We start from the raw sequence: 475,112 nt of genomic DNA, 5'->3' as shown, positions 1-475,112 counted from the left end.
GGCCAGGACATGAAAGCAACTGAAGTGTCCTATGATAGATGATTGGCTAAAGAAGCTGTGGTACATATATACAATGGAATGTTAGTCAGCCATAAGAAGAGATGAAATACTGCCATTTGTGACAACATAATGAACCTCGAGATAATCATGCTAAGCGAAATAAGCCAGACAGAAAACGTTGAAAATCACATGATATCACTTATATGTGGGATGTAAACCTAAAAGCAACAAATGAACAAGACAAACGTAGACTCTGGGACATGGACAATGGACTAGTGGTCACCAGAGGGTAGGGAGTCGGGGGAGGGGGAGGTAGAAGGGGTAAAGGAGCTCAAATATGTGGTGACAGAAAGAAATCTAACTATGAGAGGTGAACACACAATGTAAATATATATAATATGCCTTGCTGTTAAAGTGTACAGCTGAAATTTATTGGGTTTTGTTAACTAATGTCACCATGAAAAAAAAATTAATTAAAAAACGTTTTCATTCATGAAATTTCGAGGGAGACATTGGTCTCCAGTTAATGACCACATGTTTATCAACCTCTCTTAGGAAATGCTGTGTGGGAATTCATTTTCCCCCAGTATGAACCCGGATGCAAGTAAAGTGTTGATTTTTCCAGTCGCCGTGGCCCGTCACTTGTCCACACCTTGCCGGCGTGGCCTGGACGTGGCGTGGCTGGCAGCTGGCTCAGCCGACACGTGGCCACCAGCCACCCCTGCTCCCTCTTTCTCCTCTGCGCCTGCAGACATTCTGGTCCGCTTCTCCCGAGGTCCCTGGATATGATGGGGAGAGGCCGAGAATGGCTGACAGAAATATGACCAAGGAGCACGGAGGCCTGCAGAACACCTGCAACCCGCTCTGCGGCCCGGCAACCCTCTCGTGATGGTGAGCGCGGTGAGAGGAGCTGCCTCGCTCTGCTGAGCCGGCACCCCGAGCGGCCACAGTCCGGTGGCAGCGGCGGGTTGTGGGGGGCGAGGGGTGCTCCCAGCAGTGGTCAGAACATAGCAAACTGCCATTCAGGATGTGTTTTTCTTTCATTTATTTTATTAATTACTAATAATATTATTATTATTATTTTAACACCTACAGCACCTAGGTGGTCTCCTATCTAAGTACTAACCAGGCCTGACCCTGCTTAGCTTCCGAGATCAGATGAAATCGGGCACGTTCAGGGTGGCGTGGCCATAGACTAGGATTTTTTTTCTTTTAAATAGAATCAAAAACATACATTTTGATACCTTTTCTTGGTTTGGGCACTTTCAGGACAATTCCAGTTCGAGGCGGAGTAACTAACTGAGGCTCCGACACACCAGGGGACCCACAGCCACCGGCTGGCCTCCCTTGCCCTTATAATGATGGCGTTGGATGAGTGGCTCTCTGAGGTCCTCTCCCCATCTAAATGTCTGGAACTTTCGATTTATTAAATAATCTAAAGAGCTAAAGTAATATATTGGACCCCCCCCCCCCAAAAAAAAGCTGAACTCTCCAAGAAAAAAGAAGTACAAACTAAATGTGGTAAAGACATCTCTTTTAAAAATTGTACAAAATCTTAATTTACAGATACGTGCCAATGTTAGGGAACTCAAATTAAAAAGATATTTTTGTTTAAAGTGAGAGAAGGTAGAGGAGGCAGGAGGAGAGGAGGAGAGGCAGAAGAAAAGGAGTCCCTACAGGATCACTTTAAGTCATTTATAGCGCCAAATGTTTACTGCAAAGTGAGGTTTATCTTAATGAACAGAATTACAGGCTGTGCCATCCCAAGTTGAAAAACAAAGAAAAATGCTTCCCAGAAAAGTCAGAAGCACAGTAGGAAACCAGGAGTCCAGAGACCTGGATTTGAATTCCAGCTTCTACACTCGTTAGCTATACGCCATGGGCAAGTTGATTAACTCTTTTGAGTCTTAGTTTCCTCTTCTGAAAAATAGGAATAATAATACCTCGTTCACAGGTTTGCTAGAGGAGCATGAGGTGATGTATGTAAAGTTCTTGGCATGATGCTTGGCGCAGTGAGCATTTAATCAGTGGTAGCTTAAAAAGGAAAAACAAAACCAGTCTCAGTGTTGCAATACTGGAGAGTGCCCAGGTGCAGAAGGCTAGGTAGGCTCTTTTACCTGTGAGGATATTTAAAGGGCAAAGAAATGGCATACATGAGACATGAGCTATATAGGAGCTTTGAAACTATTTTTAAAATGTATCTATAAATGAATATATTGTTTGATGGTGAAAACTGTCACTAAATGATTTTAAGAAAAACATTGTCTAAGACATCCAAATGGCCAACAGGCACATAAAAAGATGCCCAACATCACCAATCAAGGAAATGCAAACCAAAACCACAATAAAATATCACCTCAAACCTGTTAGAATGGCTGTCATCAAAAAGACAAAAGATAATAAGTGTTGGTGAAGATGTGGAGAAGAGATAATACTCGTGCACTGCTGGCGGGAATGTAAAGCCGTTCAGCCACTGTGGAAAACAATGTGGAGTTTCCTCATAACATTAGGAATGGGGCTACCATCTGATCCAGCAATTCCACTTCTGGGTATATATCCAAAGAAAATGAAAACAAGATATCAAAGAGATACCTGCATTCTCGTGTTTATTCACATGATTCACAATAGCCAAGCTACGGAAAGAACCTAAGGGTCTGTCAGTGAATGAATGGATAAAGAAGGTATGCACACACTGAGAGAAGGAAAGACATCCTTCCATTTGCAATAACCTGGAGCAAAGCCTGGAGCATATTATGCTGAGTGAGATAAGTCAGAGAGAGACAGTCCTGGATACTGTCACAGAGAGGTGGAATCTAAAAAAGTAAAACTTGGAAAAATAGAGTAGAAGGGCGGGTACCAGGGGCTGGGGGTGGGGGGACAGGACAGATGTTATCTAAGGATACAAACTTGCAATGAGTAGTAAATAAGCCCTAGAGATCGAATGTACAGTATAGTAAATATAGAGAACAAAACGTATTGTAATATTCAAACTTGCTAAGAGACTAGATCTTAATTATTCTAACCACTAAAAAGAAGTAATTATGTAACATGATAGAGCTGCTAATTATTGCTACAATCATATTACAATATATAAATGTATCAGATTGACATTCTGCAGCTTAAAATTACACAATGTTATATGTCAAATATATTTCAGTTTTTAAAAATAAGTTGACTAAGTTCTGAGGGGAAAAAAAGAATGTCTTTAAATGCCTATAGAAAAGAGGAAAGATGAATTCTAGTTTTGCAAGACTTTTAATGACTCAAGCTACAACCCCAACTCACCCTTGTGCCTTTGTATCTTGAGATACTCCTTTCAGAGCTCCAAGCCCTTCTTACCAAGAGAAAAAAGACCCTTTCCTAGCCAGATCCTAGTTTCTAAAATATCATTCAATTTAAACTAATAAAATTTAATTTTTGCTATGACTCTTAAGAAAAAGAGAGAGACCACCAGGATAATCTGGAAGTGTGAAGAGCTCATTACATATAGGAAAACGGGTTCTATTATTATTTGTGTACAAAATATCAAAAGGTTTTTTTTCCTGTTAAAGGGCAGTCTACACCTTTAGCATTGTGATGGGCGCCTTACAGGTAGCTGGAAGGAACTGGAACATCTTCCCACGTCAATACCCAGCTCAATCTTGAAATCCAAAGGTTCATTCAAAGCGATTCTGGTCAGAACCCAACAGAGCCTTTCTGTAGAACCCAAGTTGATTTACTGAGTTCAGGTGAACACATATGGGGCTGTGATGCTTATGTAGCTCTACGACCATTATGTGCTCAGCAATAGCTCACAAATCACCCGAGTGTGAACACTGAGCAGATGAGGCCACCACATCCCAGTGACTCAGTCCTGGAAAACACTGCAGTCTGGACACCGAGAAGGGATGAACAACATGGTGTTTACCATGCTGACATCTTTCCCCTGTGTGGTTTACTTTATCATGAAGTCCGAGTTTGGTGCCCAACTTTGAGAAGAGAAGCATGGCGGGGATGACTGGGAATCTGGTGGAATCAGTTAAGAACATCCACAGATGGGAAAACCCAAATGCCTTAGTGCTTAGAGGCCAAAGATGGTCAGCGAAGCACTGCCTCTGGCTGGTAGGTGGTGTTTGTTCTATTCATTAAGCCCATTAAGTGGTAATAGAAATGTTATATATCAGAGCACTGTTTCCATCTCCAAAGGAAAACTGGGGCCATGTGCCTGTGGCAATCTCTTAACCTCATCCCCAGCACCCTCTGTTCCTTGTTTAGACCTCTGCTAGCCTCCAGCGTGCATACAAAAGTGAGTGTTGTTTCCACTCGCTCTTCCTGGCCTCCCTCCGCTAAAGTACCAGCCACTTTCCACTCCCAGGCCTAAACCCACTCTTATAAGATGGACCCTACTGAGACTGTAATGAAAATAGGAGTTGGCTTTTGGAGGCACTGATTCAACAATCCAAATTCTTCTTACTCCTTTGTACATGTGTCATTAAGAATGTGAGTTGGCTACAGTTAGGAGCTTTAAATACACAACGCAACAATAATTTGTGCTGCATGAAGCCATGTGCTACTCTGAGGCTTCAGCAGGCACATGCCGCAGTCAACACGAATGGGTGAAACCGTAGCCATAGCAACAGAAACTCACCTCTGTCTCGGGGTCTCTGGACATCATGGTGTGAACCGGTCGAAGGGCCTTGCGATATGAATGAGCAATCCTTTAAATTATCTTTCTTTTTTATCCAACATCATGGAGTGAACCGGTCGAAGGGCCTGGCGATATGAGTGAGCAATTCTTTAAATCATCTTTCTTATCCAATAGTCGGAAGGTGGCTGCAATTGAACAATAGAACAAAAGCTAAGCTTCGAAATCGTGATGTGCCTGCTGCTTCTGGGTTCCTTCAACTGAAAGAAATTGACTTTGAAGATTGCATAGGGAACTTCTGACGTCAAAGCATCTTTTTTGGGGGCGGGAGGGGGGAAGGTGTCTTTTAAGAGCATTCAAAAATATTTAGTTCAACTCCATTTTAATTTTCAAGTTCCCTTTTTTTCTTTCTAGATCAAGATTTCCATTTACCCAGGAAAGCAAATAGGAGGCGGCTCAGAATAGTGTGCGCTAGGCCACACCCAGAGGTCAGGTGTCCGTGGATTTCGTATTCAGTGTATGTTCTTTCTAGATTAAAATATTTTCAACGGTAACGTGATACAGGCTCCCTCTGCCATGACTGCCTTTGAGGATGCTCTGGTGATCCTATCATCATCTAACTTTATCTCAGAAATATGGGGTACCCACGGATGCAGGGTCCATCACTGTAACCAGATACCATTCAGTGTGGCTTCGGCCTGTTATTGTTGAGTGGCAGAAGGGAGACATTGCGATGGCACCACAAATAGATCCAGGCCTCCCTGGGGAGCCAGACGGATTTATTATTTATAGTCAGTCTTAGAGAGGTAGGCCTTCTGTGAGCATGCATGAGTTTGATGACCAGCTGTTACAAATTATTTATCCTGAAACTATTTTAAAAGAAGGAAAAAAATCTTTCGAAACTGTGAGCAAAGCCATATTTGGAGAAGCTTCTTCTTGGTGTTTTACCAACAGTCTTCGCTTATTTTTCTTGCTCTTTGAGGGTCAGCGCTGTCTTTTTATCCAATTTTTCCACTGACATAACGATGTAATCATCATAGATTGTCTAACTTGTAATGTAAACCATGGAATTTTGCCGTGCTTTGGAAACATTCAGAAAACCCTTGCCAATCGATTTCCTAGTAATAATTCTAATGACAAACTTTAAAACACACTGATATAAAGATGAATAGTTTGTTTTTTTAAATACTGTTATTCTCTGATCTTTCTAGTTTAAGTTTGGCAGCCTCTGTCTAGAGATAAGGGGCAAGAATATTTTAGGAAAATTCTTTCTCTTTAAAGACTTATCTTTCTCTCCCCCACTTTTCACCCCCTGCCCAAAGGAAGAACACTGACTTAAAATTATAAATTTTGAAAAATGAGTACAATGTCAAACATCACACATTGATGCCTGATCTATGCTCCTCAGATGATTTTGATAAAAAGTTCATCCTTGCAATAGGAAAAAATTCTAGAGAACATATTCCCAAAATCTCTATGTGGTAGGATTACAGGTAAATTTTAATTTCACATTAGAGCTGTTCATTTATTTAAAGAATATTTATTGAAAATACCTATTAGTTGCAAGTCGCTGTGCTAGGTCCTGGAATGAAAAGGAAATACAGAAAATGGTTAGGAGTGTGAATTTTGGTGCCAGACTGAGTTTGTAGTTAGACTGCCCTACCCATGAACTGTGCAGCCTTGGCTTAGCGTCTCTGTTCCTCAGTCTGCCAATCTGTAAAATGGGGATATTAATAGCACTGCCGTATGGGCTTGTGAGGATTATGGGGACTGATTTTTTCTTTTTTCTTATTTTGGGGATAGCTAATTTAAAAAAAAATCTCATTTACTATGTGCCTTACACTGTTCTAAGCACTTTAAAATATTAATTGCATGCAAGGGATTTTAGAATATTATATGTTATCAATGGTGATAAGTGCTATGAAGGATAGGAAGAGAACCTAAGAAAGGAAGAGAAAACTTCCCTGAGATGGGGTAGGCGAGGAAGGGCCCTCCAAGGATGTGCTCTTCAAGCTGGAGCCTGAAGGATGCAAAGCCAGCCATGCAGTCAGGGCAGAGAGTCCTAGGTCGAGGGGACACATGTACAAAGAGCTGAGGAGGAAAAGAGTTGTGTATTCAGGAAGCCGAAAGGAGCTAGTGTGGGAGGTGACAGTGCAGATTTAAAAAATGGATGTCTTCACAAAAAAAAAAAAAAAAAAAAAAAAAAAATCCAGCCAAAAAGTGGGCAGAGGACCTGAACAGACACTTCTCCCACGAGGACGTACAAATGGCCAACAAACACATGAAAAGATGCTCATCATTGCCAGCTACTAGGGAAATGCAAATCAAAACCACAATGAGATCTCACACCTGTTAGAACAGCTATAATCAACAGGACAAGTAATAACAAGTGCTGGAGAGGATGCAGAGGAAGGAGCCCTCACACACTGCTGGGGGGACTGAAAATTGGTACAGCCACTGTGGAAAACAGTATGGAGGTTCCTCAAACAACTAAGAATTGATCTACCATATGATCCAGCAATCTCTCTACTGCGTATTTGCCCTAAAGACTTGAAAATCCACATCCGAAAAGATACCTGCACACCGATGTTCATAGCAGCATTATTCACAGTGGCCAGGACATGGAAGCAACTGAAGTGTCCTACGATAGATGACTGGCTAAAGAAGCTGTGGTTCGTATATACAATGCAGTATTACTCAGCCATAAGAAGAGATGAAATACTGCCATTTGCGACAACATGGATGGACCTTGAGAGAATCATGCTAAGTGAAATAAGCCAGACAGAAAACGTTGAAAGCCACGTGATATCAATATATGTGGGATATAAACCTAAAAGCAACAGACGAACATGACAAACAGAGACTCATGGACATGGACAGTAGACTGAATGGTTACCAGAGTGGGGGGGAAATGGGAGGGAGGTGGGGTGAAAGGGGTCAAATATGCGGTGACAGAAATATAACTATAGCTATAACTATATATATATATGCCTGACTGTTAAATTGTACAGTTGAAGCTTACAATTACATTAACCAATTTCACATAAAAATTAATTTAAATAAATAAACAAAGTAATGTCTTTGATATGTGAGACATACTTTGGAGAGAAAATCAATGGAACCTGGCAGCGTGAGTGTGAAGGCAGGTGAGGGCTAGGGAGGAGCTAATCACGACTTCGTCATCATGACTTCTTGTAATTCCCAAGAATTTTATAATAAAGATCATTTAGAGTAATAAGAAAATGACCCAGAGAGCAAAGGAAATGAACTAACCAGAAATATATATATATATATATAATTTTAAAAAAATGGAAAGATGATTATCTAAATACATGAAAAGCTGGTTACCTTCCTTAGAGCATTTCATTCTATGGTTTAGACATATCTGTAGTCAACTAACAGAAATACTTATGAGCCACTTACCCAGCTGTCCATACCACCTAGAGGCTCTCAGAGACAGCAGGGCACGAGTCTGAATCCTGTTTCTGCCCCTTTCTGGGTTCACAATTCGGGGCAATTTACCTAACTTCTCTGAGTCTTACTTTCCTATTTTGCAAAATGATGATGACCACCCTACCTCGAAGGGTTAACGTATGAATAAAATGAGATAATGCCTTGACTTCTCCCAGTGTCTGTCACACAGTAAGTCCAACTTGGTAGCCACTTACTCTGGAACCCAAGTCCGTATGCCATCTGGATCCCCCGTCTTTAAACTCGCCCTGATGAACCAGTTATATACTTGGAAATTTATGCAGATAGTGATACTCTCTAAGTAAATGTGAAGTGTTGGAGTTGGGTCACACCTCTTTTAACTTCAATGTGAGCACAGCATTTAGAACATTAATGTCTGATAAGCATTGACTTTAAAAATTTAACTATTGTCTACAGCCATGCCACCCTGAACAAGCCCGATCTCGTATGATCTTGGAGGCTAAGCAGGGTCAGGCCTGGTTAGTACCTGGATGGGAGACCAGGTGCTGTAGGTATGAAAAAAAATAGAACATTTTAAAGATAAGGGATTGTAAACGGGCAAGGTCCTTGCAATCTGTGATGTCAACCAAGAGTTGCCGTGCCTAAAAAAAAAAATTACATAAAATATCTCAGCACTTCAAAATTTTAGCTTTTTTAGTCAATCTGTATAACCATACAGATATATGCGATAAGGATTTGAAATGTAAATCTGTTACAAATTATGTTCTTGTAGAAAAATAATAGCTCGATTTTCCTAGATCCTTTCTTGTGAAAAGCAGAAAGCTCTATAAATAGTAATCAATTAGACCCCCCCATGTGACTACAAAGTAAATATTACCTAATCCAATGCTGAAATGCCAACTTTTATCTGACAGTATTAGTTGCTATATTAAAATACCGGAAGTGACAACCATAGGAAAGGTAAATAATACTCAACATTTAGCCTTTTATAATGAGCTTGTGTAGGCTTAATAAACATTAATTAATTAAGACTCATAACATCCAGGTGAGGTATTTTGTCATCCTGTCAAGCAATATCATCTCAGAGATGGCACCTCAGTACTGTGCTAAGCAATTTAGGACAGGAAGTAATTACCTGCTGAAAAGATAATAGCACCTTTTTAACCACGAGGATCCAGCCACATTACAAGCTCTAAACACTCTCAGGGGCTTAAGGAGCATCTCCCTTTGAACTCGTGGAGCAGATTAATAGGAAGGAAGTAGCTACACCAAAATTGCACAGCAGGTCACTCACTGTCAGTGATGATTTAGTCTCTTGGATTCAAGTATTAGATGGGAAGTGAAGAGTGAATATTTATGGAGGGCCTACTATGTGCTAGGCCCTTTGTGTGTATCATCTCATCTATCCTCTTCACGGCACCTCAAGATAAATACCATATCACCCCACCATCTAGATGAGAAAACGAGCTCAGGGTAGCAGCTGCGGGTAGGTCGGTCTGATTCAAAGCCAAATAGCTTCTGCTCCTATTAGACCACTTGTCACAGAGTGGAAGGAAAAATAGAAGTGGTCAGACTCACCAGAGTTTTTCTTTCTCTCCCTCCTTCTCTCCCTCCCTTCCTCTCTCTTTTTCTTTCCTTCCAGGATTGGTAATTGTACTACTTTCCTATTGCTGCTATAACTATCACAAACTTAGTGGCTTAAAACTACACAAATTTATTATCTTTTTGTTCTGGACATCAGAGGTCTAAAAATGGATCTTACAGGCTTAAAAATCAAGGTGTAGGCAGAGCCGCATTCCTTCTGGAGACTCCAGGGGAGAATTTCCCTGCCTTTTCCCGCTTCCGAAGACCGTCCCTTGGCCTGTGGCCCCTTCCTCCATCTTCAGAGCCAACACCGCAGCATCTTCACGTCTCTCTGACTCTGACCCTCCTGCGGCCCTGTTTTCTTATAAGAATTACTGTGATTACAAAATTGGGGATACCTAGATAATCCAGGACGGTGTCCTCATCTAAAGATCCTTGATCACACCTGCAAAGTCCCTTTTAGCATGTAGGGTAACATCCCGTTTCCAGGACCTGTGATGTGGACATCTTTGGAGGCCATTATTTCGCTTACCACAGTACTCTTTTTATATTTTAGAGAATTCTTAGAAAACTGGGATCTGGGCCTCGTCCCCAGGTAGCATCTCGTACCCCCAGGAGGTCACTTACCCCCAAGGCCCCTCCTAAAGTGGAGTTTTGTCATCCCATGGAGCAAAGCTATTGAGATACAGTAAATACTGTAGGAGGGCACGCCTCAAAAGAGGAAAGTTTTTAAAAAGTGAGAAATGAAAACTATTGATATGTACAACTACGTGGATGAATCTCAAAATAATTATGCTATTTGAAAGAAGCCAGACCTCCCAAAAAAATACATATTGTATGATTCCATTTAATTAAAATTCTACAAAATTCAAACTAGCATGTAGTGACAGAAAGCAGATCAGCAATTGCCTGGAGTTGGAGTAGAGGTTGAGGGAGGAGGTTACCAAGGGGTGTGAGGAAATTTTTAGGGGCGATATGTTGTTTGTAGTCATGGTTTTCACAGGTGTATGCATATGTTATACAAATGTCAGGACTTAAATTGCGTACTTTAAATATGTGCTGTTTATTATATGTCAGTTATAGCTCAGTAAAGCTGTTAAAAAATAACACTACATGAAAATAAACTTTAAAATCCTCCCAGGCACACAGGCACTTCACAAATGAGGTTATAGAGACGGAGAGACACTGCATCACTCTGCAGCACCCTTATCGATATAGCTCTTCAGAAAATTCTTAAACACCTCCTTCAGATGTTATCACTTCAGGATGATTAAAGATTTGCAAGTATAACGCATTCAGGAGTTTATTTTGCATACTACCTACGCTTCTTAGCGAGCAGTCGAGGCTTCCGCCTCTCCAGCCTTCTCGCTACACCATGATTTGAAATTCATGCTTCAGCGATGCCTGGATATTTACAGCTGCCAAGCTCACCCGGAGTTTTATGTGTCCATGTCTTTGGATGTGCTGCTGTCCTCTCTGCCCGGAATGCCCTTCCTCCTGGCCTCCCTGGCCAGGAGAGGTCATTACTTCCTCCTCTGCCACCTCTGCCACCCGCACAAGCTTCCTCAGTTGCACTTACCCCACCGTATTGTAATTCCTTGTTTCACGGCTGTCTCTGTCACTAGCCTACCTACAATCCCGACCTTGGCATGTAGCAGAGACTCAACAGCCATTGCGTGGAATTAGAAATACTCCCGGGATGTCATAGAGACAAACATCAGAGCCGTTAGGGTCTCTATAGGGAAGGACATCCAACAAAAGTGGGGTTCCGATGTTGATAGGTGAGCGGACAAAGCGTGGCCAGGAAGTTGGTGGCAGTGACACTCCTGCAGCCCAAACTAGAGCAGTGGTTCTCAACAGGAGGCATTTAGCTCCTGGAGACCAGGGTGGCAGCTAGGTGCAGAGCGTCCTGTGCCTGGAAGAATTTTCACACCCGAAGTGCCAATGGGGCCTTCATCAAGAAATACTGCCCTAAAGATAAGAAATGCTTTCTCTGAAAAGACCAGACGTGTTCCTCTTCCTTCGTGCTTCAGCTGAGGGCGAAGAACATTCAGCAAAGGACCAGAGTCGTCTCTGCCAGCTGCAAGCGCTCGCTCCCCTGGCCCCTGCCTGCCTCGCCAGCCAAGTTCCCCTCTGCCTTCTTACTCCCCGACTTCGTTTCTTTTGTTCAAGAACCCTGCCTCCTGACCACCTTGGGGCCCTCCCTTCACGCCGTGCACTCTGCTTAAAGTATCTGCCTTACCTTTCTCCCTTCTACTTGATTATTTCTTACTCACCCCTTAGCACATTGCTTCTTCCAGAACCTTCCCTCATCGCCTATACTAGCTCCAGTTCCTCTGATGCAAGCCTTCAGAGCACTCTGTGATGCATTTATCATTATTATAAACTGTTGGTGGAAGGGTCAGGAAAGGAGGGATGGGGAGGGAAGAAGACAGGGAGGAAGACTCGTCTGGCCGCATGAAGAGAATAGAAACCGAATACGTTTTTAAAAACCAGACTCATCTTCGTTCCGCTCCTTATTAATTGAGGACCTTGAATAAGTTATCAACTGATTTGAACTTCAGTTTCCTCCGTCACAAAAAGGGCGTTTGTGGGGATTAAATGAGATAAGTATACAGAGTGCCTTGCTCAGTGTCTGACGTATGGTGAGTGCTCGATACGTGTCAGACCTTTATCTGTGTCTCCCTCCTTTCCTAATGGATGGGCGTGCAAATGTAGACACTTAATTGAGAAAGCTGGACTGAAAAGGTCTTTGTACCTAGCTTGACGGAGAGGAGAACAGCTCTAAGCCTTTTAAGTGGGTTTAAGGGATTCTGAGAACTCACAGGTGTTTTAAAGGAAGCCTTGGTCAGTGGGTGAGCAGTTGTAACGTGTGAGCAGAAGCGATGAAGCAAATTCATAGACACTGACGTGGTAGCGTTGCTCAATATTCTTAAGAGATCTGTTTCTGCGCAGTTCCTCCAGCAGGCTAACAAGTATCTGTAGGATGACTACGCCTGGTTTCTTAAAGAAATGTGAGCTAACTGGGAAGTGAGGCGTCTCTAACGCACTTATTCCTTTACGTCTCTGAGATTGGGTCCTACTGAGATGCTACCGATGCAAAAAAATAAGTAGCTTGGGAAGGGTTGGTGACACCTCTCTGAGGTAGAGCGTAGCCACTAAGGTAGGAAGAGTCCCAAATGACTACGGTGTGATTCGTGTGATTTGCCCGTCAAAGGAAACCTCTGGGCACATTTGCAATCCCATAATTAAGACCAATAATGATGCCGTAAAACAGTGGGTATTTATTATCTTCAGAGAACATCTGAGCACACACACTAACCTAAAGGCAGACAGACTCTTAGAAGTTAGGCCCATACATTGCTACGGTGGCCACCAGAGAGTCTTGCTTCCCTCCTAAGCAGACCACCACCCTGCTAAGAGATCTTTGAAGTTACAGCGTAGCAAGTTTCATTGTGCAACTTCTTTCGCAAGTGACACCGTGTGAGTTAAGAGCCTTTGACCGCTGCTAACAGGCCTCCTCCAGAGCTGCTGTTAAGCAGTGATAGTGATCACCTCGACTCTAGGGAGCCCCAAAAGTTAAACCTGTCAAAGAACACCCGGCTATTTCCTGGTGAAAGGCCTGAACTACTTAAGTGCTTCTTTTTCTCAGGCCCCTTAAACCTTCCTTCTTTGTTCCACGAGCCCAAAAGAGTTCCACCTGACTTCACCAACGCCCGCTCTGGATTTAAAATAGAAAAGTTCTGCGTCCTGGGACCCCCTCAGTCTGGGAGTAGTTAGGCACCCTAGTGTAGGATAGATTCCCTCGAGCCATCAAACTCCTAACCTCTGTTACTCCCTCTCTCCTAAGCACTTAATCATACCTAAGTTTTTTTGTTTGTTTGTTTGTTTTAATAGAAAGCCTAGAAGAATGACAGAGGCACACTTATGGGGAATATATAAATCCAGAGTAATTTTTTCTTAATTTTGAAACTTGTATATTAATTTATGTTTTCCTGCTTATTGTAGAAAATGTAAAAAGTAGAGAAAAGTGTAAAAAGTCAGAATGCTTCCGTATAATTCCTTCTAGTGTTTATTTAAAATGTTTTACATAGCTGGGGTCATAATGTAGAAACAATTTTGTAACATGATTTTTTTTCCATTTAACATCAAGAACTTTCCCCATGTTATTAAAAACTTTGAATTCAATACCTGTTTTTAATACTTATATTCACTACATGACTATACTGTAATTAATCATTTCCCTAATGATAGACATTTAAGTTATATCCAGTTTTTCAATATTTTAAAATAACGTAATGGTAACCATCTTTGCCTATATTTTAAATTATTTCCTTGGGATAGATTTTTAGGTGGGAAAGTATTAGGACAGAGTATAAATATTTCAATATTCTTAAAATATATGCCAAATGGATTTCAAAAAGTCTGTACAAGCAGATATTCTCACCAGCAACATGGGAGTGACATATCAATATACTCTTCAACACTAAACAGTAACCTTTAAACAATCTTTGTTATAAAAAAAGAAAAAGGTATTCTAGTGTTGTTTTAATATGGAATACTTTGATAACTGGTAAGGTTGGACATTTTTCACTTGCTTATTAGCCATTTTTATGCTTCTTTTGCAAATTATCTCTGCCCTTTGCTCATTTATTATACAATTATGACTAGTTTTTGTCATTGCAAAAAGTAATACATGCTCATTGTAAAATGTGTTAGAAAATGTTAATATTTATAGTGTTTTATAACCTTATCCTTAAAGAATTCAATCCAATACATTGCCTCTTCTTAGTCAACCAGTATACATCTAAGCCTTCGTTTCTAAGGGCTGCATCATATTCCACTGAATGGATGGACAGGACCTGTTTTCCCCAATCCTCTGGGTATCTAAGTTGTGTTAATATTTCCATATTAAACATGATTTTGTGATAAAGGTGAGGAACATCTGGAACATTCATTTTGCACACTTATCTGATCATTTATGTAGGTAAAGTCCCAAACAGTGGAATTATTTGGTGAACAGGTACTGAAGCTTTTGATATATACTGAAAAATATCCCTTCAAAATGCTTATACCAATTTCTAGGCCCAACAGCAGCTTGTGAGAGGACAGATTTCATCATATCCTCACCAACAAAGAGTATTACTATTCTTTTTTTGATCTGCTAGCTGATAGGCAAAAAAAGGTGTCCCATTGTTTTAATTTGCATTTATTTAAACACTAGTAAAGCTGAAGTTCGTTTGTGGGCTCATCGTGATTCCTTGAACTTCCACTGGAAAGTGGTGGTCTTTGGCTTTTGTCTCTCTGTTGGATTGCTGCCTTTTTTTCTTTTGGGTTGTTGCATTGCAAGAGCTCTTTAACTACTAAGTGTTTAGTAGTAACCCTTTGTCGGCCACATATGTCTCTATTTTTCATTTTCCTTTTGACTTTATAAGAGGCGGTGCAAGGAGAGGTTGGAAGCACTGCCCCTGAGTCAGACTGGCTCCGCCGCCGTTTACCAGGTGTGGCGGATGCTGCCCAGGTGCCCTGTTTCCCCGCCCTTCTGACCAGTACACCCATTCCCCAGCTGTTGTGAGGCTGGCTACTAAAGATTTCAGCTGCCTGCCTTCCTGAACAGTTTGTGCGAGAGGGACCTGCCACACCTGGGGACATTATCCCCCACTCTATCACGATACAGGGGTTTACAAAACCAGTTCCCTTCTGTAAAGTGAGGGCTAATTCTATGGAGAGGTTTATGCTCTGGGCTCTAGAGCCCTCCCCCTATGAATCAGAACCAGGCCAAGATTTCCTGGGATCCATTCTTGCTTGGCGCTTGTTGGTTCCTGATCCTGTTTCACTCCCTTCCTTACAGGCTCCTCCTGAAGAGCCCCCACCCCCACCCCCACCCCAAACACCACCACCAATAAATCGTATGGATCTAAATCTCTGTCTTAGGATCTGCATCTAGGGAAACCAACCTAAGGTTCTGTAAAATGAGGATGATATTAGTACCTACTTCATAGGGATGTTGTGAAGATGAATTATTAAAATAATAGTAATAGCAAAAATTATCCAGCACTTATTATGTACCAGGCGTTGTCCCAAGCACTTTACATGCTAATATTAATTCATTTAGTCCGTATAGCAGTCAGGGTCCAGGTATAAACCTCAAACATGTAAAGTGCCAAGAACAGCGCCTGGTGCATATTTAGCATCAATATAGCTTAGCTATCATTATTACTGATTCACTTATATTTCAACTGAAAGATTAAGCCTGTTGGTAGGCTATTTCCCCTGCATTTTGAGGTCTTCTTCTTATGCCCCTTTTCTTAGGTATTCCTTTGGAAAGCTTCTTTCTCCTTATTCCACCCTCCCCCCCTCCTTTTTCCAAAAAGTGGAGCTACCAAGTCCACATTCTTGCCAAGGAACCTCCACACCTGATATTCTGACTTTCAGCCGAGTGAGCATTGTCACGCTCCGATAGACTTTGTTGGAAAAGGAAGCAGCAGGTGTTATCTACCTGGTTCTTCAAATTTGCCTTGACTCAATGGGGTCATTTATAACTTGGAAAAAAGTCCAGCCACCCTAGCTTTATCTTAAGGAAAAAAAAAAAAAAAAGCCAAGCCTGTCCTACAACCCCGCAGGTCATAAGGCCATGCACAATCTCAATGTTCTCTCCCTTCTCCTAGGCAGTGGGACATGGTCAAGGCTTGTTGGCATCGTCAGGGGGGCTCATCTAGCAATGTGGAAATGATACAGTAAAGCCCCCACTGCCGTGTCCCTAGCACCCAGCATAGCGTTTGGCACATAGTAGGCATTTAAACGTACATGCTATTGAACGGATGAATGAGCGAATTCGCAAGGCCAGAAAGAGCAATGACATCAGTCAATAGTTGTTTGTATTTATCCGTGTTTACCACTTAATGTGGTCATCATTCTTTTGTTGCATCAATCATCTGAGATCATTTTTTATTTCTTCTTGAAAAAGAACCTTTGTAACTTTGATGAGTGAAGGTCTGTGATGGCAAAATCAGTTTTCGTTTACCCGAAAATGCCTTTATTTCACTGTCATTTTTGAAAGATATTTCCACTGGTTAAATAATTCTAGGTTGACAGTTCCCGCCCCCCCCCCCCAACCTGGGCATATCAAAGATATTCTTCTGCCTTACATTTTTGTATTTGCTAAGTTACCTGTCAGCCTAATTGTTGTTCTATTGGAGGCAGTCGGCTCTCACTGGTTTTAAGGTTACTTCTCTTTTTCCAGCACTCTACATTTTCATTATCTTATGTTTAGCTGTAAATTTCTTTTTTTCTTCTTTCTAAAGTTCCTACTTAAAGTATTGTCCATTTTTTTTTCTCACTTTAGGATTTTGATTGGACACATGTTAAATCTGTCTTCTATGTTTCTCTTTAATATGGAAAAAAACAGTTCATGTCTATCATTTAGTTTGGAAATTCTCTCTGCAGCATGTCTAATCTACTGTTAAACCTGTCCATTGAATTTTAAATTCTAATTATGTTTTTAAGTCTAGAAGTTTCGTTGGATTCTTTTTCAAAATGCCTTTCCATTTTCCCTAGAATTTTGTTCTTTATTTCTACTTTCAACCTTTGATTTTATTTCTTTAAATATTTTAAATATTACCTACATATTACCATAATTCCAGTTTCTAAGTCTTTGAGTTCGATTCTGTTATCTATTTTTTTCCCTGTTCATTCTTATACGAGATACTTTGCTTCTTTGTATGATTTCTGATTTGATTGAGAGTTTATATTTATTGTAACTTTTTCTGTGGGAAATTTTTGAAGTCCAGGTTAAGTTGGTGTCTTAACTTGGCCTGAAAAAAATACCATAAATTGAATGGCTGAAACAAAACATTTATTTTCCACAATTCTGGAGGCTGAAAAGTCCAAGATCAAGTTGCCAGCAGATTCAGTGTCTGGTGAGGACCTGCTTTCCTGTTTATAGAGGACTGTCATCTTGCTGTGTCCTCACATGACAGAAGGTGTGAGAGCGCTCTCTGGGTTCTCTTTAAAAGGGCACTAATGTTACTCCTGAGGGCACCACCCTAATGATCGAATCACCTCCCAAAGGCCCTACCTCCAACTACCATCACATTGGGGGTTAGGTTTAAACATGTGCATTTGGAGTGGGGGAGCGACACACATACTTCACAGCAGGTGGGTTTCCTTAGAGGTGATTCGGTTCACCTTTGCCAGCTGCCTGGGAGCACCACTCACCTGAAACCACTTTAAATTACGTGCTTAGGTTTTTCAGACAACCGGGGTAAAACAGATTGTTTAAAAAAAATCTCAGAGATGATATTTCATCTTCCGTTCTTTGCGAAGCCAGATCACAGGTGGTTTTCTCTTGTCGTCTCCAGAGAAAAGGTGAGAGAAACCCTTGGGGAGCCTGGCATTCTGTGTGGAGTCTCTTACGAGATCGCTTATATTGGAATGACCTGGCCTTTGTCTCTTCTTTCCATGCCTCATGAGATGATAACAACGAAACCTCAAGTTCATCTGGTTTAGTCAAGACAAAACTTGGCTTCAATCCTCTGCTTATCTCTTTTCTAGTTCTTAGCTTCTGAGTAATCCTTACTTCATACCAGCTCATTGGCTTGTTTCTTTTTCATACAATGATGTTTATGAAGAATCTGGGCCAGTTGTCTTGCAGAAAGTTTCAAATTCTGTATTTGTTTCAGAGGGCTCTTTTAAAAATATATACAAATAAAGTTGTTCCCAAGCTTACAATCTTCCATGGGCTACTGTAATATTTAGAAAATGAAGCCCGAACCCATTACCCTGGCTTACAAAGGCCTGCATGATCTGGTGAGAGTTCATCCTGTGTGTTCTCCGCCTCCTCACTTCACTAAGCCACAGTGCCCTTCTTCCAGTTTCTCAACTCCACAAAGCTTGTCCTCACAGGACTTTGCAATAGCTGTTCCCTTTGCCTAATGTGCGCTTCCCTGAACTTGGCTTGAAAGTTGGTGCATCCTTGTGATTCAAACCTCAGTTTGAATACCATCTTCTCAGCATGACCTTTCTTACCTTGACCCTTAGTGTCGAGTAGTCATTCAGTCACTCACTCGGGGGGGAAAAAATCTGGGCAGAGGGAACTGTCAGGGATAAGGCCTGAGAGGATTCCAAGGAACGCCCTGTGTACTTGGCAGGTAGTACACCAGGAGGAGAGGGACATGCAGAAGGATAGAAACAGAAGTAGGACAAGATGGCTTGGGGCTTTGTGGGCCATGGTAGGGAATTTAGTTTTAAATCAAGTGTGAAGTCACTGAAGGTTTTCAAGTTGAAGAGTGACATAATCTGATTTATGCTTTTTAACAGCTAATTCAGATGATAATTCAACCTGAGTAAGCTAGAGATCATTTATATGAGTGATGGAAGGTCACGTGTGTAAAAGAAGATTTGGGAGGAGGAAATAATGATTCATTTGGACATGTTGAATTTGATATATTGGACTTCCTTTGTGGGTTTCGTTTCAACACTCCAAAGGAGAGTTTATGAGTAAGAAAGGATTATAATACCTACCTCTGAGATAGTACAGCCAGCTAATTCGGTTGTTTATAAGCACCTGATATAAAGCTAGTTGTTGATAATAATAATAGGTAGCATTTATTGAGCACTCAGGCACTATGTTAACCACTTAACAAAACTTACCTCACTGAAGCTTCACAACCACCTTTATGAAAAGAGTATTATATGTGTTTTACAGTTGAGGAAAACTAAGGCTAAAGGGGATCATTAACTCGTTCAAGGTCGTTTAGCCAGCAAATGGCAGAAGTGGAACTCAAATGTAAGTCTAGTACGATGCCAAAGCTGCCATTTTCACCATTTGCCATAACATGTTCCAGATAAGAGAAATGGTATTTGGTCACTGTTGATCTCATTCAGAGAGATACTATAACTGGGATTTTCTTCAACATATCCTCGAGCCTGTAGAAACATTTAAATTTCATTTCAGTGGAGAAACATCTGAGAAATAATCTAAGTCCATCAGATTCTTTCGCCCAGAGAGACTATATATAGTCTTGGTGTTTTTGTTGAGAACAAACCGAGACCTATGTTTCAGTTACCTTGATACGGAGAGGCAGGGAATGAAAATAAAAGTAACATCTACTTTTCTCAGTGCATGTGGAAGGTAGCAGCCTGAAACTGAGTAAAACCGCTGCTCGATTTTCCTGGGAACGAGCGATTCTGCAGTCAACAGAGGTCTCCCTTTCGACCAGCTGGAAACCCCGGGACTGTGACCCAGCCACCAGCACTGAGGCCGCCTTGTTCACACGTCCACACGGCCCCTCTGTTCCCGTCACAGAGCCCTCTTTTTCTTAAGCAACACACAGACGCCGCTCGGGACACTCCTCCAGGCCCGCGCGAGCCCTCGGCGCAGGAGGCTCCCGTTTGGGGCTCCCCTCTCTGCACAGCGTTCAGGACGATGGTCACCGCTCAGCCCTTTAGTGTCTGGAGAAGAAATAAGAGCACAGGACAGCAGCTCGGCTCGGGGGCCGGGGGCCGGGGGCCGGGGACCCCGCGCCCCGCTGCGTCCCGCTCGGCCCCCCACGCGGCGCCCCGCCCCCCGCGCCCCGCGCCGGCCATTGGCGGGTCCGAAAGACGCGGGGCGTTGTCGGTTTGAATGCGAGCGACGGGCGCTGCGGCGCAGGCGCAGAGGAGGGCGCAGGAGCGGGCGGCGCTGGACCCCGAGGTGGCGGCGGGACCCCGCGCAGCCGAGGCGAGGGCGCGGGGCGCTGGCTCACGTGGTGCGGCGCGGCCGGGGGCGGGCGCGAGGGGCGCGCCTCGGCCTCCTGCGGTGTCCCTGCCTGGCCCGGCGCCCGCCGGGGGACGGGGACGCGGCCACCCGCCCGGCGCCCGGGGCGCGCGCTGCTGCGGCCCCGCGGCCCCCGCGCTCTGCGCGCTCGCCGGCCCGCGCCAGGTGAGTTCTGCGGTGCGTCGGAGGGCGCCCCGCGGACGGGGGCGACCGCCGTCCGGAGGAGGCCGGGGGGTCGGCGGGGACCCGCGCGGGGGGCGCTGGGGGGCCGCGGCGTCGAGAAACCCCAAACTCGGGGTGCGGGGCAGCTCGCCCGGGACGAGGCGCAGTAGCGTTCTCGTTGGGGACCCCCAGGGCGAGTAGAGCGGCCGAGCTGCGTTCGCTGACACTTTAAAATAAAAAGCGCAGCGGGCCACAGGGGCTTTTCGTGTATTCTCTGTGCGAGAAACGAGCCGCGCAGACACCCGAAGCCCCCGGAGTCCAATCCGAGGCGGATCGCAGTCACCGGACCGGCGCGCGGGCCGCCTCCACCTGGCGGCTCCTAGTTTTGTCACACCTGCGCTCACCGCCTTTCGCTTCAGGGACCCAGAAGGCACCAGCCTGTCGATTTACCGTAGAAACTGGTAGTAGCTGCAAAAAGTTTCAGTAAGCACAGAATGTGAAGAAAGCTCTTTCCTGAATATCTGTAGAGTTATCTTCGAATCGTAAGAAGTGGAGGAGAATCTGTAGTTTCTTGTTTTAATGGTAACCAGTTAGATCTTTCTAATGAACTAGTATCATTTGAACTCAAAACGAGTAAGGCTGGAAATTTTATTTGCCTTAATGCGTAATTTAACCCCAGCGCAGACGAAGGTTCTTGGCTTTCCTTTCCGTGGGCTCGCGGAGGAGTCGAGTGGCGTGTGCGGGAAGTTAACGCCAACCGAGCTGCGCTTTCAGGCTGCCACTTGAGAGGGGTCGATTTCCGGCCTGATAACCACCGGTGTGCTCGCCTCTGATTAGTGCCGCTCTCCATTGGGTTGTCACTGCTCGAGAATCAGCGTTGGTTGATAGTCCAGAAGTGAGCAAGCACAGTCTCCTTTTCTCTATACCTTACCGTGCAGTCGTTCTAGCAAGCTCTTCTCTGGCTCTTATTTGTAATCTAAGGAGTGGAACGGATACAAAGTAAAAACTTGGGTGATATAGAGAGGCATTTCCCGAAATCCTCTTTGGCTAGATAAGCAGTTGTATTTTCTTCAGTTATTATATCACTCACCGTTAGAACTGTTATATTTTTTAATACAAAACTCAGATTTGGTACTAGGCTAACTACAACAAAGAAAGGATATAGTAGTTTTTTAAAGGGCCTTGTTCTTAAGCATAAAGTATTTCATAAGATTTACCGAAAAGATAAAATTTTGTAATTCTCTGGAATTTTAAAATTGAAAACCTGATATGGACTTAGACTATTTCTAAATCTATTCTAATTGAGATGTCCTTTTTATATGATGATAACAATAGCTATTATCATTATTACTACTGTAATTTATGGAGTACCAGAGCCAGGCACTGGGTTAAGTTCTCTATAAATCATATCTTTGATCATCACAATGTATCTTGGCTAAGTATCATGGTGCCCAAACCAACGCTGAGAGTTTAACTGGTTTAGGATCATGTGACCAGTGAATTACTGCTGGTGTTCAAACCAGGGCCTGACCCCAGAGCACGCCTCGTGCCGCTTCTGTGTGCCAGCCTCTCCCTCCAGGTCCCTGGATTCTATTTGGAGGGACGTAATCCTACTTTTAAGATGCCTGGAAGAGCTTTAGAGTTCCGGTCAAGATGGTGGGGGCACATAGCTTAAAAAAAAAAAAAATCATTTTTATCCATCTTAGGGAGAGTCATCAGACAAATAACAACAAGAAAAATACCTGTAGGTGCCATGTTTTGTGTGAAACACGCAGGAATGTCAGTCTTTTAGGACTGCCGTCTTCCTTTCAATACCTTATAAATCACATAATGTTTCCAGTATCCTTTTTATTCATCTTTATAAAAACAGTAAAAAATTAAAGAGTTTCCTGAGTTGTTTACATGAATACGAATGTACTCCTCACCGTGAAGCAGAAACGTGTTAAAGTACGGTTTTCAATATTATAGGATTCGTTGCTGCTTCATAGTTCTGTTCTTCTTCCCAGGCAAGACATCCACAAAGTTTGTTGGACATCAGTTATGTGCAAAGCAATTTGCTTGGTGTTTCGAGATGAAGAGAAGGCTTCTTGTCATCTGTGGTTGCTTTTGGAGGCTTTGCAGTTTCTCTCTCACTGCCCTGCCCTGCATGTTGCTGCCAGTTTATCTCCCTGACACAACTTTGCTGTTCCTTTGTTGAAAAAAATTACAGGGTTCCACATCATGTAAATACAAGGCCCAATATGTGCCTCGGTCACACACGCATTGATGGTCCCCATGATTCCCTTTCCCTCCGCCCCGCCTGCTGGCCCTGGCACACATTCTGTGCGTTCCCAGCTCCTGGCTTTCGCTTGAGCTGTTTCCTCCATTTGCCTGATGAGGTCTGCCTGCCCCTCAAGGTGCGCTACAGATTTTCCTACTTCCAGAAAACTTTCCTTACTCCTTTTTACTTGGAATTATTCTTCTCGTATCATCTTACAGCATTCCTGAATTGACTGGAATCATTTTTCCACCGAATGGTGATAACTTTTGGAAGAAGACATTTATATTTTCTCATGAAGAATTTTAAATTCAAACTCCCTGGGGATCTCTTTTAGGCTTTTATAATCCTTTTACCTTTGGAATTTATTTCTGTTTAAAAATGTATTTGTACCCAGTTTTGCCTTTTTAAAGTCCTGTTAGTTACCTCTGTTTTCTAAACTTGGTTTAACGTCACACAGACTAACATTGGTTGTTGCAATCTTAAAGATTAGAAAAAAATTAAGACTTTAATTGGAGTACATGCTTTAGGATTATATATTTAGTTAAGAAAAACTTTACTGATACAGTTTTACAGCATAACCTATAGTAAATTCTAATATCTGTAAAAAGATAGAGAATATAATGATCTGCTTAACTAAGTACTATGATTGTTTATTAGGATTGTGCAATTTACATTTGGTATATCAGACAATTATCCATTAACACTAAAACCATGTTCGACACTATAGATAGGTAGATAGACATACAATAATCTTGAGTTATCTTTAGTTCACAGTATTATGCAACTGCTTGATTGTATTATTGGTTTATGGATTATGTTGAATAAAGAACCAGAAGGGTTATGCATTGCCTTAATTTGTTTTTCCTATTGCAATTCCTCTTTAATTTTGCCACTGATTTATTTCAGTGTCGTTTGGATCTCATTGGTACTTTAAAAAAATTTTAGTTTATAAGATGTGTGAATATTCAGAAATATTCAGTCCTACTTCCCCCTCCGCACATATTTCACCACATATCAAATTTTATCTGATTTCAAATCATCTCGAGCTCGATTATTTTTCAGCTATTATTTAATATAGCACTTTACCAACTGCAAGTATTCCATTTTTTCCTCTCCAAAATATCACTCTTGCAATCTAATTTGTCAATCACTGTGCACACTGATACTGTTCTGCCTATCCTCAAAATTAGGAATTGTTTTTTGTAATATTTAAAATTTTTTCAATTCCAATCAACATTCAATATTATATTAGTTTCAGGTGTAAATCCTATGAAGTGATCACTCTGATGTCTAGTACTCATTTGAAACTATACATAGTTATGTTATTGACTGTATTTCCAATTCTGTACTTCACATCTCCATGACTAATAATTTGTACTTTTTAATCCTTTCACTTTTTTCACCCAACCCTCAACCCGTCTCCTATCTAGCAACCATCAGTTTGTTCTCTGTATGAGTTTGTTTCTGTTTACTTGTTCTTTAGGTCCACATATAAGAAATCATGTGGTATTTGTCTTTCTCTGATTTATTTCACTTAATATAATACCCTTTAGGTTCACCCATGTTGTCACAAATGGCAAGATTTACTTCTTTTTTATGGCTGCGTAACAGTCCATTGTATATATGTACCAAATGTCGTTTATCCATTTGTCTATCACTGGGTTGCTTCCATATTTTGGCTGTAAATAATGCTGCAATGCACATATAGGTGCATATTTCTTTTCAAATTAGTGTTTTGGATTTCTTTGGATAAATACCCAGAAGAGGAGTTCTATTTTTAATGTTCGAGAAACCTCTATACTGTTTTCCGTAGTGGCTGCACCAATTTACAGTCCCACCAGCAGTGCACAAGGGTTCGTTTTTCTCCACATCCTCGCCGGCGCTTTTTGTTTGTTGACTTGTTTATGATAGCCATTCTGGCAGGTGTGAGATGATAGCTCGTTGTTTTAATTTGCGTTTTCTGATGTTTAGTAATGTTGAGCATCTTTTCATATGTCTATGGGTCATCTGTATGTTCTTTTTGGAGAATTGCCTGTTTGAGTCCTCTGACCAGTTTAAATCAGGTTGTTTGTTTTGTTGTTGTTGTTGTTGTTAAGTTGTATGAGTGTATGGAAACTTTTTTTGTGGCCTAACATGTGGTCTATCTGCAAAACATTCCATGTGCTCTTGAAAAGAATGTATATTCTGCTGGTTTTGGTTGAAATGTTCTGAGAATATCAATTAAGTCCATCTGGTCTAATGTGTCATTTAAGGCCACTGTTTCCTTTTGGAATTTCCGACTGGACGATCTGTCCGTAGATGTCATGGGGCATTACTGGATTACTGTTGCTGTCTCCCTTTATGTTCACTGGTATTTGCTTTGTTGAGGTGTTCCCACGTTAGGTACATGGATGTTTACGAGAGTTAAATCCTCTTATTGGATTGAGCCCCTTATTATGAAATTCCCTTCTTTGTCTCCTGTTATAGCCCTTATTTTAAAGTCTGTTTAGTCTGGTGTAAGTATTACTACCCCAGCTTATTTTTTTGTTTCTATTTGCATGACATGTCTTTCTCATCCTTTCATTTTTAGTCTGTGTGTCTTTCACTCTGACGGTGACATTTACGGATCTTCTTTTTTTTTTTTTTTTTAATCCATTCAGCCACCTTGTGTCTTTCGATTGGAGCAATTAGTACATTTATATTTAAAGTCATGATTGATAAGTATGTAGTTATTGCCATTTTGTTGTTTTCTGATTATTTTTGTAGTTCTCTGTTGGTTTCCTATTCTCTTGCTTTCTTCTCTTGTATATTGACTTTGTGTAGTTGTGTTTGGATTCTTTACTATTTCTTGTGTAACTTTTGTAGATTTTTTATTTTTGATTACCATGTATTTCATATATGCCAAACTGTGTTTGTAGCAATCTGTTTTAAATTGGTGGTTGCTTAAGTTTGAATGCATTCTAAAATCACTACAATTTTTACCCTTCCATGTTTATATTTTGTCATTATTTTCTTACTTTGTGTGTGTTTATCCCTTATTTTTGTAATTGCACCTAATTTTTCTGATTTTGCCTTTTAACCTTTGTACTACCATTATACTTGGTTAATCCACTGCTTTTACTGTTTGCCTTTGTCAGTGATAATTTTCTTATGTTTTCTTAGTCACAGTTTGATTTTTTCCTTCTTAAAGTAGTACCTTTAATGTTTCTCATAATAGTGGTTTAGTAGTGATGAACTCCTTTAGCTTTTTCTAGACTGTGATCAAAATTGAAAATCTTGTATATTCTGTTACTGCTTGACCTTTGCCTCATATCTAGTCATTGGGCATTGTTTTCATTTTTTTCTAGGGACTCTTATTAGCCAGATTACTGAATCAAATACCCAGACATTCTTGGGCCTGATGTCCTTTCCTTCAGGCACTAATTTCTCCCATCAGTCATATATTCTGATGTCAAAATAATTTTTCTTGCTTTTAATTAGCTCCTCATCCTCTGCCACACTAAAATCAAGCTTTGAACTTTCTGTTGGATTCTATTTACTACTACACCCTTTGCCTTTTCTTATACTCTCATATTTTTCTGAATAAACTTTTTGATTTTACCTTGCCACTCTTAATTTGTATTGTTCCTTATACTTGTCATGTTGTTTCCTCTATATCTTTTTTGTTTTTTCTTTTTTTCTATTTTCTATCTTTTTTGCTTTTCCCACTATATCTTTCAGATAATATGTAATTAGAAATACAAGTGAATTAGACAACAAGCCACATTTAGTCCATCTAAAGTAAATTAGTGTCTACTTAACCAGATATGTAATTTGACAGAAAATTACCAGTTTACCTAGGATATTTACTTGAGTTTATTTGGGAGGTGGTGGTTTTGGTCTCCTATTTTATTACCCCTGTTGTTGGTATGATGTATATTTATTACTGTAACCTCTACCCTGCATTCTTTCTCATTAATACATTCTCGATTCTTCCTCAGTATTTATCCCCACTTACATTGATAAAGGGCTGCTGTATCTAACTTGAAACATCACAGCTGAAAAGGATTTGGAGAATTTTGAGTATTGTACCTTAGAAGGAATTATTAGGATGAGAAGTTTAAAGAAATTAGAGGATCTAACCTAGAAACAAGAAAAGTAAGTTATATTTGTTGTCTGATGGGTGTTATCAGTTTATAGAAATGCTTAAATGAAAAAACAAAACCAAAAGTTATTGACATTTGAGTAGCAGTCGTGGGTAGGCTAGATAAATTACAAGAAGGACAAAAGATAAAGAGGTAACTGTCCATTCCCTAATTTTCCCTGTCGCCTGGTTTGCAAATCCTTTACTGCCAGTGGAGCAGAGGAGCGCTGGGATTTGGTTCACTGATTACATACCTCGAGCAGTGCCTAGAAGTCCACTTATGACAGGAGTCTACCTTTTTGACTTGCTAATCAAGTAATTAAACATGAGGCAATCAGAGTTATGCGCTAGCTGACCTTTCTATATGCTTCTGTCAGTTTCTAGGGTGTGGAAAAAACTTATTGCTTTCTCTTTGTTTCTCTATGGTCAGACCAAGAGATGCTGTGAACTAACAGTTTTGTTAGCAGTGAGTTTTTGGAGTATTGTTTTTTAAAACCTGGGAAATGCTCTTAAAGACAGATGTGTTCCTTGCAAATTACTAGTTATAAACCTTAATGGAGGTTGAGGTTAAACTTTGTGACTTCTTAATATTCTTTCAACCTATAATTTCCATTTCATTTCCTGGTCTTGTCATTAAATTTTTTTATCCTATTGAACAATTCATAATTGAATATGTGATGGAAATTGTGTTAGTGTTACACTAGTAAGATAGAAACTATGTGTTAAATGTGAAGTGGAACATGGATGAACACATTGTTACTAAATTTGTAGAGTTCTGTAACATGAATCATTGCATCAAAAATAGCTTGTTCAGTAAATAATTATAAGAACTGCTACTTATGTTACAGAGATCGTAAGAGTGACTTGAGGTTACTCTTTTGAGGATAGTAAAGCCATATTATAATTATCCTTAGTAGAACGGTGAATGACATTCTATCTTCTTGCTCGATTTAATTATTTTAAAACTGGTTCTCTGTGCAGTCTTTTAAAAAATTATCTTTATTTTTATATTCACACCCCCCCCCCACACACACACACACTTGCTCCTCTTTGGCAACCGTCTGTTTATGTTTTGTTATTATTTTTTTAGATTCCACATCTAAGTGAGATCATACGTATCTATCTTTCTCTGTATGACTTATTTCACTTAACATAATACCCTCTTAGTTCACAAATGGCAAATTTCATTCTTTATTGTTGAATAATAATTCACTGTGTGCGTGTATATATACGTACACACTATGTTTTCTTTATGCATTCATCTATTCCTGGACATCCAGGTTGCTTCCATATTTTGGCTATTACTAGTAATGCTGCAGTGAACATAGGGATGCATGTATTTTTTTGGAATTAGTTTTTATTTTCTTTAGATAAATAACCAGAAGTGGAATTGTTGGGTCGTATGGCAGCTCTATTTTTAATTTTTTGAGGAATCTCCATACTGTTTTCCATAGTGGCTGCGCCAATTTACAATCCCACCAACAGTCTTTGAGGATTCCCTTTTTTGCCCATCCTCACCAGCACTTATTTGTTGGTTTATTGATGATAGCCATTCTGAGAGGTATGAGGTGATATGTTTTTGTGGTTTTTAATTTCCCTGAGGATTAATGATGTGGACCATCTTTTCATATGTCTATTAGCCATCTGTCCTCTTTGGAGCAAGGTCTATTCAGGTCCTCCACCCATTTTTTAATATAATGAATTTATTTATTTATTTACACCTACAGCGCCTGGTCTTCCTAGGTGATCTCCCATCCAAGTACCAACCAGTCCAGACCCTGCTTAGGTTCCAAGATCAGACAGATTTGGGCATGTTCAGGGTGGCATGGTCATAGACCTTCTGCCTATTTTTAAATTGGATTTTTTCGGGGGGGGGGGTTAAATTATATGAGTTCTTTATACATATTGGATATTTCATATGTATATATAATTTGCAAATATTTTCTCCCATTCAGGATATTGTTTTATTTTTTAATGGTCTCTTTTGCTGTGTAAACTTTTTTTTAGTTTGATGCAGTCCTGTTTATTTTTCTTTTGTTTCCCTTGATTAAGGAGATATATCAAAAAAGATACTGCTAAGAGCAAAGTCAAAGAGTTCACTGCCTATGTTTTCTTCTAGGAGTTTTATGGTTTCAGGTATAACATTTAAGTCTTTGATCCATTTTGAGTTTTGTTGTTTTTTTTTTTTTTTTTTTGCATATGGTGTAGAAAGTGGTTCAGTTTCTTTTTTTGGCCTGTATCTGTCCAGTTTCGCCAACACCACTTATTGAAGAGATGTCTTTACCCCTTCGTATATCCTTGCCTCCTTTGTGATACATAAATTAATTGATCGTATAAGTGAGGATTTATTTCTATTCTCTAAATTCTAGTCCATTGACTTATGTAGCTGTTTTTCTTCAAGCACCATATTGTTTTGATTATTGTAGCTTTGTAGTGTATTTCGATATCAGGGAGTTTGATACCTCCCACTTTGTTCTTAATATTCCTTTGGCTATTTGGGGTCTTCTGCGATTGCATATGAATTGTAGGATTAATTCTAATTCTGAGAAGAATGCTGTGGGCATTTTAATAGGGATTGCATTGAATCTGTATATTTAGGCAGTAATCCTTCTAATTTATAAGCAAGGCATGTGTATCTTGTTCAGTTTATTTGTGTCTTGTTCAGTTTCTTCAGTGTCTTTTATTTTTCATAGAACAGGTCTTTTATCTTTTTGGTTTACACACATCTTAATATTACACTGTCTCTCTCAACTGTTACCTTAAAGGTTATAGTTTATGTCTGATGGTCTGTAGTTTTTTTGTGATATACCTGAGTATGGATTCGTTTTTATTAATCCTGTTTAGGACTTGGCGTGCTTCTTCAGTCTGATAATTCATGTCCCTCTCCAATGCCGAAAACTTGTCAGTCTTTATCACTGAAGATTTTGCATTTACTCCTCTGTTTTTCCTTCTGGTACCCCAGTGGGAGCTTCTCACTTTGTGTTCTTTTGCTCTGAAATGCTCTTTAGTATTCTTCATCTCTTTATGTGTGTATATCTGGACAGTTTCTTCGGATATTCTCCTAGTTCACTCACTCTCTCTTTAGCCTATCTTCTGTGCTGTTTAACCAAGTACATTGAGTCATTAATTTGTGTTCAGAGCGATATTTTTAATACTAGCCAAAAAAACTTCCAAAACACTGCAACCCAAATGCCCATCTACAACAGAATGAGAACTACATTTGACATACAATGGTACATGACACAGCAATAAATATATGCATATTACAGCTAGGCGCGACAGGAAGTGAGAGGAATCCCAGAAACGTAATGTGGAGTAAAACCCTATAAGACTAAATGGTACGCTGTTTAGGCCTATTCAGGTATTTAGAGGGGTAAGGAAGGTGATGAGTTAGGTTGAGGTACCCAGGAGACTTCAAAGGCAGTGATAATGTTCTTTATCTTAAACCTGGGTGGTACTATATAAATGTTTGTTTTGTCATTCTACCATATACATGTTTCCTAAATTTCTTTTGTATCCACTTACTATTAATAAAGACATTTTAAAGACCTGAAAGAGTTTAGAGTATACTTTGAGAGCAAATGAATACAAATATAACCCAATTATCAGCAAAAAATCTTCTTTGCATATATAAATTTATACTTTAAAATCGACTTGTTCAATTGATTATTGAATTTTCATTTTTAGTTAATAGTTTTTAAAAGCTTGGCATGTCATAATTTTGTTTTTAGATGTTAATATACACAGTTTATGTTTATAATAGAAAATATGATATAAAATTCTATTTCAAACCATTACAAAAATTAAACTTAAGTACAGTTCTCAAATTTCATATAGTCACATCCTTATTTAGAACTTCATGGCGACAGCTAAGCCCTTTGTATTTCTCCCGTGACTGACGTGACAGCGGTCTGTGGCGTTAGCCGTGTGATTATGGGATTACTTTAGGTTATTCTTTGAAAAGAGGACTTCAAGCAAAGCATCTTGTATTCCTTTTGCAGAAATGTTGCTGAAGTGCTGCCGAAAGGGCCAGAGATGCAAGGATTTGGGATACATTTTGAACCTTTAAGCTGTCTGACATTGACCTCCTTTCATTATTAATAAAGAAGAAGCAGGAGCTTAGAATGTATTAACACCATCTCATTAATATACTAACCGGACAATGTTCTGCAGCAATTCTACATTGTAAAGAACTGGATTGGCACAAAATAAAATAATTTCATATCACACTCAGCTTATAATATGACCTGATGGAGGAAAATTTGATAAGCATGAGGGAAGACCATTCTTTTCACGTTCGTTACAGGTAAGACTACTGCTTTCTTAGTGGGCGATTTTTAATCCTTACTCAAACCTGTACTTAACTGTGATCATTTGAAATTTAAATTTGAAAATATTCAAAATATGCCAGCCATAGTCTCTCCTATAAACAAAGTTATCTTTTTGTTACAAGTTTTTTTATCCTTTCTGTAGGAAAATGATAGCAGAGACCAATTATATACTATACTTTGTTTATTATTCTGTGGAAGAGCTTTTATTTTATATTTTGTAACTGTGTAATGCAAATATACAGTTAAAATACATTTCTAAATCTTTGGGGGTAAAGGGTGGATTTTTGTAATGTCAACTGAATGACCTAATTTTTTTTTACAATTTGTAAATGGTAATCTTTCTAAATGAACTTTTTAAAAAAATGAACATGATGAACTAATAGCCAGATTAATACTTACTGGTGAAATATTAATGACATTTCTGATACATTTAGGAACACAGGAAGGATATGTGCTTCATTATTATCTAACGTTTATTCTGGAAGTTCTGATCAGTGCACTAAATTGTAAAAAAAACACAAACAAATATTAGAATGGAAGACATTTTAATAAGGAGATTAGATACTAATACATTCTTTTATCAAAACTGTTACAAGTTAATATCAGAACTTACAGCAATGAATACTCGAAATCGCTAATGAGTTAAGGTGTTTGTCACCAAACCTTAGATGTCTTAACACGTGTACAGGAAGTAGTGGGATTTATTGTCCTCTGGAGAAGATAGTTCATGTTAGGGCATGGTGCCAGGGAAATTTATATAGGTAGGGTGAGGGCATTTTTATTAAAAATAAAGTTTCAAATGAAAAAAATGGAAGACAGGTCACATGATTAAAATGAGCTTTTAATATATGAAATGCCCTCATGCTACCTGTTCGGGCATAGTTCCAGAAACCTGGGAGTCATCCTACCCACCTTCCTCCCTTCTCACTCTGTATCCAGCAGGAAGCCTTGCCAGGTTACCTCCTACATAAATGTTGCTCCGACTCATCTACCCATCTGGATCCCCCCCACCACTGCTGTAGTTCAGGCCCCCATTGTCTTCCCTCTAGACCCCCTCCGTTCTCCATTCTTATCCTCTTGGAATCCATCTTTTTAATTTGACACCAGAGGCTCAGTCTAAATACATAGAGCTAAGCATGCAGCAACCTCGGCTTAAACCCTGTGGTGGCTCCTAGTCACCTGTAGGGCAGAGCCAAGCTTAACATAGTAACAAGATCTTCCACTTTCTGGCCTCTACCTATTCCTTTCCCCTCCAGTCTTCACCTTTCACTTCAAGCTGTTCCGTGTCACGGTGCCTTTGTTCATGCTGCATACACCCTGTGTCCTGAATGCCCTTCGCACTTACTTTGTGTAGCTAATTCTACTCAGTTTTTAAGATTCAGCCCAGGGATTATCTCCTAGAAATGCTATAGTTAGGCTTTGTGCCCTCTTGGTGCTCATAAAACATCCCTTACGTGTCTCTTTCTTAGCACCCACCATATTGAAATTTGGGGTATCTGTTACATGTTTGTTCGCTCCTGCCTGCCACTCCCTTCTTAGACCATTAGCTCCCTTAGAGTAGCCATGATGCCTGGCTCGCTCTCTGGCTCACAGTCCACATTTAATGGAGGATCCATTGAACTTCATTGGCTACAACCATCAGATGAACCTAGAAAGGTATTTATCTGTCTTGCTACATGTTTTCAAGAGCGGTGGACTTCTAAATACCGTCAGAGCAGTAGATAAATAGAAGTGGATTGTACCTCTGCCTCTAGGAAGGTCTTAGATCTGTTTTTTCCATGATCTAGTATAGGTCAGACGTGGTTATACATTGGTGCAGGACTTCACTAAAAGAAACTTAAAACTCTGTAATTACTTTTAGTAAGAGTACCAAGCAAATCTCTGGCTTCCTCAGTGCTCTAAGATCAGCATTCTGTGCATTGGTCGGATTGTCGTGTAATTGCAGATAACAGTTTGTGTCCTTTATGATAGGAACCATGGTCTGGTGTCACTTCTTATTCTCCGGTAAACACTGGTGTGTACTCCTCTATCCTTCTGGCTCTTGCATTGTGGGGATTCTCATCTACCCCTGGAGGAGCTTCCGAAGCACAACGAATTTGTAATTTTGAAATGCAGTAATTATTTGGACACTAAGGAACCTCCTGAGAGACATCAGACACATTTGGCACATAATTGTGAAGGTAGAAATGGAGATTGATAGTAAAGTGGAATTAGTTTCTGAACTTTAAAAAACTATATGATCGATTTAAAGTAATTATCATTCATCTTTTTAGGTATGATAATAGTATTGTGATTATGTTTTTTTGAAAATGACTTCTTTTAGAGATACATACAAAAATATTGAGAAATGAAATTGAATGCTTTCTAGAATGCATTTCAGAAGACTCTGGGGTCGGAGAGTGAGGATGGAAGTAGAGTTGAAACGTGTTGATAATATATCATATATTGGTAATCGATGTTGAAAGGTGCATATATCAGGTTCATCATACTGGTTTCTCCGGTTTTGTCCTTTGAGAAATTTTCTTGTTCATACTTGTCACTATGAATAGTAAACATTTTAACGCTTTTTAATATTGTAAAAATTAGACTATTGCACATAAGTTGTAAAAGAACACAATTTTTGTGTTGAATTTTCCAGGGAAGGTTATTTTGAGAGTGAAATTTCATGTATCCGCCGCACTCCCCAACCTTTTTGGCACCAGGGGCCGGCGCTCCTGGGAGAATCTAACGCCTGCTGATCTGAGTTGGAGCTGAGGCACTCACTCATGCTGGCGCTGGGGAGCTGCTGCAGACACAGACGAGGCATCATCACTCGCTTGCCTGCCGCCTGTCATGAGGCCTGATTTCTGACAGGCCACTGACTCTTACCAGTCTGCTGCCCGGGGGTTGGGGACCCCTGTGATATATAATAAAATCACTTTTAAAACTAAATTATCAATCAGAATTTAAATTTAAATCATGATAATTTTGTTCTGCTTTCCCTTTTACAAAGTAAACTAGAGTAACTAGATACGTTATATTGTGTAAATGGAATGGATGAAAATTGTTTGTGGGGCCAGGACTGGCAGTGGGGAAGCCCAGGGCCCGGTTAGAGCGTAGAAGGCGGAGCTAATGTCTGTAGAGAGAGATTTGACAGCTGCAGAAGACGGCGCAGTGGAGAAGGTGCAGAGTAGTCCTGTTTGAATCTTACGTCCTGAGTCCCATCATTTATTCTTAAATACACAGTGTAAGCCGTTGAGGGGAGAGGCAGATTTGTACGTGATCAGTATTAATCTTATAAAATGATGTAGCATCAAGGGTCTTTTGCTTTCACTGATGTACTGTGAACCCAAGAAAACAAAATAAGGAAGTAAAAAAATCTAATGTGGAAGAAAAGCTAAAATTAATAATAAAATATAAAAATTAATAGAAATGACATGAGTTTGGGTAGAATATAGCTATGTTTTTAAAACAGCAAAAATGAAAACATTTTATTTCAAGATAATAGTACCATGATTTTTATAGTTATTAGGAATGTACTTTCTTTGTACAACTAGATAGGCCAGTAGGACGAATAAAAGAAACTTTGTGGGATGTATTTTAATGGAGATGAATTTTCCTGGTTTATCTTCTACTCTGGGTATGTTCTTTGTTTTCAACCCAACTGGTAAACAAATGAAGTAATTCTATTCTCATAGAAACAGGATATGAAATTACTTTCTCTGTTACTATTTAATGATCTTCTAAAAAATTTATAAACCAACCTGCCTTTTACTATTTTGCAATGAGATATATTTGAGGTGTTAGAGATTTTGCCAGAATACTGACTTCTTTTTAATAAAATATATCAGAGCCATAATATACCTCAGAATTAATCATAAACCAGAAAAGCTTGGGACTTTTTCAGGCATTAATTACTGAAATAACTTCTCCATGGTGGTTTTTTCCTACAGGCCAGTCTTACTTCGTGGACTTCAGACAGCCGTGTAGCCAGTTTGCTGTCACTTTCTAATGAGAATTGTGTAAAATACCTTTTAAAAATTTGTAGCTTACATGACACCAGTCAGCCTATAGCAAATTTCGTTAGATAAAACATCATTTGGATTGCTAGTTCCAGTATAATGTTGTGGAAGTTTAAAGCTAGAAATTCAGATCTTTGTGGTGGAGATATTTATTTGAAGAAGACGCTTCTCTCTTTTGTATGGATATAGGTAAACACTGTTGTAAACTTTCATTTTCCCATGTCTTACATATGAATAGCTGGTTCTACTTTATCCCAAATTTCCTGGCCAGCACCCTAATGACCCTCAACTGACCTTGCTTCTGTGTGTGGCTGTTTCTCTCCATATCCCTCAGGGAAGTCATGTGACATCGCTAGTATTCCATCGTGCGGTAGCAGGTAATTTAACGAGTAATCTGTTGATGGACATTTAAGTTGTTTGTAGTCTTTTGCTGCCGCTGACATCCTTTTACGTGTATCTTTAATTTGTATACGCACCGCTATTAAGTATATATTTCCAAGCGGCAAAATCGCTCCTTATATAATTTTTTACATGATTGGAATCATGCTTAAATTTAAAAATTCTAACAGGAAAAGTAATGTATTTTATATGTAAAAGTATCTTTTCCTTTTTTTTCTCCAGTGATAATTCTTAGAACTTCATTGGTTTCAGTATTTAGACAAAGACAGCTAACTAGTTAAGGTACCTCATCTAGCAAAACAACCCTTTAGTAAAATCATATCGTTACAGGACTCATTTCTCGTCACACACAGAATACTATACCAATGACCTCATAAAACCTTAAACAAAAATAATCTTTTACTTTTAGGAAATCTTTCATTTTCAAAAATATAGTTCTAAAAGACAGTTTTCACTTGTGAAATAAAAAAATAGACCTTATTAATTTGAAATGGCAAATACAGCAATTCGAAGTTCCCAATTTGACTGAGTTTTCCACGTGCTTTAGATCTTCCCTCCTGTATCTAATTGACTCGTCCAACGTTACAGCAAAATGTTGGTGGTTCGCCTGCGTTATTTTGCCTACGTCTGTAAAGTGTGGGTGAAATCACTAGTCTAACTATGAAGAAACAGTACTCTGGCTAAATCACTTGAATTATAAAAAAAGATACCTCGATATAAAACTCGAAAATTAGCTGTCAGAGATGACCGTGAACCTGCTGTTCTGACCAGAAGTCGGCTTTGACCCTGTGTAATTGGCTCTGTTAGTCTTATTCTAGACTTTTAGCTTCATCAGATTTATTTTTCACTTTTATAATTCCATTTTAACGTATGGCTCTAAGAAACTTTGACGTGTTATAGCCTTAAAGCACCTGAAGAAACATGTAAATTGGCCCGCAACTAGGAAGACAAAAGTACAATCATATTTGACTGAATTTAGGGTGAGTGGTTGTTTAATTCACATTTCCTGTTAAAGCAGTGATGCTCAACCCTGGCTTGTACATTGGAATTACCTGTGGGCTTTAAAAAAATACTGACAGCCAGAACTCACACCCAGACAGTGGGACCCGGCACTGAGAGTTTTAAAGAGCACCCCAAGTGAGCACCGCGGTCATCCTGCCGCGATTACGAAGCACGGCCCTGTTAGTGGCTAATTCTAGTCAGCAGTAATGTCGTGCTGCTCTAAGAATGAAAATGTTTGATAAGCGAAACCAGAGTTTTCCAGAGGGTGATATACATACTATTGGTGGTACCTGAGGGAATTTTATTGGCTTTTTATTTTAATAGTTACATATTTGTTTTAATGTGCATTAGACAATATAAGTATCAGTCACATCAAATTCAGTTTCACAGATACAGCTTTGGATGAACCTAGATTTTTTAAATGACGTATGCCGATTTAATTTGCCAAACTATAGAAACACTGAATGATTAGTACATAGACAAGGTGGAAGTCACAAAAATGTCGAAGAAACACAATGGCAGCTTTGGCGAAGAGCGCCTACAAAAGTTTAAGTTTAGAACGCAAAGTATCAGTGCTTTTTCTCCCGAGATGTATTTCCAGTAACTTATTTCTTCCGGCTTATAACTTCAGTGACAGCTTTGAGAATGAGAATTTCTGCAGATCTTTAAATCGTTGCTTTCTAATGTAAAGTTTCTTGACACTTTCTTAGGGAAGCGTGCCTTGTAGATCAAGATATTTTGTTCCTCTATTTTTATAAGATGCAGGTAATCGTGTGATAAGAAAAGGAAGGCGTGTACGTTGCACACGCGCGTGTGTGTGCGTACACGAGTGTGAGAGAGACAGAGGGTGGGGAGGAGCTGACAGACAAGTGAGTAGAATACCCGGGTATCTAGATGAAGAAGAGTATTAATTATAGGACTTCACCTTTCTTAAGATCCTCTCTTCTCCCCAACCTCTCAGGAAATCTGTGTCCACCACAGCTCAGAACAGTTGAGGAATCTGTTCAGTCCTGTCATTGGTAGAGTGGGTTGCTGTGGGTGGGCCAGTCAAAACGGGCCCATATGGAGATGTTCGGCTGTTCTATGTAGAACGCCTCTGCGACTCACACATCTGAATAGGCAGATTAACTGTTTCTATAAATAATGGCTTTCTGTTTTATCAATAACGTGTGTGTATATATGTATATTTCAATTACAGAGGCAGCTGTGCTGAGGAAGGGCAGCCACAGCCCACATTTAAATTATATCACTGGGAGCTAAAAGCGCGTGGTGCAGTTGTAACGTAATGTGGTGAATGTCTGTCCTCTGTAATTTTGTAGAATGGAAGCTTCTTGCCTAGAGCTGGCCTTGGAAGGGGAACGTCTGTGTAAATCAGGAGACTGCCGTGCTGGGGTGTCCTTTTTTGAAGCTGCAGTTCAAGTCGGAACTGAAGACCTAAAAACTCTCAGTGCTATCTACAGCCAGCTGGGCAACGCTTATTTCTATCTGCATGATTATGCCAAAGCGTTAGAATACCATCATCATGATTTAACTCTTGCAAGGTAATTAAGATTATTTTAATGTTTTCTCTGTAAATTAACTGTCAATTTAAAATTATTTGTATTCAGTTAAAAAACTAAATACATTTAGTGTTCTAATTAAAAAGCATTACATTGAAAAAAACTTATGCCGAACACAGTTTAGTTAAATGAATGAATAGTAGTGAAATGACCCTAGAGTTTAATTAAATGAAAATTAATTAAATTTAAATACAGAAATATAACTTCAAAATTTTTATTTAAGGTAGGTCTCAAGGCTAATGGGTCTTTTTATTTTATTTTTTTATTTTTTACACCTTACATCAGTTGTCCTCTAGGGGAAACTACTCTGGCGGCTTCGAGTTTTCACACCATTTGCTTTTTTTTATTCCCCCCCAGGACCATTGGAGACCAGCTGGGGGAAGCCAAAGCTAGTGGTAATCTGGGCAACACCTTGAAGGTTCTTGGAAACTTTGACGAAGCTGTAGTTTGCTGTCAGCGACACCTCGGTATTTCTAGAGAGCTTAACGACAAGGTGAGGAAGCATTAGCTGGTCTGTCAGATGTTTACATTGCTCTGGTTTTTAGTTCTATTTAATTATTCTGCATAGTTTATCTAAAATTCACTACCAAAAAAGAAAATACTTATAGAAAGGTAGAAGGGAAAGAGAAACATACAAATTTTTAAATAGAGGAAAAAAGTAAACGAGAGGTCTTTCTGTCATAAGCAGTCATTCGTTTGGTTCTGTCTGGGTGGCCAGTGTAAGCTTTACAAATGAATAACCATGCTAGGTATTACAGTACCTGACCTTTGAATTCAAAAATGTAAACTCTGCTGATGTCTTCATCCAGGTGGGAGAAGCAAGAGCACTTTACAATCTTGGAAATGTGTATCATGCCAAAGGGAAAAGTTTTGGGTGCCCTGGTCCTCAGGACACAGGAGAATTTCCAGAAGAAGTGAGAAGCGCTCTGCAGGCAGCCGTGGATTACTACGAGTGAGTAGTCACGTGGTCCACCTAAGCCATGGATCTGCTGTACGTTCTTTATCCAGTAGTTAAGTTTTTAAGTTCGGCAAGGGTTTTTAGATGATGGACTAGCAAGTAAAAATAAACCATCAAATTGTTGGGAAAATGTTACAGTATTGTACTGTTACTACAGTATAGTACTGGTAGTAAGTAATCCCCTCCCCTGGAAAGCTTCCATTTAACCTGCACACCAGTGCCACTTAGTGGCAAAAATGAGAAGTGTTAGTGGCTAGTCTTAGCTGTAGAGAGAGGTTCCAGGGTTAACTCCGTCCTTGATGCTGGGCAGAAACCCCCCTGAATGGTTCAGTGAAGTGTTCCTTACATTCTTAAAATGTGGCACATTATGGTTGTGAGCTTATTTAAAAATTTCTTTCTGATAAAAGTAATTACTTTGTAAGGTAAATGAATAAATTTTCTTCTCAAACTTTTTTTTTCACAATGTTTATTATCGCCTAGGGAAAACCTATCACTAGTGACTGCTTTGGGCGACCGAGCGGCCCAAGGACGTGCCTTCGGAAATCTTGGAAACACACATTACCTCCTTGGCAACTTCAGGGATGCAGTTATAGCTCACGAGCAGGTACCTTGCAAGGCCCTGGGCATTTTCTCCGTCAGTGTTTTGAACGATGATGAGATTATTCTTTACTTTTCCCTATAGCTGTATCTAATGAAAATTTTCTGTTTCAGCGTCTCCTTATAGCAAAAGAATTTGGAGATAAAGCAGCCGAAAGAAGAGCGTACAGCAACCTTGGAAATGCATACATATTTCTTGGTGAATTTGAAACTGCCTCCGAATACTACAAGTTAGTCTGATATTTCTGTAGATAAATGTAAAATGAGTCGTAATGCAGCCCTATGAAATCAGGCTTTGGGTTTAAAGCCTGCCTTGTGCTGCACACTAGCAGCAGGACATTGGACTTGTAAGCCTCAGTTTCCTCATCTGTAATGGAAATTATCAGTACCGTGTTTCGGGATTATTGTGAGGATCGAATGAAATAATATATTGAGCACTTACTTAGCATAATACTAGTAAACAGTGCTCAACAAATATTATGGTACCTAAGATTTAATAGCAGCAGTAGAAATCCCTGTATATTTTTATTAGTTTTTATCTTTCAAACTGTTTTTAAATGAAATTCTTAACTTTTAAAGTTTTTATAAAACTTTAGCATGTGTTAGGTGTATATTTATATACTTTTTTTCACCCAATATGGGTTTGCCAAGAGGCCACAAGAAAGCCTGGTAACAAACACAGGCCCTCGCTTCCACCCGTGATCACTGATTTTTTTCCCTACCATCGCAGCCCTCACTGAGCCTGCCTCCCACCTTCTCTGTCCATCTTTGATCCTCAGGGTAAGTGGCGGTCCCAGTCACTTTACCTGAGCAGTTGGCAAACCCAGCTTCCTCTGTGGCAGGTGTTTCTCATCTGTCAGTAAACTTGAAACATAGATGGTAGCAGAGTTTAGACTGCCTGAGGTTGCCTGGTCTGTGCTTTCTGGATTTTTTTTTTTTGGAGTTGTCCCTAATTAGTGGGGATTCAAAGGTCCATACAGACTTTGGCAGACACTAGTTTGAACCAAGGACACAGTGATTGATTTGGATTTGTTGTTCTAGAACCCAGCGTGTGAGAGAGCTGCATATTCTGTCATCTAAAAAAGGGTAAAATCGCTTTAGGTCCATCTGAAAAACTAGAATGTCACCCCACCCTACTTTAAACATCAGTTAAGGGTTAATATTTGTTGGTTGATTAGTTAGATATGAAGTATCTATAAAGTGCTGTTCTTAGCACTTTATAGACACGAATTCATTTAATCTTCACAAAACCCTAAGAGGCATTTTCCCCATTTTACATACGAGGAAACTGGTGCGTAGAGAGGTGGGGTGACTGTTTAAGTGTAGTATTTAATATTTTTCACGGATCGGTGACTAATGGCCTACACATAAGAATTTTAACTGAGTGTTTTAAATTCTGACAAAATGTAAAGGCAACAGTATGATGGAGAAGAGGTTATGTGGACAAAAGTCTAGGCTATTGCCACTCAACGGGGAAAGTTTTTTAAATGCAAAAAGAGTCTTAATGTTTAGAAGCGCTTATTCTCCCATGTCACCACTCCTTTGCTCTGGAAAATTAATAGGACTCTCAAATTTGTCATACAAGTCTGGAGTTGTTTTTTGTTTTTCAAAGACATCTTTCTGTTTTGTCTAAAAGTAGTGGAGGTAATATGGGATTTAGCTTACACAGGCTCTAAAACAGATTAAAGGCAGGCGGGAAAGGGAGTTTTATTTTATGATTATAGCAAAAATAAAAATGATAATTATGTGAGAATTTCTTCTTGCAGGAAGACGCTGCTGTTGGCGCGACAGCTTAAAGACAGAGCCGTAGAAGCACAGTCTTGCTACAGTCTTGGAAACACATACACTTTGCTTCAGGACTATGAAAAGGCCATCGACTATCATCTGAAGCACTTAGCAATTGCTCAGGAGCTGAAGGATAGGTACGTCACATACCTCGTTACTGTAGTTATGGTTAAGTATAGGTGCGTTGTTCAAACCCCGGAACTTTCCCTTTGTTTTTAAGTCTGTTCCCTTTGTTTTCTTTTTAATTCCTTTTTAAGGAATTCCCTCTATTTCGATAACATTGTGTGATATTACCGTTTGAAGGGCTAGCATGTGTTAGAGGATTAGATGTTTCCATGTAGCCTTGAACCGGGATCAGTAAATGGGTCACAAGCTCCACTGCCGACAAAGGTCGTCCTGACTAGCTCAGCGGCGGGCTTCGAGGTGAGGCCCGATTTGAGGGGACCGAGGGGACCGAGAGGACATGAGCTGCTGCTCAGCTCCAGCTCTTGCTGCCAGGAAGGAGCGAGGGCCCAGTACGTCCAGATCCTTTTTTATCTTTTATTTTTTTTTAAGAAAAGGTAGATTTTCTGAGTTTTATATGAAATCTTCTGATTTTTAATGTTAATGGATAATTTTTTTTTTAAATTGAAAAACAGCCTATCTACACAGGCCTTTTAGTCTGTGATGTTTACTTTAGGAAGATAGAGTTTTACCTCCGTATGAGGAAGAACTTCTCTGTACGGTTATTCAAAACGAAGTGTTCTGCCTCAATTCTCTGCCCCTGACGGCGTTCAGACACACGCTGAATGACTGATTACCTGGTAGGGGTGTCATCAAAAAAAAAAATGGGGCAGTTGAACTAGAAGACTTATCTCTGAGATTTTATTATACACTACGTGTTAAAAAAGATGGTTTAATACTCGACTCTGAGTTCAGTATTGTCTGGGTAATCTCGTATGTCTCTAGTATTATGAAAGCCCAAATAAACACAAAGCATTGTTTATACCTTTAATTACTGGTAGATAACTTTTATTCCACACACAGACCTTTCAGAAACTGTAAGTTAGCTTTGAATTATTTTGTAGAATTGGCGAAGGAAGAGCATGTTGGAGCTTAGGAAATGCATATACAGCTCTAGGAAATCACGATCAAGCAATGCATTTTGCTGAAAAGCACTTGGAAATTTCAAGAGAGGTATGAAACTAAAAAATTGCTATCTGTGCTATAAAGATTGCAAGAGGGAAGTCTTCTCACTTCTCTAGATTGCTTCTATAATGACCGAGTAATAAATTTAGTTACGTATTAGGCGTTAGAACTGCAGAAAGCATTTGGAGATACAGATCAGAGGTATGTTTGCACTGGCCTTGATGTAGGAAGAGAGGAAGGTAAGGCTGGACATGGGAATGGAAAGATCACTGAAATATGCCTCCACCACACCTCCATTTCTATATGGAAAAGTAGCATGGGATAGAGGGAAAAACATCGAAGGCCGGTTCCCGTTACAGTTCTGCCCCTCGCTGGCAGTTTGAGCTTGGAAACCTTTTCTGAGCCTCATTTCTCTCATCTGTAAGGTGGAATAATGTCTACCTTGCAGATCATTAAAAGGATTAGAAATAATGTATGTAGAGAAGTGCCTACTATATTGTCCAGTGACAGCTTGATAAATAAATGCTATTACGCTGTAGTATGTAATATTATAGTACAGAAGTAAAATATTCTAAGGCTATTTTATTCATGCGATGCCAAGTTAATGTGTCAGAGAATAACCACATTATTATTTAATATGATCATAGAGATTAAGAACAATCTAATATTTTGAGAACTAATTAGCCGTCCTAGTGTCATATTTTAGAAACTTCTCTTTTTCTTTTCTTTTCTTTTCTTTTCTTTCTTTCTAAACACTATTAATGAAAAACTCATTTCATTCATATTTCTAATACAACTTTTAGGGCTCATAGCTCTAACATTACTATTTTTATTTCTCTATTTTCTTCTAGTTTTAGATTCATAGCATTTTCAACTAATTTCCCCCATTCTTTAAGTTCTGCTCTAAAATACGAATGATCGTGACTGTAGGTCGGGGACAGAAGTGGCGAACTGACAGCACGACTGAATCTCTCGGATCTTCAGATGGTCCTCGGCCTGAGCTACAGCACGAATAATTCAGTGACGTCCGAAAATACCGAAGCCGATGACAGTTTGCACGGTGAGAAGTAGCCCTTCAAAACCCAGCTTCTTTACCCTTACGCTTTGTACTGTCACATCTTCGCAGTACCCAGAGAGAACATATGACGTGAGAGGTTCAACTCCTTTATTAACATAAGTTAAAAACTCCCACATTTGGTTCTTTAAAAAGACTAATAAATCTACAGCAAGATCATTCAAGAAAAAAACGGGACATAATATAGATGCAGCAGAGATTTAAAAAATAAGAGATTATCAAAAAGATAATTACGAAAAGATAGTCGAAAACTTAGGAGAAATGGACAGTTTCTTGAAAACAACTTACCAAAACAATCAAAAAAAAAAAATCTAATGGTAGATTTTGTTAACCAATGTCACCATTAAAAAAAAAAAAAATCTAACGGTAGAATGTAATTTGAATGGCATCTCTAATGCTTAAAACCATAAAGATGTGATCATTAATTTTAAAACTTTCCACTAAGAAAATATGTGGCCAAGAGTTTTACAAGTGAGATCTACCAAACATTCAAGAAAATTGATTTCGACTTCCCACAAAATTTTATAGGTAACCGGAAAAGTCTTTCAGAAAACAGTATAAATTGATACCCAAACTAGATATAAGAAAGGTAAATTATAAGCCAGTCTTTACTCATGAGCATAGATGCAAAAATTCTAAACAAAATATTAGCAAACCAAATCCAGCAATGTATTGAAAATAAATAGGAATGTAAGTGGATTGAACATTCAATTTATGTAATTCACCAATAAGCATAGTAAAAAAGAAAATAGTCCAAATATATCATTAACTCTATTAAATGTAAATGTCCCAGGGGTATCAGATTAGAAAAAGAGTAAAGTCCAGCTAAATGCAAGAGGAATATCTACCATGTAATGGTATTGTAAACCTGAAGATAAATGGATAGAAAAAGATATACTATGGGAAAAACAAAAGAAAGCTTGTATAGCTGTATTAATTAATGTTAGATAAAATGTACTTTAGGGCAAAAAGATCTTGTTAGAAATGAAAGTCACTTCACAAAGATGTTTCATAATGGTTAACAATTCCCCAGGAATATCAAAGCCTTAAATTTGTATGGTCCTGGTAATAAGCCTAATAGCAAAGCTTTTGTGTACATAGAGCAAAACTGACCAAATTAAAAGAAATGGGAAAATCTAGAATCATAATGGGAAAGTGTAACACATTTCACTCTATAATTGCTCAGATTAAAAAACTAAGTATAAAGGATGTCAATTCTCCTCAAATTGATATAAATCAGTGCACTGCCAAGCAATTTACTGCAGTTCTTTTGTGGAACTTGAGGTCATTTAATTCAGAGAGAGACAGACAGAGAGAGAGAGAGAGAGAGAGAGAGCAAAAAAAGGTCTGAGAACCTGAAGCCAAAACATTTCTGATGAAAAACAGGAAAAAAGAAGTGCTTTATCTACAGATATAAAGATTATAAAGCTACAGTAATTAAGTGTTGGCATAGAGACAGACAGACCAGTGGAATATAATGTAGAGCTTATGTTTATATTCCTAATATCTCACAAAAATCTTGCTGGATTAAATTTAAATATGGAAGACAGATTTAAAGCAATAACAGTGAAGCTGGCAAACACTTCCTGAATGCTTACTACTATTTACCAGGCACTGTACTGACCCCTTTACAGATGATGAATTTATCATCGCACAGTGTTAAGAGGTAGGTGTAGTTGTTCTTGACACGTGAGAAAACCGAATCACAGAGAGGTAATTGCCCAAGGTCATATCACAAGAGCGAGTGGTCTTTCTGTAGAATCTGTGTTCAGTCAGTATGCTGCATGACCTCTGCAAATAAAGGAGGGTATCTCTGTGGTCTCAGTGAGGGGAAGGGTTTCTCAGGACATGAAAACAAAACCATTAAGGAAAAGATTGACACTGAAATTAAGGCTTTCATTTCATTGAAAGAAACCATAAAGAGATAAAGGAGACTGAGATGGCGTTTGCCACACATATGATTAAAAAAGGATTTGTAACCTAAATGTATAAGAATGCCTGTGAGTTAAAAACCAGACAAATAACCTAACTAAAAAATGGGTAAAAGCAGTGAACAGAAGAAACACAAATAGCCCATAAGTATATAAAGAGGTGTTTAATTTCATTCAATCAGGGAAAACCACAGTGAGGTAATATTGAAACCCTATGAGGTGGGCAGAAATTAAAAGATATTGAAACAATTTGGGTAATGAGAGCCCTTGTGCATTATTGATAGGAATAGAAATTGGTATATTCTAAAGAACCACCTGGCAACGTTCTGGTGATGTTGCCGATGTACCAGCCTTACGATCAGGTGGTTCCATTTCCCGCTCCTGTACACTGAGAGATTTCTGAGCATTTCTGGAGTGGTATTGCCTACAACAAAAAATTGGAAGCAGCCTACATACCTGTCAACAGTAGAACGGATAAATAATTTCCTAATCCTAAAATGGCAATTAAAATTAAACTGCACGTATCAACTTTGGGTGAATCACAAACATAAGGTTGCTCAAAGGAAGCGAGGTAGAGGATATATTTATACAGGATGAGACTATTTACATAATGTTATGTAATAAGTTTTATTGCTTAGAGATATATACACGTATAATGAAAAATTACAGGAAAAGGGAAGTTACAGGGGGAATTACACAAGTAGGAGTTAATGTGTTGGTAATGGTTTATTTTTTAAGTTGGGTATTAGATATCATGTATTATGCCTTTAAAAATAGTGCTTGATCTTGAAAGTTCTTTAATGATAATTTTATTGAAAAAAAATTTGAGGATCTTTCCAGACTGGCAGTAAATCTGTCATCTCATGAAATCTTAAAATGGACATGGGTGACTGAAAAGAGTAACAAAATAATGGAGATGTTATTTTGATTCTTATCTCAAAATTGAAGGCTTAAAGTCTTTTCCTTATGTTTTTACTTAAACCACTCTACAATGTGTTTTTACGAAGTTGGATAGTATAAAACTAATTATTATAAAGTGCCTTTTCTACATGAAGGGATGTTAGTAACTAAAGTTAGTTTCCAATCAAAATTTAACTTCCTTACATAAGCATTTTAGAGGGAGTATATATTCTGTTTTTATGTAATTGGTATGGAAAATTATTCTTAAAAGAATGTGTTTGTACATGTTTCCTTCTTCCCTATGAATTCAGGTAACAAACTTTAAAATTGAATAACAGATAATGTAGTGATGCTGAATTTGTGATTTTAAGAACTCCCTGGTTTATTTACATTAATTTTTTTTACAAAGGTGCACGCCCCAAGTTTGCACGCCGACACAGTATGGAAAACATGGAACTCATGAAGTTAACACCAGAAAAGGTTGGCAGTTTCTAAGTTTTAAATTTCTTGAACTGTTATAATATTTTAGTAACTTAGTTTAAATGAAAGTTTATTTTTTAATGAAATTACAAAATATTTTTATTGTACAGTTTATTTTAATTATTTATGGATTCCATATTTACAAGTTTGGCTATTTGCTAAAATTTATTTTTAACTTCCAAATATTGTGTTTCTCCCCCCCCCCCCCCCGTGTAAGGTCTCCTGTTTTTGTTTTTTTTTTTTAAATTGAAGTATAATCTACATACATCAGTTTCAGGTGTACAACATGATGATCTGGTCATTTGTATACATTGTGAAACAGTCACCACAGTAGTCCAGCTAACATCCGTCACCACAGTTTCAGGATTTTTTTATGGTGAGAACTGATTTCCACTCTTAGCAACTTTTAAGCATGCAGTGTTATCACTAGTCGCCATGCTGTACATGACATCTTCATAACTTGTCTTATAACCGGAAGTTTGTACCTTTTGACTCTTCACCCACTTCCTCCCTCGCCCCCCGCCTTTGGCAACTACCAGTCTGTTCTCTGCATCATCGAGCTTAGTTTATTTTTGCTTTTCTGTTTTATTTTTATTTTTTTGAATTCTACACGTAAGTGAGATCATACGGTATTTGTCTTTCTCTGAATTATTTCACTTAGCTGGTTTCACTGACGGTCTATTCATGTTATCAAAAGGCAAGATTTCATTTTTATGGCTGAATAATATTTCTTTATGTGTGCATGTGACACACGGATGTGTTCTAAGAAATGTTAGGCAGTTTTGTCACTGTGAACATCCTCGAGTGCACTAACACAGACCTGTTGGTACGACCTACTACGCGCCCAGCTGTACAGTGTAGCCTGTTGCCCCGAGGCTGCGAGCCTGGATAGCATGTTACTGCACAAAACAACACGAGATTCAGTCCCGCGCAGGAGAAAATGACATGCTCAAGGGATGTGGTACACGCGAGATGTATGAGGCCGCCGTCGGTGTACCATTCCATGTTTTTCAGCAGACTTTTTATTAAGTAGCAAGAGTCCTCTCTAATGGTAAAAAGCATAGTGTACCCAATCCGTAAACCAGCAACACAGTCACACGTTCCCGTTGTCAGTGTGCTGTACGCGGTGGCGCTGCACTTTTAACGACTAGCCGCGCAGAATGTTTGCACCAGCATCGCCACAGGCATGCGAGTCGTGCACTGTGCCGTGTCACGAGGCTACAGGAATGTTTAAACTGCATTATAATCTCGTGGCGCCACCATCGCATGACACGGTCTGTCGGTGACCAAATGTCATTCGGTGCCTGACTGTTTCCCACAATTCCTTTAGCCATTCAGCCGTCAAGGGACACTTAGGTTATTGTAAATGAGGCTGCATTGAGCCTAGGGGTGCATATATCTTTGTGAGTTAGTGTTTTTCGTTTTCTTCAGATAAATACCCAGAAGTGAAAGTGCTAGGTTGCATGCAGCTCTGTTTTTAATTTTTTGAGGAATTTCTATACTGCTCCGTACTGGCAGCACCAATTTACAGTCCCACCAGAGGTGTACGAGGATTTCCTTTTCTCCACATCCTCGCTATCACTTGTTGGATTTTTCTGATAGCCATTCTGACAGGTGTGAATTGGTATCTCATTTTGGTTTTTATTTCGTGTTAAGCTGTGTGAGTTCCTCATAAATTTTAGATATTAACCTATCGATGTATCATTCGTGAATGTCTTATTTAGTTTTTATTGTGTTGATGGTCTCCTTTGCTGTGTAGACACTTTTAAGTTTGATGTAGTTCTTTTTATTTTTGCTTTTATTGCCCTTGCCCGAGGAGACATCCAAAAAGATAATGCCAAGACTGATGTCACAGAGTTCACTGGCTATGTTTTCTCTTAGAAGTTTGGGGTTTCAGGTCTTAAATTTAAGTCTTTAGTCCACTTTGTTTATTTTTGTATATGATGTTAGAAAAGTCCATTTTTTTTATATATATATATTTATCTGTCCAGTTTTTCCAGCACCACTTATTGAAGAGACTGTCGTTACCCCATTGTGTCTGCTTACCACCTCTGCTATAGGTTAATTGACCATGAAAGTAAGGATTTATTTTGGGGCGCTCTGTTCCATTGATATATAAAATGTTTTGATTCCAGTACCATACTGTTTTGATTATTGTAGCTTCGTGGTATAATTTGAAATCAGGGCGTGTAGTACCTCCTACTTTGTTCTTTCTCAAGGTTTGAAAATGGCTTTTTTCCTACTTTCACATTTGACTGGTAATTTTTGCTATGGAATTATTGGTTAGAAATAATTTCCTTCATAACTTGGAGGACATTGTTCACTGTGTATTCTTCAGTGTTTTTGTTGAGATGTCCAAATAACTATATAGAGACATTAAAATTTCCACTCAGAATTCAGGAGTGGTTTTATGTTCTAACAGCAAGGGCCATTTACTTTTGCTTGAATCAATAGATCCTGAAATTCACTCTATCAGGTAATTCACCCTTTATAACCAGTGTGAGAAAAAGAATTGAGAAATAAAAAATTATTCTCCATTGTGTTTGCAGATAGCTGGTTTTGTTCACTTACTAGCTACTTGTCTCATTCAGGTAATTAGCCTCAGAGCACGAGTTATTCTAATTTGTGCCCCTTGGGAGAATATTATGGGTTGATGGTAGAGGTTCTATAATTTCCACCTCCACTCTTAAAATCTGTGCATTTGACTATATGCGGACCTATGAAAAAATGTACCTCATATTACTACATAACATGGACGTTTATTAGTTATTTGCAGACACTTAAGACTGAATGTTAAAGCTGCAAATGTCACATAGTTACCATATGCACTCTACATTTATCCTTTGCACTCAATAAATATTATTTTGAGTCAATCATTTAAAGGTTGTTAAACAAAACAGAAATTCACAGAACAAATTAATGGTTGCCAGATGGGAGTGGAGTTGGGGGCGCTGAGAAACGTGAAGGAATTAAGAGTTATTGGCAGTTACAAAAGAGTCACAGGGATGCGAAGCACAGCACAGACACTGCAGTCAGTAATGTGATAACCGTGGAGGGTGCCAGGCGGGTACTGGACTTACCGAGGGATCACTTCGTACGTTATCGACTGTCTCCTCACTGTGCTGTGCACTCGAAACTAATATAATGTTGTACATCAACTCTAAAGATTTTTAAAAATTAAAAGTGAATCTATTTTACCATTTTAAAAAGTTATGTATTTGGAACCAGGTCTAGACCTAGAAAAATTGCTGATTACGTTTTGCCTATTGAGAATTTATTGCTAATAACAACAGTACAGTTCTGTTTTAGATGTTAAATTTTACAGTTAAAATTCTACACACATCCAAAATTCTCAGTTGTAACAGATTTTTAAGCAACTCACATCCAGAATAAGTTTGGTTCCTTCTCTGATCAAATTTTATTTTTATGAAGTCTTGGCAAACTTTGTTTCTTATTCTTAGGTTCTTAAAAGCCACTCTTAATATTTTGGTTATGAGAAATCCACAGTATATATTTGGTACAAGCTGGTGAAAACAGCGAAATGTGCTGGCAAAAAGGAATTCATTAAAAGATCTAAACCCCCCTTCCCCAGTACTAACTGAGCGAAGATGGTAGGTTTAATACAGGAAACCAGAGATAGTCTTGGTGTTTTTTATCCATGCCCTACTTTACATTTCTTTATAATTTTGCAGGTACAGAACTGGAACAGTGAAATTCTTGCTAAACAAAAGCCTCTTATTGCCAAACCTTCTGCAAAGCTACTCTTTGTCAACAGACTGAAGGGGAAGAAATACAAAACGAGTTCCTCCACTAAAGTTCTCCAAGATGCCAGTAATTCCATTGATCACCGGATTCCGAGTTCTCAGAGGGTAGGTTTAAAATGAGTTTTTGAGTAGTGTGTGTGAGTACAGTAGTCCCCCTCCATCCACAGTTTTGCTTACCAGTGTTCCAGTTACCTGTGGTCAACTGCAGTCCAAAAATATTAAATGGGAGATTTCAGGATAAACAGTGCATAAGTTTTAAGTTGTGCACTGCTCTGAGTAGATAAAATCTTACACGGTCGCGCCCTGGACCTGGACCAGCTCTTCGTCCAGCACATCCGCGCTGTGTACGTGACCCAGCTGTCAACATGTGACAGTGGCTGTGTTCAGATAACCCTTATTTTACTTAAAAATGGCCCCAAAGAGCAGTGATGCTGGCCACGCGGACCTGCCCGGGCTGTGTGACTCTGTCACTATTATTTGCATAATTCAGTATCGGAAGCAGTTCCCCGAGTCTGAGGTATGTTTCTTTAGCCTTAGAAATACAAGTATGAAAAACTAAACTAACTAGAAATGCTTTTTGTTGGATTGAAATAACCTTTTATTAACCATGTTGCTATCTTGTATTTTTACAAAGAAAATGTCAATTTTTAATTATCATCTTTACTAACTTTTGCTTTACGTGTATCAAGATATTGTTCCACTGATGGTATGTGGATAAAGCTGGAATAAATTTTTCTCTCAATATTTCAGAAAATCAGTGCAGATACTATTGGAGATGAAGGGTTTTTTGACCTCCTAAGCCGATTTCAGAGCAGTCGGATGGATGATCAGAGGTGCTGCTTGCAAGAACAGAACTGTGGGACAGCTTCAGCCGCGGCTTCTGCCACTCCCCCTAGAACGATGCTAAAGAGTGAGTTATGCTTCTCCCCCACTTCTAATAGTTCTCTGATCGTTGTGATTTTTTCTGAGATCATAGGAGGTACAGTAACTGAGCCCGAATCTAGGTATCTCAAATGCTGTCATCTGTACAGTTCAAAATAAGGTTTTGTTTCAGTTTCCCCAGGTTTATCTAATTCTAGTCCAGTGTACTTTCTCCTAACTCTGTCATCCCTCCTAGTTTCTTTGGGGTTGGGGGGAAAAAATCTAACTTTAGCAAATAAATGTTATATGTCTTATCAGAATTAAAAGCCAAGACAGACTAAAGAAGAACTTCCCTCTGGTGAAGGCTAAAGCTCAGGCCTCCTTGAGCCTTAGAAAAGTGTCAAATAGGTGACAAACTTTTCTGTTTCAGGTACCAAAAGGCATCCTCTGACTTAGAGCAGGACTTGCCAGCAGAACTTAACTCTGTTCAGTGAGCTAAATGGTTCCTTTCCAGGGTATGGAATAAAAACACTGTCCCATCCATCCTGGTTTGAGACGAGAAAAACTACCTTCCAAATCTAGCCCCGTATGTTGTAAAAGTACATTTTGGGTGGGCGTTAGATCAAGGGAAGTGTAGTCAAGCCTGAACAGCCACCACGTGCGTCATCTGGAGCCCTGCGGGATGCCCTCTTCCCAGCGGTGGCTTCAGGGCCAGCTGAAGCAGGGGGACAGGACTGAGCAAAGCAGAAAGGATCTGTCACGCAGGTAACAAACAAGCTCGAATATTTTTATAATGTGTGGATTTTTCCCTGTTCACAGCGCCAGCTGTTGCCGTGGTGTCGCCCAACACAGACGAGTTTTTAGATCTGCTCGCCAGCTCGCAGAGCCGCCGCTTAGATGACCAGAGGGCCAGCTTCAGCAATCTGCCAGGGCTTCGCCTGACGCACAACCACCACCAGCCAGTGCTCGGCCACCTGATGACTGATGACAGCAGAGAGCCTGACGAAGACTTCTTTGACATCCTTGTGAAATGTCAAGTACGTCCACATGTTTTTTTTTTTTTATCATTTTATATATAGCTCGGATGCAGTTGAGAGCTTTGGTGGAATTATAATTCTGATTTGGGAGGCAATCTGTTTTTCCAGGGCCCATCAGATGCCACAGATACTTGTAGTCGCTTGTTTTGTATTCCTTTTGGCTGATGAAGTGAGATGTTGCTGATTGAGAGAAGCCTAGAAAGGAGTGGTGCTTTCTGAAATTTTAGGAGACAGTATCAGGAGAAACCAGTGATTGCAGCCTGCCATTTGGGAGAAATGTACATGTTGAGATAGTTTTCATATTTTAATTGTTAACTGAAGTGGTTAAGGAATATTTCAAATTTCTTGGACAGGAACATGAGGAAACTAAACAGCCATTTCCTCTACCTGCACCTAGTTCTGTTTTCTCATTCATTCAACAATGACTGAACACCTATTATATTCTGTACACTTGCTTTTTAAATTAGAATCCTACTTTTTAGTGGGAGACAATAAGTGTGTGTACATATTACATGGTGGTTGGAAAAGCGTCTGTTTTAGTCACAGTGCCTAGGGAAGACATTTCTGGATTGACATTTGAACAGAGACCTGAATGAGATGAAGCAGTCAGCCATGTCCCTATAAAGACAGCAAGTCCCCAACGCTTAACAGGTTCAAGGAATGGCGAGGCGGCCAGCATGGAGTGATGAGGATGCAGTAATCAGGGGTTAGATCGTTGAGGCCAGGAGGGGGTCTCATGTTCCACATGAGAGGAAGACGGGGGGAGGGCCCTGCAACATCATCCTGGCTGTTTTTGAAAGAATACAATGGATGAGGTACTCATAGGAAAGTAACAATTCAGGCAAAAGATGCTGGTGACTTTGACTAGAGCAGTGGTAGCAGTGCACTTTGAAGTTATGAGCAATGGGCAAGACCTGTTAATAAAGTAGATGGTGGGTATGAGGGAGAATCAAAGATGACATTTTTGGCATGAAAAAATGGTACGATTCAATGAAGTGAAGACTAGTGGAGCAAAAGAGTCCTGTTGGAGACGTGTGGATTTGGGACACCTAATTAGACATGCAGCGGAGATGCAGAGAAGTAACTGGGGTCATCAGCACAGAGCTGGTACTAAAGCCCTTGGAAATCTACCGCGACTGAAGGGTAAGTGTTTTAAGGTGTGTTCAACTGTGTCAGACGCTGCTAAGAAGCCTAGTAAGATAATGGCTGAGCTACTAGTTTTGAAAGATGCTGATTTAGTCATATGATAGGAACACAGGATTGAATAGGTTGAGGAAAATGGGAGTATGGAAGTGGGAATAGTAAAATTTTCAAGGGGTTTTGCTCATAAAGGAATCAGCTGAAGGGAGATAATATAGCATATCTGCTGATGGAAATGATCAAGTAGAGAGGAGAACCTGTGATGTAGAAGAACAACGGGCCCTGTAGATAGAAGGAAAGCAGAGTGATGGGTGCAGAGCGAGCAGAAATTGTTTATTTTTTCAGCAAACTAAGAAGTAGAGCCACAAACTGAGATTAGAGCATTGTAATTTTGAAAAGTAAGTGTAACATAGTTGATTTTGCAAAACTGGAAGACAGGATTGCTGACCTGTGCTGAAGACTCACTTGAAGTTCATAGTCACTGAAGACCAGTCATAACCAGGTGCTTGAGCTAATCAAGGTTGGTACTTTGCCTGGAGAAATGGATGGAAGGGGAGAGACGCACATGCCAGGGAATGATCTTAGTAGAGGACTTTGGAATCTGGGCTGCATCTAAGAAAGGTGTGAAAAGTGGCCATGAGCCCAATGAATTCAAGAAATACTGAAGACATACCTAATGACAGATTAACATAAAACCAAAAATTGGACAAAATGGGCATTTCTACAATAATGGAAACTTCAACATCTCCCCAACTAATGGGTAGGACAACCAGGAAGAAGAAATTAGGGGCCTTGAATAACAACATAAAACAACATATCTAATAAACATATTAGAACTCAACAATACACATTTTTCTCAAGTGCACATGGGACATTCTCCAGGATGACGACATGTTAGGCCACAAATTAAGTCTTAACAGGTTTTAGATACCATATAAACTATCTTCTCCAACCACAATGGAATGAAGTTAGAAGCTGAAAACTGGAAAATTCACGGAAATGAACCAGTGAGTCAAATAAGAAATCACAAGGGAAATTAGAAAATACCTAGAGGGTAATGAAAACACGACATTCTAAAACTCGTGGGAGACAGTGCTTGGGGAAATATTTACAGTAACAATTAGACAAAAGCTAAATAGAGGAGAAAATAAACACAACCAAAAGGTGGTTCTTCAAAAAGAGCAACAAACCTTTAGACTAAGAAAAATACAAGGCTTAAATTACTAAAATTAGAAAGTAGGGACGGACAGTACGCCTGAGTCTATAGAAATAAAGAATAGTATGATCATATGCCAAGTTGGATAACTTAGATGAAATAACCAGAAACACAAAACCAAGACAGACCCATAATTTGTAAGCAGATTTTATCTGTAATCAGAAACCTCCCGACAAAAAAAAAACAAAAAAACCCTAGACCTGATGGCTTTACTGGTGAATCCTGCAAAACATTTTAAGAACACCAGTCCTTCTCAAATTCTTCCAAAAAACTGAAGGGGACACTTCCTATGACTCATGAGGCCAATGTACTGCCCTGATGACAGTATCAGAAAACTACAGGCCAATATCCTTTGTGAATATAGATACAGAAATCATCAAATGCTAGCAAACAGAATCCAGCAGCACATTATATACCATGACCAGGTGGGATTTATTCTTGGAATGCAATGATGATTCAACATATGGAAATCAATGTAATACATTAACAGAATGAAAGAAAAAAAGTCATCTCAAGTGATGCATAAGAAGCATTTGACAAAATTCAAAACATATAAGATTTATGAAATACCTGCAGTAATCATATTTGATGGTAAAAAGGATGTCTACTTTTGCCACTTCTATTCAACATAGTACTAGAAGTTCCACCCAGAGCAATTAAGGGGAAAAAAAAGGCATCCAAATTGGAAAGGAAGAAGTAAAATTATCTTTGTTTAAAGATAGAATCTTACGTATAGAAAAAACTAGATTTCACGTGCACAAACTGTTAGAACTAAAACTCAGGAAAGTAACAGGATATAAAAATAAATATTCAAAAATCAGTTGTTTCTATACATTAACAATGAACAGCTTGAAAAGGAAACTAACAATTCCACTTGCAATAGTATAAAAAACAATAAAATACCTAGGAATTAACCGAGGAGGTGAAGACTTACACAATGTAAACTACAAAATATTTCTGAAAGAAATTAAATGGAAACATGTTCACAGATTGATAGACTTAACATTATTAAAAATGGTAATGCGCAGAGTGTAATCTACAGATTCAAAGCAATCCCTCTCAAACCTGCAGTGACTTTTTTTTTTTACAGGAAGAAAAACATATCCTAAAATTCATGTGGAATCTCAAGGGAACCCGAACAGGTGAAACAATCTTAAACAAAGTTAGAAGACTCACACTTCCTGATTTCAAAATGCACTGTATAGCTACAATAATCAAAACAGTGCAGTGCTGGCATAATGACAGACATCTAGACCAATGGACTAGAATAGAGAGCCCAGAAATAAGCCCTCACACATGTAGTTTCTACACGGGTGCCAAGACCATTCAATGGGGAAAGGAGTCTTATCAAGAAATGATGAAAAACTGGATATCTACATGCAAAGGCTGGACTCCAACACCATGTATATAAAAGTTAACGCAAAATGGATCAAAGACCAAAACATAAGAGTTAAAGCTATGAAACTTTTACAAGAAAATGAATGGGGACAGCTTCATGGCTTTGTATAATGGCAGTGATTTCTTGGTTATGACATTAAAGGCACAGGCAATGAAAAACTGGACTTAGGAAAATTTAAAACTTCTGTACATCAAAGGACACTATCAATGAAAAGGCAACCCACAGAAAATATTTGCAAATAATGTAACTGATAAAGGACTACCCCAGAATGAAGAGAACTCCAAAAACTCAACAAAAAATCTGACTCACAAATAAGCAAAGAAACCAAATAGACATTTCTCCAAAAATTTACAAATGGCCAATAGACACAAGAAAAGATGCTTAACATCACCAATTAGAGAAATGCAAATCAAAACCATGATGAGATACCGCCTGACGCCCAGTAGGACGGCTGTTACCAGCAACGATCGCGTGTTGGCAGGGGTGTGGAGAAACGGGCTGTACAGTGGTGCAGCCGCGGTGACAGCAACCCAGACAGATGCCTGGATAAACAATGTGGTGTCCGCATACAATGGACTATTTTTTTTAGCCTTAAAAACGAAGGAAATTCTGACACTTGCTACAAGATGGATGAACCCTGAAGACATGCTGAGAAATAAGCAGTCACACGAGGAAAAATACTGCATGATTCACAGAAGGTAGAGTGGAGGTTGCAGGTGCTGGAGGGAAGGGAGGATGCGAGCTGCTGTTTAATAGGTTTAGAGTTTCAGTTTCGCAAGATGAAAAGTGTTCTGGATGTGAACTCGGGCGGGGGGGGGGAGATGGCACATGAATGTACTTAATGCCACTAAACTGTGTGCTTAAAAGTAGCTAGACTAGTCAATTTTATTTTTCCACAATTGAAGATTTATGGAAGCGTACTAGAGAGCATGATCTAGAAAAAGAGGGAGGCAGTGGGCCTCAGTGGATGTTTGTTTTGGAATTGAGATGAGAATGACAGAGTCTGGCTGACGGATAAGGCAAAAGTAAAGAATGAAGACCCCACGGCAAAGGTCTAGGGACCGAAGTGCCCGAGCGCTGGGTGAACTGGAGGACAGTGACATTACCCAGAATTATGACGGGAATGAAGACTGAGCCAGGTGTGGGTGGAAGACGGGGTCGGCGCTGACCGGGGCTAAACGTGAAGGCACGTCTCAGGGTTCGGCAAGTGGTATTTGTTGGTGCCAAATACGACAAGATTATCGCCTTTCGCTGTCATGCCTGGACACAGCTGACTTGTGTCATAACATCTGACGAAAGGCATGAAGCTGTGGCTGTACTGCCCTATAAGTCATCTTAAAGAAAACATTTTACTAGCTTTCAGGTCTAAAGCTTAAATTTCTGAGAAGAAGCAAAAAAGAAATGTTCAAAGCTGCATTTCCTTGTTGTGAATGACAGAGATAGCATAGCTTGGCGCTCTCCCTCCCTGCGGTATTTGTTTCAGTCTCTTTCTCTTAAATTTTTAGGGCTCCAGACTAGATGATCAAAGGTGTGCTCCACCACCTGCTGCCACAAGGGGACCGACGGTGCCAGATGAGGACTTCTTCAGCCTTATTTTACGGTCTCAGGCAAAAAGAATGGATGAACAGAGAGTTCTTTTACAGAGAGATCAAAACAGAGACACTGAATTTGGGCTACAAGACTGTTTGCAAAGTGCTGCTTTGTTGGAATTTAAAAATTCAGGAAAAAAATAAGCAAACCACTAGTAGCTACTATGGATGTATATATATTTTTTTTTTAAGTGACCCTATTTCCTTTCAGAACTGCAAGGAAATTCATTCTATTTCTTTTTTTTTCCTTAAAAGGAGAAATTATAGCACTATAATACAGCTTAAGATGTTTTTAGAATGATGTAAATATATACCCTTTAGTAACAGTGTAGTTTCAACATCCCTTGGGACACTCACTCGTTTAGGGTGGAGATGTCTTAGAAGGTGCTGCCTCGACTTCTGTGATTTCTGCTTGGGACTGTGTTCTTTGGCAACGTGTTCGATTCCTTTACCTATGTTTGTGAAGTAGAAAGTTAAATGAATCCCAGTTTACAATTTAATCCTCCTGATAATTTTTTTAAAAATCTTGACAATGGCTCTTTTTATACTTAACCACTGAGGTAGTGAGGAACTCTGCTGTCTAGTAAAAATAATGTACTTGACCAACATGTAAAAAAGGTTAGTCTTTATTAAAAAAAAAATCTTTTTCCCCTCTAAAGAAAGTCTATTTTCAATATATTTTTAGGCCAAAGCCATTATAAAAAAAAACTCGAGAAATAAACTTTTAGCATGTTTCAGACTTTTTTTGTTTAATTAAAAAGAAAACACAGTTCTGCGCCACTTAACGACGGGGACAGGTTCTGAGAAACGCCATGGAGTACTGAGACCCGGGGGCACAGCAGTCTGTCCCCACCAGCACCGCCACGAGCACGGAAGCAGCTGTGCTGTGACGGCTGAGGCGGCACCCGGCGTTTTTCAGCTCCACTGTCCGTCAGCTGACTGGAACATCGCTGTGGCACATGACCACAGATATATATATGTCCACATATACATGGTTGAAAATTGTATCCTTTGTTGCAAAGTACTGCCATAAACCTTTTTAGTACCCGATGTTAAAAAAAAAAAAAATGTTATGTCAAGAACCTAGGCCAGGAAAATCACAAGATGAACTCCTAAAACTCAAGTATGAAAGATACAGGTTAGGGTCTCAGTTGTCATTAAGCCTCGCCCTCCTCTTCCCAGAAACTGAAGGTGGTTTACAAGGACACGTAATAGAACATAACATACCGTTTGGCAAAAGACAACAAGGACGGACCAGAGCAGGGCCCGGACTCGGGCTGCACTGCGTGCTGTGAACGCCCTCACCAGCAGCCAGTCGGAACCCGCTGACCTCTGGCTGCTCCTGCCCGCACAGCTGGGACGGGCTCTGGGAAGCTTGTTCTAAAAATTCTTCAGGTGACTTTGATCGGCAGTGAGAATCACTTCTCCAGGAGGCGGGTGTTTAAAAAAATGAAGAAAGTTACGTAATCTGGGATTACCTTAAGGACTCAGGAAAAAATCATACTTAGTTCTAATAAGATCATACAGAAATCCTGTCAAAAAATACTTAACACCTGGCTTATGTTTTATATATTACAGTTGGGATATAATGTCCTGGAGATAGCATCCTTCTAAAAGCTACTCATAAGTTTTGCTTTTTCTTATAAAAATAAAGATAGCATATCAAGTACAATAATGTAAAAATAAGGGTTTATTTTGTAATACATGGTAGTTCTTAGGCCCTGAATATTATAAGACTATTTCTAACTGGTATCATTCTTAGTAAGCAACTGAACATAACTTTTAGTTTGAAGGTTAAAACAAAGGACACCTAAATGTATGTGAAATTTGCTTTTTAGGTAGGTACCAGCAAAATTTATGCTTTTTAAAAAAAAGTTTAAAGACTAGTTTTAAAAATCAGAATTAAAAATGTTGATTGTATCACCCGTCTATAGTTAAGAAAAATACTCTGTTTTCCTTATGGCATTCCTCTCTATGTACAGATCCCTAAAACTTAGAACTTCCTGTGGCCCAAACAATATGGTTTGCTATAATACAAATAAGATACCGTAATATCTAACAGTTGCAACTGCTGGGATTGAGTGGCCAGGAAAATAGGTCTTAAAAAGCCAGTGTATTTTGTCTGGTGGGGAAAGAACAAAGCCATTCTCAAAGTCTACTCACTTTATAAAATTGACTTTAAAAGCTGTTACCTAAATTCCCCTGGTGATCATCAGTTTCGTCTTAGCTAATAAAAGGTGGGTAAGGAAGCAGGCCCAGTAACAGCCTCAGGAGCTGTGAGACGAGGCAGGTGGTGCTGCCTCCCGCTGTGCTGAGACGCGCTGAAATAAATACATAAACAAACTTGACCGCAGCGGGCTTCAGCACCTACCACTTTTGAACGACCAATTATTCTATTAATTAAAGCGGGCATCAGAAGACTTCCGCCAGGCAACACACACTTCGGTTAGTTGGTTCCTATAAATGCCTATAAATAAAACTTCTTTTTCAATGTCCCCCATTCGAACTGGCCTCCTTAATTATTCACAATTAGTGATGCCTGCCACACGTTCCACAGATCCTGTTCCGAAATTAATGCTTCACAACTTAATGGGATGTGTCTTAACATCAGAGAGAAGTTCAGCAGATGAAAGAAGAAGTTAAATGCACATGTGAATTCTGATCAGTAAAAATACTAATGTTTAAGTTGGCACCTGTGGAGTACATCTCAGAATATTTGTCGTAAACAGTTGTGAAGACACTACTTTACAAAATCTGCAGGCGGCCTCGGAGCTGTGGTCTGAGCCTCGTCCCCCTAGCCACGTGGGCCGCCGTCCGGATCCCCTCCGCCTGCTCCTGCCGCGGTGCCCGCGGGGCTGGCCGCGCCGCTGTCCTCTGGGCTGCCTTGGGCATCAGTCCTGGGCTGGGCCTTTGCCGCTGCAGGTGATCCTTCCACACCCCCTGACAGCCCCTGGCCAGGGACAGGCGCAGGAGGCCGGCCGCTTTTAGGATCCATTTCGGCTGGTGTACTTTCTCCTGGGATTCCACCAGTCTCTCTGGGCTTTGTATCCAAAACAGGTGACTTAGCCTATAAAGCAGAGTTACATTTTGTTTGAACTGTTTTAAGTAATGTAATGTGATGGTTTAGTAATCAAGCATGTTGAACAAGTTTCTATGCAAATTTGTCATAAACTCTGAATTCTTTCAAATCCTGGTTCCAGTGCTAGACTGTAATTATGTAAACGTTATTAAGCCCCAAAGAACTATACATGGAGTGGGACACTTGGGACATGCTAGGTGGTCAAGTGACCAAGCTCAGGAAGGGTCAAGAGGATTGGTGGCCAGGACTGCTAACTCCTTGCCTGCTGAGAACAATTCATTCGACAAACATTTATTGAGCATATGTTAAGTTCTAGATGCTGGCTGGGGACATAGGAACAAAACCCTGCCCTCACTGGAACTTTAGGCTGGGGAGAGATGCAGGGAACAAATTAACACAGTATCGTGCTGGAAGTGGGGGGCCGTGGAGGGGTCGGACTGCCGTTTGAGTCAGGGTGGTCGGAACGCTGGTCTGTGAGTAAAAGCTTGAAGAAATGAGGTGAAGAAATGAACCAGTGAACACGTGAGGGAACGGAATTCCAGACGGCAAATGGCAAGCGCAAAAGCTCCCGGTTCCAGGAAGCGTCAGGAGGCCCCTGTGGCTGAAGTGGGGTGAGGGAGGCCGGGGGCGTGGGCAGATGGAAGGAGCCCCAGGCCACCACAGCAACCCACGGGGGATGGGAAGTCCCTGGAGGATTCCTGACATGAGTGGCAGATAAACATTAACTACTAAAGCTGAAAGGAACATCTAAGTTTTAGACACGTGCAGAGATGCCTCTCCTTATGAGGAACTCCATGGAAAGGGATTCCATAATGGCCTCGGTTCCACTGTGTTCACAGCTATTTGCAGTTGCAAATTAAACTGCAAATGACAATACAAATTCTTCTTTCAAACAGAAATGGAAATGGAAATGTCCCTTTAAATGGTCAATAGTGGTGGGGAAAAAAGACCTCGCCATTCCCCAGGTCAAAAACATGGTGTCAACCATGCCAAGTGAAATAAGCCAGACAGAAAACGTTGAAAATCACATGATATCACTTATATGTGGGATAGAAACCTAAAAGCAACAAATGAACAGGACAGAGACTAATGGTCATGGCCAATAGACTAGTGGTTACCAGAGGGTGTGGGGGGGCGGGGGTGGAGACAGATGAAGAACAAAGGGTCAACAATGTGGGGACAGGAAGAAATCTAACTATGGGAGGTGAACACACAGTGTAAACATGTATGTGCCTTCCTGTTAAAGTGGGCAGCTGAAACCTGCTGGATTTCGTTAACCAATGCCACCATAAAAAATAAATTAAAAAAATAAAAAATAAATTCCTGTGTTAAAAAGAGTATAGTGTCGCCAAATAACATAAAGGACTTGGGAAGGCGAGGTTCCCGACCCCTCCCCGGGCCGCTGTTCCAGCTCGATTTCAGGGCTCCGGCCTGCAGCGAGGCCTCCTTTCCATCTCTTCAAGGGCAGAAATTTCAGTCATGCTCACTTGTTGGCTTCCTATGAATTTCATACGAGTATTTATGCTAAATACTCCTTTAACTACTCCTCATTTCTTCTGAGGAGGGCTGGACTCACTTTTCCCCAGAAAGGGGAAGAGAGAATGTGAATAACTATGTCATTAGCGTAAAAACACTGAGCCCCAAGCCCCACAGGAAGCACTGCGGCCTGGCGGGAGGACCAGGGGAGGAACAGGTGCCGACTTACGTGGGGCGCCACCGCGGGGTGCTCTCGCGCCTCTGTGTCTGGTAAGTCGAACGGCCGGAGCACTTCTGGGCTCTTGGTGACAGTCTGAAATCTCAAGTCAACATTTCTCTTTCTCAAAACATCTCTTCTACCCTCATACGTTTTGTCATAAGGGTCTTGCTCAGTGGGGCCAATTCGCCCCCTATAATAAAACTCGGCATCACCTGCTCCACCATGGGGTCTATAATCGATTTCCTGTTGCCGACGTTCACCTGCTCCACCATGGGGTCTATAATCGATTTCTTGTTGCCGATGTCTGTCACCTGGCTGAAGGGCCGGGGGCTGTTCTCTTTTAGGGCCACCTAAAGGCCTCAGCATATGAACTGATTTTCCAGCTCCATAGCAGAAACTCTAGAAGGAAAAGAAATACATTTTCCTGAGTACTTAATGTCTGACTTACAATGAAATTATGAGGGGCTTTTTATTCAGGGCGCTAACAAAATTATGTAATTTAACTTGCGGCATTTAGAGACAAACATGACTGCACTGTTTTTTCGTCAGAGACCTCTTCTTAATACAGGGCCAGTGTAGCCAGTAAAACCTGAGAAATCACTCAGCTGGACACATGTTGATCAATGGCAGTTAGGCTGAAGCCTACACGTTTACACTGGAAGGTCCTAACTGTCTGATAATTGCTCATATGTTGTCTACACTTATACCCATCATGTAAAGTAAATGCTGAAAACTGTTCTAAGCTGTAATCACCATGTAAACATTCCCCCGTATTTATTTATTTATTTTTTTTTACCAATACAAAACCAGGCTTTCGCTACAACTAAGATTCGACAGGCTTTGATTCTGTCTGTGGAGGACTTCTCAAAGTGTGCCCCACAGACGCCTGGAGAGACCCCCGAGACTCTTGCGAGGGCATCGATGCATGAGGTCGAAACCTTCTGTGATAAGCTGACGTCAGTCTTTTTCACTCCCTCGTGAGTGCGTGGTAGTGTTTTCTGGGCCTAGAGTGACTTCCTCGTTCAGATGGCACATGGGCGGTGTGCTTGTGTACACTGGCGTTTCTTAATTTTCTCGGTTTAATTCCTAACGTGGTAAATATCAGCAAATAAAACCCCCATAAACGAGAGCTCTTCGTGGTCTTCAATTCTTAGGAATGCAAAAGGGTCCTGATGACAAAACTTTTGAAAATCACTGTACTAGAGTTACTACTATTTGAAGGCAGAAGCGGCAAAAGGCCTTTTCTTAGGCAGTAGATGAAGCAACAAGACGGGTTTTTGCTTACAATTTCAGTTTCAGAGACTAAACTACTACTACACAACTAAAGTCACCTAACAAAACATACCCCCCTAAACCACTGAATCCTGTAATCACAAGGCAGAAAAAGGAGAACAAAACAGGAACGATTTCAAAATAAATACAGCAGAGCGAATTTGGTGTCCTTGGGGAGGAGGACAATCCTTTAATAATTTCCGTGGCACCTCCGAGTTCTTTATGGCTTATATGGGTAAGGGGTGAAACCACCAACAAAAATAGCTAAAGAGGTCATACGTGGATGATAAGTAACACTCTTTCTTAATGTCTGTCTGTCCTGGAGCTGCAGATTGTCTGTCAGTACACTCGCCCCTTCCACACCCCTGACTCTTCCCTTCTCAGTGCTGCAAACACTCAGACTGTTTCTCCACGAGGACAAACAACTGATTTCATGTGTGTTAATTCACCAAGCTTAAGGAACAAATTTAAAAAGGAATTATTTTAAATCACTGCCATGACGTCTATAATCAAAGCCGAGCACCACATACGTGCAAGCACAGATGAAGCCGTTATCACTTAAAATTCCCCCTTTCCTACCATCGAAGCCTAACGACTTCAGCATCCCTTTTTTCTGTGAATGCTGTTAACTGTCAACAACGCTCCATACTAACCAGGATGGCCAGCGCCATAACTATCAGCACCGGGATGTGAAGTAAAACTGGAATCTCCTTCATGAGCGCGTTAATAAATTCGCCAGTCCCTTTACCAATGTGCTTCAATGGCTCGGAGACAAAGTTGGTGAATGTAACCGCCAGTGCCTGAGACAAAAGGTAAAAGCAACTTAACATTTTTCCTCAAAGGATTCTGAGGCACACAGAACGAGCCAAAATTCACATTGAAGCTGAAGTTATGTTATACATATCAAAATGCTGTCATATGCTTTTAAAAATGTAAAGATCTCTGTGCAACAGTATTTTTTCTAGAATATTATTAGCAAAACAACTAAAAAACACTACCAATTTTTAATAAATACAAGGGATTTTTGACTTATTTTGTATAAGTAAGTTTTATAAAATAATCCATACCTTTGTTGGTGGGACCAACCAGATAGGGTTGACTAATAAGAGCTCATAGTATTTTTGGCATGGGTCATCCTTATAGGTAAATGAACTTCTAAGCCATTCTATTTAGAGACAGAACATTGAGTCATTAAAAAAAAGTAGTATTTCATTCCCAAATAAGGCAGTATTTTGGTTTTACTCCCGACACTATCACCCATGTAAAAATTTTTTTGAAACAGACTACCTGTAATGCCAATTTAACAATCTTTTATATGTCCAAAATGTTTATATTAAAACCCCAAATTGTATAAATCTGATGTAGATAAAATATTATATTTTACAAAGATTCCTAAAAGGTAACTATTTAAAAGCTGTTCTTTACGCATGTCAATGAATCCAAGTGAAACTGGGGAACTCTGAATGAGATTAGTGAAAATTATACGGAAGTCGCTCTCTGGGCTGTGATATTAGTTATGGTGCATTAGCGTGGCTATGCAGGATGGTGGCTCTGGGGGAACAGGGGTGAAGGGTGCACGGGATCTGCATTATTTCTTAACTTGTGAATCTACCATAATCTCGATAAAGTTTCAATTTAAAAAGTCGGTTCTTATTTTATAAAATATATTAGAACCTCACTTAGTTCTCCCAATTTTTCTAAGTCAGGCTTACATTAGGCACTAGCCTGAGCTAAAGGAGGCATTTAGTTGTCCCCTGAAGCCGGGACATGGTTTAGATCCCATAACTTCTTAAGAAACATTAATTTTGGACACCTGGATTTGTAGAACCTGCTGAGATTCTATCCTGGATCAGTCATCATGGACTTGATTTATAATCTGCTTTGAACATTAAACCATTCCCATTACTAGATATATATAACTACAGGCAGTCAACGTTAATGAGAATGTTTATAAAATCGGTAAGGAAAAAAGGTAAAATAATTTTCCCCTTAGCAAAAAACAAGAGTACAGTAAAACTACAACAATAAGACTGTGTTAAATCAATACAAGGAGATTAAGTCTAAGATGGATATTAATTGATGTATACGTTGATTCACTTCTTTAATAAACGACCACTGAGGACCTAGAATGTGCGAAACACTGAGGTAGGAAGTAGATGAGCAAAGTGAGCACAAGACCCTTCGCAGGCGGATGGAGGCAGACAGACATCGAGGCGGCACACACAGCCCGTTCCTTCCCCGGGACGTGACGTGACCAAAGTCACTGGTCTGAAACCTAAGACTCCTGCATGTTCTTCTGATAGGAAAGATTTCCGTCAAAGAAAGCCTCCCTCTGGCGCTTTGTCATTTCTTTTGCATTGCTTTCTCACTCACAGCCATTCCATTCGAAAGAAGGTGAAGGGAAACACCACCTTACCCCAGAGACTCCCGGCCCAGTCCACCTTCTCAGCACACGCGTTGTTTAACGGCTCCATCTTGGCGACCTCGGCCTGGTGCTTTGCGAACGCGAGCTGAACGACACCAAAGAGAAACCGTGAACCGCGGACGAGGAGGGGCACACCCCCCCCCCCCAAAATGCCTCAGTGCGACACCTCAGTGCGACGTGCGTCCTCACCAGACCATGTAACACTGTTTAACAGGAAAAGCAGCTCTTCTCAGCTCATGGCAAAGAAAGTCTTAATGCAACGAATAAGGACAAAGAACTAAAACTGCCTTCTTTGTAAGTAATTATGAGGAGGAAGGAAAACCTTTTCACTAAAAAGGTATTTCTTTAAAAAAAAATTAGTTCAAATATAGTTCACACCAAGCCCCAAAATACAGCGATATATATCCGTTAAATGACTACTTCTCATTTCATGATAAAATGGTGTTTTGCTTTGGATGGTTTTCAGCACGATGGCCTATATAAAGGTAATATATCTTGTGTAAATCAACAGGGAAATAACTGAGATTACAGTATTCAACCAAATAACGTTCCTTCCTTTAATCTGCAAATAATTATTAGTTCTAAAAGCTATGAAACTTAGAGCAAAGGATTTGATCATGAATTCAGTGAAAATATCTGGCCGCCTGACTCACCCTGCTCAAAAAATCCAGAATTTTTCTTTGATGATATTGCTATTTTGACAGGAACAGTAGTGCTTCTTTTAAATTTCTACATACAGCGTGATCCCAATTTTGAAAGAATTAAAATTTAGAAAAAAAAATTGGAAAGAAATACCTCAAAATACTGACAGAGAATATTGCTAAAATATCTCTAGGTGACAAAACTATAAGTGATTTTTAAAATTAAATTTCTCTGTATCTAACTTTTCTACATTCTCTACCATGAACATACCACTTTTACATTCAGAAAATAACCTTAACTTTTGAAAGCTAATATTTTGATACCATTTCTAGCAAAGAATAAAAGGACATATCTCAAATCAAATAATAATTTTTAAAAGTGTCTACCTAGCTCTATTCTGATTTAGCTGTCCAGATGCCACCTACCAGGAATTGAGTTGTGAAAATTAAAACTGAACTGTCTTCAAACTAGTCAAGGACCCAAGAAAGCCCGGTACAGCTCGAAAGTTGTCAATTACCCCCTCCCCCATCTCTAATCACGGCCACTGACCTTTATCTGAGGCAAGGTTATATACTAGCACTAAATGGGTTATATTCTTCTTTTATTATTAAATAACATTTAAAAATTTTAAAACCTCTCACTGACTTGATACCTTGTATAAGTAGATCCAATTCCATCCAAAACTGAAGATAAAGCTGATGAATAAAACACGTTTCAACTGGGTGTACCAACGAACATACGTCCACAGCTCGGTAGCTACTAAGGCCACAATGCAGAGCAGACACAGAAGCACCTCCAAAACAGGAAGAAGCAGAAAGCAGGGTCACTGCCAAGGCGTCGTACCCACCCAGAATGATAATGGGCAACAAAAACTAAAGAACCGGACTCGAATACACAAAATTACTTGTACCATTTTGCTGCAAGTCCATCACAGTATGAGTGACTTAGTACAGGTTCTTGATTATGGTGGAGCGTTAAAAGTATTTTAAAAAGAAACTGTTAACCATGTCTGCCTTATCCCAGCTTACCATGAACACATTGTAGGGGTCCACGCCAAAGTAATCTTCAAATTGCCACTTCCACACTTCGAAATCATGAAATTTAAAATTAATTAAAATATCACTCAGTGCATCATCCAAGGCTCCTGGCTTCCAGTCTTCTCCGCTGAGAAACTTCTGTATTTCTAACAAGGTTTGTCTTTTAAGGATAATCTCAGCATCGTAATGCATATCACCACTGTTTTCATCAGGCTGAATTAGATTTGCCAAAAAACAAACAATAGATGAGAGAATTTTATCATTACATTACTCGGTGAAACATTTAAAGACAAAAGCCAATTTGGAACTAAATATATAGTTTAGTTCACAATATTTCACACATACGAAATAACGATACCCGCCTATGCGTCACAGGCCAACATGAAAAGCAAAGATAATACACACATGTAAAAAACATTTCAAAAATGCTAACACTCTTGGCAAGTAGGTGATGGATATTTTACTAAAATACAGTCGATTCTTGCTGTTTGCAGTAGTTATGTTCTATAAAGTCACCTCAAACACTAATCAGCAAACCCTGAACCATGGCTCCACAAGAAATACGAGGGCAGGCTCCTGCGAGCACATTCTAATCAGCCAGCCGCTACGTAACCTTTTTTGTGTGTCTCTGTTTAAAGACACCTCATTAACACTGAACTCACAGCCAGCAGCATAATAACTGAGGCCTTAAGTAAGCTTATCGAACAAGTATTTTCTCTAAGGCACATCACAGCCTTCCCCCTCTAAGCACCACCAGGCAGCCTGACACCTGGTATGTGCAGTGAAACTACCAGACACACTGAAAATGGCAGCCTTATGTAGACCATGAAAAAGTGCACGTTCGTTCATAGTGTGAGAGCTGACAGCGGAAGGCAGGATGCAGCCTCGCTGGAGCGCAGCTGGGAACGGGCGCGGCAGGCGCCTCGAATGCCCTGCCGCCCTGCACGCGTCTGAGTGCCCACGGCAGGACTGTGACGCTGATTTGGGGTTACAATTAAGGTTCGGTGAGCAGGCGAATCTGCAAACGCGGCATCCGTGATTGTGAGGGTCAACTCTGTATCTTTCCCTTATGATTAAGTTTATGGCTTTCTATTCGCTGACAGTTTTCAGAGAGCTTAAAATTTGCAGTGATGCAAGAAAAATAAAAGGGACCTCAAAAAGCAGTTAAAAATCTGAGTTTCACGATCATACATGGTATTTATAACCATCTTTAGTAGTGCGAGTTCAGGTTAGCAAAATCACTGTAAACATTTTACATTCGTTAATCAGTTAACATAAATAAGAGAGAACTGTTTCTTTCATAAGAGCAAAATGCAGATATTTATCTAAAAAATGTAAAAGAAGAAAAACCAAAGTGTCATGTAAAATCATAAATCATCGGTAAACAAAGCAGTCATTGATTAGTATTTTTTTTAAATCCAGGAGCCATGTAAATATTTCCCATCTCCACTTTAAGTATTTTCTGGTTGCATGTTTCCTTATCTATAAACACATACTTGTTCCACCTCACAGTTATAAGACTCGAACTAAAGGTGCACAGATGAGAACATCTGCTTTTTCACTTTCAAAGTAAGGTGGGATTATTAAATTATTCATCTAACACTCCTTTCTCTTGATGTTCGGACTGTCCAAAGTGACAATAATGACTATAAAAAATGGAATCTTAACATTCATGATGAATAATATGCACTTGATATGCAAGTCCATAAAGCAGCACTTGCCACAGTAAACGGCTAAGAGAAAAAACTGCTTTAAACACATTTCTCTTTTCCTCAACATACAATGATCTTACGTCGCCTGAGGAAGAAAGTGTGGAAGTGGCGGGAAACAAGGGCCAGGACGGAATTTCCTCACCAAGTCGGGAGTTTACTACGGTTCCGCCTCTTTAGTAAAGTCCAAGTAGCAAATTTAAACCCCCGCAACTCACTTAAGCGGTGCGGCAGTGCGTGGAGCTGAGTGAGTAAATCCCCATGACCTGGAAGAGGCGTGGTCTGCACCGCTGGCCTGCCTCCCCCCAAACCAGGGGAGAGCAGGTGGCTGACTTTAATCCGGCAAGAATAGCTTTGGTAAAAGGGCGAATCAGGTATTCTCTGCTAAAGCATGATGCTTTATCGCTGCTTTACATACTTTGAAATTAATAGTGAAAATATCCCCTACACTGTTTACTATCACACCACCAATACTCACAAGTCCAAGCTTTTTGGTTTCAATTAAAATCTTATTTAAGTATCTCCTAAAAACAGGATTGCTTTGACTTTCATAGTCTTCCATCTTTTTCTTTTCGCACTCGTCAATCTGTAATCGCAAAAATAAAAACAACAGTTAGCATTAAGTTTAATGTAAGGGTCAAGTTTCTAACCTATGGCCTCATCAAAATCAAGGTAAAGAGCTGGTTATTTTTACCGAGTCTGCATTTTCATTAAGCTTGCATTTTTATCAAGTTTGCATTAAAACGTGGAGCTTGCCTGTCTGTGGGTTCTCCTTGCCAAGGGCAAGTAGGCAACAAATGAGTAACACACGCCCAGCACTTCGTCCTGACTGGCATTTTTTCTACTGACTTTCAGCAATTTGAAAGCTGAAGATCATGAAGCAAAGAGGCAGAGATGTGGATAAGCTGAACGTCTGGACCAATCTGTCTCTTCCTCATTCCAAAGTAACGACAGAAAGGAAGGAGAAAAGAAAGGGAGAAAAGAAGGAAGGAGCTATAAAGAGAGAGAGAGAGGGAGAGACAGAATGAAGCCAGAAATGAAGGATACGGCAAAGCATTTCTTGCATGAGCATCTTACTTATGGCCTTTTATGAACTTCTGTCAATAACTGTTCGTCCTCTCCTGTAAGGGTCACTTCCAGAAGCCAAGAACTGTGGCTTCTCCAGAGTGTCCTCCAAATGGCAGCTCCTCAGCACACAATTCCTTAGCACAGGCTTCCTGTGAACGTGGCTGTATGGCCACAGTGGTCAAGTCGCGAGGTGAGGGTAATGCGTATCTTACAGACATTAGAATTGGTGACAAGAAACTTTTTTTTTTAATTGAATGTGGACCACGAGTTGAGTTGCGCTTCAAAATGGGCGTCAGATGATAAACAAGATAATTAGCATTGAACACAAACTTAGGACACTTGAGAGAAAAGTCGCATGGCAGCTTCTTTGCTTTCAGGCAAGGTTCACTAACCTTTAAAATTTACATTTCTCTTTACGAGAAATAACGTTTTTTTTTTATTAAAAAACAAGGACTCGAGACTCCATTTTACTAATCATGTTTTTACACTGTTTGAACCAAAGTCCCAAACAATGGAATGAAAAATTTCTGTAAAAGGGCATTCCTGCATTGTTTACTGTGCAGCCAAACAAGCTCACTACACCACAAAACCCAGTCAGATGGAAGCGAATTTCACCCATTTCTTTGCCAGCACTCAGGTGAGGCAACATTCACGTTTGGTAAGAACCACAAGCAGGCGCTGGCAGATCGCCAAGGGAGACAGACTGGGGTCTCGGCGACAAGCGAGCCCCGAAGCCGGAGACCTCCCTCCTTCGCCCGCGCTCTTCCCTGCACTCATGTCTCCTCCCTCAGCTCCGCGACTGGCCTTTCCTACCTTGGGAAAGCCTAATACTTTCCTCTTCTCCAACCCTTGTCACAGCCTCAGTCTGAACTCTCCGCATTGCTGGACCTGTGCCACCCCCACCTCCAACGCAGGCCCCCTCCAAACTGCCACCAGCTCAGCCGGCCTGCACGACCCACAGAGGTTGCTCCTCACAGCGTAAGTTGAAACCCCTGAACGATCTCGACTTTTTTGTCTCATAAACTACTTTAGCCACATAAATAAAAGGACTGGATAAATGAAGTAATAGCTACTACAAACGACTTTATGATAACCCTTTCTATCTGCAAGAGTAAGTCTTCCGCTTATAAATTGGTAACAGGCACATTTCTTCACTTGCTACATTTGTCATGAGTCTCCTATGTCCCAACAGGTCATGGAAAATCAAGGAATCCTATCAATTGTCCCAAGAAATTTTCAGTGTGGTAAAGAAATAATTACAACATAGTGAGATAAACGTTATTACAGGAAAATAAAAGTACTATTTAAAAGAAAAACAAGACCAGAGTAACTAAGGAGAAACCAAGACTGGAGTAACTAGAGTTACTCCTGAGTAACATGGGTTTGACCTGTGCGAGTCCACTTATACACAGTATTTTTATACAGTATCATAAACGTATTTTCTCTTATGATTTTCTTAACAGTTTTTCTTTTCTCTAGCTTACTTTATTCTAAGAATATAGTATATGATACTATAACATACAAAGTACATGTTCATCAACTGCTTATGTTATCAGCTAGGCTTTCAGTCAACAGTAGGCTGTTGGTTTGGGGGGAGTCAAAAGTTATACGTGAATTCTCAACCGCGAAGGAGGATGGAACCTTTAACTCTCCCAATGTTCAAGGGTCAACTGTATATATAAATTGTACAGTATACAGAAATACAAATAATGCTAGCACAAACACAGGAAAACAGACAGCAATTTAATGTACTATAAATGTAAAATTCATAAATGAAAGAAATCTAACCTTATGAGTTAAAGAATCAAGTCTGCTGTAACACTCTGACAATTCGTCAGCCATTGGCAAGTCAGGACTGATCTCTTTTTTCTCAGATATGCCGTGTTTCTCCTAAAGTAGAGAAAGGGTTTATTTATCAGTTGTAAAAATAATCTGTGGTTAAGGAAGACTAAAATTTTGACTTCATTTTCTGACTTTGCTTGTTATATTCTTCAACTGTATTGAACCACCATAAAATAAAAAATCTCAAATTTATATACTAGTTAAGAACTAAAATCAAATTAGTTTGCTGCTTGATGGGCTTTACATTCAAATTCATAACAGAAATAACCAATTAAGTTTAAAGTAATCTTAGACTTAGAGAGTCAGGAAAGATATTCTGCATGATTGTTAATCACAGATACATGACTCTCATAGCTCTGTGTAAACATTAACAAAAGTAGACTATTTCCATCATAGAACTGATAAGGTCTTACACACAAACATGTATTTTTCTAATACCTGAGATTTTCTCATTGTCCCTGAAGCAGCATCATAGTTCAGCATGTCTGTGGGGTCGATCCAGTCATCATCATAAGCATAACTGGTTATCAGCCACAGACATTCACAAAGGAGCAGAGAACACAGCATCCTGCATAAAGACTAAAAACAATTTTTAATAGATATAATGAAATATAATTATTTTTAGAAAAAAACTGATTTGTAATAAAAACCATCTACTTTCTTCTAGAGCTAAGATAATGCTTTCTTTTTGAATAACCAAAATGAAACTCAGTAAAAAGGTATTCACATATAAATATACACACACACATATTCTCATAGAGACAACACTGAGGATTTTCCATATGATTCAGCAATTCCATTCCTAGGTATGTACCTAGGAGAAATGAATATATATGTCCACACAAGAACTTGTACACAAATGTTTATAGCTGCATGATTCAAAATATCCACAAAGTAGAAACAACTCAAATGTAAATGGATAAATAAAACGTGGCATATCCATATAATGGAATATTATTAGGCAATCAAAACAAATGAAGTACTGATACATGCTACAATATGGATGAAGCTGGAAAACATTACGCTGTGTGAAAGAAGTCAGTCTCCATAAACTGTGTATTATGATTCCATTTATATGGCCAGAATAGGCGAATCTATAGAGACAGAAAGCAGATTAGGAGGTGCTTAGGGCTGAAGATACATTAAGGGACAGAAAGGTAGTAGTTAAATGGTATAGGGTTTCCTTTTGAGGTCATGAAAAATGATCTAAAATTGTTTGTGGTAATGATCCTATATATCTGTGAATATACTAAAAACCAATCAATTTAAATGAGTGAACTGTATAAAATGTAAATTATTTCTCAGCAACACTTAAAAAAATCCACAGGTATTTTAACCAAATTGTCCCCTACCCCTGATCTAACAAATGGGAAAAATAAAGGTGCAAAATTAAGATTCAGACTTCCCATCAAAATGGTGGAGTAGGTGAACACTGTGCTTGCCTCCTCCCATGACCATATCAAATCACAACTGAACTTTAGAATCATCATTGAAAACCACCTGAAGTCTAGCTGAACAGAAGTCCAACAACCAAGGACATAGAGAAGAAGCCACATCGAGACTGGTAGGAGGGGTGAAGACATGGAATGGGCTGGTTCTACACCAACAGCATGGTGATCACTAACTGGGAGCGATAGCTCAGCTGTGGAGGTCCCCACTCCACCCCGAAGAGGAAGGAGTCCCATATCAGGCACCCCAGTCCAAAGTACCAGTGCCAGAAAAAGGAGTCCTTATAACATCTGGCTGTGAAAATCAGTGGGGATTATGTCCGAGACAGAGCACTGTTGGTCTCGGGCACCCTCATGAGGGGTCCGCACATGGACTTACTCACACCTCACCCTGCAGGGATTTACGGGAGAAACTGAATTGACTGGCTTCAGGGTAGGGGCTGAAGGGGCAGAGGTCAAGGCAGCTCTCTCCAGGTACTGAAGCACTAACGGACACCACTGCTCCTTTGTGGAGTCCTCCCTTTCCCCAACCAGCAAACACAAGAGGGTGCCAAATATGAACTCTCCATTAACCTAATTTCCTGAGATCCCGCCTAACTCATGCGCCCACCCGCACCCCTTCCAGCAGCTTTTCCACACAAGCTAGCTGCCTATGTCAGTTTGTGCTGTGGACTTTCCCAAAATTTTCCCAAAATTTCGCAAAGGTCCGCAAACCCCAAACAAGCAGCAGCTGGCCTCAAAGTGCCCTGTACCTCTTGCTGAGCGGCCCCAAAGCCAGCACAAGTGGTGGAAGGCCTCAGCTCACATTGTGGTGCCCATCAAAGGCTACCAAACCGAGCACTAGCAGCGAGAAGCCACAGTTCACAGCATAGCCTCTCCCAAGCGCCTCTGAGCCCAGTACAAGCAGCAACCAACCGCAGATCGCTTTGTAGCTCCTTCTAGGTGGTCTTTAGGCAGGCACAAATGGTGGCTGACCTTGGCTTCCACCAGAGTCTCTCCCAAGAGCCTCCAGAACCAAAACACCAGTGGCCAGCTTCAGATCACACCCAAACACCACCCGACAAGCTCTACGAATGACAAATCCAAAGGGCACACTTGGCTGGCACCAGAGCCCCACTAAAGCAACTCCCACTCCATGGGGTCAGCCTCCACACAACAGCTTGTCCACTGTAGTCACAGCCAGTCGACTTGAGGATCAGTCCCACCCACTGACATGGCGAGAGCAATCAAGGCTTAACTACGACAGGGGGATATACACAACCCACGAGGGATGATCTATCCAATACACAGGAACGAACACAGGGAGTTGGCCAAAATGAGGAGACGAAGAAACATGTCCCAAGTGAAAAACAGGTCAAAACTCCAGAAAAAGGACTAAACGAAACGGAAACAGGCAATCTCAGATACAAAGTTCAAAACACTGGTTATAAGGATGCTCAATAAATTTAGGAAAAGAGTAGATGAATTCAGTGAGAATAAAGGGTTAGAAAACAGAAAAGAACCAGTCAGAAATGAGAATACAGTAACTGAAATGAAGACTATATTAGAAAGAATCAACTGCAGAGTAGATGAAGCAGAGGATCAAATCAGCAACTTGGGAGACAAGGTAGTGGAAAACACCCACTCAGAACAGCCAAAAGAAAAAAGAATTTAAAAAATGAGCATGGTTTAGGGGACCTGTGTTCATCACCACTAAACCGGTGTTATAAGAAATGCTAAAGGGACTTCTTTAAGTAGAAAAGAAAAAATCAAAAATATGGGTAACAAAATATAGGAAAGGAAAAATTCTCACTGACAAACACTTTGTAAAAGCAGTGGATCGACCAACTACAAAGCTAGTACAAAGGGTAAAAGGCAAAAGTAGGAAGACCATGTGTAATTACAGTAACTTAAGGGATGCACACAAAAGAAGTAAAAAACCATGAAAAACAGAGGGAGTGAATAAAAATTGTAGTGATTTTAGAATGTGTTCAAACTTAAGCTCCAATCAAAAGTCAGGATGGCTGAATGGATTTTAAAAACAAGACCTGTAAATGTTACCTTCAGAGTGAAAGACATACTCAGACTAGAGGTAAAGGGATGGAAAAAGATATTTCATGCAAAACAAAAACACAAAGCTTGGGCAGTAATACGTATATCGGACTAAACAGACTTTGAAATAAGAGACAAAAAAAGGGCATTTCATAATAAGGGACTCAATCCAACAAGAGGATTTAACTCTTATAAACATCCATGTTCCTAACATAGGAACACCTCAACAAAGCAAGTATCAGTGAACATAGAGAAATCAAAAGAGACAAATGAATTGAAAACACAACCACCCAAATCTATAGGACACGACCAAATCAGTTCTAAAAGGGAAATTTACAGCAATACAGGCTTACCTAAAGAAACAAAAAACTCATGAAGGGGGTGGTGGGTTCACGGTGCAGTGGTTGGCATGTCTGCTTTAAACACAGAAGGTCCTGGGTTTGCCTCCCAGGTGGAGGGAGTCATGGACCATACCCCAGGTGCACCTGGGTGCACCGGCCTGGCCCGGCCCTGGGGCATGTCGCCAGCGTCTGGGAGGAGACCTCTGGCCTTCAGAGATCCAGTTCTTAAAGGGAAATAGCAACATCTATAGGTCAGGGGTGGAAGTATTGGGGTGGGGAGGATTAAAGAGTGGGGAAGGAAAAAAAAAAAAAAAAAACCTCATTAACCTTGTACGTAAAGGAACTAGAAAAGGAAGAACAAAGTCCAAAGTAGAAGAAAGGAATAAAGAGCAGAAATAAATGCAATGGAGTCTGAGCAAACAATAGAAAAGAGGAATGAAACCAAGAGCTAGTCCTTTGAAAACAATGAAGCTGACAGATCTTTAGCAGACTCATCAAGAGAGAGAGAGAGAAGGCCCAAATAATGAAATCGGAAATGAAAGAGAAGTGACAACTGACACCACAGAAATACTAAGGATTATTAGAAAACACTATGAACACTTATATGTCAACAAACTGGACGCTTGGAAGAAATGGATAAATTCCTAGAAACATACAAGACTGAATCAGCAAGAATCAGAAAATCAGAACGGACCAATAACTACTACAGAGAAAGAATCAGTAATCAAAAAACTCCCAGTGCGCAAAAGTCCTGGACCAGATGGCTTCACAGGTGAATTTTACCAAACACTCAAAGAAGCATTAATATCTACACTTCTCAAACTATTCCAAAAAACTGAAGACTCCCAAACTCATTTGACGAGGCCAGTAGCAGCACCCTGATACCAGAATCACATAAAGACACAAGAAATTTATAGGCCAATATCCGTGAGGAACCCAGACAAAAATTCTCACCTAAATATTAGCAAAAAGAATTGAGCAATACATTAAAAGGACTATACGACACAGTCAAGTGGGATTTATTCTTGGGATACAAGGTTAATTTAACATCTGCAAATTGATATGATACACTACATAAAAATATTATCCTATTACTAGATGCAGAAAGAACATTTGACAAAATCCAGCATCTATTTATGATAAAAACACTCAGCAAAGTGGAAATAGAAGGATAATATCTCAGGATACTAAAGGCCACGTACGACACTCACAGCTAACATCATATTCAATGATGAAAAGCTGAAATCTTTTTAAGATAAGGGGCAAGACAAGGGTGTCCACTTTCACCATTTTCATTCAACATAGTACTGGATGTCCTACCCACAGCAATCTTGAAATAAAAGGCATCCGAACTGGAAAGGAAGAAGTAAAACTGTCATCATTTGCAGATGACATACTATTATAGAGAGCCCTAAAGAGTTCACCAGAAAACTATCAGAGTTGATGAATTCAGGAATAGCAGTGAAGAACCAAAGTAACTCCATTTTGTGACGGGCCTCCATTTCAGCCAATTCCTGGAAATTACTGTGTGAATGCATGTGTGACCATCACTATGCGGACGCTATGGAAACGGTAGCCACCCCCCCCCCCCAGTCAACCTGTAAGAATGGCCCTGGAATTCCCCTTCTATTGTTTGCTAGTTAGACCTCCCCCTGCGGCTACCTGCCCCACCAATGTTTGTAAAGGTCAAATTTGACTTAACCAATCCTGCAACGCCAAGACCTGTCACCTCGGCTTGTAGTTTTTCCCTTTAGATATGTCTGTAAGACTAAGGCAGGGGCCCTTCTCCTGCACACTGCTTTGGCTGTGTGTGGAGTTGGGACCGAGCTAGCTCGCTAAGAAACTCCCTTGTGTGATGGCATCGCCCGTTGTTTCCTTGGCGGCTCGTGGGGCTCCGAATCGGGGCACAACAGCAGGATACAAAATTAATATTCAGAAACTGGTTGCATTTGTATCAATAACGAAATCTTATTGGTTATGACATAGAAATGAAGAGAGATTAAGAAAACAATCCCATTTACAACTGCATCAAAAATAATTAAATGCCTAGGAATAAATTTAACCAAGGAGGTAAATGACCTATACTCAGAAAACTATAAGACACTGAAGAAGGAAACTGAAAGAGATACAAATAAATGAGAGGCTATACCATGCTCATAGACAGGAAGAATTAACATTGTTAAAATGTCCACACTACCCAAAGCAATCTACAGATTCAAGGTAATCCCTATCGAAATACTAATGGCATTTTTCACAGAACTAGAACGAATAATCCTGAAATTCATATACGACCACATATAGACATATGAAAAGATGCTCCACATCACTAATCATCAGGGAAATCCATATCATAATGAGACATCACTGCACACCTGTCAGAACAGCTACCGTCAATAAGTCCACAAACAAGTGCTGGTGAGGAGGTGAAGTAAAGGGAACCCTCATGCACTGTTGGTGGGACTGTAAACTGGTGAAGACACTGTGGAAAACAGTATGGGAATTCCTCAAAAAATTAAAAACAGAACTACCTTAGGACTCACTAATTCCACTTCTGGGTATTTAACTGAAGAAATCCAAAACACCGATTAGAAAAAACATATGTACCTGTATGTGCATTGAAGCATTATTTACCATAGTCATGATATGGAAGCAACCTAAGTGCCCACAATAAACGAGTGGATAAAGAAGATGTGGTACATATAAGGGACTGTTATTCAGCCATAAAAAAAGGAAATCGTGCCATTTGTGAAAACATGGATGGACCTAGAGAGTATTATGCTAAGTGACAAAAGTCAGACAGAAAAAGACAAATATCATGATTTCACTTACATATTGAATCTAAAAAAGAAAATAAAACAGAAACAAACTCACAGACACAGAGAACAAATTGCTGGTTGCTCAATGGGAGTGGGGTTGCGGGAAATGAGTGAAAAAGGGAAGGGATTAAGAAGCACAAATTTCCAGTTATAAAAACAGTCACGGGGATGTTAAGTACAGCATAAGGAATATAGTCAATAATACTGTAATGACAATGTACGGTGTCAGATGGCTACTCGATTTATCAAGGTGATCACTTCAGAAGTTATAGAAATGTCTAATCACTATGTTGTACAACTGAAACTAATAATATCGTATGCCAATTGAAATTTTTTTTTAATTTTTTTTAAATTAAGATTCAAATGAGGTGATTAAACTCTCAAACCAGAGAAAATAACCTGCTTCATCTAAGCCTCCGCATAACACTGTCAAATTGTTTCCATACTTAATACCTCCTCTATTCAACACTGATACAGTAGCCAGCAGCCCCAGGTGGCTATTTAAATTAAGTGAAATAAAACAAACTATTCCTCATTTACACTAGCAGCTTTTCAACTGTGAGTGGCTAAAGTATAAGACTGTGCAGATATTGAAGACTTCCATCGCCACAGCAAGTTCTGTTGGATAGGCTGTCTCATACCTACCACAGATAAGGGAATTCAAAGACGAGAAAGTCCTGGTCCCTGCCCATAAATGGTTTACAGTCTAGTTGTAAGGATAAAATTAATACCTGGCTACACTGAACACCACTCCTCAGCACATAGCAGTGAAAATAGCCACTTACTGGTCTCTTTTATTAGCACAGAGGCTCTTAAGCCTGACTGTGCATTAGAATCACCTGGGGGCTTCTAAAACTCCCAACCTAGTGGTCACATCCCAGACCCAATACGTCAGAATCTTTATGGGTGGGACCCAGGCACTGGGATTTTTAAAGCTCCCCAGGTGGTTCCAACATGCAGCTAAAGTAGCAAATTGTTGCCCTGGAACATGAACTTTTCCAGGAAAAGTGACATCTTATTCAATCTGAATTCACTCTCCCTCTTGCCCCTGCATGTCTCCAAGCCCAACACCTACCCAGAAAGACATTCAGTAAGTGCCGGTTAAACAAATGATCAACGCCATAGCAGGGATTCAGAGGGCTGGAGAGTGTCTAAGGACCAAGGCACAGCTCACTGAGAGAAACTGGAAAGGTTTCATGGAGGAAGGGGCATGGGAAATGGATCCTGAAGCCACAATTCTAAGAATGTGAGATAAGGGAGGCAGAGCCCTGCGTGTGCTTCAGACACTAACGAGGCGGTGGGCTCGGCGACGGAGAGGTCGGCTGGGATGACACCGCCAACGTGAAAAGCTCGTGACGAGCTTCACCTGCTTTCACGTACGATGGCACCTAGATTTTGGGAAGAGGAAACTAGCATTGTGTACAGAATGCAGGGAAAAAAAACTTAAGTTTAGAGAGTCCAACGAGAGGCTGGAGCAGAAAAAGGATGCTGGCCTGAAAGAGTGGGGGCAATGAAAACAGAAGCACAGGTGACGTGTTTTGAAGGTTAATTCTATAGACCTCGGCAACTGAGGGCACAGAGGACACTGGCGAACAGGACTCCAAGATTTCAAGGCCGACCAACAACAAAAATGGTGATATCATTAACTTCAAAAGAAATGCAGAATGAGAACATAGGTTTGGGGGGGGGGAGGACGGAGTTCAGCAGTCATTTATTCAACATTTATGAAATACCTACTGGACTAGGCACTGGGGCTTAAGTGCCAGGGATACCAGGAAACCAGACCAACCAGATCTTCTAAGAACTAAGAAGGTAATAAAGGGAGTGTCTGAATTGAGCAGAGGTTCTGAGAAGATGACAGAATATGCAATCGAGGCTGCAGGAAAGGCTTTTCTAGGCAAAAAGGTTTTACACTACTGAGGAGGGGTGAAAAAATCACCGTTCTAAAGCACAAACAAGAACAGCTGACAAAATTCATGTTATTATGTGACTAGAGGATGGAGAAATAGTCCACTAGAAAGCCTGGAGCGTCACTGTGTGGGGAGGCTGGAGATTTGGGCGAAAAAACAGCACTTGTGGGCATTGTATTAAGGGAGATGACTCAAAAGCCTGTGAAGTAGCTGAGTTTTGACTATGACACTCCCCCCTCCGCAACCCCAAAGTCATGCTATTGGCAACCACGTTACTTTCTCCAATAATGATCAACAGGTGAAGAGCTTTATCACGGCTGGGGATCAGCAACGTGAAAATGATGGAAGAACAGGTGAGGCAGATTAGTGGAATCAGCTGCAAATTCAGGCCCTCCTGCCAAATCCCCATGGCCACTGATTTAAGGCTGGAACGCCTTACGAAATCTTACAATTGATTTCACATTTCTTCCAAACCTGCTGGGGACTTTGTTAAAAAAAAATAGGTTCTGATTAAGTCTTTAGTGGGTCTGAGAATCTAGTTTTCTAACAAGCTCCTAGTGATGGCTGAGATGTCGGCCCACAGCACACTGAGCAGCAAAGTGTTAAGAAAAGCAACCGTCCTGTGTTGGTTTAGTTTAGTGGTGACACTCGTGATTCTACTTGTTAGTAATAGACTCTCTCCCCATTATCATCTTTTTAAAATCTGCATCAAGCTTTAACACTAATATCAATACTAGAATATATAATAGCTAGTATTTTATTAGTCTGTGCCAAACACTGCCAGCTACTGAGTGGAAATCAGCACAAAAGGAAAGTATCTGATTTCAATGAATTTACACGTTTAATGAGAAAGACAAAGCTAACTTGAGACAAATTTTGTATTAACCTAGAAGTAGCATGGCATAAAAGTCAGGGGGCTGCAGTTTAGTTCCCGCGGGTATGCTTAGTTTCACAGAGATGTGTCTCTCCAACTTACATTGCATTTCTAACAAGCTCCCAGGTGCTGATGAGGATGAAACGACTCGGGGGACCACACTTTCATCACCACTGCCACAGAGAAAACCTGAACTGCTTTTCACCACCCAAGTATGCATCTCTCATTTTTTACATTCAAATTAGATTTTTTGAGTTTTAAAAAATTAACTACACCAAATCCGAGCTCTTCTGCTAATTAATGGTATTTGTTCAAATGATGTTTAAAGTTTTCAGAGTTAACTGAAACCAACAAAATCCAACGTTTGTTCGGGTCCGCTTGCACTTGCTTTGCTGCTCTTCCCTAGGCCGCTCTTTGAACCGTGTAAACGCAACAGCAACCTCCCAGCCATCAGAGATAAGGCGGCCCGCCGGCCGGACAGATAAGTGGGCAGGTCGCTCGCCCATCCGGATAAACGCAGCGCTCCGCAGCCCCCGCAGGCCCAGGATAGCGCGGCCCCGGGGAACACCCGCGGCCTCCCCGCAGCCCGCTGGACCCACACGGGCCCGACCCGCACCCCCGCACAAGCACACCGCACTCACGTCCACAGTCGCCCGCCGGCTTCTCCAGGACAGCAACACCTGCTCCGGGCCACCGGAGAAGGTGCCGAGCTCGGCTGCAGCCGCCCACCGCTCCAGCGGACTGCTGGCGCCTGGCGCGTCTGCATCGACGTGCCCGGGCCGCAGCTGTGCGTCGCTCCAGGGCGCGCAGCTGATTGGCCCGCCGAGGGGGCGGGGCCAGCCTCCACTGGCTTGTTTTAGGGCGTGGTTTTTCTTTTTTTATTTTCATCAGCAGAACTCTGCAAATGAAAACTTAAACGGAAGCCAAATGTATAAAACATATACGACGCATATTTTTTAGTCTTGATCTATTTTATAAGGTCGAATGTGTAACAGTTACAGCAAAACTCGGAAACCTATTTTGAGCATATTCTTCAAGGAGTATACTGAATGAAAATGATAGTGGAGGGGGCGGGGGAGATTGTTTTTTGTCTTAAACTGTTGGTCTTGCAATCTCAGGGAACTCCAAAGAGAAAATAGTGAGTTTTACACACTAGAAGGCAATGAGAGATGTACACGGGTTATTGGCAACAAATTTTAAAGTCACTTAAAATTTGGTAATATAAATTGTGTGTGCACGTTGCTTATTAGTTTTTAAAAATTAAAATACGCCTGACATAACATTTACCATCTTAATCATTTTTAAGTGTACGAGGTGTCATTAAGTACATTCACATTGTGCAACCATCACCACCATCCATCTTCATAATTCTCCCCCCCCCCCCCCCCCCCCCCCCGTAAAACTGAAACTGTATCCATTAAACTACTCATTTCCTCCCTCCCCCCCCTTGGCAAGCTCCATGCCACTTTGTATCTCTATGAATTTGAAAACTCTAGGACCTTCATATAGGTGGAATCATAAGAGTATTTGTCTTTTTGCGGCTGGCTTATTTTACTTAGCATACCCTCAAGGATCCTCTGAGTTATAATGTGTCAAAATTTTCTTCCTTTTTAAAGGCTGGATAATATTCCATTGTATTGTATACCAAAGTTTATTCATTTATCCATTGATGGACACCTGGGTTGACTGCACCTTTTAGCTATTTTAATGTTGCTACGAACACGAGTTTACCAACATCTTGAGACTCTGCTTCCAATTCTTTTTGGTATATACCAGAAATGGGTTTTCTGGATCATATGGTAGTTTTATTTTTTGCGTAACCACCATACCGTTTTCCACAGTGGCTGCACCATTTTACTTTCCCACTAATAGTGCACGAGTTCCAATTTCTTCACATCCTTGCCAACACTTATTTTTGATAGTGGCCATCCTAATGGGTGTGAAATGGTATCTCAGTGTAGTTTTCATTTGCATTTCCCCAATGATCAGTGATGTTGAGCATCTTTTCATGTGCTTATTGGTCATTCATCTATCTTCTTTAGAGAAATGTCTATTCAAGTCCTCTGCCCATTTTTTAATCAGGTTTTTTTGGAGGGTGTTATTGAATTGTAGTTTTTTATATGAGTATTAATCCTTTATCAGATACATGATTTGCAAATGTTTAATACTATTTCATGGGTTGCCTTTTCAGTGTGAAATTAAGCATGAAAGTAAACTGAGGAGGAGACTGCAGCCTATTTTTAGCAGAGCCCTCTGCATGCCTGAGGTGGGAAAACTGTGTACCTACCGAATATCCACAACCTAATTAGATTTCCTTTCTTGCTAAAGCACTCAATTTAATATATTTATAGTCTGTTAGAATTTAAATATTTTACCAGACTTTTATTAATCAAATTTCACAATATATTTAGATATCGAATAAAAGAGATAAGAGGCACACAGAGTTGGGCAGTTGCCAAGGGTTAAAAAGTAGAAGAACTTTAGAAAGAAACTTAAGAATTGATTGTGGGGTTCATTCATGGGATCACACTATTTCCAAGTAAACCAGAAAGAAAATAACACTCACAACTGAAAGCCACAGATAAGGAACAGAAATAGTTTGTGTCAAGAGGTCTTTATTGAAATAATAGCACAGTTACACTTCTAATACCCTTTCCACTTGTATACAACAGTTTAAAATTGCTTGTAACATACAGTGCACAGACAGTTCAATAATTAGAACCAACTCAACTGCAATTTGAAATAAATAAAATAGCCTATTTAATAATTTAAAGTAAAATTACTATACAATATGAAAATAAAGATACATAAATGTTAGTATCTACAATGCCGTAGAAATAAAATCATTATTTTGCATTACACAAAACAGTGCAAGAAAAAAATCCAAATAAGCTTTTGGAGTGCAAAGTTTAAATTTTCCATTTTTAAATTATCATGCAGACATAGCATTTCAAGCCATGCTACAGTCTATGGCAAAGTTTTCATTTTTTAGAGGAAAAATGCTAGCCAGTAAATTTACTGTCATCAAGTGCTGTATCACACAATGCTGCTGCTCTGCTTCTACAGTTCAGTTTAGAAGGGAGGTGTCTTGTTGCATTCAAAAAACTGAAATTAACAAGTTTCTGAAGCAAAACACATTTACCTTTTAAGTCTGAAACAAAATAATGTGACAAAATAGTAATTATATCCCTGGGTTTAAGAAAAAAAGGAAAGGTCTATACCACATAATGAACTAAGAAGCAGTTTCCCATCCATCTTTAAATATCGTAATGATCCTTAGTGAAAATAACCATATAACTTTTGAAACATAAAATTCTGACCTCTAGCTGACAACTGATACAATATCATGGGATTGTGAGAAAAGCAAAAGTAATTTCTGAACACCTATGTTTAATCTGTGTAGAACTTGGTTGCCTTACATGTTAATAATATGCTTAAAGTATAGTTAAATTTCAATGTGTATATAAAACTGTTATTTAGGCAAAGACCAAGGAATGCATTTAATACTAAACCGTAAACACATCATCCACCGTGACTTGGAGTGCACAACGACAACGTAAGAGCTCTTCTGCAGACTTTGGCAACAAGACTACACACAGCAGGTCACAGCAGCATGAGCTCACGTGGAAGACTGAAAGCACTGCAGAGCAACACCACCCAACAGCCCCGACCAATGGGGGACACGGTAACAAGGGCCTCCTCGTGCTAAGCCACCTTCCTGGTCAGTCTGTGTTCTTCAAATTGGAAATTTTCATAACTCAGTAGTCGTAAGCCTCCGTGCCTTCACTGCATAGATCGACACTGGGTGTACTCTATCCACTGTAAGTCCAGAGGGTCACAGTTCTGTCTGCAGAGGACGACAGGAAGGAGAGATCCTGGGTGTGCCACCTGCACTGAATCACTTTATCCTTGTGCTCTCCCACCTCCATGATAGGAAGCTGTTTAGTGAGGTCTCCTAAATTAACAAAGAAGAGAGAGATTGATTTATAATACAAAATGAGTACAGGTATAGATTCCTACTACTTTAACACATTACAGTATAAAAAAGCCTAAACTATATTAATACATTAACAAATTTAAACAGGGATAAATGACTGAATGGCTAATTACCTTAGCAGTTTTTGGTAATATACACAAAGTAACATTTGACACAGTAACATTTGAAATTCACTAAACTTGATTTCTCCTTGACTTTAGTGCCACTACATATTGGTCTCCGTTGGTTTCCCTTCTCTTCCTGACTTAAAGTTTGGTGAATCCCAGAGTCAGCCTTGGGATTTCTTGTTCCCTTTTTCCCTCACTTCCTAGGAAATTTCATCTAGTATTATGGTACCATGACTACTTAGATATTAGGATTCGCACACATTTCATCTCCAACCTCGACTTCTCACCTGAGCTCTAGACTAGTACCCAAATAGCTACTCTACTCCTCACTTGATTGCCTGTCAGTCATCTTAAATGTAACTTGGTTACAACAAAGTCTTGATTTCTTGCCTACACCTGTTCCTCCCCAACCTGTCTTCCTCAATTCAATTAATGGCACCATCCAGCTGCTCCTGCCAAAAACCTAGAAATCAGCATTGATTCCTTTCTTCCTTCACTCCCCAAATTTAATACAAACAAATTAAAATAAGTCCCAAATTCAGTCGCTTCTTACCACCTTCACATCTACCACTAGTCCAAGCCACCATCATCTCTCACCTGACTTTTGCAATAACCTCCTCATTGATATTGATATTTATAATCCACTCTCCCTACAAAACTCAAAGTTATCTTTTAAAAATGTAATTCAGATCATATCACATCCTGTTTTAAATCTTCCAGGGGACTCCCATTATGTTTTTTTTTTAATGCCTATAAACCCCTGCCTCTGATTTATTCTCTTCTCTTCTCTCTCCCTTGGTTCCCTTGCCACACTGGCTTCTTGCAGAGCCATGAAAACATCAAATTCATTCCTGCCTCAGGACTCTTCTCCTAGGATCCTAGCTTGGCTCCTTCCTTCTCATCACTCAGGTCTCTGTGCAAATGGCACTTCCCTGGAGAGACCTACTCTGTCCTCTCCAATCCACCTGTGTCTCTCTCCTACTTTGCCAGTTTTTTAGTAGCACCTAAAATTACATTGTTTTATTGATTTTTTTAATTGACCTCTAAAATAGGAGCTCTATCAAAGAGGAAGTTGCCTGTCTATTCATCTATCTGTACACAATAGCTATTTGCTTAATGAATGCTTAAAAATAAAGCTAGATACTGAAGACAAAATTACACAGATTACACACCAAGTTTTTTAAAGTAGAACCATGTGGGGGTACATAAAAGTATATTTTAACATCTATCATCGTTGAACTCAAAATGATTCAGTGTCATAAGTGTTGCTTCTTTTAAATACTTTAAAAACTATTGAACAATAAAAATAAGACTACTCTATTTACTTATTTGCTATAATTCATCTCAGTATGGTACTAAAAATTTGATCAGTAAATACTATAAAACTAAAATTTGAAAATGTCAATCTCGCTAGATTAACAAAAAAGAAAGATGCCAAATAGAAAAGGAGAGACTAAAAAAAAAAAGGAAAGAAGTCAATCTTCATCACCTTGTAGGTCTGTCACCTTTATTTTCATGTCGTAGGATCCTGTTAACAAGTAGTGAGCTCCAGGAGAGAATCTAACAGAGCGAACATCACTGGAATGAGGGTGGTAACTTTGTACCATTCTTCCTCCTCTTATGTCATACAACATGCAGCTAGAATCTTCTTGTCCTGTGGCTAAGAGACGACCACTGGGATCTACAGCTACAGATGCCACTGCACTGCCTGTAAAGCAGAAGGAATGGAAGTTTCAACGTGAAAAAAATCAATCTAGCTAAACTGCAACAGCTAATTATGTCCACTGAACCATACACTAAAATTTGACGTAGCTTACCAATACTGCTCTGTTATGGAAAAATCCAAAATAACCAATAAACATTCGTGTCTTTTTTAGGAGCAAAGTATGTAGCAAGATTCTGTGAGAAATGAGAAAGTCCCTTTGTTCTGTCAGTTGGGAGAACCCCCAGGGAAAACGTTACTTATAGGCCAACAGGTGGACCACTTTTCCCATTGCAGTGTTTTCACTGCTGAGTATTGGCCAGAAATAGTCCCAAGCCCAGCTTAGTATAGTTGGGAGAACAAAAAATTCAATAACAAAATATGTTTTAGGACACTCTAAGCAGCACAATAACTGCCAACAGAAAATAGGCTCTGAGTCCACAAGCAGGAGCCCTAACTCTAGATCATGCATCCGTCTTCAGTAGGGGGAGCAATGCCCCCAAGGGGGTGCAAAATGGTCCTCAAAGGATGAAAAAATCTCAGCCATTAACAATAGTTTGTAGCTCAACCACACCCAACAAAATCATACTGCTTAGTATTTAAATTCTCTTTTTAGGAAAAAATTTAATTTCATTTTTCCCCTTAGCAGAGGCAATATGAAAATAAGGTTAAAAAACACTGCTCTAGACCAAAGTGGCCTGGGAAGACTTCACAGAAAAAAAGGACACAAGTTAGATCCTGAAGAATAGTAAACAGAAAGAAAAGAGTATGTGTGGGTGTTTATATGAATTACACACATGTAATTTAAAAAATCTTCGCTTGAAATTTTGATAGAGAAAAGAGGGGCTATATGATTAGGAAGAATTACATGAGAAAACATTTACAGGGAAAGTACAAAACTATTTAAGGACAAGCAGCTTAGTTTGCCTGAAGTTACTTGGTTTAACAAGTTAACATAAAAGGTAGCTTGTAGCTGAGACATAAAAGGCACATTAGGACCAGACTATATCAGGCATACTGAACCCCAAACTGCAGTGTTTGAACTTGTTCCTGAGCACAGTGAAACATAACCGCAGGTTTCTAAGGAAGAGAATTACACAATACAGGCAGTACTTTGGGAAGAGTAACCTATGTGAAAATGTGTATCAAAGTAAAATGGATGATAGAAGACGGGGGCCACTGGAAGATAAGACAATAATAGAGTAACAAGAGAAGAAGGGCCAGAATGAGGACAGACAGACAGATTTCAGAAAAAAAATATAAATAATCAAGTCTTGTCAACTAACAGCCTGGATGGGGCCAAAAAAAGGAGTGAAAAATGGGTCCCGGATTTCAAATATAGTTGCATGAGGAAATAGGAGAACCATTATCAAAAACAGGGAAAATAAGGAATAAGAGCTGATTTGCAGAATATGATGAGTTTAGTTTTACACATGCTAAGTTTATGCTGCAAACAGAAAACCAGGTTCAATTATTCAAGTTATTAGATCACCACTCCCTTTGGCCAGGGTCTATAAAGATGAGAAGGACCTAACCATGAGAAGACAAGCAGAAGAACATTTCAGGCCAAGGAAATGGCATGTGGATTCACTGCAGGTAGGAGGAGTTTGGCACATTCCAGGACTTAAAGAAGCAAGTGATATGAGTCGAGACTAGAAGGGTACACAATACCAGATTAGGCAGAGTCTCATAGGCCATGGTGAAGAGTCTGCACCTTAACCTAAGAGCAACGTGAAGTCACTGAAGTGTTGTAAGCGAGGTGTAAGGTGCTCTGGCTGCTGTGTGGACCACAGATTGCAGGTAGCAAAAAGTGGAAGTGAAGAGTAAAGAAGCTCTTGTGGTTGAGAGATGGTGGTTTACCTGACGGTGGTGGCAGTAAAGATGAGAAGTAGTAGGTGGGTTTAGGATAAATTTTGGCAGCTAAAACAACAGGATTTGCTTTTGGATTGAATTCTGGAGGAAAGGAGACATGGGGGCAAGGGAGTGGGGGTCCAGGGAGACTCCGGAGTTTTTGGCATGAACAATGGGTGAGTGGGACCCCTTAGGTGAGGAGGTCTGGGGCAGTTATGTTTGAGGGAAGAGGTCATGATTCAGTACTTTCATTTAGGACATGTAAAGTTTGAGATATCCTGTGAAATAGCCAAAAGAATATAGTAAGTGGGTTAAAAATATGAGCCTGGCACGCAGAAGATGTTTGGGCTAGAGATGAAAATTTAAGGCCTGTCAGCATATGAGTTATACTTAAAGCTAGGGGAATAGATGTACTCATCTAGAGAAAGAAAGGAGACAAAAGTCCTGAGCCCTAAGGAATGCCAACATTTAGAGGCTGAACAGAGGAGGAAAAGCCAGCAAAGCAGTAGTTATCCAGGACAGAATGCCCAAAAGAAAAGAGGAAGAGGTCAACTGTGGCACACCACTGAGAGCTGAATCAAATGAGGATTTTAAAATGACATGAAGATTATTGGTGATTTTGAAAACGCAGCTCTTATTAGAGTGCTTGTGGCAGGAGAGGCTGGAATAGGCTGAAGACTGAGGGTGAGGAAATGGGAAATAGCGTACGTAGACAAGACTTTTGAGACATCTGAGTAAGAAAGGGAGCAAAAAATTAGGGTCAGAGCTGGGATGGGGATAAGGAGGTCAACAGAGGAACTTTGGGGGCATTGACAATTCTATAAAATTTTTATATCTATATAGTAGAAAAGTACAGAAGGAGACATTAGTGTTGCAAAAGAGAGAAGATGACCAAAAAATTGAATTATCTGAAAGGAGAGAAAAGGAGATGAAAATAATTTAAACAATTAGAGGACAGTTTAAACATAAATGAAAGATAAATATATGGAAATGACACAAACAAAGCAACAACAAAAAAATACAATTAACACCAAGGTCTGAATTCTAAAACGGCCTTGCTAACAGAATAATCAGGGCATGATATCAACTTCCCTGGGCCTCAGTTTCATAAACTGAACATTATCTTTATAAACAAAATGCTTTATCTATTATTTTATTTATAAAGATAATGTTCAGTTTATGAAACTGAACATTATCTTTATAAATAAAATAATAGATAAAGCATTTTGGAAGAGCTTAAAGTACCTCATAAAATACCAAGTATTTATTTTACTATTGTCTCTGTTATTGTTTAACATATATATTTCAGGAGAGAGAAAGTAGGTGAGTGCAATTTATAAAGCTCCTTTCTCATAAAAATTCATTTAAATTCCAGGAAAACCTACCAGTTCCATGGAATGTTGTGCCAACAACACGAACACAGCTGGGTACTCGAAGATCCCAGAATCTGACAGTCTTATCTTGGGAACCGGATGCAATCATCCAGCCACTCCAGGTATAAAGTGCTAAAATATGTCCTATTAAAGACCAGATACTCAGTTATTGCTGTGAAACAGTACTTTTCTAAAACATATTCAAGGCTAAATACCCCTTATTATTGGGCATGTGATATTCTGGTTAATCAAATATGTGGTAAAGATTTTTCACATGCATACATAGCTGATTTAATACTTATTAGTACTTAAAAGGAATTTTCATTTCAAATTATGGCAAATTTTCCACAGAGAAGCACAGGACTGTGGGGTTAGATCACCACCTTTGGAAGAAACAGGCCAGGGGTCATATCTCAGTTTTGCCACATTTACCCAGGTATTAGGTATTAGGCAAATCTTTTTGCCTTTTCCAGTTTCACTTTTTTCAAGTATAAGACGGAGAGAAAAAATTTTCTGCCTCATAAGGTTGTTGTGAGGATTGAATTAAGGAATTATGTGAATAAGTAAAGGATTTAACACACAAGGAAATGTTAGCTATCATTACTGTATTGTCATCTAAAGATTACAATTTAAATTTCTGGAAGTAAAATGTCCTGTCTGGAAGAAATCTGTTTTGATGAAATATACCCCATTAATGAATGCAGAGGTGGGGGGGCGGGCGGGCGGAGTGCAGGTTGAACCAAAAACAAGTATCATCTGAGACTGATACCACGTACCGGTATGCCCACTCAGAGCATGCAGGCCCTGTCCCCTCTGACAATCAGTTGTGTAAATGTTACAATCCCCTGCTCCAGCACTTATCAAAATAGCTCCACCACTTTCCGGGCCTTCCATAAATGCCAAGTCTCTAATTGTCCCATCATGCATACTAAATTCCAGATCCGGTCCTGAAACAGCAATAAGAATTAAAACAAAAAGATGCTGCTCAAACTACTATGATAATTTGAGATTGCTAAGCTGCCTCAAAACTGACCAAGAATAATGGTAGAATGGTATGGTTTATATTGATGATATTATAATCAATTCACTTTACTGAGCAAAGAACGTCAAGAACTCAAAACACTGATTCAGTTATCATCATCTGTAAAATAGAGCTAAATGTAGAGCTTACCTACTTGTCTTTTATCCCAAAGAATATGAAAAATTCAGACAGACACTCTAGAAAATATACATTAATAAAATTCTGGTAGTTATTTAAAAGTTATTTTTCTGATAACAATAAGTTTCCAAGGTTTAGACACAACCTGGCCATCTATAAGAACTTACTAAAAAAGAGTAATGCCTCATGAATGCAACTAACAATTAGAATGTAAAAAAAAAAAAAAATTCTTAAGGTTCTATTCTTAGATTTTACTAAAAACAGTATAGACATATATCAGAAATACGACATGGGGAAAGATAAAAATACATTGGAGAGCTACTGCTTACGTCTTGGGCCCTACCTGTTGCATTACAAGTCTCTGCATTAAAGGGCAGCACTTTGACATATTTGTCATTTGATCCTGTTGCTAGTAACTGTCCACAAGGACTCCAGGCCACACAGTAAATGGATCCTTTATGATGTTTATTCCTTTTGAAACGTACCACTGGCTGCTTAGGGATGTCCTGTGCACTAAAAAGAAAAATTACAGAAAGATATTTCAGTTTTTTGTTTGCTAGAAGTTATGAAGTTCTCCATTATGGTTGTTCTTGAGGGAGGGAGCAAGAGGAGCAGACAACATGTTAATAACAATTTTCAACATCTTAGAAGAAATAAATTTAAAGTATATTTAAAATCCAAAAGTAAAATCATAAACCATTATTATACTAGTTATAGTCTCTTTTTCAGACCACACGGGAAACGAGATTTTTAAAAAATTCTCCATTTCACATATTTTTCATGGATTTTAACTTAAGAAATGCAAATGAATTTTAAAAAGAGTTAAGAATTCTTCCAAACTCAAAAAGTTCGATAAACATTTGTTAAACATATAATATGAGCAATTGCCCAGGGTTAAGGGAAGGCAAGGGAAGGATGAAAAAACAAAGGAGGCAAGAGCTCTGTCTAGAGTTTAAAATCTGGCAGGGGTAGTTGTTGTCATGACAACCCACTTGCAGTAAGTTATGATAACGTCACACCTATGTAAAAAAATGTACGTTTTTGGAGATTCACCATAACAGGTAAAATGACATATCTAGGGTTTACCTTAAAATACTTTAGCAAACAAACCATAGTTTGAAGCAAATATGACAAATTGACAACTATTTCATTTCAGTGTACTAGTCTCTACTATTGTGTATGCATCAAAATGTTCATAATTAAGAAAGAAGATTAGGAAACCTCCAATGCCTAGAAGGTGCTTAATATTGATAAAGAAACCAGATCAGATCAAAAGATCCTCTTTTCAACTATATATCCAATTCACTGCCAAGGCCTACTAATTCTTTCTTAAAATGGATTTCCCTCCATCCATTTTGCTCCATCTCCACTGCCATTACACTAGCCATCAACAACAATGCCTCCTTTCTCCTAGCATCCATTCTTATTTCCATCTGACCCACAGCCAGAGTGATCATTACAAAATGTAGATCACAACAACACTGCTCTGCTCAAAACTTTCAGCGGTTTCTCACTACACCCAGGATAAAACTCCATTGGTTACAAAACTCTGCATAATTTAGTTCATGTCTATCTCTGCACCCTCATCACACTCTATTTCATAATACTCCCGCCAATTTGAATTTATTTTGGTTCCTCAAAAAGCTCAACTCCTTCTTACTTCATGTTTCCTCTACTACCTTCTCCTTTCTCTTCGCCTGTCTAGATTCTACTCATCCTCAGATCGCAACTATAATACCTCATCCTCAGAGGCCCTTCTCTAACTCTCCAATCCTCTCAACTCCCCGTTTTACTCTTACAGCACCTTCTACTTTTCCTTCATAACATCTGACATAATGTATAAATTATATTTGTGTGTTTATCTGCATAATATTCATCTTCCCAACTAAATCAGAAGTCCCATAAAGTCAATGAACATGTTCATTTAATCACAACTGTGCCCGGACCCTGGAATAATACCTAGTACATAGGAGCTCAAAATTTGTTAAATAAATTTATTTTCATAAAAATCCCTTTCTTTGCGAAGAGTCTATGAAACATCTGTGCCAGCATGAGAAATACAAAGAGGAGAAACAGTTAACTTAAGGTCAGGGGAACCTTGACTATTGCCATTTTCCACTCCCTGATTTGGAATTCTGCCGATTCTCTCACATATTCCTACTTAACACAATGAGCATCAATAAATTATATCACTTTCATCTAACATGAGCCCTATTCCCTTTTCAACATTTAAACATTACTTCAGTCCAAAAGTCTAAATTTCTGCTTTCAGATACAGAGATATGCAAAAAAATGCAAATAAGTAAATAATCTCACCCCTCCATTCTTCAAACTAGGGTTATAATAAAAACGACTAAAAAAAAGACTTAAGAGTTGTAAAAAATTTCCAAAACATATGTAACATACATTGCTTTTTATAGTTGATTTTTAAAGGCTTATAGCTTGTTTTTTATTTAGGTGCTTTTGTCTACTGATATGAAAACTATTCCATTTGTGGACTTCATTTCTCTAATAACAAAATCTATCAAATTTGCTCATGACCTTTATTATACTCATTTATTTTGATAGTAAAGCCTTAAATAAATTGACAAAAAGAGTACCATTCAAAGAACAGAGTTCAGATTCAGTTTTCTGTGAGGTTACATAACTATTTACTTTCTTAGAAACTTTAAAGATCGTATGCCTATTTTTAGTGACATATACTTTTAAAGACATATGCCATATTTTCAAAACCAATAATCTGTTAAAACAAGAAAGTAAAATCATAGTTAAGTGGACCAAATGAAAATAGAATGTTTATAGGTCAAAATAATCAAATATTAGTAATTCCATGTAGTTCAACCTAATAGTTCTTTGAAGCTATTATTATTATGAGAAATATTTTATTTTCTCTAAGTTTATAACTAGCATTACTTTATCTTATGTAATTTAATTGGAACATAAGAATCTTTAAGATAAAAAAAATACAAAAACCATAGAAATAAGGAAAACTAGAGTTAAGTGAACAATGGCCTAATCATTATCCGATTCTTATATATAGTCCCTAAGCATGAAAATAAAAATTAAAAAGCTTAATAAAAGGAAAGGAAATAAAAATTAAATGCTACTGAATGGCAATTCTGAAAAAGGAACCAATATAGCTAAATTAAAAACTAAAGCAAGAATGACAGTACAAACCATCTATCCTCACCTTGGATCGATCACTTCTGGATAGGCACATACTCTCAGTGTTTTTGAATTTGAACCAACAGCATATAAACCACCACCTGGATGAAAAGCCACTGCTCTAACAGCCTGTGTGTCTTCAAGGGTATTAATACAAACAAACTGCTTTTTTGATTTGTCATCCTATGGAAAGAATGAACATGAAAGTCATCCTATGAAAAAATGATTTAAGAATTCATCTTTATCCCACTTTAAATTCACATGAACTGTATTATTCACTTTATCACTTTATGTTCATTACCTACAATCATACATTATTTTAAATAGAAAACCCAAATTTTTCCTTTTTTTTGCTTCTCATTGCTAAACTAAGTTCTGATAGGTTATAGAAATTCAAGTTTTTCTTCGCTTACTATAACAAAATATAAAAATATGCATTCCTATATTAAATTCTCTTTAACTGTCAAGGGAAAAAAAGCCCATATACATAATTCTTACAAAAACAGCGTAACACCATTTGTGTTTCTACAAGTAGAAAGTATAAATGTCTATTCTCTAATACACTTAGGGTAGAAAAAAAAGTTTGGCATTATCTCCAGCAATTAATATTTCGAACTGAAATTGTAAAATACTCTTTTAAAACTGTAAAAATGATTTAATCAGAACATTTAATTTGAACTTCATTTTTATTTTAAAATGTCAACCTGTTTGCCTACAGTCCTCTTCTGAAGAAAGTAAGTAGTTCTGTATAAAAGCTTTGATGACTCCTGCTATTGTCATTTGAAGCCCCACTGCTACCCTGACCAGGAATGACTGGCCCTGGAAGCAGGACGTCCAGACTGGGTGTGGTCAACAGACCCAACCAAATCAAGTCCCTGAGAAGTATGAATGCCAAGTACATAACAAAGGTAAACCACTTCAGCTCTGGTTGTATCCTGAGAGCTCATGGTGACTCTATCAATTAAGAGATTATGCCTCTTTCTACCTCAAACTTTTATGTATTCGTGCAATACATCCTTATGGGGGAGTAGGGGAATCAACCTGATATGTCACATTATGTGTGTCATAAATTTTTATAGTATTCATATGAATTTATTTGACCAGAAATGCTACATTTTTTAATAATTCACATACAAGAAATATGACCATTTTCCAAGTGAATAGCATGAGTAGATAAGAGAAAATAGGAGGGTAAAGATTACTTGATCAAATGGCCTGTAGCACATTAATAATAATTATTAAGGGTTGTTTTATAGCAAAAGTGGCAGAACCACAAACTATTGCTCCTCTCCAATGAGTTTAAATTTTTTTTTTAACTTGTCATTTTAAAAATAAAGTTCACATAAAAGTCTATAGCTCTATCTTCTCTTGGAAATCAAAAGAACTGTAAAAACGAGGTGAGCATATTTGTGCAAGAGGCAAATATTCCTTTGTGCTCATCACAAAAATCAGCAACTTTATTCATTTATGTTAGCTGGTTGACCCCATAGGCATCTGAAATAATGACTTTGTATATGGGGTTAAAATTTGACTAGAGAAAATAAGAGTAAAGCTGTATACTAGTTAGGGAAGGTGTCTGGCTCTAAAGCACAAAAAGGGTGCACTGATGAGAAGCCCAAAGGAGATATCGATAATGACTGCGAGTAAATCACACGGTTCAGAGAGTAGTGCACAACCCCGATTTGTGGACCAAGATCACTACTGGGCCATTAATATAAATACTCTTTGATGTGTTTTCTGAGGCACCCTCCTCACTTAGCCCAGTGAAAGCTCAACTACCTTGAGATAAATACCAGCATTAACAATAATGACCATTTCCAAAAATGGTCCTTTCTTTGAATAGACTTCCTTAGCAAACTTTCCAAGTATATATAAAAACACTGAAATTTCCTTCCCCCAAAGTATTACCTCTTCCCCTCTTGATCTTGACAGATTCCCTGCAGAATCTCCGAAAGGTGGCTTAATGACCAAATGTTCTGATGAGCTGTATGAGTAGAAATTGAAATATGTTTATTCTGAATATCGAAACAAAAATTAATTTACCCTTTCAATCTCTCTTTATTTATTTTTTATTTTTTGCAAATAACCCTCATTATTTCCAGTCAAAGTTACTCTCTAGAGCCATTAATTAAGAGGCTCTAGATTCAGTAACACCAAGCAAGTCCTGGGACTCTCTAGGCCAGAATAAAATGGCCTAGAAGCAATAAATACAAAGCGAGGCAAGAGTGATACTGGAGGGATGTCTCCAGAAGGGAAAAAAGTAGAAAAGAGAAAGTACTTGATATTTTTTTACTGTAATAAGAATTTTATAATTTTACAGTTCTGTCAAAGCATCTGCATATAGTTTGGTGATAGGTACTAAGAAAACTAAGCATGCATACATCACATGCACACCAGAAGTGAGGCAATTACTATCCCCATGACAAACAGAAAATTGCATGAAAAGGACATGTAATCAGTTGTAAATAACATTACATGGCCACAGAAATGTTAACACTGAATACTGATTTAAACAAAAATTGATATATATTAGGAAGAAGGAGTAGACAAAATGAGTGCATTGTGGGTGAGGAATATGGTAGCTAAATGTAATTGGCAGGGAGTCGATGAACAAAAATAGTAATAGAAACATGTTATTCAGAAATGTGGGGCTATACAGCAAAAGAAACAGCTAACTGGGTTCAAAATGACAGCCTACAGGAAGTAGAAATCATGAAAAAGATGGGATTCTGTTTTATATTAAGCCTTGAAATGCTATTTGTGTTTTTAGTCCATGTGTGTATATTACTTTGATAATAATAAAAATTAAAGTTTGAGTTCTACTTTTGGAAATACACAAAACAAGTGTTAAAGGTACTATAATAAAGAAGCAAATATTAGATAAACTTGTGCTCTCAAGAATAAAACCAGAGATTCTGATACTAAATTTACAAGGCCGATTCCTATAAGCATTCAAATGCCAACGGCAAGTTAAGCATTTTCAAATGAACCTCTTTCAAAGGTGTTTAATATAAAGAGAAGATGAAAAAAATGCTTGACTATTGCCACTGCATGAATTAACACTTGTTTACTAATGATAGCAAGTTAAAAAAATTTTCCCTGACTAATAAATATGCAAGAAGAGTTCAACTGCTCTAACTGCCAGCACTGCCAAGACGGCCTTGTGCAATCATTTTACCACGTTCAAATGTCTTGTGCCCTGGAAGTCTGTGAATTAAAAGATTACTTGTTGAAAGGTACTAATGGCAAGAAAAAAGAAAATCAGGGAGAAGATAAAGCCTAAAACGATATGACCTCTGAGTAAGATGGCTCATAAAAAAACAAAATTGTCTTGATGGTGGTAAGAAAGTGAAAAGAGAGATAGAGGAATAAAGACTATTAGGAGACTTAAAAGTCAGTAGAAGAGAATATAGATAAATGAAGGCATATTAGAAAAAAACTTGGTAGGTACTGAGCTCCAAAAACTATTTGTAAGTCTCCAAAGAGAAGTCTGAATTTCTATATTTCTATTCATTAGTAAGAAGTTAAAATTTCCAGGTTTTACAAAGTAAAGCACTTACATTTGGTTTCCACAAGAAGGTGATTCCTCAAGAAAAGGTATGTGATTTGTTGATCCAGGATTACGAGGCGTGCTTGTGTGAATATTTGAAGCATCATGTGTCAATCTCTGACTAGAGTCTTGGGGTGGTGTAGTAAAGCTAATTACAGAAGAATTATTAGATCCATTGCCTTTGCTCCCATTACACTGCTGGTTGAGCACTGATACATCATTACCAAGGCTATCCATTCCAATATTTAATTCACCAAGCTTTTGAATGGACCTATAAAACAACGTAATCATATTAAAATGAAAAGTAATCACATTCCTAACATATAAAGTTTGGGAAGGTATATAAATACATGCACATGTAATATATAATTGCTGGCCAATTTAGTACTAAAAAATTATCATCTTCAGCTTAAAGCATAACCAAGATACTGAAAAAAGATCCACATTTTTTTATATCATACCACCGTAAAGGAAATAGACATAATGGGTATCATTACTATTAAATACCTTTTACCATAAAAACATTTTTAAAATCTGTTTCTTCTCTGGTATAACTTTGGTTTAATTTTCAATTTAAACTTAATTTTTAAAAAAGGCAAACAAAACTTAATTTCCCCAAAATCAATAAAAATATCACCACTAACAAAATTTCTCACCAACACAACAAAACAAATCACTGTTATTTCATCTGTTTAGTAATATCATGTCAACCAGAAAATAAATGACTAGAGCAAACCCTGGGCATCCCTATTATTAATATATTCATTCATTTGCTCATTTGTCAGACTCTGATCCAGGCACTAGGGAGATAAAATATGAGCAAAACAAGTTAGCCTCAGGGCCTTTCCCTCACCACAAGTTTCTATGTTAGGGCAGCCGGACTACTTATACTGTATTCATAGCTCCAAAAAGAAGCTGTCAGGCTTTCTTAAGATTTAGACCCAGAACTGACCCAACATCACTCTCTCTAGCCTAGATTCAAAATGAGATAAACTACACAAGGGGTATGATTACGAAGAGGTATAGTAGCTCATTGTGTTTGCTAACATTATTTTGAGTGGGTATGTGTTTAAGGCTTTAAGATTTTAAAAGAGCAGCTGATAGTATTAAAGGAATTGGCAACCATTACTAAATATTTCTAGGTTAAACATTTTAAATAGACAGTACTTCCAAAATGTTCTATAAAACACTAATCCTGCGAAATGCTCCCCATAAAAAAAAAGTCTGAGGTTAAATAAATTTGGTAAATGCTAAGCATAAGGAGTCGAAAATGCTAACATATCATTTTGACTCTCTACAGTGGGAAGGGTGGTAGAAGGTAGGTAAGCCTATAATAAGTGCCAAATCAGTGGTGCCAATTATTAGTATTAGAAAAAAAATAGAAACAAAATATTAAGAGGTATAAAGTGATGATACAGTACTGTTAATAAAAATCCTATCATGTTTTAGTTGTTTTTTTCCAATAAGATCTATTATATAACAACTCTTATTTCTCTTCCTCTTTCTATGCCTCCTGGAACGAAGAAGCAAAAATTAAATCTGGAAGCTAAGCTCTGCTACTAGAATGATTTAGAAGAATAAAACACTAAGGGGAAAAAGCACCTTTTAATTTATAGATTCTATCTCTATTCAATTTGTCCTTGGTATTAGTCAGGTACTCTAAAGTCCCTGCACAGGTTCAGATATATAAAACTAAGGGCCTAGAAAAAAAATTAATAAAAGTATTACATTAAAGGTTAAAAAATAAAATAGATTAGAAAAAATTAAGAGAACAACAGAGAATTTATGTGAAACTATTTACAAAAGCTTAGGATAGACATTCGATTAATACTTACAATAGGCCTGGTTATCCTATGGATTTTTATAACATAAATGTCATCTTAAATTCTAATCTCTAAAGAAGTTGAGAATAGTTGTTAACAACAAATATGCTCTAAACTAAATCTTAATTACAGTAAATAATTTTAATTCTATTAATAATGTCTTTAAAGGAAGGATAAACTGTCTGGAATAGTTTAACTTTTTTTCTGAGGAGTCCATGCCTACCACTTCTGAGATCACAGAACTTTGTCACTCCATCTTCTGACTTAATGCTAGATATCTGCTTTCATTGAAAAATAAAATGCTCAAGAAGTCAAACTGTAACCATGACTTTTATGGATATGAAGAAGGCATCCAAGAACCAGAAGTGACAATTCATCAAATTAGGATAATTCTGATAAGCCACTGACTTAATCAGAGGTGATAAAAAAACCATCTTCGAATTGAATGTTTAGAGGCCTACTTAGACTCTTTAGATTACCATTATAAATATTCCTTGTGTGAAGGTTTGTAGACAGGATAAATCTCAGGATCACTGACCTGCACAAGCCTCGGAGCGACAAGCAGATTACTTCCAGTATTATTGAACCAAGTAAACTTTATGACAGTCACCATTGCATTGCCTAATCAAAATTATGATGCTAGCCAACAATTACGGCATAATTCCTATATGCCAGGACTTATTCTAAGTAATTTTATATGTATTAACTTATTTAATTTCCATCTTCCCTTGCTCATTTAAATACAGATATTTTTATTTACTAATTTAAAAAACATGTATATGTATGTAGGTGTGTGTTTATATATGTAAATATATACTTTCTACAATTAAAAACAATATAAATTCATGCTTTCTTGGCAGAGATTATGCAATAATCATTTTAATACACTGAATTCAAAAGAATCTGAAAGTATACGCACTCAAAATAACAATAAAAATAACAAGCAACACTTCATATAGTGCCAGGTACTGTTCTAAGCACTTTACTCATTTAATATTCGCGGCAACCCTGTGAAGATGAGAAAACAAGCAAAAAGAAGCTACGTAACTTCCCATAGGTCCTCTGCTGCCCTGGGACAGAGCTGGACCCTGGCAGCCTGCTTCCAGCCTGCACACTGAACCACCATTCTGCTCCTGTTGCTTAGGTGTGAAAGGACGTGAAAGGGAAGGACAAAACTAGATGAGCCCTCTGAATACTGTGACTGCAAGATATTATGTAACTCGATGTTACTTGAAACACTTGAAAAGCCTAAAAATTTCAAACTATACATGGAAAGTAGCAGTTATTACATGCTTCTGATAGCTTTTGAATCATTCCTTACATTTAAAAAAGTGACTAAAAGACCAACCTATTAAGGAATTGTTCAGTGAGATTCTGCTGCTGTTCGGGACCATCCTCCTGATTCACGCCTCCTTCAAGCAGCATCTGCTGGTATATCTGTCGCTGTTGCTCCTTCTGTTCTAAATGCTGTTGATAACGTAATCTTTGCCGATAATATTCCTGAAATTGTTCTGTTGAATCTCGAAGCTTAAAAAGATTTTAAAAAATGCATTTGAGCAGACTGTGAGTGAATTATGTCCCAACTCAACATTACTTCTATAAACACTGAATATATAAATAGCTATATTTAACAATTAGAAAATACTTAATATACTATTACTCTTTGAAAAACAGCATAGTATCCATGAGTCTTAAATAGTCAAGCAGATCAGTTAATTGGTTTTAATTGGCAGGAAGAGACTGACCAAATGAATGGTCATCCTAGATCCTTGACTAACCCAAAATAAAAATACAGATTATAGTGGTCACAAGGGAAACATGGTTAAAGAACGTGAATGAGGATAAAAATGAATACAAATCTATATTACTTGAAAAAATACTTACTGAGGGACTGTATTAATAAACACAATATTACCTTATCTAACATACTTAATAGGTTTCTCTAGAGAGAAACTTATAAAAATTTTCCTCAAAAACAATAATTCAGAACTCAAAAGGCCTTTTACCATAAAGTAGAAGCAGCAATATCAACCATCCTACTTTATCCTTCCAAAACAACTGTATAGCACTCAAATTTATAGTATCTAAATATTTAGTGAATTCCAATATTGGCAAAGAAACAATCCTCTGGCAAGCTGGAGTCTGGTCACATTACATGGATCACATGAACTGGGGTTACTCTAAAATAAAATAATCATCTCTAAATTTGGCCAACACTGACAATAGCTTAACCATGAGCCTAGTCACAGCTAACTAAAGATAAAACAGTCTCCCTTTTCTAGGAAATAGTAACAGTTCTCTATTTCATAACTAAAAATAATAACTCTGAGACAAAATTATGTCCTTTTTAAAAATAATTTTGTCATAAAGTAAATATAAAATTTGTCATTTTAACCATTTTTAAGTATAAAATTCGGTGGTATTAATTATATTCACAATGTTGTACAACCATCATCACTATCTATTTACAAAAATTTTCATCACTCCAAACAGAAATTCTGTAACCATTAAGTAATAACTCCCGATTTCCCCCTCCCCCAAGCCCCTGGTAATCTCCATTCTACTTTCTGTCTCTATGAATTTGCCTATCCTAGATAATTCACATAAGTGGAATCATACAATACTTGTCTTTGTGTGTCTGGCTTATTTCATTTAGCATGATATTTTCAAGGTTCATCATGTTGTAGCATATGTCAGAACTTTACTCTTTTTTATGGTTGAATAATATTCTATTGAAATGGATGGATATACCTCTTTTGTTTATCCATTAATCTATGGATGGACACAGGTTATTTCTACCTTTTGGCTGCTATAAATAATGCTGCTATGAACACAAATATACAGATATCCCTTGAGTCCATGTTTTCAATGCTTTTGGGTATACATATACCTAGAGGTGGAATTACTGAGTTATATGGTAATTCTTTGTTTAGCGTTTTGAGGTACCACCAAATCACAGTGCCTGTACCATTTAACATTCTAATGTTTGAAGGTTCAAATTTCTCCATTTTCTCACCAACACTTGTTATTTTCCACTGCTTTGCTTTTAGCCATCCTAGTAGTTAGGAACTTATATTTCACTGTGGTTGTGATTTGCATTTCCCTAATGACTACTGATGTTGTGTATCTGTTCATGTTATTACTGGTCATTCAGAAATGTCTATTCAAGTCCTTTTTTTAAAAATTGGATTGCTTGTATTTTTGTTGCTGGGTTGTAGTACAGGCATACCTTGGAGATATCATAGGTTTGGTTCCAGACCATTGTTATAAAGCAATTATTTCAATAAAGTAAGTTAATATGAAATTTTGTTTTCCTAGTGCATGTTTACACTATAATGTAATCTATTGAATGTGCAATAGCATTGTCTAAAAAAATGTACATACCTTAATAAAAAAAATACTTTATTGCTAAAAAATGCTAACCATCATTTGAGCATTCAGCAAATTGTAATCTCTTTGGCGCCAGTGCAGACTTGCTTGATGCAGAGTTGCCACAAACCTTCAATTTATAAAATCACAGTATCTGTCAAGCGCAATGAAGTGAAGTGCAGTAAAACCAGGCATGCCTCTAGTTCTTTATACAGTCTAGAGATAATAAACTCTTATCCGATATATATGATTTGTAAATATTTTTCCCATTCCATAGGGCTGTCTTTTCATTTTTTAGATAATGCCTTTTGGTGCACAGATATTTTAAATTTTGGTGAAATCCAAGTTACCATTTTTTATGTTTGTTGCTCATGCTTTTGGTATCATTTCTAAGAATGCATTACAAAATCCAAGGTTATAAAGATTTATGCCTATATTTTCTTCTAAGTGTTTTTATACTTTTGGAAAATTCTGAGAAAGATTAGTGGTAACCCTTTCTTAAATGTTTGGTAGAATTCACCAGCCAAGCCATCTCATCCTGGGTTTGCTTTTTGATTACTGATTCAACCTCTACTTGTTATAGGTACATTGAGATTTTCTACTTCTTCTTGACTCAGTTTAGGTAATTTGTGTGTTTCTAGAAATTTGTCCAATTCATCTAGGTTATCTAATCTTTTGGCTTACAAACTAACTGGTCACAATATTCTCTTATAAATGCTTTTTAATATTAAATGTTGATAGTAATGGCCCGGTTTCATTTCTGATTTTACTTATTTGTGTATTTTTTCTTTTTTTGTTAATCTTTTTAAAGAACCAACTCTTGTTTTATTGATTCTCTCTATTGTTTTCCTATTCTGTACTTTGTCTCCTTTCTAATATTTATTACTTTCTTCTTTCCTTCTGCTAGATTTGGCTTTAGTTTGTTCTTCTTTTATAGTTCCTAAAGGCATAAGGTTAGGTTACTGATTTGAAATCTTCCCTTTTACTATAGGAATTTACAGCTGTAAATGTCCCCCTGAGCACTGCTTTTGCTGCACCCTGTAAGTTTGGAATGTTGTACATTTTGATATGTTCTTTTCATTTCCATTAGCCTCTAAGGATTTTCTAATTTCCCTTGTGATTTCTTCTTTGGCCTATTGGTTGTTTGAGACTATGTTATCTAATTTCCATAAATTTGTGAATTTTCCATTTTCCATCTGTTATTAATTTCTAGCTTCATTCCACTGTGGTCAGAGAAGATACTTTACATGATTTCAATCTTTTAAAATTTATTAAGATTTGTTTTGTGTCCTGATATATGTTCTATCCTGAAGAATGTTGCATGTGCACTTGAGAATATGTATTTTGTTATTATTGGAATATTTTATAGATGCCTGTTAGGTCTAGTTGTTTTACAGTGTTGTTTAAATCCCCTACATCCTTATTGATCCTTTGTTCAGATGTTCTATATGTAAGTGGAATACTAAAAATACCATATATTCTTAAGGAAGAGAGGAGAAAATGGGGTGATTAATAAGAAGTTCTGTCTAACTACAGCCATGCCACCCCGAACGTCCCCGATCTTCTCTGATCTCGGAAGCTAAACAGGGCCGGTCCTGATTAGTACTTGGATGGGAGACCACCTAGGAATACCAGGTGCTGTAGGTGTTTTAAAAAATTAAAATAAAATAAAATTCTATCTAAGCAAATACCATTACTTCTCACAAAGAGTATAACTCTAAAGACACTGTGTGTAGTAAACATTACCTCATTTTTTTCTTGCTTAGCTGGTCCTGGATTCTGTGCTCCATTTGCAGGTTCTTTTTCTGAAACTGAACTCTGGCCCAGGATTTCACTGTTAATAGGCCGCTGTCCCTCAACAGGTGTATCGCTTCTTCCAGAAAAGTGCAAAAAAACAAAAAGAAAGAGGTAGGGGGTGGATGGTAAAGGAAAATATAGTGTAGAGAAGTTTTAATTTTAAACAATTACCATTTAGCCTACATGTTTATCAAATGCACAAAAATAGATTTTTTATTTTCCTTTCCTTTTTGAAGTATACTACACATAAGGGATTCTTTTAAAAAAGAATGTGCTTATAATGGATGAGCACTGGGTTATTAAGCAAGGAGGGTAGGGGCTCCCATCAAAAATGAGATGTGTAGCCTTAGGGAAATCACTTACATTATCTGTGGCTCAACTTCATCTATAAATTAATAAAAGGCTGAATGACCTACTGTCTAAATTCGCTTTATAAACTCTTAATATGTGATACTTTATCCAAACATTATTTTTTTTCCTCTAATGTGTTTCAACAAAATTTTAAGACTTGTCGATATTTTATTAAAAGGGTTTCTTTGGTTTATTTGCATTTAACATAAAAGTTAAGCATACATTTTTTCCAATATTTTTAACGTATGCTAATTAGTAAGATTGACACCTCAGGTTGTTTCTAACATTTTTCTAAAACATTATCTACCTTTCATAGTTATACTCTGTTCAAAATTTTTAATTACATCATTCAAAGATGATGAATACCACAGACACTCAGATTACCTATTGGTACAAGGCATCATAGGAACAAATACAAAAGTAAAATGATATTTGCCTTCAAGGAATTTGATTATGAGTTGACCTCATAATGGCCTCTGGGCAGAAGTGTGTAAGACATATCAAAACATAGCTTTAAGGTCCAGGGAAACAGAGCTAGCTAGTCATCTTCACAAAGGCACCATTAGTTAGGAGCCTAGTACTCATAAATACCTAAACACACACACACACACACACACACACACACCCACCCACCCACCCAGAGGAGGAAGGAGAAAGACCTTGCGAAGAGTTTTCAGCTCCCAGGCTATGCTGTAAACTGCTAATGACCATAAGAAGCCTCCTTTAATATCCATAAAGTAGAATTTGTAAGAGTTATGAACTGTATAGAGATAGAATAAAACAACCTTTATAAAGTAACATTTGATTTAATTTTCAACTTTATACAGCACTTCCACACGCACTGTCATTTGACCTGTGGAATAGATTATAACTCTCATTTCACAGGTGAGGAAACAGATTCAAAAGACAAGTGATTTTCCTAAAATTGCACAGCTAGTAAATAAAACTAGGACTTGAATCCGGGTCTTTAGACTCCAAATCCAATGCCAGCCTATGCCTGAGAATACTTTGTTATTTTGGGGCCCATTAATTTTGAGATCACTACACTGAATAGACAAAGCTTACATATTTCAACTGATTTTTGTGACTTTTTGTTCTGAGTTTTTTCTGCTTGAATGAAAAGATATCCTTTAAAATGCCACACTCTCTCTTATAAATCTTTCTTTCATGTTCTATCTTCTTGTTCACCACAGTAACTCCATCACTGTATCCTGGGGATGCAGCATGAAGCTGGCACATGTGAGACAGACACTCAAATATTTAAAAAATATCAACTTCAAACATGTATGACCACAAGTAAGAGTTTCTTCATGTGGCATCTTTAACATAACTTATGTAACAGAGGCTCTCAATAGTTTTAAAATTATACTTAAAATATATTTTAAAACAAGGCAAATTTTTTCCAAAGTAAAATTTTCTACTTTATCTATAGTACAGTGCCTCTACCATAGCATGTAATAAGCAGCCCTTTTGACATATTGTCCTTACCAAGTATATGAACTCTGAGGGGAGAAATTGATATTTATTAAGTACTAATCACATACTAGGAGCTTTATCTCACTTTTTAAGTCAATGCTCTATTTCATGGAGGAGGTTGCTGAGGCTCAGAGAGATTACGTAACTGTCCCAAGGTTACACAGCTAGTGAATGACAAAACTATTGTTCAAACTCACGTCTGATTCCGAAGACCATGCTCTAGTCATTACTCCACAGCGCTTCACCTCATAAGTCTTCCAATTTTCGAGGTATAATAAATGTTTTCTGGGTTATTGCCACTGCTCAGCTGGTAACACATGTATTACTTTATGACATGTCACATTTTACCTCTTTCTATAATTATCTAATAACTTATACTCCTCCACTACTTTCCATCTTTATCCAGTCTTTCCTGAATTTCTACTACTTTTTTTTTTGACAAAAGTAATAGCACATATAGAATCAAGTTTGGCTAGATTTTGTCTGTCTTTTTTTCTTTACAAAGACAATGCCACTGGTGCACAAGTCCAAACATGTTGTCCATTAGACTGACCAAGAAGCTCCTGTCATCTTATGTACTCAGAAGAATATCAGTAGTTTCCCCATAATTGAAGCCCAGCATCACACAATGAAAATTTTTTCCAAAGAAATTGTAAAGTCCAAGAAAAGTTTAAGATAGTCTCCACCAATGCTGAAGACTATTTCTTTGAGATTTAGATAATAAGTTGTCCCTATATTACATTCATCCATTTTCATCATTAGATATCATCTTTATCTTTCAAATATGAAATACAGGACAGTAAGATGCCTTAATATGCTGTCCAAGGCTTATGCAGATAAAAATTATAAACCCCAGGTAAAATACAAAAAAAAACTATTTGAAAGCACTGAAGAACAACAAATAACTGGCACAACTAGAGGGAAGTCAATCTTTAGAAAAAGGGAACTTTAGGGGGTGATGTTCAAGGGTATAAGGCCTTCCAGCTGAGGGCACTACCCAGTCCACATCGTGTGAGCTACTCCAGTAGAAAGCTGCAGTTTTAACAGCTTGAGAAGTCAGCAAAAACTTGGTACTGCCAGAGCATCTGCATAGCAGGGGTGAGGGTAGGGAATCTGAAAAGGAGGAAGCCTTAATGAGGAATACGGCAAAATCGACTGTATCATCTCTGCCCAAATCCTTGACTATCCCTGTAACTGCTAAAACTAATGATTAAAAAAAAATCTTGTGATTGCCAAAAGCGAGGGTTGAGTGGGGGGAAGCGGGGGGAAGGGTGGGTGAAATTAGTGAAAGGGGTTCAAACTTTCAGTTATAAAATAAATAAGTCACTTAGCTTATCCTAGAAGCCTCCCCTCTCTTTAAGAAACTTTAAGGACAGTATCACGACCCCAACTCCTCTACAGTCTCACAGCAACTGAAAGGCAATGCTTCTGTATAGATTTTCCTGTATTTTTTGTGCCTGAACTAAAGCTTTCCTCTTGTTTTAATTAGAAACCGAAATTGTGAGTCCAGTGCTCCTTCCTCAATAAAAAATGCCTCCAACTATCCTATGCGAATAGGAAAAGGTTTAGTTTTGTGTTCTTTCAATAAATTTATTGCAGTCAACATTAATACTTCTAAGTATCAACTCTGAGTTTATCAAAACAGCAGTATATTGCAGGAGTTTCCTGCAAAAGCAAGGCAGGAAGTGTCCTAACTCCTGAAATACATAACTGCTAATCAGGAAATTTATTTTATACCAGGTTCAAAATAAAAACTAAATGGTGGCTTTAACACTTATTTCCTTCATGTATATAAGGAATTACTAAAATATATAAATAGAAATAATCAGAGATTTTTATGAACACAAATTTTTATGTTCAATAGTATTATTTACAGGAGAAAAAAGTATAAACTATCTGCTGTTCTACAATAAAGAATTAAATAAAAATAGTGTAGCTATATAATAAAATATACATACATCGTTAATCACTGATCTCAAAAAATGTTTAAGAATATGGAAAGATATTCATAATCTATCAAGTGAAAAAAGCAAATTATATGAAAATATATATGGTTCATTCTCAATTTTAAAAATTCTATTCTTAGAAAAAATACCAGTCACTTATGTAAGAAATTTTGTGGGATTTTAATTCTCATATTTAAACTCGTCTGTATTTCCCAAAATTTCTTCACTGCACACGTATTGCCTTTAAACTAGCAAAAGAATACAGGATATAATAGTAAAGATTTCCCTCATAATTTTAATTATCAAACTTTAAAGAACCCTTTGTAAAGTTTTAAGGCATAGCTTTCAATTAAAAGGACTTGAATATTAAGAAAACACACACACACACACAGACACACACACACAAAATTAGATTATCTCACACTTGTGGAGAGTTTCTCATTTTTTTTTTTTTTTTTTTATGAGCAAATACCTACCGTTCAGGAGATTCTTCATAAATACTGTGACATTCTGTATTTTCAAGCATGAGACTTCTACTGAGGTTTTGTACCCCTGGATAATGAAAGTTAGCAAAGGAGTGTGACATTGGAGAAGTTTTGTTCCCAAGGTCTGAGATTCTCTTATCATGACTGGTTAGTCCACAAGTGAGGCCATCTAAAGCAGGATTCAGAGAGCGGGTCATATAGGCATCAGCTGATTGAGGCCTCCTCATTGGAGATGATGGATAGGGAGAAAGTTTGCTGATAAGGGGAGTCAAAAGATCAGCGTATGCAGCTTTGGTGGGTTTCAGAAGTTTGTCAACATGAATATTAAGCATTTTCTGTTCAAAAGCACAAGAGAAGACAGAAGATGGGAGATTCTGAAGCCATGACAATAAACTCAGATCCAAATCATCACAACCATTACCACATAAGAGGTCGATGCCAAGAAGTACTTCACTCTCTGTAATTTCTTCTCCAGTTGCTTTACTTTGACAAAATTCTACACAGCATTCATAAAGTAGACCCTTCATTACAAGCTGAAATAAACGATTGTTACTTGCTTTAAACCCAGCTTCACTTAGCTTCCTATCAGCAGGGATGAATTCTGCAACCATGACACAAGCCTCTTCAAAACAGTGTACTCGTGCAGTGCTGGGATTCCAGTCCTTAAATTCAGCATGATTGGTCAGACGAGGCAAAGTCAAAAGCAAACAGAGCTTGCTATAATCATCTTTAGAAGGACAGTACTCTTCTAGGGCATGTAAACATTGCACAGCTTCTTGCATGGTAAATTCCAGCTGTAAGAAAAATAGAAGTGATCACCATAGAGATACTATGAGGTATGAAAACAATGGTTCATTCAAATACAAAGATACTTGACAAACTTCCATAAAGTATTCAATTGCAAAAGGATAAACTCTATAGCGTCATAGGCTCCCCATATAATTTGTAGGATATTTAACAACCTTCAAGTCAGAAACCAAAATGTTTTTCACTACTAAAATAAAAAAGATTAGATAATTTCTTTAATTAGCACATTAAACTTTACTTATAAAAACAGTGCTCTAATTCAGGCTTAAGACTATCATTTTCAAATGTATAATATTTTAAGGGTAAGAATAATTGAGTTTTCTAGAAAAGAAAACTGAAGCATACCAATATTCAATTATTTATATAGTTTGTCATCACTCCAGCTTACCCAAAAAGCAAAAGTCATTCACAAATCTGCAATAGGAAAATTGTGTGGGGAAAGAAAGCAAATCAAGGAACATCTCGTGTTGGCTTCAACAGCACATATACTACAGAAAAGGAACATCTAGTTTGTTTACTACAAACACGATCTAGCGATAGAACAAAAGGAAGCTTAGCTGAGAGAAAAATTATAATAATTTGTATAGTGAATATTATCTTACAATCATAAGCTTTTAATGATGTAAGGAACCTTAAAACTTACACAGTCCAGTTTCTATATCTTGCAAATGGGAAAAGTAAGCATACAGATTTAACTAAAGTGTTTAGTTTGTTAGTGACAAAGACAGAATTAGGTCTTTTGAGTCAACATTCTAGTGTTCTTTCCACTTTTAAGCATCATTATCTGGCAAACATTTCTCTATTATGTATGAAAGTATTTTGGTTTACTTGAATGAACACTTATTGGCACTTACTTTGCTTTTAGATATAACAATAACAATACTAAAACTTTAAAAGTTAACTCTCAAATAAAAAAGAATTTAATATCATCAAGTTTAAATTGTCATAAAGATAAATATCAAAAAACCACCTCTGGATCAAAGGAAATACTGAAAAGACTGAAAAGACGAAGGAGGTAAACATAATCTCCTTTTGGGATAAGAAAAGAAGCAATGATGTAAAGTCAAGTCAAACATCTATTGCCATCTAAATCACCTTAAACACAAGGGGAGCACAAACTCCCCAACCAGCCAGTCATTCATTTATCATCATTGTCTAGATAATGGAACAAATTTAGACTCAGTACAGACTGAAAGCACTACTTCTGCAAAAGAGCAAATCTTGCCCTATCCCGGCTCATAAAAGCTTCAAAAACTCATGACACCAATCTGTTTTACTGAATAAAATACTTAGGACTGAAACAAGACTATGGCGCAAACCTTCAGGAATAAAAACCTTACATGCTGGGGCTCATCTTCTGCTGACATTGCATTGTTAACGCATAAAGCTTCTAAAAACTTCTGCTTCAGGATAATATAGCGAAACCTATGAAAAAGAAAATATGAAATATTGAAATGATTAAAAAGCTGAATTATAGCGATGTCAAAAACTGGAAATGAAACTTAAGTTCTTGAAGCAAAACAGGCCAAGTGTGTCTTAAAGAACTAATTATTTCTTTTAAAAAGTAATTTTCCAATGTCTCATAATCATATGTACTTATTAGTTTACTCTAAGTACTCATGCTTTCATAAAATTCTTAAAATATTTTATGAAGCTTATCACATTTAAACCATAATTAAAATAATTTCAGTGGCAAGTAATCTCAATTTAATACTCAAAGGAAGGATTTCTATTTCCAATATTAATTCTAAACAAAAATCAAGATTTTATGGAAGATGCCAAATGTCACCTAATAAGAAATCAAAATCCTTTATATTCAAAATGTCGTTTTCACAAAATATGACTTTTTTCTTTCAAACATAAGAAAGATCTAGTAAAAATAGGGCTGAAAAGAGAAGGAGAAATGAACAACATTTCTAAAAAGTCATAAAATAACTACAGCCCAATAAACTTAATAAAAAATAAAAATAAAAATAAAAAATTATGAAACAACAACAAAAATTTTAACAGGGATTTGTCCGAGAGGAAAAGGGAGAGCAAAGAGTCTACTTGACTTGTCTAAGAATCAAAAAATGCTGGATACCTTCAGCACTTGAAGTATTTCTAATAACTGAAGGAAAAGAATAATGAACCTTAACTCATTCTTTCAACTATTGTTGTAGTAGCAAATATGTGTCCAATAAAACAAAACCCTGCCTTCAAAAAGAGGGTTAACTAATAAATTGTATGAAACATGTAAAGAGCTCAGCAAGGTCTCAAAGTTGTGTAAAACCAATACTACCAGAAGGAGTGGGAAGTAAAAGGAAAGTCTTATAAGAACTGACTCTTAGAAGATGATCAGAAATGTAGGAATGGTAAAAGAAACAGTATTCTTTTTAATAAAGAATGTACAAAAACAAACAGGTATTAAAAGCATGGTATGAAGTGAGAATCAAAAACAATATGAGGTTCCAGTTCTGTTAATGGAGTCACCTGTATCAAGCTAACCTTCTGCAGATAAAAATTATAAACCCCAGATAAAATACAAAAAATAACTATTTGAAAACACTGAAGAACAACAAATAGCTGGCACAACTAGAGGGAAGTCAATCCTTGGAAAAAGGGAACTTTAGGGGGTGATGTTCAAGGGTATAAGACCTTCCAGTTGAGAGCACTCCCCAGTCCACATATTGTGAGCTACTCCAGTAGAAAGCTGCAGTTTTAACAGCTTGAGAAGTCAGCAAAAACTTGGTACTGCCAAGTTTTTGCATAGCAGGGGTGAGGGTAGGGAATCTGAAAAGGAGGAAGCCTTAATGAGGAATACAGCAAAATCGACTGTATAATCTCTGCCTAAATCCTTGGCTATCTCTGAAACTGCTAAAAATGATAAAGAAAAAACCTTGTGATTGCCAAAGGCGACAGTTGGGTGAAATTAGTGAAAAGGATTCAAACTTTCAGTATAAAATAAATAAGTCATGGGAATGTAATATATAACATGGTGACTATAATTAATACTGTACTGCATATTTGAAAATTGCTAAAACAGCAGATCTTTTAAGTCCTCATCACAAGAAAAAAAATATTTGAAATATTTATGTAGATGGATGCTAACTAGACTTATTATGGTGATCATTTTGCAATAAATACAAATACCAAATTAATATGTGGTACATTTGACACTAATACAATGTTATATGTCAACTATACCTCAATTAAAAAAAAAAATCCTGAAGGCAGCAAGACAAAAAAGAAACATTGCAGATAAGAGAATAAGGATACAAATGCAGCTGTTTGTCATAAAGAATGGAGGTTAGGGGGCAATGGAATGACATCTTTAAAATCTCCAGACTATTGTGAAGAAACAACTGTTTAAGATACGGCCCTTGTGACTTTTTGTATATAGACATTGTTGACTAAATAGGTTAGTATATCAGATTTTCAACTAACTGAAGTAAATGCAACTTGTCCTCTGGAAGGATTGAGTGTACTATTTACTGCCAAACTAATGGTCTTGTTCTTAAATTTTTGTCTATTGTTTTATTTTGCTAAGCTTTCACCAATGATAAGACACTAAAAACTTTGATGAAAACCTACCTTTTTTTGTCAAATTTTTCCATACATTCTAGAGGCTGAATGAACTGAAGAACTTCATCCCATTGACCATCAAGAATTAGCTGCCTATATAAAGAAAAACCCATGTATGTTATCAAATTTGGGAAGAGATGACAACATAGCATTAAAGCTTCAGTCCGAAGTCAGTAATGAGATTAACATTTACTTGGTTCCTCAACCACTATAATAAAATAATTTTCACAACTCATTTGTAACAGCATATGCTAGATGAGAAGAATTCGTGAATCTACAACCACTCCTCATTCTAATATTTATGTGTTTTTTTCACTTATGTAAAAAACAACGGACTAAGTCTAAAAATTCCTTTATTTCTCTATTCATCTTACAGTGTTAAAGTTATTCTGTGTTATTAAGGGGCTACTGTGTGGAGTATGTTCCAGTCGCACTAAATCAGTGGTTCTCGACTGGGGGCAGTTTGGCAATGTCTGGAAACATTGGCTGTCCCTAGCTGTCCCAACTAGGGAGTTACTGGCATCTACTAGGTAGAGGTCAAGGATGCTGCTAAACATTCCACAATGCACAAGACAGCCCCCTAACCCAGCACACTCACAACAATGAATTATCTGGCTGTGGTAGAGAAATCCTTCTTTAAATGGTATATTCTACATCTTTGAGGCACTTAATACTAAAATTTACACTGAGATTGAAAACAGGAAGGAACAAAATCAGGTTTCATCCTACTTTAGTGGTCTATGGGAACTTCTAAAAGTTACAAGGCATTCTTATTGCTGCCTTTCTTTTACAACAGCAATTTCTCTACTTTGGGATTTTTAGAACAATAAAATTTAAAAAGAGAGGGATGGACAGGAGGATCAACTTTTGATTCTATAAAGAAGGACTATGAATAAAAAGCAATCACAACATATATCATAATCATTTTATAAAAGGGACATTTTAATACTTAAAAAGGTAGGAAGGACGATTTCAAAGGCCAGGGCTTTAAGACAAATACATTTAGTTGAATGAAAAACTTACTACTTTATAATTCCTTGCATTTTACCTCAGACCAGCAAAACTTCATCACAAACCAATGGGTTCCTGGAGGGGGATATTTAATAGCTGCTGCTATGCTCCAGGCAAGCGATGTTTGAAAGACAGAGCCAAAAGAATGCTGCCTCAGTGCTGGTTCCTAACTTAGCCAACCGGGGGTCCATGACATTCCTAACACCAAATACAGGGAAGTGCAACGAGTTTAAATAAACTCCCCTACTACAATAAAGTTTGTTTGTTTGTTTGTTTGTTTGGGGGGGAGTTCCTTTTTCATAAGTTAGGAACACTTCATTTCTTAGGCTTTTCCAAATCACAAAATGCCACATGTGCAAGAATCTGTACTCCTTGTCATGGATATTTGGTATCACATGAGTATAAAATATATTTCTGTCTAAAAAGTTGGGTTTTCTTTTTTACGTCCAATTCAGTTAGCTTTCCATTTTGGTAAACATGCTAATTCCCTTTTGCTCTGCAACTCTACCTCTAAGAATCTCATTCTAAAGAAATAATCCAAGATACAGAAAAAGTCATATGTACAGAAGATACTCAGTAGAGCATTCATTCAAGAAAAACTGAAAACAATTTAATTGTCTTAAAATAGGGGAACATTTAGGAAATTAAGAAAATTGGACATTTTTAAAGTATAAATTTGTAATCACGCAGAGAATTCTTATGATGTTAATGGACTTCTGATGTTAATGGATAAAGCAGGATACTAAATTATAAATGTAAAAGAATTCCTTTTTAAATATGCACAGAAAATTATCAGTAGTGTTCTGGGTGGTGGGGTGATTTTTCTTCTTTTTCTATAATTAATGTTTATATAATTAATATGTTTATTTCTATGGCCCCCAAAAATGGTATTTCAGAATATTCTATCTCTCTGGAGCCTCTTTTTTTAATCAAATATTTTTTATAATGATGCTACAACTATAATGTAGTTGTAATTCTTTTTTTAATGAACCACTAAATCTTACTACTAAGAACATTCTACAGAAAACACTATTTTGTAAGTGTTCCATTATAGAGACAAACATTTTTAAAAGTTATATAGCCTTTTCACAAGTATAAAGATCTACCTGTACTGTACATTAACTTATTAATACTTAATGCTACTTTAAAAGAGCTACAAACCTCACAGTACTAATGAAATCATACCTCAGGAAAAGCATATCATCTGAAAATAGGCCATTTATGACTCCACTTTCCTTCTCAAGGGCCAACATACTAATGTGAAGCTTCTTTGAATTCAAGAAGTCTAAAATTAGTTTAATGATTTCGACTTCTTTTACATTCACTGTTTCTTCAGCCGTCATGTTGATAGCCTAAATATTAGAAATAATAAAACAAAAATTAGTCCCATTGTTTTACTTCTGAGTATTATTAACTGCATGGAATCTACACATAACAGGTTTCTTGGTACAGGTATTTCAAAATGTAATGAATTGAATACTTATCAAAACCAAGTCAAAAAAAAAATAAGTCATTTGTTAAGGTGTGATAAAGGTGTAGCTAAGATTTTTTTTAAGTCCTTATCTTTGAGAGATACACATTGGAATAATTACAGATTAAATAATATATAATCTGTGATTTAATCCTAAATAATACAAGAAGAAGAGAAGTGGGAAGAGATAAAGATGAAATGATAATCATGACTATTGAAGCAGCGTAATGGTAAATGGTGGTTCATTTTATCTGCTATGCTCTGAATGTCTGGGTCCTCTCAAAATTCATATATTGAAATCCTAAACCCCAAAATGGTGGTTCTAGGAATTGGGGTCTATGGGAGGTGATTAGGTCATGAGGGCAGGGCTCTCATGATTGAGATTAGTGCCCTTATAAAAGAGATCCCAGAAAGCTAGATTGTCTTGTGAGGATACAATGAGAAGTCAGCTGTCAGCAACAGGAAGAGGGCCCTCACCACAAGCTGACCATGCTAACACCATGATCTTAGACTTCCAGCCTCCAAAACTGTAAGCAATAAATTCTGGTATTTATAAGGCACTAGTCTACAGTATTCAGTCCAAAATGGACTAAGACAATATTATTCTGTCTGTTCTAACATGTCTAAAATTTTCCATAATAAAAATGCTTTAGAAAGTCGCAAACCATGTTTAGCCATGTCATAAATACCTTGCCTTAGGTGTGTCCTAATATGTTCATTCCATAAGCATTTACTGCCTTTTCTCTGTAGTAGGTAGGCATTGTCCTACACTCAGGAGACACTGGCCCTGTCCATAAAAAACCAATAGTCTAGCTGCAACATGGAAAATGTTATACACTGTACTTTGGAACTGAACAAAACAAGTCTGGTTAAAATGTGCAACTTTAAGTCACATTGGTAGTATGAAAGTAAACATCAAAGATATTTCAGCTCTCTAAAATCCCTTCTAATTCTTAACTGTAAGTCTGCAGTTATACAACTGAGCACATTGCTTATGAATTCATAAAGATTTAGAACTAGGAGGAATTCATTAGGTCAACATTCTCATTTTACAGATGAGGCCAAACAAGTTAACTGGCCTAAGTTGTTTTCAAATGTTAAGGCTCACAGCAATATGAAAGACTATCATGCTAAGGGAACTAGCTACAAAGAAACCTCTGATGAAACAGACTGCAAGCGTGTCTTTCTCACAGGCACAACTTTAACCAAGCTCACAGAAACAAACACATATGAGTGTGCACACCAGTTAATTTTTTCAATTTGTTCACTATTTTGTCCATTTAGTTCTTCGTAATGAGAAATGCAAATATCTAGCAGACTAGAATGCTCACATCAGATGAGTGTATTTTCTCTCTTAGGTAGAAAAGGTGTAAGGGTTAACAAGGGATAGTGCATAGGAAGGGAATTATATGACCCAAATATTTAATGATATCAGACTAAGCTAATTAGACTAAGCTAATCTTACACATCCATCTCCACAATAAAGACATGCCTGCCTCAGAAAACAGACAAATTGAAAATCCCAACAGGCCAGCTGCCCAATTCCTCATGCTTTGGGTTTCCCTGCACTATCCCCTGATCTTACCTCCCTCCTGTTCAGAGACTTTGTCCAAAAGAAGATACAGTAAAATTAATGATATTTCCACTCATTAAATTCTAATCACATTTCAGAACTGTCTCCCTGAGATTACTCCTAGAGTATAATGTTTAGTGATTTTAGCATTCCCCAAATATTCAGATAATTCTTACTAGTAAAAGAATAGCTTTCACTAATTAAATTCTCAGAAAAATATTGTATTCCCCACTTAATCTCTAAGTTCTTAGAGGACACTGCATTTATATCACTATGTATCAACCATACAACTTGCAGAATTGAGACAATTTTCTGACATTGTTAAATATACCCAATGATTATAACATTTTATAGGCTTCATATATTTAACATTCGGTCTACATATAAAGTAACTCTGGAGTTACTATGAATCTATAGCAATAGTCCCATTTTAAACCATAACTACAAGTTTAATGCTGTCATCATTTCTGGTCAATGAAGCCTAAAAGAAGAAGACATTCTTTTGACTACATATTTTAAATTGATTTTACATTTAAATTTTAAATAGATACAGAAAATGTATCCTAGTTAACCTACAATTGGTCAGGGTTTTGTTAAAATTAATTTTAAAAAGATAAGTTTTAATTCTATACTATGAAATTCCCAGTAGAAATATACAGTATTTTAATCATCCAACCCAGAATTTTAATTCTTATAAGCTTCACTATTGCTATATAGGATATAAAACTTACACATATGCTTATGAGGCTGTATCTCAGAATTATTCTCTTCCAACCACCCTGTGAAACATTTTTAGAGGCTCCAAAATTCTAGCTATATAATTTAGAAATTAGATACACTATATATAGCAGTAGTCCCATTACTCATGGGGTATATGTTCCAAGACCCCTAGGAGATGCCTGAAATCTTGGATAGCTCTATATTCTATTTATACTAGGTTTCTTCCTAAACGTACATATCTTTTCACCTAAAGGAAGCACTTAATGGCTTTTCTTCAGCACATCCGAATTGCCGGCATCACCACTCTTGCGCTCATTATGAAGTAAAATAGGGGCTACCTGAACACAAGCACTGCCATAACAGGACAGTTGATTTGATAACTGAGACAGCTACTAAGTGACTAACAGCCGGGTTGCACATACAGTGTGGATACGATGGAAAAGGATGATTCATGTCCAGGCGGGATGCAGAGGGACTGTGTGAGATTTTATCATGTTACTCAGAATAGCGCACAATGTAACACGACCTGTTTCTAGAATTTCTACTTAATATTTTCAGACTGTGGTTGACTGTGGGTAACTGAAACCACAGAAAGAAAAACCACAGATAAGAGGACTACTGTACATATTTTTAAAAATAACATTAATTCATAAACATTATTTAATCTCCTTAAACTATTATTCGCTGCAAAGCTAGAAATTCAGAGAAGGAGATGTCAATAATAAATGCTTCTTTAGGGAGGCTATAAATCAGTAAGAGTTAACTATCTTAGGAACAACTAAAATTATCTTTTAAAATGAGATGTATAGTACAAAATGTCCCTTAGCTGAACTAACTTAACATGTAAAAATCAATGAATGTGTAAAAAAGTACAGAGTAGATAATTTTTTTCCAACTGTTCTAAAAGCCAATCAAAAGAAGAGCGCACTGGCCCTTCAAACTGACTAGTATTTAGCCAAAATCAGCTCTGACAGCATCTTAGGTGAACCTGCCAGCCCACGGTACATATGAAAAAACGATTACCACACCAAATTTATGTAGGGATGGAAAAAAGAGTGTATTCCACTGAAAATAGAAAAAGAAATGGAAAATATCAGAATGTTTCAGTATTTCCGTAGTACGTGATAGATATGTCTGTAAAAAATATCACAAAAACATCTTTATAAATTTTCCTTTAATAAATTTTTACTTATATCCAATATCTGGACTAGGTAAGATATGGAAACATGAGTTTTCTTTAATAACATGTACGTTTGAAAACCAACTGGAATGTGGTTAGTATTTTAGTACTTAGACAACAATTAATATCCACAGAAATAAATTTCAGGTGGAATCTCTACATGGACTTGTATTGATACCTATCTTAGAGGATCAAGATTAGAAGAATGTATTAAGGGGCATGAAATAAAATTTTTATAAACCTAAGATTAAAGGTAAAATGTTAACGATAAGAAAAAAGAAATAATGGCAATAGAAATATATTGACTTCTATGTACATTTCCATACATAGATATGGAAAAAGTTTCGTGAAAAAAAATAATCAGTGCTTCTAACCAAATATAAATAGCTATGATTGAAATGTTCCTTTGCAATGAGGTTACTTATTTATAACAGATAAGGAAGGAAGAAAAATGCATAAGGCTAAGAATGATTCAAAGTATAAGGTTAAGGGAATTGGGGTATAGTCATTATAAATTTTATAGCCAAGAAAAAAGTGCTTAAGAAAGGCTCCATTAATCCCCAACTTCAACCCACACAATAAAAACCATGCTTTTTAATCTTCCAAGATTATAGAGTGCTTAATGCTGAACTACAGTGCTTTACAATTCTAGTTTACAGGAAAAAAACGCAGATAGGGAAATGAAATATTGTGAAGCCAATGAAGAAACTATCAAACAACACAGGACTACTGCACCTTTTCCTTTAAAAAAAAAAAAGGAGGGGGGAAGATGGGGGAAGAAAAAAATTTTTTAGAAATAAGAAGAAGAAAAAAAAGAAAAAGAAATTTGCTAGCTATTCTTGATAAAATAGCATTCTGAAAACTTATGTTGTTCCTAGGTCATTTAATTGTAAATGTCTGGTCCTTCAGGATTATAAATATGATGTTGCAAGTCATTTAATTTGTATGGGCCTCAATTTTTTTTGCACATAAAATAAGAGGGTAAGTTTTGGGTAATTTCTATGATTTCCCTTCAAATTTTATAATTTCGTTTTAACACATTTCAGTAACATATTCTGGGGGCTGGGGAATATCAAGTCTGGGGTAATCAGAATTCTCTTATCTATGAGGTCAGTTTAATGAGAGGAAGGAAAATAGATTTATTTTAGATCATTAAAGGAAGCAAAAGAAAAGCCCTTCTAATTGCGAAGCTCTGCCATGTCTGCTCATCAGCTAACATTTAAAAGATGGATGCAGCACCCGTGTGTCCCTTCTCACTGTTGACAGCTGTTCACTATTCATCGATTATTTTAATTTACGTTCTGGAGCTGTGCATGATCTGCGGCCTAAAGAACAAATTACTTTTTTAAAGCAGGTGCAGCTTTATACAGCTATAAAAAGAAATCAATTAATATAAACTATATGTTGTGTATATGCATGAAATATCACTAAAAAAAACACAAGAAATTGATAAAAATGTTTCTCTCCAAGAAGGAAAAGTAGGTAATTAAAGAATAGGAATGGGAAGAAGACTTTTCACCATATACCCGTTGTACTTTACCATGTAAAAATATTACCTATTCAAAATTTTTTAAAATATAAAACCTAAGTAATAAATTTCCAATTGCAAGTAACTTAAAGGAATTAGTAATATAATGAATATAATGTACTTATTATATATAACAAAGCAATAATATTTCAGAGTATATTTTCATAACCCAAGAACTCTTCCTTAGATCCGATTCAAATATTATGTCAATCTTTATGAGATTCAAATATTATGTCAATACTTTATGAGATAAAGTATTTGTGTTCTTTCCATATTCAAACACATGAATATTTTTAAACATATTTAAGTATTTAAATACTAAAAATTGATAAAGCAAGCAAAAACTACACACCCTAATAATGGAAAGGCACATCACAGAACAATATAGTTATCAATAAATATTTGCTGAATAGATAAAAATACATAGGCCCATTTATTTTTTTAAAAAAGGGAGGGCATAATACCTCTATGCCTAAATAACAAAGGTCTGGAGCGATACCTAACAAACTGTTCTGTTGAGAGTGGATACCCTTAACCTCTAAAAGTATAAGATTGGTTAGAAGGCAGGAAACTAGGAAGGGAAAGGGGCTGAAAGGAGACTTTTCTACTCTTTCCCATTTGTATTATCTGAATGGTTCACAACCAATATGTATTTATGCATTACTTGTATGCTTATACATACATTTCTTATATGAATACAATTTTTAACTGTAAAGGGAAAAATACTATGAAAATGAAAAAAATTATAGGATTAGATCACAAAGGTTTTCTTCTATATCAAGATACCAACCAGAGTAGTCTCCCAAAGACAGGATTAACTGCTGTGTTTACAATGCAAAAGCTATTGGGCACTACTCTAGGATCTTTACTTAAATTGTTTAATTGATCCTTGTAACAATCCTATGAGATAGGCAATTTCATCCAATTTTACATATGAAGACACTCAGCTTTGTAAGGTTAAGAAATTAGCCCAGCATTTATATCAAGGCTAAACATATCTCATTAGAAACTGAATATTTCTTTCAGAAGTGTGTCAGGACATCATAAACCCTGGTATCATCATCTATGTCATCACCAACCATGATATCTTTAAAAAGTACTATAGGGAACCTATTTAACAGGGTAGCAAAACAAAGAGCAAAGAGGCAAATATATATACATTTCTTTAGAGTAAATTTTAGATCAATTCTTCACTAGTTCCTGAAACATCTGCCTTATCTTGGTAGCCAGACAAGAAACTGTCTCCTCCTCCCCAATTCATATCTTAAGCTTTGCAACAATGAATATTAGAATTTCTGATTGTGAAAGAGACATAGAAATACAGAGACAAAGAGGACAGGCAAAGAGAGAGACAGAGAGAGAGAGAGCCAGAGAGGGAGAGAGAAGAGAGAAGAGAGAAGAGAGAAGAGAGAAGAGAGAAGAGAGAGAGAGAGAGAGAGAGAGAGAAAGGAGGAATGGAGAATGGAGGGAGGGAAGAAAGGAAGGAAATACAGGAGCTCAAGATTACAACATAGGACAAAAATGAAACCATAAGTCTGCCAGATTCTAAAGCTTTCTACTACACCACATTGATTCCAAGAAAGGAAAGGGCAAAGATACCTTACAAAAACAAGAAAAAACTTAAAATGGTTAATGAGACACCTATTATGCCAAAATGAAAAGTCTTCATAGTACTGAAGTTATTTTAAATAATTCCAGCAGAGGTCCCTAGTTTCATGATTTTTTATATTATTTTTCTATTAAACGACGTTAATGGGGTAGGTGAATAATCTAGAAATCTGAACTACTAACAATCTAACCAGACTTTTAAACATATACTTTTAGCTAGAGAAACAAAAAGTATTGCTCAACTGCATAAGAAACTAAAAGAGAATTCAAGATTACTTTTTATTTTAAAATATCTCTCCAGATCTCATAAAATATATTTCCTAATCCTTACTTAATAAACCCTACCTTATTTTTAAATTGTTATCTAAATGAATATCATCATCAAAAAATAAGCAGTGTTGAAACTGGTGGGAGGGAAGGGAACCCCCCCAAAAAAGAAAAATTTAGATCTAAGAATTCTAGAGTTAACTTTCAAGTTTAAAATGAACTTCAGTTTTTAAAGTATCTGTGAAAAACCACACCAAATATGGGAGAATCTAGACAAATCTAGATAAATTTTAACATTGTTCGCTACTACTAAATGCTTTACTACTAAACATAATTTAGTTTTTAGAGCTCAACTAAAAGCAAAATCAGGGTGTTAAGACATGAGAATTTTAGCCTTAAAAACAAAATGTGTACAAAGTTTTATTTTATTCTTAAATAATACTTTTTGTTCATTTGCTTCAAGCATGTTTAAGACCTATCAGACCTCTGTCATGTTTCAGACTTCAGAATGAATGCGCTTATGAGTCAGAAAGGTCACAAATTGTGTCACTAATCTTAAGAGAAACCTGATGGGCAAGTATGAACAGATCAAAATAAGTCCGTTCTTTAAAACAATTCAAAATGTGAATCCCACTTACCAGCGAGTAACGACGCCACCACTTAATTATACAATTATTATCAGCTATTAGGTGTAGCTAAGAACTCAAGGTTTCCTGACTCTGAGCCAGAAAGCTTTCAGTATTAATCATGCAAAGAATTAAAGAAGTTTTAAACATTTTATCCCTTAAATCGTCAAATCGTCACAGCGGCTTATGAAAATTCAAACGTTTAAGCAGAATTTCAACCTATACACACATAAATAAGATGTATAGAAAGTTCTGAATCTTAATATTTGTAATAAAAATTAAATTTAAATTCTAATCACTAATTAATGCTATATCAACTAATTAATGTTACATCAACTAAGATCAAAGTAAAATATATAAATTCATATATTATTCCTTTTTTATGTGTTTGTTTTTTACCTTATTTGCGGGGAAAAAGATGCTTTATCCAAGAACACAGTTTCACCTTTTGTTATATGATGAGACCACAGCTATAGTTTTCTGTCACACCTAAAGCCAAGATTCCAAAAGCATTTTTTGTAAAACAGAGTAAAATTGTCCTTCATGTTCTTTTTTCATTCATGCTTTTTTGTTTTCAAAGAGAAAAGCAGAATTTAAGGTATTTGTGTATACTTCAAAAACTGAACTACTTAAAAAATGGATTTTTCGTCAGTAAATCAACATTCTAAACATATTAGGAACTGAACCAAGTCACAAAAATTTAAAAATGTACTGAAAAAGCCAAAATTATACAAGAATTAACTACTGAAAGAAGTACCATAGAGTGTATACTATATAATTACCTATTAAAGTTTTCCATTCTTAACTTTTTGACTTTCTTAGAATTTATATATTTATCACAGAACTGAGCTGAAAGATTCCTTAAATCCACTCCTATTTAATACAGAATATCCAAATACTTATCTCTGACAGATGGTCTGCCAACCTCTACATAAAAGCTTGCAATGATGATACCCCCAAACATATCTGTGAAAGGCAGTCTTTTAAGATGGTCATCCATAAGCTTACTAGTGTTTACATCCTTTTGCAGTTCCCGGCCTTTGAGTGTGAGCTGGATTTAGCGACTCACTTCTAACTAAGTACAGCAGAAATGCTGCGATGTCACTTGCAAGATTAAGAGAGACTGAAGTATCCATCTCGAGTGCAGGAATGTGCCCTCTCAGACTGCTCACTCTCGAGGAAGTCCACTGCCGTGTCAAGAAAAAACCTTGTGGAAAGATCCAAGTGACAAAACTAAGGGATGCCTCCAGGTAACAGCCAATGAAGAATGGAAGCCCTCAGTCCAACAGCCTACAAGGAACAGAGGCCCACATCACTGAGACTGGAAGGAGATCATCCCCCGAGTCAAGTCTCCAGGTGAGACCACAACCCCTGTGGCAGTGTGACTGCAACCGTGAGTGACCTTAAATCAGGGACATCTAGCTGGGGTGTGCCTAGATTAGAAACAGTGAGATTTGTTGTTTTTAGCCACTAATTTTGGGGTTAACTTCTTACATAGCAATAGATAACACAAAATATCAATTTTCTCACAAGTATAAAAAGGTTTTTTCCTAATATTAAATTGAAATCTACTTTCTTGGGACTTTCATCTAGTTATGTCTTCAGAGTCAGCATAATAGTCTATCCTGTTAAAAACTTTCACACATTTGAATCTGACAATAATCATGTCTATTCATCACAGAGATTTCAGATTTCCTACCATTCTAGTCATTCTCCTCTTAACATTTGTTAATCTGCCTCTTAAACATCCAAAATTGAACTTAAAACACCATATGTAGTCTGGTCAGCAACTGTATAACACTTCCAATGCTGGGGACACTTTAAATGAACACATCTAAAATATGAAGAGTACTGTAAAAGAACTACAAACAGAATGCATGGAAGTTCAGAGGAGTAATGCGGTTTCCTGCTAAGAATGGGTTTGAAGGGCTGTTAATATCCTAATACACAGAGGTGGGAAGGGAAAAGGCACTAACATTTATTGTGCATTTATTATGTCAGGCCCTGTGCTAAACCCTCCATACCTTACCTGTGTAATTCTTACAACTGTATAATTTCATTTTACAGATGATTACACTAATGCTCAGAGATGCAGGTACTTGTCTAAGCACACACAGCAAAAAAATCTGCAGCAGCAAGAATGAGACGACAGGGTCTATCTGACTAAAATTCTGTAACCTTGCCACTATAACATTCTTACATTTGGTATAAAAACAAGAGAGGATAATTAGGATTCAAGTAATCCTGAGACTAATGCAAAGTTGGAATTCAACTTATTTCTTGTGTTATGTAGTGATTTATCATTCACTGACTAAGTCTAAGGCAATGCTTCTTAAACTTTTCTCCAAAAGGGTAGAAGAAACTGAACGTATCCCCCAGAGAGCCCTTAAGCATTAAATATCTCTGAAATCTTTGAATTTTACCTTAGAAATCAGTGTGAATATTATGTTGTCCATGCTATTTTTGTTTCAGTCTAAAAACAGTATTTTTTAATGTAAGTATTCAAGTGAAATTGATAGCATCTCCATAAGTGTGTGCCATGTTATGTGACCACGGATTTATCCCTTGGCACATAGCAACTTACTCTAATAGTCCAAATACTCCTATTTGAAAAGCATAGGTCAAAGAGGACAAAGTAAGCTATTTCTTTATAATTCAAGAACCAATGATCAACGTTTGATATTCGTTTAATACCAAACGAAACTCAAGTAAGAGTTATTGGCTATAGCCTTGTTTTTTAAATATGAAAACATCCTACTGAAAGCAAGATAGCAGCCTTGACCCACATATAGTGAGGAAACACCCTTTTCTCCATGTCACCACAGTAATAAAGAACGTCCGCCAAGGAGTAGAGATGTACCTTAATAGTTCCCATGAGCCTTTAAGGCCATTGTAAAAAATAAGGTCCTGGACCTAAAAATGCTAAATAAGTAGTTCATGCAGAAAATGTTAATTATCCTTTCCAATGCTCTATTAAAACCTCCACTCTATTAAAAGGTAATCAATAGATGATTTAAATTTTCCTTCCAGAGTGATTTCAAATACATCATTTTGTTCAACTTTAGAGCCTATTCCCAGACTAAAACAATAGCAGGTATTATTCCCGTTCTACAGATCTAAAAATCAGAGTCAATAGTGGGGTAAGTAGCTCTTCCAAGATTATAATCAGTAGCAAAGGGAAACTTAAATCCAGGCAATGACTTCCAGCTTACTCATCTACTAAGGAAAACTGCATCTTTTCACACTTATATTTTGAACTGTTTCTCAAACTGCAGCATATAGCAAACATATCACATGCTGTCCATGCAGTAACTGATAAACTGGATTTCTCAAATAGAGGAAGATGTTGAATACAATTATGTAACTAGAAACACAAGATAGTACCCCTGTTCTCTTATGATATATTCCTATTACTGGCTTTTAAAGATGGGAGCAGGAGGGAAAAGAATTAAGAAGTCAGAGGGCTGGAGATAAAGAGGCTAAAATCTCTTCACACACAAAAATATCACATATCTAGTGCACCTGAAATTAATATAATACTGTAACTGAAAAAAATGTTAAATACATATTTATAACGGCATCTAAATTCTTTTTTTTAAACCTAACAATATACTGTTATTGGCTTAATTGCTTATGTGTTCTTTCGCTGTATAATAATTTTTCTTCCCTGTGTGGAAGCAATCTACCCCCAAAACCTAAGGTAAAATTGTTCATTACACCTTCCTCCTAAATGAGACTTTGAGAATGTCACATAAAAGAAAATGGGCTCTTAGGCGTTTCTCCTTTCCTGTAAGATATCAATGCAACACATGCCAACACTGGAGACAAAAAATTTCGACTTGGATTTACTGTGAAAAACGATTTCTAGCATACCAAAAACCTCCGTGTTAATTTCTGTGCCATTAACTTCTGGAAGTATTCTACGAAGTCTACAACAAAGGATGGGAAATAAGAGGATCACAACCTATGAATCTGGGTGGAACAAAGACTTCTCCTTTCATTATGCAGAAAAAACCAAGTTGCCAAAAACGCGCCGCTCACATACCATGCGTGGTTACTGACTGCAAGTCTGGGTATAGAAAAGAAAAAATCAGATGCTGATCAAATGCCGCCGCTGCCTACCCCTGCCCTGCCCATTTTGCCCAAGGCCTGGCCCCAGAGCTACAGCCCCAATCTCTTTCACCCCAATATAAGGAACTGGCTTAAACCTAGGAGCTCTATAACCTCCCGCGTCTCCTGTGCGGACGCCCCCCTTCAACACGCAATCCCCGTTCTCAATTCAGTCGCTGCCCTTCCTCCGGACCCCAACCCAGACCCCCAAAAGGCTGCTCCCAATGACCACGGACCTAAGAATGGGCCAAACCCGGCCCCGCGGTGCTGCCCCTCGCCGCCGCTAGCTCCCGGCCTCGCAGCTCCCTCCCCTCCTCCCGATCAAGGCGTGCCCACTCCTCGCACAGGCTCCGCGGAGCAGCGAGAAAGAATCAGCGTCGTCTGACCCCCTCCGCCTCTCGGCAGCACCGAGATGGCACAACCCCTGCGGCCGCTTACTGCCCAGGGGCGAGCAGGGCCAGGGCGCGCGGCGTCGCTCGGTCCCTAGAGCCGGACGGGCAGTGAGGGGAAGGTGTGGTCCAGGGGCGGCGGCCTCGCAAAGGGCCGGGCCGTGGGGGCCTCACTCCTGACCCCGGTCCCACACAAGCCTACCCAAGACCGTCCTCGCGGACCGCGAGCGCCGCCCTCGGGGTCGCCTGGGTCGGAGCCGCATCTGGTAGTGACAGGTGGCGACGGGTGACCATGGCAACGCGAGGTGTGCGGCGCGGCCCGACTCCGCCTCCGCCTCCCGGAGCCACTCACCTGAGGGCAAGCCCAGAGAAGCGGCGGCGGAGAAAGCGGCAGGGAGGCCGGCGGCCGGGGCTCCGAAGCGGCCGGCTCCGGGCGGGGTGGGGCGGGAGCGCGAGGGCGGTGGTCTGGGCTTGGCGTCGGTTCCCCCGCGCGTCAGTCCATCAGCCCGTCAGCCAGTCCTTCCTCCCGCCTGCCCCTCCCAGGTCGGCGGCCGCTCAGCCTAGCCTCTTGCAGACTGCGGTTGTCAAGCGGTGCCCGAGCGAGCTCCAGCCCCGAGCCCAGCCAATCGCCGCGCTTCTCCGAGGCGCCTCAGGACCCCGCCGAGCGGGGCGGCCACGCAGGTGCCTGCGCGGAAAGGAAAGTCGGCTGGGCGGGCCCAAGACCGGCAAGGTGAGAACCCGCCTGAACAGCCCGGCTCCCGGTCCGAGCTCCAAGGACTAGCTGGACCGGGAGAAAGAGCCGGCGCAGCGATTGCGTGAGACCTGCAGCCGAATGCAGACCCTTTGCCCGCTGTGACCGTGCTTCCCGAAATAGCGCGAAGGGGGATTGTCGCCTCGCAATCTAGAGTCCTCTGCGCATTAGAATAGACTCTTAATACGCCTCCCCTATAATTTATTAATAAAAGCTAACAAAATAAATCTTGCCTCCGCCTCTTTTCGCCGCTTTTCCAAGCAAGCCCCATTTCCTTCCTCAAGCTCCAGCTGCTTATTTGTTCCCTTGATTTCTCATTTTGTGATGCTGATCTAGCTGAAGCATTTGTCAGTTACTTAACATTTAACGTGTTCACAGTTTACTATCCCTTTTGTATGTAAGCTCCTAGGCAGCGAAACTTCACTATTTCCCACTTCTTCGGTGTACTTTGAGGACATCCATTAACCAGACCACACATCCCTGGAAGATAATCACCAAACCAGAAGCTAAGAATGCAGGAGTGAATGAACTTTTTACTATAAGAACTCAGGGTTTTTTTCTTCTTCAGAACACTCTGGGTATTGCCTAGTTGTGTTTCTGTTTGCAAACACTAAGACCCCTGAATAAGTATTTATCATTTATTTCTAGCCAAAGCCTCCTGATTTCATTTACCCTTGGTGTATAAGCAGTCTTTCAAAAATACATATGATGCCCATCTGGGCTGAATTAAGCATTCAAGGAGTAACCATGTAGAAATAAGGAAGAATATAGTTTACCTCATCCTCACAAAGGCTAAAAGCCAACATTGAACTGGGCCTTTCAAGTTAGGGAAACGTAAAAAGAGACTGATGAGAATAAACATCAAAAACGTTTCTAGAACAGAAGAATTTGATATAATATTGATATGATAGAATTTGATATAAGTTAATATAAAAGAAAAGATAGCTTGAGGAAAAGGTTTTAAGAAAAATATTGACAAATTCAAGGAAAAGAATTTGAACAGAGAAGCTGAATTGCAAAACTTCAATTGCCTAGTCCTGGAAGAAAGTCTTCATTAAGAACGCTCTCATTGATAACTGACAGATGAACAAATATAAACACACTATTACCCCAAGTCTTGATGTTAAAAAAATAATAATTTTGAAAAAAAAAAATTAAAGAGTGGGAAGATACGATCTAACCTAGAAATAGTTTTCAATTACTTGACCAGTATACATCACCTGAAAATCTGCTTCTCAATCATGGGTCTCAAACAACAGCAGTTCCAAGAACCAGAACCATTAACATATTTAAAATATATAACTGGATCTAGAAAGAGTTACTACTTAAGGATAATTTGACAAACATCTGACCATTAGGGGCAAAGTGTTATAAAAAATAAAGAACCTCACTTCTGGTACTACACATTTGTTTTGGCATTCATTAATAACAAAATGAAGGGTTTGCCTATGTTCTCAAAGCCTCACAATCTCCCTTAAGATGCCAGCTAATTATTCCTATTTAGAGATTATGGGAAATAACCCGCCCAAAGTCAAACAACTGATACGTAGCAGAGCCGAAATTCTAACCATTCTGACTCTTAAAACCTCTTCCCACTCCACTGTATAAACAACTGGAAATTTTAGCTTGAAGAAAATGGTAGAGAGAATGAAAGGTCTTCTTCATGTTTATATCCCCTATATTCTATGGCAGTGTCATTGACATCTCAATTTTCAATAGTCATCAGAATGTTAGAAGCAAATACGTAACTATTAAATTTATATTATATTTCCAGAAAAGGACGCAAGTAGGAAAAGAACCAGGCACCGAAATACAAAACATCTGGTACATCTTATCACTTGTACACTGACAAATGCATTGATTGTGTATTTGCTTCCTAATGTAACATCAAGTTTTACACTACAACCTTAATAGCTGTTAGCCTGAGGTATTACCTTTCCTTCTGTACTCAGTCACACTGGTTAAGATTAGATCTTCTTGTCTTTCACTCTAGTTGCTGTAAAGCAGTGAATTGTTCCAAAAGGACAAGGCTTTCTTAGATGAATGACTGTCCTTAGATCCAGAGGTACTGCCTCAATCATTCACCAAATATTTATTGAGTGTCTACTCTGGATCTGGAACTAGGTTAAACACCATTTGAAAATGCAGGTTCTAACTTGACAGAATGACTCACAGTGCCTTTTGACATAAATGCCTACAGGCTAAGGTGGACCCCTTTTAACATGATTCTCAAATCTCACTTCTAAAAGAGGAAATAGAAGATTTTGGTTTTCCCCAAAGAGTAGAAAGGAATCTTTGAGTACAAACCTAAATTAGGAAATCTTGCCTCAAGCTGTTCAGGGGAAGTTCACTGGGGATAAGTAAACTTGTTTTAAAAGCTCCACTCTCATTACATTAGAACATACACTCACAAGTACACACGCAGAAGAGCTGTATGTCTGAGCCAGCAGTGCTCTGGCTCTGAGAGAACAAAGTACCTCCACTGCTTCTCCTTCAAACGGATTCAAGGGTTATGTAGGTAGAATACCAGTTCTACCAGCTCTCCTGTCTAGACCCTAAAAAAATCTTAAATTATATGTGGACAAGTAAACCTAGTAAAGAAAAACACCTTTTTGTTTCAGTATGAAAGAGTTGTGCTTTTATTTATATTAAGTAAATATCTGGATGTTATATTAAAAACAAAAATAAACTTTAAAATATTTTGTTTTGGAAAAATATATTTATTCCATTTTAATTTAGTCATTGAAATATTTCGAAACTTACCCCCAAAGAGAAAACTTATGTTAGGAAATGTTAATAATACATAAAGCACATTAATCATCATCATTTTGGATGGGTGTTTTAGGATAAGGTTAGTAAGTTTCTAGTAATAAGCTTGAGATCATTTAGTAGAACTTGCTATGAAGATGGAAGAAAACCATAGACATTCACCAGAACGAGTTTAGGTAGGTGTCTTATTGTAAGTTCATATGCCGCAAAAAAACTTATATAAAAATCTTATTTCAGAAAAATTAAACATAGTATTAGTATTTCTTTTAGAGTTAGGTAACTAAGTAGGCTCTTTCCTAATAAATTTTCAGGAAATTGGCCATGCAAAAGCAAATGACAAGATTATTTACGTTTTAGTAACTGCTCTTCCTAACTTAAAAGTATACACCCAAGGATTTCAAGGCAATTTACGAGGCTTTCAGTGTCAGTATAATAAAGTGAGCACGTACATAGGTCTCAGTATGACATATATGAATTAGGATTTTATACAAAAGTTCAAATTGAAACGCCTATCAATCTATCAGTAATATATAAAAAATCTGCTCCTACAACTTTAGAATTTCATTTATCCAGACACTATATAGCAAAATGGTACCTCTGCCATGCCTCAAATACAATAGGTGCTTAATAAATACTTATCTGATATATTAAAATGTTTTCCTTACAATGGAATATTACTTAGCCATAAGAAGAGATGAAATACTGCCATTTGCAACAACATGAATGGACCTCGAGATAATCATGCTAAGTGAAATGACCTAGCCAGAAAAAGTTGAAAATCACATATCACTTAAACGTGGGATATAAACCTAAAAGCAATAAAGGAACAGGACAAATAAAGACTCACAGACATGGACTATAGACTAGTGTGGGGAGGGTGGTGGTAGATGGGATAAAGGGGGTCAAATATGTGGTGACAGAAATTTAACCAGGGGAGGTAAACACACAGTGTAAATATATATATGCCTTATTGTTAAAGTGTACAGATAAAACGTATTGGATTTCGTTAACCATCATAAAAAATAAATTAAAAAAAAATGTTTTCCTTGATTCCACTCCACAACAGTCTGACTAGCTCATGTAGTCACTTACCAGTACCCAGAAAAGCAGCAGCCTTCAATTATGCACTTAAAGCCTTGCTCACAGGTCGTTCATCCTTCAGTCTCTATTTGTGGTAGGAAAGAAAGCACAAGGACCCTAAGAAAATTGGGCCTGGAGAATTGGGAATGTTCTGCGATGCAGGAGTTCTTACAATGTTCTTGATAATCAGGCACAATGCTCAGTGTTGTCAGCTCTTTAGGAGCAGCTATGAAGCTTTCTTGAAGAACTTGGAAGTAAAATTGTCTTCTTTGAATTATCTCTGATATCAACTTTTAAATAATTAGAGTAGAAATATGCAAAGTCACCTTTAAAGCCCACAAACGGATTATGATGGAGTACTTATTATCAGTAGAAGTAAAAACTCATGTCGTTTCCAGTCTCAGCAACAAGGCAATCTTGAAGGTAGTTCTCCAGGCAACGCACCCCCTCTGCAACGCTTCCAGCCCTGGGAGCCATTTTTCCTGTTTCTGTATTAACTTTATCCTCGTCTTACCCAATGCTGTAAGGCAATGAATTCATCTAACTCCCCTCATTCTGATTCACCCTCATAATTATATTTCAATTTCCCACATGTGTCTGCCTAAAGAAGGGAAGAATTTGCCAATTACACAGATGCAAGTTTTACATTGGTAAACTGGCATCCATTCTCAAACACTGGTTTTATGAGCTTGGTTTCTGTGATCCACCCCAGAGATGAATGTGCCATCCATTTGCTGATGAAATCAGTTTCTGAGCCTGCAATACTGTGAACCAAACTCTGGATTATAGTACATTCTTCCAAGTAACACAACCTCTCGAGGTGTCTTGGGAAGTGGCCAAACAACTCTCCAGACAACACCTCTCTCCACTGATGAGAGGCCAACTGAACTATTTTCTCCATTTTAAAATTTCAGTATTTAGAATTAATATTACAGGTTTACTTAAGAGAACCAGTTTAAATACAGTAAGACTAGTAATTAAGTGAATCATAGATATACTGGATACTCTGCTTAAGCATGTAACAAATATGCTAGCTAAAAAAGTAAAAGGTATGATTTATTTTAGAGAGCTCCACTTAAAACAAAGTAGGGGAAGGAAGCCATTGAAGACTTTTTAAAATTTAGACGTGCCAACCAAATGTGACGGGTGCTACCTTGCTCAGATCCTCCTGCAAATGAACTGTGCTAGGCAGAATAACAGTCCCCCTGAAAAATGTCCATATCCTAATCCCCAGAACCTGTGAATATATTACCTTACATGGTAAAGGAGCCTTTGCTAGTATGATTAAGGGCCTTGAAATGGAGAGATTAGCCTGGGTACCCAGGTGGGTCCATTATAATCACACAGGTCCTTAAAAGCAGAGAACCTTTCCCAGCTGAGGTCAGAGATGCAACATGGCTAGCTCTGAAGATGGAAGGGGACAGCCTACAGAAGCTTGAAAAGGCAAGTAAACAGATTTCCTCCTAGAATATCCAGAAAGAAACAGTAGCCCTGTTGATAACGTTGATTTTTAGCTCAGTAAGGGCCATTTCAAATTTCTGACCTAGAGAACCAGTAAGACAATGATTTTATGTTGTTTTAAGTCACTAAATTAGCAGTGACCTGTTACAACAGCAATAGAAAACTAATACACCAACTCAAAAAGATACTTTGAGACAAATCAGATTTAAACAGGGATTGGCTATAAAATGGAATATTGAGAAATTAGTGTTAATTTTTAAGCTATAGTATTATTAGGGCTACCTTTTTAAACTTTACCTGTCAGATACATACTGAAATATTTATAGGTTAAATAATATATCTGAGATTTCCTTTAAAATAATACTGCTCCTCTCTGCTAAAAGAGGTAGAATAGGTAAGACATTAAATCAGCAAAATGTTGGTTAATTGTTGAAGCTGGGGGCTCAGAATACTAGTCTATTATTGTGTATACTTGGGATTTTCCATAGTAAGTTTAAAAAAAAAGCCTACCACAATGCTACTCTGAATAAGCCTGATCCCATCTGATCTCGGAAGTTAAGCAGGGTCGGGCCTGGTTAGTAATTGGATGGGAGACCACCTAGGAAGACCAGCTGCAGTAAGCATAAAAAATTAAAAAAATAAGAGATCGTAAGCTGACAAGGTCCTTGCAATCTGTGAGGTCTGAGGTCAACCAAGGGTTGCCTCACCTAAAAAAAAAAGCACTGTCCAGAAGAATTTTGTGATAGCAGCTCTCATTACTGGAAGAGAGACATACTGCCTTAGAACTGTTTTTAAGTAAGCTCATGACTCAAGTCAATGCACATCTGTTATTTTTGTCTGCCCAGCCTCGTTCCCTTTCCTAATAGTGGTACTAGCTCCCACCTTCACTCCAAGCCCTTCTTCATCACAAAGGTAGGGCTTGAGATTCAGGCTATAGTACAAATTCTTCCTGGCCACAGTGATTGGTTCGTGAATGACCAGAGACAGCACAGTCATAATCCTTGCTTGGAATTCTCTGTATCAGGAAGTGAAGTAGCTCCCTTGATTAGGAGTTATATGGTTGGAACCCTAGAACTACTGGCCATCATGTCGCCATGACATACTGAGCTTCCTGAGAGAGTAAAACTAAAATTACGATAAAGATGGGCAGTCTTGATTCTCCTCAAGTTCTTAGACCCCATCAACCCTGGGGTCAACTCCAGTCCTTCTTTCCCTTGTTTGAGTTAGATAAGCCAATAAATTCCTCTTTTTTGTTTATGCTATTTTTAAGTTCTATCACTTGCAACCTAAAAGTCTAATGTGAAGTCCCACAAAAAAATCTCCTTACATGGCCAGGGTCATTACCAAAATAGTAAGACTAATAGCACTGCAACAGACTAAATCTTGTTCCCCTAAAATTCATATTTTGAGGTCCTAAACCCTCATCTGACTATACTGAAGAGAGAGCCTGTAAAGAGGTGATTTAGGTTAAATGAGATCATAAGGATGGACCCTCATGCAACAGAAATGCTTCCCTTTTAAGAAGAGAAAGAGACAACAAAGCTCTCTCAGCCATGTGAGGACACGGAGAGAAGGCAGTTGTCTGCAATCCAGGAAGAGTCCTCAACAGAACCTGGCCATGCTGGCACCATGATCTTGGACTTCCAGCCTCCAGAACTATGAGAAAATAAATATGTTGTTCAAGCCATCCAGCCTACAATATTTTGTTATGGCAGCCCAAACAGACTAATACGGGCACTCAGTATAACTTTCCTAGTACCAGTTACTACCAGTTTCTTCTTCAGAAGTAAACCCTGATTAGCAAAAATAGTGATATATTAATCTTTTATTATTCCACTCCTATGCTTGATTTCAGTTTAGATTGGTATTACTTTTCAGGTGGTTTTTACTTTTTTAAAAATAACAAAAGAATTAGCCCAGCTATCTTAAATTTCACTATCAATTCAAGGCCATTATAATATATTAAAAGTTCTTAGATTAAGCAGCTTGAATTATATTACCAATAATGGAGAAAAAAAAGATGATAAATCAAAGTGGAAAAAAAAAGAAAAATCGCATAGTCAAATTCAAGTATAAATCTTTAATTTTTCATACTCTATTCCTTATATCAATAGGTTAAGAAAGTAAAATCTTCTTAAGTACTGATTTATAGTTAATGTTTGAAGGTGGCACACAAGACATTCCGCTTCACAAAGAGTAATATTCAGTGATCCCTTTAAATTGTTTTAATCCTTATTTTAAACTAAGTGCAATAATTTAATACCATAAGCTAAATACACACAAAACCTGTATATCCTGAACTACAAAACTGGTTTCCACAGTCACATACGGTTTTAGGCAAGCACACATTTCCATAAAGAACAAGTACTAACAAATACGTCAATAAAACAGTGCCCTAAATGCTTATCTTGCCATCAGCTTTTTAAGTAATGCCATTCCTGCTACTATAAGTATTTATTTTTAGAAGCTGTAATCTGACCTGGGGAAATGAGTTCTCTTAAAACTTGACAAACAGTATACTTTAAACCCAAAGGGTTTTAAATTAAAGCCTTCCTTCCCACACACGAGTGTTCACATGAAATTTTTAGTTTCTCCCCTGCCAAAATGACTATCTAAAGAAAAGAATATTAAAACAAATTACCTTAAGACAGATAAACACTCCTACAAGACTGTATTTTCTTAAATCTTCTCCTTAAAAGAAACACAAACCAGTTTACTATCTTTATAACCTCTCAGACTACTGTAGTCTAAAAACTTCAGAGTAAATGAAACATGTGTCTTAGCTACCATAAAGTCAAAGATGCCATTTAAATTTCACATATTAAACAGCTATAGTATAGCCTACAATGGCACAAACACACCTGATACACAAATACTACTTCATTATTTAGACAGTCACAAGTCAGAAGGTAGTACATAGTTTGCAAGGTCCTTCAACTTACATGTGCTCATTAAAACCCAGTAAGTAATTCAGGTATGGTGATATAATAGCAGGCAATTAAAGGCTCAAATAGCATTCTAAAATCGAAGATATGAAGATAAAGGTGGGAAACTTGGTATTTCTCCATCTTTCACTTACATGGCTAGGTAGCAGGACCTTATTATAGAAAATATACATAGAGCATATGGTTTCCCCAGAAGATAATGAAGCTTCAGAAAGTACAAAAGGTGTCAAGAGCCATAGTTTGCTTCATCAAATGCTTTTCTAGCTCGTTTCAATTCTTCATTCATAGTAAGCAAGTCTTTAACCCTAGCAAATTTCCTTGGGTCCTTTCGAATCAAGAAAACAATATCTTCAACTTGCACTCGCCCTTGTCTTCCAATTGACATTGCTTTGTGAGTCTATTATAAAGAAACATATTAAAGTCAATTAACTTTTTAAAAAATATAACATGTTACTTTTTTAATCTGCACTTACTTAATGCTAGTGAGTCTGAAGCTTTTCTCTTTTAGTATAGCTATGCATTTGTGAGTTTTCTTTCTATTTATGTCTTCTGTCCACTTTCTGTGTTATTAGCAATGTTTCTCTTAATGTTTTGTAGACATTTTTTAATATTAAAGATATGAAAAACATCAAATTTCTTTTGTTTTTGGTATATGTAGTTTTTGCCTTCATTTGCATAAAATAATTTTGTAATTTCTTTGTAACCACCAATTTCATTTAAGGTTTGTATCTACCTTAATAGCCAATAAATATTTGTCGGTTTTCTTAAAATCAAATCTCATCCCCTATCACTATATATTTATCCTATGCCAAATAAAAAAAGGTTCATCATAGGTTATTTCTAATGACTGAAAAAAGGGAAACTAAATATTAAGGCATTAAGTAAACAAATTTGAGCATATCCATTCAATTACTATTATGAAATCATAATAGTAATAGAGTATTACATAATGACATGGGGAAAATGTTCTAGACTTACATAAACGGAAAAGTAAATTTTAAGACTATATATATGATTTCAACTTTATAGTTTAAAAATATATGAAAAGACAAAATATTCACCAAAATCTTAGCATTAGTTGTCTGTTGTATGTATACACATATATGTATATGTATACATATATATCTGTGCGTATATATATATATATAAAATCTTCCTTTTTAATGATAAATAGTAACCAGTAACTTCCATAAAACAGTCACTCAAATGGATAGCTTATTTCAAAAGGATGCCATAGTCCTAGTCTTATCTAAAAGTTAGAATTTCAAATTTATTCCTCAATTAACTATGACCAATTATAAAAAAAAAAAAATCTTACCATTTCAGTGATGAACTCTATGACAAGGTCTTCAAGAATATCCACTGACTCAGTATAAGGATTCTGGTCATCCCCAAACCCATACATCATACATCGTACTGAAAAAGGAACATTTTGTCTACTTGAATAAATTTAACATTTGATTAAAGACTTTTTTCAAATTAGAATTAAACCAGGTTGTAGAAGATATTGGTATAAAAATAAATTTATATTGTATTTGTTTCCAAGTATGATTTTGGTGTAAAAGGTTTAACCACAATCTCATAACCAACGTTACTGATAGGTAAAAACTCCCCTTCCCTCCCAGCTACTGAACCCTGACACCTACATTCTTTCCCTAACCTCTATCATCCACTCACCAACAACCCCAGAATACCTTTAAATAGGCAGGGACAGGATGAATGGCAATGGCTTAGCCTTTACTGGGAGTGTGTGTCAGCATTGGGAAACAGAAGGCAAAATTCTTTCTCACGTTACCAATGGGAAAAGGACATGAGAGAAAGTGATCTAATTCCCTTCTACTAGGAAGACCAGAATAATCAAAAGGAGACAGCAAAGGGCTCATTATACAAAATCTTGACATTTCATTCTCTAGATCAATGCAAGTGCCAGCACAGCCCTTTCAGGCTTCATCTTAAGGAACCATAAAAAATACAAAAGCAAAGACAAGTCTAATACAGAATGATATAAATAACTGCTAAAAGCTAAACCTTACATAACCCCAGGTACTGCTTTAAGCCCTTCACATATATAACTCATTTACTCCTAACAATCCTTTGAACTTGATATTATTATTAACCCCACTATATGTAGATGAAAAAATTGAGGCACCAAGATAAGTGACTTACCCAAAGTCACACAGATAGTAAGAGATTGAACCTGAATCTGAACTCGGCTGATCCGGCTCCAGTCTATACTCCTACCCACAATGGTAGTAGTACACGTCTTAGAAGTTTAAGACATAAGATCCACATAGATTCTTGTCCTATAGCCTATAAATTCCCAGTTACTTCAAGGACAAGTCCTTGAACCCTCCTGAAATTATATGCAAAATTTTTATACATTTGTGTGTGTCCATTTTTCTGGGATGAAGAATCAACTCTTATCAGATTCTCAAAGGGATATATAAATGTTAAGAAACTCTGTCATACATTGGAAATGTTCTGTATCTTCATCTGAGTGGTGGTTACAAGTATATGTATATATGTACAACACACCAAGCTGTTCACTTAAGACTAATACAATATACTGTAAGTTTTACATTTTAAAAAAATGGAAGGAACTCTTTGAATACTTCTAAAGGCAAGAATGAGTACATTAAGAATTCCTATTTAGGAGAAGCAAAAGCTGGTAGAACTGAAAAGAGAAGAAAGTAGTTCAGGCCTAGGGAAAAAAAAAGGGGTGACTTGGAAGTTAGCCTGGGATAGGTTTATACTGGCAAAAGCCTTGAGGTCCAGATACAGGAAAAAACAAATACAAGAGCCAATATTCTCTCTCTCTTTCTTTTGGATTCTGAAAAATGTTTGCTTTTTCTCTTTGAGATAATTTCAGACGTACAAAGGATTTGCAAAAATAATGCAGAATTCCCAAATACCCTATGTCCAGCTTCCCCTTATGTTAACATTTTACATAACCATGCACATTTATTAAAACTAAGAAATGAACACTGGTACAAGTACAGAACTTATTCAGATTTTAAGTTTTCCCACTAATGTCCTTTTTCCGTTTCAGGATCCCACACTATTTAACTGTCATATCTCCTTAGTTTCTTCTGATTAGTGACAGTTCATCAGACATTCCTCATCTTTGATGACCTTGACACTTCTGAATACTAGTCAGTTATCTTGTAGAATGTCCCTCAATTTGGATTTATCTAATGTTTTCTCATGATTAAGATCATGGTTATGTATTACCAGAAAAGGTACCACAGAAGTGATGTGCCCTCATAATGCATCATATTGGGGTATATGATGTCAATATATGTCGCTAGTGATAACTTTGATGACTAAAGTAATGTCTGCCAGGATCCTCCACTGTAGGCTTATTATTTTTCCTTCAATATTTTGAGGAAGAGACAATGTCATTAACATTTTGATGGGTAGAATTCACCAGTAAGGAAAAACATTTCACTGGAAAAGAAAAACATATTAAATAGGAAGTATGTAAACTGTATTTGATTAAAGAGTCTGTGAAGACATAAGCAAATACCAATGAATTCTTTCAAACTTACTGTGTTAGCAAAAAAGTGTTTTTTAAGTTTTAGAACAGGTCTTGGTCAGCAACATATATCAAGATTCAAGTAACAAATAAACAGACTCATGGACATGGACAATAAACTAGTAGTTACCAGAGGGTGGGGTGGAGGGGGAAGGGGGTAAATAGAAGGGGTAAAAGGGGTCAAATATATGGTGACAGAAAGAAATGTAACTATGAGCGGTGAACATACAATGCGATGCAACATATATATGCCTTACTGTTGACTTGTATACCTGAAACTTACTGGATTTCGTTAACCAATGTCACCATAATAAAAATTTATATATATTATATACATACATACATACATATATATATATATATATATATTCAAGGAAGACAAGGAGAAGGCTGTGATGATTCTAAATTTTTGTCAGCACAAAAATAAAGCAATCCAAGTAGAACAAAAGTTTCTGCTAAGAACCAACAATGCAAGCATCACTCCGGGATGCTCTGGTGTAGAAACCCTCTTTGTATGCTGACATAAGATGTAAAACCACGTACAAACGGAGTAAATGGCATCAGAGATGGAATAAGGAGCAGTCAGCTTTAGGTGAGGAACTGACACATGAAGGAGAATCTGAGAGGTTAAAAAAAGAAAAAAACATCAACTGGTTTCAAGAGCCTCTAGGAATCGCTTATATCGAACTCAACATCAATAAACCAGGTATCCAAGTGTTGCCCTATCTGTCATACTCAACCATAACTATATGTAATGGCCCAGGACTGGGAGATGGGGAGCACATTCTCATGGTGCCTTTCAGGGGTTGGGCTACACCGTCAGTAGTAGCAGCAGCATTCCCTCCTGCTGCTGACAAAAAGGGTCGAACAGGTCTACTGAGGGAGCAGAATAGAGGATGGATACATTATAATCTCTGTGCCGCTATAACACACTTTTACCACTTTCTTGTCTTGTCCTTTGCCTTTGTCCAAAGCTCCAACTTAATTCCTACCCTTGGCACCTGTTCTAGGATCCATCCTAACTTCTGACTTACAGTCAAAGGAAATCCCTGCTCCTCTGGCAATGTGAAGGAAGTATGTTTTTAGGCTCTAAATGGAAACACTGATCACATTTCTTCATTTAATAAAAATGTGCGTATGTGTGTATATATATGCATATTTTATTTTTTTATATTTATACACACACATATATTTATAAATATAAAAATTGGGGTTAGGATCATTACTAGCTATGACTTGCAAGTTAAACAAAATATTATAGGCAAGTCTGAGAATACTGTCTCTACAGGGAAATACATTCAGAATAAATTTACTTTGAATGCACATGTCCAAAACTTTTTATCTATAATAAAATCATTGTACATATTACTTACACTCTTTAGAAAAAAGTCTCTTTCTTTTACCCTGTCCACCTTCTGCACCTCCTCCAATTTCTTCATTTTCTTCCTCAAACTAGAAGTGAAAATGTATACATAGAAATGTCAAGTAATGGCACTGTTTTAATTTTTTAATAATTAATTCCCCCCCCCCCCCGCCCATTTTCAACAATGATATGCCGGAAAGCCTAAAGCAGCATTTTAGGGCCTTGAAGCCTATTAGTCCAACCTCCGATTCACGTAGGAATGGCTTCTACACTGTCCCCAACAAATAATTCTACTGCCTGTCCTGGAAGAATTCCAATGACCATATATATTTTTTTAACCAACTAAGTTGGCCTGCCAGTTTTACTATTAGTAGAGTTGGTATTGAATCAAAGCGAGCTAAACTATATAGCTAGGAACTTTCCTTAAGTAAGCCTTAACCCCTTTTTGTGACAAGAAAACCGAACCTCGATTAAATAACAGGCTCACGGAAAATACAGATTTTGAAATGCAGGCTCCCGACTTTCGGTCCATACTTTACAGTAAGCATATAGTTCTGTTAGCAGTTAAACTGTTGGTTGATAATGAGCGCTAATAATTATTTAGCTTTGACCTCCGGTGATTCTCTAGGCGTTACAAAGGGTGTGTGGCCGATATGGTCCAAGAGCAAAGGAGAAGGCGCCACCTTCCTATTCTTCCTTCACGTCCTGCCCTAAGTACTAAAAAGATGAATCGAAGCGAAAGGCTAGCACCGCGGGTAGTTCCCGACTCTCTCGGCTGAACTCACTAAGGAAAACAGACCCGATTCCGAACTCGGTCTCCGCTACTGTACCCGAGGGACTGAAGAAAAGAGCGGGTTGGAACAGAGATGCTCACTCACAGTAGGGTCCTCTTCCTCGTCCGCCATCCCACCAGGCAGCCCACAGAACCCGGCCCGCGTAGCTTCGAGCGAGTTTTACTACTTCCGCCGCCTCACTTCCGGTGACGCGAGGGCCGGGGCGGGGCCTCGCGGGCCGGGGCGGGGCTTCGCTGGCCTGGCCTGCGAAACTGGAGCTTGCGCGCGGCGCCTAGGAGCGCAACCTGGGCGCTGCTTGGGGCGAGCCCGGTGAACTCTTGGCTCTGTAATCCCTAAAACGGAATTAAACGTTAGCAAAGAAAAGGAAGTCATGGATTTGAGGAAATTGTTCTTCACGAGGGGGCGGTTCCACCCCTTAGACTAAGGGTTTAAATTTTTATGCGGAGTTTTTGGTCAAAACGGTGATTGGGAGAACTACGGGCAACCATACGAATATCCCTAGGCTAAAGCTAGGGATATAAGATGTTACGCGATGCAAGAGATGATGCCACACAAGGAAAAAATTGTCCCACCATACACTATTTTTGAATGTCCTGCCAAACATTCGTGTGAGTGAAAAATCTTTATAATTATCTGAGCCTGGAACCTAACTTGTTTATACACACGCATACATAGCCCTGCCCCTGACTCCTGGCACAGAGCTCCTAATACCCTTGTAAATTCCTAAGTGGTAAGCGCACAAGGAGCATCTTTTGTTCTAATGAGGAGACTAGAGCTCTGGGATGACTCCTGGATGGGGGCTGGTCACCAGAAAGAGAAAGCCATGATTAGATGCTTGGACTTTTCAGCCCCATTCTCCAGAGAGGTGAGAGAATTAGAAATGTAGTTAAGCGATCGTACCTATAAGAGGCATAAAAGTCCCAATATTAGGAAGCTCAGGGAGTCTCCAGGTGGAGGAAAACATCTCCGTTGGGGGACGGTCTTGTACCCTAACTCCATGGAGATAGAAGCTCTGCAATCAGGACCCTCCCAGGCCTCGCCTTATGTATCTCCTCATCTGGCTGTTCTTCTGCATCATTTATCATATCCTTTAATAAACTGGAAAACACAAGTGTTTTCCTGAGTTCTGTGAGCTGTTATAGAACTAATTGAAAATAAGGGGCAGGAGGTCATGGGAACCTTCAATTTGTAGCCAAGTTAGACAGAAGTTGTGGGTATCCTGGGGACTTACTACTGTCACGACCATTTAAGTGGTGAGGAGGTGGTCTTTTGAGACTGAGACCTTAACCTGTGGGATCTGACACTATCTAACTTGCACCACGGAGACAGTGCAAGAATTGAGTTAAATTGTAGGACACCTACAATCTGGCATTGCAGAATCACTTGGTATGAGAAAACAAAAACAAAAACAAAAACAAAAAACCCACACATTCATGACCAGAGTGTCAGAAGTGAAGTGTACTATATGAAAGTAAAAAACTGAGAATTTTTTCCAAAACACCAACTACTCTGAAATTGGACAGATGTTATACATTGTTTTGTTTGGAACTTATCCAGAGCTGCGAACAATTTCAGGAAATAATGTCACCAAGGGCCACATCACTTATAATAATTTGAATACCCAATACTCACTGGAATCAGTTCATTGTAGCTCCAGCATTCATGATACTTCTATATATAGGTGAAAGCATCTAAAATCACTATACCCTCTAGTATAGTCATGCCTGAGCATTTACATATTGAAACACATAATTTACTGTCTTTATTTTACCTTTACAGTTAGGGTATTATATATCATTTTAAAATTATATGGGTAGTTAAGTATATTAGTTATTTATTGTGGTGTAACAAATTATCCCAAAACTTAGTGGCAAAAACAATAAACATTTATTGCAGTGTCCATGGGTCAGGATTCTAAGTGCAGTTTAGCGGGGTGCCTCTAGCTCAAGGTCCCTTCTGTTGCAGTCAAGGTGTTGGCTGCAATCTCGCCTGAAGTATTGATGGGGGAGGATCCACCTCCAAAATTATTCATGTGGCTGTCAACAGGATTCAGTTCCTTCAGGTCGTTAGACTAAGGGCCTCAGTTCTTCACTGGCTGTTGCGAGAGGCCTCTTTCAGTTACTTGCCACATGTTCCTCTCCATAGGGTAGCTCACCACATGGCAGCTGGCTTCTCTCAGAGATGAGAGAGAGAACCAGGAAGAACACCCAAGACAAAAGCCACGGTTTGTTTTGTTTCTGTTTTGGAACCTAACTTCGGAAGTGACATCCTATCACTTCTATTCACTAAAAATTAATAAGTGCAGCCCACATTCAAGGAGAGAGGGTTATACAAGGATGAGAATACCAGAAAGCAAACATCATTGAGGGTTATCCAAGAGGCTGCCTACAGCAGTAGCTGATATCATCTGTAAATTTCATTTCAGAATAATAAAGGAGACATTATATATATTTGTTATTTAAGGTAGATTGTTGAGTCCAATAGGGTTGAGAACTGCTGTGTTAGGTAGTGATGAATGCTGGCCTTTGTCCAGGGGATCTGGTGTAGAATATTCAGTGTCCATTATCAGGGGAGTGGATAGGTGAAATGTGCTGAACGCACACCAAGGAGTACTATGCAGCAATGGGAAGCAATCGACTAGTGACACGGACAGAGCTTAGAAACGTAGTGCTAAATTTAAAAAGTAGAAAACACAATGAGATCTATAACACAACACCATTTATGTAAGTTAAACATGCATACATATTTTACAGGAACATATAAAAATGCATGGACATTAAATACATTAGGAAGGTAGCAGCATCAGAGATATGGGAATAGAGATGAAAGGAATGCATAGGTAAACAAGTGAAAGATTTTGGAAGGGCCAGTTATGACAGTATGTCGTGAACTATGGAGTAGGGGAAAAAAATTGCAGTGTTGTGAGCAGAGCAGAAATGAAGCACAGAAAGTGAAAAGTCATGGTGTGCTTCTACAAGGTGTTTTGGGTGAATTGCCGTAGCCCAGATTGTTGGGTGGTGTGCAGGAAATGAGGCTGGAAGGAAGCTGGAGTTATACTGTAAAAGGCCTTGCATGTTCTCTTTGGGACTGAACAAACTGTCAGAGTTCCTAGACAATATTTACGCCCCTATCTTTTTTTAAAAAAAAAAAAAATCACTTTAGCAGGGAGACTACCTAGGATGATAATGATTGGAACCTGGATTAAGAAGAAGAAAGAACTTTAAGAGAAGACTTTACAGAACATTATGTCTGAATTAATCTGAGCACTGTGGATACAGACAGTCACATCCAGATTAATAGAATGCTATTAATATAAATTGGAAAGTAAAAAAAGAAAGTAATTAGGGAAAGAATAAAATGTGTCCAGTCTGAGTGTGAGAGTCTAGAGATGTCCCTTCTAGAGATGGGACTGCAGGCCTGGAAAGCCACAGAGAAATTGGGACTGGAGAAAATGGTATGAAAGACATAAACAAAAATGTGATCGTTTAAAGACTGCACAGGAGCAAAGGCAACAGAGAAAGGAGGCAAAGGGCATATCCTTAGAAAAGGTATCCAGAGAAAGAAAAGATGGCTTGAGAGGTAGCAAAAGATAAAAGGCAAAAGACAAAAAAAAAGGAGAGAGGAGGAGGAGAAGGAGGAGGAAAATATATTTTGGAAGCCAAAACAGAAAAAAATTCAAAAAGAAGCAAGAGGTTAGGTGTGTTCGGTGCCACAGAGATAAAGAGATTTAAGAAAAGGCCTTGGGTTTGACAATTAGGAGGTGGTACAATAATCTTAACAAATAGTTTGAGGGCAAGATGGAATCCAGATTTTAAGAGGTTAAGGAATGAATGTATCGTTGGATGGCGAAAGGTGGAAAAGCAAAGAAAGGAAAGTAGCCTTAGAGGATAGTAGGATCAAGGAGAGTGAATTTTGAATAATTGTTGAATGAATAAGGCTGTGAATTTGTGTCATTTAGCTAATTGTTAGGAAAAGCCAGGTTTTCATTATAGCAAAAAGTGTTCCGAGCTTTTAAAGAAATGGACAGAAGAGATTTGTTCACAGAAGAATGGAGTCAGCAGAGAGGCAGACAGGAGTAGTGGATAAAAGGGAGAGGTAGGGCTGATGTGTGTGAGAATAATTTGCAAGGGATACGGGGGGTTGGACTCAGAAAAGAGGAAAGCAGGAGGCTGGGTGGTGGGCTTGAGGCATGATGGAAGTGTACCAACTAGATCCAAATTCTAGGCCGAAACTGTGCAGACCTGTAACCCCACACAAACTTCATTTCTTTAATATAGTTTTTCTTCTCTGATTCAGGCTGGTTTTGCCCAGATAATGGCATTGTAACTCACTGGTTTTTTTTTTTTTTTTTTTTCACCCTTATCCTTCTACCTTTGGATGCCTGCACCGTTAATCAACTAAGCCTCAGGTCTATAATCATGCAGAAAACTGGTTTTGGGTGGACTTAGGATGATAACATCTTGGCTTTAGATGTGTTACAGCCCCAGGCCCACTGAAGCAGAACTACCCTACCAGCCACAGGACCAGACCATGGGCCCAGAACATGGGACCAGATGGCTGATTCCTGACACGATAATCAACTACCCCATCCCCATCCAAACATCAGTGTCCACAACCCCAACTCCTTTAGTTTCCATGACTACTGATGTTTCCTTATATGATCTGTACTCCCAAGACACCTGGGGAGCTGGGTTGTTGAGAGCAACAGTTTGCCTGTGTCTCTGGGACTTGCAACTCTCTAAAGAAATCTTACTTTCTTTGCTGCAAAACCTGCACATATCTCTTCTTTGCCTTAGACAAGCACAGCCAAACAGACCCCTTTTTGTCCCAACAGTCCTTACCCTCACCCTGTTTCCCCTTTACCCCTACTCCCTCCCCTCTATCCCAGGGTATAGACTTCTGCGATGCTATTCCCTGTTTGGGGCTTAGTGAGATAGTGTCATTTTTTAAATGGCTTGCAGAGTTTCCACAATAATCTTATGTAGTCTTAATCATCTGCTTGTTTACCAAATAATGTCCAAACCCTGGTTAAACATACAGGCTCTGAGGTCAAATGAGTTGGGTTTGAAATCCTAAGTGTACTACCTATCATCTATGTTACTTTGAGAAAAATTATTTGACCTCTCATTATATCCATTTCCTCATCAATGAGATGAGAATAAGCTACTAACTTTATAAGATTATTATGAGGCTTAGACGTGTTAATACCCATAGGGTGCTCTGGGTAATACCTGGCATATGGTAAACATTCCGTACGTGTCAGCTATTTTTATTCAAGAAATTACCTTTCAGTGCGATGGTCTGCTGTTCATGAACTCTACATTACAGTTCCACAAGGCCACGTTCAGTTGTTCATGCAACACATATTCATCAAGCACCTGTAAAATGTTCAACACTTGCTATGGGACTGTAGATAAATGATAGACAATGCGAATACAAGCCCTGGGCTTATGAACCTTACAGTGCAGCAGGGGGACATGAATTAAATAGATACTGTGTTGCTCCAGAAGTTTATGATTGAGGGTAGGGGGCCCAAGGTCAGAGAAGACTCTCTTGAGCAAGGGAGGTTTGAGCTGAGACCTTAGTGATGAATGGAGTTACGTCAGTGAAGGAGGAAGGGAAGAGGGTGCTGTGCCCCAAATTTATTTTGGACTTTCCCATTTCCATGCCTTTGATTGCTCTTTCCCACTAGAACAACCTTCCGTTCTGTTGAAATGCTACATGCCTTTCAGGCCCAGCTCCTTCATAAAGCCGTCCCTGAGCTCTCAGCCAAAAGCACTTTCTCCTTTATGCTCTGAAAGCATTTATTTTTCATTTTCTTTTGACATTTCTCACTTTATACTGTATTTTCTGGTTATTTATACACACAGTTTATCTTGTCTACTAAATCTTAAACTTATTAAGAACAGACTCTGTTTCTGTTTCATCTTTGAGCTCCCAAAGGCTGGCACATTCCTTACACTTAAAGAGTCCTGGAACAAATATTTGCAGCATAAATTAATGCCTGTTTGACATCCCTTTTCAAATATGTTGTAATTCAAATAAAGCTATTGTTGCAAGCTACTGAGCTTACTCTTTGGTTAAACCAGAATGCCATCGTCAGGGTCCCCATGACTGATCAGTGTTTGCCACAGTAACTGCAACAACCCTAACAAATGTGCCACTGTTCTTGACTGACAGGCATTTGGCAACAACTGCTTGTCTTCCCACGGAGGCTGAAATGAACTGAGGAAGGACTGTCTGAATTGAGTCCCCAGCCAGTAGAGCTCTATTTATTCCTTGCAGTTGGGCTGCAAGGCCGGTGACCCAGGCTTTGGACTGATGTGAGGCTACAGAGCTTTCTAGGGCGACAGAAACACGAACGCTTGAAACAAAATCATCAAAGATCAGTTTCAGTGGACAGCATTCTAATTTGAGGCAGTGACATAACAAGGGGAAGGGAGGGAGCTTTGAAGTCAGATAGACCTGGTTTTGGATCCTAACTAGTTATGTGATCTCAACCACATGCCTTGCCTTTGAGCTTCAGATTTCTCCTTGAAAAAATATTCTGCAGTACAGTTGTGAAGATCAAAGATAATGTCTTTACATACGTAATGCCTCTGCTCTACTAAAATATTTTTATTTATCTATCTTCCCCAATATAGTTTGTTCCCTGAGGGTAGGGACTAATTTTTGCCTCTATGCCTACAAATCTATAAAAGTTCTCAGCACTTAGTAGACACTGTAAATATTTTTTAAACAAATGAACAACAACAATGATTGTACTAGCTAACATTATAGAGCACTTACTTCATGCCAGGTATTATTGTAAATAATAATTCGTTAATCCTTCAACGACCTTAGAAAGGAGCAACCATTATAGCTCAATTTTACAGAGAGAAACAGAATATAATTTTTTTAATATAAAATTCTTGGTATAACTAATTTTGAAATAAAAATTGAGTGAGATCCACTTCATATTAAAAAGGTAACATACTTTAGTAATACTAGAAAAGAAAATGTGGTGAAAGGAGAAATAAGAAAATAAACATGAATGAATAGGGAAAAAGAGTAGGAAGGAGAATAGATATAGACACATGAAAAAAGGAGACACAGAAAAAGGTAAATTCTGAGAAGAGTGAAAAATAACCACTTAAGCGCAGTAATATCAAACACTGTTTTCTGAAATAGTAATTAGTCAATTAATCACTCTTCTCAGCTCCTCAATTGTAATTTCCTTGTCCTTAAATTTTCTTCTTAAACTCTGTGAGTGACAAGTAAGCAAAGACTTATCGTTAAGAGTATTATAAAAACTGAAGAGGTTTCCATCTGGTAAAAAATGATAAGATCAAGTTATTTCCAAAAGAATAAAAATCATGAGCAAAATGTAAAAGCAAAGAGCACATTTGAAGAACATAGAATTGTCTTTTCACAGCTGAAGCTTAAAGTTCTCACAGAGGAAAGTGGAAAATACTTCTAGAAGGCATTAAATAGCAGAGTAAAGGATCAGACATATATTAAACAGGCAGTGGTTACTGTTAAAGAAACAACAGTTATAGTTTGGAGTAAAAGTTTCTAGTCCTGAGTGTAGAAGACCAGAAATATTGCTTGTGTGTGATACTGGGCAGTTCTTACCCTAAATCTGTTTATCTCCAAAATGGGGGTAATAAGGCAGTTGTGAGGATTGAATAAGATTTAAAACAAGGTGTGTTTGCTTTGAAAATATAAAAACACTAAACAAATGTAACTTTTCATTGTTGCGAGACAATAATTAATGCTTAAAGAAGAATGAAGTGGTAAAATTACTAACATGTCTGTAAATTGAAAAGGGGGCAATTTGAATGCCTTTTTGTTGGGGGGGAAAGACTTCACTGATTCAAAGATTATTCACAAATCTTTAATTTAGTGATTTGGGAAAAAATAATTTAATCATAGAAACAGGAAAATTAGAGGGGAATTAGTTTGGTTTTAAAAACTTCAAATGTCAGAAGAACATCTGTTAGAAATGTAGGACTGGAGCTTGGGTAGGACATCAACTTAAGAACTGCATAGAGATGGTAAAGCCATGAAACAGAACAGGTTACTAAGTAAGAATCAATAAGAAAAAGGGTGTGGGTATCTTAGAAGCATCTATATTTAGTTGGAAGAAGAACCTGGGTAAAGAGAGCAATTAGGTACAATTCAAGGAGGATAGAGAGTTTCATGATATCCAGAAAAAGAGAATTTTTTTAGATGTAGATGAACTACATGATTCAGTCTAATTTAGTGAAAATGAATTTGTTTAGAACCTAGTTAAAAGGATTTAGAGCCTTTATCCAGCCATGGAGCAGAAAATTAACAGTCAGTTGCTAATGATGATGCTAGTGCTGATGCGCAGTCTTAGATTACAATTGGTGAAAGGTTCAAAGACCAAGACAGGATTTTTTGTTTTGTTTTTGAGTGGTCCTGAGCAGTTCTTTTGGTCAGAGGGATTTGTCTGTGAATGGGCATATATTTGGCCTTCTAGGTTTTGTCCCATAATATTCCATTTTTTAAGATTCTACATTTATGTATATTATCACAAGGAGTTTGTCCTGCATCAATCACACTTTTCTGTTTTGCCTCTTGATACTCTCTAGCTCCTAGAAGGCGGCTTTGGTAGATTTTCCTGCGTAAGCAAGCTGGCCGCAGCCAGCAGATGGCACTGTAGCAAGAGGGGCACAGAGTCCTTATAGGACCTTGTCAACCACTGAGGACGGGTAACCTTATAATTTCAGCCTCAGAGGACTCAGAGTCGCTCTCTCGCCTAGACTCTAATAAAGCAGGATGAGTTGTGTACAATCAAGAATTTCAATTTATAAAATGGAATCTGTGGCTTTGTCTCTTCCATCCCATTCCCACCACTAAAACCTGACGATACCTCTCGTCAGCTTGTGAATGTGAGCAGCGCTGTCCAGATATCGCGGATTCCTGGTCAAAGTGGCGGAGGTGACCGAAGCATTAACGAAATACAGGAGATAATCGAGACTCTCGTGAAAGTTTAAAGAAAAATCCACGCAGACAGACAATTATCTGAATGTTTCTTGACAACGTGGAGCTTTAGGATCTGAAATATGTAACTTGTGTTTGTATAATGTTCCTTATTTCATTTCAAAAGTTCAGACGCAGCCTGACTATCCAGATTCCATGGGGAGTAAGAAAGGTCAGCACAGCAAGGGCAGTCCTGGAGGCCGCAGGAGCCGCCTCTTGGAGTCCAGTACCGAAATCTCTTGGTTGCAGGTGGGCTGCCACACACACACACACACACACGCGCGCGCGCGCGCACACACACGCACACACACACACACACACACACACCTGCCACAACACAAAGTGCAAAGCAAAAGGGTCCGGTTACGCAGGACCCGCGGAGGAGACTTGGTTACCATGGCCACGTAGGAACCCTCCCCGACGGCGCGCTTCTTACCCATAAGTCAGCACGCCAGTTCCACCCGACAAGGTCTCCCTACTTCGGCAATCTGCTAGCCACCCCTGATTGCGTTCGACGCTCGCCTCTCTGCCCTTGCGCCTGCGTACTACGGCTCCTACCCGTCGCTGCGGCCGAGATCGGGAAGTGTCAAGCGGGTGCTGGTTCCCCCTCCTTCGCCACAATCACCGCTGATCCCGGACCCCCTAGCCAGGCGCGGGCCCAGCCGCGATGACAAACGGTGAATGCCAATGCTCAGAGAGAGGATGGGAGGGAAAGATGAGAAGAAACGTGGCGGGTGGGGCTGGGGCTGACGTGGTCGTTCTCTCCGCCCCTCCCCTCGCAGCCCCTCTTGGCCTCTGAGTGCCTCAGACTCCTGTCCCCTGTACCCCTCCACGGTTCCCCGTTCCTATGGTTCATGTAGAACCGTAGCGCCTCTCGTGCCCAAACCTCAAGTCCTTGGTCCCTAGTCTGTGCCTTCTCTTCCCTTCCTAGAAGTTCGTTCTGGCCCTTACAAGCCTTTTGGAGAGGCCGGTCCCTTTTGAACTATTTGCTTTAGCACCAGTGAGGAAAGAAGATCATCCTACTAGTCCCCTACGTTCTCATACTTTCGGACAGTAGGCTTGCTGGGAGGACCAAGAAATCACAGAGGTACTCAAGCCCCACACTTCTGAGAGGGGGTAATGTAGACCCTGGAAAAAAAGTCCTTGTTTTGAAAAAATGATGGAAAGCTTTCTTTTGTTTGATTCTAAAGTTCTGTCTCGGCAATCCCATCTGGAGACCCTGACTAGTGTTGTAAGGGTTGGATTTAGACACTGCCTCGTCTAACTGGCAGTTACCACCCTGTTTGTTTGTCCTAATTTTCTAGGCTTCTTTGCTTTATAGACATGGTTTCCGAATTCCAGGGAAGATCAGGAAGCAGGGATTTTACGGTCTTCAGATTCAGCCCTACAGGAAAGAGGGGAAAGCCACTTAGGTAGTATGATTTGAGGGGCACAGGACAGCGTTTCTCCATAGTACCTTCTCCATAAGCCTGGCACTGAAGACTCAGATTTCACTCACCTCCTTGTGAATGTTGGCATTGTCTGCAAAAACTTAGGGAGGAAAAGACTAGCACAAAAAGATTCATACTAAAAACTTAGTGTATGTATTAATTTACAGACCCTTTTGTGACACCCAGCTGTAAGATAGTTTTACCAGAGAGAGAGGAAGATAAAAGTGGTCTAGAATTGGCTGGTGCTGGTTTTGTAAATGGTCCTTTTTGAGCTTCCTGGGCAGTCAGAGGTCTGCGGTTACTAGCCACAGTAGGAGAAGGGACATCACCCAGAGCAAGAAATTATCAAAACCAGGAAACAAGAGAGCAGTCTGATACTGAATGAATTTTAGCCACCCTTCCTCCTTTTGTGGTTTGATATCTTTTCTTTGCAGTTAGGTGATTTATTGTGCTTCTATATATAAGAAATAGCTCAGTTTACATATGTAAGAAATAGAATTGTTCACAGCTTTTTTTCCCCTGCAGTTGTCTCACTACGTTTAAGCCCCAGATTTTTTTTTTTTTTTTTTTAACAAGAATCTGTTGCTGTTCTGGCAGAAATTTGGTTTGTAAGTGGATGGAGTATCATGCATGAAATGTAAGATAAGCTTAGGAAAGTTGTAGTCATATGGATTCTAATGCTTGCCATTTCCCTTAAGCTTTAACATTTTTTGCCTTAACATTTTCTTCATCAACAGATGCAGATCTGAGAGACTTGGCCACATTTCTAGCTCTCCTCTATCACACGAGTAATTTATAATTAGAATGTCTTTAATTCTCTCAACTAAGGCTCGAAGGATTCTTATGCCTCTTTCAACCTATTGCCAACACTGACCATTCCTGAGAGTCTGATTCCACATCAACTGATGCATGCTTCTCAGGACTTGTAGTTAGTTAAAGGGGAGGCGTGCATAAGGTGCAGTGAAGTTGTTTTAAGGGATGCCTAAAAGCAGTTTTAGGGAATAAGGTGACCTTCTTAGTCCCAGGACCTTGGCTTCCTCTTGTCAAGGGTTGGCACTGCAGTAGCAGTTATCGTCTTGATAGTATATCACACTCCGTGATTCTTGGAGTTCTCCAGTGGGATCACCTGCCCCAAACTGGATAAGCACCAAAGATTTTCTTTTCTTTCTGTAACAGTGTACTCTTTGGATGGGATTCTGGTGTTTGGTTTGCTCTTTGTTTGCACCTGTGCCTACTTCAAGAAAGTTCCTCGTCTCAAAACCTGGCTGCTATCAGAGAAGAAGGGAGTTTGGGGTGTGTTTTACAAAGGTAAGATCATATCTGCACAGGAAGAGGAGGAGATTGCCATCTCTAGACGGTGAGGTGCTACAAAGAGGAGGGCGTGAGATAGACTAGGATTATATTTGGCTCCATTTTTACATAATTGTTTATTTTAGCATCAAGGTAATTTTAATATTCTCCATGGAGTAAAAGAATATAAATTAAACATTTTAGACTTGACTAGAATTGTTGGAAGGATTATTTTCCCAATGAGAAGTTTTTATGAACTTCTGGAAAGAATATAATGGAGTTTTTTTATTTAATTTTTTAGTTTTGTAAGTTTTGATTTAATTAACTCAGATGCCTTTTTATTTCTCACTTTGGGCACCTTTATCTGGAATCCTACCTACCTCGATCTGTTTTCAAAATTGGGCAAAATATAAATAAACAGTATATTCACCTAGAACCTAAAGCCACAAGAGTAGTATTTATTTACATTCCCAGTGGGTTCTTGAGACCCTTAATAGGTATGTTCATTTATGATTAGAGATTTCAAAGTATCACCTTGAAAGTCAGGATTTATATGAAGGGCAAGATGTGATTTCTTTTCTCTTTTTACTTTTTGCCTGCTAGCTGCTGTGATTGGAACCAGGTTGCACGCTGCTGTGGCAATTGCCTGTGTCGTCATGGCCTTTTACGTCCTGTTTATAAAATGAATTCCCAAGCATCCATCTCATCAACGGCCAACCAAGGGGATGAAGGTGAAGAACCTGTCATGGGCCTGGGCCCAGCATAGGAGAGTTCAGCTAAAATCATCAAAGTCCTCAGGATGACACCATAGCATCTACCCCTACCATATGTGGGGAAAAGTCCTTATGGTTACAAACATATTTATGCTTCAGGGGATCCCAGAAAGCCAACTTCCTTTATGTGTAAATCAGTTGTCAGCAAAAAGCATATAATGTTCAGATAAATTACACCCCTCGGTGATAACGTTATACACCTCCTGCTTAAAAACCTGTCACCTGTTTTGTTCCTCAGCCCTCATCAGGATCTTTTCAGACAGACTCATTAGAGAAAGCCATAAGCTGTGTTCAAATCTCTTGGAAGGAGATAATTTTCAGGACTGGACTTTTTTTTTTCACTAATCTGAATTTGGTAAATTGGCAGGGGGCTTGCCAAGTTGTACAATGCCAGGAAATTTTTTGGCTTTGGAAATTTACCTTTCACATACCCATCTGGGAACATAAGAGAAAGACATGGTCCTCACTGCAAAAAGAGAACAGATGAAAAAGGTGCTGTGTGCTGGAAGCTGGAGAGTTTTGCCAAGAGAATCTGAGCCTACATAAGATTTTGGAGTTATCTGTCTGTGATGAGACCAGAAAGCAATAACTCAGACAAGAAAAAATGTTCTGTCCACCAGGATCCCCAAAAGGAGAGTCTACTTCATCAAATGGTATATTGAAAATGAATCTTGTTGCTATTTTCCTAAAGCCTTTTTATATTTTCAAAATTACTGAGAGCTAAATACTATTTCTCAGTTCTAAATGCCACCACTAGGGGAAAGAGAGATGACTGAACAAATAGTTGCTTAATATATTTGTAGTTAGGGTAGAAGAAATAAGTCTAGTATATCAATTCATATACTAGTGAAGTCATGTAGTTTAAAATTGTGATGTTAGATGGGAGTTTTGTCATGCTATCTAAGATAGAAACGTTCTTTGTTTAAATCTGGGTCAAGGCAAGTTTTAGTTGATTACTTGTTTTTCCTGGCCAACTCTTAATTTTCTTCGTATTGTAGTACTCTTTCACTGTCTCTTGGAAATTCTATATCACATGAACATGAAGAAATTTGAGTAAGAGAAGTTACTGATATTCATAAGCATGTTTGGACAGTTCAGAGACTCCATGAATAAAATGAGGGCAGTCTTTAATGTAAAAGAAAACAAAGGTTTGCAACTGAGATTGATGGCTTTTCCGTGCAGTATGGTACCTCCTGAGTAAATCATTTTAGATGACTCAACATTTCAAGGAAAGACTTCTCCATTCCCTCCTGCTAATCTGCAAAAGAATCAACTGTTGCATTTATGAAGCCTAGAACTTCTTTTAAAAAAAGTTGGTCTAAAATTAAATTATCGTAAAAAGCAAGCATGGACATAAGTTTGCCAGTTGAAATGACCATTAAAGTGAAACTTGACTGTGGGCAAGTTAGCTGTTGTTGACCCCTGTGTCAGTTAAGTGACATTTGTCTTACCCCAAGAGAACAAAAGCTGCTAGGAAGTTCAGGTTCTCAAATAGGCAGTTTAGTGCTTTGAGGGATTCTGGAAATATAGTAAGTCATCAAGTAAACACTACATGTTTAATCATCTCAAAGTTGTGGCTGTTATCTCTTCAGGAATTGGTCCACAGGATAAATTTCAATGATTCATATGTTTTCCAAGTTCATTTCTGAGGACCTTTAATATGAGAGAAAGGAAATCTGTTGGCACATGAAGGAAGAGGTATACCTTGTGAGTGTGATTTTGGGACCTGTTGGCCAATGGGAATGTCACTCTGGAAATACATAATGTTTGCACTTGTTACTTTGTAGCTTTAAGAGCTTTTTTTCCTCTAATAGGGCTAACGTCTGTCAGCTTGGTGCTTAGAGCTGCTTCCTATTTTACACTAGTTCCATTTCAGAGTTCTAGTTATTCAGACCAACTTTTATAGCCTCCTGGGTGGGTCATCTTGACCTAAACTCTTGAATTGTTATATTTTGAGATGTTTTCATACCAGAATGTACTAAAAAGTACACAAGGTAATTTACAGCAAGAAACAAATACACAGCTTATTTCATTTGACTTTATGTAAGCAGATAAGCCAAAACCTGTTTAACTCATTATTTTGCTTGATATGTCATATATTTTTTATTGAAAATTGTAGAAGTTGTTCCTCTTATGAGAGTCTTATGGGAATAGCAGTATCGCCTCAGATTCAAACTGGCATCACCAGGGTGGAATTGAAGTCAGCTTTTTATAGTTGAAATACAATTTTTTATTCACCATTGTCTGCACAAACCTTGAAATTAAAATTTTCTTTCCCTACCATTTTTGTTCATTTTGTTTGTCACATTCTGAGTTTACTGAACTTTGTTCAATACTCCCTTGGGTTCTGCCCATGGTTTTTTAGTTAACATTAGTGAATGCTATCATTCCTTTTAACCCCTTTTGATGAACACTGAATGTATGATGTAGTTCAGGAGAATGTAGCTTTCTCTTTTGTGGGAGCTGATGTATAATACTGTATATATCAGCATATATATTTTATATATATGAATAAATTTTGAGGTATATTAAGATAGATGATGCTTCCAAATATATTTTACCTACTATTGCTATTTGCCAATACCAGCCATAAACTTCATTCAAATGACATTATCAGGTTAGCCATCCACGCACATAGAAATTCTTTGACCTAATGGGATCCTGACACATACATTGGATACTGTCCCCTTATCCATTTATTCCAAGTACATGGTGGCACTCGTACAAGTACAAATTATAACTTCACAGATCATTTTCTAGTAATTCCAAAATCCTGATTTTTATTTCTCCTCCATACATGCGCCTATTTCATTGAAAAAGGAGAAAGAAGGAACTGAGATTAAAATTGTGCTCTCTAAAAGGAGCTGATTCTATTTATATAATCACTACTGATTTTCACTACTCATTCTGGAGTTTGAAAGTGAGATATTTTAATGGATGTGAAGGTAAATGAAGTTTTAGCAATATGGCTGCTAAAGCATCAAGTTCTGTGGAGCAAGAGGGCTCTGTACATGAGGACAGGGATATGCCTCCTAACTACTCATTTCACAGATATCCTGACTACCTAGTCTTTGATTTAAATAGTTTATTCTCACCCTTCTGTTTGGTAAAATGAAGTTTGTTGTCTTTTTTGTGTGAAGGAGCTCCTGGAAATGCTGGTGTTAGTAATGACCAGGATTTGCCTTCTCCATGGGAAAGAGTCATTCACCTATAAATCCCCTGAGAGTGAGTCATCGTATATCCAGAACTTGGATCAAAGCCTTGGATCAAAAGTCAAAGAAAAACTATAGATAGGTTTATAAATATAGACCTGCACAAAGATCCAAAGACAACCACAACTCATAATTGTGGGATTTTTGTCCCCTTTCCCTGGGGCCGGAGTTCCCCTCCGATCCACGCGAGGGCAGCAAAGCGCCCACTCGATGAGGGCGCTGTGGTTCTCCCAGAACTCGGTGGTTCCTCCCAGAATCCTCCGAGGCGGCGGAGAAGTTTAAAGGAGGGTGCGGACTTCCGCTCCTTAACGGGAGGCAGAGCGCCCTGGGGGTGATGGTTGTGTGTGCTAAGTCGTGGTGTCGCGTGGAAGGCGTGTGTGGGCCGAGTGTGTGAGTGGACGCGTATGTGAGAGCGCGTGGGGCGTGCAAGGTGAGTGTGTGCACCCCTCCCCCCTTGGCCTCTACTCCCGCCTACACATTGATCTTATTTGATCGGGTTATGACCCCAGCCCCGCCGGGCGGACCCGAAATGAAAAGCTCCCCTCCTGCGAAGCCCCCTCCTCGGGGCGCTGTGCAGCGAGGCCCTTTGGGCGGCGGTAACGCCGCGGTCCCGGAGGTCCCGGAACCGGTCCTACGGGGCCCGGCGCTCAGAAGTGATGAATTGATCAGATAGACGAGGCCAGGCTTGTCCCGGGCCGCTGATTATCGAGGCGATTCTGATCTGAGCCCGGCCCCAAGACACGGCCGCCCGGGGCATGGGGCTAACGCGTTAGCAGTCGGCGGAGGGCGAGGATGGAGGGTGAATGAACTGTCATCTCGCCCGCGGAAGCGGGCGCTGAAAGGAGACGGAGGCCTTGTTCTTCCTTAGCCTCCCTTTTTTTCCTTTAGGCCCGCCTTGTCATGTTGACTGTATGGTACCCACACTGGTAGCCCCTGGCTTAAAGGCACTATACAGCGTCTGCCGCTAAGGGATATAGGTATATATGCATGTCTCTGTGCATATGTATCTGTCTCCGGAAAATTTGGAGAGCGTTTAAGAATTCAGATTCCAGGGACCTGCCCCACGTTTACTGAATCAGAATTATCAGGGAGGTCTAGGAATCTATTTTTAAAAGCCTCAATGCATGAATCACGGTAATAACATTTTTCGATGTTCAGTATCGACCTTAATGAGGACTATGCAGAGTCACCCTCTGTCATTTTCATCCATTCTAAATACTGAGAACTGAAACTTTATATTGCCACTAGGTAGCAGATACTATCTGAAGAGACTGGAGTATCTCTGTGAAAGAGGGACTATGATAGTTAATTTCAGGACCCTGCACTTGAGTACCAGGAAGAAACCTTTTCCTATCTAAATTATTCAACTATGCATTTGCTGTTCAAACTTAGAAATGGGAATTTAACCACACGGTGTTCTAGAAAGTCTGCCATTTCTTGTCCAATATATCAGCAAGTTCCTATCAGTGACTTGTGATTTCAGAAACCACATTAATGCATCATTAATGCATCAAACCCAAGCACCAGATTGTTGACCCAGGTTTTTAAAAATCAGCACAAACTAACACACAAAAAAGGATTTGACCTCTGGCAAGGAGACAGTAGCAGAGTTAGAGAACAAACAATGGCAAAAAGCCAGGACCGGGAAGATGAAGCCCTCGTGGAAAAGTAAGCCCAGCAGATGACTATATCCAGGAGATGGGAAATCCATTAAGTGTAACAGCATAAATATTAATGCTATGTAGAGCTGCTAAAATTACAATGACTGCAAGCTCACGAAGACAACGGGCCATGTCCTTTCCTGTTTCCCCAATGCTTAGCTCAGTGCCTGACAGAAATGTTTGCAAGAAATGTTGAATGGATATATCCGTATGGTTGGAATGACTTGTTTACAAAATATGAATACCTGCCTCCTGCCCAAAACTGCGAGTCTGTCCTAAATCCTTATCTTTTCAGCAAGATGCCTTTCCAAGTTGCAAATATGCCCTACAGGACTAGTTTCAGGACGTTCAGAAACAGCCCCCTCCACCCTCCCATCCCCCCACCCATATTTTAAGAGTAGTGGAGTGGCAACTCAGTCCACGGATAACAGACACTTCAGGCTTCATCTTGCACAAATCTGTTTAATGGAGATGGGTGGCAGGATGTTGCACTATGATTAATCAGTCCAGGAGCCTGTCAACACTAGGTGGAAAAGAAGCCACCATCATTCTTTCTGGAGTAGCCTCCATTGGTGGCTGCAGTGTGAGGGGACACTGTGGGGAAAGGAGTGGGCTGTGAATTTCGGATCCTTTGCCTTTTCTGGGAGCCTGTAACCATCATATATGCAATTCACCTATGGAGAAGGTTCTTATGACAGCTGGGAGGTAGCTAAGGTAGCTATGGGTCTTCCTGAAAAATTGAATTCATTCCGTAGTCGTCATGTCCCCTGATATCCTTAATTCATGGGCCCATTTAGAAAATCTAACACCACCCATCTGCCCTTCTAACTCTTACCTATGGATCCCTGGATGCTGTGGATGGAGTCCTTCTTAGGGTTGATCCAGTGTCTGATGTTAGCTCGGGAAGTGATGGGGGATGTTGAGGAAGGTGAAGGTTCTCCAGGTGATTGGCTCTTCATGATTCTAGAAGATGATAGGGGAAGAACAGGAGAGTGAAACCAGTCAAAAGGAGACAGGTGAGGAGGGAAAGATAGTTGCATGCAACCTTAGAAGTGAAGTAACCAAAGGCCTTTTTACCCTCTGGAATAAATGGAAATTTTCATTTGGTAATACAGATGAGCACAATCTTGGAGGATCTCTGTTCATTTTAGATAACAAAAAAAAAAACATCATTTACAGGTACAGATGTAAAAAATACAGAAATCTATACAAACAAGTATATTTCCCAGGTGACACTTTGCTGGCTGTGATTTGATGGCATTATCCTTAGGGTGGGGAGGCTGTGCCTCCACCACTTACGCATAGGTATCCTGGATGGTCTCCTGGTGTATCAGGATCTCACTTTTGTTCTTGAATGCCCCTATGTGGTGGTCGTACAAGGCTGCTAAACGGAAATCCAGGTCATCCTTCGGTATCTACAAAGAAGTCAGCTCCAGGGTTAACACACCACCTCTGCCCCCTCCTCCACCCACTCTAATCAGACTCTCTTGGGTTCTATTCTTGCCCAAAAGCAGAGTGAACCCCGTTCGGGCCTTAGATCCACCAACTCCTTACATACCAAACTGTACACGGTAACTCTTGTCAATATGGAGTTCTCTCATGGTGAGGTCTAAGGAGTAGTGAAGTCTCCCTGTCCACGTGGAATCACTATACTGTCCCTGACTTGGGCTTAACGGGCCTTCCCTCATTCATGGTTATATTCAGACTTTGTTTCAATAAGAAGAGAGAAGTTTGGTGAGAAAATGATTTGCTCCAGATAATAAACTGGTGCAAAATTCAAGCCTTCTGACTTCCCGGGGGCCAGATAAGTTGGTATTTGGTTTTAGATTTTGTAGCATCTTGGATCTTGAATTGGGGACCGAAGGAAAGACACTAAAGCCGTCAGGGACAGACTACCTTTCAAAGAGGATATTAATGAGTCCCAAGTAAAGGTAAAGAGAAATAGCATTTCAATGTTAGGTACCTCAGGGTCAAAAAAATAAGCATCCCGCCTCATGGAGGTGACAGTAGGAGTTGAGCTGAGCCGATTCCAGGGTTCCTGTTGCTGAGCAAGGTGAGTTGGGTTCTTATATGGCAATTTCTGCAAAAGAGGAACCACACCCAGGACCTCGTTACCTGGTTACAGGTCCTTGCTGCTGTGGTGGCATCGGTGACATCCATCCCCTTAGTCAATCCTACTTTTTGTTTATTGTTTCAAATTATTTTTATTTAAGTATAGTTGGAATCCAATATTATATTAGTTATATTAGTTTCAGGTGTGCAATATAGCGCTTCCACATTTTTATACCTTACAATGTAATCATCTGTCACCATGCAAACTTACCATAATATTGACTGCATTCCCTCTTGACATTTTCACCCATCCTCCCATTCCCCTCCCCTCTGGCAACCATCCTTTTGGTTTCTGTTTCTATGAGTATATTTTTTTTCTTTTTTTTTTTTAGATTTGACATATAAGTGAAACCATATGGTATTTGTCTTTCTCTGACTTATTTCACTTAGCATAATACCCTCTAGGTCTATCCATGTTGTCAAAAATGTTAAGATTGTATTCTTTTTATGGCTCAGTAATATTCCATTGTACATATGTACCACCTCTTCTTTATCCGATTATTTATCAATGGATACTTATGTTGCTTCCATACCTTGGCTATTATAAATAATGTTGCAATGAACACAGGAGTGCATATATCTTTTCAAATTAATGTTTTTGTTTTCTTCAGATAAATACTCAGAAGTAGAATTCCTGGGTTGTGTGGTAGATTTATTTTTAATTTTTTTGACGAGCATCCTATTTTAATTGAATCTCAGAGGAACATCTTCAAAGAGCAGAACTATGGGAGGCAAGACTCTGCAGGCTTTTGATCCTTCCAAGTCTTCAATCTTAGAACTGACAGATATGGGCCAGGAATATAGGCAAAGGGGTGTAGTGGGATGGGGAGGGAGAAGCAGATAGAGAAGATGATGAACTCAGGTTTAGATGTCCTGAGTTTGAGGAAAAAGTAAGACATCCTAATATGATCAAAACGTAGGAAATCGGAAGTATGCAACCTATTGGAGGAGAGCTCGGGCCGAATAATAGAGATGGGGGGAGGGGTGTCCACATGAAACAGTGGCTGAAACCTGCAAAAAGGAGTGTGGCTAAAAGGGAAGAAGTGGCTCATAACTGCACAATACTATAACTGGGGGAAGAGAAGGGAAAGGGAAAGGACACTAAGAGGTAATCAGAGACAGGAGAAAAGGAAGTGCGGTGTCTAAGCAGGTGAGAAAAAGATTTCAGTAAGCAGGAAGGGGTCATTGTGACTGCAAGAACATCAACTAAAAAGGTCCGTTGAACATTCAATCCTCTAAATAGAACCTCATAATCATGGATGTGAAAAGCATGAAACTGATTTTTTCATTATGTGTAAAATATTGCCACTGTGTCCCTAGTACCTAGCAAAGCGACCTAACATGTGGTGTTCAAAAATGAAGTATTGATCAAATCAATTACTGAATTCCAGTGAGTACAACTACAACCTAGTAGAAATCTCATTCATCCTATCTGATGTTGGAACCATCTCCCTGCCCCCACCCCCATATATGTCAAAGCGCTGTGTGATTCAGCTCAGTTAGACATTCATTGAACAGTATGTATGAGGCATTGTGCTATCAACCAGAAAGATGCAAAATGAAACAAGAAAACTGCAAATATACATGATATAAGCATAAGCGACTCTCCCATTCCCCGAAGGCTACATAAGCCTCATCATCTCTATCAGAAGGATGAGATTGTCTTTCATCAAGAAAGTCTAGCAGGAAAGCCATCTTCCCACCCACTTTCTTTCCATCTCAGAGAAAGGGAAGGCCCTTTTACTCAAGAACAAGCCTTCTTCCCTGAACCCAGCCCTTCCCTGTGCCTCAGAGATCTGTACATCCTGGCACTCCCTGTACCCAGCTTCTCATTAACTTTATCACTCTAGCTACCACTCCATCACCTTTCCTACAGAGCCAGACTCTTCTTCAAGAGTCGGCATTTACTATTTCTACTTCCTCTCGCTTTGCATCCTCTCTTCAATCTGGCCTCTGCCCCAAGCACCCACTGAAACTGCTCTTGCTGGTGACCAACGATCTCTGTGGCTGGGTCAAGTGGATCCTTTCCAGACATGATCTTATTTGATCTCTGCAGTTTCTGGCACCACGATTCTGATTCTCTCAAATGTTCTCTCCACCCTCTATGGATCCAGCTCCTCCTGGCTTTTCTCCTGCTTGTAGCTGTTTCTTCTCAGTTCCCTTCTCAGCTCTTTCCCTCTCTTTTCCTTAGACAGTGGCATTCCCCAGGGGGTTGGTTTCTTCTTTTCTTATGCTCACATTTGCCGGATGAGCTCATTTCCTCCTATGGCTTCAACCACCATATGGATACTGTGGATACCAGATAAATATCTTCAACCCAGAACTCTCAACCATACTGCCTGCTATTCATCTCCACTTAAATGTCCCACAGGCATCGCACGAGCAACATCTACCTAATTGATTTGAGTATCTTTCTCCCCAAACCTGCTTCCCCTGGATGCCTCATTCAGTAAATGGTATCAATTAAGCCCTCAGAAACCTAGGAGTTACCCTACACTCATCTGCTCTCTTGGGCTCATATCCAGTCAGCCACAAAGTCCCATCAGTTCTGCCCTTTGCACCTCTCTCACATCTGTACCTTATTGCTATCCCCTGCATCACGGCTTTAGATCCATTATTCTTCCTCCTGGAGACTGCTGCCTCCTGGGGCTCCTGCCTCTTGGCTGATCCTGCTACTTGTGCTTTCTAAAACACCCATCTATTGCGTCACTCTAGTGCTTAAAATCTCGATGTGCTTCCCCAGCACCTCTGAGAAGAAATCCTAGCTCACCTGCCTGGTATACACAGCACACCAGCCCAACAAGGCCACTTCTCCAGCTCCTGCATTCTTCACTCCTCATCACATGGACACTCCAGCCATTCTGGACTCTTTGGCCCCCAAACAAGTCACCCTCTCTCCTTTCCAGGTGTATGGATACCTGCTGCTTCCTTTGCCTTCAATGTCTGGTTCCTGTTTCTTGCTTCCTAACTCACATTCCACCTCCTCCTCCCTCACCTGCTAACTCATATTTCAACGTCAAAACTCACCTGCTCTGGGAAGCTTTCCTTTAAGCACCCAGTTCTCCTGACACACTACGTATAACTGTTACAGCATGTGCTATCGTGTGAGCATTTTTGCTGTAGCAGTTGTCAGTCTGGCCTTCCTACTAGAGCTTCTTTACAGCAGGAGCTACACCTAATTTATCTATATATCCTCAGTGTTTAGCAGAGTACTTGGCATATAGTAAATAATGCTTAATAAAAGGAAGCTCTTTGGCTTTGTTATTAAGCCACAATTACTGTCTAATTCACCCTGTTTTGCGCTGCTTCAAACTTCCCAAACACTTCTACCTAAAAAAGATTTCCTAAATTCCCAGATCACTGACACACATGCACAAACACATTCTGGGATTAACCAGAAGATGGAGATGGTGTGAAGACAGATGTATAAAGCATGCGCTGGCGGCTTTCAGAGATATTTCACATCTCTTCAGAAGACAGTCTTCCAAAAAGGGCAAAGTGTAGCTTTGGGCGGGGATCTGGGCCTGTTAAAGTCCCATTATACCAAACATTGCTTTGGGCGGGGAGAGCCCCTTGTTCCTCTGGACTACAGTTCGACTTCCCCCTGCTTAAAAGTACTTTGAAACATTAGCAGACCTGGATGTGGGGACATGGAGGCAGGCAGAAAACAGACTTCTCTGGTACCTGACTCAGTGTCTTCACCACAGTTCTTTAAGTTACCAACTCTGCCCCTCAAGGTGACCAAAAAAAGAGTGTCGTCGACCCTGCTGGGACTCTACGCAAGAAACCACAGTACCTGGGAAGCCTGAAGTTTTCCTAAGTAGGAATCATCGTTATCTGATTTTAGGCGCGGGAAAGGGTCTCGGGTGGGAGGCATGGTAAAAACCCAGAGAGGCGCTCTTGGGAAGGATGGGAGGCCCGCGCAGCCGCACACAACCTTGCACGGGAGGATCCCAGGTCCCAATTGTTTGGAACGCCCACTTTCGGTTGCCATGCAACTGCACCCCCTATCTATGACTGAGGTGAATTCTCTTCGAGAAGAGCCCCACCTGGTGGTTCATCACGGGAAGCGCCTCGAGAGGATGCTACTGAGGACACCGAGGGAAAAAGCGCCTGTGAGCGTACCCAGGAGCTCTGGATTTGCACTCGTGAGCCCTAGGAGAAAAACGCCGGTCTTCTGGCGTGCAGAACTTCTGCAAGAGACTTCAGCTGACGAAAGAAGTGCTAAAAGATGACCCACAAATTTCCTTCTGCCTCGCATCTAACAAAAGTTTTTTTCTTTTTTTCCCCAAGCAGTAATAGAATGGGGGTGTTGAGAGACGTAAGAGCCCACGTGTCGTGTTTAGAAATTGCCAGCTAAGCAAACTCTCTTAGCTTAAACCCGGTTTAATTATACGAGTCTCAAGGCGTCTCACTGAGTCGGTTGTCAAGGCACGGATGGATCTGGTGGGATGGAAATAAGATCTCCAGAAGCAGCCGCCTTTGCAGTAGGTGACACCTACTGGGGCCACTCTTCTATGCTGTAACTTCTAGAAGAGAGACCACGACGTCTCTTCTCTCTTGCTTCACACAGAGCAGGTGCGCCACATCTGCAAAATTGGAGATGCTCATAAATAGTCCATGGCCCGAAAGCGCAGTGGACAACGTGAATTTGGTGGCGATGGCTTGGAGGATGCTTCCACCGCGTTCTTTACACGAGCCCTACGCCCGCCTGTTGGGCCGGTTGCAGATCCCAAGCGCGCGCACTCCCACGCGGCGCGCGCCAGCGGCGGCGGCTACCATGACGACCCGCAGGTGAGCCGCAGAGCATCGCGTGGTCCCTGCCCCACCCGCGCGGAGGGAAAGAGGAGGCGGTTGCCAAGGCGACGTGGGTAGGAGAAGGAAGGAGGGAGGAGGAAGGATGGGCGGCCTTGGCGTAGCCGCAGGGAGGTGACTGAAGCGAGCCCAGCCCCTTGCATCCTCCCCCTGTGAACCTCCCTCTCATTTTTTTTCCGCCTTCTGCCAGCGGTAGCGGCAGCCGCAGCACCTGAGCCGCTGCTGCCGCTCGCTCTGGACAACGCTATGGCTGAGCCTGGGCGCAGCCTCCATCCCTCTCCCCGAGGCAGGGGAAGAACTGAGCGGCGCACACTCCGGCTTCTGCGGCTGCTGCTCTGCGTTGGGACCGCCTTCCAGGTGACCCAGGGAGCGGGACCGGAGCTTCACGCCTGTAAAGAGGTACTGTTTTCTCCGCCCCAACCCCACGTTAGTCAGAAAAATATTGAATTTCGGTGAAGACCTTGGGGACCTAGGCACAGGCAGTTTAGTTTCAGAGGCCACGGAGTTTAGGTTTCTCCGGGGATGGGGGGTGGGGAGGGGCAAACCGGCGTCGTGGAGAGGCCAGGACTCACAAAATAGCTCATCCTCACAGTTTGGGCTGCTGGGCTCAGGGAGAAAAATCCCAGCGTCGAAGAACCCAGGAAGGAGTTGGGTCCCTGGTCTCGGGAATAAGGGAAGAAGAAAACCTGGGTTGTTTTCTAACTGTGATGAAATTACCTTAAAAGTGGCTGAAAACAAAAGATTATGTACAGATGGCAAACTAGAAAGTGGGGTAAGAAAGGAGCTAGGAGGGCCAGGGGAAAGCAGCGGAGTGCTTTTATCATGGCTTCAAAGCAGGAGTGTCCAGGTAGATGTGCCAGAGGTACAGAAAGATCCCATCACCTCTCTCTCTCCCCTCCGTGTTAAACATCCAGTTACCTTGCCAGCTGCTAAGAGTGGATCCTCTTTATGGCTCTGCCTCCTCCATATGCTTTGCTTAAGTGTACCTGACCGCACATGACCCACCTATGATCGGACTTTGAGTTCTGTAATATCTCACTTTCTGCCGATCTCTACTTTCCTCCTCTGGACCCCTGTTAACATATGTCTTAAGTCTTTTTCAAGGTGTTTCTAAAATGTTAACAATAATTCAGACAATAGGTAGTGAATGTCTTCCAGCCAAAAAAAAAAAAAAAAATGCCTTTTCAATGTTCTTTTTGGAGGGCCACAGAAAGGTATCAAGGAGTAACAAAACTCAGTAGTCTCTATAGTAGTGAAATAATATTTGATTTTCCTCGTTTTTTTTAACCATATGGCAGAAGTAACAACAAATATTTACAAGAATTGCCTTAGGGAAGGCACAATAAAAGTCATTTTGCTATCTCTATGAAATATGAAAGACTTGAGAATCGAGTCTAGTCCTGTAAAAGTAATCCCAAATGTCATACTCGAATAAGGTTTTGAGAAGTTGAAATATTTTTTATAAATTGTCAGTGTTAACTGGTTAGCAATAATTACCCCATCCCATATGGAAATATATTATTATGAAGGTGTTCTAACAACCATTAGACTGTCTAAAACATAACAGATTGTGAAGAAAAGAGAAGGGGGAGAGGAAAGAATTTTTGTATGAATAAAGATGTTTGACTTGATTCATGAACATGACATAGTAAGTGACCCCAGTTAGTGAGACTTTTGGTAACTTGTATCGGTCCCAATGACTATCTGCCCTGGGCCACCAACATTTCCACCTGGCCCACCCAGCGACTGTATGATCTGTTTAAAGATGGCTTGGGAACAGGATGATTTTGTCAAGAGACTGTGGCTTATTGGTATTGGTCGCTTGTGGTCTCTAATCGACCAAGATAACCAGTTCAAACAAGCCTGCTCACTGAAGACTCCACCATGGAGTCTCCCAAGTGGAAAATAAGAATCTTACCGTTCAACTACTACTTCTTGCAGAGACTTTTGTCAACAATGGAAAATGGGAGACATTTAAGAAATTTAACACTTCGTATCATTCTTGGTTGGGGGGTAGATAATATTGATATTTGAGAACTCTAACTTGTATATAAATTTTGCCTTTAGTGCTTTTTAAATGATTAACATTTGCCTATGCAAAAGGTCTTGCCACAGAACATGAGCTAAGGGCTATGGAAAGCTGTGGAACTCAACATACCAGGCAGGGTTCCAGACTCTGCCTATTACTTACCACCCAGTTTTTGGATCTATAGAATAGGCATTTCAAGAACACCTACCTCAAAAAAGAATTACTTGGAGGACTGAAAGAGAAAATACAAATAAAACACAGAGTTACCTAACCCCCTTTCCCATTAAGCTTCCTTAGTAATGGATCCATACCCCATGTCTGAGTGAAAGTGTCTTAGGGCTCTTGCTCATTGGCCACAGGCGTCAGCAAGTCCTGTTTACACTCTCCTTGAGCAAACATTGGCTGCTGAACACCCTCGACTCCAAAACAATAAGGAAGAGAATAAACCCATTATTATAATATTCTTCATTTGGCAATATGAACTGACCCAACAAGTTTTGGGGCTTCCAACCCTAAATGGTGAAAAACCAATTCAGGGTAAACTAGCCCTTCTCTGTTTTTAATCTTCATATGAATTTCTTGTGAGTCTGTTGTGTTAAACATAGGGATCCTTATCAGACCAAGGCCGACCTTAATGACAACAATGCTGTTCCAGCCTTGTTTCTGAAATTTGAGGCATCCTTCAGGATCTAATCAGGGAACAGAGAGGTGCAGCCTAAACCGGTGGCAGAGAACAGGGAGTCCCAGATTGCTAAACATGAGCTGGGCTTGGCATTCCTTTCACAGTTTTCCAATCATCAGGGTCAGCAGTGGAACTAAACAACCTGTATGGTGTTTGACTTCGTGAATCATTTCTTTAGCCCTGTGTTAGCCTAGGCAAAGTGTTCACTGAGAGCCAAAGAGCATTTCCTACAGCACAATAAATCTAAATCTAATGAGAGAGGGGCAGAAAACATCTGCCTTTTCCTGAGACTCCAATGCTAATTGTCCCGAAGGGACTTCAAATCTATATTGAAAAGCCTGTAGGGCTGAGGAATATGGCAGATATAGACTAGAATAAAACTTGTTGAATGTGTGATGACTCTGCTACTTAGTAAGGATGCTACGTCGAGCAAGTTAATTAATTTCTGACAGCCTCCTGGATCAGATTCCTGATCTGTAAAATGAGGATGGTAATGCTTACCTCTTAAGGCTGTTATGAGAATTAAATTAAATTAGAGAACATATTTGCCTAGTTCATACCCTTGACATGCCATTGGTGCCTAAGAAATATTGTTAGGCAGAAAAGTTAAGTACAAAAATAATGACATATAAATGATGATGAAAGGTTAACAAGTGTTAAACAATGTAGAGTGGCAATATAAAAGTGGATAGGAAAGGAAGAAAACGTATTTAAACAGTTGGCACTTGACCTGCTTCTAGAACAATCAGTAGAATTTCAATGGACAGAGATGGAGGATGGGTGCTTTTTTGAAAGAGACAGGAGCCTATGGAAAGGTCCACAGGTAGAAAATGTAAAAGATTGTGGGAATTACAAATAGATCAGGTGGCCGAAATGCAGAGTAGGTGTGCGTTATACTAGAAATGAAGGTTGGAAGGTCAGACACTAAGTGGGGAATCCTTGAAGGATTCCTGGCACAGAGGGTGGCCTGCTCAGGGTAGATTAGCATGAGTATGAAGTAAACATGGTTGAGGTAGGCTGGAAGCTGAGAGCAGAGAGATGGGGGCGAGGAGGCCAGTTCAGAAAATTTTACTGAGGTCAAGGAGAAGGCTAACCAAGGGAATGCACTGGGATGGAGACATTGGGGTAAGTGGAAAGGCATAGATATGAAAAATATGCCTACGGTAGCGGTTAGAAGATTTGGCAACTGACTGAAAGTGTAGGGTGATGGAGAGTGACAAGCTGAAGATTTTCGTCAGGATTTTAGAATGGGGGAAGGGTAGGAGCTACTAGCCAGGATGCAGAAAGACCATCTTTGGAAAAAGAGTGATTGCCTTTCAGAGTTCTTACTTCTCTGGGATCAGCCCTTGTACTAGGTGGGAAAAAATCCTGAGACTTTGGCACTCTACCTCCCGGTGTGATTATAGCTTCCAGACTGTACAGTTCTTTCTATATTTGTTGTAACACATTATCCAAGGTTTGGATTCCACGGGGAAATGATCCAGAAAACAGTCAGGACCCTTGAGCTTTCAGGAAATATCTTAGCAAAAACATAAGATTTAAATGACTCCTTTACTTGGGAACCATCAAAGTTAAATGTTGAAAACACCCTGCCATATCTGGCAAAAAGAGAAAATTAAAATTCTCCATTTATCATGAAGTACTTATAGGGTAGCAAGATGGACTGTTTTCATTTACTATCAGAGGAGGTAAAGAATAATAGATTATTATTTAATCTCCTTGCGCCTCGATTTCTTCATCGTCAAGATGAGAATATTAATAGAGCTCATGTTAATTCTTGGTGCATGGTAAGTACTCAACAAATGTTAGCTGCTATAATTAGATTTTTTGTAAGTATAATTAACATGGTCTTATATCAGTAAAAAATTAAGAATTTAATGGTAGTTAAAGTCGGTTGAATTGAAAAGGAAGAAAGAGTAGCCGTGAAAGTTATTCTGAGGAAAAAGTTGATAGAACTTGGCAAAGAGAAGCAGGAGAGCTTGGTAGTTAAGTCTGGAGTTGTGCTATCTGGGCACGGTTGCCACCAGCCACATGTGGGTTTTGAGCACTTGAGATGTGGCTAGTGCAACTGAGGAAATGAAATTTTGATTTTAATTTTAATTAATTTACAGTCTAAGTAGATATTCAATTTAATTATTGAAAAACTACTATGCCGTACATCTGAAATTCATATAATACTAAACCTCGCCTGTAATTTAGAAAATAAAAAATTTAAGAAAAAATGAAAAACTATTAACCCTGGAAAACCTTGAGTATGTGAACGTTACTTTCTTGACTGTAAGTTTTATGAGTTCTAAGTAGAGATCAGGTATTTCCAATGAAGATTTAGCATCTGAATTGAGATGTGCCATAAAGCGTAAAATATAGGCCAGATGTGGAAGGCTCAGTACACTAAGTCCTCACTCAACATCGTTGATAGGTTCTTGGAAACTGTGACTTTAAGCAAATGCTGTATTACAAAGCCAGTTTTACCACAGGCTAATTGATATAAACAAGAGTTAAATTCCTATGGCATATTTCTGGTCACAAAGACATCACCGAATTTCTAAATAAAGACCCAAAACACTTTTAATATTAAACATCGAAATAAATGTGAGCTATGCATACATTTCAGAAAGACTAATAAAAACCACTCAGATAATGATTTTCCAACCCACTATTCTAGATCAGGCTTGCAGGTGGCTAGAACCTATCCCAGCAGCCCAGGGTACAGGTGGGCACCCGCCCTGCAGAGGATGCCCCTTCTGTCTTAGGGCCACTCACTCCTACTGGGACAGTGTAGACAGGCCAGCTCAGCTCACATGCACAGCTTTGGGATGTGAGCGGAAACGTGAGAACCCGGAGAAAACCCACGTAGACATGGCGAGAACGTGCCATCTCCACACAGACAGTGGTCATCAATGGTATAAACAAAACAATAATCAATGAAACGACATTATTTGAGGACCTGCTATACAGAACAAAGACTGTAAAATATCTCAATATTTTACACTGATACATGTTGAAATGATGTTTTAGATATTATCTAAATAAAATGTATTATTAAAAGTAATTTAACCTGTGGGTTTTTTTTTTTTTTTTTACTTTTTTTAATGTGCCTACTAGACATTTTTAAATCTAGTATGTGACACCATTATGTTTCTGTGGGACACTGTTGGCCTTGAAGTAATGGCCGAGCAAGTCTGGTACAATTGAGTACTAGTACAACTGAGTACTAGTTCCTTCCAGCTACATTATCTGGGGCAAGATATTCACCACTCTTCACCTCCGTTTTTCATCTGGAAAACAGGGATAATTTGGTTCTTGCCTTTTATGGTCAGTGGGAGGATTAAGCAAGACAATGCTTAAATAGTGCTTGCAAAATGTATAGCGTTTAAGCATTGAATTAAGCATAGTGCTTAATAAATGTTATGCTTGTGACTGTTTTATGATGTTTTTTAAAAACTTAACCGGATATCATTCTAAGTTATTAAACGGTCTTGTATGACATCATGTTAATGGGAAAGTGGACGAACCACCCTGGCTAATCCCTAATGCCAACCCTTTCGCTTTGACCACCTGCTTTAGGTACATCCCTTCTCACCTTGATGTAGTAGATTCAGCAGGTATTCCCCCTCTAAGTCATCACTTTTTCTCCTTTACTGAATCATTCCTATCAATTTTCACACATGCTATTGTTTCTCCTACCTTAAAAAAAAAATAGGGGGAAAAAAAAAAACCAAGAAATGGTTCCCAACCAAAGGAGTCTTAAGCAAAACTTCCCTCTCCCCTTTATAGCAAAAACCCTTAAAAATCTTGTCTATAATCAGTCTCTAAATTCACCCTTTCCCTTCTCTGTTGAATGCACTCCAAGCTGACTTTCAGCCCCACAACTCTACCAAAACTGCTCTTGCTCAATCCAGTAGTAATTTCTCTGTCCAAATCAAACTTCATCTACCAACATTTGGTAGACCTATGACCACTCTCCCCTCCTAGGAACATTTCTTCTCTTGGCTTCCAGGACACCAACTCTCCTGGGTACTTTTTTTCCCTTTCCCTTTGGTGGCTCTTTCTCTGTCCCCTTGATTGTTTTTTCTCCTCGTGCCCTTGAGCTCTAAAGCTAGCGGTTCCCCAAAACTCAGTCATTGAATCTCTTTCTTTCTTTCTTTCTTTCTCTTTTCTCTCCATCCTTTTCTGTTGTCATTCCCTTCATGATCTCATCCAGTATCATGTCTATAAGCACTATCTGTACGTCAGTGACTTCCAAATTCGTCCAGTCCAGATCTCATCCTTGAATTTCAGACTAATGTATCCAGATGCATACATGACCTCTCTATGTACATATTTAGTTGGCGGCTCGGGTTTACCAGGTCCAAAACACCTGATTTCCCCAGCACCACCCAACACGTGCCTCCCAGAATCTCCCTCATCTCAGCGAATGGTAACCCCATCCCTCCGGTTGTTCAGGCCTAAAATCGCGACTCCTTTCTCTCCCACTCCTTATACCCAATTTGTAAGAAAATCTTTTAGCTTTATCTTCAAAATATACCCAGAATTGATCGCCTGTTACACCTCCACTGCCACCCAGCTTTTTCTACAGCACCATCACCTCTCACCTGAAAGATTGCAAAAGCCTCCAAACTGGTTTCTTTGCTTCCACCTGCCCATTCACTGTCTAGTGCTCAGCCTGGGTAAACCTATAGAAAATAAAGCAGATTTTGTCTTTTTTCTGCTCAAAATTTTCTAAAGCTCCCATCTCAGAGTAGAATCCCACTCCTTATAATGGCCTACAAGGCCCTATATACAATGTACTTCTCGTCTCCAGCCTACCGGCCTCCTTGCCATTTCTCAGACCTGCAGGCAACCTGCTGCCTCAGGGTTTGGCAAGTGCTGTTTTCTTCTGCTTGGAAGGCTCTTCCCCAGGATGTCTGGCTTATTTTCTAGTCCCCAAAATAGTACTTGGCACATTGTGGGCTCTCGATAAATGAATGTAACAGATGAATGATTATATGAATTCCACTGATGGAATTTATTTAACCAATCCCCTATCATTGAACACATAGGTTGTTTCTAACTTGTGGCTATTATAAACATTGTTAAGATGAGCCTCTTTTTACATATACCTTTCAGCACATCTGTCATTACTTCCTTAAAATAAATTCCTAGAAAGAGAGTTGCTGGATGAGAGATCATTTTTAGGCTTCTCATATGTATTTCTAAATTGCTTTCTAAAAATTTTTTAAATCCATTTATTCTCTTATCAGTAGTGTATGAGAGTTTTCCCCCTACCATCATCACAAGTTTTTTCTTCTTTACCAACTTTATAGCATTAAGAACTCAATTATTTTAATATTCATTTCTTTTATTTCATTACTTTTGAGCATATTCATTTTCTCTACTTATTCCCATTCACTGTTAAAATTTAATTATGCAATATTTAATATATACTAAATATACATACATATTTGTAAGCTATTAGCCCACCACTTAGTTAGGGAACTAGACCATAATTCATGCTCACGAAGTTTCCTAAGGCTTATCCCCAGCTTCAGCTCCAACTCCAGAAGTAACTACTGTCCTGAATTTTGGTTTTATGTTCCCTCATCCATTTTATTTCCCCCACATCTATATATCTCCTTTAATAAACTTCTTTAGTTTTATTTTTGACCTTTATAAAAATATATCATACTATATGTAGTCTTGTAAGATTTGCTTTTTAAAGTCAATATTATGCTTCTGAACTCACTCATATCGTTGTATGTTACTGTATTTCATTCATTTTCACCATTGTAAAATACTCCTTTGTGTGCATATTTTGCAATTTAAAAATTCATTCTCCTGTTGATAGACATTTGGGTTTCCAGTGGTTTCAAACAATATGGTTAAGGACACTGTTAAGCCTGGTGTGCAGGTACAAATTCCTTAAAGGTATAAGCCCAGAAGTGTGGTGCTAGGTTGTGGGGTGTGCACACATTCGCCTTTACAAAAGAACGCCAGATTGTTTTCCCCAGTGAGAGAACTTAAACATAACTTAGTTGTCAGTGACTCCAGAGACTGAGATTCCATTAAAGACCTTAGTCACATTAGCCCCAGGCGAACTAAGTTAGAGTTTGACTGTGGGGTCATTCTTCTTTCATAAGTGATGTCATTTCTTCAGAGTTCTAGGGGTGGAGGGTCATATTTTCCTAGAATTTTACAGCTTTTTTCAGTTTTCAGTGATTTCTAATCTGATGCATCCCAGATCAGATGGGTTGTCTTCTATTCTGGAAGCTAGACAGACATATTCATATTCAGATCACTTACTAAATGGGGTCTTGGTGAAAGCTACTTCCAGGGGTGGGCTTCTGGAAATTGGTAGCATCTTAAGGTCTGAAGGGATCATCTTAGGGTAAAACAGAGTGTCAATACATAGGAGAAGGCCACGACTCTCCACTCTACCTGAGAGGAGACTGAGTTATAGTAATGGCTCTCAGGGAAAGCCCTCTGAGCACATCTAACCCTATATGCAGATTTGGTGGGTTCATTTAACCTTTAGAGTTTCTCCATACATTCAAGATGAATCCTAAAATAAGGGGCTTAATGCTGCTTAGTCACTGGAGGGACTAACTTCTGATTAAAGGACATTGCCAGGAACTGTCTAGCCTTCTGGAAGTTAGATATTTTCTGCAAATGTAGATCTTGTTCATACTCTGATCGTCCAATAGTGGAGGTCTTCTTTGCCCGTGTACTCCTTATTTTAAAGATTGTTAGCTAGAAAACTAACTAAGCAAAAAAACTAATTATAATTAAGAATGTAAGGTTCTTATGGTCTTAATTTAGATAAAAAAACCACCCCAAGATTTAATGGCTCAAAACAATAACCACTTTTAGCCCACAATTCTGTAGGTTGACTGGGTGGTTCCTCTGGTCTGGGGCAGCTTGGCTGATCTTTGCTGAGCTGCTTTATGCGACTATGGTCAATGGTGTGCTGACTGCAAGTTAGATGATCTAGGATGGCCTCACTCAGATGTCTGACAGTTGACAGGTTATTGATTGGGGTCCCCAGGTGGCCTCTCATTCTCCAGCAGGCTAGTTTAGACTCATTTATGTGACAGTCTCAGAGTTCAAGTGCAGTAAGAGAGTAAGACCCAATGTGCAAGCTCTTTTCAAGACTCTGCATGTGTCATGTTTGTTGACGTCCTATTGGCCAAAGTAAGTCACATGGTCATGCCATGAAATACACTTCATCTCTTGATGGGAGGCCTTGAAAAGTCACATTCAAAGGGGTGAACATATAGGCATGGAAAAATTTGTTGCTGTTTTTACAGCATACCACTGCGAAAAGCAGAACTGATACTCATAAATAACTACTTCAATTGACTTAGAGTTATAAATTTGGTTAAGAGCTGTGACAGAGAAGTGGAAGACATGATGAGAGATTATTAGAAGGACAACTAATTTATACTGCATCGCAGGATCTTTTATATACTTTCAGCATCTTGCTGGAAAGATGACAGTGGAGAATTTTCAATCACTGTATCTAGTGGTATAGATCAATGCTTCAGGAGTACAGCGAGAAAAGTACAGCACAGTAGAGAAATATCATACCCAGGGCGAAGCATACAAACATTGATTTTGGAAAAGACTGAACTCCAGAGTGCCTTGTTCCCTCTTGACCTATTAAATACTATTTTAGATAGTTTTATTTTTTTGCAACAATGTACATTCTTATTCTAAAAAATTCAAGAAATATAGAATGCAAAAAAGGACACAAAACAGCAAAATTTCATAGCTGGTTAAAATCACTGTTAATATTTTGTTATATCTTTCCAGACTTCTTTCTATACTTGTGAATTTTCTATAATTATATGCTGATATGTATAGATATGGTTATATAATTCTCCACAAATGGGATCATTTTATACATGTGTTTCATCACCTTTTTTTAATGCAATAATATGCAGGGGGCATCTCTACCTGTTAATAAATATAAGTCAATTTCATCATTTTCAAGGCTGCATAGAGTTCAATAGCACATATAAAAAGTAATTTATTTAACCAACCAGATAGCTTCTAATTTCTATTAGTATAAACAATACTAAAATAAATGCTTTTGTATATATGTATGTAACCACTTGCTCAGTTGTCATGCGTTAACTCCTTAAGTTATGTTCCTAGAAATGAGGATTCCTTGATCAAACATAAAATATATTATCCATATTATATAATTTCTCTTTCAGAGAAATTGCACCAATTTTACTTCCCATTAGCTATGCATGCCCTTACTTTTTTCTCACATCCTTGCAATGCTATCAGTCCTTTCAAACCTTAACAGATCAGTATGCAACACACACACACACACACACACACACACACACACACACACACACACACTTTCATTCTTGCTTGGTCCATAGCTGAAGAATCTCACCTGTTTCAAAAGAACCTCGCCTAGAGCTTCCAAGTGACCTCAGAGAGTTTCTGGAGGTCATTCATACAACTTAAAGATAAAATGCTTGCTCATTCTCAGCAAACAATATAAAAAATCCCTATACATCATTCTTGCTCTAAATCCCTTCTCAGCTGCTTCCCCTTCCAGGTGGCAGCAGTGAAAACTCTCCACTCTTCGCTCATGCTATGCCCAGCCTCCTCTCCTGTCCTTCACATTTCCCCACCTAGGTGGTCCTCAGGGAGGAGTTTGGCTCGAAAAGCAGAGTTAATACTCACATATAGCCACTCCAATTGACTTACAAATTTGGTTAAGTGCTATGAAAGAAAAGGGAAAGATATACTGAGAGATTATGACAAGGAGACCAAATTTAGATCAGGAAGGTTACAGCTGGCATGACGTTAAGTGGTGAGCCGAGGATTGGAGGAGTTTGGCAGGTGAAGATGTGGGGACGGGCCTGCAAGCAGGAGACATTCGGGTGCTTCAGCAATGGAGAAAAGGTCAGTGTAGCTGGACAACATAATGTTACACTTGTAAAATAAAAGAAGTATATCCCCATTTTTAAGCTTTGAAAACTATTTAAGATTTCAAAGGATGCTGGTGGCATGTGTTTGTTTAAAAGCTGTTATTTACTTTTACATTTTAAAGTAATATATGCTCATAATAATCGTAACAATTCACATTTATTGAGTGTTCTAAGTGTCCTACATGTGTTGACACATTTAGTTCCTACAATAACTGTGAGTTATTATAGGTACTCATAAGAGTTATTGTAAGGACTAAATGAGTCCTTACAATATGCCACCCCATACCATTCCCTCTCCTCTTTCGTGCTTTATTTTTCTCCATAGCATTCTTGACTATCTGACATATAGTTTACATACTATACACATGTGTGCACATATAATTTTAAAAAATTATCCACCTTTTCTGACTAGAATGTAAACCTTTTGAGGACTGGTATTCTTTATGTTTTATTCATTTCTAAATTTCCAGTGCCTGCCACATAGTAGATATTCAAAAAGTTTCCTGAATGAATTTCCTTTCTGTAGATGATCAAACTAAGGCAGAGAACGCAGCCTGAGGTTACTTGGCTGCTGTAAGAGCAGGATCTCAGGCAGCTGGGCTATTTTCTGCCTGTCCAAGCTAATAGTCCAAATCGTGCAAAGGGTAAAAGCTGAAAAGTAAAAGTTCCCCTCCCGCTACATCCCCAGAAGCTAACCTGTCAACACTTGCTGAAATATATTCTTGAAATGTTTTATGTCTATACAAGCACATCCGTCTAATATTTTTACTTTCTGTACAAATCAGAGGAGAATATTTGTCCTAGGCTGTAGTTTACTGTTTTTGTTACTATGGCTCTACATTTTTATTTTCGACAACTAAATTGTGATTCATCATACATACGTGCCATCGTTTATTGAAGCAGAAACTTGACAAAGGTTGATTCCAGTCATTTATATGGTAGCAGTGCTGCACTGCAGTCCCCATCCTCCTACACGGATCGAGGCATGCTTGCTCGAGTCTATCTGCAGGATAAACTCTTAACGGTAGAAATTGTGGGTCAAAGAATCTAAGTTTAGCATTTTGATAGACATGTGTCAAGTCGGCACATGGAACTGTAAAGACAGCAGTAGTCTTCTCCATCTGCAGTCAGGAGGAGGAGGGAGGCTTTGGCGGTGAGGGCCGCCGCCCGCGTTCATTCTCATTCGGGAATCTCTGAGACGCGGCAGGGAGGGCCGGGCTGGAGAGCCTGTCTGCTTCACCAAGCTGCCAGCTGGTCACACTCAGGGCAGAAGGACCTGACTGCTCATTCTGCCAAATTTTCTGAGAATTACTTGGTCAAACTCATAGCTTTTCCCCCAATCTGTATTATCTCTCTGGTAAGTGATAAAAATTGTGCCATTTGTTAACACTGCTTCTTAACAACTTCTTAAGCCTCCATGTCATACCGGATAGAGCACAGAACAGATTATTACAGTTAGTGCTTGACAGCTGCTGAAAGGAAATAGAGTTTTCATATTTCTTAGGCTCTCCGCTTTTCAAATTTATGCTGGAGAGGCCTGATATGAGGTTATCACCTATTTTTCGTCTTTATTTTGTCATGTATTACTAAAGGCATTTTTAGAAAACCCACAGAACAATGCAATGTGAAAAACTGAGTTTCATAGGCATGGAATGTGATTTTTAAAAAAAAAATCTGAAACTTACTGATGATACAAAATAAAAGGCAAAATAATAATATTAGTACTTTAATGTAATAAGCCTCTATGCTAACTACATTAGCCCTCTCTTTACCCCATGCGAAACAAGAAAGGAAAGCCATTTCTGAGTTAGAAAGGAAATGTCCTGCTTGAAATTGATTACTTCACACTCTAACCCCAATCACATAAAAAATAAAAGAGTGGCTAGTAAGCCACCAAGAGAAAAGATAAAGAGAGCATCAATTATTTCTGTTCATCTGGCTCTGTTCAAACGCTCCTAAGGATGGTTCTGGCTCAGGATAGCAGTTGGGGCAAATCAGGCATGTCAAATTTATGCTCCATAAATTTTGAATTAATGAGTCAACTTATTTTCCTTGTGAAAATTTTTCAAAGATTAGTGCTAGAGCCTCCACTTATAAATATTATTTGGCTGCGTAAATCATATGTAAAAGAAAAGAAGTAAGGGGCTGTGCCTAACTACCAAGTAACAGGTTAGCCAGAAGTCAGAAGATTCAAAGAACTATGGGGGGGGGGGTGGAGGCAGATTTTTAGAAGAACATACAGTGTTTTTAATCCTGGATCATCTAAAAGACTACTCCTGAGTCTTATAGTCATTGGCTAGTTTTCCCATGTAGAGAGGGATTCGTATAAGATTTCCGAGGAATGTGTGACTGCAGTCAATGCCCTTGATTGTCTTTAATGCAGGCAACTGCTTATACATACTCATTTTAGTCAGATGACGAGTACCTGAAGGGACCGGACATGAATGAATATGAGTAGTTAAAAATGATACCACTGGAAGTATGCAAATAGATCTCGGGAGCTTCTCTGTAAGAGAAGACACCCTTTTAATTTTTAGATAACCTAAAAATCTAAGGTTTTTAAAGAAAAGTCATTGCTATCATCCCATCTCTGTTAAAAAACTTACTTTTATATTCGTAGAAACTGAGGACCAAGGAGCTCAAAAGGTTAGTTCGCTCCGAAGAGTGTTATTTTAGATATAAAATTGTGACCTCATAAAACACCGGTGGGTCTCAGTGGTCATCCAGACCAAAGGCACCCTCACCAGCTTCCTAAAAATAGCTTGAGTGGGTGCTTACCCTCAGGTGGGCTATGTTGCTTAGCATAAATGTTTTTAAAAGAGTACTTTTTACTGCAATGGTAATGAGAAGTAATGAGCTTCTCATTATTTGGGGTAAAAAGTACTCTTTTTTAAACATTATAATTGTTAACTAACATAATTGGTCACCTGACGGCCCCATTTTTTCTGACATTCATTTCCTCCACCTTATACCCTTTCTGTTTTTTATCCTTCCAAGGACTATTGATAGATACTGTCCATATTGGTACTTGGTCCCAGAAAGCAAGTATTACCAGAGTACTAACCCTCTGAAAACATCGATGACAGATTTCCCATAAAGATCATGGGCCATTGTCATACTTTCTTCACTAAATACTTAATTTTTCTCTTAGAGTTTTAATTTTTAATCCTATCAAATTTAAAATAATTCATTCACCAAGCACTTATTGAACATGATGAATTGAAAGAGAATTATTTAGAAGAATTATTATACGACATGAAACCAACCGGCCTTTACAAGAACAAGTGGTTACAAATAGAGACCAAGTGTGTAAAAGGATGAGGCCAGAGAGGAAGGGTCCGCGGGCAGAGCCCTTCTGGAGACTGGGTTCATATCCCAGGTAGAGCTTCACTGGCTGTGAGACTCATTTATCAAAGGAGCCAATCGCGTTCGATTTGAAGGATTGTTGTGAAAATTATAAATGAGAAGTAATAAGATACACACATCGACTAATTGTATTAGTTTGCTGGGGCTGCAGTAATAAAGTACCACAAGTTGGGTATATTAAAACAACAGAAATTTATTCTCTCACAGTTAGGCAGGCTAGAAGTTCAAAAAATCAAAATGTACGCAGTGCCACGCTCTCTCTGACGGCTCCAAGGGAAAAAAAAATCTTTCTTTGCCTTTCCAGCTTTTCTGGAGGTCGCCAGCTATCCTTGGCACTCCTTGACTTTGCAGCTGCCTCACTCCGATCTCCACCTCCTGTCTCCACTTCCATGGTCACGTGGCTTTCCCCCTCTGTGTCTTTACATGGCCAGAGTAATTTCCTTTGGTCTCAAATCGAAATAGCAAGGGATACAATGTTTAATTACAATCTATTAACCATTACGGAAGCTGGCACTGCTCAGAGGAGGAAAAGCGAGATGGCTTGTTTATCAGTAGACATAAAAATAGAGGTGGAAGATGTGCTGTCTCCTCCTGTGACTGCTAAAAAGCAGGCGAGTCATCTGAGGCCTTCCTGAAAATTAGGGAGAATGGTATCCTGTCTTTATTTCTTCCACCAAATTTCACTCTTGGACTCAGGCCATTTCTGCTTTGGCAAAGTGAGAGGTGCTGCTGTGGACTCAGTTCCCTGTAATGATGCTCCAGGCTGGTCCAGGGGAACCTTTTGAAATCTCTGTGTGTAGTGGTTGCCTCCAACACTGTCAGGTACCCGGCCGTGGGTGGGGGGCTGTGGGAGGGAGCAGAGGAATGCTGATACCAATTTTAGTACTGTATAAAGGAGCATTTCATTTTCCACCTTGTAGCAGAAGCCATGTGGGAAAGTGAACCTGGGCAAATGGCTTGAAGTTGAGCATTCTGCTTTAGATCCTGTTCTTCCTTCTAGCCCCTCTTCCCCTAAACCCAGCGACCCCTTCCACAATGGGAAATAGTACAGTTTCCCAAAGGAAAACAGTGCCATGGAGTCAGTGACACTATTCTCCTCCTCTGGCTTTAGCTTCGGGTGCTTTCAGATTTCAGATTTCACAGCCTCACCGCCTTCTCCAGGCAGAGCTCGGCAGTGGAACCCAGCTTCGGGCCTTGCACGGGCCTCTACCTCACAGGGCTCTGGGCCTCTCCCCTGTGGCTGGCCTCTGGCTGCCACCCTCTTCTGCTACCAAGACCTTCTGGAAGAAAAATGGCTCCCTTTAAGAACCAAGTCATTCTTGCAAAGGATTCCTGAGTCCTGGCCGCCTGTCCAGTGAACAGCTGGCTTTCGTGACTGTCACCTGTCAGTTTACTAATAAGAAACGGATGTGTGTTCAGGCGGCTGCTGCACCTGTGCTTCTGGTCTTTTCTTTCTGTGCAGATGAAATTCTGCGGAGCCGAGTCAGTTCCACCTTCATCGTTACTCCATACAACTTTGAAGTCTTTTTGGCAGCTTTCAAAGCATCTTGACATTCTTATCCCAGAGAGAACTGTCAGTTCTCTTTTCTAGGTAGAAAAGCTGAAGCTGAACTTGGGAGTTCTCAGTGGTGTTTTCATCAGAGTTCCAGGAGGTCTCATTTCCATCAGAGGAAAGAAAACTTGAAAAAGAGTTCATATTTAAACAATTACCTGTGAGCACTCTTCTCTTTCTCCTTCCCCTTTTAAAAAAATGGTGGGTAATGTAATTTTTCAGCACAAAAAAATAGTAACAACAGTTGGAGTAGAAGGGGAGGTTTCTGGAAATCCTGCAGTTGTACAGACGACTCAGGAAAAAAATGACCAAGCCCATCTCCAACTCCACACCCACTCTTCACTCATCCCAGCCAGCTTCCCATTTAGAGCAGGGGCTCCCACACTGCAGTGGGTATGACGTCGCCCGGAGGGCCTGCTAAAACCCAGACTGCTGGCACCTCTCACCCGAGAGCTGCTGCTTCAGGGGGCCAGTGAAAGGGCTGCCAGTGCTGAGACTACACTGTGAGAACCCCTGGCTTCAGTTTAATGGAAAGGACAAAAGCTTAGAAGACAGTCAGGTTTGGACTTGGGTCCCAATCCTGCAGCTAAGTTATCAGCTGTGTGACTTTGGGGCACGTGCCTGAGCATCTCTGAACTGGTTTCTTCGTCCTTAAAATGGAGAAGGTAATATCTATTCCACAGAGTTTGCTGATTCAACAAATATGTGTTGTATGACTTGCAGTATCAAGTTGTACACTAGGCAGTAGGGACATGACAGTGGATAAGACAGACTTTGATGTCAGGGAATTTTTGTTGGTCGTAAAGACTAAAGAGATAAAATTGGCAAAGTTCAAGTACCATGAGAGATACCTAATAAATATTAATTTCATTTCCCTTTCAGTTGGTAACATGGTTCTGCTTTTATTTATTTAATTAATTTTTTGGTCCAAAAGGCCATTCTCAAATCTTATGGCATGGAACCAAGAGCTATGATTTTCTGTTTGTCTAGACGGAAATTTGAGGTATGGGCAATATTATGAGTTGAATTCTGTCCTCCAAAAATTCATTTGTATCTTAGAGTGCCCCCTATGTGCCCTAGAACCTCAGAACATGATCATATTTAGAAACAGGGTCTTTGCAGATGTAGTCAAATTAAGATGGGGTCATTTGGGTGGGTCCTAATCCACTATGACTAGCATCCTTATAAAAGGGAGGAATTTGGTCACAGACACAGACACACACACATGCATACACAGAAAATGCCTTGTGAATACCGGAGTTATGCTGCCACAAACCAAGGTACCCCAAGGACTGCTAGCTGTCACCGGAATCTAGGAGAGAGACGGAGAACAGAGCCCCCTCACAGCTTCAGAAGGAATCGGCCCTGTCAACACCTTGATTTCAGACTTCCAGCCTCCAAAACTATGGGACAATAAATTTCTGTTGGTTAAGCCACTTAGCTCGTGGTGCCCTGTTACGGCCCTAGCAGACTGCCACTGTGAAGTACTGTGAAGTATGAGGTCACATCATTCACAGGCTGCACTGATTAACAGTGAAGGAGAACTGCTCTTTTTAGCCCATACATCCCTTTACTATTTGAATTCTTCTACAAAAATGCCTGTAATCTAAAAATTTTAAGTACAGGTAATTATTATTAAATGCTCTGAAAAGAGTAACTCCTCTGCCTCTAGATCTCTTTACTCTCAGCTAAGCGACAGCTGTAACCACCTGTCAGGCCCATCAGGATATCTGTACCAGGTCAGAGTGTGGATTAGGAGACCTCCATCCAATTCTGAAACAACATGAAATTCTCCGAAATAACGGGAATGTCTGTTGCCGACAAAGCACAGTCAGACATTTAAGGGCTGTCGCACTGACGTATCTGTCAGCGACTTTCCCATCTAACCGGGCCCAGGACTCAGAGGTAACAACAGAGCGTGGCAGTTTGTGATCATCACCCCATGAGCGGTATGGAGGGCAGAGCCCTCACCTTCTAGAAGGAGCAGGGACCGATTCTGGAAGGACAGGGAAAGAGTGTATCAGCTGGGACTGGTGGGCCACGAGGGGTGGAGAGCACTGGGCAGGCACTCTGCAGGCAGGGAGGAGCGGCTGCAGTGTTCTCCGCTGACCCTTTTACCTAGAGGATCAGGTGTAAACCGTGCCACCCTGGGAGGGGATGAGCGAACAGGTAATACAGCCACGTGGTAAGCAATTCAAAAAGTATAAATGGCATCCAGGAAAGATCTGCATTCTTTCCTCCCTCACAAGTGTATAGACTTCTTTGATTTCTTAGCTATTTCTACAACAAAGGTCAAATTAACTGAGACCCAGAGTGATGAGATTCCAGCTTTCTGGGACAGTGACTGGACTTATTCTGGTGCAGGAACTTGGTCAACTGAAGGGAATCTTTTCTAAAACCACCTGCCAGGCACGCTCCACACACCCTGCCCCAGGTCTTGGTCGCAGGCTGCAGCTCAGCCTGTTTAAGCAAGAGCCGGGCTTCTGACGGCCTTAGGATCAGGCTGACCAGAGGGGCCTGGTCTCCTAGAGTTGGTCCTCCACTCACCCTTCTCTAGTTTCCCAGTGATGGCAGAAGGCTGGGCCAGAATTTCAGTTGGTGACCCCTGGCAATGGCCTAGGGTGAGACTGTCCCAGAGAATAGCCTGGGGTTTTTATTCAGAACTTTTACAAACAACACAGACATCCCCAGCTATACCAGTCACCAGGACAACTGTCATTTTACAGGGCGAGAGGTACCCATCCAGGTGTGTCTGCAGCCTCTCCCATAGCACTCACACACCACACTTATCAGTGCCCACGGCTGATCAGATCCTTCTGTGAAGCACAGATAAAACTTCAAACACAGTAAGAGAAACTGCTTCTGACCCCCTCCCTCCACCAGCCGGCCAGACTTCCTGATTTCCTAATTTTTCCCCTAGGTCAGAGTCATCTGAGAAATGCAATGGCAGCGTCAGCTCCTGCCCAGGATGGCAACGTGCTGCTGCAGGCTTCTCCTGCCGGGCGCTGCCCACAGCCCCGGCTCCAAGAATCCTGCTTTTAAAAGCTTCTCTCCAAGGGAGGCGTTAACTTTAAAAAATATACCTCATTAAATAAATTGTTTGACAAGTAATTCATCTCCATGATAATCAATTCAAAAAGCATAAGGGGGTACAGGAGAAAAAGTGTTCCTCCCGCTTCTGTCCTCTGCCATCTGCCACGTAGTTCTCCCGCTAGGAAGCGGCCCTGCTGCCTTCGGACTTACCACTGAAGTCAGTTTGCACCCCTGGGGCACCCTGTATTTACTGGGGGTGCAGAGAAAGTATGACAGCAACGCTGACCATAGGCTTCGCTCTCTGGGAGAACAAAACCAGAGGCAGGAGGATGCTGAGGGAACGATGGGCTGGTCACAAAATCAAAATGTAACACACAAGTCATGAGGGGTCCCTTTAAATTAATTTTAATTATTCAGATCGGGATTGGAGGAGTTGAATTTTAAGCCAGACGTCATAAACCAGGAGATTATAGATATGGACTGGAGCTTAAAAAACAAAACAAAACAAAATAAAACAAAACATAAAAACTAGGAGGCATTAAATAAACCACTCTTTTCAAAAATTCTTAAAGCACGTGATTTCTCACCTGTCACTTTCTACCTGACATTGTTCAGGTATATATTTCCAGCATTCGTATTCGATGGTATGTACCTTGCAGGGCAGTACCTCGCATATTCTTTTATGTGACTAGCACACCGGGATCATGCAGGACACAACGTCTGCAGCTGTCCACACCAGGACTCCCTCGATCAAATCTGTAACCCTGCACCTTACACTTAGTGACCATTTTTAGCTGGATTACTTTGAGGTAAATGGGCAACATCTCAAAGTGTTATGTGGGGACAGGGTTGGAAGAGAGAGAGAGAGCCGGAGGACGGAGCAGGCGCTGGGGAGCGAAGGCCCTAGTAAACCTCGCGGGGAGTGTGGTGCTCACCCTGAGGGCAACGGTGGGCAGCCACACACTGTTCTGCAGCTCACATGGGTCGCTCTGCCTGTAGCCTGCGGAGGGGTTTGGAGGGAGCAAAGCCTGGGAGTCCATCCTCCAAATTCAAGTTCTCCATTACAGACAGCTAATGTATCCAAACACTGAGCTATCCTTGGAGAGTTTTGCATAGACCTGGACCTAGTTAGCCTGTTTCTTTCATGTATGATTAAAAGCTCAGGTGAAAAAATTTAATGGAACATTTCGATCTCATTGAAACCCTGAGAAAAGCATGTCTTTGAAATATAATCTCATAAGCCCTGCCTTATAGACAGATGTATGTACCAAACTCTCACCTATCAGAAAGAGATTGAAATTTGTGAAGGGACATTTCGTTTCCTGGTGACAAAACCATTTCAATCCTAGGGATATTTACAAGCAATACCGAAAAGCCCTCTGTCCCTGACAGAGTGGCCACAGTTACCAAGTGTCATAAATGCCTGCGACCAGCCTTTCTCTTGGAGAGATTAGCTTTGGGGTTTTTGCTAGGGGAGAAAAAGCGGAAAAAGACAGATGTTGTTTCATATGTATGAGACGGCGCATCAGAGGAGAGAGTGCGTGGGGGCGCGCAGTTAACGGCGGGGGAAACTGGGAAGGTCTCACTGCTGCTGTCATCATTGCTGTTAGGCCAAAAATGTCACCGGCTCCTTTCTCCCGGCCCTACTGCCAGAAAGAGGAGAAGAGGGCCTGGGCGCCCCCTCAGTGAGCCCTCTCCAGGCAGAGGCGTAGCAGTAGCTGGCTGCTTTTTTTTAAAAAAAAAACCATTTTACAAAGAGCTTTCCTGAGCATAATCTCCTAATTGTCCTGAGAAGCTAATGTTACTCTGTTGTTGGTTGTTTTTTTGTGGGTTCTTTTTTTTGGGGGGGGGGAGAAGGGGGATGCATCTATTTAATCATCTTAGCTTCGTATGATCATCCCCATTTCATGGGCAAGGGAACCCAGGCATGGGGATATTTAATAACGGGTCACGATCGTGCGGTTCGGGGGTGGCAGGAGGAGATGAGAGTCCAGGGCTTTGAGCCTAAGGCAGAGCACTCCGCACAGCCGCAGAGCTGCTCAGAGTCACGCCCTTGTCCCACCACCCGGTCGGTCAACAAATATTGACCGACAGCTGCTACATGTCAGGTGATGTTCTGGGCACTAGGACTATACCCCTGAGTGAAAACAAAGATCCCCGTTCTTACAGATCTTATGCCTGATCTGGGGTGGACAGAAACAGGCAATACACATAATGAGTAACTAAGTTATAAAATATGCTTGAAGGTGGGAAGCGCCATGGAGAAGAAATCGTTCAGGATTTCAGGTTCGGTGAGACGGAGGGGAGAGGGTTACGACTGTAAATAGTGAGGTTATGGCAGTGGGGACAATATCGGGGGCGTTCGTGGGGGCTAAAGGGGAAGATGCCTGTGAAGTGCTCAGCTCAGAGCCCAGTACATTGGTGCTGACATGTGGTCACTAATAGTGGCTGTCATCACCCCGGCCCCAGCTCCCTCATTAGCCTGTCGGTGTCTCCCGTCTCCCGGCAGCCTCCGGGCCAGGGCTGTGCCTCAAATGCACAGGCAGCTCAAGTTACAGACAGGCTGGGCATTTGGGGCAGGGTCCTGCTTGGCACAGAGCATAGTGACCCAAACTGCCCCGGCTGGGTTGTGGAGACCCAGTATCTGCTTTGTGAGATGTGTCCACAGCCAAATAACCAGGGCAGGCCCTGCTGGGGTAACCAAGTATTGTTCTTGCTGTTTTTTTTTTTTTTTTAATCAAAATGGAAGTTGAAAACCCCATACTCCTTCAGACTGGGAGCGCCAGGGATCCCAGCACCGTGTTGCTAGGCAACAGCCCACAGATCGAGGACAGCCAGCAGGAGCCAGCCTGCTTCGGGTCTGTTTGCTTTGGCTGCTGCTGGGTCTGGTGCCTGCTATGGGAAAAGGGGGCATCGCTTATAGGTAAGAGGAACCGACTAAGTGGAGTGAAGGCCAAAAGGCGTCTTTGACCCCGAGGGCCTCAGTGCCTGCAATTCCACCTTCAGCAATTTGGTCTTAAGACTGTGGTGTTCAACTTTTTGTGTGTGAAACTTTTGGTTCCAACAAAAGCTTCGCCGAGAAGAATAAACATGTATAAGAGAGCGAAAAAACAACATTGCTCCATTAAAGAAGGGGAATTCTGAATTCCCACTCCCCTTCAAAGGGACTGGTTTTTAAACCCCTGGACTCTGAAGCATAATTTGAAAATTTCTGGTTTATAGTATTTCAGCCCCCTGTTAAAAGTAAACAGCTTTTGTCTGGTACAATATTAAGCTATTTTAAATTTACTAATACATTAGGACAGAGTTTAATGTTTTTCTGTGCATAGGAATATGAAGGATCTACTGAAAACTGTGGACCTTCTGCCTGGCTGTGTGGTGCAAGAAGTCCAAGGACAGTAGATTAAAAACCCCTGTCTTGTGGGAGATTGGTTTATCTGATTTGCTTCAAAATGGGATAAATACTTAAGGCTTGAGGCATACAAGAGTGAGGTTTCCGAGAAGGAGGAAGGAGGAAAAGATCTAGAGGAGAAATGGAATCTTGGGAGTCAGAGCCCAGGACTCTATTTTGAACTTGATCTCCAGGCAGTAGTGACATCAGACAGATGTAAGTTTAGGCACTAGAGCTCTAGAGCTGGGATGGCTAGGCGCTGGGGCCCAAGAGGCACTCCTACTGAGTTGGCAGTCCTAAGAGGGTGGGACGGAGGGAGAGAGGGAGGGAAAAGCCCTGCTGCCCTCCCCAGTCTGATAGGCTAGAGAACAATAGGGCAGATCCTGTGCCTTCCATCCCACCCTTCACGATGGGACAAAGCCAGGTCCCTAAGCCATAAGCCTCAGCCAGATCATCCATCCAAAACCTGACCAAGGGTACTCCAAAGTAAAAAAACAAAAACAACAAAGAATGGGAGTCCAGGAAGCCATCTAGCTAAGGCTGGGCCTAAAAGAAAGTCTCATTTGGGGCCCTGATGTTCAAGTTCTGACATTTCTCCGTGGTTTTCCATGTCCCGGAATGACTAGCCCATTCCTCCCTCCCAGCAGAGGCTTGGTCTCTCCTCACAGTCCGAACTGTTGAACTGTATCTGTTCCTATCATAGGTACTTTCCAAGCAAAGAGGTGTTTACAACTGAGTCAACAAACACCGACCCACCCTACTTTACCAAGCTCAGGGGTAACTCTGGCCTACCCTGGCCTACCCTCCCCTCACCTTGACATTCTCCCCAAAGGATCTGCTTTTGGGGGATGGTTAGAGAAGGGGATGAGCCTGAAGTTGGGGGACGAGCAGGTGAAAGCCTCCTCAAGACCCCAAGCCCTCTAGTCAAAATCCAGGTTTGATCCCAAGGCCTCTAGTCAAAATCCAGGTTTGATCCCAAGGCCTTTAGTCAAAATCCGGGTTTACTTAAGAACCTGTTTCTTGACACAGGCCCCGTCCCAGCCAAAACAAACCCAAGTTGTGTTGATACCCTGCTTCCTTGGGTGGCTGTGACTTGACACAGCAATGGTTCTGTGATTCTAAGACTCAGGACATGAGACACCTGCTTGGCTCTGTCTATTCTGTCTGTGGGCTGAAGATGGTAGGGGAGTTTCTCCTTCTTCCCAACAGTCTCTGGGCAAGGAGAAGAGTACATGGAGGTAAATGAGCAGGAATGGCTTGGTGATGGCTACATGGCGGGGCTCATTATATTCTGTTTTTTTTTTTTTTTTTTAATATGCATTTGAAATTTCCCATAATAAAAAGTGAAAAATAAGACTTAGAAATGTTTATTCTCTCTTCAAAATCTCTCTTCTTGATCAAAAATCTTAAGAAACTCATATCCTTTACCCTAGTAATTTCACTTTTGGGAATCTATCCAAAATAAATAACCAGTGAGACAAAGAATATTTCATTGTAGTGCCATTTAAAATAAGGAAACACTGGGCAAAAGCCAAATGTCCAACAACAGGAGAAGAGTTACAGGAATATGGCACAACCATTAAAGACATGGGAAAGCGCTCGTGGCCTAAGATGTAAAAAAGGGGAAAAAAGGTCAGGTCACAAAACTACATGCATAGGATGGTCCTCATTTCATTTTTAAAAACATATATGCACGTATAGTTAAGATAGGGCGACTACACATATATCAATTCCAAGTCTGAAAATGATATTCTCCAAAGAGCTTTGCTGCAAGAACAAGGGGTAAAAATCCACATTATGTAAATTACATAGAGAATCGAGTGAACCACACAGAGGATCAATGTTCTGCCTACGGACACAATTATGCCGGTCGTTTGCATAGTGCTTCCACGGTTCCCATTTGCTGTCTCACATGACGAGCGAATGAGGAGATGTTCCCTTCACTGTATGGATAAGGAAACACTCTCGATGGGGTGAAATGTCTCGTCCAAGGTCACACAGATGGCAAGTCACTGAGCGAGAACCCAAGCCTTCTCACCAGGAATCCTCCACCCTCGTACATCCAATAAAACACAAACTCATCCTGCACCATATTTAACAGCCAAATCTAAAAATTAAATAAGACGGTGTTGGTTGTCTGCCATTATCCAGGCTCACTTCCGAGGTCTGAGAATTGGTGTTAAACTATCTGCTAGAGCTGATAATTTCAGTTTACTCTGACTCCATTTGGCCTTTTGGAGACACATGGGCCAAGTCTATTTCTTTTCATGGTCTTTCATTTGGAGTGCCCTGGGACCCACTCAGGTGGAAGGTTTGCTGAGAAAATGGTGGTTCCGGGCTTTAGAACATTTCCCTTTCAACGCGTGCTAATTTACTTCATGTCACTTGGGGATATTTATACCGTCCAAGATGGCTGGCTCTGCTGCAGCTGTTTCAAGCTACTTTGAGATCTCACAATTCAAGACATAAGCTTCAACAGTTAAATCAGATACATAACCGGCAGCAGTCCTCAATTATAATCTGTGAACCAACCAATTCTTTGACAGCACCTTGGTTTACCCAGTGATCTGGCTTTGAAAGTGCATACATAGTCTGTGCAATATACGGATTCAGAAAGAAGACACATAAGTACACTCAGCACAGAATTCCTCCCCCATGCACAATGATATGACACACATCCAAGTCGCAATCTTAAACACGGGCAAACTAGGCCCTTCTTGACAGTGAGGGTGCCTTAAGGTATCAGATCTTTCCCCCAGTTAGTTCCCATTTCCAATCCTTTTGGATGCAAACTGGGTATCTGAATTTGCTTATATATTTTTTTTTAAATTTCAGAGTTCTCTGAGATAGGGAAAAGACTGGAATTATGAGGAAAAACAGATCTAGAAAGATATTAGCTCAAGGGCACAATGAATTCCCATCCTGATGTTCTTTCTTTCCTAAATGACACTGACATCTAAATGCAAAGCCAAAGAGTCTCATCAAGAGTTAGGCTCACAGCTCCCCAAACTGTCCCCTTCTCCTCTGTACCTTCTCCTTCTGGATGAAATGCTGGGTTTATGTGTTGCTGTCTTGAACTACACTCAACACAACATTTAGTACCTCTAAGTGCTGGGCATACAATATATATTTGGTAAATATTTATAATAAAGGAAAATAAAAATGGAGCTGTAAATTTGTTCTTATCAGCCTAAGTGTCTGAAACTACAGCTCGAGAAACAACATGTTTATCTCATTTCCACAAATCTGAGATGCCATGGCTTCTAAGACACACCATTTTTTTTGTGTGCCACAAAGAAAAGACTCTATCAGTTACAATATGACACAATGCTTCCTCATTGTGTCAACTGTAAGCCAAACATCTTTATTTCATAGATATTAAAATGTGAAAGAAATAGGCATCTCACAGTAGATGAAACGCAGTATGTTTACCTCTCCTAAAAGGTGACACTTTTTCCTTTTGGTTATGATGCTCTCTCAAATTAACTGTCTCATTTTCAGTCTGTCTTGCATTTATACATGTTATGCAGTCATGCTTTCATACGGGTTGAAAAAGGGACATGAAATCTATTTTTCTTATGGACACAATAATATAAAGTAGTTCTGTACTTATAGTTTTAGTGCAAACTGTAAAATACTTGTCAGAGCCAAAATCGCATTAATTCTGTGGTCTATTGTTTATTACAAGATTTAAAAGAGTAAGAAATGTTTAGGGGTATTTGGCATGTCTACTGTGTTTCCTTTCTCCCAAGTAGTGCTTTCTATTGTCTTTGTTGTCATTCTATTTAATGCTTGATTCGGCTGTTTTGTTATTGTTATTCTTAGTTCAGGTAAAGCAACTGAACTGTGAGTTTCCCACTGCACAGAGAAATTAGGCATGAATAGATTCACATGATGAGAGCACATCACTTACGTGAGCTAAATATGATGTTTTTATACAATGCAAGGTGAAAATTCATAGTCTTTCTGGGCAGAAGGGAGCAAGAAAAACACTGGGAAAAAGAAATATAGCTTCTGTGACAATCCTTTCTAAATTTTTCATGGATCAGTCCTTGCTCATAAATGCTACAGTTTGGGATAAGGAAAACTCTGATGCTAGCCTTTTTTTTAGTTACCTTCACATATTTCTCTGGCCCAGTGGGCATTATTTATATACAACAGCAAAGAGATTCATGCAAAATAAATAAATACATTAATTAATTAATTAATTAATTAAAAAAGGTTTTCTAAGGGCTAGACCATGGCTGGGTGGAGAATGGTCTAAATAACTGTAGGTCCTGGGATGCCTTGCTCCCCACTGAGGTACCAGGGCCCACTACTATGCTGATGAGTATTGGTAGCCATTGTACTGGGCACCAAGTGGGGCGGATGGGAAGCTGTTACTGTTCCATCACCACTAATAAACCTTTCGCCCATTGTTCTCTCCCCTGCAGTCTGAGTACCACTATGAATACACCGCGTGCGACAGCACGGGCTCCAGGTGGAGGGTCGCCGTGCCGCACAGCCCAGGCCTGTGCACCAGCCTCCCCGACCCTGTCAAGGGCACCGAGTGCTGTAAGCAGCCATCCTGCTCCCGGGCTCCCTGCCGCTCAGCTTTGGTTTCTGCCCCAAGCCTCCTGCCATCCAAGCTAGGCCCTTCCTGACAGTGCGGGCGCCTTAAGGAACCAGATCTTTCCTCAGTCCCCATCCCCGACCCTTTAGAAATGTTATTTTATGGATGCAAACTGGGTATCTGAATTTGCTTTATTTTTTTAAAAAAATTTAAATCCCATCAGGATGTAAAGTATAAGTAATTCCAGCTGTGTGCCACTCAGATATTTCTTTTCAGTTTGCATACATTTTTTTTTCTTTGCCTGTGCATTTCTCTGCAGTCTTCACTCCCCAGCCACAATCAGTCATTAGGAAAGACTGCGATTTGCTTCTTTCTTGAAAAGGAAGCCAGAGAAGATGAATTTCTGCAGAGGCAGACCTTTCAAATGCACTGGGCATCACTTCAGGGAAGAGAATCTTCCCCAGATGTGCAGCTGACTGTGCAATCAGCAAGGCAATGACTTGCCTGCAGCTTCTGTCCCCACTTCTGTGACTCAGTGGTCAGAACTTTTCTACAACTGGCAGCTCATTCCCCTGCACTGTTCTTTTTAGAAATACAAAGGAGATAACAACAAAAATCCGGGACTAGAATCAAGAAATACTTAAAAGATTTGGAAAGGAGATTGAGGGCATTTAAATTCTAAAATAAGCTTAGCACAGTACCTTGTCCATTAGGTGGGTAAATACTTGTTAAATTAATGAATGGATATTGCTAAGATCTGAGCAGAACTGAAGGGTGACTAATGGAAACAGATGAGCCATCTTCAGTTAACTTGGCCAGCTTTACTGAGCTCCTCCCATGTGCCCGTGCTGTGTGAGTCAGAGATAAGTAAGGCACAGTCTCTGCCTTCAGAAGCTCACAGTCTGGTGGAAGGAGCAGACAGTCACTCATCCATTCGTTTTTTGAGTAAAACCTTTACAGAGCTCCTGCTATGTCTGTCAGTCACTGAGCCACCGTCCCTGGAGGAGCCCAGTGCCTAGTGGGAGGCACACATCAATATGCTGTGTTACTGTGAAGCGAAAAACAATGGGGGTTATGGACGCTTAGGGATCAGGAGCAGGAGGAACCATGAGCAAAAGTTTAGAGGTGAAAGAACACCAGACACATTCAGGGAAGAAGGCGTGGTCTGGGAAGGAGGCGGCACAGGGAGGGCGATGGGTGCAGCTGGGGTGGAGAAAGGTCTGCAGGGGGAGATCAGGCTGGAAAGCTAGGTTGGGAGGAGATTTTGGAAGACTGACTGCCGGGCTGAGAGCTTAATTCTATAATCAAAGGGGATTGTGAGATTATTTTTTAAATCATAGAAATAACAGTACACATCAGGGTTTTAGAATGATACTTCTGATGCAGAATGAGAAAAAAACAAGAGATGGGGAACTAGTTAGGAGGACACTGCAGAGGCTGAGCTAAAAAGTCATGAGCGTCCCAACCAGCATGGCGGCAATGGAACCAGGAAGGAGGGGACAGGCCAGAGACTCAAGGGGGAAATGCAGGGCTGAAGGGCCAGGCACTATTCAGAGGGGTCGGCATGAGAGGCCATGGTATTCTTTTCCCTGGCGAGCTCAGGAAATGAGATGGACAGGGACAAGCCTAAGCCACTCAGCAAGGCAGAGCTGCCAGGGCCCTACATCTTTTTTGTTGTTGTTGTTAACAACAGCTTGAATGAGATATTTACATTTGAGAAATTTACATTTCACAAAATTCACCCTTTTAAAGTGTAAAATTCATTGGTTCTTAGAAGATTCACAGAGTTGCATAACTAGTCACCACTAACTTCAGAACATTTCATCAGCCCCAAAAGGAACAACAAATCCCTTTGGAATCTCTCCCCAAGACCCCACCCCCGAGTCGAGTCGCTGGCACCACAAATCTACTGTCTGCCTCTGTGAATCTGCCTATCTGGACAGTCCGTCCCTGTAAATAGAATGGAACAAGATGAGCTATGGCTCTAAATCGTAGTGAGCTAAATGCCTAGACCTCAATCCTCTGCTCCTCCCTTTAGGATGCCCACAATCCACCCACTTCTCCTGGGGCGGCACTGGCCTCACCACCCCACCCTTGTCCCTGCTCTGTGTTCCAGCCTTTTCTTGCAAAGCCGGGGAGTTTCTGGACATGAAGGACCAGTCGTGTAAGCCGTGCGCCGAGGGCCGCTACTCGCTTGGCACGGGTATTCGGTTCGACGAGTGGGATGAGCTGCCTCATGGCTTTGCCAGCCTCTCAACCAACATGGAGATCGATGAAAGCACCGCTGAGTCCACCGAGAACTGCACTTTGTGAGTCCCCACCCTCTCCAACCCCCTAAGCTCCCTCCTCTCCATACTGGGGAAGGAGCCGCAGGGAGCACTCGAGCCTCTTCTCCTGCTCCTCCAGCTGGGCAGGGAGGATGGAGCAGGTCCCCAAAGGACTGTTGAATGTGACATCCTCCTCGGCCCATTCACTGACCTAAGCTTACTAAATGATGGACAGGCATTTGTGATAGGTGAAAAACATGGGCAAACAGAGAGGTAAAGAAGATGGACAAGGGTTTAATGGCCCAGTCCACTTAAAATCCAGTTGGACTGCCACCACAGAATTCTGGATCGGCCAATAAACATCCTCAACTCGTTTGCAACACAATGTGCAAAGCACAGGCTGTCTCCCCGGCTTTGGTGCTGACTTCTAAAACTTGTCTGCCAAACCTGAGTTCATAGGTTTGTGGGAGACAGAGGAAGGACGGAACTTTGGTCAGTGGTGGCTGATTTCTTTCAAACCCTTTGAGAACCCAGTGACCAGATAACTTTCCAACTCAGAAGATCTTTTCAGTACCTGAAAGCTCAGCCCAGGGTGCTTGGAGAACTGGTAAGCTCTCCATGTCAAATCTTTGGACACATAATGCCAGGGACGGGAATTAGATAATGTGCCTTCTATAGTTCCCACTATTCTGCATGCTTTACCTATATTATTTTCTATAATCCTCACAAGAACACCGCGCAATAAGTGTAACTGTTCCTATTACACAGATGAAGAACTGGAGGCTCAGCGAGGTTAAATAAATTGTCTTTCGTTGCCCAGATTACAACTGCCGAGAATGGAATTCCTACCCAGTCCTAAGCTTTGCACTGCCCCAAGTGGCCGCCTTCAAATAATTTAGTGTGTGCAAGGCAATGTTGGGTCCTAGGGAGGAAAAGTGGGGGGACGCTTAGATGTAAAAGACAATCGTCTGCTGCTCTTCACTAAATATTGACAGAGAATGTGGGAGAAAAGTACATACATGAAAGTTCCCTTGGCACTTAAATAACCAAAAGGATAAAAAGGACATAGTAGTTGTATTACACTTGGATTTCTGAAACTGATAGTTATTTCTTATATTTAAATATTCTAGAAGTACCATTGTTAGAGCCAGGCAGCAGGCATTGAATAGTCCAATTATAATGTTATTTTAGAGTTCAAGATTATGCGTCAGAATCATCAGCACGATAACGTTGGCATCAGAGATAAAGCTAGAGAGGATTAAAGCTGGAAAGGGGGCGGGGCGGGATGTGTAGGTTAAGACAACCAGCCCCCATTTGTGTCCTAATGGAGAATGTGACTATCCTGGTCACGGTGCAGGCCCGACTCACTCAATCAATTCCTATCCAAGAGAAGAAAGGGTTTCTCCCTCTCAGGGGACTGCACTGAAGGTCCGGAAATCATTACCTCTCAGCAAGGCAGGATGTGGCCGGTTAATAACAACTTGTACTTCCACAGCACAGATCCTGAAGGGCCTGGATCTCAAGCATCCATGACACCCCTGGGCGGTGAAGGGGGTGGGGGGGGAGAATGTTTCTCCTCTGTAGAAATGGAGAGGAGATGGCCATATAGAGAGGTTTTGTGATTTTCCCACTTCCCTCGGGAAGGGGATAACTGAGCTGGTACCAAGATACCAAGTGTCTGGAATCTCCCTGAATCCGTGCCCACTGCCTCTAACCGAACCCGAGCCAGCCAGCGTCGCCTCCTGCCCGTTCTTCCTCTAGCGCCTCCCAGTTAGTCTGTGCTTCCACTCCGGCCTGCTCCAGGCCACAGTCCACTCAGTAGCCAGACTGAACTTCTTAAAATACAAACCCAACCACAGTACTTTCCTGCTCAAAATCCTGGATTCTATGGATTCCTATTGCTCTCAGAATAAAATCCGGTACCTGGCCATGGCCTGAAGGGCCCGGTCCCTACTGGCCTCTGCCCACTGCCCATTTCTCCAGCTTCTCTCAAGTACCTCCCCTCATGCTTACCGTACTCCGGACACATTGGCTGCCATGCGCCTTCTGTCCTGGGGCCTCTGAACACACCCTTCTCCAACTCTTTTCCTAGCTGGCTCTTTTACTCTCAGGTCTTTGCTTCAATGTCACTTCCTCAAAGAAACCATCCCTGACCCCAGAGAGTCCGGTTACTCTGTATCGTCTTGTTTTTATTCTTATGGCACTTATCACAGTTATCGCTACATGATTGTGTGATTAGTTAAGTTTGTGTCTCCTCAACTAGAAATAGAATTCAAGCTCCAAGAGGAGGGGGATCAAGTCTTGTTCTTTTGCTGCGTCTTCAGCATCTAACATCTGGTAAAAAGTCCACATGAAATAAATAATTGGGAACAAAACGGGCCAACCCAAGAGAGTTTCCATGGCAAGATCCCGACCCTCCACAGCGTCAGCCATCTTCAGTTCCTGGATAAATGTCCCAGGACTTAAGATGCCGAAAAGAGCCTTCAGATCCAAAACTGGGATAATCAAGAGAGAAGAGGAGTAAAGAGGGAGTAATATAAAAAGGACGTTGTGTGTTAGTGGAGAGTAAAGAACAGAAGCCCAATTACTGCGAAGGTAAAACAGTAGTGAGACATAGATATACACATTAAAAAGGGTTTCAAACATTGGAAGCTTCTAAGTTTTCCTATACAGTTTCTTCTTTCTAGCCTGAACTTATGAAACAGTGCCCCACACAGCATGAGCCAGGTGGGGTATCTGGGTGGCCGCCATGTGAGAATTCCTCTTAGAAAGCTTGCCTTTCTTTCCCTAGGGCCACAGTAAAACAAAGCAGGTATAAGTCGATCACAGTTAAATGACCGTGGGAAAGTTTCCTAATCACTTTCATGCCTCAGTTTCCTCATCATAAAAAAAAAGAGCATCCTTTCTATAGGTTGCCGTAGGGAGATGATACATGTAAAGAATCTGGAGCGATGTCTGGCACTAGAAATCAATCAAGACATGTTGTTATTGAATGTGAAATGATCTTCACCAGAAACAACTCTGACAAACAGAATTGTACTGCATTTTGCAAATGTAACCTACTTACGGCATCCTTTTAATTATTCATCCAGCTGCAGGAGTTATTTATAGCTGATGCCAGGGAGCACATCAGCAATACGTACTGTCTCTTTCAACAGGAGACATCAATAGCGTTAGGTAGCTGGGGTGTCTTGGATGAGCTCAGTTTAGATATTTTGGTTTTGCTTCCATTAAAGAATAACACTAACTATGGAAGAGTTATAAGTACTATATTATTCTGATAAACACTGGGGGAAACCAGTGAACTAATATGAGGTCCCCTTAATTGATCATTATTAATAATTAGAGATCTGGGCTGGTTTCCAGCAAAACAGTGAAATAGTAGAATTGTCTTTGATCACCCATTTCCCACCTTTATCTGTTTAATCCTCCGAGTCCCTCCAATGGACCAACCAGGTCTAGGGCTTGGTGCTGGCAATACAACAGTAAGCAAGAAAAGTCTGGTCTCTGCCCTCACAGCATCTACGAAACGGCCAGGAGGACAGACAATTAAAGAATTATTAATGTTTGCTCAGAAGAGGGAACCAAATTGCAAACAAACTAAGAAAAGATGCACAACTTCATTAATAATCAAGGAGAGAAGATTTTCAGCCCAATGAGACACTCTCTCCTTTCACATCGTGTTGGCGACAATTTTAAAGTCTGACCATTCCAAGTTGTGGGAGGAGGCGGAGCAACAGGAACCCTCTTACACAGTTTATGGGTATAAACTGAAGCAGCCACTTTAGAAAACAATGTGGCAGTAGCTGGTAAAGTTGGAGGTTTACACAGCCTCCAACAGGGCAGTTCTACTCCTAGGCATTGCATTCAGACATGTGCATCAGGGGACAGGAGGAGAATGTTCCGAATAGAGTGTGTTCAACAGCAAAAAATTGGAAACAACTGGAATGTCCACCAACAAGTAATGCATAATAAATATGGTAGAGCCATACAAAGCAATATTATATAGTAGTAAAAATGAATAGAAGAGCTACATGTGTGAATTATGGGTGAATCCCACAATCGTTATTTTGAGCAAAAAAGAAAAAAAAGCAATTTCAGAACACATAATTATGATACCATTTACCTAAAATTTAAAAACATGCAAAGCACTATGTGTTGTTTAGTGAGACATACATAATTAGTAAGGGACAGAGAAGTACATGAGGATATTACGCACCGAATTCAGGAAAGCGGCTACCTGGAGGTGGGGACAGGACTGTGTAATAGGTAATAGGAAGGAGGTTGGAGACGGGAAACAGTGAGGGTTAAGAGCACGCACGGCAGAGTCAAGGACTTCTCAGATCAGATGGCATTTATTCTAAGACACAAGTAAGGATTAAACAAAGGGAGGAAGAGGAAGTTTATCCCAGGAAGACGGAATATCATGTGGCAAGACCCAGGGGTGAGAGAACAGAGAAATTAAAAGAAATTCTCTAAGGCTGCAGCATAGAGAGTGGGTGAGGAATCTGTACTTATTCCAAGGGCAACAGGCAGTCGCAGGGGCTTTAAGCAGGGAAGTGGCATGGTCGGCTATTTGTCTGGATGGTCTCTCCAGCCATAGTGTGAAGGGTTTGGAGGAGGCAGGACTAGATGCGGGAAGGGGAGTTAGGAGGCCGAGTTCAGAGCTGAGGGTAGTGGTGGGGAGGAGGAGGGAGAGCCAGCCCTTGGCCAGGGGGGCCTCAGTTGAGAGATATTTAGAAAATAAAATCAACATGCCTTCCCCATCCCATAAAACCTAGTTACCTGTAGCATCTAAAAGTGGACATTTCCAGAAAAACAGGTGAAGCAGACTGATGGACTTATATGAGTAGCAGCTGTATCTACTGACTTTTTGTGACAGCTTTGGAGTTAGGCTGACCTGGGTTTGAATCCTTGCCACTTGCTGGCTGCATTATTGGGTAAGATACTCACCAAGCCTCAGTTTCATCATCCATTAAATACTTCTTATTGATGAAAAAAAAATCATAAAGCAGTTGAGTACCTGGGAGATAGTAAATGTTATCCGCACCCCCCGACTTCACCTGCCATCTATCTTCTGGGTGATTCTGTATAATGTGGGGGCACACCTCTTGTTGGCTGTACCTCCAGGCTCCTTAAACTGGAGGTCATTCTCCACTGAGTATTTTCAGGTCTAAGCTTCTGCTCGTGAAGCACAAATCTGGAATTCCCCTAGAGACCTAGCAGGACATGAGCCCTGCGCATCACACGAAGCCTGATGGGCCATGGCCCTGATACTGAACTTGGCTCACATTCCAACTCACAGGTCCAAGTGGGTTCCCCTGGGCGACTACATCTCCTCCAACACAGATGAGTGCACGGCCACGCTGATGTACGCCGTCAACCTGAAGCAGTCAGGCACTGTCAACTTCGAATACTACTACCCAGACTCCAGCATCATCTTTGAGTTTTTTGTAAGCCGTTGGCCAAGGGGGAGGGCTGGGAGGTAAAGATGCCCAGATTCATTTGCATGAATGACAAGCATAGTCCCGCTTGGGAGATTTCCATAGTGGTTTTCCTTCTGGAGAGAACTGTGGGCAAAATGAGCTGAAGCTTCCAGAGGCGAGGGACTCCGAGGGGGAAGAGTAGATCTGGGAAATCCTAGGGGTTTTACCCCACTCAGACATGAAAGCAGCATGTAACCCTTTCTGAGTTACAAGTTACTTCTTCGGTGTCAATACCCTGACATTCTGTGTGTGTGGCTAGCTCCCGCCCTGCTTCAAGGCTCATGTGTTCTGAGCTCCACTCCTAAGGGAAATTGGCAACTCTTCTTTCTTGAGAAGGGGTCCCTGAAAGGCTGCTGCAGTGTAGGGTAAGGAACCCACTCCCTCAAAAGGCTGAGACTGTGCTCCCAACTCCTCCTGCCTCAGGTTCAGAATGACCAGTGCCAGCCCAATGCAGATGACTCCAGGTGGATGAAGACCACAGAGAAAGGATGGGAATTCCACAGTGTGAGTATCATACCAGCCTTCCTAGAGCCTTTCCCGGAGATACCAGCCTTTCCTAGAAATCCCAAGACAGGGATCAAAGGCCTTTCCTCTAAAGAGTACTTCCCCCAAGCTCGGGCTTCCACCCTCTCTCCCTAGAGAGCAGGGGTCTGACATGATGAGGATGCTGTAATTTCTCTCCTCTTTAGTTCACAGAATATGGGTGTGCGCTGACTTGTTCCTATGACTTGACGCCAAGGACAAGCAGCTTTCCAGGTTTAAATGCCAGGTCTTCCGAGGATGGGGCACGGATAAATAGAACCAGAGAAAAATGAGAGAATAAATAGAAACAGTCCCCCTTCTGTCAGCACCTTCATCAGTCTCAGCATAGAGAGGCTCGTGGTATATGCGATTGAAGGAGAAGCAGGAGAGGGCAGGGGAGGGTGCAGAGGAGGCTTAGGAGAGGGGAGGAAGGGCAAAGCTGAGGAGGGCGAGGGGGAGGATCAGAAGAGGCACTGCCCAACAGACTGTGTGTGAGAGGAGGTCCCAGCAAGAGGCGAATCCAGTGGACTAGGGTTATCTGTTTTCTGAGACTGAACTAACTCTTCCTGTTGGTGGTTTTTAGGTTGAGCTAAATCGAGGCAATAATGTCCTCTATTGGAGAACCACGGCCTTCTCAGTGTGGTCCAAAGTCTCCAAGCCTGTGCTGGTGAGAAACATTGCCATAACAGGTACGAAGAGCAGGGCTGGCGCTGGAGTCTGCTGCTGGATTTCTGGCCTTGTAACTCTGTGGGGAGGGAGGGGGTCAGTTCCCAGGGGGTTCAGTCCTCAGGATCAATTTTTGCTTTTCTTTGCTGTTCTTCTTCCCTAGGGGTGGCCTACACGTCAGAATGTTTCCCCTGCAAACCCGGCACGTACGCAGACAAGCAGGGCTCCTCTTTTTGCAAACTTTGTCCAGCCAACTCTTATTCAAATAAGGGAGAAACTTCTTGCCATCAGTGTGACCCTGACAAGTACTCAGGTGATGTTTCTGAGGGTGCTAAGAGTTTGGTGGGGGCTACCAACAGACACAGGGAGAAACGGGAAGTAGAGCCATCCATCTGGTCAAGCCCAAGACCGATAATTCTTAAACCCTTGCCTTCTGGACCCTGCCAATCCACACTCCACCAACCACTCTGGAAATAGAACTGAAATCATTCAATTTATTGAGCTCTACTATCTGCCAGGCCCTATTCTAGGTACTTGGAATACAGCAGTGAACAAAATAGACAAAGCTCCGTGTCTTCATGGAATTTACATTCGGGAGGGGAGAAGACAGACATAAACAACAATGATAAATAACACACGTGTAAACATTTATATAGTATGTTAGACAGTAAAACGTGCATGATGCCATGGCAAGAAGAAAAAGCAATCACAGTTAGAGGCTTAGGAGAGCTAGGGAAAGGGGTTGCGATCTTTTTTTTTTTTAAGCAGTTAAAATTTTTTAAATGAACCTTATTAAGTATAAGATTGTAATTATAAATAATAGATACAGTAGATTGGAGGTTTATATTTATATATTTTCATTTAAAACAATTATTATCAAAGTTAATTTAGAAAAGTCATAAGGCTCTATTTATGAGCAAAACATTTTAATAGCAAGAGCTAAAGATGGAACTTATATTTTTTTATCAGCCTGAGCAGCCACTGAATTCAAAGCAGGCCTTTTCAGGAAATCTAGGGTTCCTTGGAACACAGTTTAAAAACCACTGTTTTAAGAGAAAATAAGAGGACAGTCGAAGCAGCCTATTTCTGCAGTCTCTGGATAGCTTCCCCAAATATCCCAACTTAAGAAACAGGGCCTGGTCACTGAGGGGGCTTCAGGGGCAGCAGGGCTCTGGTATAAGATGGGCACTGCTCCCAGAGGGCCCTCTGCTCAGGTAGTCCAGTGGTTGGCCAAGGGGGCCGGTCTCTAAGACAGGTTCTGAACGAACTAGTAGAGAAAGAGAGAGTCTCTTCTTTTCCCCTGCAAACACTCACAACTATTCCATTTTCCTTTCTCACACAGACCCATATACAAGCCCTCTCTCGGCTCTCTCTCAAGCAGAACCCCGAATCCCTACAGAGCATACCCACCTGTCACACAGGTGCTACAGTATGTTCGCTCAGCCAAGACTAGCCATCGACCTTGTGAACTGCTTATTTTTACGCTATTCCTAAGACAAAAATCCTATTTATCTATACAGATCTTGCCAAATGAGTGCAGTTTTCAGCAAAAACAGGAACGTTTAGATCTTGAGGGAAGTTCTTCTCTATAAGTCTAAATTCCTGTTTTTCCACTTGAATTTCTTATTCCTCTTCCCTGCTTCATCAATGGCAGCCTTTGTTAGTCTAAGTCTCTAGCTCCCTTTCCAAGGGTTTGAATGGCAAGGTGGTTCTAAAAAAAAAAAAAAAAACTGCCTAGAGTATTCTGATCGGCTCATGTAAACTGATTTTTATCCAGAAAGCTGTTAGGAAAGTGTTAGGTTGGGAGTCTGAATTCTTAGAGTCTGCTCTGCTTCTGCCATTGATTTCTCAGTCCACCCCTTTGACTGGGGAGTGAATGTTTGTTACAGCGAGCACAGTCAGTTTGCTGACCACCTCACCAGCGAGGGGTACAAAAAGGGTCACAATTTCTTTTTGACTCGACTCTTCCAGAATGCAGGGTCAGTGGCAGGCTGGGGAAATGCCGTCCGATGAGTGCCTGTGATAGAATGTGCATGGAGGGAGTGACAGGAGACCCTGTGACCATTCAACCATCCACTTACACATAAGTTCCCAGTGCCTGCTAGGAGCCAGGGCTTGAGCTTGGTGCTAGGGTTAGAGCTGGCGCCTGCCTTCCAGTTTATGTTGAAAAGTGGAAGTCTGGTTATAGAAATACCTAAGGGTGGTAACTTCACGGTGCAGGAGGTTCTGGGACAGGAGCGCTGAGCATGGCATGCAGTGGAGGCAAAGAAGGGAACCAGTCAGTTCAGTCTTCTCTGAGGAGAGAGGAAAGGCTTCCCTAGCTGTGGTCTTGAGGGACAGGCTGAGTCTTGAAAGATGAGTTGGTAATTTGATGGGGGCAGAATATCCTAGAAGAAGCGTGAGCCAAGGCCACTCAGGGAACTCTGAGCAGCTAGCATGGCTGGAGCTTACTCAGGAAGAAGTCACGCCCAAAGATGAGATGGCAGGGAACAGATTCTGGATCAGTCCTTCTGTGCCACTGCTCGAAAACTGAAATTTCACCCTTTCAGCAGCGGAGGCCATTAAAGAATTTTAAGGTGGACTTGATCTGGCTTGAGCTTTTGAAAGACCACTCTGGTTCCCATTTGAAAAATGGACAAGGAAAGGAACAGCTGGCTGGAGGCAGAGGCCCCAGGTGGGACGCTCCGCAACAGCTACCCATGAACCTAGACTGAGGCGGAGCCATTAGGAGTGGAGATGTTAAGGACAAAGGCGTGAATGAAAGCATCTTTCTCACTGACACCTAAAATTTGATTATTAGGATTAATTCTGTTGTGTTACACGTAATATTAGGGGTTCATTCCCTAATATTAACAGCTCCACCACTTATCAGCTGTGCCACCTTGGGCAAGTTCCTTGTCTGTGCCTCAGTTTCCTGATCCATAAGATGGGAAGGACAACAATCATATCTACCTCATAGTGTTACTGCTTGGATTAAATAATACAGGTAAAGGATTCAGAACAGTGCCTGGCACATAGCAATTATATTAATTCATCTACATTAAGGCCTGTCCCAGCAGTCCTCTTCTAATATGAAAATACTCTTGGCATAGATGACAATAATAATATGTCACTGGTATAGTACTTTACGACTTACAAAATATTATCTCATTTATTACTCAGAGTGCAGTACAGGAGTGACTGCTCCATTTACAAATGAATAAAGAACAGCTCAGAGAGGTTAAGGGATTTGCTCGGAGTCTGAGGTGGTATCTGAGCAGAGTGGGGCAGGGCAGGGCATGCGTTCATTGGGTACCCCACTCTTTAGAGGAAATGTTTTCCTTTGATAAAATGGATCAGAATGAGAACATTGAACTCCCAGAGGTAGGGGGGACACTAAAAGGAGGGGGAAGGTGCGGGAAGAGGAGGGGGAGCCCCCAACATTAACTTTACATGCTTAAAGCTTTGACCAAGGCCAATCCTGCAGGAATCATTCTTCACTTTCTCACCAAACATCTTGGCGGATCTCTCAAACTTGACTAATACCCAACTTGAATACAGCCATGAAACTTGAACTAGAACAGCGAAGTCTGTTTTAGCATTTGGGTTAATCATTTACTAAAACTACCTTAGCAGTTGTCAGTGTGTAAACAGCTGGACCATTTGTGATAGAACCTGGAGCTAGGGTGTCAGGTTGAGCAAATATTTGACAGGCAGAGAAAGGTCCTTGTGTGGAACGCACTTTCTAACAGGTAACTTGCAATTTGCTAGATCTGATCTGCAAGCTCCTGGAAATTGGCATGTTTTCAACATCTCCTCCCCCAATTTCTCCTGGCCACCCTGGTCAAAAGCAGAACACACAATGCAATATGCACATGACATATTATTGAAATGCACACTTGATACCTACATAATTTTATTAACCAATGTCACCCCAATAAATAAATTTTAAAAAAGCAGAAGTCCCCAGATTCTTCTGTGCCGAATTAGGCCGTCTGCTTATTAGCCAAGTAAATGAGCTGAGAAGACCCCAGCCGTCTCTCAGCCAGCAGTTCCCTCTTGCCTGAGCTAATGAGACAGGGACAGAAGAGGTGTGGAACTCCCCAGCACAAGCCAACACGGCAGTAATTAGGAGATTTTATTATCTAGGAATTCATTTGGTGCTTTGGGAAGAAGAAGGGATCAGTTGAGAAATAAGCCCTTAACTGGAAAGGAAAGAGACTTTTCCTCCTTATTTAAAATACTGTGACAGTTATTAAATAAAAATAATTCTTACAAATCCAGGAAATAATAGTTACCAGCATTTAGTGAACCCCTGCTTACGACACACCAGGTATGTGCTGGCTCCAGCAAGGTAGATATCACTATTCCTGCTCTGCAGCTGAGAGCACTCAGGCTCCAAGAGGCTAAGAAACTTGCCTAAAGTGGCACAGCTACTAAATGGTTAAGTGGGATCCAGACCCAGATCTGCCCAACTTAAAATCTCATTCCACTCTACCCTACTGTGCCTGTCGGGTAACAGAGAGAGAGGGGCAGTCTCACCATCAGCCAGTGCTCACCTGCAGGTGGCACGGTAGTCATCTTAGAAACAGTGGGGACAGTAGCGTTAGTAGCAGCACTAGTAATACTAGTAGTAGTGTTGTGCTGGCGCTCTATAAAACAGTGGTTTTTATTCTGGGGTAAGTAAAGTTCTTGGAAATTTTACAAATTTATTTGCATGAATTATATTTATCTTTCTGAATAAAGGAAACGCTTTTTTTTTTTTTTAATTCTCAAAAGGGTTTATAATCCAAAAAAGGTGAAATCCGTTGCTGAAAAAGGGATTCATTGAAATAGTTCTTGCTCTCCACCAGGGGTTCAAAGGGTTAAAGCAGGACCAGTGCGGACATGAGAACTTACAGAGAGCAAAATAAAGAAAATGACAGTTAATAACATTTGTCACTGGGCGCAGGTCAAGGGTTCAAGAGAGTGCTGAGGTGCCTGGGGGGTGGAGCAAGTGGAAAGAAAATATTAAGAGGAAATTCAGAGAAAGAACTGGAATAAGATTATGAAGGCGTGGTCCTCAGCGTTCCTGTTTCGCTTGGACCCTTGAGGAGTAGAAACTGCACAAAGTCAGAATTCCGAGGCTCCTGGAAGATGGCAGGCGTCAGGGAGCTTGGGTTGGTGGTGGTTAACCTGCAAGAGGCTCTTTCTAGCTACCTGCCCTTGTTGCTGGTCCAGTCCACTTGTCTGCACCCTGCCCAGAGTGCGGGCCAGGTGGTTTCTCGTCAGCACCAGGGAGAGGTACAAAGGGCTATCCCAGCAGGGCTTCAGGGACTGGAAATGCTGCCACTGAGGCAAAGGGAAGGGCGGGTAAGCAGGAGTTTCTGCTTCCGTGTCGTGCTGTACCCCAGGGTCTTGGGGGCCATAAGGTCATGAGCTAGTAGTCAAGAGCTCTGCTTTCTTACATGACTTCATGTATTTGTCCTTGCTTTTGCAATTTAGAAAAAGGATCCTCTTCCTGCAAAGTGCGCCCAGCCTGCACAGACAAAGACTACTTCTACACACACACAGCCTGCGATGCCAACGGAGAGGTGGGTAGCATGATCTTGGGGTCCCTTTGCCCATTTCCTGGGCTCTACACATTTGGAGTTCCAGCAGTCACTGATGCGGGCACCAGAAAAAAAAACTCACAGATTTCTGCAGTGACCCTGCTGCCAGTGGGAAGCAAAATGAGATGACCTCATTCGTTTCCAGGTCAGAAACTGTTTTTGCTGCATTTGTTCAATCGCTTATTCATAGAGGCTGTGTTTCGAAAGGCCATTTCATTTTCTTTTGATTCCTTCCATTTGCTTCGCACCTCTGGGCAATGACTGCCTGCCCACGACACTTATTTCCTCATGGAACTGATCAGATTTGCACCTCTTCTTTGCTTACTAGAGAATGAACTGATTTGAAAGGTCTGCTGCTTCCCTCTTGTCCCTGGCCTTCTGCCTCAGAAAGACTTTCCTTTGTAGTCCTCATCGTCACTGAGTCAGCAGTAATTTTTTTTTTTGAGTATTAACTACCGTGCCAGGCATTGTGCTCCAGCTGGAGAATCAGATTCTAAGACAGGCCCCTGCCCTCAGGGAACATGGTCCTGTGGGGGAGCATGCAGACGGGAGAGAGGTGGGCCTGACCAAGGCGGCAAGATATGCAGGGCACTGGGGGACCCTGGAAGAGGAGCGACCAGGACTGGGGGCCAGGGAAGGCCTCTCAGAGGAGGTCGTTTGTTCATTTCAACCGTCGGTCACTGTGCTAGGCACTAGGGACACAGTAATGAACAAAATCGAGGGAGCGTCCACTCTCAGGGAGCTTAGCTCTTGTTGGGGAGCAAGTGGAGAGAACAACAAATAAACAACAAAAAGGGTATGTAATATAGGGATGGAAATAAGTGGTATGGAGTAAAAATAAAACAGAATTAGAAGACAGAGAATGACGGAGGGTGGAGAAGCTATTTTAGAGAGGGTAAAGATGACCTCTCTGAGGAAGTGACATTTGAGCAGGGACCTGAATGAAATGAGGCAGGAGTCACTGCGCTTTCCAGACAGAGGGCCCAGCAAGGGTAGAGGAGGCAGCCATGTTCCTGGTAAGTTGGAGAAACAGCAGGCAGTGAGCAGGAATGGCTCAAGGGCACCAGCGGGGGGATCTCTTAGACACTCTGGATGAACCGTCTGTATCTCTAACTCAAGAAGATAGAATTAGGAGTAGGGAAATCTGCATTCAGCACTAAGCACACGCTTGGCTATTAGGATGCATAACTATTTGCTGGCTGGACAGCTGCCTGAATCCTCCTTTTGCTAATCAAGCATGGGAGAAAGTCTGGTCCTTAACAGTGACTGTTTATCATAGTCGTCTCATCCTCCCACTCCCCTCCCGGCCCTCATGTTTGGAGCATCATCTCCTTCCCCAGGAGCTAAGTGAGAATGGCTATTTATCTTATCAGCTATACCTCAGACTCAGTTCTATAGTGTCTGATGTTCTATATGACCCTGTAAAAATTGTCATTTTCTTATCCTCAGTTGACTCACTAATTAAATGAGGACAGTCCTGCTCCTCTTCTCTATCGTACGGCCGAACATGGCCATCTTTGCTTCCTTCTGCCCCACTCCCCACCTGGCTTAGGCCAAAGTCTTCTAGATCTGCAGTGTGCTCTGCTGCGTGTGAGCCTGGGTGTCTGCCCTCACCTGACCTCTGCGGAGTTCAGATGCTGGGTTGGGCCAGAGCCAGCACCCCCACCATTCACCCCCGCAGCCAAAGCTCAGGGAAGAAGCCCTGAAGAATGAATGAATGGCTGTGGGGTGTATGTGAATATGCAGTCCCCAGGAACACCTTACAGAAGTCTCGTGCCTCATGCCCATTCTGGTTTTGTTCAGTTTCATGATTTCAGTTTGTCTGTCTTCTAAGCTGTATTTTAAAATCAAGGACCATGCCTTGCGCCGACCCCCGTGATTGCCCTTGCAGCCTTTGCCTGTGCCTCAGTGGTTTTTCAGGGACATTAATGGCCAGTCCACTGAGGCTGCTAACGTACTGCTCCAAGAGATGGCCCACAGCAGTTTTCCTGCTCCCCAGACAGTTCTTTCCATGACACGCAAGGAGACAGGCTGGGGCTCTGGCCATTGGCTGCTCTTCACTGGGAGGAAGGCTGAGCTGGGCGAGAGAAGAGAAGCCCCAGGGCTCACCTTCAGTGAAGGCAGCACAGGCTCCTTCTAAGACCTTGTCATTTCGTATCCTGAATAAAATGGACAGATGCCTAATTCATTCACCCTTTCATATGTACGGTATGCTGCGTGGATCATTTTCATCATCACCTCAACGCAATCACAAGAGCGCCTTTTGTCTCTGCCTTGACCCAAGGGCCACACAGGAAGCTTGGAGCTGCCTAGCCTTGCCCAACTCACCAGGGGCCTCCTCCTGATCATCTCTTCTGTATCCAATGCCTCCATCAAAAGACCAGGGATGGCCCTAGTAAATGACAGACACAATGTTTCTCTTGTCCGCTGACTTGATGGCTGACCGTTCCACCATGCCTCCCTGTCCCCAGCTTTATTGAGCTATAATTAATTGACTGTGTGACTCTAAGGTATACAGCATTGATTTGATACATTTATAGATTACAAAATAATGACCACTACAGTTAGCTAACATCTCCATCATGTCACATAATTGCCATTTCTTTTTCGTTGTGAGAACATTTGAGATTTACTCTCTTAGCAACTCTCAAGTACATACTACAGTCTTATTAACTGTAACCACCATGCTGTACATTACATCCCCAGAACTTATTGATCTTATAACTGGAACTTTGATCAGCATCATCCTCCTTGCCTCGATGTCCCAGAACACAGTGCCTACATGCCCATGTGGATTGTTATTGTGTGATTCTTACCCTTGCTAGATGATGAGCTCCTGGAGGGCAAGAGCCATGCCTCATTCATCTCTGAGTCACCAGGCCTGGTATATAGATAGGCTTTCTATAAATGCTGACTGAATAAATGAAAAAGCAAAGGAAGACAAATTGGGACATCTCAGTCACTCCCCCTTTTCCCCAGGGGTTATGTAAGCCACCTCCACTCTATGCCTTTCTCTGTTCTGAAATTTTCACCAGCTGCTTTTCCCGTGACCCTGTAATAATAGGATTCTACATTAGAATCAGAGCTTTCTCTGGAGACAACTGGCCACCCCATTCCCTGTCACACAAGTCCTCATTAGCTATATCCCTCTTCAACTAGTCAACACTCAGCAGATATAGAGCACAACCATGTGACAGGTGCCGGGCTCAGTGCTTGGGATACATCAGTGACCAAAACAAAGTTCCTCACCCCAGTGGAGCTTTCAGAATCCCCCCAGCCTCAAGGTCAATATTCCTAAAGACGTGCTAAATCCCACACAGGCTGAGCCGTTCTTAATTCATGTCTGCAGACGCAGCTCATGTACAAATGGGCACAGCCGAAAATCTGCGGTGAGGATCTCGAGGGGGCGGTGAAGCTGCCAGCCTCTGGCGTGAAGACCCGCTGCCCACCCTGCAACCCAGGCTTCTTCAAAACTAGCAACAGCACATGCGAGCCCTGCCCTTACGGCTCGTACTCCAACGGTTCTGGTAGGTAACTGTTTGCCACCTAGTCCCTACGTCATTGCCATTCCCACATCACCCACAGGTGCTGCTCAGGATGGTCGGCTGAACAAGCACTCTCCTTCTGAGGGAGGCAGCAAGGGCCAGGCCACATCCGAGGGCTAAGTTCAGGGGAAGAGAGGTCGGGGTGGGCTCTGAGTGTAGGTCACAGTCACACTCCTCCTCATTCCAACTGCCAATGTGATCCAGACCCGAGGGTACCCCATCTTCACCACAGAGGCTTCCGGCATGTGGATGCTGACCAGGTTTGGGGAGCTGGGATGGCCAGCTTGACACAATCTGAACCTGCAAGCCATGCTGTGAAAGGGAGTTGTGGGATCCTGTACCTATTTATGTGAATGCATTTATCGATCGAAATGTGACAAATAGTATGACCTACATGGATCAGACCAGAAGATACACTTAAGTTTAAAAATAAAAATTTGGCGGAGGAGGGCGGAGCAAGTAGGATAACTGCAATATTGGAATGAAGAGCCAGTGTTTACATTTGCATTTGTTAAATACATTGTCAGACTGTTTTCGAGTCAACTCGGCTAGAACTGCAGCGTGCTCACCACCACCCTTGCTTGGCTGCCCACGACCGCTGCCACTTGTCAGGGTAGCTACAGCCTTCTTGCTGAATGCTGGATCTTTGTGGTTCCCCCAGATTGTAGCCACTGCCCGGCTGGAACCGAACCCGTTGTGGGATTTGAATACAAATGGTGGAACACGCTGCCTACGAACATGGAAACGACCGTTCTCAGTGGGATCAACTTTGAGTACAAGGGCATGACAGGTGAGGGCCTCTCCCCTTCCCACAGGAGCTCTTTCAGCTTCGCATTTCTTTATCATAGTGATGTCTGGAGAAAAATGAGCTCTTCAGGCCATGCGTTCCTTTGAAAGTTCCTCATTTCCTCATGGGCAGTTATCCTGCCAAATCTCAGCTTGAGGCAGAAGCAGGACTAGAAAGAGCATGCACAAAGCCCAGACGTCTTGCTCTGAGAGCTTCAGAGTCTCTGACTAAAGCAGTGAGATAAGTAACACGGTTTGTGTTCGGCGGTGGTTCTGGACACCTGGAAGGATGGTGTCATCCCTCTCTTCCAGAGTGTTATCTGAGTACACATTTGCCCTGCGCCTGAGACCACTGGGGTGTTAACTCTCCGCTCTCCTTTTCCAGGCTGGGAGGTGGCTGGTGATCACATTTACACAGCAGTCGGAGCCTCAGACAACGACTTCATGATTCTCACTCTGGTTGTGCCAGGATTTAGGTGAGGCATCCCAAACTAAAGGGAATCCCAGGCCACCCTGGCCGCATCCAAGCCCCACAAACCTTGGCACTTGTAGAGGAGGGGGCTCCAGCATACTGAAGTATCAGTTCAGACGGAGGGAACAAGGTAATGGCCTGACACAGTGAACCTGAATGCTGATACAAGTTCTTAGTTGCTGCTCATGCTAATTTACCTTCTGCTCTCCCATCCTATCTAGCTTCTCCCATCAATTGCCCACATGCTACTTGAATTCTTCCTCCTCACAGCATCATTTAAGATTTTTTTTTTTTTAAATAGGGCCAGAAGTGCCCATACGCAGTTCATCTTTATTTGGAGCAAGAAGATTGGGAGGGTTTGTTCTTATCATCATATTTATCCCCATATCCAAAAAAGACCTAGGACACTAGCAATTTGTTTGTCATTAAAAAAAAAAAAAATACTACAGACAGTGTGGTATGGTGGAAAGAGCACTGGACTGGAAAACAGGGCACTTGAACTTTGCCACCTACTGGCTTTGTGAACTTGGGAAAGTTGCCTTGCCCTTACAGGCTTCAGGCTATTGGTATGTAAAACAAGGGGGACCAACAGTCTGTGATTTTGTACTAACTCAGGTTGAGATAATTCTTCCAGCCCATTGGTTGGCACAACTGTGTAGACGGGAGATGGGGCCTGCAGGTTCTCAAAATACGAGCAAATGGCCAAAGCCAAAATAAAAGCCATAAATGGATTTCCAAAGCCAAAGTGAACTCTTCTGCCCATACATGCTTTAAAGATACACGGGAACCTCTGAATGGGCTTCCCAATGGCCAGTTTGGCTTCTCCGTTTCCTCCTTCAAGCTCCCTCCCTTTATCCCTGGCACAGTGCTCAGCCCACAGTGATTCCTCAGAAGGTATTAGTTCCCCTTCCCTTAATTTGCATTACTCAGAGATGAGTAGATATATCCCATGTTTGCAAGATGAGCAAACTTTTTAGACTTTTGCGGGGGTGGGGGGGGGGTGGTAACAATCCCAAAGGTACTTTTCAATTTGCAAAGTATTGGGGTTTTGAAGTATTGAAGTATTCTGATTGCCACAGTAGAGGTTTCCACACCTCACCCACCCACTCCCCCACTGCCACCCTCCCCTGCCTCTGTGGGCATGGCTCTTTCTTCCCCAAAAGGACCAGCCTGAGAACTTGGCTGAAGAGATTACAAGTTGAAATATCTGCTCATCCAACTCAGGCAAACCTCCTACTATCCCAGAGATTGAGCTGTTAAGTGAATGTAGACAATTTACATCTTCTGACAGTGGTACTTCTCACACTTTAATGTACATGATCTGGGGATCATGTTAACATGCAGATTCTGATTCAGGGGGTCTGGAGAGGGGCCTAAGGTTCTGCACGTCTAATAAGCTCTGAGTCTGGGAACCACACTCTGCTCATGAGGCTACACAGTATTTTACACAGCACTTCTACATCTGGTTTCCCTTTGAATCTCGCCACAATGATGGGAGGTATATAGAAAGATATTATTAACTCCATTTTACAGATGAAAACTACAGTTTGGCTACATTGAGGTCACACAGCCAGGGTGGCAGAACTGGACTTAGTCCATGCTCTTTCCAACATACTCAGAACTTAATCCTGTCCCCCAGTAGACCCTCTAATGCTGTCTGGGACCTTTAATAAGCACTGGTTGGTCTCTGGGACTTTTAATTTCTATGCCCACAGACCTTCACAGGCAGTGATGGCGGACACGGAGAATAAAGAGGTGGCCAGGATCACATTTGTCTTCGAGACCATCTGTTCTGTGAATTGTGAACTCTACTTCATGGTGGTACGTTTTCCTTTCTTTGCCCACTGTGGGGCTTCTAGGACTATTGGGAGGGCTGGCTCCTTCATCCCCACTGGTGCACTATCATAACTGACACCCTGATTTTAGTGATTTCACAGAGGAAGGGCCCAGACTGCCCATCAGGGATATCACAGTTTAACCTGGGTCTGGCCAACTGTGAATGGCCCCTGTGATGGCAGCAGTATGGGCACCCTCTTCCTCACCAGCCACCCAGACATCATGCCTTTTTTCACTTGTCTTTCTTGGGTTCAGGGAGTGAATTCTAGGACCAACACTCCAGTGGAGACGTGGAAAGGTTCCAAAGGCAAGCAGTCCTATACCTACATCATTGAAGAGAACGCTACCATGAGCTTCACCTGGGCCTTCCAGAGGACCACTTTTCATGAGATAGTAAGGTTCTCCCCTTCCTCAGACCCTGGATGCCAGAAGAGACCTCTGAACCCAGGATTCCTAGGATTGGCTTAAGTAGGAGTGTGAAGTTCAGAATTCAGGGGTTGGAAGGATCTTAAGGAGTCAACCAGAGACCTGCCTATTCCAGCCCTCGGTTGTATATTTTATTGATCACAGCCACATGAACATATATATCTGTTAAGGCATTAATTTATACAGTCTACAAACATTACTCAGCTTAGCTGGGTAGTAGAGAAGCATCTAGCCTTGCCCAAATGACTTCCAGGTAAGCCCTTTAAATACCTGTCTCCTCAGCAGCCCCCACCTTGAGGACCAGTGTGGTGCCTGACCTGGTATACCCTGTTCATCTCAGTTGTTGTTTTTAACAATAATAACTCTGGTTCTTAGTTTCTTAACTTGAAATAATGCAAGTTCACTGTGAAACACTTAGAAGATAGAAAGAAACAAAAAGAAGAAATAAAATCACCCATAGTCCTACTACCCAGAGCTACTGTTAAATGACTAAAAATGCTACTAAGATTTTCTCAAGTATTATAGGATAAAAAAGACTAAGTAGTAATTTCTATTTCCAGAGAACTCAGTTACTGCTGGTTTCTCAGGCCTCTGCCCTTTCTCCTCTCATTTCCTTGTTCCCAGGGCAGAAAGTATACCAGTGACGTCGCGAAGATCTACTCCATCAATATCACCAACGTCATGGATGGGGTGGCCTCCTACTGCCGTCCCTGTGCCCTGGAAGCCTCTGACATGGGCTCCTCCTGCACCTCTTGTCCTGCTGGCTACTACATTGATCGGGATTCAGGAACCTGCCACTCCTGCCCCCCTGACACAATCCTGAAAGCCCACCAGCCGTATGGAGTCCAGGCCTGCAAGCCCTGCGGTCCAGGGACCAAGAGCAACAAGGTGCCAGCAGTGTGTCGTGCATCCTAACCGTGGTCCTCTGGACGGACCACCTCAGAGGGTACCAGGTCCTAGACGGGGTTCTTAAGGTGCTGATCCCCAAGCACTCCCTGCAGCTCGCGCCCAGGCTAGATGGAGTCCTGGAGGACACTCATCCAGGCTGTGACTGTGGATGGCAAATTCCTACCTGTGGTAGTCGGTTTTCAAGGTCTAGGCCTCGGTCACGGTCAAGCCTATCTTCAGGAGACCGGAAAGGGAGATCTGTGACCATCTGGTCTAAAGGGTTATTTGGCATCTATGCAGAGACCTGAAGGAAAGAAATAGTGGGACCTGTGGCTCAAATTCAGCCTACTTCAATCCAGCCTATTCTCATGAGAATTTGCCCCCTCTTCTTTGAGAAAGTAACCCACCTTTCCCAGACATATAGTTAATTGGCATGGCTATCTTCTATCCCAGTAGTTTCTTCTAAAGTAGAAAAACAGTGCTGTTGGTCCCATGTACTGTCTGAATCTAAGAAAGTATTGTGACTAAAAGCTCTTAAGTATTCACTAATGATTTCAGATGAACTGCATTTTACTGATCACAACCACATGGATATACATCTATAAGGCTTTATTTATATAGCCTGCTAACAGTGCTCAGTTTAGCTGTGCAGTAAGTGCAACAATTTTACAGACCCCTGACAACCTCTTTTGGGCACCCTGGACTTATGCCACACAAACTTCTCCGCTGGGGCTCCCTCTGCTGCTATGTGAGGGAATGACAGCTGTGTCAGCCAGGTGCTGAGTGGGGACCCTAAAACAGAGCAAGGAGAATAAAGCCCCTTTTGAAGTTCAGTTTCCTACAGAGAACCTGAGAAAGGGGAAGCGAGGTTCAGTGGGTTTGATATGGAGGGAGGAGACAATGCTTTTAGTTTTCTCTCCTGCCATCCTGGACGCCCTTCTTCCAGTTAGCACCCCGTTGTCTTCTGCTTGACAGTAAGAAGGGCTACCTTGTGTCTCGAGAGAGTGCTATAATCTAAGCAGAGGTAGGGGCAAGACTATAGGATCTGACCCAACTACTTACTGAAAAATAATGGGTTTGGGTTTGTACATCATATATGTGCTAATAATTGAATGGTGAGATGTCCATAAACCCCACTAGCCCATTTTACTTCTTTTAGTGCACCCCCCAACCCCACAATTCTTAATTCCTCTTCCTTCACCCCACTTGGGTTGGACGAGTCTGGGTCTCCACTGTAGTCCCCTCAAAGGCCCTGCTCGAGCAGCCAGCCTGATGGCCCCCTTTCCCCTCAGATCCACTCTCTGTGCTACAACGACTGCACCTTCTCAATCAGCACTCCGAGCAGGACTTTCAACTACAACTTCTTGGCTCTGCCAAACACCATCTCTCTGGCCGGAGGGCCGAGCTTCACTTCCAAAGGGCTGAAATACTTCCATCACTTTACCCTCAGTCTCTGTGGAAACGAGGTAAGGTGCACAAGTGCTAACAGTGTGAGAATTGAAAGGGGAAGCAAGTGGATTAGAGAACAAACATGGGCATAGGAAGAAAGCTAGAAAACGACCCTCAGGCGGCAGGGGATTGACAAAATGAAAGGTTTTTATATGATCATTAATCTCCCTGAGGACTCTCTCCTCTAAAATGAAATCATTTGGGTAATTAAAATTTAGGAAAATGAAAGTGTTTAAAATAAGGTGTCCACTTACTACTCTTCCCTGACCTTTATTCCCTCAAACGAGTATATAAAAACTATATGGGGAGAAGATTTTTTTCCCCTTAAAAAAGCAGTTTTCAGTAATCATGGCACTTGTCATTTGTTTTCCAGAGGCTGGATAAAGTAAATTATTCTTAGATCAGTTACATGTATCTTTGCTGACAGGACAAAAGAAAGTAACATGAAAGGCTTTATAAGATAAGGAAAGTATGTTACAATCGGCCACTTTATGCTGCTGTAAATATTGTGGATCCAATATTCAATATAAAGGGTAATCACACCAGTAGTGCACTTGACTAAATTACAGACAAGCACGGATTAGCACTTTTGGGAAAGTTAGTTTCAAATGTTACAAAATAAAGAATATACTCAGCATTCAGTTTGTGACTCTATGTTGAGGTGAGGTCTTGACATCGCATAGCTTCTACTCATCTGCAGTATACAAAAAAATGTTTGTATTTACATAGAGAACATGTCAAAAAATAAACTAATCTATGAAAGATTAGAGATAGATGTCTCTATCTTGTTTTTAAAAGTCTTTGAAGAAGTTAAAAACCTCAGAAGTGACAGCTAGTGATAACTCAGGTATTGAGACTAATTAATGTCCCATGAAGCAAAAGTTTCATTAAAATGAAACATAGGAATTTGGAGAGTTTAGGGGGAGGGGAAATTGTTTGTCTGTTTTTGCTTTTCTCCTTTATTCTTTTCAGAAATGCTTACTGTGTATTGTCATACTTTAAACCCTCAGTTCAAAAACAAAATAACTTTTATCATAATGTGAAGGTTTCTTTCTCATGTTGTCTATTGCTTACAATCCAGAAAATAAACTAAGATCTCAGATTTAGCAATTCAGCTTGATTTGTAATGTATAATTTTGAAAATCTTACATTCTAAATACTTAGGCAGCTTACATTAGCAAACAAGTTCTATACTGATATTCCATAAATTTAATATTTTCAAAGGATCAATACCTCAATATTTCTATTACAAAATCTCAATTCCTACTGTCTTCCAGATTTCCTATACAATGAAGGTTGCTAAAAACTAGAGGAGAAGCAAACTATCTTCTCTCGAAAATTTTTTAATGACAAAAGTTCCAGTTGGTACTAAGATGTCCTATCTCAAGATGGGGAAGGGACTAGTTAGTTATGGGTCTGTTTTAACCCCTGGGAGTCTCTGTCTGGAAAGTGCTTCTGAGACAAGAATGGTGGAATCACAGTACCAAGGGAGACACAGAAAAGGAATGTGAACCAGGCCAGATGTCAAACAATTTCATTGGATCAATTACAGACGTCAGTATCTGTTTAGAAAACTGACTAGGATAAGAAAGGCCCTTAACTGGTGGCTGGTAGACTAGATCTCCAAATCAGCTGCCACCATTACAACCCTGCTCATATAGGGTTTCCACCTGATTCCAAAGAAACAAAACGACTGGGGGACCCCTGGGCCAGAGTTCCAGAAACTAGGACACCTAGGCCTTATTTTTAGCTTTTCTTTTCTTCTTCTTCTTCTTCTTCTTCTTTTTTTTTTTTTTTTTTTTTTATCTGTTTTGTAATTAGATCTGGGATGAATCATTCCACTGCAACATACCATTAGAAGGCTAAAATTTTAGACATGAGAAAACTCTTTCTTGTTCCCTTTCGGGAGTCTTGTAACCATTGCTCCTTCCTACTTCTTCCTCCCCAAATCCCCTCCCCACCACCAGGGTAAGAAAATGTCCGTTTGCACTGACAATGTCACTGACCTTCGGATTCCTGAGGGTGAATCAGGTTTCTCCAAATCCATCACAGCCTATGTCTGCCAGGCGGTCATCATCCCCCCAGAGGTGACAGGCTATAAGGCTGGAGTGTCCTCACAGCCTGTCAGCCTTGCTGATCGACTTATCGGTGAGTAACCTAGCTGCTCCAGCTTGTCTGACTCTATGTGCGTGAAAGAGAAAGTTGGGCTACCGGGCTCTGAGGTAAAAAGGCCCCAGATGAGGCGCCCAATCTCCTGACCTGTTTTCTATTCCATCCTGGGGTGCCAAGTTTCCCTGGGACTTCTGACAAACCTTTGGATCACCCTTTCGTGAGCCACTCAGGGATGTGATGAGATGAAAGAAGGTTGGACATTGACCGATATTGAAAGAACTGAAGTGGTTGCCAGCTAATGCTACTATTGAGAAGTAACCAGGAGCTCTGCCTTGGCAGGGGTGACAACGGATATGACTCTGGATGGAATCACCTCCCGAGCTGAACTTTTCCACCCGGAGTCCTTGGGAATACCAGACGTAATCTTCTTCTACAGGTGATGTGAGGCTAGGCTAATGCAAGTAAAACCTTGGGCTCCTCCAGAATTTCTGTTGCGCCCCTCTCTCACTAGCCACCTATTACTTATCAAGCTAGAACATGTCCAAGGTCTACCAGATCTACCCAGCAATGATAGCTGAAGGCTGGGAGTTCCCTGATGCCAGCTTCTTGGGTATGACTGGGGCAAGTCTGCCTTGGAGGCAGGGACGAATATTGAATAATCTGTAGCAGACTTCCCTCCCCACCTGAGGACGCTCCAGTGTCATGCACATGCTAACCTTTCCTAAACCAGTGCATTTCCCCTTGCCGAGATCTCCCTAATCCCTACTCTCTCCTTATATGTACTCCCTGTATGTTAGGCTAGAGCTCAAACCCAGACTTCCCCAGCAAGGGACCTGTGCCATGCTGACTTCACTTAGTGACTCTCCAGTGGCACAGATATGTGACTCATCCCCTCATGGGAACTGGCTTTCACTGCAGATCCAATGATGTGACTCAGTCCTGCACTTCTGGGAGATCAACCACCATCCGCGTCAGGTGTAGTCCCCTGAAACCTGCCCCTGGAAGTCTGTCACTGCCAAGGTAAAGGGATACAACGTCTCCCTTTCTTGGGCTCATTCCATCCCAAGAGCCAAAGATTACCAAAAAAAAAGAGCAACGAGAAAACAGTGTGAGATCCATTGTGGGCTCTTGAAGACATAGTCATGCTCTAAACTCTCAATCTTCAGATATCAAGGACGGGGGCCGAAGGGAGAAGCAAAGCTACCTTCACATTTCCCAACCCTTACGGGGGCAGATGCATAGCAAACTGGCTAACTACTGGGGCTGAGAGCCAGATTTGATTCATCTCCTCTACTCACTAGCTGTTATCATGGATACATTTCTCGTCTTCTCTAGACCTCTTTTTCAAAATCTGTAAGATGGAGATATTATAATAATAAGTTCCATCAGGGGCTTGTCGTGAAGATTAAATCAGACAATGAGAGGTGAAGACTTCTCATGGTGCCTGGCTGTAGGCCTGCTATGACTAAGGTTAATAAAAGTTTAGAAGTCTCACCACAACTAAAAGATCCAATTCTGAGTTTAATAGCTGAGTGCACTAAATCCAGAATTCCCAAACTAATCTGATTACAGTACCTCTCAACCTCACTTTTTTTTTTTTTTTTTCATATAACACCAACATCTTGAGTGGCATTAGCGTCTTGAGAAAGATGCTTTGGGAAATGCTTCTCCAAAACAACTGATCACGGAGATGGGGAACAAAGCAGCATAGTCTGACCCAGCAGTGGCGTCAAATGTAAGATCACTGTTGTTGTCAAAATCACAGGAAAGTACATAACATATATCCATGACCTGAAGTCCATTCCTGAACTCCGCCTCCAGGAAGCTGCATTGCAGTGACTTCTGGAAAATGTTACATGTCCATGGGGAGAACAGGAGCCTCTGAGGGCTTGGCTGTGGCAGCCATGCTAGAGCTCAAGACACCTTACATTAGCCCTGATCTGATGTCAGCGGAAACAAAACATAGGGTAGGGAGGCCAATGATGGCTAGGGAGGCTTCTTATCATCAGGGAAATCAGAGAGCAAAACCTAGGTTACAAATTAGTTTGAAGGATACAGGTGGGGCTAACAGTTTGGCAAGAAGAGGATGGATCAGGCAAGCTATGAGATGAGAGCACTCCATCCAGATCTTCCCCACCGGTCCAGCGAGCGAGCGCCCAAGTCTCCTTTTTGCATCCTAGCACATGCTCCGATGGGACCTGTGATGGCTGTAACTTCCACTTCCTGTGGGAGAGCGTGGCTGCTTGCCCACTCTGCTCCACCGCTGACTACCATGCTATCATCAGCAGCTGTGTGGCTGGGATCCAGGTAGGTTTCTCTGCTTGGGAACTTCCCCAGATAAAAGGGAATGTGATATCTGAGTTCCCTGTTTTTCTCCCCAACAGAAGACTACTTATGTGTGGCGAGAACCAAAGCTATGCGTGAGTGGCATCTCCCTGCCTGAGCAGAGAGTCACCATCTGCAAAACGATAGATTTCTGGCTGAAAGTGGGCATCTCTGCAGGCACCTGTACTGCCATACTGCTCACCGTCTTGACCTGTTACTTTTGGAAAAAGAATCAAAAGTACATATGATGGGGTACTGGAGTTGGGGATAGACAGGGTTAGACCACTGAGCTGGGAGGAGAACACGTGAAAGGATAAATTCCTGGGGCTTTTTTTTCTGGAGGTGGCCACACACCCTATGGCTCTGGCCAGAGATCTGTTGAGCCACTTATCTATCCAGTGTACGCCTTGGTTATCCTGACTCCTGAACAGGGACGGTACCACATGACAGCCTATAAATGGCTGTTAGATTCTCAAAAGCAAAGCAAAGAGTATCCTTACTTGGTTGTTATTAATAATAATCACTTTATGATTCCACTATTTCTATTAAGTTTTGAGATCAAAGAAACAGCCTGTCTTAAGGAAAGAAAGATCACTGACCTGGGGGTCGAGACTGCTTAGCGATCCGCCCAGCCTAACACCACCTTGCTGTGCGCTTCGGTTGCCTTACCCCTGGTATGGGAACATCTGTTCGCAGCCCGACCTCTCTCCTTCTTTCCCCCTTATTCCATGCTTTGGTGTCTTGTCTTTCCCTTGTCTCTTTTTCACAGACTAGAGTACAAGTACTCCAAGCTGGTGATGAATGCTACCCTTAAGGACTGTGACCTGCCAGCAGCTGATAGCTGTGCCATCATGGAAGGCGAGGACGTGGAGGATGACCTCATCTTTACCAGCAAGAAGTCACTCTTTGGGAAGATCAAATCATTTACCTCAAAGGTAGGGAGACTGGCTAGTGCACTGAGGTCAGTCTGGAGGACAACGAATGGGCCCACATTGTTTAGGAACCACTACTCTGCTCCCTACTCTTCATACGATTCTGTCACCCGACCCTGGAAATCCTGATTTCTGCTTTCTGTATTTTCACACTAATACTCTTGTCCCTGGGGCCCAAGGCTACTCTTAACCAGGCTCCTTCTGATCCAACATGCACTCAGTTTGGGACTTTTAACTTCCAAGAGTATTGAACCATCCATGTTGTAAGAATCATTCCCACCCACCTCCTAGCCCCTTTTCTCTTTTGGAGGGAGGGGAACAGGTGATCTCTAGGCTCAACTTCTGATAGAAGAGAGGCTCTCCTTTGGGCAGTGGAGGGTGCTGTCCTCCAGATGTTTGAGCTGATCCTCTGTGGCAGAGTCATAGCTAAGTTTAAGCTGTTTGGCACTGAGCAACTCTGAGCTGGGAGCCATTGGCTTTGCGTGGGTGGGTGAGTGAGTCTGAAGCTCATAAATGCAAGACAGACAACACTGTCGCTGGGCGTGGGGCCAGCAGACAGCATCCAAGCAACTCCCCCAGAGCCACAGTCCTCTGCAGCCCCACTCTGCCAGCACCTAAACCTCACTACTACCCTGAATCAGTTCATCCAACCAGGTGTGGACAGAGTGGGTGGCGAAACAGGAAGAGAGGACGGGGAGGGTAGGAAAGGAGGGTAGGCGTTCAGGTTGCTGAATCTCATTCCCTCTGTGCTGATCTACCAGGGTGATTCCCTTGGCCTCCTTAGACCTTGATTTTTTTTTTTTTTTTACCAGCGGGAGAACAATTCACTCTGGGACCCTTGAGTCTTTCTGAAACTTCTAGACTTCAACAAAGATGCAAAGCAGAGGGTTTTAAAGGTTTTTCTTATCCTCTAACTGACTGAAGGAAGCAAGAAGAATAGAGGGTACCTTATGTATGTTTCCACAAAGACACTGAAAGCAGAAATTCCATGAGGGTTCCTTCTGTCACCTCTTTTCCATTTCTCTCCTTTGCCCAAACTTGCCCCTGTGCAGCAGCCAGCTCCTGTCACCATCTCTCTTTCAGAGGACTCCTGATGGATTTGACTCGGTGCCACTGAAGACATCCTCAGGAGGCCCAGACATGGACCTGTGAGAGGCACTGACCTGCCTCCTCTGCCTCCTCACCTTGGCACAACACCTGGCAAGCCTGTGGCGATTTGGGTGCAGCTTCCTGCAATACCCACTGCTGAAAATCTCTTCATTGTGGCCTTATCAGAAGAAGTTTGAATTTCAGATCTTTGTTTTTTTATATATATATATAAAGTACCTGAACTCCCCTTTCTGCTTGCCTCGAACCTGCCAAATATACCCATACTTTTGTTTGTATAATACTCCCTTGCTTGCATCTTGTTTCCCAAATCGGTCAAGTCGCCGGAGCCACAGCTTCATCTGCTCATAATTCTTATAGCTCTGAAATGAAAAGATTTCTCTCTTCTTAAGTACAGAAATGACTTCCTCTGACAGCTTATTTAAGGGTGGAAGCAGCTAGGAGTTTCCCTGATCATATGCCCTTGGCTCGCGATCTCTTTAGGAGGGAGGCTGGGTACGGAGGGTATTGGGCTGCCCTGATGGACCATCTTCATGGTGGCCTGGATTCATCTCTCCTGGATAACCAGCTCAAACTGAATATAATGGATGGGCTGAGGGCCAGATGAGTAAGGCCTGGGCAAGAAAAGGCTTCACAGGCACAGAGACAGACAAGAAGGAAGGTTTTGTTTTAGTCTTTAAACTAGGTACCTCAATTCCCTTTTCTTAAATAAGTGACAAATATTCTCATTGGAGCCAGAGGAAAAAGTTCATTGAGAAAATGCCTAAAGGCCAGGTGTATCTATTTGCCCTATTCTTTTTTAAATCTCTCGCTATCTCCCTATAACACTAAAGAACCACGGAAGGCCCAAACCCAGGTGGTCTAGATTTATTATCTGTCTTTACCCACAGAGATGACAAACCCTGCTGTTGAGGAAAATTCCCCATACTTGAGTGTCCCGTCGTAAGAGGCTTGGGCTGTATCATGAAACAGGGGTACCATGTTTTGCAAGAATACAAGGAGACCAAGGTTTTAATGGGGCCCTACTGGGGGATCCAGCCCACAATGGGATGGACCTGAGGTAGACATGTCTGCTTCTGCTCAGCCACAAAATAAACAACTTCTAGGCTGGCCGAGAAAGGAAGTGACTCCCAGGCCCACACCCTAGCAGCAGAACCAGATCAGTCTTCAAGGAAGACCAGAGGAGTTAAACAAGGTGTTCGCCGAATCGGGATACTTCGTACTTTCAAACCCCTGTCTTTCCCTTTTCCCTTTTCCCTTTTCTTTGTACGCTAAAAAAAAAAAAAAAAAAAGACTTTTGGCCCAAACTTCTGGCAGCATTCCTTTGAACAGTGAGTAAGGGCAGTGTCCTCTGTGTCCCCTTTTCTTCATTCTTACACCAAGTTTAAATGATGAACTTTAACTAGAATGGTAAAAACCAGGGCAAGAGTTTAAGTCTGCTTTTTCTATTACTGGCAGTTCTTCCCGTCACCATCACTATCAGGCTAGAATAGCCACCCCTTGGTCAAGGGCCCAGGAGCCCATGGTTTGTGCCTGTCTCCTTTCTCGAGTGGCCATTTGGTGACTAGGCAGTATATATGGAACAGAGAGAGCACTTCTAAGCAGTTTGACTGTCATGAAATGGCTTGCTGGTCCTATTAGCAATTGCTGCCCTGTCTTATAAAAGGGTCAGTGAGAACTGTAGCCCTGCCATGGCTTCTGGCCAAGAAAAGCATCACTAAAGGCAGGCAGTCTCTTTGATTCAAATAATCTAGAAGCTTTTCTTTGGGTATCTAAATTCTCCCTCCTCTTGTGGAAGTCAGGCTCACAGAAGCTGTGGCCATACTGGAATTTCTCCAAATGAATGCAGGTAGCTAGCTCCTGAGCTCCAGCCTAAGGTTTTCTGCAGCCTTGGCAATACCCTGGGCATCTGCCTGCCCACTGAATAACTTGCTTTTGTGACAAAGCCCACAGAAAATCCTTAGGCTATTCTAGAAGCAGTAGGGCACAGAACATCCCCAGTCGACATCTTTATTCTGACATCTTGAAACAGAATGCTCCCAAGGCAACCTCAAACTCCACTGATTAGTCATAATGCTTTAAGGATCTCCTTTTACTATTCCTTACTGGACAACTTCTGAGGATCTTCCCTGTGTCCTTCCAGTAACTCAGTTATGCTATCAGGGTCACCTATTGCTCCCTTAGCAACTTAAACACATGTTAAATAGTTTTTAATAGCTCTTTTGAGATGTAATTCAAATACTATACAACTCACTCATTTAAAATGTACAATTCAATGGATTTTAGTACACTCAGAATTGTGCATCCATCACTACAATCGATTTTAGAACAGACACGATAGATGGTATATGGGAAAAGCCTTTAGCCCTTAAACTAAGGCTACTGTAGTTTGCATAAGCTATTGGGGGAGGCAGTGTGGGCTCAGGTTAAACTCCAGTTGGTTACCTAGAGTCCTACAATACACAAGGAGCTCTCCTCTTGTAGGTATCACCTACATTTGGCTGGGCATACAAATGAAGATTGTGGTGTATTCTAGGACCAGGGGATTTCTTATCCCAACACAACTTTTTTTTTTTTTTTTTTAATCTGACTTGACATTAAAGATGACTGACTATATTTATATAACAGAATTTGTAACAGATTTTTCAGCTTTGTGAAACCAAATTTCTGTCTCATCCAGACTGGTTGGATTTCCTTTTTAATCTGTATTCTGAGAGTTTGTGGTTTATTTGGGGATGGGTATCGCATGTCACTTTTTTTGTGTGTGAAATAAAAACATACCTTTCAAGTTGTTTTTCTTAAACATGGGTTGGATGGCTAGATAGGTGAGTGAGAAATGGTAAATGTCCTTGAAGCGAAAACTGAAAAGGATTTTAGACCCCCAAAAGTTACAGATAAAAGAAGCAAACCGTGGAGCAATACAGACCTAGGCTAGAAGCCAACAACCAAAGCCTCAGTTTTCACAATAATAAAATGCATCTAATGATACCTCACCTCCCAAGATTGGGTGAGAGTCAAAAGAGAGAACATAAAAGAGAGAACACTTGGCATGCTAGTTCCTTTCCATTCCAGTTCAGTTTTCTTGATGGTGGCACCAAGGTCAGCCACAGAACAATGTGTCCACAGATATAAGTAAAATTAGTTTGTTTGGGTCTGAGGTGAACTGTTACAGACCAGTGTGGATAAAGTCCTAGAGGACATCAAGGACCTACCGTTTCCCAGGGGATTGGGGTTTTCCTGCCTCAGTGCTTCCCTTCATTCTAGTTGAGGGTACTTAACCCCCTAGAAAGAATTCCCTCAGCTGGTTGGTTCTGACCCGCATCTGTTCTGACTAGGTGGTACCTGGGTTGTACTGATGGTTAAATATTTTAAATATCGACCCTGCTTATAGGATAAAGTCTGTAAGTAGGCGTGACATTTACCTTCCTCTTAAGAAGGAAAGTAGGAAACAGGCATTCGTGTGGCCGTCTCCATGTGTTAAGCCTGGACTAAGTGCTTTCATAGCATTGCCTACTAGGTTCTTAGAACAGCCCTACGGGTAGGTACCATCCTCATCACAATAGATGAAGAAAGTGTACCTCCAACAGATTTAGTCATGATCCTCATCACAACAGATGAAGAAAGTGTACCTCCAACAGATTTAGTCATGTGAAGTGTAAGGTCCCTGATAGCCCACCCTATACTCTAACCTCCCTGCTTTGGCATATTCCTCTGCCTATGCCCCTCCTCTTACTTTTCACCTGACAGATGCCCACTCGTCTTCAAAGTCACCCCACTGTGAAACCTTTTCTGGCTTACCCACTGGGGATACAACAGGGAAGAAACAATTAATTCACATGAATTCAACCATTTACTGTGTAGTATCCCAATGTATCAAACAAGCTGCAGACATAACCAAGCTTGAAACTAAGGGAAGAGAGGGTGGAATGTGTGAATAATTTTAAGGGCTTCTCAATCACACTGTCAGGTGACCAGACAAGAAGATATTAATGACCTGGACTAAATCTCAAAGACATTTAATTGATTGAGAACCACAGAACAACAATGGCAATTGCAGATAGAGAAACCGATGTAGGGTTGCATATACAAAACTTTATGAGTAACTGAAGACTTATTCAAGGAGAGTATGGAATATAAATAATTCCATCTTAGTCCTGAAGTTAACAATCTCACATAAAATGCAATTCCCTGAACCACAGTGTGGTAGAATTGATGCCTCATTCCAGTTCTAGCAGAGAGAAAGGCAAGATCAAAGTCGCCCAAGTCCTGGCCGCTTTCTCTGACTCATACTATTTTAAAAAGGGACTTCCTTTGTTACCGTGTCTCTCTGATAGAAGGGAGTGGGCAGCTGAGAACCGGAGTTTGGGTTGTCAGCTCCTCCTGAAATAGTATGATAAATGCTACTGTACTGTGAGAACCTAGAAAGATGCCAAACCAATCGAGGGGATGGAGCAAAGAGGGTTTCTGAGAAGTCTTCCTGGAGGAAGAAATTAGCCAGTTTGGAGGAAAAGGGCAGGGAAAGGAAGTTTCAGGTAGGAGGAGCTTGTACAAAGGCTCAGAGGCAAGGAAAGGGAACCACAAGTAGCTTGGTAGGGGGAGTATGGGGAGGGGGTAATGCCAAGAGATAACTAACTCACTCTGTGTTGGAGACGCAGATCATGATGGGCCTTGCAATCTATGTTTGGATATTGTCCTGAGAGCAACAGGTAGTCACTGTAGGCTTCTGGCAGAGGAGTGAGGAGAGGATAAGGCATGCTTGTAAAACACTGAGAAATCCCACTCCAAATCCAAAACAAACAAACAAAAAGAAACAAAGAGCTAAGAAGTGCTAAATGAGACCCAAAAGAGCCCTCTTACATTAGCTCTGAACTGGGAACACTGAGGATGGCATCTACGGCTGAGCGCCCCAATCTCTTTTCTTGCTTCCTTCCTGCGGGTACTCATTCTCCCTGGGCTGCCCACTGGCTGCCCAGAACCACCAAGGCAGTATCTCACCTAGGATCCTGCTCCCTAAACCTGCAATGATCTTCTACCCCTCAGCCTACTCCCTGCAACTCACTCGCCCAATGGAGATATAATAAGCACCTAGCATGCGTAAGGCACTGTGTTAGGTCCTGAAGCGATAAAGATGCAAATATCCAATGGTCTATGACCTCTAAGAAAAAGTCCCATATTCTAGACAGCTCCTCAAGGCCCTGTTTTCAGCTAAGGAATGCTGACAAAGGGACAAGCCCAAACATTAGACTATCTTAGGCATTTACCAGTATTTAGGTTTTGGCTCCATCACTTAAATTCCCTGGGCCTCAATTTCATTATAGAGAGGATAAAGGAGTTAACCTGTTTTCCAGTTGACAGTCTTTGAACCCCTGAGTCCTCTGATGCAGCACCCAAAAACTCTTCTCAGTATCAAAGGCCAAAAGAAACCACATCCAAAAGTGGTACGGCTTCACACCATCCCTCTATAACTAAAGTAATGTGTTGATTTGTTTTTGTGTTAGCTTCTGGTAGGAATTTTACTCAGTGTAGTAACACTGGTTACTTCCTGCCAATCAGAAATTCTAGTTGGCAGCGTATATGTTTGATTAATGAAGGAAAAAGAATTACTGTTCTTTAAATCATATTTGTTAAGACAAAATAGTTCAAAACATGAGGGACAGGTGATGAAGAGATTGGGAATTATTAAACTAGCAGATAGCTAAAAGATTTCTCTCCTGCTTAAAAAAAATCCTATGAGTCTAAGCTGATAAATGAGGTATGCTATTATGTGAACTTCTTATATTTATCAAGTAACGTGAGAATCTAATAATAAGAGTAATTGTAAAATGAAATCTGGAGAGGCTAGAATTTTAAGGTCATCCTTCCAATTATACTAATACCTCCTCAGAGGATTGGTGCAGCGGTCCTTCCCCCCTAGGCCTGAGCCTCAGTGCAGCCTCAAAAACACCCAGACAATACATTTTGGCAGTGCCTTCACCGACATAAAAACACTCAGCCCCCATCACAGACCTTGCCGTTAGAAGATTTCAGAGAATCCAATGCTTTGAAGACAGTCTTCTTACATGTTTTCTTCAGAGACTGCAGCTCCCTACGCTTCCTTTCCACTGGTTTTAAATCCAACATCCTGGGCAAGCTAAACCTAGTGGGGCAAATCCAGACGACCTCCATACCCGAGCTTCCCTCTAGATCTCTACTTGTCAGCTCCGCCACTGCCATTAGCCCATCCTACATCTCAGAGTGGGCTTGGCAGAGGGCTGTTGGGCAGTAGGGATAGCTATGCCACATCCTCATCACAGGAACCCACGCAAGCGGCATAAGACCAAGAAGATTCCAGAACAGCTGACTGTGTGGTATTGGTAGTAAGGCTCTAAAGTCTCCATAAGGTAAAAAGATGGGGAGAACAGAACGCCTATTCCCAAATCCTCCAAATAAAAAAAAAGTCTCCTGTCTCTCTTTAAAAGATTTCAACTGCATTTTCCTAAGCCTATGATTTTAAGGGTTGGTAAATGGATAACCTGGTTTACCCAAAAATCAGATTAAGAAATGTAACCTAGCTCTGAGGCAGAAGAGCAGGAATCTTGAGTTGAGTGACTCCGGAACTAAAAAATGTAGCCATACTCTTGTCTCAAGGCAGAGAAGAGAGCAGAGGTTCAGGGAGAGGATCCAGTCTTAGGACCCAAGTTTGCAAACGGGAACCGGCATCTTTTGGAGGCGCCACTTTCCAAGAAGCTATCGTGTTTGCAGGCCTCTACCTATTCTGAGGTGTGTCCTTTAACACGAGGAGGAGACTGAGGCACTCACCTTTAAGAGGTTTGCAAATGAGAGGCCCTACAGAGGCGGGCAGAGCTGAGGAGAAAGCGCAGCACTGCGACAAAGCCACTGGCCAGGCCAATCCCACACTCGGCTCTCGAAGCCCACCCCGCGAACCCCGCCTTCCTCTGCGCGGCCCCGCCCCCGACACAGTCGCTTCCGGCGGAGAGGGGGCGCCGCGCGGGAAAGAGAAGGGTCAGCGCGCCCGCGCAGTGCGTCAGTCACAGGCTGGCTGCCTGGGTGCGGTCCTCGCCTGCCTTAGTTGTTGACCCGGGAAGAGGGAAGGAAGATGGTGCTGGATCTGGACTTGTTTCGGGTGGATAAAGGAGGGGACCCAGCCCTTATCCGAGAGACGCAGGAGAAGCGCTTCAAGGACCCCAGACTAGTGGATCAGCTGGTGAAGGCAGACGGCGAGTGGCGACGATGTAAGTACCGGTACGCGCGGGGTGTCTGCCGATCCTAATCCCAGTTTCTGCTCTCGGATCTCGTTTACCGCTCCTGAGGCCACAGCTTCCACCTTTCGTCAGACCCCCTCCCACGTTGCGGTGGCCCCGAGGCTCTCCCTATCGGCCAGAACGCACCCGAGGAGCCGGGACCGTCCCCCTCTCCCTCTGCCGGCTTGGTGTAAACTCCCTTCCACGCGTGCTCATTGCGGATCGTTGGTCTCAGCCTGGGAAAAAGCATGACGCCTGCGCACTAAAAGCTGTCAAGCCTTCCTGCTGCAAGGGTATCCGAAAGAGAGCCAGGGTGGAGGTTTTGGGGTTTTCGCTTTCCTAACACTTATGTTAGGTCGCCTCTGGTCTTTTTCTCATGTGCAACTAGGCCAGAGTGGTCTTCTAGTTAGATAGATCAAAGGCTCCAGCCTGAGACTGAGTCACACCTACAGCGTAATAGGTGAACCTATTTGGGGTCTTTGGAGGCCTCTCCTTTCTAAAAGCTATGATCCTGGAACTTTGGGGAAAGCTATGCCCCAGATTTGTGGTCATAGCTTTAAGAACAGAGAAGTCTTTTCCATGGTAGGTCAGACGTAGAGAGAGGGGTGCGGCGAGACAAGAAAAAGCTTGTAATTACTGAGGCTTTTTTTTTTTTTTCTTATTTGTCGAAGTTTTCCGGAAAAGACATTTGCAGAGTTGGGTTAGAACCTGGAACTGATCCAGCCATCTTTCATGAAGCTAAAGAAAACCTTAGAACCCTCTGCCTAGATTAACCTTAGTAGTCACTGATTGGCCGGATGCTGTCAAGCACATGTGATTAATTTCGTCTGATGCAATAAGTCAGCAACCAGCTGAGAGCCAAGTTTATAACAGCATACTGCAAAGGCAGTCGCTATCCAAGAATGGCGTGGATTTCTATTAGGAAAATTGATTTTCCTAAATTTATAAAGGTACTGGGTACCAAGAGAATATTTAACTCGGGTTGTCTGCTGAGTCTTTATGTCTCGAGTTGCTCTAATGTGGTAGTTGTGACTGTGAGATCTCACCACCAGAATTTGAAATGCAATGAATTTTGAATTGCTGTGAATTAAGTTAAATGGAAGGAAAAACTAGACTGGACATTGTTTTACTGAATCAGAAGTATCAGATTTTTGTATCAGATTTTAGGCTAGCCGTTGTCCAGCACTAAATGTCTTTGAATGTATTGGATAATCTCTTATGTATAATGCACACATCTATGGTAAATTTTATCCAATTCCTGATGAATGGATATATGGTGAGGGAATGAGTTCTTCAGGGACGTGGCTGTGTTTTATTCATCTATATGTCTCAGTACTTAGGGTGTACGTATACATACAGGATATACATATATACATGTATACATACATGTATACATATAATCCCAGTGCCTAGGACTGCATCTCCTCCTTGGTAAGGGCTTGACAAACCTTTGTGAATCCATGAATGTCTTCTGAGTTCAGAGCACTTTGCCCTTCTAAATGAAAAGCAGTTTATGTAGTTTATTTTCAACACACTCTTTCTTTTCTGATATCCCTTACCAATATTCTCTTTGCTGCCAAAGGGAGTTAATGATTTTTCCCAAGTCACTGGCTGCTGGAGTAGGACATTGACAGATCTTGTCTCAAGGTTCTTTTATATCCGAACCTCACATCAGAGGTGAGGGTTCTTTAGTCATTGGCTGCAACAAGGACTTGTACCCAGAACCACATTAAGAACTCAGATCGTGTTCCCTGAGTATGGACATAGCAAACGTCACAAGGCCCTCCGTTACAACGGTACCTATCGGTCTGCCTGTAGACCTCTAAGGTGCCACTAGGACTCTCAAAGGAATCTGACAAAACTTGGAGTCACAGTACCACAGAATTTACCACAGCTCTTCTAACTCCAAGGATTCAAACTGTAATTTCTTCCTTTGAATTCAGAGTAGTACAAGGAGGACACATTTGATGACACGATAAACATTTGTGTCAACTGTCAAAGCCACTAGATTTCCACCTATCTTGAAATTTGCTGCAGACTACAGGAATTCTGTCCTTCCCCAAAAGTTCTTTTCTGAATGAGATTTCTTTTTACTATTAATTGAATTTATTAAATTTAACCCTTCCTGTAGATACCTTCATCCAGGCTCTTATCATTGGAATAACTTTGTAACTGCTTTCAATTTCACTTCAGTCTCACCCCAGCGACATGTCATCCTGGCCACACCCAGGACGTATGATCTTTTTGGAATGCAAGTGTAATCATTTTACTTCCAGGCTTAAGTCTTGCAATGACATTCATACCTTAAAACAGTACATTATGATAGAAATATAATATAATGTGGGCTACAGGTATAATTGTAAGTTTTCTTGTAGCCACTTAAAAAATATAAACAAATGAAATTAATTTTAGTCATATTTCATATAACCCACTAAATCTGAAAATTATATTTGTAACGTAATCAATATTAAAAACCACTGAGATAGTTTACATTCAATCTAGTGTATATTTTACACTTAACAGTACGTCTCAATTCAAGCTAGTCATTTTTCAAATGCTCAATAGCCATATGTAGCTAGTTGCTACCCTATTGAACAGTGTAGCTTTAAAGCATAAAAATCTAAATTTCTTAAGACAGTTTACAAAATCTCACCGTCCTTCCTAGCCTCATCTCCTGCTACTCTCCCGCGTCTGCCCCCCCCCCTTTTTTCTAGCCTTGTTATGCCACTCATATTTCCTTTTACATGTCCATCACTGTTGCCTTTTCTTGGGAGATGCCCCCACTCCCACCAGCCCTCTTTGCCACCCAACTCTGCTCCCATAGTACTACTTCATCTGTTGCGTGCTCTCGATATATTCTCTCTCTTATGTCATTTATACTGATTTTATATACAAACTTTTAAAACTTATTTTTTATTGAGATGCAATCTATTTAGTGAAATGCACAAATTTTAATGTGCAGTTGGATGAATTTAACAAACCTGTTAAGTCAAATCTGTTTAACAAATCAAGATCTAAGATACTTGCAGCACCCCAGCAGGCTCCCTCGTGCCCCCTCACAGTCACTTCTCACCTCCAAAAATAACGGTATTCTGCTATCTACTGTCAGGGACCCCAAAATAAGGTCCTTTTGCTTATATTGCCACTTACAGCAATATAACAGACTGAATTCTGTAAAAGAAAGCAGAAACTTGATTCTTTGATCAAAGAGTGGATAAGGAGATTACGCTGTAAAGATACCTTCCCGATTTGAGGAAATTAGGAGAGTCTTAAAAGATTGATGAGAGGCAGGTGGGTTCGGGGGGGGGGGGGGGATCTCCCAGAAAAGAGTGGGAAGTTCTCCGTGGTGTGGGGGAGCATGCGGTAGTTTCTAAACACGCTTGGAACATGCATAGCCATACATCGCATGTCTCATTTAATGTTAAGGCTCCACCCATGGGCATGATTTCTAGCATGCCACCAAAAGAAAGTTCGTCAAAAGATCACCCGGCAACAGATTTCGGTGCCATCTTGGATCCTTCCGGTGCAAACCGGTTTCTTAGCCATGTCCTTGGGTCTCTTTTGTGGTTCTTGTGAGCTAGCTTTTAGCTATCTCTGGAATTTCTGCCCTTTCCTGACCAGTTCAGCCTGTTTCATCACGGGACACGTTGGAGAAGGAAAGAAGACAAGAAATAGAAGTTTAAGGATTACCTGATAATGTGTGGCACAATCTGGTGACACTGCCACCATAAATTACTTTTGTCTGATTTTGAACTTTGTATAAATGGGCTTGTATGATATATACTTATTATACGGCTTCTTTCTCTCAAAATGATGTCTGTAAGATGATTGTATGTTCTTATGGTTGGTTCTTTTTCATTGCTGTACAATACTCCCATTTTGTAAATATACCAGCCAATTCTATTGATGGACATGAATTGTTAACAGTTTGAGGGTATTATGAGTAAGGTGCTGTGAACATCGTTATGTGTCTTTTGATAGATATAAGTGAGCACACATGCCTGTTGGGTAAGTACCCAGGAGTGGAATTGCTGGTCATGGGGTAGGCACATGCTTAGATTTAGTGATATTATCAAATATTTTTACAAAGTGGTTGTAGCAATTGGTATTCCAACCAGTAATACAAGAGTTCCAGTTGCTCTATATCCTTGCCCTTGATAGTCAGTCCTTTCAATTTTAGGCATTTTGATGGACAGATAGTGGTATATCAGTGTGGTTTTCATTTTATTTTATTTTTTTGACTAAAGATATTGAACACTTTTGCATATACTTGTGAGCGTTTGGACAGAGTGTTTTTGGGACAATATCTGCTCAATCCTGTTGACCAATTTTTATTTGTGTCTTATTGATTTGTAGGAATTTTGATCTATTCTTGGGTACAAGACCTTCTCAGAAAATATATATATTGCAGATTTTTTTCCCCAGTCTGACTTGCCTTTTCACTCTTTCATTCTTTTACTAACTAGAGTTCTTAATTTTAATGAGATCTAATTTATTTATATTTTGTAATTTGTGCTCCTTGTGTGGTTTAGGAAATCTCCATATCCCAAGGTCCTGGAGAGAGTCTCCAATTTTTTCTAGAAGTTTTATTACTTTACTTTTCATATTTAGATAGATGATTGATCTCACATAGATCTTGGTGTATGATGTGAGATAGGAGTCCAAGTTTTTTTTTTATGTAGAAATCCAGCTGCTTATGATAAAATGCAGCAAACTAAGAGTAGAGGGGAACTTCTTTAATCTGATTATTGGTATTTGTCAAAAACGCATTGCTAACATTATTCTTAATGATGAAATATTGAATACTTTCCTCCTGAGGTTGGGAACAAGACAAGGATGTCTACTGTCACCACTAATACACATCATGCTGGAGGTTCTAGGCAGTATGATATAAGGCGAGAAGAAGAAATAAGAGATGGGAACAGAAGTAAAACTGCCACTGTTTGCAGATGACTCGATTGTACAGAATCTCAAATATTAAAATTAAATAAATTAAAGAATATCAATATATAGAATATATAGAATCAATGATATTTCTATATACAAGTAACAATTAAAAAGCATCTGATACCTAGAAATATATTTAATAAATGACATTCAAGAGCCCTGAAGTGAAAACTACAAAACATTGCTGAGAGAAATTAAAGATAATGAAGGAATATACGATATTTATTTATTTTTTAAGTTTATTGGGGTAATATTGGTTAATATTGGTAAGGTAAACACGTGACATGCCGACCGGGAGGCCTTGAGGGGCCAGAGAAGTCATGCCTTGGGACGAGAGGGTATAGTTTTTATAGGGTTATGTGGGGGTAGGGTATAGAATGGGGAATGTCAGTTAAGCATCCGGATTAGGGTGGTGGTTGATTAGTGGCGCCAGGGCTTTAGGGTGGGCCCTCGATTCCGGATTCCAGTGTTTTGATGTCAAGCTGGGAAGCCTCCATGCAGACCCTCACTGACCTAACAAATACAATTATATAATTTTGGGGTGTACATTATAATCTGACATCTATATATTCTATTGTGTGATTACCGCCCAGAGTCTAGTTTCCATATTTTTGACCCTCTTTACCCTGTCTACCTCTTCCCTCCTCCCCTACCGCCTACCGTAACTGCTCGACCATTGTCCATGTCCCTGAGTCTCTGTCCTGTTCATTTGTTATACTGTATTTATCGATTGAAAAATTCAGCATTGTTATAATTTTTTTTAATTGTTTTATTGTCTTTTATTTCCCAGCACCAAGCAAGGTGTTTTCTTTTATATTTTCAACCCTTAACACAGGACCTTGTAAATAGGAGGGACTAAGTAAAGTTTTTTTAAAACTTTTAATTTCAAGATAATTACAAATATATAGGAAAATACAAATATAGTACAAAGAGGGCCCGTGTACCTTTCATCCAATTTCCCCCAATGATAACATCTGACATAACTTGGACAATATAAAATTCAAGAAATTGACATTCCTGCAATTCACAGACTTTATTCAGATTTCATTAGTTTTACATGCACTGATGTGTATGTGTGTCTGTGTATAATTTCATGCTATTTTATCACATGCATAGATTTGTGTAACTACCGCTACACTTGAGATAAAGGACCACTCCACCACTATAGGGATCCCCCTTCTGTCCTTTCTAGTTCATTCCCTTTCCTCTCCCCCATCTAAACCCTGGCAACCACTAATCTGTTCTCCAGCTCTGTAATCAATGTGAATAAATGCATGAGAAGGTAGTTAGTTATATCATTATGGGTTAAAATTTAGTGTAAATTTAGTTTAGTTACAGTTCGACAAAGCTTTACAGAGTAGCTATGTCTCGGTGCTATCTCGTTTCTAGTCATCATTTCAAGTTGATGGGAATAGAAACATGACTGCCCTCGTTCTAGATTCCCCTTCACAACACATGGTTTCTTTAAATAAATTTTAAGATAATCGAACAAGCTATAGTTACTTGAGTATTTTCCAAATTTCTCAGATGTATTAGTCTACAGTGATACCATCCAAGTTATACTTTTTAATTTCAGTCTCAGAATGGCCTTTTCCTTGTCACCAAATGCTGGAGAACCCTACTGCAGTCACCAACACATGCCAGCTAACTTTGGGATGCGAAAGCTGCAAGATTTCACAACTTCATGAGGCAGATCTGTTAGCTCTGCCTGCATTCTGGCCTTGGGCTGAGAGTAGCCCTAGGAGCCATGATTAGAAGAAGGAGGAATTTTAATTATATGCATGTCTTTGATATGCTCTTGGGTTCTTTATTCTTCAGGCAGATTCCGGGCAGACAACTTGAACAAGCTGAAGAACCTATGCAGCAAGACAATTGGAGAGAAAATGAAGGTAAGAGAACCGAGTAAAGGCCTTGAGAGCTTGAGCAGAGGTATTTAATCTTATTCTTAGCTAATACTCACATAATTTCTAATTTAGTGTCTAATTCTATGGGATACCAAGTTTCTTACCAAAGTGAGGAAATTATTTTAAAGGGAAAGGAAGGAAAGTGGGGAGGGAATGAAGAGGCACTTTATAGCGTCAGTGAATCTGTCTTCTGTCTTCAGATATATTTTAGTTTGTTTGGCTGCTATATCGGAATACCACAGACTGAATGGCTTATAAACAACAGAAATATTTCTCACACACAGTTCTGGAAGCTGCAAAGTCCAAGATCAAAACATGGGCAGATTTAGTGTGTGGTGAGGGCCCACTCCCGGGTTCACAGAGAGTCTCCTTGGTGTCCTCACATGGCAGAAGGAGGAGGGGAGCCCTCATGACCTAATCACCTCTAAAAGACCCTTTGTCCAAACACAATCACATTGGAGATGAGGTTTCAACATATAATTTGAAGGAACACAAACATTCAGTCTATAGCAAGATATGATTCTTGCCACACTAGTCACTCATTCATTATCTGTTCTGTTCCTATAATAAGAACATAAATTCTACCAGTAATCCTTTCCAGTTATTTCTTGGGTACAAACTACAGTGCCAGAAGGAATTTATGATGGCAGACTTCAAGTTCTTTGTCCCAGGTGTAGGGACTACAAATCCTGGACTATTAGCTATGCAACTGGAGGCAAGTTAACTTTTGAGCCTTAGTTTTCTTATCTGTAAAATGACAATACTAACATTCGCTGATAGAACAGAATTGTGAGAACTAAATTTTTTAAATGTAGAGAACCTGGCACAAGGCCTAGAACATGTTATTTATTTTGCAATTGAGAATAACAATGGCTGGCAAGTAGATATTGGCCTTCATTCAGGAAGCCCTTCCTGCAATTGGGAGTAACAGTGGCTGGCAAGTAGTTTACTGGCCTTCATTTAGGAAGCCCTACCATGCTTGCAGAATGTTAAGTTTCAGCTCGGCCTTTTTTTGGTATCTGGAATAGTGTATGTTTTCAGTCTTTCTTCAAAAATACCCTTTTTTTGTAAGGTGAACGCATGACACCCCAAGAGAAGTTTTCAAAGCAAGCCTTTATTGGGAAAGCGCTCCTGGGTGAGGTTCTCTGGTCCAGAGAGGAGAGGGGCCAGAGAAGACGTGCCCTGGGACAGGAAGGAGGGTGTAGTTTTGATAGGGTTATGTTGAGGTAGGGTATACAATGGGAAATATCAATTGAGCATCCGGATTAGGGTGGTGGTGGATTAGGGCGGTGGCGCCAGGGCTTTAGGGTGGGCCCTTGTCCACATTCTGGATCTGATGTTCCGATTCCGATGATTCCATGTTCCGGATTCCAGTGTTCTGATGTCAAGCTGGGAACCCTCCAGGCAGGGCCCCCCTACACACACCTAACACTTTTAACCCTTTAATTATATTTTTAAAGACATTCATTGCAACTTACAGTCTTTCTCATTTTTAAGTTGTACGACTCTAAACAAAAAAATTAAAAATTTGAGACCTGAACTAGTAAAACGCACAGCAAAAAGATTCCCTTGGGATGCTAGTACCTTACGTTTCCTGATAGTCCGAATCCTTCTCTTTAACTGTATTTTATTACACTTTCAGCTTGTGACTGGCTGTAGGAATTGATAATCATTCCATTTTCTTCCTATGGGACTCATGGTGCTTAATCATTTGCATGCCGAAAGCCCCATAATTATGTTAATTGCCATGTATACTCCTGCCTGTGTGTTCTGTGAAGCACGTATACAGATAGCACCAGCCAAGTGTTTTTCACAGCAGGAAGATGGGAGTGTTTGCATTTACAATAGCAATGAGGCGTGTTCTCCTTTGCTGTCCATTGGAATGGTACTAGCAACGCTTTAATTTGTATAGATAGCACTTAAAGTATTTAAAACCCTTTTATGTACATCTCATTTTGGTTTTGATCTTTGCTGCAAATGGGGAGTTTAGATAGTACAATTATCAGCCTTATTTGAAGGCTAAGGATATGAGTTTAGGAAATTAGGGCTTGCCTAAAATTATGCCTTAAGTTAGCTGCAGAGCTAGAATTTGAACTCAAAACTTGAATTTACTGCCTTAAGGGATTAGCAGATAGAAGGGACCCTCAGCTATCTTGTTACCATTGAAAAATATTGAGATTTAGGCTGGTTTTTTTTTTCCTACCTCAGTCATCCGTGCTTGTTCTTGTCAAGACTCATGCTCATACTTTTAGACTTTTCCAACTTTTTAAGATAATTTGCTCGAATCACTGAAGTGTACAAGTTGAGTTATGGTTAGAATTCCTACTTCTCACTTTGGTGTATAAGAATGTGTAATGAGCCTAAAGGATTTCTAATCATTTACCCTTAGAAGATTTAGTGTTTCTCAGATTCAATTTTGTACAGTGGGTAATGAGGTTGTATAAATTGTCTTGTTGTAGCCGCCAGTGCCCGAAAGACACACGGACCACCAGAACTCAGTGAGTTATAGGAAACACTCTTTATTTAGCCAGCTGGGTCTGCCAAGAGTACACAAACCCCAAATTAAGCAGCCCTAAAATGTAGAGGCACAGGGTTTTTAAGCCCAAAATCCCATTTTTTATTCTGTCTAAACAAAAAGGTCTATTTTTTTTTATTATTATTTACTACCTGTCAACTCACAGGTCAGCTGTATAAGCAGGGCTACAGAAGCAGAAAGCTTATTGTTAGAATGTTATGTTTTTATGGGTGACAGCCTATGTTCTCATGGGCATAGTCATGTTTCCATGGGCATAGCCAAGCAGTAATTTTCCTGCAACTAATAAATTTATAGCAGTCATTTTTTAGCCATTATTTTCCCCACTGGCCTTAGCAGACAATCTTTGATTTTTTATGTGGAATTTGTTTATAGCTTCTATTTTGTAATATTAAAAGTCTAATAGAATTAATTTTATTTTTTATATATGTAAACAAGAAATGAAGGAAACATGGGCCAAAAGTTAACAAGAGGAGGAGGATGATTAAAGGTCTAACTACAGCAGATAAAAGGGCTGTTAGCCATGGTGACCTGTTGAACATCTTATGAAACCAGTTATTTGATTTTAGCCTCTTTCTTTTCTTGGCATCTAAATTTTTTTGTATTAGTAGTAAGCTTTTTAAAATTACTCTAGAGTTATTGGCATAGAAGCAACAGGTTTTACCTAGAGCCATACATAATCTGTCTTGTTTCAAGAATAATAAATCTACTTTTTCTTTAATTTGGATGACTACTTTTGCTAGTGAATTGACTTGAAGTTTTAGCCTGCTGAGCTCAGTTAAATTTAGGGGAGTTTTTATACTGACATAGTAAAGGGGTTTTGGGTTTAGGCCTAACCAGCAATCTTGTCTTATGTCTGGGATGGTCTTATTTAAGACTTGTGTATTGTCGTTAGCAAAGTTATTAATGTTCTTTCTGGTTCTGGTTGTGGCTGGTCGAATGCTTGGGCTAAAGAGGAAAAAAGGAAGAAACAGAGGGTTATACTTATGTATGCTTGAGTCTTAGTCTGAAGGGCTCGTTTTTTCGAGCTGTCCACTCGCGTGTTTCCTTTACGTGGGAGTGATGAATCTACGATAGGATGCCGTCTATTTTAACTGCAGTGGGCGTCGTCAGGTAGACAGTCAAGGGTCTTTTTTATTTGGGTTTTAGTCTCTTGGAAGTGAACTTTTGGATCTACACAGAGTCCCCAGGCTGAAACTAATGGGGAAGTCTGTCTCCCAGGGCTGAGTAGACAGTGCAAACCTGGGACCAAATCTCTTTTTGTACACTTTGAAGGGCTGTAAAGACTTAAGTAAGACAAAGTTACACAGTTTTGCCTTTTTTTTATCTTTTCTTTTAGGTATTAAAGGTGGGAGTTTTTTAAAGAAAATTTTAAATGGGGTGAATCTATTAATACAGAGAGTATACTTGGCTCAGAGAAGAGCAAAGGGGAGAAGTTTTACCCAGGTCCCACCAGTTTTTAATCTTAACTTGACTAATTTCTCTTTTAGGGTCTGATTTATTTGCTCTATTTGGCCCGAACTTTGGGGCTGGTAGGCACAGTGGAGTTTTTATCGCAAATTTAGGTAGCTAGCCAATTGCTGTGATACCTTTGCTACAAAGTGCATAGGCTGGCCCGTCATCTGACCCTAAAGTTTTGGGAAGACCAAATCGAGGGAGGAGTTTTTGTAGTAGTTTCTTAGTAAACTACTAAGGCAGTCTCTTTTCTGGTAGGGAAGGCCTCTACCTATCCTGAAAAGGTGTCTATAAAAACAAGTAAATATTTGTAGCCCCCCAACAGTCAGGGTTACCTCAGCAAAATCGACTTTTTAGTGGTCTTTTGGATAAGTTTTTCTTTTTCTATGTCTAGGTTTTTTTATCTTTTTATTTTCTGTGTGTGTGTGTGTGTGTGTGTGTGTGTGTGTGTGTGTATTGACTTGGGCACAAGCAGGGCATCATGAGGCAATTTTTTTTTTTTTTGCAGGTTTCTAAAGCTTGGAGTATCTTAGTTTGCCCTAGGTGTGTGGTCCAGTGTAGCTGGTGGAGGAGAGTCTTTGTAAGGGCCCGTGAGAGCCCGATTTTGCTATTTGGGCTTGTCCACTATTATCGTTGGTTTCTAGCGGCTCTCTCATCTTGAGACGGAGGCAGTTTTGGGTATGGGACAACAGTCAGTGATGTGGTGGGGCCCCCACTGGCCTCGTGGCCACTGTTTTTGTCTCTGCATTGGCTCTTTGTTTTTTTTTTAGTCTCAGGACTTTTTTTTTTTTTTTTTTTTTTTTTTTTGGTGTCTTTTATAATGAACAATAGCCAGAGCCTTAGGCATCTGTATGGCTTTAGGTAAGGCTATGATCTCTTTTTTGTGTTTGATGTCTTTTTTAGCTGAAGTCAGAAGCCCTCTTTCCTTGTAGATGGCTCTGTGTACCTGTGCAGTGGCAAAGGCATATTGGCTGTCAATGTATATTGTGACCGTTTTATCTTTTTCCCATCTTAGTGTCACAGTGAAGGCGATGAGTTCTGCCTTTTGAGCAGAAGTCTTATGGGGAAGAGTTTGTGACCAGATAGTGCCAGTTAGTCATGACCCCTACCCCAACATATCTCTTTTTTTTCTGCATGAAGTTGCTCCCGTCCATGAACAGAACTTTATCGTTCTCAGGCAGAAGGGAGTCTTTGAGGTCTGGCCACGAGGAACACACAGCGTCAGTGAAATCTGTGCAGTCGTGAATGGGGGTCTTGGGGGTCTGGGTCTGGCATCAGATTGGCTGGGTTGATGACAGTAGCTTTGGATTTTAGCCATACGTTTGTGGTTATCTGGTGTCTCCCTGTTGTTGAATACCTTTTGGGCTATTTCAACAAGTTGGGACAGGTTTAGCTCTGTAAAACCTTTTAATTTTTGTAGTTTACACTGGATATCAGGGGCCGCCTGAGTAGCAAAGGCTATATTGTCTGCTGGTTCTCAGGGGCCTCAGGTTCAGTGGAGGTGTATACCCGGTATGCCTATGCCTTGTTCAAGAAACGCTCCGGGGGATTTCTGAGGTCTCTCTCTGTATAACTTCAGTTACCTTAGAAAGGTTAGTTGGCTGGCGAGCTGCCGTCTTAATTCCCCCAATTAGAATCTGGTGGTACCGATCTAATGCTGTTCTCTCTGCCTGAGAATTGTGTCTCCAGTCTGGGCAGGTGGAGGGAAATTTTTTTCAGTCTGTTTCCCTGCTTCCTTAACTCTCCTCCCTCCCACAGCTATCTTTTGTGTTTTAGTCTGAATGCATCTATGTTTTTCTGAGGGGTCAAGGGGGTAATTAAAAGCTGTTGGCAATTGTCCCAGGTGGGGCAGTGAGTCTGAAAGACACTTTCTACGAGTCTCATTAATGCCTGGGGTTTTTCAGAGAAGGTGTATTTTGTGTCTTCTGGTTGTACAGGGCACTAGTCGAGAAAGGCACGTAAACCATAAAGGGCCTGTCTGTGTGATGCCCTGAGGTGGTGCTTTTCGCAAGGGAAAGATGGCCGGGGTGGTGGTATCAGCTGCTGTCCCGCCCGGAGCGGGAGCAGGAGGCTCATAGGGGTTACCTGCCTGTGTCTGAGGAGGTGAGGCAGTGCTATTTGGCCTCTATTGTCTTAGATTATAGGGCGGGAGAAGGTCACTCTGGTGGAGATTGGAGGACTGAGGGACTGGGCTGTCTTGGAGATTTAGTTGCTGCATGTTTTGGGGTGCCCACAACTAAAACCCGCACTCTCAGAGAAAGGGAACACTGGCGGAGCCAAGGAGGGGGCTTTCTGAACAAGGTTTAATCATTGATCGATGTAGGGAAACTGATCAGGATGTCTCGGGTCTCCCATGACAACCTTCTAAACATTCTTCACTAAACCCTTGTCAAAAGAGCCCTCTGGGGGCCAGTTTATGTCAAAAGACAGCCAGTCAACTTTACACAATGTTTTTAGTCTGCCTGGAGAAAACTTTATGCCATAGTCAGCTCCCTCTATAAACCCTTTTTTGAAATGTCGCAAGAGACACCCCAAAGGTGTCTTCTGTAAACTTGGGCTTCCCTCCATCAATTGTGCAGAAAACACAAAACACACACTCAGACGAGAACAATTACTGAGGTGCAGGTGGACTCAGAGAAGTCCGCCACCTACAACCTAGACAGGACCAGAGACAATAAACAGAACCCGACCACAGGGCACAGGAGGTGGCGTCCCGCAGCCTGGCCACGGTCGGGGAGATATGACTGCGTCCAGTCTCTCCACGGACCCCCAGTGACCGGTCAACAGAACCAGGAAGGTATCTTTTATCCAGATGCCGAAGCCTCGGAGATTCCAGATTCCTATCGGGACCAGGAATGAGGGACCAGGAATAAAGAGCGTTTCCTGAAAGTTGCGTCCTTGACGATTGCATTAACCCCGTCACGGCATATAAGGGCCCTGGAACGTGTCAGTTTGGCAACCCCTTTGAATCTGTAACAGAGACAGCAACCGCTCCAGAGGCCGGTCTGGTCTTAGATCTCAGGGCCACTCCCTGAGATCTCGCTGGGGCCTCCAAATGTTGTAGCCGCCAGCCCCCGAAAGACACACGGACCACCAGAACTCAGTGAGTTATAGGAAACATTCTTTTATTTAGCCACCTGGGTCTGCCAGGGGTACGCAGACCCCACATTAAGCAGCCCCAAAATGTAGAGAGAGGTACAGGGTTTTTAAGCCCAAAATCCCATTTTTTATTCTGTCTGAACACAAAGGTCTTTTTTTTATTTACTACCTGTCAACTCACAGGTCAGATGTATAACCAGGGGTACAAAAGCAGAAAGCTTATTGTTAGAATGTTATGTTTTTATGGGTGACAGCCTATGTTCTCATGGACATAGCCATGTTTCCATGGGCGTAGCCAAGCAGTAATTTTCCTGCAACTAATAAATTTTTAGCAGTCATTTTTTGGCCATTATAGCCTGTTGTTATATGTATAGAATTTTTAAAAATTTTAGGACATTTGACCATGATTTCTACACATCATTTTATTTATACTCGCAAAGCAGACATTGAATCTTCTCAACTTGTTTTTGTAAGAGTTTTGCTGAGGTCTTATTTATCTTGTTATAATGGCCTTTGATAATTTTCCTTAATTTTAGAGGAATTTGACTCAAAATTACCTTTCCCGTGGATGCGGGCAAGAATTAAAAATTACAATTTGGCAAAATATAAAGAAAGGTGAAGCGAGGAACCTGAGGGGAAAAAATCTAGCCCTGGGTATACCTCTGCTGTTTTGCCAACTCGAATTGCCTCAACTTAGTTCCAGATTTTGTGGCTTTTTTCCTCAAAAATTTTGTTTTCCTCGCCTCCCTAATATTTCATCAGATGATATATTTTTTCCCCTCGCCTTCAGCACTGGCACTGTTCTTAGCAGGTAGACAAGGATGCACGCCAGGGCTTGGCCCCGCCCCAGTGCTGGTTCCTGAGCTCCCAGCACATGGGCATTCACGCATTCGTGGCGCCCATAACTGTCAGCACAGGGCAGACAGTCTTCCTGTGTTCCTGATGATGTCAGCTCTCTGACCCTGGTGAGTTAATTGCTCTGTCCAGGATCAAAAGGCTAGAAAGTGGCAGAACAGGGACTTGAAACTTCTCACTTCCAATTGAGTAATTTTTCTCCCACATGTTGCATCTTTTAGAGACAGTTATATAGAAAGTTCTGTGATTAGTTTATATGATGTTAATTAATTAGGTGTGCACTTATAAAACAGTGTCACACATGTTCTTATATTTAATAGTGTTGTTTGTTTATTTGTTTGTAATTTTCTTTCTGCAGAAAAAAGAGCCAGTGGGAGATGATGAGTCCATTCCAGATAATGTATTAAGTCTCGACGACCTCACCGCAGAAACTTTAGCTGTAAGTTATTGTCCCTTTCTAGGTTAGGATTCTGTTCTTTTATCTTAACATTCCTGAACGAGCAAATGCTGACGCTGCGCTCCACACAGCATTGTGGCATCCTTGAATTTCTGCAAGTGGGACATGTCCCCATTCATTCTTGTTATGTACTCTGCACTTAGGTGTTTATTAAATAGCAGAGATGGAGATCTGGAGTGGAAGAGTCAAGGGTAAGAAGAGAAAACAGGAACTTAGCCATGTTTGGTTTATATTACTGTGTTTTCACAACGTCAAGGAGCTTTTCAATAAACTGTAATTTAGTCAGTATTCACTACAGTGGACCCAGCGCAGTAATTGTCAAGGTTTTAGTCACTGAACCTTGTCTTAAAATCCATAGCAAAAAGCACAGCAAGAGCATAAACATAAAAAAAAAAAAACAAAGTTGCTTGAAGGGCTGGATTGGGGGTGCTGTTCCTGCCCAGCCCTACCTGGTAAGGGCTCTCCCCAAGAAGTCAGAGTGCTGTTTGAGACATCTGTAGTAAGGAATACAAAATTAGCTTATAACAAAGTCTCTTGCTTCTAATAAATTTATAGTCTTCCTGGAGAATGGTTAAATGTAGCACTCGATAGAGTGCTAAATTGGTTTAATCAAGAATATCAGAAAGTGCAAGTTAAGGGAAAGAGCTCTTTAAAGAGCTACATATTAAAATTCCTGAGATGTAGGAGCAAGAATAGTATTCACAATCAATCCATCTCTGCCTTAAGCACCCCAAAAGCAAATGCCAATGGATTTGTAGGGCAAGACCGTATGTCTCCCAGTGTGGAATAAATCTCAAGTTTTTTTGAACATCTTCATTGTTGGTTTTTAAACCGCGCGGACAAGGATTGTCATTAGAGCACAGCAGGGTTAGGGCAACAGAATTTTATTGTTACTCTTACTCTGTCTCTGACTCTGTGGCCTGGGCGCGGCCTGGCCTGTTCATCTACAGAACCTGAAAGTGTCACAGATCAAAAAACTCAGACTCCTCATCGATGACGCCATTCTGAAGTGTGACACGGACCTCCTAAAGCTGGAGACAGAGCGGTTCGAGAACCTCCGAGAGATCGGGAACCTTCTGCATCCCTCTGTGCCCATCAGTAATGATGAGGTAGGCGTCGGCGCCACAGCAGGCGGCTGCCTCACGTCACTCCTCCCTGTTGGGAAGGGGGCGCGGCGGGAGGAGGGCAGTGAAACCCTGGGCACTCTGCATGAAAGGCCTTGTGTCAGAAGCAAGTTCTTTGTATACTTGCTCTGCCCACCAATTGAGAATCGAAAGAGTCAGATCTTTGCCTGATTGGGAAGTAGCAGAGACAGCAGGTAGGAGACTCCTGGCACAGAAATCTCTTCTAAATCGGGCTGCTGTCCTCCACTGTTGCCCATGGTAGCAGTGAGTCTCGTGGGAGGGATCTGCTAAATCATCCTCACCCCTCACCCACACCCTGCTGAGAAGCTGCAGGTTGAAGGGAAATCTGCATGATAAAAGTTTCCTGCTGAGTGGGAGCTTCCCCAGCACAAAGCTGCTCTGAGCCCAGGCTTTGTTCTCTGACACCCCAGCCTTAGCAGGGCCCATCTGTGCCTCTTTCATTCATTCCCTGGTGAACAGAACATTAAACTCCTTGCAGGCTGGGGTGGCAGACTGGAGAGGTCAGGGCCCTGAGCCCTCCCTCTTGTGGCGCTGGGACCAATGAGAGCCTGGAAAAAAAAAATCTACATTCTCCTCTGTACCCCAGGCAATGCTGATTGTCCAGGAAAGGGGTGTCCTTGTGCAGTATTTTCAAGGAGTCATTTAAACGGGTAAAAATAACAGAACGCAACAGATCTTTTGGAAAATCGTGATTTCAGTTTCATGCTAGAATCACTTCTAGGAATTTATAAATGATTATTTCCCTATTGAGCATAAATTCTCTAGCAAATTCCCTTCTCTAGTCTCTCTATACAGTGACCAAAACCTCATGTTTGAGCTAAGCTGTGGCTTTACAAAGCTTCGGGTTGTTCTTAGAACAAGATTTGTTAAGATGGAGGTCATAGAATTCATAGGTCATGTATCTTTCTCTCCTGGTCTTGTTTCTTTAGGATGCAGACAACAAAGTAGAAAGAATCTGGGGTGATTGTACAGTCAGGAAAAAGTACTCTCACGTGGACCTGGTGGTGATGGTCGACGGCTATGAAGGCGAAAAAGGGGCCGTGGTGGCTGGGAGTCGAGGGTACTTCCTGAAGGTAAGAATCAGAATTCAGCAGGATGGGATTATAAAGAAGGAACGTAATGTGCAGAAAACAGCCCGCTTAAAGAGGCCCACCAATCCACCACTTGTACTTGCTTTTCTACTGCAAACTTACTGGCAATTAGATGCAATTTTCTTTCTAAGGCAGGAGAGTGCCGATGAGGATTCCCCAGAACAAAAGCCACTACGGGATCCTCTGTAATGAATATGATTTGCTGACTAAACCAGAACAGCCTCCGCCTTTGAGGAGCTCAGTGTAATTGGACAGTCAGACGAGGAACAAAGAGTCAAAACCCACTGTGATACATGCTGTGGTGTGAGCAGGCCCAGGGTCCTATGAGAGCGGCAGGCAGAGGCAAACCCACGTTAGCTGGGACAGAGAGCAGATGAGTTGAGGGAAGGCTTCCAGAAGGACATGGTAAAATAATTTTGGAATTACGGTTGACCCTTGAACAACATGGCTTGAACTGCGCAGGTGAACTTGTGGATTTTTCTCAGTAAATACCGTAAATGTATTTTCTTTTCCTTATGATTTTCATAATAACATTTTCTTTACTTACTTTAAAAATATGGTATATAATACATACAACATACAAAATATGTGTTAATAGTATTTATGGTATTGGTAAGGCTTCCAATCAACAACAGGCTGTTAGTAGTTAAGTTTCAGGGGAGCCCAAAGTTATATGTGGTTTTTTTACTGGGGGGAGTCGACACCCCTAACCTCCATGTTGTTCAAGGGCCAGTTGTACTGTCCGTGTGTACACATACATAGGTGTGCTCTCCTTTATCTAAGCATGTCCAGCATTGTAAGAATTAGCACAAGAAAACTCGTGCACCTGGGAACCAGTATTTTTTTTCTCTTGCTTTGGTATCGGAAAAGATTCTCTACAACACACCTGGATGATATGCTGGGATGTTAAGAAAGACTCTCAATTCAGTGCTGGGGTTCACGGTCTTCGCTGGCCTCCTATGTACTCCTGGGTGATCGGCCGGAGGAGACGAGAATGAGGGTGGGATTGAGCCAAAGCAAAGTATGAAACAGGCTTTATTGGGGTCTGCGGGCGAGGTTCACTGTTCCTGAGGGAAGGGGCCAGAGAAGTCGCGCATGCCTGGGGTATAGGCGCGGTTTTTAAAGGTTTTGGCCCAGGATGTCGGTGGGGTTACAGGGCGGGGACTTCTCTGTTTGGCTGATCTCTCCGCCCGGGAAGCCTCCGCTGTAACTTTGGTGGTGAGCCGTCGGCCGTCTTAGGTACTGAGCCACCTTCCCGCTGGTGTAATGGCGCCCATGAGCAACTGAACACTGGGTAGTCATATTCTCTAGCCCCAGTTGCCTGTGAATGGGAATTCTAGCAGATAAACATGCTGGCGACAGAAGCCAATCACACAGTGCTGTGTTTCTGCTCTTTTAGGGGGTCCTGGTATTCCTGGAACAGGCGCTCATTCAGTATGCCCTGCGTACCTTGGGAAGCCGGGGCTACACTCCCATTTATACCCCCTTCTTTATGAGGAAGGAGGTCATGCAGGAGGTGGCACAGCTCAGTCAGTTTGACGAAGAACTGTATAAGGTGAGGAGCGGGGACAATGGGGCCGAATGACTTCTTAAGTTACGAAGTTTAACTTCGAAGATACGGAATAGCGCTCTCCAGCATAACTTACTGCGCGATGGAAATGTTTTGTATCTGTGGCCGTTGAGCACTTAAAATGTGGCTAATGCAACTCAGAAAGTAAAATTTTAATTTTTATTAATTTTAATTCTAATAGCCACACATGGATAGCGGCTACCATATTGAACAGAGCAGACATTTGATGTTTCCCCCCAAATAATCTGTATGATGCATCTAGATGAGTATACTTTAACATTATGAGCTTAGAAAAGAAGCCCATTTGTTGTGTGGCGGGACAAAAGGAAATTGTAGAAGTGGCTGGTCTTCCATGTCTTTCCATTTTGTGGCTCCTCAACTAGAGACCATCTCAGGAAGAGCCAGACAGTTCAAGTTAAGGTTCAGAAGGTGATTCTAATCAACTGAACACCAAAGTGATTCTTCGAGGATTATGATCGGTAGACCATAAGCACTGAGAAAGAAGAGACCATGTCTCTTGGCCCAACATTGGCAAAAAGGACTCAACACTTAGTAAATGCTTTACAAACATTTGTCGAACGGATTAATTTATATAGCTACCAGCTCAAGTTTTATCGTATGCCTGCCATCATGGGCCCTTTTACATCATTTATAAATGTTTCCTATATTAGGTAAAAAATATTATCAGAATATCGTATCTCCTTTTAATCTGCTCTTCTTCGATCTGGGAGAGACCCCATTATGGGCTTGACCATTCCATCCCTTGCCTTTAGCGTCTCCTGTCCTCTCCCAAGAAGGGATTAAAGAAAATTCTCCCTGTTCCATCATTCGTTTCTTGCCCTCGCTGAGGCCCGCTTCCCTCGCTCTCTAACTAGTGAAGGTCCCTCCTCCTCCAGGTGATTGGCAAAGGCAGTGAAAAGTCTGATGACAGCTCCTATGATGAGAAGTACCTGATCGCCACCTCAGAGCAGCCCATTGCCGCTCTCCACCGGGACGAGTGGCTGCGGCCCGAGGATTTGCCCATCAAGTATGCTGGCCTGTCCACCTGTTTTCGCCAGGAGGTAGGCTCCCATGGCCGTGACACCCGTGGCATCTTTCGAGTCCATCAGTTTGAAAAGGTGAGTAGACAAGTCAGGGTGAAGAGTTACGGCCTTTCTGTCTGTCTGCCCAGGGTGGTTAGAGGAGAGGCAGGACCTGTGTTGCTCAGGCCTACCCTGGCTCCCATCTTACCTCCTAATGCATATGCCTGAGTTTCTGGGGAGGAGCCTGAGAACGTGGTATAATGGCCATGAGCACAGACTCTGGAACCAGGCTGCCTGAGTCCAAATGCCAGCTCCACCAGTTACCAGCTGTGGAACCTTGAAGAGTTTCTTAAAAGGAGGATAAAAATAGTATCTACTTCATTAGGCCTGTCATGAGGATTAAACTAGTTAATATATGTAAACCACTTAGGACAGTACCGGGCACATGTATGGTCAGGTCTCTGTAGAAGCACACGGTCTCGTTGTGCCCCGAGTCCCGTGCAGCGCCGATCTCTCGTGCTGGGAGCCACGCCTGACTCCCAGTGGTGTAGGAACAGGTCTCGATTGCAAGAATCTCTCTCATTTCAGTCCTTTAGTTCATTCACCCTGACCCATTGTCACTGTCTCCTTGGGTCTCTCTTTGCAGATTGAACAGTTTATCTACTCGTCACCACATGACAACAAGTCATGGGAGATGTTTGAAGAGATGATTACTACTGCAGAAGAATTCTACCAGTCTTTGGGGATCCCTTACCACATTGTGAATATTGTCTCAGGTATCAGCCTCCCTTTCCTGCGTCCCATGCACATCACCCTCGTCGCACAAAGAAATAGCTCACAATCCAGTTAATTGCCTTCGTTAATTAAAATATGACACTCTTCTCACTTGGGAGTATTTGGTGATAAGAATATCTGGATGTTATTTCACTTCTGGGATAGGATATAAATTAAAGATTTGCTAAAAGTCAGCCTTCCGAAATACTATTCCTCCATCATGAATTCCAGGGGTTTGTCCTTACAGGTTCTTTAAATCATGCTGCCAGTAAGAAGCTTGACCTGGAGGCCTGGTTTCCAGGCTCAGGAGCCTTCCGTGAGTTAGTTTCCTGTTCTAACTGCACGGACTATCAGGCTCGTCGGCTCCGAATCCGATATGGGCAAACCAAGAAGATGATGGACAAGGTGGGTGGCCCCTGGAGAGGCGCACAGCAGGACCTTTAGTGCAGGGTAGATCCATCTTATTTTTCAGCCCTTGGAATACATTATTTCCTAGCATCATGGGAAAGTCTTAAGTTTTTCATCTAGAACGAAAAAAGGAATCTGAAAATGACTTCTACTGAATCAGTACTGAGTCCTTTTAGATAGAAACCTAAATTTAGCTCCATTCTACAAGGTAATTTTAGCTTTTCTCGTTTGGCTTTGTTTTTCATAACTCCAAATAAAGAAGAATCCCCATTTGTCAACACAGTTGGAGACAATGTCTTTCTTCCCTCTTCTCACCCAAGGAGGTCTAGGTTATAAGCTTATCTCTCCAAACTCAATTTTTTGGCCCCACTTTTCCAAGTCAGGGACTTGAAAGGGGTTAAAAGGAGAAGCCACTGTGGCCCACCTCTCCTCAAAATACTGGAACCTACCACTTGTCACTCATGAGACATGAAGACTCTTCCTGGAGTCATGTGATAGGCAGTAAACACACGTTTAGAAAAAGCTCGATGATGGATCAAAGCCATGACTTTGATTTGGCAGGTTGCAGTAGGGGAGCCTGGCTGGGTGATGATGCTTAGTCATCGGTTAGACCAGCTCAGGGCTGCGTTGACTGCTCCCTCTGGGCTCCTGTCTTCGCAGGTGGAGTTTGTCCACATGCTCAATGCTACGATGTGCGCCACCACTCGCACCATCTGCGCCCTCCTGGAGAACTACCAGACAGAGGAGGGTATTGTCGTGCCCGAGAAGTTGAGGGAGTTCATGCCCCCAGGTAAGACCCCAGCCCAGACCATCCTCCTCCCCTCCTCTTGTCTTCATACTCCTCTAGATAGCAGGCCCCTTTCAGGACGGGCCCATTTTTCTTATTGTGACGTAGTTCCCAAAACTGCCTGTCATCTGGTACTGGGCATTGCAGGGCCAAAGCTGAGAAAGTAGCCATACAGGTATGATAGTCTATTGAAATGCAGCTAAAATTCAGATTGAGGAAGAAAAGCATAAATGAAACCGGTGCCTATTGTGGGTGCCCTTCACTCCAGAGGTCTTTGGGCTTTGACTCCTGAGAAACGATAGGTTACTTGGTTGGCTCTTCCCTTCCAGGTCTCCAAGAACTGATTCCTTTTGTGAAGCCAGCACCCATCGACCAGGAGCCATCAAAGAAGCAGAAGAAGCAGCTCGAGGGCAGCAAAAAGAAAGGGGCAGTGAGAGATGGCACTCTGGAAAGCCAGCTGCAGAACATGGAGGTCACCGATACCTAAACACCCGTTCCTCCCAGTTCCGCTGGCTGGGACCTCAGAGCCTGCCCATGGGCAGGGAAGCCAAGCACCTCCTCGTCACCCCCAGCTGACAAGGGGAACCATCTGCCCTGTACAACACAATGTTCCTGTCTCTTCACATGGGCCTAGGAGCCAATCATTGATAACCGATGAAACCATGTAATAAAGCATCTCTGGGGAAGGCTAGGATTCTTCCTCAGTCTTCTGCCTGGGACTTGAACCCTTTCTCTGACAGTTCTCCTTGGAACCAGACTTACTTTTTCTTCACCTTCTAAATAAGGCTGTTGCATTTACCAAGTCAGCCTTTGAGAAGGTAGGTGAAGGCAGGGGTAGATTTAGTAAAGGCTCGAGGGCAAAGTGAAAAAATTGAGTCTTAGACACACGAGCCCGAAGGACAACGGCCAGGATCCTCTTTTATAAATCTGCTCCTCTTTAAGAGCAGTTAGGTAAGGCAAGCTTAGAGACCAGAGTTGTTATAAAAAGCCCTATAACACTTCTGTTCCCTAGGAAGGGCTCCTTGGAATGGGAGGGAAGCTGTGAGGCCTCAGGGGAGACAAGACTATGTTTAATCCAAAACTGCCCCTAGATTCAAGAGCGTGAGGTAGGGCCTTATTAACAGCTGCTTCTCCCTTTCCACGCATTCCAAAACGAGAGACCAACGGTATAGCAGCTTGTTGCTGCAACTCCAGAGGATGGAGAGAACCAGCAGGATAGAGGAGAGGGAGGAAGAGTGCTTTAATCCCCTCTCTGGGGCCCACACTGTTGCCCAACAGCCAGTTCGCCCTTTCTCTGGGGAGGGTGATGTTTAGGCTCTTTATTTACCTGCCGCCTTTCATCTCCAATCTACAAACACTTTATTTTAATAATACCTCTTGTTTGTTTAGTGCTTCTCTCCTAGGAGCCTAAAATACTTCCAATAGGTGATCCCTTTTATCTTCGTGACAGTCTCGGGAGGAAGGGTGGGGACATGATTATACCTCTTCCATCATTTAGGAGACAGAGTACAAGGTGGGTAAGGGAGATGAGCCAACCTGGCCAGGTGGAAGCGAGGAGTCCTGACCCCTCAGCAGTGCTCGATACTTGCATTTCTTTGGGAAGATGAGAGCAGGACTCTGAACTCCCCTGTCACTTAGGAGCCTTTATGTCATCTCAGCTTCCTTAGTCCCTAAGCAGTAACTTCCCTGGGCCTCCTAGAGCTTGGCACCCAGGAAAGAGGCCATATGCTTGGTTTTACACTGGGGTGTGGAGCTGATCCTATTAATAATCTTGCCGCCGGCAACCCTGTCATTACTGGGGCACCTGAAAAGGCGACCATAGTGCCCCTCTTGCCACAGACGGGCTCAACCAGCCCACCTCTACTGTAGCCCATTGCCCTCAGCTCCGGGATAACCAAGCCAGAGCCAGTGGACAAAAGAGCAAGCTGCTCTCATTTACTCAGAAGGACCAGAAATTCCCATTCTTGTAGCCCAGCTATTTGATGTGAAGAAAGGCAGTTTGTACGGTGAGCAGGAGGCTGGGTTAGCTCACCACCCCGCAGCCTTTCTCCCATATGAAAAGTCCTTTGGGATTTGGGGTTAGAAACTCAGATGGCCTTGAACAGCCCCATCTAGCCATAGAAGTCACTGCTTCCTGCTCCTACCCTCTTCTGCTCCCTGTGCCTATGACCTTCCTTCCAGCAGGAGGCGCTGCTTTTTTCCAGGGCGCTGAACACTGCGAGGGTAGGAGCTGGGGCTCTGAGCTGCTGGGGGCCCTGGCTCGCTCTGGTCTTTTCCCGACTTGTCGACTTAACTTCTCACTTGACCAGTTTTCTGGAGCTAGTTACACCTGGAACCTGGACTCAGTGCTGCCTTTATGCGGAAAGAGCCTCCTGCCCAGTGCTCCTGGCAGCCAGCTCCCCACGCCAACCTTCCCCTACCTGCCCTGAGGCTGGGTCCGGGTGTGGACCGCCCTGGGAGCCTTCCTTGTGCAAAGGAATGCGTGAAGTCCACAATAAAGCAGTGTGCCAACTAGTCTGTTAGAAAGTCTATACCCGCTTCTTCCTGAAGCCAGAGGAGAGAAAATGTGAAGGAAAAGATGACCGACCCTGTGGCTGAGGTCCCTCCCTGCAGGTCACACAGTAGAACACAAGCGGGTGAGCACATGGGCGCGACACACAAGGATTCAGATGCTGACCCTGTGCCAGGCACGTTCAGGAGCCGGGATTAGAGAATGGGACACAGCCCTTGCTCTCAAAGAACTCAGTCATCGGGAAAGGTGTGGCCTGCCTCCAGAATGAGCTGAAAACCGGACTCGCCTCCCTGGAGCAGTGGGATGGGGCTGATGCGGGCCTCTTTTAGGATGGGCCGACCAGCCTGGAAGCTGAGCACCTGGGAACCTGCCCAGAGATCCTCAACTCCACCCTGGCAGTTGCCAGGGCACCCGTGGCTGATGCCCTCATCCCTGGCACCTTGACCTGCCCCGTCTCCAACCTTAGCTACCCAAGTTACCTCAGCACACAACCCCACAGGCCCAGTGGAGTGAGTCAGAGCCCTGGGTCCCTCAAAAACCCTTGGTTCCCACACCCAGGACTTTGGGGCCCAAGTTGCAGGTCTGTGTGCCTGAGGCAAGAGAGGAGACACCAGGCCTCTACCAAGAGACAGACGACTAGGGACCAGGCTTCCAGAGGAACTCTAAAGAGCCAGGCAACCAGGAACCCAACATGAGACCAAGGGAAGCCCAGGTTATCAGTCACTAAGGAACCAGCGCCCCCATCCCTGCTGCCCCCCCACCCCGCCCGGTGGTAAAATTCCCCCAGGGAACTGACTCTCCCTTCTGACATGTCCCACTTTCTCTTCCCTGAAGCTTTTCCGGTTTACCCAGGGGCCCGAGACCTCCTCCTCTGCCCCAGCAACGCCCCCAGATCTCCCTGGCCACACTCCCAGGATGAGCCTGACAGGCAGAGCTGGGATGGGCCCCAGAGAAATGTGCTGCATGTCAGAGCCTGTGCCAGGACTAGGGGCCTGCTCCACTTCCCTACTCACCTCCCAGCAAGGGGTTCCCCAGAAGCTCCTCCCAGATACACACAAAAGGAGGGACGCAATCCTGCACCTCCACCGAGGGGAGGTCTGATGGGGCTGACATCGGCTGCCTCCGACATTGCCCTTTTAAGAGCTCCCCCCAACACACAGGGTGGGGGTGCTGCAGGCGGTTCCTTGTTGCAGAAACCCAGCTACTGAGCTCCCCATCCGCATGCAGGAAATAAGGAAATCCAGATGTCAGCCGTGCCACTTCTCAACCTATAGGTCCCCAGACCTGCAGGACAGAGGTAGGGGGTTCCAGTGACCTCCGATTCTGAGAAAGCCCCTATTTCTGGAGGGGAAGTGCCTCTTTCACTGCTCTGATTGGTTGGCTGACAAGCCCTGAATTTTAGAGAGCTGTCCGGGGTTCCTCCATAGGACTGGGGCTTCCTGCCCCCATGTAAACCTGCTGTCAAACATTGCCTGGAAAATAATTTTCCTGGAGGTGCAAATTGCTGATAAGATGGTGTGACCTGTCAAGGAGGCAGGTTTTTTAAACCCTGAAGAAAAAATTTAGCTCCCATTTAAAATAACGGTCAATCCTTTCCACCTTCCATCTTGTCTCAAAAAAAAAAAAATTTTTTTTTCTATTTTTTTTTTTTCTCCTAAACCAGCCCTTGTCTACTTGTGCCCTGGATATCACGTCCCCGAGTCCCTGTTCCTTAGCTAGCTCTCCCCCTGAACCTCTTCCCTCCCTCTCCATGTCTCCCCTCCCCGTCCATTCCCCTCAACATACCAATCTGCTTACATTTCCCCATCTTAACACTGCCATCCTGCCTCTGCTGTCAATTCTGATCCCATCTAGCTCCTTCCTGCAAAGATAAATAGTGGGCACTCCTAGGTTCTGGTACCTCATCGACATTCTGGGTCCTTATGGTCCCCACCCCTCAGAGAGAAGGTGGAATGTTCCAGACAGAAGGGACAGCATGAGGAAGCAGCAAGAAGGCCTGAATAGCTGGAGTGTAGACCGTGAGGGGAGGTCGAGTTGAGGCGAGTGAGGCGGACAGGGTGAGTTAGTGCCTGCCCCGAAACGTGGGTCACCCAGGGCTCTGCGCTCTCCTTGCTCTTTCTCTGCATGCTCTCCTACCTCGAACCCCAAATCCATGATCTCTTCTCACGAATCTCCGGCTCCAGCCCCCCACCCTGCAATGGAGACATTGAGCATCTCCACCATCAGTACTGCAAATCCAAAAGTCCAAATCTAACTTCTTATCTGATCCTCTACTTCCACCCTTCTCTGGGTATTCAGACACCCAAAACAAACACCCAGGAGTCACCCTGTACCACCCCCTCCTCATCCCCAGTGGCCAGCCTCACACAGTCCCATTGAGTCCTTTATCACTCAGGTCTGTCCCTCAAAGCCTGTTCCTCAGTGGCAGCACAGGCTCTCCTCCTGGACTGCTACAACCGCCCCCTGCTGGCCTGGCAGACTCAGCCCCTCCTCCAAAGGGCCTACTCACTGTCCTGGAGCAGTCTGTGGATGGTACAGTCATGATCATGCCCTCCCCTGACTCTTTAACTTGTCAAATAAAACCCAGAGTCAAGATTCATCCAACCATGGCCACAGTTCAGATGAACAGGTCTTTCTGCTACGCTGGGCTCCAGCCCATTTCACTACTCACTTATCCCAGCACTGAGCATGCATTGCAACCCTCCATATTTGCTCACGCTGTTCTCTTTACCCAGATGCCATTCCTGCTGCTTGTCTGTGGAATGCTTCCTTCTTCTTCTGGGTGATCTAAATGCCACCTCCTTTACAAAGCTTTCCCTAATCCTTCCCACCCCACATAGAAATATTAATGAATACGGCTCTACCACCAAAATTAGACTGATTGTTGCTTGAGGCCAGAGCTAGAGTCCTATTTATTTGCATGCCTCTGGCACCCAGAACGGGGCTAGGGCTCTCCCCTCTGCCTGCTCTGATAAATGCAACAACTAAGTTATGGAAGGTGTTGTTTTGGGATTTGCTGCTTTCAGCTCTTGGCTCTTCCCCTCCCTGCTCAGGAGCCAAAAATGATCTCAGCAGGATCTTAGACGGACTATGCATCAGTATGAATGCTAGCCTGTTGAGCTCGCCCTCGGCAAATAGCACTGGCACTGTGGGTTGAACCTATCACTGGGTTGAGGCATCCACCACTGTCTTTTAACAAGCCTCAGAGAAAGTCTATGTAACTTGGCTGCTACATCAGGCCTATGACTCCTGGCTGCAATTGGCACCGGAAATAGTTTTGTGGTTAAAGTGAATGAATTCAGGGCTGTCCACAGAGGAACCTAGAGACCCAACTGGCCTCCCAGATGGTGGCTCCAGGAATAAAGAGACACCTGGCCACTTCTCTATGCCTCCATCCATCCATCCATCCATCCATCCATCCATCCATCCATCCGCCCAATATTTACTGAGTATATACTGTGTGTTAGGTACCACGCCAGGTGCTAGCTATTTAAGACACATGTGTTGTCCCTGCTCCTAGACCTACTGCTAATGGGTAAGACAGATGTTAACCAAGTACATTTATAATAAATACTTTATGTAATTACAAATTGCTATACATGCCATGAAGAAGGGGACTTCTTTTAAGACTTCCACATTCAACAGCTGGAAGGAAGCCCGGATGTCCAAGACAGAGTAAAGGAGGAGGAGTAAGAAGAGGCTGGGCCCCTCCATACGAGGCTTTATGGACCAATATGAGGAAGTTGACTTTCATTCAAGGCACAACAAAAAAGCCTCATGTAAGGTTTTTAGGAAGGGAGCGACACGCTCACATTCTGACTTTACAGTATTACTCTGTGAAGGACACCACGGGGGTCCTATAGTCAGATAAATCCAGAATGTGGCAGATTGAACAAGAAAACTGGCCTGGACTCTTCAGTTAATATTGAAAGAAAAGAAAAGGAAGGAAGGAAGGAAGGAAGGAAGGAAGGAAGGAAGGAAGGAAAGGAAGGAAGGAAGGAAAGAAAGAAGGACGGAAGGGAGGGAGGGAGGGAGGGATGGAGGGAGGGGAGGAAAGAAAGATGAAAGGGGAGAAAGGGAGGAAGAAGGAAGGGAGGGAGGAAACTAAAGTGACATAACCAAATGTAGCGCATAAATTCGTGATTTGAAAGTAGCAGCGATCAAAGACCTTTGAGGGACAGAAAGGAATAGAATCAGACTGAATATCAGATAATACAGGGAATCGTATTGTGTTCCTGGGTGTGGCGGTCGCCCTGTGGGAGGTGGGAGAGGGCTCCGATTCTTAGGAGCTGAAGGCTAAAGGGCAGAGGGTTGAGGTGCCGTGATGCCTGTGCCTTACTTTCGCTTCATTCTCCAAAAACTGAGAAAGCACAGTATCAACAATCATGGAATCTAGATGAAAGTTTGCTTGGGATGCATGGTACCGTTTTGGCATTTTTTCTGAATCTTGACATTTTCCAAAATAAAAAAATTGGGGGAGGTTTTTTATAATCTAAAAATATTTTATTAATTAAAAAAAAAGAGAGAGATTACTTCAGCTGCCGAGTGGAGAATGGTTTAAAGCGGAAGCAACCACAAGAAGAATCCACACAACTCTGGCCGAGCACCCCCTCTGTGCCAAACATGGAGTGGGGGGCCGAGAAACAACAGTGCCCAGGCTCAAGGGGCACCTCCTTCATCTGCAAAGAAAAGTGAGGGGAAGAGGACTGGGCAGGAAAGGCAAAGGTTGACAAGAGAACACTCAGGTCCTGGCCCGCCAGGTCTGCCGGTTCCTGGTCACCTTCCCCGCCCCACCCTCCCAGAGCACCCGTGTCTGGAGCTCCACATGGCCAGGCTCTCCCCTCCCCATCTCTGTCCCTTTTATAAAGCAACACTGAGCCCAGAAACAGGATCAGGCATCAGGGCCTCTCCCTCAACCTCTCTCCTGCCAGAGTCACAGTCCCACCCACGCACCGAAGGTCACTGTGACCTTTCCATCAGCATCTACCCTCCATACCCCTCTTTCCAAATGGGCCATTGGTCCCAGAATTTCACAAGGATCTGCCCAGGACAGAGGTTACCTGGTGCTTCCCAACGGGGCCCTGTCTGCCCCTTCAGTGTGCTGGGCCACTGCATACCCAGTCCACTCTTGGCTTTAGCCACAGTGACATTCGTATTTCATTCATTCATAGTGTACTGCATAAGAAGATAATGGACTCTGCAGCCAGATTGCCTGGGTTCAAATCCCAGGTTTACCACTTATTAGCTGTGTAACTTGAGTAAGACCCTTAACCTGTAGGTTAAATGAGTTTGCTGATCAATTCCTCTTGCCAGGAATGCAGTTCCTGATTCTTCAAGAGGCAACCCAAGTTCCACCTCCTCCTGGAAGCCCTGTGGGATTACCTCAATCCTCACTGCTCTCTCCTCTGAATTCTTTTAGCCTTTTCTGTCTCAGTTGCTCCGAGAGCACTTCACCCATGCTACCCTGTTTAGTTGAGAGCCATGCCTTATGCAAGCTGTATTCTCCATATGCCTGGGGTACCCTCAGGGAGAAGCATGGGAGAGCCCAGGGCTTTTCCAGCACGTCACTTTCCTCCCAGAGCCTCCACTGTCAAGTGGAAGGTTTGGCCTAGAAAAACAGTAAATTCCCTTTGAACAGACTCCGGCATTGCTACACCTGGTTTTCTCCCATGTAGGAGGGAGTGCTAAAGGTTCCTTAGAGCTGGAAAGTTCCATAAAGGAGGCAGCCCTCCCCCTAGGGGTCAAGGAGGACACCAGCAGAGCTAATTCTAGTCTGAGACTGATGCATAGAAGATTTAGAAGTTTCCTTCCTGTTTTTGGGAGGTGGAAGTAGCCGAGGATGTGAGAGTGGATTGGGGAGGCAGCTCTGTCCTGTTCCCCAGGAGGCAGGGCGGGGGTGAGGATTAAGGACTATTTGCCAAACGTGCTTGGAGATGAAGGGAGGGGTTCCTTGCAATCTTCAACCTGTCTGCCCTTAGGCAAGAAGGCCAATCACCTGGAGGGGTGCTTCCTGCCCCCTACCTATCACAGAAACCCCTTCCTCAGTGCTAGGCTCCAGAACCACGGTCCATGATCCAAAGCCAAGGCAGCTGCTCTCTCCCACTCAGAAGCTCATTTTAGTACCAAGGGAGAGAGATGAATGGAGAGCTGCATTTTCTCCGCGTGTTGGCTTGGGCCTTCAGCAGAAATGAGAGTCTTATTACCCAACCCTGATTCAAAGGGTAATTAACAGATGGTATAATTTCCGAACATTCCCTGCACCACATGGCTATTAGGTGAAGAGCAAAATGCCCACGCAGCCCCTAGATCCTCCCAAACCACAGAGTCAAAGGAAGTCTGGAGAGGAAGAGCCCTGCGCAAGAGGCCGCTTAAGCCACCCCTCTGTCTCTGGAGCTGCCCTCGGCCTTGACCAGAGGAAGAAAGCTCATCTTCCGTCAAAGAGGAGGGCATTCTCCCGAGCCCTGGGCACGACTGCACCTTCCTTCTCTTCATCCCACCCACCACCTTGCCAGGAATGTAGTCTATCCCTAATCCCTCTTGCAGTCGCCAAGGCTCATCTCCTTTTCTTTCCTCTGGGGAGAAAGGGGAAAGCTGATTTCTCATTCTTGGCATCACTGTAGTTTCACAGAAGTTCCTTGGGCCTGGGGTCCCTGAGAGGGGATTCATGGCTCCTTTGTTTTGACTCGCTGTTCCCAGAGTACCATGTTGAAAGGGAGCATCTGGTTCAATCCTTTTCAAACTGGGTTCCCCCAGACCCTCAGGCTCTACAGGGTTTTCCAGGGGTTTCTCTGTTGGAGGAGCAGTGAAGATGGGACAAGCCCTGGCCCCCACCTCAATCCCACAGTGCTACCTTTATCCGTTTCATATTTTGGGCTTCTACTTAAGATTTTATTTGGAAAAAAAAAATTTCTAATGCTAAATAAACTTTTGAAAACCATGGACCTTATTCAACCCCTTTGTTTTACAAAGGAGAAATTGAGGCACAGGAATTTGACCAAGGTCGCATAGCTAGAGGGTGGCCAGGCTGGGACTAAAGCCCTGGCCTCCTCCCCAGGCCTGCCCTCACACCGCCTGACCAGGCCTCTTGCTGTTCACCTGATTGGCCTTGCAGTCCCTGATGGGACCCCTGGCTGAGGTATGAGAGAGGAGAGCTCCTTCAGGATCACCCTTGCCTGGCTCGTTTCTTCCTGGTCAGCTTCTAGCTGCCACCTCCCCCAGGGCTCCTAGAATGGCCACACCCCTTCAAGCGGAAGGTCCGGTCTGTGGCGGGCTAGCACTGAAGAGGCTCAGGATCCCTGTGCCAGGGGCTGCGCTGTTTGCTGGGCGGAAGGAGGGAAGGGGCAGCTGGACATTGATGGGGAAGGAGGGAGGGGCCAAGAGTTCATCTCTCCAGACGGGAGGCCATTTTTGGCAATGAAAACCACTGGTCCGGGCCCCAGGAAGCCTGAGGGGAAGCTCGGCTCTATCCTCAGCCAGCCTTGTGACCCTGCACAGGTTTCACCCTCCCTGGGCCTCAGAACCTGGCAGTATTGGGGTGTTCATAGCAGCTGGCTTCTGCCCTGACACTCCCAGCTTACCTCCCCTGGAAACGCCCAGGTGGTGTCCAGCTGAGGCTGGGGTCATTCTGCCCAGCAGTAGGACCCCAAGGGGCAGCAGGGTTTGATCACAACCTCACTGAGGACAGCACTGTGCCTTCCCGGGGAGGCGGGGTGTCTCTGGGATATAGGGAGGCTTTATATTGTGGAGAAAGGCCATTTGAGCCTAGTCTGACTGGACGCCCGTGGGAGGGGACAGCAATCAGGGCTCTTATCAGCTGCCGGCAGCTGCCAGCCGTTATAGGTGGTACGAGGTGGGCACTTGGCCTCTGAGAGCTCTTCAAAAGGTTTTGAAAACCTCTAAGCATACTTAGGGTAGTGCCACCATTATTACATTCTCTGTCTGGCTTCTGATTGTTAATTCCACTCTAGGCGGTGGTAGGGATCTGGGGTGGGATAGGAAAGGGGTCTGGACAGCAAGAATCCCAGAGCTTCTGTGCTGAGCGCGCTGGGTGGGGCCCACCTCCTTCGGTGCGGCTGGCGTCGCCACTTTAAGGCGGCGGCGGCGCGAGCAGGTCTATGGTAATGAGCCGCGGCCGCCGCGGCCGCTGTTCTGCAGAGCTCGCCCGCCCGCCCGGGAGGCGAGGGAGCGTGGGGCTGGGCCCGGGGCCTCGGCGACAGCAGCAGCCGCGGCGGGGACGCGGGGTGACAGGGTCCGGGCTGGGGTCCGGGTGTGCAGCTCCTCGGGCGCAGGTGGACGATCTCGCGGGGCTGGAGAGGGCACCCTGGGGTGTGGGGGGCCAGCAGGGCCCTGGGCGCGCGGGGCCGGCGGGCGCAGGTGGCGAGAGCCGGGTGCGCAAGTGGAGGCGCGGCGCCAGCCTGCGGTGGTCGGGGCGACCCAGGCGCAGGCCCGGTGGAGAACGGTGGGAGCCCGGGCGCATCGGAGGGCACAGCTCCGGCGCCGCCGAGGCATCAAGGCGCAGGCCCCGCGGGGCTCACGAGTGGCCCCCGGGGACCTGCGCCCCGGCCCGGGCATGAGGCGCTGCAGGGCCGGCAGAAGCCGGAGGAGGAGTCGCCGCCGCCGTTGACCCGGCGGGCCGGGAGCAGGGAGAGATGCGGAGCCCGGCGGCCCGCACCCCGCTTCCCACACCGCTGCCGCTGCCGCTGCCGCTGCTGCTGCTGCTGCTGCCGCCGCCTCTACTGGGAGATCAAGTGGGGCCCTGTCGTTCCCTGGGGACCGGGGAACGCGGCTCATCGGGGACCTGCGCCCCCGTGGGCTGGCTCTGTCCCGCCTCAGCCTCGAACCTCTGGCTCTACACCAGCCGCTGCAGAGATGCTGGGACCGAGCTGACTGGCCATCTGGTGCCCCACCACGATGGACTGAGGGTCTGGTGCCCAGAATCCGGAGCTCGCATCCCCCTGCCGCCAGCTGCGGAAGGCTGTCCCTGGAGCTGTCGCCTCTTGGGCATTAGAGGCCACCTTTCCCCACAAGGCAAGCTCACCCTGCCTGACGAACACCCGTGCCTAAAGGCTCCACGGCTGAGATGTCAGTCCTGCAAGCTGCTGCAGACCCCTGGGCACAGAGCAGGGGAAAGGTCAGCAGAAGAATCCACGGGAGGGCGTCGGAAAAGGAATGTGAATACAGCCCCCCAGTTCCAGCCCCCCAGCTACCAGGCCACAGTGCCTGAGAACCAGCCAGCAGGTACCCCTGTGGCATCCCTGCGAGCCATTGACCCAGATGAGGGTGAGGCAGGCAGGCTTGAGTACACCATGGATGCCCTCTTTGATAGCCGCTCCAAACATTTCTTCTCCCTGGACCCAGTCACGGGTGCCGTAACCACAGCGGAGGAGCTGGATCGTGAGACCAAGAGCACCCACGTGTTCAGGGTCACAGTGCAGGACCATGGCATGCCCCGACGCAGTGCCCTGGCCACGCTCACCATCTTGGTGACTGACACCAATGATCACGACCCCGTTTTCGAGCAGCAGGAGTACAAGGAGAGCCTCAGGGAGAACCTGGAGGTTGGCTATGAGGTGCTCACCGTCAGAGCCACAGATGGTGATGCACCCCCCAATGCCAATATCCTGTACCGCCTGCTAGAGGGGCCCGGGGGCAGCCCCTCGGAAGCCTTTGAGATTGACCCTCGTTCTGGGGTCATCCGAACCCGTGGCCCTGTGGACCGGGAAGAGGTGGAATCCTACCAGTTGACAGTGGAGGCAAGTGACCAGGGTCGGGACCCCGGTCCACGGAGTGCCACAGCTGCTGTTTTCCTGTCCGTGGAGGACGACAATGACAATGCCCCCCAGTTCAGTGAGAAGCGCTACGTGGTTCAGGTGCGGGAGGATGTTACCCCAGGAGCCCCGATACTCCGAGTCACAGCCTCAGATAGAGACAAGGGTAGCAATGCCCTGGTGCATTACAGCATCATGAGTGGCAACGCTCGGGGACAGTTTTACCTGGATGCCCAGACTGGGGCTCTGGACGTGGTCAGCCCTCTTGACTATGAGACGACTAAGGAGTATACCCTACGGGTTCGGGCACAGGATGGTGGCCGGCCCCCGCTCTCCAATGTCTCTGGCCTGGTAACAGTGCAGGTCCTGGACATCAATGACAATGCTCCCATCTTCGTCAGCACCCCCTTCCAAGCTACCGTCCTGGAGAGTGTCCCCTTAGGCTACTTGGTTCTCCACATTCAGGCCATTGACGCTGATGCTGGTGAAAATGCCCGCCTGGAATACCGCCTTGCTGGAGTCGGGCATGACTTCCCCTTCACCATCAACAATGGCACGGGTTGGATCTCCGTGGCTGCTGAGCTGGACCGGGAGGAAGTTGATTTCTACAGCTTCGGAGTAGAAGCCCGAGACCATGGCACCCCAGCACTCACTGCCTCAGCCAGTGTCAGTGTGACCATCCTGGATGTCAACGACAACAACCCGACCTTTACCCAACCAGAGTACACGGTGCGGCTCAATGAGGATGCAGCCGTGGGCACCAGCGTGGTGACTGTGTCGGCCGTGGACCGTGATGCCCACAGCGTCATCACCTACCAGATCACCAGTGGCAACACTCGGAACCGCTTCTCCATCACCAGCCAGAGTGGTGGCGGGCTAGTGTCCCTTGCTCTGCCACTGGACTACAAACTTGAACGGCAGTATGTGCTGGCCGTCACTGCCTCTGACGGCACGCGGCAGGACACAGCACAGGTGGTGGTGAACGTCACCGATGCCAACACCCATCGCCCCGTCTTTCAGAGCTCCCACTACACAGTGAATGTTAACGAGGACCGGCCAGCAGGCACCACGGTGGTGCTGATCAGTGCCACAGACGAGGACACAGGTGAGAATGCCCGCATCACCTACTTTATGGAGGACAGCATCCCCCAGTTTCGCATCGATGCAGACACGGGGGCTGTCACTACCCAGGCGGAGCTGGACTACGAGGACCAGGTGTCCTACACCCTGGCCATCACTGCCCGGGACAATGGCATTCCCCAGAAGTCGGACACCACCTACTTGGAGATCCTGGTGAATGATGTGAATGACAATGCCCCTCAGTTCCTGCGGGACTCCTACCAGGGCAGTGTCTATGAGGATGTGCCCCCCTTCACCAGTGTCCTGCAGATCTCAGCCACCGACCGTGATTCTGGCCTTAATGGCAGGGTCTTCTACACCTTCCAGGGGGGCGATGATGGAGACGGCGACTTTATCGTAGAGTCCACATCTGGCATCGTGCGGACGCTGCGGAGGTTGGATCGTGAGAATGTGGCCCAGTACGTCTTGCGGGCATACGCGGTGGACAAGGGGATGCCTCCCGCCCGCACGCCCATTGAAGTGACAGTCACCGTGTTGGACGTGAACGACAATCCACCTGTCTTTAAGCAGGATGAGTTCGATGTATTCGTGGAGGAGAACAGCCCCATTGGGCTGGCTGTGGCCCGGGTCACAGCCACTGACCCTGACGAAGGCACTAACGCCCAGATCATGTACCAGATTGTGGAGGGCAATATCCCTGAGGTCTTCCAGCTGGACATCTTCTCTGGGGAGCTGACTGCTCTGGTGGACTTGGACTACGAAGACCGGCCCGAATACATCCTGGTCATCCAGGCCACTTCAGCTCCCCTGGTGAGTCGGGCCACCGTCCATGTCCGCCTGCTTGACCGCAATGACAACCCGCCGGTGCTGGGCAACTTCGAGATCCTTTTCAACAACTATGTCACCAACCGCTCCAGCAGCTTCCCTGGGGGTGCCATCGGCCGTGTGCCTGCACACGACCCCGACATCTCAGACAGCCTGACTTACAGCTTTGAGCGGGGAAATGAACTCAGCCTGGTCCTGCTCAACACTTCCACGGGCGAGCTGAGGCTGAGCCGGGCCCTGGACAACAACCGGCCTCTGGAGGCCATCATGAGCGTGCTAGTGTCAGGTAAGGAAGGGCCCAGGTGACACTGGGGTAAGGGTGGCCCTTGGGGGAGGGCCTGGGTAGCTGTCCAGGGAGGAACTGCTGACCTGCCACTCTGCCTGGTGCCTGGCGCAGAGGCTGAGGGACAGAAGCAGGTTGGGAAGGAGCCCTGGGAGTCCTGGCAGCTGTTACAGGCCCCACGGTCAGTGCCGGGCTGGGCCGGGCTGCTTCGATCGACTGCTGCTGCAGCCCTGGCCACACACGCGCACACACACACACACACGCACGCATGCACGCACGCACCAGCCTGTGACATGCTGGAGGAACTTTTGTGAGGCTGCCCTGGCTGCCAAGAATTGTGAAAAATGCACGTGGAAGACTGCAGGGGGCCAGGAGAGCTGGGGGAGGGGAGGAGAGGACCGTGGCAGGGGAGAGGCAAGATGGTCCCCTCGGGACCCCTTCATGGCAGGATCTTTCTGTGATCTCATATAGAGCTGAGGGCTATGGGGCACAAGGTTGCCGCCGAGGGGTCAGGACCCTGCTGTCGGGCCTCTTCAGGCCCCTCTGGCTCCCGGCTGAGCCACAGACTGGCTGAGGGGGACTTTGTCTCAAGCATTCTTTTCCCTCCAGGCAGAAAAAGCCTGGCCTGGCTGCCCCTTCAGAGCTCCCACAGGAAGTGAGGCCAGAGCTCATTGTCTCTGTCCAGACAGACCCCACTGTCAGAGGCCATGGTTCGGTCCGGCTTGGGGAGGGGCTGCGGTGGGGCCAGGGGCAGGCTAAGGCCTCCTGGGCCCCCTTGCCACCCAATGGGTTGTTCTGAGAACCCCAGACCTTCCTTGCTGGCTGAGACCAGCCTGGGCTGGGGGAATAGAGTGTGGGACTAGGATGGACCAGGGACTGGTGGCCTTTGAGGGCAGAGCCCCCTGATCAGTGGAGGAGAACAGAGTCCTGGGACATGGGAGCCTGGCCAGGACCCAGGCGGGGCATTCCTGCTGCTTGGCCAAGCGCTCAGCCTTCCGACTCCCTGGACAGAAGGGTTAGGGGAGGAGAGTCTGGGTGGGGGTGGCATTGTGTCTTTTCTGTCAGCTATGGGGAGTGAGCAGCAGCAGCAAGGAGGGGCCAGCCCCAGGTTGCTGAGCCCTTTCCCCCAGCCTGGAACAACTGGGATCCTTGTGAGGACCCGTAGTTAGCTGTACCCTGGGGATGGATCGGTCACGTACCCCAACTCCAAACATATCAGGGAGGGGAGGCCTGGCAGGCTTCCGCCTCCACCCCAGGGAGTCTGGGCCTGAGAGGAGTAAGAGGCATGAGAGGCAGGGCATGGCTTCAGCCTCCTCCCCCTTCAAGGGTCTACCTGGACGGACACCTCCCCTGCCACACTCCTCTGGTGGCCATGGGAGCCAGGGTGTGGGAGCTTTTAGAAGTCATTGACAAGGGTCTGTGCCTCTCGAAACTTGTTTCCCCTCCAGGAGGAGGAAGTGGGAGGCCGAAGTTCCTGTATCCCATGTCCTTGTCTGTGCTGGGAGGTGAGGCACTGGGGAGGAGTGGGAAGGACAGCCTCTCCCTCTCAGCCTCGCCTCAGCCTGCCCTGGGCGAGTGTGGCAGGACACTGAGGGATGGGGACAGAGGAGGCCCCACCCAGCCTTCAGGCTCCTACCCAGGCAGAGGCCCCGGATCGTGGCTCTTCTGGAATAGAGAGGGAGAGCTCACTGGCCCTCCAATGCTAGACTCACCCTGTCCCCCTCAGCCCTGACCCTTGGAGGCAGTCGCCAAGGCAACCCTAAAGTTCAGGAAGGCTGGGGTGAGGGGGGATTGACTCCCACTGCCCCTTTGTTTTCCTTCTCTTGTTCTTTGTTTCTTCTTTCTTTCCCACCCCTGCCCGTGGGGGCCCTTCTGCACTGCCCCTCTCCATGGCCCTCTCCCCATCTCCTGTGTGGCTCTCTCCCTCCTCCCCACTTTCTCCATTCCTGGCTCTTCCTGGGCCTTTGTTTCCCCGTTTGGTCTCTTCCGTGTTTCTGCCTCTCTGATTTCCCCTTCTCTTGTGCCTCGTGGCTGCAGCTGCCTTAGCCCGGGCTGGATGGCTTTCCTCAAGCCTGAATTCTCCCTGCCTCTTTCTTACTCTCTAGGACACACAGGAGCTCCTGTCTATGGCCTGTCAGCCCCCAGAGTGGCTGACCCCCTCCAGGCCTACAATCTCCATTGGCACTTCTGCCAGGAGAAGAGACTTGGAGTCTGATTCTGTCACAGTCCTGGCACTTTTCCAGGTGTGGCTGGCTGGGCTCTGGGCGCAGTTGGTGTTTCCTGGGGTCAGAGCCCATCCCAACAGTTTTCTGTCCAGGAGGATGGCTCAGGCGATGCACACCACACCCCTATTCCCACTGCTGCTTTTGCACCTGAGGGGCAACCCAGGTCAAGACAAGGGAGAGGAACAAAGAGGAAGGAGAGAGCAATAGGTTAACTGCTGGGGATGGGGGACAATAGCAGAGGGGGCAGGTGGTCGCAGATGGTAGACCAGATGGGGAGCCACAGAGACACAGTGAACGAGGAGCGCGGGGGGTGGGGGGGTGGGCATGGATGGCAGAGGGGGGACGTAGAGAGGACTGCTGCTCCCAGGGCTGAGTGGTGGGGAAGTTTCTCTTGCTCCTTGGCCTCAATTACTCCCTCCCCTCCCTAATCACTTAGGAGCACTCCGTGTGGGCTCTTGGGTTGCTTTCTGCCTGGAGGGAGTATCATCTTGACGATTCATCAGGCAGAGGCACCAGGTACAGGGGAGCCCTGTGCCCGCTCTTACCTGAGTGCATGGGGGTCTGAAAAAGGGAGGAAAGTAGAGCCTTAGGTAATAAATCTGGGCAGGCTTCTCAGAGTAGGTGAGCTTAGGGCTTAGGTTAGAAAACTCATGTGACTATGGGCTGGTAGCTGGGTAGGGTGGGTAGGAAGGAACAGCCTATTCAGTAGCTGCTAGACAAGAGTGGGAGGAGCAGAAGTGGGTAATGACAAGGAGGAGGCTGGTGAGGTCAGGCAGGCCTCGGCAGTCTCTAGCCATGAGAGTAGATGGCAGGTGGGCAGTGGGCTGAGGACATGGCTGAGATGGCCTCCCAGCCTCAACTGAGCAGCCTGGTGTAGTCGGCCACCTCAAGTAGGTACAACATAGAAGCAGAATCTATTCCCAGACCCGTCTTCTACTTCTTCTTTTATTTTATTTTATTATTACTTTTTTTTTTTTTTTAATAAGCGAGGCAACCCTTGGTTGACTTCACAGATTGCAAGGACCTTGTCAGCTTACAATCCTTTATTATTTTTATTTTTTACGCTGACAGCACCTGGTCTTCCTAGGTGGTCTCTCATCCAAGTACTAACCAGCCCCTACCCTGCTTAGCTTATGAGATCAGACGGGATCGGGCTTGTTCAGGGTGGCATGGCCGTAGACCCCAGACCTGTCTTCTGCTCCTGTGCCACCCCAGAAACATCATCTCCTGCCCCATTTTTGCTAGGTTGTCCTTTCTTATATCTGCTAGGGCCTCTCCTGCCGTGTTTCACTATGGAGACTGAATAGATTCTCATCAACATCTTAGTATTTGCTGAGCACCCACTATGTGCAGGACATTGAACAGTAAATAAAAATATGAATATCCTTTACAGTCCTGCCAAGCCATTTCCCCCTCCTCTTGGCCTCCAGCTTTCATTTTTGAGCTAAATAAAATCCGTTCCCATGTGTTTGTGCATTCAGGTGTGCATGGTATTTCTGGGCTTAGGGTGTGTGGGTGGAGTGAGACAGCAGTGTGTTAGGACTTAGCTTTTATAAGTGAGTGTGTGGCCTGGGGGCGTGGCAGGCATTCTGGTACAATGTGGTGAGCCAAGTGGGCGATGAGTAGCTAGAAGCCATAGGGTCAGAAGAGAGATCAGCCCAGTGGGGCTCTCCGTTTGTAGTCTCAAGGTAGAGAGCTGCTCAAGTCTTTCCATCGCTGGTCCCCAACCCCCCCCACGGCATCAGGACAGTGGGTGCTGCTGCCACTGGTAAAGTGGATCAGCTGGATTTCCTGGGGTGGGGCCCCCCAGGCTACCCTCAGCAGCCCAGAGAGTTGGCGGGAAGAATGCTTTGTGTGGGGCGTTGCCATGGGGATAGCGGGCTCGCGCCCAAGCAGCCATCTAGCTCAGCGGACCCGGTGGCCCACTGACCCAGTTCATCCCCCACTCGCCATGGTGGTGGGGGAGGGGAAAGCACAGCCAGGGTCAGGGTTATGGAAGTGTTGAGATACAGAGGCTGAGGGAACGGGAGGATTACATTTGTGGGTCTCTCATGGTGCTCTGGCCCTGTAGAGAGGTAAGAAAAGGCAAAAAGTAAGGTTCTTGTGCAGGGGAGCCCGCAGCCTGGTATAAGGAGGCAGGAGCCATGGCTTGGGCAAGGAAAGGTGCACAAACATTAAAAGATGTGCCATGCTTCACGACAGACGGTTTTGGGAAAATGTGCGAAGAGAACTTCTGAAAATATAATCCCCTATGCACTTATGGAGGCTGATCCTCAAGAAGTGACTTACCCACAGGTGACATACGCAGACCTCCTTGGGCACCTTTATGCTAATTAGAAAAGGGAGCTCCTTGGCAACTGAGCAAGGTAGTAATGTTCCGGCTGAATTTCAGCCCCTGCTCACTTCCTCAAGTGCTGCTGCCCAGGGCCAGGTCGATATGTTGGCACTCCTGCCCCTCCCAGCCGCGGGCCGGGTCCTGACCCATGTGCCTCTCTGCAGATGGCGTGCACAGCGTGACCGCCCAGTGCGCACTTCGCGTCACCATCATCACCGACGAGATGCTCACGCACAGCATCACGCTGCGTCTGGAGGACATGTCGCCAGAGCGCTTCCTGTCGCCACTGCTGGGCCTCTTCATCCAGGCGGTGGCGGCCACGCTGGCCACGCCCCCGGACCACGTGGTGGTCTTCAACGTGCAGCGCGACACAGACGCCCCTGGCGGCCGCATCCTCAACGTGAGCCTGTCGGTGGGCCAGCCGCCCGGGCCGGGGGGCGGGCCGCCCTTCCTGCCTTCGGAGGACCTGCAAGAGCGCCTGTACCTCAACCGCAGCCTGCTGACCGCCATCTCGGCCCAGCGCGTGCTGCCCTTCGACGACAACATCTGCCTGCGCGAGCCCTGCGAGAACTACATGCGCTGCGTGTCGGTGCTGCGCTTCGACTCCTCTGCGCCCTTCATCGCCTCCTCCTCCGTGCTCTTCCGTCCCATCCACCCGGTTGGGGGGCTGCGCTGCCGCTGCCCACCCGGCTTCACCGGCGACTACTGCGAGACCGAGGTAGACCTCTGCTACTCGCGGCCCTGCGGCCCCCACGGGCGCTGCCGCAGCCGCGAGGGAGGCTACACCTGCCTCTGCCGCGACGGCTACACTGGTGAGCGAGGAAGGGGCCCGGGGGGTGGCCCTGGAAGGCCAATGATGTGGTGCAAGCCAGGCTAAGCACAGGGGTTGCCTGGTTCATTTCCAGAGTAGGGGACCTCTTACACTGGCCATTCACAACTCGCGCTTGCTCTCTTACAACCTACTGAGGAAGGCAGGGTGGAGAGGGGAGTCCTTCTCCACCCCACACCCCCACCCCCGCAAGCAGAGTCACTGAGGTCAGCACTGGCTCTAGATAGAAAACCTGCTTGGGTGTATATCCTAGCTTTGCCACTGGTAGCTGTGTGACCTTGAGCAACTTACTAAATCTTTCTGTGCTGCAGTAATTTTAAAATAGAGATAATAAATCTACCTACATCATAGGAGGGTTGTGAGGATTAATGTAATTAATGTCCTGCATGGCAAGAGCTGGCCTGTAGAAAGTGTTGGGTGTCAGGGGACACTAGGATCAGGTGGCTTGCTCCAGGTCTCCCCTCACAGCTTGATGGGAGGTGAGGCTGCACCTGATCTCCGCCCACTACTGAGCGAATTCCCTTTCTGCGCTGCAGCAAGTGCTTTTCTCCCCAGGCATTGAGGGGAAGGCTCGATGAGCTGGGGACACTGGAGGAGGTTGGGTGCAGGAGTAGGAGTGTTTGAGAAGATCATTACACCTGTGTGACCCTGAGCAGAATAGCTGCATTCTGCCCAGGTGCATAAAAGAGAGTGCTGACGAGGAGGCCTTCCTGTTGGCCTGTGACCCAGGGCCGCTCACTGTGTCTGCTTTGTGGTCTGGACCCCTCCCTGCAGGCTCTCATTTCTCTTCAGGACATCCCATTCTCCTCTCCATCATGGGCCCTTCCCTCGCAGTGCCTTAGAGCCATGCCACAGCTCTGCCAGCAGCGTGGCCGGCAGGCGCCACTGCCTTCCCTGCTGCATCTTCCTGCCCAGAACTTGCCAGACTTGACTCCTCTCAGCTGCTGCTGTGGGTGGGGGAGGAGGGGAGGGGTGGGCTTGGGAGAAGGGAAGGGAGTCTTTGTCCAGGAGGATGGTGGGGGGTGGGGGGGCTTGGAGTAGGCGAACAACAGTTTCCATGGAAACAAGAGCCAGTCACTAGGCACAGGAGCTGAGAACCTATCTCTAGAATCTGGGAATGGGGAGGGAGAGAAAGGGGTGGATTTTCCTGTTGGAATTTTCAGCTCCTCCACCGAATCCTGCTCTGCTCCCAGGGCTCAGTTCCCCACTCCCTCGGCATCTCCCAAGTGCACAGAGGTCCTCCATCTGGACCCCAGGGCTCAGGGCGGGAGTTCCCTGCCCCATTCCCGGAGTCCCCACCTTCTCCTCCCCCACTCCCCCAACACCCCTCATAACTCTGACAAATCCAAATGGAAGCCCGGTCTCATCCCTAGGGAGGTAAACTGATCTTGGTGCCCGACGGGGACAGAAGCACCAGTGGGAGAGGGAGGAAGGGGAGGGTGGCGCCAGCCCTCTCGCTGTCCTGCAGGCCCTTCCATGCACGTTCACCCCTGCAGGGGCTAGAACACCCCAGGCTTGCCTGGTAGCCATGACGTCAAAGGCTCCTAGGACCTGGGCCTTATGACCAGGGACCTCAGAGGCCTGTGCCTTTGAGGCCCAGATGGGTATAGAAGGGACTAGGAGCTTCAAGAAACTGGGAGAGCAGTATATCAGATTGCGCTGAGACTGGCCCAGTGGGCCAAGCAGAGCGCCTGGGAGGGCTCTGACCCTCTGACCAGGGCTGACCAGGGCTGGGGTTTCTCAGAGAGGATGGGCCGTGACGGGAAGGGGGATGCCTGGGAGTGTTTGGGAATACCGCAGAACCCACAGGAGCCCATAGGAGCTATTGTGGGAGGGGAGGAGTCCCAGTGCCCCTCCTCCTCTCGGGGACTTGGTCCTCACCCTGCCTTTCCTCTTGCCCAGGTGAGCACTGCGAAGTGAGTGCCCGCTCAGGCCGCTGCACCCCGGGTGTCTGCAAGAATGGGGGCACCTGCGTCAACCTGCTGGTGGGTGGCTTCAAGTGTGACTGCCCATCTGGAGACTTCGAGAAGCCCTACTGCCAGGTGACCACGCGCAGCTTCCCCGCCCGCTCCTTCGTCACCTTTCGCGGCCTGCGCCAGCGCTTCCACTTCACCCTGGCCCTCTCGTGAGTGGCTGGGCGCTGGCGGGGGCGGGGCACGGGGGGGCCTGGGGTGCCTGCTGTTCTGCAGTCAAGGCGAGAAGTCAGGCAGCAAAAGTGCTTGGAGCAGGTCGTTGGGAGAGAGAGGGCTGCACTCGGAGTTACCTGCGCATTTTGCCAGCAGAGCTTCCTCACCCACCAGAATCCACCTGTCTCTCCTCCCACTCAGCCCTCAAAGGTGGGGATGACTGGGTTCTGTTCTGGTTCTGGTTCGGGCTCATCTTCCACGTTCTGGCCCCATGGCCCCTAGCCTTGGCCAAGGTGTCAGCCCTCTGGATGATGGTAGGATCAAGGGCTAGTTAGGTGGCTGGGATGCTGGCATCCAGGTGGGTGCCCCATTCCGTGCCCCCACCCCCAACTCCCACTCAGGTTTGCCACCAAGGAGCGTGATGGGTTGCTGCTATATAACGGGCGCTTCAATGAGAAGCATGACTTTGTGGCTCTCGAGGTGATCCAGGAGCAGGTCCAGCTCACCTTCTCTGCAGGTGATCCAGTTGCCTTGTGTCCTTGCCCATATCCTAGAAGTGCCATGTCTCTTGGCCCCTGACCCTAAGTCACACATTCTCCCAGCCAAACCTGGGTCCGGTGCCAAGCATGAGCGCACCCTCCCCATTCCCAGCCCTCACCTGGTGTCCCAGCTCACCTGGGTCCTTTCCCTAGGGGAGTCCACTACCACCGTGTCCCCGTTTGTGCCTGGAGGGGTCAGTGATGGCCAGTGGCACACAGTGCAGCTGAAGTACTACAATAAGGTGAGTGCGGGAGGGTTGGGGGGCTGTCCGTGGCTCAGGTGCTCACCCGCACCTGGGTGATGCTGCCTTCAGGGGTGGGAAGGGGTGGGTACTGGCCACCTTGCAGCGCATTTCCATTCCCCTGGGTAGTGCTAGATACGTCCTGTTCCGTTAGGCCAGCCAAACTTGAATGCACATTGGGGAAGGACATTGACTTAGCTTATAAATCACGTGAGCACACGTGTGTGCATGTGTACGTATGTGTGCACACGGTGGGTATCAATGTGTACTGGTGTCTTGGTGCCTGGTGCACGATCCTAGTGAGTTCCTTGCCCACTGTTCCCCTTCTCTGCCCTTCCTCATCCACAGCCACTGTTGGGCCAGACAGGGCTCCCCCAGGGTCCATCCGAGCAGAAGGTGGCCGTGGTGACCGTGGATGGCTGTGACACAGGGGTGGCCCTGCGCTTCGGAGCTGTGCTGGGCAACTACTCCTGTGCTGCCCAGGGCACCCAGGGTGGCAGCAAGAAGTGAGCAGGGGACAGGGTGGGGGATGGGGTGAGGCACAGGGCCAGGCGGGGAGTGACGGTCGAGAGGTGGGCCTCAGGGGACCCTGAAATGGGAACCAATCCAGATGCGGGCCTGCCCTCACCTCGCTTCCCTGAGCCCCTGCTCAGCCCTCTGCGGCCTGGGTGGTGGGCTGTACTGGGCGAGATCGGGAGATTAGAGCGGGAGATTAGAGCTGGGCCTTGCGGAGCCGCCTGGGGGAGGAGGTAGGTGTGGGATGAGAGCAGCTCCAGGTCGGGGGTGCCTCCCCTCCCCCGGGGCCTCTCTGCAGGGCCGCTGGGACTCTGGGGCATCCCCCTCCTGGCCTGGCGGCAGGGCAGGGGGAGGAGGAAGAGCCACGAGCTGCCCGCTCTGCCCCACGTCACCACCATCGTTGCTCCCCAGGTCTCTGGATCTGACGGGGCCCCTGCTGCTGGGCGGGGTGCCCGACCTGCCCGAGAGCTTCCCTGTCCAGACGCGGCACTTCGTGGGCTGCATGAGGAACCTGCAGGTGGACAGCCGGCACGTGGACATGGCCGACTTCATTGCCAACAATGGCACCGTGCCTGGTATGGGAGCCTGGGGTCAGAGCCGGGGGAGGGGCTCTGCCTGGTGGGGGTCTCAAAGCCCCCTCCAGCCACCGACACAGAACCCCCAGCCAAGTCCCCTTCTCTCCATTCCAGGCTGCCCTGCCAAGAAGAATGTGTGTGACAGCAGCTCTTGCCAGAATGGGGGCACCTGCGTGAATCAGTGGGATGCGTTCAGCTGCGAGTGCCCTCTGGGCTACGGGGGCAAGAGCTGTGCCCAGGGTAGGAGGCCAAGGCCTGGGAGCTGTCAACAGTACTGGGAACACCGGCAGGGTCAGGGCAGGCACTGGGCAAGGCCCAGCTGAGCCGGGCTGTGGGTGGGAAAGCGTGTCTAGGCAGAGCCCTGAGAGGGTAGCACAGGAGACAAAGGACCCAGTCAGAGGCAGGCCTGGGCACAGTGTGGGGCGGGCCCAAGGCAGGTAAACGCGCTGAGGGTGGGGCGGACCAGGGAGTGAGCACTAGGAGAGACAGTGCCCTGCCTGCCACGGAGCCACCACCACCGAGCATCATATGCCCTGGGGCACTCGGCTGCATCACCCCTCAGTCTGCCTTTATCTGCCTCCCCAGAAATGGCCAACCCGCAGCGCTTCCTGGGCAGCAGCCTGGTGGCCTGGCATGGCCTCTCTCTGCCCATCTCCCAGCCCTGGCACCTCAGCCTCATGTTCCGCACACGCCAGGCCAACGGCGTCCTGCTGCAGGCCGTCACCAGGGGGCGCAGCACTATTACCCTGCAGGTGATGCAGGGAGGGGTAGGGGCAGGTGGGCACTCGCCAGGGTTGCTGGCAGCCTCCAGGGGGCTGGTCAGAGATGATGGCCAGGTGGGGTCTTTCCTTCCTTGGCAATAAAGAGGCAGCTGGATCCATTTGGTGTGTTACTGCTGCCATCTACTGGTCCCAATGGAAATAACACCTTGTCCTCTCTGGCCTCAGTGAGGCAGCAGGCAGGATGGGTTTGGCGGTTCAGGAAGGGGGACAGAGAGCTGGAAGAAGAGCGATCGAGCCAGCCTGCTGACCTTCCTTTCTCTCCTCCTGGTGCCAGCTGCGGGAAGGCCACGTGGTGCTGAGTGTGGAGGGCACAGGGCTACAGGCCTCATCTCTCCAGCTGGAGCCAGGCCGGGCCAATGATGGCGACTGGCACCATGCACAGCTGGCACTTGGAGCTAGCGGGGGCCCTGGCCATGCCATCCTGTCCTTCGACTATGGGCAGCAGCAGGCAGAGGGCAACCTGGGCCCCCGGCTGCACGGGCTGCACCTGAGCAACATTACGGTGGGAGGAGTGTCTGGGCCAGCTAGTGGTGTGGCCCGTGGCTTCCGGGGCTGTTTGCAGGTGAGCATCCTCCCTGGCCTTCCTGCCCCCTCCCCCCCCCCCCACCTAGAAACCTGCTCCATAGAGTGCTAACACTGCTCCTGTCCCTCCCAGGGTGTGCGGGTGAGCGAGACGCCCGGGGGTGTTAGCAGTCTGGACCCCAGCCGCGGGGAAAGAATCAATGTGGAGCCGGGCTGTAGCCTGCCAGATCCCTGTGACTCAAACCCGTGTCCTGCCAACAGCTACTGCAGCGATGACTGGGATAGCTATTCCTGCAGCTGTGATCCAGGTGCGTCAGGGAAACAGGGAAGGGTAGCAAGTTCCTGGGGCCTCACTCCGGCTCTGCTGTGTGACCTGGGGCCAATTATCTCACATCTCTGATGCACTACAAAGCCATAGCTACCTAGTATGATGGTCAGAATGGAAGGAGGTGGCCGAAGGAGGGTTCGAAGAAAGTGCCAGGGGCGGGTGGGGATTGAGTCTCTTCCATCTTTCTGGTCCTAGGTTACTATGGTGACAACTGTACTAATGTGTGTGACCTGAACCCGTGTGAGCACCAGTCCACATGCACCCGAAAGCCCAGTGCCCCCCACGGCTACACCTGCGAGTGTCCCCCAAATTACCTGGGACCATACTGTGAGACCAGGTAAGTGGACCAGGCACACAGCAGCAGGTGCCAGTGGCCAGCCTGTGTGCGAGCTGCACCGAGAACCAGGCTGAGCTGCAGTCAGGGTCAGAAGGGCCACACATGGCCACACCGTGCCGGGGTGGCGGAGTGAGCTCATGCCTCCCTGGGCCTCTCTCTGCAGGATTGACCAGCCTTGCCCCCGAGGCTGGTGGGGACACCCCACGTGTGGCCCATGCAACTGTGACATCAGCAAAGGTTTCGACCCAGACTGCAACAAAACAAGTGGCGAGTGCCACTGCAAGGTGACAGCCCCGACCTCGGCCTCCACGGCGGCCTCCTCGGCCTCTATTCTATGCCTCCTGGGTCCTCGAGGGGGGACAGCGGGGAAAGCCTTCCTACAGAGAGTTGAGGACTGTGTGTCTTTGCTCTAATCGAATGGGCAAGAGGCTATTTGTCCTCATGTGTCTAAGGGGGTGAGGGAGCCCAAGACCAATACTTAACCAGTGAGCTCTGGGTCAGCCGTACTGGTTATTTTGATATCTGTTGTGATTGGTCTCACCACTCAGTTGAAGTCCCAGGCATTACCAGTTGTTAAGTATTTTGACTACCACTCTTGGGGAGACTTGAGGTCAGGGAGCCTCTGTCCAGAGGGGATACAGCTGAGAGTCCAGGGAAGAGAGCTTGAGCCAATGACCCCATCCCCCTCCTCCCTCCCAGGAGAACCACTACCGGCCCACTGGCAGCCCCGCCTGCCTCCTGTGTGACTGCTACCCCACGGGCTCCTTGTCCCGAGTCTGTGACCCTGAGGACGGCCAGTGTCCTTGCAAGCCGGGTGTCATTGGACGCCAGTGTGACCGCTGCGACAACCCTTTTGCTGAGGTCACCACCAATGGCTGTGAAGGTGGGGCTCCCAGGAAGGGCGGGTGGTTCTCCCCACTGTTTGCCAGGTCCTGGCATCCCGGAGAGGCCAGGACAGGGCCTGGTGGCAGGCCCGAGGACGCTGAGGGAGGGCTGGGGAGCCCAGGCCTGGTGGCAGGCTTGGGGATGCTGAGGGAGGGCTGGGGAGCCCAGGCAGAGCTTCAGGGGGTCAGCTGCTCCTGAGTAACTGTGTGTGCTTCTCGGCAGTGAATTACGACAGCTGCCCACGGGCCATCGAGGCTGGAATCTGGTGGCCCCGTACCCGCTTCGGGTTGCCTGCTGCTGCCCCCTGCCCCAAAGGCTCCTTTGGTAGGTCCTGGATGCCTGGTATGTCACATGGAGGATTTAGCCTCTCATTGGTGGGGTGAGGGTGGGAACCCCTTGGGTACAGAGCCTGGGACCCCCTTTTTGGCCTTCAGGTCCTGGAGACTCCATGTACCATCTTTCCCTGGCTTACAGGTCCTTTGCTCCCAAGGGTGCCTAGATGAGGGATGCTTAAATCTCGGACTCTGAACAAAAGTGCTGAGAAACCCGTAGTGTGCCTGGCACAGGGCTGAGTGCTGGCAATTCAGAGATGAATCACACAGGGTCTCCAGCCTGGTCCTGGAGTTATGCCACTAGACAGACAGTCTGGCGTGGAGGGAATGTTGTGTGCTGTCCCAGGGACTAAGCCCAGGCTGGCACTGGTCCTCGGATTGATGATGAACAGAGTTCACAAGCAGAGAGTGGCCCAGAGCACAAGGTGGTGGCTAAAGAGGGGTAGTAATGTCGAGGGGCTCAAGGAGGCCATGTGCCCTGTGCTCCTGTAGCCCTTTTGTGGGCCAGTCTGGCAAAGGCTTTGGCTCTAGTGTTCTACACACCTGTCTTTCTGGTTTCACCTGGGCTGCAGGAGGAAAGGGCCCTTGTTTGCTTGTCTCTAGCCCACGAGGTGCTGGCCCCAGCAGAACTTCTCAGCCAGGTCTCAGGGGCCTCCTGCGTTTCTTTCTGAAGCAGCCTCTTGGCTTCCTTCCCCAGGGACCGCCGTACGCCACTGCGATGAGCACAGGGGGTGGCTCCCCCCAAACCTCTTTAACTGCACGTCGGTCACCTTCTCAGAGCTAAAGGGCTTCGTAAGTGAAACTCATCTCCATCCTCTCCCTCCCCTTCCCTCCACCCAGTCTTACGTGGCCCACCCAGCTTCAAGAAACAGATTCTGGAATTCTAGCCCCTGCCTTCTGGGGCCCCAACTTGGAGAGGTCATTTCTCCCCTTTCCTAAGCCCTCGTACTCCAAAGGTCCAGTTCTGACCTATGGATACTTCGCTGCCTTCTTCCTGAGCTGACCCCTCCCCTCCCACCTGGCTCTGTCCTAGGCTGAGCGGCTGCAGCGGAATGAGTCGGGCCTGGACTCCGGGCGCTCCCAGCGGCTGGCGCTGCTTCTGCGCAATGCCACCCAGCACACAGCTGGCTACTTCGGCAGTGATGTCAAGGTGGCCTACCAGCTGGCCACACGGCTGCTGGCCCATGAGAGCGCCCAGCGGGGCTTCGGGCTGTCGGCCACGCAGGATGTGCACTTCACTGAGGTGGGGCTTGGAGGGGGCAGGGCTGGCTAATGGTTGGTTAGGTCGGTTAGGTCTGGGGTCATGGTGAGTGAGCCTGCTCCTGGCAGCCTGGGGGCAGAATGGGAAGCACTCCTCACCCTTCCTCCGTGAGATCTGAGCTGTGGCCCAGCACCTGGGTGATTTAGAACACCTCTACTCAACCCTTTTCACAGCAAGGTGCCCATAGAAAACAAGTTCATATTGGGGCCTGGTCTGACTAGGCTTCTCAGAGCAGAGGCCCTGCCCATAGTGCCAGGGCAGAGAGGAATCAGCATTTAGTACATCCGTGTGTGTAGGTCCAGGCACAGGGCCTGGGCAGCTTGGGCAGAGAGCAAGGTGGAAGGATTCGAGGGAGGGCGAGGTAGGTGGGGAGCCAGGGCTGGGCTAGGCACAGGCTGGGGCCCAGTGGTGGGGATGAGAAGGTGCGGGGCTCCGGGCACGGCTCATCGTGACCGTGCCCACCCCAGAATCTGCTGCGGGTGGGCAGTGCCCTCCTGGACGCAGCCAACAAGCGGCACTGGGAGCTGATCCAGCAGACGGAGGGCGGCACCGCCTGGCTGCTCCAGCACTATGAGGCCTACGCCAGTGCCCTGGCCCAGAACATGCGGCACACCTACCTAAGCCCCTTCACCATCGTCACACCCAACATTGGTGAGACCGGTGCCCAGGGCAGGGAGGGACCCTGGCAAGGGTGGCCGTGCTGGGCCCTGCCTGCCTCACCTGGGCTCCGACCTGTGGCCCCCTCTCTAGTCATCTCTGTAGTGCGCTTGGACAAGGGAAACTTCGCTGGGGCCAAGCTGCCTCGCTACGAGGCGCTTCGGGGGGAGCGGCCCCCGGACCTTGAGACAACAGTTATTCTGCCTGAGTCTGTCTTCAGAGGTCAGTGGGTGCCTAAGGGGCGGGGCAGGGGCCAGGCTGGGGCATCTGTGCAGGGCCCAGCTCAGTGGACAGTGTTCCACTCCCAGAAACGCCCCCTGCGGTCAGGCCTGCGGGCCCCGGAGAGGCCCCGGAGTCAGAGGAGCTGGCACGGCGTCAGCGGCGGCACCCGGAGCTGAGCCAGGGTGAAGCTGTGGCCAGCGTCATCATCTACCGCACCCTGGCTGGGCTGCTGCCCCATAACTACGACCCGGACAAGCGCAGCCTGAGGCGAGCAGCCGGGGAGGCGGGGATAGGACGGGCAGGAGTCGGGGCGTGGATGGGGGGGTGAGTGCTGAGGCTCAGGGCAGGACGAGGGGCTGGGGGCATCTTGGAATGGCGAAGGGGACGCACCAGTCACACGACTACCATGGTGACTGTGTGCCTGCCTGCCACACATCAGAGTTCCCAAACGCCCTGTCATCAACACACCTGTGGTGAGCATCAGCGTCCATGATGATGAGGAGCTTCTGCCCCGCGCCCTGGACAAGCCAGTCACGGTGCAGTTCCGGCTGCTCGAGACAGAGGAGCGGACCAAGCCCATCTGTGTCTTCTGGAATCATTCGATCCTGTGAGCCTGCACTGCCCTACCGCCAAGGCTTTGGGCCGAGAGCCCAGGCCCCTGGGCTCCCCACCCTCCTGTCTCCTGACCCTGCCTCCCTCATGCAGGGTCAGTGGCACAGGTGGCTGGTCAGCCCGAGGCTGCGAAGTCGTCTTCCGCAACGAGAGCCACGTCAGCTGCCAGTGCAACCACATGACAAGCTTCGCCGTGCTCATGGACGTGTCCCGGCGGGAGGTTGGACCCATTAAGGGGCAGCTGCAGAGTGGGGGTGGGTGGGGGGCCCAGGGCGCTGGGCTGGGTGCTCAGACCCCGCCTGCCCTTCCTAATTTCCCTGGTCCCCTGCTGCCCACCCTACAGAATGGGGAGATCCTGCCACTGAAGACACTGACATACGTGGCCTTGGGGGTCACCTTGGCTGCCCTGCTGCTCACCTTCCTCTTCCTCACTCTCCTGTGTGCCCTGCGTTCCAACCAGCATGGCATCCGGAGGAATCTGACCGCCGCCCTGGGCCTGGCTCAGCTGGTCTTCCTCCTGGGGATCAACCAGGCCGACCTCCCTGTAAGACATCCCTCCTCGCCCAGCTCCCAGCCACTCAGGCTCCCCTATGAGTCCTCCCCACCTTCGCTGTCCACCCCGGTTCCTGCAGCAGCACCCGACAGAGCCCAGCCCTGGCCTGGCCCACGGTTTCCTCTTCTCTAGCTCCCCTTACTTCCCCAGCACCCCAAAAATGCCTTCCGCTTGCCCAGACTCCCCATGAAGCACCTCCCAACACCCAAGCCCTCGCCCTCTTTGCCTGACAAGACCAGAATCCACGCTCTGGGGGTGCCCCGGCTGCTGACGCGGCCGGGGCCCTCAGTTTGCTTGCACAGTCATCGCCATCCTGCTGCACTTCCTGTTCCTCTGCACCTTCTCCTGGGCCCTGCTGGAGGCCTTGCACCTGTACCGAGCTCTCACCGAGGTGCGCGACGTCAATGCCGGCCCCATGCGCTTCTACTACATGCTGGGCTGGGGCGTGCCCGCCTTCATCACAGGTACCCCGTCCCGCTGCTGGGGCCTGAGGTTCTGCATCCCCAGGTCCGCCTTCATGTCACGTTCTCCCCACTGTGTCCCAGGCCCAGAGGCTCCACATCCTGAAGCCCCAAGTTCTTCATAAGTGTCCCTCTGTTTTAACCTGGTCCCCGGGGGCCCAGCCCAGGGGCCGCGTCCTCCATCCGTCATCCTCTGTGCCTGATCCCCGAGCCCTGACCGCCCCTGCCCCTGCTGCTGTCGTGCTCCCAGGTCTCGCTGTGGGCCTGGACCCCGAGGGCTATGGGAACCCCGACTTCTGCTGGCTCTCCATCTACGATACACTCATCTGGAGTTTCGCCGGCCCCGTGGCCTTTGCTGTCTCGGTAAGTGTTAGAAAGTGGACTGGGGCTGAGCAGGCTGCGAGCATCTTCAGCATCCCTGTTAGGAGCAGCCGAGGCTGCCGGGCCCTCTGGGGTGGAAGCTGTCCACCCCCTGATGAACCCCCTTCCGCTTCCCCCTCTGCTGCTAGATGAGCGTCTTCCTGTACATCCTGGCGGCCCGGGCCTCCTGTGCTGCCCAGCGGCAGGGCTTTGAGAAGAAAGGCCCTGTGTGAGTATGGGGTGCGGGTGCCTGGGCAGTGGGTGGGCAGCAGTGCGGGAGGCCTCCTGGCGCCACTCATGGCCCGCCCCCTCCCCAGCTCGGGCCTGCGGCCCTCCTTCACAGCCCTACTGCTGCTGAGCTCTGCGTGGCTGCTGGCGCTGCTGTCTGTCAACAGCGACACTCTCCTCTTCCACTACCTCTTTGCTGCCTGCAACTGCATCCAGGTACCCGGCCCAGCCCATGCCTGTGGGAGGCCCCCTGGGGGCGGGAGGGGGATCCTGGCTGTAGGCGCCTGAATAGGCACTGAGACGGTCACTGCCTCCCACCTCCCAGGGCCCCCTCATCTTCCTCTCCTACGTGGTGCTTAGCAAGGAGGTCCGGAAGGCACTCAAGTTTGCCTGCAGCCGCAAGCCCAGCCCTGACCCTGCTCTAACCACCAAGTCCACCCTGACCTCGGTGAGGGAGCCACGGGTCTCGGGTGCGGGGAGAGGCGAGGTGCCCAAGGAGCCCGAGCTGTGTGCTCTGGCCCCACTTTTCTTCCATCCCTACATCCTTTCCCGGAAAGGAGGAAGGGGTGGTGCAATGGTGTGCACGGCCCAGGAAGTAGGGGACCTGGGTGGGGGTGGGGGTGGGGGAGAGGATCTTGATGGAAGAGTTGTTTGTGGAGCTTGGAGGAATAAGGGGAGGAAGCGGCCCAGGCAAGTAATCAGGTCATGAATGCCTAACACCTGAGAAGCCCTTGAGACCCTTGGTAAATTTTCTGTATCTCCCAGAATGCTCTCAGGAGACAATTCCTGCTGCCGTCTTTTACTAATAAGCTCTCATACAGCCGAGTCCGTGGCACTCAGGGCACATAGGACTGGCACAGCTATGGCAGAGCCACAAACACTACGAGGCTCTGAGACAGAGGGCAGCCGAAGTGTGGGGCCTCTGTCTTCCAGACCTGGGTGTGTGGGAGGTAGAACTCAGGGCAGGCTCCCTCAGCTCTTCCACAACCTGCCTGGGGCCGCCCTATCCTGCTCCTCTGCTCACTGATCTCTGTTTCCTGCCTAGTCCTACAATTGCCCCAGCCCGTACGCGGATGGGCGGCTGTACCAGCCCTATGGAGACTCGGTTGGCTCTCTGCACAGCGCCAGCCGCTCCGGCAAGAGTCAGCCCAGCTATATCCCCTTCTTGCTGAGGTGAGCCCCGGAGCTGGGCGGGCCGGGAAGGGGAGAAGAGCGCCACACATGTTGCCAGACCCAGGCCAGCTGTGGCTGACACCGGTGGCAGCTTGGATTAGAAACAGTAAGGGATGGACATGGGGCAGGAACTGGAAAACCCAGGAGAAAGAAGAGAACGGGACACTGGGCAAGGGGCCAGGCTGACCTCTCTAGCATGGTCTTGTCTTCTTAGGGAAGAGTCCACACTGAACCCTGGTCAAGGGCCCCCTGGCCTGGGGGATCCAGGCAGCCTATTCCTGGAAGGTCAAGACCAGCAGCATGGTGAGGGCAGAAGCCCCTGATGGCCGGTCGGGTTGGGAGCACAGCTGTCCGGGTTTTGCTGAGAGTGGACAGAGGCCCGGGGGCCAGCTGTGATCTCTCTCCCACCTCCCAGATCCTGACACAGACTCCGACAGTGACCTGTCCCTGGAAGATGACCAGAGTGGCTCCTATGCCTCTACCCACTCGTCAGACAGCGAGGAGGAAGAGGAAGAGGAGGCGGCGGCCTTTCCTGGAGAGCCAGGCTGGGACAGCCTGCTGGGGCCCGGGGCTGAGAGACTGCCCCTGCACAGTACCCCCAAGGGTGGGCCAGCGCCAGGGCTGTGGCCTCTGGGGGCAATGGGAGGGCAAAGTGCCGGGGAGGTAAGACTAGGGTGGTGACACTCCTGGCTGTCTGCCTTCTCTGGGCCTCATCTACTTCCTTTCTCCACCAGATGGGGGCCCTGGGCCTGGGAAGGTCCCCTGGCCAGGAGACTTTGGGACCACAACAAAGGAGAGTGGTGGCAATGGAGCCTCTGAGGAGCGGCCACGGGAGAATGGAGAAGCCCTGCCTTGGGAGGGGTCCCTGGGCCCCCTTCCAGGCCTTTCTGCTCAGCCTCACAAAGGTGAGCGGGCAATCTCACACCTCACATTTGTTCCATGGGTGGTAGGGCTTGCTAGGGCAGCCTGGAACTCTCCCCGCCTGCTTCTCATGACACCCGCCCTCCTGACCCACAGGCATCCTCAAGAAGAAGTGTCTGCCCACCATCAGCGAGAAGAGCAGCCTCCTACGGCTCCCCCTGGAGCAGGGCACAGCGTCGTCTCGGGGCTCCTCAGCCAGCGAGGGCAGCCGGGGTGGGCCCCCTCCCCGCCCACCACCCCGGCAGAGTCTCCAGGAGCAGCTGAACGGGGTCATGCCCATCGCTATGAGCATCAAGGCAGGCACAGTGGATGAGGACTCGTCAGGCTCCGAGTGAGTGTGGCTGGGTGGGTGGGACAGGGTACAGCCCCCAAGAGACCCCAGCTGGGCTCAGAGCGCCGCCAGGCCTCCCCGGCCTGTCTGGTTGGCAGTCGGAGGATGAACGGGTAGAGCACGGCGCAGCTCCCTTCCTGTGACATGCCCACAAACTATGGTGCCTGTGGGGTCGGCCCAGCCCAGCATCTGACGAAGTGAGGGAGGTTGGGGAGCTGGGGTTGCTTTTCTGTTTCCTTCTTCTGGTGGAAGCTTCTCACTGTCTCCTCTGCTCCTACTAACCCTCTGTCTGCCTTTTCTGTCACTTTCCTTTCCTGCCTCTCCAGATTTCTCTTCTTTAACTTCCTGCATTAACCCTGGGCCAGTGGTTCCTACACCCCGAGGCTCCTTTACCTTCCCCAGCTGCACTCATGCCTCACTCCTGTCTTGTGCTTTATCCTGCCCCTGCTCCCCACCGCCTGCCCGCAGCAGCGACGAAACGTCCATCTGAGGAGCCTGGGCCTTGCCGGGAGGGGCACCCAACCCCACCCAAGGCCATCTAGTGCCAACTCCCTCCCCTACCATCCCCCTCACTGCACTTTGGACCCCTGGGGCCAACATCTCCAAGACAAAGTTTTTCAGAAAAGAGGAAAAAAGAATTTAAAAAAGAATCTCCACTCTTCATGACTTCAGGGATTAATTTTTTTTATATGCTGGAAACTGACTCCCCTTTCCCTTCCCAAAGAGGATAGGACCTCCCAGGACGCTCCCCAGCCTCTCCTCGGTTTCCCATCTGCTGTGCCTCTGGGAGGAGAGGGACTCTTGGGGAGGGCCTGCCCCTCATTTGCCATCACCAAAAGGAAAGGACAAAGCCACACGCACCCAGGGCGGTGAGCCCTGCAGGCTGCACCGGGCGGGCCTCAGTATGGCGAGGGCATCAGGGCAGGGGGCGCACCTCAGCCAGCCTGTGCCACCCTCCCAGGAACTGAACAAGCCCTGTTCGGAGACGGGGCAGAAGGACTCAGCGCCCCCGGACCCCCAAATGCTGCATGAACACATTTTGAGGGGAACCCGTGCCCCTGGGCAGTGGCCGGGCCACTCCAGCCCCTCTCCTTTCCCTGGACTCTGGCCTCGTGCTGCAGCCCAGGCGTTTGCTCAGTTTGCTGACCCAAAAGTGCTTCATTTCCCTGCCCGACCCGCACGTGGGGAAGGCCAGTCATGTTAAGTTGCGCTTCTTTGCTGTTGTGTGGGTGGGATGGAGAGTAAGAGTAAATACAGTGCTGACTCAGTCGCTCCAAGCACAGGTCTCAAGTCGGGGTTCTGGGGTCCTCACCCGCCCCCCAAGATCAGACAAACCCCACTTTGTCTGACATGCTGCAGCCACTGAGACATGTTCTATATTTAACCCCTTCTGGGAATTGGCTCTCTTCTTCAAAGGACCAGGTCCTGCTCCTCTTTCTCCCTCACCACTTCCCCAGCTCCTTGCGAAGAGAGAGTTAATATATATTTTTTATTTATTTGCTTTTCTGTGTTGGAATGGGTTCGTGTCCGGTCCCAGGGGGTCTGATGTGGCTGTTACAGGTTGGGTGTGTACCCAGCAGTCCTGGCATGGGGGCCCGAGGCCCTTCCCCTTACTACAGGCTGTCTCCCTGCCTCCCCCGCCCCACCCCACCCCAGTTTTGCCAACTGCTCTTCACTTAAGTTGCCGTTTATGCTCAGCATGTATTCCAGACCTGTCCTGGACTTTCCTCTGGAGCAGGTGGCCAGAAAAAGAGAATCTGGGCGGAAAAAAACGCTCCCGTTTCTCATTTGTAAAGCTGGTTTCTGGCTCTCCTGCTGTGGATTCCCCCCCTGACCTCTCCCCTCAGCAATTCCTGCAAAGGGTTAAAATTTTAACTGGTTTTTACTACTGATGACTTGACTTAAAAAATACAAAGATGCTGGATGCTAACTTGATACTAACCATCAGATTGTACAGTTTGATTGTCACTGTAAATATGGTAGGGTTTTGTGTTTGTGTTTTTTTTTTTTTTTTTTTCCATTTCCCCATACTATTGAATAAACTAGTTCTGTGCGGGTTGAGCATTATCATCATGTACTTCTGTTTGGTACCCTACCCTTTCAGAGGGTGGGAGGCATGGCTTTTGGAAAACAAGGGCACGAAGGGCCAGGAAGTCAGGGGATTGAGAGCAAGTGGTTGTTGAACTAGCCCCTCTACTGACACCCCCAAAAGTGCTCTCCAAATAACGTCATCGGTGCAAAAGCCATGTCCTGGCATTTCCAAGGAAGATGACAGGAAAGTATCATTTTCGTGAGGTCAGGAGGGACTCGTTTAGCTGGAGAGGCTGCACAGAGCAGGCAGGTTTCCAGCCCAGCCTCTCAGGGCTGAATTCTTTGGGCAGAATTCAGGAGGCGAGGAGGGACGAGCTGAGAAGTTACGGGAATTTAAAGGTGCTCAGTGACTGGGGGTGGACCTCCTAACTCCATTTCTCTGGGCCATTTTGTTTTTTCCCATTGGAAATGAAGCAACTATTTAAATTCTAGCCAACTATGTGTTCCGTTACATTTCTTCTCTTCCCAAGTTCTGTGTTTTTCAAAGTTCTGTCTGACACACTAGACAGGGAGTTAACAAGGGGGCAATAGAGGGTAGTGATTAAAAACACAAACCTGAGAACTAGATCTAGGCCTTAGTTTCTCTGCCTGTTAAATGAGGAAGATAATAACATCCACCTAATTGAGCTTTTATGAGAATTAAATGAGTTAACACATGTAACGTGCTTAGAACAGTTCACAGTGCATTATAAGTGGCCAATTAACTTTTTGGTTTCCCTCACTGTTGCTACTGGTCGGGGGCAGGCAGAGGTGGAGTGCAGAAAGAAAAAAAAAATAGGAAGCAAGACTAAAAGGGATGGAAGTAAGCAGGCAAGCAAACAGGAAGGGCCACTGCAGCGGGCAGGGCTTCCCCCTAGCTGGCACTGCCTAATGCATGTTGCTCAAGCAGGTTTGGAGCAAGATGGGGCTGGGTGGGGACGTACAAAGCTCAAGACTAACCGGGAGGGCCAAAGGAGCATGCCTTGCCATCTTTGACCACCAGGTGGCAATAGCACATGGGTCTGCTGCTCTTTTTGCTTCTAATGACCCACCCGGGCCTGGCCCACACCCAGGCCAAACCTGCCATTTGCTGGTCACACCTAAGTGTGTGCCTAGGCTTGCCAACCTCGTGGCGCTTCTGTCAGAGCAGGTAGTCACCAACTGGGCCTACTCACTAGTGCTGGACCCAGCTGGGAATCACACCTGAAGTGTTCTACCAAATTCTACCAAATTTCCCCAGAGCTAAGTATTCAGTGTGTCTCCACATCCTCTTCCCCAACTCAATTCTTGGAATCCCAGAGGCTGTAGGAGTTGCTGCAAGAGGCTGAGGGAAAGGTGAACGTCCAGGCAGCTGCCACTGTGATATAGGTGAATGTGTGAAATGAACCTGAAGATCCATAAAAAGGAGAAGAAACCAGTGGAGGGCCCCTGGCCTGGGAACAGAGGAAGGCCATTTCATTGCCTAAGAAGGATGCTTCTGGGCATATAAGAGTGGGGGTGGGGAGCACCAGCTGGCACTCCACTCTTTGCCCAGTTGCCAGCTGGCTCCTTAAGTCATGGCTTGGCCTTCAAAACTCAAAAGGTATTGAGTTGGTTCTGGTTGCAAGAGTCAATGGCTGTGAGAAAAGGGAGACCGTTAGTTAAACCTGTTAAATGAATCTTTGTTGTGCATTCAACAGCCATCTTGCACTCAAATATTTTTTCAATATTTTTTCTCTGCCACATACAAATCACAACACTAGCCACTGCAAATCTAGGTGCCAGCCCTCAAGTCTAATAGGGGAGATAACAGAACAATTCTAATGAAGTAAGGTAGAATATGACGGGGTGTTCCAGTATCTCCTACCTGAGGCAATCGGCAAAGCTGAATACCGGGGTACCCAGCAAAGGACCCCCTCATTGTATAAGTACAGCAGACTAGATGCTGAGGACTTCTAGGAGGCTCCATTTTCTTGCCACAGGAGGACACTCAAGTTTAGGATCTAAATGATATTCAGACCCTGGCTTGAATAGCCTTACATACTGTGAAATAAACTATACTTAACTTGATCTGGACTTTAATAACATACAAATCCTGGGAAAAGGCAGCCTGTTCCCATCTAATGCCAAAAAGGGGGGGTCATCACAGCTTGATTAGCTGGAATCTCAAGGCCCTAGGGTTTATTCAGGCCCCTGCTTGGGAAGCCCATCCTGGCTTCCCCATTGGAATTACATAGGCGTTTACTCCAAATTTTTAAAAAATTGGACCAGAACTTACTTTCACGTATGCAGAGACTATAAAAATACATTTATTTTATTTTAGAAAAATGCAGGTCAAAAGAGTAAGCTTATCATAAACTGGCCTGTTAAGAGTCACAGAATTCACAGGAAATAAGTTCTGGAAGCCAGGGGCCTGCCTCTGCCTTTCCAAATAGGCTGGAGTCCAGCGGAGGATATGATTCAGGAGGACCGCTCCTCTGGAGAGCAGGGAGGTTAGCTGCAAAGGCCATTCGCATGTAAATGTCCAGTGAACCACTGCCTGGGAAGATCAAACTCTCTGGGGCCCAAACATGGAGTTGGGGTGGATGAAGACAACCCCCTCTCCTGCATTTCTCATCTTCCAGTTTCTTAATTTCACGGCTGGGGGTGACCTCTTGTTCCTAACCTTCTTTCAAACCAGAGAGTTTGAATCCCCTCCAGCTTAACCCTAATCCACTCCGCTCTCATGGTCTGTACTCCTGGGGTGCCAGCCCTGGTGGCATCTCTTCCTCCTGCCCCCGGGCCAGGATCTGCTGAAGCCGGGAACTGCCTCCAACCAGAGTGCTTAGGAGACCAAGTAGAGTGAGTCCAGGCGGTGACTGTAGTGGTTTGCTACTGACTTCTTGCTGGCTGTCCTGATCTCTTTACCTAAAGAGACAGGAGGAATTGCTTTATTGCCGTCCTTCCTCAAGCCTATATGCCATCCAGCTGAGTTCAAGTACCTCGGGGTAGGGAAAAATGAAACACTTGGACTCTCCAGGCTTCCCTCCTCATCCTCATCTTGCCACACGGGATTCAGGGCTGATGTGTATAACAGCTCAGAAGCCCAGGAGACAGTGAGGAGAGTGACAGCATCTCAACCAGTCTTACCTGGTAGGTCCTGGGACTGCAGCTCTCCTGGGGGGCTGCAGATTGCTCCGAGTGGCACCAGTAACGGGAAGATCTGGTCGCTGGGAAACAGGAACTTGATGGGAGTACACAAAAGAAATGAATTAGCAGAAAGTTCAAATGACCTTCTCAAAAAGAAATACTGGTTGAAGGCAGAGTTTGGAATCGGTGCCTTTCCTCCTACCCAAAGTAAAGAACATAAAGTATTTGAAAAACCAAGGTGCAAACTCTTGGCCCAGTCCCAAATTCTCTCCTCAACTCAGTCTCACCATCTTCAAGTAGAGTTGGCAATGAAGATGGGGAAAGTGGTCATTGTTACCAGCTCTGGGAGGGTACGGTCAAGCTGGGCAAGGGTAGGTACTCTTCATCCTGACTTCTTACCCTTCTGTCCATTCTTCCTACCTCTGTGCCCAGTAGTGCTTGGTTTTGGAAGTCCTTTCCGAGTTGACAGAGAATCTGGAGCTAGGACACCTTTGCTGGGTGGTATACTCCGGCTGGCGAGTGGCACTCGGCTGGCAGGCCTGGGGATGGCCGAGGGAACAGGCAGTCGACTGGCAGTTTTAGCAGCTGCTCCCTGTGGCCGAGACAGGCGCTGAGAGTTGCTGGTAGAAGGCGGTGGGGCCAAAGCTGGTCTGACGGGAGTAGGTGGGCCTAGGTGCAGAATAGAGGAATTTTAGGGTGAGCTCTACATCCTCCCTACTCCCAATCACCCACAGCTTTGCTGCCCAGGTCCTCTCACTTGCTGTTGCTCTCCCACTGGGCCCAGCTTTTCCCCGGATTGGAGGAATTGATCGGGCAAGAGGAGAAGATGCTGGGCTTTTGGATGTGGGGAACAGATTGCAAGTGGGTGACTCCTGAAATACAAAGAGAGAGAGAGAAAAAAAACGGGACTAAAATGGAAAAAGAATCTGTTCTGCTAGCTGATTAAAAGATAGCAGTGGAAAGTTGCCTAAATCCCAGTAAAGAAAGGCAGAAGTTAGCTGCCAACTTCATCATCACCACCAATACCATTTATTGAGAGCTAATTATAGACATCGCAGAGCTATGCGCAGACACACTGGTAAACGCATGGCTTATGGTATCTCGTTTAGTTCCAACAGTTCTGTGAGGTAGAATTTTACTATCCCCATTCTACCAACGAGGAAACCACTGCATGCCTATACCGAATCATGCACTGCGTCTGGGGGCACCCATCCAGCCCAGACCCTCTAAACTCACCCTCTTCATGCTGGAGGGCCTCTTTCCAGAGGTTGCCCGAAGAGCCCTGACTGACCCCTTCCTATCGCTGCTCCGGAGTCGGGGTGTCAGGCTGCTTGGGGAAGGGGTGTTCCGAGCCAAAGAGCTCACAGTGGGCAGCAGGTCGCGGACAGGACTGTCCTTCAGCACAAAGGTCTCCCGCCGAGGGCTGGGCTTCACCCTTCGAGGCCCCAGGCCCTCGCCTGTGCTCTCTCGCTCCTGCAGGGCACACTGCTCCAGCTGCGCTGCCAGCCTGTTGGCCTCATCGAGGATCTCCTCCAGCTTCTCTGGGCTGAGGTGGCCTAAGCTGAACCTCAGACCCTGGGGGGTGGGGGCCACTGCATTTGAGTCACTTCGGTGGGAGAGGCCTCGTCGGGGGGGTTTCTCCGGAGTCACCAACACTGCTATGTCTTCCTCCTCACGACTGAGACAGAAAACAAACCAGGCACCGTGCCCACACAAAAGAGAGCAGGAGACTGTACAAGGGAGACTGAGCAGAACCCACAACAGAGCTAGAGACACAACCCCAAACCATGGTGCCAATGCTGGCTGTGAGATCTGACTTCTAGGTGATGAGATACTGGGTTCTAATAGGCCCTTAGCATTTACTGACATTGGAAATTATGCCAGGATGAAGAGGCAGCACATCCATTTACCCTTCTTCTTCACTTCATTCCAGCTTCTCCCGTCTTTCCTCCCCTAGAAGTAGTGTCAGAGGCCCAAGTAACCCATCAGCCACAGCGTGCTCAACCTCGCTAATTTATCAACTCAGGCCCCAGAGAGCAAAAATTTAGCAGCAAGGGGTTAGAGACAGAGGCATCCTTGGAAGAAAATAAGCAAGATACAGAGGCTGGTACCTGTCGGATGGTGACAGCCCTCCAAAGTCCAACGTCTCATCCACTATAAACTTCACATCTGTAGGGAGTCAAGAATGAATGCCAGCCTTGGGTACCTAACATGGTTCTCAATGGCAGGGCCTCAATTTTCTCTCCAGGGTTTCCTTACCTTCCTGCAAATCTCCCATGTTCCAGCTAGCAGGAGCAGGAGTTGTCTTAGACCTGAGCTGGAGAGAAAATATACCTTTTCTTAGGTCTCCCTCCTGCCCAAGGCCACCAGCCAGATTCGGGGTGCAAGCCAAGAGGCGGGGGGGGGGGGGTCATGCTGGAGGTAAAGCTAGCTTCCTAGGAGCGGCGCCTGCCCGTTAGTACCGTTACCTCCGGGGAAGGTGCTCAGAGCTCTCCCTGCACCCTAATCCCCCTCATCAGATTGACCTCCCGCCCCCCGCGCCCCCGCAACGGGCCTCTCCTCACTGCGGGCGGTCTATGCGCTCTGTTTTCCTACCCGCCACCATCCTCCAGATCTTCCTCTCCCCAAGCCACCTCTCCACTCCCCGCGGCCCCGTAGACACACCACGCCTCCAGCCCACTCTCAGTTTTCACTTTCCACTTCGCCTCACCTCCCGCAAACTGTGCTTTCTTCCCACAACTTAGTCCCGGGAATCTGCTCCGAGGGGGCGGGGCTCCTTTCGAATCCTTCAGGCCCCACCCACCCCCACCACATGCGCGCAGTGATTGGCGAGTCCCAGCATCCCCCGCCCCGTGGGGGGCGGGGCGGCGGTGGGGAGCCGGCCGGAAGTGTGCAGGTGGGGGCCGTGTGGAGAGCGGTTCCAAGAAAGACGCCATCCGGAGAGCCGGAGCGCGATGGGCGCGCGCGCGCGGGCCCGGGAGACCTTCGCGGGCCAATGAATATGCGTTTCGTTCCCTGTCACCCCCTCTTCTCTCTACGAACCGCGTGGTGGAGCCAGAGTTGGTGGCCCCAGGGTCCCGCATGGTCACCTGACGCCCTTCGCGGCCGTCGGCCCAAAAGCTAACGCTCTGCCCGAGGGAATTGGTTTTCTTGGCTTCACTCCATGTGCAAGCACCACGTTTGCCATTATTTCCTCAGTGGTGATTTTTCTAAGTTATAGAAGCACTTAATCACTGATATCTTAGTAATGTCGAGCTTCTACTCTACAAAGTACATCTTCCATGGCTTTTTAGGTAAGAAATTTCAAAACCTGAGGCAGCCAAGGTGTAAAAACGACGGGTTTTCAAACGGAGATTTGGATTCAAATTCAACCGTGATCCTTCCGTTTACAAGCGAAGTACGCTTGTCTCTTTTTATACTTCTCAGTTTTCTCGGGACCATCACAGTTACATCGTTGAGACATAATTAGGAATATCAAATTTTATGCCGTGTGCCTTAGAGGCTTTGAGGGGGTGTTCGTAATTTGCTCCCCTAAACTCAAAGCTGTGTTTGTAAAATGCCTAAGCCTACTTGTTAGGGATTTTCTTTCTGTTGTTTTCAAATGTTGCCTGTGAATAGGCTGGGCCACCAGTTAACAGCTTCTTAGGAATGTTCTAAAAATTAAATTTAAAAGGTCCTAAAAGCGATTGAAGAGCTAGCCTGTAAACAAAGCCTGAGCCCTAGTCTCCAGCCTTTGCGACCATTATTATGGCCATTTATAGGCTTTTTCGTTTACTTCCAGGTTTTTAGCTGTGAAGTTGAGTTGGTGAAGTTTGCAGGAGTGAGATTTACTGTAATAAATGCCACAAGAAGCAAGGGAGCCTTGATATTTAGTGGGGTGATAAGGGAAAGTGTGGGGAGGCCCAGAACTTGCAAGCTTCTGTGAGAGATTGAGCTGAGACAAGAAGATTGCTGGTTGGGGAAAGTGGAATTTTAGTTGCTTGTAGGATTCAGGGTCTCTGGAGGTGGGAAAAACCAGTAGCTTCCCTCTGTCCAGGCGGGTAGTGGTGAAGTGGAGATCTGGGGGAAAGAAGCCGTTAATTAACTGCATTCTTCCTTCCCTTAGGAACAGCCTGAGTGGGCGATCTCTACACTTACTTTTTCACCCACTTTCAGGTAAGTGGGGGAAGCAGTTTTGGCAAATTGCAAGTTAGTTTGTCCTAAGGAAACTCATCTCCAATTTCTATCACCAAATTATGATTTTGAAAGCTGTTGCAGTATTAGAAAAAAAGGAGGTGGAACTACTTTCTCTTCCAAATGACAACAAAGTCAGAAAATATAGATTTCAGATACAAGAATTCTTCACTCAGCATAATATGAGAAATAGTTGCCCCCTGGAGCTGACATGTATGAAAAGATGTTTAAGATTTTGGATAAATAATAAGTGAATTAATAAAGAAATTACACCCCCTCTCAGGCACATGGTAGGCCTTATAGTTTGGAAGATACTCCACAGTGGCCAATGCATAAATGAAAAAATTCAGGATTCCAGTGCAGGTCTCCTTGAATGCAGAAAGATTAACTGTGATTGGGGGTCTGATTTTGTGTAAAGAAGATTTTATTCCTTCATGATGAAGGTTGAGAACATATGAACTTTAAGGGGTGGCCTTTGAGTACTTCAACAAATAGAGGCATGGGGCTGTTGGCTGAGGCCAGAGGTCTGAGTAATCTTAGGGCATTATAGCTGATAATATTTCGCTCCTTCCTCACCTAGGCCCGCCCTGCTTCTGTACATGACTGGCTGGCTCTGGACTCTGCTCCATCCCTCAACATTCTCAGTAGGGGCTAAGTACATTAGACCCTACAAATGATTTGTGTAACTATTTTCTAAATTTTTTCAAGGATCATGGATAACTAGTAACATTTTAGATGTATAGGATGAAGTTAATTTATGACATATAATGGATGCCTTGGGGGCATTGGGATTTAATTCTTCTAGAACACCAGTTGAGAAAGGCTGGAATAGATACTTTGCCTCAACTTTAAACAGACCTTTGGTCTGAACAGAAAAGCCTTTCATACTCTTCTCAGTGGAAACACATCCCCTTCCTCCTTAAAATCTTACCTAATATATACTGGAGCCTGGAAATCTCTTCTTCCTTTAAACCCACACCTACTACAGTGAAGGTCACTTAGTAAAAGAGACGAGAGGAAATAGGGAAGGCTTGAGGTCAAATAGACCTGATTCAAGTCCTAGCTCTGCTACTTACCAGCTGTATAGTTGCAGTAATTTATGAGGTTCAACTTATTCATTTGTAAAATGAAGACTAAAAGAGACAAAGTACTTAGTTCAATAATTGATACATAGAAGGCTGTTTCAGTAATATATTACTGTGTAACAAACCACCCCCATATTCAGTGAAACAATAGAAACCATTTTTGTGCTGGTGATTTTACAATTTGAGTAGGGTTCTGCAGGGACGTGTCTCTTCTCCACAAGTAGATTGGTTTGACTATGGCTAAAGGGTCCAAGGTGGCCGCACATGTCTGGGGCTGTGATGCTATCAGCTGGAATTCCTGGTTGTCTTCTATGTGACCACTCATAATTCAGTAATCTATCTTGAAATTCCTTACATGGAAGCTGACTTCTAAAAGCAAAAGCAGAAACTACCCGATCTCTTAAGGGTTTAGCCCAGAACTGGTCCAGCATCACCTCAGCTACATTCTTCTGGTCAAACCAGGTCACATGGTCAGTCCAGATTCAAAGAGAGGAGAAACAGACCCCAACTTTGGATGGGAAGAGTACCACGCCCATACTAAGATGGGATGAATTGTCAGTCTTTGGCAGACTCCATTACAGAATGCCTCCACTATCTTACTTGTTTTAAGAATGAAAACAAATGTAAGCAAGGTACCTCACCTTATTCTTTCCCTAGGGCTTAATGAGACTCTGCTCCAATTTCTTCAGTATCTCTCAGCCCTCAAGTCTTAGGGCTCTGTCTTTAATAAGCTATGTACATATATGTGTTTCCTGCGGTTTGGTCTGTGTGATAAATGTAAATCCTATTATCTAACTTTTACTGAAAATCCCAGAGAGGAAGAGAGCAAGTCATCTTCAGCATCTCTTTTAGTACCTGATATTATATAGAGTTGAACTCAACTCTGTCACAGACTGTCTCAGGACAGGACAGTATTAGAAACCTCTGTGGAAGAGAATGTGGATGTGGAAAGAGAAAGAGGAGTCTGAGGGGTTCAGAGATTCCATACAGTCAGGCTAAAGAATTCCAACTTTCTAAATTTTTTCCATATGGAAAAGCTCAAACAGATGGCACTTATGCGCTGAGGATACACACATTTATTTAGATCAGTCCAAACCAGACGCTGTGCTGAAGCTTCTTAAGGATACGGTCTCACCACAGTTGGGCTTCCTGGAGGCACAGAAAAGAGAATTTGTTGTAGCCATAACAGTGAACAGCCAGAGCACAACCAGGGTGCTGAAGCAACCCCTCTGCGTGGTCCACGGGTCCTGTGCTATGAACGCTCTACTTACCCTGCTTTGTTGCTGGGCACTGGCTGGGAGGGAGGTAAAAGGACAGCTAACACTAACAAGGCTAACACCAACCCAGCATAACTCTCTGTCAGGGAGAGAATTGAGGGATGGCGAGAGAGCCGTCTTTGCAAGCCATCTGGCAGAGAGAGCTCTCCTGAGAAGTCTGTACTCTCAATGCGTCCCTTACGGTTTTCATTTGCTATTTATCAATGACAGGCTTAAATAAATGGCTTCTGGGATTTAATTCATTCTCAATTTTTATCAGCCAGGAGCTGTAAGTCAGAGGAGACATTGCTAACCAGTTCTCTTTGATTCTCTTATGGGCTTCTTTTTCTCTTCACCCATTTGTTTGTGGAAAACATTTCTGCAGCAAATGATTTAGATTCCGAAGGTGCTATAAAATTCTAAATAATAATTTGAGTTGCCCTTTGCCTGTAACATGTTGCTTGAAACCACATACCCACACGTTCAATATTATTGACATGTAATGATAATGATGGTTATCTTCTCTTGGAGGGGGAATGAATCTATAAACTTCAAAGTGAAAAATAGGCAATGAATCTGTTTTCACCATGCTTATGATACTGAGGTGGAAACGCTTAATTGACAAGAGTCACTTCCCCCCTCCTTTTCCACGCTGCTGCCAAGTGGGGGTGGTGAGCCTCGTCTATCCTCCACTCCTGATTTTTCTCTTGACATCTTTTCTTATAGCCCCTGCCTCACTCCCTCCCCCCTTACAATTAGGTAGATACTATCACTCTTCTTCAGAGGACCATTAGGTTTAATTCCGACCATGGAGTTGAGGAATACAGATAGATAGAGGATGTGATAAAAGTAGATTTCATCTACTGTAAATTACCTCCATGGGGATGATAGTATTAACTTACAAAAAAAGTGGTTAAAGGAAAAGTTGTGACCAGTGAATGCAGGGTTGAAAGGTGCAGGAATGTATATGTTTCCGAGTCTCAACAACGCTAGCCATAAACATTAAATACTCCATTCGGACTCCCTGTTTCTCTTTCCTTACCTTCCTCAGAGTTGCCCTTGTCCTCTTAGGGAACCTCAATGAGGAGCTGCAAGAAGAATTCAGACATTTCTCAATCTTAATATCTCAGAAATCTCTGGGGAACATTTTTAAAGTCAAATTTATTGGAGTGACATTGGTTAGTAAAATTATATAGGTTTCAAGTATACAATTCAATAATATGTCATATGTATATTGCATTGTATGTTCACCACTCAAAGTTAAATTCCGTTCTGTCATCATATATTTGACCCCCTTTACACTTTTCTATCCCCGCTCCTTCCTCTCTGGTAACCACTAAACTGTTGTCTGTGTCTGAGTTGGGAAACCTTCTTTCAGAGTACTGGGAAGAGATATACTTCTCTGGTCTTTTGGGAGTCCATGGTGCTAATGAGAAGTCTATGCATAGAGAAGAACAGGTTATGTAATGACCCATTCATTCTTGATTCATGCTACACATGCTTAGAGAGAGCCCACCATATGTCTGAAACTGTGCTCAATGCCAGGTGGTGGGTGGTGGCTGGGGAGAAGGTGGCAAAGGCAAATAAAACTGTCCTTGCCTGCACAGGGGAAACAGATCAGTAAATAGACCATTATAAAAACAAAGTGCTAAATGCAATGCTGGAGACCTGAACAAGGCGACAGGTATGGATAAGAGAACGAATACTTTAAAAGAGGTAGAGAGGATGTGCTTTTGTCTTTGGTTTGTCTAAAAGCCCAAAAAACAGCTGCAGCTTTCCTGGACTGAGTCAGAAGCAGACTATAGTTTAAAGAAAAATGATCTGGACGAGGACCAGGAGACTTGGGCTCTTTCTACCATAGTGACAACTCCACAATTAACAGCAGAAACCTTGGGTAAACCCTTCACATACCTCCCTGTGCTTTAGGTGCCTCCTTTGCAAAATATAAATAGCAATTCTTCCTATATTCCGGAATTAGGATGGAGAGAAAGAAATGAGATAGTGGAAAATAAAAATAGCTCCTCCAATACATCCTGATGTTGACAGTGATGAGTGGGTCTGAAATGGGAATCAAACCAAACCCTTCTCCATCTCGGCTTGTGTCTCTGCCTAGACTTTTCCACCTCTGGAGAGAGATGACGCACCTTAAGGCATGAATTCTGCCCTTACCTTTCACATCCACCCGACAGTCCACCGATGCCTCCCCCAGGGAGTTGACTGCCTTGCAAGTGTAGATGCCCCCATCAAAAGGACCAGGCTTGCGGATTTCTAGCGAGCAGATTCCCAGGTTTGTGAGGGCTCTGTACTTAGGGTCACCCTGGATATCCATCTTGTTCTTCAGCCAGATGATCTTTGGCTGGAAGACAAAGTCGAAGGGGCAACAGGGATAGTAAGAAACAATTGTTCTTTCTGTGCTTAGTCTCTGGGACGCTTTGCCTGCAAGGCTTGGGGACGCACCAGCCAGAGCAGTAGGAGCAGGGTGCTTTAAGAACAGGTGGTGCAGGGATCTAAACGAGCTAACAGCCTTCTAGGTAGCTGGCTCCCTGAACCTTCTATTTGGAAAGGGGTTCCCCTTCCAGGACCTTCAACAGCTTTCACGCTTCTTCTTTCTGTTGAAAAAAGCACCTGAAACCTCGCCTTGTTCATCAGATATTCCAGACATTGTTCAAGCATTCATGTTTTATTCCTACTGTTGGCTTGTTCCCTTTGGTTAGAAAAGAGTTTCTTGAGTGGAATTATTGATATTCTTTCTGAGATATTATTCCCACATAGTTTGGTCCAGGACTAATCCACAAAAGGTATTTGATAAAGGCTGTTAGTGGTGTTTTATGCCATGTGTGGAGAGCAGTGACTAGATTGTAAATAAATAGCCTTTTTCAGGGTCGTGGCCTAAGGCTCAACTCTAGGCAGCTCACATGTGTGTGGCCCCGATCAGATGAGGCTTGGGCGAGTAAGGAGAAACCAGAGGCATGCCATCACCCTTGCTGGAGAAACGACTTTGAAGCTCATGCCCAATTGTCACCTGGTCAGAAAGTGACATCTTTATTTATGAGGGACAAACATTAAAGAGAAAACTGGGAGCATTATCCACATTCGCCTATCTTGGATTCTGAGTGCCCTCACTGTTCCTACTTAACCTGTTGTGGAGGAGGCCAATGATGGTGATGGGAACAAACATTTTGACTAGAATGCTCTTTGACATAACTAAGGTTAGATCAGGAGCAGGAAGCAGCCCAGCACAGCCACCCCGTAAACTCCCTGCTTACCTTGGGAGAGGCGCGGACACAGCAGAAGAGCTGGGTATCGTAGCCGGTGACTGTGGTGCAGTCTGCCAGAGGCTGGGTGAACTTCGGGGCTTCAGAGAAGTCTCGCTGGGCAAAACCCTTGTTCTTATAAACAGTAGCTGAGGGGACCAAGAAGGGCTATCCTCTAGGGCCTAAGATCCCCATCCTCCTTCAACTCTTCATCCTTAACCCTTCCCAGGTCAGGGCCTCTGTGCCTTACCTGCTTTCTGGACGTGGGCGAGGTCGGCAGTGACGGGGGCTGTCTCACTGAGCCCACACTGATTTTCAGCAAAGACTCGAAACGCGTAGGAGTTGCCAACGATGAGGTCGGAGACTGTGCAGCTGGTGCGGTGATAATGCTCTAGCACCGTGAACCACAGCTGGGGGGCCCCAAGAAGAAGCCGTGAATGAGACACCTGTTTCGTGAACTCAAGCCACCTGAGCCCACCACATGGAGCTACCAGAGCCCCATTCCGGAATATGCGATGCCTCCATCTCTCCCTCCTCGCCGGGCCTCACCCCAGATTTTGTGTCAGCCTTCTGCACCGTGTATCCCAGGAGTGCTGCATTGCCTGTGTCTCGGGGAGGTGTCCACTCCAGCGTAGCATTGGAGCCCCAAGCATCCACCAGTTTGATACTCTGAGGAGGGCCAGGCCTCTCTGAAAGGGTCAAACATGGCGGTGGGCATGGTACAACTCGTACGCATGGAAATCACTTTAGGAGTGCCCCTTCCCCTTCTCTGCTCAGCTACCCTTCCCTTCGGCTACCACTGTGTCCCACACTCAGTGTGGGGAAGTCGGCCTGGCTTCCCTGGCTCTCTGTGATGGCTTCTCTTCAGCCTGGAGAGGAAGCCCCTGAGGACCACCCCATCTTCTACTCCCCGCACTGTACCGATCACCAAGATGTCAATGGTGGCAGTGGCCTCCAGCCCGCCCAGCTGCACACTGAGTTGGTAGCGACCCGAATCAGCACGCTGGGCTTCTCGGATGAAGAGTATGGAGTCCCGCTCCCCGTTCCGCACGCTCACACGACTGGCATCCAAGGCGCAGCCATTATGTGTCCAGGTGGCTCGAGGTTTGGGTTTGCCCTGAGAAATGGGGATAAGGCTGTGAGCAGTCCCAGGAAGCCTCTTGATCTTCCACCCCAGTTCCACATGGTTACTTGACTCACAGCTGCAAATTCATTGAGTTAGAGGTTAATGGACTCTCCCAGGGGAATTTTATCTTTCAGCGGCAGCCTATAGGATCATGGGGAAGGGGGACAGTTTTGAGTCTCCCACCCTTCGGGAGTGTAGGTCATGGACACCCAGGGCACCTGGGACTAACAATAGCTGCCCAAACTCCTGAGAGCCCTCCCAACTGAGAGCTCCCGGACCTCTGCTGACTGAAGGGCATAGCCTCACCTCAACACATGGGGCCCGACCCGACCCACCCTCAGGGGTGCAGATGGAAGGGCCATTTGGTCTCAGACTTCTGGTCACGTGACTCCCTCCATTCAAGGCCAGAACGACTGCTCGACTGCTAGCAGGACTCCTTGTATCTGTTGCCAGATCAAACCCTGTCCTGGTCCCAGTCATGGACCCAGCATGGGGCTGGCATGATCACCTGGAACGGGATTAGTAGGTTCACAATGTCTCCGACCTTCCGGATATAGGTCTGCCTCAGGGCCCGAGGCAGCCAGATCTTGGGGTTCTCTGAATGACAGAAAGAGAGAGAACAGGGTGGTGAGCCTCCTGTGGTAGGAAGAGTAGCGCTCAGAGGGAATGGGTCCCGCATCCAGCTGTGCCGCGCGGGCCGCTGACCCCTGCGTCGTCGTAAATGAAGTCCTCGCGTAGGAAATGGGAAGATCGCTCCCATCATCCTGCTGGGATTTAGGGATGAGTGACTGGCTAACAGGCCCTCTAGAAAGTGTTAAAGTCTTGGCAGTAAGAGCCCTAGAGTGTGAGCCTGATGCTTCTTTTCATTTAACTCTCAACTCCCGACTTTCCATTAACCGAGATTTCTTTTTTCAGTTTGTGCACAGACCAGTCCAGTCTGTGTGGTTTGTCTTTCCAGTCCTTTTCTACTTTTATCCTTAACAACACTCCTTTTATCAAGGCCACTTTCAATGTTAATCCTGACCTCCAAGTGTCGGCCCCGTTCCCTAATTTGGTGCCAGATTCAAGGAGAAAGCTTTCCTTTCTGCAGGCAGAGTCAACATCCTGGACCCACTAGGACAGCACTGATGTCACTGCAGGGGGAGCGGGTGTCTGGGTCCCTTCCCCTGCGCGGCCGCCCAGCTCAGCGCCTGGTAGTATGGAGGATCGCTTTGTACAGACAGAATCTGGGAAAGATTAGGTCCGCTGCTCACTCTCCCTTGATTTCCCAGGCATGTTTCAATGAGAAAAGAGATTAGATTACGTTTGTCAGCTTCCAGGATGAAGGTAAGAGTTGCTCAGGAAAGTGCTGTGTGTGAGGTTTGGAGAATGACCAGGTGTAATTTCTCTGCTCAGCCTCAGGCCATCTTGGCCAAGAAAGCGCCGACATCCCCCTGGGTTCCCATGGGGCCTGGCTAAACCTGACCCGTTTTCCACCCTTCTTGCAGCTTCTGTCTCCTCCTTAGTCCGAGAGGGTCAGTCCCCTGCCGCCGTTGTCTTAAGTGGAATATGACAGTGCCTCAGCTCCGGGCTTCCCCCCAGTTCATTCCTAGCAGTTGCAAAGACTTCACCCCAGTACACGACTGCAGGAAACAGCAGAACTGCTTGATCATGAATTCCAAACATTTTGATAATATCCATTTCCCCGTAAATATATTTCCGAGCATTCACCCCGATGTATGTATGTTTACTTATAAACTAAACTATTTAAATATCTACATTAGGTAATGCGAAATTTTGAATGGTGAAATTTGAAACAAAATAAACAGTGGTTTTGCTGTGTTCTTCCTACACTCAAATGGTAGACTGTTTTTTAGAGACCGGGACTTCTCGTCCATATATTCCCCCCTCCGTTATGATCTCGCTATCACTTGGCCTTTGTAAATGAACATAAATACGAATATGCAGTGCATGCTGTTCATCCTACCTATCTGGTGTCCGTGTTTTGCTGTGTGGCGTATGTTTCCACCTGGATAGTGCTGTTTGTGACTGCACCTCCCCCCTGCCCTGACAAAAGCAGGACACAGGGACACGGGGCATCGAGTGCTCTGAGGGCCGCCCTGCCTAGGCTGCTCGGGGCCTGACGGCCTCAGTGGGAACACACAGCCTTGGAGCCCCAGGCAGCTCAATGACCCTGCTCTTCTTGCCCTCCGTTTGACTTTGGTGGATTGGGAGGGGGCAGGGCGTGAGGAACAGAGGAAGTGTTTGTGTGATGCATTCCTCTCCCGGGGCCATCTTGGCAAGTCACCAAGTAGTTGAGAACAGGCGGATATGACTTAAGAGTTTTCTGAAAAAAGGGAGGGCAGCAATTGAAAAGGAGGGTCAAAACCTCTTCTCGTTGGGCTTGGTTCCCCATTGTTGGGTGGGGAGATCGCCCTTCACACTTGCTGAGGAGAAGCTGAGTCTGCTATCCCTTGCTCTGCCTATAGAATACCCCAGTTGTGAGGGGCCTTGAGGAGCATCCACTACAGAAGACTGAGAAGAAAGGGCTGAGAGCGAGCAGCAGATTCGCTGAAGCCGTCATGGCCGTGGTGAAATGCTGGCACCGGGCCGCCTAGGAATGTGTCTGAGGGACCGATTCCCTGAGCATGGCGATCTGTTTACTCAGAGTCCACTTGGGACTGGGCACCAGAGTCAGGCCTTGACCATGCATAATATTGTCCCTGGAGGGAGGCAGCAAAGAAGGGAAAGTGGAGAGAAAACCTCAAGAATTGAAACGGTTGAGGTGAAGCAGGGAGCCAGGTTGCCATGTCTGGAAGGTGTGCCAGCTGAGCCCGGCCCTGCTTAGACCTCAGGAAGGAAACGGGCCTCTGGAGGTTAGTGCGTGCTGATGTAGGTGTTTGTTCCCACTTAGTGTTTCTTTTGTTTCTTAGAAAAATGCCTTGGGAAATGTTAGCATTGTTTCACCTGAACTGAAGAGAAACATTAAATAAGTTTATGTGGAACATAAACTAAGATGGGGGAATTAGCAGGATGAGCGGAATGGCCCTAAGACCCGGAGGGGACTCCAGCGGAGGCAGAGAGGCAGGGACGGAAGGCCGACAGCGAGGATGGTGGTCTCTCCCTCCCTGGAGCGCTCCTGTCCCACTTCTTTGCTTATATGTGGAATTCCCTGACACGATGACGACTTGATAGGGGACAAACTTAAGTTACTAGAATGTTCTGTCAAGATTAGTAGGTGAGGATATGGCTTTCGGCAGGCTCCAGGGCCTGGTGGGAGGGCATAGGACGGGCTTGACGTTGACGCAGCTGACAAAGTGCAGCAGGTGGCAGAAGAGTGTTTGACAGCCCTAGGTGTCCCCGCAGCAGCAGCAAGCGCTTCCCCGCCCAGCCCAGGCCTGCCCCGCAAACGAGCAATCTGACATCTGACCCTCCGCGGAGAATGTTAATGGGAGGGCTCATTTGAGGCATCTCTTTTCACACTTCCACAGTCCAGCGAGGTGTTAATTGTACTGACCTTGGGGAAACATGGCCTTCTCCTCCTCAGATGCCAGAGGGTTGTGAACCAAAGACTAGAGACCGAAAGCAGAACCTAGGTTTTCTAAGACCGGGTTTGAGAGCCACAGTTTGGTTTTCTCCCTTCAGAGAGTCTTGGGGAAAAGACATTTTGAAAAGTCCTTTGACAGCCCTCGACTTCTGAGCTGTATCTCCCTCAGCATTGTATTTCTCGCAGACTGTTGTCTAATTCTTTTTAGAAATTAGTAGAGAAGGAGACTACTTAAAGTCCAAAGATCTTGACTCTTCTCGTTAGAAAGTTCCTCCTGGTTCTACCCTATTTCATTCTGCTGAAGTTTATGCCCATTTTCTTATTCTCTGCTCATGGGAAAAATTGTTCATATTCTCTCACAATTTCCTTTCACATGGTTAAAGACTTTCCTCCAGCAGCTCGCTGAGGGCTGTGTCGTTCAGACGATGTTATTAATTGTGGCCTGGAGAGTGAAGAAAGACGGACACATCTGAAGAGTGAAGGGGGTGCATATGTGCACGCGTGTGTGAAAAGCGTGAATGTGTGGAGCATCTATACGTGTGAGTGTGTGTATTTACGTGCATGTGTACATGCACACGCACGGAAGACTATGAGTACATGCATGTGTGTGAGTGAATAGTTTACCAGAAGAGGATGAATGCACAAAGTGAGCTATGGCTTTGAAATGTAACCAGAGATTTCCAGGGATCCAAAAAGCACCAACATTTCTTAGAGAAACATTAGCAGATACCCAGGATGTGGCCTTGGCCTTATCAGAAACCTGTCTAGGGGCGTGTGATGAGAGAGCTGTGTGGTGATCTCGGGAGCACTTTGCGAAGGACAAAGTGTCATCTCCTCGAAGACCATGAGACTAAAGTCAAAAAAATTAAAAGGACATCGAGATAGGTGACACTTCTCTGAGGGGACCTGCCACCCCTCCCCTTGCGGTAGCCGTCCCCTTGAGCCCTGGCTCACTGTCGCTCTCTCCGACATTGTTCCAGTCACGATTCCTGGTGATTTCAACACTGTCCTTCCAGGTCCTGCAGGGCCTCACGTCTGTGCCCGCCGCTCCTCCAGTGACTTTGTTCCCCTCTCCTTCAGTCTGGTTCCTTGGTCATTCTCTAGACCAATAGCCACATTATTGCCCACTAAACTTTACGTGATCTTTTCCATAGCATAGTGATCTGAGAAGTGCTGCCTCCCTGGCTGTCTGACCATGAGACTAGTTCTGCCAGTGATATGTGAGTAAAAATGATGAGAATTACTCCTGAGCCAAGGCTTTTAGGAAATGAGTTCTCTATTCCTTCTTCCACTTCTGGTCTGCTGAGGTGCAGTGGGGACACCCCAGGTGAGTGTCGCAGACTGTTGGCTGCCAAGATCCCAGCCAAGGACAGCTAGGGGTAGGCGGCATGGCTGCTGGTAGGGAAACTTGGGACCAGAAGGGGCATCCGTCACCTCCTAGTTGCAAAATGCCTCTTTGCCAAGAGGCTCACGGAGATCACCAGGGAGGGGAAGCCAGATACTCCCCCTGAAGGGTTCTGCATCCATGGAGCTCAGAATGCGAGAGGATGGGACTTCCCGTGGGAGCTGGGGGGTGTTGGGGTGGGCTCTGGAACCACGGCACTGTCGAGGCAAAGAGTATCGTGGACCGTTCACTAGCTAGCCTCCCAGTCACGTGGGCTTTTCATTTCCCTCTTCTCCTGCTCTAGAGGGCCACGTCTCACCCCTCATTCCCTTCCTGCCTGGCTTTGGTATATCGATCAGGTCCTCCCAGTCCCTGTGACAGATGTTTTTTAAAGGTAAAAATATAAGCTCATTTTTAGTCACTGTAAAGTGCCAAAAATACCAGTCACTGAATTCTCAGCTAAAAAGCAAAAACCCAACAGACATTTGAGCAGCAAGTAAGAATCCACCAAGGAAGGGAGCAGGAGCTCCAACTAATAATCCTCCATCCTAAGTCCCATCCCATGAAGTCACGCACCTCTGCATAAACCTACGGAGGGCCAGTCAGGTACACAGAATGTCCTCCCAACTCCCACCACCCGGCCTCCCCGCCCTCCCTAACCCCCACAGGTCACCTTCTATAGGGGACAGGAGCTGGGGAATGGGGCTGCCGGCTCCCTGTCGAGGTGAAGTCTGGAGTTCTTCGGCATCAGCTGGGCTGACTTCTTTCACCTTCAGCGTGGGGCCTGGGGCCACCTCTGCTGCTGTGGCCGCCTCCATGCTGCGCCACCCGAGGCTGGGCTCCAGTGGCAGATTTTCACTGTTAGTGGTGAGGGAGGGGCTGAACACCTGCTCTCCAGCCTCTCCAGGGGTCCCTGCCACAGAGTTATGTAATTGGGCTGGCCTTTCCCCACCCGGCTACTCCCAGCAAAAGGGCTGAAGCAGGGGCTAGGGGAAGAGAGGGGGATCAGACAGCAGCCCAGAATAGCCACAGGAGGAGGGCTGAGGTGGCCGTTATCTTGGGAGTGAGATGACACCCCTCACGCAGCACCGGGGAGGGAGGAGAGAGCTTGCGCTTCAAACAGCTCCCCGCTCCCCACCACGCACAGACCATCCAAATGGGGCCTCTGGCTTCTGGCGGGAGGATTGGGTGACATTTCGACTCCTGACCTCCAGATCGTCCGACAGGGTGTTCAGGTCCAGAGAAAGGGTTCCCGGGATTAGCCATTTGACAGGCATACCTTTAACTGCTCTCTGTTCCCACATTCAATGAGTTGTCTTGTCAACTCGACCTTTCTGGGATGCGTCCCCATTCTCTCCACCTCCCCCTAGTGGCAGTGGAAGGTAGAGTGCGTGTTCTGGAGACAGACTGACTACCAGGGCTCACTTTGGCTGTCCCACCAACTAGCTCTGTACCTTGCCAACACAATAGTCTCTTTGGTCTGTTTCCTCACCTAAAAAATGGAGATAATAATAGCCATAGGGTTGCTGCAAGGATTAAAAGAGGTGATCTGTGTAAAGTGCTTAGCAGAGTGTAGCCAACTGCGTGCTTGATAAATGTAAGCTATTTTTAGGTCAGGTCAGCACTCGCCCCTTTGAAAGCTCCCTTGCCTCTGAGATAAAGTACAGATAAAGTAAGAGGCAGCAGTTGTGGAGGGAAGAGCGCCAGGGTCATAGGGTCAGAGGACTTGTGTGACTTTTGGCTATACTGCTTACTCATTAGCTGGGTGACCCTGAGCAAATCACGGCCTCTGGTGATTTGGTCTATGGTCTATGAAACAAGGGATAATGATGCCATGATTGTGTTGAGGATAAAATCACAGTGGCCAACCCACTGTAGGTGTTACATACTAAAGGTCCTATGATTTCCAGGCTTATCCCAAAGTATCAATCTGCACTTGCTGTACCCTCCATCCAAAGTATCTGGTTTCCTGTCATACCTTTATCTCCAGAAGCCAGCATCCCCTTGTGTGTGTATGTGTATATATTTGTATATAGACTCTGAGAGCAGTTTTAGGTTCATATCAAAGTTGAGCGGAAAGTACTTAGTTCCCATATACCACCCTCCACCATGCCTTTATTTTTTTATGGAAAAAAGTGAGGTGAGCATGGTCGAATGAATAGACTCCTTACTCATTTTCCCCCTTTAGCCCTCAGTTTGAGGGTAGAGTCAGTAGGATCCCAGAAGCCTGTGTTACAGTCTTGGGGTGTGGGACAGAAGCCCAGAACTCCTCTTTGCAATTTGTATAGGCGCTCAGGGCCAGGATAACCTGTAGACACACTCTGGGTCCAGGAACCTGTTTATCAGGAGTTAGGATGGCCGAACAGGGTGACTGTGGAGCTTGACCTCTGGAGCTGGTTGGTAAGAGGCTCCACCTGTGCCACATAAGGGCTAATGTGAAGGCCTCTCTCACCGATTTCTCTTGCTTGACCTAGCCAAGAACCTTGTTAAGTACAGACAATCCCCACACCAGGGGATTCCACACTCCCCCTTACACCCCACTTAACTCGGGCTTTGGCGAGACTGGCCCAGGTGTTTTTGGTCTTAGCCCTTGGTTGCAATGAAGGTGTGAAAGAATCCAATTAAAAATGCATACTCCTCGGGTCTGTCCATTAAAACAGTCTAATTGAACACATTTGGGTGGGATCTATGAATCTGCATTTCAAAAAGCAACCTAGTGATTCTACTGCAGGAAGTCTGAAAATACTATGTTAGAGAAATCCCTGAAAATAAAACCACCTTAGATCATCTACTTGGGGAGGAACTCTTCCACCAGATAGTGGGTTCCTCAAGGGCCAGGTCTTTTCAGACTGAGGCGAGAATAAGTACTCCATGGATACATCACTCCAGGATGGCAGGCTGAGCAGCCAGCTCAGCCTTGGCTCCTAAAGGAAATATTTTGGAAGCGAGGAAGTCCGCAACTCTTTGAAGGTCTTTAAATGAAATGGATCGGGAAGGACTGAGTAAAAGCAGCAAGAGAAATATCTTGACACCAAAGTTCAACTTCAGTGTTGTCATTTGTCAAACCTGCTATAAGGAACACATAATTCGGGAGAGTAATTATATGTTGCTGTGTCTGGAGGAAAAGTAATTGAAACCTGAGAAGGTGTGTGGGGTGGGTCAGTCAGACTTGCTGGGGGTAAGAACGAGAAAGCTGGTCTTACAAATACCCATGGGAAGTAGATGTTTATGAGCATAAAGAGGAAAAAAACAAAGTGAGTACTTTCCTCCGTAACTTAATCTTATGCCTTTCATACTTCAAATGCATTTAACCGGCTTATTTGCTGGTTTGGTCTGATTGCTGAAGCTAGAAAAACTGGAAAGCTATCATTACCAACAAATTGTAGCTTAGTCATTTCAATAGGTCAGGTAACAAAGTCCCAGTCTGTTTTATTTCTAACCCAAATATTGCAAATATACAGAAAATTACCAGTACAAAGTTAAACACATCCAGATTTATTTACACAATGCTAAAGAAATTTGAGTTTTATTTCCATACTGTGGAATTTTATTATGGGGTCTGGCTTTGTTGTGTAACTGACATGGGTCATCGAGACTTGATTATCCCACTTCACATGCAATTTTCTGTCCCGAGAGAACAGAAAACTGGGCTTTTTAGTGCACATGCAGTAATGATCTTAATACTGCTTTACACTTTTATTAGGAAGGCAGCTGTCCCCCAGCTTGGGGAGGAGGCAGGGAAGATACAGAACAAGGAGGGACAACATGCTCAGAAAAGGAACAAGAGACAAGAGAGGGTTGATCAACAGGCACATGGGGACCCTGAGCATTTCTGTGCACGAGGATAAAGAGGGTTATGACCAAAACCCTCCTCCCTAGACATCCAAACACAAGAGGTGGGCAGAATCATCAGGGAACATTCAAGTCACCTGACCACAAGCTGAGGGCATGCACAGAATGAGAACTGCATTAAAGATTTGGGACGTATCAATAAATCATTAACATGTACACTATACAGTTTATACATGTGTATATGTACATATATATAAAGGTACAGATTAGTTTATTATTCTCTATTAGCTTAAGAATGTACTGGTGTGAAAAATTGCATACAGCAAGTTGTTGAAGACCATTTCATATTAATGTTCCGAGTCTTACTGTTATAACCAAGAAATCAACATGCTCCTGCTATTTCAGTTTTCCTCCATGAAGACAAGGCCTGGGCTCTGCTAGGGCAGGACCGTGCCCCCCAGGGCTGTCTGAGCTGGGCACCTGGTGGCAGATGGAACGGAAAGTCTGGTCCCTGCTGAGTGCCAGTGCTGCAAGTCTGGCCCTCCCTATCACTCCATCATGTAACAAATCCTAAACTTTGGTTTTGTTCTAAAGACACTTAAGTCCACGTTTATTTTCCTGCTTGAGGGAAGGTAGTGGCCAAACTGAAAAGCTGACTCTCTTCCTATTTTAGCAGTTCCAAACATCCAGGCTTCACATGGGATGAGGGGGCTGTACTGATAATGAGCAGGATGAGCTATAAGCCATTGCAGACAGAGGAAGGGCTCTTTAGAGCTCCCCTAAAAGGAAAGAATCTCTCTACCTAGATGATTTGCCTGGAAAATAAAGAAATGACTGAAACCAGGCCAGCCCTGCCACCTGGCTGGGTGTGGACAACCCTGAACTCCTATCTGTATCCTGATGTTGTGACAAAGGCCATGGGAAAACCAGCAGGAGCTGGAGGTGACTGGCACATTACCAATCAGAGATCAAAGGCCAGCTTGGGCATGCAGAGGCCGAGGCAGACCTAAGAGTGAGAGACACACACTGGAATGCCTTTTCGGAAGCAGATGACAAATTCTCAGTTTCACTTAATCTACTGAATCTCCTGAGCTCAGCCTAGAACTGCCGCACCCTCTAAACATTTTATTCTTCTAAGTGGTGTTCCCTAGACTCTGGTCTAAGAACTAGAAGCTCCCTCAGATCCAAGACACCTATCCACAGAGCAGGAACGAGGGCAAGTTCTTCACCTGGATTTGCGAGCTCAGAGCACTTTGAACAGTCCAATCTAACTTAAGATGCTAAATTCTATTGCTGAAACCTCCAGAAATAATCTCTTTTGCTACCATCAAGCCTGGGACTTTACATAATGATATGCTAATGCTTTACTTTCAAAGATGATGCTCATAACCTAACATCAGTAGTACAAATTAGAAATCTTTTTTTCTTAGACGCATCATGGATTTAGGCAGTTTTACTCACTGGCTGAGGGCGTACACTTGTGAGTGGGCAGGCTGATGCAGAAAGCTAACTAGGGAATATAAAGGGAATGAACCAGGCTTGTTAGCAGTCCTCAGACCAACTGAGCCAGGTAGCCAGTCAGGGATAGAAAACCAGGAGAATGGAGAAGGTGACTCAGCATCCTGCACTCTTGAGGTGAGGGGCAGTTTTTAAAACACGTATTTAAAATTATTGTCACTTTTGTTTTCAGCCATGAGAAACAGAATAAAATGATCTGTTTACTAAGGTGGCAAAGGGGCACTAAACACTGCTCTGAGAGAAATGCCACCAGTCTCTGCCCTACAGAATGGCAGGTCGTCTGTGAGCAGGAACCCCTCTCCAGGTACTCAGCACGTGCATGCATAAAAATGACAGGAGTTCGGAAGACAACCAACCAGGACAGCTCATAACACACACGGGGACCCTGGGGCAATCTACTCAATTTTTGTACTTCAGCTCCATCTCCTAAAAAAAAATGGGGATTACAACCCCTGCCTTTTTTTTTTTAATCTCACAAGAATGTCATGAGGTTCAAATGACATAAGGCAAACGAAAGTGCTCTGAAAATTGCTAAATTCTACAGAAATCTCAGATATCATTATATGCAAAGAACCCTACTCTTATACGGTTAGAGAAGAATATGAACTTTCCTACATCTTAAAAGTGATCAGAGAATCAATATATATCGGCACACCTGCCCCAGTGAGTACATGCTAGAAGAAAAGGTGTGGGTATGATGAGGTCTTTTCTGGGCATCAAATTCGCTTTGAGCAGGAGGTAAGGGTGTCTAGGATAATGGCTGACACTTTATCATTTGTGAGCAGGTTAATCTTTGGAATTATTTTTAATTTAAAAACAATGCGAAATGAAAGACTAGTGCTCTCTGGCTCTTACAAGTATTCTCGTCACAAAAAATACCCTACCTTCACTTCTAACTGAAGCTCCCTGACCTGTTTAATTTCGCTCTGGTTTCGAAGTCTCTAGCGTTCTCCATCACTCCCTCCCCCACTCCCCCTGCTGCTGTTACTCCATTCTGGTGAGAAAGAACTTGGCCATCTGCTCACACATTCTGACAAAAGTCGATTTGGCACATTTACTTTTTACTGACTTTCTAGCCAGAAAATGAACGAGCAGCAAAATGGCCTTTACCAAAGAAAGTCCCAATCATAATTATTGGGAGAAACTGTGACCAGCACAGTACATACCTACGACCTTGGAAACACACTATAGTATATTCCGGTATAGCAAATATTCGAGCTGTATTAAAACTAGTTATTGCAGCTTTCCATTCCTATATGGCCAACCCAAAATCTACCTCACTACTTTCTATAAATTATTTAATTAAAAAAACTGTCAAATGGAAAATTTAAATTTAAAATATGAACTTAATGTATCACACAAAACATCATCTGCACTGGAAGTGTCAGTTGGTTCAGCCAAAAGTTTTAGGCCAATATATTACTTGGCAAAGTTGGGAAAAAGGGGTGAGGAGGAAAGGAGAGCCTGGTAATAAAATTCCAATTAAAAAAAAAAAAAGCCTATTAATCTGAAAACATGTCTTCCTGGCTCCATGTACAGCAGCCACCTAAGAGGAATCAAATAAGCAGTCATTATGATGATTCGCCAGTGGGCCAATACGGCAGGTAGAAGGGCACATGCAAGACTGGTGTTCAGTCCTCAGGGACTATACCCTGCACGCCACCATCAGCTCCAGCAAAGTGCTCACTCGGCCTGGGCAGACATCCAGGGCAAGCCTGAACCCTGTCCTTGAGTAAGTCCACTGGCACACACACAAAGCATGGCTCGAAAGATCTCGGAAGAAGGAAGAATTCCTCCTTTAATAGGTGCTAAATCTAGTCAATTCTCTGCTGCTCCCTTTTTCCTGTCCCAAGTTAAAAATATTGTCCTTTGAGTTTTCCTGATTTAGTGTCTTGGAAGCACATGGTTTAGTCATCAAAGGACAATTAACAAGGGTATTGCCTAATTAAACAGGGAAAAGAAAAATCACTGTGATCTATGGTCCCTGAAAAAAAAAAAAGAAAAAGAAAAGTCGGGATCTGTGTGAGGAGCTGGTGTGCAATGTTCTTGGAGCGGGGCTGTCCCCAGACAGAGAAAGACAGCCCAAGTTGTGCCAGTCACTTCAGCCTCTGTGTTCATCTGTGCGTCTGCTTTTTGTCACCAGCAGAGCCCAGGGACAGCACCAAGTACTTTGTGAGAGTTGATGCTGGAGCTGGCAGGTGCCCTAGGGCAGGTACCATGCAAAACATGCAAGAGTGGGGTTAGTAAAATGTTCCCTTTAAATTCCATTTCATTTCCCTTAAAAAACCAAACCAAACCAAAAGACCCCGTACTTTGCAAAAAGACAGAACTTGAAATAAGAAGTTAAAGAATTAAAAATTTCCTTTCTTCTCAGAGCCAACTATAAGAGCATTTAGGGTTTTGCACCCACCCGCCCCCTACATTTCTTTAGCGGAGTTCCTTCTGGCTTTGACGGAAGCAGCAGAAACAGAGCTGGGTCCCTTGCAATGGGAAATTTATTTCCCCAAGTCGGAGCCACAGGGAGTGTAAGAGGTACTGCGGTTCCATCATCCACGCTCAGTCCCAGGTCCTTTGAGGAGCTATTCCAAGAGGTCCTGAAACAACAGACATAGACCAAAAATTCCTATTTTGAAAGCAATTATCTCGTATCTGGCTGACCAAGTCCTACAGTCATTAAGTTGCTGCTTCTAGCTTATACCCTCCTTTGCCTCAATTGTATCTTGATCATGAATAGGAGAAGAATCACTTTTTTTTCTGTACTTCTGGACCACCCCTCAAAAAGAAATAGTCTCACCTCATCTGAGTCGTCATGATAACCACTTTTGTGAGAGTGGGAGGCTGTGTCCAAAGCATCCACGCCATCCACACCGTTGGCCTCGGCATGCTGCTGGAGCACAGAGTACCGATGCACCAGGAACCTGTGGACAGAGGCTCTGTTACGCCCCACACAGTGAGGAGGGGTGCATTTCCCATAGGACTGTGGATTTTCTGAGTTTTATACACTCACAGAATGAGTCACACATATAGGAAGCATGGCCCATAGTTGGCATATGGAAACTAATGGATCCAAGAAGATTTAGGCCTGATGTTTCAGGACATCACTTCAACCTGCTGGTTTTTGCCAGGGGCAGACTCAAGCATACACCCTTGGCTGACTTCTGGTTTGAATGCAGCACCTATGATTGACTTCCACGTTCCTTACCTTCCCCCACAGACATATTTCTTCACAATGAGCACTCCTGCTACAACTGTGACCAGCATCAGTCCCACAGTGGCCAGGATAATTGGAACCGAATTTGACCTGGAATTCTTGATAAATTAAAACACAAACAAAAATTTCAGGTTTGTATATTCTAGGGCTGAATTCAAAGAGGCCACTCATTCCCCTTATTTTTCTGAACGATCTGAAGTCTTTGGACATTTCATGATGATACTCTTCAACCCCAAAGATGAACCATCTCAGCATTACCAGAATATCACAGCTGGCAGAGGGTCACCAGAACTTCGACTGCCATGAAGCTGTCAGAATGGTGCAAACTCAGTGGCTTCAATGTCAAAGTTACACTGGAAGCCCTGGAAACCTGGATCAAAAGGTAACTGACTGTTCCCCACTGTAACTGTTTATAAGTCTTGGAGCTTTTAAGGGTGGAGCAGGAAGGGGAGAGGATGATAATAATGGGTTGAATGAATCTAGAAAAGGGCCATTACCTGGGAAGCAGCTGTGCCAGTGCTGTATCAGGCAGGCCATCATATGACATCAAGATTTATTTTTTTTAGTTTTTGGTATGTTTTTACAAATAAGCCTTTTCATATCATTGTTTGAGTGTGACCTACCTGCTTCTGGGTGGGAGATAGGGGGTGTGTGTTTTCAATGTATCCAAGAGGAGACGAAGCTGGATTCTGGGACAAGTTGTGTCCCTGTGGATGGGAGTCCTGTGCAATCACACACACAAACACTCTGAGGACAGCCACCAGGAGTGCAGCGCAGGGGTGCAGAGAAGGAGGAACTCGCCCCCTGACAAATACAGACACCTACACATTCTTCTCCCACTCCCTTCTTAATCCCACCCCTGGTCAGGTCCTTGTCTTTTAGAAGTCACAGGAGGGACTACAGATTGTCCACCTCTCGTTTTACACATTAGAAAACTGGGGAGCACAGTTCATTGACCTAAGTCACACCGCTTGTCCCGTGCTTCTTTATCAAGAAGTTTTCTCTTAACATATCCCTAAATCCCAACCAGACGGTTCAGTACTACAAACCTATAATCAACCCTGTAACTTGCTTCTAAATCAAATCCAGCGCAATATTACAAAGAACACACTTGGCATGACTGGGCACAGAGATCCGCCCTACCCAAGCTCCAGTGCTCTTCTCTTCCACATGTGCAAAACTCCAGCCCTTTACAGCCAAACGTCTTCAGTCTTTTTTCCAAATGACCCTGAGCCTCAGAAATTTCCTCAACTCCATGCGTCTAAGACTTGGAACTTTATGGAATACAATTTTTTCCCAACAAAAACGTGTTCAGTATATGAGCTTATAACTGGGTCATGTCACCCCATCTGTCATCCTAACAGTGTCCTTTGACAGAAGTAGTTTGGCCACTCTGTATTAAGTAATAAAATTCTTGATGCGTTGACTGACTAATCCTGATAGAATACAAAACCGTGCTTGCACCTGAACCAGATCTACTTTAACATACCTGCTTTTCTGGATTCAAAAAGTTGCTTGTGCATTTCTTTTTCAGGTCTTTTACTTCTCGAGCTGGATTCACTCCACCTTGGCACCTGTCTCCTGGAATTTTCCGGTACCTGAAAGGCAGATAAATTTGTTAACAGAATAAAAGGATGTGATGTATTCCTGGATTCTTGCCTATTTCCTGAAAACAAGATTTGAAAAGCTGCAGAAAAGCTTCTCATTCTTACACCACCTTTCGGGCCTGGGTGGAGATCCACAGGAAGGTCTGGGGATATATTGTGTAGTTGCAGGCCTTGAACAGGCCAAGCATTCCCGGCCTCGCTGCAGGCACATGCCCGCCTTTCTGCCTTAGGTGACTGTGCCAAGGAACTGTGACCTGGGAAAGCATGTTAACACGTGGTACACAAATGGGAGGGGGAGCGTTTATCAGGGGAGGGGGCAATGAGGCCCCTCTGAATCAGTACTGTCTAATCTGGTGGCTATTTAATTAAAATTAATTCGGTTCCTCAGTCATACTAGTGTCAACAGCCACACAGGGCCCATGGCTACCAGACTGGACACAGCAGACATGGAACGTTTCCATCATCACATAAACATCTATTAGACGGTTATTTTTCTTTTCTTTGTTCTTTTTTCCCCTAACTCTAACCCTATCAGACAGTTATTTTTCTAGAGTGCTCTCAAACCTTGCTCAGCTCTCTCTGCGGAGAGGAGCAGCTTTTTACTCTGAGTCATGGTGATTCGTCTGTCACAATAAGGGAGAAACGCCATCTCACCCGTTTGTTATCAGGTGCTCCTCTCTGCCATACAGACAAAACTCCAGGTCGTGGCCCTTCAGCTCTGGCTGTTCCACGCACTTGGAGTCATTTTCTGGGCGGAAGTAGCCAAAATCACTGCAAGAATCAACAAATAAAGTATCTTTCAAAGTTGCAGAATGACAGTAAGTGTGACTAGCAATGAAGATTTTAAGTGGGGCAGTGGATGGTTAATATTCCAGTCTTGGGTTTCTAAAAAGTAGCTCAAAAACGCTTATGACATCTATAAAGAAGGCCCATTTAGGAAAACAGACATGGAGGGCTTAGTTGGTGGTGTGGGGTGAGGTGCTCATGGATGGGGCCTGGTTGACTCGGGACTTAGTAGCTAGGAGCCCCGAGGCTGGAAGCCCTGCACAGACAGCTCGGGCTCTGGGAAGGGGACGACCGCAGCCTGCGTGGGATGGGGACCCATGCAACTAAGACAGGTGAACGATGGCATCAGAGTCCGATCTAAACTCAGGGACACTTGGTAGTTCTTTTGTTTACCTCCAGGTTATTCGGTATGATGTTACTGGGAGGTGTACCATGGGGTATATGCAAACCCTTCCCGCCCTCTCCATTTCTGACCTGCTTAGCCTCTTAGATGGTCCTCGCCTCCAGTGTGACTGCCCTGTCCTGCCCTGCATTCTATCCCATTTCTCCACAGTGCCACCCATCTGCTCTCCTTTCTCCCATTTCCCCAAAGAAATAACATACTCCCTCCTCTCCAAGCTAACCCTTTTCCTGGGCATCCTTGGCCCATCCTTCCTACTGCCCGGGAACCTGCTTCGCTGACAGTGTGGGAGGGACCTTCAGGACCACTCGCCTGGTGGTTTCTCCTTAGCCAGCATCTGTCCTGTTCCTTCACCTTCCTCTGCCTTATTTGTACTGTTTAATCATCTACTTGTAATTTTGTGTGTTTTGGTTTCAAACCTCTCTGCAACCTTGAAAATGAATGTGAGGCCCCGGCAGGGCTCACCAGTCACCCATCCAACCCAGGACGCCCTCTCCGGCCTTGTTAACCTTGACCACCTGTTCTGTGGCACCTGACACACGCCGTGCTCCCACCCGCCTCGGCACTGCAAAGCTGCGCTTGTCTGTGTCTCTGGTCACTGATGGCTCTTCTCTTTTTTTACCCCATAAATGAGAAGTTTCCAGAGGTTCTACAATTCGTTCTCTTACTTTGTATCAGTTCTCCCTCTGTGAGCTTAATTATTTGTTGCAACTAAAACTTCCAGGTTTTACCTCCCTTGAGCTCTAATCCTCCATTTCCAAATATCTGCTAGACATTACACCTAAATCTGTTGACAGAACCTCAAATAGAATGTTCAAAACACAATTCTTTTCCTTCATGCCAGCCTCTCCTATTATTTCCATGACACTACCGTCATCATCTAAGTTTCAAGTTTAGCCTGAGCATCCCCCTGCTGCTCGCTTCGTTATCGTTACTGTGACTTCCCCCATGGCCTATCTTCCTGCACACCCTGCTTCTTCTCAGATGCTCATGGTCAAATCCCGCCGCTCGTCAGGGCTCAGCTCAAACACCACCTCCTCACTCAAGCTTTCTTTGACCCGCCTACTTCTAGTGGGGGAGTAGCCTTTCCCTTCTCTAAATCCCTGGGGGCACTGACCCCCTTCTGTTTTACAACATGATTGTGAGCATCTTACCAGGAGGGTCTAAAACAAACCTATTTTCATTTTGCACTGCTCTGTGCACAGCCAATATTCAATGACTACTTGGGGAACATATAGATGCTGTTTGTACTTCAAAGTTTTTCTGACAAATATTTAGGTGAGATGACAGGGAGAACTAAGATGAAGCCATCACCCCTCCGATAGCAGAGGGAAACTTCCAGTAAAAATTTTAGGTGTTCAATCCAAAATTTCAGGGGAAAGGGCCCTTGCCACTCAAAAGGTCCACCTTTCTCAAGCGCACATGGTTCAGCGTACAGGCTCTGGAGCCGAACTGCGGGTTCACATCCCAGCTCCACCACTTCATGGCTGACTGAATGTGGGCAAGTTAATCACAACCTCTCTGTACCTTCATTTCTTCTCTTTGTGAAATGGAAAAGACAACAGTACCTGTCTGGTAGGGCTGCTGAGGTTAGGTGTAAATTAGGACAGTGCCTGGTACAGTTAGTGCCCTATGAACTGCTATCATTACTTCTGTGTGATTATCAAATACAACATGCCTCCCAGGAGTCCAGAGCTCAGTGGTGGAACCAAACCTGGCACGATGACTAACACACAGTAATGGGGGTTCGGTGGGGGCCTAGATGGAGGAAAACTTGGGAGGGCTCTAAAGAGGTGACATCTGAGCTAAGTATCAAAGGCCAAGTAGGAATCCATCAGGTTCGGGGTCAAGCAGGGACTGTGGACAGACGTTCCAGGCACAGGAAGCAGCATGTGCAATGGCCTGGAGTCTGAAGCACGGCGTGTCTGGAAAACAGGAGCAGCTCAGAAATTAAGAGCCTTGCCTACGTGCAGTCGAGGATGGGCGACAGCGCTTCAAGAGTTTTATGGCTCTAGCCATACGGCATCAGGGATCTCAGTGACATTTTTCCTGTGGAAAAAGAGAAGGAAGGACCCTGGCCATTCCACAGACAGATATAAGCCACACTGGGTCAGACTCAGGTTCCTTAAGACCCATATTCTCTGTCAACTGTGGTCTGAGAGAACATGATGTAGGGGGACATGACTGCTATCTATCTGCCTCTGTTCCAGACCTTTAGGATCCACTTTTACTTTCTGTCAGTATCCATAAGATTAATATCTGTGATGTAAAGCAGTCCCTCTTATTTGCCTTCTTGCTTAGCCTACCTAGGGACTGCCTTGCCCTTGGATAATCAACTACCCCCATACCAGCCACAAAACGATCTTTAAGCCTGAACTCTAGGGAATTCACCTTAATGGCCTCTAAACCTTGAGGGATGTAGGGACCATAAATATACTGATATTATCTGTCTCAGGACAGAACCACTCCCTCTGCCTTCAGTCCTGCAGGTGACCCAAGATATACTGCCTTACCTGCTGAACTCAGGTTGTTGGGCTTTTTGCTAAAGTCCAAATCCCTCTTAGCTCCTGTACCACTTTTCTGTTTATATCCTATCATCTTCTATTTTTTTCATTCTCCTCCTCCTTATATACTTCTCTCCTTCCTACCACTGCCAAGTCAGAATTTCTGGTTGTTGCGGATTCTGTCCAATAATTAACTATCTTATATGATAACATTATCTGTACAATTATTAACAGCTTCAGTTCCCTTTCTCTACGCCTTAAGTTCCTTAGTAAGAAGCAGCAGTTCTCTGTTCTTGGGGAAGGAGGAGAAGAAAAAGATTTGAATATTTTCAGCTCTGTAAGACAACCGTGTTCCCCTTTCTCCAGTACAGGAAGGGGGCTGACAGGGATGTGAGGGATGCTGATACCAAAGGAAGTCCTCCAGGGAGCAGAGGCAGACGGATGGCTGCTTGGTCACAACATAGTCCCGGCCATTCTGACAGACAGATGACTTGCGGAGCCGTAGAAACTGTTCCTTATAACCTAAAATGCAACCATCTCCATAATCTCCAGGGTCTGTGGAGTGAGCCAACCATATGGTATAGTCCTTCTCTTCACCTAAAGGAAAGACAAGTTGTTCGGGAAACTGCATGGCACAGAACCCACCCACGTGATGCAGCTGCCAGGCTATAGGAAGGACAAGGAGAGGAAAACTGGGGGTGTCTGCTTCAATCTACTGCTTCATTTTGGGATTGCAAACAGAAGTCACATTAGTTGGAGCATACTATCAAGTAGAATTTCTTCATACCGAAGGAGGATTATTTGCATCTCACCACTCATCTGAGTATTAGGAAAACTCTTAATTGTTTCGAAGTGGGAAGATGGGCAGAGGACCTCTAGATTCCTTCTAAACTGAGAGGCTGCTGTCTGTCTGTCTTGTGCTCCTGTACCCTTAGTCAGAAGGAGCTGTCAGAGGTCAGCAATCAGATGTTTTCCTTTAGGACAAGACATCAGTTAATTTCACCATGGATTAGTTTGCTTCAAACAAAGGGAAAATATTCTCTTTCTAGACTTTTAACTCTAGTCATCTGGCTGTCACATGAAGACCTGATAGCAGTCAACCTGGCTTATATCATTATCATCGACTTTGGGAAAAATGACTCAAAGGCTATGACCTAAAGACTGTGGATTAGGTTTTTATCCTTCAGGATATGAAGACCAGCACAGAGCCTGTTAAAGAACAGGTGCTTAACAAATCTTTTAATGACATTAAACTTCAGGGATAACTGTAGAGCTGCCTGCTGAGAGGAAAACTCATAAGCCAGCTCCTTTACAGCCTATTTAATGAATTTAAATAATAATGACTCTCCAGTATTAAATCATATTTAACAATTTTATAGAAAAGAAAGGTCCAAATGAGTGCTTCTGTTTCCTCCAGGAATCACTGATTTAACATTCTGAAGAAATGGACCCATAATACAGTTTAATAATAGTCAGGACCAAAATTCAACTAAAGCGTCTTGAAACCTTGAAACGTTAACTATCATATTATGCCAACAAGTAACTATGGGTCACATGGTAGTCACCTTTGCTCCGGTTTTTTATTTTCTCCTCCGTATTTTTCAGTACAAAGTCAGTATCTTTTGTTCTGGGGCCTGGATTTGCTTGTGATTTTTGCACTGAACATTTAACTCCTTTTCTGAAGCTATTTTCTGGGCCTTTATCATGCCTTCTAGTTTGAAGTCAAAAACTCTGAAATGGTCAGTGTGGGCTTCATGCCTGCCCAGCAGCCATTCTAGGGACTCACCTGTGACTGACATTTAAGCCAAAACTGTTGGCATGAAAATTTCTTCATTTATCAACATTTTGAAAAGTGACACAATTAATTAGATGCCCTTTGCAACACTCTTTCCTTAAAGTTTCCTCTTTACAGTTCTGCCATACTCACAGGTGAAAAATCCTGATATGTTATGAAATAATTTTAGTCAAACACAAGCATGCATTATCCTTATAAGCAGTAAAAGTCTCATGTGACAGAGATCGAACAGTGAAACGCTATACTCAACTGGCCTGTCACACATGCTTGCAGTAATTTCATGAAGCCGAGTCTCTGGCATTTCTGTATGATAGTTGCAGCCACATGTGGCTGGTCTGAACTGAAATTTACCATAAGGATAAATGTAAAATATACACCAGATTTTGAAGACTTAGAAGAAAAAGAATATAAAATGTTTCATTGATAATTTTTAATATTGCTTACATTTTAAAATATTTTGGATATACTGAGATAATTATATTATTAAAGTTAATTTCACCTCTTCTGCTTTTATAATGTAGTTGATAGAATAATTTAAATTACATGTTTGGCCCCCATTTTATTTCTCCTGTCCAAATAGGGAGCTGCTTTTATGATACCATTCCATTGCCTGATTACCCACCTGGAACATCTCTTAATCCCCTTTCATACGCATTTTCTTTTTCCAGAGAAAAGATATTAAGCCGAATTGGTTATTTAGGAAAAGAGGCTTATAAGTTTCTGGTAGAAGAGATCAGAGAAGACACTCACAGTTCCTTTCAAGGACATCTTTAAAATCGATGGTGTAAGAGACCCACTGGCGAGTCAGGAAAGATTCTGTGAAGCCCCAGACGCTGATGTTCATGGACCTCGCTCCAGGTTCCGAAGCGAGGCCTGTGAAGTAGATGGGCTCCCTGGTGAACGCGTAGGTTTGCCAGCACTGACCTTCATCTGTGGAGAACCTGAAGCCCCAAGCATCATGACAGGGGATCAACATTTATCAGAATATCAGGAAACCACTCTGGCTGTCTGATCTCAAACCAGGGAGGAACCCTCATATTTAGGAGATGGCTTTCTGGCTGACAATTCTATCAATTTTTAATGCCTATTAAACAGGGTAGGGAAAAGGGGTCCACTCAGAGAGTATAGAAGAAAATGCCTTTATACAAATTCTTTCAAATGAATGAGAGGGTAGTGATTATGAAAGAATGGGCTTCCAAATCAAAAACAGAAATTACTTTATAAAAACTTGTACTTAAAGAGTCATTCCCCATCCAGAGAGCTTAAACACTTCCAAAATGTTTTTGAGGAAAGAATATTTTTAAAAGTGACAAGAAGTGTTACCTAGAGGGAGTGTTTTAATCTGAGTTGCTCTAAATGTAATCCCTTCCAGAACCTTCCTTGCAGTTCTTCGGAATGCACAGATTTGAATCAGGGTCTATAACTTTCCAACAAACTGAAAAACTTCCCACAGTTACCCTCTATGTGGATAGTGTGGGCAGAGCTGAGCTCATGCATACTTAATCACATTGATAGGATGGCTGCTGTGCTCAATGGCCACAATGATGCCTCCAGAATCCAGGATGGTGTAATAATGAGGTCCTTCCAGCATCTTCGTCCAGGAGTAACCCCCATCATGTGAGATGTACACATCCGGGATCATCACTGAGATGGCATCTCCCACACTACCTGCAACACAACCCGCCATCTCCTCAGCACAAATCAGCAAGGAAACAGAGAGGATTTCCTGCCAAGAGAATAATTTTGAATGATTTTACCCTATTATTTCCCATTATGTCTCCTGTGATGGGGAAAAAAAAGGCCACTGAAAATTTGGGAAAGGGGAAAGTCATGTTGCTCTCTCTGATGGGAGTCTATGAAAAACCCAAAGTACCATTATCATGCAAGACACTCTACAAAGGATGGTAAAAGCCACCTATGCTGATTTTTCTTACAGGTTTCAAGGCTGTGGCTGAATTCCAGTGTAGTCAGCTACTCCTTCCTGGTGGGTGGGAGGGTGGGGAGGGCTGCTTACCATGGGCGATGACTATGCCAACGGCATTGGGCTCTGAGAGAGGGGCCATTGGAACATTTAATTTCTGGGAGATGCTGTAGGAAGCGTGAATATGGAGGCTGCACTGTGAAAAGAAATCAAAGTTTAGATTGAAACCAAAGGTGCAATTTTTCACTGATCCCACTGAGCCTAATAAAGCTTTGAACTTTACCCAAACCTTAGTAGGATACTCCTTTTTTTAAAAAAAAATATGATAAAATGCACATACCATAATTTACCATCTTAAACATTTTTAAGTGTGCAGATCAGTAATATTAAGTACATTCACACATCTTTCTCCAGAACTTTTCATCCTGCAAAAACTGAAACTCTACCCATTACACAATAACTTCCCATCCCCCGCTCCCCGCAGCCCCTGGCAACCACCACTTTACTTTCTGTCTATGAGTAACTACTCCTGGCACCTCATATAAGTGGAACCACAGAGTACTGGTCTTTTTGTGACTGGCTTATTTCATTTAGGATAATGTCCTTAAGGTTCATTCGTGTTGTAGCATGCATCAGAATTTTCTGCCTTTTTAAGATTGAATAATATCCCATTGTATGTATATAACACATTTTGCTTATCCATTTATCTGTCAGGGGACACCAAGATTGTATCTACTTTTTTTCTCTTGTGAATAATGCTATGAATACGGGTGTGCAAATACTTCTTTGAGGCCCTCTGTTCAATTCTTTTGGATATACACTAACGTGGACTTGCTGGATCATATGGCGGTTCTACATTTAATTTTTTGAGGAACGACCACACTGTTTTCCAGTGGTTGTACCACTTTTCACCCCCACCAACAGCACACAAGGGCTTTAACTTCTTCACATTCTGGCCGACACTTATTATTTTTTTATAGCAGCCATCCTATGGGCATGAGGGGATCTCCTGCTGTGGTGTGGATTTGCATTTCCCCTATTAGTGATGTCAAGCATTTTCTCATGTGCTTATTGGCAATTTGTACATTTTCTTTTAATTTGGGTTGTTTTTTGTTGTTGTTGTTGTTGAGTCATAGGCTCAGTGTGATATTCTTGATTCTGAAATGCATTAGCATATTTGGGAGCAAATTATGCAATTGTTTTCTCCAGTGTAATCTGCCTTAATTTATTTTATTCATGCATTACACCAAAGCCTCTGATCAATATTTAAAGCATGATTCCGCATAAATAAACTTGATGAATACCTGACAAATTTTAGATACTGTGTAAGACATGATGGCAATTCAAAATAAGACACAGTCCTGTCTTTAAGAAATATTTCTTGAAAACTAGTTGAGGTATAAAGCAGAATGAAGTTTAGTGCTTTAAAAGAGGTTCAAATTGGTTAAAATGTTAATTTTATGTCATGTACATTTTACTGCAATAAAAAGGTTCGAGCGAGCTATTAATGACATGAAGTAGAATGACTGGTTCTAACTGAAGATGGGCGGTGAGGATGGTCGGGGTTTCCACTAATCCTAATGAATCAGGGTCGGGGAGACAGGCGTCCCTAGGAACAACTTCGGCAAGGCCGCGGAGGCGGAAACATACAGGAGCAGCAGAGGGGACAAGGGCATGTCAGTGACGGAGTGGGCAATGACAAGGAAAAGGCGGGAGAGCCTGCCAGGTAGGCTCGATCACCGATCACCGGGTCACTGCCTTTATTTGCAGGCCAAGGGGAGCCATGAAGAGTGTTGAGGAGGGAGAGGCAGGAAGTGCGGGGGTGGCAGGGCCATTAATGAGGCCACTGTACTTCCCCAGGCTTACGGGAAGCAGAGCAGGGCAAGGTCACAGCAGAGGGATGAAAAGGGAAGAGAAGGGAGAAGGAGACTCAATAGCACTTAGGAGTACAGAGAAGGGAGAAGAGAGAGCAGTGGGGGTGGCGCGGGTACCTTTTATCTCACGCTGTCGGAGGCTCTTAAAATAAAACAAAAAACCCTGCCTGGAACAGCAGTGCATGTCAGCCGCGGGTATTCTGAGGGGAGCTCGGGAACTACACACACTGTCATTTTTTGAAGAAAATTCTGAGTGTTTCCCTAAGCTCTTCCCAAATTCTGAAAGAGCCAGACACAAAGCTTGTTTTCTTTCTTTCTTTCTGTTTTTGTTGTTGTTGTTTCTTGCCTGTCACTCCTGGAACCTGGGACCTCCTGGAGCAACGCCTTTGTATTTCTAGTTCTGTCTCTCCTCGGGGTCAGCTCCTGCTTCCACATGCACTGCTGGGCTGCCACCCACACTCACGACTATGTGGCACCCAAGAAGAGGAGAAGGCCAAGTTCTCTTCCATCCGTTTCCGGCCGGTTCGGCTTCGCACTGTTCGTAAACGGCTGGCTAGTCTACAGTTTTTGGGGAATTCCTAATGTCTCACAGCGGCCACGCTGACGCCTCATTAATCAAAGGCCCAACTGTCTACTCTGTTTTCACTCGGCCGTTTGCTAGAACACACGCACTTCCCTCACTTATGCTTTTCTTTGGAAGACAAATAATCCACAGTATTTTGGCTTTTCTTCACGGTTCCTATTCCCTACATTTTAAATTAGTTTCATTACTCTTATTCCAAAACTTTCCACCTTTATCTGTGGACCTCAATCGAGTATAAAACTTCATTATTCAAAAGCCTGGCTCAGGAAGAGCGTAATGGCTGCTTTGCTCCAAATACAAACGGCAAGTGGAGTAACACAAACCTCATTCTTATTTTTCGCTGTGGCGTCGCATTCACTGTTTTCAGGCTTCCTCAGGTGCTTCCACCTTCCTCCTTGGTCAAACGTAATCATAGTCTGGATAGAATTATCTGAATGAGAAAAGAATGGCATTAAGCATGATAAACTGGATTTAATAGGGTGCTTACAGTGCATCACTGTAGAACTCTCTCCTGACGAAGATTACGGGGCGCCATTATAACCCTCAGTGTTGGTGGGTAAGTGGGCAGCACTCTGAATGTGGTACTTGAAAAAGGCTTCTCACCTGAACGAGACCCTGCTGATTCCAGAAATCATCTAGACTGACACTCTTGAAAAAAGATAGCTTTTATCTCTTTATTAACACAAACAGACAGATGTCCATTCTCCTTTCTCATTTGTTTATCTTGGAGGTAAAATCTACAATGGGAAGGCATCCTCATCTTTACTCAGACAAGGCCATGATACTGGGCCTGTTTTAGGGAATCTCAAGATTGGAATGTATGTACTTAAGTCTGAATTAATAATTCCCGATTTTGTCTTGTACCCTATCCTTACGCCTTTTCTTTTTCTTTTTTTCTCATGTCATTTTATCCCCATTCTCATTTTCAATGACACAAACTGCTGCAGGTTTAAATTCAGAGATAACATGCTTTGAAGGAAAATCAAATGAGAAAGCAAATGAAGGAAAATTCATTTATTCAATAAATATTTATTCTATGTCCACTATGTGAAAATTATTTTAAGCCTCTGGGAATATATCGGTGAACAAAACAGAAAAAAAGCTCTGTGAAGTACACATTCTAGAAGAGCGAGACAAACGCTAGATGCTGTAAACAGGTAAATTACATAGTATATTAGAAACTAAGTGCTATGGAAAAAATCTGCGCAGCTAAAGGGGGACGGAGTGTTTGAGTGGGGGAGGGGCAGCCTGAAATTTAGAATAGGGTGGTGAGGCAGGTCTCATTCAGAAAGTAAATGTGAGCAGAGGCTGGAAGGAGGACTCTCAACCTTGCAGGTATCTGGGGAAACAGAGAGCGCAGTCAGTGCCTATCTCTAAGCCACAAGTGTGTAAACCTGGCGTGCTTAAAGACTGGCAGAGAGCCTGAATGACCAGAGTGAAGCGAGCAGGATGCAGGTGAGGTCAGGGAGGAAACGGGGCCAATATCACTTAGGATCTTGTACCACTGCAGGGTCTTTACAAAATAAAAACAAACATCCCGTGCTTCCTACCAAAAATAAATGCATAAATAACTCAAACCTGAGGAGTCTTTGTACTTTAGAGTAATGTGTTTATTTGTATAACTGGGCTTTAGTAAAGGTGAGTGTTGCAGAACCACTGGGTAGAACACAAGAATCTTGGCTGGCTATTGCTATGCCCTCTGTAAGGAGAAAAGCAAGAAGTGGTTCAAACTCAGGCTCATCTCTGCAGGCCTAAACCTCCCAACACAGAAGACTTATTTTATAAACTAAACAACGTAGACCCCCCAAAATATTACTTTCTACCTTGTGATTGCTTTGCTTTTTCTTAGTTCTATTTACCATAACTTATTTAAAGAGCCAGAATTTACATGGGTAGGCTATTGGCTGGGTAAGCAACATGAGTAGGGGGACAGGACCATCGGTCTCCCCCAAATCCTCAACAGCCAACATGTTCGGCTGAAGGACAGCTGTGACAAGCTCACCTTCTGAGAGCACACTTGTAATGTAGACGCCACGGAGGGACGTCACATTGGTAAAGTCTGTCTCGCCCCCTGTGGTGGTGTAGAGATGTCGGTCCAAGGACTTGGAATAGATGATACCTCGATCATCTGAGGTAAAGATTGTGCCAAATCCAGTATCTGAAATAGGCAAACGAACGAAAACTCTAAGTCCTGGAAGGGAACAGAGAGACAGCAACAGCCTAACCATACACACCCCTGAACGACTGCACATCAGCCAACCGTCTCTCTTCACGATGTAGACGCAGAGCTGAGAATTAATCAGTTTAATATGCGAGATCTTCAGGTCCATTTTTAATTCCAGTACCCAGCTTAGTGCCAGGAATATGGAAGATGCTGAGTTTACCGGATGAATTAATCAGATACTACAGAAAAGCTCTGTGCAGATATATTTTGGTGGCACGGGCACTGTATTTAGAGTCGTGTCTTACATAGCTCTATCTAAATCTTTATACTCTGGAACAATGCTTATCAAACTCTCTGTGGTGAAGGATCAATTTTTAAATTTCCATTATGTCACAAACCAATGCTTTTATAAAATATAAAATTAATCATTAGAAAAATGAAATATAAAAGACAGACAAAATATAATCAACTCTTTTATCATTAGATTCAACAGACATTAAATTACTTGGTCAAATGGCTGTAAGAGTTTTGAAAAGCCTGCTCTTACTTCCTCTCCTTACTTGGTAACAGTGAGTTTGTAAAAAACAGTACCAGTCTCCTGGCCATTCTTAGAGCGGCATTGCTCTAAAACACTTGGACATGCACACAAACCATATGATGTCAAAACAAGTGGCCTTTTTAACTGAGGCTACATATTATCTCTAAGACAAAATATTCAGTAAAACACTAATAAATACCTAGGGGTAAGAGGAAAAATCAACATGTAAGAAGGAAAGCGACTCAAAAGTAAGTCTCGAAGCTTAAATCTCTACGATTCCAAAGGCAGGCCAGTGAAAAGCTCTCACCTCCAGGTTCATCTACATGCATGAATACCATGTCATCATTAGCTGCTAGAATAGAATAGAACTGTTCCTGTCCCACAGAGGGGAGTTGGGCCATGCTCCATGTGTCCCCTTGATCTGTTGAGACATGAATCCTTCTTGTTGTATCCTGAAACAAATGACAACATTTACCTTTTTAATTTTCTGCCAAGGTGTTACGTGCAAGGACATAATAGGAACATTATTATTTAATAACCATATGTATCATTATCCATTTCCTCACTGGGCATAATTGCTATAAATAAAGGTCCCAGTACCAACTACCAAAGCATCTTCTAACCTCTAGCAAAGTTCCAGGCAATGAGACAATCCATTCTATTGTAAGTAGGGTTACCTTGGCTTCCTCTCTGGCTTCTTTCTTCATTCTGGTGTGGCCTAAAAGCTATTATCCTCTCAACCTCTGACATTCCCATTTCCTTCAATAGAGCCAAGGGTGTGATGGGACCATCATTTGTTTGGCTTTATAGCCATTCACATATCCTTGCTCAGATAATTCTTAAAATGATGACTGCTGCATAAAGGTTTGCTTCCTTTGAGACAGGCCTAGCATAATCCAAAGAATTAGATAATTAAGGGTCTAGAAAATGGAGATAAAATCCATGCTTGGGAGGTCACAAGGGAAGTCAAGAAGTGACATGTCTCCTCTTTAAGGGAGTCTCTCAGAGTAGCCATAATGAGGGGAACGTGCGAGGCTGGAAAGAGGCCAAGCCGAGTCAGAAATCAATAAAAAGAAGCTGATCAGGGCGTATTTAGCTCTTAAAAGGAGTCTGTTAAGGATGCGATTAACACTTACTTTCTGATAAATAGTTTAAAATAGCTACAAGGCACAATTAGCCACAGTGTGAGAATTAGTCCCAGGGCTTCCACATGTTAAATACTCTTTAAAGTTCAGTGACAAGTATGGTTAGCTTATTTTTCTAACTTATACCTAGTAGTTTACATTGACTCTTACTCTCATTGTTATAGGTAGAAACTAGAATTCAAAAGCACATGGTAGAACTTTAATTTTGTAGACAGTAACAGTACAGTGGAGGAGGCTATATCTGGAGTCAGTCTGACGTCCACCAGGGTACCACCTCTGGTGACTCTAGGCAAGTTACTCAATTTCCTCAAATAAAAATCAAGATAACAGAGCATTAGCTTATAGGGTTGTTGGGAAGGTTATTTCAAAATTGCTTGAGGGAGTTGTCTGTAGTTACTGAGTCTGCTTCCCCATCTCCAATTCTCTCTGAACCCACTTTAATCAGTCTTTTAATCTCACTACTCCAAGTAAAACTGCTTTCATCAAGCTCACCAACCACCTCTATTTTGCCAGCTCCCAGGGATAATTCTCAGCACTCATCTAACTAATTCAGCATCTCTGTTGAATTCCGCACAGTGGATCACTTCCTCCTCCTTGAGACATTTTTTCCACTTGACTTTCGTGACCTCACACTGTCCTGCTTCCCCCGCCTCACTGCCCCCCCCCCCCCCGTCCCCGTCAAGCCTTCTTTGCTGAGCTGTCCGGCTCTTTCCAACCTTTCAGAGCTGGGTGCTTCAGGGCGTGCTCAGTCCTCTCAGCTTTCATCTACCTACTCGTTCCTCCAGAAGATACCGTCTAGTCACACGCCTTAAATATCACATACAACTGTGGGAGATTCAAATACCCAAATGCTTATTTGACATTTCCACGTAGATATCCAATAGGCATCTTATATCTAAAACTGAATTCTTGATTTTCCTCCCACAAACCTGCTTCTCTTGCAGTCTCTGCCTTCTCAGTAAACAGCACCACCCTTCACCATGTCGCTCAGACCAAAGACCATAAAGTTACCCTTGGTTCCTCTCATTCTCTCACGATCGCATCTAATCCATCAGCAAACCCGACTGGCAATCCATTTAAAATACGCATCTACCACCTTACCCACCTTACCGCTTCCTCCCCTCACCCACTGCTGGCACCTGGTCCGACCTGGTGCGCCTGGCCCGACGGTACCAGCCTCCCAGCTGCTCTCGCGCCTTCCATTCCCGCCCCTCCCATCAGACTACTCTGCACACACCTGTTCTGTCAAAAGAACAGTCACATCACATCGTTCCCCTGCTCGCGACCTTTTCGCAGCTTCCCAACACAAAAAGAATAAAAGCCAAGGTCTTAATCACGACCTACGAAGGCCCTGACTGACCTGGCTGCCGGCCCCCCTTCTTCGGCCCACCCTCCTCTGTGCTCCAGCCATGCTGCCCTTCTCACTTTTCTCCGATTTTTCAGGCATGGTCCAGCCCGAGGTTTTTGCACTTTCTCTTTCCTCGGCCTAGATGTCCACACAGCTGATGTGCTCACCTCGGTCAGGTCTCAGAGAGCTCATCCACACCACCACCCCCCACCCCGCCGCTAAAATAGCCTGCCACTTTCTACTTCCTTATTCTGCTTTACATTTCTTCATAGTTTTAATCATTACCTGATGTTCTATTATATTGATTAGTTTAGTATCTACCTTCTCTCCTTAAATATAAGGCACTTATCTGTTTTATTCACTGCTATATTCCCAGGACTCAGAGTTGTACCTAGTATATGGTAGGTACTCAATTAATGTTACCTATTTCTGTTATTGTTCCTGGATAATGAGCAAGTAGATTGCTTTTTTCAGATATCCATGTCTGAGTGAAACCCAAATACTAGGTCTACATACCCCAAAACAGATGCCAGAAATCATGTGGTGATGACAGGCTGGAGTGCAGAGTAGCCTAGAATAGTCAGTCAACCTCTATAAAAAGAATCACCCCCAAATCTTACAGTGATATTAGATACTGCAAGAAGGCAAGAAACTGTCAGTACATATAGTAAAAGGGATCTATTTGAGGCACATTTACAGAAATACCAGAACCCAAAGAGAAGAGGCAAACACCCACCTTATCAGCCATTACAGAGGCAAAAAGAAAACGTCCCCCAAGACCAAATGAATAGATTTTCACACCAATGGTTTTGAAGCTTTTCCCTAAGTCTGAAGTCCTCCATAATTCCAGTGCTCCAAGATCAGCTTCTTAAGCAAGACAAAATATTAATTAAAACTTCACTTACTGGTGAACCTCTAGGTTCAAACAACTGTCTTAGAAATGTTTTAAAATTACATGGCATTAGACATAGGCAATTCACATTTGGGTTTATTTATACATGTGAGGTTTCACACTGGACAGAAAAATAGAGTTTACTTAATTCCAATACAGTGTTGCATTAAAACATTACAGCCACAGCACCCTGCTTTACTTCCTTCATGACACAGTTTGAAATGATCTTATCCTAAGTTGTCTTCTTTGAGTTTGCTTTTCTTGTTGATCATCCAACATCCCTACTTAAATTTAGCTCCGTGAGAGCAGGCCTTGTTCTCGCCATCCTTAGAATAGTGTTTAGCATAATACTGTAGGTGTTCGAATGAATGAATGAATGAATGAAATGAATTAGTTGAATAAATAAGTGAAAGATTACGCTCTTTGCTTTGAAACTGTGCCACTGATTGGAAAGCCAATGGCTTCCACTGACCCAAACGCAATCTATGTTTTTTTTGCAAAAGTCACTATGCATTTCGTTATTGTTTGTAGCCCAACATTTACTTTATGTAAATACGTTGCTAAGATTAAGTACACTGTATCTATGTACAGCCCCTATTTTTATTTGGTCTAGACACAGTATAGTAATTTGGTTGTACTTACAATATTTTAAAAATCATTAACGGCTATCTTCAGCTATTAAAACTACAGAAGAATGGAAGGATCTTTGATGTTTCTACCTCTTAAAATTCTAGAATATTCTATCGTAAATGGACAACTAGATATTCCTCTAGAACTAAAATATACTTACTGCAGGAGCCATTCACATACGTTGTAAAGAAGATGGTGTTTTCTGATCCCCTACAATGAGCCAAAGACAGGAAACAGACATGGTTCAAGACTGTTAATGGACCAAGCTCCAAGTTAAATAATCTTTATCCATTGGTATGAGCCAAAACTGCCTCCTCGGATGTTGTACGCCTGATTCTTTTAGTCTCACAGTCAAGGTCCCCACACCCTGGCCCCAGGCATTTTCTACGGTCCACTACTTCTTTATGTTGGCTCTTCCGGCTGGTCAAACTGGTCTACTTATGCTCTCTGAATCTGTCTCTTGCATTTGTTCACAGTATTTCCTTCTTAAAATGCTTTTTTTTGTGTGTGTAACCAACTCTTACCTTTACGATCTTCAGGCTCCAGCTTAAAATCTAGCTCTTCCATGAAGCTTTCCCTGTCACTCCAACTAGAAGGCTTATTTGCTATAAACTTCTAGAGCAATGTTCCCAACCAGGGACGATTTTGCTCCTTAAGGGATATTCTTGGTCGTCACAGCTGGAAGAAGGGGAGTTGCTACTAGTATCTAAAGGATAGAAACCAGGGATGCCACTAAATATCCTACAATACACAGGATGACCCCCGCAACAAAGAACGGTCCGGTCCAAAATGTCATTAGTGCTGAGGTTGAGAAACTGCTGTAGGGCACTGTCCCATTCTGTATCTGCCACTTGGCACTCCTTTGTCTCCCATTTAGTTATTTTAATCGCATAGTATATGCCTTATCTCTCCTATCACACTGTTGGGTTCTTTAGGGCAGGCACTAAGTTTTACGTTTTGTTGCTTTCCTTCAGAATCTAGTTCAACGCTTTGCATGAGCTAAATAATTTTAGTTCTTTCAGAGGCTGAAGTATTTAAATTCTAATTTGGAAAGGGAGTTCGCAGGCAACTGGGTGTAGACCATGATGGTACTGATAGGCCAGCCGCAGCACAAGGGGCTGCCCTGAGCATGTTGTGTCAGAACTTTAGGTTGTCAATTCCTAGAAATCAAAGATCTAAAAAGTGAGTTAACAGGTATCAGCCACTCAGTTGGCTTATATTTAGACTAATCGAAGAAACGAGTTACAAAAGTAAAAAATTGTGTATCGAATACAAAATAAAACATCATTTCAAAATAACTTTCCAGTTTTAAAGATGACTTTCCGTTTGTTTCTTTTAGCTTTACTGAGGCATAACTGACAAAAATTGCAAGATAAAGTGTACATTGTGATGATACATATGTAAAGATGAATTTTAATGATGGTAATTTTCATTACCATCTTTCTTTAACATATCCTAAATATTTTAGATCCATCAGAAGCAAGACAATTTGTTAACTTACTTTAAAAATTCCATATAAGGTACAAACAATTAAACCCCATAAAATGAAAGCAGATGTGGCATGTATACCATACTGGTGCTGTAAAAACCAGCACTTTCTGGAAAAGGCCCACTTTAGTTAAGCACCATCTTAAAATATTTTAGTTAATTTTGGTAGACATATTTGGCAATGACGCCCTAAGTGGAAGACGGTAAACATTAACCCCTCCCTTGGGATTACGGATCACTGTTGTGAACATCAGGTGCGACTCCAACGACACAGCGTTCCCGTCAGCAGGCGCTGAGGCGTGTGTGCGCTTCACCTAGCACTAAGTTCCATCCTGCCCCCTCGGTCTGTCTGCTTACGGTTCTCCTGGCAGGCGCCTGCTGTTCGCGCTCATATACCCCACCTCTGGCAGCAATCTGCTGTTAACTGGGAAACCAGATGAACAAATTTGCTGAAATTAGTCAAAGAGAAAGAACAAACAGGCTCTAAACAAGGGTGTGAGCCTAAGAAGAATTTTGGAGGGATGAAGGCTCTTGATTCAATTCTTGCTTAGCCATCCCCCAAATTCCTCAAACAAATCTCCATTCATAGACAGAAAGAAAAAAACTAAAGCCCAGAGAGGTTAAGCCACTGACTAGCAGCAGAGCCGGGTTAGAACCAAGGTGACCTGACTCCACTGTGTTGTCTCTGGGCAGGCGCCTGGGTGTGGGAGCATCCCACCAAGAGAAGTGCGGTGAAGTTTGGTGCACGGACGTTGTGATTCTGACAGTTTGCGAGCTCTCTTGCTTTCTTCCTGATTCCACACTACATTCCTTGTAACTGAAACGGATCTCTAGATGAGGGAATGTAAATCTGGGCACAGGGAAGTACGTAAGTCCCCAAATCAAAGCTGTATTTTCTACAATTCTAACTGATGTCACCATTTATGGAGAATAAATCTTTTGCAGGCAGCAGCTACTAAGTCACATGCCTTGTATTCTATTCAAATTCTAGCATTTTGCGAGACTAAGTTTTCTTTCCCAGCAGAATCAGAAGCTCCTTCAGGTCAAGGTCTGTGTAAAACCCCTTTCTCGTGTCCCCTGTGGCGCCCTGAGGAGTGCCTGGCACACAGTGAATGCTCAGTGTTTATCTGTGCGACTTTGGCAGTGCTGTCTGGAAAGGTTCGGGCTCTGTGCAGATGGAGTCTTCTGTTACTCACCATTTGGCCAAACATACTGCTTTGTGGATTTCTTCCCATTTTTCCCCAAAATTCTTGGACACCCACAGGCCATTCTGAAAGATTATAAATGACTTATCAAAATTCCAGCTTTCTCCTGTGCAGCTGTTTATATGACCTTTAATAATTCACATCTAATTATTCAGGACATTAAAAACATGCTAAAGTTCCGTCCGAGCTGCCTGAGCTCTAGAAACACACACATGGTTTACAGGGGCCCCTTCGGGGTCTTGGAAGCTCAGAGGAAACACTGCTTACGTGGTCCCTGCCAGGTGCCAGGCACTGCACCAGATGCTGCATGGGGGATACAAAGACACCTAAGACACTCTACCTGCTCTCAAGGAGCTCACAGGTTAACAAGGGGCCAGACAAGAAAGCTTGATACAGTGTGGTGTTACGCGAGCACGGTCTCTAGCCTAAGGGAAGGGAGAGGAAGGGCGCTGACCACATCAGAAACGGTTTGTGTAGAAGACAGCTGAACTATGTCTTAAATGGTGAGCAGTGTGACCTCAAGAAGGCACATGGCGCGGTAGATGCTATGGCACAAAGGCAGACGGGAACCAGGCAGGAAAGGCAGTAAGGTGATCAGACACTGCTGTCTGTGCGGCGAGCTCAAAGCCTTCAGACGTCGATGGAGCACAAACTCCAAGGTGAGGGAAGGGAGAGCAGATGCAGGGAGCGAGGGGAAGGCTGGCGCACAGGCAGCCCTCCTGTGCCACGCAGAGGAGTCTGGTCTTCATTTCACGTGAGGTACTCAAAGGAGGAAGGTGTGCCAAACAGGGAGATGACACAGTCAGTTTAACTTTTTTAGGTGGAATACTTGGATGCCAATGGGAAAGCCAGAGTTCAGAGGGCCCAAATCAGAACCAGGAAAAGCGGTGAAAACTGCCACATTAGTTCATGAAGAGTTAGTGAGGCTCTAAGCCATGGCTGTGAGGAAGAGGCTTTTAAGCCAGATTCAGTAAAACTGAACAACTTTTCCTGTAGGATAGAATGGGTGTCTGTGTGTGTGTGTGTGTCTGTGTTTGTAAGTCACTCATGCTAGGATTTTGGTTGAGGGATAAGGTGTACTGTAGAACCTTTAGCCAGTATAAGGATTAAGGGAAGAGAGTATGTCTGAGAGAAGAGCAGGAAGAAGTTAGTTAAGATTGAGTCTGAGGTGCCTGTGCGACATCCTGCTAGAGATGTGCGGGGGCGGCAAGACAGGACTCGGACGCCCAAGGAAAAAGCCAGGGCCAGAGACCGGGACTTGAGAATCTCACACATTATAGTAGTAGTTAAAAGGGGAAGAGTAGAAAGTTGCTTGGAGTGAAATGAGCAGTAGAGATTTAAGATTAGATTGAAAATTTGAGAGACTAAGAAGGCATGGTTAGAAACGAGGAAAAAAAACAAAGCGGAGTTCCCAAAAGGAGGGATTGGCCAAAACTTCCAAATGCAGCAAAGACTTTCTTAAGACAAAGACTGACAGCGTTGATTACACTGGCAACGGTTGGGCCCAGAGTCAGTGGAGGTGGGACAGCGATGTCCTGGTACAGCTGAAATTAAATGGGCCCCATCTGGGCAGAATTGACCTTCAGTGCTCACGCCACCCCTGACCATTCTCCTTTAACTTTTCCTGTGCTTGTAATATTCACCTCCCAGAATTTCTAATTTACCTAATTCTACTTAGAAACAGGAAAGGGTCTGATATCACTTCTTTGCACTTTAGTACAAACTGGTCCATCTTCTCTATCCTAATTATTTGTACTTCAAACTTACCCTTAATTGGAAGGAAATTGAAGTATAAAAGCAGACTGTGCTCCCCTCTTTCTGAGGATAGCCTGTTTCAATAATCTTAAGATATTCTGTAATGGTGATGGGGTGATCAAAGGGGAAACCGAGAGTTCTGTCCCCTCCTAAGGGGTCTTTGCTCCCTTGAAGGGCCTTCGGCTCAAGCTGCTGGAGGCCAGTTTCCAGGAATTGTTTCTTGAAGATCTGAAGCCTACCCGGCAGACTAGTTTCCTTCCTCCAGCCTTCTTTGGCTAAGCTTAACTCCGACCTTCCTTGAGCCCTCCCACCTTACCTCTGCTCAGAGACCTGCCTGCTGAAGGCCCAGAATGCAGACCTCTCTTCCAGGGCCCTTCACCCTCCCTTTGCCACTCCTCTGCTTAGTCTGACTTGTCCACATTTGATGACCCTGTTTCTGTCCCCAGAATGGTCATCACAGCTGTGGCTCTCAAATTTTAGTGTACAGGCTCAGCTTGTTAAAAGTACTAGCCACCTTGCCGCCAAAAGTCACCGATGTACTATATCTGAATCGAGGCCTAGGAATCTACACCTTAAACAGGCCTCCCAGGAGTTTCTATCTGACGTTGCTGGTCAGTAGACCACACTCTAAGAAATAAGATGAGGGAAGGCCATATGAATATAAAGTATCACTGTAATCATCCCAGTCTAGCAACTCAGCCACTTTGGGCCTTTAACGTTCACGATAAAGGACACTGGTCCTCAGGAAAGGAAAAGCTGAACATGCTCCTCGGGAAACTTTCAGAAGAGAGGTGGGAGGGACACTGGTTTCTGAGGAGAGTATAGGCATGTGGTAGGGGTGTAGGGATTTGAGATATCTTTTTTTTAAGACTCTAGATATTTGATACATGAGTGTCAAAGACAGAAACCAATATGCTTGATATACTATGCTGCAAACAAAAAAGAAAAATTATGAAGATGTGGTTTGGCCGCAGGACAGGAACAATGACATTAGGACTTTGACAATATGTTTGTCCCCTGCAGAAAAAGAATGATTAAACTGTCTTCTAGTTCATTACTCCAATAGCACACATCTATTTACTTAAAAAACCATAATGACAACTAGACATCATACTTATCTAGAATAGATAATGAAAATCATGAAAATCATGCCCTTTACCAAATAGGAAACAACAACATACTTCAAGACCTAAGAAGTCACTGGAAAGCAGTCCACCACTGAATAAAAGCATTACATACAGGGTTCTTTTAAGACAGTATATTTTGAGACAATAAAAATCCAAAGGCAAGACAAGTTCTTTAACTAGACTTACTTCAGTGCTAAGGGCTAAAAGATAATCAGAATTCTGAGGGCTGTACATCATCTGAGTCAGAGGATGAAAAGGGAGATTGGTCTGAACAAAGTTCTTTGCAAAATCTGACGATCTGAAGATCCTTCCTCCATGACTTCCTCCAGACACCTCTGCTGTTAAAATCACCTGATTAGGAAGAAGAAAGTTCAGATTCAGGGTATAACACTATAAAAGCACAGGAAGTTCTTACACCATTTTCACCAGACATTAATTAAGAAAACTGTAGTTCCAAAAGTAAGAAAAGTTATAAAAACAGATTTGTTGGTATACCCCACCCAAGTATTAGTCTTATCAAAAAATATTATCCTGAATTGAGCTAGTGGATCATACCTAAGAATTTGAGCCTGGTCAGTTTGAGATTAGCCAGTTTCCCAAAGATTAAAACGTTGTCTCAAGGGTTTTACATTGTAATGTTAAACGAATGCCACATGAAGTGTTTTTGGTGCATCTTAGGGGCCAAAAAAGAAACTGTGTGCTGAATTGCATTCTTTTGTGATCTGTATTAAATTATGTTTAATTTTAAAATATTGTAATAGTAAACTAAATATATTGCTGTGTATCACTGGATTATTTCAATATTAACTTCTGACAGTTCACATGTGGCTCTACACTTGCGAATGAGTCTCACCTTTCCAGAGTTCTCAGGACCAATGGCCATACCAAATTCAGTCCGAATGAAGGTATTATTGATGAGATGTGTAATATCCTTGAAGTTCTTTCCATAGTCCTCACTGAGGGGAAGAAAAATAAAGACAAATTTAGAATGCAGTGGTCACAGACACTGTTGTGTTCCTACCCGGCTGCCATCCCCCTTCCACTGACTTTACTAAGACACTCGACCCACACCCCCAACGGTCACATGCCTCAGGGGACTGACTCCATCCCTAGAGCAGGTGGCGGGCCCGATTAGTCTGAAGGGAATTCCACCTCCTTAAGGTAATAGAGTGGGAACGGGGGAGTGACCCACGTGAGGCAGGAAGAAAAAGGGGGAAATGTGGCGTCTGTTACAAAATACGTTTCCTCACACTTCAGACAGAGCCACCTGACAAAATGATCTGTCTTCCTTTAGACCAGCAGTTCTCAACCAGGGTATTGTTGCATGTGTACACACACACACACACACACACACACACACACACACATCCCTCTACACAACCATCTGGTAATGTCTGGAGACATTTTTGATTATCACACCCTCAGGGAGGAGGTGTTACTGGCATCGCGTGGGTAGAGTAGAGGCCAGAGATGCTGCTAAATATGCTACAAGGTATAGGACAGTTCCACAAAAACAAAGAATTTCTGGCCCCATATGTCAACAGTGCCCGGGTCGAGAACCCCCAACACTGCAGTAGATGAACACAGAGCAAAACGCTGCTGTGGGCCTTGTGGCGCGACGAAGCCCACACATGCGGACGGCACCGCTGAGGCAGCCCTGCGGTCCAGGGGAGCAGCGCCTGCGACGCTGGGCTGGACTGACCCTGGAGCCCGTCCTGCCTCTGTGTTTAATTACGCGCCATTAATTCCCCAGTTTTAAGTTGGGATCTCTGCTAAGTGTAGCCAAAAGCCTCATAACTGATGTGTCTGAGCAGCGCACTCGCGATAAAGCTGTAAGCTCCGCAGCAGGCGTCTGGCAGTCTCTCTTCCCCCAGGAGGTTTCTATCCCTAGGCACATGCAGCTCAGGAAACACAGCCAGGGAAACAAACTTAATCTCAGCTCTTGGGTTGTTAAAGCTTTTCCCGAAAGTCCATTCCAACGATATCTTTGAGAGGTCGTCAATTCCATGTTTTGATTTTGAAAAATATAAGCAAGAAAATCAGTGTCTAACTCTGACAGGCTTGATGCCATGTGCCATTCTCTTAAAACAGAATGCATCTTAAGACTCATTACATTTAAATATCCATCAGTGAAGACCACTGTATTGCCCAGTGATAAATGCAATGTGAAGCAGTTTTTGCTGATAGAACATGTGACTTCAAAGGTGGTACAATCTTGTTAGCAGCTTCCACGAGCAAGGAATCACAGAACCAGAGCATGTGAGAGATACGAGGGACGAACAGAACATCTTGTCCGACGCCCTCAATTCACAGACGAGGAGGTTCAAGGGGAGGCAATTTACCAAAAGCCAACCGGTTAATTAAGGGAAAAATTGAAGCTATATCCAATTCTTTCAACTCTCAACCCCAAACGAGAGACAACTTTTAATTATTTGTGAGGAGTCTTTCCCTTACAACCCCGCAGCCTTCATCTATTTTGCCAGGGCCTGTGGCCTGTCGGTAACGATCAGCTAAGAGGAAACCGGAGACAGACACAGGAGAGAAGCATCTGAGTCTGTTTGGGTCCCTGACCGTGTGCTAAAGCAAACTACACGTAAACTTGAATGATCTGAATGACTCTTTCCTTCCCTTTGCATATACACACAGAACATTCCTAGATAAATAAAAGAGGGATCAGGCACCATCCAACAGATTCATATGTCCCGCCTACCCCCCCCCCCCGCCCCCGCCAACCCCATCCCCGCCTTTTTGGCTTTGAAGTACAAGAAGAGTTCTTATCTTCCTGACAGCGAGCCAAGAGATGTGCATAAACAATTCCTAGCTCTACAGTGTACATATCATCACCAGCTCAGACAACCATCTAAAGGGGCTGGCGGCTGTCTGATTATCACCAGCTCACTAATCTCCCCTCCTTCATGATATACCCCAGGGAGCCTTCGCAAATCTGCTGGCAAGTATGCTGGCTTTTTAAGAACTTGGCACAACAAACACATCCCTGACCTCCAGAAAAAGAAAGCGATGTGAGAAAAACAAAAAATCATCTGCCACAAAACTCTGGTATTTATCCAGTTAAACGAATGGAGCACAGTGAACTAGGGCTGACCCACTGACATTAAAGTGAGACTTTGTGGAGGCCATGCTGGGCTCAGGGATGTATTTAATGTAACATTTTATTTAAATGTAGCTATATTTTCTATATTATCAGCATATATATCAGCATAGAAGATATATTACCAAGATGAAACCAATGAAATCCCTTGAGAAATAAATCTGCTTTTTAAATTCCAGATGAGAATTAATAGAGAGCAGTCAAATGAAAAGTTAACAAAACCCTGTGAAACCATCTGCCTTAGAAACAAGTCATTTTAATAATAATTCTATACACCAACCCTAATATCTGCTCCGATTTCCAAAAATAAATGATCATTTTTGCATACATCTGTGGTAAATTAGTGTGCATAAGACTATGCACGTTTGTAAGAAAATAATGGCAGAACACAAGTATTTTTGGAATAGAGCCTAATACCCCCAAAGAACAAGAAAAATCTAGAAATTATTAAAACAAATGAAAGAGAAGTAATCATCATACAAACTTCTGGTAAGCTACAGCATCAAAATTCTTAGGGAGATGAAGTGCTCAAAAGGGGGTTTTTCCGGAGAAGTCAAAGGTTGACGTTCAACCCAAAGGTCTGTAACCCACAATAACGCCCTTGTTTTTGAGCACTTTTCATTTACAATGTATAGGACCTTGTGACACCAGGCACGTGACCTGCAGACATTTAATTAGAAGTAACAGTAAAAGAGTCCTACAATATCTCAGAGCATCTTACATATTTACTTTTCCCAAATAAGCAGAGATACTCTTGTTTGGTTGGTTTTCAGGCCTAACCATTTCTCTATTCCTTTAGTTCACTTTTGCCATGATTAAGTCACTATATATTGCAACATTAAAAAAACCAAGGGTGACAACAAACTCTTTAAAAAAGAATTATAGTTTTGCAGTTTTCACTGAGAGTGCTTATATAGTTGATTCTCATTATTCATGGATTTTTTTTTTTTTGCTGTGAAGGTATTTTTTAGATAATTAAAATAATTTTAAATACAGTTGGCACACCATATAATATTAGTTTCAGGCGTACGACATAGGGATTAGACATCTACACAACTTGCAAAGTGATCATCCCAATAAAACTAGTACCCATCTGACACCATACGTAGTTATTACAATATTACTGACTATATTCCTTACACTGTTTTACATTCCCTTGACTATTTTATAACTACTAATTTGCACTTCTTAATCCTTTCCCCTTTTTCACTCAACCCCTAACACCCCTTCCACCTGGCAACCAACAAAATGTTCTCTGTATCTATGAGTTTGTTTCTGCTTTGTTTATTTTGTTCTTTAGATTTCACATGTAAGCGAAATCATAATGGCATCTGCCATTCTCTGTCTGACTTACTCCACTCAGCACAATACCCTCTAGGTCCATCCATGTTGTTGCAGGTGGCAAGATTTCATTCTTCTTTTATGGCTGAGTAATATTCCTTTGTATATATGTACCACCTCTTCTTTATTCATTCCTGCATTGGTAGACATCCATGTTGCCTCCATATCTTGGCTATTGTAAACAATGCTACAATAAACATGGACACACATGTCCCTTCAAAGTTGTGTTTTGAGTTTCTTTAGATAAATAGCCAGAAATGGAATTACTGGGTCCTTCTTTGTCTCTTGTTATAGCTTTGTTTTAAAGTCTATTTAGTCTGGTATAAGTGTTGCTAGCCAAACTTTTTTTGTTTGTTTCTATTTTCGTGAAATATCTTTTTCTATCCCTGTCTCAATCTGAAGTGAGTCTCTTGTAGGCAGCATATGTAAAGGTCTTGTTTTCTTATCCATTCAGCCACTCTATCTTTTGATTGGAGCATTTAATCCATTTACATTTGAAGTAATTGCTGATAGGTATATAGTTATTGCCATTTTATTATTCATATTTTTGATTTTTTTCTTTTTCTCATTCTTCTTCCTCAAAAATAAATCCCTCTAACATTTCTTGTAATGCTGGTTTGGTACTGATTAACTCCTTTAGCTTTTTCTTGTGTGGGAAGCTCTACATCTGTCTTTCAACTCTAAATGATAGCCTTGCTGGATAATCTTGGTTATAGGTCCTTACTTTTCATCACTTTGAACATTTCCTGCCAATCCCTCTGGCCTGCAAAGTTTCTGTTGAGAAAGAAGCTGACGGTCTTTTGGGAGCTCCCCTGTAGGTAACTAACTGCTTTTCTCTTGTTGTTTTTAAGAATCTCTCACTACATTTAACCTTTGGCATTTTAATTATGATGTGTTTTGGTGCGGGCCTCTTTGGGACTCTGCACTTCTTGGGCTTGTATATCTACTTCCTTTGTTAGGTTTTGTGTTTTCTTCAAATAGGTTTTCAATTCCTTGATCTCTTGCTTCTTCTTCTGGCACCCTTATGACGTGAATTTTGGTAGGCTTATTGTTGCTCCAGAGGCCTGTTAAACTCTCTGCACTTTTCTGGATTCTTTTCCTTGTTGCTGTTCTGATTGGGTACTTTCTGCTACCTCATCTTTCAATCACTGATTCAGTCCTCTGCTTTATCGTATCTCCTGCTGACTATCTCTAATTACTTATTTCAGTTATTGTTTTCTTTTTTTCAGTTATTGTATTCTTCAATTCCGACTGGGATTTTTTTTTTTTTTTTTATGTTTTCAATCTCCAGTTTTATGTTTCCTATCTCTTTATTGAAATTCTCACTGAGATCACTGAGTATCCTTATAAACCAGTGTTTTGAATTCTGTATCTGAGAGGTTGGTTGCTTGTTTCCATTTTGTTCAGTTCTTTTTCTGGAGCTTTGTTCTGTTCTTTCATTTGGGACATATTTCTTGGTCTCCCCCTCCCCCCATGTTGGTCATCTCCCTGTTTGTTTCTACATACTTGGTAGGGCTGCTGTGTCTCCCTCTCCCGTCCTTACAAGAGTGGCCTTACGTATGTGTCCTGTGGGGCCCAGCGGGACAGTCTCCATGGTCACCTGAGCCAGGTGCTCCAGGTGTGCCCTTGTATGGGTTGTGTGTGCCCTCTTGTTGGAGGTGAACCTGGGTTGCTGTCTGCACATCAGTGGGAGGGACTGACCCACAAGCTGACTGGTTGTGCAGACTGGCTGGTGACTACGGTGGAGGAGCTGCTGTGCAAGGGCTGACCCTACAGTATTGTAGTTTTCACTAACTGAAAAAACTTATATAGCTGATTCTCATTATTCATGGATTTTGCATTGGCAAATTTGCCTACTCACTAAAATTTATTTGTAACCTCAAAATTAATACTCGTGGCACTCTTGCAGTCATTTGGAGACATGCACAGGGCCCAGAAATATTTGAGTGACCTAGTGCACATGTTCCCAGCTGAGGTCCAACAAGGGGATGCTCTGCCTTCTTGTTTCAGCTCTTATACTATAAATGTCTCCTTCACGGTCTATTTAGTACCATGCATTTTGTATTTTTGTGCTTTTTATTGGTGATTATGCTGTTTAATATAGCCTCCAAGGATAGAGCTGAAGTGCTGTTTAGTGTTCCTGATCATAAGAAGGCTTTGATGTACCTTATGGAGAAAATATGTAAATTAGATAAGCTTATTTTGGACACAAGTTGGTTGTGAGCTCAATGTTAATGAATCAACAATATATATTACATAAGGTAACTTTAATCGGAAACACACATAAAACAATGTTATGTATTGATCAACTGATGAAGATGAATGTTGTGATCAGAAGTCTGCAGGATCTTGACCCTGAATTCTCCCTAGGAGTGATGGTTCAGTATTCACTAATTCGGTATTCATGGAGACTATGCAGAACGTAACTATTATGAAGAATGAGAATTGACTGTATTGAGATTTTCAGTTAAAAGATCAACAGGGAGAATGTAGCTTATTAAAATGTGCCAAAAGAATCATAGCCCTGAAACTGCTGCCAGGTAAAATTGGTAGAATTTGAATTTACAGCAAACTGAACTCCCAACACTTTAGTCTCTTTTTTAACCCACTGTCTAAAGCAGTGAAAAGTGAGCCAAGCATATCATTAAAAAATCTATTATACAAGATGCCTTGGAGAAGGTGGTTTACTGTACTTTGCTTCAATATGTTGTATACCTTTAAGTTATCCTTTTTTTAACCTCCAGTAACAACCTGAAAAACTTACATCGACTATGAAATAAACTTTCATGTAAAATCTATTAGAGATTCCTTTATTAATTTCTAAAATTTGAAAAATTCTCAATAGAAAATAAAAATCACAACTAAAATAACCTAGTAGTTTTGTGGTAATTAGGTATAGAATAGTGGTACAGGACAACACTTATATTTTCTTCACTATGTTTATCTTATAAGAGGTCGTAAAAGGAACAAAATATCTTTTAATTGCCAAAAATCAAATTATCATCTTAACTATAGCTAGTTTATTTCCTTTTTAACTTCATATTTGTGAGAGGCAAATGTACTTTACAATCTATTATAAAATTAATATTCCTTTACAGAGAACCAAAATTTATACTTTTCAAACACGACTTCTTTAAATTGAAGATATTAACATATTATTCAATTTTTATCTAATCATTAATTCCTATGAGGCTTTATTATTTACCAAACCTCTCAACAATTCTTTTTCACAACCTAAAGACCAAAGTCTACACTTTCTAACTCAGAACAGGTAACAGAGACAACTTCCTTCTATTCTTGTGAGCCTCCACGCTGTACTTCTCAGAGCAAGTGGCATGTGATCAGCTGCCTTTTATTTGAACTCCTGACTACCTAAGATTTAGTGGAGAATGGTAATCCAATAGATGATACAATCATCAAAGCTATGAAAAACAGAAGAGCCCTCAGAGTGGATTCAACAGCCTTTTATTTTATTTCTCAGCTGGGCAACCTCAACGGTCAGGACTCATATTGATCAAACTTCTCCATCTCTTCCCCATTTCTGAAGCAACACGTGCCTCTTGGCTGTTCAACGATATATGTTCAATAACATGAGTCGCATCAGGCCAGGCCAGATGGAGAAGCAACAGGCATATTTATAGTTTCCACCTAAACTCTGAAAGACTTTTCAATTCATAGCAAGGAGGAAATAATGACATTGGTGAAAACGCACAACAACAACAAATACTGCTGTGCAACATCAGAAAAGGTACCTTAGTAATATGAAACTATACCAGAAACAAATAGGATTGCTCTTTAGTAAAGTGTACATTAGGAGTTTCTCATGGACTAGACAAATATAAAATGAAAAGAGTTGAGTCAGATGGTGGTAGGTATTTAAACAGTAACGCAGTGATGCCGTTTTGTTTTGTTTCTGGCTGTCTTGAAGCGGGCACAAGATTGAAAAGCAAAATGATGGGGGAAAAGTCATAAAAACACATTTCACTCCCCGTGGGTCAGACCTGGGAACGTGTCAGGTCTAATTCTGGCCACATGGTTAAAGAGCAATGCAGAAAATAAAAAGTGAATTCAGACGGCAAGAAGAAAAGTGGCTGAGGCAACAGGTATACAAGATAATTCAGCCTGGAGAAGTGGGAGTTTGTAAATAGCCTTCAAACAAGGTAGAGGTCAATCGGAGAAGAGGTTTTCATTAGCTACTAAAGGGTGAACTGCAATTAGCATCCTCTGTGACACATATACATGTGATATTTATCACAGCAGGATTAATAATACTAACAAAAAACATTAGCTACGATCTAAGTGTCCAAGATAATAATGATTAAGTAAATTCTGTCAACCTAGTAAAAATGATAGGTTACAAGCAGAGGGAATATGGTGTGAGCATTCACCAGTCAGAATGGATACAGGTCATAATGCCAGGTAGTAGTAAAACTAGCATGTTGGCAGGGGTAGGGGTGTGTGTGCACCTGTAGAAGCCATGGAGGCATTTGGGGGCAGACAATCACTTCTTACCAACCGGCACGAAAGGCTTTTCATTTTATAGTTTTCGTTTTAGCGGGTACACAGCAGCGCCAGTACACGCTGGCTGCATGGCTGGCTGGAGGCAAGGCAGTAGCTAACTCCGCCAAGTTCTCACTCCATGCCAGACACTGCGAAACATTCCCCACGACTGCTCTAAGGTGGCCATTATCATCATCTTTCTTTTACAGATGACAAAAAAGACTCAGGAGAGGTGGGGTAAATGACTTGCACAAGTTCATTCTGCTTGCAAATGACAGTGCTGAGATTCAATTCCAGGCCTATTCGCCAAGAAAACCTTGCACCTTTATGCTGTACCATGTTGCTTCCCAAGACTATGTAGCCACATGGTAAAGGGGAAAATCAAGATAACGAACTGTAAATAAATCAAGATTATACTCAATACCAGGGTGAATTTTTTTCCCTTAAAATTTCCAAATGTTTCATAATATGATTGTACTGCTTTTATAATGGGAGAGAAATTAGTAAGAGAAACTGTATCATAAGGAAAAATTTTATGACAGCAAGATTTCTTAAACACTGGAAAGAGTTACTGAAATTACAATTTTTTCCCGGCTTTATTAAAATGTAATAGACAATTAGTAGCTTCTATTTACATTGTAAAATTCAATGAGTTTTTTTTTTCAATTACAGTTGGCATACAGTTTCAGTTGTATAGTATAGTGGTCAGAGATCCATATAACTTGCATGAAATTATAATTTTTAATGTATTTTTCCCTCCCAAACAAGATACTTTTCATCTGTCTGATGGTTAAACTATTGTTCTAATAAGTAAAATCAGCTATAAATTATGGCCCTTTCTAGCACTAGGATTCTACAATACATTGTCTATCCTCATGAAATAAAAAAAATAATATCAGTCCAAAAATTACAGAGAAGCCAAGGCAGTCACTCATTTAATTAGTATGGATTTCCTGCCTACCATGTGTCTGTTGTTTGGCTAGGATGGAGAACACCAACGTAGTCAAAAACCTTGCCTTTGTGGAGTTTACAGCTGTTCCAAGATGGCAAGAGCTGGCAATTAGCCTACCTTTAAACCAACATTACTGTGTTGAATGGCAGAGAGCACTGGCTCCAGGCTGAGGAGCAGCAGGCGAGGACCACACCTACTGGGGAAGGTTGGCTGATCCAGATCAGAACTTTAGTATGGGTTCCCTCCCACCTGGGCCAAGACCAACAGTCAAATAACGAACCCTGAGAAAGCATGATGGCTGCTGGGAGATCCCTTGGCCTTGGGGGTAGTTTCTATGGCATCTACTAGGATGCTACATTTCTTTAGGACTCTTGGGGAAAATGGGGTAGGAAAAAATGATTGAGAAGACAATGAGCGATTTCCAGGAGTCAGCTGGTCTTGAATCTTATGGTTAAGGAAAAGAACCTACTAGTTAACCACGCTGCACCTTTGAGAAGACAATTCTAAAACTTTGTGAACATCAGAGTATAGGTTATGGTTCCAGAACATACGTTCCACCAGTGTGGACACTATAAAGTACTTTGGTAGGTCTGAGCTGAGAACCTCTGTCTGTCTGATCTAGAAACAATCTGTTTGGGGCTCAAAATGTGAGATAAATATATTCACTTAGAAGTACAGTGAGGATTATTACTTCAGGGATATAAAAACCATTTGTGCTCATAATAAATAAAAGATCATTGAATTCCATGCTACCTTCCCACAAATATTCATTTAAATTAACAACTCCCTCCTCCACCCCCGGAATCTTCCTCCACCTTCCTTTACTGTTTTGCCACTCAGTCAGGTCAACTTAATCTCCTCGGAACTAGATTCCTTTTCATATTTCTTCAGGTTGCTAAGCAAATATCAAAAAGTGTGCTGAATGTGACAGTTTGGTGAATATTTAAGATGGCCGGAAGATTTTTTAAACTAATTATTAGACTCCATCATGTCTGGAAAAGTGGGGAACTTATATTCACAATGTGTTACTCGGTCAATCCCCAACCATATGTTATGCATCTCACCTTCGATATAGCTTGGACTGTCCAAAAGTCATAATTACCAGCGGTACATGGAAGGTAGTCAAGACCAGAACGATCTGGAGAGAGATAAAAACATTCGGTCAATAAGAAAGATAGTCTCATTACATGTTTGCCTGTGATGGAATTAAATCGACACCTAAAAAATTGCCAATAGCCCTGCTCTGTCGTAGCTTATATTGTGATATATCAGAAAACCAAGAAGGACCAAGTTACTAGGCTTCAAAGATTCAAGGTCTCAACTCACTTGTTGAAATGGTCCCATCTCCTATACTTGAAGGCAGAGCTAATCAACTACACATTACAATAAAGGAAGGATTTACCCATTTTGTATCCATATTACTGTAAGATATTCTCAGGCAAGAATCTTCTCTTCCTGCTTACAGAGGCTATAACAGTGTGGGTGCTCTAATAGAGGTCACGGTGTCAAATACGTCTCTCCTCCCTGCTGTTAGTTCTCCATGAAATTAATTTCTCAAATAATTTTTTATATAAAAATATACATGAGGAAAAGATTCTGATAGATTAGTACAAAAGGCTAGGGAGCCTCAAAATGTAACAAGAAATTTTGGAGATACTAACTCTCTTAAATGAATGGATAAATCATGGAAATCAGGGCACAACTCAAATTTTAGAAAGAACTGAGACATGCTTACAGAAATTCTACCGGAGCTTAAAAATTAAGTAAGAAATTTATAACTTGCTCTTCTGCACCAGAATTATATTTCTTTGGGCTCCCGACATAGCCCTCATGCGCCTCAGTGATATGATACACACATCACATGAAAATTAGAGAGTATGAGCTGTGTTCAGGCAGGACAATAACAGAGCCAGCGAATGCCAAGCCCTGATTCAAGACCTGAGGCTGATGCATCTTCATCTCCATATTAGCAGGGATGAGGAGTTGAGTGACTCTCCTTCCATCCCCTTAATCCTGGCAGCACCTACTGAGTCATACAGGAAGCGACAACAGATGAGACATGAGCCCATGGGTGCCACAGTCCTTTAACACTGTGGGAAAGGACACAGGACCAATACAATTTGGAGGGAAAATGCCAAGATGCGCAATGTGCAGTATTCCACTTCTCCACAGGGATTTGCCCAAGTATTGTGAGGCTCCCTTCTCAGCATGTAGCACTTTCTTTCCTTCCTTCTTCTTGCTCATCTTGATGCAAAGTAGCTACCAAAGGCTCGAACAGTACCTATCTTCCTATTTTGGAAGAAAGTGGTCACTGGAAAACCTAAATGACCACAGCTTCTTGAAAGCCTGTCCCGCAAACATGCATTTCTGTGACTGAGCTTAAACGTCCCAAATCTATATCTTCTTCTTGCTAGGCTGAATTCACAGCCTCAAAATATTACTTACCCCAGTGCTATCTCCAACCCAGGACAAGGATACTGAGCCACTGAGATCATCAAACACATGCTATAAGGGGAAAAAAAAAATCATTTAGAAATGACACCTCTCCTTCAATCTTTGACTTCCTTAAATAATTCAGAAGACTATTATTTTTTCGAAGTAATTAAGTTTATAATGATAAGGGGATATGGATTCCCAGAACAATATTATTTGAGAGAGACAAGATTTAACTACTTAACTTGAATTACAAACAACTTGGAAATTTTAATTCTCTCTCATACAAAGTAAGCCAAGCAGATGAGTTTTCTTCACTGCACCAGATGGGGAGATGGGACATTCTAATTGCTTTCTCCAACAGAACTAAATATAAAGATGGAGAAAGTATTCTTAGGCTGCTTTAAAACAAGAGATCACAGCCCACATTGACAGATATAATTGTAACCCAATCGGCATAATTTAAATTTTTCTAGGCGGCCTACATAGTATAGCTGAATAGTTAATAGCTGGATTCCTTTTGCTTCTAGGCTAACTCACTCAAAATGACAAGGGACAGAAGCAAGAGCAAATGCCCTTGTTTCACCTTTTTAAATAATAATAATTAATGATAATAATAAACCTTAGGAGAGTTGTAGTGAGAGTGAGGAGAAAAAGAGGGAAAGCTGGTGTATTATATCCAAAATATGGTATGCATGCTGAAAGGTAGTTTTAATAATCATTGTAGGTGCTTTTGGGTTTTGGTCTTCCAATACTTTATTTATAAACTACTTATATTTATAGTATAGATCCGTTATAGTAAATGCAGACAATACTAGGGAGGCATAATGAAGAAAATATAAGTCACTCATAATCCTATCAAACAGAGATATTCAAAGTTAACACTGTATGTATAATCTTCTAGTCTCTATCGTTTTTAACTGATAAAGAAATAATTCCAAAAAGGCCATACTGGCACTTGGTAAAAATTTCCGACCATACGGAAATGTACACGGACAAAGTGAAGATCCTTCCTCTCCTCCTGCCACTCGCCCCACCACTCCAAGCCCCGCTCCCCAGAGGGGTTAATAGTTTAGTAAACAGTTCTAAGTGTTGACAGTTATGCTTTTCTCTTCTTAAGACTTACATCTTATTAAGATTTTTAAAACCTTAAACTTGCCATGCCTCTCCAAATATAAATAGTTCCTTAGAAGCAGAGGATAAAATTTTATACTTCTTGGTTTTCGCTGTGCCTAACACGATACTTTGCAACTCAATAAACATCTGTTGAAAATGGTTATACATCCTTCCCAAACCACAAACTCGATCTCAAAATAGAACATGTCTATAAATGGTGGGATGCCAGCTGCTTGGTCACTCAAGCCACCAACCCCAACAGAGATGTTTGAAGGAAAAGAACTCAAAACACTAACTGTTTTGCTTATCTTCTAATTTTCTTTTGTGGTCTTCCTGAATGGGCCTCTGAATTCACCTATTTCTTCTCTGGACTGTAAGTACCTCTGACATTAGAGGGAATCCCTTGTACAATCTCCGTTAATTGTACAATCAGCGCCTCACGAAGGGCTTGCTCAGTAAATGCTGGTTAACTATCAAATGCTCCGGCAGAGCTTCTCACAGCCTCTGCAGGACAGAAAGGCTATTCATACGTGCAAGCTGGCCTAGCATCTGAGAAAAAGTAGTGCTGCTAGAGACATCTGGAACCAGAAGCTTAAGAACTGACACAGCAGTGTGTCTTGTAAGATATTCCACACAGAGCAAGACGGCATGTTCTCTTGAGTAAGGATACAGTGTCTGAAATTACATCAATGAGTTCCTTTAGAAGAAGAAATATCCGGAGCTACCACAAGTACTGGGTAGACCACACAGGCTAAGAGCCATCTAAACACAGGCTATCTTTCCAAGGAAGGTTCTGGTCACAGCAACTGAATAGGATAAAAAGAAAAATTCCACAACTGGAGTTCTGACTATCTCGATCAGGCCACAATATAGTTCATCTTGAGCCAATCAGGACGTGCGGCTTTCACTTCTGAAGCAATGCTCTACACACCTGGCCCAGTCAGAGCACACTGGCATTACTCACTGTTTCCTTTTACCCCGTCACGGAAGGGGGAGGATTATAAGATGTTACTAGCAACCCACAGCTTCTAAACAACTCAAAGGCTTGGTGACCTCATTCATCACCCAGAGGGTTCCTTTGGGAATGTAAGCCAGAGTTATCAACTGTAACTGTGGCCTTCTGCTACTCTTGACCCTCCCTCCGTTCCCTTCCCAATAGCCAATTAAAATTTACTTTTGAAAATAAACAAACTCATCCACTTACAGCAAATGTAGCTAGCTGATTCTTTATATTTCAATGTTTAACATTCCTATACTGGTATAAGTGAAATAGAAAACTGAAATCAGATCTAACAGACCAAAGCTCAAGTATGAAGAAAAGGTCATATGGAAAGGAGACAAATCCAGGAGAGCTGGAGGACTGAAAGCACAGACCCAGCCCTGCTCCTTCAATGAGAGAAGGATTACAGACGTCCAGAAAAGGGTGGCCAACCTGGTCATGGTCAGGAGACAGAATTCACAAGTGTCAACAAAAGGCCATCAATTCTAATGCTTAATTATTTATCATATTTAACACAATGTACAGGTCACTCTACATTGTGGCAGCATCTTAGATATTTCGAAATACATATTACTTTTAATTATAGCAACAAGAACATTGACTGTCTCCCTCACTAGACCGGAAGCCTATCCAGTGCAGAGACCAAGCCTATTCATTTTAGCAACTAACATATAATATACTACATGGAAGGCACTCAGTAAATAGTAAATTCATTTTCTTTAAGAACTTGTGAAGCTCTGAAAAGGAAGATGATGAAGTGAAAAGGTAAAGCCAGACCCTCTTAACTTCCCCATGGCAGGACTGAGTATGAAATGTAAAACGTTCTATACTGAGAGGACTTCTGCTTCTGGCCAAGATGGAATAACAGAGATCAGATTTCTCTTCCCACCTGAAACAACTATAAAAAGTACAAAAATATATAAAACGATAGTTTTCAAAACTTTGGATTTCAGTCAATGAAGGACAATAGTCCCTGAGAGACAGAAAACAAACAGGGGCCTGCATCTGTCCTAGCTTACCATCTGGGGAGAAATACCATGCCGCAGTGTAGGGCAGGGGAACTTAGCCAGAGCCCAGAGTCTCCCTCAGTTGGAGAGATGAGCTTGTAGTCTGGGGAGGCCACCGAGGCTGTAGGTACCATCGACTCCATCCACATAGTCAAAATTTGGAAAAGATGCCCTGAACACACCAAAGTGTTTAAAGGCACTGGCCAGGAGTAGACTAAACAGAAGAGACATTCAAGTATTTGAGTATGAAGAAATAAAGGTCTGCATACTGAGATTTACGCAGGGCTTGCAGAGGTGGGAGCACACAGAAGCAATAGCAAGTTGGTGGTGGAAGGCAGCTCGGCAGAACAAACATGTAGGTATATGCGAGCATTCTGAAAGTTGTCAAAGGGCAACACATAAAATATGTTAATATCACCAACTAGTCAAGTGCTGAGTATACAGTAGATGCTATTAAGTACTCATTAAATAAGAACTTCAAAATCAGGATAAACAAAGTTAAGGTGGGAATCGAAAGAAAATAACAGAAAAGGAAATGCGTGTGAGAAGAAAAGTGCTTTTGCTTGAAATACCCAAAGAAAGCTGAGACAAGGCCACAGGATCATTTTCTTAAACAGGCATGGTGTCCGGCAGCATATACAGTTTAACACAATTAACCAATAAGTTATGGTTCAATTGTTCTAATCAAGGCAAATAAAACGAATAAAAGAAATACGAGTGGAGGACAAAACTTGTGGCTACCAAAAAACAAACAAACAAACAAACAAACAAAAACTGGAAGGCAGAATAACCCCTACAATATTAAAATACTGAACACATAAAAATGTTAAAAAACTGAACACAGACAAACATTTGGGAGTAAGAAGCATGAATGTCTACCTTAAGCACTGTTACAAAAATGATGTTATGTGTTAGCTGTATACATGACAGCTGAAATGGAGAAGGTGGCGGGAGGCGGGGGGTGGGGGGTGGGATTTGAAGCATGTTTTATTTCTGGGGAACAGGACCTGTGTCCCTCCAACGTAATATGCATAAGAGGTAGATTATTTAGCACAGAGAGAACATAATGTGGCCACTACATACTGCTAAGCAGACAGCCAAATGTATGATCTAGAAGCATGTCACAATTAAGGGAAACTATGTAAATATGCTGTTTGTGTAATTAACAATCCAAAGGCCAGTATCCAGAGGGGCTACAGAGTAAATACAGTAATTCAGATTACTTAATTATACCCTAGGGTAGGAAGCTCAGAATCGGGAAGTTTAAAACTACGGAGTTACTACAAGATTATTGACTATATTCCCTATGCTGTACTTCACATCCCCATGACTGCTTTGTAACCATCAGTTTGTACTTCTTACTCTCTTCACCTTTTTCACCCAGCCCTGCAATCATCCTCCCATATGCCAGGTGGGTACTAGACTAATCAAGGGATCACTTCGTAAATTATAAGAATTCTAACCACTAAGCTGTATACTTGAAACCATTATAAAAATAATATTTAATACTGAGCTCTAATTAAAAAGTAAAAGTAATTAAACAAACAAAAAAACTATTTAAAATGTCACTAGATCTATCAGGAGTGGGTGAGCATGAAACTGTGACCACATCTAGAGAGAGAGATATTAATCCCCTAGCACAGTTACTGGTGCAGGAATAGACAAGCCAGATCAATGGAGCTAAACAAAGTCCAAGACTGGACCAGGTTCCTTTAGTGTATGATAAAGTTAGCATGCAAGTTAGTGGTGAAAGAGTTAGGAAAAACTAGCTATTTGGAAAACATAAAAAGCTGAATTCCTAAATCCCTTCTTACTCCCACTCCCAAATAAATTCCACATAGAGCAAAGATTTAAATATAAAAAGTTAAATCATAAAAATCCTAGACATATGAGTGGATATTTTTATAATCTTAGCACAGGAAGACTTATAGAAAATGATGCAAAAACCAGAACCCATAATATAATACAGGAATTACTTTAACTATGTAAGAAAATTTTAATGGCAAAATACCAAAGAGAAAGTTGGAGGAGGGGGGGAACTGGGAAAATTATTTGCAATGTGACAAAGGGTTAATTTAGAAAGAGTTTTCAAATCAATAAGATAAAGGCAAAAATTCTCAAAATAGGCGGATAAACGATTCACAAAAGGACACAGAAATAGCCAATAACATATGAAGAGCTATTTAATCTCACTAGTAATTAAAAGAAAACCAAAGAAAAATAACGTGACAGACACTTTCCACCTTTCAGAAAAGTATAATTACAAACTGTATAGTGAGGGTGGTGACCAGAGAACCCCTATCTTCACTGTGGGTGGAAATACATGAACTGCTAACTTTTCTGGAGAGCTATTTGGTGATGCAAATCAGAACTGAAAATGTCCACACCGCGTGACCCAGCAATGCCACTCTTAGGAATTTATCGTAAAGGAATAATTATACATTTTTACAAACGATGTTATGCGCCTGGATGTTTATTGCAACTAACAACTGTTGAGCACATTCTGGAGGCCACTGTGGATCCTGAGAAAAAAGATACCCACAAAGAAGGACTCTTGGTGGCTAACTGGGCTCAAATTTAAAAACAGAGCCTAGCAGCCTTTTCTAGACAGGGACCTCTCATGCAAACCACACTTCAGGAAGGAGCCTACACTGAACTGCTTGCCTGCACTGTCTTCCTGCCATATGAGCAGACCTTTATAAAGGAGTTCCTAGAATTGTATTTCAACCAATAAGGCTGAAGTTTTCCCCCTGTCCAGTCAGAGCTGAGCAGGCATATCCCAGCAGCCCCTTCATGGACTGTTCCGAGTGGCTCCATTCTAACCAATCAGGACAGTGCCTTTTGGACCAATTAAACTGTGAAGATTTGGATGGACCAATGAGGGACCAAGAGCAGAGCCCTCTCTATGTAAGTCAGCTTCCCTCTGGCTCAGGGAGCACACTTTTCACCTAAGATAGAAGACTGCCTTTCTGTGGCTGGAACTTGAACACCCGAGAAATCTCACCAGAGTAGAGCCAGGTAGAGCAGATTCAAGCAGAGAAGAGTGGCTGAGCGCAGGGCTGCCTCACAGCTGGGTTGTTTCATAACTGAGCTGTAACACTATTCACCTGTTCTCACAGCCATGCCACATCACAGACTGAGCTGTTTCGCAATGAAGTTTCCTTCTTTACCACACCGCAAATGGGATTCCCCATGGTGTTGCATTGGCACAAATGACCATTGGATGCACCATCTACTACACTAAGCATCTTACATAAATTATCATTTAATCTACATGAGATATTACTATATCTATATTCTAGATGAAGAACCAAAACTGTTAAATAAATTATGTTAAGCAAAAAAAAATATATCCCATGCTACTGAAAATTTTTCAGGTATTTACTGACATTGAAAGATATTCATAACATGTTGAGTAAAAGGTTAAGAATAGCATATAAAATTGTGGGTTTATTATAGTTAAAAAAAATCTGAAAGGATGTTCTCCAAAATATTAACAGTAACTGTCTCTAAGTGGTAGGATGTATGGTGATGCTCTTTATAGTTTTTTTGGATTGACCAAATTACTCCTTACCCCACCTCCAATTAGCAGGAATCACTTTAAAAAAAACAATATAATTTATTTTTATTTTGAAAAAAAGGATATAGGAAAGGGGAGTATAAGAAGTCCAGACAGACCATGTCCGCTTATTCTTACGTCACGCTGGCTGACAGACGTCACAGAAAGTTAGAGAGCCTCTCGACCCTAAACTACACTCACACGGTGGGCTTGATTTAATTTAAGGCAGACTTCTTAATGCCACATCCTAATGTCATTGTTTACTGACATACTGACCTTTTCGGAGCCACGTTCATGTTGAACAGGGATTTCTAGTAGAGCTGGGATTTCTAGTGTCCCAGATGTCACTGACGACCACTTACTGCCCTGAGTAGGGGAGCTCTGGACAGCAGGGAGTCACTGCCTGGTGTTTATAACCAAATTGGTTTTAAGGGACTCATTATGTTAGAAAGTAGGGGACAGCTTGTACTGCCTCCTTTGAAATACATCCACCTTGATAGCTGCTGATGCAGGACTCATCAAAGAGTTTACTGCCTACCACTTTAAAGCCTGAGGGCCACAAATTTTATAGACCATGAACTAACACAGATGTCCGTTTCTGTGGTCATGTGGCTAATCCCTCGTTCCACCTAGAAAAAGAGAAGGGCCACAAAACACAACATTCTTCATGGAAATAACTTTGTCTTCACATCTAATTAAACCAGAAGCCTAGTTAAATTACTGTTACTACAGCTTGGAGAACTAGAAGTCGGTCCCAAGAGTCACTGTGGCTTGGGGAAAAAAAACTTGGTAATGAGAAACTTCTGCCCATCTTTAGTTACACACCTGATCAAAAGTAAAATGCTGAAAGAACTGGCACAACCAGGCGTGGGTCGTTTCATATGGCAGTCCCCAGTTTAAAAGACGTTTGCAGAAGACCTGACCGTCACGCCATTAACAACCACCTCTCTGGCAAATAAACAAGGGAGTGAATTCATGGATGCCAACCTTCACACACATTCCTGCTTCTGACAAACACGTGGGAGTGCCTACCACGTGCCAGACCCTGTTTGGGGCACCGGAGAATCAGCAGTGATAATACGTGTCCTGTGCTCATGGAGCTTATACCCTATAAACATGCTTCTCACAGAAGTCTAAAAATGAAGGCTAAACATACCAGACATTTAATCTATAGAAGATAGCCCATCAGAGGGAAAATTAAACTACGAAAGGGTACTAAAGCCTAGTCCAGCAACTAACCGGTTGGTGAAGTAGGCACAAGCATTTTCTCTTGGGAATCTAGGTTTCCTTAAGAGTAAACCTGAATTATGCTCCTCCACGCACTGGAATAATACAAATCGAATGAAGTAACATATAAGGGCAAGGCACTGGTGATCCCATAAAGGCTAGAAATTTAAGATTTAGGTTTCCAAACCCCAACTAGGGAACATAGGGATAGACAGGACAAAGCAATGCGCAAGAAAGGTCCGGAACACAGCCTGGGCGATGCTCCTGCAGGCAGGAAGAAAGTCTTACCAGAATACAGTTTTGTTAAGTATGGCACTGCTAGGATCATAAAAACATGAGCCAAAAATAAGATCACAAATGTTCTAGTTCTCACAGAGTCTATTCTTAGAAATGAAAAAGCTAAACATAAAAATATTATACAAGTTTTCAAACCTATTCAATTATTCAGAGTTTCCTGCGAGACAGGAGATACAGAGGCGAGCACTGGACTAACAGTCAACCTAAATTTTGTTTCCAGTTCTACCTAAAGCCTTGGGAACTTGAGCAGCTCAAACTAACTTCACTGCCAAGGCCAGGCGGCTGGAACAACATTTCTAGTCCCTATAAGCTTTAAAATTCTATGACTCATCAATAATTTAACCTCTCAGTTTGCTTTTCCACTGCTCTGTCTTCATTTAAAAAAAAAAAATCTGCTCCCTGCTCAACAACACTCGTCTTAAAAGCAGAGAACAGCCACCTCCATTATCTAGAAGCTTAGAAACCTCAACAACCTGGACACTTGGTGAAAGGAAGCACAGGAGACCACTGATGCTACCATCCATGCAATAAAAACCTATGCTTTGGACCCCTAAGAGAAACTTGCAGACCACCCCTCTACATCAATTTGTTGAGCCTGTCAGAATTGCCTAAATCTGTTTCCTTAGCTTACAGAAGAAGCAAATCAAATTTGGAGATAGTGTATCTACAGACAGGGACAGCAGCGAGAAGGAAAGGATGTTACAAGGGGACTATGATTTCTTCAGGAAAAAAGTAAACTTCGACAAGAAGACAACGGCACAAGCCTTCTAAATCTGGGCTGCTTAAAATGGGAGAAACTAGCCCCACGGATCTCAACAGCCCTTAAGGGCATTAATGCCATTAATGTGAGTCGTATTACAGCATAATGTAACCTCTTCTGGTTCAGGGTCATATGGTTAACTAAGGCAGAGAAGTATTTTAGAAATTTTTCCATTAAAACAAAAACAAAATCTTTGTCACTTAAAAGGGTAGGCTTAGTTTTTGAAAAATTCACTTTCTTGGGGTAATTCATTCATTTCTAATCATACCCAATAAATGAGCTAAATTTCGAAACTGTTAGCATTTAATTTTTGTATCTTAGTCGCATTTCAGAGAAGAGAAAGTAATGAAGGGATGTGCCCCAGCTGCCAAATGACCAAACCAAAAAGGCTCGCTGCTCACCCAACTGGGTGCAGCGACAAACCCCTCCCTCCCTCTGCCACCGCCACGCTGGCCTCCTTCCAGATCTCTGGGCACATCAGGCTCCTCCCAGCCTAGGCCTTTGAACATGCTGTTCTCTCTGCCTTGGATACTCCTACTGGCAAAAATTCATCTTCAAGTATCAGTTTAAATAATGTCTCAGTAAGTCCTTCCTAATGCCCCAAACTAAAAGGACCTCCATCAATTATTCTCCTGTAGTTATTTCTTTTCTTCTTGGTACTTATCATATTTTTAATTACATATTTGTATAATGTCCATTTTCTCTACAGGCATCTTGTCTGCTGTGTTCCATATCGGTTCCCAGGAGCCAGTACAATGCCTAACATGTGGCAGGTGCTCAATAATCAATTGTTGAATTAAAGAATAATGACAGCAGTATTGAAACTTTACTGAGCACTGCTATCAGGCACCACTGCTACTTTCTAGATGAAGAAGCAGGCTCAGAGAGGTTAAATAACTTGTCCAAAGTTACACAGCTGGTAAGTGGTAGAGCAAGGATTCAGACTCATGTCTGTCTGACTCCAAACTATACACTTAATGACTACCTTTTCTCCAGCACTGTGTGAGGCAAAAGTGGTGAGGCCTCCTAGTCCAAGTGTGGCCTCTACCTTCAAGGAGTTTATAACCTGGGGAATAAATATTTAATAAATGACAGTGAATGCAAGACAGAACACTACAGTTAAGTAAGTGCTGGATTCCTTAGCATGGTTGAATGCAGGAGAGAACAGGGGAAAAAACAGCTAGAAGGGCATTCGGACAGGAGGAATGATCTGAGAACAAAGACGGAAAAGCAACACAACACTCGGCGAATGAAAGAGAATGGTGAGAAGGTCATTTTAGCCGGAGCAAAGGGTTAACGTAGCCAGGAAGTGATGAAATATTAAAGAGATAAGCACGAATAAAAATAATTACGTTAACAATCTGGTCTTCTGTGCTTCCAAGCAAAGTTTTTGAGAAGTACCTACCACATCTCTTTAATATTTCTTAAAACTTCACAGAGGTCAGTAGAGTGCAAAGCTAACTGTGGCTGCTCAGTTAAAGAATGAGGGTGAAACAGTCAAGGTGCTATTTCAGAGCTGTCAATGTAAAACCACAGTCACTAACTCCAATCAAATAACGCTTAATAAAGGAGAGATATAGTTATAAATTATAAGTAGTCTTATGTTTTATAATTGTAAGGCTTTTTAAAACTGTGTAAGTAAATAACGTTATATACTTGAAACTATTATAACCAGATGACCAGGTATCTGACGATGGTGAGATTAGTATCTTCTCTGTCCCCCAGAGCTTCAAGAAAGACTTTGGGTAATCTCTCCTTCACCTTTCCCTTTTTGTTAACCCCAAGTCCAAGGACATGAGTAAGAGATATATCTTAATCCAGATCTGGTTCCTATGAATCCCCATAATAATTCTCTGAGAATATGCTATGGAAAAGAAATATAAGCATATACACAATTATGTGAGCATCTACCTGGTAATGCATCAGAAGCTTTATGAAGAGAATCACCAAAAGGTGACCTCGGGAAAGGAAAATACACACTGAATCTCACAGTCTCGTTTAATCTTCATAATGACCCTAGCAGGTAAGTATTAGTACATCCATTTTATAGATGAAAAAACTAAGGTTCACTGAGATTAATCCATCCATGGTCACCACTGAAGTGTGAATCCAGGTCCAACCTGAGACCCTGTTCCTTCCTAACCACTGCCTCAAAGAACCATCAATCATATTAACAGTTTAAAATTTTGATGTAATGATGAAGGTTAAAAAAAAAAAAAAAAAAGAACAGACTCTTCTTCCATTTCTGCCAGTCTTGACTCACTCTCACTCTCGCCGCCCCCGCCCAAGCCTGTCACCCCACCTGTCAAGTGATAAAACCAAACATATCCAAGTCTCAGCTGTGTCCTTTTATGAGCATGTTCCTCTGGAGTCGGCATTTATCGGGATTATTTGGCTGACAGCTGGCCCTGTTGGACGCAATAACAGACCAACAGGCTTATTAAGAAATCACATAAATCATATGTATATGGTACTTCGGGGTTTTCAAAACGTCTCCTTTTCAAAGTCTCATGATAATGCACCATTTTAAATGATGGGGACCTGAGGCTTAGAAAGCTAACTGAACCCTGCTGAGGGCACTGAGACCTTTAAGGAGAAGACCTCACAACGATATGACTTAAAACTGGAGTCTATAACTGCCTTACCTCTAAAGCGAATGCACCAATTTAAAACGTCGCTGTGAAACACTTGCAAATGTGGCAGCACCATGTTGGGACATGTGTTCTACTCCCAGCTCTTGGCCCACAAGCAAGTCATTTGGCTTCATTAGTGAAAGTAAGAGATCTGACCAGCAAATTAGCCTAACTATGATTCAAACGGTGGAGCACATTATCAGCAAGAGTTCAAGCTTATCCTTGTTCACTACTGTTCAGAAAAGTCTGTTCAGGGGCTTCACTGTCTTATAGCTCTGGGTTTCTCATACCTCAGCTCACATACTCTTTCAACAAGACCAAGATGTTCAGAAGTGTTCCTTGGAACGCTTAGCACTTCCAGCGTAAAAGATGGCTGCCCTGCTCTCGGTTCTGTTCTCCTATTGGACATACTCTTCCAAGACCACAGTAATGGTCAACTTCTTAAAAGATAACTCTTCTTGGCTCCCCATTTCCAACTCTGGTTTCTCCAGCTCTAGCCTCACGTCTAGCACTATCTATTAAAACACTCTCCCCAGTAAGTCCTGACAACAAACTCCCCACCTGTACCACCCTCTCTTCCTATCCCCTCCACCCAAAGAGCTAACTTTTTTTTTTACCTCTCTGTACGCCTTCCTGGAAACTTTACTTCTTCGTCATACTCCTTATCAACCACTTCTCCCCAACAGAGACCTTCCATTGACCTTGCCTGAGCATGTCTTGGATTTCTCTACCTCCATGCCTTTACAGATCTCCCTAAGAAATTACCTCCATGCTTTGATTCTCTCTTCACACCGAGGCCTTCCCAAACCACATTACAGTGGTCATGCCTGCTTCAAAAATTCTTCCAAACTGTCAGCAAGCCATCTCTGAACACCCAAATCCTTACGGTGGCACCGCTGCAGGTATCTTTAACGTTTAACTTCGCTTATCACAGGCCTGGACTCCATTACTTGTAATTTAGTACGTGTTTCAATAAATGACAATACTTTACATTTAACAAACTATTTTGGCAAAACTTCTCATTTACCCCTTCAAATAATCTCAAAACTGCTTCTCTAGTTAAAAAAATAAAAATAAATCTATGAAAGTCGGAGAAGTTGAGTAAGTGTCCATGATCACAAAGCTATGAAGCGGCAGAGCCAGGCCTCAGCTGGTCGTTGAGCTATCTCCTGAGTTTTGTACACATCATGTCTATGATTTGAATTCCTTTGACAAATAGTAGGTACCAGATAAAAACCTGAACTACCCTGTCTTGAAAGCACTAAATTAAAATTTTCCTTCCCAGTTCAATTTTTCTTGGTTCTTCAAGGTGATCTTACTGTTGCACCAGACTTACAAACTGGCTCAAGTATAATATTGGCACTTAGTTTTTTAGAACATACAGGAAGAACAAAACTCTTAACAAAAGCAAGTATAAGATAGTACTCATAAGCCCTAGAAGGAAAAGAACATACATTTTCTTTTGATGAAAATAAATCAAACTGATGAATCATACATAAGTTCTAACTAGCACAGAGCCGAGTATACTAATGGTAAGCTGACCATCTATTTTCAAACATATAGGCAGCCAGGGAAAAAAAAGCCCCAGTTTTGGAAGAGCACTTGTAGGGAGGAGAAAAAACAAATTTACTGCTATGTATCTATTGCATTTGTTTTTGGACTATCCAAGCTAGTAGCCTTGATTAGCATTAGATTTTTCGGCCAACAAAGAACGACAAAGTACTACCCAAAAAAACAAAAGAATCAAATGTCTTTCATAATTCTATGGAAAAACAAAAACAAAAAAAAACCTCTTGCTATCTTTAAGAACACTCATATTTCATTGAAGTAAGCTCTGGAGGTGGTCACAAATTACCCCCAGATGTGCAATGGTCAAGTTCAACTGGGAAGCAGAACAGCCTCAGTTTGCTTCTAAATTTGGAATCAACCAATAAACATAGTGATCACAACCTCTGGCCTCCTCTTCTCCCTTATGAATCACATAATTATTTTAGACATTTTAAATCTAGTCCAAAACTTCTCATGTTGTAGATGAAGAACTGAGGGCCAGGTACTAAAATGCAAAACAGAAAATAAATTACATTCACAGAACACTTTTTCAGCAAACCACCACCAGCTCGGAATGGAAGATTTTGTTTTTTCTATGGTTTCCTGAGACTAGGGTTGAGGGTAGAAAGGGAAAAACGGCCTCAACCTTTTTTTGGGGGAAAGGGGCATGGGGCGGGGGCAGGGGACCCTGATTTATCTAATAACCTCCTTAGGTTTGAAGGGTCTGTGATGAGGGTTCATTCAACACAGGTAGCTCAAAGACACATATCACTAACCCAGCTTTGTAGTCACCATTACAACAATAAAAAAACCTGCCTAGAACTGACTGAAATTGACCAGCTTGTTCCTCCAGCCTCATTACTCCCAAAACCCACCTACATACAGATCAGTGAGGCCACAGACAGTGGGAAGAACAAGTTTTCACCAAGCTTTTTAAGAGTAAAAGATGCAACAAAAACTGGTTACAAAGGGATAGAAAAGGAACTGAAATCTCTCAGAAATTTACGAGTGAAGTACCTATTTCACAATACTTTTAGAGCCACTGATTCATAGCCCTTTGCTAGAAAAGCTGTATTTTTAATTACATGTCAAATTTGATGGTTTTGTCTACCTTAATATTAGTTTCTCATCAAATAAAACATCTGAGCATGATTTCTTCAGTCTCAAAACAATTCATTTTCTGTAAAAACAGAACTTGAGGGGTAGGGGTAAATAGGAAGAGAGGAATTAAGGGGAAACGTTACCTTCCTGCTCTGCCCACTAGACTAGGCATTGAGCATTGTCCTGCATGTGAGGATCACACAAGGGGAACAGGCCAACTAGGACAAAGTTGGGGAGCACAGTGTCTGCAGTCACCCACTGAGAATCCAAAGCTTGTTGGCAAGAGTTGATTGGAAATCAGCAGAGTAGAGAAGGAGCTGTTCAGAGCCTCTGTGAACCAGACATGAAAGATCAGAGCATCATAGCAGGATGGAGCCTGTTGTTATCTTATTACAAAAACAGGCATTAGAAATTGACCAGAAGAATAAGCCTTCTTCCCATTATTTCCACACTCAGTAGACTCAGATTTCTAATTAACAATCACTATGCACACAATCAAATATTTGAGTCTGCAGAGAAGTCACCTAATTATTACACTGCGTTCTCTTAGAGCTATTTGTCCTACCTGGCTAGCTTTCCACCCTCACCCCAATCAAACCTCAGAGGACAACTAACCTTTGTCCAGGTAAATATACGTCATCAAATCTGCTGCTATTTCCAACTGAAATTCTCCATGCATAAGTCATTTTAACACCACTTCCAGGTTTAAAATCTGGTCAGTATACTGCATGGGAGTAGAATCCTCATGAGGATTTTGCTCATTCTGCTCAACCAGGGCCAAGAAGGAGATACTACAGAACTCCTATTCCTTGACCCCAAAATGAAAGGATAAAATAGGACTCAAGAGAAGATGGACCAGAGGGTGACGGTGGGAGTGCTGGGGAAGGTCGTATGAAGAGGGGCTGAGCGCTGGAATAGATAAACCAGTCAGAAAGTTTCGGGGCAGTTAACGGCACTGACCTTCAGATTTCCGGGTATGATAAAGATCCACAACAGGCTAAGAGTGGCAGCTCCCTGAAGCCTCCAATAGGCACATTCAGTCCGGTCAGCCTGAACCCAGCCCTGCCAGCACCAGCAAACACACACACATTCTTCTCGGAGCTGAATGCTGAATGAGACGTAGGCCCCTCTCTATGGGGTCTGTTTACTTAAGAAACCAGATGCTTTGATGTTGGGGTAAAAGTTGGGAAGTAATGTGTCAAGAAGTAGTTAGTGACAGGAGCAGAGGGAGGACAGAGAATGAGCAACAGTTCCTGGCTTTACTAATCATGTTTTAAAAGTTTTAAGGAAATTGTCAAATGGTCTGATCACAGGATTGAGAAGGAAATTATGTCAGCCACCACCGTAACTCTGTCCAAGGCATTTCATCTGTTTCTTTAAGACAGGGTTTCATGCCTAACCTCAAAGGGGTGCTTACAGGAGGAATGTTTTGAAGCAATCCAACTTAGCAACCAACATTTATTAAATCTTCTAGGCTTGTTCCATTTCTCTCATGTACAAAGGTTATACATGGCAGGAACACTTCAAGCACTTAAAGGAAAGAATCAGTCAAAAGTGTGTTAAAAGTGTGGCATGAAATATTTGGAGTTAAAGGCAAAAGGTTATTTACTGAGTGTCAGAAAAGAGCATTTATAAATACACATGCATACTTGTTGGATTCCATGAATGCAAGAAGCCTGTTTTAAGTAATTAGGGCACAAGTGTCCTAAAACCAGAGGAATATAAAAGCACTGTCATGCTTTAGTTCTCCTTTTACTTTCTGAAGATGAGAGAAATGTCACTACGTTCTCAGAAGCCAAATAAGACATTGAAACTAGGAGATGTGCTAAAACCTTCTGAGGCTTTCCATTTTCCAGTCTGAGTTTTCTTTTGTGTCTCAGCATTCCCGGCGTACAGTGCATCTTGGACATCTGGAGATACTCACATACATTTTGAATTAATGTCATAACCAGCAAGTCATAACAAGTAAGAAGAGAACCAAGAACTTCCGATTTTTCATAAGAAATCCTGTCATCTTACGAACGGCACGTCCTTAGCTGTACAAACATATATATCTCTAATAAAAAGTTTCTGTTATGCTGATGTTTTTATGTCACAGTGTTTATAAAGGGTCCTAAAATACTACATCTCCTCAATATAGTCCAGGATGATTTACTATGACTTTTAAAAAGACAGAACTGAGAAAACAATAAACTACACACAACAATTCTTGGTTAAGGTGGTAGACCTCTCAAGGCTGCTTTACTAGACCACTTCTAAAGTGAAGATGGTCAACAACGGCTCCACTTCAACCATATCTGTGTATCCCAGAGAGGAAAGGATCTATGGAGACCATGATTGATTAACAAATGCAAAAGTAGTGATTAAAAATTAGGTCACTGGAGGAACACTGAAAAAAAAAAAAAGCTAAAAAAATCATTAGAAACAGTAACTAAATAAAGTGAAACAAATAGAGAAATGGTTCTTTACATATGGACTTCCAAGAATAAGGTGTCAGATATGCTTTTGAGTAGATTTGGCCTAAGAACCCCCTGAGCCTGTTTTGTCAACCTCTTGTTATAGAAATCAATATATTACAAATGACATATCAATGCCAACTAACCAGGGAAGACTCTGACTAAAGAAATGAATCCAGAAGCAGCAGCAGATTCTAAAGGAATGTCACCAGGAAGAGAAGAATCTGAAATGTGGGGTAAGAATGCTGTGTCCAGCTGGCTCAAAGAAGGAAATGGCCCTGTTATAAATTAAGCATCAGTGCTGTAAAGCCCTTCTCAACTCCCCACTGTGAGGTGGAAGACTTTCCAGTACTCACATCACCCTGTCTGTACCCAACCTGTCTCACCTCTCAGCACTACCCTGACCACCTTTAAGCAGCTGCTGCTTGGACTGCATGAAACGGAGTTATACCAGGCTGCCTGTGCCTTGACTGCAATTGCCCTGGGTCCGACACCTGAGAATTCTGCACAGGTAACAGGTATAGTCCCAGGAGAGGAAGACAGTTCTAGAGGAGACAGATTTGGCTAATGCAAATGTGGCTATTCAAGGGCAAGTGCATTTAGCCACTCATCTCTGTCTTCAACTGCAACTCTCTTTGCAAGAGGAAGGGCTGTAACAGAGAAAATACATTAAGTTGAAAATATGTTATGCGATGTGAGTAATGATAATTAAATCATTAGTTCTACAGAAAACACGAGGACGACGACCACCTTGCGCTGGAGCCAGGACATTTCTAACTATTGACTCTATCAATCCAGTAGTGCACAAAGGTAGAGCTGCTTGTCTCAAGAGTGGCAGGGACGGAACTGCCACAATTTTAAAAGTTTTCAAGCAGAACGTAGGTCAAAGCAGAGTGTGTTAGACGTGTTTCTTAATAGCTGAAAATCTTGTTACAAGACACAGACTTCCTGGTCAGAGTCCGATGGCACCTCAGAAAGTCAAACCGAAGCCGTTTTTAAGAAAGAGAACATGTATACTGTCATCCCACTTCCATGCTCGGTCCTTTATCTGTGCAAATACACGTGGTCACCTAACAACTGCTTTGGGGTTTCTAAACACCCACTACCCACCCTGGAAATACTGACCCAGGGACCACACCTTTGCTTCTGCGCAGCGCCAACTTCTGCAAGCACTTCAGAGGTAACTATCCCTCCATCTTCCCGGTGAGTTACAGCGTTGTTGGCTCCCAATTATTTACACAGACGGAAAACGACGCTCGAGAGATTTTGACAACTTGGAAAAAAGAATGTCGCGAAAGGCTACGCCGGCCTCCCCTGTGACGAAAGAGCCTCGCGAACCGCGGCTCCCGCGGGCCTCCCCCCGGGCCCGGACTGCGACCCGCGCAGTTTCGGGGCCGCGGCCCGAGGGGTGCGGCGAGCGGCCCGGGCGCGCGGGAGGGGCGCGGGAGGGGGCCCCGGGGGCGGCGCCTCGCAGTCCGGCGACGCCCGGGCCCGGCGCCCGCTCACCTGGTGCGTGTTGTTGGCCAGCTTGGTGACGAAGTCCCGGACCCGGCCGCAGCCCTCGTCCTGGGCCGGCGGACTGCGGCGCCAACGGCCGGCGCGAGGAGCCGGGCCCCCGGGCGCGGCGGCGCGCAGCCCCCAGCTCACCCCGACGGGGCCGGCCCAGCGCGGCAGCGGCGCAGCGGGCGGCGGCGGCGCGTCCAGCCGGTCCTGGCCGAATGTCGCCGGCGGGAGCAACGGGAGGAGGAGGAGGAGGAGGAGGCCGCGGCCGTGGGGCCAGCGCGACAGGCCGGCCACAGCCGCCCCGGGCCGCTCCATCGCCGCCGAATGCCGACGCCGCCGACACCTGCCGCCCGGCGCGCCCGCCCACCCCCGCCGGCGGCGCCACACCCCCGGGCCCGAGGCCGGCGCTCCTTGGATACGCGCAGCCGGGCCTCTCCGCCCCCATAGGCCCGCGGCCTGTCCTTCTTCCCTGGCCGGCTCCTCATTGGCTCGCGTCGCCTCGGGCTTCGGGGGTCCTGGATTCGGGTGCCAAGATGCGGGGCTGATTGGCTGGAACGTGGCAGAGACGGCTGAGGTCATCCTCCGCCTCGCCCGCCTCTCCGGGGTCGGCCTTCCAGAGCTGGTGGGAGCTTGTCCCCCTTCCCGCGAAGCTCCCCGCTCTGTGGCGCCCCGACCCCTCGCGGCTCCCACAGTCACCCTCAAGTCTGGGCTCCTCTCCCCCAGAGACACCCCCAAAATCCTTGGGGTTGCGGCAGCGCGAGGAAAATCTTGGAATCCCTGAGCTCGCTCAGCTGGAAAAGGGGGCTTCGTCATGAACCGGTGCTTCAGGTTTTTAAGCTCCGCGCACTGGAGCGCCCATTGTCTACTGAAGCAAGCCGACTTGCTGCCACGAAGGTGAATGCGAGTCCTGTGAGCTAAATACTGCCCAGAGGACAGACATCAGGACATCCGTGAGTCCCGCAAGCTTGAAGAAAAGTCTCTCCACGTACGGCCTCACCCACCTTCCTCTTCTGCAAGGAGTTAGGCCAGAGGTGGGATTGCTTACTGGTTTTCCTGGAGGTACAAAGTAGCTTGGACGTTAGGGGCAGGTCAAAGCGGGCAACAAGATTGCCTACATCAATGCCTACATCAGACACGACTGTTTCATAGGTACATATTTATCTCTACTAAAGTGCGTGAACCTTGCAGTGAGTGCATTTGCACAAGTTTGGTTTTCAGTATATGATGTCCCCTGAATTAGCACCCCACCTCTAATAAAAACTCCTACGCTTATCCTTTTATCGCGGAAACAGCAAACACATAACTTCTAGAACATGCAATGCAGGTAAAACCAGTTTTAGATCTTAACCTTGACTGATTCCACCCCTTTAAAATGCCAGTTGTTGGGTAGAAACGTTAGCAAATAAAAAGATACAAAGTGTGCAAAACATTACCCCCAGATAAAGAAAGCATCTAAAAATTACTTTTAACTATACACTGGAGATAAACACAAATGAGACTAATTCATTGTGGAGTAAAATGGTGCACTCCACCTAACCCGTTTACAGTAAAATTTTTGTCACTTTAATTTGCAAACAAGAAGATCTACAAATTTACATTTTTCCAGAACAACCATTAATAAGACAGGAGAAGTGAAAAATATTTTTGAATGGCTTCTGAGCAGGATGAGAAAATCACTACGTCTTCCAAGTTCTCAGTTACAGACGTGATAAAGCTAGATGAAAACTGGTGAACAATTTGTTCCTTTCCATTGGACCATGTGTCAGATTATTTTTTAATCTATGCCAGCTACGGAGTAGATCACAAGACAGTCAGTTCAAGTTAGCATGTGATTAGCTGGGGGGAGAAGAGGGGCTATACAGGAATATTTCTTTGTTTGGTGACACAAAGATGAATGGTCTATTGTCTTAAGGTCTGAAAAAAAGAGCCAACTCAACAGTGCCATCTCCTGGAGAAACTACTAAATACTTTTAACTCACTATTAAAGAGTTGCAATTATCTGTACCTTCACTTTTTTAATATATTGCTTTTAGTTATCATTATAAGCTTACATAATATATATTTCTTTCCTCAAACTGTATCAGCTGCTGGGGACATGGTACCTTGCATATGGCACTGAGAAAATGTTTGAGTGGATTGTTTTAGTACTTCAGTCTAATGACACAGGCACTAAATACAAAAGTTGTACTGTCAGATTTCTTTTGTTTAACAGTGCACACAGACCTTACCTGACTTGCAGAACTAAAATAAGTTACACTACTGTTCTTCAAAATAAAATCTCTAGCAGAGAGATGAATAGAAATTAGTTACGTATCACAAAACTGTTGCTTTTCCTAATAAGATCATTTCACTATTTAAATTGGACACAAGAAAAAAACTTGTAGAAAGTTTTTAAATTCTACAGAAAACTAAAGTTCTCTCTCAAGAATGCTATAATTCTATCTTTTCACAAATTCTAAAATTAGAATTATAGAGGCTTTGACATTTACTGTTAGCAGTTGCCTAGGGTACGGATACACTGCGCAGGCCACGGGAGGGAAAACGGTGCAAAAGCCAAGACATACGCTAAGAGCTTTTCTTTACTACTTGGGTTTCTTTTCCCTAGGTAATACAGGTGATTCAGAGACACAACTCTCACCTCTCCCTAAAGCAGCATGTTTTGGCCATTCCCACATTAACCTACACTAAGTTAGAGAACATATTGTTTGTTGTCTAATTCTCCCCCCTGGAAGCTTTATGGGAGCAAAGACCATTTCTGCTATTTTCACAGGTCTATCCCCAAGGCCTAATGCATTACTTGGCATATAGTAAGTAGATACTCAACAGATTTCTTAAATTGGAATAAATGGAAGCTGACACAGGATTCTTCAAAGGCATCTTCTATTAGAATTTGATAATAGGTGAACATAAGAGAAACTAATCTCATGATCATGATCTTTTATTTAAGAACAGGGCTAAAATCAGTAGAAGTCAGTCTTCCGAACATTAGTGACAATATAGTTCCCATACTTTCCTTATGTGTATGTCTAGGGCAAAATTCTTTTCTTCTAAGTATTTCCCGTCATAGGAGTTTCCAAATGTATATAAGCACAAGCTGTTTTGTGCTGGAAATACGGTGAGTTTAATATAAATTCAGCCTACTTAAATCATCTGAATTTATTGTGACATCACAGAGTAGAACTTCCTACAAATGTTAATGAAGACAATACACAATCAATTCTGCATTATCCACATGTTGATTAGCCATATTGTGGACAGTGCAAGTACATTTCGAATCTGGATAGATTTCCCCATTACTCAGTAGGTGTCTAGACTTCCAAGGACCTGGCATTGTAAAACCAAGAGTTGATGATCTGAAACCAGAAAATCTGAGTTAGTTCCTAACAACTTAATTTTCTGTCCAGTCACATAGCCTTACATTCTTCACGTTAAATACGATAATGAGATCTACTTCATATGGCCATTTTTGAGGCTCCAATAGACTGATTCTTTAATCTCAACCAGTTATATGATGGCAGCTCGAATGGAAGTTCATTGTACATTCCAAAGTGTATAATATAAACTACTGAAGAATTATACCATTCTCTCATACTCATTCGTAACTGAATTCAATTTTTATTATTTTTAACTAAATTTTTTTAAAATCTCTTTTCAAATTGTTAAGACACTAGAACTGGTACAGCATCATAGCTGGTGTATTCTAACTGTTCCTCAGGGTTTGGGGAGAACCTCAAAACATGTTCTTTTGATGGTCAATTAATTAGTAGCATCTCCTTCATATAAGAAAAGCAGCAAACATACCTGTTTACTCAAGATTAACTATAGGATTAAAATTACAAGATTTAACATCTTAAACCACTGGGAGGAGCTGGATTAGTTTGAGTTCATTGCCAACACTCAGGAACGCAAGATATAGTTGATTCTGTTGTAGCACACCACTAAAATGATTTCAGAATAGACACTCTGAGAGGGTAGGGATATGAATACTACTATCCTTTTTGCTCCCTAACATAAGCAGCTTCAATAAACGACTGCATTAGAATAGTCTATTAACAAATACTTTAAATTTTTCTTTATTTCAGAACTGCCTTTATGTACAGACATCATAAAAAAATGCACATATAGTGGAGATTTTCCAAGGAAAAGGAGCTGGAAATAAAAGTTAAGGGCAATTAGGAGAACTGAAACTGTCCCAGAGAAGCTCTGAGGATCACGCTTCCTTAAATGTCCTTGATAACCTCTTCGAGCTCCTCCTTTGTGAACATGTGGAAATTCTGGCCAGGCTGCACAGTGGCTAGCTGCAAAGAAAACAGAAGGGTTAACACGCTGGGCTCGATTAGCCTGCTGCTTCCGCAGCTGTTCCTTGGGAACGAAGGGCTCTGCTGGTCCAGGGATAGCCTTTCCGGCGACGGCTTCCGAAAATAGCTCCCCAACTCCAAAATAAAAATTCTTATTGACCAAATTTTCTATTTTGAGGTGAACGCACAACATCGTAGTTAACCAGATGCCTGGTGTTGGTGTCACTGTCACTTCTTGAAGTTACTTCAACAAGGATCACAAAAGCGACAGCAAATTACATGGGGTCAGTGTTTTTTTCTGTTAAAGATTCCTTTAGAAATATATTAAAAGCATATTTACACACTTGGCAAGTCAAGCTTGTGTGTGTGACCTCAGGTTACTTGGCCACTCTGTGCCTCAATTTCCATCAGTAAAATGGGGACAATGATGGTGCCCAACTCAGAGTAGTTCCGACGATTAAATCTAGGTACCTAGAACATTATAATAAGCACAAAATAATTGTTAACTATTTTTTGTTTGATATTATTTTCTCTAAAGTTAGTCATATGGCGACCTAACAACAAAAAGTCGTTCTATTTTGCTTTGTTTCTTAAAAGGACTGGCCATAAAAAGGTTCCATTAACAATGACAGGAAATCTGTTGTGACTGAAGTTAGTAGTAGTCCAGATTATTATCTATTTAAATAATAAAAATAATAAAAAGCTAGGGTCAAAACATGGTTAATTTCAAATTTAAAACTATCAAGTTTTCTATCATCTCTGCTAACAACATAGTCCCACATTTTGGGGTAATACTAAGGAACAGGTGTCACTTCACATGTGCCTAAAAAGCTTAGGTGTTTTATTTGTTTTAAATGTCATTTCCTCATATTGTCTTTAACTTTAAAATTAAACATACTAGGTAGGGCCTTTTAAGTAATATTTATTACTGATGTTTAATATAATTTGAAAACTTCCATAATTGGCACAGTCCAGTCACACAGTATTTATTATTTGTCTTATCTACAGGTAAAATTTAGAAAAAGACTACATCTTAAAACACCTGAAGATCTGGTCTGGGAACAGCCTAAAATATGTTCTCAGAGCCTGCAGTCTCCACTCAAATCTCTGAAGCCATCTATCCAATTACATGAACTATCATAAGAGTCCCAAATATATTTGCGAAATATATGTTAAATAATCCATTCATGTCCACAGAAACCTTGAGTTCTAGTTCAAAGAAATTAAAATACATGTTATTACTGCTTCTCTAAAGGACATGAGGACAGACAATATAAGGTCAATAAACGAGAGAAGAGGGCCTACAAAATTTTTTTGTCAAATCAATGACGACTCACAGACTAGTCCTCTGAAACCATCACAGGAGCTAAGAAACAGAAACTGGGAAAACTCTTACTAGAACAGTCCCACAGAACCAGGCTGCAAATCAACACTAACAGGCTTTGAAAAGCACTGCTTTCAGGAAGGTACTCATCACTAGACAAGTAAAAACAACCCCTTGCCTTTGCATAATGATAAATTCATTTACAAAAGTATATGAAAGATACTGTTCTATTTATCTCACTTTTGAAAAACCTCTGTGAGGTAGGTAAAAGGTATTTTCTTTCATGATTCAATCAATAATTAATGACTCAGCACCTGTGTACTAGTTGTACAAGGCACAGGGATCCAAAGGTGAAGAAAGTCTCTGGCTAAGGTGCTCGACACCAAGGGCACTCAATGTCGGGTAAGTGTTATAACAGAGCCGAGGGCATGTACAGTGGAGGCACAAGAAGTGATCTAGGAGGAGTCAAGGAAGACTTCAAGGAGAAGCAATCTTGAGCGTTAAGTCTTGATGCGTGGTAACAGTGGACAAGACAACTGAGGAGCAGAAGGGCAGACTGTGCAATTGCATAAAAGCATAAAACAAGATGATGTATTTGCAAAACTAAAAGTAATTTTGAACGGCTAGAGGAGAGGTTGTATATGGAATGAGATGAAATGGAGAGTAGGAGGTCAGAGCCCAGACAGACAGGACTCAAAATCAGACCTGGGTTCAAATCCTGACTCCACCATTTACCAATTTTGTCATTTTGGACAGTATCCTATCCTCTCAAAGCCTGTTTCCTCTTCTGTAAAATGGAAATAGAAATACATATCTATAGAGTTGTTGTGAGGATTAAAAGAAATAATTGCACGTAAAATGCTTATTACCAAGGTGCCTGCCAGATTTAACACAAATTAAGAAGTAGTTGTTTTGCCATGAAAAGAAGTTTGGAATTTATCTTATGGCAGGAGTCAGAAAAAATTTTTTTAAGCACAATCAAGATTAGATATGCAATTCAGAAAAGCAACTTCAGTAGCACGATGGGGGAAAATGGAATGAAATGGAGGAAAACAAGGTTAGAGGCAGGAGGAAAATCAGGACCTGAACAAAAGAAGGCACTGAAAGTAGAAGGGACGAAGGGGCACTGATTTATTTATGAGGCAAAGACACAATTCAGTGAAGGGAAAAGGAAGCCTTCCAGGTTTCTGCTGTGAATGAAGGTACAATGTTTGTGTTATCAATCAGGATTAGCAATAAGAGAAAAGAAAATGGCTTTCAGGAAAGATAACAAGTTTAGTTTTACAACTGTCAAAAATTTGAGGTGTCTGCTTCCGAAAGGTCAAATAACAGGTCTAAAAAGTGCACATGAAATCTGACAAACAGGAGCTTTCTTAGTAAGAAGCAGTTTCAAGGAAATAATAAGAACAGAAACAAACATTAGTGATTAAGGAATAAATGAGGTGAGGCAGTGAAGACAATGAATGTAGTTTCTGTTTGGAATAAACCCAACGATAAAGGTTAAAAAACAGGATGAATGGAGAGTACTCAACATGCAACATGGAGGAATCTCAGAATCATCATGCTGAGTGAAAAGAGTCAGACGCAAAAGAGTACACACTATGTGATCCATTTAAATGAGATTCTAGAACATGCAAAACAAATCTATAGTAACAAAAAGCAGAGTGGCAGAAAGGAAGTGACTGAAAAGGGACAAGAGGAAACTTCTGGGGATGATGGAGACATTTCCTATCTTGACTGTGGTAGCAGACAATGAATTATCATTGTCAAAATCCAATGACCTATATAATTAAAATGGGTACCTTTTACAGGATGTACATTATACCCTAACAAAGTTGATCTTTTTTTTAAAAAAAAAAAAAAAGATGATACTGCTTAGAGGAAAGAAAGGGTTAATGACGGGTTTTGTTTTTGTTTTTCCAAAGAATGATGCCACTTGGAAACTTCCTGATTTTGAGGGGAAAGTGGTTACCAAGAAGGAGAGGCCACTGATCCAAGGGACAACTGATGGCACAGGGGCCTAACAAGAGATAGAGGAGGACGGCCTTCAGAGCAGTGGCTCCCTGACCTTCTGAGACTGACCATCAGAATCGTCCAATGAGATTTCAAAAATACAGACGCCTGAGCCTCATATCCAAAGACGGACGAATAGTCAGGTTTGGACACCAGGAGTTGGAGCACTGGTGGACTAAACAGTCGTGGACAAGTGAAGCGTCCTTTTTCAATGTGAAGAAAAACTATAGTCAGGGCCGAAAGCAGCTGACGGGCGAGCACAGACGACACACACCTCTCTTCACAGCAGCACTGCAGTCGCAGGGAAACTGAAAGAGCACACGTGTCTGCAGTTTCAATGATGCAAGCCAGCCTCCGGACCTCCACCGTGAGACCAGCAGAGCTACACCTGAGGTGGCAAGGACTTAGTCTCAGCAAAAATGCCAAGATCCTATTTCATTCAGCACCAAAGGAAATGACAAAATCCCGCCTAAGGGTCAGAGGGGTTATCACTGCATATGTTGCACCTTGTTGTCTCAGAGATTGGCAAAGAAAGGGAAGTATCTTCAAATTTTTGCGAAGAAGTGGGGGGGAAACAACATATCTATGAGGTAAGTTCTTCCATTTCCACTCCTAGCCCTCTTCTCCCCATTACTGCTCAAGGAGCAAACCAAATGACCACTCCCACGCCACCCCCAATCCTCTCTTCGACTCCTCTCAGACCTTCCTTTGGCCAGCCTGTTGTTTCAGAATCCAATTCTGACCCCGTCTCTGCAGCCTACGCAACCTGGCTCCGTTGGTGACACATTCACCAACACCGCCCTCCAGCACTCTCCACTCTTCTGCCCATAACCAACCAGTCAATCCTCCGCCAGGGACCAACCCAAACATACGTTTTCTCAGTCTACGCTGAATACAGCTGACAAATATCCTGGTAAGTGATGACTGGTTTAATTACTGATTTGTGTTTACAAGCCTCAGTTCCCTTAAAAAAAAACTGAAATATAATATACATACATACATACATACATACATACTATGCCTCCAAAGGGAACCACTATCCTGACTTTCTACAACAATTTGTTTTGTGATTCCAGCCTCAGCTAGTGATCTTATTACTCATCCCTGTTTTCCCTTTTTGCCATCCAACTGACTTTTCCAAATATTTCCCATTCTCTTAATTTCACTGTTGCGTTCACCCACCCGCAGCAGGTGATCTAACAAGCACCAAGGTAATACAGGACTTCTCTCCCAATTCACCTCCAAACTGACTTACCCTTTACTCATCAATACCTCCTTTTCTCCTATAACCTCTTGGCATCCTACACAAGGGCACTGAGAATCTGGTCCATGCCTTTCCAGTGTCATCTCTTGCTATCTCCCTATCTTACGTGTATCTCACACCCCAGCGTTCAGACAAAACCCTTAAAGCTCCCTTTTATGCATAATGTTATTTTACATCTTTGAGCCTCTGCAGATGGCTGTTCCCTCTTCCTGGAGTACCGTTCTCTTCCTTTCTGCAGACATCACCCTCTTCCAGTAAGCTTTCCTAATGCCCCAGTATAAGTTACGTGTTCTCGGGACAATTCATTCTTATTGCTGTTATGGAAGTTCTCACCCCAAGCTGTTATTATCTGTATGTCCTTTACACTACAAAGTATACAACTTGAATGGGAATTGAATTTTCTGTGTCTGTATCCCTGGTACTTAGCATAGTACCTAGCATACAATGGGTATTCAACATAATGCTAAATGAATTCTCTTTTCGAAAGCAACTCCTTCATTTGTACCATGCCTTGCCTCCTCTTGATTATCTATCCTACATCACTATCTAACCTCTGCTTCTATTTCTTTTAACATTATTTCTACATTTCTAGTTTCTTCTCAGTCTATAAAAGTATTTTCAAGTCTTTCCCAATCCTTAGAAAAGCAAAAATCCTTTTCTATAAAGCTGCCTTCTGCTGTTAATAGTAACGTCTTGAGAAAGCAGCACCTCCCTTTCATTCTAACTCATGGAAGTCTGGCTTCTACCTTTACCACTCAACTAAGTTGCTATTCAAAGAATATCAGTAACTTCTTAAGAACTAAGCATATAAAAATGTGATTACCTTGATCTATTCAATCTTTAGCAATGGGAACTATGATATCTAAATAAAAAACAATAAAACAGAAATATACCTCTATGTTAGTTGCATTCAGCTTCTCCTCCATTACTTGTTTGAGGATGATGAGTGAAGATTTGATGGCTTCTTTCAGTGTCATAGACTTGAAACAAAGAAGGGAAAAATAGCTATTAATTATACATAATCCCTCTTTCCTTCAAAGATTTCCCCTATATATTCCTGCAGAAATGATTCAGCAAATATCTTAATATGTATAGTGCATTACAAGTATCTCCAGAATTCAAGTGAACGGTAAATAAGTAGAATATTCATTCAGAAGAAAAAAAAACTCTTATTTTGAACTAGAACGAAGACACCAACTTTCAAATGGTAAGTGATCTCTGAAGAAGGGGAAAGGGCTATATTCTCTAGTTACCTTCTTTTAATTTAGAAGCAAGACAATATTGGTGATATCAATGAATAATCATTACCAAACGATCTACAAAGGTGGCCCAATGGCTTAGAAAATCTTTTTCACCTTAGTGTTCCTCATTTCTTCCACATATAAAATCAGTACTTTAGGGGTTGATGTGAGCAGACGTCCCTATACAAACCACCTGAATGATGAATACGGCAGCCTTTGACCACAAGAAGTTATCCAAAATCAAGTCTTCCCATCCCACATAGATAAAAATTCCTAAATGCTTATTTGCTTCAAGAGCCAGATGACTAAGTATAAATCCTTACTGTTAAGTAGAGCTATGAAGATGAAGGATAAATAAATTGTGGCACATCTATACCATGGCATACCACTCAGCAAAAAACTACTGATATGTGCAAACCCATGGACGGATCTCAAGAGTGGTATGTTAAACAAAAAAAAGGCAGACAAAAATATGAACTGTATGATTTCATTTATAAAAGGTAGAAGGACAGACAAAACTAATCTATCATGGTAACCCTGGTTGTAAGGAAACATGAGAGATGGACTGGAGCATTTTGGGGTAACAGAAGTGTTTTATATCTTATTTTAGGTAGTGGTTACAAGGCTGTTATACAATTGTCAAAACTCATAGAAAGCCAAATTCTTAAGATGTATACATTTTGTTGTAGGTAAGTTACATCTTTATTTAAAATAACAAAAAAATAAAACGTGTGAGAATTCTTAATTACCTTGTGGTAAACTTCTTGCAATGAGCTCTGGGCACCCTCTGAAGCAGAGCCAATTGCTCGAGCATCACACTGTACAAAGGTCCCAGATGGGTCCATATGAAACCTGCAAAAACGCCCAAAAGAGGATTAAAGTGCTTAAGAGTGGTGGCATTTTTTATGTAACGAATGTCTCACTAAAAAATATAAATTCTTGGCCTGCACCCAGGAAACCACCAAAATACTGAGGCACAGATTGCAAAGATGTTCTATGCCTGGAGAAATGAGATCTTTTAAAAAGTGTTTAAGAAAACTAATAGCTTTCTCAGAGATTTAGAAGTGTAGTATATTACATATGCATATGGTACTTGTGTATAACTATCTAAACAATATTTGAGAACAGAGGTTAAATTAACATTCCAAAGCAAAGCTCTAAAACACATCCTGACTACAGTGACAAAGTTACTTCTAATCCTTTCCAGAATTAGGACTGAATCCAATAGGGGAGTTCTTCAGAGAATCCCCAAATCTGTCTTTGTATAAACAGCACAGAATCACTTAACTTCAGAGTTAGAAGACCTTTGCTTTTCACAGCTCTACAATAATCTTCCCAGATGATTTAAACTACCAGGCCCCATCCCAAATTACAATAATTCTCCCTAAAAGGAGGCAGGAAAAAATGGCAAAATGGTTCTTACAGCTGAGGTCCTTTCTCATCAACTCCTCCAAACAACAGCGCTACTCCAAACGGACGAGACTAGAACCAAAAAACAAGAGGTATTAAGATAAATGGCTATGAAGCAGAGGGACGAGAGGGGCTGAGAAAGATATGTTCAGAGGACAGATTCCCATTTCCCACAGACCCGCAAGAAAACATGACGCAAGCATCACACCCACCATGGCACCTGGGTCTGCATCTTCTTCTCCAAACTGCAGAGCAAGATTGGACACAGCCTGGGTCACACTCTCCACTGTCATTGTCTCATTGTACGTGAACCAGTGGTTCTAGAAAAAGAGCAAAGCATGGTCTGCCTTTCAAATAGGAAGGGCATGAAAGCAGCCCGCCATCTCACCGCACACGGTCCCCTTCCCCTTCAAACTGTGCTTGGAAACTAAAGGCTCAAGTTCCAGTGTGTTTCCCTTAACACTAAACTCGAACGCCTGGGACCACGTGAGAGGAAGAGAAACAGCTCTTATATTGAAAGGACTGTCAGCAATGACAGACTAGCAGATATTCCCTCAAAAAACAGTGAACCCCTCACAGCACCAAGGCTGGTCTTTTCAAGAAGAGACTGCTAATAGCTGGGTGCTACCTTCCCTCAAAGACCTTATCACTCTGTTGGTGTTTAAATTAAATGACATTCTTACATAAGTATTCACGGCAAACTTGCAAATAAGTACAAAATTTTTTACCCATCATTTATTTTTTTCTTACTCATCTACTCTCCAGGCAGCAGGTGCTCAGTTAAAAAAAAAAAATCACTATTCCTGGCCAGTATTTGTCACCTGGTACATATCATTACTCACCACGGGAGAGCTGTTATTTGCAAGCCCAGCAGCAAAGGCGGCTGGAGGGAGAATGTCCTTTAGCTGTGTTTACCTCCAGCTATGGTGCTTCTACAGAAAGTCAATTAGGGAACAGAGTGCAGCACACCGCTCGCTTTACATAACGCAAATCAAAAAGAAGCAAGAGACTGTGAGCACTATTTACCACGGCTTCCTTAAAGCTGCAATGGTTGGATGGCGGGACCTCAAGCACCATAAAGTTATAACTAGGAATTCTACTCCAATCACTCCGAAGAGCTACATCTGATATTAACACAGAGTCCTACAATGCAGCTCAGACAGCTATTATATCACTATCAACTCAAGCATCGTGGCAAAAATGAGAGGTGATGCTGATTTTACCTGTGTCTCCACTCTGGCTTTATCAATTAAAGTCTTAGCGTCAGCAATTAGCCCACTCATGGCACAACCTGCAATGTAAAAGCAACAGTGACCCAGTGACCAAATCCTTGTAAAACTCTTTCATCCACTCAGGAAATACAGAAATTCTGGAGTGGAATAATGGCAGCCATTCAGAAATCCCATAGCAATATAACCGAGAGACTAGACAGGAAATCATCTGCACTGAACACAAAGTACAATTATATCATAAACAAATAAAAAAAATCCGCAATGGCACAGAAGTCCAGCTAGTAAGATAGAAGGCAGAGAACAGCTCATGAAACATGAATTTCCACACATGACATTCTTAAGCATCCCTTCGGCACTCCGTAGATCATGATACACCTTCAAACTAAGCAAACACCAACACCCCGACAAGAGAAATAAGGAAAAATATAACCACGTCACTAACAGCTATGATGGAAGAACCTAGAATAAAATCGAAACTTTTCTCTCCCCAACCAAATAGAAACCAACTAATTAAATTAGAAGGAAAACTTGTCTGATGGTCCAAGATGCTAGGGTTATGGCTGTTACTTTATATGCCATGACTCAAATCTAAATCTCCAGCCTGGGTCATGTTCCCATGTTTCGGACCTATAAGGATCCAGATTCCTTTAATATATCTACTTGGGTATACCACAGACTCAAATCAAGTTATTTTCCTTCTAGACTCCATATTCCTTGGTCTCCACAAGCAATCGAATCCTAAATTCTATCTATCTCTATCTGATTAACCTGTCTGGCATTAGTCCTTACCTCTCTGTTCTCTAGCCCTGGCCTTGGTTAAAGCCCTCATTGACTCTTTGGATTTTTAAAAATTTCTTACCTGGCCTTGCTGCCTCTAGTCTCAGGCCCCTTCACTCTACCTTCAACACTGTTACCAGAATGGTCTTTCCAAAATCATAACCTGATCATATTACCTCAATGTTTAAAACCCTTTCCACGAATACAAGAAGATCAAGTTTCAGCTCTTTGGCATGGTAAAAAGGACTATCTGATTCCAGAGTCATTTCTTGCTACAGTCCATCTCCCAGTCATACCAAGATACTTGTGCCAGTATTTCATATTTCACACCACCAAGGCTTTGCTCATTTCTATTCTCTCTGACTAGAATGCTCTCCCCTGCAACACCCAGACACTTGCTCTTTGGTAAACATTTCCTTTCTTTTAGAATTCAACTCAGCTCTGCATCACTTTTATGAATCCATTTCTGAAAGCCCTACCACCACTGGCCCCTGACAAAGTTAATTATGTCCTCCTCAGCACACCTACTGAGCACATACTCTAGCCTTTCTTAATACCTACATCACTTAGTTGCATTTGCTTATTTACATATCCACCTTCATGATTAGACAGTATGCTCCTAGAAGACAAGGGCTATGTCTCATTCCTCGTTGTATCCCTGGTGACTAGCATCATGTCTAGCACATAGCAGGCTCTCAATTTCTTGAATGAAGTGACACTGACCTACCTCTAAAAGACAGGTAATTTGAGATAAAGCAGATACAATGTTCTAATCTTAAATCCCAATTTCTATACCTATGAAAGAGAAAATGTCAAGCTCCCAGAGTTACCACAGAACTTGGTAGCAATTAATTATTTTACCAATGTTTCATTAATTAGGTGACTAGGTAGGTTAAATAAATTTAGATGGCCAAATAAAATGCAATGTTATACATAAGTAGAACTACTTACTAAATGGTACCAGAAGTTAAGGCAGGGAATTATAACAGATGCAAAAAAAAAAGAGAAACAGGGAGAGACAGGGAGTAAAAACATGCATCTGAAAGCGGAGGCAGAGGACTGATCTGGTCAAAGTCATCATTCTTCTACTCTCTGAAGCTGGTCACTCTGAAGGTCTTCAATTCTCTGCATCATCAGAACCCTCTGTTCCTGGTGACCTGCTACCAGGGCTAATGTTATGCATCCGTGAAGACCCAGCCATCATAAGGAACTGGCCAATGATTCAACCTTATTTATTTCAACAACCATCACATCTGCCAAGTCTAACTTTGAGGGAGAAAGGACCTTCTGGGTTTGAATGAGTCCTACAACTGCTTCCTACTCCTATATTATGCACACTGGCCTACTGCCAGGAAATCGACAGGTAACAAGGGGATAAGAAATTCACATAATTCACATAATGAAACATCAAAGACGAGTAATTAACCTAGGCCAAACTCTACAGAGCAGCTTTTCCCCACTCCTTACCTATGTGAGCATCAATCTCTACAATTTTCTCAATGCTGCTTGGCTCCATGAGTGGGGAGGTAATTCTCTTCTCCACAGCTAAGCACACACCCTCTGAGGTCTGGATTCCAATAGCTGTAGAACCAAGCTAAAGAGAAACATGTTGTGGTTATCATGTACAGGTCGAAGAACAGTCACAATACTCACCAGGACTCTCTGTAGATCTTCACAAGACCAACACCTCATTTGGCCATAGCTAGTACCCAGAGAAAGGAGAAGCACCCTAATAACTAAGGTACTGTTCCTTTAATGGAAAGGGCACTGATTTACAGAATTTTGAGCTTCTGAAAGGGAAGTTCAATAAGGTCTTGAAAATATTTGGAAAATGATCACCTCTAATGCCAATATTTTGGACAGAGGCAGATTCTAAAGTTCTAAAACATAGTGGGCAAGGAAGTAATAAAACTCTTTTTTTCTGGACCTGGTTTCTTTTCACCTCTGCTATCTTAATCTGTTCCAAAAGGTGATATTCCTCAATCTATATGACCACCAGGAAATAAATTTACTTTAAAAAAGTGGGGACCAGGGTAGGTGGCGGAAGGGGGACAAGGGACGGGGGGGGGAGGACAAACACACCACCTACATAAAAATATTAACTTAATTTTTCGAGGTCACTAGCAGCTCACAATATAGCTTAATTTTATATCTGCATCTCAATGCCACCATCCCCGTCACCTACCCTGATATGTCTCAGTTTCCTTATCTACAAAATGTGGATAATAATACCTACATCGAGAAGGATAAATACAATACATAAAATGCTTTTAATGGTGCTTAGCACATAATAAATGACTGACCAATGTTAGTTATTCTTATATGCCTAGATTACTTCGACAGGCTCCTAACTTAAATCTCCTCACGTTTAATTTTTCACCCAATGTATCTTTCATGTTATGGCCTGACTGATCTAATAAAATTCTATTTTCATCATATTTCTTCACTCTGGAAAAACTAGTATCTTCCTATACTGCCTATAACACAAAATCTAAATAAGATTCCAGAGCCCTCAAAACCTAATCATACTTTTCTCTTCTAACTTATTACTGATTATTCTCCAATAAAATCCCTCATGTACAGCCCAACCCATTTTCTCAAGCCGTATCATCCGCTACCCTTGCATCTCTGCTCATGCTGTCTCCCCTAGAACACACGCTTCCCTCTGCCTATCTGAATCTACCCATCATTCAAAAGCCTTTCAAGCCTGTATGTGCTCACTCCTCTAAATTACCATTATCTTTAGTTAGTTGTACAAAGCAATCACTGCCGGTGTGAGCATCAGACTCCTAGAGCCTGTTATTGCAAAGGATTCCAAAGAATTCCATGAATTATTATGCAAATACATTTGACATACAAAATAGCCTGCATGAGACAAGCTATTTTATAAAACCTATCTCAAAATCAAGATGATTTTATTTCTTACACTTCCATTTACCCCCCGATATTTCAATATTACAATTCTGCCTTAACTCCAGCCCTCTTCCCTTGGTGGGGGCTGGGGAGGGGAAGAAAGAGAGGGAACATATGAACTGACTCAGTAGTATTTCTTTAATATAACTCACTAGTGCAGTAATCAACGTCCAGATGTTCAGTGTAATACAGTAATTTGGACACCGTCACAGATTTCCACTCCTTCCCCCAACAATGCTACTCTAAAGGCATTTTTTCTTCCGCCTCTGCTGGCTATATCTTACCCACTCCACCCGTTATGGTACCTCTACACAATAATTTCTACAGCCATTTTTAGTCATTTCTCCAGCTCCTTTCATACTACTAAATCTTTACAATTATCAAACTGCTTTCTCATTGGCTAATCATAAGTTGCCAAGGCAACAATCAGCTGTTCAAAGGCCAAAGAGCCTGAATTTTCACATAGGGTAAGTCGCCTCCACTAAGGGCCATATCACTATTGCTATCCCAGCCCAACCAACCGCTACAGATTAGATACCATCTCATTATCATTAAGCAATCTGGAAATTACTAGCAGTAAGAGGCTAAAAGGAGAACTTCCCAAAATGAGGACTGCTCTTGGCATGCAGAACTGTTGTCTTAGCTGAGGCTCAATATAAATGTCACAGCTTGGAATTGTGATGGTCTTGTACTTCATAGTAATGTATGGTTTCAATGCAGAGCAAAGATGGTCAAAAGAAGAAATAGGCCCTTGTCGCTGGCCCATCATTTTCTGTCCCATTATCTACCACAATGCTTCCATCTTCACGTGTATGTCTTCAACTACTAGAATCTTTCTTCCCCTTTTCCAGATTCTCATACAACCGTTGCCACCAATACACTTCTAGAAGAGGTAGCTTAGAAAGAAATACAATAGCTCTTCTCAATTATGTGTGAAACTGTGTTATGGAAGAGGTTTAACATCCTGTGTGGTTCAAGGATAAAACTAGGACCACCTGAAGGAAATTCAGGAAGCTAGACTTCTGATTCAATACAAAGATAAATTTCTAAACCATTATGAACTGTTTTCAAAGAGAATGAGTTATCTGGTGAGAAAATACTGTCACTAGATATTTGTAAAAGCTGTGAGAATGGAGAGGTGACTGAAACATGGAGTGAAGAGCTGGACTAGATCAGTGATTCTCAACCCTTGCTAGATAGCAGAATCACTAGGGAGTCCTTAAAAATACTGATGCCTGGAATCTAGATTATCATAACCTAACAACAAATATAGATCCTACATAATAACTAACTTTAGCTTACTTTCTAACCAATTTTTGAATACTGGTTTGAACTATTCAATTTTGTTACTAGATTACAGAACACATCTCTCTTATCAGTCCCGAAAGGTCTAGTACAAATTTATAATTTTAACGACGAGAATACAGGTGATAAATTAAATGATGTGTTAAAAATCTCCCAGGTGCTAACTCTGGGCTTCTACATGTTTTCTTTATAGCCAAGTTTATAAACACAAACATGTCCCTCCAATCAACTGAGAAAAGACTCCTTACGTAATTACGAAACAGTTATATGTTCAAAAAGTTTTAAAATAGGTCTTAGAAATGGGATTGAAATTGTTACTAAAATGGTTAATAGTGTTTGGTTAAAAAGAGATTAAGAACATTTCTAAAGGAATAGCTAAAACAGATTTACTCTAAATGGTCTTCCAGCAAAGCATTAGGTTGCCGTGAAATTAAAAAATCATGCCACTTGATACTGTACCTTGATAGCCTCGATGGCATATTCCACTTGAAATAATCTTCCTTCAGGAGAAAAAGTATTCACACCTCTATAATTAAAAAAAAAAAAAAGTAGTGTTAAAAACTGTCAGGAAAAATAAGTACAGAGACAGTAAACTAAGTTTCCTGACATCTAGCTCAGAAGGCTACGAGATGTGCATGTTGTCATTATTCTCCTTTGCCCACAACAATCTGTAGTTATTTTCTTGCACATAACAGCTTTTCAACACACAGAACACTTCTACCCCACTCAGAGAGTCTTCGAACTGATCAAACGAGGGCAGGTGACTTTCTGCCTCAATCCTGAATCAATCTGGAATTCCTTCAATAAATTCATGCCTCAAAACTATCAGGCAATTCCCAAGAAAATGGGCATTTATCCTTATCCTCTTCCCATCATGTGCATTTGATGTTAATATGTTACTTTTTAGTAAAAGTCAATCACAGGTACATTTCTCTATTTATTTGTATAAATTAGTATTAACGACAGACTGAGATCTGTGGGTTCCTAAAGCTTAATCCAGTTAATTCACTGAATATATATTTATACCAATTCCATGACTGACTGCTTTTGTCTCTAAAACACTCCTCACCTTTCCTTGTTCCAGTTTGCTGGAAATCTCTATGGAGAAGACACATCAATTATGGTCTTAGCTATAAAACCTTTCAGCACACATTGGACACTTTAAAAATATCTGAGCAAATGAATGAAAATAGTTATGATCCTTGGTTTACAGAGTCTGAGATTTTTAAATATGTAACATGATGTAGTATAGAAATGATGTAGTATACAAATTTGTTTTATCAAAAACTTTTTCAAAAAAAAATGTATATATATCCCCAAAATATAGAACAGATAATACAAGTTGACATTTACTACATATCTACTATATGCCTGGCACTGTTATAAACCTTTAAATGATTTGACTCACTTAATCTTCAAAACAATTCTACGAAGTAGTCATCTAACATAAATACTATTTTACAGATGAGAAAGTTGAGGCACAAAGGTTTAAGTAATTTGCCCAAAGTTGCTCAGCATCTAAGAGGCAGAGCTGGAATTAGAATTTAGGCAGTCTGACTACAGTGACCAAGTTTTCAACTATTCCACTAAACTGTCTCTGGGAACTATTCTGGCTAAATCTAAGGCAGAAGGAGAATCCCACCATTCCAGCCTCCCTTTTACTCCAGAGTTAATATCCCTAAGATCATTTAAAAAGTTTAGGACTGTAAGAACACATTTTTTAAAATGAGAGAAAAGTCCAAGGACAGAAGAGCTGGGATTAAGTTCTAGTTCTGCTACTTACTAGCTTTAATTCCCTCAAATGGAAAAACAAAAAATCAGAAAACCCTATCCTGCCTGTCACAAGTTAATTACTACTGAATTGCATGGAGTATGTAAGAACTTTGTAAAGTATAATGTACTATGTGAATGTAGCATTTTTACCCTAATTCAAGAATTTCAACCTAGTATGTATTACTCCATCCTCCATAATATGGGGCTCTATTCTTGACCCTCTTCTCAAACTTTACTGTTTTCATGGGTTATTTCATTTATGTCAAGTACCAACTCCGACTTCCAAATCTCTATTACCGGTCTGACCTCTTCCCTTATTAATCTAAATGCCTCCTGAGCATTTCCACTTGGATATCCCATTAGCACTGAACACTCAACATTTTCTAGTTTGAAATATCTTTAAATTCAGCCATCTCTACAAAATCAGCTCCATCTCCTGCTATTCCTACTTCATTTTTATTTTAAAACACCTCCAATCTCCCAGTTCTCCAAGCTAGAAAATTTTAAATGATTGGACTCATTTTTCCCTATCTTTCCCATATCGACCATATGCCAAGTTACATCAATTTCTCCTCCACAGTAACTCGACACTCTCTACCTCCCATTCTCAATGCCCTCGTTACCTTTCACCTAACCACTGTAATATCCTTCTGGTATTTACTCATTCTTTCTCTTAATCCAGTCAATTAATATCTATAAAACACAAATATGATCATATAACTTCTTTAAATGAATTAATGGCACAGAGTTACCTACAGAGTAAGACCCAAACTTCTTAACCTAACATTAAAAACTATTCAATATCTAGGACCATCCTGGTTTTCCCCATATCTCCCACTATTCTCAAACATGTATCATATGTGCCAAACAGACTGGAATTTCCCAAACATGCACTATTTAGGAAACATGCACTTTCCCACCGCCCCTCTGTTCATCCTATATTCTCTGTCTCGAAAGTGTTGACTCTCACTCCCCATATTTATTCAAATCTTGCTTTCTCAAGATTCAAATATCAGCTCCTTTGTGAGTTTTCCATGATCCCCTATTATTGAATGTAATTTCTCTCATCAAGATCGCCATACTGTTGACTTGAATTTCTCTGACATGAATATATTTCAGATTCATACTGTAGTTCTTTAAAAGACAGTCTCCCATGAAAGCAAGGATCTTAATTTTGTTCACTGCTGTATGACTAGCAACTAGAACAGTGCCTTGAACACAGCATTCAAATATATTAGCTAATTTTTGAATAAAAAATAGTAATATTTTAGGCATTCTTGGGCAGATACAAAAATGAACAGCACGAAGTGGCAATAAAGATGTTAAATTATCACAAAACCTTAATAAAGGCTTTCTGATAAGGATATCAACTTCCATCACACACACCCTAACTCAAAAGTTTATCATCACCCAAAGATGATTCTCATCAATGCTCTGGAAGCTAAATATTGAGTAACAGTTATTTCACAGGACAGTAGGATAAAATGTCAGTTTTAAAACTTCACATACATCTTCTATGTATGCAAAAGGATAAAAAAGTGGTAGTTCCAGATGATAAAAACTTTTGACAGTATCAAAGTATACTTGACAAGAAATCAGCTTCTCAAGCCACCTAGTACAAAGAAAACATCTGCTTTCCTGGCTTAAAAGAAAGAAAAAAAAAAGCTGTGTGAAAACTGATTAAAACGAAAACTGAAAGTAAAAATGTCTACAGTATAAATATGTATAATTTAATATTACTTAACATTTCCAAGACCCAAAAGTTTTTTTAAAGTAAATACAACAATCTCACAACTTTGATTTCGAAAACGTCTGGCCTTCAACACACACTTAAAATAACTTGTTTAAAACTCTTTAAAACGCCAAAAGAGCGTAGGTGTAGTGGAATCAGCACGATGAGAAAACTTTTGCAAACCACTCTAAATGCCAGCTCCTATAAAATCAGACTCCAGACCCTGTATCTGGGCAGAGTTGAGACTGTCTTCGCGATTTTGCAGTAACTATACATCCTACATGCCCTACTACATCTCAATCAAAGAAAAGGCTGCTCTATTCTCATTACTAAGAAATGGAAAACGAGACTGTTCTAGAAGGAAGGAGCTGAAATTATCAAACCCATTAAATTACACTCTAATGCTTTTTCTTCCAGGTAGCACGAAAAGATGAAATGGAAAGGGGGTAACCCTTGGCCTTCTCCGGGTTAAAGGTCAGAGTCCTGGCCCCTCAACTTTCTTCCCCAAGCACAAAGCAAAGCTTCTCGCTTCCGCACCGAGTTAGGACCCAGCAGTGACTCAGCGGTAGGACAAGTGTGGCCGACTGGCGCAAGTCTAGCTTAGGGAATCACAGTGGGCGGCTCGGAGCGCAAGATATCCCCAGGCTGGACCAGACTTAAGTACCTGGGGAGCCCCCATGACACGGCAGAACCCAGGCCGAGGCTGGGCCCTTGGCCTGCCTGCCCACCCATAACCCCGACCCCATTCCCACCCCCCGCCACACACACCTGTCGTACTCAGACCGGGTGAGGAACATGGCGAGGGCTGGAAAAGTCGATAGCGGCTACGCGGGGATTTTGAGAGCCAACACGAGCGCACCACCACTCTATTCACCCACACCGCCGCAGAAGCGAGACCCCGCTCCCAACTGCGCGTGCGCCTATGACCCCTTCAGCCCGCCCTTGTGCCTGCCTCCTATTGGTTGATCGTAGTTCTGGCCAAGTTGATTGGGCAAAAGTGTTTCCCCGCCCGGCTTCTGTTGGTCTAGTGTGGGCGGCACAAGGCTCGTCCTTCCGCTTTCAATCGCAGGTGGTTGCTACGGGCGCTGGGGACTGAAGGTACGCGGTGAGAGTTCTTTTAGAGAAGGTGTGAACCTCGACCAAGATTGGAAACTTTATGCGGAGAAAGGGCGATCTGAGCCCTGACTTGATAGGTCCCTCGCCGGCTCCCGTAATCCCCGCACGTTGGCTCCATTTTTTCCACGCTCTCCAGCCGCCCTACCCTTCGCGGGATTCCCCGGCCTTTCGGGTCTGGTGCGGTCTTCTGCGAGGTGCTGTGTGGAGTGCTCCAGGGCCGGACGTGGGCGGTGCGAGCGAGTCCGTTCGGTTCAGCCCTCCCCTGCCATTGTTCAGGAGAGCTGGTGGGTTTTAACCTGTCGGAAAGTCCTCAAGTTTCCGCAAGGTAACTTTACCAGCATTTCCTTTTATTCCCTCACCTCCACCTCTACTCCAGGGCAGATTTTATACCTAGTGACCCAGAGCTCTAGACTTGGAATTCAGATTATCCACTGCCTTTTCTGTTATTCATGAAGAATTCGCTGAAGTTGCCGCCTTTTTTTTTTTTAATGCTTTTTTCCCTTCCCTAAGGGTAGAAGAGCAACTTCACATCCTCGTTGAAAGACTGTAAATGAATTATTTGTTCAGGAAAGATAACCGGTTAAGTCATTTAATGGGTAGTATATGAATGAAAGGAAAATGCCAAGCTTTCATTTTCAGTTAATATACCAGTGGTCAAGTCCTTAATCTCTCCAGGTCTGTATCCCTCAAGTAAAGTTTATACCTGGCCCTAGATTAGGATTATAAATGACCAAGGCATTTCATAAAAAGGTAGGGGAAATGTAGAAATATGCCTTTTGGGTATCAATATGTTTTTCTCATCATTTATTCCCTGCCTTCATGAATTCATCAGGAATTTCATCTTGTGGTCCCTAGCCAATCAGATGTTTAATACTAATAAAACCGAGGAGAAATTCCAAGTAGCAGTTCTCAGGGATCTGTTAGATTCTGAGGGTATGCTTTAGGTTTCTTGTTAGCTAAGGTAACTTTTCTATTAACAATGTTAGTTAAATTCACTATGCTTGCTCCTTAAAAGTTCTTTTGAAATTAATATCTAGTAACTACATATATACCTAATATTTCCTGAACACCCAGGAATACAGGGTGCTGTGCGGCCCCTACTAATATCTAATAAAGGAGTGAATATCTCACAAAATTACTTGAAAGTGGAGTCTCCTCTTGGTAAATGTGTTTGTGCCCTGTATATAAACGAAGGGGGTGAAGGTGCAGGTAGCTGATTGTGGGTAAGAAGGGACATTTTGTTTTCTCAGAAAGTGGATCGTTATGGCATAAAAATCCAGCACCTACTATAGTCCTTTTTTTTTTTTTTTTTTTTTTTTGCCCATAATCAATTCAATTAAATAAATGGCTTTCATTAAAAGTTGAACCACATGTCCCTCTGGGAAAAATAATAAAGGAGCCATAGAACAAAGAGGGAAAGGATGCAGTAATATATGAGAGAATGAGCTAGATTCGGGAACTTAGAAAGGTCTATAAACCTTTTGGAGAACTAGGCACCTGTGGCAGAATAGTCAGGGTGGACTGGAGACACTACCTAGATAAAGAAGCCGGTAAAAACCGATCCCCGAACTGAATTCTGTATTATGTACCTGTAATTGCCTAATTTGTATTTCTGACTGTATGTAAACTAGAAACTATTACTTTTTAAAAAGACACCTGAAAGTGTGTATAGCTGTCTTGACAACTTAAAGAAAGATACAGAAGAAAAGGATTGGGAACTGTTTCCAAGACTACAACTTTATAAGGAAGTACCTGGTACTTTGGGTGGTGGCAGCAAAAGCGGGGAACTGATATCTGGGCAGCGGCTCTGATGCTAAAGACACTACCTTAAAAAAGTAATTCTGAAAGCCTCGTAATATCGCTTTTAAAGAAATAAAATGAAAGATTAGATATTTTAAAAAGTAATTGAGTATACACAAGAATGAAATTCGGATACATTCTACAACTTGGATAAAGCTCGAAGACATTATGTTAAGTGAAACAAGCCAGACACAAAAGGACAAATATTGTACGTACTTATATGAGGTACCTAGAACAGTCAGACTCTTAGATACAAAATGTAGAATAATGGTTACCAGGGGCAGGGAAAGGAGGGGAGAGTTGGGGAATTATTATTTAAATGGTACAAAAATCGCAGTATGAGATGATGAAAAACCTATCTGAAGATGGATTGTGGTGATAGTTGCATAATCGTGTGAATGTACTTAATGCCAATGAACTATACACTTAACAAATGGTAAAAAAATAAAAATAAAAAAGTAAATTTTCTGTTAAGTGTATTTTACCACAATAAAAATAATTTTTTTAAAGGAAAGTAATTGAAATGTGAGTTCTTTGAGAACCAATGCCGTGTCTTATTTAACCTGGCATATAATAGATGCTCTAGAAATATTTGCCGAGTAAATAGACAAGTATGTATTGATTGCTGTAAACGTACTAGCTACATAGAGATTAATATATGTGTCAGTTAGAGTAAGTAGAAAATTCAGTATATCAAATTGCCACTCTTAAAATTTAATTTAAAACTAGTATTTCTTTTTATTTCCTTGTGGGTTTTTTTTTTTTTAAGTAGAAGTTTGTTAGTCACAACCTTTTCAGTGAAATACTGAGAGATGAGAATTGTTTCTTAAGAAATGCAGATCATTTGGATATTGATGAAAATTCTGCATTCACCCACAGAATGAAAGCTCTCAGATATTTTGGTACTTTTTTGCACATTTTTGCCAAAAAAAAAAGGGGGGGGGAACAATCCCCTAATTGAACGGTGCCATAATTATTTTAGAGATAAAACACAGAAGTCTGATATTACAATGAAACATGCTATTTTCCTATCTATAGCTTAGAAGTCTTAAAATCCACTGGAAGTAAATAGTTTGGTAAAAATAGCCCAATAATTATTGGAAATACTTAAGATTTGTTGGTAAATCATATATGGTCACTTTGTGCAGATATTCCTGGGCAAATGGCAGAAGATAATGTAGAAAATTTTGTAAGTGATTGCAAATCAATCTACTATAGGTCCCTTTGCTTTTCCTAAATATTGTGCCCCCCCCCCCAAATCTTCATTTATCTCTAGCAGCTACAATTTGTCATTTACGTAAAAAGACATTTTAGATTTGGCCACTTTGCCTTGTATGTGATTTTTTTTTTCTTTTTACTTCAGTCATTTTGTAAGAATATTTAAAAATAAGCAAAGATTTTTAGCCAAGGCTATTGGGAGGTTTAACAAGCTTTGATTCTTGCAAGTCCCTCAGGAAGTAATCATTGGCTAGTCCTGGCCAATGACGGACCATGGTCGGAGTACTAATGCAGCTTCATTGCTACAATATTTGGTTGGAACTCCTCTCCTGGGCAGCTTTGGCTTGAGAACTACTCATAAGCTTAGCTTAAAGGTTCTTAGAACTGTGCTATAGTTTGAGATGCTGTCTACTCAGTCCTTTCTTTTCCCTCCTTTATAGGCCTCAGACCTGTGTCATAGTTTGCAGACTCTCCCACCTTCTCCTGCTTCCTTCCCTTTTATCTTTCAGATATTTCCCCTAACGAATCTTTTGCATTTTGTTCTGGGCTGAATTGTGCCCTCCCCAAAAATGTATATGTTAAATTCTTAAACCCCCAACACCTCAGAATGTGACTGTATTTGGAGATAAGTCCTTTAAGGAGGTGAAAAATGAAGCTACTAGAGCGAACCCCAATCCAATCTGACTGGTGTCTTTAAGAAATTTAGACACAGACATCAGAGGCATGTGTGCACAAAGGGCCATGTGAGGACACAGCAAGAAAGTGGCTATGTACAAGCCACGGAAAGAGGCCTCAGAAGAAACCAAACCTGATGATACCTTGATCTTGGACTTCTAGCTTTCAGAACTATGAGAAGTCAATTTCTGTACAGAGCTTATGGCAAGCCCCAGTAGAAAAATCACAGTGCAGTCCCTGGGTTTCTGGAGCAAGGCCAGGCCAGCTGCAACAGAGAATTATATACATTTTCAGAATCGACTACTAGAGTGATAATGGGCCTTGGTGGAGATAGAACACTTAACCATAAGGTACCAAGTAACCATGTGTCTAGAACTGCCTGTTATGGACTGGGTTCTACTGATCCAGATAGAACCAGCAGCATCTATTGTAAGATGGAAATGTTACGTCATGGATGGAGCTCAAGTGCAGTGTGGCACTGATAAGCCGTATGATCGGGTAGCCCAGATGCCCATGCTGGACTAATAATATAACCGGCTGAAGGAGGAGGGGTGAAACCTGAGTTTGATTTATGGTTATGTCAGCTCAGTATGTGGGTGCAGGCCAAAATTAGATGGTAGCTGCATTATGGTCATATTCTTGAGAGGCTTTGAAACAAAATCTTCCCAATGGGCAAAGTTGGAAGCATCGTTTCTGTTCATTTGCTTTGTATATAAGGAGAAGCAGACTGAAGTAAGAACATATATAGATTCTTATGCATGTGTCAATGGCCTGGCCTTTGGTAGAGGACCTGAAAGGAAAAGGACTGGAAGATCAAAGACAAGGAAGTCTGGGGTAGAATCATGTGGAATAATATAAGAAGTGGGCATGAAGCATGAAGATTTTTGTATCACCTCTTGATACACCAGGGAAGAGGTACTAAACAAGTAGACAGAATGACTTATCCAGTTGTCATTAACAGCTTTAATCATCAGCCACCTTGGACCAGCACAATGAGCACTGTTTGGGTTATTATATGCCCCACAAAGTTTGTTGAAATCCTAACCCCTAATACCTCCAATTGTGACCTTATTTGAAAATAGGATTGTTGCAAATGTAGTTAGGTTGACATCACTGCAGTAGGGTGGGCCCCTATGTCAATGTGACTAGTGTCGTTATAAGCAGACACAAAGTGAAGAGAGAGATACACAGAGATAATGCCATGTGAAGATAAAAACAGATCAGGTTGATGTAGCAGAAGCCAAGGAATGCCAAATTGCCACCAAACCACCAGAAGCCAGAGAAGCATGGAACAGAGTTTCCTTCACAGCCCTCAGAAGGAACTAAACCTGCTGACACCTTGATCTCAAACTTGTGGCCTCCAGAACTGTGAGACAATATGTTATTTAAATCACCAGATCTGTGGTTCTTTATTAAGGCAGTCCTAAGAAACTAATACAAGCACATAAATAAAGTGGCCACGGTGGAAGAGATGGAGACTATATGGGCCCAAAAGCATGGACTTCAGCTTTCCAAGGCTGATCTGGCTACTGATACCTAAATGTCCAACCTGTCAGCAAGAGGCCAGTGCGGATCCCCCAATGTGGCACTATTACTCAAAGAAAACAACTGTCTACTTGGTGACAAGTTGGCTACATTGGATCAGTGGTTCGTTCTCACAGTGATAGATAGCTATTCTGGGTATGGGTTTTCCTTTCCACACACACATCCTCAGCCAGAGTTACTGTACAGGGGTTTATGGAATGCCTGATCCACAGGCATAAAGATCTTGTGTAACATAGCATTCGACCAGAGCACCTGGCTTCATAGTAAAAGAGGTGTAGGAGTGGACACATGACCATGCAACCTACTGGTCATACCACACCATCCAAAAGAGCTAAAAGAGCTGACCCCAAAGAGAGAGAGAATGACTTTCTAAAGGCACAGGTGAAGTGCCAGTCAGAAGCAACACTCGAAAGTTGGATGCTATCATTCAGGACAGGTTGTACACATTAAATCAGAGGCCTTTATGACCCCAACAGGAAACATACATGTGTCCACTTACCAAGGAGTGGAGGCAGGAATAGCGCCACTTACCTTTGCTGCCAATGACCCACTAGAGGATTTTTGTGCTTTCCATACCCACAAATCTGGGATGGACATACTGGTCCCCAAAGAGGTTGCACTCCTGTTAAGGGACACAGCAAGGGTCCTATTGTACTATAAGCTGTGACTGCTGCTGGGTCCTTCGGATTCATTCCAGGAGCATCTCCTGATACTCTCTTGCCCCATTGTAACTGTGAATACATGTAGCAACTCTGGCCTGAGAAAGGTATGGTTATCAGGAGCTCAGACCCCTCAGGAATTAAGGTTTGGATCATACCACCACTAAAGCCAACAAGACCTGCTAAAATGATAACTGAGGATGTGAGGAATTTAGAGTGGATACAGGGCAAAGGAGAGAATGCTCATGTTGGGGCCTCCAAACCAATGGCTGTGTTCATTTCACTAACCTTCCTCTTCTAAGTTTTCCTTCAGGAAGAAAAGCCCATTGGAGCCATGGAAGAGCATCTCCAAACCTGCATCAAGAAGTAGGTCTGTGGGGCCAAGGAATGAACTGTGGTGGTTCGGAAAATGGGCCACTGGATTTCCTGCTGTGCAGAACATAGTTAATCGATGACCCCAGCTACTGACCTGGATCTACCACTGTGTTCACAACTGAGGCCACACTTCCCATAATCTATTCCTCGCTGATGACTGAGTATGTTACAGTAATAATACAGGCTCATTTCTTTGAGACTTGGGACTCCTTGGGCCACTTGGACTAGAGAACTACCCATAGGATCAGAGCTCAGAGGGAGATTTAGAGAAAGGATCAAGAAATTTATTTAAAGTAAAAAATTAAAGATAAAACCAGAAATTGATGAAATAGCAGATATACAACAAAATTGGCAAAGCCAAGGTTTATTAATCTTTGAAAAGACTTAAAAAATTAACTCCTGGAAAGACTAATGAAGAAAAAATGTAAGAAAACACATTACCAATATCAGTAACAAAAAGGGGGACATCACTACAGGTCCTATAGGCATTAAAAACATGAGGATATTATAAATAGTTTTATACCAATGAATTTGATAATTCAGATGAAATGGAAAATGTTGTCAAAAGAATACTAAGACAAACATAATAGCTAGAAATTTCTATGTATTTTAAAGGAATTAAATTTATAATCTAAAACCTTTCTAAAAAGATAACTCCAGATGGCTTCACTAGTGAATTCTTTCCAACATGTATATTTCTTTTAGAAAGGCATAAAAGGCATATTCACACTTTCTAATGCTTTTATGTTACACACTCTATTTGTGCATTAACTTCTCCCAGCTCCATATATCATTTATTGAGTACCTACTAAGCATTGTGTTGAGAATTGTAGATAAAAAACTGAATAGTTTTTGGCAGAGGGAGCTTTCAGGTTGATGGAAGAAGCAGACATAAAATGTAAATGCAGTGAAATACTGCTAATAAAGATTTATATCAAGTACTATGAGAGATGAGTATGAATCCAGGGAAGGGAAGGCTTTCCAGGCATCACCATGTGCTCTGGGCATAAAAATAACTGGAAAATAGAGGACATTCCTTCTCAGTCTTCCTTACTGGATCTTCGCTTATTTCCTTAAAATTTTTGATGCCTCAGGCTTCTCTCCTTGCCTTCTGTTTTTCACTTTCCCCAAACAATTTCTTCCATCCCCACATTCGTCCTTTCCATGTATAAGTTACTCATTCCCAAATCTGTATGTCTAGCCCCTACCTCTCCCTTGAGCTCCATGCCCAAATAATCAAATAATGAGGGAACTCACAACAGTGGGAGAACTAGAGGAAACATCTCTAACATAAGTGGAGCTTGAGTCCAGTCGCGTGGCCGATGATCTAATTAATCATGCCTATGTAATGAAATCCCAATAAAATCTCCAGTCACTGAGACTCAAGAGGAGTCCCTGGTTGGTGAACACAGGTGTGTTGGGAAGGTGAAACATCCTGACTCCATAGGGAGAAGGCATGGAATCTGTGTTGAAGGTCTTCCCAGACCTCACTCCTGGTGTCTCTTCATTTGGCTGGCTCTGATTTGTATCCTTTAAATAAAACTGTAATGGCAAGTGTAGCACTTCTTTAGTTCTGTCAGTCATTCTTGTTCATTATTGAACCTTAGGAGCTCATGGGAATCCCCAGATTTTCTCCAGTTGATCAGAAGTGTAGGTGGCCTCAGGACCCCCAAAGTGTGGCTGGTGCCTAAAGTAAGGGCAATCTTGCTAAGGACTCTGCCCTTAAACTTGTGGAGTCTGATGCTAATTCTAGGTGGTTAGCATCATAACTGTATTGCCAGTTAGGTTTGGTGTCAGAATAACAGGTTAACAGAGAATCCTACTCAAACTGCCTTTATTTGTGCACATTACTGAAAAGTCCCCAAGTACATGGCTTCATGCCTGGCTTAATCCAGCAACTCAGATAATGGGACCAGGTTTTTCTTTCAGTTTTTCTCAAGACTGGCTTCATTCTCATCAAATTCTCCCATCGTGGTGCAGGATGGCTGCCAGTGGTTCTTGAGGCTATGTGTTTGTGGATTTATATCCAATTGAGGGGGCAAGAGAAGATGGGAGATGTAGAGATAGAGATAAATAGTTTTATTCATTCAAATAGATGTCCAAAAATTGAGCGTAATTGGTCTGAGTTGGGTCATGTGCCCATCCTTGAATGAATTACCATGACCAGGAAGGAGTATTGCCGTTAGTCAATCAGAGCCTATTCCTAAAACCAGATGTAGGATTTATCTTACCCAAACCATTTGGCCCTGAATGGCTTGCTTTGTGAAAAATCTGTGTACTGTTGTGGAAAAATGGGGAAATGAATACTGTGGAAACAATCAGTAATGAGTGTTTATTTGGTATTTATTGAATTGACTCCTCATTTTGAAAATTAGCTGCATTCTGGAAAGCAATCCCAGATTTCTTTAGTTCTTAAATTCTATGCTTAAGAGTTGCTCTATCTGTATTCTAGGTGGCTTAGGTATCCTGTGATGCTTTCTTCGCCACCTAATGATTTGCTGGTGCAATTCCAAAAGAGAAATACAAGTTGTCAGATTATGGTACAGCTCATCTTCTCCAGAGATCATTTAGGTGACAATTACTCAGAGAATAAAACCCTAAGAAATGCTCACACTTGAAGAGCTGACAGGGGAAAATGGTTCTGCAAAAGAATGCCTCTATGCCCTCAGCTCTGCAAAACCACTTGGAACCACCAAATAGTTGCTACAAAGTTAATATACTAGAATTCATGGGCTTTATTTATGGTAAACATCCTTAGATCTTTACTTAGAGTCAATTTGCCATGATTCTAGGTGCAGTTTAAACGGGTTTAGTTATCTGATGTCGTGAACATCTGTTGTTCATTGTTTTTCCTCTTTGAGGCAAAAACACTCTGATCTTCCTATGGGGAAACTAGTTCTCTCTATATTTTGTGGGTTTGGTAGGAGTAATACTACCTGCAAAGTCCAGGAATGGGCACATGACCAAGTTCAGACCAGTCCCTTGATTGTCATTTGGGCCCCTGGATCCGGTCATAACTAAAATTCTTGGACTTTTCAACTGCAGGAGATGACAAATTACTTTTTTTGCTTAAGTGTGTTTGAGTTGGGTATCTGTACCAAGAGTCTTAACCAGTTCATCTAGTTTTCTGGTCAAGCAAATTAGAAACAACAGTAGAAGAGAGTGTTTGCTTGAAGACATGTGAATTAGCAGTTTCCTGATTTATTTTTAATATTATAAATTCTGAACACATAATGAAATAAAATCCAGTACTTTGGCACTTGGTGCTGATACCAAAGGAAAGCAAAGGAAAACCATAAAATCTCTCTCTCTCTCTCTCTCTCTCTCTCTTTCTGTCTCTCATTAAATAAAAAAAAAAAAAAAAAAACAACACAGTTTGGGACCCTAGTCATGAACCTATACTTACAATACAGGAAAATGTTTGATAGTCCTGATGACATTCCCTGTTTTTATAACTGTCCTCAATGGTCTTTCACACTTTAAACCGTCTTTGATTTCTCTCTCAGTACATAGCTATTATATTATTAAATTATATAAATTATATTATAAATGTTTCCATTTTAATTTACTGCAAAACCAAAATACTTTTCACACGTTCAGAATTTATAAAGTTTTTAAAAAATTCATGAAACTAAGTATTATTTAACACATTTTAAAACAAAAATTACGATACATGACAAAGTGGCCTGCAGCTTTCCGTGATTTCACTGGTCTCACTCCCACTCCCCCACACGTACACACTTGCACATATGTCATCTCTGACATAGCTGGTGTGGAAGAACTTTTAAGACTTTTCGTGGACGTGGTTCCGTAGTGCAGCGGTTAGCATGTCTGCTTTACATGCAGAAGGTCCTGGGTTCACACCCCAGTGGAGCCACAGTCCAGGGTCTACAGCCATGCCACCCTGAACAATCCTGATGTCTGATGTTGGAAGCTAAGCAGGGTCGGGCCTAGTTAGTACAAAAAAAAAAAAGTTAAAGAAAAATGAAAAGATGTTTCCCGCCCGGTTAAACTCCCCAGAGTTTCTAGGAATGCTGGCTCCGATAACAATGTCTATGTCTCTCCTGTGAGCCCGCCCAAGAGAGATGGTTCCTATGGGGTGATTTCCTACTTTAGAGGCTCCTCCAGCCAAATCCTCGCTCAGCATTTTTGCCAGGGGAGGATTAAGCGGTTTGGAAGAGGTAGGGAGTTGTTGGCACTGGGCGGTAAAAAGGGGTGGGAGGGCTTGTGGTGGTAGTGATGAGGAAGGGGCTTGGGCAGGTTTGAAGACAGCTGAGAAGAATAAATGCAGCTGCTGATCAATGTCTAAAAGAATAATATTACGCCAACAAAAATACCTGAATTTCAGGGTTTAAAAACAGTACAGTATACCAGAACACTGGAATATAGGAAACAGTAATGTAATTATGACTTCCTCTTTCCTGACCTTCAGTCAGAATAGCCTCTAAATCTTAATTTCAGAGACATGCCATTTCACCTAGAGATTCTGCTTCCTGAAATATTCTTGGCACAAACTTTGGAAGGCCCTAATTTTGTTTAAGAAGGAAAGCCATTATGTTTATATCAGTGATACACCTTGCTGCCAGAGTCATTTTTCTGAGAAACAGTTCCAATCAAGTAGTCACTAATTATTGAACATTTGCTATGTGCTAAGCACTAGGCTATATATCCATTATCTTATTTAACCTTCACAAAAGCCCTTTGTAGTAAGTAAAAGCTTAGAAAAATCTCTTGAAAAAGAAACAAAGCTACTAGATGGTAGGACTAGGTTTAGAACTCAGATCTCTCTGGCTCTGGAGCTTGGGTCCTTTTACCAGAAGTCCAAGAAGTCTTTAGTGTCTCCCAAGATTATCTAAAACAAATGAACAAAAAACTATTAGGACTGAAATTTGGCAAGCAGTCATGGATTTTAATAAGTGCTGGGAGAGTGATGATACCTTGAATGTATAGTTGGTTTGATTACAATGTGATAACAATATGAATATAATACTGCTTTTTAAGAAGCAGTAGCTCTCCAGAAAATATAAGTGAAGGAAACATTTTCCAGCTCATTTTAGAAGGCTATCATTACCTTGATAACAAAACCAAAGACAGTCCAAAAAAGAAAACTACAGACCAATAGCTCTTTTGAACATAAGTACAAAAGTCCTCAGAATATTAGAAAATCGAACTCAGAAATACATAATATATAAGTATATATTACAGAATACAAAAAGGAAAAATGTTCAAAGAATAACATTGTGACCAAAAATTCAAGGCTGATTCAATATTTGATAATTAGTCAATAGACTCACAAAAATATAGGCAACTTAGCTTTGATAAAAGAGCAAAGGCAATTCAATGGAGAAAGGATAGGTTTTTCAACAAATGGTGCTTGAACAACTGGACTTCCACGTGCAAAAAAAAGTGAATCTAGACACTGAATTTATACTCCTCACAAGTAAGCTCAAAATGGATTATAGATCTAAATGTAAAATGAAAAGCTATAAAAGTCTTAGATAACAGAGGAGAAAATCTAGATGACCTTGGATTTGGCGATGACTTTTTCCCCTTCTTGGATTTTCACCAATGGTAATGACTTTAGATACAAAACCAAAAGTATGACCTATGAGAGAAAAAAATTGAAAAGCTGAACTTCTTTAAAATTAAAAACTTTTACTATGTGAAAGACATTGTCAAGAGGATAAGACAATCCAAAAACTGAGAGAAAATATCTGCAAAATTCACAAAGAACTCTGAGATCTCAATAAGAAAACGAACAATCCAATTTAAATGAGGGAAAGGTCTGAACAGTCACTTCACCAAAGGAGATATATCGATGTCATATAAGTATATGAAAAGGTGATCGATGTCATATGTCATTAAGCAGTTGCAAATTAAAACAATAATAAGATACCACGACACACCTATTAGAATGACTAAAGCCCAAAACTAACAACATCAAATGTTGATGAGGATGTGGAGCAACAAGAAGTCTCGTTCATTGCTGGTAGAATGCAAAATGGTAGAACTTTGGAAGATGGTTTCACAGTTTCTTGCAAAACTAAACATACTTTTACCACACAATTCAACAATCACACTCTTTGGTATTTACTCGAATAAGTTGAAAACTTATGTCTGTACAAAAACTTGCACGTAGATGTTTATGTCAGTTTTGCTCATAATTGCAAAAACTTGGAAGCAACCAAGGTGTCCTTTGGCAGGTGGTGGGTACATAAACTGTGATACATCCATACAATGGAACAGTGGGATATAATTCAACAGTACAAGAAATGAGCTATCAAGCCATGAAAAAAGTAGAGGAACCTAAAGGTATATTACTAAGTGAAAGAAACCAATTTGAAAAGGCTACATACTGAATGATTCTAATTATATGATACTCTGGATAGGCAAAACTATGGAGGCAGTAAGAAGACCAGTTACAAGAGAGTTGGGAGGAGTGAAGGATTAATAAGTAGAACATAGAAGATTATTAGGGCAGTGAAATTACTCTGTATAATACTATAAAGGTGGATACATGTCATTATACATTTATCAAAGCCCATAGAATATATAACTCAAAGAATAAACCGTAATGTAAACTCTGCTCTTTAGCAGACAAAGATGTGTCAATGTTGTGTTACTGATTGCGACAGATAAATGTACTATACTGATTCGTGATGTTCATGATGGGAGAGGCTGTGTGGGAGGGGGTAGGGAATTGGGAATTCTTTGCATTTTCTGCCCAGTTTTGCTGTGAACCTATGGAACTGCTCTAGAAATTTAATATATATAAATTTAATCTACCATGCTAATTGTTCAGAGAAGAAAATACTCATGATCATTATCAATTGATAAAGCATTTGACAAAATTCAACATCCATTCATGATAAAAACTCTCAGTAAACTGGGAATACAGAGGAACTTCCTCAACTTGATAAGGAGAATCTTTTAAAAAGATTCGTACAGTTAATATGATGATACTAAATGGTGAAATGCTGAACACTTTTCCCTGAGATTGAGAACAAAGCAAAGATGTCTACTCTCACCATGCCTATCCAACATTGTACTGGATGTCTTAGCGAGCAGTAAGACATGTAAAATAAATAAAAGGCATACATGTTGTAAAGGAAGAAATAAAAATGTCCCAATTTGCAGACAACGTAATAGCCCATATAGAAAAGCCCAAGAAATCTACAAAAACAACTCATGGAATGAAAAGTCACAGGATATAAAATCAACAGAAAAAATCAATCATATTTCTATGTTTTAGCAATCATCAAATGGAGATTTAAATTTAAAATAATACCATTTATAATTGCTCCCCAAAAATTAAATACTCAGGTATAAATCTACTAAAACATGTACACGATGTATATGCTTAAAACTGCAAATGCTGGTGAAAGAAATCAGAGAAGACCTAAATAAATGGAGAGGTATACTGTGTTCATGAATTAGAAAATGCAACTTAGTAATAACTATTTTGCTTAAACTGATCTATAGATTTAATGCAATTCCAATCAATATCTCAGCAGAATTTTTTGTAGACATAGACAAGCTGATCTCAAAATTTATTCGAAATGCAAAGGAACCAGAATAGCTAAAACAATTTTGGAGACAGAAGTTGGAAGAATCATATTACTCTATTTTAAGATTTACAGTATCCAATACAGTGTGGTATTGGCAAAAGTCCAGACCCATAAATTAAATAGTCCAGAAATAGACCCACACAAATATGGCCAATTGATTTTTTTTTTTTACAAAAGTGAAAAAGCAATTAAATGGAGAGAAAATAGTCTTTTCAAAAACTGGTGTTAGAACAATTGGACATCTATATGCCAAGAAGAAAAAAGAAAAAGAACCTTGACCTAAATCTCAACTTTGTACCAAAAAAAACTTCAAAAATACCTAAATATAAATCATAAATCTATAAAACATTTACAGGATTTATAACATAGGAGAAAATATTTGTGACCTAAAATTAGGAAAGCTATTAGATGTGATGCCAAAAGCATGTTCCATTAAGAAAATAAATTAGACTCCACCAAAATGTAAAACATTTGCTCAGCAGAAGATATTATTAAAAGAATGAAAACGCAAATGCAGACTGGGAGAAAATATTTGCAAATTACATATCCGGCAAAGGACTTGCATTCAGATTATATAAAGAATTCTCAGAACTCAAATGTAAGGAACAACCCAATTTAAAATATAGCCAAAAGACTCAAAGGACACTTCAGGGGAGAAGGTACGCAGGTAACAAATAAGCACATTAAAAGATGTTCTACATCATTAGCCTTTGGGGAAATGCAAATTAAAACCACAATGAAATACCATGCATGCCTTTTAGAAAGGCTTTTTTAAAAAAACTAATAATACCAAGTGCTGGAGAAGTTGTAAAATAATTGGAATACATCATTGGTGAGAAAGAAAAATGGTACAGCCACTCTAGAAAACAGTTGGCTAGTTCCACATAAAGTTATATTTATTTATATAGAACCTAGAAATCTCACTTCTGTGTGTATACCCTAGGAATAAACACATTTACTCAAAAACCTGTACCAGAATGTTTATAGCAGCTCTACTCATAATTGAAAAAAAGGTGGGAGGAACAATCTAAATATATTTTGGTATGTAAACTGTGAATGATAATATGATAGAATACTACTCAACAACAATAAAGAACGAACTACTGCAACGATATGGATGAATCTCAAAATCATTATGCTGAGTGAAAGAAGCCAGACATGAAAGAGTATATTCTGCATAATTCCATTTATTCGAAATTCTAGAGAAAGCAAAATTAATTTATAGTGACGGAGAGTAGATCAGTGTTTGGGGATTGGCAGGTGGGAGCTCTTTGGAATGATGGAAAACTTCTAAATCTTGATTATGGTGGTGAGTACATGCATATATATTTATCAAAACTCAAAGTTGAAATGTTCACATCTTATTACCTAGCCAGCTCATTTTTAGGTATAGAGCAATGTTTATCAAACCGCTAGTAGAAACCATTATTAATGAATCATTAAATCAATCCAGTGTGTCTGCTCAGAGGGGTACTTACTGTGAAAATAATGAAGCTTAAGCTTTAAGCCCTGTCACTTGCAAAGCTTTTTCCAGAACTTGGTTGCTAATTTCTTATTTATAATTTTGTATTCTTTTTCTCAAGTGCTCCAAAATTATATTAGGCTCCACAATACCAGGATCTTCCTCTGGATGAGTAAATTTTCTTTTTTGAATGAAATGGAATAGACAACATAAGAGTATTTTGTAAAACTTTTGTTTCAGTTTATATAACGAGTCATAAAAATTTATTTCTTACCAGGGTTTGTATTCAAGAAAATAAAAACAGAAAGAAATTTGGAAATTCAGTGCTGTCTAGCAACTTACACACATGCGCACAAGGAGATGTGTACACATTCAATGCAGACTGTGTGTAAGAGTAAATATTTGGAAATAAGTGTCCGATATGAGAATTAGTGAGTACACTGCGGTCTATGTGTGTTGTGGAATTCTGTGTAGCTACAATGAACTAAAGGTACATATATCAGTCTAGATGACTCGTGAACACATAACTAAAAGAGCAAGTTAAAGAAGGATATTTGGATAAGTTTAAAACAATTTGAAAAAAAACAGTACTGTGGTGCATGTCTATGTATTGTCTCTAGATAGAGTTTCATAGAGAGTGAAAGTATTAAAGTATGCATGAGGCTTGCAAAAAAATTCAGGAGAGGATAGTGGTTACTTGTGGGGAGGAAGAAGGAAGGAATGATATGAAGGTACAAACAGGGCTTTGATTTTACGTTTTTGTTTTGTTTTGAAAGAATGGATTTGGGACAAGGCAGTGTTAACAAGCATGGTTGGTGGATATGTGGACTTTTGCTGTATTCTGATTCTTTTCTGATTGTGTTGTATTCTCTATGCATACTGTAGTAAGACAATGGTAAGAAGTTTTATTTCATATTTGTGTTGTGTGGGCATTTACATACATCACACCACTTAATCCTCATAATGACCTTATGCAGTAAGTAGGACAGAAATTATTTGTGTTGTTTGGGCATTTACATACATCACACCACTTAATCCTCATAATGACCTTATGCAGTAAGTAGGACAGAAATTATTGTCCCTAGTCCATAGAAAAGGAATCTAAGACTGCAAACCAATTTATTAAGAACTGGATTTGAGGACTCAGTTGCTCCTTATATAGCCTAGATTTGCATGGCAATCTACTAGAGAAGTTTCCTTCAAGTCCGGGAGGCCAGATCCCAGCCTCTCCCTCCTACCTCAGCCTTGGGAAAAGGCACTTACTCAATGGGGAAATGAATTGATTACTAATAACTAAATGCTTTGTTCAAAAACAGTTATTCTGAAGTACCAGAGAGGACCCCCAAGAATAACGTTGCAAGGAGGTGAATTTGGGGGGTACTCAGGTTCTCTCCTCCTGGCACCGCCCACTGGTTCACTCCATGACCTTAGACAAATCACTTAACCTTTCGCTATTTACATTTACAATCTGATAACCTGAAAGTGTAAAATTTAGGACTGCTCACTCGGGCTCCTGCCGAATACCTTTTGAAAGTCAGGAATCGATTTAAGGTCGATCATAATGCAACAATGTCAACTTTTCAATACAAATTTCATTCCCAGAGCCCCCAATTTCTCAGACTATTTCACTCATTTAAGTGGTAATGGCTGAAAATGGGAAAGTGAGTTTATATTTTTAAAAGATTAATATCTTTTATATTACTACATAAGAATGCCTTTTGTTGTTTAAAACTTAAAGCAACGCCTAACTAGGCAGAATGAAAGGTGAGCAATATATGTTCTATTGCCCCTTTCGTCGGAATCGGCTTTCAAAGCTTTTGGAAGCAAGAGGTTTGTTACCTGTAACGTGTAGAACTTTCAGTCCTGATAACACCTTATGAAAATCCTTTAGGTTCTGGGTATTGGGGTGTGGAAGAAGGGGAAAACGGCTCCAAACCCAGGGAAATCGGGAAAGATAAGCTGGAGCAGGTGCGCACCAGGGCGTCAGGCTAGTTCTCGACTTTGGCAGAGGGTTGGAGCGGCCGTGGTGTCTCCCTCGGGACTGGCCCTGGAGGCTTCTGGCAAAGAACTTGAGCCCCCTTGCGGCCGCACTGCCCACAGAGGCCAGAGGTCCCTTTAAGGCGCCCAGCAGGCAGAGACCGGGGAGTAGGGGGCGGGAGGAGGGGTTCCCGAGCGCACGCCACGTGACTCGGCGGCCAAGTTCACTCGCGAGTTTGACAAGTTTGAATCGGACTCGGGGGCTTTCTGCAGCCGGAGGGGCAGCGCAGCGGCCGCGGCCTCGGTGAGCGCGGACAGCAGCGCGCCCGCCACTCGCCTCGCCAGCCTGGAGCCCGGGCCGCCGCCGGCCGCCGGCGCCCCCCCACCGCTCGCGTCCCTCGCCGCGGGTCAGCAGCCCGCAGCGCCACCGCGGACCCCACAGCCTCCAGGCCGGGGAGTCGAGCGCCCGCGACGCCCTCCGGCCACGCCGCGCAAGCATGTCCTCGACCGAGAGCTCGAGTCGCCCCGCGGACAAGTCGCCGCGCCGGCAGGTACGCCCCGCGCGCCCCGGGGGCTCTCTCGCCGCCCCTTCTGCACCTTTGTTCCACCCCTCTCCCGGGTGTGGGTGGGAGGAGGGGGACCGGCGCTTTCCCGGGGGGCCCCACCACCCTTATCCCCGGCGCTCTCTGTCTCCGCAGGTGGACCAACTCCTCGTGGGGCTGCGCTGGCGGCGGCTGGAGGAGCCGCTGGGCTTCATCAAAGTTCTCCAGTGGGTGAGTCGCTGCCCTGGCCGCGGGCTATTTCGGGAGCCTGGGCTGTGACGCTGACCCGAAGCAATGTGGCCAGGGTGGGGGGCGGGCAGGTCTTGTGGCCGGCCGCTGCGGAAGGGTGGGGGGCGGTGACAGGTGGGCGGGGGAGGGGCAGGCTGGGGTGCTTCTCCAGCCCTTGGTGGCAGGAGGGTGAGAAGCAAAGGCATGCGGAGTCCCGGATTCGGTCCTTCTATGTGCAAGGAGCCTTTGCCCAAGGCGCTCACATTTCACCCGGGCGAGAGGACCCGGGTGTAACCTTTCCAGAACTCTGATCCTGCACATACCGCTCCTCGGTAGCGGGAGGGGGGAGGAGCACAGAAAAGGAAAAGAGGCAGGCGGTGGAAACCGTCCTGCACCCAAACCCATCCGGGTTTGGCTGATCCTGGAGTTGGACTCAGGGGGCAGGATCCCCAGCTGGTGGTTGACCTGTCGAGGTCACTAAAGTAATCCAGGTTCCTGTCACTGAGTGCGGGAGTGGATGAATGAACGAATGGAGTTCATGGCTCTAGGTTTAAATAAAAGGAAAAAGAAAAAAAGAATAAAAATCATAGTGTGGCCAAAATGTGGCTTGTAGAAGATAGATGATCTGGCAGGGAAGCTGAGCTCTGGGTTCCAGACCCGAACCTGCCTTTTTCTGCCATGCGACCTTGGGCAAGTCACTTCTTTGGACCTCAGTTTCCAACATTAGTCAAATGCTGATCACACCAACCCTAGAGTCCCCTTCTACTATAAACGGGTTGTCATGATAGAGTATTGCCATTTCTCAGACTTACCCTGCGACCTTGAAGCAATCACTTTCTCAGAGCCTTAGTTTCCCCTATAATGTGTCTAGAGGAAATATAGTGTCCTTGCTTCTCTGGTACTTTGAGACAGTGGTATGTTCTTTGTCCTTCCCAGTGCCCAAGACCTCCTGGGCGTAAGTTAGGAATGTGGACAGGTGCAGCCACTCTTTCAAATCATAAAGACTAGACAGGAGCATTTAGTGTACTATCACAGAGAGATTTAAGTTAGACTATCCACACACCACCAAGTGGTGTGTGAATAACTTATTAATGTACTTTCAGCACAGAATTCAGCTAGGGAACGCTACTGTTAATACTGAGGAGGATTGAGTTCCTAAGGGCTTTTAACTCACTGGAGACAGGACTTAGCACCGTGTCACTGATTCCAAAATCATCATTTGGATGAAATCATCAAATCTGGAGTTCAGGAGCAATAGGGCACTTGAGGTTATCTCTGGATATCTGAGACCCTGACTGGGGCTACGGGCCAGCCTGGGGACCTTCCAAGTGCAGACTCTGGGACCTGGTGGGGACTTTCCACTCTCCCTTCTGCCTCAAGAGCAATTGGACCAACTGCTGACTGAGCTCTTTCACCTCCCCTCATTTTTCTGTTCTGGCCCACCACTTGAGGGCTGGAGAGGGCCATATAAGAATGATGTTAAGGCTGCACGTGACTGCCATCCAGAACTAGGGAGCCATTATGAGTGATCTGGTGGAGCAGAGCCTGAAATGTAAGAGTACAATTTTATCATTAAACTAGACAAATGGATCTAAGGGAAATTTGAGAAAGACTGTCAAGGGACAGCGAAACAATGAGGTTATTAGACCATGGAATCATCTTCCATGGGGGGATTCTGAAAAGCTTCCCTTGCAACCCTTCTATCCTTCCCTCAACCCCTCCCCCCCCCTACCCTTGCCCCAATACCCACCACATTTTTATAAAGGCTGCACAAAGCAGTGCCTAGGGAAATGATCCAGACTCCCCCCAGGCTCAGTACTGATCCCTGAGAGTTAAGATCTATTTGATTTTTATGATCCTCAACTTCTTAGAGAGGGGATGTACCTTCCACTCACAATGCTAAGTCCAGGGGGTCAGGGCCGGACTCTGAGCTCAGCCTTCATTTGAAGGGCAACCTCATCGGGAGACTTGATTTGCTTTTACCACCATCCTCACAGCCTGCATTCAGAGCATGAGTTTCACTTGCCTTGAGTCTCTGCAGAGGAGCTAACGTGAAAGTACACAGGAACCCACACCAGAAATGACAGTGAAAATGTCATTTGGGACTTTCACTCATTTTCTGCTCGGAGGGATTAAATGTTCCTGACTGGAAAAAGAAGAAGGAGGAGGAGAAGAAGGGGGGGGGAGGAGGAGGAGGAGGAGGAGGAGGAGGAGGAGGAGGAGGAGGAGGAGGAGGAGGAGGAAGAAGAAGAGAAAAAAAAGCACAAATCTTGCAGTTATTGTAATGATAATTGAAAACTTTTGTTGTCATTATTACCAAAAAGCAAAGCTTTTACAGCAATCCTAGTGGGACGAAAGTAATGTTTTTATTCTTTTATCAGTCAGGAACTCGGCTTAGAGTATCTTTTTAAAATTCAAAAATTAATCATTCTCACCCCAATTCCAATTCTGGTCTCGGTAAACCTGTACTAAGTTAATGAAGTAAGAAGAGCATAGACCAATGATTGGGAAAATAATTTTTAAAAAATAATAAAAAGGCAGATTTTGAGGCTAGAAGGGGTTTGGTTTAAATCCAGTCTCCTCTGCTTTCTAGCCAGGGAACCTAGAGTAAGTGATGAAATTTTATGGGCCTCGATTTCTTATCTGTCAACAAGGGTAAGACCCATCTCATGGTCTCACTGGGTGGATTTCAGGAGAGAATATCTGTAAAGCATCTGAGCATTCAGGAAGATCATGGTGAGCCTGGCAACCCAAGGTATTCCACAAGTGTGGCTCCCTTCCCTCCTATTCTCAAACCTCCCCTGACCTCTAACTTTCTCCCTTATGCAGACTGTCGGCTAGGCATGTCCTTTGGTGGGATTATTCAAATGTCACTGCCAAATCCTCACTTTGAGGATAAAGTACAAAAGAATCTCCTGGATTACTCAGTCGTTGTTCCCTTAAGAAATCATATTATTGTCTCCGGCCATGCCACCCTGAACATGCCTGATCTTGTCTGATCTCGGAAGCTAAGCAGGGGCGGGCCTGGTGAGTACCTGGATGGGTTAGTACCTGGATGGGAGACCACCTAAGAATACTGGGTGCTGTAGACTAAAAAAGAAAAGAAAAGAAAGAAATCATGTTATTATTAACTGGGTGGGCCCTGGATCAATAATTCACCTCTGATGTGCCGAAGTCACTTATTGGCTCTGGGGTCTCTGTACTGAAAATCAGCCATTTCAAATCAGTAAGTGTAGGGAATGTGAAAATACACTACCAGAGTCCATAAATCAATGAGGTGGTTGTGGGAGTAGGATTTGGGGGACAACTTATCTCCCGTGTGCCCTGTATTGACGGGATGTTAAGTGTTCTCAGGACTGACACAGGATTATCACAGCACTCAAGTGGAGCCTCATCCTTAAACTGACAAGGGGATTCTGATACCTTACAAAAGAGATGCAGAGGCAGGAGGAGGCGGGAGGCGTGTGACCATTGCTGTCCCCAGCAGTGCAGGTTCAGAACGAGGAGGGCTGGTCGACACCAGAACTCCAGAGGTCCCTCCTTGTCTCAAGGACTCCCTCTCTCCTTGGTTCCTGTTCTTTATAAGCAGTTTGTTCAACTCAGAGCCTTGTGCTCGGTAACAGGGTGGTTCCAGTTCTTTCCCCGCTCTTCCCTGTGGCCCAGTCACCTGGCACAGTTAGGGAAGAAAGCAAATTGGGTGCAGAAAGATAGAGAGGGTTGGGAGAGGGTGTCTCTCTCTGCACCTGCACCCCTGGTGCAGAACCACTCCCTCTCTCCTTACAGTCCTTCCTGCACGTAGATCTCTTTTTTCAGCCTTAATAACTCTATGATGCAAGGTTTTTTTGTTTTTTGTAGTTGTTGTTGTTTATTTGAACGTACCACTCTGCTTTTTTGGGTGTAAACTCTTGAGAGCAGGCACTGGGTCTTATTCATCTTCATGTCTCCAGCACCTCACACGAAGTAGATGCTCAATACATGTTTATTAATGAATGAATGTAACAGAAAGAACACTGGACAGGGAATTAGGATATGTAAATTCTTAGCCTGGCTCTCACATTGGCTAAATGTGACCTTGGGAAAGTCACTTAATCTTTTGAGACTTCAGTTTGCACCTCTGTGAAATGAGACTGTGGTGCTCGAGAATCTCTGAGATCCTTTTAGATCTGTGGTCTGTGAATCCATATGATTCTCCTCAGATTCTCCCTTTGTCCACTGATATAGCAAACTTTCTGCTGTCTAGCACCATCTGACTGTGTGATATTCAGACTTAATCATATATTCTGGTTAATAAAGATTTATATAAGGTGTTTAGAGATTCTTGACTTTCAAAGAAGAGTAGAAGGGAATACAATTAATACTAAAGTTATTATGAGTATATTTTGCCCATAAAAGAATCATAAAGCAGGATTCAGGACTGCGAGAATCTTAAAGTATCATCTAGACACAGCAGAACTTGTAATGATAATGGAAGAGTTCTGTACTAGGTTGTCCAGTATGGCACTTGCTGTCACATGTGGCTGTTGAGAACTTAAAATGTGGCTAGTATAATCGAGCACCTGAATTTTAAATTTTACTTAATTTTAATTAATGTAAATTTAAATAGGCACACTTGGCTAGTGGCTACTGTTGTGGATAGAGCAGCTCTAGAATATAAGCTCCACAAGGACAGAGGATTTTTTTCTGTTTTGTTTACTGCTAAGTAACAGTGCCCAGATCAGTGCGCCTAGAACATAATAGAATTGCAATGAATGTCATCTTCCTAAAGATGTTCGGGAGTGCCTGCCAAGAGAGTGCTGGGGGAGAGAAGGCTCCATAACTGAGCGTTCATTGCCCCAAGTTAGGAAAACGTACGTTCTTAGGGAACCTGCATGGAGCCATTCACTGACTAACTGCCAACGAGTAAAAACACATCCAACCGTGCTGCTCTTCCTAGACTGTGACACCCTAATTGTGTCCAGTTGGAAACCAGAAGCTAAGAGGAATAGGCAAGCTTCTAAGGGGAATCAGAGAATCATAGAGCTAACGAGAGATTAGAGAATTCCCCTGAGGAAGTAGAGAAGTTGCTCTGTGACACCAGTTTTGCAACTTGGAGTATGATGCGGAGGCTTTGGGTGACTTCTCTCCAGCTCTGTCAGAAAGATGAATCACCAGGGATTTACAGCAGCCTCCAAAATTAAGTCAGGTGAAGAAGTTACACTGTCTCCTTTTTTGAATGTTTTTAGAAATGGAGACAATTCTTATTTGGCTGAACTCAACCCCCTGGAAAGGGAGTGATGGTCATTATGACCATCGTGGGGGAGGGGTCGGTGGCTCCCGCATGGAGGAGATGTGCTTGGCCAGATGATGCAAGGCGGGCCCGTGGCACCGGACACCTTGCAGGGGCACAGCGCAGCTGCTGGCAGGTCCAGCCAAGAGCACACTGAGAGCATCACCCTCAGAAAGTGAGAGAACCGCAGGGTTGGCAAAGGCCTCCAGATTGCCTATTCTAAAACCCTCATTTTACAGATGAGGAAATAGACTCAGAGAGCAGAGTGACATATTAGAGGCCACCTAGCTAACTTGTGACAGGGCCAGGACTAGAACCCACATTTCCAGACTCCAAATCCAGGTATCTTTTCACTCCATGCCACTATCAAGCAGTACCCAAATAATATCCACACAACTCTGTTCTAAACTCTGGATGTGGGACTTGGGTATAGATTAACTGTCTTCTAGGTGCTTAATGTCTGAGGCACCAAGTCACAGAAAAACAGACGGAAAATGAACAAATAGCAGAATAAGCTCCCTCCTTCATCAGAATGATTACATCATGTACAAGCCAAGGAAATGGGGCCTGAAGAGATGATGTGGGAGAACGAGAGATTCCAATTTCTCACCTCCTTTCCTAATCAAAGTATGTATCCCCAGAAAGAAATTCGGAAATCATAGGATGAGGGAATTTCATTTCACTCAAGACAGGAAGTTTAGTAAAATGAGAGGAAAACCATTTAAGGGACCTGAAATGCCTCCAGTTCTTAACCCTGAGAAATGGCAGTGTCAACAAATGACAAAGGGAGACACCACTCGGGAAACAGCAGAGCTGATAAAGCAAGTGGAGGATGTTTTTCTCTGGGCTCGAGCCAGGATTCTCAGGGGCCCCAGCCGGCACTGATGCTGCAAGAGAAGGTGCCTTCGGGGGAAGAGGGGTTAGGCTGGCAGTACCATGGGACAGTGGCACGGCCCCCCTGCCCCCTTGGCCCCTCCAGATATACCTCCACTGAGGCAGGAAGCCAACGGAAGCTGGCCGCAAGGTAATGACAAGGTTCGATGACAGCTTCAAAGGAGAAGGAAAGAATTCCATGCGTGTTCAGTCAAGGTTGGTGCAGGGGAATCTATTTCCAGGGCACCTCTCCCTGGGGAAGGAAATTCAAGTCCAGTTTTGAGCTAGAAGTTTCCAAAAGCCTAAATGGATTTTGGAAATGGATTTGTGCTGGTCATCACCTTAAAGAGGCTACCTATGGTCTCCAATGTCACATCCAATGGGAGACCTGGAAACCGTTCATTTCCCCTCTCTTTATGTCCCTTCCAGACACCCCTCAAAGTCAGCCTTATTCATTTGGTTATTTGGTCCAGCACCCTGCACAGTGGAAACAGCACCCTGCGGCTGGAAGACCAATGGAAGCCCTGGGTCCCTGCCATGAGGGACTTGACCATCCCCCATGTGCACCTGCTGAGAGCCGGAGGGTGGTTCTGAAGGGATGCTCTTTGGCCAGTTGAGACCTTCTGACTCTCAAAAGGACTTTGCTCTCCCTCAGCTCTTTGCTGTTTTCGCCTTCGGGTGCTGCGGTTCCTACAGCGGGGAGACAGGAGCAACGGTTCGCTGCAACAACGAGCCCAAGGATGTGAGCTCCATCATTGTCTCATTCGGCTATCCCTTCCGGTGAGCAGAACTCCGTCCTGACCCCACACAGCCTCTCTCGCTGGATCAGCAGGACCTGCTAGGTCTCTTTTTCCTCCAAAAACCTGGACCTTTTGTGGCATGCCACTCGAGGGCATGATCCTTCTTGCCCTTTAGGAATTTCAGACAAACTGACCAGAGAAAAATACAAGGGAAACGCAGACAGACCGTTGTTATAATAGTGTTCCAGTCCATAGATAACCAATAGCAGGTAACAACAGCTCCTAAGAAAGAATCCACGCAGTTCGGGCTGGAGGCTTATGGGGGCCTGGGGAAGCTGGGGTGATCTCTCCGCCCCTCCCCCAGCAGCCTCCTTGCCAACTTGAAGTACTCGTTAGTGCTTGCTGTTACTTAGATCCTATAGCATTGATGTGGGTGCTCACCTGGTACCACCAGAAGACAAGGAGGCTCACCTTGACCAGGAGGTAGAAGAGAATATTTTTTTCTGGGTATTTGGGAGCGTGGGGACAAGGGAGCCCAAGTGTTCAGAGGAGAATGGGGATAGGGCTCACTTTTTCAGAAATTTCTAGCAGCAGCAACCAAGTTAGATGAACTGTCTCTTGTATATACTAGGGGTGTTTCTTTTTCTCTCTTGCTTTGTCCAATAGAGTCTCATTGGGGGGACTAAAGAAGGCCTGAGAATGGGTGATTCCAACCTTAACTTGGCCACCGTGGCCTGTGCTTTCTCTGGGGCAGAATGAAGCTGATCTCCCTGGTGGTTTGGCTACCAGAAATAGATGGACTATATATATTGCGGTTGTGACCTAAAGGGGCCTGGAGAAACTTGGAAATACACGGTTACCATATGGGGCAGGGTGGGTGAGTGCAGGGTGGTGGCTGAATGGGAGGCAGGGTTTGACTGGAATTCTAGGGGTGTTCCTGTCTCGACACAGTCCTCCCTGCACGGCCCCTTCTGGGCTCTGTGAGAGTTGGAGGCTGAGAGCCGGCGCAGACCACCCCCTGGGGAGGGAGGGGCCCCACCTCCACGGGGAGGGGACTGTCCCCGGCTCAGGGCGGCCTCCCTTGCCACCTGCAGGTTGAACCGGGTCCAGTATGAGATGCCCCTCTGTGACGATGAGTCCACCTCCAAGACCATGGACCTCGTGGGGGACTTCTCTGCCCCCGCTGAGTTCTTCGTGACCCTGGGCATATTTTCCTTCTTCTACACCATGGCCGCGCTAGTCTTCTACCTGCGATTCCACAGCCTCTACACGGAGAACAGGCGCTTCCCGCTGGTGGTGAGCCGCACGCGCCAGGATGGGGTGGAGAAACTGGGGGGATGCATGTTCTGAGGCTGAGGTCAGAGCCGGAGCGGGGAACAACCATGGCGGCTTTCCCGGGTCTCCAACAACCCTATGTGGAACGTCCTGAATCTCCCTCACAGCTCTTTGCTGTGTGTCCCTCTGGATGCTGTGGCTCCCACAGTTCCTGGGGCCACTGGAAGGCCCAAGTCTCAGGACTCTGCCCCTACCAACCTCCCACTGCTCACTCTGCTCACGGAAGGCACGGTAGCATCAAGAGTCAGGCTCAGGAGTCACACTGCTTGGGTTCAAATACTGTGTTCCTTACTAGCTGTGTGCCCTTGGAAAAGCTACTTATTGTGTAGTGTCCTTTGAGCAGTGGTGATCAAAGGAAAGACTGGAGTGTCTAATCACTATGTTGTATACCTGAAACGAATATAATATTATATGTCAACTGTAATTGAGAAATACATTAAAAAAAATTTAAAAACTGTTAAACAAAATGTAAAGGAAAGGCTGGGAAGGGAGATTGGGGAGTTTAGGCCACTAGGGTTTTGGGGGTGACACTGACCAGCAGATGAGGTCACGTAACAAGTACGTCGTTACTTGACATCAGTTCCGAGGGCATGGGCAGGGGGAGCCATTGGTGGCGGGATTCCTTTAATGGCAGTGAAAAGATTCTTCAGGATGATCTGGGATCCCTAAGGCTCTAAGCATTAGGTAGAATGGAAACAGCTGGCTGTCCTGGCACCCGGGGACCTGAGTGTGTTATGGCAAGAAGTGGGGAATCATGGGGTGTGACTGTATTTCCTGTCCCTCTGCTCCTCCCAGGACTTCTGTGTGACTGTCTCCTTCACCTTCTTCTGGCTGGTGGCTGCGGCTGCCTGGGGCAAGGGCCTGACCGACGTCAAGGGGGCCACACAGCCATCCAGCCTGACTGCAGCCATGTCCGTGTGCCACGGAGACGAAGCAGTGTGCAGTGCCGGGGCCACACCCTCCATGGGACTGGCCAACCTCTCTGTGGTGAGACTCGCGGCCACCAGAGGGGTCTGGGGGAAGCAGCACCGTCCTAGCTGCCCAGGCTCGTCCCAGCAGCAGGTTCTGAGAACAGAGGAGGTGTCCCCACAGCTGGTATCCCCTGCACCTGAAACCAGTGCCCCTGCACCTGGCGTTGGGTGCCGGCCTCCAGCTGACCCTGCAAACACATTTTGGAATGTGGGAGACTGAGAGCCACTTAGCCAGCCTCCTGTGCCTTCCTCCTCCTGCACACCCTTCCTGTTTCTTTTCTCCCACCTCCAGGCGTGCCGTCTGTGACTGCCTCCCACTCCTCCTGCCCCTTTACAATATGTGTGTGTGAAGGAGGAACGCAGGGCTCAAAGTTGAGCGCAGACCCAAAGGGAGTGAGGAGGGCTCATTGTCACTCAGGCCTCCAGACCGGAAAAGGGCTTTGACAATGGCGTGTCCAGCTGCGATGCTCGTTTTTGGCCATCCCCATTGTCGGACCATTGAAATACCGGCTGGCAAATAGCTGAGGTCTCAAATGCCCCCTGTCATCCCAGCCACCTCAGGCCTGCCCCGAAAATGACCTGAACCTTCCGAAGGCCCCGCAAATGAAGAGTTTAATGGCTAGCACACCAGGGAGCCTTCTAGACCTTGGCGACCCTGCCGATAGGTTTTACCCCGGCCCCCCTTCAACATTTTGTAAAAATTTACACATGTTCAGCAGACTTGAAAGAATTTACCGTAAACACCCATATACGCATCAGCTAGACTACCATAAACATTTTACTCGATTTGCTTTATCACATATCACATATCTGTCTGCCTCTCTTCATCTATCCATCTTATTTTTAATGCATTTCAAAGTTAATTGCAGACATCGGTACACTTCCTCCTAAATACTTTGCTGATAGGTTTTAAACTATTTTGACTAGCTATTTGAATATAGCCCTGGCTGGATCCCTGATGGGATCCCTGGCCCTAGGGAAAAGGAGCACCTTGGACAGCTCTGGCCACACCCACCCTGCAGAAGGCTCTGGGAACAGGCCCCACTTGTGCTGTGGGAAGTGCTACTAGAGCCCTTGCTCCAAGCATGGAGCTCCAAGCATGCTTTGCAAGATGCTCCACTCCAGGGGCCAGATTCTCCAGCCACCAAGTTTGGGTGCATGCTATACATAGAGTTAGACACTTTCTCCAGAGAACCCCTTAGTGGATGATGACCTTGAACTCTGCCTCAATATCCAGTTCTCTATCTTTTAGTCTTTGTAGCCATCTGTGTTTCTGGGCAGCACCCCCCCTCACCTACAGTCTCTCGCCTCCTGCCCCCCTCCACAGGTACTCCCCGCCCTGTTCCCATGATGCCCCCTTACCCTTCTCACAAACTCTCCTGATGTCTTTGCAGCTCTTCGGCTTTATCAACTTCTTCCTGTGGGCTGGGAACTGTTGGTTTGTGTTCAAGGAGACCCCATGGCATGGACAGGAGCAGGGCCAGGACCAAGGCCAGGGCCCCAGCCAGGAGAGCACAGCTGAGCAGGGAGCCGTGGAGAAGCAGTAAGCAGCCCCAGCCTGGCTACTCCCGAACAGAACAGCACCTTTTCAACCATCTCCGGCTTCCAGGACCTCCCCCTTCTTCCTCCTCCAACTTTCCTCCCCATCATCCTGGGTTTTAAGCTTTGAGACATCGTTGGATGGGCAGGCATCAGCTGTCGGAAACCCGGGCAGACCTCCCAGTGGCTTCATATCCCTCTTCTTGCTGGAGTCCCGGATGGCAGGAGCTCAGTGCTTCTGGTCTACTGCCTGGACCCAGGCATCTTACTTGGTTGTATGGACCCTCACAGCCTCTGCTGCAGGTGAGGGTTGGGTGCAGAAGACCAGAGTCCCGGAACTGGTTCCTAGCAGCCACTTCTATCATTCTGTCCAGCTTCAATAAAAGTTGGGGGTAGGGAAAATTGGCTGGCAGCCTTCTCCCTGGTCCCTTGCAGCTAGGGCCCACCAGTGGTTTAGTGACCCCTCTTTGGTGACTGCCATCTGTGTCTGCACTGATCCCTAGACAGGCTGAGCTCAGTATGCTTTCCACTCTTATGGCCTCTTCCTGCCCAAAGAGCCTACCATGTGTGAACCGGGGAGGCCCACTAGCCTAGAAAATAGCCTTCGGAGGAGGGTCTTGATGAGGCTTAGACTCGGCAGAAAGCAGATAAATTGTGACTGAGCTGAAACTTCAAGAAACTAAAGCCAGGAAACTTGCTGGGAATCGGTTTCTTCTGTTTCCTCAGTCCTCTTGCCCCTCTAGGCTGGGGCACTTGCCACCAACACTCTGAACTCGCACTGGCCCTGGAAACTCCTTACCTTCCTTGCCAAACTCCTTCTTGGGCTTGGTCTCACACTTGGGACACAACGTGAGGGGTCTAGGAGCATCTCCATCTCAGTCCTTCTCCTCTCTAACCTCTCTGCCCATCTTCCTTCCCCAGCCTCTTGGGTCTGAGGCATTCAAGAGCCTTTCCCAAGTCTGTCCAGGCCCTTCTTTCATTCCCGTGGGTCCAGACAGGGGCTTTGGAAGGGCCCAAAGGGCCATCCTGAAGCTAAGTTACCCCAAAGCCCCAAGACATGGATGGGCCCATTTCTTCCTCGCTCTCTCCCTTTCCCTCCCTACCCCACTGCTCCTTCTCCGGCCCCTTTCATATTCCCCCTTCTCACCTTTACCAAAGGACATGCCCTCTCCCTGTGCTCTCCATTCCTCCCTTGCTTCATTTGTCTATCCCATTCCCTCCCCATTCCTCCCCCCACCTCTCCAGTCCAGGGCAGGCCGATGCTATTGGTGCTTCTTCACTTCGGGACCCAGTTCCAAATTTGTCTTTGGTGTATCTCCTCCTCACACCTCCTTTAGTCTCTCTCTGGACCCCAGGGCCTAAGAGTCAGTGCTGACTGGGTGAGGGCTATTTGTCTCCTATTCAGCTCAAAACACTTCAGTCCGCCCTGGTCATAGGGCTGCCCAGGGAAGGATGAAGAAGGTGGAATCCAGCCATTTTCCAGTCCAGTGCCAATTAGCTCACTTATCATCCCAGAGGTGAATATGCCCTTTGCCAATCTCTCCTCAGGACTGAGTCAACTCCTCCAACCTCCTCACTTCCCTGAACACCATTCATAGTGACATGTGCACTGGTCGGGGACACAGGAGTCAGGACTCTTGCTCTTGGGCCAATCATTTCTTCTTCAGGTCAGAGTTTCCCAACATGACAGGGGAAGCGTGAGATTTTACTTCCTTAAATGCTCTGGGTCCTTCAGTGAAATGATTAGCTTTTTGTTTTATTTCGTTTTTATTTTGGGGAAAAGATTTGAGGAGGGAAGAGAGGAAATGGGGATGAGAGTGTTTCTGAGTCTGAACCTCTCTGAGCTGTCCCCATGGTTACTCAAGGGTTGTGGGGGGGGACAGTTTTACCTACATCTCTGGTGATACAGAAAACAAAAGGGTGACCTTGATTTTTTTTGAAGCTGGCCCCTGTGAGGGTCTGTGAGCATCTTTTACTGGAACTTTGTTTGGATTCTGTGTACATATTTATAAATGTGATGGATAAAGTGCTCTCATTTGGGGCCAGAGTTAGCAGCGGGCCCTTCACTAGGGAAAGGGGTGGGTGTGTATGTATTCGTGCCAAGTGCTACTAGTCCATAACTTGCCATAGAGCAGAGAAAGCTCTTTCTCCTCCTCAAGAGGCTGGCTTGTTCTTAGACAGAAGAGCCTTGATTTAGGCTATGGCCTCTCTCTCCCTGGTCACCCTAAGAGGAAAGACTACTTTACCTCATTACCTCTACAGGGCTGGGCTAGGCCAAGTGCCCAAGGGCAGAAGTGTCCTCATAGGATTCGTTTCTCCTCCAACCAGGGCTGGCACCACCACTTTGCCTAATGGGGCCAGAGGTAGAAGAAGGTGTCTGGTTTCTCCAGCTGCTGCAGGAGGCCGACAGGCAAGGCACTTGCCCTTTGCCCTAGTAAACTCAGACTCTGCCAGGGCGCCCACCTAGGACATTTCCTGAACATGAGTTCTCATCACTATCATGGTCATAAGTCTCCTACTTCCAGGACTGCAGATCAAGGGTGGGGGGAGAATGTTGCATGTTGTTTTCTGGTGCTTGTTACACATTGGAATAAACAGTGCTTCAAGCATTTGCCACGAAGGAGCCAAGACTGGAGCCCTTCTGGGCATTTTGTTTTTCTCTTCCGTCCCTCACTTTACGTTCTCAGACAAATATCTACATTTCCATGAAAACATCATTCCACTCCTTTCCAACTGAGAAGTTGTTTCTGCAGGCCCCAGTCTGGTGACATCTCTTTCGATGGTATCAATTAGTCCAAAGTAACTGAGAGTCATTAACAAATTCAGAGCAAACTCAAGAGGTGAGAGAGTGGCTTCCACAATACTGTTTCCATTTGCTCTCCTACCACCAGTGACCCAGGCAAGCTTCCCATCAGGAGTTGAACGCCATATGCTTTGCCCTCTTAACTAGAAAGGTTCTTGCTGAACAAACTTGTACCTCTCTCTCCCAATCACGCCCTACATTCCCTAGAAAAATACAGTTGGGCACAATATTATATGCAATTTCACCAGGTTCCTGGACCCCCTAGGGATTATCTCTGGTTCTCAGGTTAAGAATCTCTGCCCTCAGAGAGCATCCTTGAGGTAGTTAAACCTTCCTGAAGTGAAAGTAAGCAGAAAATCTGAGGTCTCGAAGTCACAGGCGTGATTTATTTGTCTCGGATTCAGTTCCCCCTTAGGTGAAGGAATGAATATGGAATTAGGTGTGAGGGGTTGAGGACGGATACGAGAATTAGTATATCTTTTCTGATGTAATGGGGAGGGGTGAGCTTTTGTCTCCTGATTGTATGAGGGTGGGAAGCAACGTTATCAGCTGAGAAGAAGAAAGAGGTGGATGATTAAGGTATTTTCCAGGCTTTAGAAAGGAAAATGACAGATCTGATGAGAAATCTCCCTATGCTGAGGTCTGGTGGCAGCCCTTCCAGCAGAGAAAATAGTCATTAGAAAAAGAAGCCAAAGTGATGGATGGAGTCAGGATCCAGCCAGGGTTTGGGAAGCGGCAGTACAGGGAGGGTATCGATCGCAGTGCTCAGGAGGAGAGAGACAGATCAGCAGAGATGCTGCAAACCCAGTTCCGGGGCTGGCTCTGGTTCGGAGATAGCCTTCTGTCATCCTGACAGGTGATCTTGGTCAGCTCAGCTTGGTCCTCCCGAACCCGGACAACGCCACTCCAACCCTCTGTTCCGCATCAGGGGAGCGTGGGGTTCCCACAGAGGAGGCAAAACACGGGATCTGTGGACCCTCCCCCATTCCAACCTCTGTGTCCTTCAGTACATCCTACAGACTCCCTCCCCTTGCCCTTCTGATTCACAGCGCCCACCTCCCTGCACCTACCCTACTCCATCTACAGGGGAGCGAAGTCGCTTCGTGGCAGCCAGCTCAGGAAGGGGCGCCAGCCAGCTGGAGGAGGCACGGCTTGGAGGGGCGTCTTGGGCAGAAAGAAGTGTGGGGCTGGGGTGTGTGTGCACTGAGCTTTGAAGAGTGGGCTGGTAACAGAAAGAATGTGCGCATAAGGATTAAAAGAGGAGATCCCGGGGCTTTGGTCTCTTTTAGCCTCGCAATTGTGCATTTCGGAAGGGCTCTCGCGGCAAGCTCCGCAGGCAACAGCACCTCCTACGACTACATTTCCCAGAAGGCTACGCGGGAGGGAGGGTAAGGAAAAGGCGAACCGTGCTGCGCTGGCGCAAAGAGTGAGCTGGAGAGGTGGGAGGGAGAGGGGAGGCGTGCCCGCGGCGGGGACGGGGGGAGGGGGCCGCGCGGCGGCGGCGCCGGGGCGGGCGCGCGTCCGCGGCGGTGATGGCGGTGCGTGAACGCGCGGCGGCAGCAATGGCCGCTCTGGAGCGGCGGGTGCCGAGTCTCGATGACTTCGCGGGACAGAGCTGGACCTCGTGGGTGGAACGGGCCGACCTGCCCGTGGCCGACGGTGAGTGAAGCTACCGTAGAGTCTGGGGACCCCATCACTGTCTCCCCTCCCCCTCTACGGGCCCCCTCCAGCAGAGGGGAGCCGCCGACGGGAGCCGCCGTCCGGCTCCCCGGCCCCCCAAACAAAGGACCCGCCGGGTCCTAGTGCCCGCCCTCTCTGCCACCGTCGCGCCTCCGGGTCCTAGCGCCGGCTCACCGCCCACAGCCCACCCTGCCCACCTCTGACTCTGCTGGTGCCCAATACCTGCCCCCACATCTGCTTGCTTTTATCTTTCTCCTTGCTTGCTGTCGTCCAGCTTCCGCCCCTCCTGCACCTGCCTCGGGTTTTCCCCATCCGCAGTAGTCCTCTCCACGTGTTTCCCACGCACCCCACTTTTGTGCCCCCCTTCCAGCCCCCCTTGTTCCTTTGCCTTCTGCCCCACACCTCCTGCTCGTTTTCGCCTTTTGCCTGCCGTCTGCGGTGCTATTGGACTCCTGCCCCCTCTGCGTTAGTTCGTCGGTCCATCCATCTATCTATCCATCCTTTCCCTTCCTCCCCCTGTCTGTCCATCCATCCATGCCTCCAACCCACCGCCCTTTCCTGGGCCTCTTGCCCTGCCTCTTTGCTCTCTCCCCTGACCCCCATCTTCTCCAGGCCCCCGAGTGTCTTTGGTGAGCGGGCTGACAGCCCTTTCTGATCTTTGTCTCCTGGGCCCCAGGGGGCACCTGGCCTCGTGGCCTTTAGGGTGACAGCAGGCATCACGCCCCTGAAGAAGTTTGCAAGTGAGAAGAGGTGGAGGAGGAGGACCGCTCCATGCGGTTTCCGATGACACTTGTTCTCCTCTGAGATGTCTGGCTCCCAGTTCACTTCTGTCCATCACTGCATTTTAAGGGACTGAAGAGTGGGAGCTGCCTCTTGTCTCTTGCATGCCTAACCCACCACCTCTTATATCTGGAGATGATAAGACTCTCGACAATCTTCTCATCCTAGAAAGGGGCAAATATATTAGTAGGCTTCAGAAGCAGACCTAAGTGGGAACCCAGGCCACCCCAGGGACTTCCACTTGCTGGGTGGGCAGGGATGGGGCCATTGTCAGGGTCTGGGTGCATTGAGAACCGGAAATGGAATCAGACGGGTTTGGTGACTCAGAATTGATTTTTTTTTCAAGGGACAGGGAGGGGGCGTAGAGGAGGGAGGGGAGAGGAGTAAAGTCGGGGGATGGGAAAAGAGCTGCTTTGCACAGCCAAGATGTTTTTGTCATTCACCCAGAAACTGAGGTACAAGGGCAACCCTTGCCCAAAGCCCCCCTAAAAAGGGGAGGGGCTTGCATAGCTGACCAAGGGAACTTTGAACATGCCAAGGGCCCCAAGACAGCAGTTTCTCTGCTCTATGGTCGTCTTATCAACGTAGGACCTGAAAAGCTGGATGTAACTTTGACAATGCCATGGTAACTCTAGTGGAACAAAATTGAGTTTATTAGGATCGAGACTTGGGAGAGTTTCTGTTTGGAATGCTACAGAGAAGCAGAAAGGACCCATCTGAAAAATCTCAAGAAGGGACTCGTGGATCTATAGTAAAATATGTTAAGGACTGTTTCCCATTTAACTGGGGAAGCAAGCCAGAAAGATGGTATTTACCCACAATCACTCAGCTAGTCGGCATCGGAACCCTGCATTGCACCTTGGAGTAAAGTGTCCATAAGAAAGGTGGCTGGATCCCTCTTAACGGGCCCAGCTCCTCCACAGGTAGCAGATGTAGGAAGAAAGGGCACATGGGAATGACCCACTGAAAGGTTCTCCGAGTGATCCTCAGTACCAGGAGCTCGTGAGGGAGTATGGGCTTTTTACCATCCGGCTGCAGGCCCTGGTCAGGTAGGATATGGGGCTTCTGGGAAGGGGATGGTCCTTCTGAGCTGTTTCTCCTCCAGGGGCTGAGTTGGAGGAGAGTAACAAAAACACGAAGAAGTTGGATGCCATGACCCTCATTAAAGAAGGTGGGAGTCAACACATTAGGGCGGGGCCCAGGGCGGACAGGGCCACCTTCCCCTCTTCCACCCCATCCCAGGAGGTGGCTGCTTGAAGAGCAGGTCCAGGGATCCTCACTTTGATAGGTCTGAGTAAGCCCGTTCCCCTGGCTGCTGTGTGACCCGTTGTGGGAGATCCTAATCATAGGTGGTTGGTGCCCGCTCACCTGAAAGCCCCCATTCTTAGGGACTGGTTAGGTTGAACTCTGGAAGCTGGGAGCATCCAGCAGAAAGCCTATCGCGTCAGCCGGGAGGGGAAGTGTCTTCTAAGTGGTGGGGTGGGAGTGCTTACTGACCTTACAGGAAAACCCTGGGGTCCCCAGCCCCAGTGATATGGGCTTCTGTCATTGCAGACATGTCCATCTTCGGGCACTGCCCTGCCCATGACGACTTCTATTTGGTTGTGTGTAACCACTGCAGCCAAGTGGTGAAGCCTCAAGCTTTCCAGAAGCACTGCGGTGAGGGGAGCCCTAGGGAGGAGATAGAGGGGGCAAGGGAAGGTGGAACGTGGAACTCTGAGGACAGGGACAGTTGGGACTCATGTGTGTAATGGAGGGAGGCCTTGGGATTAGGAAGGTCCTGGGGCCAGCTTCAGAGGATTGTGGCAGGTCGGGGTTATTGTCTGATAAACTTCTAACAGATCTAGTGGAGTTAAGGGAAGAGCTAAGAGGTTCAGGAAGCAGAATCCTAGAATTTTGAGCCTTGAAGGCTCAGGTTCATATGGGAAGGAAACACGTTTAAAATCCAAGCTATGGAAACTCCAGATTCTTTATCATGAGTCTGTGAGCAGGGTTAGAAGGCTGGGGAAGGAGGCAGTTGATACCACTCACCTGGATTACTCTCTCCACCTCCTGGTGACAGAAAGAAGACATGGGCCCCTCAGCAAGCTTTACGCCCGGGCCCCACCCCCACCTCCAGCCCCTGCCAGCTCTCAGAAATGCCATGTAGTGAATGGGCAGGGCCCAGCTTGTAGGGCCCCAGGTTCCACCAAAACCTCCTCCAGGGAGAAGGGCCAGGGGTCCCGGAGCCGTGGCCACCAGCCTCCTGAGAAGACCCAGAAGGACAACCTCTGGTAAGGAGAGGCTGGAGACTCCCAAAGACCGGCCCTGACCCTAGCCCAGGGAGGGGTTGACACAGAAGGAGGCAGCCGTGGGGCGATGAGCACTGATCAGAGCAGGAGGCAGCCAACTCATTCCGCAGCTCCCTTCCGTGTGCTCCAGGGAATATGGGGTCCCCTTTTCCCATGTTCTGCATCCATGCTGGAGCCCACCCAAGTTCCAGGGCTGGGAAGGCGATGGCTCTGGACTAGAGCCCAAGGCTCAGGCCCAGCCTCCCTACCCCCAGCCCACACCCTCTCTCCATGTGTAGCCTGTTCGTGCCTGTGGTGAATCTGGAGAAGATGTCCAGTCTTCCGAAGCCCGACGGACACGGAATTAGGGTGGCCCCTCCCTCTGCCTTCCTCAGCCAGCCAGGCAGCCTCACCAAGGACTCCCCTGGAAAAATCACCATGGCTCCCCCTTCTAAAGAACCTCCTGGTAGAGAGAGCATCGAGATAACGCCCAGTGAGGGCCCCAGTCACCGGGCCGACGGCAGCCCCCCTGAAAAGGAGCTTAGTGGGGCCAGGTTGCCCCCTAAAACCCACCGGAAGATGGCTCGTGAGTAGTCATGGTCTTGGGGTTCAGGAAGGTAGAGTGGGGACTCCTTTGGACTGTTCTCTCCTTGGGCCGGATGGAGAGGGGAGAAGGAAGGAGTGGGCCTGACCATCACAGGTTGCCAGGGTGCAGGAGCCCCTAGTCACCCCTCGATATGAACACACATTTGAGCTGCTTGCCCTCTGGGAAGCTTCTCTTCATCCCAGGCCAAGGCTAAGGGAGCCTGTGCCCAAGCAAGTGATTATTCTTCCTCACCTTAAGCTGGTGACCTTTATCTTTTCTCACTTAGATCCAGGGCACCAGAAACCTCCCGCAGCTGGTTTCGCTGGCATCCCAGATGCCTGTGACTGCTTTTGTGTTTTGATATGTGTTGCCGTGTTTTGGGCTTGGAGTCCCCAAAAGGAGTGTCTGGGTTGGGAACGGGGATGGGGATGGTTCTCGCATCCGGCAAAGAGCTGCAGATGCCCAGAGGAGTTTATTTGGAAGCTGTAGCCCCAGACTAGAGGGCTGGGGGTTCTTCTGACTTTGGCCCAGCTCTCCTGTGGGCCTTCTGGAAATGGCCTTGGGGCTCATGGGAACCACTCTCCCCACAGGGAAGGAGTGCGACCTCAACAGGCAGTGTGGGGTAGTTAATCCAGAGACCAAAAAGATCTGTACCCGCCTGCTGACCTGCAAGGTAAGTCCCACTCCCACCGCACAGTGAGGGGCATGGGCCCTGGGCAGGCAGAGGAACTAAGGTCTCCAAGATGCAGCACCAGGGGTGGGGGTGAAGCCAAGATCGGGCAAAGGGAGAGGAGGCTGTTCGCAGGGGGCCCAGGGTGGAGGCAGCAGGCAGGGGGTGGCATCCAGTACCCCACCCACCCACCCCATCCTGACCGAGGAAGGGTTCTGCCCTGTAGGGGAGTGAAGCGAAGACGCACAGTCACACCCACAAACACACTCACACCCCCTCTCTCTCCGCTTGCCCAGGCCAGAGCACACCGCTGCCCCTCACCCCTGCTCAGCTCACACCCCCCTTCCCCCCCCTCCATCCTGCTGTATTCTAGATCCACTCGGTGCACCAGCGCCGGGAGGTCCAGGGCCGGGCCAAGGACTTTGACGTGCTGGTGGCAGAGCTGAAGGCCAACTCCCGCAAAGGGGAGTCCCCCAAGGAGAAGAGCCCCGGGCGCAAGGAGCCGGCTCTCGAGCGCCCCCACCAGGAGCCCCTCTCCTCAGCCCAGGTTGTGGCAGCGGCAGCCACTCCCAGCAGCACCTTCTCTGCTCGTGCCAAGCAGACCTACCCATACTGTGCACTGCCCAGGTATGTCCAGATTCCAGCCCCCATCTCACCTGGGGACACTTGACCCCAAGCCATCAGGGATCCCTGGAAACAGGCCCAGGGAGTATCCTGGAAGATGCTGTTCACTCTGCCTTGAGTGTGGGGGAAGGCCCGGGGTCCCTGGCGGGTGCGGAAGTAGGTGACTCCCCGTTTCTAACCAAGCATGCCACGGCGCCCCAGCCTCTGTAGTGTGCCAGTTCCAACACCCAGGATGAAAACATTTTCCTAGTTGCTTCCGACAGGCCAAAACTCGTAATTGGGGAGCCGAAAGGGTCAGGGTCCTGGGCGAGGCAGTCCTACTGTGTATTCATTCACTGGCCCCTTCGTGTGCAGAGGCTGCGCTGGACCCCGGGGAGAGCCTGCCTCGCCGAAGGAGACACACACGCATCTCTGCTTGTAACACGAGGGGCAGACACGAGACACAGGCTCAGCTTCAGACAGGCTCACAGGAATATGTGATGCAAGAAGGGGGTTGAGAGAATTGACTGGGCTGACCAGAGCTGGGTACAGTTAAACTCAGAAGATTTTCTGGAGGAGGCGAATCTGGAGCAGATTTTTCCCCTGAGGAGGCAGGGCCCGGGAAGTGAAGGGGCCGGGGAGAGAACCCCTTGGGAGCTGTGGCCCCCGATCTTTCTGGCCCTTACTTTGTGAGCTCTGTCGTTTCCTCCCTTCCTGTCCTCCCTTCCTCTTTGTCTGGTTGCCCAGCAGGGTGTCTGCCCTGGCTTTTTGAGCTTGGGGGATTCAGGGATACCCCAACCCTGACACATTGCCCTCACATCCCCTTTGGCCCTTCCAGGTCCCGGGCCTCTTCTGAGAGTGAGTTGGATGATGAAGGCCCCTGTGTTGGTGATGGGGACCCAGGCCTGTTTCCCTTCCCCCTGCCCCGGGGTGGGGCCCAGGCCTCCAGTGAGGAAAGTGAGGAGGAGGGGACATCTGAGGACCTCCACCTCCCCGCTGACTGCCATTATGCAACCCGGCCCCCGCGGCCACAGGCGGTAAGGACCTGGGGCGGGGACCTGGGGTGTTGGGTGGCCTAGCCCTCCTGTCCCACGGTGTGGGGAGGAAGTCAGAGTCTGCGTATAGGTGCCATCCCTGCTAACCATGTACCTTCCCCTCTGCCTCCAGTTCTGCACCTTTGGGAGCCGGCTGGTGAGTCCAGGGTGCTACGTGTTTAGCCGCCGGCTGGACCGGTTCTGCTCGGCACTGAGCTCCATGCTGGAACGCCACCTCAGCTCGCACATGTGGAAGTGAGTCTCTTGAGCTCAGAATTTCCCTCCCCAGGCCCCAAGCATACATGGGTTTTAGAAGTCCTCATTTTTCATACATATCTATAGATGTGGCTTGGCTGTTTGCCAGGAAGACCCCAGCTAAAAGGAGGAGGAGGTGGGGAGCTGGGCCAAGGTGAGGCATGAATGGATGGCCTGGGAGTGACTCTTGACTCTTATCCATCATTTCCAGTACCTTTTGGGTAACTAGGGGTAGAGCATGTCCAAACTGAGATTTAAAATGAGTTTCTAAATAGGTCTCTCTATACTAGTTCATTCCTGCTTTACCTCTGTGCCTTCTTCCCGATGCTCAGTTCCAGCATCTCCCAGCAGATGGCAGCACTGCCAGAACTCATGGGCCATTTCTAGGCGGGGCCGAGGGACTGATACCTTGGTGGAGAGGCCCTCTCCTTTGCTTGGCATGACAGTGGGGCTCTCTTTTTGCTGCAGGAAGATCCCACCGGCGGCGGAGCCTCCATCTCACCTTGTCACCTCCCCACTATCTGCTCCCCTGAGCCCATCCTCTACAGGCAGTTGCCCCCGCCTTCCATGCCCACCCCCTAGACCTGCCTGCCCAGCTTCTACACCCCCCACCAAGGACAGCCTTGTCCCCAGCTACCCTGCAGGTTCCCCCAGTGTGGCAGCTGCCTGCAGCCAGGCGGAGTGCATGGGCGGAAGCCAGGCCATCACCTCACCATTGCCTGCCAACACACCATCCCCGTCCTTCAGCAAGCTCCCGCCTTCGAAGGCCAGCAAGTTGTCCAAAGGCAAAGATGGGGCTGAGTTGGAGGCCCCTTCTCGAAAGCGAAAGTTATCCCCTGGCCCCACTACCTTCAAACGGACCTGCATCCTGGAACCCACTGGAAAAGGCAAACCTGGCTGCCGGGGCCTCTCAGCCAAGACTAAAACAGCCCTGGGCATGGGGCTTAATGGGACAGTGGGGCCAAGAGTGAAGAGGGCAGGGCCCCTGGACTGTCGGAGCTCCCCTCATCAGCTCCCCACACCAGTCAAGGCTTCTCAGCTGGACAGTCGGGGAGCGGCTGGACAGCCAGCCAAGGCCCTGCCGACCAGCTGCCTCTCCGAGGAGGAGGTAGCCAAGAAGCGGAAAAACCTGGCCACTTACTGCCGGCCAGTGAAGGCCAAGCACTGCCAGGCCGGCCCCCCTGCTGATGCGGCCTGCTCTGTGCGCCGTAAGAAGCCGGGTCCGGCCCTGGCCTTTGAGGAGAAGTGTTCTACACTGAAGGTACCAGCCCAGCTCCCTGAAGAGCTGGGATAGGGAAGGGTCAAGATGGATGAGGGTGGGGTGCATGGTGGAAACCTGACCGAAAAGGTGCTAAGTGAATGTTTGCACAGGGAAGGGAAAAGGGAAGTTGAGAGTTCTTGGGACACCTACTTTAGGGAGAGGTGGGTCAGCTCTTTGCAAGGTGACCTCAACTTTTGTTTGATGGGCCTTTCCCTAGCCCCAGCTCTCTCCCTTGGGGTTAAGGAGAGGCTGGCTCTGCCTCCCCCTCACCCACCCTGCTTTTGCTTTAATCAAAGGGCCACTTTCTGAATCGGCTGTGGCCCTTTCTCCAGGAACTGGAGCTACCTCTGTCCCATGAAGGAAAGGAAGTTGGACTCCATGAGCTCTGATACCGGTTTGGGCAGTGAGGCTGAGCTTGGGTCCCGGAGCTATGGCCTAACACACTGCGTAGCAGGGTGGGTGGGCCAGCCTCACTCATTGGTTTTGCCTTTGGGCATCAGGGCATGGAAGGGCAGGGACATAACTCAAGGTCCATATATGCATGTATGCCCACCTTGCACATGTGTCCACTTCCAGGTTTTCGGGTGCCAGGCAAGTTCTCCAGGGTTTCTGGTAAAGCCAGCATCCAGATTTATTTGCCTCTGCTCTTGGAGCCCTGGAGTAGCGTGCTAGGAGCTGTCCATATGATGTCAGCCAGGAAGGAGTTACTGGAGGTGGGAAGGGGGAATGCTCTTCTGGTTTCGGCATGGGCCAGATTCATATCAACACTTCTGGCACCCATATGAGAGTAGTGAGTTTGACAGTTGCCCAGGGCCTGAGTGCGTGTGTGTGTGTGTGTGTGTGTACATGCATGCATGGGTGTTCTCTAGGCTGCCCTGCTGGGCTGGCATTCATCTTCTTCCTTGCTCAGCTTTCCTCACCAGGCCAGCAGGAGGAAATTAAACCTTAGCTCTTGTGGTCTACACAGTTTAGTGGGTAGGAGGACTGGTAGGCCCCCAGCCTGACTGTGTCTCTTGCCTCTTGTCTTCTTGCAGTCAAAAGCCCATTAACGAGAAAGTGCCTGCCCACTGTGATGGAGCCGCCAGCACCTCCTCCCCTCCAGATCCGGGCCCCAGGCTGCTGCCGCTTTTTATAACTTTATATTATTTTTTTTAAGAAAAAAAAACTCTTTAAAATACCTCAAGACTGTCTCCTTGTTCTGTTTCTGCTAAGAAAATATAAAAATAGAAACATAGAAAAGGATGGGGGAAAAATGTAACAAATGATGGTCCTCACTGTCCCCAACCTCACCCCAGGAGGCTGAGATGACAGCCACACTCCAGCTCCCATTGCTTGCCTACGAAAGTCTCATGCTCCTATATTTTTGTCCCTTGAAACTGTGGACATGGCTGGGGTTTCCACATTGTCTTCTTTCTGCACATGATCATGAGCATGTGGTTCAGTAAGGCTCCCCAGAATCTTGACCCCAGAGAAGACTCCAGTCTCATTGGGAAGGGAAGCTTGATTGGGGGTTCAGAGAGCCGCACCTCTGGCTCCACTCTCAGATCTTTGCCCTGAGGGTCTGTGGGAGTTCCTGGTCTTCAGCAACCCTGGGCTTCCATCCCATCTCAGAATTAATTGCCTCAGTTTCTCCAGCTGTTCCTGCCCTTCTGCTTTATCTTCACCACTGGTGCTTGAATTGAGTTGGTCCCTGATTTCTGTAAGACTGCCTGTTTTGGTCTCTCTCCCCCTGGCCTGTGGGTTTTCCCTTAAAAAGGGGGTACAGTCCCTCTCAGGTAGGCTTTCTTGAGCTGAACCACACCTTTTTTGGAGGCAAGAAGGGAAAAGGTATGATCACTTACAGAACTTCCCTTGCTGTGGGAGGCAGCAGGAGTGTGGGAGGCCCTGGTCCCTCAGGATTGCCTGGCTCCCCAGGGCTGAGCAGATGGCGTGGAGGCGGCAAGGGCTGGGAGTGCCCTAGTTTTTCCATTATCTCGCTGGGGACAATTACTGTGCAGATAGAGTATCAGACTGTTGCATCTCCCTCCTTTGGTCCTCAAACCTGAATTCACTTAGGCACAGGGCACTATTTTTTGGCTTGTCCTTTTCTTTCAATCTTGCTTTTAGGCAGGAAGGAATCATTCCTTTAACAGAAGGGATGGTAGGAGAGAGTGGGCAGCCAGAGAAATCCAGTATTTCTGTAAAACTACTCAAAATACTGGTTTCACACTCTCGGTTCAGTGTACCAAATTTGTGATTCGGGGTTTGGGTGAAGTCATTTGCCATAAGTGTAATTTCCACAGGCTACATGAGACATGAGCCCTTGCAGACATAAAAATACAATAAGGTTGGCTTAAGCACTGGGCCAGGAGCTGTCCGATGCCCTTCGCCCGTGGTGCTCTGCCGGGCAGATGCGCTTCCCCCCCAGACTCCAGAGGGCGCTGTGGGCGTAATCCGCCGCATTGCTGGCGGCGTCCGGGGGAGGAGCCTCTCCGCAGCCGCGGCCGCCCCCGCGATCTCAAACCCGGAAGACGCGTTCTGGCAGCTGGGAGCGTGCGCTGGCCCGGCCCGGCCGGCCATGCAGACGGTGGAGGTAGGTCCGGTTCCCGCTCCAACGAGGGAGCCGAGACTGACCCGCTGGCTGCGGAGAGGCAGTGGGATCTTGGCGCATCTGGTAGCTTTGGGCTTCACCATCTTTCTGACTGTGCTGTCCCGGCCAGGAACCAGTGAGTGTACTGGGCGGGGCGGGGCCAGGGAAGGGGGCGGAGCCGAAATGCTGGAGGGGCAGCTCCTGGGAGCGCTAGGAGACGTGGAATGGGGACCCCAGCAGTGGAAGGGCGGACCGTGGAAGGGTAGTAAGGGCGTGGTGGGGCGGAGCTCGGGGGCTGGGTCCTGGAAGGGTGGGGCCTTGGGTGCTGGGAAGGAGAGACAGACAACTGGACTCACTAGTGAGTGCATCATAAGCAGAGCCCCTCATAAGAATACAAGTAAAGGAGGGAGGACGAGGTTTATTCTAAGACTAGGCTGACAGCTGCGAGGTGCCCAATGGGAAACCCAGGCCGAACTGGTGTGTTTGTCCTCTTGGTTGCTCACCCTAAGGCCCCTTGGCTGCTCCATCTTGCCCTGAGGTCCTGATTTCTGATTAGGATTAGTAGGGGTTAGTACACTTTCCCCTGTAGTCGGATTCTTTGGGCTCCAGCCAGCCTCAGGGGCAGAAACAATGGTGCTCAGCCGTCAGTCTGTTCTTTTTGATTCTTAGGTCTTTTCTCCTGGCACCCTGTATTCATGGCCTTGGCGGTGAGTTTGGGCTTCTGTCTGCAGCTGATTTGTTTGGATATGCCCCTAGGGGAGCATCCAGCCTTCAAAAGGCTCAGCCTTGCTAAGGCTTAGAGAGGTGGGGGAGACAGACAGGGCGCCATCATTCCCTGGAACTTCTGAGATTGGGAAACATGGAGGGTTGGGCTGTAGGTAGTGTCAGGTGGTTGAAGCAGGGGGAGGGCATGGAAGAGATTTCTTTCTCCCCTAGAGCCCCGAAAGGAGGAAGTGGAAGGAGTAATAGCCAGTCGCTTCTCCTCCAAAGTTCAGGAGGAAGTTTAGCGTTTGCTGTTCCCATTGGGCAAGAAATGAGAGTCACTGTGGAGGAGGAGGGGGGCAGGGGCATGATGTCATCCTGAATAACTAGACTTCCACCCAGGTGTTCATTCTCAATTGTGCCCAGCAATGCTGACCTATAAGGCAGGAGTTCATTAGCCCTTACCCTTTGTCTTCTTGTTTGGATGTATGAGACCACTTTTTGTTTGGCCTCCAAGCTGGGCCTAGGCTCACTGGCCCTCTCCTGTGTTCACAGTTCTGCCTCTGCATGGCTGAGGCCATCCTGCTCTTCTCACCCGAGCACTCCCCGTTCTTCTTCTGCTCCCGAAAGGCCCGGATCGGACTCCACTGGGCAGGGCAGACCCTAGCCGTCCTCTGTGCAGCCCTGGGCTTGGGCTTCATCATCTCCAGCAGAACCCGCAGTGAGCTGCCCCACCTGGTGTCCTGGCACAGCTGGGTAGGGGCTCTAACACTGCTGGCCACTGTTGGTCAGGCGCTGTGTGGGCTCTGCCTCCTCTTTCCCCGGGCAGCCAGGGTCTCAAGGGTGGCCCGCCTCAAGCTCTACCATCTGACGTGTGGACTCGTGGTCTACCTAATGGCTACGGTGACGGTGCTCCTGGGAATGTACTCAGTGTGGTTCCAGGCCCAGATCAAAGGTGCAGCCTGGTACCTGTGCCTGGCGCTGCCCCTCTATCCAGCGCTGGTGATCATGCACCAGATCTCCAGCGCCTACTTGCCAAGGAAGAAAATGGAAATGTGAGTTTCTCCAAACTCTGAATCTAGATGGGACACCTGACTTGGACTTCAGTGGTTCCCTTGGAGACTTTCAAGGGATCCACTTCCAAAGTGGTGGGGTTTTTGTCCTTCTTGGCTGGGCCAGGGGCTGCAGAAACCCACACTGCTATTGCTGATGATGACTCAGTGGGCCGAAATGGGGAGATGTACTGGGTGCAAGGGTGATGGGGAGCTTGATCCTGAAGCCTCTACTCTTGATGGGAGAGAGAAGGGTGGGTTGGCGGTGGTGATGGTGTTTCAGTCATTTCTTGCTTGCATGCCTAATGAAGAGTTGGGTTCTTGTAACTTACGAATGGCAGCTTTGGCTCTCTGGGTCACTTTTGAGAAAGCGGTGTAGTGGACAGAGCCAATGGGTCTTATTTATGGGTTACGGTCCTCGTAGGCTCTGTTTTGTGACCTTAGGCAAGTCATATGTCTCAGGACCTGAGTTTCTTCAACTGTGTAATGAATGTTTCTAAACAGTCTCTAATATTCAGCGTCTGTGAGGTTGATGTCACAGAACACCCTCCCAGCCCTGGACAATGGGCTGGACCGCTCAGCAGACACAGGATGTAATTCTTACATTCACTATCTCCTTGCATCTCTGGAGAGACAGGTCTGCCCTTGTGGCCTGTTAGGAATCTACTGACGGCCTCTGGACCAGGGCACCAGGGGTTAGGCACCACGGAGAGAAGGGGCCCAGGTGAGGGTCTCCTGAACTCTTAAGAAGTAAAGGCACTAAAGTCACTTTAAAGCTTTGGAAGGAGCCAAAGGGCCTTGGCTTACTCAAGCCTTTGGCTCCTGGCTGTGCTTCTTGGCCCAGCTCGGATCTTCCTTCAGCCCACCTCAGGATCTGGGCCTGAGGGCTGCAGCACACGGGTGTGCTCCTTCCCCTGACATCCATTTTCAATGGCAAAGTCATCCTGAGTATCTCATGTTTTGCTCTTGGGGCTCAGGTTCTTGCCTCAGCACATAGCTTCGTGGAGCTCTTATGAAGCATTTTGAACAAAGCAAGAGCCAAGGAAACGGGGCAGGGCTCTTTTGATCGAGGGCGAACAGTCTCCCTGGTCCCTTTTCTTCCCTTGTCAGCCAAGCTTCCTCACTTGTTGTCTCTTGCCAGCTCTTTGGCCCAGGATGGGGCTGAGTTTGGTGCTAGCTAGCAAATGAGGGCCAGGCCCTCCTCCCTGCAGAGATCCCCTCCTTCTTCCAAACCGAAAGTAGTTCCCCAGACTGCCCTCAGCGGTGAGGGCTGGATGCCAGGCTGGTTAACTGTGATCTGGCTCACTTGGCGAGATGGGACCTCTATAGATCATGGCAAGGATGGAAGATGGCCAACCAGGAGAGCTAGTGTTGAGGCAGGTGGGAACAGCTCAGTGGGACTCTGGGAGGCCTGGGGTGTCGGGGCTGGAGTTCCAGGTCCTGGGAGCAGGGGGATAGGCATGCCTTGATGGCAGCGTTTTAGATATCCCAGGTCTTTTGAAGATTCAAGACCTCCTCTCTGGGTGGCAGAGAAACAGGAAGTTTGGTGTGATTCAACAGTACAGGAAGGGGGACTGTCAGGTCAGAGGCGTCCTCTGACTGGACTCGCTGGGCTCCTCCTTGGTCGAATGGCATCTCCCAGGAGCTCTCTAGACCCTGAGCATCTAAAGGGGACCTTGCTGTTCTGTCTCTCAATGCCCCCTCTTCCCTCTAAAACTACCCAGTGCGGTCTGTACTTGGGAGAGATGGTTCCTGGGGCTGCATGGGTCAGATTCTCAACCTGAGGTTGCTTTGATCAGGAATTCTATTTCCTCTCTGCCAGCGCTGAGAGTCTCACCCTGCCTGCGGCAGGGAGAAAGGGCCGGATAGGTTCACCGGCTTGCTCTGAGAGCCAAACAGGCAATGCCAGAAAGCCTGCCTGAGGTGCTGCCTCCTCCCAGGTGGTGCGGGGGCTGGCGGGCGGGCAGGCTGGCTGGCAGCCTGCAGTTTGCGTGGGTTGTGCCAGCTGATGTCTATTCCCAGCCCTGGGAGGAAGGGAGAAGTCATTTATATTCTACAGGAGGAAGGGGCCGCAGCTGTCACCTCTCTGACCAGTAGGGCAGGGGCACAAGGCAGAGAGAAGGGCACAGGGGGTCTCCTGTTTAACCGTCTGACTGCAGTATGAGGAGTAGGTCACCAGGAGGAGCCCTTCTTCCCGGCTGGCCAGATTGGAGGGGAGACTTCCCTCCCCTCCCCTCTTTGCATTTCTTCCACCATCACCACCTGCCCTCACATCCTGGGGCAGCAGCTGGACGACCATTAGGCCTCAGTGCCAGGGCACTCTTCCTCCAGCTGGGACCTTGGTGGCTGCTGGCTGCATATGCCTCCTGCTTGTGCGTTTCCTCCTCCCACCAGGCTCTCTTCCCCCCTACCTCCCATCGGGGGTATTAGCTGGGCACCTCAGCAATGAGGCAGAGGCCGTAGGGGAGAAGCAAATGGCTGCCCTTTTGCCCTTGTCCCCTGATTAAAGAAAGCTGCTAGTAGTCAGCCTGTTTTTGTTGCCTTTAAAAAAAAAAAGAAAAGCCAGGGTGCTCAAATTTAAAAAAAAAAAAAAAAAGGCGAGTCATTTGCACAAATTTGCATATCAGGCTCACTAAATCCTGATTCCAAATACAATTATATTCAAACTCAACCTTGAGGACATTAGGAATATAGAAGGTTTTTGTATCCAAATGCAGATGGGAATAGGATTACTGTTCTGAGTTCAGATGCCCCCAGCCCTGGTCCCCATCTTTCCCTTGAGTCCCATCATGGCTGGGAGTGGTGTTGAATGGCACAAGTCTCCCAGCCTCACCTTGGCTCTCCAGCTGCACTGAAGGTAGGCTGCTGTCTCGCCAGCCTGTACCTCCTCTTTCCCCACCCTCTCCGACAGTGGCTTGTACCTTACTGTCCCCACCCTTCCACCCCTGTGCATGGCTGCCATGAGTCTTGTCTTTAAAACGTCGCTGTGGGAGATCCGGGCATCCTCCCTGAGCCTGTTGGCTGCCGTGCCAAAACCTGTTCAGAGTTAATAATGATCATTAGCTGAACAGCGCTGGGCCTTTCAGCTCCAGATCTCTAAGCCCTTGTAGGCTGAGTCAGCCAGCCCTCACCACCCTCCTCTTCCTGTGCTGCAGAGTGTCACAGATGGGGGGCACTATGGGAGGGGTCAGGGGTTTCACCTCCCGGCCATGGCTTGAGGCGTCTTTCCTCTGAGAGTGTGTCCAGAGAGTCCTTTGAATAAATGAATAAGGCCTTTTTACCTGACAAAGGTCAAGATGTAGGGAACACTGTGTGCTCCCTGACATTGGTAGTGGCAGTGGTGGTTGTCGACCCTGACTTTCTTGTACTCTTGCCCTTCCTTCTGTTTACCCGTCCTGGCCTCCAGAGGACACCCCTCACTGCCTCTGTGTCTGGTTGGCATAAAGAGACTGTGCGTCACGAACAGTGTGTGGACCTGGGAACTAGGAAACCTGCAGTGTGGGTTTACCCGGCCCCTGACACTGGTGTGGCCGTGAGCACATCACTTACCGCTCCTACCTCACAGGGATGTTGTGAGGGTGAGATGACAGTGCATGTCAACCGCATCGGAAAGTGCGAAGCATTAAACACATGTAAACAGGTATCACTGTGTCGTTGTCCTTCTCTCTCGCACTTTGCCTGACTCTGGGCTTTATACTTCCTTGAGGGAGGCAGTAAACAGTTACGGATAACGATGCCAAGGGGACCCAGGTCTCAAAGGGGCTGTATTGCTGCTAGCCACTGTAAGAGAACACAGACACATTTCCTGCTTGTAGATGCAAGGTCAGCTCCTGCCAGGAATGGCACCAAGGCTGTGACTCTAGCCAAGTTTGTCCTAAGTGCAGCCTGCTCATCCTTTGCAAGCCATGAGGCTGATGGGAAATCTGGGAGTCAGTACAGTTAATGCCTCAAGTCCAGCCTGGAGTTCCTGGAGCTGGTTGGTCTGGGGCTGCTGGTCACAAGTCCATGTAAATCTCTCCTGCCCATTTCTGCTCTTCTGAGGGAAAAGAGGAGCAGGCAAGCCAGGACGGGAGGGAGGATCAACAGTAATGGACACAGCACTGTCACCCCTACCCTCATGGCCGCAGGCTGAGCAGCACCTGCCTCAGGCCCTCGTGTCAGGCTTGTCCATAGGTTTCTTTCCTTGTTTCAGACTCTCGGAGTAGAATCACTGTCCCCACTTCAAAAGAATTAAAACACGCACACAGGGACACACACACACCCCATGGAAGCAGTTGTTTAAGTTTTAAATTAAGGGAAGGATACTTTCTATTTCACTTGTCTGAAAACAGCCTTCAGTCTGCCTGGAGTGGACGCCGAGGCCGGCACAGCAGCAGCACTGAGGCTTCAGTGTTTGTCTTTGTGTGAATTGTTTTTTCTTGCCCTGGGATCCAGAAAGAAACACCAGTCAGGCACTGTGGGCATTGCCTCAGCAGTTCCGACCAGCAGTTCTGGCATAGGAAAGATACAGCTTACGCAGGGGACAGGGCCCCAGACCTGCCCCAGAGGGTGAAGGAGACAGTCTCCAGCACCAGGCTAACCTTAAAGCAGACCCAGATCACCTCTAGTAAGATGACCTGCCCCCTACCCAGCCACCCAGAGGGCTCAGCTAGCTAGTCACCACTGTGCAGGAAATAAGAGCCCCAGTTTCTAATCTGCCTGCTTTTGTCAGAATTTCCCAGGTGATTTTTTAAACCTCTGTTGAAAGTAGATTAAGTAGCTGCTACGTCAGACTATGCTGTGATACCAGAGAATTCAACTCTTTGTCTCATTGTATTATACTTGAGGGGCCCCCAGCACCCCTCTATTTATGATTATTTCTTGTTTTTTTTCTCCCTCATAGGCCGTGGTTGTGGAGAGGGTGCCCTCTCTTTAAAGCAGGTTTCCAGTTATCTCACGCTGCTTCCTAAGGATACACAGGCCTGGGTTAGACCTTTCTGCTTAGACCCACACAAAAGCAAACCCCAGCCAAGCGAGGGCGCAGTATGAGGTAGGGGGAAAGCAGCATGAAGTTCTGTCTCCTCCTGTGCTCCCCAAGCTGCATGCATGTTGTACGCCTACATGCGCACGTGCACATACACACACCCCCCCAACTTTGGTGTCGACGACTGACTGACCTCGTGTTTTCCAGCACTGTAGGGCACCTGGAATTCCCCCGGCAGGGCTCCACATCCTGGCTCACCAAAGGCGGGTCCTGCAAAGCGTGCTTCATACCCTCTGTGACGCTAGGACAGTAGCGAGGCTGACGTAGGGACGCAGGGCAGCCTAGATATCTTCGCCACTTGACATTTTCCACCCAACAGTGTATAGACCTGATGAAGAGGGGGTTTGACATGGCAGCTGCTTTAGCCTTCCTCTCTCCATCCCCAGGAGAGGAAGCATCCAGCATAGGCTCGCCACGGCCAGACCAGCAAAGCCAACCATCCTACTGCAGAGGCCTGAGCCTCTACTGCAGTGTGGGTGGGGAAAGTGAAGCTTCACCAGTGGTTTCCTGGGAGACAAGATAAGTGGTACAAGAACTACAATTGCAGAAAGGGAAGGAGTTAAGATCAGGAAGAGAGACTAAGCTGGCCGATCCACTGGACTCTCTCATCTTCTGTGCTAAGAGGCAACTGTCACGTGAGCCCCGTCCACTCCCCTGAAATGCCACCTAAACGGAGCTAGGGAAAGTGCTGCAAGACACGGCAGACAAAACTGCACATCTCGGCCAGAATCTCGGGAACTTCCTGTGGTCGGGGCGGGGTGGAGGAGATGCGGCCATGGACTTCCTTCGGATGATGGAGAGAGGGGCATCAAAACTTGTCAGGCCCAGAGACGGCTTAGCACAGGCCAGAGAGCGGGGAGCATTTGCGGTAGTCTGCCCCAGGCCTGTGCTCTTACCAGCTTCATCCTCTTGGCCACATGGAGCCAGAGCCAAAACTGCTTTGAAAAGATGAAAAATGCTTATACAGCGTAGATTAGGGGCCACTCTAGCATCAGCAGCTGTCACTCATTGACTGCCAAGGCTGATCCGACGTGGCCGGCCGTGAGGTGGCTTCGTCCCTCACCACTTCGGTTGTTCCTCCTGAAGAGAAGAAGCCAACTGCCCAGACAGAGGACAGCTGCCCGACGGTCGAGATTTTATCAGTGTAAGAAATTAAGTAATTGTTCAAATTTGGATTCTTTTTTCCTTATACCATTTCCTCTCTCCTTTTGGAATCTGCCATGACAGTCCCCTTGCAGAATTATCAAAGCATTTGCATGTCCAGAGTTCGGTAGAATCCAGTCCCATTTCTGGTGGGCTGTGTCTGTACCAAGAAAGTGGGCGGGGGGCAGTTCTTGTTCTGTGCACTGCCGGGGACACATTAACTGTCAAGGGACGTTAACCCCCACTTAGATGGATGTGCTTTCCGCCAAACTAAAATGGTTACTGTTTGCAACATGAAAATATACCAGTGATCATCAAAATAGTAAGAAGGTGAGCTGGTCTCCGCTATTTCTTTTAACACAGTCCAAGCATTTTCCATAGTGCAGTTTGGAGGCTTGAGCCAGACTTTTAAGAGAGCTCTGCAGGGAGTCTCCTCCCCCAGGGATCCAGGAGGGCTACATTAGCCACAGGCTCTCGCCCCGCAGCATGGAATTTCTGGCCACCCTCCTAAAGCGTCAGTGACATTTCTTTTGAGAGCTACCTCTTGGGTTGGCAAACTATGGTCTGCGGGCCCAGACCAGCCTGCTGCGTGCCTTGGTGTGGTCTGTGAGCCGGTAAGAGCCTTTTCCATTTTAAATGATTGAAAAAACTCAAAAAGATATATTAAAATGACATGCAATTCAAATTTCAGTGTGCATAAATAAAGTCTGATTGGAACAGAACCACACTCATTCGTTTATGTGCTGTCTGTGGCGGCCTTCTTGCCACATCTGCACAGCTGAAGCTGTCACAGAGACTGCATGGCCTGCGAAGCCTAAGTACTGTCTGGCTCTGCAGAAGAAGTCTGCTGACCTGAATGCCTGGATGTGGATTCCACCCATGTCCTTGTAACAGCATTTAAATATTCTCTACACAGGCCACACCCTTCTGACGTACAGTGAACCCCATCCACAGGCTGAAAAGAGAAATAAACCAGTCACGGACTATGTCAGAACAGAGACTCAAGCCAGGTTTAATGATCATTGTCTAGTTTTCGGAGCCCAGAAGCTCCAAGGTTTGCCAGCTGGGTATATACACAAGGGGGAGGACCAGGGTCCCGGACACAGGGAAGCCAGCTTGCTTTGCCAGCAGGGCTATAAGCAATTACAGAGGTAAGAACACACAGACAACAAATCAGTTGGCTTTTCCTTCCCCAGCTGGGGTGTACCCTCTCCAGGCCTCTTCCTAGGAGCCCCATAAATACAGGCAAAGAAAAAAGGTCACAAATAATCACAGACAGATTGTAGAGCCCTGTCGTACTCTGTCTCCAGGGACACCTGCTTCCTGGGAGACATGTCTGGTTTATAAGTGTAGGTGAGGGGAAGGGAGGGGGTGATCTCTCAGCCGTTTCTCATAACCAGACCTGGCAGTTTCCCACACAGGGTCCTAGCGAGCTTATGTACGCTGAGGACTCAGTCCCGCAAGTAGAAAGCTACCTTCGCGTTCTATCAGCTGAAACCACAGAAGAGGCTGAACACTAGTGTCCTGGTCGGGGGCAGCCAGGCACCGCCTCCAGTCTCTCGAACTAGGGCCAAACTAGTGGAAACGGTAGGGAGACTTACTGAGCCTCAGTCTCTTCTTCCCTAACTTGGGTAGGACTTCTGAAGAAAACAGCCCTCCCAGTCCTCAGAAACTCGGCTAGAATGCCCCACTGGGAATCCACTGTGAAGATTTTCAGAGCCCTGATGGGGCTACTGCAGCAGGGTGATGAGATTTTCCCAGACTCCCTGGGAAGTCTGAGGAGGCAGTCCTGGTTCCTACAGCTCCAGGAATAAAACCTTTAGAAGTCTCAGGAATTTACCCAGACAACTTTCCCCTCCCGCCCCTGTCTGACCAGGGCACTTAACAGAGGAAGAGCAACGTACAGCTGCTTGGCCCCTACCAGTTTCCTGCTGGGTCCTTCACTGAGCTAGCTGTACATTTATTTCTCCTATATATTGTCTTTAATCCAAGTAAAGTCGCTGAGGAGTCTGAAGAACCGGCTAGCTCCCCATCACCTCTTCTCCCGGGGTTCTCAGCCTGTGGTTCTCCTAACTCCGGGCTTTGCAGAGAAGTTGTTCGGCGCCATGGAGATGTGGGTGAAGCTTCAGAGAGTTCAGAAATTAGAAGCATAGGACTTTGTCTTTGGGGAGCCTGGCGTGATCACTGTCTCTTCTATAGGGCAGGAAAACTGTGTGCATGAAGTTGTGCGCACAGGTGGAGGCCATTCTGAAAATGGACATTAGTGGGGACTAAAGAATCATTGTTCTGATGGAAGTCAAGGTGCTGGTGTGCATGCGTACCTATGAGCATGCGTACCTATGAGCATGCAACTACTTGAGGGAAATGCTGCACCTCTCGACAAAAATAGTTACTAATAAAGGATGGACAGCAGCCTTGACCTCCCAGGCGCAGACAAGGGGAAGATGTTAAGTTCCAGTCCCCTTCCCCAATCTTAACAGGCAGCAGGAGTCAGGCTCTCCTAGCAAGCAGCCCTCACCCGCAGGTAAATGGCACCTCGTGGAACCTAAGGAGCAGTTCAGAACACCAGAAGATCTGGAGAACTTCCACTGGACAGGGAACTTGGTGAGAGAGGGGAGGACTGAAAAAGACCAACATGGGAACATTTTCACCTCTACCCTGCTTGTCCCCATGCCAAAGCTCACAGCAGCCATCTCCCGAGGCCTGCAGTCAAGTCAAACGGAGAAGTTAAAGGGAGCAGCCATCTCCCTACCCAAAGCATTCTGTAACCTTGAATGGAATGGAACGTTGGGCCGGTTCTTCTTAAGTTCCTCTGGCCTAAGGACCACAACTGCACAGACCTCAGGCTCAAATGGGTGGGTGGGGGGGGGGGTGGCAGAGCTCCCCTTCTGAAAGTTTAGTGCCACTGACTGTGCCTGGGACCGTGCGGCGAGGCAGAACTCTCAGCCACACTCCCAACTGCTATTCTAGGGCACGGACCACCCAGTGCCGACCCCTAGGCTGATGGAATCGCACGGTTTGGCTTGGTAGCACGGGTTTGATCCCGGAGAGGAGCAAGGCAGCTCTGCCGACCCCGAGGAGATACACGGTCCCCTCCATTCCCAAACCCAATCTAATCTAGCTGGGGCCAGGCTTTCCAGGACTCTGCCCTCTGCAGAGCAGCATATTAGGGAAAACTCAGAATCCCATCTGAGCTTGATAAGGAGACTGAATGAAGAGATGGCGTACACAGAAAGCCAGGGCCAGCTGGATGCTACACGAGAGAGGCTGATTTACCCTCCTAGTGTGAGGTGGTCCCACATTTGTGGCAGGCATCCATAAAAGCTCTGCCTTTGGCAGTCCCCACCCTGGTCTGACACATAGGCGCTGGAACCAAGTGCTAACCAAGGGTTTCACCAACCAGGAAATTAGCCAATCTGGAGTTTATCCCCCATCTACAAGTGTTGTGCTGGCACCTAAGCCGTGCGTGACACAGACCCCTCAGACCATGCTGTACCCTTCCATGCCACTGGTCCCAGGACAAGGCACGGACACCACATCTCACATTGTTGCCATATCTGACAGGCAACAGGCCAGGCTCCTGCAAAGATCCATCTACCCAGGGCTCATTGGGGAAAAGGAAGGCATTAGTGGGAAGTCTCACAGCAGCTTTGGGGAGTGCTATTGATTGAGGTCTCAGCTTTTTCCTGACTCGTTATCCCAAAGGTTTCTAATTTCCTCAGCTGTGAAGTGTGATTTCCTGGCCAAAGAAGATAGTACAGCTTCTCCCCAATGTGGCTCCTGTGGAAGCTCCCCCAACACACCCAAATTCACAGGTATGGGTGGGCAGAGAGAAAAAAAAAATGATTTTTTCTCCCAAATGATTTTTTCTTGAGGAGCTAGGGATGACCTCAAAAAAGTTTAGGGGCTCTGCTCTTCCTCCCACCCCTTCCTCATTCCCACCCAACTCGGACACGCCCCTCTTCCTCTACGAGTTGACAAATGCCAGGGCTTTGGGTAGGGGTGAAGCATTTGCCTGAGGATTACTATATCCATATTTGAAAATTGTGGCGGCCACACCCTGGTTAGGGTCTTGCCTGCTGTTGTACCCATGACCAACTCCCTTGAGGTCAGGGGGAACCCACTCCCTCGGGCAGCCAGCCCTTTCTTCCTTCCCCTCAAATCCTTCAGGGGTGCATTACCTCTCCTGGGGCAGAACCTCCCCACCAACCTATCCTGCTCACACCACAATGGGCGTATCAGAGAAGACCGAGCTGACCGACTCCGGGTCTGACATTCTCCGCTGGCCCTTGCCTGCTGCCTCGGGCACCGGGAGGGTGTTGCCTGGCTTGAGCTTGCCGTTTTGACCCTGCCCGGGTCCAGCAGGTTCCAGGAAGGCCACCCGCCGGTCAAAACCATCATCTTTGTCCCCACCAGCCATAGGATCGTGGTTGGGTGTGGTACTAAGCATAGAAGAGCTGAGGCTGTCTCCTTGGTGGCTGGAGGGCTTCTCAACACCACGACACCAGCAGCGACAAGGGGTGAGGTACAGGTATATGAGGACCAGGACCACACTGAGGATACAGCCCACTAGGGTGGTATAGGCTGTGTTGAGGGTGTCGTGGTGTCCGTGCAAGGTGAAATTGTACACTTTCAACTCCACAGACAGCGTCTCATTGAAAGCCTCCCCCATGGCGTAGCAAGTATACACACCTCCATCCTCGACCTGCACGCCCTGGAAATGAAGGCTGCCATTCTCGAACACTGTCACTGTGCCGTTGGCCACCACGTCTAGCACCCGTTCATTACTTGGCGTCACCCACACTTTAGTCATCCCCTGCTGCCTGGTGTCACAATGGATGGTCAAGGTGTCACCCAGGTGGGCCTCCCAGGCACGCTCCTTATACTCGCTGCAGTTGAGGTTGAAGACATTGTGCAGCTTCTTGGCGCTCATGCAGTACAGGTCGTCCCGGAAGTCCACAACCGAGCTCAGCTGCCGGTACTGCCAGTGCGAAAAGAGCTGGTAGAGCTCGCAGTTGCAGTGCAGGGGGTTGTTATGGAGGTACAGCCCATTCTTGACCCACGCGTGCAGCTTCTGCAGGTCAGGCAATGGCAAGGTCTTCAGCATGTTGGAGGAGAGGTCCAGGAGCGTCAGTTTGGGGAGCCTGAGCAGTTCCAGAGGGAAGCGGGAGATCTGGTTCTGGCTCAGGTAGAGTTTCTGCAGCTGGGCCATGTCCTCGAAGGCTGAGCGGTCCACTGCCATGATATGGTTATTGTAAAGCAGCAGCACCTCCAGTGCCTGCAGCCCGCTGAACAGGGACTCGTCCAATGTGCGCAGCTGGTTGGAGGAGAGGTCCAGGTAGCGCAGGTTGGGTACCGGGGAAAAGGCCTCAGAGGAGATGAAGTTCAGGTGGTTGTGGCTCAGCAGCAGGGAGTGCAGGTGGGGCAGGCGCGTGGGGGTCCACTCGGCCCGCAGGCGGCTCAGGTTATTGTGGCTGAGGTCTAGCAGCGCGGTGTAGCTGGGCAAGGTGTGGGGCACGTTGGGCAGCTGCTGCTTGGAGCAGCTGAGGATGTTGCTGGCGCACAGGCAAGCCGCAGGACAGCTAACCGCGGGGCGGCCAGCTCTGGCCACCTCTAAGAGGAGCGGGAACCAGGACAGCAGCAGGAGCCAGAGGCTTCGCAGGTCACGCTGGGGTTGCATAGTGTCTGTCACTGGAGAGAGCGAGGAAGGCCACCAGGAAGATCTGGGAGGGAGTCACCCGGGCATGTTCTGGTGGGGTAAGGAAGGGTCACTTTCACTACAGGCGTGATAGGGAGAGGATGGGTTTATGGTCACCAGGGCCTCTAGAGGGAGGGACCGCTCCCTCTTTTCCTCCACCTTCCTCTCCCACCCCTTGCCACCCCCCACGCTCAGTTGGGCTAGGAGGAAAAGACGCTGGGTAGTTCCCAGGCACTGTGCAGGCAGTAGGCTCAAAATACTGGCCCAGAGGAGGAGGTGGGCACCAGGGCCCGCTGGGCCAGGTCGCAGGAGTGCAGGAGGGGGCGGCCAGGATGTCAGGGATTGTTGGTTTCACAGGGTCGGCCTGGGCCGGTTTTGAGGGGGGGTCAGCAGAGCCTCCGGGAGGTTATGAGGGAAGGTCAAGAGGGCACCAGCTGGGTAGGGGCGTCCCGATCAAAGCTTGAGGGTCCCCTAGGCCTATCGGGGCGGACTCCCCACGAACCTCTGATCACTGCACCTGCTCGGTAAGGACGTGTCTCAGCCCATGGCGGGTCCAGGCGCTCCGTTGCGGCCTCCCCCAGCGGCGCCTCACCGGCCGGCCTGTCGCGGCGCCCGCCTTACGCAGGGGCCCGCGCCCGGCGACATCGCCTCCCGGGAACTCGCTGGGCGCCGCTGCGCCCCGCTCCTGGCGCCGCCGCCTGACCCGCTGCGCCCACCAGAGCCCACCGACCGCGGCAGCCACCTCCAGGTCCGCGGGTCCGGCGTGGAGCGGTGCGGGGAGCGGGAGGCGCCGCGATCCCAGCGGAGGGAGCGACGTGGGGGCAGCGAGCACCGCGCGCGTGCCCGTCGCCGCCGCCGGAGCCTCGGGGCGCGTGCGCGCGCGGGGGCGGGGCGCACGTGCGTGTGTTGTTGTGTCGGAGCGGGACCCGCGGCCGCGCGCGGGGCCGGTCTCCCTCGGCACGTTTTGGGGGTCGGAACCTGGTGTAAGGAAGGGGGCGCTGGCCCCTTAACTCTATTACATCTTCCATCTCCTTTATCCGCCTTCCCCCTTCTACCTACCAAAACCGCTTTCAGGAAAAGTAGCTTTAACTGAAATGAATTCTCTCCAACTGACTCCGGGGCAAGAAGCGTCACATGTCTTTTAATTTTACAAATTAAAGAAACCTGGCTTAGCTCCCGCCTGTCACTGTTGGCGGGAAATGTATTAGTCACCTTCAGAGGTTTCTCCTCTCCTCTCTCTAGAGCTGTTAAGTCCCAAAATTTTAAAGAGGGGCTTTAAAATTTTTCAGTCTTGATGCCATTATTCCACCACCCTTGGGGTACCAGTGAGGAGTACGGCTCCACAGTCTGCAAACCTGATAGGCAGGAGTGGGGGGAAGGGAACGCTTGCGGGGGTCTTTGGTACGTGCCATTCAGTAATTCCCACTCCACCGTTTACACACACACACACACACACACGCGCGCGCGCGCGTTGCACATAAGCCAGGAACAGGTTTCCACTCCTGGAAACTTCAAAACCTTTTGCAGCCTGGAGGAAATCATGCATCCCTTGGGCCTGGCCACTTGCTCTCTCCCTGAACCAGGGCTGGTTCTTTCTCCTCCCCTTCTGGAGCAATTCTAGCATAGTTTCTCTATTACCTAATCCCTGAGATGAAGGGGTGGGCGTTTTCTTTAGGGTGGCCCTTGAAACACCAAGAAGCTGTTCACAGTATGTGGTGCTGGGGGCTGGGCATGAGGCAAGGGAGATGTAAGACCCTGAGGGAGAAATTATCTTTTTATTCTTTCTGGTTTCTTACAACAGCAAGAGCAAGACTGACATTAATGTCTCAATACATTAGCCTGCTAAAGTTTTAAAAAGAATTTAGATCTGTCACGCTTTGCCATGAATTTGCATTATCTCTTCAAGGGGTATTAGCATGTTAGCCATGTGCATAGTGTGAAAGGGTCTTTTTCCTGTTCATTTCAGGCATCGGTCATAAGGCGGGGAGAGTATCGAGGAGTGGGGAATCCCGAAGTGACATCGCATCAGTTCTCTATTGCTGTATAACAAATTACCCACAAGCTCTGTGGCTTAATACAATGTACGCTTATTATCTTTCACAGTTTCTTTGGTCAGAGATTCAGGAGAGCTTTGGCAGGCAGTTCTAGCGTGGAGGTCCCTCATGAAGCTGCAGTCATATATCAGATGGAGATGCAGTCACTGGAAGGCTTGACTGGGGCGGGAGAATCAACTTCCACAATGGGTCACTCATGCGGCTCACTCGTGTGGCTGCCTGTTGGCAGGAGGCCTTGGCTCCTTTCCTTAAAGACCTCACCACAAGGCTGCTTCAGTGTCTGCACAGCATGGTAGCTGACGTTCCTCAGAGCAAGAGATCTAAGAGCAAGGCAAAAGTCACAGTGACCTAGTTCTCCAAAGTCACACCTGTCACCTTCCCTTCGGTCACAGGGACCAGCTCTGATTCAGTGTGGCAAGAGATTACACAAAGGATCATGGTGGGGCCACTTTGGAGGCCAGCTATCCCACACATCATCCCTGAAATCACATCTCCATTTTCTAGTTTTGAAAAATTTCAAACACACACAAAAGTAGAGGAAATAATACAGCGAATTCCCATATGCCCATCATTCATACCCAATGATTATCAAGGAAATTCCATCATTTTATTTTGTAAAGTGTCCCTGAGAAATACATGTCCTTCCCACCTCATTCCCCTCATCCCCATATCCTATGCTAATTTTCCTTAGACCCAGGGGTCCAGGCTCTCTCTTTCTCTCCCTTCCCTGTCCTTTCTGCCGGGTTTAAGGGATGGAAGAGAGACAGTTACAGAGAAAAAAGAAAGCCCCTTGTGCTGGACATCAATCTCAAGTGTAGGTGTCTGCATTTTGGAGAGGTCACCACAGATATGGCCCATGCCTTTCCCCCACCTTTTTTTTTTTTCCAGCTTATCCAAAAGTAACCATGCTATTTTCAAAATTTAATGTGCATACAGATCACATGGGGATCTTGTTAATGTGAGAGTTCTGAATCAGTAGGTCTAGGGTGGGGCCTGAGATCCTGCATTTCTAACACGGCAGTAAGGTGGTGCAGACACTGTAGGTCCACGGGCCACACTTTGAAGAGCAAAGGTCTAGAGCTGTGCTGTCCGAATCATGAGCCACTAACTCCATATGGCTATTTAATTAAAATTAAATAACATTAGAAATCACTTCCTTAGTTTCCTAGGCTCTTTCTGAACTCTTCAATAGCCACATATAATTGGCCACATATTAAACATAATCATGGAAAGTTTCATTCCATGGATGGCACTGGTATAGAGAATTGATTCAGGATAAATTTCCCACAGCTGCCTTCTAGACCAGAACATCTATGACCTTGGCAGGATAAATAGCAACAGGTTATTTATAGTGAGTATTTATTTCCTCTTGCCGGAACGGGTCAACCCAGTGTTCCTAGATACAGTTTGGTCAGCTCAGCATTCAAGCAGAAGAAGTTGGATATGTCTACCAGGTTATATGAAAGTAGCATGGATAAGCTGGATGAATTGCTTTTCTCTATACTAGAAGTATTTTTTCTTTCTTAATAACTAGTACTGGCCATCAGAATCAGAGCTCGAAAATCCTGGAGGCAAATACTCTATTTAGAAACTACCTATTGATTCCTTTTTAAAGACTCCATGTGGCTGACCACCATTCTTTTGGACAATGCAGTCTAATTTACTGGGCACACTTAGGAGTCCTTTTCTGTGATTCCATTTCATGCTGTTTGTATGTCGTTATAGAACTCGTCATCCACTATTTTGTCTGTTTACATGTCTATTTCCCCATTAGACTGCAAGCTCGTTGAAAGCAAGGGTTTGCCCTCTGTCTGGCTCCTAATAGGGATTCGAAATATGTCTTTTGAATTAATTCATTAATTAATAACTGCATTAAATTAGCATATTTGTTATACGTTATTCTCTGCCTGGTGTAGGAGTGAGAATGGAGCAGAGGGTTTGGACTCCGACAAGTCACAGCTGTATACTGGCTGTGTGACTTAGAGTATTTCACTTTGTTCCACCAAATCTCGTTCCATTGTCTATAAAAGGGGAACAAGAATAGCACCTGAGCTTATGTCATAGGATTATTTTGGGGGATCAGATGAGCTAACAGTTGGGAAAGTGCTTTATCATTTCTAAGTATTACCTTTTTAAAAATCGTAGTTTTCTCCATGAGAGAGAGTCAGGAGAGGCCCTGGTTAATGTCGATATGTGTACAGATCACCATGCACAACTGTCTGCCTTGTTCCCACAATCTAAGGTATTGCTCATTTGGAACAATCATTCCTATTTTCAAGCCTTCCCTCTCTGGCTTAACCTTTTACAATTTCAAAATATTTACCAATTTTAAATAAAAATTTAAATTAAAAAAATCTGTTTCATTAAAAAAATATTTTTGCATTTTGTGGAGAACCCCAGTAGTATCACTAATATCAGCACAGTTTTTATAGTTCTTTGGGTATCGCCAAAAAGAGGGAGCTCTAAAACAGAGCTGTTTCTGGGAGGGTCACAACAAAGGTGAGGCCTCTGTTCAGTATTGCTGACAGCCCTTTCTAAATCTGGCAGTTCACCTCATTTGCATTTGTGGTTTGTCCCTGAAGATGCTCAGGCTGGAGGATTCCCGTTGCCATTCCCCACCCCAACTCCCATAAGCCCTCACTCATTTCACTGACTCTTTTGACCTCTTAGTTTGCGTCTTATGATGCTTCCATTATTTACTGTCCAGGATGCAAATATTTTCTCTTTTTGGACAACTGACATCCGTCTCCCATTTTGCTACTTCTTACCCTTTTCCACCCCAACACTGCACACTTCCTGGGGCTCAATTTGAGCTGCAGAAACCACAAGAATGTGGATAGTAATTAGGGGCAGAAGAGGAACCACTGGTGCAGGTAGAGGGGTGTCATACACACCTTTCATTGTCCTGGGTTCTTCAGGTTTGTCCAATAAATCTGAAAGCACCATGTTTAATCTATAGCTCATGCTCATGGTCAGGGTTATTCTGTTTCCATAGAGGTGGATCGTTCCTGATAGCTAAATCATGAGACTTTCTCGACTCTTGACACCCATGTATGGTCATCTCAAAATAGTCCTGCACTGGTCCTCAGATAGATGTGCCTTTCAAACATTGCTGACAAGTCTATGGCCAGCCACCCCGAATATGCCCGATCCTGTCTGATCTTGGAAGCTAAGCAGGGTCGGACCTGGTTAGTACTTGGATAGGAGACCACCTAGGAAGACCGGGTGCTGAAGGCGTAAAATAAAATAAATAAAATAATAAAATAAAATAATAAAATAAAATAAAATATAAAATAAATAAAATAAAATAAAATAAAAATTGCTGATAAATGAATTCATAGTTTGAAATGTTATTTTGGCTTGTAGAGGTAGGGTTCCACCACCACAGTCAGCTTGTAGCTGACCAGACATCCCAGAGATGTGAGACTTTGGTTGCAAAGCATTGTAACAGGACTCTCTGGGAGCTCCTGCCACGTGGGCCTGGATGACCAGGAGTTCTTCTGAAAGGAGCTCAGTGATTTTTTTCATTAAGAAGGTTTATCATAAGTCTGAAAATATTTTCTTTTTCTATACATACAAACTTCTCTTTTGCTTTCTAAAGGCTTTATATCTAAAATTAAACTCTAACTAATGTGAGACTTCTCAGCTAATTTAAATCATATGAATCCTTGACGAGTTTGTATTATATTTGGAAAGTTAATATTCCAGTTTAGGAAGTCAATGCTTTAATGATTTGGGGAAGGATTATAGTTCAGCTAAATGTTAAATTCACAGGTAAGGCTTTTCCTTCCTTATCTAAGACCATTTGACAAACTCTTTGACTAACCTATTCATTTATGTTTGAAGTTTCTACTCTTTGACCACTTCTACTGTTCTCAGCCAGTTCTCAGGCTGATCATAATGTCAGTTGGTCTGGCCCTTACCCTAGAATGAGAGAAGTTTAGACTACCAGTGATGGAAGATACTTTAGCAATCAAGTTCGCAAGTTGGTTCAAGGCAGAGCTGAGTTAACGCAGAGAGAGACTATCGCTTTGTGGTTAAGAGCATTGTCTCTGGGGCCAGGCTAGTTGGGATCAAATCCTGGTTGTGCCACCCACTTTGTAACTTGAGCCAGTTACTTAACTTGTAAAATGGGCATAATAAGAATACCTATGTTGTCAGCATTTAATGAGTTCATGTACCTAACAGATTCTCTAACCTTTTTGGCAACAGGGACTGGTGCTCCTATGAGAATCTAACATCTGCTGATCTGAGGTGCAGCTGAGATGGTGATGCTAGCCCTGGGGAGCGGCTGCAAATACAGATGAAGCTTTGCTCCCTGGCCCGCCACTCACCTCCTGCTGTATGGCCCAGTTCCTAACAGGCCACGGACCAGGGGTTGGGGACTCCTGCTCTAACACAGTAGGCACTCTATAAACGTGAGGAGGTAGGAGTGCGCTGTATCTGTCATCCCTGCCAGGGCACCTTTTCAATGCACCAGACCATTTCCAGGGTTAACACAAAGCAGATAGAACTGGAGCAAAGCTCTAATCTGCAGCCTGTGCTCTCTAGGGGTTTCAGACCCTGGTTATGGGCACAGCAGAGGTCTAAGTGTTGATGAGGAATGGGTGGCTAGGATTAGGAAGCCACAGTAGAGGCTGAGGAGTGAGAAGGGTTCAGGGTGAGTATGAGAACAGTCAGTTGCGTTAGTTCCGTGAGGGCACACGCCAAACCAGCAGGAAGGGCAGGCCCGGTTCCCCCAGGACAGGCAGCAGTTCCTTTAAAACCATGGGCGAAGGAGCTCCTGCTTTACTTACATTGGGTCAGACCATAACTGGACCATCAAAGTTCAGTTCTGGGTGACTCATTTACAGTCTGGGGTACAGCCAGAGGTGGTTGGTTGGTGAAAGCAGTAAACAGTCCAGTAATCACATAATGCATCATCTCACAAACATCTGTTGAACCCCTAGGGCAGACCTCTGTGTTATATGCTTTGGGGTGAAGCTGGGTGGAATGGGATGTAAATAGGCTTTAGAAATAGTTTCCTCCCTATGGGATTGAAAAAGTTAGTATGTAGATTCTGTTCAAGGTAACGAACCTCTATCAAGTGCCTGTTGTGTTCAGGACTCTGTGTGGGTGGCATGGCCTTTGTGGCCCAGTGGGAAGAGCACCGGACTGTGTCAGGAGAGCTGGATTCCAGTCTCACCCCCGTTATCAACTAGCTGAACCACTGTGGACAAGTGACTCTAGGCCTCAGTTTTGTCACAGATAAAATGGAAGGTGTGATACTTTCCCTATTAGAAGGATAAATTCCAGGGCCCCTGACCCACTGAATCAGATTTTTTTTTGTGGAGAGAGCCCAGGAAGCGTTTTGACCATCAAGACAGTATTCTCGTGTGGACCTCGGGCAGTCCAACTCAGACTCCCTAAGGAACTTGTTTAAGAAGAAGATTTCAAGGCCCACCCCAGACTTGCTTAGAACCTCTGGAGATGGGGGCTTGGGAATCTGTACTTATGGTGAAGCCAGGTGATTTTTGTACCTCCGAATTTGAGAATCCCTATTATAGGGTTTTTCTGAGGATTATGAGGATGTACGTGAACACTTTGGTCACTCATATAATAGGGTTTCCTTAGCAATGAGAACGTTTTGCTTTGGGAGGAAGTCATAGTAACCACTGCTGAAAGTTGAAGGGTTGTGTATTAGAATCTTTGGAACAGCAAAGAAGAGTTATACCTAATAGGTTTCAGGAAGAGAGGTTTATTGCAGGACCCCACAGAGGTTTATTATAGCTAAGAAATTGCCACATTAGCTGTAGTCACTGTGGGCCCAGTGCTTCTGAGACCTGGACAATTGAAACAGAGGTTTGAAATGGCAAAAAGAAGCTTGCAATCCCAAAGTTACCTGCCTTCTGTGGGCACCACTAGGATGTTTACTTCCCCAATAAGAAGCTTTGAATGGGTCAAATTGCTACCATCCAATATGGAGCACCCTTTTGAGCAAAATTCCTATGAGGCCCTTTCCTTCGGCCTCCTGTATGCCCCAACCCACACACGGTTAACTCAGTCTGCAAATTAACCCCCATCCAATCATCTGCACTTAGAGAAGGAGAGTTAGATTTGCTGAAGATATGTAACGACTTGGGATCTGCTTTCTTTGGGAAAGTAAGGAGGGAAAATCTAAAAGAGTAAGCAGTTTGAGGCCTCTTGGTTCATCTGGTATACATTTTTGTGAGGATGAGGGAGTAAAAAATGAAGTTTGGCTCTAAGTTGGTAATACAGACTCCTTTGTGAAACTAATGGATTCCCTGCCCCTAAGCACCTGGGTAGACACACATCACTTTCTTTACATTTCTTAGGGGTAGGGGTCTCATAAGGCTTCTTCATGGCATCCCAGATCGAGGACCTCTGTTCTTCTGGGTCTCTAAAGAGAGGAAGAGCCCTACTCGATAAGCATGTCCGAGAAGCAGGTTTCCACTCCATGTACAGAAGCATCTTTTGACATTTCGACTGTCCAATAACGGATCTTTCCTATTTTGATGTGATGGGTTTATCGTCACAGGGAGCATTCAGGCAGGGGCTGGATGACGACTTTGCACAGATGTCCTTTCATTTGTTTGTTCATTCATCCTATTGCACACACACCCCCACTCACATATAACAAGAACGTCTGTGAGTGTTAAGGAGTAGAAAAGTGAAATACAAGACACCGTCTCTGTTCTCAAGTACCATAGTTTGGTGAAGGAAAGTGAGACACAGAGGGTCACAATGCCTGGCGGCAGGTGACGTAAGAGCCCACGTGTAAAGAGCTTAGGAAGCCAGAGAATAGAAGGGAGCAGACTTGTGGGGGAGTCCTACATAGGGTGGAAGTAGACCAGATGACCCCTAAGTCCTCTTCCAACTCTGGCATCCTGTGGGCAGGCCGAGAAGGGGCTTGGGAGGGCGTTATCCAATGCATATCCGCTCCAAATGCATTTAAAAAACAAACAAACAAACAAAAAAAAAACCCCAACTACTTGCTTTGCAAACACAGCTTCGGGACAAGTTTTCCCATTCTCCTCACTCCCTGCCTTCCAGCCAAATGGCAGTACATTAATTTGTTCCTTGTAGAAATTCTGGAGCTGCTTCTGATCCTAAGGTTCTGTATTTTGCAAAGTTATGGAATCCTAGGTCTGAGGCCTGCCCGGAGATTGCTATTCGCGAGTGGAGCGTCTTCGGTCCACCGTCCAGGCTGGAGAGGCCGGGACTGGCAGGGAGAAAGCGCGGGCGAAGCGGCGGCGGGGGCAGGCGCGTGTGCGGCTGAGCTCGTCCTCAAACCTGGAGCCACCTCTCCGTGACTGCTCCCACCACTTTGAGGCATGAAAGCATTTCCTTCCCTCCAGGTTCTCCTCATTTTCTTTGCCTGCTTCCACAGACAGTATTACCCGCCCTCTCTCCCTCCCACCAAGGTCACCACTCAGGAGCCTTTGATAAATGTCATCTTTTTGTGAAAGTCGCTGTGGAAAAAGGCAATTTGACTGCAGTGAGGCAGAACAGCGAGCTGAACGAGCTGAACGCCAGCTGCCCTTTATCGACCAGAGCCCAGCCCCACGACAGAGCCCGGAGGAGAGGAGCGTAGCGCTGCCTGGGGCACCTGGTGGTCCCGCAGCCTGTCCGCGGGGATCTGCGTGGATCTGCGCACAGTGCCGAAGCCTGCAGCGCCTGGGTCCTGGGATCGGGTCCCCTCCCTCCTTTCCTCTCCCAGCCCTTTGTCTTCTGCTACTTATTTCCTAGCTGGTAACTAAAGGTCCCCAAGAACCCCCATGGCTCTGGGAGTGGGAGCCCTCTCCACCGTGGGCTGCTGATTAGTGCAGGGAATAAATAACAGCAAGCTAATTACCTCCTGATTGCGGCTTGCCTCACTAACAAGGCCGGGTGATGCCGTAGTTGATACTATTCCAAGCATGCTTCTGGGTTCAGGGAAATTTCCATGCTTTTCCAGCCTGGAGACACGTTCTCTTCTCAGATGCCCCAGAGTTCTCAGTGGAGGTGTTCCCGCTCCTGCTCCACTGTGGAACTGAGAGACTCACCCCCAACAGCCTTTGTGTTGGACCTTAGTGATGGGAGCTGGCTTCTCGTAGAAGCAGGGAAAGGCTTTCAGGGAGGTTTGGGGTTTGGCCAAGGTCACTGAGAGATGGGTCCTTAGGGACCGCACACTCCAGCACTTAGTATCCTAATTACATCCACTACTCCAACTGCTTGGACTGAGCGGTTCCCCTCGGACCCCCAAGCAGAGGAAAAGAGTGCTGAGAGCACCGGTCTGGGACCTGGGAGGTCTGGGACCTGGGAGGTCTGGGTTCTAGTCCTACCTGACTCCCTCGGACACGCTCCTTAATCACCCTGGTCGACAATTCCTCTCTGGGGAATGAGCATTAGGCATTTCTCTCCTAAATAAAGTCTAGGCAAACCTTGGGCTTTGCCTCACTCTAGAAATATGACTTTGTGACTCTGACTCTGAAATTGGGACTGTGATACCAGGAAAGCTCCTCATGCCTCCAGGGGCCGCACCCCCAGGCTGAGCCGCCCCTGTAATTGCTTCCACTCTCGCTTTACCTGACTTCTGTAACTCTCTCAGTCTTGAAAACTTGTCTTGCCTGAAGGAAGAAGGGGAGGAACATCTTCTTCACAAAGATTTAAGTTTCTAGCAACCTTCTTTGAAATTTTGTTTCTGAATTTATCAGTACGGCTGTGCTGGCTTAACAAACCAGTGGTATCAGCCTTCGAAAGCGAGGATGTGGAGGTGACCAGTAAGTTTTGCTGGCCACTGTGTCCAGAGAAGGAAATCAACTTGCCCCCCAGGCATTTGGCCCAACCCCCCAGACTAGAGGCCTTGTCGCCATCTTCACAGGACCATAGAATCCAGTGGCCGGAAACCAAAGGGCTGTCTCCTTTCACTGGAGAGATTCACCTCTGCAGGGCATCAGTCTCCTTGGGACAGAGGTCAGGTGAGAAACAAACTAGAGGTTTCCATCAGATGAAGAAGCACTCATAAAGGAGCAAACCCGGGCCACAGTCTCCTCGGAAAAAGGAAGAGAGAAAAGGTGGAGCTAGGGTCATACTTGGGCTAAGGAGGAAAATGTCACTTTTAGAGTAGTGGAAGATTCTGAAAGATAGGGTTACAGACTCCGCAGGTACCAAGTGCATGCGACCTGGGCTGATCTGACAGGAGGAGACCTCATGTAGGGATCAGAAGGTCACATGCAACATTATGCTTTATCACTTCTAAAGGGTAAACTTGGGCAGTTCCTTTACTTTTGTATTAGGGTGAGCTAAGTGACGTGACTAATAAATAACCTTCAAGTCTCAGTGGATTATCACAATAGAAGTTGACATCTCACTTGCACGGCAGGTTAATGCGGATATTCGGTTGGTGGTCTTCTGCAGGGTGGTTCAGGGACCCGATACTGTCCATTTTGTGGCTCCACTAACTGCTACGGGCTTCAGGACCTTCTGTATTCTGTCAGCAGATGGAGAAGGAGGGAGCATGCAGAATCGTGTGGAAGGTGTTATGGGCCAGGTCTGGAAGTGACATTCATTACTTGTGCCCAGATTCCACTGGCCAAAACTCAGTCATAGACCACACCCGACTATAGGGGAGGCTGGGAAGTGTAGTCAAGTTATGTGCCCACAAGGTAAAAGGAAATGTTTGGGTTAGCAACCAATCAGTCTCTGACATACCTTCTTTGAAATTTTGTTTCTAGAATTATCCGTAGGGCAAAGGGCCTCTACCTTGTCATCTTCACAAAATTAGCAAGGGTATAAAATGAGAAAACAGAGTCTACGGCCACACCGCCCTGAACGTGCCCGATCTCGTCTGATCTCAGAAGCTAGGCAGGGTCGGGACTGGTTAGCACTTGGATGGAAGACCACCTAGGAAGACCAGGTGCCGTAGGTGTTAAAAACAAACAAACAAACAAACAAATAAATTTAAAAAATAAATAAATAAAAATAAAATGAGAAAACGGATTATGAAAGACCTTAAAAAATGTAGAATGAAGAATACACACATAATCTGCTTTTCAGATTAATCTAGAAATAACTTCAAAAACACTGGCTCTGTTACTCTATTGGAAACATTAATTAAAAATGCTCTTATTGGGATATATCATTGGGTTATATCACCGGTGTCTGAATGGCTGTGATTTCAATATGTGATAAAGACGAACTTTTTAACAAATCCAATCCTTTTTAAAATTTTTAGAATGTGCTCTTCTTTCTCTTTTTTCTTTTGATCTGGATGGAGGATTCATCCGGAATGGCTGGTGTGGTCAGCAGAGCTGGGCTAAAAGTGGGCCAGTCTAGCCACCATGTTTGGTGAGTCTGGGGCAGAGAAGACGGTCTGTGTGGTTAGGAAATTGATTGCGAGTAGAGGAATTGAGAAAACAAAATATATTGAGGATAAGGAGAGCCATATTTCTCATGGTTAGTGAAAGGAGTTACATTTGTGGAAAGGGAATAACCCCGTGGTATTAGATCAAATTTGGGGTAATTAGCATAAATAGATGTAGGGGTGTGTGTGTGTGTGTGTGTGTGTGTGTGTCCATATATATTTCTAGCTTGGTCTGCTGAGCAGTCCTAGAAACAATGATATCCTGATAGCAGCGAGCACACCAATCACCCAGATCTTGAATCCTAAATACCATGTTCCACTAAAAAGAGTCAAGACTGATCAGCCTGAAAAGTACTAGGTGAGCCTAGAGCATCTTATGCTAGAAAGTAAGGAAGTGCTCAGAGAACAACGAGAACATGTCAAAAGGATACATAATCCTGCTTGAAGGGACCCCCACAGGACAAGTCTGGGACAATCTAGGCATCAAAAGAAATAATTTTAGCATTAGCATTTAGTATTGTACACCATTAAATAAAATAGGAACAAATGAGTTAACACAGATATAAATAAATAAACGGGAAAATGGGAAGACACTGCCTTACATCAGAATGCCAACAGAAAAATACAGAAAAAAGATGAAATTAGAAAATTATCATTTGACAACCATCATAATAATTTAGGCAAGAATCACTGATACGTGCTAAAACTTGTGGGTGAAAGTTTGATGAGGAACACAATATTTACGCAATTTCAAAGTGTCTCCACACAATTACTTATGAATTGAGTACATGATACTCATTAATTGACTTTGCAGTGGAGAAACTTGGTTGACATCATCGTAAACAAGTGATAAAAGTTAACTTTCCTGAAACAAGACAAAGCATCTTTGTGTGTGTGCTCCTTGTGACGAGGAACTGAGAATGCGGCGTCACGTCTGTAGCATTCCTGACAAAACACAGAACTTTGGAAACAGCCAAACCCAAGTCGAGGGACATTCCACGCAGTAACTGTACGGTGTTCTTCGAAAATACCAAGATCACGAAAGACAAAGACTGAGGAACTGTGCCGGACCGAAGGAGACTGGAAATACAGGACAACCGAATGCAGCCTGTGATCCTGGATTTGATCCTGGGCCTAAAAATAATGTTATTGGGACAACTGGAAAAATTTGAATGAGATTTCTGGATTAGATGGTGGTTTTGGACCAGTGCTGGTTTCCTGATTGTGAGGTACTGCGGTTATGTGGGAGAACGTCCTTGGTTTCAGGAAATATACTCTGACGGGTTAAGAGCGAATGAGACATCGCTCCTAAATGGATCAGACGTGACGTTGTATGTACACATGAGCAGGGACGGAGGGAGGGCCACATACAATGAGGCGAGTGTGGTGAAGTTTGAAACGTAACAACACACTGAGGAACTCGAGGAAAGGGATGCGGGAGTTCTTTGTACATTCTTGCAATTTTTCAGGACATTTGAAATTATTTCAAAATAAAAAAGTTTTAAAAAATCCTGTAAAATGTATAGTGTGCAGAACATCTGCACCTTTGGACTCCGACAGGAGAGACGCTTGATGAGATTTGGAAGTTAACAAGAGGCTAAGCAGAAGAGTGGCAAAGAAAGCAGATAGGGTTCGGGATAAACGACCTAGATTGGGTCCTGATCTTGTCACCTACCAGTTGGGTGATCTGGAAGAAGCTACATTACCTCTCTGAGCCTCCAATGACAGCATGCATCTCCTAAGAGTGCCATGCGACTTCAATAAGTTATGTGACAGTCCTTTGTAAAACATGATACTGAATATAAATCGTTAGTAGTATCTTCTTTCTCCCAGAAAACTACAACTAATGACTGTAAAACTGTCCCTTCGGACCCGACATCCCTTTCAGTTCTTCCTCCAGTTACATCACAATGTTGTTATTCTCAGAGAGATTACTTCCTTTACAAAGGGACTGAGGTCTGAGGAGGCCTGCCTGGCACCTAGGAAGGGAGACGGTTGATGGCAAAGCCACCAGGGGTTGTTATGGTGTGTGTGTCTGTATCCCTATGTGCACATGTGTGTGCATACACGTGCATCCTGGAAGCCCCGACTTCAGGCACCTTCTCTGTGAGCGGAGAGACCCCGTGGGGACCGATGAATGCTGTTATAAATTCATAGACATCTGCCGGCGGGGCCTGGGTAGTCCCTTCTAGAAAGAAAGCCTCTCTGCTTCTGTCACTCATGACAAAGATACTAGTGTGCACGATGTTATGATACGAACCATGGCAACCAAGAGATCGGGGTCCCAACGCCACGCCACACGCTGGGGATGAGCTGACCTTAACTGCGTGGGGTAATAAAGATCATCATTCCCGTGTTCTGCCCTTTGCGAAGCCTCCCGGCTGACATTCCCTCCGGCGAGCCTTAAAGCGACAGCGACCTGTGAGGCAAACACTGCTCTCTGCATCTTTTCGCAGGTCACAGAGGTCAGAGAGACCAGGGCTTGCCCAGTCCACAGGGTTAATAATGACGCCAATGGGACATCAAGCTAGGACTTTAACAATGGCTCCCCTCACCACGGCCAGTGTCCTTGGCTTCTCAGAGCTCTTCTGCCACAGGACTCCCACCCAGAAGCACCCCGTGCTAGGCTTCCGTCTCCAGGCTGTCTGGTTGCCCTCTACCCCCCCCGACCCCCCGCCTGACATTCTGGCTAAAACCACAGGAGTTCAGCATCATAGCTCCTGCTGCTTAAGGCGATTCTAGAGCCAAGAGAGAAGAACATGAGGATAAGGCTATCCTGCCCATGGCCTCGGGAAGCTGGCCCCAGGAACTCATTTCTGTGCCTCTGCGATTCCCAGACCATTCGCTGCGTCCTCACAGCACCAACTGAAGGAGCAATGCTCAATGTCTTCTAATTCACTCCATGCCTGAGAATCAGGCCGGAGGAAGTTCCAGCAATGCCAGGCTGTTCCCAGGCCCCCTCTGCCCTACATTGCTCTTGGATCCAGACAGACAGACGGATCAAGGTCAGACACAGCAGAGCCCAGCTGGGCTCTGCTCAGTCCCTTGGGAAGCGGCTGCTACTGACCTGACAGAGTTCTCTGCTTCTGGTAGTGGCGGTGTGACCGGCGTGCATTCCAACTGGCCCCGGCTCCCCTGAGAAAGCCCTGGGAAAGAGGGTGCACTCTGGGTTTGTTGAGTTCATTGGGACATGCTGGGTGGGTCAAGGGCGAGCCACTAGAGCTCAATCCGCGGCTTTTGGAACTTGGAGCCGAGGCCCTGTGGTGGACCAGAGCCAATTCTGACCACCTGGGGGTGGGCGAAACCTGGTCTCAGATGTGCCTCTAGCTAGTGGTGTCCTTGAGCAAATCCTTTCTCCTCCTTGGGACACAGTTTCCTCATCTGTCATGAGAAGAGTCAATTTTAAGGGCCCGTCTGGCCTTTGTGTACTTCTGGTTATATCATTCGGCTTGCTCTTCAGGGCCGGAGCTGTGTCTGGAAAGAACTCAAGTCTGGGATTCAGGCCTCCTGACTTCTGCTCTATTCACTGCCGATTTTGGAAACGGAGGCTACAATGGGTGTTTGGGGAGTAGGGGGCACTGTGTACAGCCTGGCCTCTGTTTAGCAGAGTAGGGAAACTGCCCAGGAATCCAGCAGCTGGACCCAACGGGACCTCCGGTGGTTGGTACTGTTTCCCATAGTGGTACTGGGGGTGGGGGAGGAGGTGGAGGCAGGATGGGGGGGAGCTCAGCAGGCCCCACAACTCTCCTGGCGAGTGAAGCCTGCACCCGCAGCCCGAGGACCTGAGAGACCCCGGAGCTATATGAGCACTCAGCATGGAACAGGACAGGAACAGAGAGAATCAAAGCGAAGCACTTGCCAGCAGTCGGCCAGGCAGGTCAGATCTCGCTTTCTCCCTTCGGACAGTGAGGGAGTGGCTTGGGGTGCTGTGGAGATCTACCCCAGCCTGACAAGGTAAAAGCCAGTTCACTAAGTAGCGCTGAGCTCCCCGGTGGGCCTCCTGGAGTCCTGCACGGCGGGCCTCCTGGAGTCCTGCACGGCAGACGGCTTTCCTGCCTCGGCCGGGCGCTGCCCAGCTGACCTGCGACCTGGCTCAGGAAGAGGGAGAAAGATGCTGGGAACTATCAACTCTCCCCTCCCTCCTTCCGCCACCTGCCATTCCCCAAGGGTCAGAGGATCCCTGCCATGTCCCCACCCACGGGAAACCAAACCCCGCTGAGGCCAGGGGCACAGCGAGGTGGGCCTGGGGCCAGCAGAGACAGCTGCCTTAGGTGTCGTCTTGCTGTGGAGCTGGGGAAGAGCTGGACTTTTAAGGTTTCCTCTGAGACCAGTGTGGGTAACCCAAACCTCTTTCCTGCTCTTCTAATCCCCTGAAAGAGAAGGCTCAGAGGGTCCACGTGGGCCAGGTCAGGGTCAGCCCAGAAGCCACGAGTCAGAGTCCGTCCGACTGTCCGGGCTCCGGGCTGGAAGGAGCTGAGCTTTGTGGGCGAGCTCCAGGGAGCTCAGTGTAGGGCAGCCCCGGAGAGAAGCACAGCCCAGAGTGCCAAAGGAGGCAGCCACCAGGCTGCTTCCCCCACAGACAGACAGGGTATTGATCCTGCGTGCGCACCCCCTCCCGCTCTCCACTTCATGGCGCAGCTAATGGCCTGGAAAAAACTGGCCAGCTGTTCCCCAGCTGTGACATAATGAGCTCAGGGACGATCAATGCCTGTTCCGGTCTCTAATTAGGCCAGGGAGCTGGCTGGGGTGAGTGCGGCCTGTTTCCTGGGGGCACCACTTCCACTCCAGTCTCCAGCTGCCGTCTGCTGGCAGCCACCTGGGCCCACGCATCTGCGCCCTGGAGGAGGGGGCAGAGCCGAGACTGGCCCCGGGGAGTCTGAGACCCAGAGCTCCTTCTTTAGCGGTAGAAGTAGGGACGCCATCACCACGTTAGATGGGGAGAACCCGGCCTGAATTTGAAGCTTGCTGTCACATCACTTTCTCTGCCACAGTCTGTCACTCTGTACAGTGGCCTTCAATCCCAGCCCTCTAACTCCCTGCCCCAGAGACCCTCCTCAGGACCCTCCCCAGCCTCGGGCTGCTAGGAAGAGGCTGGTAGCAAGTTTGGCTCCTGGCCCAGCCTCCCTCTGCTATTTATATGCTCGGTCCGGGGAGGAATGGATCGCATTCTCAATGCACTCACTGCAGAGGAGGAAGTGAGGGAAGAGAGAGAGATGGGAAGGGAAAGGTGAACACTGAGGCAAAGAGACAGAGAGGTGGGCGGAGCAGAGGCCCTGGGTAAAGAGACTGAGACCCGGAGACTTCTGCGAACAGAGTGCTAAGAGCAGAAGAGAGATCAAAGGAGAGAAGCCAAATAAGAGACAATGAAAGCGAGAATTTGGGCCATCAGGGAAGAAAGAGGAGAGGAGATACAAGGAACAGGACACACCCCATGCAGGGCGGGGTCAGGCCCCAGGAGCTGGATCAGATACCCCCATGCGGGAAGCTAAGGTGCTGGGCAGACTGTGTCCAGGGGCCTGGTGTGAAATTACAGGAGCCGGGAGAGAATGCTTGGGGTCAAAGAGGCACAGGGAACAGAGCTGGTGTGGAGGGAAAGTGGAAAGGTGAGTCCAGAGATGGGAAGCCAGGCGGGGTCCGCCCCTAGAATCAAGGCTGTGGGCTCTGCTTTCTGGGGACGAAGGTGTGGGCCGGGAGCTGGAAGCAGGAGTCAGAACGATGCAGGGAGGAGAGGTGACTGTTGAGGGCTCTGGGGTAAAAAGGCTGGAAGGAGCGGGGCTGGGCTTTCTGCAGCCTCCACTTTAGGGCAGCCCAGTCTGGCCCCATGGCTTTCTGGGTAGCCTAGGCCTGGAGGGGACAGCCCTCAGGCAGCCTTCAGCCTCCAGCCTCCTACCGCTCACACAGCTTCACACAAAGCTTCACACAAACCAATCAGGTGGAGTCCCTTCGAGGAGTCTTTCTGGGGTCCAGCTGACCCTGGTCATCCCCCTGGAACCCTTCCCAGTCCTAGGAATGAATGTCTTCCCGACTATGCAGAGGAATGACCTGGTTTGTGGACAGCAGGCATCCACTACCATGTCCTGCACCCACCCCCTACCTGCCTAGGGCCTGAATCTCAAGCTGTCAGGGCCCCAGAGCGAGAAGCTACTACAGGACAGCAGCTGTTGACCCAGACTCAAAACCTAGAGCTGCACAGGGCCTTGGAAAGTGTCCACGGGCCTGGTCCAAACTCTCTTTTGAAGCGGGGGCTCCGAGAAGCTAGGAGAGTAGCCCCGACTGCGCTGCTCCCCTGAGCGGATGCAGCCTCTGGACTCCCAGCTCAAGGCTCCTTCCAGGATGCCAGCCTGTCCATCTCTTCCTAACCACTTCCTAAGAGTAGGAGGGATTTTCTTTGGGGAGCCTTGGCCCCCTTGCCTGGCCCTTCCAGCCAAGAGTGTGGGAGGTCTAAAGGTGAAAAGTCGGGGCCTACAGGGCAGCAAGTCGCCCAGGAGGGACAAAGCTGATGTGTTGGGAGGGAAGAAGCCTCTCCCCAGAGGTTGCAGTTGAGTCTTTGCAGCTCTTTGGCCAACACTGCCCTCTCGTGGACGCTGGCTGTCAGGGCACCTGGGGCCCTGAAACGGAGCGGTTGGTTTCTCTTTACCCGCTAGGTCTTCACCATCCAGGGACCCCTGCCCCACCCAGCACAGGGCTAATTTAGAGCCTCTAGGGCTACTCTCCGGGTTAGACCACCGGGAGACCAACCTTTCATTCTTTTTTTTTTTTTAATTTGTTTTTATTTATGGTGACATTGGTTAACGAAATCTGGTGTTTCAGCTGTACACTTTTAACAGTATGGCATATATATATTTATACTGTGTGTTCACCTCCCATAGTTAGATTTCTTTCTATCACCACATATTTGACCCCCTTTACCCCGTTTACCCTCCCGCCCCCCCCAGAGATCGAGCTTTCATTCATAGTTCTCCGATAGGGTTCTCAGGTAGGTGGGTGAGGGCCAACCATCACCCCACTCTGTGGGCCTCTTGCAAGCCATTTCTCTATCCCTAAGGAGCCCTTGGCTGGGGGTCTGGCCCTCCCTTGGACATAGGGGCCATGAGAGTTGAATGGGGGGAAAGGTCCTGTTTTTAGATGGGTCAAGAATGCAGGTAGAGGGCTTTGGAGAAAGGGAGAATGTCTGGGAAAGAGGACACAGGGCCTGGATCCCTGTGTCCAGCTGTGCCCAGCCTGTAGAAGGAAGGGTCAGGCTGCCTCAGGGCTCAGTGGGCCTGACGACTGGTCCTTTAGGGGACTATTCCAGAGACGTGGAACAGGGGAACCCCAGAGTCAGAGGCCAGGCATTGCTGAGAGTTCCCAGATTGGGAAACCCAGCCCAGCTCTTTGTTCATTGGCTAGAGCAGCCGGTCTGGGGTGAGCCAGGTGGCCCTGCTGGAACCAGCAGCTGGGTGGCCCAGGGCGTCCCTTCCCTGCAGATCAGGCTGGGCAGCTTCTTATGACACCACGAATATAGAGAGAATTTCCAGGTACTCAAATTACCCTAGGCTTCCTCCCCACAGAATGGACATGCCAGTCACACATGGGGACCTGGGCAGGAGCTCTGAGAGCCCCACCTGGGAAGCATCAGTGCCATTTGATCTCTAGGTCCCTTCATCTCTGACCTCCCCTTTTCTCTGAGTTCACTCTGTGGCGTGGTCACAGACACTATCTCCTTGACCACCCATAAGGTTTTTTTTTTCTTCTTCTCCTCCTTCTGGGCCTGAAGGACAAGAAACAGTCCCAGCTTCAAGTCCTCCCCCTTGCTCTGGGACTCGTGGGTTCAGCCAACGTTTATTGACTGGCTCACTAAAAGACAGGAGGTGGGCCCGTCTGCGACCCTGTGTTTGCTCACTCAAAACATTTCGCTGTGCTGACGTTTTGGCCTGGCTTACCAGGCCTTCCCCAGTCCAGCCAACCTGCCTCTCTCTATTCTCTCGTCTCCCTTACATGCAGGTTATTCTTCAGCCAAACTGGGCAACCCGCAGTGCCCTGAGACTCTGTAAACTCGCCTGTCTCCGTGTCTGTTTTAGGCCCATTTCTTCCACTTGGACTTCTCTCCTCTTCTCCTTCAGTCACTCCCAGTTCTTTCGTGAAGCCTTCCCAGATTTCCTGAGGAGTGGGTTCACTTTTTCCTTTGAATCTCCACAGCACCTTGACTTTCCTTTGAAGCTTATAATCTGTTTCATCTCTGTTCTAGATCATAAGAACCCAAAGGACAAGGTTCGTATTTGTTTCGTCTATGTGTCCCGGTCTCTTGCCTCCTACACGGAGCTTTGCATATACTATGTGCTCAATAAACATATCTTGAGTGAAACGGAGCCTGCAGTTTGGGCTGCTGGGAGCTGAAGGAGGTGGAAATGGGGGGCTCTGAGGTTTCGGGAGACTACAGGAGTGTGCTCAGAATGGGGAGGCAAGGGCCTGCACAGGGAGGTGAGCGGGGTGTCTGGGCCTCTCAGGACCTGGCCAGGGAGGGAAAGAGCTTTGCCAAAGAGAACCAGGTGGCTGGAGGTGTGGTGGGTTGGGGAACAAGACTAAATGTTGGGGGAACTACTGGTTGGCTTCAGTGCTAGATATGACAGATCCCAACTACCTTTATCCTGAGTAACAGGCACAAAAAGGAGTAGGAATCTGGAGGCTTGGATCTTGGTCACATCGTCTTCACCTTCTAGCTGTGTGGCCTTGGGCGAGTTACTTCCTCTCTCTGGGCCTGTTCGTCTGTAGAGCAGGTACCTGATCTCCTATGACCCTTTCAGCTCTGCTATGTTGAGTTTCTGAAGTAGAGGGGAAAAGCTCAATGCGGATGTGTATGCAGCCCCCTCACCCCAGGCCTTAGCACCAGGAATGACCCCACCCAGGTCCTGGACCAGAGAAGATGACAGACTTCAAAGCCATGAACAAGGAGGCAGGTGGCCTGTGTGGGCCGCGGCCTGGCTTGGAGGACATGGACGTAGGTGGCAGGGTGAGCCAACACCCCTAATTCGGAGTGAGTAATGTGCCCAGTTATCAGGCCCAGGAAAGGGTTTTCAGAGACGCCCCTCCCATCTCCTTTGCTGTGCTTCCCTGTCCTCTTCCTTGCCTCAACTGTGTGGCTCTGAGAAAGTCGCTTAACCTCTCTGAGCCTCCGTTCTTCCCACATCCGTAAATGCATCTACTGAAATCAGCTCAGAAGACTGTTACGACACCACGCACGTGAACGCGCCCAGGGCTGCGGCTACCGCTAGGTCTCCCCTCCTGAGTGGGGAAAAGGACGGTCGGTACGGAGTGCCCCGCAGGTCACAGGACAGATGGCTGGCAGTGCTTTGCAAGAGCACTGGGGGTGGAAGGGGTTCATGCAGAGAGGCAAGCCGATGTCGGGGAGGTTGGGTGGAAAGAACAGGCAGCGGGCTATTGTCCAAGCCGTCCCTGACTGCTAGTGAGGAAGGGCCGCCCGGACCGCACACCTATTTACGGTGCAGTTCTCCAGGACCCAGGAGCTCTCTGGGAACTTCTCTTTGGGGTCCAGCCTTGAGCCCCAGCTGATGGATGGAGCAGTGGCGGGCAGCATGGGCTAGGCTCCCTGGCCTTACAGCAGGCTTGGCCTGCCTGCGCTGTGGGTGTTCCTGCCACTCTTTTGAGCCTGGTTCATCCAAGGCCCCCAGTTTCTAATCTGGTTGGGAAGGATTTATTTTTGGGTCCCTGTAACCTAGCAATGGGCTCACATGACCAGTGGCAGCTGCAGGCTGAATATACCGTTGGATCTTGGCTCCTGGCAGGGGGTGTAGGCCAGACTGTGGGGAATAAAGAGAATGGAGAGGCTCTCACCTCTGCTCCCTCCGTCTCCTTCCTCAGTCTCTCAGCCTGGCCGCAGATGGAGGGCAGGGGCTGGGGGCCTAGGGACCAGGCACAGGGGGCTTGGGAGAGCTGGGAGTGAGCTACAGGGGGAGTCCCAGCTGTGAGCCTGCTTTCCTCCGGGGAAGGGCTGGGTGTCCATGGCGGAGGTGGGTGCAGGGAGGAAGCAGTGTTGGCATCTTGTGGGGTGAGTCCAGGCTGGGTTGTAGGCGGGTGAACAGATGCCTGTGATACGGGACCCCAGGGACGGCCCTGGTTGGTGCCGGAATCCCAACGTTCAGCTTCCCTCTGTTCCCCGTTAAATTGTTAATATTCCTAGGAGAGAGAACACGTTAAGCTGCTCTCAGTGCGAGTAGATTTATCAGCCTCTTTCCTGAGAGCAGGTTCTGACAGAGGCAGAGAACGGAGAAGGGGGCCAGTAGGTGCCGCTGAGCAGGCGAGGGCCGTGGGCACGCAAAAAGCATCCAA

At 43.8% G+C, this 475,112-nt stretch overlaps 18 protein-coding genes, 1 long non-coding RNA gene, 1 other non-coding gene and 5 pseudogenes across 63 annotated transcripts; 15 read left to right on the top strand and 10 right to left on the bottom strand.

Annotated features, from left to right (window-relative positions):
* The first annotated feature begins 20,315 nt into the window (after positions 1 to 20,315).
* On the top strand, positions 20,316 to 60,567 carry GPSM2 (G protein signaling modulator 2). Of its 5 annotated transcripts, none has more exons than XM_036235119.1 (15): positions 20,316 to 20,561; positions 30,922 to 31,226; positions 37,973 to 38,194; positions 38,570 to 38,705; positions 39,022 to 39,164; positions 39,651 to 39,774; positions 39,882 to 39,997; positions 41,534 to 41,689; positions 42,620 to 42,728; positions 43,611 to 43,740; positions 46,996 to 47,066; positions 50,759 to 50,935; positions 51,581 to 51,740; positions 52,511 to 52,728; positions 56,175 to 57,264. In XM_036235119.1, exons 2-15 carry the CDS (start codon positions 31,171 to 31,173, stop codon positions 56,493 to 56,495), a joined length of 2,139 nt encoding a protein of 712 aa, XP_036091012.1. In that variant the 5' UTR covers positions 20,316 to 20,561; positions 30,922 to 31,170; the 3' UTR covers positions 56,496 to 57,264. The 5 variants fall into 5 exon arrangements, with proteins under 5 accessions (XP_036091012.1, XP_036091015.1, XP_036091013.1 ...); XM_036235120.1 differs by lacking the exon at positions 20,316 to 20,561 and adding an exon at positions 26,562 to 26,934; XM_036235121.1 differs by lacking the exon at positions 20,316 to 20,561 and adding an exon at positions 33,223 to 33,431 and having other exon boundaries at positions 56,175 to 57,265.
* On the bottom strand, positions 48,852 to 83,011 carry CLCC1 (chloride channel CLIC like 1). Its single transcript, XM_036235124.1, has 13 exons — positions 82,904 to 83,011; positions 73,281 to 73,421; positions 72,789 to 72,890; positions 70,411 to 70,518; positions 68,215 to 68,436; positions 67,839 to 67,979; positions 66,536 to 66,629; positions 65,187 to 65,284; positions 64,773 to 64,919; positions 62,857 to 63,246; positions 59,300 to 61,139; positions 58,430 to 58,524; positions 48,852 to 52,943 (listed from the first exon to the last, which is right to left on the bottom strand). The coding sequence occupies exons 2-11, from the start codon at positions 73,407 to 73,409 to the stop codon at positions 60,867 to 60,869; spliced, it is 1,704 nt and encodes a 567-aa protein (XP_036091017.1). The 5' UTR covers positions 73,410 to 73,421; positions 82,904 to 83,011; the 3' UTR covers positions 48,852 to 52,943; positions 58,430 to 58,524; positions 59,300 to 60,866.
* A 1,846-nt stretch (positions 83,012 to 84,857) lies between these two features.
* On the bottom strand, positions 84,858 to 129,869 carry WDR47 (WD repeat domain 47). 8 transcript variants are annotated; one of them, XM_036235118.1, is made up of 16 exons: positions 129,620 to 129,869; positions 125,168 to 125,257; positions 116,981 to 117,147; positions 114,794 to 114,877; positions 112,561 to 112,645; positions 110,405 to 111,207; positions 106,105 to 106,231; positions 102,338 to 102,516; positions 99,177 to 99,437; positions 97,525 to 97,600; positions 95,642 to 95,799; positions 92,795 to 92,964; positions 92,069 to 92,245; positions 91,305 to 91,436; positions 87,856 to 88,074; positions 84,858 to 86,217 (listed from the first exon to the last, which is right to left on the bottom strand). In XM_036235118.1, the coding sequence occupies exons 3-16, from the start codon at positions 117,136 to 117,138 to the stop codon at positions 86,075 to 86,077; spliced, it is 2,772 nt and encodes a 923-aa protein (XP_036091011.1). In that variant the 5' UTR covers positions 117,139 to 117,147; positions 125,168 to 125,257; positions 129,620 to 129,869; the 3' UTR covers positions 84,858 to 86,074. The 8 variants fall into 8 exon arrangements, with proteins under 8 accessions (XP_036091011.1, XP_016011097.1, XP_016011100.1 ...); XM_016155611.2 differs by lacking the exon at positions 125,168 to 125,257; XM_016155614.2 differs by lacking the exon at positions 125,168 to 125,257 and having other exon boundaries at positions 92,069 to 92,239; positions 129,620 to 129,867.
* LOC118613010 lies at positions 105,887 to 106,005 on the top strand (annotated as a pseudogene).
* On the top strand, positions 129,560 to 130,048 carry LOC107516111. Its single transcript, XM_016155548.2, has one exon. The coding sequence runs from the start codon at positions 129,560 to 129,562 to the stop codon at positions 130,046 to 130,048; it is 489 nt and encodes a 162-aa protein (XP_016011034.1).
* A 5,784-nt stretch (positions 130,049 to 135,832) lies between these two features.
* LOC118613111 lies at positions 135,833 to 135,951 on the top strand (annotated as a pseudogene).
* A 1,437-nt stretch (positions 135,952 to 137,388) lies between these two features.
* On the bottom strand, positions 137,389 to 144,166 carry TAF13 (TATA-box binding protein associated factor 13). The gene is made up of 4 exons (XM_016155609.2): positions 144,050 to 144,166; positions 143,182 to 143,260; positions 139,592 to 139,689; positions 137,389 to 138,670 (listed from the first exon to the last, which is right to left on the bottom strand). Exons 1-4 carry the CDS (start codon positions 144,074 to 144,076, stop codon positions 138,500 to 138,502), a joined length of 375 nt encoding a protein of 124 aa, XP_016011095.1. The 5' UTR covers positions 144,077 to 144,166; the 3' UTR covers positions 137,389 to 138,499.
* Positions 144,167 to 144,189: 23 nt separating this feature from the next.
* Positions 144,190 to 233,094, bottom strand: CUNH1orf194 (chromosome unknown C1orf194 homolog). 12 transcript variants are annotated; one of them, XR_004955269.1, is made up of 7 exons: positions 167,228 to 167,705; positions 163,283 to 163,399; positions 162,619 to 162,734; positions 162,397 to 162,457; positions 162,155 to 162,282; positions 149,251 to 149,343; positions 144,190 to 144,297 (listed from the first exon to the last, which is right to left on the bottom strand). XR_004955269.1 is itself a non-coding variant. In XM_016155604.2 (6 exons), exons 2-6 carry the CDS (start codon positions 218,538 to 218,540, stop codon positions 161,843 to 161,845), a joined length of 540 nt encoding a protein of 179 aa, XP_016011090.2. In that variant the 5' UTR covers positions 218,541 to 218,552; positions 232,972 to 233,089; the 3' UTR covers positions 161,766 to 161,842. The 12 variants fall into 12 exon arrangements, 8 of the variants coding, with proteins under 8 accessions (XP_036091007.1, XP_016011090.2, XP_016011088.2 ...); XR_004955267.1 differs by lacking the exon at positions 162,397 to 162,457; XR_004955268.1 differs by lacking the exons at positions 144,190 to 144,297; positions 162,397 to 162,457 and adding an exon at positions 145,816 to 146,134.
* On the top strand, positions 153,487 to 158,982 carry TMEM167B (transmembrane protein 167B). Its single transcript, XM_036235117.1, has 3 exons — positions 153,487 to 153,630; positions 155,560 to 155,691; positions 156,277 to 158,982. The coding sequence occupies exons 1-3, from the start codon at positions 153,621 to 153,623 to the stop codon at positions 156,357 to 156,359; spliced, it is 225 nt and encodes a 74-aa protein (XP_036091010.1). The 5' UTR covers positions 153,487 to 153,620; the 3' UTR covers positions 156,360 to 158,982.
* Positions 159,963 to 160,383, top strand: LOC118613242. Its single transcript, XR_004955370.1, has one exon.
* ELAPOR1 (endosome-lysosome associated apoptosis and autophagy regulator 1) lies at positions 168,300 to 227,465 on the top strand. Of its 4 annotated transcripts, none has more exons than XM_016155597.2 (22): positions 168,301 to 168,645; positions 195,666 to 195,786; positions 197,901 to 198,093; positions 203,357 to 203,504; positions 203,961 to 204,041; positions 204,643 to 204,748; positions 204,889 to 205,038; positions 210,189 to 210,277; positions 213,645 to 213,822; positions 214,502 to 214,630; positions 215,012 to 215,102; positions 216,814 to 216,919; positions 217,190 to 217,327; positions 217,985 to 218,248; positions 219,541 to 219,714; positions 221,665 to 221,845; positions 222,149 to 222,245; positions 222,728 to 222,829; positions 223,990 to 224,116; positions 224,194 to 224,372; positions 224,904 to 225,069; positions 226,119 to 227,465. In XM_016155597.2, exons 1-22 carry the CDS (start codon positions 168,493 to 168,495, stop codon positions 226,158 to 226,160), a joined length of 3,015 nt encoding a protein of 1,004 aa, XP_016011083.1. In that variant the 5' UTR covers positions 168,301 to 168,492; the 3' UTR covers positions 226,161 to 227,465. The 4 variants fall into 4 exon arrangements, with proteins under 4 accessions (XP_016011081.2, XP_016011083.1, XP_016011082.1 ...); XM_016155596.2 differs by having other exon boundaries at positions 168,302 to 168,645; positions 226,150 to 227,465; XM_016155598.2 differs by having other exon boundaries at positions 168,302 to 168,645; positions 225,879 to 227,465.
* Positions 233,095 to 233,170: 76 nt separating the features above from the next.
* SARS1 (seryl-tRNA synthetase 1) lies at positions 233,171 to 256,191 on the top strand. Its single transcript, XM_016155600.2, has 11 exons — positions 233,171 to 233,405; positions 240,180 to 240,250; positions 248,566 to 248,646; positions 249,615 to 249,773; positions 250,739 to 250,882; positions 252,300 to 252,455; positions 253,367 to 253,588; positions 254,139 to 254,268; positions 254,514 to 254,671; positions 255,335 to 255,464; positions 255,791 to 256,191. Exons 1-11 carry the CDS (start codon positions 233,270 to 233,272, stop codon positions 255,946 to 255,948), a joined length of 1,545 nt encoding a protein of 514 aa, XP_016011086.1. The 5' UTR covers positions 233,171 to 233,269; the 3' UTR covers positions 255,949 to 256,191.
* Positions 256,192 to 266,130: 9,939 nt separating this feature from the next.
* CELSR2 (cadherin EGF LAG seven-pass G-type receptor 2) lies at positions 266,131 to 291,347 on the top strand. 3 transcript variants are annotated; one of them, XM_016155634.2, is made up of 34 exons: positions 266,131 to 269,931; positions 274,653 to 275,300; positions 277,220 to 277,442; positions 277,845 to 277,960; positions 278,136 to 278,224; positions 278,573 to 278,730; positions 279,152 to 279,315; positions 279,430 to 279,555; positions 279,901 to 280,067; positions 280,372 to 280,659; positions 280,753 to 280,927; positions 281,143 to 281,284; positions 281,448 to 281,568; positions 281,984 to 282,167; positions 282,392 to 282,493; positions 283,199 to 283,293; positions 283,535 to 283,744; positions 284,230 to 284,413; positions 284,513 to 284,641; positions 284,728 to 284,908; positions 285,081 to 285,248; positions 285,347 to 285,473; positions 285,597 to 285,797; positions 286,096 to 286,270; positions 286,518 to 286,630; positions 286,777 to 286,856; positions 286,945 to 287,071; positions 287,181 to 287,303; positions 287,901 to 288,028; positions 288,243 to 288,331; positions 288,444 to 288,632; positions 288,763 to 288,933; positions 289,046 to 289,280; positions 290,005 to 291,347. In XM_016155634.2, exons 1-34 carry the CDS (start codon positions 266,622 to 266,624, stop codon positions 290,009 to 290,011), a joined length of 8,745 nt encoding a protein of 2,914 aa, XP_016011120.2. In that variant the 5' UTR covers positions 266,131 to 266,621; the 3' UTR covers positions 290,012 to 291,347. The 3 variants fall into 3 exon arrangements, with proteins under 3 accessions (XP_016011120.2, XP_016011119.2, XP_016011118.2); XM_016155633.2 differs by having other exon boundaries at positions 289,749 to 291,347; XM_016155632.2 differs by having other exon boundaries at positions 289,607 to 291,347.
* On the bottom strand, positions 273,216 to 273,334 carry LOC118613098 (annotated as a pseudogene).
* A 2,256-nt stretch (positions 291,348 to 293,603) lies between the features above and the next one.
* On the bottom strand, positions 293,604 to 297,236 carry PSRC1 (proline and serine rich coiled-coil 1). 7 transcript variants are annotated; one of them, XM_016155637.2, is made up of 8 exons: positions 297,169 to 297,236; positions 296,718 to 296,775; positions 296,570 to 296,627; positions 295,695 to 296,136; positions 295,216 to 295,330; positions 294,879 to 295,127; positions 294,459 to 294,552; positions 293,604 to 294,236 (listed from the first exon to the last, which is right to left on the bottom strand). In XM_016155637.2, the coding sequence occupies exons 2-8, from the start codon at positions 296,734 to 296,736 to the stop codon at positions 294,233 to 294,235; spliced, it is 981 nt and encodes a 326-aa protein (XP_016011123.1). In that variant the 5' UTR covers positions 296,737 to 296,775; positions 297,169 to 297,236; the 3' UTR covers positions 293,604 to 294,232. The 7 variants fall into 7 exon arrangements, with proteins under 7 accessions (XP_016011123.1, XP_036091003.1, XP_036091006.1 ...); XM_036235110.1 differs by having other exon boundaries at positions 296,718 to 296,770; positions 297,169 to 297,199; XM_036235113.1 differs by having other exon boundaries at positions 297,123 to 297,175.
* Positions 297,237 to 300,662: 3,426 nt separating this feature from the next.
* On the bottom strand, positions 300,663 to 311,213 carry MYBPHL (myosin binding protein H like). The gene is made up of 9 exons (XM_036235109.1): positions 310,936 to 311,213; positions 305,861 to 305,949; positions 305,148 to 305,343; positions 304,776 to 304,915; positions 304,477 to 304,672; positions 304,239 to 304,375; positions 303,142 to 303,328; positions 302,015 to 302,060; positions 300,663 to 300,865 (listed from the first exon to the last, which is right to left on the bottom strand). Exons 1-8 carry the CDS (start codon positions 311,078 to 311,080, stop codon positions 302,050 to 302,052), a joined length of 1,101 nt encoding a protein of 366 aa, XP_036091002.1. The 5' UTR covers positions 311,081 to 311,213; the 3' UTR covers positions 300,663 to 300,865; positions 302,015 to 302,049.
* A 2,449-nt stretch (positions 311,214 to 313,662) lies between these two features.
* On the bottom strand, positions 313,663 to 373,445 carry SORT1 (sortilin 1). Of its 5 annotated transcripts, none has more exons than XM_036235104.1 (21): positions 373,091 to 373,426; positions 354,893 to 354,952; positions 353,512 to 353,585; positions 343,399 to 343,501; positions 342,732 to 342,896; positions 339,655 to 339,728; positions 337,131 to 337,180; positions 336,185 to 336,315; positions 333,263 to 333,407; positions 332,256 to 332,411; positions 330,577 to 330,683; positions 327,890 to 327,992; positions 327,375 to 327,543; positions 326,626 to 326,816; positions 324,488 to 324,677; positions 321,045 to 321,161; positions 320,273 to 320,381; positions 319,407 to 319,505; positions 318,775 to 318,881; positions 318,367 to 318,490; positions 313,663 to 318,166 (listed from the first exon to the last, which is right to left on the bottom strand). In XM_036235104.1, the coding sequence occupies exons 1-21, from the start codon at positions 373,400 to 373,402 to the stop codon at positions 318,152 to 318,154; spliced, it is 2,601 nt and encodes an 866-aa protein (XP_036090997.1). In that variant the 5' UTR covers positions 373,403 to 373,426; the 3' UTR covers positions 313,663 to 318,151. The 5 variants fall into 5 exon arrangements, with proteins under 5 accessions (XP_036090997.1, XP_036090998.1, XP_036091001.1 ...); XM_036235105.1 differs by having other exon boundaries at positions 336,185 to 336,312; XM_036235108.1 differs by lacking the exon at positions 373,091 to 373,426 and adding an exon at positions 372,723 to 372,896.
* A 3,689-nt stretch (positions 373,446 to 377,134) lies between these two features.
* Positions 377,135 to 395,288, bottom strand: PSMA5 (proteasome 20S subunit alpha 5). The gene is made up of 9 exons (XM_016155624.2): positions 395,138 to 395,288; positions 391,324 to 391,390; positions 388,114 to 388,240; positions 385,861 to 385,928; positions 384,850 to 384,957; positions 384,651 to 384,709; positions 383,977 to 384,079; positions 382,880 to 382,966; positions 377,135 to 377,385 (listed from the first exon to the last, which is right to left on the bottom strand). The coding sequence occupies exons 1-9, from the start codon at positions 395,164 to 395,166 to the stop codon at positions 377,308 to 377,310; spliced, it is 726 nt and encodes a 241-aa protein (XP_016011110.1). The 5' UTR covers positions 395,167 to 395,288; the 3' UTR covers positions 377,135 to 377,307.
* Positions 395,289 to 395,364: 76 nt separating this feature from the next.
* On the top strand, positions 395,365 to 403,316 carry LOC118612918. Its single transcript, XR_004955266.1, has 2 exons — positions 395,365 to 395,810; positions 401,685 to 403,316. It is a non-coding gene; the product is annotated as an uncharacterized LOC118612918 (long non-coding RNA).
* A 9,850-nt stretch (positions 403,317 to 413,166) lies between these two features.
* On the top strand, positions 413,167 to 428,471 carry SYPL2 (synaptophysin like 2). Of its 2 annotated transcripts, XR_001598205.2 has the most exons (7): positions 413,167 to 413,315; positions 413,463 to 413,537; positions 420,329 to 420,453; positions 421,508 to 421,709; positions 422,544 to 422,735; positions 424,114 to 424,561; positions 428,351 to 428,471. XR_001598205.2 is itself a non-coding variant. In XM_016155666.2 (6 exons), the coding sequence occupies exons 1-6, from the start codon at positions 413,262 to 413,264 to the stop codon at positions 424,264 to 424,266; spliced, it is 801 nt and encodes a 266-aa protein (XP_016011152.1). In that variant the 5' UTR covers positions 413,167 to 413,261; the 3' UTR covers positions 424,267 to 426,878. The 2 variants fall into 2 exon arrangements, 1 of the variants encoding a protein (XP_016011152.1); XM_016155666.2 differs by lacking the exon at positions 428,351 to 428,471 and having other exon boundaries at positions 424,114 to 426,878.
* Positions 428,472 to 428,550: 79 nt separating this feature from the next.
* On the top strand, positions 428,551 to 437,383 carry ATXN7L2 (ataxin 7 like 2). 4 transcript variants are annotated; one of them, XM_016155625.2, is made up of 12 exons: positions 428,555 to 428,720; positions 430,627 to 430,692; positions 431,076 to 431,180; positions 431,584 to 431,794; positions 432,091 to 432,377; positions 432,968 to 433,050; positions 433,421 to 433,674; positions 434,489 to 434,687; positions 434,818 to 434,939; positions 435,408 to 436,200; positions 436,777 to 436,913; positions 437,235 to 437,383. In XM_016155625.2, exons 1-11 carry the CDS (start codon positions 428,594 to 428,596, stop codon positions 436,870 to 436,872), a joined length of 2,343 nt encoding a protein of 780 aa, XP_016011111.1. In that variant the 5' UTR covers positions 428,555 to 428,593; the 3' UTR covers positions 436,873 to 436,913; positions 437,235 to 437,383. The 4 variants fall into 4 exon arrangements, with proteins under 4 accessions (XP_016011113.1, XP_016011111.1, XP_036090996.1 ...); XM_016155627.2 differs by lacking the exon at positions 436,777 to 436,913 and having other exon boundaries at positions 428,551 to 428,720; XM_036235103.1 differs by lacking the exon at positions 431,076 to 431,180.
* Positions 437,384 to 438,693: 1,310 nt separating this feature from the next.
* LOC107516152 (cytochrome b561 domain-containing protein 1) lies at positions 438,694 to 444,166 on the top strand. Of its 2 annotated transcripts, XM_016155630.2 has the most exons (3): positions 438,694 to 438,905; positions 439,439 to 439,476; positions 440,027 to 444,166. In XM_016155630.2, the coding sequence occupies exons 1-3, from the start codon at positions 438,758 to 438,760 to the stop codon at positions 440,528 to 440,530; spliced, it is 690 nt and encodes a 229-aa protein (XP_016011116.1). In that variant the 5' UTR covers positions 438,694 to 438,757; the 3' UTR covers positions 440,531 to 444,166. The 2 variants fall into 2 exon arrangements, with proteins under 2 accessions (XP_016011116.1, XP_016011117.1); XM_016155631.2 differs by lacking the exon at positions 439,439 to 439,476 and having other exon boundaries at positions 438,715 to 438,905.
* Positions 444,167 to 447,680: 3,514 nt separating this feature from the next.
* Positions 447,681 to 453,122, bottom strand: AMIGO1 (adhesion molecule with Ig like domain 1). Of its 2 annotated transcripts, none has more exons than XM_016155629.2 (2): positions 452,905 to 453,122; positions 447,681 to 452,438 (listed from the first exon to the last, which is right to left on the bottom strand). In XM_016155629.2, the coding sequence occupies exon 2, from the start codon at positions 452,367 to 452,369 to the stop codon at positions 450,909 to 450,911; it is 1,461 nt and encodes a 486-aa protein (XP_016011115.1). In that variant the 5' UTR covers positions 452,370 to 452,438; positions 452,905 to 453,122; the 3' UTR covers positions 447,681 to 450,908. The 2 variants fall into 2 exon arrangements, with proteins under 2 accessions (XP_016011115.1, XP_016011114.1); XM_016155628.2 differs by having other exon boundaries at positions 452,890 to 453,121.
* Positions 453,123 to 457,560: 4,438 nt separating this feature from the next.
* LOC118613126 lies at positions 457,561 to 457,678 on the top strand (annotated as a pseudogene).
* Positions 457,679 to 464,232: 6,554 nt separating this feature from the next.
* On the top strand, positions 464,233 to 464,351 carry LOC118613077 (annotated as a pseudogene).
* Positions 464,352 to 475,112: the final 10,761 nt, after the last annotated feature.

This window comes from Rousettus aegyptiacus, unplaced genomic scaffold, assembly GCF_014176215.1.
Source record: "Rousettus aegyptiacus isolate mRouAeg1 unplaced genomic scaffold, mRouAeg1.p scaffold_m13_p_17, whole genome shotgun sequence".
Taxonomy (NCBI): Eukaryota; Metazoa; Chordata; class Mammalia; order Chiroptera; family Pteropodidae; genus Rousettus; species Rousettus aegyptiacus.
Note: the sequence above shows the minus strand (reverse complement) of the source record. Positions and strands in the feature narration are given on the sequence as shown.

Excerpts from the sequence above, each read along its gene's own strand:
- GPSM2 (XM_036235119.1), top strand. The coding sequence starts at position 31,171 with ATGGAGGAAAATTTGATAAGCATGAGGGAAGACCATTCTTTTCACGTT. Across the intron at positions 41,690-42,619 it reads GCTCAGGAGCTGAAGGATAG|AATTGGCGAAGGAAGAGCAT; the intron begins GTACGTCACATA and ends ATTATTTTGTAG. Across the intron at positions 51,741-52,510 it reads CCCTAGAACGATGCTAAAGA|CGCCAGCTGTTGCCGTGGTG; the intron begins GTGAGTTATGCT and ends CCCTGTTCACAG.
- CLCC1 (XM_036235124.1), bottom strand. The coding sequence starts at position 73,409 with ATGCTGTGTTCTCTGCTCCTTTGTGAATGTCTGTGGCTGATAACCAGT. Across the intron at positions 72,891-73,280 it reads GGACAATGAGAAAATCTCAG|GAGAAACACGGCATATCTGA; the intron begins GTATTAGAAAAA and ends TCTCTACTTTAG. Across the intron at positions 66,630-67,838 it reads ATTGGATCTACTTATACAAG|CTCGCGTTCGCAAAGCACCA; the intron begins GTATCAAGTCAG and ends GGTGTCGTTCAG.
- WDR47 (XM_036235118.1), bottom strand. The coding sequence starts at position 117,138 with ATGACGGCTGAAGAAACAGTGAATGTAAAAGAAGTCGAAATCATTAAA. Across the intron at positions 99,438-102,337 it reads ACTGAACAATTCCTTAATAG|GTCCATTCAAAAGCTTGGTG; the intron begins GTTGGTCTTTTA and ends GTTGTTTTATAG. Across the intron at positions 95,800-97,524 it reads CAAGATCAAGAGGGGAAGAG|GATGACAAATCAAAAAAGCA; the intron begins GTAATACTTTGG and ends TTCTTTCCATAG.
- LOC107516111 (XM_016155548.2), top strand. The coding sequence starts at position 129,560 with ATGGCAACGCGAGGTGTGCGGCGCGGCCCGACTCCGCCTCCGCCTCCC.
- TAF13 (XM_016155609.2), bottom strand. The coding sequence starts at position 144,076 with ATGGCGGACGAGGAAGAGGACCCTACT. Across the intron at positions 143,261-144,049 it reads ACGAGGAAGAGGACCCTACT|TTTGAGGAAGAAAATGAAGA; the intron begins GTGAGTGAGCAT and ends TTTCACTTCTAG. Across the intron at positions 139,690-143,181 it reads GAGACTTTTTTCTAAAGAGT|TACGATGTATGATGTATGGG; the intron begins GTAAGTAATATG and ends TTCCTTTTTCAG.
- TMEM167B (XM_036235117.1), top strand. Across the intron at positions 155,692-156,276 it reads TTGGGGTGTGTTTTACAAAG|CTGCTGTGATTGGAACCAGG; the intron begins GTAAGATCATAT and ends TTTGCCTGCTAG.
- CUNH1orf194 (XM_016155605.2), bottom strand. The coding sequence starts at position 167,425 with ATGGCAACCGAAAGTGGGCGTTCCAAACAATTGGGACCTGGGATCCTC. Across the intron at positions 162,735-163,282 it reads CTTATTTTTTTGACCCTGAG|ATACCGAAGGATGACCTGGA; the intron begins GTACCTAACATT and ends ACTTCTTTGTAG. Across the intron at positions 162,283-162,618 it reads ACCATCCAGGATACCTATGC|AATCATGAAGAGCCAATCAC; the intron begins GTAAGTGGTGGA and ends ATCATCTTCTAG.
- ELAPOR1 (XM_016155595.2), top strand. The coding sequence starts at position 168,493 with ATGGCTGAGCCTGGGCGCAGCCTCCATCCCTCTCCCCGAGGCAGGGGA. Across the intron at positions 168,646-195,665 it reads AGCTTCACGCCTGTAAAGAG|TCTGAGTACCACTATGAATA; the intron begins GTACTGTTTTCT and ends TCTCCCCTGCAG. Across the intron at positions 218,249-219,540 it reads CAGGGACCAAGAGCAACAAG|ATCCACTCTCTGTGCTACAA; the intron begins GTGCCAGCAGTG and ends CTTTCCCCTCAG.
- SARS1 (XM_016155600.2), top strand. The coding sequence starts at position 233,270 with ATGGTGCTGGATCTGGACTTGTTTCGGGTGGATAAAGGAGGGGACCCA. Across the intron at positions 252,456-253,366 it reads TTGACGAAGAACTGTATAAG|GTGATTGGCAAAGGCAGTGA; the intron begins GTGAGGAGCGGG and ends CTCCTCCTCCAG. Across the intron at positions 255,465-255,790 it reads GAGGGAGTTCATGCCCCCAG|GTCTCCAAGAACTGATTCCT; the intron begins GTAAGACCCCAG and ends CTTCCCTTCCAG.
- CELSR2 (XM_016155632.2), top strand. The coding sequence starts at position 266,622 with ATGCGGAGCCCGGCGGCCCGCACCCCGCTTCCCACACCGCTGCCGCTG. Across the intron at positions 283,294-283,534 it reads TCTCAGAGCTAAAGGGCTTC|GCTGAGCGGCTGCAGCGGAA; the intron begins GTAAGTGAAACT and ends GCTCTGTCCTAG. Across the intron at positions 284,642-284,727 it reads GCCTGAGTCTGTCTTCAGAG|AAACGCCCCCTGCGGTCAGG; the intron begins GTCAGTGGGTGC and ends TTCCACTCCCAG.
- PSRC1 (XM_016155636.2), bottom strand. The coding sequence starts at position 296,327 with ATGTCAGTAAATGCTAAGGGCCTATTAGAACCCAGTATCTCATCACCT. Across the intron at positions 295,331-295,694 it reads GGCCCTCCAGCATGAAGAGG|GAGTCACCCACTTGCAATCT; the intron begins GTGAGTTTAGAG and ends TTTGTATTTCAG. Across the intron at positions 294,553-294,878 it reads AAGCACTACTGGGCACAGAG|TTCCTGTTTCCCAGCGACCA; the intron begins GTAGGAAGAATG and ends ACTCCCATCAAG.
- MYBPHL (XM_036235109.1), bottom strand. The coding sequence starts at position 311,080 with ATGGAGGCGGCCACAGCAGCAGAGGTGGCCCCAGGCCCCACGCTGAAG. Across the intron at positions 304,376-304,476 it reads CGCCCACGTCCAGAAAGCAG|CTACTGTTTATAAGAACAAG; the intron begins GTAAGGCACAGA and ends TGGTCCCCTCAG. Across the intron at positions 303,329-304,238 it reads GTGTCCGCGCCTCTCCCAAG|CCAAAGATCATCTGGCTGAA; the intron begins GTAAGCAGGGAG and ends TTTGTCTTCCAG.
- SORT1 (XM_036235104.1), bottom strand. The coding sequence starts at position 373,402 with ATGGAGCGGCCCGGGGCGGCTGTGGCCGGCCTGTCGCGCTGGCCCCAC. Across the intron at positions 353,586-354,892 it reads GGGTTGGAGATAGCACTGGG|ATCGTTCTGGTCTTGACTAC; the intron begins GTAAGTAATATT and ends ATCTCTCTCCAG. Across the intron at positions 337,181-339,654 it reads GCAGTATGTTTGGCCAAATG|GGGATCAGAAAACACCATCT; the intron begins GTGAGTAACAGA and ends GGCTCATTGTAG.
- PSMA5 (XM_016155624.2), bottom strand. The coding sequence starts at position 395,166 with ATGTTCCTCACCCGGTCTGAGTACGACAG. Across the intron at positions 388,241-391,323 it reads ATGCCATCGAGGCTATCAAG|CTTGGTTCTACAGCTATTGG; the intron begins GTACAGTATCAA and ends GTTTCTCTTTAG. Across the intron at positions 384,710-384,849 it reads ATGCAGACCCAGGTGCCATG|TCTCGTCCGTTTGGAGTAGC; the intron begins GTGGGTGTGATG and ends TTTTGGTTCTAG.
- SYPL2 (XM_016155666.2), top strand. The coding sequence starts at position 413,262 with ATGTCCTCGACCGAGAGCTCGAGTCGCCCCGCGGACAAGTCGCCGCGC. Across the intron at positions 420,454-421,507 it reads TCATTCGGCTATCCCTTCCG|GTTGAACCGGGTCCAGTATG; the intron begins GTGAGCAGAACT and ends TGCCACCTGCAG. Across the intron at positions 421,710-422,543 it reads ACAGGCGCTTCCCGCTGGTG|GACTTCTGTGTGACTGTCTC; the intron begins GTGAGCCGCACG and ends TGCTCCTCCCAG.
- ATXN7L2 (XM_016155625.2), top strand. The coding sequence starts at position 428,594 with ATGGCGGTGCGTGAACGCGCGGCGGCAGCAATGGCCGCTCTGGAGCGG. Across the intron at positions 430,693-431,075 it reads CATGACCCTCATTAAAGAAG|ACATGTCCATCTTCGGGCAC; the intron begins GTGGGAGTCAAC and ends CTGTCATTGCAG. Across the intron at positions 436,201-436,776 it reads AGAAGTGTTCTACACTGAAG|GTTTTCGGGTGCCAGGCAAG; the intron begins GTACCAGCCCAG and ends GTCCACTTCCAG.
- LOC107516152 (XM_016155630.2), top strand. The coding sequence starts at position 438,758 with ATGCAGACGGTGGAGGTAGGTCCGGTTCCCGCTCCAACGAGGGAGCCG. Across the intron at positions 438,906-439,438 it reads GCTGTCCCGGCCAGGAACCA|GTCTTTTCTCCTGGCACCCT; the intron begins GTGAGTGTACTG and ends TTTGATTCTTAG. Across the intron at positions 439,477-440,026 it reads CTGTATTCATGGCCTTGGCG|TTCTGCCTCTGCATGGCTGA; the intron begins GTGAGTTTGGGC and ends CTGTGTTCACAG.
- AMIGO1 (XM_016155629.2), bottom strand. The coding sequence starts at position 452,369 with ATGCAACCCCAGCGTGACCTGCGAAGCCTCTGGCTCCTGCTGCTGTCC.